General features: G+C 42.0%; 40 protein-coding genes, 7 long non-coding RNA genes and 4 other non-coding genes across 93 annotated transcripts; 20 read left to right on the forward strand and 31 right to left on the reverse strand.

The window, feature by feature from the left end:
• Positions 1-823: 823 nt before the first annotated feature.
• LOC108613101 (uncharacterized) lies at positions 824-34422 on the forward strand. Its single transcript, XM_018006330.2, has 4 exons — positions 824-1773; positions 26166-26330; positions 32788-33200; positions 33265-34422. Exons 1-4 carry the CDS (start codon positions 1291-1293, stop codon positions 34142-34144), a joined length of 1941 nt encoding a protein of 646 aa, XP_017861819.1. The 5' UTR covers positions 824-1290; the 3' UTR covers positions 34145-34422.
• Positions 34423-34701: 279 nt separating this feature from the next.
• eIF4E5 (eukaryotic translation initiation factor 4E5) lies at positions 34702-36234 on the forward strand. Its single transcript, XM_018008625.2, has 5 exons — positions 34702-34882; positions 34959-35407; positions 35475-35549; positions 35610-35797; positions 35851-36234. The coding sequence occupies exons 2-5, from the start codon at positions 35115-35117 to the stop codon at positions 36009-36011; spliced, it is 717 nt and encodes a 238-aa protein (XP_017864114.1). The 5' UTR covers positions 34702-34882; positions 34959-35114; the 3' UTR covers positions 36012-36234.
• Positions 36235-36280: 46 nt separating this feature from the next.
• pbl (epithelial cell transforming 2 pebble) lies at positions 36281-53626 on the reverse strand. Of its 6 annotated transcripts, none has more exons than XM_018008620.2 (12): positions 53028-53626; positions 49043-49259; positions 43101-43236; positions 42925-43031; positions 41928-42177; positions 40417-41745; positions 38967-39098; positions 38555-38905; positions 37548-38489; positions 37376-37486; positions 37164-37313; positions 36281-37104 (listed from the first exon to the last, which is right to left on the reverse strand). In XM_018008620.2, exons 1-12 carry the CDS (start codon positions 53056-53058, stop codon positions 36976-36978), a joined length of 3885 nt encoding a protein of 1294 aa, XP_017864109.1. In that variant the 5' UTR covers positions 53059-53626; the 3' UTR covers positions 36281-36975. The 6 variants fall into 6 exon arrangements, with proteins under 6 accessions (XP_017864109.1, XP_089325335.1, XP_017864113.1 ...); XM_089469209.1 differs by lacking the exon at positions 53028-53626 and adding an exon at positions 51601-51915; XM_018008624.2 differs by lacking the exon at positions 40417-41745 and having other exon boundaries at positions 53028-53624.
• A 68-nt stretch (positions 53627-53694) lies between these two features.
• On the forward strand, positions 53695-55574 carry LOC108614637 (uncharacterized). Of its 2 annotated transcripts, none has more exons than XM_089469241.1 (2): positions 53695-53920; positions 54027-55574. In XM_089469241.1, exon 2 carries the CDS (start codon positions 54063-54065, stop codon positions 55146-55148), a length of 1086 nt encoding a protein of 361 aa, XP_089325367.1. In that variant the 5' UTR covers positions 53695-53920; positions 54027-54062; the 3' UTR covers positions 55149-55574. The 2 variants fall into 2 exon arrangements, with proteins under 2 accessions (XP_089325367.1, XP_017864335.1); XM_018008846.2 differs by having other exon boundaries at positions 53700-53961.
• Positions 55176-56633, reverse strand: Tmem43 (Transmembrane protein 43). Its single transcript, XM_018008845.2, has 2 exons — positions 55595-56633; positions 55176-55479 (listed from the first exon to the last, which is right to left on the reverse strand). The coding sequence occupies exons 1-2, from the start codon at positions 56508-56510 to the stop codon at positions 55268-55270; spliced, it is 1128 nt and encodes a 375-aa protein (XP_017864334.1). The 5' UTR covers positions 56511-56633; the 3' UTR covers positions 55176-55267.
• A 139-nt stretch (positions 56634-56772) lies between these two features.
• Stlk (Ste20-like kinase) lies at positions 56773-58508 on the forward strand. The gene has a single exon (XM_018008384.2). It carries the CDS (start codon positions 56951-56953, stop codon positions 58007-58009), a length of 1059 nt encoding a protein of 352 aa, XP_017863873.1. The 5' UTR covers positions 56773-56950; the 3' UTR covers positions 58010-58508.
• Positions 58509-59045: 537 nt separating this feature from the next.
• Positions 59046-68626, reverse strand: syd (JNK-interacting protein syd). 12 transcript variants are annotated; one of them, XR_016270133.1, is made up of 17 exons: positions 67872-68626; positions 66207-66227; positions 65444-65680; positions 65234-65389; positions 64771-65176; positions 64516-64620; positions 64289-64324; positions 63823-63840; positions 63297-63354; positions 63052-63230; positions 62765-62987; positions 61036-62694; positions 60757-60974; positions 60497-60691; positions 60303-60363; positions 60034-60112; positions 59046-59266 (listed from the first exon to the last, which is right to left on the reverse strand). XR_016270133.1 is itself a non-coding variant. In XM_018008379.2 (16 exons), the coding sequence occupies exons 1-16, from the start codon at positions 67971-67973 to the stop codon at positions 59263-59265; spliced, it is 3678 nt and encodes a 1225-aa protein (XP_017863868.1). In that variant the 5' UTR covers positions 67974-68626; the 3' UTR covers positions 59046-59262. The 12 variants fall into 12 exon arrangements, 9 of the variants coding, with proteins under 9 accessions (XP_017863868.1, XP_017863865.1, XP_017863866.1 ...); XR_016270134.1 differs by lacking the exon at positions 66207-66227; XM_018008379.2 differs by lacking the exon at positions 60034-60112.
• A 65-nt stretch (positions 68627-68691) lies between these two features.
• Srp9 (signal recognition particle 9) lies at positions 68692-69484 on the forward strand. Its single transcript, XM_018005602.2, has 2 exons — positions 68692-68937; positions 68998-69484. The coding sequence occupies exons 1-2, from the start codon at positions 68797-68799 to the stop codon at positions 69088-69090; spliced, it is 234 nt and encodes a 77-aa protein (XP_017861091.1). The 5' UTR covers positions 68692-68796; the 3' UTR covers positions 69091-69484.
• A 12383-nt stretch (positions 69485-81867) lies between these two features.
• Positions 81868-85044, forward strand: exex (motor neuron and pancreas homeobox extra-extra). The gene is made up of 3 exons (XM_018006950.2): positions 81868-83127; positions 83823-84090; positions 84183-85044. Exons 1-3 carry the CDS (start codon positions 82148-82150, stop codon positions 84576-84578), a joined length of 1644 nt encoding a protein of 547 aa, XP_017862439.1. The 5' UTR covers positions 81868-82147; the 3' UTR covers positions 84579-85044.
• Positions 85045-101123: 16079 nt separating this feature from the next.
• On the forward strand, positions 101124-106834 carry LOC149269119 (uncharacterized). Of its 2 annotated transcripts, XR_016269985.1 has the most exons (4): positions 101124-101376; positions 103919-105661; positions 105724-105894; positions 105962-106834. It is a non-coding gene; the product is annotated as an uncharacterized LOC149269119 (long non-coding RNA). The 2 variants fall into 2 exon arrangements; XR_016269984.1 differs by lacking the exon at positions 101124-101376 and having other exon boundaries at positions 103873-105661.
• A 1106-nt stretch (positions 106835-107940) lies between these two features.
• RNaseX25 (Ribonuclease X25) lies at positions 107941-110243 on the forward strand. The gene is made up of 2 exons (XM_018006952.2): positions 107941-108272; positions 108537-110243. The coding sequence occupies exons 1-2, from the start codon at positions 108193-108195 to the stop codon at positions 109465-109467; spliced, it is 1011 nt and encodes a 336-aa protein (XP_017862441.1). The 5' UTR covers positions 107941-108192; the 3' UTR covers positions 109468-110243.
• Positions 110244-110249: 6 nt separating this feature from the next.
• LOC108613463 (uncharacterized) lies at positions 110250-113057 on the reverse strand. The gene is made up of 5 exons (XM_018006948.2): positions 112836-113057; positions 112618-112752; positions 111478-112553; positions 110755-111407; positions 110250-110699 (listed from the first exon to the last, which is right to left on the reverse strand). The coding sequence occupies exons 1-5, from the start codon at positions 112915-112917 to the stop codon at positions 110411-110413; spliced, it is 2235 nt and encodes a 744-aa protein (XP_017862437.1). The 5' UTR covers positions 112918-113057; the 3' UTR covers positions 110250-110410.
• Positions 113058-113093: 36 nt separating this feature from the next.
• Positions 113094-113696, reverse strand: HP4 (Heterochromatin protein 4). The gene is made up of 2 exons (XM_018006963.2): positions 113295-113696; positions 113094-113234 (listed from the first exon to the last, which is right to left on the reverse strand). The coding sequence occupies exons 1-2, from the start codon at positions 113596-113598 to the stop codon at positions 113218-113220; spliced, it is 321 nt and encodes a 106-aa protein (XP_017862452.1). The 5' UTR covers positions 113599-113696; the 3' UTR covers positions 113094-113217.
• Positions 113697-113742: 46 nt separating this feature from the next.
• On the forward strand, positions 113743-115280 carry LOC108613470 (UBX domain-containing protein 1). The gene is made up of 3 exons (XM_018006953.2): positions 113743-114056; positions 114122-114700; positions 114758-115280. Exons 1-3 carry the CDS (start codon positions 114007-114009, stop codon positions 115107-115109), a joined length of 981 nt encoding a protein of 326 aa, XP_017862442.1. The 5' UTR covers positions 113743-114006; the 3' UTR covers positions 115110-115280.
• Pop4 (ribonuclease P/MRP subunit POP4) lies at positions 115208-116011 on the reverse strand. The gene has a single exon (XM_018006955.2). The coding sequence runs from the start codon at positions 115890-115892 to the stop codon at positions 115272-115274; it is 621 nt and encodes a 206-aa protein (XP_017862444.1). The 5' UTR covers positions 115893-116011; the 3' UTR covers positions 115208-115271.
• Positions 116012-116317: 306 nt separating this feature from the next.
• Positions 116318-208569, forward strand: nmo (serine/threonine-protein kinase nemo). The gene is given in 9 exon segments (XM_089468324.1): positions 116318-117080; positions 117745-118481; positions 190723-190852; positions 198839-198894; positions 200653-201244; positions 201321-201522; positions 201597-201690; positions 204731-204759; positions 204762-208569. Coding segments are annotated over 8 exon segments (1671 nt in total). The 5' UTR covers positions 116318-117080; positions 117745-117948; the 3' UTR covers positions 204797-208569.
• On the reverse strand, positions 152211-154399 carry LOC149269120 (uncharacterized). The gene is made up of 3 exons (XR_016269983.1): positions 154209-154399; positions 154015-154147; positions 152211-152993 (listed from the first exon to the last, which is right to left on the reverse strand). It is a non-coding gene; the product is annotated as an uncharacterized LOC149269120 (long non-coding RNA).
• LOC149269121 (uncharacterized) lies at positions 173644-176393 on the reverse strand. The gene is made up of 3 exons (XR_016269986.1): positions 176311-176393; positions 175504-175694; positions 173644-173957 (listed from the first exon to the last, which is right to left on the reverse strand). It is a non-coding gene; the product is annotated as an uncharacterized LOC149269121 (long non-coding RNA).
• TRNAA-AGC (transfer RNA alanine (anticodon AGC)) lies at positions 174018-174090 on the reverse strand. Its single transcript has one exon. It is a non-coding gene; the product is annotated as a tRNA-Ala (tRNA).
• Positions 208570-210604: 2035 nt separating the features above from the next.
• Positions 210605-214304, reverse strand: bip1 (THAP domain-containing protein bip1). Its single transcript, XM_018005169.2, has 4 exons — positions 214040-214304; positions 213475-213638; positions 211825-212089; positions 210605-211754 (listed from the first exon to the last, which is right to left on the reverse strand). Exons 2-4 carry the CDS (start codon positions 213621-213623, stop codon positions 210948-210950), a joined length of 1221 nt encoding a protein of 406 aa, XP_017860658.2. The 5' UTR covers positions 213624-213638; positions 214040-214304; the 3' UTR covers positions 210605-210947.
• A 1484-nt stretch (positions 214305-215788) lies between these two features.
• TRNAL-CAG (transfer RNA leucine (anticodon CAG)) lies at positions 215789-215871 on the reverse strand. The gene has a single exon. It is a non-coding gene; the product is annotated as a tRNA-Leu (tRNA).
• Positions 215872-220455: 4584 nt separating this feature from the next.
• TRNAL-CAG (transfer RNA leucine (anticodon CAG)) lies at positions 220456-220538 on the reverse strand. Its single transcript has one exon. It is a non-coding gene; the product is annotated as a tRNA-Leu (tRNA).
• A 2197-nt stretch (positions 220539-222735) lies between these two features.
• Positions 222736-222818, reverse strand: TRNAL-CAG (transfer RNA leucine (anticodon CAG)). Its single transcript has one exon. It is a non-coding gene; the product is annotated as a tRNA-Leu (tRNA).
• Positions 222819-222902: 84 nt separating this feature from the next.
• LOC108613471 (uncharacterized) lies at positions 222903-223964 on the reverse strand. The gene has a single exon (XM_018006954.2). It carries the CDS (start codon positions 223855-223857, stop codon positions 223000-223002), a length of 858 nt encoding a protein of 285 aa, XP_017862443.1. The 5' UTR covers positions 223858-223964; the 3' UTR covers positions 222903-222999.
• Positions 223965-225844: 1880 nt separating this feature from the next.
• On the forward strand, positions 225845-265706 carry Sarm (sterile alpha and armadillo motif). 8 transcript variants are annotated; one of them, XM_089468009.1, is made up of 11 exons: positions 225846-226639; positions 226696-226841; positions 247955-248275; positions 254475-254785; positions 254857-255262; positions 259435-261351; positions 261433-261612; positions 261678-261841; positions 262068-262303; positions 262800-263754; positions 265418-265706. In XM_089468009.1, the coding sequence occupies exons 1-11, from the start codon at positions 226072-226074 to the stop codon at positions 265500-265502; spliced, it is 5289 nt and encodes a 1762-aa protein (XP_089324135.1). In that variant the 5' UTR covers positions 225846-226071; the 3' UTR covers positions 265503-265706. The 8 variants fall into 8 exon arrangements, with proteins under 8 accessions (XP_089324140.1, XP_089324135.1, XP_089324136.1 ...); XM_089468010.1 differs by lacking the exon at positions 265418-265706 and adding an exon at positions 265100-265306 and having other exon boundaries at positions 225849-226639; XM_089468014.1 differs by lacking the exons at positions 262800-263754; positions 265418-265706 and adding an exon at positions 265100-265364 and having other exon boundaries at positions 225845-226639.
• Positions 233501-234194, reverse strand: LOC149269123 (uncharacterized). Its single transcript, XR_016269912.1, has 2 exons — positions 234055-234194; positions 233501-233976 (listed from the first exon to the last, which is right to left on the reverse strand). It is a non-coding gene; the product is annotated as an uncharacterized LOC149269123 (long non-coding RNA).
• On the reverse strand, positions 242494-250101 carry LOC108620381 (dyslexia-associated protein KIAA0319-like protein). The gene is made up of 9 exons (XM_089468017.1): positions 249682-250101; positions 245998-246790; positions 244631-245935; positions 244430-244561; positions 244248-244356; positions 243999-244189; positions 243396-243927; positions 243161-243331; positions 242494-243097 (listed from the first exon to the last, which is right to left on the reverse strand). Exons 2-9 carry the CDS (start codon positions 246637-246639, stop codon positions 242910-242912), a joined length of 3270 nt encoding a protein of 1089 aa, XP_089324143.1. The 5' UTR covers positions 246640-246790; positions 249682-250101; the 3' UTR covers positions 242494-242909.
• Positions 265707-265850: 144 nt separating the features above from the next.
• Positions 265851-267245, forward strand: fan (farinelli). 2 transcript variants are annotated; one of them, XM_089468020.1, is made up of 2 exons: positions 265851-266274; positions 266420-267245. In XM_089468020.1, exon 2 carries the CDS (start codon positions 266466-266468, stop codon positions 267126-267128), a length of 663 nt encoding a protein of 220 aa, XP_089324146.1. In that variant the 5' UTR covers positions 265851-266274; positions 266420-266465; the 3' UTR covers positions 267129-267245. The 2 variants fall into 2 exon arrangements, with proteins under 2 accessions (XP_089324146.1, XP_089324145.1); XM_089468019.1 differs by lacking the exon at positions 265851-266274 and adding an exon at positions 266282-266348.
• Positions 267246-267306: 61 nt separating this feature from the next.
• Positions 267307-269872, forward strand: Cnb (centriole duplication and spindle assembly protein centrobin). The gene is made up of 4 exons (XM_018006949.2): positions 267307-268640; positions 268706-268867; positions 268926-269263; positions 269332-269872. The coding sequence occupies exons 1-4, from the start codon at positions 267438-267440 to the stop codon at positions 269732-269734; spliced, it is 2106 nt and encodes a 701-aa protein (XP_017862438.1). The 5' UTR covers positions 267307-267437; the 3' UTR covers positions 269735-269872.
• Positions 269873-269969: 97 nt separating this feature from the next.
• Positions 269970-284281, reverse strand: mv (lysosomal-trafficking regulator mauve). 5 transcript variants are annotated; one of them, XM_089468004.1, is made up of 19 exons: positions 284052-284281; positions 282950-283256; positions 282809-282885; positions 282607-282751; positions 282402-282512; positions 279618-282342; positions 277691-278470; positions 277191-277633; positions 276170-277132; positions 274504-276105; positions 274270-274440; positions 273459-274208; positions 273269-273402; positions 272461-273214; positions 272261-272402; positions 271843-272201; positions 270886-271787; positions 270383-270832; positions 269970-270327 (listed from the first exon to the last, which is right to left on the reverse strand). In XM_089468004.1, the coding sequence occupies exons 2-19, from the start codon at positions 283085-283087 to the stop codon at positions 270207-270209; spliced, it is 10767 nt and encodes a 3588-aa protein (XP_089324130.1). In that variant the 5' UTR covers positions 283088-283256; positions 284052-284281; the 3' UTR covers positions 269970-270206. The 5 variants fall into 5 exon arrangements, with proteins under 5 accessions (XP_089324130.1, XP_089324129.1, XP_089324134.1 ...); XM_089468003.1 differs by having other exon boundaries at positions 284008-284281; XM_089468008.1 differs by lacking the exon at positions 284052-284281 and adding an exon at positions 283891-283913.
• A 73-nt stretch (positions 284282-284354) lies between these two features.
• SCOT (Succinyl-CoA:3-ketoacid CoA transferase) lies at positions 284355-287019 on the forward strand. Its single transcript, XM_018006951.2, has 4 exons — positions 284355-284558; positions 285018-285213; positions 285504-286480; positions 286549-287019. Exons 1-4 carry the CDS (start codon positions 284502-284504, stop codon positions 286861-286863), a joined length of 1545 nt encoding a protein of 514 aa, XP_017862440.1. The 5' UTR covers positions 284355-284501; the 3' UTR covers positions 286864-287019.
• Positions 286900-290110, reverse strand: LOC108612293 (uncharacterized). 2 transcript variants are annotated; one of them, XM_089468018.1, is made up of 3 exons: positions 289616-290110; positions 287416-287745; positions 286900-287350 (listed from the first exon to the last, which is right to left on the reverse strand). In XM_089468018.1, the coding sequence occupies exons 1-3, from the start codon at positions 289631-289633 to the stop codon at positions 287033-287035; spliced, it is 666 nt and encodes a 221-aa protein (XP_089324144.1). In that variant the 5' UTR covers positions 289634-290110; the 3' UTR covers positions 286900-287032. The 2 variants fall into 2 exon arrangements, with proteins under 2 accessions (XP_089324144.1, XP_017860660.2); XM_018005171.2 differs by lacking the exon at positions 289616-290110 and adding an exon at positions 288111-288181.
• Positions 290111-290786: 676 nt separating this feature from the next.
• On the forward strand, positions 290787-293730 carry acs (arcus). The gene is made up of 9 exons (XM_089467920.1): positions 290787-290973; positions 291428-291526; positions 291623-291773; positions 291828-291949; positions 292428-292654; positions 292719-292849; positions 292914-293092; positions 293171-293346; positions 293425-293730. Exons 1-9 carry the CDS (start codon positions 290969-290971, stop codon positions 293676-293678), a joined length of 1344 nt encoding a protein of 447 aa, XP_089324046.1. The 5' UTR covers positions 290787-290968; the 3' UTR covers positions 293679-293730.
• A 15053-nt stretch (positions 293731-308783) lies between these two features.
• LOC149269126 (uncharacterized) lies at positions 308784-311200 on the forward strand. The gene is made up of 2 exons (XR_016269729.1): positions 308784-308978; positions 309078-311200. It is a non-coding gene; the product is annotated as an uncharacterized LOC149269126 (long non-coding RNA).
• Positions 311201-348220: 37020 nt separating this feature from the next.
• LOC149269127 (uncharacterized) lies at positions 348221-349596 on the reverse strand. The gene is made up of 2 exons (XM_089467053.1): positions 348481-349596; positions 348221-348421 (listed from the first exon to the last, which is right to left on the reverse strand). The coding sequence occupies exons 1-2, from the start codon at positions 349594-349596 to the stop codon at positions 348221-348223; spliced, it is 1317 nt and encodes a 438-aa protein (XP_089323179.1).
• Positions 349597-350110: 514 nt separating this feature from the next.
• Positions 350111-351398, reverse strand: LOC108612294 (Gustatory receptor-like 62a). Its single transcript, XM_089467054.1, has 2 exons — positions 350364-351398; positions 350111-350305 (listed from the first exon to the last, which is right to left on the reverse strand). Exons 1-2 carry the CDS (start codon positions 351396-351398, stop codon positions 350111-350113), a joined length of 1230 nt encoding a protein of 409 aa, XP_089323180.1.
• A 91-nt stretch (positions 351399-351489) lies between these two features.
• LOC108612295 (uncharacterized) lies at positions 351490-352828 on the reverse strand. Its single transcript, XM_018005173.2, has 2 exons — positions 351830-352828; positions 351490-351774 (listed from the first exon to the last, which is right to left on the reverse strand). The coding sequence occupies exons 1-2, from the start codon at positions 352826-352828 to the stop codon at positions 351490-351492; spliced, it is 1284 nt and encodes a 427-aa protein (XP_017860662.2).
• Positions 352829-368075: 15247 nt separating this feature from the next.
• On the reverse strand, positions 368076-448727 carry sls (sallimus). 3 transcript variants are annotated; one of them, XM_089466488.1, is made up of 35 exons: positions 448487-448727; positions 447051-447408; positions 443463-445044; positions 443168-443397; positions 441738-443102; positions 438879-441677; positions 433263-438821; positions 432915-433202; positions 432615-432846; positions 432380-432551; positions 432135-432321; positions 430911-431259; positions 429530-430841; positions 429309-429438; positions 420353-425434; positions 418900-420135; positions 418477-418544; positions 418094-418397; positions 417677-417751; positions 408765-414443; positions 390481-408609; positions 389939-390163; positions 381283-389364; positions 375285-380648; positions 374992-375033; positions 374678-374929; positions 373598-374566; positions 371832-373499; positions 371625-371766; positions 370554-371569; positions 370176-370481; positions 369869-369973; positions 369608-369802; positions 369244-369546; positions 368076-369161 (listed from the first exon to the last, which is right to left on the reverse strand). In XM_089466488.1, exons 2-35 carry the CDS (start codon positions 447232-447234, stop codon positions 368977-368979), a joined length of 63816 nt encoding a protein of 21271 aa, XP_089322614.1. In that variant the 5' UTR covers positions 447235-447408; positions 448487-448727; the 3' UTR covers positions 368076-368976. The 3 variants fall into 3 exon arrangements, with proteins under 3 accessions (XP_089322614.1, XP_089322615.1, XP_089322616.1); XM_089466489.1 differs by lacking the exon at positions 408765-414443 and having other exon boundaries at positions 448487-448726; XM_089466490.1 differs by lacking the exons at positions 381283-389364; positions 389939-390163; positions 390481-408609; positions 408765-414443 and having other exon boundaries at positions 448487-448723.
• A 2400-nt stretch (positions 448728-451127) lies between these two features.
• zormin (spectrin and immunoglobulin domain-containing protein zormin) lies at positions 451128-485244 on the reverse strand. Of its 4 annotated transcripts, XM_089466491.1 has the most exons (18): positions 483459-485236; positions 474627-474749; positions 473256-474563; positions 472851-473192; positions 471331-471507; positions 470496-471263; positions 469378-469572; positions 467830-469309; positions 467603-467763; positions 464140-465937; positions 463038-463244; positions 462813-462976; positions 460761-462398; positions 458888-460367; positions 458169-458606; positions 457068-457150; positions 456775-456955; positions 456313-456650 (listed from the first exon to the last, which is right to left on the reverse strand). In XM_089466491.1, the coding sequence occupies exons 1-18, from the start codon at positions 483726-483728 to the stop codon at positions 456547-456549; spliced, it is 10917 nt and encodes a 3638-aa protein (XP_089322617.1). In that variant the 5' UTR covers positions 483729-485236; the 3' UTR covers positions 456313-456546. The 4 variants fall into 4 exon arrangements, with proteins under 4 accessions (XP_089322621.1, XP_089322617.1, XP_089322618.1 ...); XM_089466492.1 differs by lacking the exon at positions 460761-462398 and having other exon boundaries at positions 483459-485237; XM_089466494.1 differs by lacking the exons at positions 458169-458606; positions 460761-462398 and having other exon boundaries at positions 483459-485239.
• On the forward strand, positions 454261-456319 carry LOC149269128 (uncharacterized). Its single transcript, XR_016269628.1, has 3 exons — positions 454261-454707; positions 455953-456048; positions 456119-456319. It is a non-coding gene; the product is annotated as an uncharacterized LOC149269128 (long non-coding RNA).
• On the forward strand, positions 481276-481845 carry LOC149269129 (uncharacterized). The gene is made up of 2 exons (XR_016269627.1): positions 481276-481478; positions 481566-481845. It is a non-coding gene; the product is annotated as an uncharacterized LOC149269129 (long non-coding RNA).
• A 2450-nt stretch (positions 485245-487694) lies between the features above and the next one.
• On the reverse strand, positions 487695-498677 carry LOC108612298 (SEC14 domain and spectrin repeat-containing protein 1-B). Of its 4 annotated transcripts, none has more exons than XM_089466498.1 (10): positions 498618-498677; positions 496305-496531; positions 495585-495780; positions 495403-495516; positions 495172-495337; positions 492427-493176; positions 490991-491355; positions 490414-490889; positions 488783-489068; positions 487695-488689 (listed from the first exon to the last, which is right to left on the reverse strand). In XM_089466498.1, exons 2-10 carry the CDS (start codon positions 496469-496471, stop codon positions 488105-488107), a joined length of 3105 nt encoding a protein of 1034 aa, XP_089322624.1. In that variant the 5' UTR covers positions 496472-496531; positions 498618-498677; the 3' UTR covers positions 487695-488104. The 4 variants fall into 4 exon arrangements, with proteins under 4 accessions (XP_089322624.1, XP_089322625.1, XP_089322622.1 ...); XM_089466499.1 differs by having other exon boundaries at positions 488783-489653; XM_089466496.1 differs by having other exon boundaries at positions 487695-489068.
• A 4358-nt stretch (positions 498678-503035) lies between these two features.
• On the reverse strand, positions 503036-504520 carry LOC108614515 (putative serine hydrolase). Its single transcript, XM_018008673.2, has 2 exons — positions 504260-504520; positions 503036-504184 (listed from the first exon to the last, which is right to left on the reverse strand). The coding sequence occupies exons 1-2, from the start codon at positions 504281-504283 to the stop codon at positions 503177-503179; spliced, it is 1032 nt and encodes a 343-aa protein (XP_017864162.1). The 5' UTR covers positions 504284-504520; the 3' UTR covers positions 503036-503176.
• Positions 504521-504661: 141 nt separating this feature from the next.
• On the reverse strand, positions 504662-506113 carry LOC108614516 (serine hydrolase-like protein). 3 transcript variants are annotated; one of them, XM_089466972.1, is made up of 3 exons: positions 505983-506113; positions 505841-505921; positions 504662-505736 (listed from the first exon to the last, which is right to left on the reverse strand). In XM_089466972.1, exons 2-3 carry the CDS (start codon positions 505862-505864, stop codon positions 504732-504734), a joined length of 1029 nt encoding a protein of 342 aa, XP_089323098.1. In that variant the 5' UTR covers positions 505865-505921; positions 505983-506113; the 3' UTR covers positions 504662-504731. The 3 variants fall into 3 exon arrangements, with proteins under 3 accessions (XP_089323098.1, XP_089323099.1, XP_017864163.2); XM_089466973.1 differs by having other exon boundaries at positions 506002-506088; XM_018008674.2 differs by having other exon boundaries at positions 505841-506098.
• Positions 506114-506354: 241 nt separating this feature from the next.
• On the reverse strand, positions 506355-507031 carry LOC149269130 (putative serine hydrolase; the record flags this gene model as incomplete). The annotated part of the gene is made up of 1 exon (XM_089467056.1): positions 506355-507031. A coding segment is annotated over one exon (516 nt), but the record flags the coding sequence as incomplete, so codon positions are not given.
• Positions 507032-507432: 401 nt separating this feature from the next.
• On the reverse strand, positions 507433-508965 carry LOC108614517 (putative serine hydrolase). Its single transcript, XM_018008675.2, has 2 exons — positions 508574-508965; positions 507433-508502 (listed from the first exon to the last, which is right to left on the reverse strand). Exons 1-2 carry the CDS (start codon positions 508586-508588, stop codon positions 507582-507584), a joined length of 936 nt encoding a protein of 311 aa, XP_017864164.2. The 5' UTR covers positions 508589-508965; the 3' UTR covers positions 507433-507581.
• An 11926-nt stretch (positions 508966-520891) lies between these two features.
• On the forward strand, positions 520892-522672 carry LOC108614514 (uncharacterized). Its single transcript, XM_018008672.2, has 3 exons — positions 520892-521027; positions 521089-521334; positions 521396-522672. The coding sequence occupies exons 1-3, from the start codon at positions 520892-520894 to the stop codon at positions 522541-522543; spliced, it is 1530 nt and encodes a 509-aa protein (XP_017864161.1). The 3' UTR covers positions 522544-522672.
• A 1801-nt stretch (positions 522673-524473) lies between these two features.
• On the reverse strand, positions 524474-527229 carry LOC108614672 (putative serine hydrolase). The gene is made up of 2 exons (XM_018008897.2): positions 526947-527229; positions 524474-525711 (listed from the first exon to the last, which is right to left on the reverse strand). Exons 1-2 carry the CDS (start codon positions 527022-527024, stop codon positions 524695-524697), a joined length of 1095 nt encoding a protein of 364 aa, XP_017864386.2. The 5' UTR covers positions 527025-527229; the 3' UTR covers positions 524474-524694.
• A 547-nt stretch (positions 527230-527776) lies between these two features.
• On the forward strand, positions 527777-534380 carry LOC108612792 (uncharacterized). 2 transcript variants are annotated; one of them, XM_089466578.1, is made up of 2 exons: positions 527777-527907; positions 533290-534380. In XM_089466578.1, exon 2 carries the CDS (start codon positions 533791-533793, stop codon positions 534136-534138), a length of 348 nt encoding a protein of 115 aa, XP_089322704.1. In that variant the 5' UTR covers positions 527777-527907; positions 533290-533790; the 3' UTR covers positions 534139-534380. The 2 variants fall into 2 exon arrangements, with proteins under 2 accessions (XP_089322704.1, XP_089322703.1); XM_089466577.1 differs by lacking the exon at positions 527777-527907 and adding an exon at positions 528073-528277.
• A 24227-nt stretch (positions 534381-558607) lies between these two features.
• Positions 558608-561147, reverse strand: LOC149269131 (uncharacterized). The gene is made up of 2 exons (XM_089466602.1): positions 560198-561147; positions 558608-560135 (listed from the first exon to the last, which is right to left on the reverse strand). Exons 1-2 carry the CDS (start codon positions 560993-560995, stop codon positions 559434-559436), a joined length of 1500 nt encoding a protein of 499 aa, XP_089322728.1. The 5' UTR covers positions 560996-561147; the 3' UTR covers positions 558608-559433.
• Positions 561148-561263: 116 nt separating this feature from the next.
• On the reverse strand, positions 561264-563032 carry LOC108614610 (uncharacterized). The gene is made up of 2 exons (XM_018008807.2): positions 562116-563032; positions 561264-562053 (listed from the first exon to the last, which is right to left on the reverse strand). The coding sequence occupies exons 1-2, from the start codon at positions 562887-562889 to the stop codon at positions 561355-561357; spliced, it is 1473 nt and encodes a 490-aa protein (XP_017864296.1). The 5' UTR covers positions 562890-563032; the 3' UTR covers positions 561264-561354.
• Between the last annotated feature and the right edge of the window lie 8053 nt (positions 563033-571085).

Below are 571085 nucleotides of genomic sequence, written 5' to 3' on the forward strand. Positions count from 1 at the left end.
CGCCTATCTAGATGTGGCATTAAGTCCACAGGATTTGTGTGTGGGATTATGTTTGTGCACCGACAACCGGGACACGGGGATTACTTTTGGAATATATGATAAAGCACTACCAATGCCCATACCAATTAAATTCCCCACTTGACAGTTAGAGACTGAATAATTTGATGGTGCTTTACTTATATACTTCTCTTCTTTATTTCCTATTTCTATGCGGATAGAGATGACATTTTTAACAGCTGCAATGCTGCAAAGAAGAAGCTACAACTAAGCTCAATGAACTTTAAATACATTTTAGAAGGAAATTTACGTTGCAGTGGATATTATAAAATTATTCAAAATTTAAATGCTCTAATTTTCGGATTCTTTTTGCATACTTTTAGGTCCAGAAAAGTTTTAACATTTAACAGCTACTATTTCTATAGCATACTTATAAATACCGCTCCGTTAGTTTTAACATATCTGGTAAACATATTTACGGCTGCAATTTTAATAGCATACTTATAAAGTCATTTCTGTTAACGGCAACAGAGCGTTTGAGCAATCAAGAATTGCTTAACAGTGCCTAGTGAGTAATAACACTGATGGATTCAAAAATACCGCTCACTGTAAACCTTTTGTGCTCTTTAAAAATGTAGACTCTGCACTTCTGTCTACCTGACTATATATAAAGGAAACTCTGGTTCGGTCTAGTAATGCTAAACAAGAGCAATTCAACCCGATATATAGTTTCACTACACTCGAAACAGTAGAGCGGCGATTCACCACCACCATCTATGCTAATTTAACATACAGTTTGAATAGCTTGTTGCGCAGCGTTGCTCCGCTCTTTTACGCGCAGCTTTGCTCTTGCTCTCTGCTTGTTTACTTCGCTGCTCATTCGTTCACTGGTGGTCGATCGCAGTTGATGTGATTTTTGATTTTTTGCGCGTTCGCGTGAAATTTTGTTGTCGTGCGCGCGCTTTAAAATATTTTTAATGGAAATTGATTTTGATTAAAAAGTGGCAGCCAAATAAATAATTGAAATCGAGATTGAATGCGTGTGAAATTGGCAAGAAATACCAGCTGTCAAAAACCAATACATGAGCTTCCGTGTGTGTGACTGTGTTTGTATATGTGTGTGCTGTCAGGGTGCGTGAAAAAATGCACTAAACAAGAAATCAAAGCAAATTAGAAAAACAACAAAAGCAACAAATATGCCAAATTAAGGCAGCACAAATCGAACGCAAAAAATAATACAATCAATAAATTTCTAAAAGAAAAACAAATTGAAATTCCGGTTCGTGCAAAAACATGCAAAATACAATGCAAACTTTTCCAGCAGCCGGCGCTGCTACGGATGCGCCGTCTGCGTCGCCGCCTGACTTTGATTTCCAGATGCCGTGTCGCTATTTCAAAAGTTCTTTTGCGCGTTCGCTTTCGCTGAATAACAGCAATAATAACAACAACAATAGCAGCGCATTGGCATTGCCTAAGAACTCGCCGCAAATTGAGGCCAAACAGCAACATCAACAACAGCAGCAACTGGAGCAGGAGCCGCAACAGGAGTTGCTCTGCTCGACGCCGCCGCCAGCGCTGCCTGCACGACGCCACACGACTAGCAGCAGCAGCATCTTGACACATTTCACAGCAGCGCCGGCTAATCAGCTGCCAACGCAAAAACAGCAGCAGCAGCAGCAACAACAACAGCAGCAACAACAACAACAAAATAAACATCAACTGCAGCAACAACAATTCAAGCGGAATCTGAATCTTGCCCTCAGTTGGTCTTTGCAGGTAAGCTTTCATTGAATCTTATTGTCCACTCCGCTCTCTTTTTCACCAACCCCGCGCTCGCGCTCTCTGCTGTTGACTCTCATATGCATGTGTGTATATGTGTGTACCATTGCTCTTGTTGTTTTTTCTGCACATGCTGCTTGCTCTTTTACCCATTAAATGTGCGTTTATTAGAGTGAAGCGTATGTGCATAAGAGTTTACATAAAATGTTAAGTGTTATATGAATATCTGTCTGATTGGGCCTGTAAAGTGCGGAATGTAATGCATAAACTTTTATACATATATTTATAAATATGATATAGTTTATTTTTATATTTATATTAGTATTTGTGATTTTTGTTGCTTTATATATGTATATTAGAGTATATATAATACAGGGTAGCTGTAAGTTCACACTGCTCCTGGTTTTTCTTTGGTTTGTCTGCTGTTTCCTTGGCGAGAAAAAAGTTGGGTTTCCTTTTTTGGAGCAAGTTGATATTTATGTCACCTTGTTGCTTTGTCCCGCTGTCCGCCTTACAGCCTTGACAGCCTATCGGACGCGTCTTTCGCTTCGTACGGCAGGACGCACGTCCGTGCATTGAGCATCTCTTGCCCAGTTTCGTCACGCTGGCCGTGATATGACAACCTTTATTTGTTTTTCTTTCGCTCTTTTTATTTTACTTTGTTTTTTAAGGTCAACATTATTTATGTGCGAACATTTAATGGATGATAGTTGTGGTGCGTGCGTGTGTGGGAGCTTGGCTGCGAGATGGGCTCCATAGGAAGTTGACAGCAGCAATAAAGCATATTTGATTGGGGACAGGGGGCTATGAATGGAGAAAATACTCAGCGGGTGCTTAGGCACTTGAGAGAGATTTTTATTTGCCATATTATACTATTCTGCTTTACGTTGTATTCGCAAATGATTAACAGGCAGCAGATTTTATGTTTTAGCTCGAGAATTAGGTTTATCTAGTCTTTTGTCTTAGCAAAACATTAGATTAGATAGAGTGAAAAAAGGTTAGACCAAGACTAATTTTAAACTAAGTATGAAAAATGAAATATGAAGAAACTTATGAAAAGAAGATTTACCATTTACTCTTTTTACCAAATTTAATGTTAAGCTAAAAATATAATCAAAGAAGTGTGTATAATGAAAAGAAAGAAAAAGAATATTTGTATAAACTCTCTCATCTGTTTCTTAGACCACCCAAAAACTTAGCTCAAGCATCGTAATTATTTTACATTAAATTGAATATCTCTTATTATTTAAAAACACATTATCATCAGGCATAATTGGACTGTTTATATTTGGTTAGCATGTTGAAAGTATTCGTGATTCGTAATTATATGATTTATGTTTTATTCTTTCGACCTTATAAATGGGTATTATTATGTGTCGCGTGTTCCACTTGTTCTACAGACAAATGGCTAATGTCAGAAAAGTTTAACATTTAGGCCCGAAACAAATTACGTCAATTAGCCTAAATGTCAAGAAAAGCGAAGAAGAAACAAATACAGCTTAAATACATATATATAGATATATTAGAAGATATATGTACAAATTGTCCATAGACGTATGTCGTAATACTTGTATACTTTTTTTTTGGTCATGGTCTAAAACACGCAAAAATAAAGACATTTTGATATGACAATCTTTAAGCTGAACGCACAGACCGATTATCTCCGAGCTCAACGGTAGATGGCGCCAGCTGTCTACGCATTTGAACTTGGTCGCTTGCCGCTTGTGGCTTGCGGCTTGTTGTGACAGCAGCTGTTGCAACGCGTTGCAATGTTGCAACAACATTTGCGGTTTTGCCAATTGAAAGTGAAAATCAAATGGCAAATGCAATGAACTCTTAGGCAAAACTAAAAGAAAAAAAAACAACTCCTACACCTAGAGTATTGGATCGCAGTGGTGGTGGAGCAGGAGGCGGGGGCGAGGGGATTTTCATTGGTGTTTGGGGAAAGCTGCGAACGAGCGACTGAGCGAGCAGCTGCTGTTAGAAAAATTCAAATTATGCGCCATTCAAGTGTGGCCAAGAGGCCAGCAGCAAAAACAAAAACAAAACCAAAGACAAAGACTCGAGTATCGAGTGACAATCATAAAGAAAAATACAAATAATAAAATGCAAGTGTTGTTGTTGTTGTTGTTGTTGTTATTGTCGCGGCTGCTGCTGCTGCTTCTGCTGTAGTTGCTGCTGCTTTTCCCCATTACGTTTTTAACGGCGTCTATTAAAGCCGCAAATCTTGGCGACATTTCGTAATGAGGCAGCAAGCTGCCAGTGGCATATCGCATTACAAGTAGACAGAGAGAGAGAGAGAGAGAGAGAGAGAGAGAAAGAGAAAGAGAAAGAGAAAAAGAGTGGGAGGGAGGGAGAATGATAGGTAATCCAAAGGCCATACGTAATTGTGCTGTATATTGCTATTGTTAATATAATATCTATATAATATAACATGATATAATATATAATTGTATGTATATATATTAATAGAGAAATAGTGACAGAGAGGGGGAGATCACTAGAGACAGTAAAAGTAGAGACAAGGTGGTATAAATATATATGTACATATATATATTTTTAGAGAAGAGTAAGAGTTATATAGCTACAAATATTTGCTGAGAGTGAGCGAGAGAGAGAGAGAGAGAGAGAGAGAGAGAGAGAAAGAGAAATAAAGTGAATGAATGAAATAGGGAAACATATGCAGATAGAGAGAATGAGAAAGAGAGAGAGAGAGATGTTATTGCATAGCGTAAGAAATATGGAAACATATACACAGAGAGAGAGAGAAAAAGCAGAGAGAAAGAAAGAGAGAGAGAGAGAGAGAACTATAAAAACATTCATTTGGCTGGAATTTAATGGATCAAGAATATAAATAGAGAAATCGGGAGATCCATGTATGTATAACAATATCTTTCTGCCAACTTGAGAGTCTCAAGTTGAGATCCACACGTATATATATAGAGATAGGGAGAAAGAGAGAGAAGTGTAGAGCTTCACAGAATTCCAACAAAGTAATTACACAAATTTTGTTATTCCTTTAGTTTTTCTCGCTTAATTTAGATATTATATTGAATCGATATTTGACCTTTGCCTTGCTAGCCAGCCGTGTTAATAATTAACGAAAGGCGTTAACAGCTCCAAATGCCAAATAAACAACAAACACAACAGCATTCAATTGGCTAATGGCTTAGTCTAATCAGAAATAAATTTGCCCAAAACAGTCTCCAGTTCCCCAAGCTAATCGTGTTTATAAACATTAAATCGACCTCAATTATTGAAGAATTTGTTTGGTCTTGGAAAAGTTAGTTGCCGGGGCACTTTCGTGTTTATTACACTATTTTCATGGCCAAGAAAACAGCAGGAGGAAACAGCCAAAAAGCTCTATGGGCCATATAATGAGCCGATTCAGACAACGAAAGGTCAAGAGCTAATTGTGAAATGTTTATGTGAGTTCTCTCGAAGCACTGCACGGCTGCATGGTAAACCTTTTATAACTCTCCAGAATTTCGTTTCATAATTCCTAAAATTAAAGATGTTTAAAGCTCATAAACAATTTTGGCGGATTAAGCCTTTAAATCTATTAGCTATAAATTAGAGGAAAAACGGAAAATCTGGGAAGCAAAATTTTATTATTTTCATATTTATGATTTTTGCAAATTTTGTGTTGTATTTTGGGAACATTTTTATATTGAATTCTTAGATCCGTCTGTGAAATAAAAAAATGTGGAAATATTATTTTCACTCATATACATATATTTTTTTTTATTGAGGATAGGATTATTGATAGGATAGGATGATTGGGTAAATAAATAGATAAAAGAGGGAGAGAAAGAATAACTGTGGGAGATAAATGAGAAAGAATACGAAAGAGAATGGAAGGGAAAAATCAAAAGAGAGTTTGGAATCGAAAACTTATATTTTATGTAGGTAAATGGCTGGATATACTTAAATAAACACGAGAATTAGAGAAAATTTTTTTCCAGCGAAAAGCAATTTCTTTATCTGCCTAATTACACTTAAGACAGAGCAATAAATCTAAATTTATCTCCTAGCTCAATTATGCAAGAAAATCTTTCGGCAAGTTTTCAAAAACCGAATACCTATATCAATATTTTTACTCGGATCTATTCACACTTGTGCATGCTGCTCTCCATTTTTCTTATTTTGCACGGAAATTCACTTTGGAATGCTAAAGTGAAAAAAAATAGAAGAAGAAGAAGAAAAAAATGCCTCGCAGTTCGTTAAGAGCGCACATCGAAATCCCTGCATCATTATGGCTGGCTCTCTCTATATATATCTGATGTGTATATACATATATATAGCTGGGAGCGGTGAGTTATGTTGTTTTCCACTTCAGCTCGTCAATCGTCAGGCGTTTTGTGGGCGTGGCAATTGTGCCCCCAAGGCAGGTTCTAGAAGCGAAGCGAAATAAAATGTGACTGTTGATTTTTGCACATTTTTGGCTGCACGGCTTCTTGCAGCAGGCGAAAGGGAGAGAATGAGAGAGAAGGAGAGAGTGGGGCAAAGTGGGAGGTGAGTGGATAAGTGTGGAAAATCAGACAGGTCCCACATAAATTTATCGAAGAGCATCTCTTCGCTCAGCCTCAGCTGTGGCAAGTGTTATATATATTTATTTATAGTCAAAGTCGTCTGGCCAGACAGATTTATGTCTATATTGCTATATATGTATATGTACGTAGGAAAATTTGCAGGAAAATGCAAGATGAATGGAAAAATGGGTTAAAACGGCCTCGCACACAAACGTTTGTGCAAATGTTTTATTCATAAGTTTGCAAATGCACTGAATGAATCAAATTGAGCTGAGTAGAAGCAAAGAGAGGAAGAAGGAGAGAGAGAGAGAGTGAGCGAGAGAGTGAGGAGGGGGAATGGAATAGATAGTGCCTCTGTCTATCAAAACAATTCAGATTCTGTTGCAAGTTATGCGAGCAGTGCAACAATGCAACTGTCAAGGCAATTTGTGCAACGGTTCGCTTCGAAATGGCAAAGAAAATGCAGCCAATACACAAACCATTAGCAATTTGGTGCGTGTCTAGGATAGACGTAATTAAAAACGCAAAACATACAAATTCCGCAATTTAATTGCTTGAATTTATTTTCAGTGGTATTTCAATACCTCTATCCATCTCTCTCGCTCTCTCTCTTTCTTTCTCTCCTGCTACTGCTGCTGTTCGCTTTTGAAGTTATCTCGATGAAACTTTTGGTACAGCTGTCGATTTTTTTTATAGCACGCAGCTCATGTGTCGAAAGCATTCAAATTGCAACACTATCTATGTGATGGATATCATCTGGGAAAAACTGAACTAACGAAAAATTGAAATAGCTTTTAGTTTTGTGAACTATATATAGGTTTTTATAATAGTACTTACTACAATTTCTATAATCTTTAATCTGATGCTATTGATTCAGATAGTCAAGCACTAGAATTATATATATATATATATCGAGTCAATTGAAAACCTTTCAATACTCTATTTTCTTTCAGTGCATTAATTATGCTATCAATCTTCTTCACTTTGATGCCCAAAGTAAACTCTTTAGCAATTGATATACGTATGTTTGCTATGCATACTTATGGTAATTATGCCCACTCCAGGAGTTCCAATTGTGGGGTCTGCGCTCCCCATTCCCTTTCCTCTGCCATCTCTCTTTCTCTCTCTCTCACTCACTCACTCACTCGCTATCTCCACCTTTGGAGTAGATTTCATGGCTGTTGGGCAAGGCACTTGGCTGGCCACTTGGCTCGATCCAAAAAGCAAAAAGAAGTTACAAACGCTTTCAATGGCAAGCTAATTGTTTTGGCCATTGGCTGAGAGACTGCTTTAACTGGCATTTGAATTGTGGGCCTAAATAAATGCATAGCCAACCTGCTAGCTGTCTTGGCCAAAGTCAAGTCAAGCCAAGCCACGCCACGCCAACCAATGCAAAGGCAAAGCAAACTGTATCAATGTGTCAATCAATGCTGCCTGCGATGCTGACAGATTGCCGTATGGAGATGCCATGGAAATGGCTTAATTGGCCAACAGCAGCGGCAGGAAAAATGACCAAATATTATGGCCAAATAGTTTCCGGTAAGGCAAATGGCTAATGAGTCGCAGCAAAAGCCCAGACAAAAAAAAAACACATTGTATAACGAGTTGCACCCAAATGCCGATACGATCGAGGCCAGGCCAGGTGCTATCTATAAGGCAGACATGCCAGTCACTTAGTTAGTTGAGTTGTTAACGGCTTTCTTTTGGACTTTATAGTGCATTCTTTGGCTCTGTGCGAAACATGCAACAAATTGTTGAAAGCCAAACCATATTAGAGTGTTCACACTAGCTAAGCTGGCAGACATATTTTTAAAAATATAACTGATATTAAAACTAAATTATATCATCATCATTATTTCATTATTCGTATCTTTTGCTTTTGATATATGCCACAATTTTGTTAATAAAGATTAAAACTAGTTTGAGTATTTGATTTGATTGGAAATTAGGCTAATTTTATTGGGCTTACAATATTGAAAAGTTAGAAGACATTAATTAAATTAGGTTATGATAGTTATATACTGAGTACTGTAAATGGAAGTTGATAGATATAAAATAAGCTAAGGCTAAGAGATTGATGTAAGATTAAACCTATACTGATCCCAATAATCAGCCATAATTTATATATTTACATAATTATATTTGTGTATATCATATCAACTCCTCAACATAACTCTTGAAATTTTTCCTGTGGGTTGATCTAAGAATTCATTATAATATTCCCATTTGTCTACAGTATTTGGTTCGTTGAGTTTTCATGCTGCGCAGTTAACTGAAATTGCGCATTGGTTGTTTTTCTTCTTCTTTCTTTGTTTTCCCCTATTTAAACGTGTTTCACACGCTTTTGTCCAGAAGTCACCCTCAGTATGACTCACAAACCCAAATATAAGAAAAAGAGACAGAAAACCGAAAACTAAATAAAATACAAATACAAAATTTCCCACAATATTATTATTAAACTCTTCTCTACTCTACTCTACTCTACGCTTCTTCCTCTTGTTATAATGCGTTTTAACTTAAATGCTGTTAATTTAGTTGTTACGCTTGAGACAAACTTGAAGAAGAAGCAGAAAAAAAAAACGACGGATCAAAGCGAATCTTGATAACATACATATAGAGAGACATTAAAAAGCTTTTACTCTTTCTGTTCAAGTTACATGAGCAAATATTTTCACTAAGAAATGAAACCAAAATGTGAGAAACAGAGTGAGAGAGGGGGAGAGGGAGACAGAGAGGGGTAACGATAACAGCAATCCTTTTGATTTCTGATTTCTGCTGCTGTCTTCAATTGCATGTATTAAGTCATGCTACAACAACAACAACGTTTCTCTTGTCGAGCTAGAATTTATTATTTCCGCCAACATGTTGGACGACGAAAAAAAAAAAAAAAAAAAGGAGAAGCTAACAGACAGACAGAAAAAAGAGTTGACAGGCCAGCCAGGTTGTTCCATTGAGTCATATGCGCTGGCAGCGCAGCAGCAGCAGCAACAGCACCGGCAGAGCAACAGGTACGCATGCGTAACGCCAACGTCAACGCTGTCGCTGCTGCTGCCGCTGCCGCTGACGCCGAGGGTGGCCGCTGAAGAGGAACGCGGCGAAACGCAGCGAAACGCGTTCACTGTGGGCTGCTTTACTTTAATTTGGTCTACCTTGTACTTGTTGTTGTTGTTGTTTCTGCTGTTGTTGTTTTTGCTGCTGTTATCGGCGCAATTCCGCCTTTTGAAATTTGCTGCTCTGTTGAGCTTTTTTCTAGTTTTTTCGTTGTTGATTTTTTTTATTTGTTATTTTGTTTTACACTTGATGAACTCTGGCAGGCAAATGCAGTAAGAGCAGTGAGAGCAATAAGAGAGTGAGAGCGAGAAGAGAGAGAGCTACACTTATAAGACGCAAGTGCTCGCTAGATGGCGAAGTCAGACTGAGTTAGATAAGGATAGATAGTGTAGCCAAGCTGAGTGCATGTAAAGAGCACAAAGGATATCAATGTTAATAGGATTTTTTAACATAAAAATCTAGCAGAGCATTAACAGTCCCATGCAGTAAAGCATTTGGTATATATTTGGGATACTATTGCTATTAAGCAATATTAAACTTGAAGATTTTTCAATAATACTTCCTTAAGAGTCACACCTTGGCGGCTTGAACTGAAGGTTTTATTGCTATCACAATTTCAATTACTCGTTAATCTGCAATTTCGCATTCGCTTGAAGCGCTGTTCCAGCATTTGTCTAAGCTCCAGCCAGCGCCATGAGCATGAGCATGAGCAGCCGAGATAAATAAACAAAACATAATAATCATAAAAACAAAGCATTTCCTAGGTCAAAGCAATCTTCAGAAAATATCTGCACGCTGAAATGAAGAAGAAGAAGAGGAGGCAGACGAAGATGACGATGACGATGATGGTGGATTTCTTTGATACCCTCGAAAATAAAATCTCAAACCTCGAACAATTTGCCATTACACTTTTATGGCCGAATGCTCAAAACTAATTTCATGGCTTTAGTGTAAAGCTCAACTACAATAAAAGCCAACAAATTGAAATGCTCGTAATAAGGTCAAATGTGTTGCCTCAAAAAAGGTCACGGAAACGTCGTTGCACTGCGTCGCTATCTGGCGGTGGGTGGCCCGCCTCTCAATTTGAATGCAATGCAATACAAACAATGAACAAAAAAAAAGGTAGCGCCCCAAGCGGCCAAAAGCGACGAAATGTTGGGAATGTGCATAGGCTAGGGGCTAGGGGCGGACGAAGAGAGACGGAGTAAACCGAGACCTCGCCAACGACGACGACTTTGTCGTCGCAGTCCTTTCCGCAAACGAAACAAAACGAAAATGCAAACAAAGTGCTGCAAGGTATGTGTGCGGGGTATGTGTGCAGCAATGATTGACTAAGGAATACCCTGTATTCAAGTCAAATTTGGGAAGTGAAGTAAATAAAGAGAGTTTATTAGGAGTATTTGTTGATATTTTGAAAGTCTCTATAATTTATTTAAATCTATATATATACATAAACGTTTATATAGATAACATATATTATATTAAATATAAATTATTTCTTATTAGAGATTAGAATTTATTAGAATTAAAATTTGTATATATTAAAAATATATACAATATTATATAGAAAATTAATATTTATTATACTTAAATTTTATGTTAGTAATGTTGTTATAAACATATATTTATATTATAAATTTTTGTTTCATATTTTACATTTCATTTAAAAGGTAGGCTACTCTATAGACTAGATAACATTTTAGATAGATAATATATAATAATAAAAAAAATTATATATTGATAACAGAAAAGTTTTGTTTACGTAGAGTTTTAGATGAATTCAATTCGAATGCATTCTCAGTATTGTAAAGTAATTTAAATGCAGACTGAAATAAGTTTAGCTATTCCACTCCAATCAACATCACCATCTCTTTCTCTCTCTACTTCTGTCTCACTGAAAATTTAACACCTTTCACTGCTGTTATATAGAGCCTCGCTAGAGCTAGAGCAACACTATATTTCATCTGTTAAATATAAAGCATAAATCTTAGTTAGATCTGCCTACTTCCGTTGCATTTTCAGCCCGGCTACAGGGTACAAAATAACTGAAAACAAAACAATGCCAGAGAAATAAGTTGAAATAATGACAGCCCCAGGAGGGGGGCTGCTTTTATTTCAACTGCTTCTGCTGCTGCTGCCGCTGCTGCTGCTGCTGCCGCTGCTGCTGCTTCTTCTGCACATTTTGGGGAGTGCTGAATGAGCGATAGATATAGAAGGAAAGGAAGGGAGCGAGAGAGAGGAAGAGAGCAGTGCGCTGACAACTGTGGCTGATGCTGATGCTGAAATCAAAACACGGCTGCAAAACAATGCAACAGACAAAATACAAAAAAAAAAAAAAGTGCAACGCGCCGCAAGACAATGGCAAAAGGAGGCAGTGGAAGGGGGCGTCACCGTGGATTGGGGGCGTGTGTGCCAAGGGGTACGCATATTTGTGCTGTGTGGATGGCCATTAATGAAAATGGCCAACATGCAACAGTCAGCGTGATGGAAAGGGGGGAGGGGTAGGGGTTGAGGGCCGACCAGATCGGGACTGTTGCAGTTGCTGGCCGCATTGTTTTCATTTGTAAAAACTGCTCCGTTTTCGCATGCTTAATTATGGCCATTGACATGCAACGTGTTGCACTTGCCGCCACAGCCACAGCCAGAGCCACAGCTACAGCTACAGCTACAATGTGAGACAAAACTAATAAGCTAGCTGCCACAGTTGATGCCACAGTTGCTGTTGTTGCAGAGACAAAACAGTGGGCCGCCCCATCAAATTAATCATGCGGTATCGCATTTCGCCAGCTTTTGCGCTGTTACATTTATAGCTCAATTCGTTGCCTGCCACCCAATTGTGCCCCATGTGCCACACTCGGCGGCACTTGCTGGCAATTTATGTAGCCTTTTTGGCTGCGACATAAATTACAGTCACACAGCAGCACAAGAGAGACAGAGAAAGATAGCGGGAGCTGGCAACAGAGTAGTAAGAAGAGGGAGAGTGAGGGAGTGAGAGAGAGAGGGAGCTGGGCGCCAGCGCCTTGTGGCAAGGTAATTGCAGAGCAGCTCTTTAAATTTAGACTAGCAACTGCTGCGTATTATAGCCTGAATTTATTTAAAATACAGGGTATAATATATCTTGTTTTTGCGTATGCAGATAAAGGGTGGCAGTAGGCGTGACAGAGCTCTAGCTTATATAAATTTATTTTATATATTTATTTTCAGAATAAATGGCTAGTAAGTTATTTTCTAGAATAAGCAGTATAAGAGCTAGGAACTTGAAATTTCATATACAGATATTATATATAATCTATATATTGTATGCTTTATATATAGTAAAAGTTGATCTCATATTTCAATAACTGATTGATAGATCCATTAAAGTCGATGGCTTTGCTTACTACAGACATCGCCTTTGTTACTCAAGTGTGGAGTAATGCTTACGCTCATTATGATTACTTCCAATTTTGAATACTCCCCATTTAGGTACTCCCCTCAGTTGGTATCAAATCATCGATCACTTTTAACATTTGCATTGATAAAATTGTCATCAAATTTTATTTAATTGAGTGTAGCTCAGCCTGTTTTTAAGTTATCTGATATATCGCTTCAATTAGGCTGTGTTTTTCATTTCAGAACGCATTTCAGCTACAGTAAAATTAATCAAAATTCTTTGTTAGCTTCTAATACATGAAATGAAAAAATTTGGAGATTCGTGGTATTTCCAAGTCGAGCACTCCCCACTCCAGCACTCTTAAATGTTGTTGTTGCAACTATATATGTATATATATATTTCTATCTATATCAGCATCTGCTGCTGCTGCTGCATCGGTTATCCTCTTAGTGGCCCATAAATCAGCTGCCTTTGCCTCAGTTTCTATTTACACACACATATTTTAATTAGTTTTCTTTTTTTTTGCACTTCGTTTCATGAGCTTTGTAATTTGAATTTTTTCAAGATATTTACTATTTTTTCTCTTGCTAGCTTTTAAAGGGAGTGTCAACAATTAGATTGGCTAACTTCCGTTAGACGTGAGACGATTTAAGCTTTGAATTATGGCTGAGTAGATCTAGATTTGGTTAAGCAATTACGTTGAAGTGTAAGAAATGCACTATTTAAAGTGGGGTTTATGTAAGACCCTGAATGAAAGTAGATGAGTAAAAGTTCGTATAAGTGAGGATATAGATGAATAGATGCAATTGGATTTAATGGGTTGTATAAGTAGTCAAGTAATATTTATTGGCAAAGTATAGCTTATGAGATAGCCCAGCACTTAAACCCATGAGAAGCGATTAGAAAGGCAGCTGAATGTTATTGATATGTTATGGTTTGAACAGAATGTAGGAAACGCATATAGAACAGATTTACTTATCCAAGTTTGACTGCTTCTGTTTAAGAGAGAAAACATTGAGAATCATGTGAATGCAGCTTCTATTTCATGTTTTCATGCTTAAAAATATGTTTTGATTTATCTATCAATATTTATGCAAGCCAAATTATATTCCATAAAATGCCAATTAACAAGAGATTTGAAATCTGAATCCATTTTTTCCCATCCGCCTTGTTCCAGGCAATCTCTTATGCAAATTATACTCTAAGCTTTGTTGTTCCACATAAATTTCAATTTTTTCTTCTGCAAGAAGCTGACTCATACCACGCCTCTGGCCTCACCTCTCTGGAAACTCCCCTTTCAAAGAGAACCTCAGCTGCTGCCTTATGGCTTAATTCTCAACAAATCGCGTTGTGGGTGTCTTAACTTGGCGCTAATGAGCCGCCGCCGCCGTCGCCTGGACGCATTTAATAAATATTTAAATGAAAATAAAAAAAATTTTACAGCTGCAAGGCAAAGCGACTAAAGCACACACTGACACACACACACCGACACACACAGTCAAAATGACTTGAAAATATGTGTTAAAAGGCAATTAAACGCAATTAGCCAATTAGCATGGGTCATCAGCGCCAGCAGCCAGTCGCCCAAGAGCCCAAGAGCTGGCCAAGAGTTGCAGCAACAACAACAAGAAGTCACAAACATTAGCAACGACTTCCGTTAGAATCGGCGGACAGAAAAAAACATTTTTTTAAAATTGTGCGCGCCGTGGTTTTCATGATTTTGTTTTGACTGTTAATTCATTTTTATAGTCGCTTTAGATACACTGTTTACACCAATTGAAATAGAGTATATAGGTTTGTGAGAAACTTAAACTAAAATTGTCAGCCATTCTTAAGTGCATATATAATCTATCCATAACTCTGTATCTATCTGACTAAATACTCATTTCAATATGTATCTATCTATCTCCCTATGAATCGGTATATATATATGTATATATATAGAAATATATGTTTATATATTCTAATACTGTAGTGTCACTAGTTTTATGTAAAGCTATTTAATATTTGGCACTTTGTGCCATAGATCAATAAGAATTTCAACTGTTTCAGCGCATTCAGATCATTTTCAGAGTATTACTTCGCCAGTTATGCCCCATGGTCAGATTCTCACTTCGTTTTTCTATTCTCTGTTTCAACTTTAAAGCGTGCAAATTGCTGTCCCAATTTTTCAAGCATAAAAACTGACGAGCGCTACAAATAGAGAATCGGAGAGACAGAGAGAGCTCTTTTAGTTGCTTGAATATACCTAAACATAACAAATAAAAAAAAATATATATACAAAATGTATATAATACAAAAAATAATATTTTATTTTGCAATCAACAAAAAGCGAGCAAAGACATAAAAAAGAATTATTATGCAAGTGTGTGCTTTTTTTTGGAGTTGCGGCATGATAGTGCTTGCTTTTTGCCAGCCCAACCATCATCGTAATAGGCACTTGGTTAATGATCATCAGCTTAATGATCATCTGCATGCTCATTAGTTATTATGAGATGGTGTACGAGTGTAAGAAACTTTGGTCATATGACCCATGGACAAAGGCTAAAGAATTTTGACTCGAGATGGGATCAGTTGTGAAATATGGGATAGATGCGGAGAGGGAGATTGTTCAAAGTAATAGAACATAATGTTGCTTGTTTGGAATAGACGTAATAGCAAAAGTTTTGCATGCTTGAGATGGGAATCAACGGACTATGAAGTAGGTAGGAAGAGTTTTGAAATGAGTCAAGAGATGAGCTAAGAAAATTATTTAATATGAGAGAGAGGGAGAGAGAGAGAGATTTGTGTTTTAGTGTAGATTAAATTGGGTAATATACATATGCCACCGTTGACTTAAATTGTTAGATTTAGATAAAAAGATAGTCTGAGGATAATGTGGAAGATGGTTAAAAACCTTTAAGATTGTATTAGTGGCCAAATATATAGCTGGACCGAGTCACTATGCTCTTAAGAATCCTAAGTTGTGATTTTATACACAATATGGAAATGAGAAACAGACTTAGTAAGTGAAAGTAAGAGAAACAGAAAGGAAAAGGGAGATGAGAAATTGGGGGCAATGACCTAACACCAAGCCAGAACATTACTTAATAAAAAAAATATATTACTTTATATGCTTGATAGATACAATCGGCTGCTTCTTACCTGCTTTGAACAGCAATTCAATTTCAATTTATAAATTAATACGTAAAGTAGGAAATGGAAGTAAAAGAAAAGAGAAGGAGTTGTAAAAGAACGGAAAGCTTCATTTGTAAATGAAAAATGTAAAGCGGAAAATGCAGTAAAATAATAGAAATACAAGAAATATCCAAATGCATAGATACAGGAAGAAAGAGGGAGAAGGATAGACAAGGCCACGATTTGATAGAGCCCCAACAAAACTTAATATGTCTGTCTATATAAAACCCAAATGAGATCAGCTAAATTTATAATATTGTTGGTAATAGAAAAACAACTTTTATGAACCCAAAGAAGTAAAGAATGTGTCAGAAAGAGATGGAAAGAAATACAAGTAATGGGATAGTAAATGACTAGGATATACCCAATGAAGAGCAGCTATTCATACAAAACTTATATTTCAAATGGTTTCAAGGTATACAAAACCAAACTTTTCACCCACTAAGCTGTCATAATTTAAAAATTTCACAAAATTTTAGATAGGGAATCAGTTCTCATAAAGCCAGCGAACTAAGCTTAACGATAAAGTTTACCCGATTTAGACAGCAGAAAAAAGAAATTTCCATAACTTTTGGCTTCTACCATGCAAATGTATTACCAAATTTCGCAAGATAAAACTGGGCTTGGCCGTAAGATATGAAAACTGAAATTGGCTTTTTTCTACCGTCTTTTGAAGTGTCATAAAATCCAAAAAACGAAACGAAACGAAACAATTTCTCAGCTTTCTGGCATTGTTTGTATTATGAGAAGATGCCAAACTAAAAACCGATCAAAATGCTGTGCCCAGGTCTTCTCTGGTTTTTTTTCTGCTTTTGGTAAATGAATTTTTGATTAGGATAAGTTCGTTGAACCGCTGCGTCTTCAAAGTGAATTCTGTCGAAATTCGCGAGCGATATATGTATATGTATGTATATACACCTACATACACGGCTACATAATGTTAATGTATGTACATAAAATCGCGTGTGCTTTATAAATAAAATGTAAGATTCCAAATCGACGACGCGTTCAGCATTTTAAAAGCAATTTCCACAGCCATTCGACTTTATGTGCGATTTATTTCACAAAATTTATGCTAACGGGGCTGTAAATGCGAATGCATATAATTTATATGTAGCATGGGAACATAGCTCTAGCAAAATGTTTATAGTTTTTGTAAACAAATTTCCCAACATCCTTGACATTAGTCTAAATGGATGCATGTGGCAGCCAGGCAGAGAGAGAGAGAGAGAGAGAGAGGAAGAGACACCCACTAGATGATATTCTATACAATGGCTTTATATGTGTAGTCAGCCAAGTGAACCAATTAAATTGCAACTTGCAAGCGAGAGAGAAACTCAGCTGCAGTTGACGTCGACGTCGACGTCGGCATCGAAGCGTCGGTGTCGGTTGCAGCGTCCGTGGCAAATTAATGTTACTTCACACACTGAATTATGAGGGGTTGCCACAAGCGGCGCATAAATAAAATCAGTCTACCGAACTCAACGCCGACACGACCCAGAAGAATCAAAACACAAGCCGGCAAAGGTGCAAAAAAATAGAAGAAAAAAGAAAAAGGAAAAAATAAAAATAAAGTGAAGGCGAAAAAATTGCAAAAATGAAAAACATACGTGAGCGAAAATAGATGAGACGAAGAGGGAATGCTCTAACTGAAAATAGAATGCATTATGAATACAGATGAAACATAAATGGACAAGTATAAGCATAGGTATATAAGTATAAGTAAAAGTAAAAGTATATATGTATATAGTATAAGAAGGAGTTTAAGTAAAAATATAAATATAAGTATAATTAAAAGTATAAGAGTGACTAGTAATGAGTAAAAGTAGATTTGGGAGTAAAGGAATTAGTAGGTAGAAAGAATGATAGTCAGTAGAAGTAAAAACAGAAGTATAAGTCCAAGTTTCGGTATAAGAATGAGTATTAGTCGAAACTTCACTATAAAAGCAAGTTATGTAAAAAAAAGTAGATGTAAAAGTTACGAAAGCACATTAGTATAAGAGACAGTATAAGTATCAGTATTAGAATAACTGCTAGAAAAAGCTTACATATAAGAACTAATATATGTAAACATAACTATGGGTATAAATATTACAATGAATAAATATAACACAGAGTATAAGAACAAGAATCAGTAGAGATAAAAATATAATTTTAATTAAATAAGAATAAATTTATAAGTCGTAAGTATAAGTATATATAAGCAAGGATTATAACTGTTTAAAATTCAATTTATAATAGGGTCTTTTCAAAAACATGGCAGCTGTGTTAAGTTTCACCAATTTACCTCAAGTTAAGTTCACCTAGGCTAGTTAATCTCAGCTCTTTATAGAGACACTCTTATATATGTATATGTTTACACACTCTTCTACACCTTATAACTCACATACTTCACGGCTTTTAGGACGTCTTCTTCAATTACCCATTATGCAACAAAGTCGTAATACCCCTGCTCATAAAGGAAACCATCTAAAAATGTGAGTGAGGAAAAAATAACAAGAGAAAAAGAACTTTTGTTCGCGTCGTCATCGGTAGCAGACATCGGCGCTGGGGCGCTGAGCTCATCTCGTATGCAGGGCGCGCTTTATGTTTGGATTTTTTCATGCCACCTCTCTCAGACACACACAGACACATAGTCTCGCTGTTTCCCTCTTGCTGTCGCTCGCCGCCCAAAGCAAAGCAGCGGTAAAAATTTGCTGCACGAGTGTCGAACCTATTTGTAGTTATCAGAAAATTAAAAAGAACGTGCGCCAAGGGGTCGGCGAGGGGCGGGGCGGTGTGATTTGAGCTGAGGTAAAGCAAGGCGACGCGCAGTCGTGCGATTCTAACTGTGCTTTGCAGTAAGTGAAATAAATTTATGAGAATAAGGCTCAAATGTTAAAGCCAATGAGCCTCGGGCAGCACGAGCAACACTCAACACTCTCTTCACTCGCCTCCCTCGTCCACTCTCGCATGCTGTTTCGCTTTAAAGCAGAAACTTGTAACAGTGTGCGTACATAACAACAGCAGTAACAGCAGCAGCTACCAACCCACTCCACTCTACTCCACAGTCACTCAGTTACAGTTACAGTTACTGTGCGCTGCCCTGAGCGCTCGCTTGGCACGTTTTACGACGCCAAACGTCGCATAACTATTGATTTCAATTTGCATTTAATGGCTTTATAAGAGAGCATAAAAGACGACAAGCGACCGCAGCAAGAAGCACTCGAAAGTTACATAACAATTACAAAAAGAACATTGTTCCATCGATAACGATTTTTGTTTGTGCATTGGAAAAACTTTCACCTTGAAAGCGCATTGACTGAACGCATATTAGCTTCATTTTAAGAGCGAAAGACTGGGCGGGAGAGAGAGAGATAGCACGGCGAATTGAATAGCAGCATCAGCTGCTGCTAACTAACATTTCATGTAAAGAAGGGCAGTGAGAGCAAATCAAAGCGGAATATTGAGTGAGCATCAGATCAGAACCAATTGGAACTCTTAGCTCTGCAGCTAACTGTAAAGTAATGAAGGGAGAGGCAAATTGAGCGTATATGGAGCGCACTTTTAATCAGAGTCACTCGGAAGCTTTTATGCGTCTCTTTATGTTGCCATTTAATAGAGTGAGATAGCAACAGATTTATTCATGTGCGCATGTATATATGTACATTTATGTATATGTAATTGTTACTAAACAATTTTCAAGTTCCGTTCAGCGCTTTGTCTCTTGTGCTTTGCATTTCCGTTCTGCGTGCATGACAGGCACTCCCCACACGTCTGGCTGTCCGCTTCGCTTGGTCAGCGAAGGCCATTGGCTTTGGAAAAGCCAACGCTCAACAGGTAAACGCTGACTGCCCACCTGCCAGTGGCTGACAGAATATGCCAATCCCCGAGAGAACGGTGCAGTTCTGTTGGGCAGCTGTAAAAAGGAAAAACAAGAAACAGTTTAAATCGGGTTAAATTGCTCCGAAATTACGTAGCGTTTTCCAAATTGAATTTGGAAAGGTCCGATGCCTGGCATAAAATTCATTTTGATTTTTTCTTGTTGTTGGTGTAATTGAAGCACAAGCGAAAACAAGAACATCAACATCAACATCAAAGCGACTCGCTGGCACTGCCATGACGCGGCAAACCAAGTGGACCCGAAAACCCTGTCCCAGAACCTGGCCACGGGCTATGCCAGCATCGAGTCGAATACGTGCGCTCGAGAACCGGCTATGGCTAAAGCATTTCGCAACTATTAATTCAATTAAATGCCGCTGCTTTCAAATTTCAAATTCACAGAACAATTTTTTTGAAAGTTTTCTGCGCTAACATAAAAACTGAAAAAAATCAAGCGAAATTAATCAATTTAGAGCGTAATCAAGGCATTTGCGTGAGTTGCAAAAAGATATGCATGTATATAGATAAAAAACAACTTGCGAACATTTTTGAAGTGTTGTCTTTGGCCGCAGGCGCTATTCAAATTTAAGCTACTTGAATCTTGAGAAACATAAAAAAAAAGAAAATAAATTTCAATTGGGACAAGCCAAAAAGGGGAAAAAAATCTTAAGAGCCAGCATGCAATTGTCGAAGTTTGAAAGAGAAACAAAATAATAGCAAAAGACAACAATATTTGCTCAATCAGCAAAAGCAACAGCAAAAGATAAATAGTAGATGGAAAATGTATAGAAGATTGTTATATAATGTGAAATATTTTGATATGTAATGATAGGTAATATAGGTTAAGAAAAAATGAATGTAATGTGTATTCATTATAGAATTATGTAACATTTATTATATATTTATATTCAAGTCTAAAATAGTCTATATAAAGTATATGTTGACTTTAAACTAGTTAAATATTAAAGAAATGAGCTTAACAGTAACATGTTAACGACAAGAATGTTAGCAACAGCACCAATAACAGTTGCTGTGAATCAATAACAGAGAACTGTTAAAAAGCCCTCTATATGCAAGTCTCGTAATCTATATCATCTACCCACTAGTTAGTGTATTTACCACCGTATATATTGAACGATTGGTGAGCGTGTTTTACATTTAATTAAACAAGCGAACAACAATTGAAATTGATTGTGCGTAAAGTTGAACACAACAAAAGGCCGACGGACAGCAGCCGCACCCCCAACAATAATGCACAATAAACCGTTGGACAGCCATTAGGGCGCCAAATGACATTTATGCCCCAAGCTACTCACGCCCTCTCTCTCACGCCCTCGCTCTCACTCTCTCTATCATTCCCTGCTCTTCCATTTCCTGTTTAACAAAGCGGACAACTAACTGTCAATACGATTGCCCATGAAAAAGGGAAGGCGATAGAGCTGGCAGGTGTATTTGAGATGCTTTTGCTAGAGAGACAGATTGACAGATTGGGTGATTGAGTGATTGAAGCTGGCTAGTTAATCAACAAAGCGTTGCCTACTGAAGGTCAGCCAATGTGTTGACAAAAGAAAAGGGGCAAAGAAGCTGTTGCCAATTGCTTATACACCGATATATTCATATATATTTAACTATATAGTAGCTGCTCTCTGACGGATATCGAAATGCGTTCCGCTTCGCAGCGCGTGCATTTCAGCTGTGCAGCAGTTTGTGTCTTTGCTGCACACACACTCACACATACACACGATATCAAATGAAACGAAGTGCTAATGGCAATAATAATTATGCGGAGACAACGTGGCGTATGCGTAACCTAATTTCTGACTCAAAGACAAGTTTGCCATTCATCACAGCGATTATAAGAGCGACAATTATAATAATAGTAAAAGTAATAATAATAATACTAATAGCAATAATATTAATAATAATAATGCTATGCAATTATGCTCAATAATAAACAGCAATCAGTTTTTACGAGATTGTACGAGTTGATTGCGAAAACAAATGCCGGACAAACAATTGAAGTTTCAAGTTAGTTGTCAATGTTGTCAATGCTATTGTTGTTGTTGTTGTTGTTGTTGTTGCTGTTGTGGTCACTCATGTGAGAAAGTTGTGCCAAATGCAGATTTTACTCTAATGATAATGTAACAACATCTCTTTTGAGCTGCTCTCCCCCACAAACTGCAAAATTTCAAAACTTTATAGCTCGGTTTGTCTGTGTGGGCGGCATTTAGTAGTACAGTTTGTTATTTTTCCTTTCATTCCATTCCATTTCAGAGTGTGCATAATTGTAATGACATCAATTTGAATTGCTGCCCAGCTGTTGGTCAAGTCTTTTGTGGCCTTTAAGTTTTCAAGTCGCACAAGTTGCTGAAACAAAGCGTATTTAAGCATGGCTTTAGATATGCCATATACGATATGCTACACTCTATATTTAAGCCTAAGCACATTGTGCAAGGCCCATCATTTGCAGCTCTGCTTGAAATGTGTTGCAAGCGAAACGAATTGGCATTTTAATGTAGGAGTTTCGTCTGTAGATGTTGGATGTACGGAAAATGTTATTTCTCTGTTAAAAGTTATTACTACTGCCAGTTTTACTCTTACTTTTCTCGGTTTATTCGACGTGTTCAAACTTCTGCTGCTCTAATATTTGTCCTTGTTCTACTTTTGTTCTTCTTATTTTCATTTCAATTCCTTGATTTTCTTCTTTTTCGCTTTTCCCAATTCTGTCACATTTTACTGCTACATCTTCTTCCTCTCTCATTTTGCATCTGCCTACATTTTTCCATCTTACTCCAGCTACTTCTTATATTCCTTTTGCCAATTCTATTGAGTTTCCCTTTATGATTGTACTCCTATTTCTAGTTCATCTTCAATTTAAATGTCTATTCAATTTTCTACTCTAATTTCTTCACTCCACTTTTATTCCCACATCATTCACTCATTATATACTCCTAATATAACTGCTACTCGTCCTCCTTCTACTACTTTTACTTATTTTTTTGCTACTGCTGCCTTCCTTCATAGTGCCCTTCGACTCCTAATCAACATCTTAGTCCTTCGGCTCCATCTCCTTTTATTCGCCATCCCATTACTCTTTCTAATTCTTCTACTTCCATTCAGTCCTCTCCTCCCCTCCTCTTTCTACTCCTAATACTCCTACTTTTTCCACTCCATCCATCTTCTCTGCAGCTATTCAACACATACATATGTCGTCAGTCAATCTGTCAGTTTGTCAATTATTCAGCTGGCTCACACAGTTATATGTAAATACATATATACGTTTATAGATTATGTACATGTCTAGCTGCTCCAGTTTCAGTTAATTTAAATTAAAATAAAAACTCTACATTTTTCCCTTTGCCAACTGCTGCTGTTGCTGTTGCTGCAGACAACTTCCTGTTTGGCCTCTATCTCTAGCTGTTGCCTGGCCCAGCAACAACAATAACAACAACAACGACAACTTCATTGTGCACACAGATGTTTAATCAACATCATTTAACTTCATCATCACGATATAACAACAACAGGCAGAACCCAACCTGCCTTGGCAGCTAAACAGCTTCTCGCTCTAAACTTTTCTTGTTGTTGTTGTTTGGCCCTTTTTTCTCATTTGAGCTACTTGACTGTTTTAGCACCCCCGCTGACTGTCTGACTCTCTCTCTCTCTCTCTCTCTCTCTCTCTCTCTCTCTCTCTCTCTCATATATATATATGGCAGATTTTAGTGCAAAACAATTTAAATAACAAGTTGGTAATGGAGCCGCATCTGTGCCTGGGAATCTTTACTGTGCCACATGTGGGTAAGCCCTTGTTGTCGTTGTTGTTGTTAGCCAGGCAACAAAAAATTACTGGAGCATGGAATTGTTTATTGTTGTTGTTGTTGCTGTTGTTGTTTGGCGCTGATTTAAAATGTAGATTTCTTTGGTAGCTGCTTTGCTGAGGTTTCATTGCACAGCAGCACATTGATGCGGCAGCCAGTGCAACAGCAACAGCCACTTGCCACTTGCCACTAACTCACTGTTATTTCGTTGTTGTTGTTGTTGTTGGCAGCAGCAGCAGCAGCACCAGCAATTGACATTTGTTGGCAAATTTGCATGCCAAAGCCATTTGCAATGAGGTCGACTTCTATTTGTGCGAATTGTAACGCGCATTTTAATTAGATTTTGATGCGAGCTAGATGGAAGGACAGTCAGAGAGAGAGAGAGAGAGAGAGAGAGGAAAAGAGTAATGAGATGAGGTAGCTAGAATCCGGGGAAGTAACTCAACTACATGCAGATTAGTTCACAGCTACAGCAGCAATTTAATCTCTTAATTTAAATGTGTATAAAAAAAATTGAATTAACTTTGGGAAATGAACTCTTAAAGGCGTCACACGAGCCGCAACTAAATTGAATTTATATAATGAACATCAACTCTTTAATAGCTGCTCGATTAGCATAATAATAATGCAACTGTGTTGCATGCAATTTTTTAAATGAAAAATGGCTAAAAAATAGCTATAGCATAAGCAGAACTATAAAAAAATTATATATATATATATAAAAATAATAATAAGGCAGAATATTGCATTATATAAATTAAATATGCATAAGGACACAGTTGAAGGGTTGAAGGAATTAAATATACATAAATGCTTTAAAAAGCTTTCAAAATTGTATATACAAAATTATGCTTTGGCTTTAAGTAGTCTAACCAGTTTTTTGCTCACATTTTTGGAGTTGAGCAATATTTGCAAAACTCTTATTAAACTTCCAAGTTTGTATGATAAACGTTTTATATAAACTTTACATAGAGTTGACTTAAAGAGACTTTGTCATGCAGTTTTTGGAACCTCTCTCTTTTTTATGCAGCGAGTAATGCCTAGATGTCATTGATGATATTCATTAGAATTTTAGCTAAATATATATAAAGTTTTAATATATCTTAAAGTTTCTTACATTTAAATATTAAGAAAATGCTTTACAAATAATAAATTAAAAAAACTTTAAAGTTTAGTATATTTCATATGTGAATTAGTAAATAATTTGTTAACGAATAAATAAGTATTTGTTTCTTAAATGTAACACATTAAAGAGTTGATAACCGTCTTTAAAGTATCTTTTTCATTCTCTCTCTCTCTCTCTCTCTCTCTCTATCGCTCTTTCTGCCTCTGTCTTTCATGTGCCGCCTGCCTGGCCATAAATAAAAGTTTTATATATATTTCATATTATATATATCGTTTAATAAGTTTATGCAAATGTTGACCATAGCAAAAGCCACAAGCAGATAATTCATATTAAAATCTTAATTAATAAGCGTTCAACTTGTGGTTTGTTTGCAGAGAGCGAGAGAGAGAGAGAGAGTGAGTGAGCACTGGGCGTGGCGTATAGACCACAAATGCTAACCGCAGCATTGTAAAATTTGCAGCAATCAATGCAGATTGCATAAGCAAACCTCAATTTGTAGTTTAAACAAAACGAAAATTAAACAATGAGAATTCAATTCATAAATTAAAGTTAACTTTCCATATGAGCTGTATGAATGTTATAGATTAAATAAATATGGGAAAATGGATGTAATATACAGATAGACTTTGTTAATATATGTATAAGTTATTATCTATATTTTCAGCAACATTTCCATTATTGTTTTTCAGCTCTGCTGAACTAGTCCTGGCTTGAATCACTCAGTTTTTGTATTTTCTAATTTTCTGTTTGTATTATGGGTCAAAGTCTTTGAAAAAATGACGTTATAAAAAAAAAAAAGAAAGAAAAAGTAAACCAGGCGCATAAAAAATAAAGCCAAAAACTATATACATATAGTATATATATAGAAAAATGTGGTTATATGAAAAACTGAAAAACATGGTGCATAACTGACAAACGAGTTCTGGCAGACAGATAACAACAACAGCAACAGCAACAACCACAAATCTAATAAAAAGCCTCGCTTGACTAAATGTAAAAAATGTTAAGTATACCAGAAATTTATAGCGTACAATTTTTCGCTTTTTGTTTTTTATAATTTGGTGTGAAAATAAATATATAAATGTATAATGCAGAAAAGTAAACATATAAAAAAAAATGGAAAATTGTGGAAAAAACATTGTGAAACAATTTCTCTAATTAATTGTACAAACAGTTGTTGTTGTTATTGTTGTTGTTGCTGCTGCTATTTTATTGCACATTTTCCGCTTTTGGTCTGGCGAATGCGAAACTGGCTGCCACATGTGGCATGCTTGCCAGCCCACCCAGACGCCGCCTGCGTCGTCGCGTCGCGTCGCGTCGCTCAAATTGCCAAACGGCGCGACAACATTTTTGAGATGGCAAAAGCTTTAACTAATTTAACGCGTATTTCAGTTGCCTTTTTTGCACTCATTTCATTTATTCATTTTTTTTTCTGTTTACAACATTTGCAGGATGCCAGTCATGTTGCCGCACCCAACAACAACAGCAGCAGCAACAGCAACAACTTGCCACAGCAAGCAGCAGCAACAGTGACGGCAGCAGCTGAGCCAGCGTTAAATGTCGAGGCTGTCATATTGCAAAATCAGGTGGACACATTGCAATGGCAATTGAAGCAGGTGAGTGACTATAACAAAAGACTTAAGACACAAACTTCACATTAGAATCGAAGCGCTCTACAAGAGTCTAGACTCGGCGACACAGAAAACGTGACTTCAGCGCTCACTTTGGCTTGTTGTTAGCTATGCAAGCGGGTGTTCATAGCCCTACTCCCCCGCCGCCTTGGCTCTGCCCCCTGCCGCGCTCCTTACTCCTCCCATGCTGCTGCTCTACATAGCTTGGACTTCAACCTGTTTCCCTTGACTTTTAAGACATGTGTGCGCCTACCTCCCTCCCTCCCTCTCTCTCGCTCTCTCTTATTGCTAACAATATATTCTCACGCTTATAATTATAGATAAAGAGAGGGAGAGAGAAATAGAGTCTGTGTCTGCGGCCACACTTAATAAACACAACTCCGCCTGCCTCTCGCCTTCCCTCTCTCACTCTCTGTTTCCCATCTACTCATACTAAGTGGCCTTTGTTCGTTTTTCTTTGTATCTCATCGTCGCATTTCCTTTATTTCTGTTATTTTTTTTTATTATGCTTTTGCTGTCCGGCTTCGGCTGCGTGCTAGGGCCGCGTCCAGCCACATCCACAATTAGGCGGCACATTCTTTTTAACGCTTAATTATAGACCGGCCAGCGTGGTGGTCGCCAGCACCACTCGATTCTATATTCTCCACTCTACTCAGCTCAGTTCTTTGGTTCTCGTCTCTTTATTTCCATTCTGTTTGGCGTCTCATTGTCTTTTGGCCATTTCCTCAATGGCTGAAAACTTGCAGCATTAATTTTAAATTTCCTCAAACAAAAGATTCTAGAGAGAAAGAGAGAGAGAGAGAGATGGCGACTTTATCTTTTATTGACTGCTGATGGACAAGTATAGCATTTAAATGCCAGCCTACTGTGCTGCCAATCAGATAAAAATGTTCGAGATTTTTTAACAAAGATTTCAACTTAAAATTATTGAGGAAAAATAGTTGTAAAAGACGCGAAGAGTGCAGCTGCTGCTGGTAAAATTATGCCTAAAGCGGAGCTGATAATGGGAAAACTGAAAGAGTCTAGTTCGATTTATGAGATATGTGAAGAATCTGTAAAAGAGAATGCCTTTGGGAAGTAGACTAGATTACATAACAAGTAATGGAAGCTCTAATTGAATAACCTTGACTAGGCTGAAACGGAGAAACTCTTAAGAGAGTGAAGTAAAATGTAATCGATTTATTATTCATAGATTCGAAACTTTTGTCTGGTTCTCTCTGGGAGCAAAAGTATAATATGACCAATCGCCTCTGGTTTCTATTTAGAAAATTCATAATTCACTCAAATGTCGCTCTAATTGAACTTATTGATAATTCAATAAAGTCTCTTGCCAAAGCATATAAATATAATATCAATAATCTTTGATATACAAGTAGAGTAGGATTTATTATTTATTAGTATTTTAAAATACTAATAAATAATAAATCCTGCTATTCTTTTATAACATAGATAATGGATTATTATTTTTGTTTATTATTATTATTTACTATTATTTATTTATTATAATATTATAAATTTGTATAAGATATTATCCCTACTTCTTCAAATTCTTAAAACAAGACAAATAAGGTCATTTTATGATTAATTAAAGATCATATATAATATTTTTGCCCAGTTGTTTCATATACACAGACAAACAATATACCAAATTATATATGTATATCGCTCAAAATCCAAAGCAATCATTCATGCATCCAATATTAAGTCTTGCTCTTTTTTTTGCCCACCCAACCTGTGCGTAACTAATTGAACCGCTTCGTATTTAGAAGACAAGAACTCCAAAGTATGTGGGTCGCATTTCAAGCTAACCTGGTTAATAGTTAAGCGTAGCTTGTGCTCAATAGTCAGTTATTGCTGCTGCGCTTGCTGCTTCTTCTTCATCATTGTCTTCTTCTTCTTCTCCTGTTGTTGCTTCAATTGAATTTCCAAGCCATATTTGTACCATGCTGACCTTCAGCTTTCCACATCTATGGCAGATGGCGCGCGCTGTTTACACACATCGCAACACTTGCAGTCAACAAACTGATTTCAGATTCTTTTTAATTCATCAACTTACAACAATATTTACGCTTTCATTTTGATTTAACGCGCTTTGAAATGCGCCTGGTGGAAAGCCGTCAGCAGCAGCAGCAGCAGCAAATTGCAATCTAATCAGTGATAAATATTTTCCACACTTCTCTCTCGGTGCACTCGAAGGCGCTTGGAATGCCGCCGGAAAACTTAAGACAAGACGCAAAAAAAAAAAAAAAAAAAAAAAAATGAAATAAAATAAAACGAGGCAAAACTGGGTTATGTTGCACCCAAAGGCGGTCAGCAGCAGCAGCAACCGGCAAAAAATTACAACAACAACGTCGGCTACAACTTTATTAAACAGCAAACAAATCAGGGAAATGAAGCGTGGGCCGCTGCTCGCGCTGTAAGAGGCGCACAGACATCGAGTCTCAATCCCTGAGCCGCTGTGATTGATGGCATCGATTGATTGAAGGCAGGAACTTTAATTTATGCGCACAGTTTTCCCTCACTCTCACTCACTCTGCCTGCGCGTGTTTGTGTATTTGTGTGTGAGCGGATGCTGGCTCAGCTCCAGATGGGTTTTTAATGAACCAAATTGTGGGCAGGAAGTGACCAAAAAAGACAGAGTAGAGAAGAACCACAATGTGTACCGAGCTCAATTCGTTAAGCCTGTCAAATGTGCTTTAAACAAGCCATAAGCACTATCTAACAGCAGCAACAACACCAACACTTTCACAATCTTGAAGCAGACTCTGCCTTGACTGGTTATGGAGAACTAGCTGAGTTATTGCTGCTGCTAAATAGCTGCCACATGCTGCAAATTCTTTTCTTTTGCTGGTGTCTATCATAGGCAACTCTATGAATGGAAAATGGTGCACTCAAATGAAAAATTCTTTTGCATTTCAAGACTTGTTGGGCTTAGTGAGAATTCAGAATCTATGACATTTTATTGCAAGGGCAGGTTGATCGATGATGTCACTACGTGTTACATTAAATGTGAAAAGGACAACATATAAAATATATAAATAAAATAATTATAAAATATATAAAAATAAAATAATTATAAAATATTTAAAAATAAAATAATTATAAAATATATAAAAATAAAATAATTATAAAATATACATAAATAAAATAATTATAAAATATATAAATAAAATAATTTCATATAAGGATGCATAAATTAGAATAATAAAATATTTTTAATTTGTCATATAAAATACAGAAAAATACTTATAATAAAATACAGTCGAGTCTCGAAACTGTAAAAAAACGAGATAAATAGAAAAATATGTATCCCCTTGAAAAAAAATCGTTCTCAATAATTCTCCATAATTGTTTAAATCGAAAAAAAAAAAACTTGTTCGCTTGCCATTTCGAATTAGCGGGACTCGACTGTATTACATAAATAATAATAAAATGTCAGATGTTGAACTGTGCAAAATATTAGGTTTAATAATTTATCAATACCCTATTGGGTATATATATGAGAAAAAAGTGATTTATTTTATATATGTTTGTTTAGTAAACATGTGAGATTCTATATTGTTTACCTTTGCTATGAGCGCTTCATGGCATTGGAATTTACAGCACGACCCAATTCTAATGCCCTCTTGTCCCTGACTGTGAACTGTTGAATTGTGATCGTGCTTTTATCTACAAAGAGTCACACACACACACACACACACACTCGGCTTCCAGGCGCCACTCAAATATTACTCAAGTACTGCACTTCTCTCACTTCAACAAGCTCTGAGCTGAGCTGAGAGCTGTGTCAGGTACGTAGAAACGGAACGGCAAAGAGCAGTGGAACAGAATTGATAATGAGCATGATACAAAGTCAGCTCTACATTTGATGCTCTTCCACGTCATATAAACTTGATCAAGATAAAGGAGAGCATATACATATGTATGTATATTTGTATGTACAGGTGGCTATATTATAAATAAAGATCTATATCGATATGCATAGTCGGCAATTCAGGTTGATTTGCAGAGAATCAATATACTCTTTCGACTATGTGAGCGAGTATAAAAATGTAACTGTATTAAATTTGAGTATGAGAACATCATAGAAGAATCAATTCAATTTACAACTTTCTCTATATATTAGTAACTTATGTATGTATATAATATATGTATACTATATATATTCATATGCTTATATGCTATAAGTACAACATAATTAATCTACTTAAAAAACATTTGGAATCCTAAATGGCGCACTTAAACCTGTTGTTTTGCGCAATTGCATAAATCTTGCACAAAGCTAGGTGTGAGTATGTGTGTGTGCCTATTAGATGTGCTTCAGTGTGTATGTGTGGGCTTTTGGCACTTGTAATTCCCATCTTCAAACCAATAAACACGCAGCAGGAAAACGCTAAACGGCAATTGCTGCTGCTACTGCCAAACTGACAACAACAACAACAGCAGTATTATCAACAACCGCAATAGCAGCAGCAACAGCAGCAACAAACATTTTGTAGTTTACGTAATCAGCAGGCTGGCCAAAAGCAAAAAAGCCAAAAACAAAACATTGGCTAAAATCGCTTGCTGCCAAATTGCATTGCCAACATTTGTTTTTAGTTTTGGCTTCTTTTTTGTTGTTGAGCTTTTGCCTCATTTGGGCGTCGTGTGAAACTCTTTTTGGCCATGTGGCATGCAGCAAGTGGGTGTGGCCCAGCCGCAGCTGCTGCCTTTTCTGATCAGGTGGCATCTTTGACACTTTGAGTGTTGCCAATTTGGCAGCTGTGTGCCTGCCTCTTAATTAGGCTAGGCAAATTTCTTGGCCAACCAACTGGCCTAAAGACCCCAAAGCAGGAGAGAAAAACAGAAACAGAAACAGAAACACAGAAACAAAGTTGAACTGAAATTGAAGTCCGATTTTTGTACGAGTGAAAGTTGTGAAACGGGCGGAATGCAAGAGGTGGAAGGGGATTGCTCGACAAATGCAACGATCTCCGATAGATGGAAAATTAACATAATCTATAAATTGCTTATAGATAAATATCGATGATCATAAATTCATTAAATAGAGAGTTTACTGTGGCAACGACCTTGTCCGGCCACAGAGGTGAATGAAAAAGTGAAAAACTCCAATCTGAAGAGTTATGGGTGCATTGGTGGATACAGTTAGAAAGAAAAGCAAAACAAACAAATGAAACGAAATTTGAATTCAGAGAGCGCGCTTTAAATTATCATTAACAGAATTTCGAACTCTAGAAACAAAGGCAAAGTGGAAGAAGAAAAGTTACCAAAAAAGAAAAAAACATGTCTATTCAAATTTGCATGCCAAGTTACTTAAGATAATTAACATAACAAATTGCTGCAAATGAATTTCAAATAGGAGCAGACGAAGCGTAAAATTAAATGTATAGAAGAGAGACAAAGAGACGACTGGAATGGAACAGCCGAGCTGTATGACCTAAGAATACCAGACAGGGCGTCGTTTACATGTACAATGGCAAAGACAATGGCCAAAACGTTTAGAGCTCGATTGTATCATTGCATAATCTAGCGATTATTCATGCTGCGAATTATAGGTATAACCGTAGCCAAATTGACTTAATAACTAGTTGCATTTACTTAAATTTATGATAAATACTGCTGTTCTATGCAATTCTCAGAAGTTTGAGTAAGTGAGGCATGCCAATAATGGGTATAAAGAGTCAGAGTTAGATTAACAATAATAGAATTTTAAGTGTCTGGGAGTTACGTAATGGAAGCGGTGATTTTTTTGAAATTTGGAAATTGAAAGTGGATCTATATTCTTTACTGTAAATAAATTATATATATTTAGCTTTATACATCTCTAAATCTTCTATTGATTGTCATTGAAAAGCCACTCGATTCCATTCTTCACATCAGTCCACATTAAATATTTGATTATTATCAATAACATTTTAAAAGGTCTTCAGAGTTGACAGATTTCGAGTTCGGAATTGGCTCGTCTGTTGATTTGAATTAGATTTGTAGAAATGAAAGGCATAATTTATGAGAGCGCACATAATTTGAAATGATTTACATATTTTTCTACCTTAATAATATGTAAATCGCTCAAATGATGTTTGATATTGAAATTGATATCATTCTTTACTACTTTTCTTTTCGAAATTGTGGAGCTTAGTATAAGTGCTTGATTAAATTAGAAAACGGCTATAACTAACTGCAATCTGATTGAATGTTTGTTTTTGAACTTATATGGATTCTCTCTGTTGTCTCTGTCTATAGAAATCTGCTTCACCTACGCTTTTAAGATTTATAAGCAATTTCTCTGTAATCCAACCGACTTAAGTTCGATCTTCGACAATGAAAACCCATTTAGGTCAGTTAGCTATCTGCTATAATTCCTGATAACTGTCATATATATAAGTGAAACATATGTTCTATATAAGTACTTGATGAAATAATCTGCTCTGCTCCTTTTTAGACCGAAACCAATTGTGAAATGTATCGTGCTGTCATGGAGGAGGTTGCTCGCTTCTTTGAGCGCTATCAGCAGCAGCAGCAACAACAACAGCAGCAGCAACAACAACAACAGCAACGCCAACAGCTGGCGAATCGACACAGTTTGGGCGGCTTGGGGGAGCAAATCTCGCGCTCAAAGAGTCTGCATCATGTGCAGGGCGTGCAGAGCGATCCGAATGGCTGCCATGTGGATGCAACTGGCGGCAGCAACTGCAACGGCACCGCTGCCTCAGCCACGCACTCTGCCTCGTATATGCGCGCGCGCAGCAGCACAAATTTGATGCTAAACAAATCGATGCTGACGATGAACGAGGAGCACGGCTACGAGAGCATTGCGCCCGCCGGCAGCTACAATGCCTTCAAGGACTTTACCTGGTAAGAGAGCGAATGTGACTTGAGTGAGCTGAATATTCATTAATCGAATGGTCTCCTCCAACAGGCGTCGCTCACCCAAGAAGCTGGGCGGCTGCAAGTCGCGTTTGTCTTCGCCCGAGGCGGCCGAGGAGAAGCTCAACCAGGAGGCATTTCGTCTGGCGCGCACCATACGCAATCTGTTGCACACATCGCAGCAGCAGCCGGATCTCACGATGCTGCCACACGGCGCGGCTGCGGGCCAGAGACTCAGAAACCAGAGCCAGAAGAGCAACGCTGCCTTGACGCTGATGGCGGCGCCGTTGCATAACTCGACTAGCCTGGATGCACCGGCTGACAACAACAACAACAATACCACCACCACGACAAACAATACCACCACCGCCACCAATAACAACAACAGCCCCACCAGCAGCACCACTTCCTCTGCTGTTAGCCCTGAGCTGCTCTTCTTGCGCGCCAATACGATGCGAGATTCTCGACTATCGCTGCGCAGCTCTACCGACAGCTCTGTGCATTCCACCATCTCCTCGACGGCCTCGTCCTCGTCGAAAATAGAAACCGATGAAGAGAACCACACAGCCAGCACCACCAGCAAGCAGAGCCCAACGACTGTCACGAGCAATCAGCACAATGGATCCAGCACAGAGGATGAGAGTGGCTTCAGCTCGATTAGCTCGTTCCATGATGTGGGTCTGCCACTCAGCTCCACCTTGATAGGTGGCAACAGCTGCCGTCTCTCGCTCTCCACAGAGAGTCGCAACTCGACGCTCAAATCGGCGCTGAACGGGGTGGGCGTGCCACTGCAGCCCCAACATTCGCCCAGCAGCAGCAGCAGCAGCACCTTGAACTGTCAATCGCCCGCGAAGACCTATCGTAATGCGAATCGATATCAGCGCTTCTCAACGCTCTCCAACGAGGATGCAGCCGCTGTGCTCTGGGTCTAGGCTACACGCATTTCGTACCCCCACATAAAATTAAGTTTTAGTTATTGTTTTTCCCTTTCGCTAGTGCCTCTCGTTTAGTTTGTAGCCGCTCCTTAATGTTTAAAATTTGTGTACTTTATTCTAGTAATTTTAATGTTTTAAAAATGTATTTAGTTTCAGTTTCTTATCATTACAAACTTCGCATTTTTAAATTTAATTTCTTGTAAAGTTTTAACTTAAGTTTTGCAGTATTTATATAACTTGCAGCTAAAAATAAACATAAAACTAAAGCTACAAAAGTATTTGAAATGAATGAGAAAAGCAAAAGGCCTCTCGGAGAGAATGTAAATGACTCTGCGCAACAGCGCGGCGAAATTCTGTTACTATCTTAAGCCAATCTAATGAATAACATGAATGAATAACAGAGTATCTCGTTTTCCTTTTAACTACCTACTCTGCTAATAGCTCCAGCTTACAAAGTGCAGCCACACTCTGCTGTAGCTAGCAATAGTGTCATCTCGCTCGCTCTTAAATTTCTTCATAGTCAGCTTGTCTGACACTAATTTCTCGCTGCTCAACACTAGACAGAGTCAATGACAATGACTAGTAGTAGGAGAAAGTAAAGCACAAGGAGATTTTATAATAGGTTTTTACATTTGACAAGCTTTTGAAATTGAATTTTGTTATAATTAAAATTTTTAAATTATTAATTATATGCAAGTGAACACTGGACAATAAAGCAGCAGGCTTTGATCTCAGGTTGAGTAACTGTAGCATTTGCTTGGCATTTGTTGTCAACTATTTGGTTTCAATCTGCATTCTTTCTAATCGTTAGAATTCCTCGTTTCGGCACGTTACGTTTCGCTCAAAACTTTTCGGTATTTCCGCAATATTCCGGCAATCGCACTCATCGCTAATATACATATCGTTGATTATTTGCTACTCTTTCAACGGAGTAGAGGGGTGTTATCTAAAAACAATATCAATTAGGATGGCCAGCGCCCAAATGCAACCGTTTGAACCATCGGTCTTTGAGCCAAATAAATTTCTGCAGAGTCGCTTGGAACAATCAATCCTTAACGAGAAACAGGAGCTGCTAAAGGAAAGAGACCATGAGCTGGAAAATATGCCCGGGGAGCAGAGTGAACAGACGTATAAAATCGAATACAAACATCCACTAGAGCATGTCTGGACACTATGGTACCTAGAGAACGATCGCACCAAACACTGGAAGGACATGCTCAATGAAATCACACAAATAGATAGCATTGAAACATTTTGGGGGTACGTCACTCTCCATCTGAAAATTTTACTAACTCTATATAGATTGTAAGAGCTGTAAATCTTTCAGATTATACTATACTATCAAAACACCATCAGAGCTTAAGATTGGCAGCGATTATTATATGTTTAAACATGGCATTCAGTAAGTTAAGCGTAGTTCTTTGTCATATTCTAAAATCTTAGCACTATCTCTGATCTGCAGACCAATGTGGGAGGATGAAGCTAACATAAAGGGCGGACGCTGGCTCTTCACTGTCGGCAAGAGTTCGAAGTATGCCCTGGATCGCATCTGGTTGGATATACTGTTAATGATGGTGGGCGAGTCTTTTGAATATGCTAGTGAAATTTGTGGTGCTGTAGTTAACATACGTGCGAAAAGCAATAAGATATGTAAGTAAAATGTATGTCTACAGTAAATTCAGTTAAAATTCATATTTTTGCAGCTGTTTGGACGGCCAATGGAACCAACGAGCTGGCCGTTCTAGAGATTGGTTTTAAGTTGAAAACCTTATTACACCTACAATCGCACAACTTGCAATACCAGCTGCACTCGGATGCGATGTCAAAAATAAATTCTGGGGTCAGATCTGTATATAGTCTATAACGATTATTAATTCTATAATTACGTATGTTCAGCATATAAGACTAGCGTAGTATAAGTGCTCATTAGTATAAGAACCTAATTGGATATATTTTTGACCCAAATTGTATTTTGAAATTCCAGCAAGAAATTCAGCTAGCCTATTAAAAAAAAAAAAAAAAATTACCGTATCTTATTTACAATTGATAATAAAAATGATTGTTCGCTGCAGATTATTAAAAGGAAACTTACGACTTTCCCTTTACCCCCTTCCATTCAGAATAAACAATAAATTCGATTTGTTTTTCTTTTATAGGTTTTATATCATGGTGTCGTATATTATATCTTAAACATCATCATGCTCTTACAATACAACGTTTTTGGCTGTATATGCCCGTCTCAAATAAATTGAATGACTTTAAACATTAATCGTTATGTACTTTTTGTTTTTTAAAAAAAATTTACTCAGTAAACATTCACAGCTTTTGCAATGCCGAACAAAGATGAAATCGAACCGATTTTGTTTTTCAGTGCGTGAATGCGATTTCAAGACACTAATACGATTAGTTACATTATACGATTACATTGAACATATAGATAGATTACTATATATATTAGCATATATATATATATTTATATATGTGCGAATACGAAAGAACTATTTACAATTATTCATAGACTTGAGCGCTACAAATACAAATTCATTGAGAACGCCTACAATAACGCAAACGCTTCAACATTCGCGAGCGACAAATAAATCTTATACGAAATTCTAAAATTACGACCTTATACTGATTGGACGCGTGATTTTCTGTTTTTCTTTAATTTTTTTTTGAGATTACGAATATCGAAAGTATGGATTACGATTACGCATGAGTGAGTGTGTTTGCAGCGAGACGTACTTAAAAGCCTACACAAAAACTTCATATGGAATACGCTTATTGGAGATAGTTGAGCATTAGCCAGGGCCAGGCTCAAGCTTCGCCGGCTAAATTCGGCCCACGACGGCCTTGTTTTTGCGCGTGGGCTGCACCGATAGAGGGGGCACAACCAGCAGCTCCGACTGCGTGGATGGCGAATTGCTGCGCATGCTGGCACAATCCTCATCGGCTACTTCCTGTTAATAAGCATTGGATATAGTAAATACATATATTTCTATATACCACTCGAGCTTACATTAATGTTGGTACAGCTGGCCAGACGCATCTGCGCCAGCTGCGAGGCGGGCGTCAACGAGTTGGTGCTGCCGAAAGGCGAAGTCATCATTGTGGACACCGCACGTTTCAGCTTGTTGGGGGTTTTGTTAAAGGAAAAGGCACGTCCCACCTGCAAAAATACAAAAACGTATTTAGTTTGTTGCGACTATCTCAATTAGTTAACGAATGCACCTTTAGACGCGTCTTGGCAGCCAATTTGAAAGCCTTGCTCAATGTGCTGACATTTACATCGCTGATGTCCACCTCCAATTCCAGTGAAGTGCGACTCAGCAGCATTTTGTCCTGCAAAGGATATTAGAACATTAGTCAGCTTATATAATTGATTAGCTTTGGAAACACTCACGGCATCTGTGCGACACGTGTGCGCTGCGATTTGCATGCACAACTTTTTGAGATAGACCAGCTTATCCGTTTCCTCGTCAATGATGCTGAAGGTGTAGAGCTTCTCCTTCTCGCCACGCTGCAGCAGGCCAAAGGCACGCGGACTGTCCGTAACATCGATGACAAAGCGTATCGTATTCAGCGATATCAATTTTATGTGCTTATGCGTTTTGGCCGTGCTGGGCGATTTGGCCGTGTTGAAACCCCGCGAGCGCCGCTTGCACAGCTCTATGGAATCAGAGAACAGGTACAGCAATAGAATGTCGCCACGCCCACTCAGCGAATCGGACAGCTCGTTGACCTCGCACTTGGAGATGAAACTGCGATTGGAGCTGACCAGGTGTGCCGGGCAGCCATCGATATCGTTGAATATGTCAAAGATGGCCATGCGCGACTCCGTACGCCGTTTGTCCTCGTTGATGTGCAGCGTCACCTGCTTGATGGCCTTCAACGCCTCCTCGAGTCGCGCATGATCCGCATTACTGTTAGCCGTGTGCTTCAATATATCATTCAGCAGCAGACTGATGCTGGGTAGCCGCTGCACAGGCCGGATCATAAGATCCTGCAGGCTCTGACGCCCACACTCTGGCTTGGTTTGGTTAATCTTGAGGAAGGCGTGGAAGCGTGGATATTCGCGATCACAGTACTGCAGCTGTTCCTTCATCTGCTCGTAGAAATTCACGTAGGGTGGATAGGCTTTGATCAGGTCATCGCGATGCTGTATAATGATATCCCCGATGAGGCAATCCTCGCGCCAATTGGCATGCAGCTTGCGCAGATGCTCCAGCATGCTCTGATGCACCTCGTGAATGGGCAGAAAGTTGCCAAAAATTGATTTGATCTCCGATTTATTAAGCAACGGATCATTCGTTTCGGCCAGCTCCTCCAGTTTGTTTTTGAACAGCTGCACGGAAAGAGGGAGAAAGATGTGAGTATTGTGTGGTAAGGATTCAATGCGACAGCTCTTACATTCAGTATGGTATCTAGGATGCCCACATAGTTGGACTCTGTGGTGAAGAAGTCCATAAAGTGATTGAACCGCATGGATTTCTTGGTGGGCGTGGCCTCGCTAACCTCTGGCTCCACATGCAGCAGCTTATCATTCTCCAGTTTATCAGGACTGGTGGTGCAGTCAAAGAAGCTATTCGACACGGACAAGAGGCCAGCATCCGACACCGAAGACCGTCGCTTGCCGGAGCCCAAGGGCGTTCCCTCCAATTGGATGCGCTGTGAGAAACGCTTCCGTTTCCGCTTGTTAAAGCTAATGGGCAGCGAGTCGCGACGATCTGTGCTGGGCGTATTCGTAATGCTATCCAAGTACTACAGATAAATTGAAGAAAGATGAATAATTGATTTGCAATGGGTATTCGATTGCACTTACATCGCCAAATAGATAATCCATCTCGTTGGCGTAGCCATTCTGTATGGTATACCAGAACCAGTCCGATTTCAGAATGTGAGTATTATGATTCTTGGGCTCCGGTTTCGACACAGTCGTGTGCTCGTCTACAACCTGATGGGCGGGCGATAGATATATATATATATATAGATCAGTAATGCGGCTCAACAATTTGATTGCAAATCAAAGAAAATTATAAACCATGTGGAAATGTGCAATGTGAGCAATGTGATAAAAATAAAAATGTTTTGTTTGTTGCCAAATGCATTCAATACAATCTTAAATCAAGCGTCTAACTAATTTAAATCTATTGTACAGTTCACAAACGCAGCACCAGCAGCAGAGCAGAGCAGCACAATAAATTATATACATTATGGAATCTGTATCTGTATCCGAAACTGAATATGATTTTGATTTGAATTATTTGATTTCAATAATAATTTCAACAAAATATGAGCAAACAAAACATTTTTAATGCACATTTTTGGCAAACACTTTGAAACGGGCATAAAAATTGCAAGCAAAACAAAGATCATAAAACAATAGAGTAGAAAAATATAGAAAAAGCAAATAAAATATGTATATATGAAATTGTTTATCTCGAGAATTCCTGCCATCGAATGTACTGAAACATTTGTGCAAATATTTGTTAGTCTATACCAAACGCCCAGCCTTTATGTACATTATGTTTATTTGTTATTATTATAATCTTTTTTTTTGGCCCCTATTTTTTTGGGCATTCTTGAAGGCATTTTTAACATTTATTCAAGCGGAACGTGTGCTGTTGATTAATATTTATTGTGCTGTTGTTGTTGTTGCGTGTGTGCTCGGAAAACAGTTGGAAAATAGAGACAGTAGCATTAGATATAGAGATAGAGACAGAGACAGAGAGATAAATAGATAGAGAGAGTGAGAGAGATTAATAGTGAAAAAAGTTATGATAAAACACCGCACCCGAATTATGGCTTAAAAAACTACAAAACATAACCATAAACAATTAACATGTAATTTAATAAAATTTGTTGAATTTGGCCTGAAAATGGTTAAGAACAAAAGACGTGATCCGCAGCTCGTTAAACAGCTGAAAAAATGTTGAAAATGCGCGACGAATCGAACAAAAATAGCACAAAATGTTTCAATGCAAAAGGCACAGCGAGAAGCGTACGAAATGGATGAGAAGTTCTCACACGAAATATGAAGGCGAATGGAGAGTAAAGAAACTGCTGAGGCTCAAATGGGTGGCTCAATAAATGATGAATGAGAGAATTAAGTTACATCAAGCAGTTTCTTTAAAAAGCCATAAACAAAGTGTTTAATTAGCTTTAATTGTATAGCTTAACAATGTCCTAGAGAAAATGTTTATGCTGTGCCGTTTCAAAGTGTTTCCAGGTTTTTTTTTTTTAGGTTTGCGGATTTTAATCCATTTAAGTACCATTTGCTCATCGCCAGCGGTCGTCGACGTTGGCAGCTTGGCAGAGTCCACGGGCAGAGCGATCAATGTTGATGATGTTAATGATGATGATGTTGATGATGTGATTGCTGTTATGGATGAGCTGATTTTCGAGGGCAACAGGACCGAGGCAGAGGCAGTAACAGTCGTTGCCGAGCAAGCGTTGACCGTATCTTTGGTAGGGACATTGGCATTGTTAGTTGTTAATGTTAGGGAGCAGCTGACAGCAGTTGTGCCTCCACCCGCCGGTCCAAAGAGACGCTTTGCTGTTTTCTTAGAGGACGATGCACTGCCGCCGACGCCAAAGCGCTGCAACGGCGCCTTGGGCGTCTTGAAGCCGCTATCCAATGGCCCGCCCTCTGGCGTGGCCTCTCGCTCGGCGCGGCGACTGCTGCTGCGCGTGATGCGATCGCAAATGCTGCGCAGCGCCTTCACAGGCTTCCTTATGGACTCGTTCAGCGTGCTGTTGATGCTGGCCAGCGAGCACACGGAATCATCCGCCTCAATGGTCTCGCTGCCCAGAAACGTGGATGCATCGGCGACGGCAATGGAGCTGCGACGCGTGCGCAGCGTCTTGATGATGGGCGTGCGATCAGCCACAAAGCTCATGGAGCGCTTCAGGGTGCGCGTTATGGAGCCCGTGCGTATAAGCTTCGGTTTCTTGGTGCTCGCGGGCAAGGCAAACGAGTCCACAGACATCAGCGAGACGCTGTCGAAGCTGTCGCGTTTGCGCTTCAAGTCATTATCGGCCGCTGCGGCCGTCAAGTCATCCGTTTCCATGTCGCACTCGTTGATTGTGTCGATCGTTAGCAGCTTGGCGGGCGCAATCAGAATTGGTGATAGTCGCTCCTCATTGTCTTGGAAGTCTTCAGCGGCCAGTGGGCTGCCATTGCAGCTGGTGGGCGTGCCGCTGGCAATAATAACATTCGATTGCCTGTTGCTCTTCGGCGTGCTCGCCTGCACATCCTCTTCGTCCGCCGAGTCGGGCAGCGGCAGCTCCTCCGGCTGCTGCATGTCGCCCGACTCGACAAACAGACGCTCATCGAAATGTATGTCATCGAGTTCGCCAGAATGATTCTCTTTGTCCGACACTGGCTGCTGTTGCTGCTCATCCAGTTCGTGGTGCAGCTGATGCTGCCGCTGCTGCTGCTGCCGTTGGCCTGCCTCATCTGTTGAATCTGCTTCGATTTTGGGGGACTTGGGGCTGCTGCATATTTGGGGTTTAGTGTTAGTGGTGTGGTTAGTATCAGTGCTAGTGCTAGTAGAGCTAGAGCTAGTGCTTGTAAGGACAGCGCCCGTATTGGGCATCACCTGCAAGATATATACACAAGAGTCAGCCATAAGACACACAAACAAACAAAACGTTTAAGCCAAATGCCAAAAAGGTGAGTTGCATGCAAAATAGAGCGAGTGAAAAAATGATAAAAAATAAAAATAAAAAAACAATTTAAGTAAAAAAGTGCCGCAGTTTTATTTCGGGGCACAGAACTCACGACATGCGAGCACTCGGGATCATCCAACTCGGCACAGACGCCACCATTCTCCAGCAGCACATCGACCATGTGTTGATGCTCCTCGGCGGGGAAGCCAAAGAAGCAAATCTTCTGTCCCTCGAATGCCTTTAGTCTGTGCGCCTTGGTGAAGTTATCCTGGGTGGCCTCAAAGCCCAGCGAATTGCGAGCGGACCAAGCGGCATAGACCCAAGCGGGACGCACCACGGTCAGACGAAAGGTTTTGGCGTATCTGTAAGTGGACAAACAATTAGAAAATAAACTCCATTTGGTCTTATATCAAATACATTCCCTTTACTCTATACTAAGTTTATATGGTAAAAGGTAAATAACTTATGATTTGACTGATTTATAAATATCAGAGTTTGCAAATTACTGCTGAACGTTTCTCAATGTCTGATAGGTGTTCTTATAAACTCTGAGAATCGATTGCGTCGGTTCCTCAGAGAGATTGAACAGAATACACGAATAGTTCAACGTAGGCCGCTCAACCGAAGACCAAAACGAAAAGAACCGAAACCGTTTGCATAGAGCGGGAGCAACTGAATATGACTGAGTACGATTTACAGTTATTATAGTTATTGAAGGCTCTATACATAAACTCTCTATACTTAAACTTGAACTATTCCGCTCTTAGATTGTTACAATTTTGACATGTTCTATTCTTCAACAAATATATTGCATTTTAATATGATTTACAATAGAGCATATTGATCAAAATACAAAGATTTAAGATCATTACACAATTGAAGCATAGTGGAAGCTTTTATACAAATGTACTCTTCAAATCTATAACAACTGATCAATTTATTTTATGTTTTGACTATATTTTTGGAATGCACAAGCTATATAAATACGCTGAGTTACTTCTATAAAGTTCTCTCTTGCTAAACACACAGGCTAAAGTCTTTTCGCGATAGTGATCTGTTCCTTTGCTTCCAGCTTTAACACAATTTCAGCAGTCTTTCTATATACTTACTGATACTTTTCGCCGCCACTGTGATTGCATATCAAGTGCGTGGTCTTTGTATTCAAATCCTTCTTGATGCAACCGCCCATGGAGTGTATGAGATTCACCAGCTTTGTCTGAAGTCAAAAATATTTAAAATTATTGCACATTCATCTGATGGGGATTAATTATTCCGTTACACTCACCAGCTCATCCTTTTTGCGTATGCCCGTGAAGCAAGTGACTACTCCGCGCATCGCATAGTTATAAATGGGCCTGGTGTTCTGGCCCAGCGTCTGCTTCATCTCGGCCGCATACTTCAAAGCGGGTGGACCCAAAATGCTGAAGAGAGAGCGAGAGAGAGAGGGGAAAAGAGATCGTTAAATATTTATGTGGCACACTTTTGAGTTATGCAAGGCGATTTTTGTAATGCCCCAATTGACCTTGGCCGTTGCGGCGCTGTTGCAGTAGCCATATATCAATTATTCGAATCACTCAAGACTATAAATCGGTTATAGGCGCCTTCAATTGCACAAACACGAGACAGAGACACAGACTGAGGCGAAAGCACTGCCGTGCGATCAGGCAATCCACGAATGACTGCAACTTAACAATTCATCCGGTTCGAGAACAGTTGCTCTGTTGCGATACGATGCGATGTGATGCGACGCGTCTTTCCCACACACAAAGACAGCGACAGATAGCTAGATAGATATACACACGCGACACCAGGTGGCAATTGGGGCTGGGGTATGTAAACAACAATCAAAAGCCAGACGAATTCCCACTGAACTTTGACTGGAACAAGCAGCCTCAAACCCAGCCCCAACCTCAGCCCCAACCCCAACCCCAACCACATCTCATGCAGCAATCAATTTGTTTAAGGGCTTTTTGTTTATGACGAAGCACATGCCAGCCAGGCTGACTGTACAGGCTGTACTATACGGGCGTACAACTGGCCACGTACCGGAAGTTTTTATAAACAAATCAATCGAGCGGAAGTGGGCGGATGCTGCCCTGCCTCTGCCTCTGCCTCTGTCAGTCTGTCTGTGTGTGTGTGTGTAATTGTGTGGCTCGCCTTATGCATTTATGATATTTTTAATATTGAAATTAATTTATGTACATTCATCATTCACTCATGTGTTGTGGCTAGGACATACGCTGCTCTCAGCCAATCAAAATGGGCTGGGTCAGCAGCAAAAATTTTTATAAATAATCCAAAGTTCCAGGAAATCATTTGTTGGCAAAAATTATTGATTGAATGGGATGAGCGAAGGATTGATATGAAACACACTTAAGGTAGAAGATGAATCTCTTGAGAGCTATTTGAGTTTCAGTGAGATTTAACAAAATTAAATACATACTTCAATACAAACATTATTAATAGTTGAATAAAGTTTTCTTGATTTTTCCTTGCATAAATAAACGAGCAAAAAGCTTTCTTCTGATCTCTAGTGAAAGCTCGCAAAAAGCTCGACATTTTTTAAATAATTCTCATAAAAATAAATATATTTATTATAAGAAAGTGATATATGTAGACATAGCAACTGGCTGGCATACAGTAAATAATCGATTCGAAGAGGAAGAATCTAGAGATATACAATCTAAACTAGGTTAAGGAGGTGTGCATGTTTCAAGTATGAATATTTCAAATAAATATAGAATATATCTAGAGAAATTCAAAATAAAATATTGTATAGAGAAGAGTAGAGGAAGGAATATACAAAATAAATTATTATTTAGCAGAAAACGAAAGAATTCTTTGAGAAGTATAAATATATGGATGCTGATTCGGATTTGAAGCAATGGAGTTCTTAACTCACATGAATGCAGATTATTTTAATAAACACTCAACACTTTTCTTTTACACCTGAATTGAAATTTAGACTTTGGGCACATCAGTTAACTGCATTCTACAGTGCATATACTCAATCATACTACATTTTTAGTAACTTCTTTACACTATAATTGTTTAATTTGTTGCTTCTCACACAGTCGATTGCACAATGCGTTTCGTTTCAGTCTGTTGGCACTACGAATAGCAAACAGATTTGGAAACTTAAGACTCGTTTCATAGAGCACAACTAACACGCACTTCAATTTCACTGCGATAAGGCGAGACTTCTCACAGCTTTCACACAGAGTCTGGCTGCACACAAACCTACACCTGTCCCACCTGGCGCTTACCACAAATAGGTTTCCATCTATGTGGAAGCAGCACGCACACAAATGCTTAGACACACGTTAAGTTTATATTATTCAGTGGCACAGAGTATAGATATAAATATATATATGTATATATTATTAAACATTTATTGGTAAAAACGTTTTGCTGATTCTAACGGCACAGCTGAAACTAAACAAAAACACAACTGTTGCCGCGCTGTGAACTGTGGAAAATGATTGAGCCAAATGGCGAGCGTCGGCGGCTGCGACGACGACGGCAGCTGCGAAACGCAATGGAATGAAAAATTGTGGAAATAGAAAATGCCACTTGATGGCACACACTCAAGTGCCAAATGCCAAACACTCACACATACACACACACACATGCACACAGATAGATAAAGAAAGAGAGCAAAATATTACTGTAAGCTGCGCAAACATTCGAGGAAAGCCAAATGACAAAATGATAAACAAATAAGCTGGCAACCAGGTGTGACATTTGAATGTATGCAAAAAGAATATTTGACAAATAAAATATATACATTTAATATATATTATATATCAATGGAATTTCGTAGACTCAACACATGAGTGAGCAGAAGGAAAACCCAGGCGCAGTGCTTACTCAATGCAAAAAAATGCGCAGCGCGTGCTGCTCAGCTGAAAGATGAAAGACGAGCGCTAAAAGCTGACCTCCAATTGGAGCATATAATATACAGATATGCATATATATACATATACATTTATATATGCATATATAGTATGTGTTTATGGATTATGGAGAATCCATGAAGAACTTGTTGCTTATAAAGTGCGCTGATCTTTAACACCCAAACATACACCCGCCCACCCTTTCATCCTTCGTATACAAACATAACACTCGAACTTTGCGAGGGTCAAAACTATAGAGCAGTCAATGACAGCAAAGCGTTGCACCACCCCCCAGCCAGCTCCACCCTCTCGCACAATTAATTAGCCATGCTGAAAACTTATAAATTATATAGACACAGCTAGCTATACACACACACATATTGAAATATATTATTAAAAAAATATGTATAGTTTACATATATTTTTATTTTCTGCGATTTGAGGATTTTTCTGATTGGTTGTTGTTGTTGTTGTTGTGGTTTTTTTGTCAAGAATTTCCGACTTGTTGGCGACGCTTTTCACACTTTGCCATCGTGTTCCACATATAAAACATTTTTTATAGAATCGTGGCGCCAATAGATTGCTGCAATATGACGCACCCCCGCAGTAGCCGCAACTCCCACCCTCTCCTATATATCATATGTATATACATATATGTATATAGATAACCACCTCTGCAATCATGTGAACACGTTAGCGATTCATTTCGATTTCAGTGGAAGTACGCAAAGTTTTCGGCTTAACGAATTCCTTAGACAATAAATAAAAACGAAAATTTTGTCATAAATTTTCGTTGAGCAAATTTTCATTAAGAATTTTGTACTATTTGTGTTTTAATCGCTGAATGAATGCGGCCCCAAAATAGGCAATGCCCCCAAGGGGAACGTCTGTATGCAAGCGTATTCTTATGATTCAGTTTCTATATAAATATAACTCTGAGTACTTTTCAGTGCATACGATAGATCGTATAATTATAGCCAATGTGGTTGTGTCACAATTAACAAGATCTTTTTGCCATCAATTTGTGTGAGTTTAAGTGGCTACTATGTGTTTGTGTGTGCAATTCTGAAAATCCATTGAGGGAATTTTTCTCAACAGCTGTGTGCTCCCCATTGCATGCATTTTCGCGGGAAGCACCAAAAAGTTATACGGAATTCCGTGCACAGACAAAAGAGTCCATATGTTGCATAGCAATTAACATAGACTTCTATAGAAAGGCTTCACTTTAATTGGCATTAGAGAGGGAGGGAGATAGGTGGGGTGACATTTACATGTACAATATTACATAGTTGTGATATAATAGTTTGATAATGAACAACAATAATTCAACAATCGATATTTCTAGAGGGAAAATTAAATAATTTATAGGTCAATTTGTGTAGGAGGAAGGGAATCGTTCTCCGATTTGACTATTTAAACAGACTTTAAAAAAAAAGTTAAGGACAGAAATATACTGACAAAATCTACAGAAGTTGAAAAAAGTAACTAAATCTCATTCATCTTTGAAGTCTTAGCTATAAAAATGTAGAGAATACTGTTTATGATTGGCCACGCCCTTAGTAGGCGTATGTGGATAGTAGGGTACGAATATGTTCAAAATTAATCAAACCTCTATACTTCTAATAGGGCCACAATAATTTTTACTTATGCAAAGAGACGAATAGTTGAAAACCAATATACTCTCTTCACTTCTCTCCCTCCCTCTCTCTCTCTCTCTTCACTTCTCTCCCTCATTAGTATAAGAACATAGAGCTAGTCCGTAAAGTCTTTTTATCTTCGTATGCAATAATTTATAACTCAATAGTAAAACCATTTAATTTCAACATTAAAGCTGGCTGTGCCTCATAAAATATTACGAATTTGCATTTGAAATCTGTTTACAAAAACATGAATGAGTAGGCTACTCTTCCGCTGAATGACAACAAATATATTTAGAATATAATTCTCAACTAATTGGCAACTATTTATAAGAATTGTGATGAACTTATTTGTGTGCAAAATGCCATAAAAAAGCATCCACTTATATGCTTCATAAACTAAAAACAATTTAATGGCAAAAAAGAAAAGCAAAGAAAATCAGAAAATAAACAACAAAAACTAAGCACAAACAAACGAAAGATGAATGAAATTTTGGCAAATAAATAATACACGTAATGCCCCCCTTCCCCTGGCTTCCGTTTCATCTCTAGTGCTTTTTTACATAATTTTAAACAAAATAAAAGGAACAGAACTGATGTTTAACACGAAAGCATAGCAAAACAGGCAATGCCCACAATGCCCCAGCTTCTATCTCTCCTCCTCCATCTTCCATCTTCCATATGCCACAATTTGCAAACCCACAGCAAACGCATTTGTTGACCTTGAATATGATCGTAAATAAATAAAACAAAAAATTATTATTATTGTTAATCTCTAATGAGGCAGAGACCGTGCATGTTTTTTGTGTTTTTATACCCTGCCAATTATTGAATATGGGCAAGGGGGCTAGTAGACTAGAGTATAAATAGATTTTGGAATCTAAAAATGTTTCACTTAAGATTTGACAATTTTTATGCGTATCAGTGGAAGGAAGATCAGAATAGTTCAATTAACTTTCTGTTAGGGTATCTGCTAGTCGCGCATTGCTCCTCAAAATACTCTAGCTATTGCTGTTGTTGTGTTTGTTGTTGTCTTGTTTGATTTAAATGTGGCTATTACTGCGCAGCGGGCAAATTAATCAAGCGTGGTAGAAACTGTCGCACAAGCCTCAAATTTGACAACAATTTGTAGGAAATTTGCAGAAAATCAAAAATAGATGCGAAACAGAGTATGCTGAACTGAAGTGTACCCTGTGATGGGCAGCAAATGAAAGATAACAAATGGGAAACACTTGGGATACTTATGAAAGTTGCTAAACTATTTGAGACTTTGTAAAGTAAGTTTTCTTGAAGAAAACTTCATTTCAAGTCCTCTCCCACTTCTCTACTCCCATTTCAATACGCCCTCCGCCCATGCCCAACAATTTTTGCTGGGTATACTAGGGCATTTTGAAAAGCGTGAATTGTCAACGGATTTTGGTTTTGGCGCTGTCAATCTCAACCCTCTGCCCAGCAGGGCGGGGCGTGTGGGAGTGTGGTGTAGAGCAGAGCGCACATGCGTGTGTCTCAATTTCAAATTTGGCTGCTGTTGGTGCTCCACTCGTGGCACTCCGTGACGCCACGACGCGTCTCATTCAATTTGCTGACATTATGCTCAGATATGTATTTATAGATGACAAAGATCCGGCCAAAGCAAGCCATACAAAAATAATAAAGCGCGAGCCAACAGTGATGAGTGAGAAGGCAACACTTACCATTCCTTTTGCTTGTGTATGGCATCAAAGATCTCGTCCTCAAAGTCCTGCAGCACATAGAATGTGCGCCAATCCGTATCGTTGATGATGTCCAGCCCCGTCTCCGACTGTATGACGGGCATGCCAAAACTCTCGGCTGCCTGCAGCGTCTCCGCATCTCTACCAGCCTCGCCCACCAGGCAGATGCGTGTGGGCAGCTTTGACATAATGGACATTTCTGCAAATTACCGAATGGGAGACGACACACAAGGCATTAGTACGATGTTCTATATATAGCTCGGAGCTTATAATGCTTAACTGTACAAAGAGGGCACGGGTTGTGCTACATAACCTAAGAATGTTGTTCAGTTCATCGGCATTTGCTTAAATAAGATATTCATCAAAACTTTGTATGCCAACTAATGCATCTAAAAGAGCTTTCGGATATTATTTTATATATACATACAACTATATCTTTTTTTATTTTTTATAAAAAGAAGAATCTGTATAAAACCATATCTAATATATATTTTCATATAAGGCATTCCATTCAATGGGTTCAGGGTCTACAAATTTATAAACTGAAAACTAGTCCATACACCCCACATATTCTAGTTTAATATACAATAGTTAGTAAATAAACAAGCACATTGTACCCAGATTTCCCATTTTCAATGGCAACTAACTACACTCTGGATTTAATGACTCTAAGTTGAAGCTAACATTTGATATATTGTGAATATATAATAGATAAACATGTGATTTGTTTATAATTGATGAGCTCGCTTGCTTGGTTGCCTTCAACCCTCGCACACGCCCTCTTGAGTAGCGCACTAAAAATTATTAAGTACACTTTGTTCAAGTGCAGAGTAGCAGCGGCGGCAGCAGCAGCAGCAGCAGGAGGCAGCGGGAGGCAGTGTAGATGGAGGGGGCGGAGGCGAACATATTCAAAGTTTTTGGCGCTATGATTTATGGCCATCACAGTGTATGTTGTTGCTATTGTCTATTCGTTTGTTTATGCAAATTGCGAACTGTTGCGCAAAAAGAAAACAAACAAAATGCAAGACAAAATAGAACCAAGAGGATCTCACTGTATATATCTCTGGGTCAGCAGCATCCGTCCACAGCTGAACGAAGGGCAGCGTCGATTATTTAGACGCAATTTTGTGAGCTGTTGACATCAATTTTAATTGTGATCGCCAAGTGCTGATTGCTGCCATTAATATTATTGTTTGTTGTCTATGGCTGCCTACCTACCCACCCGACCCCCCTCTGCGACCTTCAGATCATTGCCAACGTAGTTTTGACAAGCCAAAGCACAGAGAAAGAAAATGCACCCAACACAACCCAACTGCCCATCCGCCCATTCGCCAATCCGTCCACCCGCCTACACAATGAGCTCTACACAAGTTGCTCAAGTGCATACAAATTTTCCAACAGCCACCCAGCCTCCCGGCCCCGCCCCAGCTACCCCTACTGCTGCCTACCCCAGAATTGATTGCACATGCATTTGTGCATTAATTTTATCCAGAATTGTGCAGCTGTAACTGATGCCAATTGCGCTTTTGTATCTCTCTATCGAGGCAGACGCGTCGCCACTTGGGCAATTGAACAAAGTCCAGACTATACCCTCCATCACACCCCCGCTCCCGCTCCCTCTCTCTCTCTCTCTCTCTGTCTGTCTCACTCCTTCTCTCTGGTCCATACAGCATCTGCTTTCACAGTGGGTAATGAACAGGAGTTGTTGCTCTTGCTGATTTTTTTGTTGTCGCCGCATGACGCATGAAATTTTTAGAATAACTAAGTCTTACAATGGAAATTTATGGTCTCTCTATAACAGTAAACTATATAGTTTGTTGTGTTTACAAAAAGCCAACAGCTTTTAATACTGCAATACAGGAAAATCGTTTGTCTTCAACGCAGTAATTCGTATAATATCAAATGAAACACCTGAAGCGACCCAAACAACTGCGATAATAAATATAGGTGTTCATCATATAATCATAGGTATTGCATATACATACTATATAGTATTGAATTTATTGAATTTATTTATCGTTACAAGTTCAGTAAACAATATGCAACTGCAACAGCTATTAAATGTTTCAATTACGTTCCCAAGAAATTGAGCCAAAAACATATTTTTTCTTGTATAATCATTGTAGGGTAAATACTAAGAAAAAGTAAGTTAAGTATTAAGTTTGGCAAAAAATATATTAAACAGAATTTTCTTTTTCTTTGAAGAAAGCTGCTTCAAGCTATTATTCACTTTGCTTCTTAAACAAATCTATTTAAATTGTTTATGCATATACATATATTATATATTATATATAGAAAATATTACGCTTGAATTCAGAGTTTCGTTCCCTGGTCTGTTTGAGTTTGTTTGCGCCAAATTCCTTAAAGTGCAAAAACACGCTCTGAATTTCAATTAAATTGCGTACCACAAAATGCCCAAAGTGAAGTCGTTCGTTATAAAATGTGTTTGCTGTTTGTAAATTTGTGTGAGAACAACCCTGTGAGACACTTCCACCATTAACTGGGCTGGTGGTGAATGCCTGGCCTGTGTAATGAAATACCTGTAAAGTCCTCATACACTTGACATAGTGCGGCATGTTTGAGATGCGTCTGTTTGACTTCCTCCTGGGCTGCGTATGTGAAATAGGACCAAGCCTGACGACGAACCGTGACGATATTTCGCTGCTTGTTGCAGGCGTGCCCAAAGTCGAGCTGAGAATGTTGAGTTGTTGTTGCCACTGGCAAGTGCAACATGCTGAAGCTGCTGTTGCTGTTGCTGCTGATGTGTAAGGATCAAACTCTGAATTGCAACTAAAAGATCACCTGACAAAGCAGTCAGGCGGAAGCCACAGGTGTGCGCCCCCGTCGAAGCAGAAAACCCAATGCAAATACACGACACTCAGGGCAGAGTGCGAATCGACCCTCACAGGTGGTGGCTGACAGAGGGAAATAAAGTATTTACTTCTCTTCCTTTATTTTTATTTTGGGAAATTCCCTTTGCCGCTGCCTGCGCTGCTCACTCACTACTCTCTTCTCTATGCTGTCTCTTCTTCGTTTGCTTTGGCCCCTTGCCAAAGAGACATGACGAAAAACTAATTGAGTGACATTTGCATAATGATCAGCGTGGGGACTCTAGTTCTGATATTTCGCTAAAGGATTTCTCTGCAACAGACTCATCAAAGTGGAATCTTGTAATAAAATTACGTTGTCATCTGGCAGAACCTTGGCTCAGTACATTGCGACTACGCAGAGGCCTTCGCACAAAAATACACACACACGCACCTATACATATATGCAGATGCGCTTGTGTGTATGTAAGAATGCCATTAACATTGAGCCGACAGCCGAAAACATTGGCATGTGCGCGCGCTCTGTTAAGTATGTATACCCGGAAAGAGGGAAGAAGGACAGGCAGGGAAGAGCAGACATGCAAACGTGTGGTAGGTAAATCGCTAGGTCTAGTAACAATAACAAAACTAGCATGACAAAAAGAGAGAGACAGAGAGGCAGAGAACAGAGGGTGAGCGCACGTAATTTGTTGGTTGATCTACCTACAGTTAGGCAGGCAGGCAGCCAGGAACTTCGCCGCGGCGGCTGCGCTTTTGGTTATTGTTGTTGCTGGGTACAGTGCCGGTTTGTCGAGTGCGCAGCGGGGTGAGGGGTGCAACTACATTTAGCACACACACATATTATATGCGCGCAAATCATTCACAACGATACATAAATATGTTTCACACCGAAATAAATTTCAAAAAATTGAAAAAAAAAAGCAGCTTAAAATTCCCTGACTACAACAAGAAAGTACTAGCCAAGATATTTATTTGCTGGCTGTGACATATTTTATGTGTGCTTAACGCCTGCGACATTGAAAAATTAAAAATTGAAAAATATATATTTCTATATTTATATAGAAATAAAGACAAACAGCGGATGTGAGGCAAAACAGCTGCTGATGCCCACTCTTCTATTTTACGATTCGCGAACTCACCTGTTTTTGATTGCTCCTCGATGGTCTCCATTTCCTTTGAATTGCATTAATTTTGGACACACGAACACACACACACATACACTTTTGAAACAGCTTTCGTGTTTGATTTTCTTTGTTTTATTATTTAATGTTGGTTTGTTTGCTTTGATTTACTCATAGCTTGAATAATGCCCAATGCCAAAGCATCTTTGTTTTTGCACAATTAAATTGAACAACGCTTTGGTTAATTAAAAAGCGGCGCGCAAAATATCGCTGCCAAGCGCCAACAGTCACAATTTACACACACACTTACGCGTAGCGTGCACGCACACAATCGAATTCCACTAAATGCAGCCAGCAGAAACAGAAGCAGCGGACGGCGTCACTTTAATTTAGCACTTTTTGCAATCCTGTTTATTTTTCTTTTTTGCATACACGCGTTTAATTGCACAAATGTAGCTTGTAATTCGTATACAAATAATTACACTGCGCCTTGTACGTGTTTCAGTTTATACTTTCTTTGCAGCGCGTCGGAATTAAAAATCAAAATCAACGGTCAAACACGTCCGGTCGCACGGCTGTTCGTCTCGCTTTATTTTACATAAATGTTAATGCTGTCTGCTCTTCTACTCACAAAGGCACTGTTACAAAGGCGCCTTTAACATACAAAGAGACTGTTATACTCAAAATGGTACTCTGTTCAAATAAAACTCATCGTTAAGTGTTTATATTCGATTGCCAAAGCAGTGTTACCACACACAGTAAAATAAAAACTTAAGCGCAGACAACACTTGTTGCTGTGACGTCACACATACAAGCGCAGTTACGTCAATGCAGCAATATGCCCAGCAATCTGTCAAGCAAACCACCACCACCATCGCAACTACAACAACAAAATGACATTTCGTCAATAGGTCCATACATAAATTTGTCATTTTTTCACTTACACGCTGAAGTAAAACTTATTTCGATCGTTTTTCGCTTTGTGTTTATTTTGGTATATTTTTACCGCCCTTTCAGAGGGAGCATTTGAAAGTGGATTTTGAATAAAAGAGAATGCTTCACCAACCGCCGCCTCCGTCGCAGCAGCCGTCGCATAGCATCAAAATAATGTCCGGAGCCGAGGAGAATCGTCATTATCTGCGTGCCTTCATACAGACATATCGGGATATGCCCGTCCTGTGGGACACTTCTCTGCGGGATTACACGAATCGAGAGAAGCGAGCAGAGGCATATCAGCGCTTGGTGCCCATTTACCACTATCTAAAGCGAGATGCGACCGTCGAGGACGTGAAGAAGAAGATCAACACACTGCGCACGAATTATCGCAAGGAGCTGAAGGTCGTGGAGAGCGCTATGCGCACGGGCAGCTTGCATACGCCACGTTGTTGGACCTTTCAGGAGCTGGACTTTTTGAGGAATACAGAGAAGTTCCTCGCGGTGAATCCTACATTCAAGAACGAGCCCAGCTTCTCGTTCAACGAAAACTCCAGCTCGACGGCATCCTTCATGGAGCACAGCAGTGGCAGCAGCGCCTCCTCCTTGCATTACTCTTATCGCAGTGGAGTGGGTCAGACGCCGAACATCTCGGAGATGTTTCACAAATCGTTTGGGCATGTACAAAAGGTAGATCCGCTGCCACCGCCACCGCCGCCAGCAGCAGCGGGATCGGGATTAATGCACCAGCAGCCCGACTATTCAAATGCAGCAAAGCGAGCCAGGCAGACCCCACCCTGTAGTAGCAACGGGAACAACTCCTCCTCCGCCACCACAACTACAGTGAGCACGCACAACACGGACGAGCTGTTGAATATAGCTTGCGAGTATCTGGCGGGCACTTATCCGGAGGAGGAGTCCATTGCGCGCACTTGGACATACAAGCTGAAGCGCTTGCCTCGCGAGCAGCGTCTGCTTGCCGAGAGGTTCATCAACGAAATACTCTTTGAGGCGGAGTCCAACAATCTGCATCGTGGCTCTGTGCAGATCAACAACAGCTTCGAGCCCTACGTGCGCTTCGAGGAGCCGGCCGCTTGCCATGAGGAGCAGGACAAGTCGCAGAGTCCCAGTGTGCACACCTCCACTGAGTCGACGCCCAAATCGAAGTTAAGCGAACCAACGAATCCGGGCATTCGAGAGTTCTAGGATTAGGATTATAGCGATACGATTAGCTTTTAAGTGTTATTCAGTTTTTTATTGACATTGATGGCACGAAATACAAATAAGTTATGTGTAAATATCTACTCGTACGAGAACATAACGGACTAATCTACTCGCTGATAGTCCACGAAATTGCGTGTGAGCCAGACGTAGGGCGAGGCGCCCGCTAGGAACAGGCACGCGCCAATCACAGGTCGATGCAGTATCCAGGCCACCGCAGCAATGGTCAGCGACAGCGAGAAGGCGATCAAGAAGTTCCCAGTTACCGGATAATGCGAATCGGGCGCCAGGCCAATTAACAAAGGCACACGGAGCACTGCAAGAGGAGAGTAGAAGGGATATATTAATAGAAATATATGTAGAGTTAAATATCTTTATGCTAGTAAATATATGAATATATATAGTGTAGAAGTCTTTGGTTATCCACTCACATACAACCCTCAGCAGTTTCGTGTTGCAGGTAACGCCAAAGAAGATCAGGAGCCAGCCTATGAAGCGCCACCACCAGGTGTGCAGCACCTGAGTCCTATACTCCAATCGGAATACCTCCAGTGCGCTTATTTCGCCCGGATAGACGAGCAGCACGGACACTCCACGACTGGTGACATACGGCTCCACTTTGTTGCCCTGCAGGCGACCCACGATGCTGTACAGTTCGCCCTCCAGTCCCGCATAGGTGAAGAGCAGACGCAGATCTCCTACTTCCGGATTGAACACATCGCTGGTGTGATAGTAGAGACCCAGATGCAGCTTGATTCCGCTGTCATCCGGCCTTATGTCCGAGGTCAATTCGTGGTAGTTGTTGAACTTGTTCTTCACAGCCGACCCCAGCTCATATTTGCCTATGTAAACCGCATCGGCCACCTGGACGGCACTCTCGATGGGGAAACGTTGTGGATTCGTATGGCCATGTGGATTGTAAAACTGTCGCGAGTCCACGATCTTGTCCCGCCATTCGCGTGTATAGTAATAGCTTCGTGAGTCCGCCTCTGTGCCCACGCTCTCGCCGAAATTGTGCTCCACTGTTTCTTCCACCCATTGGTACATCTGTACGCGACGCCTTAGTTTCACTGCCATCAGCTGTATATTGTAGTCGGGCTCGGTGAGCGGCTCTCCACATATGATGGGCCCCGATAGATGTACAATCCGATTTTCAAAATTCATATCTTGCTCCTCCTCGGTGAACTGCATCGAGTAGATGTCTGCGTAAGCCTCATCCAGAGCCAACATCGTGTGCACCGCTCGCCCTTCGTTCCAGTAGAGAACACTGGAGCCGGCGATGAACAAGCCCAGGCCAAAGGTAGCGATTAGCCAGTTGCTACGAAAGGTGTCGCTTATCGTGGCCATGTTCAATTTTTAAAATACTTCATTTGTAATATAAATAAACAGCATTAATGCTGTGTTCGTACACTCGCCTTTTGCGACTGTGCGCACTCATAAGCTGCCAATTAGCAAAATGAACGCCGTTCTTAAGGTAGTATTTGTTAAAATCAGCTGTTCACAGCACAACCAGAAATAACGACAAAAAATTAAATAACCATACTTATAAGAATCCTGTATAATTGTTTTACAGCATGAATTGAATACCGTATATCAAAAGAAAATACTATACATATTTAAATTAATTATGAATTGATAAAGAATAAATCAACCGCATTCCTTCAAATTTTGCGCGGGCAATACCAAGCCGTCAATTTGCAAAAGCAACGCCGTTAATTAGGTCACAGCTGTCAAAGTCAGCTGTTCGAAATTCGAACACAAATTTTTTTCTACAAATTGAAATAATAATGTTTAGCAATAGCTTAACAGACTATGAATTCACAAAAGCATTTAAGCATGGCAAATTCTGTTCGGTTTACAAAGCAAATTGTACTGTCAACAATCGTGTGTTAGTTGTTAAAAAATATTCATTGGAAGTGGACGATGATGCCGAACTAAAGCGACTTTTCGCCGAGATTCAATGTTGTCGACAATTCAATCATCCCAATATCAATAAGATTTTAAATAGTTTTATTGTGGATAGCGATGTCTATGTGCTGCACCCGTATATGTGCTTTGGCACATGTGAACTTCTGCTTAAAACGACGTTCTGCAACGGCTTTCCAGAGACATTGATAGCATTGATATTCAAGGATGTCCTCGCCGCCCTTTTGTATATACACTCGAATGACTTTGTTCACGGGTCTGTGAGGGCTCTGCACATCTTATTGGACGGAAATAAGGCAGTATTATCTAATTTTCACGAGAGTCGCAGTTTTATAAAGCATGGCAAAAAGAAACCCGTCTTGCATGGCATATCGCACGAGAAGCATCTGAATTGGGCTGCTCCGGAAGTTTTGGATCAAAATATTCATGGATATACGGAGAAATCAGATATCTATTCCGTGGGCATAACGGCATGTGAGCTGGCTAACGGTATCCAACCCTATTTCGAGACACAACCCACGCTAATGTACACAGAGAAAATACGTGGAAATGTGCCGTCCTTATTAGATAGATCGACGTATACTATGCTCCTGGACGACCAGGGCAAAATTCCATTTGAGAATGCGACGACGCGCCGAACCTATGATATCTACAGCCAACGTGTGCTTTCCGACGATTTCCATCAGTTTGTGGAGATTTGTCTGAATCGCAATGCCGAGAATCGCTGGAGCGCCAAGAAGCTGATGACTCACGCGTTCTTCAAGCAATGCAGACACGCCTCCATCACGGATTACATTAAGAAATGTCGATCCGAACTGGATACCAATTCCATAATGGATGATGATGATGCTGTCGGCATAATCGCATCACTCGATGATCATGCGCAGGAATGCCGAGAGGATATAGAATGGAGTTTTTAATGAATGAACTATATAAGATCTAAATAAGATAAATAAAAAAATGTTTTAGATACAAATCAAAGCGGAGTCAATGTTGAAATGCATTTACCTAATCTAAACAATAGTCAAAAGTCTACAATCTATCATTCAGACTAGCCTTATTTACAGTTGTAGATATTCCAATTCTATAACTACCAAAGCTGCCCGATAGTCCAGTTCTGTACATAATCCTAGATAGTTCATACCAATCCAATAAATCCTCAATTGTTATCCATAATTTATTTCACATAATTTGCTATATTTTATAAATTGTGGCTTTATTTACAGTACATAATCTAGTGTTATATATATGTATATGTATATTTATCCATTATATAGTTGCTCGATTCAAGCCAAAGCTAATGCGTAAGTTCGCCTTGTTATGCCATATTAAAATCCGTATTTAAAGTATCCAAAAATTTCTAAATTATAAATATCACTTTTTGCCTCTAAGAATAAAAATGAAAAATAATATTCGAAATGTTGGTCTTGTTTTCGTTTATTACGTATTATTAAACAAATTAATAACAATTAGACGTAATCGGTTCAACTAAAAATTAAAATTATTTAACAAATAACTAAATTAGAAATTGCTTTTTGAAACTTTGAACTTAAAATACAAATTTAACTAATTATTTGGATAAAAAAATCACGCACAAACGGGATCTTTAGTTTAGTTTAAGGTATTTGGACATTTCTATTGAATATATATATATGTAAAAAACATAACTTTCTCTGCTTCAAGAGCGCATAAAATGTACAAATTTTAATTTATATATCATTGAGTTATATAGCGAGCTATCACTGTGTTAAATAACATTTAGGTTAATTTTTTCATTTTTTTAAATATAAATATTTATATATGAAGCTAGTATGTGAAGCATAAGTATTAGCACAAGTCTGTTTGCCTAACCAAAATATATATGTATATATGTCTATCTTATGCTCTTGGCAATGCTCGGACGCATTGTACTGTAAATAAGTTGGGAGCTTTAAAAACTAAATTAAGGTAAAGATATTTGTTTTTTTTTTTTTTTTCTAGCCTGCAAAAACTTGTAACTGCTTGGGTCGGATTTGTATATATATGTATATTATATATATGCATAACTTGTAATTTACTTAAAACAATTTAGTTTTAACGCTGACTAACATGCCACACAATCAAATAACTTTTATCGCCACGATTTTCGATTGTTTGATTTGGTTCCAGTTGAATACTGTTCTCCATGTCATTATCATCTGCAAGAGTTAAGGAATTCAAATTAGCAAATCAGGAACATATATACACAATGTACACTTAGTTAGTGCTGCTGCGACAGAACTACAAGAGATTTTTAATTGTTTTTAGATAATTTACAAAAGCATTGAAAAGTATTGAGCTACTATGCAGCATTCATATATCATAATTTGATATATATGCATAACTTGATCAAGATTTCATATATTATTTGGTTTTTGATTAGTATTTATTTTCATCATTATTATAATATTTTAGTGAGAGTGCGCGATTTATTTGGTAGTTTGTAAAATAGCCAGCAATTTTGTAAGAACTGGAGCAAAATTAAATAAAAAATATATAAAAAGTATAAGTTTATTTTAAAAATATTAAGCAAATAAAATTTACAATAAATATTAAAAGGCATTAAATAAATAAAATCAGCAAACTACAACCGAAAGTTTAAGAACCGCAACTAAAAGTTAGATAAAAAATCGTATATACAAAATTGATATTTTATATCCTGTATCAGGTTTTTCATTTGTTTCGTTATTTTTTAATACAATTGCTGCTCTTATATATTTTATATAGCAGTTCACAGGGACAATTCACAAGGACACCAAAGAGAACAGTTTACAGATAATCCACATATTTGAATTTGGGTTGTGGATTTCATTGGAACATTGTGACAAAAAAGTGCAGAGACAAATTTGTTGGAGGTTGTAAAACGTGATAAACAGAAATAAATCAAAAATTTAACAAAATATTGAACATAAATATATGGATAAACCTTTAGAAGAATGCTGCATTCCAATTGGATTGTCGGCCCATGGGCACGTCGCTGTTCGGAGCACTACAAATTGAAGGTACTACACGGCCACGGCAAAGGTTAAACAAAAAGAAAATGCAATTAGGTAAACAAATAGACATAGCAACAATGCAAAACTAAGCAAAAAGAGAAATTAAAAATATTATTGAAACAACAAAAAGAATCATTACGTAAACGGCGCAAATTAAAAACATATTCAACTCAAAAACAAAATTAAAAGCAAAGCTTACGTATCGACTTTCCAAACTATCAAATGCGCTGCATTATCACTAGCATCGTATTTTTCATGTCCTGCAGAGGAATATGGAACGATTATACTATATACTGCATTTATATATAGATGTTTAGTTAGATATGAGATCGCTGATTGTCAGGACTGGTGAATAGTTTAGCTAGAGTTTGGATGGCCGGTGACTCCACTTACTTATGCGAAAATCAATATAGCCCTCGCCTCCACACATGACCAACATGTCGGGCCGTTTGTTGCTAAAGGTGAGCGTGCCATTTGGCTGCTGGAGCATGGGCACCGATACAAAGAACTTGACCGCATCGCGGTGGCCATGGAAGGACAGTTGAGCATTGGCCATGCAGCACAAGGGCATGTGACCATTGGGATCAGCTGCAAGCAATGAGGATAAATCAGTTTAAGCTTTGAACAAAGATAGAATGGGAAGCTAAGCTCACATGACTTTTGCTGCACCTCGGCCAGCGGCACAGATATGATGACGCCATTGCTGGTGCCTATCCAGAGGCGATTGCAGGACACCATCAGCGCTGTAATGCGCACAAAACTAAAGCCCAGCTTGCCAGCGCCAAGCATTTTGGACACGTAAGGCTCAATATCCACATCCTGTTTGTGCTCAAATGTGTGTGTATTATATAGACGTAGTGTGGAGTCCAAGCTGTAACAGGAGTAAATCAGTTAATTTCATTGGACTTCGGATTCAATGATTATGACCTCACCGTATGGACACCCAAACGCCAGCACCTGTTGCCGCCATTTGACGCACCTGGCTCTCCTTGCGGGGATGCGCGTCCAGCGAGTGCACAATGTTTAGCGATATGGGATCAACAATGAAGATCTTGTTGCGATGCGCAGCCCAAATGCGCTCGCCGGCCACACAGAGGCAACGTATCGAATGATTGCGATCACCGACCGTAACCAGGTGATAACTATTCAGATCCCATTGGCCGTCTGTTTGGCGGCGGAACACGGCTAACTGAGCATTGGCCAGCGCAACAACAACACGCGACTCCACATGCACTATCGCCAGCACAGCATCGGGCAGGAGCACCTTGTGCAGACACTCATGCCAACGGCCCACACTGCTGTGCACATACAGCCAACCGTCCTGGGCGCCCATCCACATGGTGGGTCCCACTGAGCTCATTAAGGGCTCATCGCGGTCTTTGGTGCCCAGAATGGGATTCAACGATTTTATGCTGAATTGCACATTATTGCTGCTGCTGCTGCTGTTGTTATTGTTGACATGATTGTTGCTGATGTCCGCGTTGCTGGAGGAGAGTCGCTGCGGTGCACCTGGCAACGCTTGGCGTATCTTGATGGCCTCCACATTGCCCAGCGGCTCGGTTGCATCGACGGCGGGCAGCTGCTCATTCGATTTCTCTGTAGCCTCTTTGGCCTCTGCCACGCCAACGACTGTTATTGTCGCGGGCACCTCCTCACCCTCCTGTGAGCTCTGCTTGCTGTTGCTGTTCTGATCCGATTTGGGTCGCACACGCACAAACTCCACTTTGCCACACAGCTCGGGGCCCTCACCTGGCCGCTGCAGCATCTCACCCGCCTTGACCACTTCCGATTGCTCCAGCAACGCATAGTCGCTCTCCATGGCGCCCTGCACAGAGGCAATGCATAGCAGATGCGATGCACATATGGGAAAAGCATCCAGCACAGTGGCCGACTGATTGGCATCCACCACACTGACCGTGCTTGCGGCATGCGTGCTGGTGCAGATCCACACAAACGAGCTGAGCTGTGTCTCGGGCTCCAGGGTCTCAAGGCTGGCACGCGCCATTTGGCGATCCAGCGCCTCGGCGCTCTGCTCGGCCGTTGGACTGGTTATCTCCGCAATTTTGAGCGTCGAGCGCGGTGCATAGGGCGAATCGGCGGGTATAAGCGATTGGCCATCCTTTGTGAAGCCACCTTGCAGATTCACCCCTGCCGCACAAAACACCTTCATGTGCGGCGATGCCTCCGCTAGGGGATTACAGTAGACGGGCACGGGTACACCGCCTGAATGGCGATTTGGATTGGCATCCTGATTGGTCTTGTTGATGGGCAAGCTCCAGCCATAGGCATGCAGGCGTCCGTCCTCCTTTTGCACATGAGCACGCAGCTGTCGGTATTGCTCACGCCGCCTGGCGCTGATGCGCTCTGAGGTGCCCTCCTCTGCATAGTCCTTGGCCATGATTAGTGCGTTGGCAAGGCCGGCGCTGGCCGGATGCGGCGGCGGCTGTGAGCCAGCTAGGGTAAGGCGATTGTCGCTTCCTCCACGGCTGGGTGATCCATGGCTGTGGGCAGGACTTCCTCCGCCTGTGTGACGAAACATCGGCCCCCCTCCAAGACCGTCAGCGACGCGTTCCGTCGGACGGTTGGAGGGGCTGTTGTGAGAGTAAATATAAGCAATTAATACTCCGAATATGCAGGGTGGAATATATGTGATATACTTACGTAAAAAGATTACTAAAGTACTTCCAAATGCTCTGTTTCGACTTCTTATCCAAATTATCGACTGTGCGCGAGGCGCGCAGTATCTCCGTTAGGCGCACCGCTTCCTGTAGCTCCATTAGCCGCTCCTTGTACTGGTTGCGCTCCATCAGCACCATGGCCATCTCGACGCGTGTGAAACGCTTGCGCTGCGCCAGCGGCACATCGTTCTCCTCCTGCTCGGTGTCTGTGAGAATTTAGAGAGAATTAGACTTAGCTGTGCCTATTTTAATGGGACTGGAGTAACTTACTCTGTTGTTTCACCTGTTCCTTGGTCTTCTTGAGCTCATCTTCCAGCTCACTAATGCGCTGCCTTAGCTTCGCACGCGATTGTTGCATCGCATTTAGCTCTTCGCGCACGATTTCTATTTCACCCGTCAGCTCATCCACTTTCACAATCAAATCATCCTTGACAATATTGAGTGCATTTCTGTGTGGGAATTGAATGATGAATACATTTATTGATTGATTTGGTTTATGGGTAGCTAAAACTTACTTGGTTGCTAGCAGCTCATTATTTTCCATGATGAGGTTTTCCACTTCTTTGCCCATTCCTGCAAAGGTATTCATAAAAACATTATTAGGGCAAATCAAACAAATGTTATGTGGAACGAGTGTGGATTTTATATGGAACGTAAGAGCAGATGTTGAAAGGTAGTATAAAACAAATGAAATTATTTAAGTATGCATAACATATGAGGATCGTATTTAAGTGGATCAAATAACATGCATGATATTTATGAATAAACGAAAAACATGAATTAAGTGAAACACAAAATATTCTCAAAACCTGAACCAAAAATAAAGCTATCCACAAAAAAAGGTATTAAAATAGGAACAATTTAAAACTAATAATCTCTGATAACACCCTTTAGCCCAGAGATCATCCTCTAACACCAACAATGAAAGTAAAACTGAAGTTTGAAGAGAGAGGAAGACTGGGGACACTACTTACATAGCAAGAGACTACAATAGATAGGAACTATGTATATAGGTATATCGTAACGCACGAGAAAACTTACCGAAATAGTTGTCGTTAGCTTTGATAGTTTATTGTTGTTGTTGTAGGTGTCGGTGTTTGAGTGTTTGATATTTGTACAAAAAGATTTGATTTTTTTATGGGTGGTAATAGGGAAAAGGGATGTTTGGAATAAGTAAATTGGTTTTGGCATAAAAAGAGAAATTTGAAATTTCATTAGAGGTCAATAAATATGATAGTTTTTATTAAGCTTTGCAATATAGTGACAACAGTATCTCGAGCACATCGATTCCAACACATATCACAAACACGGTTCGCTAGAGTATCCATTGTATGCTAAATGCTCATTTCTATAACTTATTGTTGTTCTTTCGATCAGTCGATTATCGTATGATATTTTATGTATTTACAGGTTATATAGATGAATCCATATATGTAGGAATTATATGGTGTTGGTGGTGGAGTTTGTTGTTGTTGTTCTTGGAGTTGGTCTTGTGTGTGGTACCTACCTGAGGATGCATATTCTCCGGGATGTACCCAGCTGCCTGTTACAGAAAAGAGAGACACAGAAAGAGCATGAGACAAGTGGCCATTGAGTCCCAGGGAGTGATTGCGTGTGTGTGTGCAAGTGTTTCAGTTGTGTGCGTGTGTATGTGTGCGCCCAGACAGCAAGAGAAAGAGAAAAGAATACGTTTTTGACGTGCTCTAAATTTAATCTCAAGTATCCACTGCTTACCCGTAACAATCTCATTCTCTTCGCTCTCTTCGTTATCCTGGAAGGACAACTCTTGGTACAGATTGTTGTCCGAGCGTTGCTCCTTCTTGGTGGTCGAACGACCAACTGGGTTGGGGTTGGGTTTTGTTTTATATATGGATTCGTTTTTAGTGAAGTTAACACAAACACAAACACAAAAGAAAATAGAATATTGGAAAATTAGTGCAGTTGCAGGTTAGCTAAAGGTTCAGCCATTTGGTAGACGCCTCCACCTACCATTTGCGGGCACATTTGGCACAACGGGACTTATGTCAGGACTCTGCGGCGAGGTGGCCTGATGTTGTTGCTGCAGCGCATCTGTTGCGGCGCCTCGCTCCACGGTACCAGCCAAATTATCTAGTTCGTTCTGCAACGAAGGCGGCCCGGAGTCATCAGACTGGCTGCCCACACTGCAAATCGTCTCCGTGTCCAACATCACAGAGTTCTCCAGCGAGGCAAAGCCATAGGAGACAGGCCCCGAGCTGCGCGCCACCGGGTTGAGTCGCGCCCGACTCACCTCCATGCGATCGGAGGCAGTGCTCATTTGTGAGTGCGTTGAGCCCATTAGCATTTTGGTGCGTTCCATATAGTCCACATGGTTCTTGAACAGCTCCGTGTAGCGCTCGTGTAGCCTGGCATATTCCTGAGAGTTGCATGCAAAGGTCAGCAGCTGGTTTCCAATGGCCTCCAGTCTACTCACCTTCTTGAGGTCCGCCTCACGCTCCTCTAGACGACTGGCATGCTCCACACTGTTCTTGTGCTTTAGCTCCAGCATGCGCACAATGCTCTCTAGAGACTCTAGACGGCTGGCCAGTTCTTTGTTCTCCTGCTCAGCCAAGTCCTCCGCTTCCAAGAGCTGTTTGAGTGGTTTAATTAAATGTTGATTACAATTGAGCGCTCAGCCGCTCACCTTTTGCTCCGACTGCTTCCGTGCGCTCTTCTCGCGTTCGTATTGTGTAACAAGCTGTTCATTGTCCTCGCGCAGCAGCTCCAGCTCCACATCCTGTTCTTGATTGATGCGATACGAGGCATCTAGGCACTCCAGCACGTTCACCAGCAAAGGCATCAAGTTTTTAACCACATCCTCGTCATAGCGATTGATCATTCGCTCGAACTCCTGATAAATGCTGCCAGCCAGCTGCTGCACCTGTGAAAGGAAGAGAGAGTGCATCAATTTCAAATGCCAATGCAGCATAGACAACAAGAGCAAGACGAAGTTTGTGCGAGTAAGATAGATATAGATATGGATAGAGGCAGAGATGGAATGAGAGATGGGCGCACTTTAAATGGCTTAATTAAAACCTATCATAATTGCGGTTTGCGGCTGCTTTGTTTTATGAATGGAACACTTGAAAACGCGAATGAAAGCCCAATGAAAAGGCATGCTTAAGCGTCGCCAGACCCCGCGCTGACCCACAAGATGGTTAGGTAAGAGCAGGCAATGGGAAAGCTTGAAAGGTCAAAGTTTTAAACTTCCCATGCCGTTTGGTTAGTAAAAAAAACAAAAACACAATAAAAAAAACCTTAAACTAAGTGCAAAGCGTAACAAATTAAAAGAGAGATAGAAAAATATAATGTAAACAAATTAAAAATCGTGCGTTTAGTTGAACGTTTTAAGTGAGACAACAAAATATTAAACAAACAAAAAAGAACCAAGAAATTTTCAAACTCACGATGCTGCCAACCTCTCCATTCTGAAAGAGAAAGAGAAAAAGAAGAGAAATGGGCACATGTAAAATACTCAGGTTTAACAAAATTAAAGTTAACACATAAAAGTAAATAAATAAACAAGTCGAGAAACCCACAAAGTGCGAAGGCCAATGAGAAATGCAAGTGCGAATATATATAAATGATATAATATGAGCATGAAAAATTGTATTTCAATTCAAGATAGAATAATATGTCGATTATGGGTAAATAAATATAAATATCATGGGTACAAATTTATAGCTTTGAAAGAGAGCTTAGGGCATAAATTAAATGATTTTTCTTTTTGAATAACTTTTTTATAAAGTCGATTATAACAGTTTAAAATCTAAGCTTTAAAGCTAGAATTAATTGATTCACATTTTCCTAATAAGTTTATTTTGATAAATATTTCATATTATTATTAGCAATAAGGTTCATTCCTTTTATTGAAATTAAATTTATATATGTAAAATAAATTATAAATTACTTTATTTAAATATAAAATGACTGCATAAAAGTGAAGCATATAAATTGATAATAAAATGTCGTATATAAAAATCAATAAAAATTATTTTTATGGTCGTTTCATCAAGATTGGCTTTTCCGCATTTAAGACCAGCATAAGACAATATTTTGCTTCGAGGTCAAGCTATATACATATTTATAAATATATATTTGGTTACCTATAAGACTAAATCACCATTCTGCTCTCAAGTTGATTGAAGTACAACCAGTTTTATTATTCAGCAGCAGCAGTTGCTTTGGAAAGTAAATACACACATACATACAGACAGACATACATATGTACATGTCTCACAGCTGTGACGGAGTCGGCTGAGTGAGTCAAATTACCTAACTCAATATTAACTCAATTAACAGGTAGTTCAAGTGGCAGCTGTCTAAAGGGCCTTTGGCATGAGAGGAAGCTCGATGAGCTCATTCCCCAAGCATTTGCATTGAGGGCAGCCCGATTAAATCCCTTGCGAAGCTGATAAAATGCAAAAATCAATGACGCTGCTTTGATTGCCAGAAATACGGCTGGTAGGCGAGTGGCGCTCGACTAGCTGCTACCCTGTAAGCAACTACATACACAGTATACGAAGTAGTAAAGTAGAAACTCTAATATGCCCCGTAAAAAGCTTTCCTTCTTTAAAGAGTATAAAGCATATAAAAGGGCCATCCGTTAGTATATGAAGGAGAGAAAGGGACGGGCTGGGAAGTAAGAAACATAAAAATAAACTGCTGAGCAAATTGCGTGAGGCGACATTAAATTAGGCAAACGAGCGGTTTATTGATTTCTATTCTCTACTTCCACGCGCTCTCTCGCTCACTCTCTCTTCCTCTTTTTTGCAGACACTCTTTGAACTCCTTTTTCGGGCAGCACTTGTGAATGTCAATGACTCGCCGCGACTCTGCTCAGCTGATGCATAATAAACAAGCCGGAGCCAGCGAGTGCAAGAGAGATAGAGTGGGAGTGAGAGAGAAGGGCAGAGTTATAGATAAATAGCAGTCATATGTAACACTGATTGTGCGTGGCACTTCCTGTAAAGCATGCCAAATTATCTACTACTTATAAACTGTTGCCGAGATATGAATGTGGTGTTATCGCATAAGCGTTGCCCGCATGAATCATTTATTGTGGAGCATACCTTCTCGGACATGACCATATTGTTGTCCTCGGTGCCGTAGACCGTTTCGGCGCCCGACTGCGGTCCACAGTTGTTGAGCATTGTGTCATCGTTGTCCATCATGCTGATTGTTGTTGTTGGTCTTTGACTCTCTCTCTCTCAATTTTGTATTTCTTCCTAATTACGCATTTGAGTGTGGGTGAACGGATGAGTGTGTGTATGGGGTTGTCACACGTCACGCGTTATGCAGCTTTCCACCCCAAACAACAACAACAGACACTATCCAGCTACTGTGTGTGCTGCACCCACACAGGCACACACACTTGCATACATATACACACCAATACAGGTGCAGTGGTTGTTTTATTTGTTATTTGTTTTCGTAGTGCTCTCTGAGTTATGTTTCTGTGTTTTGTATATTATAGATGTAGCTTGATTATTTTTAATATAATTGCATTCTCTATTTGTTCTGCGTGTCACTTATTTGCGTTTTTCGCTGTGGCTATGTTTGGCCATCAGCCTCTTGCCCCCTCCATTTGCGACGTATTTTTGATTACTTTTCATTTTTTCGCGTACGTTTTTCGCACATTTTAGCTTAGTGTCGCACTCAATTTATGTAAGAACTATTTAACCACATAGTTGGACTATAATTTGAAACAATTTTATCAGTAAAACACGCTGTTTTCAGCGCATTTTATCAATAAAATATGTGAGAACATCAGCCGAGCAACCGATTTTCGTGATGAATGAGAAATGACTGTAGTGTTGGCAAATGCCAAAGAGACTCAAAGTGACCGTATAACAAATGTTAGATATTTATTGCACGTATAAACTATCGATATACCGATGACGTCTTTGACACGCTGTCTTTTGACGTTTGTGTTGTTGCTGGATTTCGATTTCATTTTATTTTTTTGCATTTGCATTTAACAAATAAAAGATCAACATGGTGTTTGTTAAAAACTGGGAGGACTTTGAAATTGCCGCGGAGAATATGTATATGGCGAACCCACAAAACTGCCGATACACCATGAAATACGTGCACAATAAGGGGCACTTACTGCTAAAAATGACGGACAATGTGAAGGTATTAAAAATTGCTGAGAAATAAATAAAGTGTACCTAATGTATGTGTATTTGTTTTCAGTGTGTGCAGTATAAAGCGGAAAACATGCCCGATCTGAAGAAAATTGAGAAAATCACAAGCAATCTGGTTGGTCATATGGCGTCCAAGGAGTAGCTAATGCAACAAATTGGCCACGGCAGCAATTTGGATCAAATGAAACAACAACAACAACATTATAAACTATTTGCTGTTGGTGTTAGCTGAACCGTTTGCTGTGTGTTTCATCCTACACTTGTTTAGTTTATAAGCGCACTGGACCCGCGGCAGGCTACGATGTGGTAACAAGAGTAGTTTACTGTTTAAATAACATTGTTATAAATGTTAGCTCTGTGCACAGCAGCCAGCCGAAGAATAAGGGTCCCGGTGCTTTTTTAAATTTATAATACTTTTGTATTTATTGTAATGTAAATGTGTGCAGTTAGCTGCACTATGGTGACTTATTGAATTAGTCCACATTTCCATGAAATGCTTTAAACAAATTAAATGGTGTTTTTATAAGAAAGTAAAATTTGTTTATAATTCAGTTATCGATACATATTTATTAACGACAAGTGTAAAATGAACTGTAGAGGGCGCCGTGAAGCCGTTAGCAGTTTAAAATTTGCGATTGCATGAAATTAGAATTTTCGTATTTTCGTGCAACTTTTTATACTTGTTAACTGGAAAGTTTTTGGCTGCTGCCTACTTAGGTTGAAAAAATGTTAATTGCCTAGCCATTAAAGCGATTAAACAGCCAAAACAAACAATTGCCAATGCACAGGTGAGTCAGTAAAGGTGAGTGCGTGAGCGAAGGAAAGAACTTTAATGTTGTTGTTGCTGTGGATGTTGCTGGTGCTGCTGCTTTTGCTGTTGCTGTAGTCGCTGACCGCTGTTACTCACTTAATAAGCGGAGAGTAAATATTTAAATATTTGCATATGAGGCACTCGAGTTTATTTGCCACAGGAGATTGACAGCAATGCGAGTTTGATGCCTCACATCATGAGATCATGAGAGACACAGTACTCAATAAAGAGAGAGAGAGAAAGAGATAGATCAGTAGCCAAAGTGTTGTTGACCAAATGCCATAAGAAGTGTTTGTCCATGCAGAAGATGAGAGATGAGTACCTGCAACTAGGCAACTCAGTAGCCACTTTGGATTAAGGCATCCAAACGTCTCGACGTTTGTTTGACCCACAGAATGCGAAGCGGTTGCTTTTGATCGGCTTCGTCACAGACCCTACAGTTGCAGCTCAAGCGTCTGCCACTTGGCTTTGATTAGTGGACATCGAAGCCGACTCTGAAGAGATCTTCTCACCTGTCGTATTTCCGGCCCCACAGGCCGTGGACAAGCTCATTTGGCTTCTGTTTGCCCGTGGGTCCATTCACTATCGGATGTTTGTGCTTTTCGAATAGCTTGTTTACCGTGCATTCATTGCAATCACAATCACACTCACAATCTCAAACACAATCTCAATCATAATCAATTGGAAATGCAATGACATCGTAAACCACAAACTGTCTTCTTGGCTCATAAATTTGAAAAGCCACAACAATTACTGTGCTCTGCTCCTCTCTCCACCTATCAGAATCGAACAAATCAAATAAATAATAATAAACTATATGATATCGTATGATACGAGGAGAGCGTGCGGCCGGGCTTCGGCTACTGGTATTTGAAAACCATAAACGCAACATTCAATCGATCGTTACAACTCGATAAAGTAACACCACCACCATCCGAGTTTAATTAGGTGCACGGTCTGCACAGTGGGTCGTAAAGCCTATATTTTGGATAGCATTTTGATGGGTTTCCATAATATAGTATATTTCACCTTCCAAATAAAATTAAAATGTTGCTTTGCTCAGATTATCTGCCTCTCTCTCTTCTTCTTATTTGTTTAATACTCCTTATTTTTGTCATTTTTGAGCACAATCTGCTGTATGTACCCCATCGTACACAGTCGACTCTACATACGTGGAGTTACCCACGATAAACTTGACAAATAACATAAATGCTTTTTATTGCGGGTGGTTCAGTTGGGCCTGTGGTTGCGGCTGATTGGGGAGGGGGCTTTACGCGTTCGTTCCATAGACTTGGGTGTACTTACTACTAGTATTACGCGACGATGCATTTTATGACACCCACTGGCGTCAATTATAAAGATATTTAAGTACAGTTAGCTAGCAATTAGACAGGGTCTTCCAACTGTCCAAGGCGAGTAAATCCCTGAGATTTCTTTGATATATATACGTATGTATGAATATAGATATCTGTAGCTACTATATAAATTACCGCCATTGATAGTCGGTCATATGACAATTAGCTGTAAATTAAGTCCACGAGCAAGTGCAAAGAAATAAGTTGAGTTAATACTTAATACTTAATAACAATTGCGCAAGGCATAAATTAGTTGGAGGTGGGTGTGATAGGAACTTCGTCATACTCGCTCACTGAGCAAGAATGTTGAAACTTAATATATGTATTTATAAGGAGAGTGGCGATTTGCCTTTAAGAAGTACTTGAGAGCTGGATAGTTGGATGGATTGAGAGGGCAAGCATATAGAGAGCCAGAAGGCAGAGTGACTGAAAGACAGCCAATTCACCCATCATACTTTAAGTGTAAGTACAAAATGAGAGAACCTGAGCATAGGCAGATATTCACGAAGGCTTAACGAACTTAGAGACGAGTCTGAGCGACTGCAACATGCTCTTTGCAGCAGGGCTCTCCCGTTTGAAGTTCTTAGATTTAAGAGCAAACAAAACAGCCATATAGCCTGTATATATTCCATTTATTTTACTATAGGAGAGCATAAAGAGGAATTGCTAATAGACCAGAAGGGCCTATTATCAGCTTAGTTCAAGCAACTGCTGCACTTTCCCTCTGCTGCAGATTCCATTTTCCAATGACCCTTCAATGTTTTTGATTTGCCCACTTCAAAGGCGCCGCAAAGCTTGATATGCACAATGCCAATATACTCTGCTCACATTGTGAACACTTTAGAGAGCACCGAGCAGCCATTGCCGTAAGTCGGACCGCTTTGCAGTTAGTTGTTGTTGAAGTTTGCATTGCTTTGCTTTGAGTTTCGCCTCGGCTCGTCGTACACTCGAGTTATGCAAATAGAGCCGAGTTTAATTATGACCATTAGCCACTGTTGAGCGGCTACCGTTTTGAGTCAATACACTAAAAACCAAACCTCTCTCTTGATGGAAGCTTTTCTTTTTTTGGAGTGGGTCGATTGGTATTTAAAATTGTCGCTTTGTTCGGCAAATGAATGACGATTCGAATCGCACGATAATGCTCATTAATGACCAAACTTATTGACGCAAGCTCATTGACCGAACATTGCGATATGCCGAATTTGCGTGACTCACCCTACTTCCAATGCGTAGGGTGGCATTAAAACTAATATTGATTCAATTTCAAGATTGTGACAACGTCGATCAGAGATAATTTTAAATAGGTTTTTATTATTAAATGTGAGTATTGTCCTATAATAACTAACACGTTTTAGAGATAAGTTTCAATGGATTTTTGTTCGAATTGCTTAGTACAGAGACTATATCGATATATATACATATGTATGTAGTTAACTTTTCTAATGATTGTTTAAATTATATACTCTTAAGTATTTATTTATATTTCTATTATTATTATTATTATTATTAAAGTAATATATGCATATACATATATTCAATCTAAAAAAGTAAATATTTATGAGAAGAGAAGGTAAGTAAATATAGAAGAGAGAAGAGATAAGTACTGATTATATAACTGTTGATTATCTGTGGTCTATTAGAACTCATGCTCACAAAAATTTGTAAAGAAATATTTTTTATTTATGATCTCACAATTAGCTGTCGCAATTCTATCTATATATATGATACCCATATATCAGCGCCTACTATTATTAAACCCTGACCCATACAACAGTTTTCTCAACACTTCCTGGTGTTCCACCTAAAGCATGATTAACCGGAAGAGGCTATAGCTGCAATACCTGGACTTTGCTTGACGTCAAAGAGTGGCCTTAGTAATACACACAAACATATGTCATTCCACATTCATCATTATAGCTAGGTGACACAATGTCTATAAGGAAACAAAATATCATTTCATTATAATTGAATCACTTTGCCGGCTATACGAATTTCTAGAAATCGCTCAGTTATCTATATCTATCTTTATAATAATGTTATACGCACGTTAATTGGAAACTGAAATTCCAGTCAAGTCGGTTCGGTAAACAGATTTGTCATGCTCTATCAGAGAGGCGGCCCGCTCTGGAGGAGTGGAACTCTCTTGAATCTCTGGCAGATATGGAAGGCAATAATTATTGTTAATAATATTATACATGCTATATATATGTACACATATATATAGCTACGATTATATATGGCTTTTGCCTGGCTTGGGTTATTTATAACTAGGTATTTAGAAGGCTGGCCTGGTTTTGGTTGATAAATCAACGTCTATGATTAGAGCTTAATACCATCTTGATAGGTGGCAACGGCAAATTGATAAATCAAATATTTTTACTATAACATCGGGCATCGGGCATCGGTCTTATCGAGGGAAAACCAATTTAGCAATCTACATGAAATCGTACGCTAATCGAATCTATCGAGTGGGTATTTCCGTGCGCGTTTTTAACCGCGCCCAAAACGCGCTCAACTTACAAACTTTTGAAGTTGTCAAGCTTCAGACTCAGCTTCAGTTTCCCAGCTTTTTGGATCTTCACCGCATTCACGCAGATGTTTACCCATTAGCGTTTTGGGCGACTAAAATGTTTGCGCTGCGGCGTCGCCTTCGTGAATGTCTGTCTGCGCTCCCCTCAAATGGGTGCCGGCTAGGCAGACGGGGGCGGGGCTCGAGTCGAACGTCGTTGTCGGTGCGCAGCATAAAATCATTTTCTCTAAGCATTTTTGGCACTTTATTTACCTTTGAATTATTGCAAATGTAAGTACGGCGCAGAGTCGCGTAAGTGCGGTAGCTGCCAGTGTGGACAATATGATTGTGGAGCTTGAAAGCTAACCACAGGCGCTTGAGGCTGGAGGCTTGCCATTGGCGCCACACTGTCCCACCCGCAGAAATTCATTGAAATTCTCTTTTAATGGAGATTAATGCGCCGAGAGGCGCCCCCGTTGCTGTTTACATTGCTAAATGTTTTTCGAAAACAAAAAACTACTTATGCTCCTATATATTTATTCAGTTTTTGTCTTTATTGTTATTTTGCCTGGTCTTTTTATGACAGTCGGCTAATTAGGAACGTGGGAAAGAGCTGGCGCTGGCCGACTACGTGGCGTATGCGTAATGCGAAATTGGCAATGACAATAGATTAGAGAGTGTATTACTATATATGTGTTTCTGATGAAATACTTTTGAAATTAGGAAATTTTTATTAATAAGTGAGAGCCGCAGTTATTATTTTTTTTATAAAAAGTAAAAAGTTATATGGAAATTTGTTACATATACATTTTTTAAGAGATTTACGAAATTTTTATAAAGTTCCTTGACTTTTCAATACACATATCCCTTAATAACAATCGTCATTCAAGAAGGTAACTATAATTATGTTACAGAGACGCTAAGAGCTAATAGAACCTAGAGAACTTATAGTTCTGCTAGCGCTCTATTGTCAGATCATTGATTAGGTTTATATCTACTTCTGTTATTTAAATCAGATCCTAATAAATTAATAAATTGTCTCAGAATATTATCAAAATATTTTCTTCTACATAATCCCAGTTAAGACTTGCATTAGGCAATCGCTGCTTAAGCTCTGCAACCACGCCCAATTACTGATTTGCCCCCATTCCAGTAAACTCCCTTCAAATCAAATACTACATCTATACTATATATAACTTATATATAGGTAACTCGCCACCAAAATAAAACGATTAACAAACAAATGGAGCTGGGGTATATGAGTTCTATTTCACATTTATGGGCAAATCAATCAATTTCAATGCAATTTCAATTAGAGTGCCACAAAGCAGAGAGCGATAACGTCTCTACCCAATCAAACGGACCATAAAACATATTCGGTCTATATACTTATAATATATATTTCCAATGAGCTCTTTCAACTTTTCGTTTGTATCAATAAACAATTTTAATATTTTTTAATTAGGCAAACATGTTGATTATATAAATTAAATCGCAGACTGCGATTAGATTACAGCTCGAGTGACACAACGACGCTTAAAGTGCAATTTAAACGACTTTAAACAAATTTCTATAATTCTATTTTCAATACTCCGTAATGCTATCTGCTTCTGATTATGCGCGTGGGATCGGCTGCTAGTGCTTCGAATTAATTGAAAATTGATTATTGCCAGAGGAAATGACGATAAGCGAATGGGCTAGCTAGCTGCCTGCCGAATAGGTTAAATCGATAAGCAGTCGGCCAAACGGGGTTTTAATAATTGAAATTTAATCCATCATAATAGACGTCAAAGACGATTGAGCTGAATGACCAACAACTCAACAATGATAAGCAAGAGGAGAATTATAGAGTAAACAAGAAAGAATCGAGAGTTTGGTAAAGAGTGAAGGACTAGAAAATACCCCAAAGATATACAGACAAAGTCTGAGACTATACTAGGTAAAATCTATGCTTATAAGGGTAGTGGTATGCATAATGGAAAGCGTGGTATGTATGACTCGGTCTTCAACTTCAAAAAAAAATTTAGTTTATACTAGCTAATATTGCATATTCAAAAATAAATATTTAAAGCTTCCAATCTCTAGTTTTCTTAATTTAAGAGTTTCCTGCATTCTTGAGGAAATAATTTATGAATTTGTTACATATCATTTCATAACTACAACATACTCGTATTCCACATTTTTAATGGATACACAAACAGATAATAAATTATGAGCACAGTCGGAAAGGTAAACAAGACCTAACCGAAAAAATATTAAATATTATGATATCTTAAATTTCAGGCACAGGCAGTTAGCCAGGACACGGGCAACTGGGACAACTGAGGCAACAGCAGAAGCAGCAACAGCAGCAGCAGAGCCGTCATCATTATCTGGCAATTGAATTTACAAAACAAATAATTACAGAAATGCAGTACAAATATATGAGGAAAATATGTGACTCGAGTCGCAACCTCGTACAGCTCACATGTTGTGTATCTGATCAAATACGGAATACAAATCAAAATGCGATTTTCAAGCAGCCAAAAGGTGGCCTTATCTGTAAACTGTTTATATATACTGCCGTGTTCGAATCGATTCAACTCGACTCGAGCCCGAGCTGCGACCTGGCGCTTTAAGGAAGTGTGCGACGAAAGGTTAAAAAACTCTTGCTGCAACAACAATAACAGCACCAAAAGCAACAACAACAACAACAACAACAACATCAACATCGACGTTAACCGGCAGCAAAATGTATCTGAGCAAACAAACTGCCGTGCATTGCTACACATTTTCTTCCACTATCCGCAGTGGTTGAGTGGTTGCTCGGTGTGGTTGTATATGTAGTTGTTGACTGGCTGTCTGACTGTCTGACTGGCTGGCTTGGTTCACTGGTTCACTCACTGCCTGACGGCTGATGGTTTTCAATGGCATCGAATTTGTTTACGCTGCGCCTAATGAGCCAACTTTATTTGTGCAGCGCAGTAAGACGCGACCGCAGCTCTTCGAGCTGCACAAGATATCTTAAGTTCAAGATAAAGATACAGATACACTTAAACCTTTTCCATATGCATGCGTACATGCATATATTGTAGATAAAACGTAACCAGAGGTATTCACACTGCGTTAAGTAGTTCAGATGAATGAAAAATTCAAGTTGTCAGAGATATTGAAATTTTTAAAGATTTAAATAATCACACTTATCTATTTATAAAGATATATACACATTAATTTTTATACCTATTATTTCGTTTAAATATTTATAAATTTATTCAAGCAATCATACTCATTCATTCATTTAACTCACTCAAGAAGTCATACTCATTCATTCATTTTACTCATTCAATAATTCATACTCATTCATATATTTATTTATACACATATTCATTCATTTGTACATTCTAACATTCATGCATTCATACTATCTGATACTTTCATTCAGTTGTACTATCATATATTCATACATTCATATACTTATTCATATGATGTTTGTATGAATAGCTTCTTTCGCACTCATTCATACATTCAATTCATTATAAATTCATGCTTTTTCATTGATATATTCTAGCTCATTCATATACCTTTTCATTCATGTATTTATACCTACGTACATACACCCATACAGTGATACATATTCACATGGGGCCTATACAGAGTCCCATTTCGTAGACCCCCACTTTACAGCTGTTGCTAAAAACTGTTTTTAATCCATGCCAGGACAGGCCCCTAGGTAGATTGGCACTAATTTGTAACCGCTTAGCCATCTCATGCCACAAACCCCATACCACTTACCCTTTCGATTTCCTCTGTAAATCAGCCGTTGCTTTACGTCGAATGGCTTATCATTCTCGTGGTTTAATTCACACCCGAATTTTGTTTGGCTTTGGCTTTGGCTTCATTATCAATAAACTCAAATGAAATAAATCTCATAATTTCGTAATACCTGTGGGCAACTGTCCTGCGCGATATACACAATCATATATAATACATATTCATAAATAAATAATATTCAATAAAACTCATTTATCAGTTTTTAATTCGTTTGCCCCCAGCAACAACAACAAGCAAATCAATTCGCTCACTTAATAATAAAAACACACAACTCAATTATAAACTTTATCGAGAATGTTTTGGGAAGGGGAAGTTGAAAAAAAAAAAAAAAAAAAAACACATACACACACCAGACAAATGCGCATACGTTAAAGGTTTTTTTCAATGTTGAAAGTGAATTAAAATTTAATGTCAATAAATGAAATTTACTTTATTATTGTCATGGTTCGTCTTCAATTTTTTTGTTGAGATATGCGCACATCCAAAGTCTATATTGATATAATATGTAATGCTAAAGATAAAATATATATAGTGATATGTGAGCAGCGGAAGAGGAGTGTGGTATAAAAGATATCTGGATAATCTTGAAAGAGTTAGTTAATCAAAATCTGAAGAAAACGGAAGTCTATAAATAGCAGAAGATATGATATAGAACATAAAACTTAAAATATTGCTAATGGTATATGGTATATAATAATGGGAGTAATTGTTCAAGAAGACAGTTCAAACAGACAAAGTCAGATTTAATATACATTTTTATATTCTTCACTTAAAAATTTTATTTTTTAAATCAGCTTACAAAAACTCTTTTCTGGACTTGAAATTTGAGCTAAAATTGAACAATTTACTATATCTATTTTAAGCACAATTTAAAAACGCTGTTCTATAAAAAATAGCCCATGCAACTTCGATACAACTTTGTTTATCTCTACACTCAATAAAATTCCATTAATCAAAGTTGCGCCTCAGTTTGCATTGTAAATGGTAAAAAAAAGGCAAGGGGAAAGAAAATAAATAAATAAAAAGAGAGAAAACAAAATGAACTGCAGGCAGATAATTATTTTTTATTGTATCTGCCTATAGATTGACTGTGAGTGAACGCAACTCGGTCAACATAATTAGCCAATGCTTAAATATGCAGCAGCAAATGTAGCTGCAATGTGTATCTGTATCTGCAACTGCAAGTGCAACTGCAACTGCAACTGCAACTGCAATTGCAACTGTGTCTGTATCTCAGCGGTGACAGCTTATATCAGCGCTGAGTTGTAAAAATTATTTATTGATAACGCAATTTAATGCCAATTATTTGTACATAAATATTTGTTTAATTATCAATTGCATGTTGTGCTCAATTGATGTGGGCGTCGACTCTGGGATGTGGGCTGAGGGCGGTGAGTGGTGGGCAGTGGGTGGGGCATCATCAATGAGGCGCGTGATTAATCGACATCGCGATACTGCGCATTGTTTTCGAAAATGTTTACAAATTCTTGTCAAATTTGTTGGCCAAACAAATCGTTTGGCTTTAAAGTGACTTTCAAAGAGTGCCAACCCCCAGCAGAGCTTATGTAACCCTTAAATGTAGGCCAACCCTTAAGAGATCGAACAACGCCCGGCTACACTAATGATCTCAGAAGTTTTTTGTCAATTGTGCAGTGATACGATTGACGAGGGTTGGCTGCGAAGCTTGGCCAGGGGGTGGTCTTTCATACGACCCCCGCTCTTTTCGCTCTGCACCAGCTCTGCTCGACTCAACGGCCACAGGCTAAATTGCTGCAGCATATGCGACAATTTTCTTCATATTTGCTATATAATGCCTGATTAGAGATCTGTTAATTTACTTCAGTTTCAATGGGTCTTACGAGAGAGGGAAATTGCACCTTGAGATAGAAAAACGTCACTCAAATTGACATTCCTTCTCATATCGGAAATAAATCAAGCGCTAAAACAAAGACCGAGCCTTATATATATGGTATGTAACCCCAGTGAGCTGCTGTATCTGTCTCCTTGTCTATCTCTCTCCTTTGCTCCCATTCTACCTCTTGTTTGTTATATAACATCAACTATTGTGGGACAACAGCAATCATAGTGCTGGCCAGCAGCCAGCCATCCAGCCAGCCAACTCCCCTATTGCCGACTGTAAATGTTAGTTAAATGCACGTGGATGAGTAGATAAATATCGTATAATGAAAATAAAATAGGGAAAGGGCTAACAACAACAACAACAATGGCAGCCGGAGTGGAGAAAAACAAGCGCAGCTAGAACAACAGCAATCAGTCGCAATCCACGTTGCAGTCATCGCACTAATTTGGAGCTAGTTTTTGGGTTCCATTTCGGAATCGTGTTGGCCAAGTACGTGGCCAAAGAAAATACACTTTAGCACGTTTCTTGTTAGCCAACAGTTTTCTTGCTGTCCCTCATACATTGGTATGATATAGTTCTTGCCCATACACACACACACTCTCACAAACAACTCTTGCAATACAATAAATATGTATAGATGTATGTGAATTGTTTTCAACTGAAGTTTCTTTGGCTCTTGTGGCAGCTGCATCGTTCGTTGTTTATTTTGGCATAGGTGAATAGTTCAAATTAAGGCGCAGACATTAGATGAACAACAAAAGTGGGGGATAGGACAAAGAGTTGAGCTGAGTTGGCCAGAAAAGTCGGTTTGATAGCAGTTAAGAGAGATGAGAAGTTGAATTGCATTTGGAGACTTGTAACTGTTTCTAAACAATGTGTAATAGGGGCATGAAAGATGTGTGAGGAGTTGGACTTAGAAGAAGTTGCTCAAGGGAAATTCAATCAAATTTCTTTCAAACATAAACTTTTACTGTTCCACAATCGTTTCATAGTATCATCTTAAAAAGCTCTCACACGTCCACATCGATCAATCAAATACGAAAATCTATAAATGACACATAAAAATAGGAAATAGGAAACCCGGTAAGCAATTTACTTGTTTGTATCCCTTACAAGTAGCTTTAATAAAAAATGCATTATGTGCACATTAGCTGTTGGTATGATAAAGTCGGACAAGCAAGTTATAAAAAGTCAATGCGAAATGATGATGGGAATCATTTATATCACTTATTGTGCGACCAGCGATTTGATTGGCCATAACAATTGAATATCAATGAGCCAAACTCGAGGGGACATTATCGATTTTCATGGACTTAAAGCGTGGATTTAACTGGAATTTCAAGCCCGTGAATCATGAATGTCAGTCAAGGCGAGTCAACTAACTGCCTCCTTAATTGCTGCTCTAATGATGTGCCAGGCTAACCGGAGCAGACAAAGACAGAGCCGCCGCCCAAGTTGATTATGAAGTCGAGGCCCCCAGACCCGAACCAGACCCAGACCCAGACCCAGACCCACACCCAGACCCTGACGCAGACCCAGTCTGCTGCAGAACTGGCTCAACACTCCATAATGATGGCAATTATAGCTCGTTTTTCCAACAATTTATCTGAAATTTTGCAGCCAGGAGCGCCAAATCAGCTGGCCACGCCCACCAGCTGAGGCACACACACACGCACGTATCGCACACGACATTTTTTCCGGTGCCAGCAAATGGCAACGCCCAGTGCATATTGCCAGCTCGCTTGCACTCGCACAAGTGTGAGCGAGTTGGCATGCGCTGAGCGCCTCCATCTTGAAAGCGTGCTACGAAAAGAGAGCGAACGCTGTGCGAGTGAGAGTGAGAAAGAACAAGGTGGAGAGAGCGCACGCAAGTGAGCGAAGTAGGTGCTAACTAGTATTTGGTGGTGGGCAATTATCAAGCTCTGTGACATTGCACTGGAAGAAAAAGTCGAGTTTAACTGCATATGTATGTACTATAAAGAATAATTTGATAAACTAGACACCATATATATTTTTAATAAATAATAATACAAATTTGGGGATTTGAGGTATACTTAAGTATACTTATCTATACGAATAATAATAATAAATATTAAAATAATTAAGTAAGCTGGACACTTCGTATTATTTAATAAATTTAATATGAATAATATTGCAATAATATTACTCCAGAGGTTAATATAATAGAATTTATTTATTTACATTATATTTATATATATTCCATTATAATAAAACTTTATTAGTAAGTATTTATTTATTTTATTTTGATTTTTATATTTTGTAATTTTATATTTATTTTTGTATATATTTTATTTATTTTTATTTAATATTTCATATTCTTACTTCTTATTAATTTATTAAGTATTAAGTAAGTGCTTGTAATCAGAACAACAGACTGCGCTCAGTGCACAACAGTGCCGCAAGGCTCTTCTCACATTGCGTTGCTGCCAACCCACCCTTCAGTTCAGCACCACTCTCTCTCGCTCTCTCTCTTTCATGCACACACACACGCACACACTCGCAGTCGTATGTACATCGACGTTTCGGGTTTCGGCACAGCCCAATCATTGCGATATGCGACTCTATATGACACGGGCACGGGCCGGCGTTGAGCACAGTCGTTGATTAGCGCTCGTCGCGTCGAGTTTGCAGTCGCAGTCTGAGTCAGAGAATATCGAACGCGCGCTTTGACGCTCCAGCGGAAACGAATCGTACGCATACGTCAAAGTGTTGTAATCTGTGTTTCGTTGGTAAAATACAAAGAAGAACAAGTATTAAGCAAATCCAATAACAACTATAATCAAATAAAAGCTCGTAGCATAAGTGTTAGTTAGTCGCGCGCGCAGACAAAGCATGTCCAGCGCCCAAGTGTCACAGCCGCCGCCGCCCACCACGCAGCAGCCGTCGCCTCAGCAGCAGCCGCAGCAGCAACATACGCCCCACATTAGCCAGCTGCTTATTAGCCACATAGCCGCCGCACAGCAACGTGCAACCACAACACCACCCGCCGCCGCTGCCGTCGTCGTCGATTACGATCAGTGCAGCAACCATTCGTCGCCCAGATCAAGCCGCAGCCGCAGTCCAGCGACCGCTGCAGCTGCATCCAGCCCTACGCACTCCTCGGCCACGACAGGTAGCCCCCACAGCGCCTACGCACCCACACATAGCCCAGCGGCGGCACAAGACAGCGCAGCGGAACAGCAACAACAACAACAACAGCAGCAGCAGCAATCTCAACTTCCCGCTGCTGCACCTGCCATGCCGCTGCTAGTGGCACCTATTCCCATGGCCTGCCAGGGCATTGGACCACCTCCGACCCATCATCCGCACGCACATGCACCACATCCGCGTCTCTATGTCGAAGGCGGCTTCCCACCACATCATGTTCCACATCCCGCCTTGGTCAACGGCGCCTACCCGCTGCCCCGTCTGCCCCTAGCTGCAGTTATGATGCCCGCGAATGCACCAGCTCCAGCCGCAACACAATTGCCGCCGGCACCGCCCATTCCCATAGCCAGCTGCTCTCCGCCCGAAACTACGGCGCTGCAGCAGGCTCAGCCCAAGAAATCCTTCTGCATCGATGCGCTGCTCGCCAAGAATCAGCACCAAGGTGCAGAACGACCGCCTCCGACAGCAGCCGATATGATTGCGGACGAGCATCGTTTGGCGGCGTTGCACTATGCTCGGGATCAGGCGGAACTGAATCATGCCTTTGTGGCAGCATCGAATGCAGCTGCGGCAGCCGCTGCCGCCGGCATCAGCGAGCAGGAGGCGCTGCAGCGAATACGCGAGTCGCGGGAATATGATTCACCCAGTCCCGACGGCATGTCCAGGTGGGTTTAAGTTTATATTTTTTATGAAATATTTAAATTGGTTAAAAATTTTTGGTGAACTTGAATATTGAATAGAAATTGCGACTCTATTATCTATTAACTAATAGATAATAGATTAGCCATACAGCTGAGTTGGGTAGACTTCCACTTGAATTGCCTTATAGACTATAAAATTTAAACATCTCTTGAGTAAAATTATTATAAATTACTCTTGACTTACATATCTTCATCTAAATCCTTAAGCAACGCCTATGTCTACCTTTACTTCTACAATTCCCTTTACCCCTTACCACTACCTCAACCAATATGTTATTCAAATCAATTGCCGATTCAGTCAAATTCACCTTTAAGCCAAAAGGCCGTCCAGGTGTTTCTGACAGCTGGCGGACAAATCCAACAAAATGCCAGCAGCGAATGCTAACAATGCTTTTGGGCTTTAAAGCGGCTTTGTTAGCACTCGACAACATGGCCGAAAAGCCAAATCGAGCTGGTCACGTTGGCTTCATTATGATTGCGATTACGTATACGCCGTGTGCGGGTGTCTGTGTGCATGTGTGTGTATGTGTGTGGCAGAGTAAACAATTTATTTATATTTTTTTTAATTGTCGCGTAACTTGTTTATTGAAGAGCTTTGATAATTGTGCAGCAGTTTACAGGGTGTCTAAGCATTGAACTCTATTTGTTTCCCATTGCAGATCTGAATCTCCCAGCTCATCGCATCGCTCCAGTCCGCCCATCAGTCCCGGCTGCGAGGATCAGCAGCCCCAGCCCGCGCACCACACACACCACTTGGGCATGCGTATGTCCGAGCTGCACGATGAGTTCAAGAAGCCCATCCCGCCGCACAGTCCCATCAGACCGCAGGACTTTCCACTCTATGCGGGCGGGCATCCGTATCAGCTGCTGGCACCTGGCGGCTCCGCTTTCCATCGGCCTCTCGATCCGTCCGGCAAGCCCATACCCGTAAGCATCATGAAAGCTCCATCTGCATTGACATTTTTGCTAACTAGAAGTCAACTTTGTTGTTGCTTCTTCTACTTCTTTTCCGACTGTAGATACCCATGGGTCACAATTTTATGCCCTCGCAGCTGCAGTTCGAGTTTCTGGCACGCGCTGGCATGTTGCATCATCGCATTCCAGAGCTGGCCGCCTATCCGCATCACGCGATACTGGGCAAGACGCGACGTCCACGAACCGCCTTCACCTCCCAGCAGCTGCTCGAGCTGGAGAAGCAGTTCAAGCAAAACAAATACCTGTCGCGGCCCAAACGCTTCGAGGTGGCCAGCGGCCTGATGCTGTCCGAGACGCAGGTGAAGATCTGGTTCCAGAATCGACGCATGAAATGGAAACGTTCCAAAAAGGCGCAGCAGGAGGCCAAGGAGCGAGCCAAGGCGCAGCAGCAGCAACAGCAGCAGCAGCAGAGCACAGCCAGCGCGAGCAGCTCGAGTTAGTTTCTCCTGAAGCCAGAGCAAAAGCATTTCTAGTCATTGGCATTGGAGCAACCGTCCACCTGGTGAGACACCCTGTATGCGAACAACCCAACAAACAACATGCAACACCAAAACAGAAAAATAAAAACATTTCATGAGATTGCGCAAAATTAGCTACGCAATTAGTTGAAATTATTTTGGTCATTGTTGTTGTTGTTGTTGTTGTTGTTTTGATTTCTGTTGTGGGAATTAACAACAACAGCAACAACAACAAAACGCACTGTGTGATATATGTAAACCAGAAATATATATATATCTATAAATATATATAAATTCAACACTGCTACATAAAAGTATTTGACAACCCTCCCACTGCTCCCCCTCCTGCTCCTCCTGCACACTGTACATACACAAAATAAACAATCTATCAATTAATTTAAATTACCTTACAAATAATATATACAAATAAACCTATATATAAATTAAATGAGATTAGTTTAGTTTAGTTTAGTTTGTATATGGTCACGATCTTATTTCTTATGTCATTGTGTGTAAATAATTGTAATTATGTAATTTTAAACAACAAACAAACGGCTCTAGCAAATTTTATTACATTTATTTTGAAAAATCGAAAATGAGAAAAATAAAATGTGCTTTAAAAATGTCAAGCTGAATTTCTTTATTATTATTGCGGAAGAGGTGTAAGGGAGAATTTTAATACATTGAGCTAAAGAAGCTTTAGAATATCTCGCTCTCTCCCTCTTTCTCTCTATAAATATTTTGAGAACTAGAATTCTGGTATTTTCGAAAGTTTCTCCGAAATATCAAATGTAATTTTTTGCTCTAAGAAATTTTTTTGGATTAAAAATCCTATAAAATTGTATATTCTATAAATAGTATTATTTATAGAAATAAATAACAGAACCCCTAGAAAGTTTAAAAATAAAAGTTCTTTCAGCTTATCTCTCCTCATCTAACTTTTCGAGAGATTATAACAATTTAATTCCATATAGAAAAATTTCGAATCTAATTATTTATATTTTCTAGAATACGAATTGTGCTAAAGCGTGCTCTTTCAGTTCAGATTTCTCACAAAAAACAAGACACTCAGTGGGTGCTTTATCTCTCGAAACTAAAGTATCTAATCACTTGGTTAGCATTTAGAGCTATCTATATATGTGACAAAAAAAAAAAAAAAAAAAAAAAAAACGAACGAAAAACTATTAAAGGTGTATTTATAAAAGTCATATAAAAAGCCAATCAGGTACAAAAGTTTTTAATTTCATGGCTGATATCACTTATCGAGGCAAATAAATCAAATACTCGTAGATAATCAATTTAATTGTTCAGACAATAATTATGTCTAAATTTATAATGTCACTTAAAAATTATTTCGCTAATTAAAATGTTGCCTGGAGCTAGCAGCAGCAGCAGCAACAGCAACAGCAGCAACAATCGAGCCCACTTATATAAAATAAAATCCAAAATCATGGTGAGCTTCCATTTCCGCAATCAGAATTCTCTGAGAATAAATAAACTAATAAATTGTTTGAGAAATATATAAAGTAAAATACTTCATCTGCCATCTTATCAGAGAGCTGGGAATGTATTAGGTTTTCAGTGATACGTGGCTTAATCGTAGCTAATGAAGCTAATAATCACGAAATTGTTTAGGCCACATACTTATATAGGGCGTAATACCCCAATCGACTAATCGGCCAGCAATCAGTGTTAATTGGAACAAAGTTCTCATTCTCAGTTGGCTCAGTTTGGCATTAGGTGTACTTTTGATTAAATGTTGGTATACATACATACATATGTATATATATATATGAATTTCAAAAATAACAATTCGTAATCGTCTATCGCTCCCTCTACAAATCCTTAGCAAACAGCTCATACAATTAGCTATATAGGATTATAATTGAAATGGGAAATAAAAGGAGATTGTGATTGGAACAAGACGAGGCCACTTCATCACGTAATACTCAGAGCGCGACCTTAGCTCATAAATAGACAGGAGAATGCTTAATAAGTGAGAGAGAGACAGAGACAGCATGCCTTGAAGTATGCTTTATATTGTTGTTATTATTGCTTGTTTGATATGCTCGCATTGTTGTTGTTGTTGTTGCTGTTGCTGTTGTTATTGTTATGCAGCAGTTCTTCTTGCTTGCTGATTATGCGTCTGATGGGCTAATAAAAATTCATTTCGTTATCCGTCAGACACTCGCACACACTTCACCCAAAGCAACGCAACGCACTACGTCAACATCAGCCAGAGAGGGTAGAGTGATAAAGAGAGAGAGAGAGAGAGAGAAAGATGTAGGCAAGACATTTCAATGAATGGATGAATTTTGGCTGATATTTGTCCTACGTTCAATGTGCTATACAGTGGTTGATTTAGTATAAGGCTAAACAAAGATCAATTATATAGAATTCAATTAAATTACAGAAAAGGTGTAGTTAAAATATATATCTTTAATACCGTTACTTTCGTTTCAAGAGTTGTATAGAAATTTCTATGAAAATCATCTCCTCTCTTTATTAATAATCTTCCAGCACATCCTGACATAATACAGCTAAATCACGTCAAAAAACTCTAACTCAAATTGAGATTGAATAACCAAAAGTCAGGCAGAAAAGGGACTCGCCTTAATTAATCGAATTTCCAAGTTCAACAACATTCTATGAACCATATAACATCGAGACTCGAGTAAGCCAATCAAATCTAGCTTGAACCACTGTGCAGTGGCCTGCGGTGTGCTGTGGTTGCTGATGCTGCGCTATTCAGTTCAGATGCCTTGAAGTGGCCAAGTGTGGAAGTTGAACCAGAATTGAGGCAACATCAGCAATAGCAGGAGCAGGAGCAGAAGCAGCAGGAGCACAAAGGATTTCCAGCTATATTGTGTGGAATGGCAACTGTCTAATTCAATTCATGAGCTATTAGCGGGTAATTTGTAACAATTGCAAGGGCAGAAATTTCCTTTTATCAACAGGCAGCCAAAGGGTGACAGAGTTCAAACCCCGAAAACCGGAGTCTGGGCATTCAGCTTCAGTTTGAGTTTGAGTTTCGGCAATTGCTTAATTGTCGGATGGATTTTTTTTTCTGATGCTCTCGCATCTGTTGCAAATTAAATTTCAGTTATAATTTTCTATAAACACGGGTCGCATCAGACAATAAACCAAAAAGAGAACGACTCTGTATGTGTGTGTGTGTGTGCACACCCAGCAAATTGCCATTTGAATTGAGGGTCGTCATCGTGCAGCGCCCCCCGCCTCGTCTCTTATGACTTTGTCAGCAGTTGTTGCTGGTGTTACAATTTGGTTACCCTAGGGGTGTCTGCCACATCGTTGTTGATCTTCATGTCAACACAGATGATCACATTTTATGCTTAATTTGTGTGCGTGTGTGTGTGTGTGTGTGTTGTTTACTGTGTTTACTTTTGTGATTTGAGCATTCATTGAATTTCTGCTAATATTCAAACGGCTTTGGCCAAATGCATTTTCCACATTTTCCGCCATTTCCATTCGATTTTATTGCCAAATATACGCGATTATTTGTCATATGCTGCATTTTATTATTGTCAAATTTGCATTCGGACGCACAACAATGAACATAACACTGATATGGCTCGTTAGTTAGTTGTCTAATGGCTGACTGTCCCAACAGATAGATAGGGGTTGCCCAACACCAAAGGGGCTGAGGGCGGTTTGGCATCAATTTACTGAAATTGATTTGACAATTTATGTAACATTTGTATTTCAAATTTTTGAGCGTTGCTTTATGAGCTAATTATAATTCAAATACTTGATTGGAATATGAAAATAAAAACAAAGTGAGAGCAGGAGAGGGAATTAAAATCTATGTCTAAATATCTCTATTTATAAAATATCGAAATTGTTTGTGAAGAAATCTTAAGTAAAGAGAATGAATTTAGTCGCAATACCCAATATCTTATAAAAATTAAAATTAAATAATATTCTCATAAATCTATGTGAAAAGTTCGTAGAATCTAGAGCTAGAGATGTAGTTTTTAATTTTTAACCGATTTTTGATAGTCTGCTTAAAAATATAAACATTTTTACAAATATTTGGAATTTATTAACAAAAAAAGTGCTATGATTAATATTTTTAAAATAATTTATTTATTATAAAAATTATATACCTAAATTTGTTTATTATTTTTAATTATTTAAAAAATAAAATATATTACATATTTTTAGATATATTTTTCATAGTTCCTTAGCTTAACTAATTGTTGTCTGCTAGTTAAAAAGATTAAAAATTTAAAAATAAAATTTTTTAAGCACTGCTTATATATTTGCATTCGATATTTTCTCTAGACCAACATTTATCATTTGTATGCTAAGTATTTTCAGCTAGTTCTTTGGGTATTCTTAATTTTTGTCAGCTTATCAAATAATTTATTGATTTATAGCGCACGCTGACAAAAACTACAACGCATATTGCTGCTTAATGCCATAATTTCCAACATGTTTACACAATCCATCTGGCTATATTTTCAATACACACACACACACTCGCACACGCACACAGATGCCCATGTCCGGCTACAATCAGCAGTTCAAGCTGTAGTCGCTGCCATCAATCCATAAAAGAAAATCCGTGCGTGCGCGCCAAAGTAAACAAAAATGCAAGCGAGAAACGAAGCCGAAGCCAAATCGAAAGCCGTAGCAGGAGTCGGGGCCCATGCTCATCAGGCTGGCACAAAGGCCATTAGTTTACTAAACACACACACACACATACAGAGGAATAGATAGAGAGAATGAGAGACTCTTCAATATGGCTGGACAATGGCATTGAATTTGTCAAATGATTTCGATTTAATCGCCGGGAAATTTTGCAATCAAAATTCACGAATATCAACGCTAATTGCCAATGGTGCAGTCATGTATGCCCAGGGCCCACAGTCCGCAGCCCAAAGCGCATTAGATCCCCAGAGAGCGCAGCGCGTGTGTGTGTGTGCGAGAGAGAGAGAGATAGAGATAGAGGCAGATCCCATTGAGTTAGTACAAATTGTCACCATATGCGTCAACACGCAATAATTCACCAGAAAAGTAATCCAAACAATTGACCAGACGAAGCACTGACATCTAATGGAGGGGGTGTGTCTGCACTCTGAATCTCTACTGACTCTACCTCCCCAGCATCTCTCTCTCTCTCTCTCTCTCTCTCTCTCTCTGCCCCTTTGACTGCAGCAAGTGCTACCCACCCTGAGGCAGTGAATCGCCCTGCTCGGTCACACTAATGCCTGACTCTAACTGTGCTAGCTGGTGTTTTGGTGCTAATTGAATTCATTGCCGTTGATCAAGTGCTGCCAAACAACAAATCATCCCCGGAGGCTAATGATACGGACGAGCGAGCTAACTGACTCACTGAGACGAACTGCAGTTCCGTTGGCAAGGAGCAAAACACTTGCCAAGGGCAGAGTCAGAGCGAGGCAGAGTCAGAGGCAGAGTCAGAGGCTGAGGGTGCAATTGTCAGATGGCTGCGGGTGTATTGCTTCCCTCTCTCACTCTCACCCACTCGCTCTCTCTCTCTCACTCTCACTCTTGCTCTCTAGCGCTGCGCGTTAAATGAAATTAGAAAACCTTATGTTCAGTTAATTAGCAAATTTGAGGGCATTGTGTGGAGTTTGCTGGAGAGGCTATTATAGAGAAAGTGAACAAAAGCTGAAGAGGCAGCAAAATGCTTGTAACTGTAATGAAAGTCAGAAAATGGGCAAGAGCATAGAATGGGTAAAGAGGGGAAAAGTAGAAACCTTACACGGCAGATTTTTAAAGAAGGGATAAATCTACTATTAATATATGTGAAAAGTAATACTATATTATTAATTTTTTAGCGAGATTCTATAAAATTTTGTCTTGGTTTTATACGTATCAAGCTTTAGGTCTCTCATATTCCAAAGCGAATCCAACGTCTACTACATCTATATAACATCTTAAGAGCTTTTCCAAGTCACTCTCCACGCTGCAGCTCTGTCATTTATTATGCTTACGGCCAAGGCGTCTTTTCAGCCTTCTTACATCCATCAACTGGTGACAAATTGCCAATTGGTAGCCCTTTCTCAGCCCAGTCGCTGGCTTTTGCCACGTTAATTGCAACAATTAAGATACAAATGTTTTGCCACAAAACTCGTAGCGTATGCAAATGAAGCCATGTGTTGGCATTGTGCTTACCTTTTTGGAATTGTGCTCTAAACTCTAAACAAACATTGAATAACAACTGCAACAACAACAGCAACAACAACGACAACGATACAACGGCGAGAACAACAAACAAAAATATTAAATTGTAATCCGCTTAAATGAGTAAAAGGCATTAAAACGCATTTGCATAATTGTTGAAAATGCGCGAGCGACGAAATCAGCCAACCCCTCGGGGATGGCAACGGGGACAACGGGGTCTACGGTCGAAGCGGAAGGAAAAACTTTTACAGTTTCAAGGCAAAGGCAAAGGCAATCCAATCAAAAGTGAGCGCCGGCTGCCCTCAAGGGCCTGCTCGCCGGGCATTGCACGTGAGGACAATATTTAAAAATGTTTAGCATAATTAATGCCGGTCCGCCGTACGCTTGTACGCTTGGGTAGATTTTAGGGCTTGCTGATGCCCGTTTTCCGACAAGTGCCGACCGACACAGCGAGAAGTTAACGCATTCAAGAAGAATCGGGGCGTGCCTAATCAACCCCTAAAAAGCCGGCGTTAATTTGCGAGGCGCTACGGCTGCGTATGCCGCAGGGTCGCATTATTCACACATACGCTTAAATGAACGCGAGCACGACTCTTCCCCTCCCCACATTCCCTAGGGCTCGCGGCCCGTCTTTGGCCCGCTCCCCCGGCAAGCCGAAAGCCGCAGCCAAAAACTGGGTCCAACCGCATCATCGTGTGCGTAAAATTGAATTTATTTTATTGCCACTAATTGGCTGAAATACCTGAGGGCGTTTAGCTTTAAGGGTATGGGCTGCATAGGTGTGTGTACGTGTGTGTGTGTGGGAGTTACGGACGGATTTTGGTTGATTTTCTATTTGTTTTGCTCCCAAAACTTTGCCATCAAGTTGTAGTGAAAGTTTGGTTTTTTCTGTATTGCGCTGAAGTGTGAAATATATATTGTGAATAAATGTTGCAGGAATAAGGAATTTCGGCATATAACCTGAGCTCTGTTCAAGCCTACTGTGAATAAGTCTATATGAAATATAAAAGAATACTTTGTTAATAAACATTAGATAATATCATTATCTCAAAGGAAAGTTTGCAGTCATCAAATCTTGTGGACTCTGCAAGAAATATTTCATTTCCTGATTTACCCTGCTCCCAAGAGCACATACAAATGTATATAGGGGTTACTATGACCCACTTCGTAGGTGTGAATTATGGGTGAGTATATTTTCCGAATTTAAAGTTTCGATGTGCCACACGTCTCTATATTTATATGTATTCCGCTCCATTCTCACTCTGTTCCATTTTAATTCTCTTCTCATTTACATTGGAAATTTCTTCTATTTTTATTCAGCTCATACTACACACTCTGCTCAACTTTTATTCTGTTCCATTCCCACTCTATTCTATTTGAATTATCTTCCTTTGCCTCTTAGCTGCACCTGAAATCTCTTTCATTTGTATACAGCTCCATATCCACTCTGATTTAATCTATATTCTGTTCCATTCCACATGATTATATTCTCTCTATTCCACTCTATTCATACCACATCAGCTTATTATCTATTCTACTCACTTCTATTAATATATAATCTAAACTTTCGTCAAGTTTTTCTTAGACTACTCTATTTAATTCCATTAACTACTTGCCCATTCCATTATCAGCCAGTTCAATAGAATAGCCAAATCCCTTTCTATATAATCGTTGTATTTATCTTGTATTTATCGTTTGCTAACCCATATAATGCGCCATTTTATGCCAATCTTAGCCAGTTTCGCTCACATTGCCAAGAGCCAAACTCGAAGAGTGTATCGCTCCGAGTTGTCGCCGGACGGACTCTCAGCGTAACCCGTAAAATACACATTTTCTGGTGGTAGAAAATCCAGCAAATTGATTTTAGTGGGTGTTTACACAAAGCTTAGAAGTACTTTCCAGGCGAACTTTTCACAATTTCCCTGCGAGCACTGCCAAAAAGCACGCCCTCTTTTAACTCAACCACCCACGCAGTCAATGTGTACACGCGTGTGTGTGTGTGTGTGTGTGTATGTATGTGTGTAGGGCAAGTGGCAAAACCTCACAAATGGCAAATGGCAGCATTTAGTATGATTATCAGCAGCCCTTCCTTGCCGTCCGCCCCAGCCACGCCCCACCCTTCAGCTCGACTCGAAGAGCTTTGGCTGTGGCTGCAGCAGGGTTGTTCCATCGTCTGCTGCTCCTGCTGCTCCTGCTGATGGCGACGTCGTTGATGTTGATGATGGCAGACAGCGCGGCAAGTGCGTCCCAGTCGGGGCTGGGGCTGGGGTTGGGCTTGGGCTTGGGCTTGGGTAAATGCCACTTGCCACTAAGCATGGGGGTGGTGCCACAGTGAAGCTTGCCTCCCCACGTTTTGTGTCTGTGGCAGCGTTTTATATGCCATTTCTTTTATTGCTTTAATATGTTAATAGCTTTTACGGCTATTGCTGTTGTTGTTGTTGTTGTTGCTGCTGCTGCTGTTGTAGTTTGTTGCTGTTTTTCTTGTGCTGCTTTTATATTTTAAGTTTTTTTATTTTGAAAATTATTTTTGCTGCCTTCGTGTGAGGCTGATTTTGGGAATCTGGCTGAAGGATTTGGAACATTATCATCTTTTATAGCCATTATTGTGCAAAAAAAGTAGATAGAAGCTGAATCTCTTCTTCTTTTTTTGCGAACTCATATTATGTAATGTGTGTAGTGAGCGCTTGAGATTTCGGTAGTGGGAGAGTGAGATTTTTTTTAGGTATTTCTTGGTGGAAAAGAGTGGAATTGAAACGAATGAAATTTAAGTAAGACTTACAATGCAACTGGAATCAATGGGAATGGAATACGAGAAAAGAGCAGATCGAATTATGGAACTTAAGAGGAAGGAACTTTAGGGCATGGAATATCATAGAAGAGCTAAATGATGGATTTTTAATCAATATAAATTTGCTTGCCTCTCAAATTAAACAGAACGAAATGGGAAAGGAATAAAATATAAGGGGGATATAATGGAACTGGTATGAATAGTAAATAAGAATTGAGCGACCTTAACTGCAACATGAGAAAAACTTAAGCCAATGAAACTAAATTTTGATTTAGAGCAGAGACAACACAGATTACATACATAGATTAAATAAAAGACAAAGCTTCTTCTTCCTGTTGCAATATATTATATGCAGCACACCTACTGTCGCTGCAGCTGGATACCCATCCAACTCTATGGCAATATAATCTCACATAATGTTGCTGCAATTTGTATTGAGCAGAAAACTTTTCTTTGAATTTTCGCCAAAAACAGAAAAGAGAAAAGAAAATGGCAAACTTTGTGAACTTGTGCTCCGACTCCTGCTACTGCTGCTGCTGCTGCTGCTCGGTCTGTGTGTCCTGCTCCCTGCTCCCTTTACTTAATCTTAGTCTAACAAATGGCCTGTCTTGTCTCGTAAATCACTTAACAATTTGCAAAATTCTGTACGGTAAGGCAAGTGCAAATCGTGCTAAGGTTTCTTGATTTTGGATTTTTACATGTGCACGCATAAGTGGCCCTAAATCGCATTCGTATGAGAGCAGCCCACTTATGTACATATACAGACATATATCTACTCTCTACTCACTCTTCCCCTCTCCCTCTCTCTCACTCTTTCCCTCTTTTATGTGGGGGGCAGCTTTTTTGTGTGACCTGCCATTTGATTTATTTATTGTTGGTTTATGCGTGATCTTGCCTCAAATTAGCATTTATCATTTCGTTCCTTCCCACATCCTGCCTGCCCCCTCTGCCATCATGGCGAGCACATAAAAAACCCCATTTTGTACAAGTTCTTTGTACATAAAAAGGGCTGCAAATTGTTTTGAACAAGTGCAGCGTAATTTTTCAAATGGTTTTTATGCTCTTACGCCGCCCTTGATTGATTGCGATTATGCAAATGCCGGCGAGGCACATTTCGATTGGCTGCTGATATCGCATTGGAAATGGATTATTTGGCGGCACCTACTAAATACCACTGAAGCCTTGGCGTCACAATTAGCGCGCAATAAATTTCAAATAATTATGCAAACGACGCTGCGTAAATACAGTTACATAAATGACGATATAGATAAACGCCAGCGCTAATCCTAAACAGTAGCCAAATGACTTTGTCTATGCCTCTGCCACGCCTCGCGCACTGTCTCTCTCCCTATCTCTCTCTCTCTCTCTCTCTCTCTCTTTGGCGGGCGGCAATTTGTGTCACTAATTGCGTGCAAATGGCGATGCCTTTTGCATTTTGGGCCATGCATATAAATAGCTCCCAAATGTACAGTGAAGCCGTTCAGGGCATAGGCGCAAAGGGGGAGCTATTTAAGCAGGTGTTAATGAGGCTAAAGTATTTATTGTGTGGAATGAAATAGTTCACTAAGCAATATGAGATTGAAAATATTTATCGTATATATTGTTTAAAATGGGAAAAGTTTAGAATTAGCCAAGTCCGACTTATATAAGATAGCTCAGTTGAAATTATATGATATATTATAATTCTCATGTATGTAATAAGTCCCATTCCATATATTTAGTACTTATAAGCCTAAGCGCAGTCGCTTCTTCGAACGCCTCGAGGGATTTCATAGTCGAACAGTCTCTACTAAAATATTCCTACCCTTTGATTATTCTAAACTCTTTATAGTAATGTAAAAAATATAAACAATAAATAATTCATATAAAAATCAAAATTTATAAAAAAAGAGGAGCGCCAATGTCAAACACTATTTGATATTTTTTATATATTTTGTTGCCTTATCGATCTCTGAATTTGTTTAGGTTATTTAATAAATAATTCCCATGACTTACTTTCGGTATATGTATATGAGCCCCATTGCCTAAACCCTTTTCTCCCAGCTAAGCCGACGCACCTGCACCTGCAACCGAGCGTTATCCGATCAGGCTTTATGGCAAATGCCATAAACGAACGTTATTTATTAATACAGGGTCTGATCTAAGCGCAACATGCTCAATGCGGGCGGCTGATTACGCTTATTAGTATTATCCAGAGGCTAATATTATTTTTAATACTTTTAGCACAATAATTTCGTTTAATTTGTTTATTTATCTAGCTGAGCTGGTTTATAGCCTAAGCCAACAATAAACACATTTGTTTAGTTAATGAAGTCGATAAGGCTACCGGGCCACCATAAAGATATAGATAGGGATATATATAAATAGACGACAACGCCGACAGTGACGGCGACGGTAGCGACACTTGCTGTTAAGATTTATGAGCTCTGCCGCATATCTCATGGCAGACAGCTTTAATTGAAAGCAAAGCGTATAATTTTCAATCAACGAAAAGCCAAAAAAAAGAGAGAGTGAGAGGGAGAGAGATAGAGGGATAGAGATAGGAGGCGAGAGATAAGGCTGGGCATATTGTGGGTGTGGGCATGGATTATACGGTAGTCAGTTGGCTGACTGTTGGTAACCATTGATTGCCATTTATTTGAATGTTTGCCCAGAGCCAACGAGAATGAAGTCGATGATGATGACACTGATGATGACGATGATGATGATGATGATGATGATGAAACTGGATATATTTCTATTGATTTTAAAATTATGCGCACAAACAAAAGTATGAAATGTTGTCAGCATTGTTGGGGCTGTTGCTGCTGCTACTCCGATTGCTGCTGCTGCTGCTGCTGCTGTTGCTCCTCCTGCTCCCACTGCTGCTACTGTTTGCCAAAGCTGCTAGGGAGCTGCTCGATACGTGTCCGTCACCACGGCTCGATAGGGTAACCATTTTGACTTGCCATCCGATGTTGACTTGCTGTTTAGATTTTCAATTAAATTTGTTGACAGAGCGCCATGGACGACGAGCCGTAGCCGGAGGCGGAGCTGGAACCAGTGCTGGGGCGGGGGCTGGGGCTGGAGCCGGAGCGAACGTTGCGTATACGTAATATAAATTGATTATTTCAATTTATTTAAGCGCAACGATAGCATTTAATTAAAAACTCATCTGTGCAAACAGTGCTTGGTGCAAGGCAACTTTGCAGTTGCAACGACTGCTGCTACACACGACACGACTCATTACAGCTCAAGTACCAGACCGGGCACGGCCAGCCTGATAAGCCGCACCTCGCACCCAACTTTATCAGGCCTTTACATCTGTTTCTAATTGAAAATGCAGCTACTGTCGTTTCTCAGGCCTATCTATCTGCCAGAGCCACATACACAGACAGAGTAAGAGCTAGAGCAAGAGCCACAGAGTCGAGTCACAAATGTGACACGAAAATTGACGCCAATCGTTGTCATTAGTGTCAACAGACGAAGAAGAAGAAGAAGCAGAAGCAGTCGCGGCACGGAACTGGAGGCAACTGTGTGTCCAGCTCACGTAAATGCTGATTCGATAAAAGAACAAGTAAGAAGGCTTTAGTCGAGACTGCTCGACTAGGAGATACCCTGAACCCTCCAAGCTGATATTCGAATCATACTGCACTTCTTTTATGCGCATATACATACATAAATACATACATACATACATAAACATACACATGCAACCACAAGCAAGTATTAGCAGGCGCTCTGCTAACTGCGAAGTAAGCAGCGACTGCACGTTTCGATAAAAAAGGTATCGGGTGAGTTATCGAAAAAATATGAAGAGGCAGGTAGAGGGGCAGAGAGAAACCATGAGAGGCAGAGACCGTGAGGGTCAATGGCCTTGAGCGGAGGTCAATGACCTTGAGCGGAGGTCAATGACCTTGAGTGGAGGTCAATGACCTTGAGCGGAGGTCAATGACCTTGAGCGGAGGTCAATGACCTTGAGCGGAGGTCAATGACCTTGAGCGGAGGTCAATGGCCTTGAGCGGAGGTCAATGACCTTGAGGAGAGGTCAATGACCTTGAGGAGAGGTCAATGACCTTGATGGGAGGTCAATGACCTTGAGGGTAGGTCAATGACCTTGAGGGTAGGTCAATGGCCTTGAGCGGAGGTCAATGACCTTAAGGGGAGGTCAATGGCCTTGATGGGAGGTCAATGACCTTGAGGGGAGGTCAATGGCCTTGAGCGGAGGTCAATGGCCTTGAGCGGAGGTCAATGGCCTTGAGCGGAGGTCAATGGCCTTGAGCGGAGGTCAATGGCCTTGAGCGGAGGTCAATGGCCTTGAGCGGAGGTCAATGGCCTTGAGCGGAGGTCAATGGCCTTGAGTGGAGGTCAATGGCCTTGAGGAGAGGTCAATGACCTTGAGGGGAGGTCAATGGCCTTGAGCGGAGGTCAATGACCTTGATTAGAGGTCAATGACCTTGAGGGGAGGTCAATGACCTTGAGGGGATGTCAATGGCCTTGAGCGGAGGCAATGACCTTGAGGGGAGGCAATGACCTTGAGGGGAGGTCAATGACCTTCACCTGAGGTCAATGGCCTTGAGCGGAGGCAATGACCTTCACCTGAGGTCAATGGCCTTGAGCGGAAGTCAATGACCTTGACCTGAGGTCAATGGCCTTGAGCGGAGGTCAATGGCCTTGAGCGGAGGTCAATTGCCTTAAGCGGAGGTCAATGACCTTGAGCGGAGGTCAATGACCTTGAGCGGAGGTCAATGACCTTGAGCGGAGGTCAATGACCTCGAGGGGACGTCAATGACCTTGAGCGGAGGTCAATGACCTTGAGCGGAGGTCAATGACCTTGAGCGGAGGTCAATGACCTTGAGGAGAGGTCAATGACCCTGAGCGGAATTCTATCAAATAGATATGAGTCCACATTCAAAATTTGGAAGGTCTAGCTCTAAAGATGTAGGAGATATAATAAAATAACAAATTTTCGATAAGGTTTTAATTTGATAATAAAATATCGGAAGTAGTTATCGATTTTTGAAGAAAAGCTCGATATGCGCTCGATATACACGGACCTAGGAAAATTGCATGTCTCTAGCTCTTATATTTTTTTAGATCGACACGTTCATACATACAGACGGACAAGGCTAAATCCTTCTGCGTGTTACACAATGTTAACAAACCCGTTATACCTTGATTTCCCATTCAAAATGGGTTCAGGGTATAAAATGGGCAGTTCTACTCCAATATACCTACTCAATAGGCAGGTAGATAGCTACATAGGTAGATAGTCTTCATCTCCCTCTCTATTTCTAACGCTCACCTCTCACTTCACTTCAAGTTTAAATAGTCAATAGCAAAACAATAAATTTTCTTTAGCTCATCAAATGCGGTTGAAACTGTGAACTGTTTGGACTTGGCCTGAGCGCGTGTCGTGACACGAAAACGAAAACACTTAATTGTATTCAGAATACATAAAAAATATTGAAAAGAAATAAATACATCTTTGCTTAAATTACGATTTCAGCTTACGATTTTCAGCTCCAATTACAAACTGAAGAGTGCTTAACAAATATTACAATATTTTAGATGAATTAACATTTAACATTTCTCGTGTTAAGTCCTCAACGAACTCGTCGCATTGCAGCACGAGCTCATCTCTAGCCGTGTGTTCTGCTCTGCTCGAATTCTCTGGGAGTTGTCAACTGCTTTGCTTTGCGCCTTTTGTTGACTTTTTCATATTTCTTAATGATGACATTTTAATTATTAGTAAAGTGCTTTCAAATACTGATAAGATATCACATTGGATATTTATGGCTAGGTGTGTGTGTGTGTGTTTAGGTATGAAGTGTGCAACTGTTTGGTGCGAAGTTCAAGTTGCCAACATGGGTGTGTGTGTTTGTGTGTGTGTGTGTGTGTGTGTGTAGGTGCTAAGGGGAGGGTATATGTGGTCTCAGGCAGCTGCTGTGCGGGCATTGATTGATAATTCTGTTTATAGACTTGGCTACAGAGGGAGACTAAGAAACTCGACTCATAGAGAGAGAGAGAGAACTAACTGAAGCAAATATTTCAAACTTAAAGAAAGTGAAAAACAGCAAGAAAAGAAATTCAAATCAAAGTAAGTGTACATTAAAAGTATTTTGAATATTATTAATTAAAATAGTAACTATATTGTATATTCTATATTATTAAATAAAATAGTAAGTAAATTATTTAAGAAGATAAGGGTCGATTCATTATAGCTGAATATGAAACATTACGAAAATTCAATTCAAATTTAAATATTTTGTAGTCTGGCTAAAATTAAAATCTTCATTTACACTTCTAAGATATTTGCTCCTCTTAAGAATATAGTTCTGGGCAGGCATTTTCTCAGTTCTTTCTATATCTCTGTTTCCTTTCCACATTTCAGATCGAATCAAATGACAAACTCACTCAAGATTGATGCTGCCCAGTCGCTTGTGCAAATAGCAGAGGCAAACACGAGCAAATCCCTGCCTAGCACATGTGAGCTCTGCTGATGGGCTCTGCTGGGGGGTCCTTCAAGGGGCAGAGAGCACAAAGACCGCAAAAAGGCGTACAACAAATGCAAACAGAGCAAATGGCACGCGTTGTCATATTTCAGAGCACTCGATGTTGACGTCTTGAAGATTATGATTTGTTTTACTTGACGCTTAACGAGCGCATGATACAAGAGCAGCCCCATCTCCCTCTCTCTGTCTCTCTTTCTCACACACTCTGTGATAAGTATGCTAAACATGTGCCAAGTGTGTGTGTGTGTGTGTGTTGATGACAGCGAACAAATTTTTACAGATTTGTCAGAATTTAGGCAAGGCAGAAACGTATACGTATTATTGTCTCTGGGGCCCATAACACACACACACACATACATAAAAACAAATGTTTCTCTTATGTTATGTATGTAGATGTGCTTAGCACTTAAAAACTGAAGTTGTTTATGAGAGGCGAAGGGGATGCTGACATCATGTAAGCAAATTGCGTAAGTAGCAAGCGAAGCCAAGACGCTGCTGACATTGATTTGACTTGAAGACAGAACTCGGAGTCCTGGAAGAGGAACGGAGAGCAGAACTGGCCATAATCTTGTAACGGGCTGGCATAACAAATTTGTTTGCCTAACTTGTTTTTTTGGGCAAACGTCGCAATCAACCCTTGACTTGAGCTGGCTGGCTAAATTCTTAACCCTTTCAGTAAATTGATATGACAAATCCGTAAAAAATGTTTAATGAAGTGAAAAATTGCAAAATAACCAAAAATTAAATGGAACGTCTTGCTATGCATTGCCGTTGTTGTTGTTGTGGTTTTAGCCATTGAAAATTAAGCTGAGGGTCAGTTGTTGTTGTAGTTGTTGCTGTTGCTGTTGCTGCCTTGCATGACAATTTGCCTGGCTGCCTGGCGGGACGACAATAAAATTGTGTAAACAAAAATTGGGCAATTTTCAGTTGACTGGCTTTGCGACTGGCCATTTCTTTGGCGCCAATGGGCGTTGGTTGGGCGTGGCAATGCCTAAAAATTCTTGTATTTATTTGTGGATTTTACGAAAATTGGGTGTGTCTTTTATTATTATTTTTAAAGAGAGAGAGAGCAAGACAAAGACAAATGGCCAAAATGGTCAAAATGGCCAGATCCTTGAGCTAAACGTGGCCAACACTTTTCTGGTACAGTTTGCTCGAAATGATTTTCATGTTCAGTTTTTTTTTTTTTTGCTTTTTTGGGCAATCGTAAAACAAAAATCATATACAAATTTTGTGGCTAGCATCGCTTCGTTAAACACATACGCAAATGCTCTTCATAACTGAAAACTTTTGTAGCCAAGTGGAATAGCAGATGGATATATGTTTGGTAAGTTAACGCACGACTTGGCCGCACTTGGCTAACAGGCAAATTGAGTTGGGTGCACAGCTGAGGGAATTTGCTAGCCAATAACGAAATTGTGCACAAATTGACTCCATGACAGAGCCAAAACAAAGCGAAGCATCCCATTCCTTACCATTCCCCTCTCCATTCCCATTTCCCATTCCCATTCCCCTCACAACTTGGCTTAGCCGACGCTGCTCACAAATCAGAGTTGAGAACCAGACAGCACCAAAAGTGCAAACCAAGATCATGGCAATAGCTGCCAATTGTTTGCCCAGCCAAAACAGACAACTTGACTTTTCACACTCACCATACACACGCACACACCAGCACACACACACGCACACATACACATTCAACAGCCAGCGGCTGCGTTTTCGGGGTCTGGGCAAATTTGCGTGCAGATAAATTGCAATCTGGCCAAGTTATGTGACTATCTCTGTCTCTGTCTCTGTGTGTGTGTGTGTGTGTGTGTGTGTTGGCCTGGAGTTTGTCTACTTGTGAGGCTGTCAGCGTCGTTGCAATTGTTGTCTTTTAATCACCCAAGCCAAGTTAGGCTCCAGTCATAGATACTCACGACTCCAGTTCATAATTTTAATTGTCTCCATCATCGAGTGTGGACAGGGGCAGGGCAAGTGCGGAGGCTTAAGTCCTGTTTGGTCAAGGCATTAGACACAGTCGCACGTGACTGACTTCAATTTTTGGGCGTGAGTGGCGTTTGGGGCCAGTTAAATGGGGGGCGCCCATTCGGTAAACAATCAATTGCAACTGCAGGCTATTTGCCTGGGTCAATGGAGAAGGCTATTTAGATATATTATAAGGAAACCTGTTGAGGAAACATTTCTCTGGCTGGGGTAAGGCTGTTAATACACCTGGATAATGATGTATGATAGAAAGTGTTAATTAAATATATTAATGGAAGGAGTTCTTGGTGATAGAGCAATATGTGGATGTATGTATATGTACAGCAGCGGTCCTAAAAATAGTACTGAACATGATTCTATAATCGATCTATTTGGTATATTAAATGAGAGAAGAAAAAATCTAGTAGAAAATACTATGACTGAACTAAACTCTAGTAAGAGTATAATATGTGCCTCTTTTTCGCTATCTCTCTCTCTCTCGTTCTGTCATTATACATTTGAGATTCCTATTGATTACTATTTAACAACAAGTTAACAGCAAATCTATCCTTTGCTCTCTCTCTCTCTCACTCTCTCTCTCTCTCTCTCACTCTCTCTCACTCTCTCTCTCTCTCTCACTCTGTCTCAATATACATTTGTATGCATGTATAATTACATATATTTTCACTCAATCAAATCATAATTTGATCACGTTTATGCCAGACATGGATATATACCCATATATTTACATATATATCAGATGCTTCTATTTATTTTTCTGTTTTTTTTTTTCTCTCTCTCCTCTTTTTTTAAGCCCCAGCGCAAATTTGACTATTTGGTCGCGTTTATTGATGTGTAATAAACCAATTGCATTTGTTTTGAATATATAAATAGACATAAAAAAGAAGAGAGCAACAACAAGAACAATAGGCAGCCATTTTTGTTGTTGTTTTCCGTTTCCGTTTTTTTTTTTTTTTTTTTTTTTTTGCTTCTGTATTCTCTCTTTTTTTGTGCTTTGTTTGGTTTTCGGTATTTGGATATTTTTTTGTTTTCGGACGAAACGTGCGTGGCATACTAATTTGGACTAAATGGATACAAGTTACATATTGTATATAATATATAGAGCTCACATATATATGTATAGGGTATATGGAGGGTCTAAGTCTACCCCTAACGGCTTGTGGCTGGGGAACGAGGCTGTAAAACGTTGCGTTTGATTAATCAAACGAAAAGTGTTGAAAATGTTATTTTTGCCAGCGCTGCAAATGTCGCATTTGTGATTTTTATGTGACACAGATTTACGCAGACAAACAAACATAATACATAACTGTATAACGTGTGTGTGCGTGTGTGTGTTTGGTCAGTCCATAGAAAAAGCCACAAATGGCGCCATTTAGTTGTTGAGCAAATGTAGCCATAAAGTTGCCAAGACAAACGTTGACAAATCATAAAAATCGTGCAGACCGACAGAAGGAGCAGCTCTAAGCGCTTTTCGCTATGGCCCTATTAAATCAATCGGCCATAAAAAAGCGCTAGCACAATAAGAGAGCTGATAAAAAAGAGGGGAGAAAAGACCTTCAGAGTGCAGAGCTGAAAGACTTGAAGCGCTTCGCTCTCGCTCTGCAGCTAATTAGTCAGGGCAAGGGCTGCACACTTGAATGTAAACAGGAATGAAAGAAAAGCCTCTGGCAAAAATTAAATAAGTAGCGAAATGGTAAACGGCTCTAAGCGACTGCCTGATACTTGTTCAAGTATTTTTATTATAACCTGAATCCATGGAAATAGGCTAAGAAGGTTTTATTGAAATGCATGTAACAGGCAAAAGGAGGCGTGGCAAACAACATAAGATATACAGCTTTACAAGCTCACTCATAGCTAACCCATATACCCCTTTCTCTTTACAGACGAGCATAAAAACGCGGCTTCATTAACGCCAGTCAGAGCAGCAGCAGCAGCAACAGCAGCAGCAGCGCCAGCAGCATTGGCAGCCTTGCAGCCCGACTGAGAACGTGCCACATTCAACTGCCACATTTGTCATTTAACATTTGGCAAACGTATTAAAACACCCCATCATTGCCTTAATTAAGAGCCATAAAAGCACATTTACTTATTGTGACTGAGCTACAACAGCAACAGCAACAGCAGCAGCAGCAGCAGGAGGAGGAGGAGGAGGAGGAGGAGCAGGAACCGCACCAGCTCCAGCACCAGTTCGAGCTGCAAACTGGCCGCAGTGGCACGTCTTTTACGCTTTTATTTATGCCCCAGCCAAACAGCCAGTCAGAGAGCAGTCGAAGCACTCGAAGCACTCGACTCGCCCAACCATTTGTCGTGCTTAATTCATGGCTAAAGTTGGAATTAAGTGAATTTTACGTTCATTAACGTGCGAGGGTTGTGCTCCAACCCCAAACAACAAGGGCTCAACTATATATAGATACATAGTATATATAGTAGTATATGTGTGTGTGTGTATATGTGTGTTGGTTACTTTTTGCTGGCATTCGCTTTGCCAGACAGTGTTGATAATTAGCAGTGCGTCTAGTGTTGCCCTAATAACGTAAATTTGTGGCTTAGTGGAGCAGCAGTTGAACATTAGAATTGAAGTGGTTAGCGCACTAAGCGAGCGACAGAGAAAGAGAGACAGACAGAGAGAGGTGAGCTCTAGCATAAAAGTAAACATGGCGAGCATTTGATTAAATGGTTGGATTATATATATGGGCAGCTAAATATAGCAGCAAATATTCAGTTGTAAAAGTTGGCACAAAAGGATGTTAGCTAAGGATTTGTCTTTAATGCTTTATTTATAAAACTTAAAATGATCTATTTTGGATACATTGAAAAAAAAGCTGAATTCAAATTATACTAAAATTTCATTTAATAACTAAAGTTGGTAAAAAATATTTGTTTATTCCTTAGCAAATTTAAAATTTGTGCTCCTTTTTCTTGACTTATATTTTTTTTTAATTAATGAAAATATTGAAAAATTTCTTAGTTTCATTTTAATAGTAACATAATAATATAGTATTACTATATTGCTTATTACATACGTAACTCTATACAGCTTGCTAATCGGTTCCGTTCAACTGCATATAAATTACCCTTGCCGACTTTAAAAAGTTACCAAATACAATAAATAAAGTTAAGTTTTTCTTACTATAAATTTGCATTAGTTTCATAAAAACTTAAATTGCTTTACTGGCATTTTTTGATTATTAAAACTTTTGGCCATATCTTGAGTAACAAATTGGGCAGAGCAAAGTTGTTTGGTAACAAATGAGAAACTTTTTAATAGCCTCTCCATATGACAGTTTCCTGCATGCCCAAACTATGTAACTGGACCCAAAATGTTGACCACTCAAACAGCGAGACGCAGCTCCAGTCCAGAGTCGAGTCGAGTCTCTCTCTCTCTCTCTCTCGAAACTAAACGAGATTGTGCCGCAATGCTACGAATAGCCTGTTAATTAGTCTCACTTAGAAAATAAACTGCAGTAATTAAGAGAAGGCAGCCAAAAAAAAAAAAAAAAACGAAAAAGCTCAAACGTGGCTCCACCCACGGCAAACGCCCCAAAAAGAAACTATAAAAAATACAAATATATATATATATATAGAGAAGAGGAGTGAGAGCCGCGCAGCGCAGCGACGGCAATGGAGTGAGCATTTTAATTTCAACGCTAGAATTCTAATTAACAAACAAATCCGACAAAATATACAGCGGCAGTTACCCAGGGGAGCGAAAGAGATGGCGAAGTTTTGGGCCAAAAAGGCAGCGTCGAGGCGATGGCAGCAAAAAAGTATGCTATATCAAAACGTTGGGCTGATGGAAGGAGAGAACGAAAACGAAAAGGAAAACGAAAACGAAAAGGAAAAGGAAAAGGAAAACCCTGTGAGCCATGATCTCCCAATTTAATATTATAATTGCTACAATTATCATTCTCATGCCATTTACACAGCAATTGCACAAAAACAACAGCAACAACAAAGCGTCGACGACGACGGCAGCAGAGACGACAACGACGACGACGACGGCGACGGTGACGACGACGTCGTAAAGAAAGCAACAAAAAAAGGGCAGCACGTCAAGTGACTGGCTGCGGGTTGCGCATATGTATGGCAAATTGAGGCAATTACCGGCTCTTCTCACCCTCAGGCTGCCTGTGTGGGTGTGTGTGTGTGTGCTCTATATATACATATATACATGCTATGCTGTGACTCCACCCACAAGACGATGCGCTCTCACAGCTGCACGCCTTCTCTTTCGCTCTCACAGGCATGCTCTCCACGCATGCGTTGCGGATGTCGGCGCCGACGTCGACGTCGACAGCAGCAGCAGCATGGCGGCGCACAGATGATGCCCATGATAATGGCGTTCATTATGTGAAGTTGACTGCGGCAGCGTCGACTTCTAATGGCCGCATTTTAAAATGAATGTCTCAACTTTTTCTATGCTGCCTTGACGATTTGCTCGACTATGTGCGCCAAATAATGATAATTTTTGTCAATTTGAGTGCAGAGAAGTGAACTTTTGAGATGTTAATTGTATAACTTTATCTAAAGCTCAGTAGCTCCATCAATATGTTAACAAATCCCCCCACTTAGTCAATGCACACACACAAAGTATGCCAGAACAAAAAAAAGATACAAAAACAAAAACAACAACAGGCAAACATTAATTGATTTGTACATAAACGATAATTTGAGACGACAAGCTAAATTGATTACAAAATGTTTTGCAGCTGTTATTATTAAATTAATTTGTCATCAAACAAAGCATAAAAACGTTTCATTTGCCCAACCAAATCTGCATAAAAGCAACCCCCAAATGGCTAAAAAAAAAAAAAAAAAAAAAAATAGAATCATGTAGATTTTAGTTAGAAACATGACACAGAAATAATCACAAATGTTTGATAAAGCCCCTGACAAGGGTATAGATAACGCATTTGAATAAGTTTTATCATTCGACTCGAACTAATTGAGTGTGATAAAAGTGCTTGAAACTAAGTGCTGACAAATTCCCTATAAGAGCCCCCAGACTAGCATGGGTCTGGTCTGGGACTTTTTTTTTTATAAATATAAAATATATATATATATATTTTATCTAGTTTTCCCCCTTCTAATTGGCTAGCCTTGGTTGGATCATCAGTGTAAAGTCCAAAGTACAGTTAAGCAATAATCAATTGCTTAGCATTGCTTGTCGTAATTTTCAGTAGCAAAAATCGTTTTGTTGTTCATGCTTATGTTGTTCCTCTTGTCATTGTTGCTGTTGCTGTTGCTGTTGTTGTTGTTGTAGTCGTGTGTAGTCATTGGGCTTTCAACAGAAGTCGTTTAGTGTTTGGCTACATGTCATGTTTGTATTTCATAGATAAAATAGCGCGCAATTGTGCCAGCCCAGAATATGTGTAATTATCGTTGTCACTAATTAAAGCGGGTGTGTGTGCGTGTGTGTGGACTCGAAATTGCATCTTATCTTTCGAAAAAAAAAAAAAAAATGAAACTTCTCAGGGATTTTTTTAGTTTCATTACTGGGATTTTGTGCGATTTGTGCAGACAAACTGTCGTATTTCACAAATCCACTCTAGGGGTAATCAGAAAACAAGTTCAATTAGAGCAGCTATTGCGATAAAGTCGTTACTTCTAAATAGCAGAGTGTTTCAAATATTGTTTCTATATATTACAGAGTTAATTAATTAGTAAGCAATACTAACAGTCTGCCAAAGTTCTCAGCAAATAATTTATTAAATGATGAATTCATTCAATATTGTTTACAATATAATAAAAGTAAATACACAATAAACAGACTGCCGTTTAAATTTGAATTTCATTTTCAACCGCCTTCAGCGATAGTTTCAACTTATCGATAGAGTATTTTGCATCACTGCAGAGAAAACTGTAGCTTGTCACGTCTTTTACAGCACTGCCAATATACTTAACAGAGTCCCTTTACAGCTGTTATTAACCCAATAGCAGCGCAAAAGAAAAAAGGAAAAAAACAAAAACAAAAGAAGTGCATAAAAACAACTTACAAATTTTTTTCATACTATTGCGAATAGAAAGCTAAACAAGTCTTATAAAATATTAAAAAACGCAAATAAGTGCTGAGCTCGCAGATTGCGTAAAATGCGTCATATTTGTATTGAATAATATATAATAACTTAACTGCGTTATTTTAAAACAAAAGTCAATTATGAAGAAACTGCAAAAGTATTTGCTTTCCTTGACGATTTTATCATGCAGCCTTGCTGTGACAAATACGAGTCCTTTTAGGTGAGTTATTACCCACAATGTTTGTGAAATTAAACAAAGATAAGCAAAATTATTCTTTGCTCCTGCTACGCAAGATTTGCGTAAACGTAAGCAAAAATAGAAACAGTTATAGTAAAAGGGGAAACTGCGAATCGATATTTCGATATGCCGCTTGCAGGCATCAAGTTCAAGGTTGCCCCCATCTTGAGCCGCCCGCACTATAACCTCCACAAATTACTCACAGCTGGCATTGTTTTTTTTTCTCCGGTTCGTTTCGATTTTCAGCGCTCTTGATGAAATATCCGATTCGGGTGTCGCCCTGGCCAACGCATCGGATGAGTCAAGCAGCTCCGTTGAGCAACCTCTGAAGCGGCCCAGCGCTGCGGATTTCTCGGACGAAGATGATGAGGACAACGAGGATTATCCACTGTATACGAATCTCGTAGGCAGGGATCCGCATAGCTGGGATGTGCTTGTCTTTACGCAGCAATGGCCTGTGACTACGTGCTATCATTGGAGGGAGGAGGATCCATCGCACGAGTGCACCCTGCCGCAGAAGAAGGAATTCTGGACCATCCACGGCATCTGGCCGACCAAAATGGGCCAATTCGGACCGAACTTCTGCAACAAGTCCGCCGAATTCGACCCGGAGCTATTGGAATCGATTATGGATCGCTTGAATACCTACTGGTTGGATCTGGAAGGAGAAGCGTCGCAGGATTACCTCTGGAAGCACGAATGGCTGAAGCATGGCACCTGCGCTGCTGCCCTTGAGGCGCTAAACAACGAGCTGAAGTACTTCGGTCAGGGATTGAATTGGCGCGAACAGTACGTCATGTCCAAGATCTTGGATGACTCTGGCATACATCCCGACTCGAACAATACAGTGATTGCTTTGAACAACGCTTTGGTGCGCGGCCTGGGCAAGAATCCATCCATCCACTGCTTATACGATGGCAAACACGGCATTAGCTACCTATCGGAGATACGCATATGCTTCAACAAGTCCCTGGAGCTGATCGATTGCGATGGCATCAAGCTGGGCGATGTGATGGCGGTCAGATATCCAGGTGGCACCGTGAACACCAATTGCCACATCAGCAATCCTGTCCATTATCCTAGCCTGGTGCCGCCACTGCAACGCAAGGGCGAGTGGAAATTCCCCTTGGTCAACGTCTACAAACTGTTGCAGTTCCTCATGTGGTTTACACTGTAAAGAACTACCCCATCCGTCTCTCTACTTTCGAGTATTTCCTCTGTTTGCATCAATTGTTATAATCCACAACAAAAAAGAAGCATATGAGATCTTATTACACTATTTTTTTTATATGTATACTATAACTGTATTAGAAGCAAAAAGCAACCTGAACTTGAGGCTAAATTTTGATGAATCGTGCAAATCATATCAGAGAAAGTACATACATATATTTCTTGATAAGAAAACCATATAATATTTCGCTATGTATCAGGCTTGAGGCTAAATTGTAAACAAAAAGATGACTAATCATGTAAATCATATCACGATTCCATCAGCCCAAGTTGCATGATCGTGTAAACCATGTATGAACTATGTATATCTGGACTTGAGGGTAAATTGTATTAAATTGAGCTGAGTGACTATGTAAGCCACATGATGATAATACCTATATATTGTGTAAACCATACCACAACTATATGTATATCTCTTTATATCAAAAAGACGTTTTTGTGTATGCAACTGTTTGTGATTATCAATATCAAAATATAAATAGAAAATACATGAACCATTTTTTTTATTATTAATATGTTTTATAGCACTCACAATCACATTTAAGCAACTACGCATAAACGTAGTCTAGAACAAATTATGTATTTAAAGAAAAAAAAAAATTGTATACTTTTATCGAATCCTTTGATACCTAATCACGAAATTGTGTTTGTTAATAATTTAATCGATTGTTTCAATAAAGGACACCGACACATAAACACACACTGAAACAGCAAGTAAACAAATGTGACTTTAAATTTGAATATTCTAAATTTCCATTACTTTTGTATTTAGCTATTTATATAATTTAAGGCTGCATATCTTGAAGCTGTGAATGTGGATAAAGAGAACATTTTTAACTAGTTATGTATAAGTATATATGTGTATATATATATGTAAAATTGCTTCGCGCTTATTGCTGTTGTGTCGAGTTGCCGTTGTAGGTGGCCTTATCCTCGTCATCGTCCTTAGCTGTGTCGGCCAAACGACGTATATTGGTCTGGCCAAAAGGAGTTGACTTAAAGATGCCCGATCGTTGCTGTGCCAAGTCCTGCGCCTGAGCCGCACCATTGTTAGACAGTTCCGTTGGCTTAATCTGATGATCCGGTCCTCCGACCGCATTTTGCGGATTGGCACGCTGCAGGCCGGGTGCACTGGTTGTGCGCAGCATAAACATATCCATGTTGCGCCGAGAGCCGATACTAAGGAAGACAGCAATTAAATAGGTATTTCAATTTATACTGCAGTGGCACTTACTCTCCGACCTGGGCAGCGGGAGGAGCCTGGACTTCTTGTCGCCGGCGCCAGCCAATATTGGAAATCATCTGCATGAAATTCACGCGCAGACGTTGAAAGCCATACTTATTGATATAGTCAAAAGCCACGGCGGCCGGTGTCAGGATTGCCCAGAGTACACTGGTTAGGATGTTCATCATATTATTCCGGCTGCGCACCACAACGTTGACCTGGCTGCTGCCGAGCACCAATAGCACTGCATTGGGCACCAGATTCAAATCGTTCAATGACTTCAGCTCATCCTCCGTCTTGAATTCACGCCTCGGATAGCTGGTGGCCAGTGTGAATTCGCGTATGTTGCTGCTGGCGAGCAGCTCCTCGCGCACGTAGTTACGCACTGTAGCCAATGGCTCGATGGCTGGGAAATCTTTGATGCGAATCAGTCCGCCGGGCAAGCGGATCTGCAGGCGTGTCTCCTCCACAGTGGAATGATGCGACTGCTCGGGTGTGATCGTTGCTGTTGCCGTTACGGCTGGGCTTGGCGCAGCTGTCACAGGAACTTCCGCCGCAGCCATGGCTGCTCGATTGGCCATCTCGGCACGATCGGCGGCAATTTGAGCCAGGATACGTTCACGTGTCGCCTGCTCCTGTTGGCGTTCGCGTCGAATGCGTTCCTTAAAAAACATATAGAAAGATTAGTTAAATTTGCTATTGGCATTCAGTGGACAATTTCTGACCACTCACTTGCATAGACTTGAACTCCTGCTCCCGGGCAGCTTGTTGTTGCTCCTGAGCTTCACGTCCTTCACGACGGCGCCGCAATTCGCCATCCTTATCGCGTCGCTTCTTCTCGTCCGAACGCTCTTTCTTACGCTTCTCCACCTGCTGTTGCACGTTTATTGTCGCACGCAACGCCGTTTCCTCGGTGGGCGTCAGTGGCGAGCCAGGGCCGGGCACCGCTGTAGATGTAATCTCTGTGGCCATTGTGTCGGCAGCCGCCGAGGTGGCTGCTTCTCCTTCTGCTGCTGCGGCCGCGGCAGCTGCAGCTGCTGCACGCTTTTCAGCTGCCGCTGCCGCTGACAAGGCCGCTGCCGTTGGCTCAGCTGGCTTGGGGGAAGATGTCGCTTCCAGCTGAGCACTTGGCTCAGCAGCAGCTGCCTCCACAGGCTTAGATACCGTCTCCGATTGCTGCTTAGCAGAAGATTCTGCTAGTTCCTTAGTTGATTCCCTTGCTGTTTCCTGGTTAGCTGCAGCTGGCTGCTGCAATTTCTTTGACGATTTGGAAAGGCCTGCAACAGATTTCTTTGTTTGCGGCTCTTCCTGGACTTCTTTCTGCGCAGCTGGCGCATGTTTCAATGGTTGAGTCACTTTCATTTCTGTCTCAGATTTTTGCTTAGCTGCGGCCGATTGGCTGCTCATAGCTGCCCCAGGATCGTTGTTAAGCTCCTCAGCTTGCTTATCTGATGTCATATTTGATTTATCTGTTGTCTCTGACTCCTCTTCTGCAGCCGGCTCAGGCACAGGCTCCACAGCTTCTGCTGCAGGTACAGATTTCTGAGCCAATGGAACTGGGGCCACCAGAGTATTGTCACTGGGATCGCTATCATCGCCGGCGATTTTTCGTCGCGACTGCTCCCCCTGAGCATCTTTAGCTGTTGCACTGGTAGTTGGGGCATTCACCTTTTGCTTGCCGGACAGGAGAAGCACCTTATTGATTTTTATCAACAGCTCATCGACACCGCTAACGATTCCTGTGGCAATGTCCAGTGGGGTGCCAGATTTACCAATGAAGAAGATCGATGGCACAGGTACCACTTTGTCTAAGAGTATACAAGTGCTATAAGTCAAAACTCGGCCACAATAAAGAGGTTTCACTGTACTTACAGAGTGATATAAACTGTGCGTAGCTTGCACTATCACCTTGAATTTTAACAGCAACAAAATCTTGTGTCTGCAACTTTTCGGTGACTCGTGGATCATCCAGATATCTATCCAGATTGGCTGTCATCTCATTCTGGCCTTCATTGAGCGATTACAAAATTCAATTAGCAAACATGACGTGGTGAAATTTAAATTGCAAATACAAAAGTCAATCTCTTTACCTTGAATGTACACAACGAAGATGGCATCTTTGGCTTTGGATTCAGCCACAGCTTCAGCTATATTGCCCGTGTGCCAATTCATAATTGTTTGCTGCCTGGAATGTTGTTTTGTTACCGAATAATTTGGCTGTTTCACAAATATTTTTCCTTTCTGCCTGACATCTATGGTATAGTGATGAAACTTTTGTTAGACGTCTATCGATACTGCCCTTTGATGTGTTATCGTTTTTGCTCTCAAGCAACAAAAACAACAATATGTATACTTTTATTTCGTTACAAATGTATTTTTAGAATTATTTAAATTTATGAATTACAAAATGTGAGTGTGGGGTCCCGGATATTATGAAATTACCGTTTGTCGAGTCTTTTACATGATTGCTATCTATTCAGTAGAAGAATCTGGAAATATTTAAACTATAAATAGACTAATTTTAAGTAGCAAACTTTATGCAAATCTACCATCATCAAAATCCGAGCATACTATGGAGCTGGCTGGCGTCACGGATATCTCGCTGCGTTCCACATCGGGCAATCGTGCCACACGTACACAGCAACGCTTCGGTTTTGACTTCAAGGGAAACGGGTGTCCTGCTGCTGCTGCTGCTGCTGTTTGTCCTTTGATGCGTTCCAAGTTGACGCGACATTTTCGTATTTGCATGCATTCCTGATATACGAAATCACTGTTTGCCATAATAAGTGGATGGCGTGGTAGTTTAACGATCATCTTTTTCAATTTATTTTGAGGCGACATCTTGGTAAGCATGAACTCGCAGAAAATGTATAAATTATGACGCTACTCGGAGTGAGAGCTGCAACGACGCAGCTGACAATTGGAACCAGCTGCCCCGATATCGATAGCGATACATTTATCGAAAATAGTTTACGACTGAGCTGAATAATTTTCAAATTGACTTTTCTTAGGCTTTGATATTTTGCGTTATATTTATCTCACTATTTTATTTACATTTCGCTCTCATTACTTCTGAACTTGAAGAAAATTTAATTATTTCAAGTAACCATAGACATTTTTCAACGTTGTGCAACACTAGCTACGGGACATTGTTTTTGTGTGTCATTATTGCAGGGGAAAATATTGAGAGAAGATTAAACATTTGCACGAAGTTACAGGTTTATTAAAAAATCATATATACTCAAATATTAAACAGCAAACATGAGCGACATACAAACCTTAATGGACATGGGTTTCCCCAGAGATCGAGTGTGAGTCTAAGCTGCAATATTTTTTCGCCGGTAATTTAAACATTTTTTTATTTGGCTGTTTCTAGTGAATATGCATTGAAAGTAACTAGCCACAAGGGCGTCGAAATGGCCATGGAATGGCTGTTGGCCCATGGTGACGAAGAGATACCCGCTGCGGCGGCAAGCGATGCAGCTCCTGCTGCAGCCGCAGCTTCCGGCGAAGACACAGCGCCCAGCAGCAGCGGTGCTGCCGACGGCGGAGCCGTAGCCAAATCTCTGAAATGCGATGACTGTGGCAAGGTGCTCAAGGATCAGACTGAGGTAGAATACCATGCGGCCAAGACAGGTCACAGCAACTTTTCCGAATCCACCGAGGAGAAGAAGGCGCTCACCGAGGAAGAGAAGAAGGCACAGTTAGCTCTGATCGAGGAGAAGCTTAAGCAGAAGCGCGTGGAGCGAGAGGAGCGCGAGAAGGCTGATGCATTGGAGCGTGAACGTAATCGTATACGCTCTGGCAAAGACATGACAGAGGCACGCCGTCGCATGGAGGAAATCGAGATGAAGAAAATCGTGGATCAGCGCAAGCGCGAAAAGGAGGAGGAGAAGGCGGCACGCGATCGTGTTCGTGCTCAGATCGAAGCGGACAAAGCGGCACGCAAAGCCAGGTGGAAACCTCATTTAACTAATGTAAAACTTTCGGCTAACCTCAATAATTTTTATAGGGAAGCACATAACAGTCCCGCTGCTCAGTTGTCGGACGCCGTACCCTCTGTCAGCTCCACTACGACAGCCACTACGCCCACTGGCGTCAAGTCTCCACCGCGCGAGTACACGGAGACACGCATCCAGGTGCGATTGCAGGATGGCTCCACACTGGCTTCCGAATTCAATGTGAAGGAGCCGCTGTCCGCTGTGCGTGTGTTCATCCAGGTGAAGACTGGCATTGAGACTCCATTCGCACTGATGACAACATTTCCGCGCAAGATCTTTGCCGACGAGGACTATGAGAAGCCGCTCGAGGTGCTGGGCCTTGTGCCCTCCGCTGTGATCATCATGACAAAGCCGCCTGCGTAAATGCTCTCACAAAGAACCACAACAACAACAACAGCAACAGCATCTTGAACTAACTATACATATATATATCTATATAATATAATAAATATGTCGCGATATTTCGGGCGTACGGTTTTATATAAAGCAAAGGAAAAGCTTAAATTAAATGTTTTACAATTTGTGCTACATGAATGGCTCCACATAGTTTTTAATCTTCTTCACACTTCGCTCTGCTGGTCGCATATTCAAATGCTGTCCGAAGATGATGAAATCCATGCTGTCCACGTGGAGGCTGAAGACGCATTCGCTCTTGGGTATCGTGCGCACGCGGTGATCCTCGCCCAGTAGCTTCAGTACGTTCTTTGTGTCCATGACGCATATTCCACTGAGGCCCACGAGAGTGGGGCATTTAGATTGGTGCACTCGCAGCTTGGCTCCATGCAAATCCATTTTGACCAATTGCCGGCTAAATTCGTCGTAGCGTTTCTCATGCAACTGCGGCACCTCTTCGCCTTCCTTTAGACCCAGATGCTCGCGTATGTAGCCACGCCAGAGCTTGTGCAGCGGTAGTGCCTGCTCGTAACGCATTTGACGTGTGGGCAGAGCATTGAGTCCGAGCTCTGCATATTCGCGCCTCGTCAGGCTGTTCGATTTGTGAGCGCGACGTTTGCGTGAGTGTTGCTTCTTTGACTTCGTGCCGTGCAGCATGGTAATATGATCTGGTATGATGTTCACATTGCAGCGGTGATGCGGCACAACGAGATCCGTAAGAAACTCCTTCAAGCTTTCTGTTTCTCTCTCCATTCTGGTCAATTTGATTTGTTTACAAAATCCTTAGCATACAGCGCACATTTTATAAGCCGATAAGAGCTATCGAGACCAACAGCTGTTTATGTTAACTTAACATAGCTCTGTTCAACATCAGGCCGCAAATGCAATAATATTTTAAGGTCACACATATTGCTATGCTCCTAATGTTGCAGCAACATTTACAACAAGCGCGCTATGTCTACAAAACATAAATATGAATTAGAGGTGTACATCAAAATACTCAAAATAACATATAAATTTACATGAATTGAGCAAACAGCAAAGTCATCTAATGTTTCACATATTTAAGATTCGCTGCCAGCATAACAGCAGACTGCTCTACTCACGCAACATGTTGCTAAGACTCAGCTGTTTGAGTAAATACCGAAAACGAATTGACTCGGTCACACAGCGACCAGACCGAGCAGCCCGGTCACATTGCCAGAAATTTTTGTTGTTGTCAGTCCTATCACGACTTTCGCATAAACGACACGCATAAAATCGGTAAGAAGACGCCGCGTGTGTTTGATGCAAAAGGCAGAGGAAAAATTTAATACATACACACACATGTATTGCAAAAGCAATTTCGCTACTGCCTATCAAACTTCGGGTAGTGTGATAGAAAGATAATGCAGTAAATATTCTGTGCTCCCCCAAACAAACGTGACCAAATGCACAAATAAAAAAAATTACAACAAATACAAAATATATTCAATTGATTGCCGTCGGTCTCGTTCGCGCTCTCTCTCTCGCTCGCTCGTTCGCCTCGCTCTTTCTCTCTGTGTGTGTGGCTGTGTCTTTAAATGAATGTGTGTACGCGTTAATAAAACACAAATAATAACAAATTCGTGAGACTTGCTGCATTTTAGTCGTTGTTGCAGTTCCGCTGTGAACCACTGTGTTGCCGTCTCAGCTCGCGCCGCGCTTTGAATTTGTATTTGTACATTTCACATCGTCTCTCTCTCACACTGCCGCCGCCGCCGCCAACGACGCTGCACGCACACACACATTCGCAAGCCGCACGCAAAACCAAACACACACACATTCATATATACAAATGCGGAAGAGTCGCCGCAGTCGGCATATTTAGATCCCCACCGTTGCCATCAACAATAATTTTCGCTGCCGTTGCCTCTGTCGCCGCCGCAGTCGTCGCTCAATAATTGTGCATTTTGTTAAAAGGTAAGCTCGAATGCTGGGAAAAACTGCCAAATTCCATGTGTGTGTTATACAAAAAGCCGCACATTTTGTGCATTTCATTGCACTCTTTCTTTTTATTCCTATTGCTATTGCTCTGTGCATTGTTTTCCATGAGCGTTGCCTTGGCGTCAGCGTCAGCGTCTCAGTCGGCATCGGCATCGGTGTCGAGCCGCAACGACAGCAAAAAGTGTCAAGTGCGCGACGCTGACGCTAAACACGCTGTGAGAGCGCACGCCGTCTCGCTCTCTCTTTTTGTTGCTATTGCAAAACATGTGCACATATTAAATAAGAAATTTGTTCGTCATTTTTTGTCTGCGCTGCCATGTAAAAATTTGACTCATTTGAAAAAAAAAGAAAAAAAAATAGGAATAAACTCCATAGTCCACTTTTAGTTTCTTTTTTCTGTTTGCCTACTCCGGGCTGCTCTCTCTCTTTCTCTCTGGCTCTTGCGCTAGCTCACTGACTCACGCATACATATACATGCGCGCACACTAACAAAGACGCGCCCCGGCCGCAGCTAACGGCACTTTTTCGTCTTTTTTTCGGTCTGCCTTTTTCTCTTTGCCTGCCAAAAAATGCGCCTAAAAATCTAAATCACAAATTCTTCTATTTCCACTTTATTTTTCTATCTCTCTCTCTCTTGCAGTCGCCAGCAGCAACAGCAACAACAGCAGAATAAAAATCAAAGAAAAGCGTGTGTAAAATGCAGAATTTAAATTAAATTCCATCAATTCATTTTTAATGTGTTAAATAAAATTTAAATAACAACAACAACAACAAGAAAGTGTGCGTAGCAACAACAATAATAACAGAAATCCAAAATTACAAACTTCTAATGGGCAACTATTGAATGGCGGCCATTAGTGGCCCCAAGCGGCATCCATTGAGCAGTCAACACCATTTCTCCCATCCAACTACCACCACCACCACCGCCACGAACTGCAGCAGCAGCATCACCACCACCACAACCACCAACACCAGCAGCAACGGCAACATCAACAGCACTAACAACAACAGCAAGCAACGACTTTATAGCTATCAAACGCCAGCTAATCCCCAGCACACAGCACTAAGTTACTCCACCACTACCAACACCACCACCACCAACATCGCCACTGCCACCGCCGCCGTAGCCGCCGTCGCCACCACCACTAAGAAGAGCAACAGCAGCAGCATCAACAGCTGCCCAAATTCTTCAGCTGCTGCGCCGCGTAGCTCGATGAGCGTTTCGATGTCACTGGTACAGGGTGGTGCTGCCGGTGGTGCGCCACAGGGCGCCAGCGCAATATTGGCCGCAGCGGCTCCATATTATCAACCGCCAGCGGTGCCACAGGATGTCCAGCCGGATCGTCCAATTGGCTACGGTGCATTCGGAGTTGTCTGGTAAGTCAAAATCTTTTCCTATGAGATTATCTAATATAATATTATTATATGGGCTAATTATAATATAAACAATGGTAAACAAGAATCAAATAAATTATAATATATATATAATATATATAATATATAGATTAGAAAAAATTGATTGATTATATAATGATGATATGGTTTGATATTTATATAGATTATCTATATGGTATGGTGTAGGATATTACAATCTGCCAACTGAGCTAAAGCAGGGCAGATTCATAGAAAGGAATATGTATTGAATATATCATAGGACTACATTTTCTCTGTCTTTGATGAAAGTATTCCCAATTTTTGCTATATCATATAAACCTATACACTTTTGCTTCCTCCTTCTTTAGACCATATTTCATATAGTAAATCCAGTTGTTTTCCCATTCGGAGTTAGCTCTTCATGCTAGACTAAAGAGTCCTGTCACGTAACTCTAGGGTTCAATGCCTCTTGCGCCTGGCGGCGACCTTTCCCTCTGTGCAGTCCTTTAGACATGGGCCTCTGTTTTGTTATTATTATTATACTCTTCTTGCATGCACTCTTTACCCCCTTTCGATGTACAAATATACGTTTTTTGTATGCGGTCTGTCGTCGCAGCGTCAACATTAACATCAGGCGTCGCGTCGTCCTTCGTCCTTTGTGCCTAGTTAGGGTGGTTTTTCGCTCTCTAAATATGCTCCGCTACCCACCCATTCTAAACAAGCTTGCTTGCTCGCCTGTTCCCGTTCCCCCGATTTCCCCTTTCCAGCTGTTTTCTGTTTCTTTTTGTTCTTTTCTGTTTTGGCTCGCGGCCGTTCGCCGGGCAAAAGTTTTTCCCAACCTTCTTTGATTTGCATTTTTACAATTTTTACATTAATTGTTGCTAAACGAGTTGTGCAACGCTTGTAACGGTTGATTCTTTGACTTGTTTTTGACAGCTGAACTGAAATTTGGCAACGCTGCGCATTACGTTTCAATTTTATACAAATTTCATTCACGTGTAAAACGGCATTTCCGGCTCTGCACGCCCAGCGGGACAGAAAGAGAGACAGAGACAGAGAGAGCAAGATAGAGAGGGAGAGCAAAAGTGTTGGGTAAACACCAAAAGAAGCTAGCGAAAAAGAAAAAAAAAAAAAAAAACAAAAAACTGGCACACGCTAAGTGACGCCTAGCAGGAGGAGCGGAATGAGCAGGAGGAGGGGCGATGAGGGTCGGGTTAGGCATAGAGTAAAAGTGCTTAAAAGTAGGCACAAGGAAGTTGTGCAGCGCATAAAGACGACAACGAAATGTGCCACAAGTGGAGGAGAGTAAGCAGCATCGTCGTCGTTCGTACCGCCGCTGCCCGCCCTCTCTGGTAACCCCAAGCCCTAGAAGAATGGGGCAAAACGTGAAAAGCTGTTTAAAAGGAGAAAGAAGCCGGCTTGGCTTAGGCCTTCTGGCTTAAAGCAGAAACCCGCAGAATAGAGTCGTTGACGTTGGATTGGCTTTTCAAAAGCAATCATCATGCTCTGGTCGGGTCTGGTCCGTCTGACGGTCGGTCTGTCGGTCTCTTGGTCTCCTGGTCTCCTGGTCTCTGTGGCCTGGGTCGTCGCAGTCAGCTGCACTGGCTCAGAGAAAAACTATATTAATATATAGCCTGGGCCACTCGGCACTCCGCACTGTAAATGCAATCAAGCGTTAAATTTAAGTGCCAAATGTCGAACTTGTTGTTAGATGCCCGTGTGGCCAGATGCCGAGGCTAGTTTTGTTTATGTGCCGTTGGTTAGCAGCCTGGCAGGCAGGCAGCCAACAGCCAGCAGCCAGCAGCAGGTGAGAGAAGGTGTAGTCTATTACTTTGGCAGGAAGTCGAGCAGCAATGCGAGCAAGTGTCATAGTTAATGAAGTTTGGCAACATCGGTCAAAGTGCTTCAAATTGGAATCCCAATTGGAATTTCACTTGAAATTGTTAAAAACAATAGCTCTTGGCTATTAATGGAAATGGATTTTGGGGTTTCTGTTTGATTTTATGTGCAGTTTTGTAAACTATTCGAAGCGACTTGAATTGCGTCAGCTTTTCAAGTTTGTCAATGGCTTAAGCCAAACATTTCGAAAATGTGACTTTCCAAATGGGTTTAAACTCTTTGTTTAGGCATATGGAGATATGCAGAGGCTTATGTGAAGCTTGTTAGCATTGCATGAAATTGGAAGCTTATATAAACTTGGAACTAGCTTAAAATAATATGTGTAGTAGTTGAAATTTGGCAACAGAGTAGGAAATGTAATAGTAATAATATAATATGAGATTAATGTAGTATTATTTATAATTGTGTAGAGATGTTTTGAGCTTTCCCTGAATTTTGGCAACAGATCGTGAGCTTTAATGAGTCTAATTACACTGAAACTTAGAATGTAGAACATAATATAATATAATATCATAATAATCAGATCAATATGAGCTTTGGCAAAAATGAATACAACTTTAAGCAAATATTTATACATATATATGTAAATAGACCTAGCTAAAATTTGGCAACAGGTTACAATTCTGCTAATGAAAAATGACAACAATGCTTAACCCTTTCCAAAGAAATTACATTGCTTAAATTTGAAATCATATTCAAGGAATTATGATAACAGTCAATGCCATTAACAGAAGTTTGGCAACAATGCAGTCATTTAACATTTGCTAATGGAGCAATAAATGCTTGACAACAACGCCTACGCATGTTGCGTGTTAATTATATCATAAAGCAAAGCCAGCTTATCATTCAACATAAAAATGTAAATGTTTATCAATAAAAAATGAGGCAAAGCATCGACTGAACGCCAGATTAATCAGTTTATAATTTATTTCGTGGAAATCGGAAACCATTTATGCACTTAAATACACAAGAAGATTAACCAATTAATCCTAGGCAAAGTTCTACGAATTTTTCTCACTGCATTGTGGCCAAGACAAACATAAAGAAACGCGGGCAGCAGCAGCATGGGAATGCGAGAGAAAGAGAGAGAGAGTGAGACGGGGAGAAGCAGCAGTAGAGAGGAGGGCCAAATGGGCAATGAAAAACGCTCGTTTCGGCCACAAAACACAAAATATTGGACACAGAGTTCGTAGAGTCCAGTCTTTTTGGCCTGTTGCACAGGCAGCAACAGTCGCAGCAGTCGCAGCAGAGGAATATGAAGAAGAAGAGGCAGCAAGGCATGAGCCCGCAAAAGATGAGCGAACCAAACAGCTTGGGCTTACTTTAAACTACCTGCAACTGGTTTTAGAGCAGCAGCAGCAGCAGCAGCAGCAGCATCGGCAGGCAGGCAGACGCAGACGACAAGTCCGAGAACGGACCAAATGGACAGTAGGACACACGAACAGACAGAGACGGAAAGAGAACGAGAGAGACTGAGCTGAGACTGTTGTGTAAACCTTTTGCCTGCATAAAAACTCGCTTCCTGCACGACTTGTGGCCTGCTCTTCTGGGCCTTAGCATTAGCCTTAGCCTAAGCCATGCAGCCTCCGGCTCTGGCTATGGCTCTGACTTTGACTCTGCTTCGCAAGGTGTCGTCGTTGTCGTCGTCGCCGTCGTCGTTGTCGTTATCTGTTGCCCAGCTCAGGCTAGCCATGGCTATAGCCATAGCCTGGATTGGCTTGGCTTGGCTTAACTTGTGTTCCTGTTATTTTCTATACCCTAGCAAATAGGAGAGTCTACGGAGAGTAGAACACTAAGAGTGGCTCATTTGATTGTTATTGTTATTGCAAGTTGGGCTAGAGTTGCGAACAGCAATTGGTAGTTCAATGTAGGTTAATAGAGATTGGTGAATTCGACTTGGTTTGCTTTAATAAATCTGCCAATCAATCAAAAGTTTGCGGCTTTATATTTATACAATATATATATAACTGAAGAGAGAACTCTTTATGGTCTATCGCACCGAACTAGCAGCTATAGATCTTGAGCTCTCACTGTTATAGCTAGAGATCTCTCTTGGCTATAGATTTCTTGAAGCTGCAGAACTAATAGCTAGAGATCTTTTAAACCTAGAGTTCCCTCTCTCTCAGTTACGAATTCCTAACTCTACTTACCTTACGAGAGTATCAAACTTTCGGTTTGGCATTTAGAACATTGGTTTTTCATTTTTGTTGCGTTTTTACTTGTTTCTCTAGGCTTTCAGTCTTTTTGATCAGGCGCAAATCCTGCGCTAATCTCGAGTCCAATGGCCCTGCCCAGCTTCCAGCTTGCCGTGTTCGCTCAGGTCTCAGGTCTTAGGCCCGCATCGCTGACGCGCGATTCGTTGCGATTCGCTGGCATTAATCGTCGTGTCCCCGCTGTTGCCTGCTAAGTGATTCCTCACTGCCGCGCAGCCTCTTCTTCTGCCGCTCTCCTTGCCGCTCTTGCTCTTGTGCTGCTGCTGCACCACCGAAAAAGCAAACAAAACAAAACAAATGCAAAGGCAATGCAGGCGGCGCATTGACTACATTGAGAAGTACCGGGACACGTAGTTTTTATTTTTCCTCCACTATTCTCATCTCGTTTATTTTTTTGGGTTTGTATACCCTGGCTTGATTGAAAATAGGTTATAGTGGGTTTTTGATTAGTCTATGTGACGGGAAATAGGTTTGATATTTGATCTATTTTTGATTGGACTAGGATGTATAGTGGATCATCAAAGTTAGGCTATATATTTTATAGTTAAGCAATTTGCAATTATCACAACAGTGATAATTAATAAAATAAAAAATACTTTGAAAATATATATAAATAATATATTAATAAATATAAATATATATCAATTTCGTCGACTAGAGGGCATCTGTTAGTCGATCAGTCTTGCACTTCTTATAGCAGCCAGAACAGCTGCTCGGGCCGTAGCTTTAGAGCTGAATGCTTGATGCTGGGCTCTGCTGCTGCTGCTGCTGCTGGTGGTTGGTTGAACAACCTTCGACGGTTTTTAGATATTTTGTCTGTCACACACACTCACACACACACATACAGAGTGCGGATTGTGCAGACAGGCCCGCTTACAGGATATATGTCTGAGTTAGGGTAGAGTCCCGCATATGTTTATCGTCTGCTACCACATTTTTAGCTCTCGTCGGCATCCAACATTTCGTCTCGTCTCATGGACAACGTATTCGCTTCAATAGCCGTAGAAACTACCCCGTGTCCATCCCTTTTGGGTTGTAATTTTCAAATGACAAAGTTTTCCCTTCTAGATTTTCCCTGTTTGACTTTGAAACTGTTTGAATAATTATCCCGTTTTTCCACTGCATTCATCTTGCTCTCTTCATTAGATTTTTGCACAATTTCTCTCTCTCTCGCTCTCTGATTGAATTTCATTCTATTTCATTCTATTATCGGACATAAATTGGCTTTAGCCATTTTTCATATTTTTTAACCTTTTTATTTTTAACTTTTCCTGCGGCTTGAATGGGGTCGAGTGGTTGGCTTAGTTAGGGGGTTTTAGTTTAAAATCCCTGCATAAATTTTGAGAATGTGTTCAAGTTAGAGTTTACATTGATGTGAGCTCGAATGCATGTAAATTTTGGTGCTATCTGAACTTTGGCAACAGCGCACGCCAGTTTAGCATGCAGTTTTCATATAATTTTAGCTCTTACCACACATTTCCTAGTCAAATAGTTTTGTTAATTAACAACTTTTTCAATAACACGCCAAATATTTCAATTAAAATTACAACTTTATTATATATTTATGTAAATAAAATAAAAATATATATATAAAGTGAAATTTCGCAACAGCGCACTGTGAATGAAATTGTGTGTTTTGCTGGCACGCATTTCCCAAAAGAGCTGCTTGCACTGTTGCTCCTCCTCCGCCTCCTGCTAATCCCGCTTATTGTCTGTGAAGTGCGGCAACGTCGCTTAGCACAATTTTTATTTGAAATAAAGGAATACAGCACGGCTCGAGTCGACTCGACTCGGAGCGGCCCGGCTCGGCTCTAGTGTAAATGCAATTTTAGCCATAAAAACAGCTCAAGTGCCGGGGCTTAGGTAGCAGCGAAATGCTAGCCGAAATAACAAAGTGCCAGTTCCATCCACGCTCCTTAACCGGCTGTACTCGCATGTCCTGGATAGCCTGGATATTGTGGCTCGGCCTGGGTCTGGGTCTGCGCTTGTCCTTTAGCCCTTGTCTGTCGTGCCAAAACTATTTTCGCCTCGACTCTCTTTGTATTTTCCTTTTTCATTTTTACCAAACGTTTGCCAAAGAATTACGCACTCAATTTTGTCTACAGCTTCATTGCGCCCACACGCACACACACACACACACACTCATACGTAAACACTCACATACACTTGTACACGGACATGTGAGTCACTTGCTCCGGCCAGCTTAGTTCACTTGAATTACGTTCTACGGTTCAAGTGAAGCGCAAATGTATCTTTGAGGTTTATATTTTCTATCTCTGCTTTGCTTGCCAGCACTGTCTCCCTCTCTCTCTCTCTCGCTCTCTCTCTTTGTCTTGTTCTTCCTCTATCTCTCGCCTGCAGTTGCGGCTTTAGGTATCATGTAACAGTCACAGCAAACATTCTGTAACTAGGCGTCTATGTATGCAAGTGCTCAGGCGTATGTGTGTGTGCGTGTGTGTATCATGAAATAATTATACCCTGTACATGAATTTAAAAAAGAATATGTTCGTTTTTAAAGTCGTTAGCTTAAGATCTGAAAATTGAATTGTGTTGAGAATCGCAGAGGAGCGTCATAAATACCCAAAGAGAAAGATCGCTTCCTTTCTGAGGAGAGAGTTAAATTCATATCTGTATATTGGAGGTCTAGCAACGATGAATTGAGAATCGCAGAGAAGAGCCACAGTTATCAATTCCAATTATTTTCTCTCTTTACATACATATACTTAATTTTAAGAGGTAGCGGTACATAGCCATAGAGATAGAGCTGATCTATCTCTATAGCGCTTACAGTGTATTCTGGCAATCAGTCAACTCGTTTCGTTTCGCTTCGACTCCCAAGTTGCTTGCTCTCTGGCGCTGCGTGTGCTCAAAATGAAAAATAATAGTCAACAAAGTGGCACCAACGAAAAAGCTTTAGCCCAGCGAGACCTCAGCTGCCCCATGCCGCAAGCCTCTGCTGCCTGCCCCGCCTCATGCCGCATGCCGCATGCCTCTGCGCTCGCCCACAACTTTGCCCCGCTTCGGCGCGCTTTGCCCTTAGTTCGTGTTCACCTACAGCAAAATGCATTTACACGCGCAGGTAGCTGTCTATGTGTATGTGTGTGTGCATGCGTGCGTGCGTGTGTGTATGTGTATATGTGTGTGCCAAATAAATCATCGTGTGTGTCGGACAACAGAACGAAACGACGAGCGATGAACCAAACTCCTCTTTGCCACAGAACGGATCGTAAAGTACATTGGAAAACTGAAATAGACAATTCGTAGAGTTGCATTGCACGATAGAGAAGGCGGAGCGGCCAGGGGGGGCGTGGCAAGCTGCAGTTAGACAGCTGGACAGTTGAACTGGCAGCCGGCGGGCAACTGCTTGAACCCAAACTTAATGAAGCCACTCGACGAACTACCAAGCCGGCTGGTAACAAGAAAACCCGAAAGAGAGAGGATGAGAGGTGCCAAAGTGGAAGGGAGTGGGGCAGGAGGCAGGAGGCAGGAGGCAGGCGTTAAGCTGCCTTCAGGGTGTGTGCACGTCCCTCTAGCCTCGGGCCAAGCCAGAAACTAATTAAGTTTTGCGTCAAACTATTTTCTCGACACCAAATAACTGGAAAAATGTTTGTGGAAATTTATGCACACACATGTGAGAGTGGCTGAGTGTGTGTGTGTGTACGGAAATACATTTCTCATAAATCATAAGCTTATGATTCGCTTGTCGCGCGACTTGAAGAGCATTTGATGCCACTGTTAAGCGGTTGTAACAGATTTTTATGAGACACTGTGAAAAGAAATTAAAAATTATATGAAAATGAGGAGCAAGAAAGAAAGGAGAAAACAGAGACAGCAAACAAGAGCGAGAGAGAAAGTAAAAAGCGATCAGTGTCGAGAGAGAGAGAGAGAGAGAGATCAGATAATAGATAATTTTATATGTTAAATGTTTACAGAAAGATTTGACTAACGTCTTTGACGTCTGATTATGAGCATGCATAATACATGATTTTATATGATAAATATATGTGATTTTAAAAGCATCTATTATACTCCTTTGCAGTGAATACAGGGTATTATCCAGCTATCTTGTTTGATTACAGTGATTAGGCATAAGCCACAAGCAACTTTGCTATTTGCTTATAAATCAGAGACATGCACACATAGAGCTGGAAGGAAACTTGACTTTGCCGCAAAATTGTGGCAAGTTTAGCCAAGTGGCACATGAAACGTCTGTCAATCGAAATCGATTAACGTCCAGACAGAGCCAACAGACAATTGTTAATTAACACTGCCGCAGGCAGCAAAATCTGCACAAATTGTGGTTACAAATTGAGCCTCGCCGCACCTCTCCTCGCCCCTTGCCTGCCCCTCCTCGTTGCAAGTTGCAAGCGGCAGTCAAGTACGAGCGCCGAAGAGGGTGGCAAATGTTGTCAAAACTAGGCACAACAACCGATGGCAGATAGGGCATTAGGGTATCTGCATGCAGAACACGGGCCAGGCCGCTGTCACTTTATAGAGGGACACACAGATCGACAGACAGACAGAGAGAGAGAGAGAAGAAGCAACAGCCCGCAGACATTTACAGCTGCAGCTACAGAGCTACAGATGAGGCAGAAGCTTGGCTCATTGCCGTTCATTTTTTGTTAACCCTCATTTAGCATAAACAGCAAGCAGAAGAGCTCAGCCAGACAATGGCAGCAGCAGCTGCTGTTGTTGCAGCAGCCACAACTTCAACTTCAACTTTTCGAACTCCAACTCCAACTCCAACTGGAGACACAACTCGTAGCCAGTATTAAACGCTCGCACGATTTTCTCGTTGCGGCTGACTGACTTGTGCCGTCGTGCCAGCGGCTCTTAAACAAAAAGAAAAACAACAAAAACACCACAAATATAAAATAAAAACCGAAAAAAAATTGATGCATTGTGCTAAATATAAGAGAGGCTGAATGGAGCCACCGTGCAGCTGTTGAAAGCCTTGGCGAATCCTGTCCCCAAGCAGCAGAAGCAGCAACAGCAGCGGGAGCAGAGGGAGCTGCGGCAAATGATGAAGCTGCAGCGCTTAATTAGCACGTCTCCCGCTCCGGCATTATTTTTGGGTTAAAAATAGCTGTCTGTACATAACTTTTGGGGGGAATCTTAAGGAAAAGGTGCGCAGCAGCAAGTGTAGCAAATGTTATATATAAGCCGATAATTGCTATCGATAAATTGCATTGAAAATTCGATAATTAGGCTTAAGCTGAAAACGACTGAATATATATTATGAGCATAGAGAGTTGATAAATCTAGTTTTGTAGTAAAAGTAATTAAGTAGTTATCATAAATAAAACTGATTTAAATTATAGAATTTGTATGATTTTTTAATAAAATTAATAAAAATTAAATGAATATCTTTAATACACGTATTCTCATAATTCAATATAAACTAGATTTTGAAGTTTTGGCAAACCCTTTTACCAATTTACTTAAATTTCGAATGAATTTTGGCAACAGTTCTTTCAATAGTGTAGTTCGGCAACAGCGCGTAATAAAAAAGTATTTACTGATTTATGAGCATCACATTGACAATACTTGAGCCACTTCAATTCAATATAATTGAGAAGTTTGGCAACGCTGCTTGCCACACTTCAAAGCCTGGCAACACTGTTTTCGCAAAATTTGGCAACAGCTCTTTGTAATTCTTTGTAATTGAAACTTGCATTATGCCACAAATAATTGTGAAGTGCGGCAACAGTGCTTGCCACACTTTGAAGTTTGGCAACAGTGAGTGCAGCGGCTGGCAACCGAGACCCCAAAAACCTATTGTAATGCTTTATAGACTTAACCAGTGCCCGCATCATCTGTGCGGAGCGAGTGCGCACTCTCAACTGAGTTGCTGCTGCTCTTAACATATTTTCTTAACCTCAATAATGCCACAATCAAATTCTGCCGCATTGCCGATTAAAATTCCAATACCTGGCCGCTCGCCAGTTGCGTTTTGTCTGTTGCGGCAGCAATTGTTGCAACTGCTGCTGCTGCAGCACCCTGCTTGCCACCCAGCCTGCCGGGCCAGGCTGCTGCATCATTGCGCTTGCCGCACTAAACGCTTTTGACATTTCAATTAAAATTCTACAAAGTCTCGTCTATTGCGATGCGGTAATTGCAGTTGCGATTCCATGGCAACGTCATTGTTATACCCTGTAAAGTGCTGCACTACTGAACTACTGAAGAAAGTGCGAAATGCGTGGGGAGATTGGGAAGGGGAAGGCAGAGAAAGACATACTTTGTTATATAAATAAAGCAGAATTGGGTTTTTGATCTTATTTATACAATTTTTAATCTATCTATATCTAATTATCTATATAAAGCCAAAGATTCATTAGATGAATTTTTAAAATATATATATTTTTACTATAATTTTAATGAGCGTTAGATTAATGAATTACGACCTTCTTGTTGGCAGATAAATATATATATTTCAATTGCTTTTGTCTAATAAAAACATAAATAAAAACTCGTTTATTCTATAATATATATATTTTGTTGATAATATATTTAATTGTTGTAAAATATATATATTAAAAAAATATATATTTCATAATATTTCTTTGCATTTTTTCATCTAATTTGAATTCACTAGTTATTCTCATATTAAATTTCGTTTTTAGCTGCCTGCAGGGTATGTGCTAGTCGATCACAGCCCAACTGGCGCTACGTATTGCTGAAATGTATTTTAAAATGGTTGAGCTGGCGCCACTTTCTGTCCATTTGCTAGGCCCATTTAAAGCGAGTTCTGCTGCTTACATTTTCGCACTTGTCAACGGGCGAGACAGTGCGGAAGACTGGCACGAGAGATGGTTGGAGAAAGACAGGGAGTGAGTGAGAGCGAGAGAGTAGGGAGAGAGCATGAGCTAGATAATTAGACAGACGCGTTAATTGTGGCACTTTCAAATGCTAACGCACAGCCTGCTGAGGCAGTTTGCGTCATCAGGCAGCTGCCACGCCTCAAATGTGACATATAAAGATGCCAGCATGATATGCGCTTATGCAAATATACAAAAATATATACATATATATATATATATGATTTCTGTTTATCTGTGTTTGCCTGCGCTGCTGCTTTTGCTAATGTCTTTTGACAAATGAGCAGCCGCAGCGACGGCAACAGCTACAACTGCCACAGCTCCTAGATAGAGTCCCCCTCCCTGGCTCCTACTCCCCTCTCTCTCACTCTCTCCTGCTGTTGCCATCTGCTTTGTCAGTTGTACTTATTTTGGTGTCGTTGCTCGCCGTTGCTGTTGTTGTTGTTGTTGTTGTTGTCGTTGTCAGGCTGCTGTTGCATTTTAAGCCGCTGACATTTGTCTAGCCTGCAGCTATGGCTAAAGCTTTTGGCTTTGCTCTGATCTGTATTGGGCCACACCCAGCCAGCCAGCAGTCGTGGAGTGCTGTGCGGCACCTGCAACACGCCTTGTTGTTGCTGTTGTTGTTGTTGGTGTTGCTGCTTGACATGTTTGCATTCTTATTACATTTAAAAATAATTTCCATTTCCATCATTGCGTTTTTTTATTGTTATTTATTTTCGCTTCCTTTTTTGCATTTTGAGTCAGCTTCTCATTGTCAGGTCTGTTCGTTATTGATGTATGATCTTGATTTCCGCACAAAATGTACAACGCATGTTTTATGACAAAAGATTGCTGCCTCGCCACGCCCCTGCCGCCGCTAGAGCGCCTCTGTAACTCCTGATACGTTAATGCTTTCTGTTGTTATTGTTGTTGTTGCTGCTGGCATTGGCGCCTCCATCAACTGCGTCAGTTGGAGATTTGCAATGTGAATGCGCTGCGATTGTTGTTGTTGCTGGATATGGGATGTGTGTGGGATGTGGGGGCGGCTGCAGCAGCTGCTGACTGTCGCTTTGTTGCCAATTTTCAATAAGCTTCAGCTGCGGCGCATTGTTGACAACAATTATTGTTGCCAAGAATTACTTGCAGTAGCTTTTTTTTCCAGCTTATTGTTACGAAAAAGTTTACATGAAAAGTCACACACACACATACATGATGCCAAATGCCATGGAAAATGTCATTGCGTATTGAAATGTGGCAACAATGTAGTGAAAGGCAGCTGAAGGGGGGCGCTGTGGCAAGTGTAAAGTAGCAAAAGTTTCTGTTAACGAGGCTAGTGCGGATTGGTTATTGAGAACTGGAGAGGATATATTACAAATAATTATATTGAATTTGTTTTTATAATATGGAAATAAATTTCTTTATAATTTATTAACAATAGAGGGAGAACTTAATGTCTCAAGACTCTCTAGAAGAACTAGAAGAAGAATTATATACAATATTATATTCTCTTGTTATATAGACAAAAAATTCTTAATAAAAAAATATAAGAATAGCAACTTATATTTATATTGAATGAATTCTGATTTAAGGTATAGGAAAACATTTCTTTATAATTTATAAACAATATTCTCTTTTAATATATAATCAAATATTTCCTTATAACTCTTTACTACATTCTATTCTATTACAAAATAGAGAACAAATATTTCCCAGTAATTTATAAAAAATAAAAGAACAGCTACATATAATTATATTCAATGAATTCTCTTGTTTGGTATAGAAAAACATTTGTTTATAATTTATAAACGATATTTGAAGACTTTATATATTTTTATGAGGAGTATATCAAATCCTCTTAATATACTCTTACAATGTATAAACACGTCATACAAATATTATGTAAGCAGTATAAAGATTAACAGTTAGACATACAATTCTTCAATTATGCTGCACGCACTTATCACTCGATCAGTGAAATTTGTAAATTGAGGATAAGAAATCAATAAAAAACCTATTTCATTAGTTTACTTAATGCTGCTAATCCAATTGTAATGCTCCTTGTCAACTCAAATCAATCTCTCTCTTAATCCAAGTCTATCACTCAATAGCTGATCTCAGAAGTAAACTACCCTTGAAACTCCAGCTCCCTAAATCAACTGCCCAATCAATTGTGTTTTCTTCTCTCTTTTCTTTCTTCCTCTTCTGCTATACTCCAATTAGCTGTGGGTTGTTTAACATTCACTCGAACGATAAGAATTGAGCACAGACTGTGGCAGGCAGGTGCAAAAACAACTATTTTGCGCACAGGTAACAGATCCTGCAAGAGAAACCTTAAGATTTTGCAGGATTGTGAGTGTGTATTATAAGGGAGAGCATGCTCAAATTACCGACAGTAGGCAGTAATAGGGGTTGCTCAACGATCGTGAACAGGATATGGGCACAGCTCAAGTACCTGTGTCCTTGTGCGACAGGACACTTGAGAGCAGCTGCACGCAGCCTGTGAGCGGCTTCGCTCTCTTTGTGGTGCGCTTATTGATTTTTCTCACATGTCACAAATCGATTAGGGTCTATCGAAATCTCTCGTTCTTTCTCTCTGTTTCTCTCTGTTGCCTGCATTTGCTCTTCTCTCTTGTGGGAGCACTGGAGTTATGCCTGTCTGAAGATCTGGGATCTGGGATCGGGCAACGGCAGATGGTCGCAGATAATAGCGACTACGACACAAGTGGGCCGTTGACCCTGAGGGGTAGCAGTCGCTACAGTAACAACAACAACAACAACAACAACAACAACAACGAAAAGCGAAAAAGGATGAGCATGCATGTTAATATTGACGCAAGGTGGAGCTTGGAGCTTGGAGCTGCCTCTGCTCAGCTGCCTTTGCAGTTCGGGTAGCCAATTTATTAACGAATTTTTCAACGAACCGGGCAGACGACCGAGCAACAATGTTGTTGTTGTTGTTGTTGTTGTTGCTGCTGCTGGCACGCATGCGCAGCAACGACGCAACGTTCATTGCACCCAAAACAAAAAAAAACTCTAAAAAATACAACAAAAATATATAAAAAGAAGAACAAAAAGAAGAATGAAATTTTCGTTGGGGTTTTATTGTTGTTGTTGTTGTTGTGTTTTTACGACAACGACTGAGAACCGGATGGTCTGGCAGTCCGCATTGCTTGTGGAGAATGAGAGAAGTGAAGGTATGGAGGCTTGGGGCATCTGGCTGGCGCTGAGTGGGGCTGGGGAGAGGAGGTCAGGTACAGGCAGCTATGGCCAAGGGGGGGAGGCAATCGGGGTCGTCAGACGCTGACCGTTGCGGCTTATGGCCATTGCGAGGCGTTCGTTGTGCACATTTTGTTGCCTGTTGTTGCAAGTTGTTGTTGTAGTTGTTGCCTTGCGGGAGCTCTCCAACCTATCCCAAGTTGAGTTTTGACACGCATCAGCCCAGGCATTGGCTCGCACTGGAGTGTGCGGCAGGCGCAGTTTAAATATTTTTAATTGAACTTTTGCCTCCAGACATGCACAAAGAGACAAAGAACAGCAACAGCAACAGCAACAACAACAACAACTATGCGCCTTAACTTTGTTTGTCGAAAACCGCAATAGGGAGTGCAAGTGCTGTGGCTTTGCTCTTGTGGTTATTGATTAGATATATATCAGAAAAAAAAAACACGCCAAAAACTATTTATAGACAAAAAAGCTGGCCTCTTGATGATATATACAACAAATTTGCTTGTTAGATGATTCACATTTGAGCAGAGCTGAGCTTGAGCCGAGTTGAGCTAATTACGCTTAGGGCTTTAATGAGCTGCTCAATGAGCCCATGACCAATTATAGCTGCTGAATGGTGCAATTGAATCAACTGTTAAAAAATAATTTGATATGCTTTATATAGTATACTATATAGTTGATGTGATTTATATAGTACATATAGCTCAAAAATCATTTTGAAATGTAGTAGAAATTAATTGCTATAAAAAATTGTCGAAGTAGAATGAAAATGCTTTAAGCAAATATTTTTGAATATTAACGAATTAAAAGTTTAAGCATTTTAATATATTAGCATTTAGCTTTGAATATTAAATAAAATAACAAAAAAATTCAAAGTAGTTTGAATAAAAATTGTATGAAATTATTTATTTGCAGTATTAATATATGTTGAAAAAAAAGTAGAATAAAGCAAAACAAATTTTAAATAAAATCTTTTGATAAATAGTGTAAACTTTAATATGCTTCTAAACACATTTTAGCTGCTATAAATACATATTAATATATAATATATAATATAAATTATATATAGATTATGGATAACATAATATACATTCAAGCAAATATCATTTTGCAAGTAATGGTAAGCTTAACGAGGCACAGAAATAATGGAATATAATCAGAAACCCATTTAAGTTTTCAAAACTTTTCATAATTATAATAAAGTTTTCGCTTGAAAATGTTGCAGTATTCGACTTAAAGCCTCCACGCTTCTTCTTATTTTTATTTATTAATAACTTTCTTCTTCTTCTTTGTCTTGCAGGTAAGTTTGATTGATGCCTTGTTTCCTTTGAGTGTGACGTAAGTAAAGTGAACAGAACACCCACAAACGAAACGCAAATGGGTAATTTAGAGTAGGTCCAGAACGACTTATATATTTCTGATTAATAGTTACTTTTAGTTAGGGGCTCATAAAAGGCAGGTGGGCAAGGCAAAGGCGGGGCAACGGTTGGGTGTTCAATTAGGCAGCGCCCCGAGCCCGCATATGCGGCAAGTCCAAGTTTCCAAAATGAGTAATAGCAGTTAGATGAGGAGGAGTCTGGGGCGGGGGGCAGGGCGCAGTATTCTAATCAATGGCTGTGACACAGCTTGGCACATAAAATGCAGTCGAAAAACATCAACAACAAGAAAATGCATTAAATTTTCAATAAAAATGCGTCATAAAATAAATGTAGAAAATACATAACACACAAAAAAATGCACTGAGAAACAGATGAGACAGAGAGGGAGAGAGAGAGGGAGCTAGAGATAGGGTCGCAGCGTCGGATAAGAGTGAAACGTGTGGATAGCTGGAACATCTTTTTATGATGGCAGAGCAAAGTGTCGACAAAGTGCTTTGGCTCTTGGCTATTGAAGCAACGCGGGGCACGAAAAGTTCCAAGGGTCAAAATGCAGCAGCAGCAGCAGCAGCCACACGCATCAAATTGACACGCACATGTGAAATGTGAGAGTGTGCGTGTGTGTGTGTGGGCATCAAGCATGGGGTTAGGGGTTGGCAAAGTGAATGCCAACATATGTACACACACTAACAGACATCTACCCATACACACTCACAGATAGAGAGACGACTAATAATGCCATGGAGTAGTTGGTCGCTGGAATGCATGAAGAAGTGCAGTAAAAATAGCAAACAATGCGAGTCATCGGGAAATCAATAAAGAAAGTAATTTGAAACGTGGCAAGCAGCGCGACGTGGCCAGTTGAAGAAGAAGAAGAAGAAGCAGCAGTGGCAGCGGCAAGAGCAACTTATAGAAACGAGCTCCAGTGGGCAACGCTCTCAGCATTTTGTCCAGTTCATGTCCAGGCCAAAAGGCAATTTATCTAATGGTAATATTGTATGGGCCATAAAACAATATTGGCCAAAGGCGAGGCGAATCCATGAGCGAGCGCGAGAGGGGCGTGGCAAGGGTAACTATTTTTAGGCGAGCCAGCAGGCTATAGCTCTCGTTCTCGCTCTCGCTCTGAGCGCCTGTTGGTGCGACCGTTATGTAGGCTTTAGCAGTTCTAGACTTAGCCATTGCCCACATGTTTGGCCTTAATTAATGTGCATAAAATGTTGCAATAAAAACAAAGCACAGAGAGAGAGAGAGACTCATACACGCATAGACTTATTTATTAGATATGTTGAAAGATAGACGTAATAGAGAGAGAGAGAAAGAGAGAGAGCTACATAGATCTCTGAATATATATATAGATCTATAAATCAGACAGTTAATAGATCAACTGAGAAAGAAGCAGATGAAGTGAACGTGGAATAGACAATCATGCAGAGGATAAATGATAGATCGATAGCCTAAAATTCTAATATTGATATTGCTACAAACAGACTGAGATAAACAGGCTGACAAATAAACATATTAACACATTGATTTATAGATGCAGTTGTTCTATATACATACTTATATAAGATATTTAGAGGTGGATATGTACTGAAGTCAAATTTGATATACAGTAGATTCCGGTTATAGCGACTCCACTTATATAGTCCGTACGGTCATATTTATATGAGAAAACTTGAATGGCTATAGAGCTGAAGGGATCGTCGTTATATGCGGATTATACTGTATATTTATATACATACATATATAGATATATGTGCATATATATATACAAATTCCAATCTCTTTTCATTTTCGCTCTAAATTATCTATCTTCAATATCTTCACAAGTTGCTCAATCTAATCTTTGACTTTGTTTTACGTGCGACAACATTTTCGAATCTGATGAAAACTATTTGTTTTTCCTCGATTTTCACACACACACACAGCCATAGCTTACCATTTGATTATCGGATTAACATTAATTCGCTTTCAGCTTCACTGACGGCGTTGACAGCGTCATGTGAGAAAGGGGAGGCAGCATTTTCCTCGATGCTAAAGATTTTCTCGATGTTTGTTATTTGTCTTTTGCTTTGCGCTTCATTGCTGCACATGCTGTTCGTGTCGCTGTCATAGTTTTTCCAGCTTCTTTGGCTATTTGCTAAATTTAAATGGATCTGCCCTCCTCTCTCTCTCTCCCATTCCCTCTCATCATTGATTTGTCAGCACCTTAAGAAGGCACGCACGGCCAATAGAACGTGATTATCTTCGTGGATAGATCATTATGATCAATGTTGTCGCCGGCTTTGCTGACTTTTCTCTGCTGTTCCCGCCAGCCACTTGGCTTGCCCATATTTATCCAGCTGTTAATTTTCAATTTTCGAATCAAATTTTAACTATTCCTATAGATATATAAATAAATATATATATGCAACCATATGTGCATAGATCTCCGATCTGCCTGCTCTTAGTTTATTGACCTTCACGATGAAATCTGTGTGGAGCTGTAGGGGTACACCATGAACTCGCTCTCTCTCTCCCTCCTTTTGTTGTGTAAACAAAAGATTTTGTCTCGCTTCGGTTTAATGAAATTTGTTTTTAGCTGCCGTTTCGTTTCCTTTCCGATTAACATCTCGGGGAAAATTCTGTGTAAAATTGATCAATTGATTTTGTTGTTCAACATTTTTGTCATTATCCCTGGAAAGGGCAACGGCACAAAGGCAAAGGGAAAGGCAACGGGAAAAGCAAAGGCAAAATCAAAAGCAAAAGCAAACATAATCTCTGTCTTTCTCTTTTTTTTCCTTCCTGCTGTGTTTTACCTGCCGTGCGCTAAATTTTAAACATTTTCTCTGGCCTCCTTTGTACATATATAAATTGTAACTTCGTTGTGGCTGCAGCGGTAGAATTCTTTCAAATTGTTGTGGGCGTTTGAGGGGCGTGGCAGTATGGTATGCCGGGCATGTCGTCCCACAGCGCTCTTGAACGTTTTTTTTCCACCCAATTTGCACAGCGTTCTCTTTGGGAGTTAACGTTTGTTTGATATACCCATTGAAAATGAGAGTGCAGGGTATTATGTTACTGTTACAAATGTAGGTAGTAGACAGTTGTAGGTGTGGCATTGCAGTGAAAGTATATGTAATTTGGCTAGGCATTAATGATAGTGTTGATTTAGCCATTTCAGTCTACATTAATTCGAAATATTGAAATGTTTACTTTGGCTTTGAAGCTTTGAAGTTTCTAGGAAATAGAGCTGTAAAATTTGGTATATAGATTATAGGTATAAGTATTGGAACTAGGAACATATTCATTATTGGATATCTATCCACTCATATATCATAATATGGTTACTATTTTAATCTTTACCTCAATTCTTGATGATATCTTCCAGTCGCGCATTGCTTAGCCTAGAGCACTCACTCGCGCTGCTTTTTATTGTTTTTGTGTATTTCAATTCTGCGCTTTTTCTCACTTCAACTTGCATTTTGTTTCCCGTTCATTCTCTGGAGAACTTTTGACTCGGCAACTTTTTTGGCCTGCCAGCGCGCATTTCAATCAAAAATGTATATAGTATTTACTGTATATATATCTATATTATATATATATATCTGACCTGGCCTCGTTACACACACACACATACACACAGGCACAGATAACTTTTGGCCGTATAGGCGTGGCAGTTGCGGCTATTGTTTTGCAGCTGCCTTTTGCGACCGGGCAACAAAAACTCATCTTGAAAACTCATTAAACAAAGTACACACTTCAACGCCAAACGCCAAAGTCACTGTTGATGGCCTTCTCTCTCTCTCTCTCTCTCTCTCTCTCTCTCTCTGGCACCTGTCTCACTCATACACTCTATACTTATTACTGTTATAATGCCAGAAAGTTTGAGCTCTTGACTTGGCTTTGTTTTGTTTTCACACCAGTTTTCTTTTCTGCTTTTTTTTTTTCTCTTCCTGCTGCTGCTGCTTGTTTTGTTTATGCTCTAGCAAATATGTTTGAAATGAAATTTGCATAACTAAAAGTGCTTAACAAAGCACACATGCACACATATACATGCACATGCTAACATGCACACTAAGCTGCACTTGCGCGGCTTTAATTCTGTATCAAAAAAAGTGTAGCACGCTTTTCAGCGCCGGCGGGCGAGCGAGCGAGCTGCAGCTTCTTTGTTGCATGTGTTGGTTGTTTGTGCTTGTTCACTTAAAGTGATACCCTGTAGGTGCTGGCATACACAAAACTTTTCCACATAACTCACACATGCTGCCTGCGAGCCGCGCCCACTGTTGCTGCTGCTGCTGTTGCGGCTGCAGTCTGTTGTAGCTGGGCTTGCCTGTACCATTTCTCAATTACCTTTTGGCGAACTCCTAGCAATGCTTCTCTAACATTAAAGCAAATCGAAAAACTTTTGCCTCGCATTGTTGTTGCTCGCCACGCTCGGTCTTCGAATGGCGCCCTCATTCTTTGTAATTGCCACGCCCACTGGCACTGGTATTTTCTATCGCCTGTCGCTGATATAAAAAAATTATGCACATAAATTCAAGCGTTGCTTTTCCGTGCCCGTAAATTTCCTATTTTTCAGTTTTTCCCTATGCTTTTCTCTTATATTTTTGAGGTTTTTCCTTAGTTTTTCTTTTGTTTTTCCCTACTCTGTTTTGCTTACTCATTGCTTGGCATTTGTAACGCCTTCGTTGGCTCAGTCATGTTTTGTTCATCAACCTTCTATATATGTGTGTGATATATACAAATTTCATAACTTTTTGTATGCTAAAAAATTTGCTAAAATAATTTACCTCCGCTTTATAAAGCATTCTAAGCACATATCGGGCTTGGCTCTATGTTCATTATTAAGTTTTGTAAAATGGAAAATTATAATTTGTTTCTGACTGAGTAAAATATGAAAAAAGTATAGAAAAACATATATGTAGAGCATATAGAAAACATATATATATACTAAATGTTTTCTATGCATGCAAATTATGTAGAAATGTTTTGCAAATTGTGGGCTGATTACTTTGCTCATGTGTGGGAAAATGCTGTGGCTTTTGTGCGGGAAAAACTGTGGAAACTTTAACTTTTAATTGGATTCGTGATGTTGTTGCTTTGTTTTTATACCCTGAACCCATTTTCAATGGGAAATCAGGGTATAATGGTTTTGTTGAAATGTATGTAACAGGGAGAAGGAGGCGTGGCAGACCCCACAAAGTATATATATTCTTGATCAGGGTGACGAGCTGAGTTGATTTGGCCCTGTCCGTCTGTCTGTCCGTCTGTCCGTCTGTCCGTCTGTCCGTCTGTCCGTCTGTCCGTCTGTCCGTATGTATGAACGCGTCGATTTCAGAAGATATAAGAGCTAGAGACTTCAAATTTTTTTTAAAATGTCCGTAATTACAGCGCGCATATCAAGTTTATCATTAAAATTCGATAACTCATCCCGATCTTTTTTTATCGATAAAAAACCTTATCGAAAACTAGTTATAAAATTATATCTTCTACACCTTTATTGCTAGAGTCTCCAAATTTTTAATGTATACTTACATGCAATTTATACAATTTCGGTTTTTGTTAAAATTTACCCCCCACCCTTAAATTCACCCCCTCACCCTCACTTTTGTAAAAAGCGTAATTCAAATACTAGAGACTTGTGCTTTGGCAATTACATGCATATTCATGTTATAATCATAATCTGAAAGTTTCATGAAGATCGTACGTCCATAAAAAAAGTTATTAAACAATTAAGTTCTCATAGTAAGCGCACACTGCAGCCCATGCGTGTTTATGCGTGGGTGCTTGTGTGTGTATGTGTTTGTGTATGTGTGTGTGTATGTGTATGTGTGTGTGTATGCGTTTGTGTCTGTATGTGTGTGTGTGTGTGTGTATGTGTGTCTGTATGCGTGTGTGTGTATGTATGCCTGTGTGTGCGTACGTGCCTGTGTGTGTGTGTGTGCGTGTTTCTTGTGTAAGCTGAAAGACGCGAAAAATTATTGAAATATCTATTGCTCCAAGGGTTCAGGGGATCTCGTAGTCGAGCAGTCTCGACTAGAGCTTTCTTACTTGTTTGTTTTTGCTTCTTGCAAGAAAACTTTGTGTGGTTAATCAGAAAAGTGCTTGAATAATTTATTAAATACAATAAATAGAGTAAAGCAGTTTGGGCATTTCGATTAAATAAATATCTGAGTTTGTGTTGCTTTGGGAATATTATTTCATATAAGTTATGAAATAGGGCTTAATGAGAGGGGCAGAGAGACAAAGGACAATGGAGAGAAAGAGAAAGAGAGAGAGAGAGAGAACGAGATCAGACAAAGGAGATAAAGAGAGAATAGGCAAAGAGAGAGAAAGAACAAACGCAGCAGAGAGAGAGAGAGAGAGAGAGTGAACAGAGAAAGTAGAAAGAGAAAGATAGAGAGATAAACTTTATAAAAGAGAAAGGGAGACAGAAGAGCTGACTGAGACAAATATGGTAGCAAATTGACAGACAAGGGCTAGAAAAGGTAGTTAAAGGAATGGAGTGAAACAGATTGATAGCATAAAGCGAAGGAGAGAAAGTTCGATAGAGGGAGAAGAAGAGAAAGACAAAGAGAAAAAGAGACGGTGACAAAGGGAGAAACACATAAAAAGAGGGAACATGTGAATGAGCTTGAGAGGAATAGAGAAGAAGAACTTTTAAATTAGAAAACCAAATTAGTATTTTTTGATTGATGGCTCAACCATAAACTTTAAACTTTAAAGTTCTATCTATGCCGAAATAACGGTAGTTTAGCAACAGACTTTTATGAATCTAGCTCGTATGCTCTAAAAGATTTAGCCTTCTGCAATAGTCAAACATTCATTTTATACATTCCTAGACAAACTTTTATTAAGAATAAGATTATAGAATGCTTTTGCTTGTGTGAATTTAATTTAATAAAAGCTCGTTATATCACATTTCCTATGCCAAAAGGAGCCACAGATAAGCTTCTGTAATTATAGTTACTGCTAAGAGCTTACTTAACTTTTATTATATAAATTATATGCAAAATTTATGTAGCATAGCTGCCCAGACTTTATCTGTACTTTTATATTTATCAAAATATTTCAAATCTTAAATCTTGTGTTTTTGTTGTTGTTGGCAAATGCTTGTAAAACTTTAGAAAGCACTGCAATGGTAGGGATGCTGGCCCCCACTTGGCCCCTGCCCCCAGAGTCCGCCCCCTGTTGGCAAGTTGATTAAGATCATAATCGTTAAAATTACTTGAGCGCAACTATTTTACGAGCAAATTACTATTTTTATTACTTATGCAGAGCGAGTCGCCAAGTTCGGTGTGCCTTGTGCGAAATTATGTGTGTTTATGTATGCAGCTGTATGTGTGTGTGTGTGTGTGTGTGTGTGTAAGTGTGTGCGTGTAGCTCTTTGGTCAGGTCTTAAACCCACTCACAGTCACTTCACTCTGTCTGTCGCTCCCTCTCTCTCCCTCTCCCTCTCTCTCCCCCTGCTGCTGCTTATTGTGTTGTAACTTTTATGGCTCCACATTGCAGTCGTCGTCGTCGTCGTCGTCGTCATCTTCGTTGCTCTTGTTGCTAAAATTTATGCCGCTCGAGTAGTTGCTAGATTACGCAGCCAAGATGGGGCATGATGTGGGCGTTTGCTTTAAGTTCGCCAAAGGTAAAGGGGGGTAATATGGGGCGTGGCAGCTTCCGGGTGCCTGACTTTAGCCGAGATTCCCGTCCAGGACCACGGCTGCCAGCTGCTGCTGCTACTGCTGCTGCTGCTGGTTTGTTTCATTTTAAACGACATTTTACGTTGCAAACCAAAAACAAAAGCAACAAAACGAAACGAAACAAGTAAGAACGTTGCAGTCGGGCGTTACCGACTGCGGAATACTCATTCACATCCCATCAACAATTTAGTAGTTAAGTTTCGTTCTAATACTGTAGAATATACAGGTTTTTCCGATTTGCCACGCCCCAACTGGGCGTAGACACCTCATTTTTTGTCAGTTTTTAGAAAGAGATAACGTTACCCTAACTGCAAAGTTTGAATGCTTACCCTAAAAAAATGTGAAAATTACAGGGTATTTTTCGATATGCCACGCCCCTAAAGAGGCGTAAAAATTATTTTTGGGGAATCGATAGAGGAGGCTACCAGTAACTCAACTATCCAAATTTGAAGCTTCTAGCTATTATACTTTAGGAGATATAAACTTTTGCGGTTTGCCACGCCCCCTGTGGGCGGACATATATCCGACAAAACTTTTTGGTCTTGGGTGATCAGTCCGAGTATATATACAAAATTTGAGGTCTCTGCCATCAATAGTGTCCAAAATATAGGAGAATTTAAAAAATCACTATATCTTCAGGTCCGATTTGCCACGCCCCCAACGGGCGTAGACTTATAATTTATCTTCAGACTTTATAGAATCATACCATTAGCTGACGTGCAAAATTTCAGCATTCTAGGTTTACAACTTTAGGAGATACAGTTTTATCCGATTTGCCACGCCCCCAATGGGCGTAGATATATCCGCCATAGCTTGTGATCTTGGGTGGTCAACGCGGACCTACATACCAAGTTTCAGCTTTCTAGCTCTTCAACAAACATGATTTCTGGTATATCGGAAAATGCATTTTCCGATTTGCCACGCCCCTAGTGGGCGGATCGGGAAAATTTTAACACTTTATAAATCGGAGATATACACGAGTATGTGTTCCAAATTTCAAGTCTCTAGCTTCAATAGCGCCGAAATAGATTGCGTTCATACGGACAGACGGACAGACGGACAGACGGACAGACGGACGGACAGCAAGACGGACATTGCACAAAACCAATATACTGATTCACTTTCGTGAATGAGTATAAATATGCAAAGCGCAGGCAGAAGTTTCTTTTTTTTTTTTTTCCAACATGGGGCAGACGATTATTTAACTTTTTTCGTATTTTGTTTTATTTTACTTTTTGTTTGTGTTTAATTTCGTGTGGCAGCAGATAAACGAGACGGAAAACCGGACTGACAAAAGCAAAAGAAATACATAAAAATGTTTAAAAAATATGTGAAAATTGTAACAAAAAAATTGTATACAAATGAAAATTATATATAAATATTTTAGATATTTATTATATCATAAAATTGGTTTCATTTGCTTATTTTACATATTTATTTCACATTGAATTTGAACTTCATGTTGCATGCACCACATTTTGCATAGCTGCCCCAAAGTGTTGTGCCATAAAGCGCTTAAAACTAGGCAACAGAATTTTAGTTTCTGTTACGTTCAGCCACACAATAACAACAACACACACACCTACATACACGTGGCGTCTGCGTAACGTAAAATTAGCCAACACAGCAGAAGGGAAAATGCCAAAAAAAAAGACACACCAAAAAAAAAAAAAAAAAAAAAAAAACAAAAACGAAACGCACGTGGAGCAAACTGTGGACAGACGCGGGGTGTGTGTAAGGGCAGGGGGCGTGGCATTGGTCTGGGGGTCGCGCAAAGGACAAACAGCAGGCGGCAGAGGGTTGAGGCTTAAGCGGGGCGCAGAACAGAGCAGAGCAGAGCCGAGCATGACGATGGGAAATTGGCGGTAAGGACGGCGCCAACGGCGCGTGCACACACAACTAGAGCCGGGCAGGGCCAAAGGGGAAACGAAACTGAGACGTAGGTAAAAATGTGTCTGTGCCTGTGTGTGAGAAGAAAAGGCAAGGAGCTGGGCCAGAGGAAGCCAGGGCATGTTCGAAATTTAACCGCTTATAACACCCTCGCTTCGCACACACACACAGAGGCACACGCACACATACTTTTGCACCCTTCGCAGCAGCTGAGTAGATTTTCATGTTTCTGTGTGTATGTGTGTGTTACGAAAACTTGTGTGTGAGTGTGTGTGTGTGCGTGTGCCCCTGGACGCAGCAAATGCTCGGGCACACGGGCCCCACAGACAAAAGCCAAGGCAGCCTCAGCCTCCAGTTTCAGCTTCACTTCAAAGCTGTTTTCCCTCTGCCCAAAACCATTTGCCAAGTTACAGCGATTTTCCTTCTTCGATTTTCCGTCAGCATTCAGCGTTCACTGTGGCGATTTGTTATTGTATTATTTGAGCTATTGTACGTGTTTTGTGGCGCATTTTCGCATTGCTTTTCTCTCTCTCTCTCTCTCTTTCTCTTTTATCTGCCTGACTATTTGTGTTTGTATTTATGTATTTGCTTGATGAATTTTTAGCTGCCAGCCTCTAGCTGAATAGTGTGAGTGAAAGAGAGAGAGAGAGAGAGCGAATAATATTTATTATATTTTTAGTTGTATTTTCTTCTTTGGCTCGATAGAAAATATTATTCGATTTGCTATCCAAATTTTAATGGCCTTGGCCAACTTGAGCGAAAATCGAATTAAATCAAATATAAGATTATCGCTCTCTTACCAAATTGAAAGTAGGCTGAGCAAAACGTGGCCAAAAGCAGATAGTGCAATATATATTTATATAATTTATGAAATTCCTACCAAACAAATTAAAACAATAAATATTTTCAAATCAATTCAAGTAAACTAAATAAAAAAGTTATAAATTTAATTGCAAATATTTACAGTTTATGGAACTTTTATTAAATTGAAAGAATGCAAATGAAATAATTGAAAACAAAATGCGGAACAAATAATAATGAAAAGAATATATAAACGAATCATAGAAAATTAATAAAAAATCAAATCAACTAGATGAAAGGATTATAGGTAAAAAATTATGGAATATTAAATTGATAAAATGAAAATGAAATAACGGAAAATAAAATGACACCGAAAAAAAAATCATAAAAGTAAAATGATATAAAAAAGTAAATACAAAGCACTTTTAAATGCGAACTAAATAAATTCATGAAAAATAAAATTGGCAAAAATTGAAAAAAAAAAATAAATAAATAAAGCTATAGTCATGAAAATTCAAATGAAAAATTTTTGTTAAAATGAAATAAAAAAAATTAAAATCTAAATAAATTAAATGAAATAAAAAAATAAAAATTTAAATAATATTCATATAAACAATATTATATTTAATATGAAGAAACTAAAAAAGTGATATCAAATTAATAAATAATGTGCAAAACAATGTAAGAATATCATAGCCTTGTAAATAACTGCCAATCTAATAATCTGGATTCAGACTAATGTCATGATTAATTTTTCTCGCTCTGAGCATGAACCTTCGGTTCTTTTCGTTTTGAACTTCTGTTGAGTGGCTGGAGTTGAACTATTCGTGTGACCCTCTTTAAACGAATATCATTTAGTGAGAAATACGATTAACGTTCGCACAATGGGAGACTTAGTGAGCTCAACAACTCAATGCAAACGTTCGTCACACTCACACTCATACACTCAGTTCAAATTCACTGTAGATGAGCTTAGCGAAATGATTAGCAATACGCACACAGTAGACTTCGGAACTCAAATTGGGAGAAAAAGGTTTCCGAACGATCGCAAACGATTTCGTTAAAAAACCGACGCAATTGGTTGCTCTCTGAGTTTTTATTTTAGAGTGTGAGTAGAACACATTTATTTGAATAAAACTGAGAAACGGTCTACAATTATTTGCAAAACATCTTTTTGTAAGAATTATTTTTATACAATATATAATATATATAATATATAATATATATAATATATATAAAAACATATATGTATGAATATAACTATTTGTACAAAGTTTAACTTCAGTTGTATATGCTGTATATTAATAATATATGTGTATTATATCTTTATAAATGTTAACATTTGTCCTCTATAATATAAATGCATTTAGTATATACTCACGTCAGTCTTTAATAACCATAATTATATAAACGCGTTCAATTAGTTTATAATTATTCAACTCGGCGTTTAATCAACTTGTCAGCTTTCTATGAACGAACTTGGCTCAAGTGCATTCAACTACGATCTCTCGCATTATTTAGTATCAATTTGCAATCTCTCTCATGTATGTTTTTACAACTTTAAGCAGCCTTGACAGTTGTGTTTGCTACCCTAACTAACTCCCAGCCGCAAAGCCACAGTCCATCCACATCTAACACAAAAAAAAAAAAAAAAAAAAAAAAAAAAAAAATTGCAATCTAAAAAATTGTGCAAGTTTTTCAACCAACTGTGATAGCTGCTGTAAATGCAGCTAGAAGCTCATAAAGCAGTCGCTGTTCAAATAAAAATCAGCAGTTTGTCAGTCAGTCCGTCAGTTAGTTCGTCTCTCTCCATCTCTCTCTTTCTCTGTAGGTCTGTCTGTCTGTTTGTTGTACGCGTCCTTCAGCTAAATTTCTCTTCGTGCTTGTGCATATTTTGCAAAGAGTCCACGCTGCAAGGCAGCCCAATGGGCCAGGCGACCACGCCCCCAAAACGGTGTAGCCTTTGGGGACTAGCAATAGCTCCCTAGCCAAGTCGCTCTCTCTCTCTCTCCCCCATCTCTTTCTCTCTCTCTGTATGTGCATAAATTTCAGCACAGCATATTCTACAGGCATTCAACTGACCTCATCCCACATCCTGCCCGTTCTGGCCCGCCCCCTGCTCATCTACCGTCCCACACACACACACTCACACACACACACACATATTCGTTTGACATTTTTTGCCATAGCTTTTTAGCCGCCAGTTGACTTTTTACTTCTTTAGCTCTGGGCCAATGCGCTGTTGTTGTTTATTTATTTTGTTTGTGTTTTGTTTATTGTTTATACCCTGAGCGTCTAGGAAATTGGACAAGCGGGTGTACTATGTATGTGTAAGAAATGAGCTGTATATCGTAGAATGAACGAGAAGCTAAATTGATCTAGAAGCTTTGAGCGTCTAGAGTTACGTATGCCTGCCAGTCGACTATTTTGATTGTGGCTGTGCATTTTGTTACATACATAAATAAAGAGCTCGAAATTTAAAGTCTGAATATATTTGGTATTCAGGTTTAAGTAAGAGTAGAGTATATGAGAGTATTCGAGTATTCGTATCAGTTTTAAGTCATTCAGCTGTAGCTTGGCATAGATGATAGAGTATTTATTAGTCTATCACTTCGTATTTTCTTACGTCCATTTGTTTTTGTTTGTTTGTAGTTTAGATGTTTTTCTTCGACTGTGCATCTGATGCTCTCTCTCTCTCTCACACTCTCTCTCTATCACTACCATCTCTCTTTATTTTTTCTGGTTTGACTTTTTGTTTTCGGCTCACTTGAGACCATTTTAAGTGTTTGCTATATTTGTTTTTGACATTTTTCCTCATTCCAAAAGAGAAAAAAAAAAAAACAAAGATCTAAAATTTGTATTTCATATGCTGCAGTCACTTGAGAGTGAGTTTCATTCTTTTCATTTTTTCTGCATTGGGGATTGTTTCTCTGTTCATCTATATGCATATCTAGGGGTAGAATTCCCACAGTGTGTGATGCTTATCAAGTTTTGAGCACAGTCAATAGGCATTCGGCAGCCGATAAGCATCAGCTGGGAGGTACTACTGTGCTGAGTGGGGGGTATATAATTTCCTCAGAATTCTATACATCTGATATGTATAGATCTTTGATTTCCCAGACCCTCTCTAGTTCTAAGTAATTGCTTTCAATGTATTATTAGCTTGACTCATGTTTCAATTTACCTTTTTCTTCTTCTTTACAGGTAAGTTCACAACAAAGTGTTCACAATTATAACGGCATTGGCGAGACACAGCTCTAAGTTCTAGACAATGTGTCATGGATCGTTGGCCAAAAAAATGAATGAAAAGAGAGAACAGAGATCGTAAGTCAAAGTTGAACAGACTCAGAAAACCGCAGAGATAGCAAATTCCAGATCTTACTAACCAAAAAGCACTTGACGTGTATGTGTTTAATTAAAATTGTATAGCCAGATATGCTATATACATGTATATATATTATTCTGATATGGGGGCAGCACTTGCGGCTTCTCTGTTGTAACCGCAATAAAAGTGGAAAACAAAATTTAATTTGAGCGCCACATTTTGCTGTCGTTGACTTTTACGCGCTGCTGCTTGGCGGCACTGAACCACCAGCAACAATAACAACAGCAGAAACAGCAGCAACAGCAGCAACAACAACAACAACAATTAAGCAACTACATAGAGCAACAATAACTTTTAGCCTAGACTCATTTGGCCAGCTTTATCTATGCAAAAAAGCGTTCGCATCGTTCGCATCCGCCAAATCCGTTGTGAATTTATATCGTAATTACAATGCAGAAAAAAGAGGAGAAAAAATAATGTTATAGCTCTGCCACGCCCACTGCCGCCCTTACCGTCACTTAGACAACACGCCAAGGCTTAACGGTCTAATGCCCTTTTGTAGGCATTGCACTTTGTCAGCCGTTTTACTTATGTTAATTCCGCAAACTTTTCTCGAAGGTGCGCGATAAAAAACGCACAAAAAACGCGTATAAAACGCGCGCGCGCATCTCCAACTGCAGCAAATAATTGAAGCGTGGCTGCTTTTAGGAATGAGTCAACAGGTTTTAAATTAATGCCGTACAGTAAAACTTCTACCCAGCTACTTCACTTCCTCTACAGTGAAGCCCATCCCTGCTTGACATTACAGTAAAACCCCTGACCAAGCCCCTAATGCCATTTATGGCATATTAAAAATTGTGTAATTTGTCGAGTGTGTGCGCCAATGAACCCTCAGTGGTCTAATATATTCCATTATCATTATTATTATTATCGTTATTGATATAAGCAAATTTAATTAATTAACATTTCAGTGCAGTTCAAATGGCTTTGGCTAAATGTAGTTCATTGACCCAGCAGCTGGTTGTTGACTTGACGCAGCTATAGGTGTGCGTGTGTGTGTGGGCATGTGTAATTGTGTGTGGGGGTGTGCGCATTTGTTCAGCATAACTTGTGCGCCACTCGGCGTATACTTAACATTGCAATTACTCGCGTCTTTATATGCAAAAACAAAAAACAAAGTTGAGCAGCTAAGCGAGAAGCCCACAAAAAGTATAAACTTGCGACAACAACAACTAGAAGACATATCAAATGAAAACCTAAAAAGGTTAAGGTCTAGAGCGTGAAGTACCCTGTAATAGTTGAAACTTTTTAGAAGGAGAATTTAAATTCAATTTTCGTTTTGATTATGCAGCATGAAGTGACACGAAGATATGGACAGTTATGCTGAAACGCTTTATGAATTATAAATAAAAGCTTGAAATTTGTAAAGGAAATTAAAGACAAGTCACATACTATAAAAGAAAGCCTAATGTAAGTTCTCTTGGATAAAATTCAGTTGAAGCCCTACTGATATATGACAAAACTCAATGAGAATTTTAAATGAAAGTCTTATAAGAAATATATGATATATGTATATATTTTCAATGTAAGCATAAACATTTATATTAAATTATACTTCAAATTAGTCATATAAAGAAAAGTCTGATATAATTTTCTAAACTGAAAGTAATTAAAATTATTGTAGGATTTGATTAACAGTTATATAATATATTATATAACAATTAATTAATAATTTATATATAATCAAAAGCAGAATAGAAAATGCTATAAACTAGCTGTGGCATTTTTGTTTCTTTATACATTTCAAAATAATAAAATTGATAAATTGTTTATTGATGATTAATTAATAAATGAAAATTGATAATTGATGATAAACCATTCTCAATGCATTTGCCACAGCTTAATACGCCCGCTCTGCACCTTTTTCCATAATCAGTTACATTTAGCAACTGCAAAACAAAAAGGAGATATACATAGATATATTAAAAAAAATAAAAAAATAAAAAAGTTATGCAACATTTGAAAAGCGCAAATGCAGCGCAACTTGTGTTGCAGCTGTTGTGACAAAGCGTTGAATCGAGCTCAAATCGCCTCGAACTTTTGGCGGCAATAGAAAATTATGTTTATGCTTATGGGCAGGCAAGCAGCGAGCGGGGAGGGAAGGGGGGAAGTGTGTGCTGTTTGCTGATGAATCAGAGCAGGCCAAACAATGGATTTGGTCTTTTGCTCAGTCTCGCCATGTGTGATAGTGTCCATAGTGCTCCATGTCATTATCTTTATCTCAGTTAGCAGCTTGAGCACTTTGTGGCTTTTCGAAGATTGTGTGGTCAAAAGTGGTTTTGTGGTTTTTCAACAACAACAGCAACAACAACAATAAGCAACAGCAAGGCGGCAAACATTTTTGGGTCACAACTGTCGACGGCTGTCGAGTGTGATGGGGCCTATAAATAAGCTTTCAATTGAGCCGTTTCCCCCACCCCAGACACCCAAAACTTTGGGAAACTCTTGACAGCTGCCATTGAGCAAATGATCCAAATGGACTATAACCAAAGCGAGCCACGCCCATGTCTGGGTCTATGCAAGCCCTTCGAATCAATCAACGCCTTTGGTTGGGGGACGGGCGCACTTTAAGCCGCTAATTTGTTTCAAGCAGGCAACAAGCTCCAGCCCCTAGTCCCTAGCCCCCAAACCCCTTTTCAACCTTTAAGCTTAGCTGATTAATTGAATGCTTTTAGGTTCTTGTTTTTTGAATGCAAAGAATTTTCGTAATAAAATGCAAAAAGCGAAGGCAGTTGATTTGCTGCTGCTGCTGTTGTTCTTGTTATTGTTGTTGTTGTCAACGTTTCACGTTGCGTTGCGCCAAAGAGAGACAGCAAGGCAGCAAGGCAGCGGGCGGGACAAAGAGAGAGAGCGAGTCAGCTTATGTGCTAGAAAGAGACAGCGTTGAGTTGTCTTGAAGTGGGTTAGTGGCACAGACAGCGGCAGCAGCAGCAGCGGCAGCGGCAGCGACAGCAACCGTCGCAGCCAGCAGCAGTCGCATTCAACGTGACTGCGACGTCAGCGGCGACTGTTGTTGCATTTGTTGCATGTAATTTATTTACATTTGTGTGCAGTTGTATTTTATTTTTCTTACTTTTTATGCTCGTTGACTAACTGAGATGAGCATATTGGTTTTTATGCACTGTCTACTTGTCGGTTGTCTGTGCTTATCAATGATATGGAGGAGACATGGAGTTGGGACTTGGCATAAAAACTTTTGTCTGAGACCTTAGGCTAGGCTCTCTGAGCGAAAAGTTCTATAACTTCTTTTTCCAAGATACACTATATCATTTTTAGCTATAAAACATCTTGAAATTGATAGCCTGATATTGAAATATATTAAAATTTATATTTATGACCTAAAGAGAGAAGTTCAATTGACTAAAACTCTTACATGGACTTCAACTTAATACCCTAAAGATTGATGAGAGATGCATCTACTCTATAAATTGACTACAATACAATTTTAAGCCTGCTTATTAGACTTACTATGCTGATATAACAAATATTATATAGATGTATATGTGGAGTAAAAATGAGCAAGTTTTGTTGTAGCCCATTAAAGTTCGATCTGTTCATAATCTGTCTTTGTCTTTGTCTTTACCTTTGTCTTTGCTCCATCAGACGTTTCCAGTTGTTTCTATAACTTCTATAGCTCCCCAAGAGTATTATGCAGTCAGTCAAGCTGAACTGCAGCTATTAACTTGTATTTCTTTTTTTTAACATTTAGCTGCAGCTGACAACAAAAGCGTAAAAATCTAACAGCAAATTTTGTTTGCTTTGACATTTTATCATTTTTGTGGTCTTTTATTTGTATTTTTTGCTATTCAATTGTTTGGCTCAAGGCCAGGTTTTTTATTTCTGTTTGCATTTTGTTATAATTAGCCAATATTGATTACTACGGGTATTTGAATTTCCATTTTCATGGCAGGCAGATTAAAGGTGTTATACAATATATATGCTCATATCTATAGTTTGCGGCTTTTGTTTTTGCCTAGGTGCGGCTTCAGCTTGTTGCAAAAATAAAAAATAAATAGGTAAATTAAAGAAAAATTTTTTTGTTAATTAATTTTTACCGAAAACAAGTTGAGTTTCTATGCAAGTTAGTTCTGTTCTTTCGTAAGCCATTGGGTATATGCATCAGCTTTGTTCACTAATTTGCATAAAATTGTGGTTAACACCTCCAAAACGACGCCGAGATGAAGGCAAATTAATACAAGATTACTGCCAAATTGGGTTTGGCTTCCAGGCATGAGTTCATTATAGAGGCAGAGAACTGTGCTTGTGTATTTTGAGAGAATGCATATATACGTTTAAATAATGAATAATAATAGAGAAAGCAAAATAATAATAGACTAAAACTTGTGAGAAAAAATATATTTTTTATATATTAAAAAAAAAATAATAATAATAATTATAACTCAGAAATTTTTATTTTATATATACTATATTCATTAATACTTCAATAATATTAAACTTGAATTTTAAACCGTATATTCATTAATGCCCGCATCTGTCATTACATACATATATAGCATATATCAAATGCATTAATTTATTTTCCTTTATTTGCATTTAATTCACTCGATTGCTGGAATAATGCAGCATCATTGTTCCGCAGTCTCCGCAAGAGCAACAACAACTACGCTGCCCCGCCCATCCCTGCTCTGCCCACCACACACACTTACTCATCTCGCGCTTTATCTCTCCCTCTCTGGTCTTACCTTAAGGCATCATCAAATGAAAAAGGCTCTTGTGGCAGTGCAACATTTTGGCTGCCTCGCCGTTGCGGCGCTGCAATAAAAGTAACATAAACAACAGTAAATAAAAAGAAAATACTAAACAAAATAATAAACAAAGTAAGGCGGGGGAGCTGGTTGCAAAGGGCGTCGTTGGCGAGGGAGGGCGGGGGAGGGCTTAAAAGTGCAATGCTTTGGGCTGCGTGCGCTTCAAAAGTGCACTGTCTTCCATATATGTATAAACACACATGCATATGTGTGTGTGTGCGTGTGTGTGTATGTAAACATTCGCCTCGCAGTCGCCGTTGTTGCTGCTGCAGCAGTTGTTGTTGTTTTTCTTTTTAGCTCGCAAGTTTTCCACACTTTTCTTTTTACTTTATAATTTTTCCAACTTTTGACCCAGTTTTTATGCCAGCCAGCGAGTCGAGAGGCTTATGCAGTTGTAGTAGTTGTAGCAGTAGTAGTTGTTGTTGTTCTAGCAATTGCTGCTGGGCTTTTGCTTAGCTCTTGTATAAAATTGTCTATGCTTAAAGAGAGCCTATGGAAAAGCAAAAGAAAAATGAGAAAAAAAAAATAAATAAATAAAATAAATGCGACACGTGAAAATGTTGGAGCGTAAAAATTGAATATCAATCGACAGCTAGAAGTGGAATACAATAAAATATTATAAGAAATGTCATACGTAAAATACAGCTCGTAAATAAAGACAGCAGCAGCAGCAACAACAACAGCTTCTCTGTGTGCCTGTGTGTATGTGTGTGTGTGTGTGTGTGTGTGTGCGTGTTTCTCTGTTGCGCACGTTTTCATGTCATGTGCATAAATTGCAAACAAAACTTATGGCAGTCGCAACAGAATCGAGCAAAATGTGCGGCCAGCTTGACATTTCCTATACGCTCTCCATAGATAAATATAACTACATATATATCAATATACACATATACTCATACATGCATACATACATATATATACAAATGTATTGAATAGCATTGGAGGCAGCAGCAACAAATTGTTAAGTGTTTTATATGTGGCTTTGTGCGTTTGGAGATGTTGCATCTGAAATATGTAAAAAGCAAATTGGAGTAGACAGAGTAAGATATTATAGAGAGAGACAGAGAATGCGTGAGTAATTGTGTGCGTACCATTTGAAATGCTGCAGCAAAAGTTACCTCAAATTTTAATTGGCTTAAAAAATACAAACAATTAAATTTGAAATCTACTATGTATTGCTTTTATAGTAATAAATAAGTAGATTATATATATAGAAATATACATTTGGGTATGTGTGTGTTTGCCTTAAAGCTATTTAAGCAAAGCAAAAATAATGTGAAATAAAATGTAATTGAAAGCAAGAGGAAAATACATTTAAATATTTAGTAGAACGAACTAGGAGATAAATATATAAAATAATACTATAATTACTAGAAAATAAGAGTGTATACAGGCTAGACCTACTTAAATTTTAATACATGGAAATCCAACATAATATATGCTTATGCAAATATCATGGAAATCCACGTTTTGACTTTGCCTTTAGGGCAACCTAAAATTAAATTACTCACACATCATATGTACCCTCATTATAATTAGTCGTAAGCCTACACATTACAGGAAATTTAGCAGACATGCACCACCAACTCTACAACCGAATTCGAATAAATATTTGCCAAAATGTGAAAAGGAAAAAAAAAAATCCTGTAAATGTTGCAGGAAATTTATTAGCTGAGAGATTTTAGCCCAATTACGCGAGACTTACATTCCGTTAAGACAATGATAGAGCCTTTTTGCTTTATATATTAGGAATGAGCTCTAAATGCACTCTGATTAATTTTCTTTCTCTATTTTAAGTACAATAAATAATATAAGTGCAAGTCTATATAAATCTAAAATCTGTTTAACTTTGAAAGACTTTAATCATTGCCAACTCAAAGCCTGCTCTAGTTCCATTATATTTTATAATACCAACAGCACAGGCATTCAGAAAACCAACTGCCAATTTAGCCGGCTCCTATTAACTCAGTTAATATTTTTGTAATAAAATCTGAATTGCAACGTGATTTAAAGTCAATCATTTCTAGTTAAAGCTCAAAGGTTTGCAACGGCAAAGGTCGAGCGCAAGTCAACTTTATTAGTATTAGCAATAACAATTGGAATCACAGCAAGCACATCAAAGTTATTAAAGTTTGTTAGTCCAAATGGAAAACAGGCAAGTAACACTGACGTCAAATGGATTTGTAAAAGACACGTGCAGAAAAGCAATGCATAACATAGAAAACTTATCAAACAAAGACTTGGTTGTCTATCTCTCGCAGTCCCTCTCTCTCTCTCTCTCTCTCTCTGTCGCTCTTGCAGTGTTATCTTAGCTGACAACCTGCAAAGCCGCCAAGCGCAAATCTATTTAGAAGCCAGACACGTCAGCGATGCACAAAACTTTTAGCCAACATATGCAAAACTACGTCAAAACTATTTCAGCTAACAAGAGATTCAGAGGAAGAGACAGGGAGTGAGCAGAGAGGAGAGAGATAGCTGTGAAGAGTCAAGAGAATAGAATAGAAGAGGGCAGCAATAGACGAGCGCACAAGCAGAGCCAATAATGTAAAATCGCATAACACTTCAAAACTGTCAAACAAAGGAAGCACAGAGTGAGAGGGATGGAGCGAGAGAGAAAGAGAGAGAGAGCGCGAGAGAGCGCACGAGTGAGTGAATGAGAGAGATAGGACTCATAAGCCACTCAAAAGTTGGCAGCCAATGCCAATGTGAATGACAGAGAGTGGAGTGGGCATGGCTGGGGCGGAGCTGGAGCGCAGATAAAGAGGACGAGTAGTTAAGTGAGGCATCAGGCATCAGGCTGCCTGCGCCAGTGGCTGTGGCCAAAAGTAAAATCATTTGATATAATGACACTTGTCGTCGTCAGCATCAGCGTCAGCCAGTGTCATGGCGCATTGCGTGCCAATGGAGAGCAGAACAAGAGTGAGAGGAAGAGGGAGAGGATGGGCGGATAGGAGATAGAGACGAGCAGTGGGGTAAAGAGGGGTATAGGGTCAAATGGACTGGTCAAGGTAGTGACATGGGTAGAAGTAGGGGCAGAGCGTGAGGTAGAGGCATAGAACAGGGGTAGGATAGGGAAATGGAAGTTGAAGAGAGGAACCCGAAGGAAATGGTCAAGGATGGAAGAGAGCAGAAGGCAGAGGTAGAGGTCGAATAGAAGTAGAGGTAGAGGTAGAGGTAGAGGTAGAGGTAGAGGTAGAGGTAGAGGTAGAGGTAGAGGTAGAGGTAGAGGTAGAGCTACAAAAAGCTAATTGAAAGCGTAAACATTTTGGCCCACTCCAGTAACTAATATCAAACCCAACGAATATTATCTCATCTAACAATTTATGCGACGCCCTGCGGTGAGTTTCGTGTTTGGCTCGTTTAAGGATGCCCGAAACGGAAAACCCGTTTCGAACATAATTAATTGCTAATTGATTTTCGTTTCATTTGAATGCGGTTCTTTTATGTTTTACAATTTGTATTGCTTGAACTTTCAACTTCAAGTCGCGTCTTGAACTTCAACTTCAACTTCAACGGTCGCTCTCATGCCCTTTAAGGTCAATCAGTTAATGCTAAACTTTTCTGAAGGGCCATCATAATTAGCGGCATATTATTGTAATAATGTCGAATGCCCCCCTAGTTGGCGGCGACTGTTGTATAATAGCTATATATAGGGGCTTTATACGCAGTTGCGCTTTTATTATCAATCTTAAAGTTTTTGAACTTGACAAGCTGCGACTTAATGACAACAAACAAAGCAGCCCATCGCTGTCAGTTGAGTGGTCATTTAAGGTATTTAAATTTAAGTTGTAGACTTTGGGATTTTAGCATTATGTAAGGCAAATATATGTATATTAGTTTACTTGACTTTATTGTCTGCTCGGGGAGATTCAGTTTTATTTTTTTTTTTTTCGTTGGAATTTCTGTGCTGCCTTTTCAGCACATTTATCAGCAATTCGCGCAGAGCTTAGCCATTTGTCAGGGACAGACAAGATTAAAATACCCCCCTCGGCTGGGCTGGAGGCTCTATAGTTCTATAGTTCCCTTGCGCTTCTTTGCGCTTTTATTTAAGTTTTTGTTATACGAACGGCAAGTGGGTAAGCGAGGTATAAAGGTTTTCTTGGGATTTATGTAACAGGCAGGAGGAGAGCTATAAAGCCTAAGCACATAACTTGGATGAGCTAATTCTCTGTGTAGTTTCCCTTCTATTGTAAAAATTCGTTTTGTAACACGCCTAGATCGGATTTCATTAAGAATAATCAATAGCTTTTTTTTTTTAAGTTAACCAAAACCTCAGTTATACGACATCTGATAGGCCATATTTCCTATATTATAAGAGCCAGACTCATCATAATGATTGCTTATATCAAATCCTCCCCAGCTATTCACATTGTTCTAGGTATTTGGTAGTCGTCTACTCCCCATTAGACCACTTTTACTTGTTTCTTCTACAGCCTTTTTGTTGTTATTCGTTTTGGGCCAATAACTGAGGCATTTGGTATTGCCTTGCCGCTTGGCTGGCTGGCTGGGTGGCTCATTGAGTGGCTTTGGCTCGCTCGGCTGCGCGGCATTGCACCAGCCGTTGTCAATTACCCTACAAACCTCAACAGCAGGCAGGCCTGCCTAGCAGCAGCAGCAGCAGCAGCAGCAGCGGCAGCAACAACAATTGCAACTGCAACTGCAACAATGGTGGCACAGCTGATTGTCTTTCATAATCATCGTTATGTTGGCTGCCACAGTTTTGTTGGCGTTGCCGAAGGTGTGGCTAAGGTTGAGACTTTTTAGCTGACTCAATGCTTGCCGTTGGCCGTTGGCCGTTGGCTTTCCTGCTTATGTTTGCTGCAGCTGCAGTAAAGTTCAAGTGTTGCACAGCTCACAGTAGACGTTGATGTGGCTGTTGTTGTTGTTGTTGTTGTTGTTTTTTGTTGCTTGCACCATTTTTTCTTAGCTGTTCTCTTGCAGGTGTGCAACGATTTGTTGTTGCTGTTGTTGTTGTTGCTGTTGCTGTTGTTGCAGCCGCTTCCGTTTGGCTGCCCTCTACTCTTGGCTGTCATAATTATTTGCACTTCACATCATCTGCATGTGCCTCGACGACAATCTAACTTGGCTCTTTTTCTCACCCTTTTTTTTGTTGTCCAGCCACAGGCATTGGAGCCCTCTGGCTGACCAGGCTGACCAGATTGCCCAGAGCTCGCTCCCAGTTCTTTGAGCTCCCTCAGTTCCTCATACTCCTCCTTCTCCTCAGCCATGTCATAATCAGCAATCAGCGTGGACGTGGTCATTATTGTAGCTGCTGCCTTTTTGTCTTTGTGGTCAGCTCCTGTAAATTGCCACTAAAAGTGTTGAAAGTGCTGCACTTCAGCTCGTCATTAAGCAAGGGCTGAACAAACTGTGCAGTGTGGAGCTTCTAGAGGAGAGGGGTATGGGAGGTAACCTTTTATATATACACTTATAATATTCATATTAAATTATGCACGCTGCGGGCTTTATGTCTGGCAGCTTACACGCCACTCAAATTACACACGAATGTCCAAAGCTTGGGGGCTCTACTTCACGACCTCGTTTCTGGGTCTTCTTTGGGTCTGTTGCTGTTGCTCCAAACTGTTCGAGGCGCTACTGAAAATGTTCACTTTATTATATACATATACATACATACATATATACGTGTATATATTACATCAATTCTTAAAGCAAACAGCTGTTTTTATTAACTGCTTCCTTAACTGAAATTTGAGCTGTTCAATCTGCCTAAAATTGGCTTTATCTTGGCTGCGTTGCCACAAGGAAGTAAGCTCGACGACGTTTCGCATTTAGATTTTGTTATTGATTGCTATCAGAGCGTGAAGTCAGCTTAATATTTGGATTATTTAAATTTCTTGGTTTCAAAATCCTCCATTGAAATTGATTTATTTCAATTCTGGCTTTTAACAACTTTTAGTCGCTAATCATTTTCTTTTAGTGAACTTTAAGCATTTGCCAATATAAATCAAACCGTTGTCAACTTTGAAGCTAATTGTATACAAATTAATTCTATTAACGAACTCAATATGTGCTTTCATTCATTGATGTCGATTCAATTATTTCGTCACGAATTGTAATATAATCAAATAAGACAATGACAGAGACTTGAATATAATATTAGAAATTTATTTTACTTTCTATGAAGTCTTCAAAATTGCATTGCAAAGATGCTTCAATTCAAAGTCAATTTATTTAACCATAAAATGGCATTTTCAGTGGTTTCAATTTTAGTTTTAAATGGGCTTAAGACTTTGTTTTCCGAACTCAATTCGAATTGAACTTTAACTACTTTCAATATTCAATTTCAATATTCAATTTTCGATTACTTTCAATTTTAATTTTCCACAAAAACTGCATGAATTTTCCACTTGGTATTCTACTTCAATTCTTCTCAGTTTAAATTACTTTCAATGTATAAAACGCTCTTCAATCAAATTTCTTTCTCTCATATTGCACTTCTCACAGATTCTCTTCAACAATATATTCCATTTCCCATCGCAATTCCAATTTCGATTCCATTGTCAATAGCAATTCCATAGCCGTTTAGCCTACAATTTCATGGTTCAACATTCCCATTTCAATTTCAATGCACAAAAGTTGAGTGCAAAATCCAACGCTGTAATTGAATAATGATCGTTGCGCCCCCTATATTTATTGTTGTTGTTGTTGTCGTTGTTCATGGTAGCGGCTATCTAAATACGCGTATATGCCACATATTTATCTGATCTGCCCCCTGGACGCAGTTTTACCTGTTTAAACGTGTGTAATCAATAAGAAAAGCGTTCTGTTTTTTTTTTCTGCCTCTTGCTGTTTGGCCTAAAGCAAGCAAGGCAAGCCAAGACAAGGCAAGATGCATGTTGGACCCTTTTGTAATGACAAATCGCTTAATTAAAATGCGCAAACGCCCCAATAAATATGCAATTGCACCGTGGCACGTAGCACGTTGCAAGTTGCACGTTGCCAGTTGCCAGTTGCTCAACTCATCGCTCACTCGCTCAATGCTAATAATTGTCTATAATTTTAGTTAATTTATTGCAAATGCTTTCAGCAACATGCAGCTAAGCTAGGCTGGCATGTTGCAGCAACATGCGGTTGCTGTTGTTGTTGTTATTGCTGCTGCTGCAGCAGTTGTCGTCGCCAATCGTCTTCGTGTGCGTGTAATCGAAACCGAAGCGAACCGAATCATTGATTTCCTGCGCATTTCATGAGCTTCGAAAACGAAGACAACGCATCGATTTCACGCCCCACTACGCCCCCCGCTCCCTCTCTCTCTCTCTCTCTCTCTCTCTCTCACTCTCTCTGTCTCGCCAGTCTGTCGCTCTGTCTCTTTCGCTGTCTTAGCGTCTGCTTAGCTACTTTAGCAGCCTTTACAGATCTTCGAGCAACAACTGCAACAGTTTGTACATTTGCTGAACTGGTTCTCAGCTGCTGCGGCTGCTGCGAATGTTTAGTCTGGTTTTGTTTCACTTTTCTCAGTAGTTATAACTACTTTTTTTCTTTTTGCTCTGCTTCTTCTTTTTTCACATGTGCTGGTTTCTTTACTCATTTTTTTTTTTTTTTAGAGCTCGCCTGCGACTTTGTCTGCGCTTCAGAGAGTTCTACTGCGTCGCGTCTTGAGTTTATTTATTTTTATTTTTTCTCTCCTCTCTCTCTCTCTCGCTCGCTTCTCTTCTGTGCTCTTTCATTTTGAGACATGGAAGTAAAACTAAATTCATTGAACTTTCGCATGAAAATGCTCTCAAGGTTATCAACTTTGCCGCCTGTCCGGTTGGCGATCGTGAAACAACAACAAAGGCGTTGACCACGTCGTCGTAGAACGTTGTTCTCTATGGTGTTGTAGTTAGTTGTTGTCGTTGTTGTTGTTGCTGTTGTTGTTGTTGCTTTTTGTTATTTAGCTCTCTTTGCTCTTCGAGTACATTCAACCTGACATCACTTGGCGTTCACTTGTTTAGCTGCTCCCCAATGCATGACACGCCCTGCCAGAACGAACGAACGAACCCCCCTGTTTTGCCTGCCAGACAGTAGAAAAACCAAACAACACTTGAGTTTGTCTGCCTTCTATAGGGTATTTCTAATTAGTCAATGGGAGGCATGTAATGCATGCAGCATGCGGGGTAGATCAGAAAGTCATTGAAATAGCAGCTATATAGCGATAGTTTAATTGAAATAACTAATGTATGAGAGATTGTATATATATTGAAGAGGATATATGGATATAGATCTATCTATCTATATATAACATTAAGTCATGCCCATTCCTCATTCACAATTTCATTAATTCTTGACGTGAGAGGGTAAAGGTTTGACTACTTGCCAAGTTTTAATTGAGACTGATGGCCTTTTTGTATTATAGATAAAATATGGATAAATTTCTATTATTATTATCAAGTCCTAGTATTGGAATATCTTGTATTGTCCAGTTCTATTAGAGACTACTGATGACCTTTTTATAGTACAGATATACTATAAATACATTTCTCTATGCATAAAACATATTCTACTATCAAAATATCGCATGATATGATTATAATAGCCGGAATATTCGATATGATTTACATGCTCTCTGATATTAAATTAGAGTTCTATTTTCCTAATTGATTTAGAGCAAAGGCACGCTCGTCGTTGTTTAATATCACAAATGTATCTGTCGAATACTTTTATGACTGCATGCACCATATTATAGCCATATTAGTATACGCCAGTTAGACATCACAAATCTATATTTGTATATATGTATTCGATAGGGTATATATTATTCGTGCTGTCTTTCAACTCATTGTTTTCGCCTCTCAATTGATTTAGGGCTGTTTGTGTGTTTCCTTTTCGTTTTTTTTTAATACAATTGAAAGCACATGTGGCATATGAGATATTGTCTACCCGCAATCAATAACTAATTTTAGACGCTGTTACATATAGTACCCCAGCCAGTGCAGCGAGTCTGCCTCGTACACCCCCATGGAATGCTGCCACATAATTTATCCATATGTGCTTTTTCGCACCCTTGACGCATATGTAACAGATATGTATATATGTGAATGATATATAGGTATATATCATATCTGATTTAAGGCTGCACATTAAAACAGAAATGCTGTGTGGCAGCTTGCTGGAATTTAGTCTGGCCTCAACATTACATTTTATTATCATACATATATATATTTATATATGTATTTTGGGCAACATTTATTAAAATATTGCCACATTTATTAGTTTTGGGTTACCTGAGCAGCGCTTGTAACCTTTGACCTTTTGCAGTATTTATGAACTGTTGTTGTTGTTCTTGTTGTTGTCGTTTGTTGCTTTTATTACAGATTTTCTTTTCAATTTGGGACTTGAGACTCCATTTTACACAAGCAAAAGCAATTTCGTGTGCTCAGACTTAAAAAAAAAAAGAGAACGAAACGAAACGAAACTAAACATAAGTAAAATACTTGAGCCGGCACTTGAGGCAGGAGTACGACTCCAAGGCATAATTACATGTGGTAGCTCGGGCTACCTCAATGTGTCTTATTTGTTAACCAAACTTCTCGCTGTTAAACAGCATAATTACATGCCACACACACATGCACAGAAATGCAGAGTTGCAACTGCAACAGCAGGTAGACAAGACACAGACAGACAGACGGACGGACGGACGGACGGACAGTTGGTCTCGAGGGACGGTACGAGTTTTGTCTAACTATTGCGTGTCAGACAAAGTTACATAGTTGCAGTCCAGTTGACTGACTGTCTGTCTAGCTCACTCCCTCTCTCCCTCTCGCTCTTCAGCAGTTCTGCCTGACAGCCCTTAGACTATAACTCTTTCTACGACAATTTTGAATGCCAGACACGAATAGAATTTGTATAAGCAGCAGTAGCAGCAATCGAAGCAGTTGACTTCCTGTGCCCAAACTACTTACTTATGTAAATGGAAAATCAGCTAGTCAAGCCAGTCACAATAATGCACAGGTAGCACGTTTTTTCTGATATATCTTCTTTCAGCTTTTGGGTAGATAAATGAAGAGCATTTCATTTTAAAGGTGGGTAGCTCAGATCGAAGTAATTTGAATGAATTGTAGCTGGAGAAATTGATTAAAATCAGTATATAAATAAATCCAATGGGGTATTTGTAATTCACAAGTGGTTTTTTTGGGCATTTACTCGATTGAGCTTGGGAGTTTATTCTGAGAGCTACAGCTTTGACTGTATTTGTGAAAGATTAGAAGACAAAACAAGTAGAAATTTATGTAACTTTATGTATATAATATTATTGTAATTCACAACGTGCTCAGGATTAGCTCTATGCGGAAATCAAATATTTGGAGAGAACTCATATTACACGTTTGTTATTCACATGTAAAGTTTTGATATAGTAAACTTGACTAGACTACACTATAAGCAATTTAAGGCAGCTATAATTCTCAGCTAGTATTGATATGTTAATATACTAATATAACTATTTGTTGCCAGATATGTAAATATATATGAACTATAAAAGAAGTAGTTCAGAAGTTAAAATATAGTTCTTTTTTAACATAATATTAACATAAATTCAGCCAGAGCATTTCTTGTAATTCTGCTAATTAATGTGGGAGCTCATTAAGTCGTGTAAGAAATCTCAAATGAGAAAACTCAAAGTTTAACTGCTTTTATATAGTGTCTAGGCATAATGGGATTAGCGCTTAAAGCATATAAACATATTATTATATATATGTCTAGAGATCTGCATATAAATATGAATACAGATAAAACGTATACAGGAATATCACATATATAATATGTAAATTAATGAATTTCTTTATAGTATTTTCGTCAATTTGTTCTCCCAAGTTTCTCCCTGATTCCCTATGAAGGCTAACAGTTTAAATTCTATTTGCTGCAGTTAAGCACTTCCATTTTTAATTATATTTCAGAAACTTTCCGTTTAGTTCAGTTTACAAAAAAAAAAAAAAAAAAAAAAAAAAAAACTTCATTTCCTGCTGCTGCTGCTTGTCTCATTGCAAATGAAAAGCGGGAGGCAGAAAAATCAGGGGCGTGTCACACTCTGTATGCTTGCAGCTCAATTATGTTGCCTTATCGTCTAATTGTGACAGAACACGCCTCCTCCAGTGGTGCTCAGTGCTTAGACCTCAGTCCTTGGCTTTGTTGTCATGTGGCATGTGGCAGAGTCGACATCCGTTTCCGCTTTGCGTAGCTGCATTCCGAATATATGTGCACAACACAAAACATGTCGACAGCTTAAATGGTAATTAAAAATCTTGCAACATTATCCACAGTTTGAGCTTCAGCTGCAGCTTCTTCTTCATCATCTTCTTCTTGTATAGCCACTAGCAATTTTTAGTTAAACTTTGTTTGAAAATTGTTTAATTTGTGGCATTTTCAAATGCAGCCAGCGCTTTGCTTTGACAGCTTGCGGATATGCACAAAATGCATAATTATAGATATTACGTATACGTATAATGGCTTCAAGCCTCGTTAGCCCAAGGGTCCGAGCACAAGCATAAGCACGCACAGCAACAGCAGCAGCAACAACAACAACAACAACAACAACAACAAACAATGCCAACTGTAACAACAACTAAGACAGGAAAAGGCGTTGAAAGTAAACTTGGCAGACAAGCGACAAAACGCAATGAGCGATTAGAGAGGGGTAAAGGGGAAGAGAGAGACAGTGAGAGCTGTCGAGAGGGGCAGCGGGGCTGAGCCTAAGGCCTAGAACTGGCTAAAATACCGGTTCTTAGCTGTTTGGCATTCATTTATTTAACTATTTATTTATTTTGCATTTCCCACATTGAGCTCACGCTTTGTCTCTCTCTCTCTCTCTCTCTCTCTCTCTCTTACTCCACCTAGTTAAGGATTTGCATTTCTAACTGTTGTTGTCCGCTCTTCCCTTGTTGTTGTGGTTGTTGTTGTTGTTGCATTTTCTTTTTTCGTTTTTGTGCATTTTGTTTCGCTTTGATTTCGTTGGCGTCTGCTTTAACGGCATTCACACAGAGATTTGATACGTTGAGCTGCAATTGTAAACAGTTATAATTACACAGCTGACTTACAGCGCATGTGAATGCCAGAATAAGAGGAGGAGAAGCAGGAGGAGGAGCAGGCGTGGCATGGCAGTACGGGCATAAACCTCCATCAAAACTAATCAGCCATCAGCGCATGGCTAGAAAAACAAACAGTCAAATGAAGTGCACGATGATGATAGTGAAAGAGGAAGGGGGCGAGAGGGTTGGGTAGGGGGCGTAACTAAGGGGCCTGCGGTATAGCTGTGCACCTTTCTGTGTGCTTGCCTTTATGTATGCATACGAATTTCAATTTGCAAAGAGCGCCAGCTGTGCAGGCTCATAGCACTTAAAACCTCCAACTCAACTATGCGAACTGGGCTCCCAGTGGAGTTATCATGCTGTAAATTGGCAGAGTTGCTGCTCTATGTGTAGGCTACAAAATAAATATCAATTAAAATATTTATTCTTGTTATAAATGCCAGAAAGGCTAGATATATCTATATATATCATAACCATAGGGTATTCTAGCTGCAGAATAGCCTCTCCTCTGCTGTCTATGCAAGTTTTGAAAGGCTCTTAATGACAGCTACAACAAAAACTAGAACAACAACTACAGCAACAACAACGCGCTGGCCTGGCTAATTAGTTGGGCATTCAAAGTGCATGGCAGCAGCTTGATGATGCGGCTCGAATTGTATCGTTACGTATCGAATCGAATTGAACGTTGATTGCATATTGGCCAAAAACTGACTGATGACTGTACTTAGATGCTTTCCGCGCTCAGACTGCAATTAATCATTAAGAGCAGCATTTCATTCAATCAAAAAGAAACGCCCACAATGAGCAACCAATAACAACAACAGCAACAGCAATCGAGAACAACTACTACTAAACAACAACCACAACAGCAACAAGAACAACTTTTATCGATTTTGTATTGTGACGACAACTCAAAAAGTTTATTTGTAAATGCATTTTGTTTGTATGCTGCCACTTAGCCCTGAAGCGTGTTTAATTTATGTGTCGAGTGTGTGTTGTGTGTGTGTGTATATGTGGTTGAAGTGTGTGTTAAGTGTGTGTTGCTTGCTGTCAGATGTAGTGACAATTATGCAGCCATTGCAATGGCATTTCTCACATCTTTAGCATTTTATATAAATAGCTGGATTTAATTCATTAAAATCCAGCCAACAGTTTCCTGACGTTCACTAATTTGTAAACTATTTTGGTAAAAGAGATAATTAAATAATTGCCTTTCAGTTCCTGGAACTGAACATTGGCTAATTAGCTTTCAGTTCATGGTACTAGTTCATTAAGCAATTTCCTAAAGCTCAACCTCAAGGCAATAGTTTGTGAGACAACATTAAATCGCTTCTTTTGATTTTCAGTATGATTTAATTCACGGAACTAGTTCAGTTCACATGCACACTTCCAGCATTGAAATTTATTTCATTTCATTTTATATAGATATCTTTTTGTTTCAGTTCACAGAACTAGTTCATTTCACAACCAACCCATAGCTCTTTCATATATGTTTCCTAACCCTAACTTTCAGTTTTCATCTGCATTGGAACTGGTTTCGCTCTCTGAGTTACTTAGCAACAACATAAATTATGACTGCACTTGCCGACCAAAACGAAAAAAATCATAATAATAATAATAATAAAGACAAAAAAGTCGCATACACAAATGTTTGCTGCATGATTTGGATTTGGCCAAAAGCGCCGACATGGCGAAACGATTTAAGATTTGCGATCTTTAGCCACACCGCGGAGTCGATTTGCAGGCACTTTAATCGTTATTTATGACACTTGCCACATGATTTGCTGGCTAATACTCATAAAACTGATGTTTGTTGTTGTTATCATGTTTTTTTTTTGTAACTCCTAACCTAATATTTATGGGATTTTGCAGCGCATAAAACAGTTTATAGATTAATTAAAATGTGTTTTTTTTTTTATTTCCCTCTGTCTATTTGCAGGTAAGCGCAATACTTGATTATAATATATGGCTCGAGAGTTATGTTGGTCGTGCACAGGTAGGCGGGCACATTAAACTACCTGAAAAATTGTGTGAAATTCGCAAACGAAATGTTTTATGTGTTATATAATATTACGGTTATGTTTAAGAGTTGTGGAGAGAAAAGTCAAAGAAGCGCAAGTGGAACGAATCCTTATGAAAAGAAGTTTAACTGGAGTAAATTAGACGAAGTTGAAGTCTAAAAACAAAGAAAGAAATCTGTTTATTTGGTGGGAATCAGCTTGAAACTTCATTATTAAGTGTATGCTTGATCAATTTGCCAGAACTTTTAAAATAATAGATGCTGATAAAGTTCGTAGAGTATATATGATGGAAGACAATAACTATTGAGAGTTGAAATTTTCTTGTATGAACAATTTCCAAAAAATTTTTCGAAGAGTCTACATAAAATATTTCTCTTTGTTTTTATCATTTTCATGGCCATTTTATCATTTCTTACAAAAAAAGAGAAACTGCAGAGAAATTACTTTTCGAAGTCTCTGGATTTGCGCAGTCTTATAATGACATTTACATGACTTGCTCGATTGAGCGATTTGCTTTGATTCATCATGAGAAATGAATATAGCTCAAGACCGAATTCTTGCTGCGCGCTCTCTACAAACGTGCAATTGCGATGTTTGTCATTCCACTTTGTTGTTCTTTTTTTCGGGTTCGTTGTCATTCCTTATCTTATCCACGACCCATCGGCTTTGCAGTTACTTCTGCCTGTTTATATATACACAAACGTACAGACGTAGAAATAAATATATACATATATATTGTATGAGTTTTTTCTCTTTTTGGGGCATCAAATGACTAATTCGTATTTGATTATTTACTTTTAACGTGTGCGCTGCGAGTGCATTGAACTTATTTTATCTCACTCATTCACTGCCCCCCTCTTTCTCTCCCTCTCACTCTTGCAACTGAAAAGCCAGCCATTTAAAAGGGGTTGCAGTCCATCAGACCTTATTTGGTAATCTTCCACGTAAATGATCATAAATCAGCTGGAAATCGAATGAAATGGAAATTTGATATATGATTGTCATAAAAAAATGAGTTCCCAATAGTCTCGCAAACAGCGTGAGAAATTCGAGATTGTTTGAGAATGTTTCCAAGTCCAATTGGAATTCTATAAATATTCTCTGTAGAATTCCCTTTTGGCCTGGGAACTAAGTGTTGCAATGTTTTTTATACAAATTGTGCAACTTGACAATGAATATAAAATTAGCTGGCTTAAATTAGCAACGCTGCGGAAAATCAGGTAAATACAGAAAGAGCACAATGATAAACGCACAGATACCCTGTACAAGCTGTCGGCCATTTATAGAAATGAAATGGAAATTTAATTTGCTGTTAGCTCTTTTATTGAGCAAATAAAATTGCATAATTAGGCTAATGCTGCCCGCCGTTGCTTAAGTAAGGCATACCCCGTATAGACAATTTTCTGCATACAGGGCATACAAATTGCTCACGGCTTCTGACGCATGCTTTGTGGGGCATGCGGCGTGTTGGCTGAGAGTGGAGTGGGTGTGCAAGGGGCGGCGTTGGCGTTGGCAGGCAGCTTGACAAGCAGCAGCACACACACACACATACTTCAACAAATTGCAAATGAAAATGCAACCTTGACAAAGGCGGCAACAACAACAACTAAGAAAAAATATAAGAGAGAAAAACCACGCGCCAAATTACAACATCAACTTGTTTGTTGTCATTGCCGAGAGTTTTTCCCTTTTATTACTCTATGCATTTATATGCCCTGTACATTTCAAAAGACGCGCATGGGGTATGCTGAATATGTGAGTAATTATTGAGCAAGAAACAGGAATCCTACTTAAACCTAGAGAAGGATAAAGTACTTCATAATCCATTTTACTTGACTTCAGTATTCCTTTACCGAGATAAGTCTGGCATTGCACAGCCCTTCTTGGCGCTTCTCATATGTAAACAAGTCTATTGAATCCCATGGAAAATAGTTAGTGACTATCGTTTGATAACTATACAAATTACGGGGTATCTCATAGCCAAGCTGGCTCACTTATAGTCCACATACTTGGTGTTATTATTTGCTTTCTGTCGCGCATTACTTTTGTGTGCTTTTCTTGTGGCTGCTGTTGCTGTTGCTGCTGCTTGTCAACGTGTTGTCATCATCAGCAGCAGTAGCAGCAGCCAAAGCAACAACAACAACATAATCTACTGCCCAGACATGCCACAAAAGAGTTCACTCTCATAGCTGCTCATGTTGTTGTTGTTGTTGTTGCTGTTGCTGTTACCTACACTTTGATATGAGTTTTGTAAGTATTTATTTATGATTTTCTTTTATTTTTCGTTTTTCTTTTTCTGTGTTCTTTCTTTTTCTATTTATTTATTTTTGTTTTGTTTGGCTGACAGCGAGCAGCAGCCAAGTCGACATAGAAACTGCAACTGCAGGCAATTGGAACGCTGAGCTTGTGGCATGCCACAAGCAGGCGATGACGACAATGCCGCACCGCAGAGACATTGCCCCAAAACAGGGGCAGGCAACAAAACGTGACAACAACTGCAAATGAACGAACGAAGCGAACGAGTGAATGAATTGGGGGCGAGGATAACTTTTGCAATTGCCCCCAAAAAATTAAGTGATATAAATATATATATATATATATATATATGTAGATAATATATATACATGTATATATGTATAGAGAACTACCTAAACAACTTGATTACAGTTACTTTTATACAGCCAGCGGAGATTGTGTAGTTCATAAAAGTTTCAAGTTTTTGGTAAAGATTAGTTTTTAGATGGCCTTTGGTATCTAGCTTAAGGCAGCTGCAGTAAAACTATAAAAAGTATCTCTTGATGACTTTCATAAGACTAAGAAACTAATAAAAGTATACCGTATGGATTATACACAGTAGTTTCATATTTGATTCAGCTCATGGAACTGGTTCACTGCTCATTTGCAGCATGCCTTACGGTTCGACTCAAGAGACAGAGTACGAAATAAGAATATATTAAAGAAACTAGAAATATCATTTAAACAATTCTATAATACGTAGAACTGGTATTGTCTGATTACAAATTATATGCAAGAGTAGCGTGGGAAATATCAGATAAAACAGCGACAGCACGATAGCAAATATATATATATATATATATTTTAACTAAATAAAAAAATAAATATTCCATAAAAATTATATTCTTCTAAGAGTTATATTTCAGTAACACGCCTCTCAAAGAAATTCTATATTAATCGTATTTCCTGTTTAAAACTCAATTCTCTATAAATAACTCTAAAAATACCTGTCGTAGCACTTTTAAGGAAATGTTCCCCCATAATAATCCATTCATCTAATTAGTCATCTTTGAGTATTATATTAGTACCTCTTCACTTGTTTTTGTTGCTAAGGTCAACTGTATGCTAGCCCCCCAATGCGTCATATGTCCAGCTGTCAAGAGAATACCCCCAGCCACTTGATCTGGGCCCCCACTCTTGCCCTGCCCCACCCAGCCCACATGTCATTGACTTTGTGCTGTGTGCCATAAATTTAAACACAGCCATAAAGAAAGGCCAACATGCGACTATTTTTAAGTATAAAACATAAAATTTTATATGCTCTCACGCATTGGAACATGAAATTATGTATATATGTACATATATATCCACATATACATATATAGCATAGATATGGCAAGTTTTGTTTGTTTTAGGCCCTAATTCGATTGTTCTTTGTGGTCGGTCGGTCGCGCTGCATCTCAATGTTCTCTGTATTTTATGGAGCTTAACGACAATTTTGATTGTCACTTTTTATGAGCTTTTAATGCACGAAACAGATTGAATAGGTTAGGGTCGAAAACGACGAGCGCGAGACGCCCACACGCAAAGATTTCATCATCAGCTGCGCCGGCGACGCCAGCAGCAGCATGAACTTTTTTATATATTTTTTTATTTTTGGGCGTCGTACACTTGACACAATTCTCGAAACACTTCTCAAAATAGTTTAAAAATAAAATTGGACTACGACGACAGCGACGACGACGACGACGGCGACGGCCAATCAACTGTTAGCAGTGGAAGCTTTAGGAGGAAGGGGGCGGGGGCAGGCAGCGACGACAACGTGTGAAGCGCGCATAAAATTAAATTTGGGCACGAACATCGACAGCGCCTCGCTCGTTCGACCACATGGCGCGGCGCTGCTGACGCTGGCGTCGGCAGAAAGCTTGGCAGGGGAGCAGCAGCAATGGGAGAGTGTGAGTGTGAGTGAGTGTAAGTGTGTGTGACTGAGTGAGGGTATGTGCAAGCGTATACGAGAGAGGCGCAACTTGGGCAAGGTCATTAAACCACACAAAAGTAGAGAAAAAAGCAGCGACGTCGACGACGGCAGCGACGCCTCGTTGTCATTATCAACGTTTTGCCAGTGCCTTAGCTGCTTGCTCAGCTGTTTGCTATTGCTTGTGGGTTTTGTTGTTGTTGTTGATGATGTTTGTAGTGCATGTTGTTGTTGCTGTTGCTGTTGCTGTTGCTGCTGCTGGTGCCGTCTGCATTTGTTTTGCTTTTATTTCCGCTTGCGCTGCATTTTCAGCAGTGGAAATACATTTGGTAATGGTAATGCGGCATTTATAACTAAAACCCATATATAATTAAGCAAATACACACACACACACACACACGCCTCTACCTGGAACGCCTACAGAATCAGCGTTAACTAATTTGCATTTGACTTTGCTTAGGCGAGCTGAGCTGCGCTTAATTTATGCATTTTTAAACATGTTTTAAATATATTTCTACACAATAACGATAATGCTTTCCTCCCTCGTTCGCGCTGCTCCCCTTCCTTTTGTTATGACATTTGAAAGCTGTGAGAGAGTGTGGGCAGCTGTGGGAAAATATTGTTGCAGAAGCGACAAGTTTCTTGCATGTTTGATATACATACATATGTATACGAACATAAATAAATTCACATATGCATATGTCTGTATGTCGTATATAGAATGGCCCTGACCATGTCGCTTCGTTTTATTTATTGATTAATACTGCGAATTCCAGATGAGCTCATAAAGCTGGAGCAACAAAGACAAAAGAAGAAAGAAAATTCTGGCAACGCTGCCTTTTCGTAATGTAATGCATTTGCATAACTGTTAACACTGCGCTCTCTTTCTCTCTTGCTCTCTTCACAAGTAATTTCTTTGGCCGCAGCTGCCGCCTCTCTGCAAAAAGAAAAGAAAATAAATAATGTCAATAATTACAGCGCCTGAATGAGCTCGCTAATTAATTAGACAAACAATGCGTAAGTTTCGGTGTGAGCTTAAAGTGGGCAACGAAACCAAACCCAAAGCTCTTGGCTGCCCCAGAGGGAGGGAGAGCGAGATAGTGGAGAAGAAGAGCAAGCGACTTAGATAATTTGACACCTGATGTAAGTAACCAAAAGATTGCAGAACTTGAGCGGCAGCGGCAGCGACAGAGGCAGCAGCAGCTGTTGGCCGCAAGTATGCGGGCATGCGACGAAAAGCTTTGAAACTGATTTCAGGGCGCTGCTGATAAGAACAGTTATTTCTGCCTCTACTGCTGTTGCTGCGCTGCTTTGGTGTAAAACGATGTTTGCTGAAAATCTTAACTCTCGACAACTTGTTGTGCGGCAGCTGTTGAAAATGTTGTTTCAATTTCTTGTGTTATGCAAATGCTTGAAGTCTCTTTTTCTTTATTTTTGAAAAACGAAAAACTTAATTAAATATTTAAATGCGAGCAACTAACTAACAAGCGTATATACAATACACATTAAAAACCAAATATCCAGTTACTACATTTTGCTGGCCAAAGCCGCTAATTAAGTTTTTCGTTAGTCGTCATTCGTTTTTCTTGACTAACATTGAAGTTGTCAAATGGCTGTTAACGAGCAGACTTAATAACAGCTGTTAAAAACAAACTCGAGCGCTGAGGCTGAATTATGCATTAACATGAATGAAAAAGAGAGACGGACGAACGACATGCAAATAACTGGACAAGTGAGCGAGCTTTTGAATGCTTCAAACCAGCAGCAGCAGCAGCTGCTGCTAATTTGGTAACAAATATTTGTTGTTTGGACGGGGGCGCAGCTTCCACAGCGCATATATTGACAGATTTTTTGATCCAATTCAATTGCAATTTTCCAAGCTTCAAACGAATCACACAAAAAAGCAACTGAACAAACAACTGGCTTCAAAGTAAATAAATAAGCGAGTGGGCACAAAAAGTGGAAGGGAAGAGGGCGAGAGCAGGAAGGAAGAGTGCGCTTAATGAGCGACATGCAAAAGGCTTGCTAAAAATAAAACACACAAACCTCCGTCCGTTCCGATTGCAATTAATGTGAAAAGTGTGGGAAAATGCAGCGCCAGAGCAAACACGTTACGATTCAAATGCTTTACTGAATCAAACGTAAATGTAATTAAAGCTAAAGCAGAATATATATTAATAGACATGGTACAGGGTATAAATTTGCATACTCTACCCATTGCGTGGGACCTTAAGAGCGAGAAATTGGCAACTGGCAAAAAGCGTTAATGCAAAACTTGAAATTATTTCCGTTTTTGCCATTTGCGTTGATCATTAAGCAGCTGTTGCTCATCAGTTGCTGGTGCTGCCGTTGTTGCTGCTGTTGCATTCAATCATCAATCAAAATTTTGTGCTGTGCGTGCGAAGGCAACTTGTGGCGGCTTTAATGATGCAACAACAGAAAAAGAAGAGAAACGTAACTGCAATGCTGCAAATTGCTAGCCCAGGGGCAGCCACTGGCAAACAGTCTCTTGACCCTGAGACTCCCATCCTTGTGGTCACCCAGCCTCCCTCCCTCCCTCTCTCTCTCTCTTTTTCTCTATCTCTCTGTCTTCCTCTGCTGCACTTTGACTAATCCATCAGCAAATGAGGCAACTGCCATTGGGGGTTGCGCACTCACCCAGTTGCCAGCCAGAAAAAAGTGCAATAAAAGCGTTGTTCACGCTGACCCTTCAATTCTGTTGCCCTGCCCCCAACTTACTCTCCCCCCGTCAGCCAACCATCCGTTTGGCACTTTTTGCTGTATTCTCTCAAGTGCTCTTAGCTGAGCAGAGCACTGGCAGCTCATTTTATACACATACATATACAATTTTTTACTTCTCTTCTCTCTTATAATTTTTTTTAGCCAGGACTTTGTTAGCTGCGCTGCGCTCTCAAAGTGGCCGCGCTTTTCTGTCTCTGCCTCTACCCTCGGCTTTCTTCCTCCTCCTCCGGTCCCCTCTGGCTGCGCATTGATGTGCAGAGTTTTTATGACGCATTCGTGATTTCTTTTTCTGCTTTATATAAATACATATATTTTTTTTTATTTAATGCTGCACTGCGTCCATTTTATTTTAAGGCCTTTTGTCCTTGCTTCAAGTGTTTACAGCGCTGTGGTTTCTCTCAATTTTATTTTCCCATCTTTTTTTCCACTCGACTTTGTGGCTTTAAATTAGCTAGTTTTGACTTGAAATTGCCTCAAAAACTAAAAAAAAAAAAAAAAAATTAAAAATTTAAATCACCAGTTGGAGATGCGGGGCATCGATCCCCGTACCTCTCACATGCTAAGCGAGCGCTCTACCATCTGAGCTACATCCCCTTGTGGGCATGTGGGCGCATTTACAGCACATAACGAAAATCACAACTATCGCAGAGCATAAGACGCAGTGAGAGTGAGAGCGAGAGCGGCGATTCCAATAATATTCGATCGATGGTATTGCTGCTATGCTATGGCTATTAACAGTTTCGAAATTTTATTTTTGGGCTCGTGGGCGCGCTCTCTTCTCACACGCTCTCACTCTCTGGCTTGCGATATACAGTAATAATGCTTCCTTAAAGCCAGCAGCTGCTTATAATTTACTTATTAATTGGTCATGTAATTTGCAATTTATGCTTTATGTTCACGTGTGTGTGTGTATGAGTAGGAAGGAGAGAGGAGTATGTTGAGTGTAGTAGCTACTTTGTTGTCGTGCTCAATTACTGCTAATTAGCAGCGCTGTTATTGCTGATTAAATATACACAGAGCGGCCGATAGAGAGTGTGAGAGCGCGCGTGTAGCTGTAATTGTAGGCAAAGCTAGCCAATCTCGCGTGCGCTCCCTCTCTCTTTCTCTCTCTACTTGTCGTCTCTTAATATCAGTTGCAAAATTAGGTCACAACACGCTGTTGATAATTATGATGATGAACAACGTGTCGAACGTGTTTGTTGTTGCTATCTGTCAGTTGCTAGTAGAATTGCAGCAGCAGCGGCACCAATAGCAGCAGCAGCAGCACCAATAGCAGCAGCAGCTGTTGCCCATTTACTTTCAATATGCGTTTCAGTTTTCTTTTTATCTTTGTTGCTTTTGTGCTTGCTTCTAAATTGGCAACGATTTGGGTCACAGTTGCCAGTCGTCTTGGCCGTTCCTGTGACGTCAGAGCATCGCCACGCCTCTGCCTTAATATTAACGAGAAATTTCTATAGCGAACAGCAGGCGGCTAATTTAAAGAGTATTTCAAGAAATTCATAAGTAGGTGGCTCTGTGGTCTGGGATAACCGCAGCAGCTGTTTGATTTATATGCAACTGCTTTTGTTTTGTTCACTCTCTATCGCCATCTCTCTCGCTCTCTGTCTCTTTTTGTTTTATCAGTAGCGAATTATTGCAACAGCTGCGTTCCGCAAAGCTGAAACTCTTATATTAATCGAGCTGGCCAGCTGGACAACCAATTTCCGTCACACACAAAAAAAAAAAAAAATCCAAACCAAAAACCCTGTGCTAAAACTTCTGCTTCATTAGCAGCATTTGTGTGTGAGCAGGGGAAGGGGTGAGATAGGGGTAGATAGGTGGTAAGGGGCTTGATGCTACAAGCAGTTTGGTTTGTGGCTTTGATAATTTATGGTTCACCTTATATAACGAAAAACTCTTTGGCCTACATACTTGGCGTATGCGTAATGTCGTTAAATAATGTGCCACATGCCACACACCAGCACGCACACATACACCAACACCAACACGAACGCAGTGACAACTCACGTGATTAATCGCATTACTAATCAATACAAATGTCACTCAATTGCTGACATTTGAGATTTGTGGCCAGTTTTGTTGTCTCTTTGGTCTCGCATTACGCATACGCACAGTAGTACCCAAACAGCTGCCGCTGCTGCCGCTGCCGCTGCTGCTGCTGTCCATTGTCAATTAAGTGGCGTGTAAATTGACTGAACCTGCAATGAGAAAAACAACAGACGTGAAATAGTATAAGGAAAACTTCAAATGCAGACACGTTTGCATAGATTTCGCTAGCGATTTTTGCACATTTTTCACATTGTTTGCCCACGAGCTGTTGGCAACATTCATGCAGTTGTTGCTATTGTTGTTGTTGGCCTTTATCGCCTGACAACTTTTGTGCGCGTTGTTTGGCGTTGACTGTAGTCAGCTGTTGTCATTCGGTATTCAGCTGTCTGGTTGTTTGTTTTTCTATTTTGTTTTTGTTTTTTTTTTTTAATCGCTTTTCATTATCAGAAAAACCTTTTCTTTGTTTAACTGATATCCGGGCTGGCAAGTGGGCGTGTTAGCGTGTGGGTAGGCAGTGATGCTAATTAATGTCGCGTGTTTTCTTTTTGTGATGCAATCAAGTCACTAAATACGTCACGATGCCATCGGGAATCGGGTCAAACCCGCGCGGCTTAACTACAAAACAACCACCCTTAGGCGAAAGGTTAGAGCGTGTAGGGGTGGATGGGGGTTAGCGGCGGAAACGCGTTGCCGTTTCCGTTTTGATTACACTTGATGGCCTTGTTGGCCATTTCCAGGCATTTTTGGTGGGCTCTCAGCTTTTACCTTTCACGGGAAATTGTTTGCAAGCGTGAAAAGTGGCCACAAATAAATTGGAGCTGAGCTATTTAGTCGAAATGTGCTCAATATATATACGTTATATATAGTATGTCTGTATATGTTTCTAAATTTATATATATTCACGTAGTCCAAGTTTTTATTATGCTGGTCCTTACGCAATTACAATTTGTGAGCTGTCGTTAATTTCATTTCTTTTCATTCACTTTGACTTGGTCTTTCTCCTTATCTCTCTCTCTCTCTCTCTCTGTCTTCGCCCTGCTCTGTTTTGCTATCACTCATAAATCAACATAATTGGCTCTAAAAGCAAGCTAAGTAAACTTAAATATAGCCAAATACTGCTAAATATGTGCACACATCATAAAAAGTGAGTGTGCATGAGGGCCTCAGTCGGGTGGACACGACTCTGAGATACCCTAAGCTTAGTCAGGGTAAAAAAATTAAATTAATTGAAGTTTATGTTCTTCCTGTATATTTAAGAGAACTATACAAAATTTATATTGATTTTAGGCAAGTTTGGTCGAACTTCTATAAGAATAGCTCTAGAAAGAGACACAAATGGCAGATAATTAGTTTTACGTACTTTTCAACGTATCCATTAATTCTCGTCTTCAATGGGTATTCAAAACTACTTTGTTGCTTTTGTTTAATTTGCTTTGTGCAATGCGCTAAGAGTTTTTCTTTTACATTTTCGCAGCTGTTTGCTAATTTTTAACAGCACGACATTAAGTCATCTATGAAATGTATATTTATGGATATATAGACAGATATATATTTATATATATGTGGGCATGTGGATGTATGTTTTATATAGATATAGATACATTTAGATATATAGATAGATATGGATAAAGATATATATGTTATATACTGATATATCTAAAAATAGATATATACATATAGCTAATGAAATACAACCCATTATATTGCATTACTACGGAGCGCTATTTCAATTCACATGGGATTTTATAGTCGCTCTTACTAAATTTAACTGATGTTATATTAAACCTTACTTAAAATATGGTTACATAGCTATATCTCTTCTGTTTACTCAATTCTCTCTTCTCTGCAGTCTCTTTCCTCTATATTCTCTCAGTTAATATAAACAAATTCGAGTGTAAATTTTTGGGTAATGACACGCGTCAGCAAAAGCTGCAACAGATTTACATTTTGATTGCATTTTATTACCATTGGCAAAAATAAATAATACGAAACAAAAAGGCACATCAAGAGTACTGAAATATTATGATAATTTATAAGAATTACCATAATTTTCCAACAAAAACAAAACAGAAAAAAAACAAAATAAAAACGAAATCAAAGCTCTGCCGATGGCTGAATGTTTTATGCATATTTAAATACTACGTATGGCCCGAGGAAGTTTGATTATTAATATACACCCTGTACATTGTGTGAAGCTGGCATATTAACCAACGCAGACAGCCTATTATAGCTGCAATAGTAAGAGTATCGCTTGGGTTGGTGTCGCTCTAATGGCTGTCATTATCACTGTCGATTACATTCGAGTGTGGCATTTAATATCATGGCATGTGCGTGTTGAATTTACAAATGCGATTTACAAAAACAGACCAAACACAAAACAAATGAAAAAAGAATAGAAAATGAGAAAATGCGCTCATAAAATTATTTGACATGATGTCCTCGACGTCCTTCGTCCGCATTGCCTAATGCGAAAACTATGACGCGCTGCATGTTGACAAATTACCATTTGACATTTCTCTGGTCTGCATATTAAACAGCAAACGCAAATTTGTTCAGATATATTTACATATATATGTTTATATATGTATGTATAAATACATTTGCATATCATTTCTATATAGTACATATTTAAAATCTTATTTTTAAATGCACGCATTCTCTGCTTTTGAATAACTATTTAATGCACAATAAAGTTTAACTATGCATATGAATATATTTAAATTTTGTGGCTCTATAGGAATTTCAATATATGCTGCTTGCATATGAGGCTTAAAATATGAGGAAAATTAAATTAAAATATTTAATACATTAAAGCTTTAATCCCTTGATGAAATTAAAGCTTTAAAAACATAGATAATAAACTCCGAAAATTAATTTTTTTAAATAAAACAACTGAGGCTAAGTAATGCAGCACTCATTGATTGTCCTCTATTGCCTTTCTAGGTAATTCTCATAAATTCAAGAGAAAGTAAAAGCAAGGCAGGATGAATGAAAAATGGAAGAGATGGAAAGATGATAATCAATGAGCAGAGGAGTATTAACTGAAAAAACTGATGAGGGTATATGGATTCATTTGAGAAGGAAAAGGCAAAAAGATGCGCACAAGGAAGACATGAAAGATTAGCTGATGAGAAAGTATAAAATGAAATATGTAAAATACTAAAACTGTAGGCGAAAAAAACAAGGCGTAGGCAGGAATAGAAGAGGGAAGACTGGAATATTAATTTCAGAATGAAAACATCTAGGATAAATAGAAGGCAGAGCAAGAAATTAATGGCCAATTTAAGAGGGAGAACAAGTGCTGTGAATGTCGCAAAATAAAGGCGATTTGAAGTAAGTATAAGAACTTCACTTAGGAAAAAAATGGTGGAAAGAAAAAAATGGATGAAAATTTGAAGAGATGTAAGACTTGCAAAAATAGAAGACTTTCAGAGATAGTAAAGGAATGAGGCTGAAGAAATATCTTCCGCTCTCTTCCTCATTCTGCTGTTTCTTTAAATATGTGTGCCTACATCATTGCAGGAAAGAACTTAGTATACGTATATATATATTTATATAAACATATACGTTATTTGCCATAAATTTCCCATATCTCAAAGCTTCACCCAAATTCATGTTATCGTACATAAAGTTGAGCTCCCTGCTGTGTCCTGCTTGTGCTAATCTTTTGATAGCCAGCCAAAGCAACTGGCCTGGCTCTAGTCATAATTTTACTTTCAAATAAGATTTTGGTGTTGATTGATTAAGCAATTTGTTTGCTCGCCAATTTATGCGGGGCTGATTTATCAGTTATCGGCGCTGATCTGCTATGGCTATGATATATCTATGAATTATGCAACATACAAACTTCGATAAATACATACATACATATATAGCATAAACATTATTTCACAATGAAAACTGTTTGCCTTTGCTGCGTCACGCGTGGCACTCATAAATAATCAGACGGATGGAGGGAGGGAGGGACGGAGGAACTTGCGACCAGCCAAGCCAGGCAAACCTTATAAATTATTGAGGGCATCTGAAGGATTGTGTGCGCTTAGGCCATGTGAGTCGTCGTTTTTTGGTTGCCACGCCCCCACCCCTCTCGCCAGCTGACTGCCGTTTACGTGGCTTATCATCAGCTGGTGCGGCGCATTGTTACAAGTAATTTTGTTGCACGTCAGAGGCGGCACGCAGAGAGAAAGAGAGAGAGAGAGAGCAACGAGCTGCTTTGCCGCGTGCCCCATGTCTGTTGCATGCGACTCCATTGAAATCCTTTTGCCATTGTTTGACGCACCAATTCAATGCACTAACGAGCTCAGCAGCTCGGCAGCTGAGCAACTCCGGTTTCTATAACAGCTCAATAGTTTGACATTAAATTCCGGTAAGTCTAAGCTTTAAGCAGTCTGGTAACGCCTGCGCTAGCTGCGCTTTAAATCAACTTCAGTCAAAAATTAATCTTTTCTATACAAGAAAATTGGTTTATTAATTGCCTATGGAATTGTTTAAGCCACTTTTGCGACAATCTCTATGCCACACACACATACACGCACACACGCACGTGTCTAGCACATAAATTTGCTAGCGTGCCGTGGGCTAAAATGTGGCACGGATTTGGGCGTTGCCACTTTGCTGTTAAAATCCTATTTTATTTTCAATTTGTCAGCAAAGTGCGGCGAGAGCCTTAAGCTGACAGCGCGTAGAAGTCGAAAGTAAGATATATAGAAAATGATTTGGCCTTGGCCATATGGCCATATGGCTACACGGCAGGGGGGTGGATGGGAGGCAAGTGCTATTAACTTATTAGTACTACGTGGCGTATGCGCAACTTGGTTACCAAGTGCCGCAGCTGTGCCGATGCCGATGCTATGTTGTTAAAGTTGTGCCTCACGCACACACACACAAATTAAACAATGACAGCTTGTCATGTTTATAGCTGACTCACACTCACACACACAAGCAGCGCATAGCGCTCAAAAGTCGACTACAATTTCATTTCTTTTTTGCGTTTTATGCAAACGCGCGCGTTCGCTCGCTTCTTTCCTTTGTTTGACTGAGTGAGCACAGCAGCCTTGTGCCACACTTCCACACACACACACACACACGTGCACACACCCACACCTTGACTTCCTTTTGGCCCGCTTTTTTGTCATTGTCACTGGCATATGAGAAATGTGTTGGCGCTTTACATTTATAGTCCCTGGCAGAGGAGCAACCAGTTTATTTTAATCAGATTGTTGACTGTTTCTCTGTTCTCTTCTGTGCGCGCGTATTCGCACAAACTTGACTTGAATTTTAATAAATTATTTCAGTTTTGTTGGTGTTTCCGTTGTCTTGTTGTTGCTTCACCTGACGCATTTTTAATGAGAAATACACACAGAAATAAACGCGTTCAACTTTTCCGCGCAACATCAACAACAGTAGGAAAATGGCCAAAGAGCTTAGCCAGCTGTGTAAAATATAAGGATTACTCAGAAACGACAATAAAGAAAGAAGGAAAGATGCAGAATGAAATGACAAAAGAAGTTGCCGTTATGTGACTGGCATTGACAAAAGATGTTTTGGCATTGAATTGGAAAGCCAAGGAAGCGGAAAGTTGGCTAGGGCACTTGAGAAGCGCAAAGAGAGGCAGAGTAAGAGAGAGAGAGAGAGAGAGAGATGAAGATAGTCACTGTTGTATCATTAGTTATGGAAAGTTTTGCGGTTAATAATTACATAATTAACGCATAATTAATTTAAAAAGTAACCCGAGCCAAGTCTCGGCCCTGACCAGCGGGCACAAATTGTGGTTATCCTTTGTGCTAGCCACTCACCCAGCCACTCAGTCATTCTAGGCTGCCTCCATTTAGGGCCAGGCTAAATTAAGCATGCCAAACACAGGCCAACAGCAAATCATTGGGCCATGCAAAATGTGCCGAGCGGTGAGAGAGAGGGAGAGAGAGAGAGAGTGAGAGCGGAAGAGAGGGAGCTGAAACAGTTTCATGAGATGCTGTTGGCTCTTAAGTGAGCAGCGCTAGTGCGTTTCGCATATACGTGGGCGTGGCTATTTTTGTTACCACAGTCACATTCCAGTGTGGCACACACACACACACACACAGAGGGAGGCACAATCCCAGGCACAGGCACACACATAACGAAAATTAGTTGGCCACAAAATGACGCTGACGCCCACATGAAAAAGCGAGAAGTATTCGCTCAGGCTCCATTTTCTATCTGCTCAAAGAGGCGAATCCTGTCCCCTGCCCGCTGCCCGCTGCCCGCTGCCGCCTTCTGCCTGCTTTCAAGGCCATCATCATTTGTATCTCCAGCAAAACTTTTTGCGTTTTCTTTCTTCTTCTTTTTTTCATATGCCAAATGCATGACCAGATATTTTAGTCCGTGTCTTTGCGTTTCCCTTTGCAGCTGCCAACTGTGCTCGGACTGCCTCTCTGTCTCAGTTTTTGATTTGTTTTCTCATTTGCTGTTGCTTCTGGCTTGGCTTTTGAATGGGTATATTAAGTGGGACTTGGACTTGAAATCTAAACTGTTGGAGGTTATATATAATTATATATGGAGTAGTTGTTATATAAAAGTAGTTTTTTTGGTTGGAGATTTTTATATCAAATAATTCAATGAAGTACATATAAGAGTTGTCATATAATCTAAGAGCTATTCACTGCTGTTCTTAATAGTATCTATCATCTCATTTATTAGTTTTCCATATTTTAAAGATTATTGAGTAAATGTCATATATACTCAGGAAAGTTCTACATAAACTATCCATATTCTTTCAGAGTCCTCCTGGCCACAGTCTGCACTTTGAACAGTGTATGTTGGCGTTGCTTATGCTCGAGCGCCTGCAGCATTTCGTTTTCTATTCCTTGTGCATTTCAGCCTGACTTTTGTCTGCCTTTTTGCAGATGACTTTTCATTACATAAGCAAAGGCACAAAGTAGTTGATGCTCTTTGTTTGCTCCCATGTTTCATTTGCGTCACAGCAGCCCAGCCACGTGTTTAAAGTGTGTGTCATAATCAATCAGCGCCGAGCCACGCACAACTACACCTACACACAGACACACACACACACACACACACATGCTCTCTATTGACTTGACAAAAATGTATTTAAATTTAATTCAAGCGTCGCTGCGGCGCCTCTCGTAATTATTCAAGCAGGAAATTCAATTAAATTGAAACAATTTTGTGCTTTCACCTTGTCGCGACCTTAAAATAAAGCAGAGAAAAAAACATAGTTAAATTTTTATTTATATATTTTTATTTATATTTAAAGGAATAACACTGATTTAACATTCGACTAACCCTTTTGTTTTTGTCTTTTTAGGTAAGCTACATGGATTATATATTTTAGTCTGAAAGAGACGCCAGCAACAAGCGAAAGAGACGGCGATAGCGCAAAGTGATTTATGGGCTAAGTACACACAAAGCAGCTTAAAAAGAATTTTACAAAATTTCAATTAGAAAGTTTTTTAAATCTTTTGCAAATTCAAATTTCGGTATTTTTTCAATCATTTCTTTTTTCGCTCAGTGTAGCGTATAAATATAAATATTTGCATTGCCTACTTTTGTGCTGAGCCGAGACTATGCAATTAGGTCGAGAATAGCCTCATTTATTATGCCGCCCCAAAATGCTTGTTGGCCAAACACAAAAGAAGCAGCAGCAACAGCAGTCATGCCGCTCGCCTCCGCCCTCCCCCCTTTCCCCTCTCGGGCCATTGGTCATTTTGTGCTTGGGCAATTGTGCGGCTGCCAAATGATGCATAAATTTATGTCAATTTCTCTTTTAAACAATTAAAAATTGAGCGAAGGAAACCACTCACTGTCCCTCTCACTCACTCTCAATCTGTGCCTCTCACTCCCTCTCTCTCTCTCTCTCTTTCTCTCTCTCTCTCTGTTTATACAAAAGGCAAATGAAAAGCCAGCGCGCTGCCTTTATTCTTTGGGCTCGGGCAGCTGCTGCCTGGCGCGCGTTGACAAAGCATAGCCACGCCCACAGTGGCCGCCCACTTTTAAATATTTCATGTAATGCCTTTGCAATTTGGCGCTGTTGTCATTTTTCATTGCGTCGGTACTAAAGGTGAGAAATTAAAATGAAATATTGTGTGCCCAGGCCAAAGCGCCATTCCATTCCATTTCATTCCAAAATGGCAACATCTTTATCGTCCTCTTAGCTTTATGTAAAGCAGCAGGAGTAGCAGGCGTAGCAGCAGCAGCAGTTGCCTGTTTAAATGCTCTCTGGCTTATGACTTGTTATGCTTGCTTTCAGCCAGCCTGGTCATTAGTTTCAGCCAGCTGACTGATGTGACAAAGTTCTGAGCAACATTTGCCTGGCCAACTTTAAGCATTGGCCAAAACTCTATAAATAATAGAGAAGCGACTTTTGCAATGCTATAAACCAAATCTGCTGACATTCAGGCTTACTATATATATGTATTACTATATGTCTGCAAGAGTAATGAGATAAAGTTTTCACTCATACGAAAAGTCTTATAATTTACTCTTATACTCACTTATGCAAGTCTGGCTTTAATATTTCATAGCTGGCAAATACTTAAAGTTTCTGGCGAATTCTTCGGTTGCACTCAAGCATGTGTGTGGGTGTTTAGGTGTGTGTGTGTGTATGTGTGTGTGTGTATGTATGTCTGCGTTTAGTGCCTTGGCTTTGGCAGGCGCACATAATTTGCCTAGAAGTATGCAATCAAAATGGTTTTAATTGATTTTTAGTCATCGCGTCGCTCTGCTTCTCGTGCTCTAAAGTCAATGACTGCTGCCTGGGCACACACACACAGTCAGACACCCAAACACACCCTCACTCACACAGAAATGCTTGTCAACTCATATACACTCGATGGCACGGCTCACTTGGAAAATTCTAAATTGCATAAATTTATTTCTTGCTCGTTTGCCAACGTCTCGCTGTCCGCCCTCTCGCAGCGCCACGCCCATCGGCCTGCAGGCCATTTGTAAAATTGATTACGCGCATAAATTGAAGCAGACGAGCGACGCTATCAAAATGTTGCCACAGGCCGAGAGGGTGGCTCAAACAGACTACGGGGCGGGGTCAGGTGGTAGCATAATTTTTTGGGCTAGTTTCAAATTGAATTTGACTCACACACACACACACACACGCAGATATATAAATAATATGTGTATATATACAAAATTTATGCAATCAAATTCAATTTGCTTTAATTGCATTGGCTCGCGCATTTAGCTGCGCCTCGCAAGTTATTTGTCAATTAACAACAGCGAAATGTTGCAATCAATGTTGCGTATTATGTGCCAAACACACGCACGCACCCGCATGCACACACACACAATAGCACACTCACACACATGTAATTATGTTTGTAACGCTCTCATGTCTGGGATATTCGAGCCTCCCGCTGGTATTGCCATACATAGCCATAATTATAACAGTCGGCAGCGCTTAAAGTGCCCGAAACATGCGAATTAGGCGGCGCGCCGTTTGCAGCATGCGGCAACATGCAGGCGCATGCAGGGTGGCTACACAGTTGCAGCAGCTCAGGCGACAAATGTGACGGAAATGAAATGGAATTGGAATTGCAATTGAAGTTGGTGTGAAGAGAGCAGCATGAGGTGTGAGTAGTTATTTAATGGTGAGATGAGATTAAACAAGGAGTTGATTTACCTACTCAGGCATCGTTTAGCTTGTTTTAAATACATATTTGATGAGTTCTATATCTTCCTAAGAGTTCGTGGTAAAGTTCTGAGCTATGCCTTGAAAAATTTCTTATAAATAGTAGATCGAATCATCGCAGTGCGTTTTTCCTATCTCTTATATGCATTATTTAGTTCATTGCTGAGATATAGTATAATAAATGATATATTATTATTCATTCTTCAAATCAATACTTAACTCACTTTCGAGCTATTCCAATATCTTCATGTCAATTCGTTTCTTTTCTCATTGCTTGCTCGCTCTCTTTATCTCTATCTAGCTCTTATCCTCCCTCAAACTAACACCTCATATTTCTTCAGCTCTCGCGCAAATCTCTTAAGATCATTTAAATTTATTCTAAGCCTCATTGAGGTGTTTTCTTTCCAACTCTCAGCTGAGTCACACAAAAGTGCGTTGATCTCTGCCCAATGTCCGCTTGAGAACGCGACAACATTAAGCTGCCCAGAGAATCTCTGGCCATCTGTCAAATCTCTGGCAATCTGTCATATTTGTCGCCTGACTGTGGACCCCGCTGCATTACAGAGGGTCAGAGGCAGAAGTCGGTGGCAAACATTTGAGCAAGCGCCAGCAAATACGGGCAGAGGGTTAGCCGGACGGAGAGCTATGCGTATGTGATAGATGCAATCAGAATGATGCCACTTTGGAGTAGCAACAATACAAATTACAAATTTACACGCGAAACACAATGCAGCAGCCACGCCCACCTCTGCCGCGCCTCGACTATTTCCTGGGAATTGGCAGACGACATTTAGTTGTTGTGATATGCAAACGTAATGAGCTATGATTATGGCCAAAGCGCAATTAGTAATTGAATCATTATACATATATTTTGATTGCCTAATAGCATTTGTGGCGGCAGGCGAAATGGGGGGAAGAAGAAGACGCAGCAGCAAGGCAAACATCTCGATGCAAATTCAATTTAAGGCCGCGCCTCGAAAGCTGTTCGTAAAAATGATTTTCAAGAAATCTGAATCTGACGACGACAAAGTTCAATGAACGGGCAACAGGAGCTGCCAAAGGAGTTTCAAGTGGGCGACCAAAAGAGTGAGAGGGGGGAGGGAGGGGGGCGGGGCGTGACGAAGGCAGACGTAGCAAGTCGACGAAGGCCGCAGGCAACGACTGCTCGTTTGTGGAATGTGATGGAACAGTTTATGAATTGAATAAACCGGAGCCAAGGTGATGAGTTATTCAAAAAGCATGTGCAAAATTTCAGAAGAAATCAAATGAGATTAAAAAATGCAAAATAATATAATAAAATGGAATGAGACGAAAACGAGCAAACGACCAACAGACAGAGTTGATGTGAAGTGGGCGGGGCGTTGGCGTGGGCGTTGGCTTGAAAAGGGCTAAAAACACAAATGTTTGCAATGGATGGAAAATAAGGGGCAGCTGTGACCGTTAGTTTGGCCCCCGGCAAGGACCGGGCAACCGTTCAAATGTGAAGCCAAGTTGAGAACTTAACAAATGCCAAAAATAAAGTTAAAATAAAAACGAAAAAAACGAAAAGCGAAAAACGAGAAACGAGACTGAGCAGAGAAATCGCAATTTGAACTTTTCGTTCGTTTCCATTTTGGCAGCTGGCGTTTTTTTTTTTTTTTTTACGTCAAGCGGACATTGGTGTCTGATTAGATTTGGGCCATAGGCACGCCCCTGCGCCTCGCCTATGCCCCAGTCAACACTTGAGCACGAAACGTGAGCGTTGCAGCCACCTGAAAAAAAAAAAAACTGTGCGGCAATGAGACCGAAAAAAATGTAATTTCCAATTGTGTGCAACAAGAGCGTACATGACTATTATGTGCATACCCTGTAAAAGTGTGGGAATTGGGTATGCTGTAGGGCTTAGATATAGCTATAAATATAAGGATATAGGAAATGAATGTATATGGCCTACTCTTGATAGCTTTATGATCTCTGTGAAGTCGGATACTATAAGGCTGATTACAAATAGGAATTAGTATATGAATTTGTGAAAGAGATATGTTAAAGGAAATAAATATTAAATTCTATATAGTCTTATATACTAAATTGGCAACATTTTCTTAGCAATCTTAAGAGATTTCATAGTTAGTTACTCTAAGAACATCTATTTTAATTATCCCCAGTCTAACAGTCTCTGAGAGCCATATGCCTAGGTTGATCAGACATATAGCATAGTCATATAACATAATATATAATCAGAACAACCCACTGAAAATTACTCTCTTTCTTAGCCTATCTACATAGTTCTGTATATAACAAACGTTTACAGGGCATCTTTCAGTCTAGTACTCTCATCTCTCTCACTCCTGCTTAATTTTCTGAAATCAATCTAAAGACTAGCAACGATTTGCTACACTTTTCACATTGCGTGCACAAATTGTCCAGCACAAATTGATGAGCCCTACAGCTAGAGGCCTAGCGGGGTCTACACAGCACAGGCCGACAACCAAAAAGGGCCTTCGGTTCCCCTTCAGCTGCGAACAAAGCAAAGTACAACAACAATCTTTCAGTGTAGGATTTCATCTTTTGTCTGTAAGTCTGTCTGTCTGTCCGTCTGACTGACTGACGATTGTCTCTGCTCTTGTTGCCTGGGTAATTATCATTTAGTTATGGCACTTTTTGTTTCACTGCAACTCTTAAGAATCCACTTTAAGTTGATGCTGGCTGCTGCTGGCTATACGAGTGCCGGCAGAGCAACTGCGACACGCACATGATAAATGATTTTCCATTAACTGCCATTGAAAAGCAAGAGAAAATATAAGGAAGGGCGTTGAGCGGCGAGCAGAGCGCAGGATAAAGCCAAAAACCATAGAAAACACAACTCGAGCACATGCTGTGCGAGTGTGTGTGTGGCATATGTGTCTCTATCTGTATGTGTGTTTGTGTGCTGCAATGTGCTTGCATTTGTCATCCATCATCAACGAAGGCAGCGGCATTCTCTAGCTCACTCTCTCTCTCTCTCTCTCTCTCTCTCTTTCCCTCTCTCTCTCTTTTATCAACTGTCTACATCAGCATTATTTGTCTTAGTTTTTCAACGATTTTTCTACAATTTTTCTTATGTGTTCTTTTTTCACATAGAGTGAAGGCAACAAAAAAATTTATTTAACCCAATTTGAAACTGAATTTTCTTTAAAAGAAAATTAAGCCAGCGTCTCGCTTGCCTTTTGTAAATTGAAGCTGCCACAAATAATAATAGAAGACAAACCAGAACAGAATGGAGCAGACGAGCGATGTTTGATTTGCTTTCCTCTCTCTCTCTTCAATTTGATGGATGACCATAAAATATTAATGTGCCGGCCATAAATGCGACTGTGTGTGTGTGTGTGTTTTGATGCTCGATTTCCTCTTTTGATTTGACTTTGACGTCAAGGTCTTCCCATTTAGAATCAACCACTAAATGGCGCAGTTTTTGAGGGAATATTAAATGCGAATTGATAAGAAGAAAAATAGAGTAGCTCAATATTAAGTTTAGATAAATAGTATATGCTTTTATATATCATGAATTTGATAAATGATATTCTAATACTTTGTGGTACGCTATTATCAATAATTTAAAATAAAATAAAAAGTTTTGGAGTCCAGATTTGCATATAAATATGTATTTTACATAGTCAAATCCTTTATTCAACTTCGTTTACTTCAAATTTGACTCTTTGCTCTTCATAAACTCTGCATTTTACTTAAACATGAAAAGTTTTTCTCATATTTTATGAGGTTGCTTAAAAACTTCTTCGTAACTTAAAGCCAAGTCCCATTTTATATCACAGTTCCGCGCCTCAATTATCTGCTTTTACTCATTTTTTGGGGCATTCCTGGAGTATTTTCATAAGAAACTGCAGAACATAATCCATCAATCACATCCATCAATCACAAAGCCCACAACCTTCTTCAACTCAGCCGCTTTCAAACTTAAATTGAAGGCTACAAAATAAATTTCTTAAGACGTGATTACGGTTCTGCTTTAAGCACTTGAATGCTTAAGCGTTGTCTGGGCACATTTTAGCATAACACCCTATATATAGCGTACACAATGTTGCTTCGCTTTGTATAATCAACTCATTATCATTAAGCGGCCAGCAGTTGGGCCCGTTTTGGCTATTAGACATGCAAATGACCGGGCCAAAGCGCCCAAATGTAGACTAGCGAAAAAAAACGCACGTGCTGAGCGCTGGAGTCGTCGGGCGGGAATGGGAGCTAAGTGATGAGTCATCTGCACGCTGAGCAATTCAATCCAATTTACAGCAATCTGCCATAATTTCAACGCTTAACGACGATTCCAAAGATTTACGGCGAACAACTTTTCACAGATGAAACAGCAAAGGAAGGGCAAGGGATAAGTATAGATAGAGAGAGGGAGGGAATAGGAGAGGAAGGCTTGGAAACGGTTGACAAGTCTGGTAAAAATAAGATGCTGCGTAATATTTCTCACTTGCTGGCCAAGGCAACCGAAAGAAGAAAAAAATATATAGAGTGGAAGAAGAAGCACTAGAATAATCATAACAAAAATATTTTTCGGCTGCAATAGACAAAGAGAGAGTGGGCCAGAGAGAGAGAGACGGAGATAGATAGATAACCAGAGAGAGAGGGGGAGAGAGTGTGCGTAAATAACTGCAGAGTGAGTCAGACAGACGGCGACAAAAGACGTCGTCGCCCTGGCTCTTTGGCCCAGACATTCGCACTTTTTGGCCATGGCCAATGGCATCATAAAAACTCCAGAGAACTCTGACTGCTAAAAGCCAAGCAAAGCCAGCATCGTGTTGTTTTTGTCTCAAATAGACGCCGCCGCTGCGGCGGCAGTCAAACACGTTGCACGGCACACGCACTTGCCACAAATTAGATGGCGAGAGCGAAAGAGAGAGGGAGAGAGAGAGTGTGTGTGTGTGTCTCGTCTGTTGTTTGACCTTTTTAGCGTTGCTAATTTGCAATGTTCATCAATTTAAGAGAGCGAGAGAGATAGTGAGAGAGAGAGAGAGAGAGAGAGTGTAGGAAGAAGCCGCAATGCCTGCATACTTCTAGGCGTTCATAGGCCTCTCACTCAAGTTCAGTGAACTCCCCCCTCCCTCCTCCCCCTCTTTATTTGTTGCTAGACAAAAACAATCAGCATTTGTTGTTAGGGTGTAAGATTATGTGTGTGTGTGTGTGTGTGTGTGTGTGTGTGTGAGTAGCCTTGTTTGTTTGTTTCTCGAGTGGCCTGGCAGCTCGCAGCTTTTTGTGAGGGGTCTATTGTTTCGACGATATTAATGCAAAGTTTAGTTCCCATTACGCTCCACCACTCAGTCGCTTCACTAATGCCGCCTGAGTGGTCGCAAATACATGAAATATCACCGTTATTTACCTAGACTCACTTCTCTTTTCGCTTGCCAATTTTTTCTGCTGTGTCTGCTTTTTGTGCCTGGCAAAACTTAGCTCAATTAATGGTTTCCCTTTCTATTTTTTTTTTGTCTCTCACAGAGAGAGTGTATTCAATGTTACTCAAACTTATATTTTTGTTTCTCTCTTCTTCTATCGGTTTACAGGGCCGTCACAGATCCACGCGATGGCCGTCGCGTCGCACTGAAAAAGCTGCCGAATGTGTTCCAATCTCTGGTCTCATCCAAGCGTGTTTTTCGCGAGCTCAAAATGCTTTGCTTTTTCAAGCATGAAAACGTAAGTACTTGGAACAACTTTATATATACCTTTATCAACTATGAGCATATATATATATATTAAAATCCATTGTGATATTACAAAGGGGAAGTGAAAGAAAAATACAAAAAATTGTCTTGCATTTAATTACGCGTCGCGTTTATGACACGAAATTTAATTAAAAAAAGCAATTCGATTATTTGTGGTGCGGCGACTGCCACTATGCGCACACAATGCAAATATTTTCTGTATTTTTATTTTTATTTTTTTGCAAGCTTTCGCCCACTCTGTGTGGAATATTGCGTATACGCAGTGGCTGCCCGCTGGCCAATAATAGCCTGTAATGTCAAGGGCGGTGTTGCCTGCCTGCCTGCCTGTGCATGTCACAGCAGCAGCGAGCAGACAGCAGGCCTGACTTCGTCTGCAGAGTATCTCTTAGTTGCGCATTCGCATTGGACTTTTCCTCCCATGTTATGTGTGCATTTATTAACAATTATATTATTTTTTCCTGAAAGCCTTCGTTGGCGAGAAATTCGTTTTAACTGCCGCCTTTCCAGTTGAACTTCCGCTTAAAAATTGAGGTTATTATTGTTGGATGTTAGTTGTTGATTGTTGTTGTTGTTGTCTGTTTGATTGTCAAGCAAGTGTCGTTTATTGGCTGTGTAATTATTGTCATTAATTAAACGTTTCAGATGAGTAGCAATGATATAACTATGAGAACTCGGTTCACAAGCGAAATATATAAATATATTTAAATTAATATATACCTATATGTATATGTGGGCAGACTAACGAGGTTTATTAATTATTAATTTTTTTTAAATAGAACAAAAATTATAATAAAATTGTAGAACATATCCGCTTAAAATACAAAACAATATATTTCTTTAAAAAATATATAAATATAAAAAAAAAAAGAATTATTAATAATGCAAATCAGCTTAAAATACAAAACTATAAAAAATATAAATTACAAATTGTTCTTTATAATAATCGTTTTCTTACATTTTTACATTTTGTTATATTTAAGTCATTATATATTTTTTTTAGATTATAATTATTAAAATTATTATGAGTATTATTTTCATTTATATTTTATATATTTATATATTTAATAACTTAGGCCTAAAACACACTTCGCCTAACAATTTCATATATCATGTTTAAGCAGCTCTTCAATCACATTCAATTTGTCAGTCATATTTCATGTTTCACAAGTTCTCTGGACTATACAAAATTCGATTTCGATCTATATGCTTTGGCTATTGTTTGTCAGACAGTTATAAATCAATCATTTATCATGGCATTAATTAACTCATTCATATTCATTGCAGTTGCTGCTGCTGCTGCTTAAATAAGCAACAACAAATTGCATATTTATGTACATATATTGTGACGCCCACAAACAGGCCATGCCCACTTCTCCGACTGCTGCCAGTTTTCCAGTTTGTGAGCCACAAAAGGCTGTCGGGTCCCGAAAAATAAAAATTTATGACAAACAAATTTTATGCACAACAAATTGTAAGGAAAAGCAGAAAAATAAAAGTTGAGACTACAAACATTTTGTTGCATGCAAATTTGTTAACATAACAGAGCAAGAGAGGGCGGGGAAGAGAGAGAGGGAGAGAGGGAACCAGACAGCATGCCACACAAAACCAAATGGCAGCAAAATGAAATGAAAGAATTATTATTGTTCATATAACATTTAGAATTATTAATAAAAGAAAAATCTTTAAACTAAAAGAGGGATAAGAGCGATAGGTAAGAGGCGGGGCGGGGCAGGGTGCCTCATTGAGTGCTCGACAGCTGCATTGTGCTGCGATTTTATGGCCAATTTTATGTGACTTTGCGGCGATTTGCTTTAATTTATTTATCTGCATAATTCAGCTCACTTGTGTTTCGAGCACGTGCATTGAGTGGTCTCTGATTCTGATTTTATTATTTGCATACGATATTTATATATATATTTTAACTAACTATACAGATTTGACACGAAATGTGGAACGTCTGACAGATATATTTGTGTAGATAAGGTATCTATAGTATACTGATAATGACTATGTGCTGTTGAGTAGACAGAGATTTATTTGCTATGGTAACTAGCATTAGAATTACTGCCATGAAATTTGGTTTATGTTTTTTCTAGCAGCTAAAACAACATATATACTTCCTATATATTGAATAGAGTAAAATATTACGAAACATGTGTTTCCTATATTTTGAATATATTAATGTGTAAAGAAACAAATGTTTCCTATATATTGTTTACGAATAGATTCAAATATAAACACGAAGAACGTAAGAAATTAAAATTAAGGTTAATATAGATTCATTTTTGGAATCTTTAATCAAGACAAAATGGCTCAAGTTTTCTAGAACCACTTAAGAGAAACTATGATAATTGATCTCAGAAACTACCCAAACTTTATATATCTGACTCCCATATATATTATTTCCTTTCAGTTTCACTTTCAAATAATATTAAATCATAATTGATTGACATTTGCCATGGCTAAAATGTCAGATTGAAGTTTGTCTAGAAACGCGTTCAATTTTTTCAGATTTTTTCATTTGACTCACATGATTTTTGCCTTGACTGCAAATGTCAACTGCAACTTTCAGCATTTACCAACACTGCGCAATTCGAGCTGCTCTATTAGGCAAACGAATTGAACGTGGGTGAGCAGCGAGGCAAAGTTGATTATTATTGTAATATTCAAGTCAGACTGTGTTAATTTAGTTAGCTTGTCCAAAACTTATGCAATGCATTCGATTCGATGAAGAGTTGCCCTAATGAAGCGCGCTCTGCCCACACACATGTCAACACCTGACAACACCTATGCAAATGTTGTCTTAATATGCAAAGTGCTTTATGGAAAAGAAGAGACAGAGAGAAGGAGAAGACATAGTAGCAAAAGAAATATAAAAGAGGAGCGTCTCGTGCTGTTTCTATTGTTGGTTTCCTGTGGCAATTCCATATTCATTTCCTGCTTGCAACGCTGCGAAGCGTTGCATATCCAAAGCAAGTGCAATCAACCTGAAATAAGCCAGAGACGACAATGCTGTATTCAATAGGTGAATACGTCAACAGACTCTGCGACTTGCTGTTAAAGCCATTTGTGATGGGGGCTGATATAGATATAAGAGAGCTCAATAAATGGAGATTTTTCTTTACATATGGAAATAGATTTAGTTAGAGATAAATCAAAGTATATTGTAATAAACCAGTTTTTTATGGTTTGAGCTTATATTATATGTATATTTATTTACATTATATTATATTTTTCTGACTTAAATTAAATTAACTTTTATGTTAAACTTATGTTAACTGAGATCAAATGCTTGACAAATTTGAATCTGCTTTTACTTAGAATTCTCAAAGTGTTTGCATCAATTTCTATAGCTACTACATATTGGCAAACTTTTTTAGCATTCTTAAAGCCCTGTCTAACTTAGTTTCGGCCAGAATTTGTTTAAGTTTTAATGGGTTTCCTTTCTTTCTACAGATGCTACATAAATATTTGCACGCTTTTGCTTTTGCTTTTGCGCTTTTCCATAGAAGTTGCTGTGATTCTTTTGGCTGCATAAGTCCTGCCTTTCAGTTTTGTGCTTGCTTCCTGCCAATTGCCAACTCTGGCAACACACACACACACACACACACAGTAACAGCTCTCTGAGTGACAGCGCAGGCACTGGCAATCGTCTCAATTGCTTTGGCATTATATGGCGCAGAATACCAAATATATGTGTGTGTGTGTGTGTGTCTGTGTGTTTGCTCTGCAGTGCATTATATATATATGTGTCTGTGAGTGAGTGTGTGCCTTATACATTTTAACAAATCGCTGCAAAATGTTTGCCCCATTATGCATTGTTGCTTATTTCAATTGCGAATTTCAATAAAAGATTTTGCAACGTACGTGGCGCACATTTCAAAAGCATTTCTCACATGCAGCAGCCAAAGACGACGACGACGACGACGACGACGTCGGCGACGATAAAGTGTATGCCTGCCACGCCTCCCTCCCTACCGCCGTTGCAGCTGCTGCAAATGATTGAGTTTGACTTGAAGTTTTTGATGCCTGGCATCAATTGCATGCAAATTTCTGTTGTTGTTATCATTTCGAGGCGCTACACAAATTGCAATTGAAATATCAATTGAACCTTATAGATATATGTTTATATATACCAAATACATATATATCTATTATATATACAGCATACAGATTACTTTGTGGCACAAATCCCACGCTAGATCTTTTTAGCTGGAAGAGCTTTACAGCACAGCTTCAGCTCGGCTCAAGGTTGAAACAGGCACAAAGCAAAGCAGCTGATGAAATTGTTTTTACAAAAATCTGTGGCGTTTTAATTAGTCAGCAACAACAACAAGAATAACAGCAACAATTACAACAACTGGAAATGTTGTCAGCAGCTGCTGTAACAATTATTTAGCTAGAATTTTGGCTTGGAATGAAAATGTCGCTAGCAAACAACACTTTTGCTTTTGTTTAGAGACGCGAGCGACTTGAAGAAAATTCACTTGAAATCGTTTAAAAAGGGGCCAACAGAGGATGAAAAAGAACAAGAAGAAGCAGAAGATGACGAAGACAACAAAGAGCTAGAAGCAGAGATGCTGTTCTTGATTATGTTAGCTTTAACATACTTCAATTTTTTTTATGCTTCTCCTTCAACTTCCCCAGCTCCCTCTCTCTCTCTCTCTCTCTCTCACTCTCTCTCTCTTTCTCTTTCTTTGTTTGAAATGTGCTGCCACAGCTGTTGCCACTTGCAACTAGCAACTCGCAACTCGTGTAGTTGCAGTTCAACAAAAGTTGTTGTCTAAGTTGTTTGCACAGCTCGTTAAATGTTGTTGTCGTTGTTGTTGTTGTTGCTGTTGCTGTTTGTGTTTATTATTATTACACGCCTAGTTTAGCTTTAGAGCAATTCTTTGCCCTCTGCATGAGCTGAAGTTGCATTGAGAGTGCGCAAACAGGATATTCAAATGTTTTTGATGAAAACAAATTGAACATATAAATGTGGCATGAAATTTGAGTTTAATACGTAAAGGAAAAGATTTGTTAAGCAATTTTTTTGGACAAGCCTGAAGGAAGCAAAAGAGGCTTTTATTGATAGGCTCCTCAACTACAGAATTATTGAGGTTTATGGTTTGAATACTATTTTGAAACAGCGCTGAATAAATGCACGTTACTTTTTAGACAAACTTTGATAAAAAATAGATTTTAAAGTGCTTATATATGTGAATAAATTAAGTTGAAGGCAAAAACATCATAATGATAACAAATTAGAAAATATAAATAAATAATCCAAGTTATATAAATCTGACCCACTTAAGGCAGTTGAAAGCGAGCTTAAAAAAATCCTGAAATCTTGCCAAATCAAAACTTCAAGCATCGCCAGCAACTACTTTGTAATATCCGGCATCACTTGCTGCTTTACGATTGTTTTTTTTTTTTATTATTTTATTTTCGCATCTCTTCTACGGGCGCTACTGCGCTTCAAGGACAACAATCAGAAAAAAAACCAAAAGCAAAGAAAATGACTTCCAATATGAACTGCATAAATTTGGTTGCTGATTGCCACAGCGCAAAATGTTAATTAGCTGCAACGCGACGTTGCACGTGCGAGGGCAAGAGTGCACTGGCAGGTAGTGGTAGCTACATGCACACAACATGCAACAACAACAATAATGGCAACTTGCAACAAATTATGTGCGAAGCAAGCGGAAGGCAGCGAAAGCAAAGCGTTACTCGAGGGCTGACATGGTGCACTGCACGAAAAAAGGGGGCAGAACTTGAGAAGATTATAGACTGAGAAGGGAGGGAGGGAGAGAGGATATTGTAATATGTTTTATATGTATAATATAAAGTAATCAGGGTAGTCGCTTTTCTATAAGTCTTTGTTTTAAATCACTTCAAATATTTCGAGTTCAAGCCATGGCAAAGTTTTTAAGCCGCTTTCTATGGCATCTAGGAATATGAGAGAAGACTGATATTACAGAAATAGTACTTTCCATGTATAATATATGCTAAATGTAGTTTTTGTTACAGCAGCAGTGGTATTCCCCCTGTAAAGCAATTTAAGACAAAGAATCGTTGCAAACATGTTGAGTTCATAATAAAGAAATGTTTTTCAAGCAAAAGGATTTCAGCGTATATAAATATAATAATATTTATATTATATAAATATAAATAAAAAATATAAAAAACGCAGTAGTGGTATTCCTTCTAAACTAAACTCTTTGTCTTACATCACCTCAGGCATTTTGAGTAAATTTTAAAGCCAAAGTATTTAAGCTTGGCTTTGTGTCAGCTACCTTCATTTGTGCCTTAAGCTGTTCTCTGGTTGCTGTTGTTGTTGTTGTTGCTGTTGTTGTTGCTTGTGAAACCGCAAGCGCAACAAATGCAGTTTATAAGTTGCAAGCAGCGCGAAATATTACAAACGAACTTAACTGAGCCAAAAAACAAAGCCAAAGGCGATGACGACGCAGCGAAACCCTCGACAGGCCCAGACCCAGCGGCAGCTACAGCTTTAGCTTTTGTAAATGAACACAACAACAACAACAACAATAACAACAACAGCAACGACAACAAAAAAGGCTAAAAATTGTTGCCACTTAAAAAAAAAAAGAGAATAAAACACATCGAAGTCGGCGGCTTAGCATCGCGGCGGCACTTTTTGTGTTGCTGTTGTTGTTGTTGTTGTTGCTGCTGAAGCACTTTGCAACAATTTTTGTGGCCAACAGACAAATCCAGGCAGCTGGGGGAAGACAGTCGAACAGAAGCAGCAGCAGCAGCAGCGGCAACAATGTGTGAGTGTGAGTTGTGCAACAAATATGCGCACACATATAGATTGTTTTTTACTTGGGTTGCTCAGATTGTTGTTGTTGTTGCTGTTGTTGCCACACGCAACAATTTCGCATGTTGAATGCTTTTTTTTTGGGCACTTTTCTTGAAATGCGAGCGATTTGAGCTGCTTGAATGATATTGAAAATTGATTTTCAGTCGCGCATGTGTCGCACACACACACACACACACACACGCACAGCTTTGTTGCAACACATGCGCCTCTGCCCGTCTTCTGGCTGCCTCACCCCGTTAGATCTGCCATTTGGGCTTTGTGGCAAGTTCCTTCATCATTTTGGCCGCAAGCTAAATAAATCAGCGCTTGTCTGCAGCTCGGGCTTGCACACAGAAAGGTAGAGCGGCGGCAGAGCAGCAGCAGAGCGACGGCAGAGCTGGCCGCAGCTCAGGGCTTTGGCTCTGTCGACGCTTGTCCAACTCGGTTGTTAGTTGTTGTTGTTGTTGGTTGCTCTTTGTTGTGCTGCTGCTGTCCATCAAGTTCTTGCCGGTTCGTCCCGTTTTTATTTATTATTTTGTGCTGGTTTGGCTCTTTTTTTTTGTATTCCTTTCTGTCTTATAGAGCCGTTGCCTTTGCTGCAGACAATCGGATGGGCAGACAGACAGACAGACGGGCAGGCGGGCAGAACTCCCCCGAAGCGTAGCTGCCACAGACAGACAGTGGCGTGTCTTGTATCTGCCGCTAAACATCATCAACGGGTCAGCGTTGCAAGTTGTTGCCAGTTGCTGCCGCTGAACTTTGTGGCATTTTAGTGCCTGGCAGCGACACTTAACATGCAACTAAATGGCGCATTTGATGCGCTGCAAGCAGCGAGCTTTTGATTTTTATTTATATTTTATTGGAGTGCATAATTTATGATCTTAGCCACAAGATCGAGCCACTCAGCCACTCAAATGGGCGTCGTTGCATCTTTGTTGTTGTAGGTGTAATGCTGCAGCATTGTTTTAAGATTTATGTGGCTAATGCCACAACCAATAAACACACTCGTCTATATTAACAACAACATTGTGTGAGCATGTGTGTGTGTGTGTGTGTGTACGTGTGTCAAGATTTATTAACGAAACACGACTATAACAACTCTCTATGTTCTATGCCTCTCTCTCACTCTCTCTCTCTCTTTTTCTCTCATTGCAGGTGCTGTCTGCTTTGGACATTTTACAGCCACCACATTTGGACTTCTTTCAGGAAATGTATCCTTTTTACAACAAACAATAGAAAAAACTATAAATTAAATAATTGAAAGCTCAAATGAATTCTGTTTTAGTCAGATTTAAGTAAAGCTTTGAGTTGTCTTTTGGAATTGTTAAGCATAAATGAATAGTTTTTGATAATATGAAAATTTTGTAAGAGTTTATTGAGTTTTATAGCAAACTTTTGGGAATCGTGCAATTCAATTAAGTAGTTAGTGCAAGAGAAGATTTCAAATGTAACTGAATAGAGAAATCGCAAATGAAATTAGTTTGAGTCAGACTTAAGTGAAATGAATAACTTGGAAAAGTTTTCAAGCGCACATGAAACTGCTAGGAATAGTAAAGGAAGAATTTAGTGAAAATTCTTATAGGAAATATACAAATAAAGAAGTAGCATATCACTTAAGAGATTATGAATAGGCACACATGAATGGGGAAAACATTTTAGAAAAGCATAGAGAGACTTTTAATTGAAGATATATAAGTAGTAAATAAGCAAGTGTATGTAGAGATCAAAAGCAGGATCGATTAGAGGGAAAATATGTTACGCGCAGGGCGATAAAAATCGGAGCTATATGCCAAATTACTTTTACTCTTCACTGACTACTTCTATGCCTAAGTAGTTACTCACTTGTATGTAGCTTCCATGCAGCTCTAGCTGAAAATTAGATAAATCATAAGCAAAGCATTCATTTAATTGGTAAATGAGAGCCGTAAGAAAATACTAGACAGAGCAGCCAATTGAAGAGAAAATAGGAAGTAAGCAAATGTAGTAAGAAATTGAGAGAAGCCTCAACGAAGGATGCTAAAGAGAAGAACAAGCTAAGCTGAATGTAAGTTACCTGCTTCTCGAAATCTATGTGGAGTAGAGGCAATTCAAGGGATTATTGACAAGCTGAGAAAATCATCATTGAATAGGAAATGAGCAGTATGCAAATGTAGCACGCATTTGAGAGGCAGATCAAGGGCAGGCGATTCACTTAAAGAGAAGATATTTAGTTGAAGAGCAGAATAATGTATGCTGAGCTTAAGGTAGCTGCTGGCTGGACACTGAAGCAGTTCTACATATGTGTGAGAGAGGCGATTTACTGGCAACCCAGCCATAGAAGGCAGCTCTATTTCAATGCTTTAAACGTATCAGTATATAAAGTAATGTAAAGGATAGTATTTGTTTACATAGTAAAAGGAATATGCTTAAATTTAATTGATAAAAGTCATCAATAGTTGTCTTTGAGATTTGTTTGAGGAAAACTCAGTGAAACAGACATATTTGCCAAGAAGAAACACCTTCAAACATACACCTGCTCACTCACACCTATAAACACACCCACACACCTTCAACTACACCTACACACGCCCACACTCACACACCTTCAACTACACTTACACACACCCACTCAGACACTCTCGCCTACTCCAGCGCAGCAGCTTAACAATTTGGCAAATCCAAAAAGCTTGAGTTGAAACCGCATCCTTCGTTGGGGTCACAGGTTTTATTTGCTGATTGAGGGCAAACTGTGAAAATAAAAAGCGAGAATATCTATTTTCAGCGCGTCAAAGTTGTGGGCAGAGCGAAAAGCCAAAGCCAAAGCCAAAGCGAAAGCTGAAGCTGGAGCGTGCAACTACTTAATTGAAAAAGTTTAAAGCTAACAAACAAGCCCCAAAAAAAACTTTAGCGCGTGGCCCCAAATGGGCGACAAACAGCATTCGACTGCCACTTGGCAATTGGTTATTTCCTAAACTCTATCCTAACTCTAGCTATGTGATAACTGAACTGCTGCAATCGGATCTGCACAAGATCATCGTGTCGCCGCAGCATCTGTCGGCGGACCACATCAAGGTCTTTCTCTATCAGATACTGCGCGGCCTGAAGTATTTGCACTCGGCCAGGATACTGCATCGGGACATCAAGCCGGGCAATCTGTTGGTCAACTCCAATTGTGTGCTGAAGATATGCGACTTTGGGCTGGCACGCGTCGAGGAGCCCGACCAGGCCAAGCACATGACCCAGGAGGTGGTCACACAATACTATCGGGCACCCGAAATACTCATGGGCGCTCGCCACTATTCGTCGGCTGTGGATGTGTGGTCGGTGGGCTGCATCTTTGGTGAGCTGCTGGGCCGGCGCATATTGTTCCAGGCGCAGAATCCGGTGCAGCAGCTGGAGCTCATCACCGAGCTGCTGGGCACGCCCACCATGGAGGATATGCGTCATGCGTGCGAGGGCGCACGCACACACATGCTGCGGCGGGCGCCCAAGCCGCCATCGTTCTCGGTGCTCTACACGCTCAGCTCACATGCCACGCACGAGGCGGTGCATCTGCTCTGCCAGATGCTTGTCTTTGATCCGGTAAGGCAGACTGGCTTAAGTGACACTCAAATCTTTCAGCTGTAACACTCTTTCCCCATCCTTCCGCTCCTTATAGGACAAGCGCATTTCGGTGACAGATGCTCTGGCGCATCCGTATCTGGATGAGGGCCGTCTGCGCTATCATTCGTGCATGTGCAAATGCTGTTTCACTACCTCAGCCGGAATGCGTCAATATACGGCGGACTTTGAGCCCTCCGCCGGGCAGCCCTTCGATGATTTATGGGAGCGCAAGCTCACCTCAGTGCAGCAGGTGAAGGGTAAGTCAAATAAACGAACGAGAACGAAAAGTTGTAAGAGCATTTTATAAATGAGGAATTCCCCCCTCTCACAGAGGAGATGCACAAATTCATTGCCGAGCAGCTGCAAACGGGCCGTGTGCCGCTCTGCATTAATCCGCAGAGTGCGGCCTTCAAGAGCTTTGCCAGGTGAGTTGCAATCCAGCCATACAACACGCTGCACGTTGCGTACGAATCCCAACCAAACTCGACCCACTCTCTCTCTCTCTCTCTCTTTCTTTACCTATCTATCTCCATCTCTCTCTCTCTTTCTTTTTTGTTGTTCCAAAAAATTGTATTCGTAATTTGCTTTTCAGTTGACAAATAAAATTCTCTCTTTCACGCACATTGTTGTCTGTCTCTCTCTCTCTCTCTCCCTCTACCTCTCTTTAAAAGGAAACTTTGTTTTTTATTTTACTTCGTCAAATGCTTTAAGTCTTTCTATCTCCAACTCCCCCCTCTCTATCTCTGTCTCTATCTATTGTTGATTTATCTTTGAATATAATATAATATATATAATTTAAAACAATTTTAATTTTTGTTTTCTCTTCTTTTTTTCTATCGTTTTTTGTATACAAATATATCGATTATACATCAATATCGATATACATTAATATTGAATCAATTCTATCAAATTTAATTTACATATTTGCGTTGTTAAGCCAATGAGAATGAGAATATCTACTACTACTACCACTACTACCACAACTTGCACTGCTGCTCCTGCCGCTGCTGCTGCCGCTGCCGCTGCCGCTGCTGCTGCTGCTGTTGCCGCTGCTGCCGCCGCCGCCGGTGCGCAGGCTAAATACCAAGACAAAGACCAAGTATATATACTAGGCGCGTACCAATATACCAATATTAACCAATCAAGTCAAAGAAATACCCAGAAAGCAGATCCAAGCAGAAGCTCACAAAACAGAAAGAAAAGAAAGAAAAAAACAAAATAGCAAAGCCGCCAGAGAAAGAAAGAAAGAAAACAAACAAGAATAAAGAGAAAGACAAAGACAAGCAAGCAAGATCAAGAAAGCGGGCGAAAAAGCGAGCAAGATACCAAGAATCGCATTGCAGCGATATATATCGATATCGATATCGTTACTACACTATTGTGGGTACCTCGGCAGCAGCAACTCTTGAATCTTTAGGTCTGTTGATCAAGCAAATACATTTATTGCTCTAATACATTTGCTAAAACAAAACAAAAAATATATATCATTTATAATTTTTTTCTATAATTTATATAAATATGATTTAATACCTATGTTCACCATATATATATATAAATATACATATGTATATTCTCTTCCTTTTTTTATAATATATATCTTCTACTTTATTTTCTGTTTGTTTAATGCAAATGTGTATAAAAATCATTTATAATACTCCTAAGTTGTGAAATATGACTTAACTCATATATATTTTTTTAATTTTCATTACATTTATTATTAAATGGGTTATTTGTGTACATAAATGTTATTTACAAAAAACAAAAAATACCAAAACTGGCAAATTTCTAACTCTCGTCAAATGTCAAACGCAAAAATTGGTCGACAAAAAACAAATCATCCAAATAATTGAAAACAATTGGCTTAAAAAAACAAATTTTGGAATCCGGAAAAAATACTATAAAAATACGCACCACTTCTCATAGACATTTCGAGCAAAGCATATAAAAATAGCTTGCAAAGCATAAAATGTAATCTAAATCCCATATACATATATCTCTCTACCCATAGCCAATTTATATTTACCTTGTTGCAACTCATATATCATATAAACCAAATATATATAAATATATATATATCCGCATACTGTGTAAAGCATTTAATATATCAAAACTTTAATCAATCACACGAATACACACATATATATACACAGAGACACGCCCATTATCATATAAATGTAAAATTAAATATTCCATCCTTGCAGTTAAAACTTGAATAGAACTCTATGAATCATAGCTAAAACTCTTAAAAGAGAACTCTTTAATATAACAGCAACTGTATTATTATTTATTATCTCTTGCAAGTCTTTTCCTTCTACCTATCTATTTCTATCTGACGTCAGCTTCCTGTGAAGCTTATCAGCTGAAACTTGGAGCAGCTGCTTTATGTTCTATATAAACCAAGTCTGTACTATCTATCCTTTAATTATAACCATCTGAACTAAGCTTCCTCTCAAGCTTCTCTTTTGAAATTTGATATAGCTGAATTGCATTCACATACCTTAGAATCATTCAAATTAGAACACTACTATATCATATAGCTACCACATTACAATAGATCGAATTGGAATGCAGAAGAAATTCTAACTGCTCCCTAGAAGACCTCTCTTAAACTTGAGAATGAGTAGAATTCTAACTGAAAAGTATATTTAACTGCAAGAGTATTCCAGCTTCGGCTATGCCGAAATTATATATTTTCCTTTGTTTTCTTTCTCCAATAAAATCATGAGCAAAACACACGCACACAGTTAGTTTGTACATTTTTGCAATTAGCCATATGAGAGTCTATATCACAGCCCCTACTAGCAACCGCCCCCCACCCGGCCCCCCTAACTCTACATCATGAATTTGGCCAAGAAAACATTTACAACTACATTTAACACACTGCCAGCAACAACAAACAGCAAAATGCATATTGAAAAATTAGAAATGTATATATATATATACATATATGTATATGTATACATGTATATATATATATATAAATCAGTGCAGTTGAGCAGCAGTGACAATGGTCAAAGCAAAAGTAGAATAAAACCGCTTGAAAAGCTTTCACTTCAAGTCTTCAAAAATAATAATTAAATAATTAACATAAAATTCTATACATTTATTATATAAATTGTTTGATTCTTGATTTCCTTATGTTTTGTTTTGTTGGTTGTATACTCGAAATCTATTTAAATGTAGTTTATCTGAATTTATTTAATTTCCCTTCATGTACTTCATTTATTTATAATTTTGATTAGTTTATGCTGGTTTGTTGTTTATTGTTTATTGTTTATAGTGCTTCCACTGCGGGTTTTTTACTCTGGCTTTTTATGTTGTATGTATTAGTTTTTTGGGTAGTTTGCTGCATGTGCTCTACGCTCTATCTAAATGTATTTGAAGTGACAACTTTTCTGATCTGAGACATGACTAATTTGTGCATTTTCTCTTCTTGTTTTTTTTTCTTAATATTTTCGAAATTAGCTCCACTGTGGCACATCCTTCGGAGCTGCCGCCTTCGCCACATCAATGGGAATGACGGCAAAATGAGGCGATTGCTGCCTAAAATATCAAAAGCAACACTCAGCAAACAACAACAACAGCAACAACTTGAACAACAATAGCTAGCTATGTACATGCGTACACATGTATGTGTATGCTATATATAGCTATATCAAATATGGACAAGGAGCCGTGCGACTTGCAGCTCCGCTACAACGCCTTCGGGACAGCAAATGGATAACAACGATTACAATTTTAAAGCGCCAAAAAACAGTTTTGCTCAGCGCTGTCTGTTTCAAAGTTAAAGCATTCCACCACCGAAACTAAAACAACAAACAAACAACAAATAAACAAAATGTAACGTAACTCAACTGAAACTAGTCTAAAGAAAAAGAAGAAAGAAAGAAACAAGAGTAAAGTAAAGCAAAGCAAACAACAATCGAAATTGTTTGCGGCACAAACAACAAACACAACAAATTCGAGAAAAAAAAAAACAAATTCATTATAAACAAATTAAAATACGCAAAAAAATTATGATAAGCAGCAAAAAATTAATTTGTTGCGCTTGACAAAATTGGTAGAAAAAATACGACAAAACACTAAAAATTAAATATTAAAAAAAACAACAACAAAAGGAAAGCAAACATTTTTTGGTCTAATAAACAAGTTGCAAAATGTTTTTTATTTTAAGCGCTTTAAGAAACAAAAACAAAAAATCGATGTAAATTAATTAGCAATTAGTGCAAAACACAAACTATATACATATATATATGTGTACTAAAAATTAAATATATATACACACACACACACACTCTCACACACAACAAGAAATTTGTTTGCCAAATTTACCTCACAACCACACACACATTAACTTTTTTTCTGTGTATAACTATAAAAAAAAAAAAATAAACTATAGAACTCTCTCTCTCTCTATATATAAATGTGTAGCAGTTAAAAACAAAACAAAGAAAACATGAATATTTTCTAAAAACTAATTAAAAAACATAACAACATCAAGAACTATTTATTTTCCACATATTCGCGCTTCAATTTTGAAACTGGTTTCTAACTATATGTAGAAAAGGAAGAAGAAGAAAAGGCTCTATAGAGAAAGCTCTTAAAATCCCTAATAATATATATATGAAACTCTACATATGTATATGTATGTATTAAATGTGTGTTTGTATATGTATAACTGTAACTCTGTGTATGTCATATATATGTTTATATACATATACATATACATATATATATAGCAGAACATGAAAATCTTTTGGAAACACACATAAAATAATTTTAACCGTGGACTGATTAAATTGCATAAATCCCAAACAATTATGCAATTAAATAATTAAACAAATTTTAATTTTTGATTAATCTAATCTACTTAACGCTTAGTTTATGACAATTTATATGCATATATGTATTCGCATTAGTTTTAACATTTTTAATTATTATTATTCAATTTGTTTTGCCTTTTGCTGGCAAATTCGTTTAGTTCGTAGCGCACGCACACACGCACACACACACACACACACACAGACATAGACACAGACACTAGTATATGTGTGCGTGTAGCAAAAGCAAAACCAACAAGTGGACGACACACTGCCCCCCAGTGAATGTGCCCAGGCGCTTCAAGCACAGTCAGCACTCACTAAAGTGGACACTCTCGCTTGCTTGCCTCTGTCCGCTGAACGCTGGGCCATTTCAAAGTTAGTTTTTAAATCTTAATTAGTTTAACTGTAATATAGTTTAATTGAGCCCAGGCTAACCCCAGCCCCCCTCCCCCCTTGACCTTTTCAACTAGCAACTCAATGCTCATTGCCAACAAAATGCTATATACAGATCTGTTTAGTATCTTTAGCTCCCATATATACTATTTCACACTGATATCTGTATATGTTTAAGACTGAGTTCTCTCATTTCCTTACAAAAGAGATGGTTGACAAGCGCGCCTATATGCAAAATATAAATATATATATATAAAGTATATAAACAAAATGAAAATGAAAATGATATTGAATGAAATGAAAATGAATTGAAATGTCAGGAAAATTGTTTTTGGTATAACAAAGAAAAAGAAAACGTAGCGAAAAACCCATTGATAATGCTTGAATTATGTATTTAAATGTAGCAAAACTATATATGAAAAAAAGAAAAACAAAGCATATATATATGTATGTAATCATTATATGTATGTATGTGTACATGTATTCGTAATTTTTGAAGTCTTTTCAACATAAATCGTAAACTTTCTCGAAAATTATAGGCGCTCAACTAGAAGCCAATTTCTCTATATAGAAAAACAAACAACAAAAAAAATTTCTTCGACTCTAAACTGTGCTGCTTTCTTATGTATGTAGTTTTTAATTATATATATGCGCATATATATATATGATATAACTAATTTAGCGTACGCCTAAAGACGATATAATATGAAGGAAACGAAATATGAATTCAAACTTTCACGGAGATCTCATAGCAAAAGAAAACAAAAAGAAAACAAACGAAAAACTTGATGAAAGGCGAAAAGTGGAGAATCGTTAGAGCTATACGAAATATACGATATATATTTTTTGTATTTAATCATATGGTTAAATGTTGCCAACGATTTTCCATATTTTTGATTTCTTATAACAAAACTTTTGTTTATAAATAATCAGTTTTTTCTTATATATACATGTAGAAAACAATATTTTGGTCACACTCTCACACACACACATACTCGAATGCTAAGGCACACACACACACATACTTTTAGTTTACTAAATGTAACTGTAATAAATGTTCAATAATAAACAAATGCAATGCAAAACAATTTATCAACTACATTAAGCTAAGCACATTTTACACCCAATACACACTTTCATACATACATACATTATATACATATACATGTAATTTCGTTTTGACTTGATGTAAGCACCATGTACATAACATTAAAACCCCACCAATACTTATATATTAATACATATATATAAACATTATATATAATCCAAATTAAATCTAGTTTTCATTTTTTTAGTTAAAGAAACAAACAAATATATATAGATATATAACAACTATATAGTTAATCATATACATGTACATTTTTTTTGCACAATTTTCAACAAAATAAAACACACACACATTACATATATATAAATCTATATATACATACAATACAATACAATAATTATGCTAAACTTTGTCTATAAATTCGTGGCGCTTATGTTTCAATAAGTTTCAACAATGTTTAATTGTTAGTTAAGCTAAGTAAACCGAAAAAAAAAACAAACAAACTAAAAGCTGAGTATTTCACCTACATAGATATACAATATACAATATAAATATATATATATGTGCTAATTATACAGTAGAACCTACGTATAAACTACCTAATATAATGCGATGAGTTTACGTTGGCTGCAGAGAGTGAAATAAAAATCGTGTAAAACTGTTTGTATAAAAAAAGAAAAAAAAAAACGAAGCTATCTTTTTGTTTTATTTTAATTTAATATAGAATTTCGTACCCTTACTTTTCTTCTCTTTTCTCGTCGTGGCACACCCAAATGCAGGTATTAGGGTGGACTTGTAAAACCGAATGCATTTGCAATTAGAATTTATAGCTATAAAGTACGTATATGCATTTCTCTCCAAGAATATATATATATATATAGCACTACTATATACGATATACGATATATGATACAAAATAATATATACATATGTGTGTATGTATGGACAATATTTGCGAATAAACTGAAACTTCACAGCAACAACTCTCACTCCCCATAAACAAAAAAAAAAAAAAAAAAAAAAAAAAAAAAAGAATCAAATTACAGGTAACAAAAATTTTCAGTTTTTGGCAAGCGAAAAAAAGCTGAATTGAAAAAAATATTTTGAGGCAGTACGATAAGCTGCTTTTAAATTTTTTAAAAATACAAATGATTGGAAGAAATATAAACCACAAAATTAATAAAATAATAAAAAAAAATTTTGTGCCAGAAAAAAACTTTTGGCAAGACAAAAAAGAAGTTTTCTTAACAGAAAAAAAATGCGCTCAGGTTATAAAAAAGAAACAAAAACATAAAGACGTGTAAAAACAAGATTCTGAATTCCATATGAAATGAAATTAAAATAACAAATAATTAACATAAATATTGCATACAGAAATACATAAATGTTTAACAAAAGGCTGTTTGTAGAAATTGTGACACAGTTTTTTAACCCCAAAATGAAACAAGAAACAAAATAACAATTAAAATGCAAAAATGTTTGATGTAAATGTGAGTAGATAACACGCTTAAATAAAGGGAAAAGATAATGTAGAGATTGTAAACCCAATTTAAAGTTCTGATTGTGAATGTACTCGTAGTTGCTTAGCCCACTAGAGCCCAATAGAGCCTACTTGTAGCGGGTCCTACGTAGGATCGCTTCTATGTGCACTGCTAAATAGAAACTCAACCAGCGAGAAATCGTGTAAATACAAATACAATAATAATATATAAAGCGTATATAGCATATATCTATCTCAATATATATATATATATATATATATATATATATAGTAAACTTTGTGATTGCTTCTCATTGATGATACCAAGTCGAGTAGATGTCAGATGTAAGCCGGCGACTGCAAACTCTTTCCAATGCATGGCCATTCTTATATAAAAAATAAAAAATAAACATGTATAAAGCACTCGATATTCGAACTCTAACACCCCTGCCCCTACCCGTACCCCTACCTCTGCCCCAGTACCCACTCCCCAACAACATTCTCAGATAAATTTGATGTAGAACACAAACCAATGTACGAGTAGTTAACAATGTCATATACAATATATAAATATATATAAACATATATGTATTCATTATAAATGTTGTAAAAAGAACAAGGAAACCTATATGCTCTATGAATGTGTATGTATATGTGAAAATATTAAAAGTAAATATAAAATCGTAGCACATTTTGAAACGCTAAAAAATATATATGAAAACATCCATTTCAATTAGAAGCTCTCACTACAATTTGCACGCGATCGATAAACAGGTCGATAACTGTATATATGTAATTATAATATGTATACCTATTCACACACACAGACACGAACACACACACTCCCAATTTAACACTAACTAAATTGATACAACTTGTAAATTATATTCAAAGCGAGCAAAAAAGAAAGAAAAAAAAAGATTACTTTTCAAGAATTATATAAAAACATAAATACTTAACATTGATACCATAATACACACTAATCCCATTGTATTAACTAACAACAAATAATTAGACTTACTAATATTATAACGTAAAACTGAAAAAAAAGAAAAAACATAAAACAAAAAAGAAAAACAGTAAAAAATGCTTTCAAACTAAATAAAGTTCTTTGGAATTACAATGCAAAACAAAAGATACGAAAACTAAAAAAAATTGACATTATTTATTGGGAAAATTGCAATCTGTCTGTAAACTGAAAATTTAATAAGAAACTGAAGCAGAAACGGTACAATTTCAAAAGTTTGTTGAGACCAGTTAAAACATTATTATTTAATGCTATATTCAATCCATTAACAGTTTCCATCATTGCAAGTTCAATTACTTAAAACAAAAATTGTAAAATGAGCTTATTTTAAAATTTAAAATTTCCAACCAAATCATATATATAATATTCCACTGCTTGCACTGCTTGCCTGCGCGAACATGTTATTAACAGCGCTTGTTAACAGCAAATATATCCCTAGTCTTACAGCAGTGTGCTTACTGTAGTTGTGCTGCTGTCTGATAGGTGGCGCCACAGTACAATCTACGCAAAGTATGTTTCCAGCTCTTTACAGAAAGAAAATTAAAAGAAAATGCACAATTTATATACATTCAGTTCTTGGCTTAAAAGCTCTCATGTATTCAGTGCTTAAACTAGTTTTGTTTTCTCTTCTTTTTAGAATTCAAGTTTATGGCTAAAAGTATAAAACTATGCCCAGTGAGTTTCATGCAATTTGGGCGTTATAAAATTTGCTTAACACTAACTTTAGGGTCTGCACTTCCATTGCAGTACTTACAACATATATATGTGTGTGTACATATAGATGTGTATATGTTACGTTTCGCATCAGTCTTAAACAACGAATATTCAAAAGGGTTTCTTATAAAGTTGTCCTCAATGGAACCTTAAACGAAATACCTAATTAAAATGATAATTTATATAACTAGGTGTTGCTACTCCTTCTTGCCATAGTGGCTGTAGCTCTCCTCCACAAAGATCTGTATAGAGCGCTTGACGTGCTGTTTGTGCGGCTCGGGCAGCTGCTCCAGCTTGGGTAGAATCTTCATGAGAAACCGAAAGTCGGGCGACAGATTAATGTTGGTCTCAGTCTCTGGTACTGGCGGCGACTCTTTGACCGGCTCCACGGGCATAATGGACATGCTGGCCGGTAGATTAATGCCAGGTGAGCCCTCCAATTTGACAAAGTTGGTGGGATTCTTCTTGGGCGGCAGCGTTATGTGCGGCTTATTCACAATAGGAGCTGGCTTCGTGGGCAGTGACTCCTGCTTGATTGTCACCTGATGCTTGATCGTCGGCAACTTGACCTGCGCCTGCGCCTGTTCCTTGCCCTGGATGCAGCTTAGTATCTCTGGCAGAAACTTCTCCAGATGCTGTGTGAGATTTGCCTGCGGCTTGTCTGTGACGATCATCAGCTTTTTAGCAGCCGTATCCTTCTCCTGTTCCACAACCACAAACATTTTCCTCTTCTGGCCATTGGGCAACGTATTTCCATTCTTCTCATCCGACTTTTCAGTTATCAAATACAGTTTGCGCTTCTTCGCCAGCCCATTACCATTCTGAGCATGTGCATCCACCAGAGCGGACAACGGCATGCTGGCCTCGTAGTCCGAGCTAATGGACTGCACATCGCTGGAGATGGACGAGGAGGAGCATATCGAGTGGGAGCGTTGCGGCACAGGTGTTATTGTAGTCACCGACTTCTCCTGCATGGACTGCTTCAGTGAATTCCCACTGGAGCTCTAAAGATCAAAACAAACAACATAAGAGATGGGAATTTAAATTGAAATTTGTTGCATTTGTGCTACTCACATCGACAAGCTCAATTGTTGTTGTGCTGTCTGCCATCGGTTTGGCAGATGTCGCTACTGCTGCTTCTGTTGTTGCTGTTGTTGCTCCTGTTGTGGTGGTTATTTTGTTTGGCTTGTTTAAGCGCAGTGGCGTCGTCTTGATGCGCGTCTTAGCCATTGCGTTGCGCTGGCTAAAATGCCACAGGCAGATGCGCAGCCTTTTCACGCCGCCAAGTTCCTGCACCAGTTGGTCGTTCAATCCGAATTGGCGCAGCCAATAGTTGCAGCTGCAGGAATTACAATTGTTGACTGTTCAGTTGTGCAGTAGATACAAGTGCAAGCATTACATATACTTATATGCACAGTGTATGCGTGTGTGTATTGGTTGTGCAGCACGATTCTCTTGTCAGCCGCACTGCAAGCTTAGCTTGGGTCAACAACGCAATTTATACACCAATTGTGCACAGTTCTTTACAGAGAAAGCTTTCGTATCGAACAGCAAATAAGCAACGCAACACAGCACAACACAACATACGTTTTATTAACTCTCTTCGCTGATGGCAAACTTTTCTTATATGGAATTTACCCAAACTCTAACTACACTCGAGCGCTGCTCAGCGTTGCGATCGCCTCGGAAGTTCTTTGTTTACTGTAAAGAACTGCATTGAAGTTTCGTTCTTTTGGCAGTGCTTTTCCTGTGCAGCTTTAAAATTAGATCCCATCTCGCTCTCTCGCACGCACACACCCGTGAAGTTTGCACAAACTGGTGAAAAGTTCTGCCATGGCCACTAAAAGTTGTAGCTGAAAAAGCGCTTTTATGCTCATTGCACTGTACTCTTTGTGTCGCTGTGTGTATGTGCGGGTTCGTGTGTGCACGTTTTTGCATGTGTAGTGCTTTCGCCGCTCTCGCTCTCTCTCTTCTTCGTCAAAGAGCGGAAGTTTGTTGCGCGTTTTGTGCCGGCGTTCAACTGCTGCATTCACTTGCCGACGCCCGCTCTCCCTCAACCATTTTGTGTCCACTCTAAGCGCCATGTTGATGGCAATAACTTCAGTGCACAGAACTGTTTTTGCAGCACAAACTTCACGGCCAACAGAGCGCGTTTTGTACGCATTACAAGAGAGCAAGAGAGCGAGAGAACGAGAGAGCTAAAAATAAACCGATGGGGAATATTTCTATGCGTTTGCCTGCTTCCAACTCTAAGTGTGAGTGTGGGACGCAGCTTCTTATGCTTCTTTCGTTGTTTCCCTCACACCCACAATGTGCATAATTGCAATACAAATGCATGGCGTGTACTTGTTGTTGTTGTGTTTTGTTTTTGTCATGGCATTGAAATTATTTCTATGAAGCTGATGCGGCCGCCGAAAGTTCAACAACCTTTGACTTGGCGGGAGGAGCGATGCCAATGCAAAAGCTCACTCTCATTTTGCTAAGCTTGCCGGGAATATTATTTGTATGCATTCCTGACATACACACATATGTACATACAAATTTACATGTTTGTATATATGTACGTAAGTACATACATGTGTATGCAGAAGAGAATTTGTGATGCGCATCAAGCTTCGGTGCAATCAACAACTACAACTCTATAAACTGGTTTTATTGTACATACAAACAAATGTAGATCGGCAAAAGGTCATAAATAAAGTAGAGCTTCAAGTAATTACTTACCGATCTATGTCGTGTACTGGAAAGCGACGTAGCTCCGAAGGGCTGGCCTTGCAACCTGGCATTAGGCATATCCTAGAATTGATATGATTATTCGAGAGATTTGCGCTGGGATGCAGCGACATGGCTTTGCAAATGCGTAGACTGCTCATGGTGTGTGGTGAAATCTAAAAGAAATTCATAATTTAATGACAGCGATTATAATGTGTGTACTAATTGACTAAACATATTTACTTATCTTGAGCATAATACTCAAGCTTAATAAGCAGAGAGCAATAAAGAAACACAACACATACTCGCACACAAATAAAAGTTAAAGCTTTTAGCGCTCTCTGGTGCAGCTTTCAGCAACAATAATATGCCGCTGCAGTTTCATCTTGTTTTTATTGTAATTTAAAAAAGCTTTTTGTGTGCTAGAACAGCGCTTACGCCGTTGAAAGTTGGCAGCTGCTGCCTTCCTCCAATTGTTGCTGATGTTGCAGTATTTGTAGAGTTGCTATTGTTGTTGTCTAACTTATGCTCCATAACTAGAGAGTTAGTGATATTTTGGTAATCTCTCTACACGTACCTGTTGAGTTGAATAACCTTCCTGCACGCCACAGTGTGCGTTGTGACTGTGTGCGTGTGTGTGTGTGTGGCGTGCTTTTGCCTGACACGATTAGAGCTAGATCTCTTTATGGCTCGTTTTGTTGAATTCTTCACAAAAGCTTTACGAATGTAAGGCGTTGACTTGTGCAGCCACAATAAAGGTATGGCTCTCAGGTAGCTCCGCTTGATTGTGATTGCGTTCTGTCCAAGCTACGTCATGGTATCTCAAAGACTGCCAAAAGTTTCGCCTGCGTCACTTCAAGTATAATGTAAAACGTATTAAAAGCTATCGGGCAGCGCTTTTGTTGCTCTTTCAAAGCTCACGGCTTGTTGTTCTTTTTTCTTTCTTTTCGTAAGCTTGGTTTCCATTGTCGCTCAGTTGAGAGGAAAGCTTTCTTTTAGCTCTGAGAGCGATATATATTTAGAGGGTAGCCTACAAGGTGAAAGCTTTCAAATTGTGGTACGAGATCGAAAACGTGTATTATATTCAGAAGCTTCATCAACGAAATGTGAATAAGGCTCCCAGAGCTTCCAAAAAGCTACATGATTTGAGTGTGGTATAAGAGATAATTTATATGTTAAATACAAATTCAACTTTACATTTCAATATTAATTTATCTTATCATAATGGACGGCCATAAATTACAGTGAGCATTCCGAAAATGTTAATTAAAAGTACTAAAAGCTTTTCATAAACAACATTCGTTAAACGACAGGTGTTAGATGCAGCTTTGGCCCAATCAATTTTTGTGCATTAATAATAATTTGCTGGAAGCACGCTTCTACGCCATTCAAAAGCCAATCAATTGACCATAAATTTCAATAGCTGTTCACTGAGCAGTAATTATAAATAAATATATAGAAAAACTCTTGAAAAATGGCAGATAAGCGCGTCGGCTTGGGCCATCATTCATATTCAGTTTTTCCCTCTCCACAAAGTTGTCAATTAAAATTGTGTAAACAATTTTTGCGGCTTGTCAATTGTTCGGCAGCCTCTTTATGACCAGCCTCAATGCTTCGCGCCTTGTGGACCGTTAAACAACTTTAATAGTTGGCGGGGCTTTTTTTTATGGATGCCAGATAATATAGTCGTAAATTGTGCTATTAAAAAACATGTTGGAATTTGCGCCGACTAATTCGCAGTTCTAAGCGGCTGATTGCATTTTACGATCATAATTACAAATAGGGCTTTAAGTCGTTTTTTCAGCCATCCCATTGCCTAACCCATTATACACGAGAAACAATTGTCAGAAACATACAAGCAAATAACAAATCTACAAAAAATGGCATGAACTGCATTTCAGTTCAGTCAGCGTTTCTCTAGTTTGATTGAATGAATGATGTGTTGCCGACTTGAAAGTGTTTGCCATTGACGGCGTCTCGCGGCGATGCCAGACGATGATAATAATCATCAGCTAGCTGGCTGGCTGCCTGCCTGGCTTTGAGTGTGTGTGGTCTTTTAACTGTTAGCCAGTCAGTCAGTCATCCAACGAGTACTGCTCGAAGGCAAAACGTTTGCCACAGCCCGCTGATTATGTGATTAGAATATTGACAATTAAGCGCACATAAATTGATTTACTTGTAATTTTTAATGGCCTCTTATGAGTCCAATTGAAACAAGTGCTGCACATTGTACACAGAGTACACGGCACTTAGATACAAATGATAAACTACTTTGAATATACTTTTTTTAAATGAATAAAATTAAAAATATGAGAAAAAGAATTCTTGTCAGAAGTGGGATTCGAACCCACGCCTACAGAGTAGACTGCGACCTGAACGCAGCGCCTTAGACCACTCGGCCATCCTGACTATGCTCATGCTGGTGCGCAGGAACCAATCGCATTCTGTGCGACTGGCGGCCATTGTCAGTGGCTCGACGCTGGTTTCATGGCTTCTTTATTTTTAGATTTCTAGCGTATTACACGTGCGTGTGTGCTTTTGTGTATGTGTGGGTATGTGAGTGTAATTGCTGACCAATCAGGGTTGGCTCTTTGAACTTGGGCTGCCTACGCAAAGCGAATGAAAAATTGCATGTGGCGCCCGGAGGCAAAGACAAATTGCACTCGTTGAGTCGCGTCATCGAAAGGTGTGTACACACTGGCTACGTGCAACAAAATGCAACAGTAATTATATTTCGAGCGTGATAAATGCGGCGATGCAATTGATAACAACAACGACTACGAAAATAATAATAATAATAATAATGAAAAGTAACTTCAGCCGAAATCAGGTCAGAGGCATTCATCACAATGAATAAGTTCGCCGATTGGCAACTGTCACATTTTATATTTATTTTCATTTATTATGCAACCACCCACTGCTGCTGTGGAAACTGTTGTCGCCGCTATTGCCGTCGCCGTCGCCGTTGCCGTGTTGCATATGCAATGAGTTATGCAAAATAATTAAGTTATAAGAAAATGTCAACGCTGGCCAGTGGCCAATGGCTAATGTTTTTCGCGCGCCCTGGCCAATGCTGCTGACATTTCACACGCAGCTGCTGCAACGGCGGCGACTTGTTGTTGCTGCCACTTGTTGCTAGTACCGGTCGCACGCACTTTCAATGCATTTCAATTAGCTTCGACTGTGCTGCTGCTGCTGCTCCACTTTGACTTTGAGCGTCGAGCTGGGGGCCACGAGTGATATTTTCATTTTTATAGCTTGATTGTAGACATTTGATAGGCATTTATATATGTTAATCAGTTGGCTGACCTGACAGCTAAAGTTAATTAAAGTTTACGCATTCAGAAACCATAAATTCAATGCTTGCCAAGTAACTATCTACTCCACTGAGCCCAACTCTACTCTACAATTCATAATATCCATTAATTCGCATGATTACTTTGCAGAGCCATCATGTTATGTCCACAGACAAACATACATGTGTATGCATGTGTATGAGCATAAATTCATTGTGATTAATGGTAGACAAAGTTCTTAGACAACTGACCCATTTCCTATGCCTTTGTGGCATCGTCTAATAGAGCGCAATAGCAAAAGCAAAAGCAGTTGAAATAAAATTAGCAAATTGCCCGAATGTCAATCAAAAGTCATCAATCAAAATTTATGCTACTGTCAGCTTGACACAATATGTATATAAAAAGCATAAATATTATACACACATAAAAAGCGCAACGGGGCGCGGCAGCTGCAGTTGCAGTGGCAGTGGCAGTAACTGCTGCATGCCCCACTTCCAATTGCAGCAGGCATCAGGCACCAGGCATCAGGCACCAGGCACCAGGCAGTAGCAGTGGGTGCAGCCAAACACGGCAGCTGCTGCTTGTAAATTAGCATTACAATGGCCAGTTAACTGGGTCAACAACCATAACAATAACAATTGTACAATATGTTAACGGCAAAAGTTCTTAAACATCAGCATTCAAAGAAGACATTGAAGGGCTTTCAAGCACTTTTCTGGCTAACTTGCAAAGTTGTTTAACTCTTTGATAACTTGGCTCAAGACAATGTATCAAGATGCACTCTGAGAGAATCTTCGATTGGCTTGAGAGTTGAGGAGTCAAAGAAGTTGTTGCTGTACGTTTACCATGTGAGAAAATGTGCCAAGTGGAGCATGGTATAATCGTAATTGAATTTATCATTCATAACTCTTAAACTGACAGAAAATCATGTGTTTTTTTTTTTTTTTGCTCTCATTAATAAGATTTATTTATTTTTACTATACACAATTTTAACATCTTCCCCCCTTACTTTACTCTTGCAAAACTTAACCAAGATCCGAATTTAATGCATATTTATTACTAATAAACAATATATTCGAAACTCACAGATCTCTTATCTAATCATAGCATCGCTTATTTGTTGAATATTTGCAATGATTTATGAGTTATTCGCTCAGTCAGCACCCGCCTAACAGTCAAAGAGCAAAAGTGAACAGACTCTTTCAAGTTCAAAGTTTGGAATAGTAGCCAAAAGCAGACCTAAAGCTGGCAGACAAACAATTAAAAGAGCACTTTTAGTTCTGGGAGCATTAATCAATTGCTTTGGAGCTATGTATATATAGTATATGCAGACTCGCATAAACAGATATACAGACTATAAATATTCTAAGTTGGTTTTCTCTTAGCGCACAGTCGCGACATTTTATACCAAATTTGAGCAAACTTAATTAACAGGTTTCATTGTTCCAGCTGTTTTGCTTGTTCTGTGCTCTTTTCATAACAGACACACTCACACACACTCACCATCTGGGCGATTATGGGGGCGTATACGTAATGTTTAAGCGCGAGCTCTCGGGCACAAAGAAAGCGAGCTGAAATCAATTTGAAAACATGTTTAAACGGTTGTTTTTGCTTTTGGTTTTGTTTTGCCTTGGTTTTGCCGCTTGGCTAATAGAAATTTAATTAGCCATGCAGTTTAGCATTTTTTCTTCTTCTTCTCATTCTCCTGACACTTTTTTCGCTGTTTATTTTTTTTGTTGATTGTAGTTTTGTTTATGGTTTTTGCGCTTTGAAAGTTCGCACTGCACGTGCAGTCAAAGCTTTGACATATGAGCGCCGTTTATGTATGTGTGAGTGTGTGTGCGTCTGTGAGTGCTGCCCACGCATGCGAGATTGACGCTGCCTTTATGTCAGTGTATCAGTGTATTGGTGTGTGAAGTGAAGAAGCCAAGACAAATAAAAAGACACGAAATAAAAACAAAACTTTATGGCGCACCACACAGCAAGCAAATGCTGTTTACACGCTCTCACGCGCCCCCTCTCTTTTGCTCTTCCTCTCTCACTCATGTACGTATGTGTGCTGTGCTTGCGCTCTCTCTTTCTGTGGCGATCATTACATGGTGTCGAGCTCTGAGAAGGTGATACAAAGCGCAGATAGTAACGTCACAGTTGCGTGTGTGTGCCTGGAAACGCGCTACACACGCTCAAAAGCTGCCTGCTGTGACGTCACCAGCGAGTGAGAGAGCGCGAGAGTAAGAGTGACTGAGGCTCACTGCTCTGCAGAATCTGCACTCTCTGTGACGCTTTGCCATCGGCTTACTTTGAGGTTGTTTGCTGCTTGCTTTGCTTCTGCTGCCGCTGCAGTCAACAGCGCAAAGCGCAACGCGACGGTTCGAAAATTGTTTTAACGGAAAATTACAGCTGTGTTCAGTCAGCTACGTGCTGTATTATTGTGTTGCAGCGCTTGAGCGTCTTATCGCTGCTAAACTATAGCAAATTGCTAGTGAATCCTCCAGTAGTCGTAGTTAAGCCAGTCAAGTGTTTCCGCAGCCGTCGTGCCTGTTGTCGCCACACTTGCCAAAGCGCATTTCCTATATATTTTGTTGCGTGCTTTGCAATTACGAAATCTTACGTTCAAATTTTATGTGTGCTCCATGTGGCTATAAATACAACAACGCCAGCGCCAAAATAAATTGTACGGAACATTCGGTCGGTCGGTCGGTCGGTCGCCTGGTCAAAAGAAGCAAAAAAAAAAAACAAAAATAACACACACTGAAATAACAAAACTACAAGAGAAACTGACGGGTTGATTGACTTGCAGGAATTTGAGACACCAACGAACGCCGACGCCAACCAAAAGCCCAACAGCTAACGTCGTCAGCATCCAAGATCCAACATCCCATATCCACATCCACATAGCCTCGCCTTCAGCGGCAACTAACCGCAGCTTCCGTTGCTTATCTGCCGCACGAGATTCTGACGGAACGGACCGCTTGCCCGAACCCCCCCACTCCATTGGGATGGGCAGGCGCATGAGTTGCGTTTTCTGTAAGTTGCACATTGAGTTTATGATTATAGCGAGCGTATTCACGAATCCAATTCTCAAATATTTATAACACACACACACACATAGATGATAATATTCATAAATACAAAGCAAATGTAAATTGTATACAAGTTGGAGAAGCTGTCTGGCTTTTGTTTAATTGCAAATCAATAGGATGCGCATAAAAATCAACATAAAACTTCTGGCGTGAATAAGGGCAGACAGATCTGAGGCATTGATAAATGAGTGAGCATAAATAAAAAGCGTAATTAAATTGTTAAACACGGCAGCCAAAAACAGCTACTAATTGATTTTGGCACTTTAAATGGCTTTGCGAAAACAAAGTTTAGTTCAATAAAAAAAAGTAACAAAAACAACTGTGCAGACGACAGGCAATGCGCATTAATGAATGATTCCAGCAGTGCTGTGGTGTTATGGTGGTGCTAGCTGCTGTTTTCCATCAGCCATACAGATGACACCCACTCACAATCAGAAATAAAAGCGAAAACAAACCACAGAAAGACATATGCGAACAAATTTGCTTTTAGGTAAAATGCTTTGCATATATATGATAAATAACATAATTTAAAACTTTTCATAACTAAAGGTAAATTAAAAAAAAAAAGATGTTTATAAAAAAAATAATCTTCAAAATAGTAAAAGAAAAAATCTTGTCAGAAGTGGGATTCGAACCCACGCCTACAGAGTAGACTGCGACCTGAACGCAGCGCCTTAGACCACTCGGCCATCCTGACTGTTGGCATGAGTCGAGCTAAAGCTGATTTCATACTGCTCGAGTGTGCGCTGTTAATGCGCACTGTTAGCTGTACAGTGCTATAAATAGCTATATGGGAACTCTTTCTGTTTAATTTTCTCTCAGCTGTTAATTTATTGGCATTTTAAATAGTTCAGAGACTGTTAAGCCATTCGCTAGGCTGGTTACATTTATTAAATATATGATTTAAATACAGTTTTATGGGAAAATAATTGCAAATTAAACTGATTCGATCTGCTTTTTGTGAACAAAAATAAATAAACACAAAAGCCGACAAAGTATTGACGGCGTTTTATATTTTGCTGTAGATAAATCTTATCGCCGAGTTATATTTGTGGGCTGGGCCCGGAGACAAACGCATTAAGTCAGCAAAAAAACAAAAACAACGACAAAATAACAAGCTAAAGAGCTGAGATTTGTCATTAAAGAACATTAACCTTTATTGTAAACTTTCGCCTACTAAGCCTGTCGAACTTCGAAATTTCGGGACCAGTCTCAGAAATTGGGTTAACCCGCATTCTTGTACCTAAATCTTACAGGCGTTTCCATTTCTCTTTACAATCCTCTCTCATTAAAGGCGGCGGCAGCTTTTGTTGTTCCCTTTTTGTTTTTAAATACATAAACAAGCATATATGTATATGAATATTATTTATGATAGATATGTATATATCCACGACTGTAGAGGCCTTTGCTCTTCTCAAAGATGTTTAAACGGATTCCTTGACATTTTCATTTGATTTATGTGTAGAAAAGTTCATTCGTTCAGTTGGTATTTTTGTCACTTATGCATAAATTATAATTGGATCACATTCAATTTCAGTTCCGACTGGCGATACGTATATATAACTGTAAATATGTCTGTATATATATACCCGTTGCAGCTGCGGCTGTAACTGAAGAATAGCAGCGCATTGTTTATAAGATTTGAAAAGAAAAACGCTTTGACTTAATGCCGACAACTATTTTATTTAGCTATTTATAGATGTTCATCTACTTACATATAAATATGTATGTATATATGTCTGTATATGCGTAGGTATGTCTATGCATGCGCATTTCAAGCTAATTGTTTGTTTATCTAAGGGAAAAAACCAAATGGCATGAAATGTTTTGACATGCCGCGAATAATTTTCCGCATTACCATTGAACTTTTGGCTCAATCGAAGATTTTGAATAGCATACAAACTAAAATTTGATTCATTTGCAATATTTTACTATCAGTACTTTATATATAAAGAGAGAGCGAGATAGGGAGAGAGATGTTCAACTCATGCGTCTTGTGTGCTTGATAAGTACGATTCATAATTATATAGCAATTTTTTTTTATAGGTCAACAGTTTTGAGATCTAACAACGCAATTTTCCCAACAAAATTTGTACTATTCTCAAATATTAATATAGGAAATATAAAACTGACACAATTATCTCAATATATGTACATATATGTATGTATCAAGCGAAGTATTGAAAGGAATGAAGAAAAAAAGTTGCATTTGTTTATAAACAAAGCGTGGCGATATGCCAGTTGACATAGTTGAGACTCAATTTCAGGGCACGAGCTCAATGCCATTTTCGTTGGGTCAGTTCTGCTGTCAACATATACCTACACACATATATACATATATATATGTATATATATGTACCATATTATTTTGCAGAGTTTGATTTTTTTTTACAACGCGCAAAGCAACTGCGTCAACAGAATCAAAGCATTTGGTGTACAAGGTCTGCACTGTTTTTTTATGTTATCGATAATATTTTTATCTAGGCTGCTTAAAAAACAGGTGAAAAATGCTATAAATAAATATAACAAATATTTATATACCATTTTAATTGTAGTTGCCTCAGCCCACACGTGTGCCGTATTATATCACTTTTTCACATAGAGTTCGCTAGAAGTACCATAAAGCCCCTGCCAAGCACGTCGAATGCATTTTAATGCGATGTCAATGACAATTTTCCTCTATTAGACGTTCGCAACTTAAATAAATATAAGATAAGATTTCTATGGCTTTAATAGCCTTAGTTAAGTGCTTGTTTTTTTTTTTATGGCAGGTTATTCAACTGTTGTCCATGCCAATTGAAAAACATAGCCCACAAAATGCACATAAAATATAAAACAAAATTTAAAAGTACAGTTTAAATAATAAAAAATTTTTAAATCAACAAAAATAATCTTGTCAGAAGTGGGATTCGAACCCACGCCTACAGAGTAGACTGCGACCTGAACGCAGCGCCTTAGACCACTCGGCCATCCTGACTGTCGTCGGCTCGCTGGCAAAAGCAGCATATAAAGCAGCCGTGGCTACCACTGCTATCGGACAGTTGAACATTTCATTTCCATATCAATAAATATTTATTTATTTTTTTGCGAGTTTCTTTTTACGAACAATTTAAATCGTTAGCCGAAGGTTGACAAAATCAGTGTCCGACTGCCAATGCTTAGAGATCGTAGATGTGCAGCAGAGCTCTCAACAGTTCGAACAGAAATAAACGGGTGGTTGCACGATCTTTATAGGTCTTCAGGTGGGCCCGAATCACCTGCTCGAACAGGTCTAGACGCTCCATGGTGCAGAGGCGTAAGTTGACCAGAAACCGGGACTGCAGCAGATCCTTGGCCAAGTTGTGAAAGTCTTCAACAAACAGTTTCAGCACGGGATCCTCCTTGGCATTGGCCACGTCTCGATGTTTTTGAAAAATTTCGTTGATGTTACTCTGCTGGATGTTGCCCTGCATAATCTCGAGCCAGGCCAGCTGAACGTACGGATTGTGTATCTGTGACTGTCGCAGCACATTGGTCTCGCGTATAAATGGATAAGTGGTGTATATCTTGGACGTGGTCTCCGATTCGGAAAAGATTTTGAGTACGTTTTTGTTGATGGGATTGTCGCGACACAGAACAAACTTGAGCTTGAAACTGGTCAGCAGCGGGATCTCCGCCGATATCAGATTGGCCAACAGATCGCACATGAACTGGCTCAGGTGCTCCATTTTGGTATCCTCAATCACATTCATGTACAACACATAGTAGAACTGATGCATGACGCCACACAGGCAGCACAGGACGGTGCTGTACTTGAAGTTTAACGGATAGATATCGAAGCAGAGGAAGCACTCGTTGTCCACAGGATCCGGCCGGGCTCGCTTCATGATCTGTGCGGTGCGCTTCACATATTTGTTCATGATGTGTTTGCTCTCGAGCGGCTCGTTCTTAAACAGGGCATTGCAGCGCTCCTGATCCTCCGCCGTCAGTTCCATAAATGATTGAATATTTTTCAACTGAATACGTTCTGTAGCCATGGCTATAATTATCACATGCAGGCAATGTTCAGGCCAAAAATAAAGATAAATAAGTTCGATTAATACAAAGCACGAACAGCCTGCTATAATCTGAATTACTTGATGTACACATTTACATAGCAAAGGGTATTACTTACTTATGTACTCCGACTTCGAACTTGAACTTGACCCACAGCGCGAATCGTTGCTGATAAATGGCAAATGGCAATGGCAAATTGGCAACGAAATTGAATGGATTTGCGCTTAATCATTTATCAAGTGCCCAATTGACACGCCCCGTCAATATCCATAATTGCTAAACTGTGTGCCCAGCTAATCTCTGTGATTAATGTTTGCGTTTTGACTTCTATTTTGTTTTTCGTTTTATTTGAAGACTTAAATGTACCGGTTCTCAGACTTCTCAGCATTCTCGCGTTTCTCGCGTTTCTCGCTGCTCGCCTCATTTGCATAATTGCAATTTATTGTAAATCCGTGTGCAAATATGCCAGAAATTTTCAGCTAAGACGCTGTGTAAGGCAATGCTTGAGCCGCCAAAGGCCGACGGCTTTTCACAAATCACATTTCAGTTGCATATGCAAAAGATTTGCAAACTCATTAAATATCGTCCGTCTATCTAATGTGTATTCTGTATAATTCTGTGGGCCAAGTGTCGCACAGGCCATGTCTCTGTCACACTTGACAATCGACTCAGACACTATCCATCATCTGTGGCAATCGCTTGACATTCAATCAGTGCAGCCAGCTGACATCGTTGCTAATTAGATGTCAGTTCGCATCGATTGATTTCGTTACTATACGATGCAACTCTGATTGACAAGCAAAACTAATTGAATTGAATATCTAATTGAAACTCGAGAAAGTTGAAGAATTGAACTGGAAGGGTTATAGGAGAACTAGCTCTAAATTTGAAATGGACTGAGTAATTGATAGAGATGTGGCTGCATAGACGGCGAGAGGAAGTGGAAACTTAGAGAGAGAAGGAATGATCTTTCAAATAAATGTCTTCAATTTATAACGATCTATAATAGCAGAGAATGATCGACGTTGAAAACGCAAGGATAAATTCATAATGAGAGCTGATCGTTAGGTGAGGAAGAGTCAAGGTTTTTCATATATAAACCAAGTTATTCAATAATCTTGGCTGGCACACATTCTCTCTCACACACACTCGCACATTCCTTATGAGTTCCTACGATACCTTTAATTTCTAGATTTTTCGAGGTCAGTTGAGTCAGTTCTTTGTGATCGACCGACGCACTTTTACATATAAGCAGAGGCAATAAGATTCATTTACGATTCTCAGTATTTCTACAATTAAAACTAAAATGGTTTTCTCTCTCTCCCCCTCTCTATGTATGTATACATATATATTACAGATTAAACACGCCATTTAATGCCATATGGACTATTATGGCAGCTCCCACGCAAGTCACGAAAATTGAGCAACGCGACGCGATTTCTCAGTGCCAGAATCTGAGACATTATCTCTTCGTCTCTGTCTCCGTCTAACCCAAGCCATTCGCGTCCAAATTAAAGCCGACCACGTAAAGCTCAAGTTCAAACCGACGGCAATCGAAACAATAAAAGCTAAAGAACATTAAAATACCAGCAACCAAGTCAACAGCAACAATAAATTAAGCGTGTGCTAACAAAAACAACAAAGCCACACAGACAACAACAATAACAAATCAACAAAAAAGGTGTTGGCTGCATTTTGTTGTCGCCTTCGTTGGCTGCCACACAAAGTGGGTCAGACAGCGAGACAGTCGGACGGGCGGACAGTGGGACTCTGGCAGAGCCATCGAAGACGCCGCTGACAGCAAGGGGCACGTCCCAAGGCAGCATGCATCAATCGCTTGGTAACTTAAGAAAATTCGACAAATTGCGAGGCGAGCTGTAAGCGATTCGCGTATCTTGTTATTGTTTATCTACATACATATATTGTTTATACATAATTCAGTGATTTTGTTGTTATTGTTTGTGTAATTATGCAACGGCTGCAGTGGGGCGTTGAATGAAAAGCCCGCAGCAGTAATAACAATAACAACTCGTAAAACAATAATAATACAAATTCAACACGAATTCATTGATAAATACGAAAAATATCGCGCATACGCCGCGCTCTCCCGCAACAATCACTCGCGCTCTCTCGTGGTCGCGCTCTCTCGTGGTCGCGCTCTCTTACTGTTACTCTCGCTCGCGATCGTAAACAAAATGAACTCACCACAGCTTGTCAATACAGCTGCGCAAGCTCACCACAGCAACAGCAGCAACGCCAGCAGTGGCAGCAGCAACAACAACAACAGCCCAGCACAAACGGCGCCCGCAAATAAATTTGCGCCTGCACGTAGGCTAGCAGCGCGTCAGACTCTACGCCTGGCCATACCCAAGCAACAGGGTGATTCAGTTACACTGCCCCATGCCCAGACGAGCAACATTTATCGGCACTCGCCATCTCAGCTGCCGCCGGCGCCGCTGCTCAAGCGTCACACATCTGTGACGGCAGCTGGCAATTGCAGCAGTGGGAGCAATAACAGTTTTATTCCCAAATCCGCATCGCCGCTGGAGTCGCACAAGCTGCCAAATGTCACGCCCACTTGCACATCCAGCCCGCTGATATACAATGGGTCCGGTGGCAGTGGCAGCGCCTCCTCCATCGCCAGCAACTCAAATTTCCTGGGCGTACGTAAACCAAGTCTAACTCTAAACTCATCGGACATACGTAACAACAATGATTTGTTTGCCTTTGCCAAGGATATGTCGCCGGCATTGGAGCTGAGTGGTAAGTCCTGCTCTTATAAAATTTGTTGTCTCTCTATTAAGTCTGTTACTCCACAGATCACTCGCACTCACACTCTCACTCACCGATGTTCTCGGATATAAGCACTGCCATATCGCCAGCAAATAGCAATGGTTCTCCCACACATCATCAGCTGGGCAGACTCTTCAGCCTGAGTCCTTCCAGTATGAGAAGTTACGGAAATGTAAGTAGTAAATATAAGTTTATGTAGGCATAAGAAAAATAATGCGTGTAAGAGATTGTATATATGCATGAAAGAGTGGAAGTAGTAGCGTGTGTATAAGTAATTGTATATGGTATATTTGTATAAATACAAGTAACAGTGTAAGTCTAAGTAGGTGTAAAAATATTAGTAGAAGAGTAAACATGCAATGAATTATAGCTTAATTATAAGAGAGAAAGTTTTACTTCCTCATTTCAAACTTCCATTCCCACATGAGCCTCGCTCAGCTCACTTACAACTGTAATAAGTAAAACTCACCACGTCTAATGACTATTAATAGACGCTGCCCAAAGGTCAGTCAAAGTACATTCCCTTTGCTTACTCTTTTCGTTTGGCACGCACATTGCTTAATTTTGCATTTGACCTACAGCCCGAAAAAAGCTTTACACAAACACAAACAGAAGTCCAATCGTCATTTCGTCCCATATATTTAACCATTTATAAAGCTCACACCTCACGCGACTACACTAGAAAAGAGGCGCGGAGTTAAAGGCGACAGAGAGGATGATGAAGAGAGAGAGGAGGGAAAGGTGTGGCTGATGACACTCCCAGTTGAGTTCGTGAAACCGGCTGCCGAGGTAAATAGGCAGAAAATAGCGTCAACTTAATTAATAAATAATATTTAACACGTTTTAAATGGGAGAGGAGCACGGTAAAGAAACTTAAACAGAGAATCGGGAAGAGAAACGCCTAACGCTGAGCTTACCAGATTTGCTGCTGCCTGGGCAGTTATTAGTTGTTTATATATACATATATACACACATATACATATATAGATGTATACATTTTTGTATGTGTATATATATTTATTTAGCGTATGCAAACGTTATGGCTAAATGAATAATCGGCATTCGTTAGACTTGGATTTTGATTTTTTAGTATGGCTCGTGCGTCGCTGTCATAGCCGCCCCGGTGTGCCCTACACTTTGGGGTGCTATTGATTCTACAGATGCACCTGCACTTCATATATAGATTAGTGTTCGAGTGTGAATCACTCAACAGCGTGAGTGTACCTTAGACTCTAGATTACAAATAATTACTGATAATACATACAAGACGGCAACATTTTAATTAAAAGTCATACCCATGATGACCCATATACGAAGCGTATAAAACGAATTTGATAATAGGAAATACGGATAGGTAGCACTGCATTAGCCTAGATAACTAGAATTATCATATAAAAGATCTTAATGGACTTGCCATAGATATTGGTAATACGAATACTTTTACAATTAAGTGTACTATATAATTGTCTTGGATCTCCTCTTTCGTTTGCCAGAAAGGAGAGTTAAGGACTTTCCATGGATATTGCTCACTCTTATATTTACATATCTTTACTCTTAGACTCTGCACTGTAGAGCATTCGGTATTCGTTCTAGCCTTTTCACTAATAAGCTTTTTAACACCTTGTTGTGTGTTGTTTTTGTGTTCTTTGAAAACTATTTGACAAGCTCTTCAGCTGAGGCGAAACGTGAGCGTGAGTGACTCTTGCCGTTTTGGCCAAAGCTAGGCGTGTTGTGTATAGCCACAGGTATCTACAGGTAGTACCCATGCATAGAGTATATAGCCAGCTCTGGGCATATTAATGCGCTGGCTAGCTGGCTAGCTGGGTAGATGGCTAGCTGGCTAGAGAGGTATACGAGGTGTACGAGCTTCAACCGGTATAGAGCAAGTAAGAGGAAAAAAATCGATTAGTACGCGAACAAATGTTCGGGCAAAAGGAAGTTTTCGCTGTTGAAACACAAACAAAGTTGCGCTGTCGCTGTCGATGACGCCGAGTCTTATATACTATATAAATATATATATATTTATTTTGTTTTCTTTTTGGGCATTATAAAGCGCACATACCATACAAATAAACAAACATACACACTGATATAAACACACACATGCACAGACAAAGAGAGACAGAGAGAGACGTTTTTGTGTAGCATATTGTGGTTTTTGAAAGAATTCCATTTTCAGTATTTGCCGAATTGAGATGCGCGCCGGTTGCCTCTGTTCAGTATAAATATATATATATATATGTGTGTGTGTGTGCTTATATATACATACATATTGGTATAATCGTATCAATGTAACGCTATTCACTATTCAGCTAATTCTATGTGTCGATTCTCTGCGCTTTGTTGAGCTTATCAGTCGATTCGTTGTGCCGGTATAAGCCTGTAGCATGGGCAACCGTTTGAGTGGTTTGTGGTGTAAAAAGACAGCAACATTACATATCAACAACGAAACCAAACAACAGCAACAACAACAACAACAACGGCAACAAAGTGAAATAGCTGGTGATAATAACATAGCTAAGAACAACAAATCAAATCGAAAGAAATCGAGTGGTGCTGCTGCTGGTGGTGTTGGCGGTGCAGGTGCAGGTGCAGGTGCTGGCACCTTTCGCTTTGGCAGCGCACGTCGCTTATCGCTAACTAGCTGCGTCTCCAAAGATAAAAAGCCAGCGCACAAGGCAACAACAAACTCCCAAATATCAACGGTTGAACAACAATATCAAGAGCTGCTGCAAAACAATTCAGCTTCACAGCCCGTCGACTCTCGGGCCGAGTCCAAGTCCGTTTCGACTGCCGCCATGAAGGTTAATGCTCAATTGCCCACTGTCAAGGTGAGTTCAACCACAATCCCAACCCGAATCGGCAACATGGCCAAGCATTGCCTCCCCCCACCCCCCTTGGCTAAATTTACAATTCGTTGCGCCCCAAAAGTACATGAATAATTATTGCTAGAGCTTCAATGTGACATGACGAAGTTGGTATACCCTTACGAGTGAATGCTGAGGGTGCAGCAGAACTGGATGAAAGATATATAATAGACAAATAGGCAAGTGATGCTTACAAATGTTGAGTTTATTTTAGGGATCTTCTAAAAGAGAAATGGTTAATTTTTTAATGGAGTTTATATGTTGGATTTAAGTTTGAATATCTATATTATAGATAAACTATTTATTTTATATGCTTGAAACAACTCTGAAACCGACCTGAGCCACGTGCTAGTTGTCATATAGAGTTTTTTTTTAGATATATGTACCTATATACATATGTATCTTTATATTTCCATAACATGATGTCGTTAGAAAAAAAATTTCGAATCTCAATATACCTTGAAACCCGAAAACATTGCCGTGTGAAATTTATGGTAAGTCTGGATCAGTTTAAAAGTTATATAACATTTTGATTAGATCTAGAACAGATTTTGTGCATATATGCATAGTGGAACACGACGTAAGCTCTGTTAATGTCATTTGGCTATAGGAGAAGAGAATGACAAAGAATTTGAGCCAAGTAATATACAAATATGTATATTATTTACTTATACAACATATCACAAACAACTGGTAGTACCCTCTAGAAGGGTATAGAGACAGCAATCAAAACAAAACCAACCAAGTAACAACAATTATGTCATTTGCTGTTGCTTCTGGTTTGCAGGTTTCTCTCTCTCTCTCTCTCTCTCTCTCTTTCTTAGTAATACTAAAACAATAATCTGTTATTCGATTGCATGTTTCTCTCGTGACGTAGTTCAGGTTCAGGGTCATATTTTGTTTATTTGTGAAGATCGTTCAGATTGTGGGTGGCAGGGGGTGTTTGGTGGGGACTCTGGGTCTATGTCATTAGCATGACATAGAGTCGGAAATGTGACTTGCTGTAAAGGTGGATGCTTATAACAATTGCTGTTATGAAGCCCTGAGTATCAGGTGTGAAACTATATTCATTAGGAGCCCAAGCTGAGCTTGGAGCTGAAGATTAATGGCAAATGACAATAAATAGATATTGTAATTTAGTAGTGTGTGTGTCAAAGAGCACTAATCGACTAGGGATTATAAATCATCTGTAAAATATGCGAGAAAAATAGGAAATAGTTAAACTAGCTAAGAATTAGTATTAATCATAGATGATGATTTGTAAAAATTAAATTTAAATGAATTTGTTAGCTTGATTTGCCTTAAAAATATGATCTCTCGCATTATAAATATTAATTTTAATCTGTCTGCTTCCCACAACTCCCCAATTAAGTGGTATCAATTAATTACGCCTTATCAATATCGTATCGAATCTTATCTTCGAATTTTCTACACGTTTCTTCTGTCAAATTGTATTTCTGGAATTCCGACTCCTGACCCAAATTTCAGCTGGAACGCATAAATCAAACTGAGGAAAAAATGAAACGTGTTAAGCACGCTTCGCATATAAAAACTTGGTAAGACTCGCTCAGGCAGCAGCAGGAGGCGGGGAAATGCATCAACATCAATTACGCATGAAAATTCAACGAAAAAAGTGGGGAGAATATGCTGAAGAAGAAGAGGATGAGGAATGCACTCGAAATACCAATGAAGAGGAGCCAATGGGCGCGTCTTATGCCGGCTCTCACGACTCGCGCAGCTAAATTATTGTATCTGAACTGACCCTAAGCTAGGCTCGAAGACGACGCCAAAGCGACTGCCGACTGCCGACTGCCGGCTCGGCGCTGTTAGAAGAGCGTGGAAAGCCCCTGTGAGTCAGCGTGCAAACCTTTCGTTGGCCCCGAGCCTCGGATTGAATGCAACACATGTTTTGTGATTGGGGCTTGATATAGACGCGCGTGGCGATGACTCAGCCGGCAATGGGACCCAACTTGAAGTTAGCCGAAAGTCAGTCATTCATGTCTATAGAAGCTACAACAGATACAGATACAATTTGTAATTGAAGAGAAACAGCAGCAGCGGCAGCAGCAACTAGATGAATCAGCAGCTGGATCTGCTTATATTTGGGCCTTAATTGTGGAGCATCAGGCGAACCATTTGTTTATGCTAATCGCTTGTCGAAAATTGGGCTAGTGGCAAGTGGACGAAGAGCTGCCGCTGCTGCTGCTGCTGCTGACACATTTGTGACTAATTTGCCAGCTCTGCAAGGCGGATGCTGCTGTTGGCCTGATTTCGGCTGAAAAATACACATAAAAAGAAAATGAAAGTATCTGACAGATTATGATAAATTAGCACAGGTATTTTTATTTATTTATTTTTTAATTTTATTTCGACTTGGCAAATTGCATAACAAATTGTTTAATTAGGTTTGATTATGAATAAATCTGCTTCCTATAACTCAATGAAATGCAGCGCTTTAGCCACGCCAACTGATTTAACTGACCTTCTCCACTCGCTCAGTTCAACAGCCAAATGTATCTGACAGATACAGATACTTTGTGCTGTAGGTGGCGCCAGTTCATGGCAGCGCTGCCTTTTTGTAATCAAAGCCAGACGCATAAACAAAAAAATCCAAAATACAAATTTGAAATGGTTTAACTAACATAGACATTTGTTGTTTTTGCATACTTTGGAATTTCCTGGAAACATTAAAGTTCTTTCAGCTCTTTCAGCTGCCAAAAACTGCGCACTGAAATCTTTCATAAACAAAAACCAACAAAAATCGCAGATTTCGTCTAACTAATTAAAAGCAAGAAAAAAAGGAGACGAACAAAATCGAAAGAAAGAAAAACAAATTTGGCGCACGTGTTCGTTCACAAATACATTTCAATTCAATTCATTTCAATTTAATTCAATTGTTTTCAATCATCTGCTTCAACCTGAGCCAACGTCCATTTGGCCGTCAGCAGCAGTCAACGCCTTTGTTTATTTGCTTTGCGTAAATACAAATCAAATAATGTTAGCCAAAGGCGCAAGGTAAACTAATGAACGAATATTGTTTACATTAAGGTCTCTTTTTCGGATTAAATATGATGCAGACAAACAAAGGTAATGCTTTCTTTTAATGAAATGCAATTTGAATTTTCAAATTACAAACTCAACACTAAACGCATTATGAGTATTGAGCTGTATTCACCACACCAAAGTGCAGTGAAAAGTCAAAGAGTAGAGAAGCTGTCTAGAGCAAGTGAGCGAGCAATATTTGGCGCGCACTCACCACAGCTCAAGCCGTTTCGCTCGCACGCACGCTCAGTGCGTCTCTCTGCATGGCTGCGCTGCTGGCTTGCAGTCGTCGCGAGAGTCTCAAATCTTTCGAGGTTTCAGTCTTGTGTCAACCACGCAACAGTTCAGTACGCGAACGCGGATATCGAAGACAACGACGCGGTTAACTAAATAATCACAGATATTAAAACAAAAAGAATATATATTAAGAGTATAGCTAAAAGTATTTAATATTATTGTGAAATGTTGAGAATGCGCCCAAGCGCGCACTTAAATTAAAAATTCAAGTGTAAAAGTGCGTAAAGTCAAGCGAAATATTTCAATGATAAAGCGAACATAAATCAAGCGACAAAACGAAAATAAATTTCGAATTTATAAATAAAACCCACAAATTTCCGAGAAACAGCTCGTTTTATTTTGTTTGCTGTAACGTGCACAGAAAATGTGCGAATGAAATTTAAAAATACCAAAATCTTTTTTTATTTAGTCTAAATTTACATAATACATAATTCGATGTTTCTAGAGAATGAAAAACCAGTTTATTAGAAGAAAAAAAAAAAACAGAAACAAAATTTGAACGGAAAATCCAATTGCGTAGGTTGTATAAAATCAATCAGAGGACGCCCAAGTTAAAGTTGTAAAACGCGTTTATTAGCTAACCCAAAGATATACAGAAAGGCAACAGAGGAGTAGAAGAGGGGGCGGTGTGTGTGCTTAACGGTTAATACGTTGCATTTGGCCAAGCGGAAATTCAATTAGCCAGCTTGAAGCTTGCACTGCGCGACGACAATTCAAACGGAAGTGAGCAACACCAACAACAAAAACAACAACAACTCCAATAACTACCCAACATACACGTGGGTTGTGTGTGTGGGCGTGTCAACTGAACTTGAGCCCACATATGGCTAGGCTTGGGTGATTGTGGTGTCAAGGCACCATCTAGATGTCATAATCAGAGCTAGTTTTTTATGGCATTGTGTAGCTGCTGCTGCTGCCGCTGTCGCTGCCTCTGCTGGCAGAGACATTTGTCAACTGACAGCAGCTGAAATGCAAAAACCAGTTATCTGGGCCTTTCTCATTGTTTGCATCTCTCCATCTCTCTCTTACTCGCTCGCTCTCTCGTTCTCATTGTTGTGCGCACACACATTTTTTCGGTTAACGGTTCTGTTGTGGAGCAGCCTGAAAAGAGAGTGAGGAAGAAGATGAATATAACCAGATGCCAGCCATAATTGTTTATAACAAAAACTTTTGGCATACACAAAAGCTTCGCATTATCAATGAATTCTGGGGAAATTGCCAATTGTTCTGTTTATTAATTAATGCAAATGAATTTTTTTTTGTTTTTGTTGTTTTTTCTCTCTATTTTTGGCGTAGAAAATGCAAAAATGTTAACGAACCCAGAAACAAAGTGATTCGAAAAAGAGCAGTAGTAAAAAAAAAAGAGTTTAAGAATCTGACATAATCAAAACAGGCGAACTGTTCCCAGTTCCAGTGTACCAAAAGGTGTTAATCAGTGTTCCAAAACTACTTAAAAGCCAATTATGGTTGTGACGACAACGCGCAGTCCGCTGCTCACGCAGACGCAGCCCAAAGGTTCGGCCACAAATGGCAGCAGTCATACAGCCGCAATGCGTTCCCGCTTAATATTTCCCAGGCAACATTATCAGGTAAACACCTACCCCGCATACCATATTGTATTGTAAATGTACGTACGTACGTAGTATATCTATAAAAGAATTGAGAGATTAGAGGAGCGCCAAGGGGGCTCAGCGTGTTGCTCGAAAGAAAATGAAATAAAACATCGTTCATTAACCCCGAGGCGCCGCTGTAAATGACCAAAGCAGACAACGACGGAGACGGCGACGTCGCCTAATGGTTCCAGCTCTGTCCAGTCTAGTGCGAGTGAAAGGCAGACCAAAAAAAGAATATCTCACATAAACAGACGTTCATACATATTTGTTTGTACTTATATGTATTTCATGCATGTCTTCTTTATGAGCATTACGAGGTCCAATTGTGTGCGTGCGACGTTTTGACCCTTGGCCAGGCGCACCAGCTAATAAACTCAGCTGACAACAACAACACGGCGTAATGCACTTCACATTGTTGCCGCTACTGAAGAATGTGCAACAGCGCCCAATGCAGGCCCTCGATCATGCATTTGGGTTAATATCTAGTGTGCGGCTAAGCTAGATTATAAAGTGGCAAGCAGCTGTTAAATTGAAGCATTTGCAGTCTCAGTTCTCGTGAAATACGTAAATGAAAGCAATTTAAGATAGATCCTGCGATATTTATTGTTGTTTTATTCATAGACTTAGCCCAAGACTTAAAACTAGAAATGTAATGAAATTTTAACTTGATATTTTAAAATTGCACAAATATTTCACATTTTACTTAACACTATTACGAGCTCTACACACTTGATTTTAAATTTTCAGTCATCAGTTATATGGCAACTGATCTTGGAAGAATCTGAGAAATTGTCGATTTTATGACATTTAGCATGTGGCTTTTAAACTAAATAGTCAATTGGCTAACACCTGCCATGTCAAAGTATTATTTGTAGCATATACTAATTCGTGGAATTCGCTGGAAATCAATTAGAGACTTTCCACTTATACAACTCTATCGAGAAAGAAGCAATTTTGCTTTAAGTTAACTTTCTTGTAAATTTACAAGATGATTTCATATTAGCTCGCTGAGCTCGTCTACAGAAATCCAATTGTATTAAAATTGACCCTGGATCTATAGATATTTTGTAATGCTACAAATTACAATTATTGCAAGGTTTATCCTGCAGCTCAAAGATTTATAATCTAGTTTTGCTGTGCAATTGCAAATCGTTTGTTAATAGCGCGTGTACCGTATGTTAATCATTCTGGCTTAATTATTTAACTGAAACGCATTTTAATTAGCTTATTATATATATGTATATATAGAATGTGTTCAAAAGTCTTGCTTTTGCTAACCTGATTCACACAATTTACGTAAAGTTTTGGATTTCGATTTGCATAGAATTAAAACCATAAAAATAGCCGGCATCCAATAAATTGTTAATGTTATTCTGTTTATAATCATGAGATTTGGTTCTTTTCTTGGCCCCCTCGAAGCGCTGTGGATAGTGCGTCAACTGCAGCTGCCTCTCTCTCTCTCTTTCCCTTTCTAAGTAGTTCCCCTTTACTGTTTCAAGTCTCTAAAATATGCGTTTGAGTTGGGGTAAGGCTTTTAGCCATATAAGAATGTGGTTTTTGCGTCTCTTTGAATGAGATTCGTCAGCGCAATTTTCTTCTCTTTTCTTTTCTGTTTGGTTTTGAGTGTTTTGTGTAGCTAAGTGATCCGGCTGTTTTATTTCTGTTTCTTCAGCCCCGCCGGGCTTTGTCTATCTATCTCTATGTACCACATACATATATAATTTGATTTCCAGAACGTGCCTGCCCCACTGGCGGCTGGCCGTCGGCGCCGTTGACGTCAATTGGGAAGCGACGCGCCGCTGTCTGTGGTGAGGGAATCGTTGTCGAGTCTCTGGATATTGGGGGAGCCAAACGAAGCTATTTGAAGAATTGCTCGTAGCCTTGGTGCTAAATATAACATGTGCTAAACAACTTTACAGCTGAAAAAGTGGAGTGAAACAATAGGTTTTCTTATCCTCAGTTAATAACTTGCAAATATTTAAAGAGTTATGTAAGCATTAACAAGGTTAACAGATCACCCAGTATATCGGCAACCTGACATTTGGCTAGGCTGTAATTTATGAATGAAATCAATTAAGATAAATACAAACAGAAACTGGATGGCAAACCCGTTATAGTGAGACTTGTTCCACTAAATGACAGCTCATTTTAATTAAAAGCGCCCATTCAAAATGCAACGGAAAACGAAAAAGTCGAACAAAATTGTGCGATAAACCGACGTTGAGTGCACTGAGCAAAAGAGAGAGGTAGTGAGACGACAATTGAAGGCGCCAACGAAACGCAACAATTTCATAATGCAGTTATTAGTCTGAGAGCGGGAGAGTGTGAGTGTATGAGAGCAACAAGTTCGAAAAGCTCTCTGGCCTGGCCGGCTGGCTACGCACACTGGCAACGCTAGCAGCAGTGTTCGAAAGTGCTGCGCAACTCTAGCAGTCTGTTGTGTGTGTTTTAGTTTTATTATACCCTGAACCCATTGAAAATGGGAAATCAGGGTATAATGGTTTTGTTAAAAGTATGTAACAGGCAGAAGGAGGCGTGGCAGACGCCACAAAGTATATATATTCTTGATCAGGGCGACGAGCTGAGTTGATTTGGCCCTGTCCGTCTGTCTGTCCGTCCGTCCGTCCGTCCGTCCGTCCGTCCGTCCGTCCGTCCGTCCGTCCGTCCGTATGTATGAACGCGTCGATTTCAGAAGATATAAGAGCTAGAGACTTCAAATTTTTTTTTAAATGTCCGTAATTACAGCGCGCATATCAAGTTTATCATTAAAAATCGATAACTCATCCCGATCTTTTTTTATCGATAAAAAACCTTATCGAAAACCAGTTATAAAATTATATCTTCTACACCCTTATTGCTAGAGTCTCCAAATTTTTAATGTATGCTTATATGCAATTTATACAATTTCGGTTTTTGTTAAAATTTACCCCCCACCCTTAAATTCACCCCCTCACCCTCACTTTTGTAAAAAGCGTATTTCAAATACTAGAGACGTGGGCTTTGGAATATACACACATATTCACCATATGATTACGCTCTAAAAGTTTCATTAAGATCGTATGTCTACAAAAGAAATTATTTAACAAATAAATTCTCATAATATTGCCCACACTGCAGCGCAGCCCAAGCGCAGTCGCTGCTTACTGCGCAGTTAGCAGAGCGCAGGCTTATGCGTGCGTGTGGATGCATGTGTATGTATGTGTGCATAAAAGAAAAGCAGAATGATTAGAATATCAGCTTGGAGGGTTCAGGGTATCTCCTAGTCGAGCAGTCTCGACTGGAGCTTTCTTACTTGTTGTTGTTTGAGGTAGGCAGCCAAAGCCCTAACACAAACAAGTTTGGCCTGCCTGCTGCGCTCTCACGCTCACTGTCTCTTTCGCTCGCTCTCTCTTGCTTTGTTGCTGCTCACACCCTGTGCGATATTTGTGCTTTTCATTCAATTTTCGTTTCAGTTGTGTTCGTTGCTTCCGCGCGTGCAAAAGCTAAGAAATTTAGTGAGGGAAACACAAAAAAAATAAACTAAAACAAAACACGCGCGCATAACAAAACGCACGCGATTTCCGTGCGGCTTTAAACGCTGCGATCTTTTAGTGTTCTTATTTTTTTTCCCGAAGAAAGTGTGAAAATTTGTGCGTCGTTTATAAAATGATTTTTTCTTGATAAATGTGATTAGAGTAGACTGCAAAAATAAAAACTGAAACTAACATAAACACATAATACATGAGCTAAGGTAATAAAAGAAACGAAACATTAAAATATGTTAAAAACTATAAAGAAAAGACATTAAGACGCACGCGTTGTTGTTGTTTACAGTAAGAAATCGCTGACGTTTGTTCTTGTTGCCTGTTAGATCGAGCTGTGTTGTCTCTGATTAGCGTGTATGTGTGTGTGTGTGTAGGAAATGCCTTGCCATTGGCAAAACACAAATGTATCTCGCAGATACGTTTTTTTTTTCGTGTGTTTGTGCTTCATGCTCGATTGCTTCGATTATGCTTTGATTGCACACTCACACTCACACACACACATACGCACACAATTGTGAGAGTCATTAGATTTATATACTATTTGGCACTTTTATCTTTTGTACTAACCGAACCAGAAACCGAACCCGCTGGCATGCTGCCAAATGCGCTGACGTCTCAGTTGATTGCTGAACCGGTTTTATGCTATTTTATTAATATTTACTTTGTTACTCGAATTAACTAGAGAGACATACGATGCGTGGCAACTGTTTAATGTTGGCTCTGACATTGTTTTGCCCCCATATTTATTGAATTCTTATCTCTTATCACACATACGTAAATTGATCTGCAGTTGACCCCATCAGAATCCATGTCAAGTTCCTAACTGCGTCATTTGGCTTAAGGGTTGCTTTCGCCTTACAACCCTCTAGCCATAGTCGTTCTATGGCATTCTAGCATAAATTATGGCAGCATATACGTTTCTTGGCTTTCATTTTTGGCAAACACCCACGCTTTGGCTTAGCTAAATGCAATGTCTAATTGCGAGTGCATTCAAAATTAATCTACGGCTAATGAGACACAATTTGATGGCAGTTGTGGCTGCTAATTGGCAAAGATAGCTAACATAGATAGACTGCAGCTGTTTGCTGCACTTGGGTTGCCACAATGATGACAATGGCAATGACCTTGAACCTGTGCACATGCGATTTGCCATCACTGTTGAGCTAGCTAACACACACACACACACACATACATTAAACGGGGCGTATGCGCAATGTTAGCTTTTTAACAGATTTTCATGATTAGCTCGAGGTGCATAGTGCGAGTAATTTGAATGTGTAGAATTGTTTTAGCAACAGTTTCAGCTGCAGTTGTTGTTGTTGTTGCTGCTGTTGTTGTTATTGTTGGCCCTTTGCTGGAGCGGAAATGCCAATGCGAGTCATAGGCTGTCATAGTAATTGCATTTCAAGTGTTGACTGTGTAATTTAATAATCACAAATTAGAGGACGTATAAACACTGTGTAATTGCTAAATATATATTCAGCAAAGTTTAAATGTTTGAGGCGTCAAAAAAGTCTCTCAGCTGCAAATTGAATAAATTTGGCTTGTGGTAATAATAATGGATTAAAGTAATGATTTAAATTTAAGCTTGAGAATGAATGAATTAATGATAAAAAATAAAAAATAAAAAATAAATGAAACTATTAATAATAAATAAAAATAAATAATAAGTAATAATAAAAAATAACTGATAAAAAAAAAAATAAAAATAAAAAAAATAAATTTAGTATATAATAAATATGTATATTAATATAATCAAATATTGTTAATAAAATATTATACAATTTGAGCAGTTTAAAGTAAAATATTAATGAATAATCAAAGCATAATTGAAGGCTTGGCTGCCTGAGGACTTGAGAATGCTTAACAAATACTTAAGGATCTACCAGCAATGCTTTAAATTCTTTTGAGTTTCCTATCTAACCCTCAAGCCCATAAAACGTTTCTGTGGCTTAATTTACGATCTGAACAAAAGTACCTTTTTTTTATTATTTCGTAAAGCAGGCTTTTAGCATTCCATGCAGGCAAATTAACAAAGTTGAAGTCTAGTAAGTGCTTTCAGACAATGAAACGAGTCGTAGTTATTAAGAGACTTAATTAACTAGAGAAGTAAGCCAAGTCGAGTGTACTTAGAGCTAGAGCTATGTACTATTGCTGTAGCTTCTGTTTTAGTGTTATTTCTAGCTAAATTCCGCTCTAGCTCGAATTCTATTAACTAGTTCTAGCTTTATCTCTCCCTTAATCAGCAGTTGACTAATTCTAGATATTTCCTAGTTTATTGAAATCTTCTATAAAGTCTGTTTCCAAGCCAAACAGCTAATGACTTCCATATATAGTTTTAAAGTCGCCCAAGAGAGACTCGCATTCCGCATTGTCTATTTCGCAAGTTTGCTTAATATTTTCGCACAGACGCCCACTTTTGGCAGCCACTGTCACCTGCTGCTGCCCACACACACACACACAGACACATAGGCACACACATATCATTTAAGTCCCAACAAGGGCTGCTGCATTTTGTTGTTATATTTGTTTGAGCTCCGCCCACGCGTTTTGCATTTGCAACTGAAATGGCGTCTAGAACAATAAACGTGGCTCATACGCCAGGCCAACAGACAATGCTCTCTCATTCATGTTGGTGGGCGGCTAGAGGTGAGGATGGGGCGTGGTGTGGCCTGGCCTGGCCTGGCCCAACTTGGCTAATTAAACAATAATAAAACGCAAATAAAACATTAAAACATTTTATGGCTCAGCCCAAAAGCGAATAAAAACAACAATTGTCACGCATACATTAAAAATCACTCAAGCGTTGTCTCGTGTGCCATTTTTTGTTTGTTTTTTGCTTAATTTTATTTGAATTTTTGTGTTGTTATTTAATTTATGTCTTTTATTTTGCTTGTCGCTTTGCAAAAATGCGGGCAGCACGCCCCGTCCCGCCCCTCAGCTCAACTCCCATCACATTTCATTAAATTCGCATAAAAACCACATCAAAATCTTTAGTTGCTTTTTTTTGTGTCACGTTTTTCATGTTAATTGATAAACATTTTATTATAATTACTTAAGTTTTTTTTTTAATGAAATTCTAAACTCAAATTGACATTAAGGCCTTGAATTTTTGGAGTTTTATTTTATTTAATTTTAATTTAAAAGTGGAAATTTACAGCATTCGTAATAAAATTTGTGAAAAGGGAAAACGATGTATAAGAGTGTAAGCGTATAAGAGCTTAAACCGCTTATGGCATATTTAATGGAATTTTGTTAATAAAGATCTCACTTAATTAAATTTATGCAAATTATTTTTAACTTGAAGCGACAGCGGAATTTTGTTATTAATTTTGTTTTTAGCTGATTTGTCAAACGAAATAATAATAATTCTGATAATACCAGTAGCCGAGGCAAAAAGAAACTGAATGGAAATAATAATTAACCATTTTTTTTTTGTATAAACAAATTAATAACTTAAGAAGTTTGTAAACTGTCAGCAAAGCTGAGCAAACGAATTAGTCGAGAGATCTTCAAACACAAAAATGTTGTTCAACGATTTCGCGGAATTCGAACTCGAATCGGAATCGAACGAAATTTATGCATGCATAATGAACAGTTAAGTCAACAGCAGCGGGAGGCAGCTGGGCGGATGGCAGTCAAAACAAACAATTAAAAAGCGCATAAAAATACCAAACGAAAAAAAGCTGACCACAAATTTGTGTCACGTGTGAGAAGACACAGGTTCAAGAAACTTTTCATTAGTTTGGCATGCCAAGTGCGCCCAGCCAAGGGACGAAGGTTAGCTTAATTAACTTTCAGGTGCTGCTCCAGCCAGGCGCCACCGGTGGGCATGGGCTATGAGCGAATCGCGTGTCGCAGTTAAGCCCAACTGCCGCACCCAACACTCACACACACTGCTCTGTGTGTGCCGTGAAATATGGAGCGCGCGTGGCATGCCACCATCAGTAGCCAAGGAGGAATGTAAAAAGCCAACCGACTGCATGACGCTGCGACCGCCCGCCGTCAGTAGTACAAATCCGGCCAAAATCAATAAAAAGCGCAAACACTTAAGCCATGCTCAGACATGGTCAAAAAAGAAATAAAAACAAAACTTAACAAATGAATCACTGGCGGATTTTAAAGATTTTATATAGTATATACATATATATGTATGTACATATATGGAACTGCTTTCCAGGAACTAGTCAACATCAATGCTGCCCACTTGTGCCAAATATTTGCTTAAATGTGTTTAAATAAACGTTACAAAGACAGGAAGATGGAGAGCAAATGTCAGACTGCGTGCGCTTACAGTTTGACAAGCACTGACAGCTCATTCAATCCTCTCTTCACGCTCCCACACAACTGCAAATGACTAGCTTACAAACCCAACGAGAAAATACCAAATGACCATAAAACTGCGCTCGCTTACTGTTTGACAAGCACTGACGACTCATTTAACCCTCTCTTCAATCTACAAAAGAAATGCATACGCGCTGTTTAAAGCAATTACATGTAATTTATTACATTGATTGTGTTGTCCTATCGCTATATACATATCAACGAAATATATCAAATGCAAATACATGTACATATATATATATATAAAACACAAATAAAAATTTGTCAATTGCAATAATAATAATAATAATAAATAAACATAAGAGGTAATTAATCAAGAGGTTGTGCATATATCACATAAGTAGAAAGGAACGAGACACACGCACACACATACACATAGTTACAAGCATACAAATATAAAAACAAGTCTGCAGCAATAAAATAGTACATAATGACGCTTGTGTATAGGACTATATAGAAATACAAATATATATATATATATAGGTATATATCACACACACTCTATATGAACTAACACACATACACGCAAACACATACATATACAAGTGTCTGTCTATGTCTTGATCTTGCGACCCAGTTTGGTAACCGCATATTTGTTGCTCTCTCGACTGCCGGAGCCGCTGCCCTGGGAGCTGCTATGATGGGCCTTGTTGCGCTTGCCAATGCCGTTGCTCTTGGAGCGGGTCTCGAAGAGCACATCCGAATCCGTTTCCGATTCGGTAAGCGATGTATTGCGTGAATCTGCAATGTGGCATTAGCTTATATATATAAATTTGTCGTAACAATATGTTTGCTGTCACTTACAATTGGCCGCCTCTTCGTCCTGGGCGCCAATTAGCGCATACTTTTGCACCTTTTGGCGCATGCTGCGTGGCTTTTTGGTTTGGCGACAGGCGCAGGCGATGCCCCAGAAGATGCCCGAGAGCAGCAGGCAGGTGGAAATGACGCCCACAAACACATACAGAATGGACCAATCTGAAGAAGCAAAGATTCACTTAGCTCATATTCAAGAGGGTATAAGAAATATTTGTTTAGCTACCGCAGTTGGCCTCATCGTTGCCAAAGAAGAAGCCCGCCGAGGGCATCCAGAAGGCCTCGCAGACGCATGCTCTCGTCGAGGGATTGCATCGGCCATGGCCCGAGCAATTGTTTTGACAGACTGTGGTGCGTATGTCTACATAGAGTGTGCCCAGTATGGAGGCATCCTTTTGCAGCTTGGCGCGCAGCATTTGCTCCACGTGCAGCCCATTCACAGGCGTTGATTGTCCACCTTTTGCATCGCTGGCCATCACAAAGAAGACCAACACCGCCGCCTCAGTGTGCAGATCCTGCTTCAGTTCCCTGATGTGTATCTTATTATCGTCGCCCAATAGCAGTTGCAGCTTCTGCACAGTGGAGTCCAGCTCGCTCTTGGTCAGCACGGATAAGCTCATGGGTAGCGTCATTTGCACCAGGTACATTAGCATAGGATCCGCATGGACATTAATGCTGACTGTATCCGTGCTGGTCAAGCCCTGATCGTCGCTCACCGTCAGCTTGAAGACATAGCGTCCTTGCACCACATTGGTGAGCTGCAAGAGTATAATGGGTACATCAATAGCAATTGATCTCTGATTTAGGCTCATCTGTGTTTTGGTCTTACAATCATTACTGGCTGCTTGTCCGTGTTGTCAATGATGACGCCTGCTGCTTGGCTCGTATCCTCACGCGTCCACACATACTTGACCACAGCTAAATCATCCGAGGATTGCGAGCCATTCAAGTAAATCGCTGTGATGGGCAGAGTTATGGTGCGATCTCCGCCAGCATTGGCAATGGGCGCTGCATTGCGTTCTATGAATGAAATTTAAGATTAGCATCGATTTAATTGAATCTGTGATGAGTCGAATACCCTGCACAATCTTCACCCAGGTGCTGTCCGTAGCCGTGTTGTTGTTCTCATCCGCTACGCTCAGCTCGAACTCATAAAGCCCAAGCGTTAGGCTGGTCGCATTGGCAATCTAGTGAAGTACCAATAGAAGTTCAGAAGAGATTAGATTAGATTGGGTGTTCTATATATATATATATACTTACGGAGGTATTCGATTTGAGTATGACTGCATTGTTGGGTCCGCTGAGCTGCTTCCACTGATAGCTCTTGATGCCAATGTCGTCTTTCGACTCGGAGCCATTCAGAATGGCCCAATTGACGGGCAGGCTGGTCGTCTAAGAATTGGTTTATATTAAGGAACGTTATCAATGGTGTTCAAGAGATAAGGGTAATTCACGACTTACCACATTGGCGCCCGCTTTGGCTGTGGGCGGGGAGTTGGTGGGCGGCTTGACAAAGACGTGCACCTTGGCGGTGCTCGACTGCTTGCTGGCGTCGGTGACCTTCAGGACGAACGTGTACATGCCCTCCTCCAGATTGGAGAGCTGCAAGTAGGGCGTTCTTGTCTTCTGCATGTCCACGGCTTTTGCCTCGTCGCTAGCATCCTTTGTCCACTCCCACTCAACGATTTCGTGATCATCGGAACTGGCGGTGCCATTGAGGGTTACGTTGTTGTTGGGCAAATACAAGATGACGGCATCTCCGGCATTGGCCACCGGCGCATAGTCCGTCTCCTTGAGCACCGCTATGGTGGCCGTCGTTGAGTTGGTGACGTTATTGGAGTCCGTTACGGTCAGCTTGAAGGTGTAGTTGCCCGGCGAGGTGAGATCCAGCTGCAGCGTGTTCACCTCCGGCAGCTGCGGCTGATAGCCAATGGGTCCCGAGATGACCTCCCAGTGCCAGTTGATGATCTTGTCGTCGTCGGTGCTGGTGCTGCCATCGAGCACCGCATTGGATGTAGGCTGTCGAATGATTTGCTCTGGCGGCGAGATGATTACCTGCGGTGCCTGGTTAATGCGCCGCTCCGGCAACACGGTCACATTGGCAGTCGCCTCGCCAGAGGCGCCGCCCTCACCGGTGACGGTCACCTTGAAGGTGTATAGACCCTCGGATAGATTCGATAGTTTCACCTTTGATTTGCTCTGATCCGAAATGGTGCCGTTCATCGGTCCCTTGGGCTGCGATATGAGTGTCCAAAGATATTTGTATTTCGAGCCGGTCGTTTGCTCGTCGGGAACAGTGAAGGCGGCCAGCGTTACCTCCTGCTCCGGCAGTTGCACTTGCTTGGACATGACAGAGACCGTGATCTTGTTGATTTCCTGCTTCATGGGCGACGGCGCCACAACCTCGGACGCAATCTCGCTAGCCGCTGCGGCCACTTCTTGAGCCATTCGCGAAGACGCCTCACTGGGCAAATAGGCGCTGTAGGGCACAGCGGGCATCACGCACTTGTGCTGCTTGTTGCGTATGAGGCCATGCTTGCAGTTGCACAGGCCGGTGACGGCGTTCGCCTGCAGCGGCACGCACTGCTCCTGGGGCGGGCAGGGCGTGTCCAGGTCGCAGGTCATGAACTTGGCATTGTTGGGCAGCTCTGCGGCGCCATAGTAACTGAGATCGTCGTCGTTATCATCGGGCTGCTGCTGCAGCAGCAATTGCTTGACACGCTTCTCCGCCATGGGGAACTCATCTTCGTCATAGGCGTTGCTGTCCTGTAAGAGATTGAAGATTAGTGTGATTTATGTTTGCTCAAGTGGACTCTGGCCCGGCTCACCTGAAACTGCAGACGACGCGGCTGCTTCCAAAAGTTCAGCTCCGATTCGTAGGGCAAGATTTCGGCATTCTGTTTGGTGGCCTTCAGCAGCTGTGTCCAGGTCTCTGACAAATCGCCCACCGGATTCACCAGTACCATCTGCACCTTTTCGTTTTCTCGCTCGCGTGCCAGAGCCTTTGGCATGCAGGCCTCGTTGCTAATGCAATGAATGTGATAGCATTTGCGCTTGAAGACTAGGACCACGTTGCAGGTGTTGCGTTGGGTCTGGTTTTGGATCTGGGACTTCTCACAGCACGCCTCCAGGCAGCTCCATAGGTACGTCTCCTCGTCCAGCACCTGGCCCACCTCGGGCTTATATTCCTCGAAGACGCCAGCCTGCTGCTCGTCCCGTGGTGTCGCATTCTCAAAGACATGGCGCAGCATGCGTGAGCAGATGGGCAACTGTTTGCCGTTCACTGCCAGCTCCTCTTTGCCCGCAACGGCAGCAGCAAGCAGGGCATTTTGCGTTGTTGTTGTGCCAGCAGCCCCCACTCCGCCAGCTGCTGCCGTCATGACGTCGGCTAACGCGTATGTTGCTGACGCCATGCAGAGGCACAGCCAGCAGCAAAGCCAGCCGCGTTGTTCGTAGCCCGAGTGTTTCATTTCGTTGTTTTAAAGCGTTAACAAACTGATTGAAATTCGATTGTTGCCAATTTTGTGCACTTTTTCAGCCAATTCGCATAAATTAATACATTTTTTGTAAAGAACTTGTGAAGGGCTCCAGCAGCCAGTGTGGCCAACACGCGATGCTTAACTAACGAAAGAAAAGGCGATAGAAAAAATACCAATATATATACTGTAAACAGCTGTTTCGGTGGTTGCGCCACTCTGTGTCAGTGCTGTAAACGACCGTCGCGGCAATATACGTTAAAATTTGAAGCTTACGCTGGGCAAAAGCACATATCAGAGCGAAAAGCTCTGCCAGGGTGCTGGGCCAACTGTGCAGACAGTTAACGCGCTTGCTTTGCGTGCTTTGGCGTGATGTTCAATAGTAGTTAACGAATAATAAAAAAAAACCCGAATGAAAAATGAAATAAAATCGCAACGTCTCACATTATAACATTACGAATATTGATTTAAGAACGCAAATTGCAAAACAGGTCGCGGGGGCCCACACACACAAGCAAACACACCTAGAGAGAAACGAGGTGCCAGGTAGTTCGTAATAGGACTGTGGGACGTACGCCCACGCGTAAATGGAATTTTAATCGAAACGCTAAATCAAAACAATATTAATTATGTACATAAAGAACAGCAACTGCCAGCGTATAATTTATATATCATATATACCCAGATACCAAATCTAAGCAAAACCATTTTTTTTCTTTCTTTATGTTTTTGTGTAAACAAAAAAGATATAGTAATTATAATAACAAAAGAGATATAAATCAATGTTTGAAATTAAAAAGATATACATATATACTCTTGTTGTTATAGTTGCTGTTGTGGGTTCGACGTATGTTTTAGTTGCGTGCTCTATTTTATCTAAAGCACATTGCTTACCAGGCAGGCCGCACGGCGCCACAGTTGGACAAGCACTGCCAAAGACAGTACAGAGCACGATACAGTTTGCGCTGCTTGCACATAAACAATTTATCAATTTAAATGCCAATTTTGTTCAGCAAATAAAAAATGAAAAATATAAATATAAATCACGTTTGCTTTCGAATCTCTTTGTCGACACGCTTCCAACTCATTTCTGTGAACATAAAACAGATTTGATTAACTGTTTGCCCATAGTGAAGCATTCAAGTGGCATTTGACTCATCTGGCAGATCTTTTGGCCATATAAGGCAAAGTTAGCCAAAGTCTGTGCAGTAGATAAGAGCAGCAGATGCCAGATGCAGCCCATTAGCTTTACGACTCTATAAATATCTGAATAATTTACTGATAAAATTCCATTTGACTTTGCTTGCAGATGACAGACTTCTCGGATAGCTCACAGAGCGGCATGTTGAGTCCGGCGACGACGCTCATTGAAAGTTTCAACAAGAAGAGCGGCTCAGCCTCGACGACGCCGCTGCCCAGCTCCTCCTCCGCCTCAGCCTCGGCCTCGGCCAGCAACATGCTGTGCAGTCCGCCCACGCTGAATGGAGTGGCAACGGTGAATGGTGGGGGGCCGTTGAGTGCTGGCAGCACCACAGTTGCCAGCCTGGGCGGACGACAGATCAATACGAGCTCCAGCTCTTGCAGTAGTCTTAAGGAAACCTCACATCAATCCACATCCACGTCGCAGCAGGTAAGGCCGACAAAATTAAATTTAGGACATATTCACACGGAAAAATGCCAATTGGTGAAAAACAATGAGATGAAACTGTTATATGCTGATATATTATATGTAGGCATTCTGTTATACTGTCAACTATTAAACTTTTATACAGTCAAGAAACCTTCAACTACTAATGTAAAAGAGCTTTAGTAGTTGTAGTAGTAGTCAGATCTACTAACTGCTTTTAAAGAACATTACGAACAGCGTTGTCAATTTCTTAATAATTGATATAATTACGTATGGGATATTTATATAAAGCCCTGAGGTAGGGCATTTGTTCTATGCAGTCGCGTCTATTTTTAAACAATTACTTGAGCTTAGAGAATGCGAGACCTAAGTAGCTATAAAAATTCCTAGGCCCTAACTGAGCTGATAACAATCATTCCCTTGGCCACAGCACGTTTCAAGTTTCTTTTGTTCACTTGCCAAAGGTTAACACAGTTCGATATGAAACGCGCTCTGATTAGATTATTGCAATTCTAATTGGCGTCGCAGCGGCTGCTGTACAAAAATCAATTACAGCGAATACCGAATATCGAATACCGAATACCTTGTTTGCTATATTTGGCATATTCGATTTGCTATTTGTTGCGCTATGGGTTGAGCAAAAGCTATAAAATTAATTGCCCATAGCCAGTATGTAAACATTGCTATTGCTGTTGATACATTTTCTATAAAACGTGCCGCTTGCCACAGCTTTTGTTTAAACATAAATTTCCCACCATAGAAATAGAAATTTGTTTTCGCTCAGATAAGATTGCTTTAGCGGCATTTACATGCAACAGTTCCGTTTGGAGTTTATAATTTTTATCTATTCACAATTTCCGTCGTGTGATAAGCAGAGCCATCAAAAAACTTTTACAATATGTTGTTATACCTATTAGCAATAGTACACCAGGGTATTATAAAATAATGTTAATTATATGTTCATAAAAATACACTACTTTTATGCGCTTAAATAATTTCATTTGATAATCTCTCATTATATTTCACTAGTTAAGCCCGTCTATAGAGTATTAACAAGTCGTTTCTGCCCTAGTTAACACTTACCATTCTGTTTATCAATTCATTGACATTTCGCATTGAATCACTTGCCTCTAAAATAGTCGCTTACAGGGCGTATTTTGACGCTGCCTTGGTCAAGTTTTTTTTTATTAATTAATGCGTCCATCCAATATGTTGGGTTATCAAAGTGGGTGACAAATGCTGCGAGCTTTTAAATAGTTGCTTGTGTAATCATTGGGCATGCGTACAAAGCTCAGTGCCTTCAATTTACCGTTCATTTGAGAACAAGTGTATTTATATTTGTCTCCCCCCCCCACCGAGTTGAATTTTATTTGCACTGTCTGCTCAGCCTCAACCAATGACTCACTTACCGGTAGATGTCGCTGCCAGCGATGTCGACGTCGACATTGACGTCGACTCTTGATGTCGCGATGTCTTCGGATCGTCACGCGCGCCAACGGCTCGTGCTGTAGCTCTCTTTCGAAAGGGGGAGAGACAACAAGGTAGAGCCAGAGAGGTTGAGAGAGAGATCTTGAGTGTGCGCCCGCTCAGTGTTTGGTTGCCGTTTTCTTTACAAGAGATAAGCGCAGCTTAAGCTTTTCATTGGCTGAGCTTTGATTTATCTACTGTATAAAAAGGCAAACATCAATTTGTGTGCGCAAGCTCCCTTACTAAGTGCTTTCTGCGAAACAATATTTTTGGTCTATTAGCTGTCGGACAATGCTTGACAAGTGAAATTCTAAAGAAATTGTTTTTATTTTAGAATGAGCCAAAGATTACAAATAATTAGTTTCGCAGAAAATACAATGATGTGTTAGTAAAATTGGAAAAAAATATCATATATAAACTTGGAAAACTACTTAGTTAATAATTAATACGTATATATGTAGGGAAATTAATTGTATACATATGTACATATGTATGTCTTGCGTAGGAGTATGTAAAAAAATAAAAATAAAAATGTATGACACATTGTCGATTGCGTAGTGTGTGAATAAGTCAACAAAGGATGGTTAAAATTGGGGATTAATAATTGCAAGAAATAAAAACACCTGAGACAGTTTTTAGATTTTATTTAATAATAACTTTGACAAATTTGATATCAAATTGTCAGAAGCTAATTAACTTTATTTATGAGCAGTAAATGATATATGGCCCATATTTTATTAGTCATTTGGGAATTTTGAGCTTTAGAATTTTAAAATAATTAGACAAAAAGCAGTAAAATCTAGTTAGGATTATGCAAATTTGGACAGAAATCAATTGTTTAGTAATTGTATAAGAATTAGCATACAAATACGTGTGTGTGTTTGTGTGTGTGCATAATCAGCCAGCTGATTAACACTAACAAAGATCCACACAGTAATTATTAATATAAACACACAAAGTAAAACAAACCACAAATCACAGCAGGCTTACACACACACAAACAACACACGTCACACACACTCTCTCTCTCCTCTCTCTCTCTCTGTTCTCTCCGTGCTCATCGTTCAGCTGGTGTTAATGCAAAAGAGCAACACTAATCAAATAAGTCAACAGCGCATTTAGATGCTGTTAAGTAAGTGGGAAAGGGACACAGATACCAACTTAATAAAACCTTCAAGCCGAACGCGTTAATTAGAAAACCGTTTGGTCTTCGGTTATAGAAACGTGAGGCGTACAGGCCGAATTATGGAAATGCACATATATACTGCATAAATTAGATAATAGATAAATATAAGCGACGCGTTCTTCTAGTGGTTGTACTCGTTGGTGTTGTTGCTTTTACACAGTTGCCGGCGCGAATGTATTTACAATATGATTTCCTAGAATTCTCGGCGTGCTGAGCTCACGTCAACGACAACTTTTTGCTATTCGCAGTCTAGCCATCCCGCTTGCACCCACAGCCCAGTGATCACACACATTTTAAAATGACAATCGACGCCAGCGTCGACGCCGACAGCGCTAAAAGCTCTAGCCCGAGCTATAGCGCCCTCGCCAAGAAATTCTTGCTCATTTTACTTTAGTTAACGAAACGAACGAGAAGCGAGCGTCGCGCGCAAAAAACATCGCAGGAACAGGAAAAAACGTCGCAAAATCCTTTTTTTTTTATTGAATTTTAGCCAAACGTGCAATGATTTTTTTCGTGTGACGGCAGCGCCTCATACATAATAAATATTTTTATGCATACTTTGCAAATTAATTTCCCAACGAATTTCGAACGACAAATAAAAACGAACAATTAAACGAACTCTCCGTGTTATCAGTATTTTCTATACAAACGACGAAGAAAAAACAACTACGAAGAACTCAGTAACAATAAAGACGACTAAAAGAGGAAGACAAAAAAAAAAAAAAAAAAAAAAAACCAGCCAACGATTATTTTGTGTTCTTTCATTTTGGTGCTGTTTGAATGATTTGCGGCAAGCGTGAAAAATATTAACTCGAAAGCTCAGTTCAGTCTACGGAGCGTCTTGGCAGCGTGTGAACCGTACATAAAAAAGAATCTGCGTCGCTCTACTTAAAAAAATAAAGTGGGTCTAAAGCCAACGACGAAACGAAATACACGAAAATAAATAAATAGAAATATTAAAAATATTTGCACATCAATCTTTGAATAGTGCGCGTGCAAAACAGAGGCAGCTATTTTATATATATATACAAAATATATATGTTTTTTAACAAATTGTCTGTCCACCTGTGTAAGTGTATTTGTGTATGTGTGTGTGTGTGTGCTGATAAGCCCCCCGCAGGCAATATATTCAGTTTAAAGTACATTCGAATGCCTTACGCTACGTAGGCGTATACGTAATAAGAGCTACAATTGCAGTTATTTCAAGAAGAATTTCCAGAAACAACCAACAAGTTGAGCGTACTAGCCGACATAGGTTAGTATATATATTTATACATACATATACAGATTGTATAGACATAATAATGATAAATTAGTAAATGACGCAGTGTTAAAAGCGTTAAGGTTTATCATATCTAATCAATTGACTTCATGTCCAAGTAATGTTAGGCCCAAGCACTTGCCACCCCATACAATACAATATTTACTAACACAACGCCGACAACAAAATATACATAAGAAGTGTGTAGAAAAAAAAAAATAAAATAAAAAAAATAAGCGAGCGTCGATCACTTGGCACTTGGGAATTTTTTTTTTATTTCTTTACCTCAGGCCATTGCGATAAGTCAGCTCGTATATACCTCGTATTATGCCATAGAGCAGCTCATATAGCTCATTGATTAAATGATTGAATCACTACACGCTCGGTCTATGTATGAATGTCGTATGTGATATACGCAAAAACTCTTTAGTTGTTAGAGCACTCTCTTGATTGTTGTCTTAATCAACGACTCAAGCCATATAGAAATTAAGAATAGTTAAAAGTTATAAGACACCCACGCAACAATTTTTGCTGATTTATTTTGGCGCTTCTGCTCGAGTCTTTTCGCCAAAAATGAGAACTGTCTAAAATTAGATTCGATTCGTAATGTGACCAAAAAGAAAAAAAAAAACTGAAAAACCCAAAAAAAAAATATATATATATATACATATATAAATAAATGAAATATATAAAACGTTTGCTCGCATCTGTGGGTTGGCGTCTCGTTCTTTTTCGTCGTTTCTGACAATCTTCACAAATGGTTAAGTGCCAAAAAAAAAAGAAAAAAGATTTTACATGCCATTCAATTGTTTTCGTCTGGCTCGCATTGTGATGCTGTTTGAATAGAAAAAATATAAATAAATAATTGGTTTTCTGAGAAAAATCTGAAAAGGAATTCCGATTGCTCTTCGATATAATTGGCTCGTTAAAGAACTTTTACGTGAAAGATTTTATAAAAAAATGAAATATATGCAAGAATTCTTCTTAAGCAAATATGTTACTAGAATAATATTGTATATTATTAATATTATAATACAGTTTTTATCAATGTAGGAACAGGCTGTTACTCTCCCTATCTCTTTCACGCTCTCGCCTTCTCTTCAAATTTCCCGAATGTTTAGCTCACGCCTGAAGCCAACTTCGTATTCGACGAAACTGTTCTCTCTACTCTCATAACAAATCCCTCTCCTTGTAGGTTTCATAATTGACGTGTGTTTATCGTATTCTACACTCTTTAATTTTCGAAATACTCTCTGATGATAATCTTCTCACATTCGAAGTAAAAGCTTTTCTATACTCTCATTAAAATCTCACTTTTTGGCTTCTTCTTCCTTCCGTCTCCTGGTTTTTATATTTCTGTTGTGTTTTTGCTTTCTGTATATCCTTATCTTCCATCTCCAGTTCGCTTCAGTTGTTGACTTCGCTCAAGTAGTTCTAGTTTTAAATATCAAGCGACACCGATATCTGATGTTAGACATGAAGTGCTCAGCGGGTGATGTGTATCTACAAATATACATATATAGTATATATGTACACATTCACATATAGATATAATAGTTATATGTTTTATGACTTCTTATCTACATTGCGACATTCAAATACTCTAAGATTTCTACTCTCAACACATGGGAAATACGCATATGGAGTAAAAGTATTGCTCTATCCCTAATACTGCATACTTATGTTGACCTTTGTTATATATAAGCATGAGTCAAAGTTTTCAGAAGAATTGAGTCTGCATTGAGCTTAGATGTAGCGTCAGTCTAAAGTAAAAATGAAAAATTTTTTAAATTAGAAAGGTATTTAAAGCATTATCTATTCGTTAATTGATAGTTAAAGAAAACTTGCCCATGTCTTCTTTAAGTTTTAAATGTGGCCAGGCCATTAATCATTTGACATTTATCACATTATTTGCTTATCAGGGAAGACACAGTGCTAAAATAAAGCCATCTATCAACAGTTTGGCAAATATACAGTTATACGGTGCCATTTCATTCCGAAAAAAAACCAAAACAAAACTTGTGATTTATAAAGGGAGGCGTCACTAAGCGCCTGCCATAAAAGAGCTCGCTCAGATAGCGCCAAATTTTTAAATATATATAAGATATATCATATACATACACATGCATACATATGCATACTCTATATAAGCAAATATTTAATTGAAAACGGCCCATTCGCATTTTTAGCATATTTCTAAGTTGATTCAAAGTGAATTTTTAGTCTAAGTATGTCTGCGCTCTATCTCACTTACACTCTTGTCTCTCTCTCTCTCCCACTCTTTTTAGGTTGTCAATAGCAGCAGCAGCAGCACAACGACGCGCGTGGAAAAGAAATCCCAGCGCTTGCATCACATAACATCATCATCATCATCGACAACACAGGCGTCATCATCATCGTCGTCGTCTTCCTCATCATCCACGTCTTCGGAAATGAAGGCCGCCGCCGTGAAGCGGGATCTCACTGATATCAAAGTCTCCATGTCGGAAATCGAGAAGCTGACAGCGGCGCCAAAGCCAGCGCCGACGCGAAATCATCCATCGATTGATGACCTCAAGGGTCGCAATAGCGAATATACCATAGAGAAGCTGAAAAACAAGTAAGTACCACTGAGAGAGAGTGAGAGCGAAAGAGAGAGAACGACCAATCTCAATGCCTTTTTTCTTGCAGAATTCGCGCCTCGTTCGAGAATCTGGTGGATGGCAATGATGATGGCAGCTGCCATGGCATTGTCACGACTCCCGACGGCGATGACGACTGCACACATCCCCACTTTGGCAGCGGGCTGGAGCTGACGCATCCAACGGCCGCGCAGCTGAGCGCCAGCAGTGGCTTAAGTGGCTCGAATAAAACCATCGACACCATCAAGTTCGAGGAGAAGCGCTCCAAATCGATGGCCACCACCAAAGTGGTGGCCGATGGCTTCAGTTCCGAGCAGGCGACCAGCAATTCGGCGGAAATGAAGCGTCTGCAGACCGGCGACATCGACTACAAAGAGGCTAAGGCTGCGTCGGCGGTGCGAAGCCGTTTGGAAATGGATGGCGTTAAAACAGAGGAGAATGCAGCCGTAATGCAGGTGAGCAAACCAATCAATCAATCAATCAGTCAATCAATCATGTTGACAATGCTAACTCATTGCGTAGCTAATTACATGCTTTAGTGTAGCCATTGAACTGTGCTATTAAATCTGCGTCTAGCTGGCGGCAAAGCTCTGCAAAAGCTTTCTATTGGCTAGTGACGCAGCGCTCGCAGTCGAGCACAACCCCACAGCCCCCGCTCTAGACAGTGTGTGGCGCAACCCCTAGGGCAAAGCTCGAGCGAGCCCAACCGTTAGACCGGGCCACTCCTTTCAGTTGAAGTTCGTCGCGTGCATGTTAGAGTCGTATAAGGCACCAGCGGCGCCAAAGCGGGAGTTGTAGCTGGCGCTGTTAATGGCTGTAAAATAGTAATAATATCCAGTGAAAGTTTAGTTCAGTTGCTTAAGAGACTCCCCCCCAAAAAAAAAAAAATCGATTTTGTTTGCTATATGTTTGCGCGGCGCCAAAAAGTAGGCAACAGTCTGCTGCGAAATACCATCGCGTATACGTAATATGTTTCTCTACAAGTGCCAGCGCCCGTGGAGTCCGCATCTCGTGCGACACTTGTGCTCCGCCAAGGACACCGGCAAGGTCTCGATGCTAAGAAGAATTCAGGTACGAACTCAACCAGCTGCAAGTTGTGCCAGGCAACGTTACCATGGGCAACGTCAGTTGCCGTTGCCAGCTTATCTAATCAATGCGAGGAAGGGCGGGGGAATAGCCAGGCGGGAAAGGATTGTGCCTGTCGCATTGCAAATTAGCATAGATGATTTTATGATGCGGCTCATTAGAGATTGTGAGCAACGCAATTCCCGCTGGCTGATGAAATTTTATTGCACCTATTGCATTGAATAATGTTCAGGCAAAGGCCACACGTTAATGGCCAGCCAATATATAGGGCATATAAAATGAGTTATTAAATGTGTTAAATGCCAAATGTCAGCTTAACCGCATGGCAATTGCTGTGGACGTCGTTTTAAGGGTTTCGAATAAATTGTGCATTAAATTACATTGCGTATACTTAATATTTAATTTCTGTGAGTCGAGCTTGAGCTTGGATTAAGTCAAGTCTTTGCCTTGGCTCATATATTAGCAATATTTTTAAAGGATATCAATGATGAATTTTATTCAGCTATTCCATATTCTTTAATCAGATCAACTCTTGTTTTTTTTTATGTAGTCATATCATATCGTTCAATATATATTTATGAAAATAAATATTAATGATATAAAAATTAACAATACATAAATATTAATAATATTCTAGATTTTAGACCAAGTATTGATTTATGAAATATTCTTTAAATAGTATTAGTCAGATGTTGTATCAACCAATATTTTGTGTTATATTTATTATAACTAAATAAAAGTAAGTTCAAGCCAAAAGTTGGGACATAGGCAAAATTTGACTCCTTGTGATTCATCCATAAGAAAAAGATTCGACATACATTTTCTACAAAATTCCAAAGTTTCTCAATTTACATTCCAAGTAATTGAAAGCCCTATAAACAATATTATATTATAAATAATATTTCTTGTTAATCAAATCAAATGAAAGTTCTCCAAAAAAAAGTTCCCTTCTTCACACATCCAGCAAGAGCCCATAATGAGCTCGCTGGCATTTGGCCAACTGCCGATACGCTCCATGTGGGCCAAACAGTGGCTAATTGTTTATGCCGCGATCACAAGAACCTAGCTGACTTTTTCGATATTCGCCACGGAATCATTTTTATATTAATGTGAGCTGTACGACGATTAAAAGTTTGTACAATTTCGATCTGGAGCTTGAAACAAATGCCATAACAAATATATTGCATGTATCAAAAAACTTACATTATTTAGTTTTTCTGTTTGTGATTTATTTCGACGCTATTTGCTCTCTAAGAATTTCTATAGAATTTCGTTTGTGTTTGGGGCCAAAAGTTGTATTTTATTTTCAAGCATTTTCTTTCTTAAATATAATAGCACCGAATAGCGCTCAGCTCTCAGTATCAGACAAGCGATCGACGCGAGCGTTACGCTATAAAGGCGAGACGATTTTAAGTACACACATATAAATACGAAATATATATATGTACACATTTAGAAATATATAAATATATATGAGTGTGCTTACATATATGCTAAACTATATAGACAAGAGCTGTGCAAAGTGATTTGTATATTGGCACCAAAGACAACTCGACGATGACTACGACGACGACTTCCTAATTATAATAAGAAAACAGAATTGAATGAGTCGCGTAGACAAATGGCAAAATAATCAGAGCAGCAAGAGGAAGCACAAGTCGAAGGGAAATCAAGTGTACAACTAACTGAATAACACATAATTAGAACCTGACCTTCGCTGCGACATATTTATAAAAAACAGTCTATGTGGTATAACACTTGTGTTTCGAAATTTCACGGGAGCTGTGATGAAATTCTCAGCCTGAACGGGAAATGTGTGCTACGATAATAACTCGATGAAAAGTAGCATGCAAAACATGCGATTAAAGCGTATGAAATAAACTTGACGAAACAGTAAAAGATTATGTATAAAGTGGTTCTCTTTAAATAAATTGCTCTGGAATCTCAACGAAACTATAAACTGTCAATTGAACTGGAGAAAAAACTTAACGAAACTTCAATACATACCATTTAAAGGTCTTCCAATTTTGAAGTTTTCCAACTGAACGAATTTCGAAGCTTAGCTCTAATACGCAAATTCAACGAGCATCAACAATGGGCTATCGTATGAGAAAATATGTGAGATATATATGTATATGATAGACATTCGTTAAATCTTGTGTACATAATACGCGTTGAATTATACCCTGTATATGTACATATATCTGTTCTATCTGTATACATATCATGCATATATCACTCACACGTTCGTCAAGCCCCGTTAATTGTTGTTAGACTCAACTGTAATACAGTAACATATACTTAACAGTGTTGTAAATTATCGTAAACTTAAATTGTCGGTCAGTGTCACAAACAGAGACACACACACAGGCATATATATATACATATATGTAAATATTAATACGACGATTCATCGAGCGATATTCACTCAACAGACACACACACCCGCACACACTCACGCTCTCCCTCTCTCTCTCTCTCACACATAGACAGTGCGAAAGCGTCAGCCGATTTCTGCGCTATTTTTATGTGAATCAAAATAAATAACAAACTGTATTTAATCGTATATAAATTCGTATAACAGTGAGAACACTTAAAATATTTCGAAAACAAGAACATCAAATTGTTCGATCGGCCACTGAGTCAGTTTGCCTCCGCCGCCTGACATTGGAATACGTGTTCCAGTACGTCTGCCACGCCCCACTCTCTACTCTCTACTCTCCACTCTCCCACCTACCTATCTTCACTCGCCATGTCGAATCAACCGAATCAGCCGCCTTGGCCCGTGCGCAAGGGCATATTCCGTTCGAGCGGTCAGTCGGAGTTTGTGCCAACGCGTTCGCCCAGTCCCATCGTGGAGATGCCATTGTCGCCGCCGCCCGTCGGCTCGCCCGTCGGTCGTTTCGCTGCCCACAATAGTAGCCCGCTGTCGCCACCGCCGCAACCCATACAAGTGGTGGGCGGCGGCATGTCCACAACGTCCGCTGCCCGAATGTCGTCGGCTGCCTCGAGTTGCTCTGCCTCGGCTGCCAGCGCCTCGTCATCGTCGTCTTCGTCTAGCTCGAGTTCGAGTTCCAGTTCCAAGTCTCATACAAGAGTACGTAAAAGTTCTAATCCCCCTTTGCAGCCAGTCACCACCGTCCGCGCCCTTTCGCCACCCCACACAACCACAACAACAATGCCCAACAGCAGCAACAGCAACAACAACAACAACAGCCACACAACAAGCAACAAAAATATACGCGAAATACCCATTGAGGTAGAACAAAGCAAGGTATAACAGCTGGCCTAGCCCAAGTTCAATAATCTTAGCACAGAAATCAGACAATCAGTATATCAGTTTATTTTTTGCAACTGTTATACTCGTTGTATAACAGTGTTTGCCACTGTTATACTCAGCAGTAGGAGCATGTAATTAGCAACGCCAACAAGCATTTACATATACAACAACTGTTATAATCACCTCCCTTTCTAGCTAATTATACTTTATATATGTGTATATCGCTCTCTAACTGTTCTACTCTCGCATCACCCTGTGTAGGAGGCACTCTCGCTGCGCACCGGCGACATCACACAGCAGGCGAGCAACAAGGTGGCCGCCGCCAGTATTAAAGTGCAGAGCGACAACTTCTCCGCCGACAAGCAGGCCATCTCGCAGTCGCAGCAGTCGCAGACGATGACGTCGAATGGCATCATTAGCCAGGAGAAGCACGTGTCGTCGGCCTCGCAGGCCAACTACTCCATGACGCACAAGGGCGTGTCCAGCACGGGCAGCAGCATGATCTCTTCCTCCTCGCAAATGTCCGCCACCAATGGCCAGCTGATCAAGCTGAAGGATCTCAAGCTGGACGACCTGAAGTCCTTGACAGCCGGCAGTGGCCAGCAGGAGATCGAGCAGGCCATCAACAAGTATTCGAATGTGCTGACCTCGTTCGTTAGCTCCCTCCAGGACGACGATGACTCCAGTGGCTCCGGCGGCGCCGAGAAATCCGTCTACCTGCAAAAGATCAACGAGGTGATCAAGCGCGCCTGGGAAGTGCCCACGCACGGCCACGAGCTGGGCTACTCCCTGTGCAATTCGCTGCGCCTCAGCGGCGGCCTCGATCTGCTCATGAAGAACTGTGTGCAGCACAACGAGCTGCAGTTCTTCTCCGCCCAGCTGCTCGAGCAGTGCCTGACCACAGAGAATCGCTCGCATGTCGTCGACAATGGCCTGGACAAGGTGGTCAATGTGGCCTGCGTCTGCACCAAGGAGACCAAGAACATGGAGCACTCGCGCGTTGGCACCGGCATCCTAGAGCATCTATTCAAGCATTCCGAGGGCACCTGCTCCGATGTCATCCGCTTGGGCGGACTGGACGCGCTGCTCTTCAAGTGTCGCACCAACGATGTGGAAACTCTGCGGCATTGCGCGAGTGCCCTGGTCAATCTGTCGCTCTACGGCGGTGCCGAGAACCAGGAGGCGATGATCATGCGTAATGTGCCCATGTGGCTGTTCCCCTTGGCGTTCCACTACGACGACAACATCAAGTACTACGCCTGCCTGGCCATCGCTGTGCTCGTGGCCAACAAGGAGATCGAGGCGGAGGTGCTCAAGTCCGGCTGCCTGGATCTGGTCGAGCCGTTTGTCACCACCCACGATCCATATCAGTTCGCCAAGTCGAATCTGTCCCATGCCCACGGCCAGAGCAAACACTGGCTGGAGCGGCTGGTGCCGGTGCTCAGCTCGAATCGCGAGGAGGCACGCAACCTGGCCGCCTTCCACTTCTGCATGGAGGCGGGCATCAAGCGCAAGCAGAACAACACCGACATCTTTCACGAGATCGGCGCCATCGAGGCACTCAAGACTGTGGCCAGCTGCCCCAATGCGATCGCCTCGAAGTTTGCGGCGCAGGCGCTGCGTCTGATTGGCGAGACGGTGCCGCACAAGCTGTCGCAGCAGGTGCCGCTGTGGTCCGTCGAGGACGTGCAGGAGTGGGTGAAGCAGATCGGCTTCCATGCCTATTTGCGCCAGTTCGAGGAGTCGCAGGTCGACGGCGATCTGCTGCTGAAGCTCAATCCCGACAATCTGCGCAACGATATTGGCATTTCCAATGGCATCCTGCTCAAGCGCTTCGAGCGTGAGCTGCAAAATCTCAAGCGCATGGCCGACTATTCGTCCAAGGACACGGCGAAAATGCATCAATTTCTCGCCGAGATCGGGCCCGACTACTGCACCTACACGTACGCCATGCTGAACGCTGGCATCGACAAGAACACCCTGCCCCACATCAACGAGGATATGCTAATGACCGAGTGCAACATCAAGAATGGCATTCATCGCCTGCAGATTCTCAGCGCGGTCAAGAATCTGGAGAACTCGCTGCCAAGCTCATCCGAGGAGAATATGGCCAAAACGCTGGACGTTTTCGTCAGCTACAGGCGCTCCACCGGCTCTCAGCTGGCCAGTTTGCTAAAGGTGCGTTGTTGACTTGTTTAGTAAGCGAAAGGACTTGTCTAATGCTGTCTCTCTCTCTCTCTCCCTCTCTTACCTTTGCAGGTTCATCTTCAGCTGCGAGGATTCTCCGTGTTCATTGACGTGGAACGTCTGGAGGCAGGCAAATTTGATAACGGTCTACTCAACAGTATTCGCCAGGCAAAGAACTTTGTCTTAGTATTAACACCAGACGCACTGCATCGCTGCATCAACGATGTTGACTGCAAGGACTGGGTGCATCGCGTAAGTACCCTACTCTCTCTCTCTCTCTTTCTGATACTGATATACATATGCCTTTTCTGGTTTAGGAAATTGTGGCTGCTTTGGAGTCGAACTGCAATATCATACCCATTATGGATCAGCAGTTCACGTTCCCGGACAACCTGCCCAACGACATGTGCAGCGTGGCCCACTTCAATGGGGTCAGCTGGATACACGACTACCAGGACGCATGCATCGATAAGCTCGAAAGGTATATAACCGGCGCCATTCGGACTAAAGGAATGCTGACCAAATAGTGCCACAAACCCTATTCCCCTCTCTCTCTCTCTCTTTATCTTTTTACCTAAGTTAGTCAGTTAATTTAATGAAGCATTCGATTAGCTTAAGTGCAATTAATTTATTCCGTTAAACTCGATCCCTAATTTCATATCAATCTCAATCAATACATTACCAAACTTAATTTTCCGTTGCGGCAGATTTTTGCGCGGCGAAAAGAATGTCGATCGCATTGCGGCGATGGCGCCTGGTACGCCCGGCGTGGCGTCTTACCAAAGAATGCACAGCAATGATTCCGACTATCAGCAGAGTGGTGCAGGCGGAGGCGTTGGAGGTGGCAGTGGCAGTGGCAGCGGCAGCGGCGGCGGCAGCGGCGGTGGTGGCGGCGCAGGCAGTGTGGTGGATGGCCTAATGACGGCCAATGGCAGCGGACAAGGTGGGCCAACGAGTACAGCAACAGCTGCAAATCAGAGTCAGAGTGCGGGTTCGAATCCGAATGCGAATGCGAACGCGAATGCGAACTCGAATGCCAGTTCAAATCCGAATTCGAATACCAATCAGACCCAGCTACAGCGTAGACTAGGCCATCGAGACCACTTAGGCTAGCCTCGAATATACAGCATCCAGCATATGTTTAAGCAAGACAGAGAGGAAGATGGTGATGATGATGATGATGATGAAGATGAATCCTCAATATGGAAACAACCTCAGGCTGGACTGTCCAGAGGGCCTATATCTCCCTCTCTCTCACTCTCACTCTCTCTATCTTTAGTATACCGCACACTCACGCACACACTCAATCACTCACACACACATACCTACATAACTCTCTATCTACTCTACTCTACTCTACTCTAATCTAAGCAAACCAACTTAATTATTAATCAATTTAATTTTGATTGCAAACTCGAAACTCGATAATTCACGAGCAGCTAATCACCAGGCAAATAGATACCGGCAATCCCCCTCACCGGCTCGCCAGCGCGGCAGCACCTCCCTATTGAGCTATGGGCGTGGCCAGGCGAAACGCTCCAACATCCTGCCACCGTATCGCACACAGCAGGCGGCGCTGCTGCACAAGTCCGGCGCCGGCTCCGCCTCGATGCAGAACATCATGCCGCAGCCGTATGCGCCGCCGCGGCGCAGCTCTGCGGCCGGCCTGGTGCACAATGCGAGCGTTGCCAACGGATATCGGTCGCACAGCGTGGACGGGCTGCTGGATCAGGCAGCAGCCGAGGCGGCCAGCAGCAGTCAGGATAGCTTGAGCACGCCCGAGCAGCGCATTGCGAAGGCCGCTGCCATGGTGACCGCCGGCAGCACGGCGCTGACCAATGCCAGCTCGACGTGCACGCTGCAGCCGGAGGACGAGTCGCAGCCCGAGGAGGAAGTGTGCCCGGTGACGCGACGGGAGAAGCAGAGCCTGGCCCCGCCCAATGTGCAGCAGCATCGCAAGTCGCGCAGCCTGGACCACATCCTGTCCAAGCAAACGCTGGCCGAGCTCCTGCCGCCCAGCAGCGAGCTCACCGACGAGACCCAGAGCATGCAGAATCTGGCGCTGCCGCCGACGCCGCAGCCGCAGCGACGCGATGCGAGCAGCTCCTCCAAGTCGCCGACGCCAGAGCGGCCCATGCAGCGCACAGCCGCCTCCAATCGCCAGAGCCCGGACGGAGTTAGCTCCACGGAGAGTGAGCGCGAGGATGCGCAGTCGCTGAGATCGCAGGCATCGGGCCAGCATGGCAATCAGCAGCGGGCGGCGGCGCATGTGCATCGCGGTGGCAGCCAGAATAGCAATAAGACGTCCAACTCATCCCTCGGATCGAACAATAGCGCCAGCAATAAGACGATCTTTAATCGTACGATGAAAAAAGTGCGCTCGCTGATCAAAAAGTAAGAACAAACGCAAAAGCAAACGCAAAAGCAAAAGCAAAAGCAAATGCAATTGTGAAATGCGAAAGATGATTCGCTAGTTCGACTAGTCACTCGCTCGCTACTTCCATTCGTTATTTCCTAATACACATTCTAATGCACATGCCACAAACTGTCTGATAACGTCTTTCACACAACTTCACACTAAATTTCTTGACTCGCTTCTTGCTGCTCGTTGCATTTGTGCCATCAATCTAAAACAAAAGAATCTCATGCATCATACATACCTTAAATACACGCCTTACCCCAGTTACACTACCCCTCGCCCTCTCTCTATATCTCTTGTATGTCTCTCTCTCTCTCGCTTTCTTTCTCTCTCTCTCAGTGGTGTTGGTATTCGCTCGCTATATTTAATTATCTCTCGTAGCTCGTTGGTTTTAAGACTCGTTAAGCTTAGCATCCACTAAAAACTTGCCTGCGTTGCCCCCGTTACAAAACTTCTTGAACGCCCCTCTTTGACTCCAACAAAAATGAAAGTCTAAATCTATTTGCCTTGTGATTAGTAAAAAAAGAAATACAAAAAAAAAAAATCGAATTTAAATTGCAAAAAAAAAACAAAATTAATTTATAAACTACTCTTAACGACTGCGCACATAAATTAAAGTTAATTTATATAAACAATTACAAAACAAAAACTAAACTAATTTTAAAATACAAGAAACAAAAATACAAAAAACTCTATTAATTTTAGTTACGTCTAATATTTATTATCCAAAATTGTAAAATTTCTATTCAAAATACATTTTTTTCTTATAACCGTCCGAAAAATTAAAAAAATATATAACAAAAAATATTTAAGTGATAATTAAAAAATACAAATAAAAAAAAAAAAAAAAAAAAACGATTTAAACAAATCCAAGCCGAAACTAAATGCTGTACAATATTTTATAATATTTAGCGAACGAGACTTAAGGCATAATTTTTATTGATTTTTGCAATATATATAGCTATACATACTTATTAACGAAATAGTGCCTAAACATTGGATTAGTCTTAAATAAAATGTGAATCATTCAAAGCATTATTGTGTCTTATTGTCTAAATGCCCCAATCTCATGTGATATATGCGACCTCCTTTAACAGCCATACCCAAAAACTATATCATATGCATGTTCATTTCCTGTTCTATATACATACATATATAGTAACTATATATGCGTATCTTTATGTTTTCTTTGTGTTCTTGTTCTTGTCTAATATTCGTTGTTTGTCATTCAGTTAAGCTGAATTCTAATTTTTAATGGGTTTCATCCATATTTTTCTTTTATATTTTTTCTCTTTTTTTTTGTTTGTTTTCTTTTTGTAGACCATAAAAGCGCAATTTGTTGTACTTGTTGTTATTGTTGTGGCTGTGTCCCCGCCCCTGCACATATCCGATTCGAATTCAAGAACTCAAGAACTCATCATTCTACACATCCGAGAAACTGTCAACGCATCACAGGGTGATTCGTCGTCCAGCTGTTGCCACCAAGAAATAAACAAACAAACAAACAAAAACATTCATTGTTATTTATTACCAAATCAATAATCAATAAATGTGTATATGTATATATGTACACTAAACAGACTAACTAACTGTTTTTAATGTATATATTACAATTGCTCTGCACTACATATATTATAGCAACGAACTGGAGGACACTGAACTTACGGATATTATCCTGTCCAAGGCAACATCTCCAAATGCTGGTCGCATGATATTTTGGTAGTTTTACGAATTATTCGAAACATGTTAAACTAATTGAAATACTCGACGATTTTCTATAAATGTACTAATAAAAAAAAAAAGCGAAAAAAAATTGAAGTAAAACTTATTTTTAAGTAATTATATCTAAGCCTCGCTGTTTTAATCATTATAGGCTGATCTTTGACAATCGGAGGTATAAACATAAAAAACATATTCAAAGCTTTAAGTCCCTAACTTTTACTGGTGTTTAGAGGGTTTAGGATCCCTGAAATATTATTATACTGCTACGGTATAATACAGGCAAGTAAGGAATTAAGTATCATGGGCCAACCAATGCCTGTTTCAGGTATCGGCAGTGGGTCTTGTTTTAATTGGAATATGAATTTAACACTATATGAGCATAAATTGACATCAGGTATACGATACTCTCACAACGCAACCAACTGCAACCTTGCCCAACCTCAGACGCATTGTCGTACTCAGTCGTATGATTAAATACTAAAATATTGGTGTGACCTTTAGCTCCTATAAGTATGGATACTGTCCCGATTCTCTTCGTCTCAAACGCTAAGCAACTTCGTGATGTGATGGGAATTATAAGACTCTTCATTTAACCGAGTGCATAAAAACGAACAGGCTGACAGACTGAGAGACTTACATATACCTGCTTCTGCTCAGCATATCATTCCTATTAAGAAGTTCCGAGTCTTTATGTCAACTCTCCTGCCTCAGTCTCTACATCCCATATACCCAATCAGTCCATCTCTAGCTATTAGACGTTTCGCATTGACAATGTAAGTAGGCTTTGTGTTCAGCTTGCTGTCTGAGATTTATTTACGCTCAATTCGTTAGTCGAAGCCAATATTTCGTAACGTTGAAATACATTTTGTCGGAAACAAGAAATTAGACCTACATTTTTTTTTTTTTTAATTTTTATAGGAGCTGAGGACTTTGGAGTAGACAGGATATCATAAAATTCAGTGCCATGTTGATCGTGGAGCCTTCTGATGAATTAGTCCTCGAGGGACCATTCAATCGTGCCGTTAGCAAGAAAATTATGGTATACAATCCGAGCAAGCAGAAGCGCATTGCGTTCAAATTGAAAACAACAACGCCGCGCTTGTTCTTCGTGCGCCCCAATGTGGGTCTGGTTAAGCCCGAGGAGAGGATTGCCATTGATATCTTCGTCCATCCGATTTCCAATGATATCTATGCGCACCGCCATAAGTTCATGATGCAGGCCGCCGATGCCACCGAGCCGATTGGAGATTTGCACGAGTTCTGGAAGAATATCAGTCCATCAACCATCTGGGATACCAAACTCAAAGTCAAATTGGTCGATAGCCAGATGGATGGCCTGCAAAAAATGTTTTCATATAATTCTGTGGGCAATGGGGAGCATCAAGAAAAGGATAACACGGACTCAATGACACTCAATCTAATGGATAAGGTGCATGTGCTGGAAGAGGATCGCCTACATTTGATACAACAGGTGGAGACCATCACCAAGCAAAAGGACGAGGAGCGCGAGCTACTGGCCATGAAGCTGCAGAAACAAAAGGGCAATGGTTTCTGGATATTCATGGCGACAGTTGCTGTTGTGCTAGCTGCCCTAATAGGTGGTTGGGTCGCTAAAAAATTCATGTAAAACAGTGTACACATACACACACATACACATTATATATGATATTAATACAATGGACACTTTAAATAAAATGGACAGGCGCCAATTTGTTGTGGCATTCAAAATGCAGCAATTATGCAACACTGGCGTTTACATGAATTCGATTTGGGCATGTGGCAGCGCTGCGGTGCATAATGCGGCGATGTGGCAACGCCATTGTTTACGCGCAGCTATAGCAACCAGCGGTGGGCACGCTTCAATTTGGCATTTAAATGTCGGAATTGTCACTTTTTTCACTTTTCGATTTAAATTGACTCAATCAATCATGTTGTAATGAGTGATACCGATACAGATGATACAGATCTGTTGCTGCTAATACCGCCCAATTACTATATACCTCGGCAGGACAAGATGAGTGCAGCTGCCGAGGCAGATGCACTTGCTATGCCGCCGCCGCCGCTGCCGCTGCCGCCGCCAGCGTCTACGACAGCTGCGTATCAGTTTCTGATGCCTGACAAAAAGTCGGAATTGAATCAGATAAATGCGCGTTTGCAAAACATGGAGCTGGAGCGCCAGGAGGAGCAGCGACGCTTTGATGCGCCTTCGGATCTATCCACAATTTCATCGAGTACAGTGCGCTCTGCCTTGGGCAGTCGACCGCAACGAGAGCTGCACGGCATGGCACACTCGACGCCCAAGGGCGGTAATCGGCTGGAGGAAAACATACTCCAGGAAATCGATAACTATTTGGACGACAACAATGCTTGGCACCAGAACCAGCACCAACATCCACACCAGCATCAGTACCAGCAGCAACACCCGCATCAGCAGCAGTATCAACAGCTGCAGCAGCATTACAGCGATGATCATTTGCGCATGCGTGGCTATTCGACGCCGGCGCATGAGTCGCAGCCAACGGCCACGTCGTTGCCTAGCATACGACTGGGTGCGTCACCGTCAATGCCCAGCGAAAAACTTATTAGTCTAAGTGAGCTGTGGGGCAAAAGCCATCTGGCAGGCACAGTCATAGCAAACAATATGTCTGGACAACAGGGCATACCTGCGCTCAAGGAAGAGCAGCTGCGCCGCCAGCACCTGGAGAAGATGGTACAAACACTGCAGGCACAGATGCTGGAGTACCAGCAGCGCATCTCGGTGGCCATTGAGGTGGATCGGTCCAAGGACTGCGCCCTGCAGCAGGCGGAGCAGCAACTGAAGACGCTCAACTTTGAGGTTCAAAATATGCGCGACTCGGTGCATAAACTGGAGACGGAGCGGAATGACGCTCATGGCAAATGCGAGTCGTTGCAGCATGAGTTGTCCCAGGCTGTGGGTTTGGCTACCAAGTTTCAGGATAAGACAGACAAACTGGAGGCCGAGTTGGAGCGGGCCAAGCGTCAGGCAAGCGAGACAGCGCAGAAGCTCGAGCAAGTTGAAATGCAGCTGCAGAGCAGCAAGCGTTCCGAAGAGCTGTCGCATGCCGAGCAGAATAAGCTGCGTGATAAGTTCGCCAAGGCTGATTATCAAGTGGAGAAGGTATTATCGAGTGCCTCTATCTACTCTCCTCGCTTCTCTAAAGAAATGTTTTTTTCTTCCTACAGCTCAAAGCGCGTATTGAAGAACTAGAAAAGGAGAAGTCCACGCTGCAACACCAAAAGGAAATGCTGCAGGAGTATCATCAGAAGCAAAAGACGCGCGCAGATAATCTGGAATTGCAGCGCAAATCCATGCAAGAGGCGCTGGCAAATCTAACCGACACCGAGGTAGCTTTCAAGCAGTTCATTTGAGTGACTACCATGTTTAATTCCAACCTTCTTTCAGACAAACCTCAAGAAAAAGATGGAAATTCAGCAGAAATCCTTGAAGCAATATTACCAGCAGCAAATGGAGAATGTGGTGGCCAAAAAGCTGCAAGAGTTTCAAGTGCAGCTGGACAAATCGGAGGAGAACCTGAAGGCAGAGGCACGCGAGCGTGAACGTCTGATAGCCGATCGAGCAGTCAAGCAGCTGGAGATGATCAACGAGAAGAACAACCAGGAGTTGAATCTCGTACAGGAGAAGCACAATGAGGAAGTGGAACTGTACCGTCTGCAGCTGGCAAATGCATCCAAGAAAATAGACGAGCTGGAACTCCAACTTAACTGCTACAAGACTAAGCGGTAAGTCAGATTATAAAGATGATATAAAAAGACCATTCTATAAATACTTGGTCTCTTTTTGCTTCCAGTGCGGATATTGCGCAAAAGCTGCATGGCGTAATGGAGGCACAGTGGCAACAGGCATTGGCCATACTTACCTCGCCCAATCAGACGACTCAGTTGGCAAGTGGCGAGACGACGGACAGCGAGTCACCGGATCTGAACAACGCACGTCATTATCCCGAAACGCCCAAATCAAGCAAAACTCAAGCCAGCAACAACACCGAGAAGAATAATCTGGATACGGCGGCCAAGAAGGATCCACCATCACCCGTGGACAAGCTGCAATCATACATTGAGCTGCTGTTGAGCAAATCGCCAAGTGATCTTGATAAGCTCGATAAGATTCTCTCCATGAACACCAAACAAAACGCCAAACCACAGAAGCGCAACTCCAACACCGGCTCTAAGCCGCCGCCCTGGAAGTCCTGATATATATAATTATAATTCATTTGTATTAAATAGTTCGATAGTCTGATCTTTAATGTAGCCACATGTATGTGACATATTTTCGTAAACCATTTTACTTAGAAGTTGTGAAAGTAAATTGTTTTATATTTGCGAAACAAATTTATTGCTCGTTCATAATTGCAACAGTTTAAGGCAGCGCAGCAAACTTCTTAAGCTGCCAAAGCATTTTAGCCATAAATGAAAAAACAAACAAAAATTTTATAACTTATAAAAGTTGTTTGGTAGAAAAGTGTATTTCAATAGCTTTATGTACCTATGGCTATAAAACTAATATGTGTGTGTGTATATGTATTTAATTGAAGCCGGTCATTAGTTACAGAATGGAATTCCACGTGACTTGGGCTCGATATCATTTTGATTCTTCAGCTACTCTGGTTTATGTGTCTGTCATTGATATGCTTTGAGTTTAATTGTAGGTTTAGTTTACGGCTGTTTACTTATAAACAATTTGGGGAAACTTTGGCGCGTTGCCGTAGAGACCCTCCGATTCCCAAACCTGGATGTGGGAGTCCTTTGTTAACACCACCAAGTGCTGATGCGTAGAGTAAATGATGCTACAAGCAAAATAAATTTTAAATATGTTATCCATTTAATTTGGGTTCCACTCACCTGTGAATGGGTGCTGTGCCTGTTGTTAGCTCGCTGACGAAACTCAAATTCCAACTCGACCAGAAGCGGACGAAGCCGCCCTCCACAGCGGTGGCTATGACATTGACTCCGACACCTTCCTTGATGTAGGAATAGCACACAGCCTGGATGCGGTCCTCGTGCACCAGGTGCTGTACGTAGCGGGCGTTGACCGAGTGCAGACGGAGTATGGATCTGCCATTGGGATTGATGTTGACGTTGACAAAATCATCCAGGCTCTCCTCCGTCACCTCGAAGCATTCGTCCGCTGCACTCTGCTTTGCGAGCGATGCTGCTGCATTGGCATTTATTGGCTGCTGGGGCATTGTGTGCACGGTGACTATGTCGCCCAGGGTAGGACTGATGGCCACATGCGTGATGGGCGACTGATGAATCTCCGCAGGACGTGCAATAGTGCGAACATAGCTCCAGCTGAGGGCAAACGATTAGTAAGTGAAACTGTTTAGCTATCGATTTTAACTCACTCATTGAGATCCCAAATGACGGCAATGCCGTCACGTCCAGCGCTCACAGCGATTTTAAACTCAACGGACAGGGCAATACAAGTGATCTCATCCGTGTGCCGCACCAGAAACGTGGGACCCAGCCAGGTTAAGTCAGCACCATCGCGCTGCAGTGCATCGCCGTTGCAGGAGACTCCAGATGAGGACATAGAGGCAGACGAGTTGGTGGCATGCAGATTGCCCGAGTCATCGGATGCTTCAGCACCAGATCCAGAGCCTGTGCTCTTGGTGGTCATCTTGCGGAATGCTGAATTATAGGATAGACGCAATCCACGCACATAGCTCTGACGACTCTTGGTGGTCGCGCGCTGTTGGCCATCCATGCCGCTGGCGCACTTGTAGACGCTAATGCGTCCGGATTTGTGGCCAAACCAGAGCTGATTCGAGTTCACATCACAGCCACAAGCGCTGATGTCATCGAAGCTGTCATTATATAGCAGATTCTTGGGCTTCGCTTGTGGTTTGTTCAGCGGCTGAATGCGCACAATGCGATCGTCGTAGCCCCAGGAAATCACATTATAGGTGTCGGGCTCGGCGCCCTGCATAACTCCCGCTCGCGCCGGCAAGGCATAGACCACATTCGTGTTGCTGAAGCTGACAAGATGCTCGGTGCCTGGTATTTTGTGTATGATGGCCCACGACGGCGCCTTCAGCTGCGGCGAGCCCACGTAGACGCCCCAACGCAATCCCTTCACACTGGGCACAATGGGCGTGTCCACTAGAGCATAGTCCAGCGCTTTGGTGGAGGGATGTGGCGACTTGAACAGCTGGCGTGGCATCTGCCCATAAGTCTTCACCATAGTCTTGACTGCCTCACGTTCAATGGGATCGCTAATTTCAGAGTCGAGGAAAACGGCATAGGTCTGGAAAAGGGCAAAATGATAATCGGAATATGGAAAAGTTAAGACGCCAACTCACCGCGGGATGGAACACATTAATGGCCTCAACAGCGCTCTCTCCTGTTTGCTTATAGCCAAAAATTAGATCGATCCAGTGATGCAGCTCATTGCGAACCAGCTCCGATTCCAGCGCTTGCCGATGGATGAGCACAAAGAGACGCGGATCTCGCTGGCACCAGGCGGGCAGTGTGACATCCTCAACCCTTTCGCCATTTTGACGACAGCCAAAATTGAAGCGCTCAAAATTCTCAAACATTTCAGGCAGGCAAAAGAACTCCGGTATGAGTTCCTTCACATCCGTGGAGCTATCCTGGCTGGCCAAGCAATACGTGGTGTGCAGTGCGTGGAAAGTGCGATCCGGCAGGTCAAAGTTATTGTCTGTTAAGGAGCAGCATTCGATTAGTCCAAAGGTGAATTACTGGGTGAATTCAAATTACCTTGATAGCGCAGAAAATAGCTGGTGAAAGGCGGCACACGCACCAGAAAGTGCAACACGGTGCCAGAGTTTGAGTAGTGGGAGCTATAGTGATACGGCTTCAGGATCAATGAGCCCATGTTCGTATTCGTGCTTTCGATGTACTGTGAAATATATATGAATTAATATCTAATCGACATTTCCTTAATCTGCTTTACTTACCGCATAGTTGTTTATGTAGTGCTGCTCGTTCTTCTCCAGCTGCACCGCAATGGGTCGCGAGAGTCGTCGAAAATTTTGCGCTTGGCGCAGATCTAGGCACTCGGAGCTGTAGTTGGCCAGCACCCAGGGAAAGACTGGGTACTGCATGAGATCGTTGTAGGTGCGTCCAGCTATCTGATTGAGTGTCATCAGATACTCCCAATTGGTTAGCAGGCCCTCGCGCCACTGCTGCGTTATGGCCAGCACTTTGGAGTTGTCCGGCATGGTTACAATTTTATCACAGAATACCTCGCGCATTATCTTCCAGTCGTCGGCGTTTTGCAGCGAAAAGAACAGCGATTTGTTGCTGTCCAGCAATATCTCAAAGGCCTTCTCCTGGTGCTGGTAGCGCTTCAGCCAAATTTCAGTTATGTTCGATATATCACAGTTCACATTAAAGTATTTACAACGATATGTGGCCAGAAAATAGAGCTTCAGATCAGTTATAATTATCTCGCCATCGATCTCACCATCAACGGGCAAAAATTTTGCCGCAAAATTATAGAGTATTTGCGAATTGAGTGATATATTCAATTGCTGATCGTAGCTGGCTATCAAATAGTCCAGCGGACGCACATATTGATCCTTCTCCTCGCGTTGACCCTGCCCGGGGCAGTAGTCGTTCATAAAGAATCGCCGATCAATATCCAAGTGGCAGCGCCGCAAACGTGTGTGAACACGCGATGGCCCCTCCGTGTCATCCAGCTCCCAGGAACTGCAATAATACCGATTAGTGGATTTCGGATATAGAGAGATTTCATTCACTTACCACTCAGCACGCTCGTTGCAGTACCAGGGCGCTCCCTCGTGGGTCATCCGGCGTATTATCTCCAGCCATTTGGTATAGGTGTTTGTGTCATCATAGTCCTTCATGTGGCACATGAGAAGCTTACGCTCCGCATTCTGTTGACAATTAAAAGTTAAGCAAGTTCATCAACAATCATACCAAAGCATCTCACCTGCAGCTCTGCCACGCGCCTGGTGGTCACCATGGAGGTCTCAATGCAGTGCTGCACGAGCGGCTCGAACTTGTAGAGCGTCTTCTCCAGCAGCTGCTTCTGTTTGGCTGCCACAGTGCTGCGATTTAGCTCCAGGCGCTCCAGTTCGTGCTCCAGGTTCCATGTGGAATCATTCTCGTTGATGCCCAGCGCCTTGCATAGATTGGGTAAGTTCTCTATGGGCGGTTTCACATCCTCCATCAGGCTGAGCCACAGCAGCGCCTTGATCATCTTCACATCGCATATGATTGAGGACTGGAACTCATCCTGGCATGTGCGCCACAGTGCATCAACAATGTAGGCGCGCAGATCGCGGGGACGCGACGGCTGCAGACCCCAGGCAATGAAGTTGTTGCAGCGCTGATTGTTGGCTATGCCAAAGGAGACGAGCAGCTCGAACAGAGCCAGCTCCTGGCTGCTGGCCACGTAGTTGCTGCCGTTGGTCTGGCTGCCGCCTGTCGTAAAGAACTGGGTGCAGCGATCAATAAGCAGCTCCATACGCGTCCGGCACTCCGACTGGCTGAGCGAGCAGTCGGACAGGCTGCTGCGCAAGCGATAGCCATTGCTGCAGCCACTGCCAGTGCAGGTCTCGAAGAACAGGTTCAGCCATTGGAACTGCAGCTGAGCCTGCACAGCACGAAAACTGCGCACAATCAGCGGCGGCTGTTTGTCCTGGTAGAAGGCCAGCATGTTTAAGATGTCCCACACAAGCTGTTATAGCAGTTAATCAAATTTAGAACATGGTCACAACTGATTACGAACGGCCACTCACATTGATTTGCCCCACAGATTTGAGCGCTCGCTCGCCAATGCCATTCAGCAGCTCCACAATGGATTGATCCATATTGGGCTGGCCTAGGCGCAGCGTATAGAGCTGGTGCAGCGCCTTGACGGTGCACTGCAGCAGACCCGCCTCCACGAGGCTTAGCTGCTCATCGGGATTCTGTAAAGGGACGGAGAAGTATGAGCATGAGATTCAACAGAATGCCATAAGCAACCCACTCACCTGCAGGTAGAGATGCAGCAGCGCTTTGAACACGCGCTGCGGCTCCGAGTTCCAGCTGCTGTTGCCCAGAGCCATCGAAATGGCTAACAAGGACTGCAGCCCGAAGCGCTGGCGTATGCCCAAAGTGACATCAGAGCTAATCATATCTGTGAGGCTGCCATGCAGATCGCTGACCCAGGAGAGACATGCCTCAAACATAGCCACATCGCTGGCATGAATGGTCAGCTGATTGGCCAGATGCAGCGGATAGAGTTGTTTCGAGGCAGCGATCAATTCCGCTGGAGCCAAACGCTTGGTCAGCACCGCCAGCAACTGAATGATGGCAGTGCGCACGGCGCAGCTGCGTTGATTGGCCAGCACCAGAAGGAATTCGATTTTCACATAATGACGCAGCACCTCGTCCACGGCAGAGTCGGGCAGCAGGCACAGGAAGTCCTTGAGCAACATGAGCAGTCGCTGCTGCAGCGTCACGATGCCCATCTGATCGTAAAAGTCGGTTTTGCGACTAGGCAGCGGCGTTACGTGCGTGGCGCTTGGCGTGCTATGGACCGCAGGTTGCCAGGGCCTCGGATGTGTATGGGCGCGTCTGCGGGCGACCTTCAAGGGACTGCGTTTGGGGCTATGCTTGGGGCTTTGGCTGGGGCTGGGATAGCGGCGCTTGAACTTGATGCGCCAGCGTGTCGCCTCCACCGGGTTCAGCAGGCGCAGTGCAGCCTTGTTGAGATTTGAGCAGTCGGCTATAAACTCCAGTTGATCCTCCATTTCATTGAGACCCCGTCTGTAAGCTGAGGCGGTGTCGTGCAGTCGACGCAGACGTCGAATCCGCTCCGCGCGCTCTGCATCGACCTCTTGGACGGGCGGTTGTGTCTGTCGTCGAAAAGATGTGGTCACGCGGCTTAAATTGGCAACCACCACCGAGCGTTCCTTTACTGGCATCTGCGGCGTCAGCAGAAAGTAAAAATACGTTCGATCATGCGTGACATAGCACTCGCTTGGTCTATGGAGCAGCAGCAGCAGCTTCATCATTTCATCCAGCAATGAAGGCGCTGGCGGAGAGCCGCCAAAGACGGCCAAGATCTGGACAAAGCACTCGGCGGCATAGGGCGATATGTGCACCGGACTGGGCGACTCAATGACATAAACCTTGCACAAATTGAGCAGCGCACGCAAGAGGCCAGACTTTTGCAGCTGCTCCATGTTGAAGTCGCGCTGCGGATGCTTGTCCCGGCTGAGGGCCAGAATGCAGCGGAAGAGCATGTCCAGCACATCGGAATGTGTGGCCCCAGAGCGATGCCAGTCCGAGTAGCGCTGCAGCACAGCGAGCAGCAGACGCGGATAGATCAGCGTGGCCGTCGTATTATCGTTCACGTGCAGCACGTCGCCCTTGCGGCTGATCACTGGCTGGGAGCAGGCATTGTTGACAATGCTGCGCAGCAGCTGTACATCCTTGGAGCAGCGCTCCGACTTGATGACATACCCAATGAGCGCTAGATAATCCTGACGCTGAAACTCGGTGTACAGCTGGGCATCCGAGTGGGCCAGCTGCAGCAGCAAATCCAGCGCCAAGGCTTGGGTGGTGGCTGTGCTGGAGACTTCCACAATCTGGGCGAAATCAAAAGAATGGATTAGTTAAATCTGCTTCAAAATCAAATAATCTGCAGCTTACTCTGGCAAAAAGATACAGCATGGTCGACAGGCCGCCACTGAGCAGCACCGCCGTTTGCAGCGTCTGCGGCTGATGCTGCAGCAGCTCGCCGTAGAGCATGTGACCCTGGGGCTGTCCATAGCAGGCCATGTCCAGCTCCTGGCTGACATCGTGGCACATGACCAGATCCGGCTGCTGGGCTGTGTAGACCAGGACGCGCGCCTGTCGCAGCACCTTCATGCAGTCCGCGTGGCTGCCAAAGTTGCAGGTGGACAGCTTGCCGACCTGCACATGCCCATAGTTGGGCTTCCAGTTGGCCACCTGACACTGGGTGAATTCGGTGAAGTCCGGTCCCATAGCTGTTAGATTGATCATCAGATTCTGATCGTCCAGGCGACGCTTGAAGAGCACCACATTGGACAGCGCGTAGCGCGGCGCACTGCCATCAAGAGTGGAGCGCGAGGAGCTGCTGTTGCTGACCCCATTCTTCGCGGCTATGCCCTCGCCCAGAGCCAGCATCTGGAAGCTGTGATTGCGGGAGGCAAAGCGCAAGTTGTGAAAGGGCAGATTTAGGGTCTGCTGCTCCAGGCCATCGATAAAGACGCCCACTTGCAGACCATCGGCCTGCTGCTGCAACGCAAACACCAGATGCGTCCATTTGTTGCGCGGCAGTCGTGGCTGCTGCAGCTGCACGCTGGCGCCGTCGCTGTAGCCGCCAGCCTCGTGGCCCGCCTGATTGCCGTTGAGCAGGTGCATCTGGCCGAAGCTGTTGAGCAGCGCCATTTTGGTTTGCTTCAGAGCATGACGGAAGCTACCGCTGTTCGACTGCGACGGCAGTTCGCTGTTGGTGGCCTCCATGTGCTCCTCGACGCGTGCTGGCAACGGTTCATTAGGTCGCACCAGCTCGAAGATTAGCTGCAAATTGTGGCTGATGTAGATACTAAGCATGGCGGCGCTGCTGCCCAGCGAAACGAGATGGCATCTCTAGAGTAAAGGAAGCTGGTCAGTTGAATATGTGGAGCAACTGAAGGACTCTACTCACTGTTGAGTCCTCGCCCGAGTAGCGCGTCTCATCATCGTTCAGCTGTGTGAAGCTGCGATTCGTTTGCTGGCCCTTTACCTCCAGCCAGAGCGAGAGCGTCAGCCCCTCCGGCTGCCAGAGGCGCGTCTGCGTCACGGGCACAATGCAGGCGGCACGAGTAAACAAAGTCGTCGCCTGACAGCGCTGATGCTGCAGGCGCACGCGCTCAATCTGCTCGCTGAGGAAGGGATCCGCTGTGATGACGATTTTCCCATCGATCGCGATGGGAAACTCCAGCTCCATGCAGGGCTGAGCTCGGCGCAGGCCGCCAGCGCAGATGTGATGCATGTGCCGCATCAGCAGCTCCACCGGCGGCTGCTTGCTGGCCAGGATGCCAAAGTAGCAGTTGAGCACGTCTGGCGTATTCAGATGGCTGATGAGCTCCAATATGGATTGCTGCAGTTCTGTGGGAGTGCACTTGGTGTGAGATAATTCTATTTATGATAATCAGCCTTACTCACCTCGCAATTTGGCATCACTGCTGCTCAGCACAGGCGCAAATCCTCGCAGCAGGCACAACGGTCCGCCCAGATAGTCGCGAATGACAAACAAGCGATTGGCCAACTGCGTGAGGCTCTCTGTCCAGCCGGCTGGCTGGCGCATGCAGATCAGCGACAGCTCCACTAGCATCTGCACCACCAGCTGGCTCAAGCCCTCGTGCATGATGTGGCTGCGATAGCGTGAAGAGGGCAGGAAGGGTGTCCACGATTCGTTGGCCACCGCACCGCCGCCATTCAATTCGCATTCGGATTCGCTCAGCTCAGCTATTTCGCCGTCTGCCTCGTAGCCCTCGTCGGCCGTCAGATAGAACTCCTGCTCGTTCTCGCTCAGCTCCAGCTCGCTGTCGGCGGCACAGCTGAGCGAGGCACGTGTGGAAAAGTAATCGGCGTCCCCAATGGCGGCATCACTCGAATTGGGTCGCCGTCGAGGGGTGGGCGGTGTGGCCAGCGAGTTCTTGGCCGGCAGCTTAGCCGCCTGCTGTCTGGGCAGCTCGACGCAGCCGCTGTTGAAGGAGCGCGCACGTGGTCGTGACTGAGCGGATGCCTCCGTGGGGCTGTTCGCCACGACGCCCGCTGGCTCGTTGTGTGTGCTCGAGAGCTCGGCGATCTTGAGCAGCGTTTGCAGCGCCTGTATGACCGCATTGTCCCGGGCATGCTGCTCGCCGTGCTCCGCCCAGTCGCTGCAGGCGTTGCTCAATATGATGGCCTTCAGCTTGCGCAGGTGCTTCTGCATCTTCTCAACTGCAACGACGAAATGAAAGAGAATGGCCGTTGATCAGGAGAGGCGAGATACGAGATATGACAGCTACTATTAGATAAGAACTAGCGCGCCCTTATCTTGTGAAAACATCGACAGAGATCGCTGGAGATGACGACTTCGTCAGCGTTGGCCGAGCGCCAAAGCAAAAGTGTCGTCTGCTGCTGCCGGAGCGTGTGGAATGCTCCACAATCCATGTCAATACGTCTGTAACGTGTGCAACGCACACGCACACACACGTGCACGAAGCCACACACACCCACACACACACACACACACACAAGCACACACGCACACTTACACACTCACACTCTCCGAGAGAGAAATTCAATCTCGTCTGAGGCCAGATGCACGCGTTGTAAGCGCTCGTATTATGGCCAAAGTAACTCAGGGCCTGCCCGACTGACTGACTGAGTGAGTGACTAACTGACTAACTCGACTGGCTTATAATTAACTCTTAGAGGAACCACAAAGCGCCGTTATGAGGTTTATCGCCATCACGTCTCACCTCTTCGCTCTAAGCTCGCGTGTGTGTGAGTGCGTGTGTGTATATTGGCGCGTGTGTGTGTGTGTGTGTGAATGTGTGCGCTTTGTTCTCGCCTCATGGGCACTGCTAAGGCTTCGCGCCGGCCTTAGTCAACGTCGATTGCATTGGAAACGCATTAGCCGCGGAATGTGAACAGCAACCGGCAATAGAATTGGCATAGAGCTACCGAGATGACCTGCACTGTGGCAGAGAAATCAGAACTGCAAACGGGTTTGCAGCCAGAACTCAAACATTAGAAACTTTCTTTACTAAGGAATACTATACAGTAGCCAAAACACAATTTTCCATACTAAGGCTTGCTACACGGCAATTATAGTAGTGGGAATAAAAAATAAAAATATAAAAGAATATTTATATAACTAAAATAAGTAAATACATATCTAAATTCCTAAACTTGCACAAATAGAATTAGTTCACATTCGTTCATCTGCAATAAAACCGATTCACGTTTTATCACCTTCCACTGTCTCTAGCTAATATGCCCCTTTTCCAGTAGAGAATTCTGAGCACTTGAGGGAACAATTGCTGAAACACCCACACCCAAGTTCACACTCGCCTGTAGCGTGTCTGGCCAACTGACTCACCTTCTTCGTTTTGAAAGCCCTTGATGCATATGGCCATGGTCGCCTCGAAGAGTTTCAGTAGCAGTTTCTTGCACTCCCCATTCGGTTCGTAGAGGCAAAACAAATCTGCATCGATGTCTAAAGTGGGCTCAGGCGTCGAGCGTCGCTCGGGGGAGCCCGTGCTGCCGCCGAATAGGGAGCCCACAATATTGAACAGCTTGCTAATTAGTCCGGCAGCAGCTGCCTCATCCTCTGCCACGACGCTGGACACTGCCAGTGGCACTGATTCAACGTTGTTGTTGCTGCTATTGTTGCTACTGGGTTTGCTTCCGCGTATGTCGAAGAGCACAATACTCTCGTCCGGCTGGCTAGACTGCAGGTGCTGCAGAAAGGAAGGCAATGCCGGCTGCTCGGCGTAGTTGTTGATGATGGAGGCGTAGTCCAGGGAGGAATCGGCGTAGTCCGAGCTGGCTGCAGTCGTCGCGGAGGCTGACATCACACTGAACGGCAGCTGTACTTGCGAGACGAGCGCCTCCAATGAACTTGAGCCACGAATGGACGGCATTGTCGGCGTCGTCGCTGGCGTTGTCGCTGCGGTTGAGGTTACGGCGACTGCGGCTTTTGGCAGCATTAGAAAACAACTTAGTGCATTGTAGTTTAGCTTGAGTATGTCAATGATTGTCTTATCGCCATGCCGCAATTTCTCCTCCTGCTCCAGCTGCGGCTGTTGTTGCTGTTGCTGCTGCTGCTGTTGCTGCTGCTGCTGCTGCTCGTCAGCGTCGTCGTCATCGTCAACCGTCATTTCCACGGGTATCGAGTAGATTTTGGCAAACTCATTGTAGAACAGTTGACTGGTCTTGAGCAGCTCATAGTTGAGCGTCCACTGGAGTGCGGTTATATATAGAATATCCACCGGCTTGTGACCCTCTAACAGCGACGTATTGGCCGAGTCTTCCAGCCAGAATTTCACATTCGAGCGCTTGGCGCATCGGTGCAGCAGCGCCTGGAACAATCGTGAGGCGCGATCGCTGCTATTCAGCTGCAGTTGTATGAGGCGACGGCTGAGCGCGATCTGCTCGTGGCTGTTGTCACCCAGAAAGGCAATGTTATCGATGCCCACCTTGATGAGATCACAGACGCCGCGCTGCAGCTCCGGCACACACAGCAAGTCCTGCATGTAGCCAATGTTCTCCTCGTTGTAGAAGGCCTTGACGAGGCGTATGTCACTCAGGTACATCACAAAAATGCTGAGGCACTCGTGGAGAATGCGATAGTTGTCCAGCTTGCAGGGCAACTGCAGGCGCGGCAGCTTATGCACGCCAGTCGTCTTGGTCTTGCACTCACTTAGCTGTTTGTATTGCCGGAAAATGGGTAATGCTACCTCGGCCAGAATGCCAGCGGCCAGATCATACGATAGTAAATAGGCAATATGCTTCAGATGCTTCAGGAAGAGCAGCATCGAGCCGCTGTTCAACAATGCTCGATAGTTGTCCTTATAGATGCCCAGAAGTTGCATGTGAAATGCCGGCGACTTGAGCTTCTCCTCGCAAACGGCGCAATGCTGGGGCGAGCGTTTCACGAAGATGGTGTGCAGCACATTGTAATGGAGGAACTTGTAGGTGCACTTCTGATAGCTGCCAGAGAGCTGGGTGGCCAGGCGCAGGCAGGTGGCATAGTTGGTCGCATTGTAGTGGCAGCAGCAGCTGCCGGTGCGGAGCAGCGAGCGTACGGTGTGCTCCTGCAGCTCCGGCACCAGATTGGGCAACAGCTGATAAAGTTTGCCCTGGAAATAACAGGTGAGCGAGCGCTCCGTGCAGTGAAGTTGGCTGTGACGCTGACGCTTGTAGCGTGGCGGCTGATGTTGTTGCTGCTGCTTGGCCAAAGCGCTAGAGGTGCTGCTCTCCATGAGGCATTGCAGCTGCTGTTCCTGGCGCGACAGATGATCCGTAAGGCGCAGCAGCAGCTTGTAGATATGCAGAAAGAGCAGCGAGGTGCAGGTGGTGGATGCGGCCGCCTCTTGCAGCACATCGAAACAGGCGTCAAAGAGCTTCACATCGATTTGATTGAGATGCTGAGAGCCGAACTCCACCAGATTGTGCAGAGTGCCAAATATAATGTAGAGCACAGCATGTGACAGCACCGAACTGCTGCGATTGGCAGCTAGCGCATAGAGCAGCTGGCTGCACTGGCTGTTAAAGTCCAAGGAGCTGGGCTGCTGCTCGTGCATGTAGAAATTGTTGACACACTGCGCAATCAGCTGCAGTAGCTCAAACTTAATTATCTCATCATTCTTGCTGCCGGGCAGCTTCGCCTCCTGCTCGCACTCATCCACACAGCTGCTGCACAAATGGCCCAGCGCAAAGTTGTGCACCGTTACACTGAGCTGCGGGTCCTGCTCAGCATCGATGCAGCGCGAGAGTAACTGAATGAGCAGCAGCGCCAATTCATCACTCGTTTTACAAGCATTTCTGAATTCATTGAAGCTGCTATTAATCTCAAAGGGGTGTTGTTGCTGTTGCAGTTGCTGGGGCTGTGCCTGTTGTTGTGGTTGCTGTGGTTGCTGTTGTAGTTGATGCTGCTGCTGTTGCTGACGACGCGTTTTATTGCGCTGCGAATTCAGGTGAAAGCTACTAATGAACTGTGCAATGCTGGTCAGGGGCTGCAGCGGGGCATTTACAGCACTCCATTTGCAATTGGGAAACAGATTGATGCACAACTGGCAGAGGCTCTTCTGCGAAGCAATGTGCTGGAAAAGACAATCACTGATAACAAGAACTATGCCAAGCAGAGTCCAACTAGGCTTACCTTGATTTGCACGCGCAGCAGAAAGGCGAGCAAATGTTGACCCAAGCCATTAGTAAGAAAAGTTCTCAATGCCAAAATCTTATTGCAATCACTGGGTGTGCTCAAAATAAGCTGCAATGAATCATATCAGAATATATTATATTAAATATAAATAAATATATATTATTATATTCAATATGTATATATGTATATATAAATAAGTCACCTGGGCTAGGTTATGCTGTTTTCGCAGCTGTTTGATGCATTTGTCTGGTTGCTCGGGTTCCTGCGAACGTTTCGCTGCGCTGATGATTTGATACACCTGCTCCAGCAAATAAGAGCAGAGCTCTTCGGGCAGCTGATTGAAATTGCTGCAATGTAGAGCAATTTAATTAATATTGAATTATCTCTTATTGCATTCCACTTACCTATTAAACTGCGCATCTCGCAATGTTTGCTCGTCCAAGTATTGGAAATGATACAGCAGCTGCCAGAGCCAGTGTTCCTGCAAGTGTAGCTGATAATGTGAGCAAGTGCACATTGAATTGATATCCGAGTTGCATACAAACCTTGACACTCGCCGTCTGCTTATCAACTGTCTCAGAGTCGGAGGGGTGCAGATAATGGCTCCAAAGTCTGTTCAGCGTTTGCAGCAGCAGTTGACGTTGTTCCTCCTCCAGCTGCTGCGGCTGCTGCTCGTTGGCCATGGCAGAACGCACGCTCCCTGCTGTCTTCTACTGCTGCTGCTGCTAGGGCGACGGCTAGTTCTTCGGCTAATGTGCTGTCAGGTTCGAGCATCGGACAACGTTGTGGCCGCAATAAGCGCTGGAACAGAACTGAGAGAAAGGCTGCAAAGTGCTAGCGATTGCCTGCCAGCTGTAATTAAACAAGTAAATTACGAATATAAGTATTTAAGTGCATTTGTGTGTAAATATGCGTGCGTATGCGTGGGAGAGGGACCGAGTGGAGGCGGGGCAAATGCATCGTTTACTTGCTGAGATTATTAGCTGCTGCAGTAGCAGCAGCAGCAGAAAGACAGAGGCCGGTGAAGCTGATTATTTGGACGAACGACAATGGAAAACTTTTACAGTTGATATTGTTGTTGTTGTTGCTGATGCAGGAAAACTATTCGATTTGCTATTTATAGACAAATGCCACTGTATTCGGTTGTCAAGCGAATCCAAAGCCGGGTACTCAGTGGCATGATTTGTTGATGCCGAGGAGCGACGGGGCTGGCGGTATAGAGCATACAGAGTAAACAGCTGGCAATGATGCGTGCCTTTTACGGTTAATGTAACGGTTAATGCTCGCAGAATTGACGATAAGAGAGCCAACTAGAAGCAGACTGCACGCGACGCCCCTTCAGCGCTTGATCAATAGAAAATACATAATTAATGAATTGACCGATTGTCAATCATAAATCTTCGCTTATCGGGCGATGACAGCAGCAACACCAACATAAAATCCACAACAACAAATCCACAACAACAAAAATCAACAACTTTCACACCGAAAAAGTTGAATTTATAAACTGCGTAAATTGTTGATGACGCTGGTCATGAAATAGACACTGTGATGTATGAGTGTGTATGAATACATAGTATATAAAAGCACAAAATCAACAGACCTTGCACAAAAACAAGAAAAAAAATGAAGAATTAAAAAAAGTACCGAAAGCCTCAGGCAACAAAAACAATTTAATACGCCATTTTGGTTTAAACTGTAAGTTCAATTCATTTGGTTCACAAATTTCACAATTAGCGTGATTTTTTCTTGGGTATTAAAGGAATCTTTGCTCTTAGAGCGCGTATATGGTTGCGTGCGTGCGTTCTATTGTTATAAACAAAAGTGTTTTGAAAACTGCTTTGTTATTGCAATAATCAGCTGTGCTCGATAGTTTTCTAGCGATATATTACGTTTCTGTACAGATTAATCGATAGCAGTGAGTGCGCGCTGTTAATAACATTGTAGATACTGTTAAGGCTGTCGGCTCAGTCTGCAGCTGGCAGTGTTGGGTTTTAATTGATCGCGGTTGGGTTCTTATGCGAAACTCGCAATCAAAGTGCTAAATTGATTGTTTAAACCGCAAATATTAACTATTAAAGTGTAAATAAGAACATCATGTTTCGCGGCTTAGTTGCATATAACCGCCTGGGCAACAAGAACCTAACGTTCAAGGTAAGCGAGATATAGATACATAATAGATAATGTAATAACATATGTAGATACTTTGTATGGTCCATATGCAATGGAATGCAAAAACAATATTAAGGCAGGTGTTTCTCAACCACATGTTGTTGTGCCGAAAATGAAAACACAGAGCGCAACAGGTCGAACTAATAAAAATGTTGGAGTTCAGATTCAGTAGATAAGCCCCGTTAGGGACAGCTTGGCCAGCTGCCTTGTTGCTTGACGATGTTGATAAGCGATATTTTGATTGCTGTCGCCCCACACGAACTGTTTCCCCCACCCCACACGCATCGCTAATTTATTAAAATTACTTTGTTACGTAAGTTTCGCACAAATAACAACATAGAACAATCTCCACAAATAAATCCGTGCCAAACAAGTATGCAAATGACGTGCTAGAACTGAATGTAATTTAAGCACCTGATCACACCTGCTTTCCATTTTCAGCTCGTTGCCTGCTACTCGACTGCGGGCAAGCGCCAGGGCAAAATCTACGAATCGGCCAGCGATGCGGTGGCCGACGTTAAGGATGGCTCCAAAATTCTCTTTGGTGGCTTCGGCATTTGCGGCATACCCGAAAAGATGATTGAGGCACTCAAGCAGAAGGGCGTCAAGAACATTACTGGAGTGTCCAATAATGGAGGTAAATAAATTATAACAGTATATCAGCTTTTAGCATGGAGTTACTGAAACTGGTTCGCAGGCTAGCTTAACAGTGGTGGCTTGTATATTGAAACACTGACGGCTGTTAGCAAACGCCTGGACATGTAGCCAACACTTTACAGTGGTGGCATATACAGTTATGAAGTGATTATTAAAACTAGTTCGTCGGTTTATTAACCTACTGTCAGAGTTGCCAGCCATTGCAAAAAGCTGATTACACCTCCAAGTTCTTGTAAATCTTTTTATTAACGTTATCTACCTTATCTTCAGGAGTTGACGATTGCGGCTTGGGCGTGCTGATTAAACAGAAACAGTTGTCCAAGGTAATTGGTTCGTACGTGGGCGAGAATACTGAGCTAGTGCGTCAATACCTGGCCGGCGAGCTAGCCGTGGAACTGACGCCACAGGGCACATTGGCGGAGAAGATTCGCGCTGGCGGTGCGGGTATACCCGCCTTCTTCACACCCACTGGGTATGCCACACTGGTGCAGCAGGGCGGCGCCCCCATCAAGTATGACAAAAATGGCAAAGTGATTGAGTCGAGCGCAGCTAAGCCCGTGAAAACGTTCAATGGCCGCAACTATGTCATGGAGGAGTCCATTTTCGCTGACTTTGCCTTTGTCAAGGCTCAAAAGGCGGATCCCCTGGGCAATTTGATTTTCAACAAGTCTGCGCGTAATTTCAATGCGCCCATGTGCCGTGCTGCCAAGATTACGGTCGCGGAAGTGGAGGAGATTGTGCCTGTGGGCGCCCTCTCACCAGACGAGATCCATGTGCCCGGCATCTATGTGAAGCGCATCTTCAAGGGCACCAACTACAACAAGCGCGTGGAGCGTCTGCGCATCACAGAGCCGAAAGGACAAGGCCAGCCCGCGGCAGAGGTCAGTCCGGCACAAGCTTTGCGTGAACGCATTGCTCGGCGAGTGGCTCTAGAGTTCCGCGATGGCATGTACGCCAATCTGGGCATTGGCATTCCCGTTCTCTCCTCCAACTATATACCACAGGGCATGAACGTGATGCTGCAGTCGGAGAATGGCATCTTGGGATTGGGCCCATTCCCCACTAAGGACCAAGTCGATCCAGATTTGATCAATGCAGGCAAGGAGAGCGTTACAGTAGTGCCAGGTGCTGCCTATTTCGGCTCCGACGATAGCTTTGCCATGATTCGTGGTGGCCACGTAGACTTGACTATTCTGGGCGCCATGGAGGTGTCGGCAACAGGTGACTTGGCTAACTGGATGATACCCGTAAGAGAGACACAGAGAGGGATTAAAATTAATCAACTCAGCTCACTAATGTAATTCATTTGTTGCAGGGCAAGCTCGTGAAGGGCATGGGCGGCGCTATGGATCTGGTGGCGGCACCTGGCACCAAGGTCATCATCACTATGGAGCACAATGCCCGCGATGGCTCGCCTAAGATTCTTGAGAGCTGCTCGCTGCCGTTGACCGGCAAGGGTGTCGTCGATTTGATCATCTCGGAGAAGGCTGTGTTCCAGGTGGAAAAGGGCGTGGGTCTGACCCTATTGGAGTTCGGCGAGGGCTACACCGTGGACGACATTGCGGCCTGCACTGGCGCCAAGTTCAGCGTCTCGCCCAACGTTAAGCCCATGGGACAGATATCCGTTTAGAACGCGATTGCGATTAGAAAGAAGGCTATTTAGAAATACTGTTCAGGTACTCAGGTGATATATTTGTGCATTTATTGTTGTTAAACGTGAAACAATAATCGTTTGTTTTTATTACCATTAAAGTGTAAAATGGTTTTACAATTGTTGAAGCTATAAGTGCGTTTGCAACTCAGCCTATGGCCTTGGCCATGTTCTTCAATGCGGTGCGATGCGCCACGCGCATCTGTTCGTTGAGTATGTCGAAGGTGCGATTGTACTTGCTGCCCGACTCGTTGCGACAGATTGCACAGAACTGTGAGGAGAGCACGTGAAGCGGACTGCGAAAATATAGAGTCTTCTGCATGGTCAGGGAGTTCTTGTAGTGCGACATCATGTGCAGCCCGATCTCCAGTAGAGAGAGCAGACCCCACAGAAAGATATTCCAGGAGAAGAGCGTAGGTATCAGGAAGAGCAGGAAGGAGTTGCGTTCATAGCCCAATATGATGTTCTACGGATAAAAACAGCTGTTAGTTAATTATCTTAGGATTGTGCGAAATACCATGTTCGACTTACGCTGCTCACGCCATCCATTTTGATGTAATCCTCCCGCTCGTAGCCGGGCTTCGTTTTCTTTTCATTGGAAGTGCTCTTCATGGCTTTGCTGCCGATCACATGCTTTGCTGTAATATCCCAGTCCTCGTGGTGTTTGTTGGCCAATACGTTGTCCACCTCGTCGCAGATGGTGCCGCGCAAATAACGCTTGGGCACGTGGAAGTTGCCGTGCTTGCGATAGCGCACTTTCATCTGATCGTTAACCGGCTCACCTGTCTCCTCATCATATTTCGGCTGCTTGATGCGCGCTGAGTCGGTGTAAAAATACTCGAATTCACCCGTTTCACTGTTCTATAAACGGGAAAACATAGAAATGAGTTGAAGAGTTATAGAATATAGAGTAATAATTATATTTAGTGCAAATTTGTTCCCAGGTCTACAGAGGTGACTACTCAAAAGGCTTTATAATGAAATTCCCTTCGTATCTGAAATTGTTTGCCGTTTCTCTTTATGGCACCGATCGAGCAGCTGGCAAATCAAAAGTATTTTGTTATTTTATTCCTTTGTTATTGTACCAAAAATAACCGAGACTAGCTTTTCTGATAACGGCACCCCCAAGGTACCGATCGTGTCGCATGATTCATTTCAAATAGACCTAGGTATTCTGCGTAATATTTCCAATGTGTACGAAATAGTTTTCATCACAAACATCTTACCACCGTCATGTTTAGCTAGACACTAACCATACAAATTGTTGTCCAGAGCGACATAGGCTAGCCCGACAACTATAATAATAATAATAATAATAATGTTTATAGTGACTTATCGCTATCAGCGAGACCTGAGATACGGCGCCAGGTAGCTTATGAAATGTTTGAGGCTTATCATTAAGTATGCAACTTATAGAATACCTATGTCGGAGCAGTTGAGGTGAGTGCCTAGATCTCTAAGGTCTACTTGTTCGATTGAGCTACGCCCCTTAATTGACAACTTGAGCATCTATTCTGTGGATCAATCGTACATGCTACCAGTAACGGGTCTGAGAGATCGCGTGCAACAATAATGCGAGTTGAAAGGGTCAGCAAAAAAGTGGAAAATAGGAAATGGAAACAGTATTCTATACTGGAGATCACGACTCGGCCCTAATGGCAGAGACTATTATTATAATTATTTTAGTCTATGCAATTAAATTGTTTATACGTCAGCCTCTAAAAGCAGTCGTACATGTTAGCTAACATGTTCTGTAGTTTTATAATTAGTTATTGATTTTAGATCAACAGCACACTCAAGTTACAAGGAGATCTCTCTGAAATATATGAAATGAATGTTATTGATATAATTTGACGATAAACTATCTGGCCATAGCAGGAAACTAATATTCAAAGTCAATCACTCCGATTAGCAGGGCAATGCCTACGTCACAGTAAACGCTCCATATAGTGACCAGCCAGGCAAAGCGACCGAATGGTAATTAACATGTCTCGCATTCGCTTGAATAAATAATTGCTAGTAATATTTATTTATAGGTCGCATAGAATTGTTCTAAGGTCTGCTTGCACAAAAAGAGTGACTTTGGGATTGAACAACAGCTTTACTTGTGACTAAGGGATATTCGAAGTGTGAGGAAGTTCCCCAAAAGTATATTTTAGTACAGCTACACTTTTGTTATATACTTTTTTTTTTTTTTAGAAACAATTGCCTATTTCGACAATACGATTCGGTAAGGGCTATGCTTAAGCTTTTATAGTCTACCGGAAGCTTATATCTTCCTATAGCAACTAAACAACTCTAAGCTAATTTAGGTGCTATATGTAGAACTAAATATTCATACAATCCGGGCTTTATCCGACATGCATATACACTAAATCGCCCGTGACAGAGCCGCCTTCTAAAACTATTTTGCATAAATGCAGACGCCTCTGGCATTAACTAGGCTTTATTGATAGTTATCTAGCATACATACACACATATGTATGTATATAGTATAGTGTGCTCGGCGATATCGCGCCGCTGTTTCATAACAAGAAAATGATTAAGGATTTATACATTATACATTGCACACATTGAGAGATCTTTCACTCGATCGATGATGGCAGCGAGTAAAAGTCTAAGAAACAAGTTTAAAGTAGACAGCGTCATTTTTGGTCTAAATCTTAGCAACAAGTTTTAGACATGGGCGGAGGAACAAAGAAAGGGGACATGTTTCTGTTTTGGGGTTTACCTTTATGGAGTAGACCATAGTTGTTTAGCTTTTATCTATTGTTGTCGTTGTTGTTGGTGTTGGTTTATTATTGCTTGATATTTATGTTCCTCTTGTTTCGCACTGCGTTTTGTTTTAATCTATTTGTTTATTAATATATAGCAATAAAACAAATAAACAACCACTTATACAAACACATACACATTTATATGTAAATTTAATTTCTATATATAAAATATAAGATAACTTATTTGCTTAACAAATTTGTCGCGGCACTTTTTACTGCACATTAAAAAGTGGGAAAATTTTTCTATGAAAACCGGTTGAAATTGAAAAATTGAATAAAATTGCACTTGAAACACATTTAATTAGTTATGGTGTGTTATTATTGAATTATATATGAAAATATTTTAGCATTTTCTCTGCCGCTGCCGGATAGCTTTTTTTTTGCTTGAAGAGAGACGAGCGAAATCCACGTCTGTTATGAACAGCTTTTGAACGAGGAATAAAAACAAAAAATATTAGGTGAGCAGTAAAAGTATTTGTGGAAGTAAGCAGACGAAGAGTCAGCAGAAGAGAGACAATCAAAGAGAGCAAGCTTTCCTAAGGCAAATAGATCGCTTTAAAGCACTTAATTCAGTTGATTGAGTGAATTAGCAGATAGCTTTTTGTTGAGAGGCTGGGTGCTGTCTAGACTAAAAGCAAACGCATATAAGGTTAATGTCTAGACTGCAGTGCGCAGTGCCTTCGTACAGAATTTCAATTTTTGGTTGTGTGTCTTGACTATCTTTTAAAGTGCTCTAAAAAGTACCTTGCCTTCTTTTATTCGCAAATATATAAATTCTGAGGTCACCTACATTTAAATAGCTAGTAAATGATCTAAAAATTGCAAAGCAGTTTTCATTTTTGGTTGGAGTCTTTACTAAATGCATAATCTCTGTTCGCCTAAAGCTCTGATCGCAAATAATATGTATAGCCGAACCTCAGAATCAATATGCCATTAATCTTCAAATTCTGGATATACGAGTCAGGCAAGTATGAATTGGTGTACGAAACTTCATTGTATACATATGTACATATTATATAGAAATGATATATGGTATTGCATTTTTTTGATTTCTTTTCGTTTTAATTGTTTTGATGAATTAATACGATTTTGTACTTTAGTATGTGTTTCACTTGTTTCGGGGCTCTCGAGCTGAATCGGCGCGCATTCACCGTTTAGTAGCTGCGCGTTGGGCATATCGTTTGGTTGTGCGTCCCACAGAACTAGAAGAGAATAGACGTAAATCCTAGTCGTATCTTTTTATCTTAATAGCCTTCCGTGTGTGATAAACGATTTATGTTTTAGCCGAGTAGCTTCCACAAACAGTAATGCAGTGAGTAAATTAGACAATCTACCTATCCGAAGCTATAGTCAAGAGCCCTTAGCTAACGGATGAGCTAACAAGCGACAATCAACATGGCCAATAGCAATTTGTTGTTTATTTGCCTTTGCTACCATAAATTATAAAATTTGGTCTAAAAAAAATTTAACTTAATTTTAATGTCACGAATTTGTTTGTTTATTTATTTATTTATTTTTTTGGTTATATTATCTTTTGAGCTGAATTAGAGGCATTTTTATATTTTCATGTTTTTACATTATTAAAAGACAATAATGATAACCGCTTTATATACAATTACCACATTTATTGGGTCAGTAAAAATTTACAATTGTTTTTGTGCTTGGGTCCGAATTAATCAACTAATAAACACTCACGGAGTCATTGCCAAATGGCAATAAGAAATCGACATTATAAAAATCACTAATTTGATTTGAACTTCTCCTAGAAACGATATCAAAAATGATTCGGTTGCGATGCCAACGTCCAAGGCAAACATTGACGACTACGATCCCCACATGCATCGTAAAGTTAAGAATCCAACCAAGTGAGTAAACAAACAGAGAAAGAGAGGGAGAGAGAGCGATAGAGAGAACACTCACTTCAACATCTATAATTAATATTAATTATTAAATTTCTTCAGCAACTGGCAGACCTTTGCGCACTTCCTGAAAGCCTCCATCGGCACAGGAGTCCTGGCCATGCCCAGCGCCTTTGCGCATGCGGGCTATGTGAACGGATTTGTTCTGACAGCGATTATCGGCCTGCTGGCTCTCTACTGTCTGCACATATTGGTGAGTCTCGCCCATTGTTTATCGTGTGTCAGCTAACTTATCTTCCGTTTGCAGATCAACAGCATGTATGTACTCTGCAAGCGTCAGCGTGTGCCCTACATCAGTTTCTCCGAGTCCATGCGACTCGGCCTGCAGGAGGGTCCGCCGATGCTGCGATGTCTGGCGCCAATTGCTTCGTGAGTTTGGTTATTTATTTTGTATATACACATACATCATTAGATTATTATCTTTATGTGTATCGATATATCATTATTGTAACTATGTTTCTAATCCTTTACAATCAATTTACTTATACATTTATTCATCTTTACTGATCTCGAATGATCAATCATCATTATTTCATTCTTTCATTCTATTTGTTAATATATCATTCTACCTAATTCTATTCTAATAAATAAATACCAATCTTATCAATCTTGTAATCCACCAATCTATCAAACTACCAGTTCCATTATTCCTTCTTGCCACACTTATATCATCTATCCATTGTTATATACATTTATCATTTATCCATGATATCTTTATTATATCTATCGATCAATGTAGCTGCTGTTCATCTTTCTTTCTATATAATCTGTCTATAGTCTATCCAGGCAAAGCTAATTTGTATATTCTGAATTCCTTCATCAATCTCTTTATTTGCCGGTCTTCCAGCCCTTTTGTGGATGGCTTCTTGGCCTTCTACCACTTTGGCATCTGCTGTGTCTATGTGGTCTTCATAGCGGAGAGCATCAAGCAGCTGGTGGATGAGTACCTCGTTGTCCTGGACGTGCGCCTGCACATGTGCTTCCTCATCATTCCGCTCATGCTGATCTTCAGCATACGCAACTTGAAGGTGCTGGCGCCCTTCTCCAGTGCTGCCAACTTGCTGCTCTTTGTGGGTACGTGAAACCTTTTCCACTCTGTAGCTAACCCCCGCTGATGGGGTTTCTCTGCTCTTTGTAGGCTTTGGCATCATCTTATATTATGTGTTTGAGAACTTGCCGCCGCTCAGTGAGCGCGAGGCCTTTGTGAGCTACACCAAGCTGCCCACGTTCTTTGGCACGGTGCTCTTCGCTCTGGAGGCGGTGGGCGTGGTAAGTTGATATAGGTATATGTATATGTATGTGTGTGTATAATAGAGCGTTGTTCCTTCCTTAGATCCTGGCTATAGAGGAGAACATGGCCACGCCGCGCTCCTATGTGCAGCCCTGCGGCATCATGAACTGGGGCATGGCCATCGTCCTGAGTCTCTACATATTTCTGGGCTTCTTCGGCTATTGGAAATACGGCGACGATGCTTTGGGCAGCATCACGCTCAATATACCCCAGACAGAAGTGTATGTATGGCTTTACATATATGGTGTACTATAATCTATCTCCCACTATACCTCCCTCTCTCTCTCTTCGTTTTGCAGCCTCGCTCAGGTGGTCAAGATCTTCTTCGCCATCACCACATACATATCGTATGCACTGCAGGGCTATGTCACGGCGCACATCGTGTGGAATCAGTTCCTGAGCAAGCGGATAGCGAATGTCAAAAAGCACACGCTCTATGAGCTGTGTTTTCGGGCGTTCATCGTGCTGCTCACCTGTAAGTGAATCAGCAGCAGGTGATGGGAGCTGAGAGAGTCTGATTTATTTATGCATTTGGTTTGGGTTGCTCTTTCAGTTGGCTGCGCTGTTGCCATTCCGGACCTGTCGCTCTTCCTCTCGCTCGTCGGCTCCTTCTGCCTGTCCGTGCTGGGGCTCATCTTTCCGGCTCTGCTCCAGATCTGCGTGCAATACGAGACGGGCTATGGGCCGTGTGGCATTCGACTCGTTGCCAATCTGCTGCTGCTGCTCTTCGGCATCTTTGGCGGCGTGGTGGGCACCTATGTGAGCATTGTGGACATTATCAACTCGATGTCGGGCAAAGTGGCTTAACTCTGACCATTAAATACTTTTACCAATACACGAATACACATAATTGAGTTGCTGCGAGCGATGTTTGTACAATGCGGCGTATGCGTAATCTAGCGTAGCCTCTGCGTGTGGCTTATGCAAATCATGTTGCGGCCTCTGTATGTCATCTGGGTGCCTGCTGGCTGCCGGCTGCCCTCTGCCCTCTGCTCCCTGCTCTCTGCTCTGTGTATGCTGTTTGGTTTGCTAATTATTGCCGCCTGCGCACACATTGGCTAATAGTGGGCGAGTGGCCGAGTGGCCGAGTGGGCGGCGGGTCCAGTCTGGTCAATTTCAGCGAGGCTTAGGGGCTGAGGCTGCACAGGGAGCTGCTCAGAAGTTGGCAGTCGAATTCTTTGTAACTTTAATTAAAAACCTTAGAGTGTGGCACGTGGCAGGGGCGGCGGCAGGAATGTAAGTATCCGCCTCCACGCCTCAGGTAGCCAGACAGTCCACAACGTGCGGCAAATGCAACGAACTGTAATTAAATGCAACCGCAATTAACACAAAAGCACCCGCAGGTCAGAATGGCAGACACATTGCATTCCCTTGCAACACGCTCAACCGAATCCCGGCCAGAGTAGCCCAGCAGCAGCTCACAGAGTATCTTTCTCTCTCTCTCTTTCTCTCTCTCTGTCTGCTCTCTTGTGCAGCCCTTTTCATTTTATTTACAATGTTTTGCGTTCCTGTCGACATGCTCCTCATGCCTTCAACACAGACAACGCTGTCTTCTGCAGGCCACAGCGCCGCAATGTCCGCCGGCCATAAGAAACCCCGAGCAGAGCGTGGGTCGTGCGATGCCTAATGCCAGTTATCAGGCTATTTACTTGACAACTAATTGAGCTGCCCTCGCGTGTGTGTTGAATTGCCGTTTGCTTTGTCCGTTTAATTACTCTTTTGACGGAAATAACACAAGATTCGTTTTTTAAAACTGGCAACAAAATAGAAATTGCAGTCAGTTCGCCAACTGGGAGCACCAACGACACCAACAACACCAACAACACCACCAGCAGTAGCAATAGTCGACATCTGCACCACCCAATGCGTCCCTGGGAGCTGTGTGAAATGCAACACTTTTCATTCGAATACCCTATAAATAGAGCTATCCTGATTGAGGGGAGGATTAAATTGGGAATGATTGCTTTCAGCTGAAATCTTTGAATTAGTTCAAGTCTTAAGATCAATATTGTTAAAGACTTGATAAAGCTTTAAAGCTCAAGTTAACATTAGAGGTCCATCTACTTGTAAAGCTTGTCAAAGACTAACGAAAGCTTTTAAAGTTTTAGCTCTAGATAAAGGTAGTCTACTTAGGAAGCTCTATAGACGCGTTAAAATGCTTTTAAAGCTCAAGTTTAAGATCAGATAATAAAAACCGATTTATTTAAATTGCTTTAACATTTTAGTAATTCACTCTCTTTACAAGATTTTTCGACAAGCTTGACAAAATTCTTGATTTGTTGAGATTATATCTGAGAAAAACTCAAAAGTCCTTTATTAAAATCTATTTTTAGTTTAATATTAACTCATTTCAATGAAAATAATATAAAACAGATGTTGCCAATAGCAATAATAGATAGAGTTGCCAACAAAATTGCGAGGGTTGGTTTTTATTTAGTGCTCCCCATATTAGAGAACAAAGTAAAGTATTAGTGAAAATCTCCTCATTGTCTTGCAAAATGTTTCACTTGACAGTTAATTCATTTCTGCCCACGCTTGAATCGGCTATCAAAGGGAAAACGAGCTGTGTGAAGGGCTCCTCAGGCAGCATCTTGGCATTTTATTTCAGTTTAGTTATCTTTGCTATGTTAAGTATGATTAACTAAAATTTACATCACTTGGATTATTTCTCATCTTTGGGCTCTGCTATAGGGTATTCAGAGCTCATCCCATTCATGGCGAAGTTTCTGTAGATTCTTTTTCCATTTGGCGCTTAAATTTGCGCAGAATTTAAATAGCGATGCGAATCAAAGACTTGACCATAGTTTGATTGGCTTATTTCAGCTGGCTTGGCTAACAGCAGCAGCAGAAGCAGCAGCAGGAGCAGGAGAAGCAGCAGCAGGAGCAGGAGCAGGAGAAGCAGCAGCAGCATCAGCTTTTTCTATAGCTTCGTTCACTTTGAGTTCTGGCTGGCAAATTAAATGACAAGTTTACTTGTTTGTCCGTTGAGTTTGCTGTTGTTGTTGCTGTTGTAGTTGCCCCTATTGCCATTACGTTGGCATTCGAGTCATTTGCCGTTTGAGCATTTTAATTATATTTGTGCAGGGCAGCGCAAAGTTGGACGGACGCTCCCTCGACGCGGGCTTTTTAGTGTTTCCGGCCAGTTGGCTCCGGCTAGTTGAAATTGAATTACGCACAATGCTAGGTAAACACATGGTCCATGGCTTAGCTCTTGGCCCAAACAGAGATCCATCCTGGCGATGCAAAATATGCGTAAAAGTTAATTAGAAAATGGTCTGAATGCCACCGCATAAATCTCATTTTGTTACCCCATTCAGACTGTTTGTTGGCCAATATAAGCATTCGTTCGTTCATTAGACTTTAGCTCTCGGCAAAAATTATAAATCATGAGTTTGTTTGATCAAGCTGTTGTTGCGCACACAAGCTCACTTAAAGCGAATATCTATTGAATATATATATATATAGGAAATTTATATGTATATATATAGCTGCACACTCTAAACATTTGCCGTATTTCATTTCAGAGAGCGAATTGTTGCTTCTGGCAAAACAATGTCGAATATTGCTTGCATTTTGTATAAATTTGCTTTCAGTCTTTGTTTGCTGCGCAGACTTCAAAAATGTTCGTTGCACACTTTTTGGGCTGCGGCTGCGACCTAATTTATGCATACTGAAATCATTTATAAACTAAGCGAGCAGCATTGATTTCAGCTTTTGCATAAGCCATAAATTGCTGGTTTAGCTTGGGTTTTTAGCCATTTAATACCTGAAATTGGTTTAGCTTCGTGCGGGGAAAAACATATTTTCGTGCTGCATTTAAATATGGCTAGAATGTGGCCTAAATGTATTAGTTTTGCTGCTATTTTAATATAATTAATAATTGAAATGGTTGCATTAATTTGCTTCAAACTATTCAACTAATTTTATAATTAAACATTTTTAATGAAATTTAAATTGAATATGGCAATTAACTTTACAATTAAGAAATTAAAATATATGCACTTTTTCAATTATATTTAAAGTATTTAATTAGGTAAGGTCGAATTGAGAATACTCTAAGCTACGACTACTCTATTTTGGTTATAATTTATACACATGCTGAAATGATGAAGACAATTTTCTAAGCTTAAACAGAATCTATGCACATGTAAAGCAAAATTGAGTAAAGCTCTGCATAAAGTGAGAGAAGAGCTTGAAATAATAAAAAAGCTTGCTAATAACTGTTAAACGGTAGAGTCTTTGCGCTCATTTGCTTTCGCTCTGAGCAGTAGACTTTGATTCTTTTCGTTTTTGTTTTCTGTTGAGCGCCTAGATTTGAGCTATTAGTGTGAGGGAGAGAGAGAGAGAGGGAGAGAGAGACACGATTGACGTTCACAGTCAGCTCAATGCAAATTGCCTTCACATTCGCACTCAATTGCACACACGCAACTCACGTACGCAGTTGAAGCGAACTCACACACGCATACATACCAATACACACACACAAAAGAGTTTTTGCCTGATTTAACTCAGCCGAGCGTTCTAGTCGATCACGAACGAGCTCGTTGAAGAAGCGATGCAATCGGTTGCTCTCTCAGTTTTTTCTTTAAGTGTGAGTGAAAGACACTGATTTGCAGACATCGAGAAAAGATTTACAGTTATTTGTGAGCTATAGTTGAAGGCAATGGAGCTCATTTTACAGTCCACTCGGCTGCAGCTACACTAATGCAGACTGTTACATACATTCTAATAAAATCAATATGCCCAGACATCAACTTTTACTTGCCTCAGTAAATTTAAATAAAATTGCATTTATTTTTAAATATTTTTTGTTGTAAAATGGTTTGATTATTAAAAGCTAATTAAGCTAATGAAGCTTTGTAAATTGCAGTAACTTGTAATTATTTGCAGTTGATTTAATGTAGACAGAATTTAATTACTTCCAAAGAAAGAGATATATCTCCTCATTCTGAGCAATTGTTAGGCAATTTAAATGAATTGTGAAAATTGTGAGAGTCCTTTAAATATTTATTAAAATTTCTTAGCCAAGCAACAAATATGTATTATTTATAACTCTAATTCTTGTTTCAAATGAAGTTAATGATAGAACCTGGTTGCGTAGCTCCCTTCCCGCAATTTCTCTTTGCAAATCCGCTGTCAATTGGCCTGGAAATACAAATTCCATTCCACGTTTATGCTAAACAGCTTACGCCGTACGAAAGACTCAATTCATTTGGGGCTTATTTGAGTGAAACTAAGCCTCGAGCTTATCTCATTCATAGCTTCGTTCTAATTGCGCCTAAATTCAACCTTTCGCACTCATTGCGGGCTGGTTTTGCACTGTTGTTCATTTGGCACGGCGAGTGCTTAATATTCCTTATACAACTCATTTTTATTCATTTAAAATATTTTTTTGTTTTCGTTGTTGTCGTTGTTGCTGTTGCCGTTGCCGTTGCTGTTGTTTTTGGTTGGCTTTACTCTCTTTGGTGTTTAGTCAGTTGGCAATTTGTTTGGCTGCGTGTAACAACTGAACCAATCTCTGCAAGTATGTGTGAGTAGCTGAGTGTGTGTATGTGTGTGTGCCGCAATGAAATGATTTATTTTACGCAACGCTAAGCACACACTACGTGTGTGTGTGCTTTGCAATGGGGGAAACAGCAACAATGCCAACAACCGTCGCATTGTTTTGCGGCTTTTGGTTGATTCGCTGAAGCTTACTGTATTTATTTTTCGGTACATGCCACCTCTAGTGCCATCATCACCTGCGAGCGACAGAGAGAAAGAGAGCGAGAGGGAGAGGGAGAGGAACGTGGCGAGCTATGAATAAATAACGAACATACCGGCAATGCCAGTCTAACCAGCTACTTCAGAGCACTGATGAAGGACTCCAAACACGAGCAGATGATTTTCAGGTGGACTGGGCTGGGCTGGCCAGCATGTGATTTATGCTGAGGCAACAAGGCAACTAAAATAGGCGCGGTCTGCCACACATTGATTGTCGCTAATGCGACCAAAAAGGCTCTGCTTCGCTCTGCTCTGCTCAATTGTGGACGTCACTTTAACTCTGCCAGCACGATAACACACATGAGAGAGTGCTTATGCGTGTGTGTGTGATAAAAGGGTCGACCCTCCATTGGCATATGGAGCGCCAGATGCTGGCTGGTGGCCGCTGCAGGTGCGTTAAACATTTATGAGAGCCAAAACGCAGATTTTTTTATTGAGGCAGTTGTTTTGGGTGTACCGCAGAAATTGTTGTAAAGCCCATGCATAATTCATAATGTTAAAGTGTACCCGTTGTGTATACGTAATAATCATACGCCACATCGCACATCAGCCGGCGACTCCGTCGACTGCTTTGTATGCCCCGTGTTCGCTGGGATATGGAATGAATTGGCGCCGAGGGAGGCTTATTAGTTGCATACTAGATTCAGGAGATGTGAAATGTGAGAGGTGAGCTGTGAGCTGTGAGCTGTGAGTGGGAGACAGAGGAAAATATTTGTTTAAATTCAGGAATTTATTGAATTGGATTTGCCATTTGCCAATTCATTTTAAATTTGCTAGCAAAGCCTCTTAACTTATTTAAGGCAATAAAGGAAAGAATATTTGCCATTACAATTCGCTTTTGGCATGCCAACAAATTATTGTGGGCCCATTGCATGTCTGTTGCCACAAATATGCGCACGTTCTAGCCAAAAGCTTCAATCGCTTCGCTCTGGTATTTGCAGCCTAATTGCGGCTAAAGCGTTTAGCCAAAAATGGTTTTTTGGATAATTGCCAAAGAGATGTCAATATGTTGAATTTATGAAGGCAAACTCATGCATGTATGTATGTGTGTGTGTGTGTGTGTGTGTGTATGTAGTTGTGGTAATAATATTATAGCTAGAACTAGGCTAGTGAAATGACTGAAATGTTCAAATGACAAGCAATGAAAGTTAACGTCATCATCAAGTGGATCATCATGGTGAACATCATCATCGAGCGGCGACATTGACGAGCTGCGATGGGTAACTGTCATGTCATGGCTGCCTGGCTGGCTGGAGCACTTTTCATGTCAACGCTTGCTCCGGCTCTGCACCAGCTCTGACATCAACTCCCAGCGAGTGTCTGGCTGACTCTGGCTCTGACTCTGCTCTGGTGTCAAGCACTTTGCCTAAACCCATAATTTATGCCGCATGTTTGCCATAACTCAATGGCTGCGCGCTGTGGCTGGCTACGAATTTCATGAGAAGGATTTCAGTCGTGGCTTTAGCTCTCCAATCCCACACTTAGCTGGAGATGCGTGTGTGTGTGTGGGTGTGAGTAGATGTGTGCTTGACATAAAGCAATCGATAAATACTCGCTCTACTCTACATTGTCGCGCGTGTGCTGCGTCGTTTGCGTTTTTGTCGCCGATTGAGCGAACAATTGTTAGACGGCGGCCCAAGATGAATGGCCTGCAATTGTGCGCATTGCTTGCCATTTGTTTGGCATTGCCAGCTAGATTCACACCATCGGCCTCTGCTCTGATAAGCATTTGACAATCCTATCAGCCAACTCCTCGGCAATCAGTCCCGTGTGGGTGGTTGACTCGTGGCTGTCTGACTCTGTCTCGCCTCGCCTCAACTCGACTCGACTCGACTCAGTCTCGCCCCGCCTCGCCCCGACTCGGTGCTCGTGCACTCGCACGGCCTCAGCTGCACATCGACATTATCGCCGCACATTAATAATTATGGTTATGGGATTTGAGTGCATGTTAATGGCTGTTCAGTGCATAGTTCATATCGATTTTCATATGATATTTTACATGTGGCCTTCTGATTGCATTACCATAACATGCTTTTGCATATGCCAATTCGGTATGCTTTTTGTTTGCTTCTGCGGACCGTAATTAGCCATTGACAAACACACAAACGCGCACAGACACGCACGTATTTCGGATACGGCTGAAGCTGTGGGTTTCTGGCAAACATATTATTGCAATTTGCGGCTGCAGCTTTTGGCAGCGATAAAAAGATGACTCTTATATAAGAGCGCCACAAAATAATTATAAATAATCTAAACTCATTAGTTTATGAAAATCGCATAGAGAGGCGCGTTAATAGTATGTGTTAATTACATAAATATGACAGATAAATTAAAGAAATTATTAGAAAAGTATTTAATAAATGGAAAAAGAGAACGCAAGAGGAAGAAACAGAGAGGGAGGGAGGGAGAGAGAGAGAGAGAGAGAGGGATAGATAGAGTGACAGGCATGCTGAGAGATAAATTATGAATGTATGACAGATAAATTCTAAAGAAGAGAATGAAGGATTGATAAAGAGTCTACAATAAGTTGAAGGAGTGAGAGAGAGAGAGAGAGAGAGCGAGAGAGACAGAGAAAATGATAAAATGAATTACACCAATTAAAACGATATTTGAAAGGTCATTTAAACAATGCTCATTCAAGTTGATGACGATTCACATATCCAATAAATAATAAGCGGGCCGCACGCTTTTTGTAGGCCACTTATAATTTGTTGTTTAATTATTTAGTGGCATTAAAACGGTGTTACTAAAATTTCGTTACGAATAAGCAATGCACACGAACACCAAGTGAAAGGGAAAGAGAGAGAGAGAGAGGGAGAGAGGGATTGAGAGGGGCTATGTGTGCGTGTTCCAATTTGTAACAGTAATTATAATGGTTATGTGTCAGAATGCTAAATGATATGCCAAATGTAATCAGGCACACACATAAGGAGTGAGAGAGCTAGGAGAGAGAGAGAGAGAGAGACACACACATATGGCGTGGAGATATATAATGTTTTTTCTATTTGTTTAGCACCTCATGCTAATTGAATAATGCGCAATTGTTTTTACATTTTGTGGCCGGCGCATTGCATATAAATATTTGCGTAATTTCAATTTAATTTTGGCTGCTGTTCAAAATGGCGGCAAATCGAATACCGAAATGTTAAATGCCTTTTAATGAGCCAAACAGCCACCCAACCACCCAACCACCCATCCACCCACAGGCAGTCGGCCGATCGGGCACCCGCTGGGTGCCTAATGAACTGCGCTGAAATATGCGTAAGTCCAGGCCTGATAAACTCTCGCAGTTTATTGCAGGTCATCTGGGTTGGGACATGGGGCATGCGGCATGTGCATTAGGATATGGTCTATATAGAGTATGGCATTGTAACTCTTTACAAATAAGCAGCATTTCCGTGCCAGGCTGGTGTTTGGCATAAAGCCAAAGATAAATGGCAGCTACCGAAATGCCAGCTCGAAATATAACTAACCAAATGGAAGGTCAGCCGAGAGCGAGAGCGAGAGCGAGAGCGAGAGAGAAAGAGCCAGAGCTAGAGCAAGTCAAGCCAGACAATGGGAGACAGTGAATTTGTTGGGCATACAGAAGAAAAGTGTAACAAATCTTGTGCCAGTTATTTCAGTTATAGTTGTTGCTTTGTCGGTAAATTTATGGACGCGCATGTCGCTGCACACACAAAAAGTTAAACAGCGCGCAACGGAAATGCGACAACAAGGGGCAGCAAACGGATAGAGTGTGTGTGTGGGAGGGAGAGAGAGAGAGAGAGAGAGACACCCGGCGAGTTAGCTGAACAACAACAGGATGGAATGGGCACCGGACAGGCCAGAGCAGAGCAGGACAACAGGAAACACAGGCTTTGCATTGCAATTTTTGGACGCCACTGTGACAAACTGTGAAATCAGAGCATCAAATTCCACACGTCTCGCTGAAGCCCAGGCTAGGCTAGGCCCACCCGCTACACACACACACCCAAACACACATATCCATATGCATACGGCATCATTATCATGAATCACTAACTAAATATAGCAAATAGGAATACACATTTGAAACAGGCAACTAACTAAGTGTGGCGCTGCAGTGGGCCGAGCAAAGTCGACTTTTAAATACGCTTCAAATGGCAAGTGAACATTAGTAGAGATGTGAGAGACAGAGAGAGGTAGGGAGAGTGAGATAGGGAGAGTGTGTGAGTGAGAGAGGAGAGGAGAGGAGGAGATTTGGGCGATCAATTGATCTAAAGAAACAACAAAAAATTTTAGAATTGATTTATAAGTGAAAGATCGCAGCTCAGCTTAATATATATGTATATGTCGGATATCTCTGCAGATTAGATAATTCTGTGGAGTGCAGCGTGTTCCTGCACTGTTGCCCTTCTTCCTCTTGCTAATCAACTGTCCGATCCATCGTAACCAACTATATATATTATTATTATTATATGTATATATATATATATGATATATATATATGATATGTATGTATGTATGTATGTATGTATATTGATCAGATTGTAAAGGCGCTAAGGGTGCTCTTGAGGTGCTTTCAATATGATCTTCAGTAGATGTATATGAGGCAAAGGATTTTTTAGCACTTGGCAATTATATTTATTATAAGTGCGTCAACTGATCTTCAGCTGAGCTAAAGTAGCTAAAGAGACACAATTGCTCCAGAAGTAAACAATGTCAGATCGAGTCAAGCAAATGTGTAACAATATCTAGATTTAGACTATAGGTTGTACACGAAATGATATGCATGAGCAAATGCATATACCAAATCGCATATAGTCTTGTCATAAACTTGGCTGAAACTGCAATTGTTGGCTGTCAGCTGGCAAGTCGTGCATGCCTCATTATGCTATCTGGGCCTAAGTATGTCAACTAGTTTTATCTGGCCTCCAGCAGAGGCAGAGCACAGCTTTGCTTTCATCGCTAACAACATTAACTAGCAGTGCCTACGGCTCGTATGTGTACGGCCAGCGCAATTTGATGAGTGTACGAGTGTGTGTGTGTGGGCTTTTTTTTTTTTTTTTTTTTTGTGTAGGGCTGAAGCCAACTTCCGTCGCTTGTTGACATATTTCCACTTCATTGGAATGAACGAAGCAGCCAGGCAAATGAAGATACAGCCACGACAGCCGCGGGCGACGGCCGGAGCCGCGATTCATTCAGGTGTGCGAGGCAAAAAAAGCAAAGCGGGAAAACGAGAGAGAAGTCAAACCGAACTGGAACTGAAAATAATGGCAAAGTCGGAAGCTGGCGTATAGCGCCGGCCTGGAGGCAGCTAACGACAAATATTTGACACATGGCAGGAGGCGGTGCTGAAATGCGCCAGACATGTGCCCCCAGAGAGTAGGAGAGGGAGACAAAGACAGAGAGAGAGAGAGAGAGACGGACAGATCCAAGGCTTCGTGCGTGGCTCCAGTGCTGCAAGTGGCAGACATTTTCTTATCCTTTTGCACATTTTAATTTGTGTCAAATTGTTGCTAAAATGCAAAACGCATTGTTTGCCAACCGGGTGGCAGTTGAGCCAAGCCCCGTTCGCATTGTTGTCCCTGTTCGTGTATGGCAAGCAGTTGTGTTGTTGTTGCTATTATTGCTGCTGTTGTTCGCCTTGTTAACACAGTTCCATGCTTTTGTTTTGTGGGCTGTGCCCATCTGGTTGTTGTTGTTGCTGCTGTTGTTGTTGTTGTTATTTTTTATTGTGCCATAAGAAAAACATTGCCAGACGCCGCGAGAAGCGAGGAGCGAGAAGCGAGACAGAGCAGCTGGCGCTCTAGAGGTTGGGCCTCATCTGCTCTCTGCTCTGTTCCCACTCCACAGACGACAGCTCGCTGGATGGCAAAAGCACAACAATAAAATGTTGTTACAAATTCATTACCGAAGGCGTTAAATTTGACACAGTTTTGCATGCGAAGTGCAATGCGAGAGGCAGAGAAAAAAGGGTGAAAACAGGGCAGAGGGAGAGAGAGAGAGTGTGCTAAAGCGAAAGCAAAGGAAACAGAGCAAAACGTGCAAAAATGTTCAACAGTCACAATTCTTGCTCTACATAGTATGTGTGTGTATTTAGTGTCTGTGTGTGTGTGTGTGTGTGGACCGGCATAGGCGTGAGCAGATTGTCTTCTGGTAGGCAGTTACAGGAGTTGAATGTGTGAATGGATTCATTGTGGCTTGACTCTGTATGGCTTTACTATGTGAATATGTTTGTCAAATATCAAATTGAAGATTAAAGACAGATCTCTTTTTGATCAATTAAAACGGGGTTCTCCTTAAAATACTGCATACAAATGTTTGGTTATGCTGTTTTATCTAAAATAAGCTTGGATATCGTAGAAAGTCTCTGTACATTGCCATTGCATTTTTGATATGTTTTATCCATTAACAATCGTCAACCAACATTACCTTAGTTACTATATCTATATATTTTTAAGACCTATTGGGGTCAACTGGGAGTTTAGACTTCTATATATCCTCGCTGTGTTATATATCCTATGAATATCTTTCTCATCTTATATATAATCTATCTATCATTCTATATGTGTAACTCACATCATTTTTCAGTCAATCAGCCTATTCAGCTCTCATCTGAATCGGAGTCATTCCAGTCTATTCAAACTTCCTACCTACCCCTCATCTGCTGTCCAGCTAGTTCTGTCCACTCTCAAGAACTTTTCGCATTACCCACTTGGCTGAGAGCATCTGAAAATGTCGTTGCATAACATTAGGCGCAGCGTTTGGCTGCCTTCGCTGCCTTTGGCCATTTCCGCTTTTGCTGTTTTCTTCTGTGCCCTGTTTTTCTTTTCTATTTCATTTCTTTCTTTTTTTTTTTGTATTCTCGGGCTGCGATGCGCCTCGTTTACGTAATCCATATAATTTTTGTTGCCTATTTTTTATTGCCATTTGCATTATTCACATATTTTTATCGAAGATTTTCCGGCACTGTCGCAGCCGAAGACTGTGTGTGTGTGTGAGGGGGCATGGCTGGTATTTCTCGCGTAAACAAAAAGGATTAATATCTTTTGACATTTTGCTAACGCGATTTGCTGCCACTTTGCATCTAAATCGAAATTACAAGCACACGCATGCACGCGCATGCACGCACACACACGCACACACCCGCACTCACACACGCACTCAGGCACACTCGAATGCACACACCTACACGCAGAAGAGGTCTGTGGAGTCATAAAACATGAAGGAGACATTGACTTCCGCTCCAGCCCACACTTCGCTGCCTTTATAATCGGCGACTTCTTGTTGCTGTTGCTGCCATTCTTGTTGTTGTTGTTGTTGCTGTAGCTGCCGTTGCTGTGGCATTCACCTTAGGGTTTAATTTGTAGCAACTTCCGTTTGGAGTTTTGGCAATATGCAAAATTACTTAAATTGCGATTTCCGACCATTTCCGTTGATTTCTGCCTGACAAGACGCGCCCTGGCGCCTAATTGGATGTGCCACCTTAACGACCTGCCTAACAGGAGGCTGCTCCTGCTGCTCCTGCTGCTGCTGCTGCTGCTGTTGTTACGCCTACTTAAACTTGTTCGGCTAAAAGTCAACATGTCCCTGGTCATTGTTTCGATTCGCAATTGCAAATATTCAAAGTCACTTCCTGTTTGTTCAGCTGTGAAAATTACTTCTGGGCAAAAGTCAAAAACTTGCAAATTTCAGCAAGAACAAGAACAAGCTGCGTGCTTGCGTCTCTGGCTCTGTGTGCGTGTGTGTGTGTGTGTGTGTGTGTGTGTGAATTCTATTTCACATTTAACCTTTGGCAGCCATTATATGTTCGCCATGGCAGTCCGCTGCAATGGACAATATCGATTGACCCCGATTCTCTTTTCGATTGCAATTCGTTTCAGTTTCATGCACTTACAATCGAAGCCAGCAGGAGCAGGAGTAGGCGGAGGAGGAGGAGGAGCAATAGCTATTGCCACGCCTTCTCTGAGCCCAGGGTAAGCATAACTTATTTCCGAGCGAACGCATTTGACTTTGAATTTCATTTAGCGCTGAGCTTATCACAAGTGTGTGTGTGTGTGTGCGTGTGTGTGCCCGTTGTTTGCCAAGCGGCTGCTGACGATGCTTAAATGCGGCTCATTTATCAATTGCTACTTAGCATTGTCCGTTTCAACTATCCACCAGTTGCTGTTGCTGCTGCTGCTGCTGCTGCTGCTGCCATCAGTTAACTGAACTAAAAACGAAAGTGGGCGAAAGTGTGGGCGTGCCAGGGCTGTGGCTGTGGCTGTAGCTGTGGCTATGGCCACCCATTCGGAATAAGGTCAACTGCGCTTCTGTTTCTTGCTCTGCCGTTTCCGATTTCCGCTGCCTGCACTTCAAAAATTGACTTTTACAAGAAAACAATTGCAGCGCTGATAAGTGGTCGAGAGCAACGGACAGGGCACGTCCACGCTGCCACGTTCACAGCCGCCTTCAACTGTAGCTTCGTCCCTCCATCTCAGCTGCCATCTCAGTCCTCATCTCAGTCCCCATCTCTGTCTTCCCATCTCCATCACTCCATGTCCGCCTGCACGTTCACTTTCGCATCCACTTTGTGGAGCATCGAGCTACGAGCCACGAGCCACCAGCTTCAGCGCCAATCCCTGCATCGGCATTGCACTTGTCGCAGCTGTGAAATAAAAGCAAAACATTGAGGCAAGTGTCTCGATGCATAGCTCATAACGAACTTTGAATACACTTTTGTTGTCAAAGTGTGCTTCAATTGAAATATTTGCTGAAAACGGTTTATAATATGTAAATGTTATGTCTATCTGGTTAAACATATCAATTACTTATGTTTATTTGGGATCTCGCTTTATCTAGTAATTGGTTTCTCTTTCATCATCCAACAATCCACCTGTCTAGCAATACGTCTGTTTATTTCTCAGCTTGTATATTGTCTAGCCTGTCTGTCGGTCGGCTTGTCTGTCTGCCATTCTACCTATATGTCATTCTGTTTATCCCCTTTCTCAGCTGCTTCTCGGTCTGTCAGCCTTTCTGTCTGACGATCTCTTTGCATATCTGTCAACCGAAGTAACTCTTAGTCCATAAATTTCTCAACATGTATACTTTTATATGTATTTTTCGATCTAATTGCATATTGCTTTATCTTTCTGTGTTAATTTCCTTATATATCCATGTGTTGATTTATACATCTGTCAGTATTTCTTTGTCACCTATTTGCTTGTCCCTCTGTCACTTAATCTATATTTAATTTTTATCATAAAATGTGTTTGTTTGTCTGTTTAATTTTTCCCATTATTATTTATTTTCCACTTATTCCTATCTGGATCAACGTATGTCTGCCTCTTTATCCTGTCCCATCATCCAGGTCATTTAAATTTTACTCTTACATCCCACATAGATTCATATTATTGGATTCAATCTAAGGTAAAGTAATTCAAAAAGTGCTCTCCCAACACAATCAGAATCTCTTTCAATACTTTTCAATTTCAGTGCATTTGCAAGTCGTATACACTCAGCTGCCTTACGTTTACTTGCCTCTCAAAGGCTCTGTTGAAAAGGTAAGTATTAACGTCTGTACTAGTGTCTATTAAGCAAATTGAACGACCTGTATGACCAGCTGGACTCGCACACACACACACGCACACACACACAGCTATACAGGCACAGTTGACGACTTTTGAGAGAGACATATGTGCCCAGCAAAAGTGCATTTAATTCCATTTAAGAAGCATTGCGACTCTTATCTATATCTCTCTATATATGCATAGATATATATCTATATCAGATGTATATATGTATGCGCCTGCTCTAAGCCAAATGACTTAGTTATTATGCCCAGCTGCTAGTGCAAGCGACTTGCGTGGCATTCGCAGTAAATTCACAACGTTTTTGCGGTTAAGTGGCCTTGCTGCTGGGTTTTTGGTATCTGCCAAGTTTTTTTTTTTTTTGTTATTGTTATTGTTGGCCAGCTAACAGCGCTAGCTCAGCGATTTCTCTGCTGCTTCTCGCTCATCTTTTTTTGCAATTTCTTTTGGCCATTTGTTTTATGATTGGTTTCGTTATGGCTGGCATTGCGAATCAATGGCCATGGCTGTGACAGCGTTTGCCCAGGTGCAGCTGTGAGGTTACACAAACACATACATACATACTAGGTATATAGATCCATAGATAGGCAAATAAAACTTAATTATCAGTGCTGCATTTTTCATAAACTTCTAATTGAGCCATTGAGCCAACAGCAACAGCAACAGCAACAGCAACTGCCCAAGGAACAGCAGCTGCACCCAACTCTGCCAATGCAAATCTCAATTGGCAATTTGTTATTGAAATATTTTGCTTGGCTAATGAATTGCACAATATGCAGAACAAACAAGGCATGGACTCGTACAATATATATATGTAGGTATATATATAGTCGTCTCAGCACACAGTCGCACAGTTTTCGGTTTGTTGTTGGCTTCAATATTTAATGCCAATTTATGTTGCATTGTCTTGCAGCAGGAGCTAGTGTCCTTGCCGGCTGCTCTTTGGCTATGTTGCATCAATTAAAGGTAATTCATTCACGTGAATATTGCATGACATGGCCAGACGAGCACCAGGAGTAGCTGCTGCGAGTGCTGGTCATAGCTCTGCCAGCTCCTGGACACGCCATAATCTTGCATGTGGTAACTTAAAGTTTGTAATATGATATGCAAATGCGTCTCAGGCGCATGCACTGGGCGAAATAGTTGACTGACAGCTCAGGGATACCTGAGTTAATGCCCGATTTCTATTATATTGCCAGCCGATTTCTTGCAGTGTACGCACTCATTAGTGCACTTGACTAGCCATTAGCTGCAGCCGTCTCTAACTGTGCATGTAAATGCAGCACTAAGCACTTCGCACCTGCCCGTTAACTGGAGTCCGGCCCGAGCTGCTCCTCTCCACTTAGACAGTTGTGTGGAATGTCTAAACAGGCATCAATGCCTGGCTGACTGCATATTTACTGGCTCAGCAGCTCGGATTATACCATTGTCTAATTGTACAATCTGATATATGTGTAATTTGATTTACTACATGCTTTCAAATTCCAAATCAGCTGACTGTGAAAATGGCCTGCGAATTAAGATAATGTTTGAAGGCGTCTACAGACAATGCTAGTAGTCTATAAGTTGTATCGTACAATGGAATAGAAGAGTGGGTAGAATGTGAGGTATATAGCATCTAGAGGGCTTGTTAAGATAAGTGTGGGGGATATGCTTTAAGTTGAGAGACTTCTACTTCGTCTAGAGTGCAAAACATAATCAACAATTGCAGAGTCAGACCGTTTTATCGCCTCTCTATTCAATTCTCAGTATATTCTTTTATCGTATATTCAGCGACAACAGCTGTCAGGCAACATTTGAGGCTAAGTTGCATTACTTCGTTGACAATTGCTAATAAAATCAAAAGTTTCTGCCACGCCCACAAAAGCCACCCACACGATGTCTAGCCACGCTACTTTGATACGCCCTCATTCAATAACTGTAACAGCCACAAAAACAAATTCCAGCTAAGCAGCTGCGACCTCTGCGACACACACGAGCAGAAAGAGAGAGAGAGAGAGGTAGTGAGAGAGACATAGATACTTACACCCACTCAGTTTTCAGTGTAAGTTGCCAAATAAATAAAAGCCAGGCGCTTGAAATATATACACTGTTCAAAGTTTTGTTGGCTGCCATCCGCTTCACCTGGCGCTCGAAGTGAAAATTTTGCAAAATATTTGCATGCTAAACTTTGCTCATAATTTCGGCAAGAGGCGCCCAGGCCATGCACCTGCAGTAGCTCAGTGGCTCTAACCAACAGCCCTCACTCTCTCGCTCTCTCTCTCTCTCTCTTTCTCTCCCGCTCTCCCTCTGGTCAACAAGCACTTTGCCATTTCTAACCATTGTTGGTTGTTGCACACCAGGGGCAGGAGTCGACGAGGCAGCGCTTTCATCATGCAGCCTGCCCAGCTCTGGGCGCAGTCCTATTGATTTTCGGGCATTGCGTTGGGAGTGGTTGTTGTTGTTGTTGTTGCTGTTGCTGTTGCTTTTTTTCTAACACGTGGGCGGGCTTAGATAAAACGCTAGCAATGCCAACCGAACTATGTGTGTAAATACAAATTTCAATGCTCGCCAAAAATATATATATTTGTAAATATCAACTCGAAGCGGGCAAAAATCTAGCGGCAGTAGTGAATCGGAGATACCCTAAAAATTGAAACAGAAAGCTAGAAATTTAATTCGATTTGAGATTGTTTAAAATGTTGCTCGAAATTTGTGCGATTTAAGATTGCGTACAATTTAAAGAAACAAATCCTAAATAAACTAAAAAATTACTATATGTTTATATAAAATTATTTTCTCAACTTGCAAATAGTTGCCTTAAATATTTGCTCTCAGCCGAGTCTCACAAGTTTCCCTTTTGCTGTCAATCGGCATACCCTTTGTGGTAAGTAACTTTTCTATGGCTTAGTTTCAGGCATCATTGGAGTGTAAAAAATGATTTTTTAAACACACACATTCGTACAGTAGCACACATACGCCTACGAGCGCACACACATCGAGTTGGCTAACATGAAAGCTGGCATTTGCAGGCAATAAATGTTTGCGGTTTGAGTGTTCGAAGGGGCACCGAAAAAAAGAAAAAAAGAAAAGCAAAACACACTTTTAGGCATTTACACTCCAACACACACACACACCCTCTTATACACCCACACTCACGCAACGAAACTCAGTTTAGTGTTGTGCCCTTGATAAAACCGTTTGACCACAAGAGCCGTAATTTTTCGGTTACTTTCTATGGTGGCAGCTCTAAGAGCACTTATGCAGATATGAAAGTATTCCGGCTGCGCTGCTCTGTCCATGTTTAGGCAGTCAAAATCTAAATGGCCGGCACTTATTGCATCTCCACTCTCAGTTGTTGTTGTTGCTGTAGTTGTTGCCACGCAAGAGCCAGTGCATGAAAATTGTGCATGGGGCTGACCTTGTGACCACAGAGCAGAGCTGAGCAGAGCAGCGGCAGGTGAGCCCGACGGAAGTTAAGCGCAAGCCGTGCTGAAACTTGTTAGTTGGCATTTTTTTTGCAAATGCATTCAAATGTAGAAAACTTTGGTGCCGCTGCTGCTGCTGCTGCTGCTCCCTCGGCGACTGCTCAGCCCGTGCTCTGCCACATCCTCTTCAGCTCAAGGCAGAGCCAGAGCCAGTGCCAGCCACGGGGGCGTGTCTCTGAGCTGAGCTAAACGAAGCGTGTGCCTCTCAAGCAGCACGGCTCATGCATTTACATGCATATATATTCTCGTATTTTTTTCAGCACGCACTTTGGCCCGGGCCTAAGGTGAGGAAAGGTTGGCTTTGTGGTCAGGCGAACCGTTTGGGCTTTTGTTTTGCATTTGTTTTCGGCCAAGTTTGCGTTTGACATGCATTGACTATGCATAAACTGCCAACTGGAATTGGAAACCAGGCGGCGTCGCGACGCTCTGGCGGCGTCTCGCTTGCAAATCCGCGTCACAATCTGCCTGATCTTTTGAAACCGTGCCAAAAACCAAAAACGGACGAAATGAAAACCAAAAAAAAAAAAAAAAGAAAAAAGGAAAAAAAAAAAAAAAACAGCAAAGTGCCTGTTGTAATCTTGTTGTAGAGCAACAGCAGCAGGAGCAGCAGGAGGCGTCATTTGACTTTGTGCATGTCATACGTACAACACGAAATAATGAACATTAACTGGCTCAGGAGTGGGGCAAACGCTTTTGTTAGCGTTCAGTTAAAGCAAAATGAAAGCGAGTTTTTAGTGTAAGTGAACATTTTTATGGCTGTTTAAACTGGCGAAAATTAATGGCAAAAAGTTTCTAGTTTGCCGCAAATTGAGATTGTATGTGTAAGGGCAACACGGATGACGGTGCGTATGAGTTTTATGTCTTTAAACTAAATTTATTGCATATTCCATAATACAAATGATGCTACATTTAATGAACTGATGCTATACATATGATATATTCACAAAATTATCCAGAATTTCTGCTTAAACATTAAACATATAATGCATGATATAAAAATTAATTTTAGTAATTCTAAAGAACACATAATAGCAGTTCTTTTATACTTCATAGACGAGATCAAAATGAAAAGTTCATTTTAATTTAGCTACTAAAATTTTAATAAACTCCACTTCCGCGAATCTCCTCTGCTGCCTAATGAGAGCACTAAGAGACGTTCAGCGGGTGGGGTCCTCTGTGGATTTAATGCGCATTAAAATAGTTTCCTTTAATGCCAGAGAGAACTTCTCCAGAGCTTCAAGCTAAGGCCTTCAGCCTTGAGTGCTCCTCTGCTTAAGCGCATAAAGACTAAATTGTGACATTTATTCCATTTTGGAGCATGCTGAATGTGGAATAACTCTTTACAGTTTTCAATCTTCCACTCGGTGTCCCTTTTAGGTGTCTTCGTTTTTTTTTTTTTCGGCTACTTTTTTTTATTCTGTTTGCCCATTTGAGTGTTTGCACTGCTGACAATGGCAGCTCACAGTTTTATCAAGTCTGCGTGCGTGTGTGTGTGTGTCTGTGTTGGGTTCCTGTTTTTTGTGGCTATGCGTTGCATGGGGTTTGTTAAACTCGCATTCGGTATTCATGCGAAAAGTTGTCAGGATTGTATTTTTTTTTTTTGCTCGCCCACTTGCAGATACTTTTTGTGATGTATGTACGTGCATGGGGTACGGCCTGTGGCCATGGCTAATGACTGACGGAAAAAACACACGCGCGCATTATGATAATCAACAAATTGATTTAACTAATCAAACTGACATGAAATATGTGAGACAAGATTAAAGCTAAAGTTCACAAGAGAGGAGAGGAGAGAAAAGTGTAAATATATTTAGCTATACGAAAAAATTAACACATATTCAAAGCAAATTGTGGGGCGGCGGGTGCAAATCAGTGTTCGATTCATAAAAATTGCTGGCAATGCAAAAAGGCAAACATTGTTGAAGCGTGTCAAAGGCAAAGCTGGCAAAACTTTCTGCCAAATTGCCAAATTGAATGTCAACACGCGTAAAAGTAGCAGGCGAAAGACGAACTGACATACTGACTGAACAGTGGGCGAGTGGGAGAGAGAGGGAGAGAGAGAGAGAGAGGGAGGGTGGGTGAGATACACGCATGTCCAGGTCCTTTGAATTTGTTTATGACTATTGACAAGCCTGAAGGCTGATTTTGCCACTGATTCTACCTTCGCTGCTGCCCCTGCCCCTGGCCCCACCTCTGCCTCTGTCACAATCACAGACAAATTACGCATACGCCACGTGGGCGCACGTGCCATGCCAACTCCGATAGAATCGCATCTGCTCTCTTGTTATGCTGCCATATTTATTAATAGTCAAACTTTAAACATTACAACTGCTCGTTACGGTTCGCTTTCATTGTCGTTGTTGTTGTCGTTGTCGCTATTTTAACAGCTAGTGTTCGGTTCATGTTTCATTTATCAACTGGCGGGTCTTTTAGCACGTGGCTCATCACCTACTTCAGGTCGTTGGGGCCCCTTCTGTCAGTCAAGTCGTTCTTCCCTCTCTCTCTCCCCCCTCTTTCTCTTGTAGTGCTGCTGCAGCTTCGGTGATTGATGACAGCGTTTGGGCAGTAATTGGCTGCCAGCTGAAACTATGCTAAACTATGCTGCATACAAAGCGAGGTGCTAATCACAGCCAGAGGTCATGCAACAGGACTTGCAGCAGCTAATCGATTATTAACAAAGTTATCGATAATTTTGCAGCTAAACTAAAAGTAAACATTAATAATGTGGGCTTCATTGTATTATTCTGAAGTTAACTTTTCGATATAATTTTGAATTTCAGTTGTCGGTCAACATATGTAGTAAAATATTTATTTAAACTAATTTCATATATGTATTTTATTTGTATAAATTATATTTATTATATGTTTAAATATTTTTATATCCATATTTCTATCACTGATATTCGCTGATTTGATTATTGCTTAACATTATAGCATTTCAGATATCGATTTAGACACTTTTAATGTTATGTTATATAAGTTGTCGATAATTATCGATTTTTATCATCGATTTTTAACATTTTTCCATATTTTTACTCCCATCAAAATCTAAGTTTTCAGGTAAAACTATCAACTCATTAAACTTGCACTATCGCATCGAACATATCGCCTAGCTCCCATCACTATAGCATCGATAGCAGTCTGGCTGTTTACTTTTTAAGCAATTACCTATGGAAACAAAGCAACCTAGTGGAGGAGCTCTGCTCTCGCCTTAACAAGCGCCACTCGAAGGCCATGCTGTGCGCTTGTGTTCACATTTAATGATTGGGTTGAGCTTTCACTTTTGTTGATAGTTTTTTACGAGCACACGATTCCTGCTGGGAACGGTACCACGTTTTCGGCTGAAGGACATTGTAGCAACTATAAATGTCTTTTATTGCAGTTTTTAAACGCTTTGCTGATTTTGCTTACGAAACATCAAATATGGTGCAGTGTAGGGACATGTCGATATATATGTGTGTCAGTGTGTGTGTGTGTGTGTGTATATGTGTGTGTGAGTGGGAAACTTTGTCAGGTCTCACAGGTGAATTAACTTTTCCGCTCGACTCGTTGTTGCTGCCGCCGCTGCTGTTGCTGCTCCTGCTCCTGCTGCTGCTGCTGCTCCTGCTCCTGCTGCTGCTGCAAGTTGCTGCAGGCGCACAACTTTCGAGCAAGTCAAAATGCATTTTGTGCAAACTTTTGCAGCTCTGCGAATTGACAACCGCAGTAAAAGGCAGCTCAGTGTATATGAGTCGGTGTCTGGGTGAGTGGGCGTGGCAAGCAGTAGGCGTTAGGCAGCAGCTGCCAGATGCCTTACGCTCGACTGGCCGACTGCCTGCCTGCCTGCCTGGCTGGCTGAGTGGCAAGGCCAAGCTGTGGGCCGCCTCTCACAGAAGCGTGAAGGCGTATTTAAATTTTGCTTTAATGCGTTTCATTTATTTGCCTTTACTTAGCAGCCCAATAGAGCCTGTTGCTGTTGCGGCTATTGTTGTTGTTGTTGCTGTTGTTGCTGTTGGCACCGCAATTGAAATAAGCCCTACACATTTCATTTCGCCTGTGGCCGACATGCGGAAGTGTCCATCGAACCGAACTGAACAGAACTGTAGACGAGCTACCGCTCACCATTTGCTTTGTTTATTTTCACTTAAGTGTTGACTGCTGTTACTGCTGCTGCTCCTGCTCCTGCTGCTGCTGCTGCTGCTTCTGCTGTTGCTCACTCTGCTTCTTCCTGCCACTTGGCAAATAAACCATAAAAGAGCATAAAAAATGTTTCAATTGTCGCAGCTGTACACTGCAAGAAAATCTACATGTACTTCGTGTCTACATAAGTCTCTGGCCAGGCACTAAAAAACTGTAGACAGACAGAGAGTTAGCATGAGCCGCGTTTGGCCCGACTGCAGCTGCTGGTCATAAAAACGGAAAACACAAATCGAAACAGTAACAACAACAAGACGACGAAGAAGAGGAAGGGGAAGCAGAGGAAGAGCAAGAGCAAAGCTTGTCCCGTAAGCAGCACAAATATAAAATTCACAAGCAGCAGCCATAAAAAATTAAATCAGTTTGAGCAAAACACTTGCACATATTTTCTCTCAACTTTACCGCACGCCCCCGCCTCGCCTCGCCTCGCATCTCTCTCTCTTTCTTTCCTTTTGCTATGATGATGATTTCAATGAAACGCACGCGCGCCATTTTGTTTGAGTGATTTTGTCTTGCAGAACGCGTAATTGCAGTGAAAGTTGAAACTCAGCTGAGCAAAAAGAAAACGAAGGCTACTTTTACAGTTCCTGTTGCCGCTGCTGCCTCTGCTGCTGCTGCTACTACTGCTTCCTAGATGCGCGGATATAGTTGCAAGCGGCTGGCAGTCGGCACAGGAGCGGTTCAGGCTTCTCATTAAAAAAAAGAAAATAATAAATAAAAAGAAAAATAAAAAAAATTGGACAGAATTTGTATATACATAGCATGTCTATTCTATGTAAATATACATATAATATTTTAAATATTGGAACTTAAAATTAAATACAATATAAAATTATATAAAAAAAACTTTTATATATAAAATTTATTACTTTTTTATATTATTTAAATTAGAATATTAATTAATATTTTTTTTTTAAATTTATAAAATTATTATTATTTTATAGAAAGCTTTTTTTTTTTTTTTTTTTTTTTTTTTTTTTGAGAAGGAAGCTTTTGAAATATAATTTATTTTTTTTTTAATAAATTTAAATTGGTTCTTATTATTTTTAGATATAAAATGACTTTTTTTGCTCTTGAAGTATATCAATTTATTTAAATAAACAAAGTATGTTTTGCATATTTAATTTAAAGTAAATAACATTCCAATTTTTCATGAATCCTGTTTGTATGTCTTAAGATTCATCCTCATCCACGACCAAGTATATCCCCATATATATGTACATAATTACAAAATTCTGTTGTTCTATCTTCTTCTGTTTATTTGCGCACATTTCGCGCCTTCAACCGTTAAGCCTTAGTTCCGGCTCCGTCTTGTCAGCGGCGATTTATTTTTTTCCCGTGTTTATTTTCTTTTCTGTTCGCTCATTTTTTTTTTTCATGGCTTGCGTTTTTGAAAGTTGTGCAAACTGTTTTGCCTTTTGCGTGCCGCAGAAAAGTTTGCAGCAGCAGAAGCAGCGGCAGCATCATTTGTCAGTGGATAAATAGTTTTCCAGTAAGTAGCCAAAGTTATGCTTTTTGATTATGTAGCCATGACTGATAATTTTTCATGGCTATCTCGCTGTCGGGAACTTTAAATGATGTCCAGTCAGGCATTAACATTCACATACACAAATACATGTGTATGTGTGTGCGTGTGTGCGTTCGTGTGTGTGTGTGTGAAGCGCGCCCACAAATGCCATAAATTCAAATTCTTAGCTGCTTAGTGGACGCAATTCGGAGGCAGGTCTTAATGTGTGTAAGCCGCAAACATAATAAATAAGCTTAAGTTTGGTCAATTTGACAAAATTGTTTGAGCTTAGTAAAGTGCGTTTGGGGTGCGCTCAAATAAATCAGTTGCCATTTAAGATGCCAGCTTTTGCCATAAGCGAATTTATTACACATTCGCCCGATTAGGAGTGTTTTGAGGGGGGGTTGAGGCCGGGATTCTGGGACTGTGCAATTATTGATGAGCAGAGATTTTGGTTTACTTAGGGCTCCGGTTGCTTAGGAGCGCCTCGTCGCCTGCTGACCGCCCATCGGCCACTAATCAAATTCAACATAAATGATTGAATAGAATTTTAAGCATAAGAAACAAAGCATAAGAAGAGGAAGAACAACAACAACAACAACAACAACAACAACAAGAGCAGCAACAACAGCAACAACAAAAAGAAATCAAAGTGCTCCAACTGCTGCCGCAAAGCGTTGTCAGTGATTGAGCGCTGCAGGAATTTGGTCACAGTCTCACGTTGCGTATACGCGACGTGTGCAAAAAACTTGCCATTTTGATTGATGGCAACTCAAAGTTCGTTTGCCTCAGCCCTTAAAGCAGCAGGAAAAAAGAAAATAGCAGCCACGCCAAGCCGAACTCATCCGTGAATCCACAGACTAAAATCAGGGACCTCTTCAACGTGCATTTGAAACCACTCGACAATAAAACGTAAAATTGCAACGGACTGACGAAGTGTCCTGCGAAGTTGGCTCGGGCCCTATGATGCTCTGCTATCTGCGGGCTTCCCGCTGCCATTTTCAGTGGCATTGGCGTGGGACTTAACTGTGTCAACGGTGCAAAGGTAATAAAAGCAGCGCATAGCTGCCCGAAATGAAATATTAAACGTACCCTCGAATACGAGAATGCCGAGCGTACCGAGCGTACCGAGCGCACCGAGAGTAGCTCTCTTCTCCTGCCTCCGCCTCCTCCCTCTAGCTCTTTGAATGCTCGTGCACTTAGATAAGTGCAGCTGCATTGGATTGAACAAAGCTTGTTGTGCAATTGTCAATTGGATCACTAGAGAGTGGGAGCCAGAGAGGGGCTGGGGGAATAAATGTCGAGCTTGTTGTGGGGCTTATCGCTGGGATAACTTAAAGGTTAATGGGCTATGCTGCTGGCAGCAATTGTGCACGGCACGAATTCGGAGTTGATCAAAAGCGAAACTCATTTTGTCAAACATGTGCTGCGACTCCTGCCTCGGTTTACATTTGAAGTGGGTGTATAGATATGAGCTCATGTTTCTATAAACTTGGTCGATGCTTTGCCTAGCTGAGCTAGGCATATCCATATTTAAGTGCCATAAAATATGCCCATTTTATTTAAATTAAATTGCGCATAAAAGCCGAGAGAAACACAAATAACTTAAATGCTCTGACTAGGCTGCTCTTTGGGGTCGGCTGCGCGACACGCTCAACAATTCGCAGCACGTCGCAACTTGCGTTATTAACACGTATTGCCGGCTTTTTCTTTGCTGCTGGCCAGGCCAGGCCAACTGCCTAACGAAATGACTTTAATTTTGATGTCTGGAATTCAGGGAACAAATTTGCTTTGGTGCTTCGTGGATTTTTAATGCGAGCGATGTCGATGAACTTGTTAAACTTTAGTGCGCCTCAAAAAGTCATAAAATTTAATGCGCCATGAGCGAGGGGCGTAGGGGCGTGGGGGCGTGGCTGGCCGCAACAATAACATACACAGCCACTCAAGACTCAAGGCTAGGCAAAGCAATCTGACCAGAGTCATTTGTATGAGTGACCGTTACATAGGAGCGAGCAGGAGGAGGAGGAGGAGCAGGAGGAGGAGATGGAACAGAAGCAGGAGACATTTCGCTTGTTAGCGCTTGCCGCGTTGCTGATGATAGATTTTCATTTCGAGCGCCTGTTTTTATGCCACATCATAAAATCGCCTCGTAGGCGTTACACACATTACAAGACTCACACACACACACACGCACACAGTGGGACATATGCACAACCAGCAATGATGACGGCTGAGAGATTTTTCTCAACATTTGTCGTTAGTCGCGTCGTCCGCTTTGAAAAATGTTTTGCCCACTGATGCGTGCTGTGGGCGTTTGGCAACTCCTGCCAGCGTCGATCTGATTGATTAATACATCAATTTGTTATAGAGCCATCAGCTGTCTGCTACACTTGACACAGTTTGCAGCTCATTAAATCGACACAATGCCGCATCAAAGCTAATTATGCAAGTTTTGTTCTAGCCAACCCCGAAAAAAAGCGAAAAAAGAAGAAGAAGAAGAAATGAAACGAGAGTATCTGTTGACAACGCACATATGATAAAATCTGTTTAATGACCGCAGCAGCATCAATAAAAGCAAAAAGGTGTCTACTTATGCCACAGGAGCCTGCCATAAATGATTGACAGACATATTGTGCTCTTCTCTGTCTGACTGTTTCCACTCAGCTGGCCAGACGAGAGCGCCGCTGTGCTCCACTGGGACCGTTAATGAATGCCTACTTATAAATGTAGCCGAACTTTATCTGCCCATTGAATGTACAATAAAAACTTTTGCGCACATCTTTCGTCAGTTGTTGTGGTTGTGTTTGTTGCTTCAGCACTCTCTTCATTATGTGTGGCATGCCACAGAAAAGGCACAGGGCCTGCGGTTAGCTACATCAATTCGAGTTCTGCATGTGTGTGTGGGTGTCTTCTAGTGTGTGTGTGTGTGTGCTAAAAACTTAATTGGTTCTTGTGTATCGAAAGACTACGTTTCACTTGCCCAGACATAAAGACATAAATTGCTCACATTACGCATACGCCGCATTGCCCTGATTTCCTTTGAGCCGTTATGCGAAAATGTGAATTGCCTGACAGACAGGATCATAAATTATGCAGCGACAGGACTTGGACTTGAAGATGTATAGCTCGACAGTGAATGCCTGGACGTCTGGACGTCGCTGTGACAGCATTCAATATGCATAGCTAAGCTAGTTGCACAATTTGTTTGATTGATTGACTGCTTGATTGAAGGCCGACCCCACTCCCCCACCCTAGCCACTCTAATTGCACGGTAAAGAGCGAGACGCGCGCGCGCGTGTCCAGCGGCAATTAAAACTCAATGTGGTAGCTGCTTTTAATTGTTTGCGCGCGCTCAGCTTTGATTGGCGGCGCGCCAAACGTTGAGCACACACACATTCGCGCTTAATGGCTCGACACCCACACGATATCAAGTATACGTCACATGAAACGGCTTACTTTGCTCGAGGCACGCTCTTAACTTACTTCCCCTTCCCCTGCTGCCGCTGCTGCTGCTGCCTCTGTGGGCGTGGCAGCAGCACTTTGTTAATCATTTTACGTCTTTTTGTGCATTTATTTTGATTTTCCAGCAACAACATGTATGCCACATTATCAGAGCCGTGCGCTCATAAAGGCAGCCACAGGCCGAAACAAAAATCAAGAAAAAAGTAAATAAAAATTGTAGAGAATTTAAGCATCGCTTCCTTTATGGCCTGAACGCTTGTTGGGCCATCCCCGCTGTGCCCGCCCCGCCCGCTCTGCCCGCTGTGCCCACGTCTAATGTTGTTTTTTCGTGTGAATTTGTAATAACTTGCATAAATTAAGGCGCCTGCATCGAAGGCAGCCGCACGAACTCAACTTCACCTCGGCTCGCAGCTGGGGAAATCTTCGGCTGCAGGGGAAACTCAACGAAGCCGAACGTTTAGGTCGAAATTCTGGTGAGTTTTCGCTGAGTGAATTTCCCCTCAGCTGCTGGCGACTGCTGCCGTTGGTTGGGGCTCAATTTAATGGTTTTGGCTCGTGTTTTATAAATCTCACATAATGGCCATAAATGACACCGAATTGGGCGAACGGGCCGACCGATAGCCATTTCGATATGATTAGCCGGCCAACACATGTTGCCGGCCAGAAAAACATTTATTTGAGGTTGCGCTTAGCCAATAAGGGTCAACTATTCGACCTATCCTAGCCCTCCTTTCGCCCCATCCGTCTATACTGAGATTCGGGCTTTAAATTTCTGTTGACTTTAAATTTGCATAGGAATTTTATTTGTTGTGCCCCTAAATTATGCAGCCAAATAGTTCACAATTGTTTTCGGGGCATGTGAAAGTGAAATGACACAAAAAGGACAGAGTTTCATAGGCTGTGCGAGTGAGTGTGTGTGTGGGAGAGGGCGTGGCAACGACATTTGCTCTGCATGTTGGCAAGTCAATTTCTGTGATAACATTTCTGGCTGCACATAAATTTTGTTTTAATGCGCTTAGCTCGCATCGGGGCCGCTTGCCATGTGCTTGGGCGGGGGGCGTGGCACAATCAACTGCTGTTTAGCGACAAAACAGTGAAGATACTCGCATATACATACATATATATACTCTAGTTGACCGAAACATAAATTGAGCGCAGCATTTTTGATAATGATACGGAAGCTGTTTTGTATTTCTTCGCTTTCTTGTGGCTTTTGCTAATTATTTAATTAATTAGGAAGAGGAAAACATTTTAATTAGGCGTAAGTGCTGCGGCACTCAAATCACTTAATGGCAACCAGCTCTAAATGCCTCGGACATGGCCCGGCAATATCAATATTAATGAGGGTGGTAACAGAAGTTCATGCATTTGCTGAGCACAAAAATAAATTCAGTACGAATAAATCGGATTGATGCTGAAGCGGAAAACAAATTAAATTGCATGCAAAAGAAAAATACAAAAGAAATAATTTTTTATTAATATTAATATATATAGAATTGAGTGAAGGAAAATAATGTTTGAGAAATTCATAAAAAAATTAAATCAAAATTATAAAATAAAACAAAATATGTATTCAAATGTATTATGAATACTAAATAGAATGATTTTGGACAATTTTTTAAAGCAATAAACTTTGTTTTATAATATTATATTAAAATAAATTAAATTAAAATAAATATTTGTATATTATAATAAAATAAATTAAATTAATATAAATACTTTTAAATATTATAAAAAAAAAAAATGGATTGTAAAGTTGTCCAAAGTTCAAATTTATATTAGATCGATTTTAATTTTATTTTTATTTATTTATTTATTTATTTATTTATTTATTTTTTTTTTAATTTCTTGCTAAAAAAATTGTGTGCATTCAAGATCAAAATAAATTGAAATTCGATTTTAAGTACAAATTAAAATTGTATTCATATTATTATAAAATATGTTTAAAAATAATAAATGAATTTGTTTAAAATTCAACTATAAATATATCCATATATAGAATACTTGAAGAATTGAGTGTGAAAATATGTTTAAAATGGCAATTTAAATTTTACACATATTACGAATGCTTTGCCTAAACCCGTTAGGGTCAACGACTTAGCTGGATTTGTATTTGAATGTATAAATATAGGCAGCTCTTGCTGTTTGCTTAGATATAATATTTGACTTGGCGAATCTGAGAGGAGTACCCAAAATACTTATTCTATGCCATACGAATTCTCGTAGCTTCCCCGTTTGCCAACAATCAAACTGACCCAGTAACATGCAAACAAAGCCGTGCACAGAGCTTGAAGACAATGGCCGCATTGCTCCCTCGCTCTCTGTTTGTTTGCTGTGTGTGTAAGTGTGTGTGTGTATGTGTGTGTGCATCTTAGGCAAACAAGCCAAACAATGTAGACAATTGCTTTTAGAGCGTTGACTGATGACAATCGCAATCACTTGGCCGCCCACTCAACCTAGATTCCATTTTCGGCGGCGGCTTCGGTTGCTGCTCCAAAAAGCAAACAAATGCAAGAGTTTTGCTTTAACCGCAGAGCCGCTCATTGATGTACCTGCTGCTGCTGCTGCTGCTGCTGTTGTTGTTGCTGTTGATGTTGTTATTGGTGGCTCACGTAGCACAGGTAGCGCTCAATTTGTAGTTGACTATATGCACACAGACGCTCTCCACATTACACATACGCCGCGCTGTACGCCGCCTGCTGCCGTTTGTCAGCTTATAATTCAATTCGACAGCTGCTCCATTGAAATGCTCGACGTCGAGCGCTGGGCTTGTGCCTTGCAAATTGCATTAGCTGTCAGAGCGCTGACTGTAATTTATACACAGTTTCCGCACTTGACCCATTCGTCTTTTGATTTCCATTCATTTGCGCTGTAACTCCTGCTCTAGCTCTTGCTCCTGCTGTTGCTGCTGCTGCTGCTGGTGTTGCGATTCATGCATGACAACAATGGGTTCAAGTTGCTGTCAGCATTTTTAACGCTTGCCATGTTTATTGAGAAGCAGCTGCCATCATAATTCAATAATTTACGCTTGAATGTACACGAAACATAACTTGACAGACCCAACAACAACAACAACAACAGCCATTGAGTCAGCAGCAGCAACAACAACTTGTAAGCTAACAACTGGAATCCAGTCAAAGGTTTTCTGAATTGGCGCCAGCACGTCTTGACCAACTGGCCTTGGCCTAAACCACTTGCTATAGTTGGCTTTGCCTTCATTACTGCGGCCCATAAAGCAGCGACAGCTGCTGCTGCTGCTGTGCAACAGGCGAGCCACACTTGAGTGGCGACGGTTGTGCAACATAATTAACTGGATTTGTGGCACAGTTAATTAGCGCAGCTCAACCAAACTGTGATTAATTTACACATACCGTCGCCGTGGCGTATACGTAATAATTTGGCCAACGAAACGCGCGGCAGCTGCAGCGACTGTTTGACCGCAAGGGCAGTCGAGGCGCTGACCTATCGGATTACATTCGGATCAGGCATTCGCTCAGTGAGCAGCCGGAAAATGTAGCCCAGCTGCTGCAGTGGTCAGGGCCACGCCGGTTACCTGGTTAGCAACACCAAAAATCAGAAAGCTGGAGAATATTGTGATTATTTTCAGGTATTGTTGGTGCTGCTGTTGCCGCTGTTGCTGTTGGTCTTGTTGCTGTTCGAGTTTTGCTTTTGATTAACCCAGAATTTTACTCTTTGGCATTCACAGAGTGAGTTCCGTTTGCGAAATTCGGGCTAATTCCCGGTAGCTTGTACTTCTTGGCTTTAATTTCGGATTGCAGCGAGCAACATACAAAATATTTTGTAGCAGTTGCTCTCACTCGTGTTGTTGTGAATACAATTTCGAAATTACTTTTGTCTGCTCGGTTTTGCAACCGTCGCTGCCACACATGGCGTATGCGCAATAATTCCCATACAATATCACGCATACGCAACGCTTAACCTTTTTCGCCAGCCACAACAGCAAATTGCGCATTTTAAAACAACAGCGAGAGAAGCAATAAAAATATCGTACTCAACGCAATCCGGCAGGCCGCAAAGAAAACTTTTTCACGGCTCGATAAGAGTTTTTTAATTTGTCTAAAAAGGTAAACGCGGCGGCGTTGCGTGTGAGCACAGCCCCTTACGATCCGGATGCTGCTGGGGTGCGGCCAACTTTTTGGGCGTGTAATTTATGCGCAATGAAAGCATTGGGATTACGACAAAAAACGAGAAAAAAACAAGGGCGTGGCAGTCAGCAGCAAAGGCGGTCATGTCGCCTGTTCAAAGTATAAAAAACTCACTGGGTCGGGCAGAGGTTGGTGAGTGGTGAAAGGGGGCAGGGGGCGAGAGGGAGAGGGGAAGCTTAGCCGAAGGCTGCCTGCCTGGCAGACAGGTGTAGCAGTCAAACCGGAAAATTAGCGGAAAGCGTCAAAAGCGTTCCCCAAACGGCAATGTCGCGACATGGCCACCACCCTGATATCCCTGGCCCCCCTCCCGCTGGAGGGCGGGAAGCCCTCTCTGTTCGTTTGCGCTGGTTTGACTTTTTGCATAACCACAGAAAACAACAAAAGCGCCAGCAACTAAACCGGCGAAAATGTGCGCACAGTTTGTGACTTTGCGGCTATGGCGCATTATTGTTGTTGTTGTTGTTGTAGTTGTTGTGGCGACGACAACAGTGCCGCAGGACATTTTCAGAATTTTGTGTAGTTTTCGGTCGACGAGTGCCGTCCAAGGCGTAATTACCTGGACTTTCACTATAATTTGACCACGTTGTTTGCCACTTTACTGTCCTTTTAAAGGCGACAACAACAATTAAGTGCGCGCTAAGGGCATGATAACTATGTGTTGTACTTTGACAGCTGCTTACTGTGACAGTTCAAGGTGATTTCGGCCTTTGTACAATTTCACCCAACTATAACAGAAGCTTGTATTCAAATAATAAACAGCCTGACTAAATGGCTGCTTTTATAATTACAAAATGTTGCTTGGCTTATGCTGTTTGTAACTTTAATTATTATATATATTATTTGAAACAGTGCTTCATTAAGAAAAACACATTTTGATGTATGTATGTATGTAATCAAAATGGCTATATTTATACATACATTTGTATATGATCATGCAATCAGCTGCTCTCTTACTTATACTATTGCTGATCTCCTCTAATGCTTGACTCTTCAATGAGCACTTCCCTTTGCTCACTTATACTATTGCTGATCTCCTCTAATGCTTGACTCTTCAATCAGCACTTCCCTTTGCTCACTTATAATATTGCTGATCTCCTCTAATGCTTAAAGCTTCAGCCAGCTCTTCCCTTTACTTATACTTATACTATTGCTGCTCTAGTCTAATGTTTGACTTTACTTATACTATTGCTGCTCTACTCTATTGATTGCTGCTTCACACAGCTCTTCTCTTTACTTTCTTATACTTTTGCTGCTCTACTCTAATGCTTGCCGTCTCAACCAGCTGTTCCCTTTACTTACTCTATTACTATTGCTGCTGAGAGACGAGCTTCAGAAGAGCGCGTTTAGCTTGTCCTGCTCACACACATAAGCTAATTACCATCTCTAGCGGGACACATAGAAGAGTTGCAATTCAAATACCACACTCTTATACAACATACGAGTGCTTCTACTCTTGCATACTTATACTTCTTACGATTGGTGCTCACTCACAAGCATCTCCATTTGATTGGAGCAATTATTATAAATTGCTGTTGAGTGCATTTGTAATTCGATCTAACATGATTTTGTTTTTAATTTGCTGTTGTTTCTAAACGTTTTAATTTAACGATATATTTAGAGCTTATTCTCACTTTGTTTGTCATGCACGCTAGCGTGACTGTCCCCCTCATTCTCCCTCTCTCTTCCTCTTACGCATTTTCAACGTGGGCGTTGGGCTTTTCGCTTAAGTAGCCATTGTTTTTACTGATGTTTTTTTTTTTTTTTTTTTTGGTTTTGTTTTTGTTTTTCTTGATTTGGCCTGCGGCTTTGAGGCGGCTTAAAATTGGATTTGCTTTTGATACCCAGTACGTGTTAGGAATGTGAAAATGGGGTATGCTGGTTTTGTGGTGGCCTACATCAGAAGTATAATTAATGATGTATGAACTAAAATATGTAAAGTAAATATCTTTTTGCTTTATTTACATTATGATCATAATTCATAACTTTACGTGCCAGGTCAAATAATGTAAGTTGGCCTCTAAATATATTTTATTGCCACAGATCTCTGAGTCGATATCAGCTGCTCGTATATCGTAACTTTTCAATGATATTCTCAAGTACTAGATGAGTTGTTGCAAACAGTGTCCTGATTGTATGGACAGGGTATCTCATAGTCCAGCACTTGCAGCTACTGCACTTCAGCTTGCTGTCGGTTGTTTTTCTTATTATTTCTGCGCCTGCTTTGTTTGTTGTCTACGGTTGGTCTGAAGGTTCTCTCATGTGCGCACTTATAAAGTTGTCACTTTAATAACTTTTTGCTGGTTTTTGGGCTCCTTTGCATGGTTTTTCTTTGCTTAGATTTCTTTACTTTCCGTTCTGTTTTTTAGCAGCTACTTCAAAGGACGTTTTAATTGCTATTCCAGCAGCTGGGCAAAATGTGTGTGCCTCCTCTTTGCTTTTTCATTTATGTATATATTTAAGCATATTTTATTTTTAGACGTGCCGCACATCTAGATTCGAGTGCCCGCAGCATTTGCGTTTTATGACTGCCGAACATGAAAGACACCTAACGGCCACTAACAATGTGTGAAAATTCGCACGTTCGTCATAAATGGCAATAAAATCCGCCACAATATAAATGAAAAACAATTTACAAATTTCCGCCTGCCTTATAATTTGCCATCCTGGCATTCTGGCATTTGCTATGCGATATTCGAATGGGGCGAGTCCATTGTCAGCAAATGGCGACCACGCCAAATGCAGTTAAGGTCAAAGTTGTAGCCGACATCGTTGTGGGGCGGGCCGTGATGAATATATAATGTCGGCTACTTTAACTTTCTCCATTCATCCAGCTGGACTAAGCTGCTTATTTACCAACAACAATTGCAGCAAAACTTTGAGCCACAGCAGAAGTTATTTCAAGTTCTGACGGCGCCCATCGCTATGCAACAGTTTTAATTTACATTTACTTATTATCTCAACTTTTGCTCATCAATTTCACGCCAAATGAAACACGCAAAAGAAGGAAAGAAAGCAAAATAAAATACAACAACAACAACAACAACAACAACCAGAACTTATTTGCACAAATGCTTAATTGTTTGTATTTTCCAGCGAATTTCGCACAAATATTGACAAACTGCGGAGGCAGCGAGTGGGCGGCCTGCGGTTGGGAAAATTATCACGGAAAACACACTCCGCCGGTAGCATCAATTCTTTTATTTATTTATTTTTTGTTTGTGCACCTCAATTAAATAAATAGACTTATTTTGTTATGGGACGCCAAGGAGATTGAAGCGTAGCACATATGGCAAAAAACAAAAGTGTATACAAAAATATGGACAGCGGTGTGAGAGCATGCGTGTGAGCTGCTGAGCATTGAACCAGTTTCAAACAGACGTCAACACACAAGCAACTGTATACATATGTATGCGAGTGTGTGTGAGTGTGTGTGAGTGTGTGCTCTATCGAGAGGGAAGCTGACTAAAGCTGGCTGCAGCTTTTAGTCGAGTCTCTGGTTGTACATAAAAAAAGTCAACAGACAAACAAACAGCATGTAAATTATGAAAAATGTATTAACAAAGCAACGTAAGCGCGCACACGCACACAGACACACACACGCACACGCATACACATGCTTATACAATGCTGTTCACACTTATAGAGAATAGCCAAAACTTTGCATGACTTCAGTGTTAGTTACAACTCTAGACTCTATCGACCTACCCTACCCTACCTCAACTCCCCTCTCTAATGAAACGCCATCTTAGACTTGATTTGATTTTAATTTATCACCTAAGTATTGAACCAATTTTCGATTTGCATAGCAATGCGTTTCAACGAATTGTTAACAAACTTAACATCAAATATTTTGTGAACATCTAATGAGAACCAGATAAATGATCAATGTGTGTTTTTGTTCTTGTCTTCGACGAATACCAAACAATTTCGAGCTTCGAATCTTGAGCACTCTCAACCTCTCTTGGGATATGTTCGTGATGCTCGTGAGTCTCCCCCCGCCGTCCCTCATTCAGTGTCATTCTGTTGGGCAGCCACCTCCTGGTTCTCGGCCTCAGCCGGTCCGGGTACAAATGCATTGTTGCGCCTGGCGATGTCGCGTTTCTCATCGTCGGTCAGCGGGCCAATTCCATAGACTGGGGCATTGGGATAGAGTTTGGGCAACGGGCTCAGATTGTTCAGTTCGTTCTGGAAGAGTGATAGGCGTGATCCGATTGCGCGATTCTGAGCAAAGGGATCGCTGTTCTGCTCGTCGTCGTCCTCAGTGTTGACGATGAGATTCAACGATGGCATCCAGTTTGAAAACGAGTCGGACATCTTGGACGAAACGATTAAAGTATTGGCTCCTATCTGATTTCAGGAATTTTCGGCAATAAAATTAATAAAAATGTTTCTTAATGTGCAGCACCAAATTTCGAATGAATATCATTTCAATTGTGAGACGGCTTCATCTACTATTTTCAGACGCTCAACTAAACGAATGCTTAGATCGAAAATATTGTATTGTATGAGAAGTATGAATTCGAGACGGAGATCTTTACTAAACTAAAATTATTATTTAAATGCATGAATACAATTATTATGATTCAAATTCTGATAATATGTTTTTCATTTTTAACACAATTTATTCAAATTAATGATTTATATTTCTGATTAGTAGAATGTTAATGCAAATATTTAAGGTTTTGGTAATAATCATATATTTACATTAATGCTAATGCTGATACTAATGTTTATGGGAATAACAATAGTAATGACAATGACAGTGACAATAAATTGGTTGCTGTTGATTGATTATGATAATGACAATAATTATGATGATAATGATATTAAGATAGTATAATTAATATTGTGAATTCTGATTATGAATGGGATAATGCAAATGATCTCTGATGCTGATTGTTGTAATGATAATGACCATGATAATGTATACATTCTGCTTCGAATATAGATATGCCTATCACAGTCGTATTCAATAAAGTCAAGTATAATGCTTATCATAATGATAATGTTGATATTGACAATGTAAAAGATAATAAAATGGCATTATGATCATCTAAATTATTATTCATAGTACTCATTTTTGTAGTCCCAAGCTGTTTCTAATTATTTGGCCAGCACAGTATCAGGCAAAAGCTAACGTAACGCAGTCATACACAAACACATGTGTGGCATTACAGTGTCTCGTTAGTCAGTGGCTGCCGTTGCTGCTGCTGTTGTTGTTGCTATTGTTGTTGTTGCTGTTGGCTTTTTCCCAGACACTTTCAGACGGCCATGCGGGCCGACAACATCCGCAGTGGCGGCTGCTGGTAGCCTATATAACGCACCGCAGCGCCTGCTTGGCCCCTCCACAGCAACAACAGTAGCAGGAGCAGGAATAGCAGCAGCAGGAGCAGGAGCAGGAGTTGCAGCAGCTGAATAATGCGCACCTGGTTTGTTGATTTTTGACTGGCCTGTTGTTGTCCCTCTTGCTGCTGCTGTTGTTGCTGCTGCAATTTGTGTTGCTGTTGTTGTTGTTGGTGTTTTCATAGAGCGCAGCTGCAATCGTGTTGTGCATTTAAAGCAGTGTCCATGAAAACAAAAACAAATACAAATGAGAGAAGAAAAGAGTGTGTGAGAGAGAGAAAGAGAGAGAGAGGGAGAAGAAATTCTGCTGTTGTTGGTGAAAAATTGGCATGTTGCTTGGGTCATTTGCTGGCCGATCAGAATCGAAGGCATCTTCTTAGCCAACGCAAACAGACAGCGGCAACAGCAGGGCAAACAAATGAACTCATTACAAACTTGTCCGCTGGCGATTCGATAATTTTAAAATTCAGCAGAGCAAAAGGCAAGTTTCGACTGCAGCTTAGCGACTGTGGCAGGGGCCACGCTTAATTAAATGCCCAACAAGCAGCAAATTAAATAAATACGCACTGCACACTGTGTGGCCGTGCGGCCGTGTGGCCGTGTGGCCATCGCGGCCAACCGCGCTTTGTTCTCCATTGACAATGCAGCGGGACTAATCAGCCGAGCAAAAATGCTTGCGAGATGATGCGGCGACGGCGACGGCGGCGGCAGCAGCAGCAGCAGCGTCCAACAAAGGGCCAAGTCGACCCTTTGGGCCATTAATTAACTCGCACAAACAATAGAGAAAGTTGCCGAGCACAGCTCAAACCGAGCGTTAAGCAAAAGCAAGCGAGAAGCCCCAACAAACGTGAGCATCAAAAAGTGCCAATACAATGTATATAAATAGCTGCGAATGGCCAGATGCTGCGAGGCAAATGCGTTTAATTATTACGCAACCTTAACAAGTTAAACAGGCATCCGCACAGCCCAGAGTACTCAGTACTCTCCGCCCCTCCCCATCATCAATCAAGCAACCTCTGCGCTCCACTTTACGGCCCGCCAATTAATCGCAATCGCATTGAGATTGATCATCAACAGCATCCGGCAGACGCGTCAATGTTTTCCAATTTACTCATTTTTTATGGCGACGGCAATTAAAATATTTGCATAAGTATCTTAAAAATGCGCTGACAAGACAGAAGCACATTGCGTTAAGTGCAATCAATTGATGTTGATTTATATTTGAGAAAACGTCACGAACTCAATGATGGCTTGACTGAATATTGATGGGCAATGTGTGGGAGGCGGAAGAAGTTAAATGCGGCAGAAGCGTGAGTCAATCCTTAAAGGAAACAGGAGTTGCTATCTCATATGTATATAAAATATAACTGACGACTGGAAGTGAAAGTGAAGAGAAGCTGAAATGTTATCCAATGCCATAAGGAAACGTTTATTGCGAGTAAAAGTTAAGTGCAGCAGGAATGGGATGCTCATAGGAAACTCTTAAATATTATGGAATCTCTCTATTCCATATGCAGATGAACTAAGTATAACTGATGACTCGAAGTAAAAGTTAATGGATAATGTTGTGGAGTCTATAGAACGTAACATGTCAAGTAGAAGTTAAATGTAGCAGAAATGAGATATAATGCATAGAGGAAACTTTTATTATTATGGAGTCTCCATTTCATATGCAGATGAACACAAATGGGATGCTTAAATCCAACTCTCATTTAAAATGTTATGGACTCTATATCAGATATGCATGTGGAAAGTAGAAGTTAAGTGCAGCTGAAATGGGAAGCAAGGAATAGAGAGAGAGTGCCTATCCCACATGTAGATAAACTATAACTGCCGATTGTTAAACAATAAATATAAGGGCTTGGTTTTTGATTCTGCTCAGGATGGCCATAAAATGAATGTGGCGAACATTTATAAAAGCTGAATCAGGTTAAGGCTAGAAATGGCGGCGAGCCTTTTGCAGCCGGCGACCAGCGAGCAGTCAAGCGTGGCAGCATTTAGAGTTATTCTAGTGGCAAAAACTTTTTTTTTTGTTTTTTTTTTGTGTCGGCCTTGCAATTTAACTAAAAGCCCCAATAAAGTTGAAAGGTGTTTGAGGCCAGCGTGAAAATAAATACATATTTATATGTATGTGTATATGTACAGTAAATACTTGTAGCTCTCGATAAAGTGCTTACATTAAACGCTTGCAATACGTGTGCGAGTGAGAGAGAGAGAGAGAGAGAGAGAGAGCAAGTAATAAGCATGTGATAGCCATGGCATAAACATTTATGTAGCTACTTTTCACAGTTATATGGGTGAGTGCGTGTGTGTGCGTGTGTGTGTGTGTGAGGCATAAAGACTGCCAGGCAAATCCAATTGAAATCGTTGCATGGTGCGAGGCAAATCCATTTAATAACCAACATAAATACTCTAAAGAAGCTTTACGACTTGAGTGCGCCACAGGAAACTATTTTGCCAGCAGACGAGCTGTCAGCGGCGCAGGCGGCGTACGTACGCTGTGTGTGGGTGTGTCTGTACAGCGTGGGCGTGGCAACAGCAAGCAACAAACTGACTTTAAGCTCAAGCGAGCTGCGAGAATATTGTGTATATTTGCATGCCTGTTCATACAGAGTATATATATCTCTCTCTCTCTCACTATCTCTGCCTCTGTCTCACTCTCGCTGTATGCGGTGTATGTGTGTGATTCCCGCTGCGACACTGCAAAGGCTGAATAGCCACGAGACTCTGACAAGGTTGTTGGCAGCTTTCAATTCTATCTGCTGGCTGCTTATTTTTATGCTGATTAACCTAGCAACTGGCACACACACACACACTCACACACACACTGGCACATAGTCACTCTCTTGAACACGTAATTGAATAAGAATATGACTCGTTTCAATATTTTATACGGCAGACCACAGAAAATTGCCCACAATCATAGCCAACACGTCGCCCGAAGAACTGTGACTGCGCCCCATAAAAACTCATAAACTTACCATAAATATCGGCCCACTAAACTGGCGCCATATTATTATTGTTATACCTTGCAAGCCCCAACTAGAGTGGATATATAGGTTCACCGAAAGATTGCCCAATAAGAGAAAAGTATATTCACATTAAGCATACGCCACGTAGCTCACATTCGATTTTAGTGTAAGAGCAGCATAAATTATGGATTTATTTACAGAGTATCTGGACGTTTAGCAGCCACTTGAGTATTATTTTATTGGTTGTTTCCTACCCATTTTTTGCCCTTTCTCTCCGTCTCTATCGCTCTGTGTGGCCCCAGAAAGAAATATGTTCGATTAGGGCTGTTGCTCGGCTCGCTCAGCCGTGCTAAAGATGATGTGTAATTGCATTTTATTGCCATAAATAAAAGTTTGAATGGGCCACGCCCTGGCAACAATGAGTTGGCCAGAAGCGTTCAAGTGGCAGCGCGTGCGTTTATGTCTCAATTAGTAAGCAATTGCAGTTGCAAGAGTTGCCGCTGCAGCTGCAGTTGAAATATTTAAGCAATGCCACAAGATTTCTTAATTAAAAAGTTGCTCCAATACCGAGGCGCTCGCATCTTTGTCGGCATCTCGGCAAACGTCAGGAGAGGTGTCAGCAACAATGAAATTTGTTTCAGCTCTTCTAGTTTCTATCGCATACCCTGCAAAGCGAATCGAGCGGAAGTGAGCCAAGTCGACGAGCCATCGGAAAGTGAGTGTAAAAATGACAAAATGAACTATTGAATGAGTGAATGAGCTTCCAATTTGTGTATGTGCAACAGTTTGAATAACTTAGCTTGCTGGGCTTTACTTTACTAGTCAGCATTTCTTTCAAATCTAGAGTAACTCTGAGTTGAGCTTAATATGTGGCAATCTTGAAGTCTGTGTACTTATTTAATATGCTCTTTTGGAGGGCATTCCAAATATGTCGCTTAAAAGGAGACATCTCTTAGCTAGCATAGTTTACGACAACTGAGAGTTGGCAGTCGGCAGCTGCTGGAACTTTGTCTTAGAAACTGCTGAATGGTCCTGGGAGAATAGCTTCCATTGCTCTGCATGCATAGAGCGATGAGGGAAGCAGCTTGATAGGATTGCTGTATGTCATACCTGCCATGGGAATCGTTGCTTTCTCAGAGAAAGCTATTTGCTCTCGCTTTATACATATTACGTTATTTTATAAGCCTCTTCTAAACTTCATTTCATGTTTTCTCTCACATCTCTCTCTCTCTCTCTCTGTCTATAAAGTGTATTTCATATTCGACATTTGTCAGTTTGCTCAACTCTCTTCTGCTGCGTTGTTTACGCCCCTTTTTGGCAATTTGCTTTTGCACATTATTCTTCATTTACTTTGCAGCGAAATCTACGAAATTTCATTTGCAGTTATGTTGTTATTTTTTCCGGCAACAATTTTCCAGTAGCCGTCGCACACGTTGCTCTTGCTGCTGCTGCTGCTACTAGTCTTCCATTCGAGCTGCGGATGCTGCTAAAAATATTTGCCAAGCGCTTCAATTTGGACGCATAGTCAAACAATTTGCCTGGTCAAGAAAACGAAATATATGTGTTCATAGACTCCGAAGACTCGGCGCATTTATTAGTGTGAACTTGGCTTCTATAAGTTTTTCACATTTTTGATGTCAGTACACGCTCCCTTTCTCTCTCCCTCTCTTTCTCTCTCTCTCTCTCTCTCTCTCTCTCTCTCTCTCTCTCTCTCTCAGTCTTTATCTATGTTTCTCTGCGTGTATGACTAATGCTGACGTTAGCATCGCTACCCTGCCCTGATCTGACTTTAGCCTGCTTCACTTGCCTTGTAGGAAAGTTGAAAAATTGTATTGCATACATTTAGGCAAACAAGTTTCGGCCCAGGACAAAGTTTTTATACGACTGGACAGCACAGCCTCACAATACACTGCACTTGGCTTTATGCATCATAATTAAGTGCCTAGCAATATATGCTGAATAGGCTGCAAATTAATAAACTACGCGGAAGTGTGCCCATTTAACTTCATTAAAGCCAGCTTCATTCAGCTCATTTCAGTTTGCTAGTTTCATTTAATTAATTCAGTTTAGATGAGTAGGGTTTATACAACGGCGTTCAATGGAAAATTGCGCGGTAATCAGTGGAGTATATTTTCAATTTCACAATATATTTTAAATTTTGCATATATTTTCCTTTTCTGGAACTCGACTATCGAGTGATTTTACTCATAGTTGCCCTATAATTTCTTTGAATACTCTACTCTCAGTAGTATCTCTCGATTTCTTTTCTATATGCACATATAAAAGTGCCTACGCTCATTGCTAAATTTTTGCCCTGGCATTACATAAAACTTGTTCGTTCCTTGGAGAGCATTGCACAGTCGCTTATACCCCACTGTCTGTTATTTTTAAGTAAGCGACAGGTCAGCGCATTCTGGAAACTTTTTAAGCATTGTCTATAAGCTGCTTGGCATGCATACAGCCCCTGCTGAAGATATTTGATGAGCAAAACTTTCTCGTGCACACTCAGCCATATTCTAATTGCATTTTAAATGGTTGCCAAACACACACCCACACGCAAATACACACACAAATGCACACAACTGCACACAGATAGATCGAGGGAGTGAGAGAGAGAGAGAGCTGGGCTGTGTCAATAAGGCAACCGCACACGCATTGCGGCCACAAATATGTTGAATTAATTCAATATTACGCAATCAAATATTGTCACCACATCATCAACAGCTGCGGCAGCTGGCAGAGCCGCAATGTCAATAGAAGGCGCCTGTGGAATTAGGCAATGCTAAATTGCACAGCAAACAGTTGCTGCCAGAAGAAGAAGAAGAAGATGATGAAGATGAAGAAGATGAAGTTCATTTGTTTAGTTGCAGTCGCAGAAGGAAACGGAAATCAATGCTGTTGACATTTATTAAAATTTCCGTCCTCTTCGTCTGCTTCGGCTTCGACTGGGCCCATATCTATGTGTGGCGTAATCCTTGGCATATCAGCCTGATTGGCCCGGACGGCGCGCGTTTTTATATTAATTTCGTTTTTGCAGCTGGCGCCAAGTGTTGGCCTTTTGCATGTACAAAGAGCGAACAAAGGCGGCGACAAAAGAATTTAATTAAAGCGCCACTGCATTGTCTGAACGGACAACGGACAGCGGACAGCTGACAAGGGGCAGGGCTTCACACTCAACTCTCCACACTCCGCTACCATGCTCTCATCCACTTTGGACAGTCCGTGTCGCTCGAAAGGATTAAGACATTGCCCTGCCCCGGCGCACTTGACTGGCCTGGGCTGTGTGGCTCCTCTTATCGGCGTCGCACCTTCAGCTGCGCTGCACTTAATGAAAAACTCGCTCCATTATGCTGGCTGTTGTATTATGTTTTCGTATAATTTCTGCGGATTACAAATATAATTTGAGCACAGGTCGTAATTTTAAATATTTACAATTTGTGCAAAGCGCAGCGCTGTTGTAAAGTGTGTATTTAGCCGTGTCTCTCGCAGCGCGCCACGTGTCGCTGCTGCATATAAAAAGTTTTTTAATTACGCACACACACGTATGAGCTTGCACAAGAACACACACATACACACTCACACATACACACTCGTACACAGTCAGTTGAAAGTTGTGCGCTTCCGTTTTGCTTGCGCTGAAAAGTAGGCAATGGTTTTTTACATTGCGCGTAAGTTGTTGTCGCACCGCCAAACCACCTTGTAGCTGTGTGTGTGTGGGTGTGGGCCTGTCAGTGGAACACGTTTATTTTTGTTTGTTGTCACCATGTGTCAGGCGACCTGTCGCACGCACATATTTTGTATGTTTTTTGACACTTTTTGATGTGATGTGCATTTAATTGCAGCTGAATATTAAGGCGCACACTCTGCTGCTGCTTCAGCAAGGTGAAGGTAGCAGCCAGCCATGCTGCTGAATAACAATATTGTACGGCCACAGAGCAATGGAAAATATGCCTGGATTTGATTTCGAATGGGCGAGAACAGGGTTAGCCGGTTGCCATGCGATGCCGTGAGGGGGCGAGCAAACAGCCGGACTAGATGCTTGAGATATGAGAATATGTAAGTCCATTGATTTGCTGTAGCTAAAGTACATATAAATAATATATATACATATATGTATACTTATTTATATTCAAGGATATCTAAATTTCAGCCGAGCCGAACTAAGAGTTTATATAGTATACACATATATTTATATATTAAAATATTTATGTGCCAAACACTTGCCAGTTTGAGCAGCCTTAAGTGCTCTGGCATTCGTTAGCCAAGCTCGTCTTGGCTGTGAAATGTATTTATAGTCAGCTAACCAAAACATTTAAGCCGAAAGCAATCAATAGACACAATAGTTGCCAAGTTGTTTGTTGACTTTCGTTTGGCCACAGCCACAGCCACAAAGTTTGTGAACTTTAAAATGCTTGCAGATATTATGGTTCAGTTGGCTGGAAACCCTTGGATATTTAAGGCATGCTCATATCGAAATGTCAATTGCATTGCGCCTTTGCGCCGCAAAACCTTTTGCTAGCCAAAACATTTCAAGTCCATCAAAGAGTTTTAATTAAGTAAAAAGCTTTGATTGCTTACCCCTTGCTCTGATGTTTTGTTGCCAATTGCTAGCAAATAACTAAAGGCAATTGCATAAATCATTACAAATACAGCAGCAGCAACAACAACGAGAACTTTTCTAGAGTCAATAAGATTTGTGGTGGATTTTTTGGTAAGCAATTAACTTGGCTAAAATGCTCGATTTGCCAAGCTAAAGGCAAATAAACAGTTGCTCAACTATTGGAGCCACATGTCAAATGTTTTTGCAGTCATTCAACTTGTATTGGCATGTGGCTCTCGTTGTTGTTGTTGTTGCAGCTATGGTCTATTATTATAGGGCGTTTGCGGCTGGCTGCCAGTTAAGAGTGCCGCTGTCGGAATCGGAACTCGTGTCATTTCCGCAAAAAGTTTAGCATGCTTTTAGGCTTGGCCATTTAACACAGCGGGAGGGTGTGTGTGTGCGTGTGTGTGTGCGTGTGTGTGTGAGTGAGTGAAGCGTGGCCCTGAACAACATGGCACAAGAGTATTATCTATGCTCGTGTTCCGGCCAAGAAATTCGCTAGAATTATGACTAAATGAATTGTTGGTGCAATAGAACTACAAATATTTGGAGTAACTGTGTTTTGATTGCAATGCTTATGGTTTATGTGCTACAGTTACTTGTGTTGGTTGGGGTTAGCGTTGGAGTGGCCGATAAATATTTAATATGAGTATAAATTGCATAAATTCGAGTGGGGCAACGACGTCTGTTTGATGATTGCCATAAAACGCTTTGGGACACCTTCAAGAAAAGGGGCAAGATGTGCAGAGATTCGTTGCACTCTGATAGAATATTACAGACTTTTATTGCAATATACGAGCATGAGTTGAGTATGCAGTTATAGCAATGTTTTTTCACTGCTCTCTCACTTTTTCAATCAAATAAATATTTTATTATAAATATAAAAGTTTATTCTGTCACTAGGTTTTACTCTTTCAATGAAGCCACTGGCTGCTGATACGGCTGAGTTCTCTGCCCTCTCACTTTGAGTCCCTGCCACTTTGACTAATATAGATCATATCTAGCTCAAATAAACTACAACTAAATACAGTAACAGCAGCAACTAACAAAATTGTCAGAATTGCAGGCGAAATGATATGCCGGAACTCCAGTAAATTTCCATTTTTGGTTTATTTTGCCTTCCTTAGGACTTTTGCCTCGTTCTCTTTGCTGCTGCTGCTGTTGTTGTTGTTGTTGTTGTTGCTGCTGCTGGTAGGCTGTCCGAAAAGTTGTTTAATAAATGTACTGGCACATGCTTATGTGAATGGCCATCGAATATGTTGGCATTAGGCAGCGACCTTCAAGCTGTAGCTGTAGCTGTAGCTGTAGCAAACATCTTCGCAGCCAATATGAAAGTTTTTTAATAACTGGGCCCAGTCATAGGCAATGGCAGTTAGTATCTCTGCTGTTCAAGGCTGTAATTGCGTTAAGCGCACAATTTGTATCTGCACTTTTGTATCTTTGTACCTGAAATGTTGCATTAAATTTATGGGCGTCGCTGATTTATGAGCAGCGCCTGCTAATTACGTGTATTTCGCCAGCCCTATCTGGCGCACGTTTGCAGCTTTAATGAGCGCCACTTAAATGCCGTAACGAGCATAATTGTGAACTCGACTGGGCGGCACTCTCATTAATAATTGCGCCTGCTTGCAGCTTTTAATGAAGCTTGCATTCCGTTTCAGGCGCAAATGTCAACAAATATCGCCGCGAATCAGCCAGCAAGTCACTCACCAGGCCTACGCTGCGTATGCGTAACGCTTTATTTGAAACTCCTCGGCCTGCAGATCTGCTTATTTGCAGTTTTATTGCCACGGCTGAAGGAAACGAAACAAAAAATGGGAATTTAATGCCCGGTTCTCTGTGCATTAAAATTTAAATGCGATGCGAGCAAAAAGTGTTTATGCATGAGCTGCAAATTCTCTTCTTCTTTTTTTCATTTTTATCATTTTTTTTTTATTTTTTACTCTTTGACAATGCTCATGCTGTGTTTTCAATTTTTTATGCGTTTTTCTCGCTGCGCTACCTGTGGAATATTTTTAGTGGAATTATATTTTTTCTACAAACTTTTCAACTAGTCCGGCTTTTTTGCTATGTCGATGAGCTCAATATGAAATTTGTTTTTATGCAACTTTGTAGTTTTTGCATTTATGTAATTTTATAGCCAAATGGCTTGCGAAACCAAATACCCCACAGAGTTCGTTTTTTCGATAGGCAAAGGCAAAATCAATGAAACAGAAGGGAGTGACTGACTGGCAGATACCCGATAGGAGAGACGGCTAAGCAGGCTGTAGAGGAATCATTATAGCTCGACTCAGCTTGACTACTTGAATAGGATATAAATGTATATATTTTATAGAGTATTCCATATCTACTTCTAAACTGATATGCCCTCTTGCTGTCTTCATCCCCAGTCAGGGTATGAAGGAAACCATATATGGTTACTCTTTCCCTCTCACTCTCACTCTCCCTCTCTTTCTCCCACTCTCTCTATGCCCCACAGCTGCAGCCAGCTGAGTGTTTTAACCCTTCCGGCCGGCAGCCACACAAAACAGTTTCACGCACATTTTTTGTTGCGGTTTTGCCAGCCATTTCATTATTGATACGCAGAATGCGCAATGAGCGAGCAATTCTTTTGTTCACTTTTAAAGGATCCACTGTGCAATAATTATTTAAAACTCATTATTTAATTAAAGCGAGCGCATTGATTGCGTTAAGTGCTCGAACTCGAAAACAATGGAAGCAGAGAGCTTTAATTGGCGGTCATTAGTCAAGTGGTTTAGAGGCGAGCTGAGGCGTGGCCTGGTGTGGTTGCGCGTGCACACCTTTTGGGGTGTGGTTCGGAAACGCAATCTTTGCTAATGCTCGAGCACTAAATATGTGCTTAGCCGTCTAGACATGATTTGGCCAGCAGCCGGCCACCACACCCGGGTCAGTGCAAATAAATCTCTGTGTTGCTTTTCAACGGGCAGCTTAACATTGGGGCTCGACCACGCCCGCCTCCTTGGCGGCGAACCGGAGAGCAAATGTGCTCGGTGTGTGTAAACACACGTAGTGGGAGTGGACCGAGAGGAGACCGGGTGCGAGATACGAGCTACGAGAGCACAAAACTCATACATGGCCAATGAGCTTAACAGCTCGCCGCTGTTTGACTTCTCATGACAGCCGGCAAAATTTAATGCCAAGCTGAGGCTTACAATTTTCATTGGCTAAGCCCAGTGTAAACACAAAGTCAAATAAATGCCGAGATAGATATGCACACACATATACATACACATATATTTATATATATTACTATATAATTTGTATAAATTTGCTCTGGCTGGCGTAAAACAGAGCAGCAGCAATAAATTTCAGTCAAGTATCGACGAGCGAAATTTGCATGTTCAACAAGTTGGGGCTACGCCCCAAGTGAACCGGAACCTGAACCAGAGCCTGAACCTGCTGACGTTTCGGGCGCTGGCAAATGCATTGCCATTGCAGGTGTTAATTTCAAGCCTCCGTTTAGAGCGGCGGTTGTCTAGCTGAAAAGTTTGTTTTCGGCAAAAGTTTTACAGCCTGCTGCTGTTAACACTCTGATTGCCAGCAAGTTTCTCGCTTTTTCAACAAGGACTCGATAGCGTTTCGCATTCCGATTCACATGCAAATGCTAGCAAAACTTAAAGTGAAAGAGAAAGCGAAACTTTGGCTACAACTATAAAGCCAATTTAGCTGGTTAGCAAGAGGAGAGCTGCTTCCGCTGATAAGAGATAGCAAGCTGGATGAGGGCGGGGGCTTAACCTATATATCTCAATTATTGAGTGGAACACTTTAGCCTCGAAACATTTGTCTAAGTAGCTGTTCTCTATTGTTGAATGGAGCGTCAATCGATGCGTATTGAAGTGGCTGTGGCTGTGCGCATTTAACGCTCGAACACCTGCAATTGCACCTGCTGCTGCTGCTGCTGCTGCTGCTGCTGCTGCTGTTATGGCAGCTCAATCGTCTGTTTAAAGCTTTAAGTGCCGCCTCGAAAGATCTGCGCTGCATTTCATGTGTAAATAGTGCCCACAATTGCAAAGAGCTGCAAGTGCTTATCCGAGGAATGCAATGCGAGTATGCAAAGGTAGACAGACAAACAGGCGAGCAGACAGGTGGGCAGGTGGGCGAGTGGGCGAGTGGGCGAGTGGGCAGGTGGGCGGTTGAGCAAGCGAGCGCCACTATAAATAAGTAAGATTAAGCGCACTTCAGTGTGTGCGTGTGGGTGTGTGTGTGTGTGTGTGTATGTGCGCTGTGTGTGTCTGGTAAACTGAGAGCAACATTTGAAAGCAGTCGAGTAAGACCAGCAGCAGAACCGTAACCAAGTCGAGCATCCAGAAGCAAACGACGTGCCAGGACTTGAAAACATGAAATAAACATTTTTTTTAACCGCAAAAAGAAAAAAGGCATATTTCAGTGGAGTACTATCGACTGCGTAATGCTCGTTCAAGCATAGTTTATGTCAAGTAAAAATAATTTCGATTGAAGAGAGAGAGAGAGAGAGAGAGAGCTGGACAATCCGCATATATTAAGATGAGTTGGGTTTGCAAAGGCAGCTAGAATAAGAACTCTACATATATAATATTAACTGCAAAGCCCATATGCCCTGCTGCATGCCGCGAGAGAGCATAAACATGCAATAAAAGAAATGTATAAACTTCCGTGTGGCACGAGAAGCTGCGCCGACTGCAGCTGGAATCAAAATCAGCTTCTCATGTTGCCAGACGCCTGCACCGTTTGACTCTGCTGACTGTTTGGTACTGCTTGCCAATGCCAACTCTCCATCCGCCCCGCTCTACATCCTCTCCACTCTCCACTCTCCACAGCCAGCTCGCAGCTCCTTCCTGCTGCTCATAATTCAGGAAGTGTGCCGCACTCTTTGTCAGGCGACTTGCATTTTATAACAAGCTGAAGCAGCTTTCCGCCACATTCCGTTGCACAGTGCGCTCCGTGTGTCCGCAGCGACAGCTTAATAAATGTCAAAAAGTAGCTGCAACACGAGTTCACTGTACAAGGCACCAGGCACCATGCACCAGGCACAAGTGACTCGCAAGGGCCAGCAATTTAATTTGCACAACTTTGCGAAATTAAATAAAAATGCTTTGCATTATTTACTAAATGCATCATTTTCATATTTTTAATATAAACATCATTAAATATGCACACAAAAACCAAATGAAAGCGAAAAAATAAAATGCATAACGAAAGTGGCAGAGGGTTACACTAGACAATACCCAGTAAAGAGAGTGGAAGAGTGGAAAATCTTACAGCAATTTGTAGAAATTATTATGTATTCTTAATTCACTCTCAGAACACTTTGTTGATAATTTTATATCAGCTGAAAAAATCTCAAAATCTTCTCAAAATCATTCATCATTGAGCTAGTTTTACATACCCGGCCTACATCTAATTCCACTCGTATTCAACTCCACTTAACCCCCTTTCCAGCTGAGCTACAGGGTATCTGGACTACAAAATAACAAGCAAAAGCATTGAAGCGTTGTCTGCTTTTAATGAGTGTGTAAATTGCAGCTGTAAAAGAGAGTGAGACAGAGAGAGAGAGAGAGAGAGAGAGAGAGACAGAGAATTACAGCTCTCCCTGTAATGAAAAAATGTAACAAAAATTGCACAAATAATTTTAATGCATGCGCACAATTTGATAATTAATATTAAAATCAGTTTGCGCGCTGTCTGCTCGCATTGTTGTTCAATTAATCAGACATATGTATTGTGGTCAAGTTTGCTATCACGTGGCCCAATTGTCACTTATTAATTAAAATCTCTGCATTCCCTTTAAGGCAAAAACGAAAATACAATAATATGCTGGAAGCAAAAAAAAAAAAAAAAAAAAAAATACAAATAAATAAATAAAAAAATCTTTGAAAATATTATTAAAATTCACACATGAATAGCCTGAATAAGTTTGCTATTTTTGCATTGACCGCACGATGTGACAGACACCAAAGGCAAAACCACATTTAGTTTTATGCTTAATTAAAGCCATAAATTAATATTATTATTATTTAGTGGTGAGAGCAAATCATGTAAACGGAAAATGAGTTACAGCATATGCTATATATATATAGTGTGTAGAGATTTTTCTCATAAAAAATAGTTAGTTTAACTAGTAATATTTTGAATATACAGATGGAGCCCTGTTTGATCTATGCGAGTTTATTTGCCTATATATCTGCTTGTATATATGTCTGTATACATCTCTCTCTCTCTGTTTGTCTCTCTATCTATCACTCTACATAGCTCACAGTCTGTCTCTCCATCAGTCTCTCTGCCTGTCTGCCCAACAAAAGCAATGGACGAAGAACTCCAGAAGATCGTTTAATTTGTCTATATGTATGCACCAGTATTCATTTGCAATTTATACTTGAGTAAAACGAAGCTGAAATGCTCACAGCAGCTGAGAGAGTTCCCATTGGTCAGTTGAGGCTCGACTTGATCGATCGTTATCTGTCGTCGGGCTCAACAGTTGAGTACGACTCAGTGTTTGATTGAATTCCTCTCTATATAAGGGCTACAGCTGTAGCATTTCTTCAGTCTTCTTCCGTAAAGTGACGTGATATGAGGTGAAGCGATTTAATGATCGGGCATTAAAGAGGAAATACTTAGCAGAAATACATAGAGGAAAGACTTAGAGCAAATACCTAAAGGAAATACTTAAAGGATATACTTAGAGGAAAGACTAATAACAAAATTTATTTTATTTTATTATTATGATTATGATTATGATTATGATTATGATTATGATTAAGTTTAATTTTAATTTTAAATTTTAAATTTTTTATTATGATGATAATATATATATTTTTATGATTATAATTTGTTGAATATATTTAATACTTCGTAAGTTTTCTTCCATTTTTTATCTATCCCGCCATTCCAGCATTTCCTTCTACATTTTAGCCTGCTTTTATATACAATCCAACTTATTCCGGAGCTCAAGAGCTGTCAATGTACTTTTCTTGCGTGATTTCAACAGCAACTTTATAAGGGATTACTTAAGTTTGTAGCAAATTAAAGTTGACATATTTCTGATAAATATGTATGAAGAACTTTCGACTGTAAAGCTATTTGCTCTGTTTAAGCTTTATAATTCCTCGTTAAATACTCTTAAATACACATCAATTTGTCGATGAATCGCATTTGATTTGATTTACGCGGCATTCGCGTGTTAAGCACATTAAACAATTAGCTGCCGTTGAGGCACGACAAACAGTTGCAATTAGTGCGCGCGAATGGCACTCAATTAAATACAATAAATTCAATTGACAGCTGCGCTCCTTGACAATATTTTCACTTTGCATTTATTATTTTGCATTTTGCATTTTGTATTTTCCGTTTTCTGTTTTCCATCATTTCCCATTTCCAAAAATCTCATTAAAATGCCCAGCGTATTTTATTTGTGCATAATTTGTGGCTCATTTATAAGTTATGCGTTATCTTTATTTATGCACATATTTGCCATTCGATTTTTTGTTTGTTAATTTGATTTTATTTATTTATTGTTTTTTGCCTCGTTTACTGCTGTGCACAAATTATTAACAAGTGCGCTTGGCTAATTGGCTGGCCAGTTGGCTTATCTGATCTGAAATTTTATTACAATTTATGCACGCCTCATGTTAATTACAAAGTTTTCAACTTTAATCATCTCGCACAGAGTTTCAATTCGATTTGTGGCTTAAAATTGAAATCGTAAAAAAACAACGGGAAAATCGAAAGCGAAAAATCAAAGAAAATTCCCTTTCAAACTTGTATTGGCTGCAGGCAATGTAACGAAATGCGAAATACGAAACACGAAAAATGGAAAACGGAAAAGGGAAACAAATTTAATCAAAAAGTGTATCCAGAAATGTTTTGCAAACAATTTCATCAGGAATGCTCTGCCCGCCTTTATTCAAATCTTACAAATAGATTTCAATATCTATACGCATTTATCAGTTACAGTTACAGTTACAAAAACAGACCTGAAATAAGATCCCCTCGTTATTATTTTTATTTGTGTTTTTTTTTTTTTTGCATACACATATATATATTTCAAGGGGGACCCTGGCCAAAACTTTTGGCCAAACGAAAAAGTTCATTGTTATGCGCAGATTTGAATTCGGATTTGTTAAAAACCAACATATTTTTCTTTCAGGCCGAAATCCAAGCGCGCTAGACGGGGCAGGCGGGGGCAGCAATGGCAGGTAAAGTCCAGCGCAGACAGAAATAGATGCGAATGCTCAGATTCACCTTTTTTTTTGCATATATTTTAGGATTCATTGTTGTTGTTGTTGTTGCTGCTGTTGTGGTTGCTGGCCACATTCGACAATGCGCCCATTGAAATTTGCATGGAAATTTGTTTCGGTGCCGTGGCTATCGCTGATGCTCCAAATCAGTGGAATATCTATGCGCATTACGCATACGTCACGTTTGACCGTTGCGGGAGGGGGGGCAGCGATGGATGGACGTCAAGTTGTTGGCATATTTTGCGCTGTATTTAGCAGCTTACCATGGCATATTAATTAACTTTTATGAGAGTGTAACCCACACACACACACGCACACATACGCATGCACGCACTATAGCTGAGGTTTGCTGTGTGCCACGCTGCGTATGTGTAATATTTCATTTAGGACCGTTGCGTCAGCCCACTTTATCTGCGCTCCTTTGGGTCTGCAAGATTTATTGCCTGCTTCAAAGATAAAGTCATTATTATGGCATTATAAAAGATGGCGAACGGCGCCCCGCAGCGCTTAGCGATATGAATCTTTGATGCATGTAATTGCCATCTCGACCCTTGTACGATCTCGTTCATTGATTTGCCGCCCTGGCTGCACACGGCACTCGGCTGGATGTAGAGCTATCTTCACTTTTGGCGGCCACTGTTTTATCGCTTGTCTTGGGCTAATTAAAATTTCATTAGACCGCGAACACGACGCATTCCGACAGCCATCAGCTGTCAGTGACTGCTGCAAGCGGGCTGCCTCGTTCCGGCTTTAACATGTTGGTAAACAAGTACATGGAAAATTAATTATGCATACGAGCGCAAATTGACAGCAGCCACGCCCATCACGGCAAACTCAAGCTAAGCACAATCAATAACCAAACCGAGCGACACGTGTAAAGCGTGTCAACGTAACTCGCAATTCGATACGCCCCAGCAAATATTTGACCCCAAAAAAAGGCAAAAGGGAGAAGAAGAAAATTTAAGCCCTTCGCGCTCTGCACTCGATGGTGGCGGCGGCCATTTGGCAGGCATTCAAGAAGCAACGGCAGCCATGGCCGCTGCATGGCGTCTACACAGCGCGACAAAATGGCCGACAAAATGGCGACAACATGGCTGAAGGTGCGCTTTAAAGCCATCAGGCTAGCCCTTAAAGAGATTAACAGCTGCAAATGGCCATCGGCACGCGATAACTGCAATTCCTGAGGTCGAGCAAAAACGAAAGTCAAAGCCAAGTGCTGACTCAGCTTATCATAGTAACTATTAAATTACACTGATAACTGTTTAGATTTCTACTTATTTACTTACTCTTCCCACACCCACACGACTTCAGGCAGCGTATAGCTTGTTCGGTGTGCATCGAAAACGAGACTCACTTTTGACTTCTTGCCTTCTGTTGCGCTCTGTGATTGAATTTCCGGCCTGCGGTAGATGCGCCAGTTGCGGCAGATGTTGCATATGCTCGGCTGTTGCCAGTTCGTGGCATGAAGTTTATTGAAATCGATCGACTTCCGCTTGAAGTGTGCTTTACTTTTTTCCTTTTTTCATGTGATGTGCAGCCGATATTTGCATATAAGTAAAATGCGCCAGCGAATGCCTCAGATTTATGTTAATTTATTGAATTTCATTTGATTCGCACTGCCCTCTTTGCAATGTGCTGAAATCTTGCGCTGCGACTGCGAGAGCAAATTCAATCAGGTTTGTGCATAAATTACCGCACAGCAAGTAAGCAGCATCAACAGCAACAACAACAACAACAGCAACAGCAAAAAAAGGTAAATTTCAGCCAACCCAGCGACAACAACAACAACTTGTTTCTTCTCTCACTTTATCTTTATAATGGCAAAAGTTTCAAGTTGAAAGCCTTCGTCCTTTTTATTTTTTTGTTGCTTGCTGTTGTTGTTGTTGTCTACCTTTCTTGTAAATTTATGTGGAGAGAGTTTTTGCTGGCCATCAGGGCTGGCCCTCGGGTCAGGTCGTTAAAATGAAGCTGCTGTTCATTATGTAATTGTGCTGCGTACAGGCTAAAGCCACAGCATGCAGCTCTTTTTGCGGCTGTCATTTGAATAATTGATATGCTAATTTAATTATTGTTCAATTTGCACAGTTTATTGTGGCGCCGCTGAATGCTGAGCGGGTTGACCCTTTGACCTAGCTGCGGCTCTGCAGGCGATCCAGCTCCACTTGCTGCAGATAGTCAACGACGGTGGTGCAGAGCACCACCTGCAGCAGCATTTTGCAGCCGCTTGCGATGCCAGCAAACGTAATCACAGCGGCATTCGCCTTTGGCTTCCAGGCCAGAATGCTGACGGAATGCGGACGATAGTCGACCAAGGGCAGGCGTGTGCTGAGCTGCAAGGGAGGGATGCATAGGCATAGAGAATAATAATGCTATCAACATTTATGCTCACTAGGAAACCGATGATGTCCTTGCAGTCTCTGCGCTCAGTGAATGACCTCGGAGACACCTGCTGCTTGCTGCTGGGCAACTCAATCTTCCAGATGTTGCTGATAAGCTTCTTCTGCTCTCGCTGCTGCAGCTGTGCAGCGCAGAGCAGCGGCAGCGTCATAGTGAGTATCCCAGTGAGCTCCAAGGCTGCGAGGATCAGTGCCTGGTCCCGGGTTTGTGGAATGGTTTCTTCACCCAGCCACTCCGCTTCCTCCTCCAGAACGTCGATGGACTTGTGCCGCGACAGGATCACGTCCTCCTCGTAGCGGAACTCACTTACATAAGCACCACACTTGAGGCAAAGCATGTAGAAAAGCCAACAGAAAACCAATCGAAAGTAGAAGGCAGCCAAGTGCTGAATGCGCTTGAGCAGAGGACAAACATGGAGCACTTGACGCAGCAGGTTGAGCTCATTGGGCTGCTGCAGCTGCAACTGCTTGAGCAGATGATTCAGCGACTGCAGCATCGCCGTGTGCAGCAGCAGCTGATAGAGGTATACGGTCAGCAGGAGCACCAGCAGCAGATTCATGGCGCACATCCCATAGTTGACGAAACTTTCGTCAAATGCCTGTGGGAAGTTGAAGCAGAGCAGGTTGAAGCTCAGCACGAGCAGCAGCAGGAGCTGAAAAATGCCCAGAAATAGGAGCAGCCAGGAGCACTTCAGCTGGAATCGATCGCGCAGCACTGACTTCAGATGCTTATAGACCAGCTGAGCTTGATCTACCATATACCAGAGCTGCAGCCTGCCGGACAAACACATAATCAGCATCCACACATAGACGAGATTTCGTGCGAAGAGCATGAAGAAATCCACCACGTCCAGGTCTGGCCGCGTATCAGGCACAATTTCATTGTAGGTCGCATTGTTATGCTCCGTCTCGCAGCGCAAGAGGAACTGTATAATGTTCAGGAGAATCAGCAGTATGCAGGGCAAAGGCGTGAGAAAGGAGGAACAGCAGCCACGTCTCGGGCGATAGCGCTGATGCGCCCTGTCGAAGCTCAACTTCAGGAGCCCAACGCCGTCCAGGAGCAGACACTGCGCCTTCAGCAGGATAAAAAGCAAGTTGAAGCGCCACATGCTGTTGCTAAACTGAAGCGAGACTACATAATGGCAGCCGAATTCAATTATTGCGCTCAGCTGATTGATGGCTCACTCAAACCTATCAAGCCATCAACGAATGCCAGCAATGGACTTGGCTAATTGTCTGCATAACATTAATATTGAAATGGTCTTTCATATGGCTATTATTGAAATTGATTTGCAATGTGTACAGAGAGAAAGAGAGAGGGAGAGGGAGAGAGAGACAGACAGAGAGGGAGTGTGAGCCAGGCGGCTTGCAGTTCGCTCTTTCATTTGAAAAATTCATTTGATCATGCGATTTTTTCCTCTTTTATATTTAAAACTGCAGGAAAGGTTCAGTAGTTAATTTATAGTCTTTATAGTTTACTATTCACAATAAACTATTATATTATAATATTTAATGGAAAGAAATGCAAGAAATTAAAACTTTTCTAATTCGATTATTGCAAATCTTTCATAGTTTATTGTAGCCCAACTCAAATGATAACTGAAATGCTAAAGGCTTAAGCCCTCAGCTCTGCAGTCGATCCAGCTCCATTCGCTGCAGATAGTCAACGACGGTGGTGCAGAGCACCACCTGCAGCAGCATTTTGCAGCCGCCTGCAATGCCAGCAAACGTAATCACAGCGGCATTCGCCTTTGGTCTGCAGGCCAGAAAGCTGATGGAATGCGGACGATAGTCGACCAAGGGCAGGCGTGTACGGAGCTGCAAAGGAGTTGCATCTATATAGAATAGTTTGATATTTCAAGATATCTCTGGTTACCAAGAAGCTGATGATGTCCTTCTTTGGCCTGGCTTTTCCTGGAAGCGCTTCCTGTTTGCTGCTGGGCAACTTAATGCTCCAGATGTTGTTGATAAGTTTCGTCTGCTCTCGCTGCTGCAGCTTTGCAGCGCAGAGCAGCAGCAGCAGCATGCTAAATGGCCAAGCCATCTCCAAGGCTGCAAAGGGCATGCTCAGTCGATCTGTTTTATACTGCTCGATTTGTACGCGAGGCTGCAACAACAGGTTCTTCTCGGAACTGAGCTTGCTCACATAGGCACCACACTTCAGGGAAAGCTCGAGGAGAAGCCAACAGAATACCAAGCTGAAGTAGAAGGCAGCCAAGTGTTGTATGCGCTGCAGCAGAGGATAAACGTGCAGCACTTGCCGCAGCAGCTTGAGCTCGTTGGGCAGCTGCAGCTGCTTGAGCAGCTGATTCAGCGACTGCAGCATGCCAGTGTGCAATAGGTGCCGAAAGAGCTGCAGGGAGAGCAGCAGCATGAAGAGCAACTGGATTGCGCCCATCACATAGTTGCCATAGTGTAGCAATTCCAGCAGGACCAACTTCAAGCTGATCAGCAGGAACAGGAATAGCTGGCAAATGCCCAGCAGCAGGAGCAGCCAGGAGCACTCCAGCACGAAGCGCTCTCGCAGCAGACGCTTCAGATGCCTAGTTGCCAGTTGGGCTTGGTCTATCATGCGCCAGAGGTGCACTCGCCAATGCAAATACACGATTAGTATCCACACATAGGCCAGGTTCTGGGTGAACTGGCTGAAGAAGCCCATGGCCTTAAGCGCGACGCGTGCATTGGGCACAGCCTTGTCAGCGGCCTTCTCGCCGAAGCGCAAGATGAACTGCACAAAGTTAATGAAGATCAGCAGGAAGCACGGGAAATGTGTTAGAAACGAGGTCCAGAAGCCACGCCTCTGGCGATAGCGCTGACGAGCTCTATCGAACCTTATCTTCAAGAGCCCGACACCATCGAGAGCCACACACTGCAGCCTAAGCAGGCCATAGAGCAAGTTGAAGCGCCACATGCTGTTAGAGAACTGAGGCGAAGGTAATTGAAAGCATTCATTCATTTATTGAGGGCTTCAGTTGATTGATGGCTTCACATTGTCGCGCAGCTCACTCGATCTCATCAAGCTGATAGCTGCGATAGATCTGGCTAATTGTGTTGGTCACATTTATATCGAAATTGCCCTTCGTATAGCTGTCGTAGAAGTTAATTTGCATTGCCGGGTGCTGGCGCGAGTAGAGGTAGAGGCAGAGCAGAAACTGGCAGCCCACTCGGACGAAGGAGCGCAGCAGGATGGGCAGCGTCAATTGTAGATGTTTGGCGCCGACGCCCAGGATGGCCAGGGGCAGAGGGACGCAGCGACGCAGCTGCGTCACCGGCAAGTTACTGAAAAACTGTAAAAGAAATTAGAATAAGCCGAGGGGCACAGAGATCTGAGCAGGAACAGACCAGCATGCTGATGATGTCCCGCTTGTGCTGTGGCTTGATGCAGATCCGCTGTATGGGCAGGCCGAAGGGCATGGGCAGCGTCTGGTTGCGCAGCAGACACCAGGAGCGCAGCTTGAAGTACTCCAGGCGATCTTCCATGCGCAGATAGTTGGCGTTGAACTGCCAGTGCTGGAGCTGCACGTCGATGGAGCAGAGCATCAGTGTCAGAAATGTGAGCAGCAGCAGCAGCAGATGGGACGCCAATATGCGATCCACATTCAGCTGGTCGGGGGCTCGCCAGTCGGGCAGCAGTTTGCCGAAGCGGTACGCAATCAAGCCCAAGAAGCTGAGCAGATGCAGTGCCAGGTAGCGCATAATGCGCCAATGCAGGCACCAGAGGCTCGCCTGCTCGCGCAGCACGGTGCGCAGGATGCCCAGGCGGGAGCTCCGCATGTGCTGCTGCAGAAATGTGTTCAGCGCCCGGTAGATGCTGGCCAGCCAGATGAGATAGTTGCCCAGGAAGAGCAGGTGCATGTAGTAGATGAGCGAGGTGCCAGCTATGAAGCAGGCCTGGTAGTTGTAGTACACGTGGAACTGCCAGACGAACAGCCCCAGCACCTCGGCGGACAGCAGCAGGGTGAGGCCGCACTCCCGCCAGAGCGGCACGCACAGCCAGGTGCCCAGGACGCGTTGCAGTGTGCCATGCGTTTGGCTGCAGGCGTTCAGGAGCGAGACGAGATGCTGGCGCAGCACCACAAAGTAGACGTAGAGCGGCACGAAGACCAGGAACAGCAGCCCGTCGTACACCCAGCCCTGGCTGAGCCACAGATAGCCTAGCGAGCTGATCATGTACATCAGGGTCATCATCTGCACATAGAACAGCTCGCCCCGCACGAACCGCGCGTCCTTCGTCCAGGTCAGATTGTAGAAGCCCAGATAGATGCCCAGCCGACCGATGACTCGCCACACGCAGAGTATGTGGCACAGGCAGAAGCCTTTGATCGTCGCATGCGTTCGCATCGCTGCCAGCTGCTGGCCACACTGAGCGCGAGACGCGCACGCACAGGAGCAGAAGGCAAATTTGTTGCCGTTGCATGTTAATTAGCTTTTACAGTGAATGATAAGTGCGACATTTATTCTGGCAGAGCTGCGAGTGGTGTGAGCGAGTCCTCGAACCACAAAAACAAGCAATATTTCATGCTCTGTTTATTTTGCGGCGTAGTGCGACCTTCCATATTTTACACTGCGATATGGGGTCATGAAATCGAGAGAGCACTCAAAATAGCATAAAGCTCAAATGGAATATGAGAGCCCTCTATAAAAGCGGCAAACTTTATCGGGTCGCTTTTTAATTCATATTTATCTTCGACGGCGTTTAAGGACCCGGGCCCGGCGGCAGCGATGATTTAAGAGGCATGTAAGCAGCCGTATGGAACACGCATCGTATCGCTGTGTAAGTGTGCGATAAAAGCCGCCCATAACAATGACAAAAAACTGCATGTTTTTATTACAAATTGCAATTGTGAAAATTTTATACATGGCCGCAGCCACATTGCCATCGTCGCATCGTGTCACATTCCACAGCCTCCTGCACCTGCAGCAACAAAGCCCAAAGGGGCGGAGGAGGAGAGCAAAAGCAAAAGCAAAAAATACACTGGGCTGAATGGGGGGGCAGGGCGCGGGCTGTGATAGTGTCGCCACAAATAAACTTCCGCACAAAAATTGGGCTGCATTTCCGGTGGGCCGCCTCGACAGTTTTTATTGCCGCTTTTTGCTGCGTGCTGCGCATAAAGCAAATGAATTTATTTTTTTCCATTTTCAGCCCCTTTAAATTTCTTTTTCAATTTAAATTGTCCGATGGCTGGCAGCGCTAAAAAAAAATAAAATAGGAGAAAGACCTCGGCCAACGCTTTCTTTTAGTCGATTTCGGCTGCTATAAATTTGTGCATGTTTTCATTAGTTGTCAGCGCTGCTTTTGATGATTTATGCATGTTTTTGCATCCATCCACTTTGCACGCGGAGGTGGTGGAAAAAACAAAATATATATCTATTAAAAATTTAGTTGATGTTGCAAATGTTTTTCAGCCAATGCAAATGGCGGCAGCTGCCCTGGGTCGAGCGACAATGTTCATATCAAAATACTTTTCATAGAGCGATATTAATGAACTTTTTAGATGGGGATTTTATGTATTTATTTTTATTTATTTATTTTTTTTTTATATATATATGCTATGAAGTGTGCATTAATATATGTTCAGCGTTCAAAAATTAAATTTACAAATAAATGTAAATATTTTTTAAACTCGTCATAATATTTATCGTCTATCTAAAATAAAATGTTGGATATTATTTACTCTTTCATTTTACTTAGTTAATTTGTATATTATATTTAAGTACTCTAACTTGTCTCAACAGTCTCTCCTATCAACCTACACAGGCATATATTTTTTTGAAAAATTTATTTTAATAAAAATACAACAGCTATAGCTCAGTCTGTCTACCGATATGCAACAGGACTATTACAAAGAGCTAACTTGAGTATGCAAGATAATTAAAATACCTGTGGAACATATTAAAATATGCTTTCTTCCTTTAATCCTCGAAGCCTCTTAAAGGACATGCCTACCCTGAAAAAAAATAGCTGCAGCAGTAGCTAAGACAGCAGCCGCCTCAATCGACTCAGTTTTCCTGCTTGGGCATCCGGGATACAGACTGCTGCTCGAGCTGCTAACGACGTGGCTGATGGTAATGCTGATATGCACAGCCTTTTGGGTACGTTGTGTTGGTGGTGCCGCAGCTCCAGTGACTGGCTTTGCTACTGCTGCTCTTCTCCTGCTGGTGCTGCTTCTCCTGCTGCTGCTGTTCACACTGATGGCTCTAATGATTGTTTGTCAAACATGCTCGTTGCTGTTGGAGCTTGGGTCCGCCCCCTGGCTAGTGTTGGGTGTGCGCCCGGGGCTTCTTATTGAATTCCAGCGGCGCTTGGTCTGCTCTGTCCTTTTGTCGCCGACATGCACAGGATTTTAAAATGCCACATAAAGGCGAGCACCGAGTGCTGCGACATGAATGCCAAGTTGAAATGACAAAGCAAACGCCGAGAAAAAATAGGGACGAGGCAAATAGGCAGCAGAGAATGGAGCGTGGGCAAAGAAGATGTGAAAACGAGTGAGCCGCTTAAGGTTGACATTTTTGGGTTATGCTGCGATGAACCAATGAACATGCCAAAATACTCACGTGCCCGGGCATGCAAATCCTCTAATGGCTGCCGATGTGGGAGCTGGCGCAGGCACCGATTGAGAGTTGGACCTGAACAAATTAATCGTTCAGCCAGCGCCAGCGCCAGGGCCAGGGCCATGGTGAGCGGGCTAACTTTGAGCTGGCAGCGCGTAGTTCCCAGTTTGGAAATAAATTAGTTTGCCGCGTGGGCGATTGGCGACGCAAATCTGAAGTGGGTCTGACAGCGGTGCCACGCAGGAAGCGGGAGTGGGGGGAGTGGCGAGCGGACGGAGCTTTGCATGGGTGGAATGTGCTACCAATAATTTTTACTGCCATTAGAAGCATTCAAATTTTTTTCTTTAAAATATTTAAGTTTAGTTTTCGACAAGCACATATCGATTTTGGTGGCTGGTGGCTGGTGGTTGGTGGTGCATATTGCGCCTGCTCGAATGGCGCTAATTGAAGTGGTTGCCTGCTCAATGTGTGCAGCCATCAATTACTCGCACTTCACAAATGCTTTTTCGTGCTTTTCGCGCTAAAAGCATTTACACAGTCCGTCATCGCATTAGCGACCTAGCGACCAAGCGCCCCACTAAATTGTTATTGTTTTTTGTGTACCCTAACCAGGCGAAACGGGTACTCGAGCCATGTCAGAGTGGTTGGCACGTGTAATTACGAGGGGCAGCAGCCGTGCTCTCTTCTACTTGCTCCTCAGCACTTTTCCATCCACTTGAATGCACCTTGCCTGCTCTCCATTCCCCTTTTACTGCAGCTCTGCTCTTTCTTATCTTTGCTCTTTGTCTACCTTTGGCTTTGAGCTGTTTTACTGTGAATTCCTCTGTTGCTTTGCTTTGCTTTGCTTTGAGTGAATTCTAAACGTGATCATTTTCGTTTAAAGTAATAGAAGTAACTGAGAATATTTCAATTCCCCTCTCAATTATTCTTTGCTCTTTCTTATCTCTATCTTTTGTCCGTCTCTGGCTTTGAGCTGATATCCTTTGTTGCTTTTACCCTGAGTGAACTCTTAAAGGAATATAAGTGCTTTTCATTTATAGGTAAGTGTATTCCAGTTTCCATCTGTCGCTGGTTGTTTTGTTGCACCATTTCGTTTCGTATTGTTAGTGCTGTGGAGCACCTTTAGGGCTACTGTTTGTCCTGGACAACGTCTATTACAATGAGGTCGCGAAGAGATTCGAACTGGCCCAGCAAACACTTATCTACTGTTTGTGCTCAATCTATTCGCGTGGATTTCCGTGGTTTACTTAGCCGTCGCTGATTGCCAAATTGATGGATACCTTCATTGGCTGGCACGCCGCGTCCTGCTTCCTTTATCTCAGTAGACACGCCACTGGCTGCTCAATGAGATGGCTGTGGTGCAGTGAGGGTGGACAGTCCACTGGCTACCAATGGCTGCTTTGTGTGGTCTTTTCTCTATGCTCAGCTGTTATCTGCAGCTGCTGCTGCACTTCGATTGCTTCATTTGGCTAAACTGCAGCTATGTGGCCATAAATCGAATGCTCGTCGCTTCCTTGAGAAGCCGAAAGATACAGCGACACATGACACATTACTTTGGCGTTTATTTGCTATCGCTCTTGCTGCTGATGCTGCACAAGTTGCACTCGTCTGTTGGAGCTGCATCTGGACGTCGTTATTGTCCTCCGGCAACTGCAGCAGCTCACATACGGGGCAAATCTCTTAAGCCAGATCATTATTCTGCTGCTGCTGCTGGTTGTGCGAGATTTTTGCAGAGAGCGCACAAAATGCGAGCAGAGCCTGTGGCGATGTGGTGCTGTGGCTGCTGAGCCACAACTTTTGTTGCCACAGCTGCACCAAAGCATCACAGATGCCGCAGATCAAACAATTTCGGGATGAGGCAGATCTAATGGTAAGCCCAAGTATTATTGCTGCCATTAACAAAACTTTTAATTCATTCCAATCCTTTACAGCTCTGCACTGGCTATCAGCTGCACTGACCAGATCAGCTGCTCAGCAAGCGGATGATGCTCTGTCAGCTGAAGGAGCTGCCCCTAATTCTAATGCGCTTTAAAGAGCATTGCATGAGCATGGGCATGAGCTGGGCGTCCGATTGTCCTCCTGAGCATAGCTCCTAGCTGCCTGGCATCAACTGGACGATAAAAATCTAAGGCTATTTTAAAGGGAGTCCTAGTATATAATACTACTATACTTATATGTTCATAAGAAAAATATTTTTTAATTAAATATAATAAAATAAATTGATGTAAAATAATATAAATCGAAAGCAGAGCTGTTGAAAATTCAACTAAATCAACTCGACCTCTCTCGCTCTCTCTTCCCCCCACACACACACACACACCCACACAGAACGGCTGCTAAGAGCTATAATAGGCAGATAGAAATCTATTAAATCTCTTTATGGCTGAGTTATGAGAGGCTGCCAACCTAATTAGCTGCTGTCCCATAGGCTATAGCCGTGCAGCATGGCGTATGATTAACACGACTAATGAACGCCTTCCGCGCTCAGCTGTAAATGATTGAATTAAATCATCGCCCCCCTTCGACTAGGCGCAATCAATTCAATTATGCCCGAGCTAAATACAAGAAGAAGAAGAAGAAAAAAGCGAACTACACTGTTCAGTTCATTGGGCATGGGTTAAACTTTTTGCCAGCTTGAGCTTTCATCTCTGGATTCAGTTGAAACTATTTGCCTGCAACTTGTGCAGTTGACTGGAAAATTATGTCGATTAGCTGCATTAGGGGATGCATGGCAGGGCTGCCACGCCCACTCACTGATAAGTCACGCCCAGCGTAAACTCTGAGCATAATTGGAATGTGCAGCTGTAGTTGTGGGCGTGGCCCGGCCTGGCCCGTCCTGGCCGTCCTGGCTTGGCTTCACTGCTTGTAATTTGACAAAATTTGCCAAAAAGCAAAAGCATTTAGTATTTAACACTCCACAACATTCAGTTGTCAACACAATGGCAGGGCTGCCCGGCCTGAGCATGTGTGGCGGGCTGAGCGCAAAGTGCGAAGAGTTTTACGTATTGCAATTTGTGCAAAATGCAAATTTCCTCACTGATGACAGCGGCAATTTTGTGCGCCATTGTTGTCGCCGACTGTGTGTTGTTGTTGTCATTGTTGTTGCCCTCGTTGTTGCTGTTGTTTGTATACATCCATTGTTTGGTCATACAAGCAGACAGTGCTGTGCAGTTGAGTGTGGCCGTGCAGTGAAAGGCTCGAGCATAAACAGTGTTTGCCATGCAAGGAGTTTGGCATAGAGCGACACCGTAAACAACTGTCTATGGGGAACTGTTTCTATGCATATGCCCGGCGGTGTGACAGAAAGTCTGCCACGCAGCAATAAACACAGCCAGAGCTGCAAGCAGCTTGGCAGCAGACAAGCCACATGGAATTTTCCACGATGCCAACTCTCTCTCTCTCTCTCGCTCTCTCTCTGTCTCTGTCTCTGTTTTTCAAGCTCTCTTACTCTTCTTTTCACTCTATCTCGCTTTCGCTTTGATTAACAATGATGTGCATTATTTTTGCAAATAAACTTGGCCAAGCCACATGAGCTAGGAAAGGCGGAGAACAACTTTCGCCTGTTGTTGTTGTTGTTGCTTCTATTGGTGTTGTTGTTGTTTGCCATTTTGTATGCTGGGCAATTTGGCTCAAGTTGCATTTATTGATTTATTACAATGACAGCTTACAGCTTCAATCATTGTCAGCAGCAAGAATTTCCGAAAACCTTCACATACACACACACACACATGCACATACTAAGCGCATACCTCATGGTTGTCATAATTGCGCATTTGGGTGCAAGGTCTTGGCGACGACTACTCGCTCACTCACACTCACATCCACACCCACACTCACTCTGGCACTCGCATTCTGATTCACATTCACATTCCCCACAGTCCCACACACACACACACACACACGAAGGCAAATGGCAAACGGAAGCTTTTAAGCAAACAGGATATGCTGTGAGCAGCTTTGGCTGGGGAAGGGTTGGGCTGGGGCGTGGCTGGGGCTTGGGCTGTGTTAGGTGGGAGGCCAAACAGGATCTAGATGGAACAATAGTACGAGCAGTTGCAAGTCCGGCTGGGAGGCGGCTTTGCCAGCCGAAATGAAAACAAAACATTTGTTATGCAAAGCCTTTGATGTTGTCCTTGGGCGCACTGAGTGCAGGATGCAGCCAACAACTTGTCAATGACAAAATCAGTTTCCCATTAAACGGGCGCAAGAAAAACATTTTCCCTTAGCCATACTTTCGAATGTTGTTAAAGTTATTCGCTTTGAGCCGCTGCCAAATGGGTCAACGACGATTGTGCAGCTGTAACTTTGTTGTCCACACAAAAACTTTGGCGGCTTAGTTCCAAGAAATGAACACAGACGTACGCCTACACGTACATACTCGCACACACATACACCAATACAGAGTGAGAAAATAATTAAGGTCCTTCAAGCTTATTGACTTTTTCCCGGGCGTTGCTGAAAAGTTTTGTGTGCTCAAAAATTCAGTGCGCCGGGCAGATAATAATTAGGCGCAAAAGGGAAAGGACAAAGGCCAGGAAGTGACCAACGCCGAAAAAAGGGACGCTCGATAAATAAATATGCCAGGCAGCGAGGCTGGGCGAGTCCTTTAATGCCCACAACATTCGGACAGAAGCCGGTGCAGGTGCACTTAGCAGGCAATTGCGGGATAATTTAATTAGGTGCCGCTGGCAGGCACAAGGATAACAGGATAATGATAACAAAATAAGCAATCCAGCTAGCCCCAGCCCTCACGCCGGAATGCCAACGATAAAAAGGCGCCATAGAACAGAGATAAAATGTGCGGTAAATTAAATGAAAAATGGCGTCGACGCTGCCCGGGCTATTATAAAGCGTGTAACTGGCCGATAACAGCGATATCGGCAGGCTTATATAAATTGCAGCAGCCCGACTTAATTGAGTGGCCCCTCCAGCTAACAGAAGCCCATTCACCATTTGCCTGAGCACCTGTGTGTGTGTGTGTGTGTGTGTGTGTGCGGGTGTCGGTGTCTGTGTGAAATGGCGAACGGAAGTGCAAAAGTTGTCGCCGGATGTGGAGAGCACAGGTAACAGCTGGCCCAGTGGCGATACCTAAAGCAGCTCGAATCGAACATAATTAGCTCGCAAATTATTCAAGCAGCAATTAAATCGACCCAAAAAGGATAACGGATAATGGATAATTCAGGTTTTCGGCTACTAATTAATCGCAGCTGCCAACGCAATCGAAAATTCAACAAATTGTCAATATAAATTTAATTATGAACTTAAATCGATATAAACGTAGACCATGAAATAAACCATATTGTTTACAGGCAGAAAATACCCTGTGTAGCAGAGTATGATATGAAGGAGTATGGAGTAGTATAGAGAGTGAATGTCATTATAGACAATGAAATGTATACACTATAGGATACCCTATATCATTTTGAATGATATAGATGAATATATTATGGTAGAGTATAAGTTATATATAAGTTAAAGCACATTCACATTTACTGGTAAGTATTGAAGAATTCTTATGCGAAGATACCCTGTAAACTGTTTGCTAAAGATAAATACTACAGTTTATACTATGGAATAGTATGATCTATTAGAGTAAAAGTGCGGGTAGAGTTGTTGTGTATAGTATTATAGGGTATATAATAGCCTCACTAATGTTTAGCCTCCTCTCGCTAATTGAACTCTATACGCATGCAACTTCATTTAAAGCCAGCCCTGCTTCACGCTCACCCTGTAGCTACAGCGCTTACAAATGGGGGCTGTTATAGTTAAAGACTTTCAGGCGCCGCAACCTTCTCTCGATGCGCTTCGCCCCCCCACGCCCCGTACAACCTGAGCTGCAGTCAATGGGCGACTGGGAACTTGCAACTTGGCTTGCAGCGGCGCTGCGTTGCGGGTAAGCATGCATGTCAAGCACATAGCCATACTGCAAAGTTTGTTGTCCCAGTTGCAGCTGCACTTGTAAGTTGCATTGCTCGCCCGTCAGCTGCACGTGTGTGCGTGTGTGCGACGGTGTGCGGGTGTGTGGGTGTGTGGGTGTGTGCATGGGGAGTTGGGGGGATGGTCGCATGTCGCCCCAAGCAGCGCCTTGGTGGCCTCGTTTCATTTTCTTATGCAATAATTAAGTGAGTGCCAAGCAGAGTCAAGCGTGAAGCGCAACGCGTTCTCATTTGCTATCAAATTCATGCGTAACGTAATTGTGAAGGGACGAACAAGCCTGCAATTGTGTGTGTGTGTGAAAATAATTTTGGCCAAAGCCTGTGTAAACTTCGCACGCATGAGAAATCAAAAGCAGCTGCTACGCCAGTCTACCCTTAAGTGCCACAAGTGGCTGGGAAAATAGCGCAAGAAAATGTAAAAAAGGGAACAAATTACAACAAATGTGCAACACGAGCAGAGCCTGCAGCTCACTTTGTTTGCCTACATCTTGTCGAAGCTGCGGGCCTCTTCAGTCAATCAAGAACAGCTGAAGAACTTGAACTACATATACATATGATTCGCTATACGCATATTGCCAAGAAAACTAAATTTGATAGGATGAATGAGAAATGATAACAACATATTATATATAAATATGATATATGTAGTATATAGGCAAGGTATCCTAAGAGTTTGTCAGTTCCAGCGAGATGGCGAGATCCTTGGCTAATCTGAAATTTAATATTCATTTAACATTTCTGAATTTTAAATTGAAAACTTCTTCTACAAATACTTCGAATGTATTCATGAAAACTCACACAAACTTTGACAAAATCCACTGCTAACGACTCTAAATTCCATGTTGTATATGGAGGGAACTTTTGTTATTTCTATTAAATTATTTTCATTTCCCACGCACAATCAAATTTCTAAACAAGTTCCTAAAGTAAACCAACTTCGACTCGAGGCGTAAGTCAATAAAACTTATCTACAATAACGGAATTCAGCGACTGTGTAGCCATGTGAACAGCTTTAAGTTGAAGCCGGGCTAACTATACGCTTAAATACACATGCGAGTACAGATGGCTCGTGGCGCTCGTAGTTTTCATAACAAGGACACGTAAACAGCCACAACACGCATTCACTTAGATGGCCATCAAAATGCGAGCACTTGAAATCAAATTTAAACATCTATACTTGAGTGTGAGTGCTGGTGTGTGTGTATGGGTGAGGGTGAGTAAATTCTTGCACGACAGACAGTTGCCAGTGCCAAGTGTGAGCATGTGCACGTGTGTGTGTGCTGGCGTGGGTGTGGGTCTGGGTGGGTCTGTTTTTAGTTTTTGCTGCTGCGACACGTAGTTCCGCTCATAAGCCAAAGGCGAGCTTGGCAAGGGCGCAAAAATATTTTGAGCATTGTAACGAGATAATATTTTACCATCATACGATATTCGTGCAAGTCGCTGTTCTTGCGCCGCAGTTAAATGATATTACCTGTAGCAACATCAACCTGACAGCCAGTCAGTCAGGAAGGCAGCCACCACGACGAAGACGACGACGACGACGACGACGTCAACGACGTGCCCAACTAACGGAAACCGGATGTGCTGGCTTGGCAGTTGTGAAGTGATGTTTAGGCCAGGCCAACGACTGCGACTGCGACTACCACTACGACTATGGCTACGTTGCTCGCTCAACGTGCAAAACTTGCCCATAGGCATCATCGAGTGCCGCATTTTATGGCTGTGGTCGTCTATGCAAGTGCGCCCAGCTCTGGCTCTGGCTCTGGCTCTGGCTCTGGCTGTAGTTATTATGGCCCACAGGCCCCTCAGCCGCATAGCCACGCATTTTCTATCCATCTATCCGCACAGACTTTGGACGCACTCGACGCCCTTGGGGGCAACAGCTGCCTATAACTTGTGGCAGCATAAATCGCTGCTCAACTTGTCAGACCTCGGCCCGCCTCCTGCTCAGCGGCAATCTTCTTAGCTTATAACTATATTGTGGAACAATAAAGCCATATTGGCAATTTAATGTGCTGCAAAGTATTCGTAGATCTCTAGAACGACAGCACGCATACGACACGTTGGCCGCCTGTGCGCAGTGCATTCTAAGCAGCTTAACCGTGCCAGCACGGCTATAATTCTCACATCGATTGCTCGATAAGCACGTAAACAGCCTGCAGAGGACTGTGCTCCCACTCGCAGTGCGAAACGTTGTCAAATGGCAGCTGGAGCTGTAGCTGGAGCTGGAGCTGGAGCTGCAGCTGCAACGAGAGTGCAGCTGAATTGAGCTTTGTTTGCTGTTGCATGCATATCTTGGTCGATAAGTCCAACACGTTTGTACATTATCCCCACCCACCCACACACACATACATATATATGTATATATATAGATACATAACAACTTCATTTTCAGCTGAATAATTCGCTTGCCAAATGAAAACCTGGCACAAAACCTTTTTTTCTGGTAGCTCTTAAAATTTAAGCGAGGGTCGCGCTTCCGCCTGCTGCTGCTGCTGCTGCTGCTGGGGCTTGCTTCTATAGTTATTTGCATATTTGCGTTGCAATTTTCGTTACAGCTTGTAAATTTGGCTTTATATGCAAGGTGCAAATCTGTTTAGCGTACCTGGGCTGCCCTGCCACTGCCTGCAGCGCCACAAAATGGAGGCGCATTAGGATGCATTTATGCAAAGGCCAATGGAACTGGCGCAAAATTAAGTCAACGGTGTGTAAAGTAGCTGCAAGCCGACATCTAACAGTTTGCTTAGCACAAGTTGAGGAATGGAGTAATAGACCTGGGCAGGGGGTAAAAGGGGTCGCCAAATTATGAAATCAACGCAAAATTGAAACTTTGAAGGTCGCTGGGTAATCTGCGGTCATTTGCATTAGGGAAATTCTTTTTATGATTGCTTCTTGAATGTATCGGGTGGGCTGGCGATCCGAAATATGCCCGTAAATGTCAAAGCGCTTTATAATGCGAGCTAATCAGTCAAACTGCCAAATCAAGGCGAGCGCTTGCTGGTCGGGTCTGAATAAAAATGCAAATGGCTGACTGGTCCGCACACAACTTTTATGGGCACATTATAAACTAAATTGGGGAATGGAGCCGGAGTGCCGCAAAAGTCCATAAAACAAACATCAGCAGCCAGCAGCACCTAGTTAGGCTGTAAAACTTCTCGAAGAGCGAAACGAAATACAAATAAATTTCAGTTCATTGCCAGTTGCTGTTCTTGTTGTTGTTGTTGTTGATGCTGTTGATTTTTGAAATTGCCAAACAATACACCGAAGGAAACCATAAAATCTGTGTCGGTGCAAACGGAGAAGACACCTAAATAACTATAAAGTTCGCTCGAGCAAATGAATTAATTTATGCTTAGGCAACGCGGCGTATGCGCAATGTCGAAAATTTCATTTGTGGGTGTGGGTAATGAATTATGAAAGCATTTGTGCTGCCAGAGACGTGCTAATAACTAAAGTCAACGCAAGCTAATGCTGTTGACACCACACACATTCACACTCAAACTCACTCACCCACAGATACTGACTTGACATTACGTATACGACACGTTGAGCGCATTTTGGTAAAATGCCAATTGACTTTAATTGCGCTGCCTTAAAAAGTCCTGCATGTATGTTACACGAAAGTTTAGTAAATATTACTATGTGTGTGAGTGTGTGTGTGTGTGTGTGTGGAAAACATGATGGTCCATTGAAATGTCAGCAGCTGTAGAGCAGCAGTCGAGGCAGTTTCACTAGTTTCTGGCTGGAAGCCATACTCTGTCCTTGCATTGCACTCTACAGAATTGACTCGCTGCCCTGCTGCTGCTGCTGCAGTTGCTGCTGCACAGCTGTGTGAAATTTAATTTTCAGCACACTTGATTTTTAAATGGTGCCCCAAGGAGGAGAGGTGGGCAGATAATTTGTACCAAAAATGTCTCCATTAAATCGTAAAGTGTAAGAATATTTTCCCTGGCCTCTGCGAGCTGTTAAATGTTATGAATTGGCTAGCAAAATGGGTGGAATGCATGTTAAATGCGTTTGTCGCTGCAGTCAAAGGAAAGGATATGGCAGAGAGAACATTGTGTACATACATATCAGCAGGCAGCATCCAGCCTGTATTGCAGCCGTAGCTGTAGCTGTAGCTGCCCGAAGGACATGCTGAATGCGTGTGCAATCTGGCAATAAATATTTTATATTTACAGTATGCTCTGCTCTGTGCTGGGTCTATCGATTCTGGAGCTTACGCTAAGCAGATCATGCAGATATCTGAGGCTCTGAGCACACAATACCTTATCGTATGTAGATATATGGAGATACCTTACAGCCAGATAAGAGTGAGAGATTCGCTAAAAATCTCTTAGCTCCAACTAACAGTTGCAAGTCATGGACACAATAGAGCAAGAGCTCTTCGCCTCGAGCGCTTTGCCCAGAGAGCGAAAACATTTTCTTAATTTTCCTCAAGTCCTGCACACATTTATACATGTACAGCTATCGACCCTATCGGACCGGCTGCAGGCAGGAAGCCAACACTCAGCTGCAGTTTCTTTTCTTTTCGCTTTTTTGTGGCTGTAGTTAATGGGCGTGGTTCATGGCTCCGGGCAGAGCTATTGGGCAATTATACATATAGCTATTTCGGCTGTCATGTTGGTGCTATTCGGGGACCATGTAGACCCGTAAATAACTGCGCAGATACTTTTATAATGTAACCCACTTCTACAAAGCATCAGTTAATCTGCAGTCCAGCGACTCTTTCGGCTGCTTAATTCCCTGCCATAAACATGAACTGAAACTAACATTTTATGATACATCTTTCGTCAGGGCAATTACGAGTGTATGTACGCATGCATCTATAAAATACGTACGGACAAGTATAATAAATGCGCCTAATGTTATCTCTAAGCATTGTATTTAGCCAGTTTAATATGCTCATTTGAGTAGATATATGTACGACAAAGTAGTCGACTTTGCAGCTCTTTCAGCTATAAACAAATTATATTCATTTATTTTTTATTATTTCTGGCTATTCCAAAACTCGTATAACTTTGTCAATAAACCAAAAATTCGCATAAAAGAATTTTAATGTCAATTCAATGTGGAGCTGTACTTAAACAGGGTATCTTCTAGCAGTATACTCCCGTCTGAGTACTCATATTTCTTATTAACATTCAATCTGATTATAAATGATATGGTTGATTCTTTTGAAACTGTGCAAAATCGCAGAATTAAATTTATATCCAAGTCTATCCAGTGTATCTATAGTGATTGCTCCTCTTCTATACCGAGATGTACAGCTTATATGATCTTCATTATTATTAATTGTAGGCGTTCATCTGCCATCTGCTTACTTAATATTTTCGTAATTTCTGTCAAATTGAAAACCTGATTAATTAAGATTTGTGTCTTTGATTTGCTAATTTGCCTGATATCAGTGCCAAAATGTAACTGATTTCCACTTCCTCACAAGTTGATAATTCAATTTGCTTGACACAATCCCACACACACACACACACAGAGAGAGAAGACAATAGCAACATCTGTTTTAGCATTTAGGCATGACTGAATGTCGAGAAGAAGTGGCTTTGCCATGCTATTATCGTTTATTATTTTGGCAACTAATTAGGCAAACTTTTTGCTGTCTCTTTGTTTAATTTGGTACGTCTTTGGTTTGGTTTTGGCTTCGTCTGGCTTCGTTTGGTTTTTTTTTTTTTTTTCGGGCAGCCTGGCACGTTTGACGAGCCGTGTCAGGGAAAAAGTATAGCCTCAATTTTCTACGTGCAGACCATAAAGTTGATGTGTAATTTGGTTTTTACAAGCAATACGGCCAACTTGCCGAATGCTATTACAAGTTTTCAATTGTGTTAGGCCGACTTTCTGGCCAAGTTTGGAGTGCGGCATTAATAAACCATAACTAATGGGCATGCGAGTCTGATGACTGACAGCAGCTTAAAGACAATGGCGAGCACAGCAAACATTCTGTGCAATTCTGTAAAATTTAAGTTTGCAAAATGTTGAGCTTAGCTGGCGGCTGGAATTTAATACACAACAAGCACAAATCGAATGAAGCGCATAAAAAGCAAACAAGTAAATGAAATTTCCGCTCGTGTGCCGGGCATAGGAAGCCCTCGAAATAAGCGACAGGAGCTGGCCAAAGGACCAGCACGAGGACAAAGACGAGGACGCGGACGAGGACGAGGGCAAGAACGAGCTCCCACAGCGACTGGTCGATCGCTTAGTGGCAACACTAAATATGCTTCCTGCCTGGCTGCCAGGCTGAATGCCGGTATCAATAGCAGCTCTAGGTGTTGCTACACATATATATATATGTATATGTATAGCAAGCACTAGTAAAGATGGCTTTGTGTTGTTATTTTGTTGTTACTCTCTGGACAGGTGCAGGCAGAGAGGCAGCCAGGTGAAGTGTTTGCTGTTCGTTTGTTATTGTGCAGTTTAAAGTGCCCGGAAATATGTTTAGCTTTATGAATCCATTTAGAGCTTAACTCCTGGCCTCTAGCCACGCCCAGTTGGCATTCTCTGATGCCCAATCAGCTTAGTGTAAATTACAGTTGTGGCCGCAGCAGAAAGTTATTTGCCAGGCAAAGTAACTACCACATAGAGCATTTTAGATAATATCTTTTGATTAGTGGCAACCGCAAAAACTTTAATTAAATTCGCACACAATTCTCCCTCTCCCTCTCAGTTTTCCTCTCTCTCTCTCTCTCTCTCTGTCTCTCTCTCTTTCACTTTTTGGGTGTATGGAAACTTTGTGCCCATGTCACCAGATAAGTTCAACGACGCGTAACTGTAGCCTAGTGTCGGCATCTCCTTTCCCCGTCTTCCTCCCCCCTCACACTCTAACCAACTCTCTCTCTCTCTCTCTCCTCCATCTTTAGTTTTAGGTCCTGCACACGCATGTCAGACTGGGCAGCTGGTAGCTGCCATTGTTTGGCTGTCGACTTTAAGTTTTAGAATAAAAACTTAATAGAAAACTTTGCCAGAGCAAACTTACCGTTAACTTCGGCTTTTCTTTGGAGTCGGCCAAAACTAACTAATGAATTAATTAGTTGATTTTTCGTGCTCAACTGCGCAAAAGTTGTGTTCGGCCCGAGCTAAACCACTTGAAGTTGTTCGTTCAAAATTCATTCATATTTATTTTATTTTTCATTTGTTTTCTTTCTTTCTTTCTTTTTTTCTTCTCAGTTTAAAGTCATGTTGGGCTCTTCCACAAAATATATGTATAGAAGTATAGTTATGTAACCCTCTGGATGTCATAAATTTGCTCACACAGCAAGCACACGGCAAGGGCAAGGGACAGTCAGCGCGACGCACAACACAACACAACAAACACACACACACACAGCCAGACAGACAGACAGATACACACACACAGGCACACAGCGTACTCGTAACTCATATCGAATTGCACCATTTGTTGTTTGTCTCCCTAGAGGATATTGAATCACTTGCGTTGTGTTCTTGTGGCTGTTCCTGTTGCTGTTGTTGTTGTTGTTGTTGTTGCTGTAGCTGTTGCTATTGGATGTCGGTTGTTGGCTGTTGTCCGTTGACTGTCCTGTGCCCGATGCGCGTCGTGTGCTGGCGCAAATGTCATGGCATTTTATCGTTTGACGCTTTCGAATTTGATAAATTTATCACAGCTTACAAAAATAAAGCGCAGGAAATCATACGAATTTATGCAAATTATAAAGAAATTCCTTTCATAGTTTATGTAATGGGCCAATGAGCTCACAGGCCAACAGCCACGTTCACGCACTCAAACATCAAGTTTGTCTTCGCTCGCCCCAGTCTGTCTCAGTTTCGTGAACATCGCTGTTGCCGGACGCATAGCATATGCCGAACATTACATGCCCTTTACAATGGGTGTATTACGAGTACAAAAAAAGCTAAAAAAGAAGCTAAATAAAAAGTCAAGAATTCATTAAAGTACAATTGAAATAAGCTTAACCTAACCTAAGTTTCATTCGTTTTGTCATGGCTATTTATGTTGGTTTACGTTCATGTCTCTGTCTATTTGGAGCCCTTCTTCTTCTTGGGCATTTGCGCCCAGAGCCGGAAGAAGTACTCGTCGCGTTGAAGCAGCCTGCCCCGGGCATACGAGTGTATGTCCGCATCCATATTGTGATCCCGCAGCCAGGAGGATGTGTTGCATGTGCTCATCTCTGTGCGCGGCTCGTCGGGCAGGCTGGCATGACCTGCATCACATGAAAGTTATTGGAGTGAGTGTTGGCGTTAGCTATGCTGTAAATCTGTGAGATAATAAACATTTCAACATACCGGCTGTCATCACTTTGTAGGGCTCCTCCGATTCGAGCGGCTCACTCAGGCCAATCTCGTTCTTGGCGAGAATGCGTATCATGTATTCGTGATTCTCTTGCAGGTCTCTTATCTGGAATTTCTGCACCCCGGCTGGCACCCGACCGACCTCAATCCACATGGACTTCTTCATGTCACGTATGGCAATGTGGTAGCCGAGCAGTGGCGCACCACCATCTGACTCGGGTATACCCCATTCGAATACGTGTGCATTGGCCGCTAGCACTCGGGCCTCCAGTGGAGCAGTCGGTGGCGATGGTACAGCTGGTTCAAGAGTGGAAACGGATTAGAGCTGCGCCAAGCTGTCTAGCCAAGCTCAACTTACTTGCGTGTGTCTTCAGCGATATGCTCTCCGTGACGGCTGGCGCACCTAATCCAACCTCGTTCTCCGCTGACACACGGAACCAATACTCGCACTTGTCCTTCAGATTGTCTATGGTGTAATGCAGCTGATGGGCATCCAGGGTGATGACCTTTGTCCAGCTGGTCGATGTTGAAGAGCGCTTCTCCACGCAATAGCCTGCGGATACGCACATTAATTGATTCTATTTCTGTTTCCATTTGGTAATTTGATATTATATCTCACCTGTGATTTCGGAACCTCCATTTCGAGCTGGCACCTCCCAGTCGAGTGTTACGCTGCGGCTCGTCACATCCGGCGCTCTCAGATTTTGCGGAGGCGAAGGCGGCGCTAGAGTGGGAAGCATTAAAGCGATTATTGATATAAAAATACGATTGCAATTCCACGGAAGCTATCACGTACCCAAGTTTTCATTGTTATTCGCTGTTCAATAATTATTTTTGCAAAGCGAGGCATTAGTGCGCGTTAAGGGAGAAAGCAGTTTGCAAAGCAAATTAAGCAATTATCATTATTTGTTGCGTCCATCACTTACTTATCTTGCGTCCAACGACAATCTTCTCAGTTGTCTCGAACGCATCGCTGGTGCCAACCTCGTTTCGAGCGTAGATTCGGAACAGATAGCCCTTGTTTCTCACAACGTTGTCAACTTGAATGTTTGTTACAGTGCCCGTCGTAGTGCCCAAGGAGCGATAAACGGTTTCAGTCTCTTCCCTTATTTCCACAATGTACTCAATTATCTTGGAGCCACCGTCGCTCTCCGACGGCTCCCAAGACAATGTGAACGAAGTGTCGTTCATGCCAGACACCGACGTGGGATCACGTGGTGGAGTTGGTTTCTCTGTATATAGGAGGAAAGGAATATTTGCTTCTATTAATTTGCTCTCTGTTAATGATGTTGTAAAATACATACCAAACTTCCTGGTTATGGTCACAGGCTCACTCTCTGTTGGTTCAGATTCGCCTATGGGATTGACAGCCACCACTCTGAACATGTACTGTGCATTCATGGAAAGTTTTTGAATGGCATACGAGTTGATGTCCTTGTCGAAGTCGGAAACCTTCATCCAAACTTTGTTCTGTAGATCGCATTTCTCCAGCGTATACTGCTTAATCTCCATGCCGCCATCGTCGACTGGTGGCGTCCATTCCAGGATGATCGAGTCCTTTTTGACGTCCTTAACCTCCAGGGACTGTGGCCTGCTGGGCTTGTCGATCACTTGAACCGTGCACTCCGCGTAGCTGGAGCCCGATTCATTGCTGGCCGTCACCTTGTAGCGCCCAGAGTGTTCGCGAGTTACCTTCTTAACGGTATAGGTGGAACTGGTCTCTGTGGTTTCGATCGTGACTTCCTTGGTGGACTTCTGTTCGACCGTCTCCTTGTGCCAGGTCACAGTCGGCTGTGGATAGCCGCGAACTGTTGCCGGAATGGTGAGAGTGCTGCCAGTGCGCAATTTCTGGGACAAGTATTTGTCCTCGATTTCAACGGTTGGCTTCTGCTGCAGCTTCAGTCTGCACGACGTCTCCACGGAGCCCTTCTCATTCGTGGCCACGCACGTGTAGGTGGCCTCAGTCTCAATAGTTGTCTTTTCAATTGTGTATTTGGCAACGCGATTCTCGTAGCGCACGCTGCTCGACTCAAATACTTCGCCATTCTTCTTCCATGTGACAGTTGGCTCTGGAATGCCGCCGAACACACAGGACATGGTCACCTCCTTGTTCAGATCGCTGACAATATCCTGCAGAGGCTCCCGTACGCTGGGTGCTTCGGTCTCAACCTTTGGCACCAGGCGTATGGGCGACGAGATGGGTGAGGGCGGGGATGGACCAACTTCGTTGACGGCAATCGAGCGGAACACGTACTCCGTATCGATCTTCAGCTTGCTGATGGTGTAAGTTGTGTCCTTAATCTTGCGTATCTCAGTCCATCTATTGGAATTGTCCTTTTAGTTTCTGATAATTTATCAAAAAAAATGCTACTTACTTTTCTTCTTTCACATCATGATACTCCAGAATGTATTCAATGATTTCAGATTTGCCATCATCTTCAGGCGCCTTCCAATAAAGCGTTATTGAATCGTGCATCACCTCCAGAGGCTGTGGCGTGCCTGGCGCCGCGGGTTTACCTAAAGTTTTGACACAGGTCTCAGTTTCCGCATCGCTTAATTTATAATTAATTTTGTATACTTACGCATAATGAGCAAGTGCAGGCTGGCCTCTGCCTCGCCCACAGGATTCACAAGTTTAACAGTGTACTCGCCCTCGTCATCGTCGACAACCTTCTTGATGGTCAGCGTTGCGGATTGCTCATCAATTGTGGGTATAGTACGCTTTGACTTGGGAATGACAACCTTGCGTGAGGTCCACTCGGCCTCGGGTGTGGGCGCTCCGGTGTACTTGACAGTGAATGTGGCGTCTTCGTTCTCCTTCACTTTGATGGTTTGATCCTTGTCAGAGGTAATCACGGGCGGCAGTTTAAGCTCCTCAACGCATAGCTTGCTGCTGCTTGTGACGTTTTCGGCAACACAGCTGATCTCGCCCGCATCATCATCGTCGGCATCATGGATGACCAGGCGTCTGACGGTGCCCTCAACGAACACTTCATGCTTCTTGTTGGGCTTGATGGGTTTTCCCTTCTTGTGCCAGGTAACTTCGACATCGGGCTGGGAGAGCTCAACGGTGAATTCAGCATCTGTGGTCTTGGTGGCCAGCGTGACGTCGGGCAAACGCAGTACAAAGTCTACCAAAGGCTCCTCAACTGTCAGTTTTGCCTTGGAGACCTGGTCGCCAACTTGAATGGTATATTCGCCCACATCTTCAGGCTTAGCCTTAAGAATGCGTAGCGACTGCTTCTTACCATCAATCGTCAGTTGAATGCGTTCATTGAACTTGATTTCCTTGCCGTTCTTGAACCATTTTACCAGAGCATCGCCCTTGCTCAGCTCAATATCGAACATGGCATTCTCGCCCTTGGTGACGTTCACGTCCTCCAAGTGCTTCACAATCTCTGGTGGCAGCTCAATGACAGTCAGCTCGGCGCTGCACTCCTGGCCCTCCAGCTTGCACGTGTACTCGCCCTCATCATGAATTGTGGTATCGCGTATTACCAAGCGTCTTGATTTGCCATCTTTGATGAATTCGCAGTTTTTGTTTTCTGGCGTAATTTTCTCGCCATCCTTGTACCAGGTGACCTCCACGGCTTCGGTTGTCAGCTCAACATCCAGAATCGCCGTGTCCTTTTCGGTGACCTCATAATCCTCTAGCACCTTAAGGAAGTCCGGCTTACGCTGCAGCACTTCCACAGTTGATTGTGTCTCTTGCTTCTTGACCTTGCACACATAAGTACCAGAATCGCGTAGGTTTGTGTTCCGGATGACCAACTTGTGCGTCTTGCCATCCTCGACGACAACGCGATGATCCATGCCGCTCAGCTCTTTGCCATTGAAGAACCATTTGGTGGACACCACATGAGAGGTCTCGCACTCAAGAGTCAGAGACTGCACCTCCTCAATGGTAATGGTCTTCTTTAATTTCTTGGTAAAGGTCACCTCATCGACTTCAACAATCACACGCGCACCGTGCGATGTTTTGCCAATGGGATTGCTGGCGATGCACTTGTAGTCACCCGAATCAGTTTCCGGATTGGCATCCTTGATAATGAGCTCAATATTTTCACCATCGTAGATCTGTTGGATTCGCTCGTCGGTATACAGGGGATTGTTGTTGAAAAGCCATTGCACCTCAGGCACTGGATTGCCAGAGACCTTAGCAGGCAAGTGAATCTCGCCCTTTTGTGGCACCGATTGCTCCTCAAAGCGCTCCACAAATAATGGAGGCTCTGCATTGCCACTCGTCGGTTCTAGTAGGAGATAGAGATGGAGATGGTTTGTTTTAATTAATATTTGGGTAGATCATTGTATATCCAGTTTTCGCTGAACATGAAACAGATTAACTTACCTTCAATTGTAAGATAAGCAGTGGTTTCTACACTGCCCAATGGATTGACGGCCTTGACTGTGTACTCGCCCTTCTCCGACTTTTTGGGCGTTATCAGTGTTAGGGTGTGGAGGTCTTTGTCTGACTTGGCATTCTTGATGGGCTTGCCATCCTTGTACCACGTTACCTTTGGCGCTGGATTGCCTACAATTTGTGTCGATAGCACAACGCTTTCGCCCTCGCGTATAACCATATTGCGCAGGGGCTCCAGAATTTGTGGAGCCTCCTTGTCCGAAGTTCGTACCTTCAGTGTGATAGGCAGACGAGCTTCGCCTTCGCGATTTGTGGCAATCACTTCGTATACGCCCTCCTGTGATTTCTTAACCTTTGTAATATGCACCACACTACAATACATATGCATATCCGATTCGGTTACAATTCGAACATTCTTAATCTCTTCCTCGTCAATGTCTTCCCCATTGAAGGTCCAAACGATGTCAGGCTCGGGCACCGCAACAAGGCGGCACTCCAAGATTACATTGGTACCTTCATCGACATATTGAGCCTTGGGCTTGCGCGAGAATGTCGGCGGAATGCCCTCGAGAATATCGGCCATGGAAGACTCACGTGACATGCTTCTGCGCGAGAGTGCCGTGGCATCTGAGCCGTGATCCGACAACGGACTCTCGACAATTAACTCTGTTGTACTGGAAGTGAAGCCAGCGGCATTCTTGGCCACGCAAGTGAACTTGCCAGCGTCTTCGGGGAAGACTTCACGAATGATCAGTGTGGCCACATTGTCCTCATCGTAGAACATTTGGAAGTCTTGTGAGGGCTTTATAATGGCTGTCTCCCGGAACCAAGCGATTTGCGGTCGGGGATTGCCCTCGACCTTGCATTCGAATTGCACTGTATAACCGTCAGGCGTATGAATTGGTTGCAACTTTTCAATGAAACGCGGTGCAATCGGCTTGTCTTGCGGTCCAGGTCCTTAATAAACGCACAAATCACAATACATTAAGATAAGTGTTAATAACGTGACAGGACAATGTTAAAACCCCTTGTTAGACAACAACATTTCGGTTTACATATCATACTTACTTTCAAATACGGGTAGCTTATCGATCTTCTCGTGCAGCTTATTCTGCACGTATTGGGCGTACTCCGCGGGCTCCATAAGATATTGTGCTGGCACCCAACCTTCTTCCTCGGTAATGCTCTTCTTGACATACCACCACTCGGAGCTATGACGTCCAATGACCTGTACCTTTTCACCTTCTACCAAATTAATAGCTTCGTCGTTATCGGCAATGTAATTGCAGATAGAGTACATGATGTTCTCGACTTGAGATTCTGAAATAAAAGAAATGTTATTAAATATTTGCTAGGTGTATAAAATTGATAAAAATATTTACCATCCACATCCATTTCTCTGGTAATGTTAAGAGAAGCGCCATCTGTTCGATAGTAAAAATTTTATATTGTTATTCTATAATGTTATAATAAAAGCTATTCTTTGGTGAATTAGATATACATGTATGGTTGTTATGCGTTAGCTACTAACATTTATGTGTGTTGGGTCGTTTTACCTCATTTTTGATAAGCTATTGCCATATAAGCAGATGCACGATTTGAATTGAATGAGAAATTATTGCGGCCTGATATTTATATAAGTTTCTGAGTTTTAATATAAGCCAAAAGAACTTACCTTCATTGAACAGCTGTTGCACAACTTTACGCTTCTTTTTGAATGTTAGAGAATCTTCATCATACGTAATTGAATCACGTTTGGCATGTCGAAGGCCAATAAGGAATTGCTCTTCTTCTTCGTCTTGGACTGAATAATGTGGCTTGGGGTGTTTCTTAGGTTTCAGCTTGAAGTCAACCTCATCTGGTGGTAGCTCTTCAACCATGTACTCTTCAGGCTCCTCGACCTCGTCGATGGTATCTTCGTCGTCGTGGATTTCTTCAATTATTGGACCTTCTCCATCATCATAATCTTGCACAATTTTAATTCTAGCCTCATCACTGGCTTCAGAGTAGGTCTTCTTAATTGGTTTCTTAACTTTCACTTTACCAGACATTGACACTTCTTCTTCGGCATAAGAGTCAAGAGCAATATTAAACTCTTGGTCCACATCTTCTTTAGTCTTCGTGGACTTTGCCCGGAAAGTAACATTCTCGACATCAGAGAACTCTGGAATATCCACCTTCTTGCGACGTTTGAGCTTCTTAATAGTGTACTCTTGGTCTTCTTCGTCAGTGATTTGCAATTGTTTTGGTTTGGGCCTTTGGCTAACCACAAATTCTTCAACGTCATCGCCTTCTTCGTATTCTTCTTCCAGTCGCTTTATGGACAATTCCGCTCCAGCTTCATCGAGGGTTTGAGGCTTCACTGGTCGTTTCTTAAGAACTGTAGCTGCTTCTTCAACGCCTTCGGTAATAGTATGTGGCTTTTTGAATGAGAGACTGAATTCAGTTTCTTCGAGATCTTCAACAGTTGGCTCGAATGGCTTCTTTGGTTTCCTTCGTATTACAACTGCTTCTTCAACGACTTCCTCCTCTTCAATCTCAACTGGTCTCTCCTCAATAACAGTTTGCGTAAGTTGCAGCTCATCTGCAGCTTCTTCTGTTGGTTTTTGAGGCTTCTTCTTCTTCTTGAGCTGCACAGTTTGGTCGGATGTTTCCTCTGTAACCTTCTTTTCTGTTGGCAACTTAACATCTACTGAGAAGTCTTCTTCCTGTACTTCCTTTGGTGCCTTTGGCTTCAAAGTAACTTCAGCAACGACCTCCTCTTCTTCTTCAGGAGCTTTGGGTTTCTTAATTTTGAAAACGGCATCATCAACTGTTTCTTCCGGTGTTGGCTTTTCTGGCTTCTTAATTTCAACTTCCTCGACGACTTCCTCTTCGACAACTACTGGTTCGGGAGCAACTTCTTCTATTACCTTCACTGTCAGCTCTTCAGCAGCCTCCTCAATAGCCTTAGGCTTGGGTTTCTTCTTCGATACTTTTACTTCCTCCTGTACTTCTTCTGTCTTTGGTTTGGGTTTGAGTGTAACTTCGGCTTCAGGCTCTTCAGTCACTTCAGGAATCTTTGGCGTTTTCTTTGGCAATTGTACCTCTTGAATATCTTCAGTCTCTTCTTCTGCTGGAGCTTCAGGTTGGGTTTCCTTGACTGTGAACTGATACTCGGTGGGCTGCTCGACTGGTTTTTCCTCAGGCTTTTCTTCTGGTTTCTCCTCAATTTCTTCCACAATTTCAACTACCTCAGGCTCTGGAGCAGATTCCTCAGTCACAGTGACACTGAGCTCTGCAGCTGCTTCATCCTGTTTTACGGGTTTCTTCGTCTTCTTCTTAATTTTCGCCTCTTCTGTAACCTCTTCAACTGGTTGTTTTTGTTTTATTTCAAAAACGGCTTCAGGCTCTTCTACAACCTCAGGCTCAGTCTTCTTCTTCTTTTGAATAGTGAATTGCTCTTCCGGTAATTCCTCGACAGTTTCTTTTTGCTCTTGAACCTTTTTCTTCTTTGGAATTGTTACTTGTTCTTCTGACAATTCCTCGATAGTTTCTTTTCGTGCCTCAGATTCTTTAATGCTAAACTGATAGTCCTTCGGCTTTTCTTCAGGTACTGGTTCAGGAACTTCTTCTTCCACTGTTTCGATTTCCTCAATCTCCTGAACAAGCTCTTGTGGCTCAGAAACCTCGTCAATAACAGTTATCTTTAGCTCAGCAGCTTCCTCTTCTGTTGGGATTTCGGGTACAATAGTAACACTTTGGACAGCCTCCACATCATCCACCGATGTTGGAGCAGGAATGCTTACTTGAGCCTCAGGCTCTTCTGTTACCGCTGGTTTTGGCTTCTTCTTGCGGTGAACCTTAACACTCTCTTCGAGAACTTCCTCGACAACTTCACGGGGTGTTTCTTCAATCACTCTGACTTTAAGCTCTTCGAAGGTTTCTGGTTCTTCAGTTATAGGCTCTTCAACTAATTGCTCTTCTGATGGTACTTTCTCTATAGGCTTTTCAACAACTGATTCTTTCACACCTATTTTATATGATTTGTGTTCAACAGTAGGTGCCGTTTCTTCGATTTGGGGCTCTTCTACCAAGGGCTCTTCAACTACTATCTCTTCAGCGGGCTTTTCAGCTTCAGTTTCCTTCACACCAATTTCATACGACTTATATTCAACAGTAGGAACAGTCTCTTTAATTTCTTCCACAACTTCCTCAATTTCTTCCACGACAGGAACTTCTTGTGGTGTTTCTTCCGTGATTTGGATCTTTAATTCTTCTGCTGCAACCTCCTTGACCTTCTTTTTAGGTTTCTTTGTCTTGATTTCTGCTACCTCGGTAACCTCTTCCACAGGTTTGCTTTCCTTAAGCACAAACTCGGCTTCCGGTTCTTCGGTAGCAGCAATGGAAGGCTTTGCCTTTTTAACAGTAAATTCGGCTGCAGTTGGTTCTTCTGGCTGTTCAATTTGTGAATCAGATACTCGAATTGTATATTCCTTTGGTGTTTCTTCAACTGGAACAGTTTCTTTTTCAACAATTTCAATTTGCTGTTCTTCAACTACAATTTCTTTTGGAGCTACCACTTCTTCAACAACCTTTACATCCTGAGTTATAGCCTCTTCAGTTTTCTTTGGCTTCTTTGTTTTCTTTGGTTTTATTTCAGCTTCCACATGACTCTCTTCAGTCGGCTTTGGTTCTGTGAGGACAAACGCGGCCTCGACTTGTTCAGGTTGCTTTGGCAGTGGAATAAATGTTACTTCGTCAGGAACATCTTCGGTAGGCTGCTCTTCCTGCTGGATTACTTTTTCCGCTTCTGATTCCTTAATGGAAATTTCATAAGAGTCAAACTTCTCTTCTACTTTCGGAGCTGGCTTTTTCAACTTTTCTTTTGGTTTTTCCTCAATTACTTCTGCCGGTTTTATTTGAGGAGCTTCAGTTTCAGTGACTTGGAATTCGAAAGATTTTGGTTGTGATTCTTCAACCTTTTCTTCTTCTTCCACAACCACGATGTCTTCTTCTCTTTGCTCCTCAGGTTGAGCTTCCACAATGTTCACTACATCTTCGACAACCTCCACTGACTTTTCAACTGGCTTCTTTTTCGACTTCTTCTTTACAACGACTTCAGTTTCCTCAGGTTGTGGTTCAGTTATCTTTAATTCGACTTCGAATTCTTCATTTTCTGGCTGAGGCTTCTGAACGGGTAGCACAACCTCGGCAATTGCCTCTTCGGGTTCAGGCTGTATTTGTTGTGGCTCCTGTAGAGTGACTTTGAACTCTTCTGGCTGTTCCGGCTTAGGCTTCTTCTTCCTGGTCACAACCTTTTCTTCCACTATTTCCTCAGTGGTTATTTCCTTTTCGTCAAAGTCAATCACCTTAACTTGATGTTCCTTTGGCACTTCTTCGGGTTCCAGGACAGTTGTGGTGATTCTGTACTCCACTGGTATATCTTCAGGAGCTTCAGTTGGCTGTGGCAGCTCCTCGACGATATCAACTTCAGCTTTTGGAGCTTCTTTCGGTTTCTTTTGTTTCACTTTTACTTCTTTGGGCTTTTCGACATCTTCGAGCTTCTCAGCAATGGCTTCTTCTTCCCTAACTGATATTTCAAATTCTGGCTGTTGCTCTTCTGTTACTTCCTCCTCCTGTTGTTGTTTGGGCTTCGGCTTTGATTTCTTCGTCTTCTTGACTTCATCTTGAGGTGTGACTACCTTCTCTTCTGGCGTGGGCTCCGTTACCGTTGCCTCTGCAATAGTATCTTCAACTACTGGCTCCTCAACAGTCTTCTTGAATGGTTTCAACTTCACTTGAGAATCAGTTTCTTCAGGCGCTTCACTTTCGGGCTTGCGGAACTTAATTTCAGTTTCGGGAACTTCTTCTTCTTCTTTGGGCTTTCCAGGTACGATTTCTGTAATAATCGTTTCCGGTTCAGGCTTTGTTTTTTCCTTGGGCTTATATTTGGTTTTACTGGGCTTCTTCTGCTTTTCTGGTTTCTCCGGCTGATCGACTTGTTCAAGTTCTTCTGGAACGTATTCAGGTTGCTCATAATCAATGGGCTCAAATGGTTCAACCTGTATATCCTGTTCCCTTGGCACCTTTGGTTGCTCCACGACTGTAACCTCGGCCTTTTCTTTAGGTTTTGCTTCAAATTCTTCTTCAGCTTCCTTGGGCTTTTGTGGTATCTTTTTCAGTGTAACATTTTCTGGAGATTCTTCTTCTTTCGGTTTCTTCTTACCCTTGCCAATCTTAAGCTTTGCATCTTCGGGACTTTCTTCTGGTTTTGGCACCTTTTCAGGTTTTTGGTAAGGTTGCTTTTCTTCAGGTTCCTCCTCGCTACTAACATACTTTTCATACTTTTCAAGCTCAACCTTCTCCAAGTCATCCTTTATTTTCCTAATCTTCTTGGTCTTGTGTGGCTTGAACTTAAGTAGGTTTTCTGCTTCTTCAATATTGCGAGAAAGGTCACCATTCTGCTTAACTGCGCCAATATGGCTTAGCTTTGGTATGAGTGGTGCTGGCGGGTACTCAACCATAACCATGCGAGTTTTAAGTCTGAATTTGGGAAGCTGTACAGTTTGTTCTTCTGCTGGTTTTTCCTTGCGTTTTCCCGGCTTTAGCTTCACCGTCTTCGGTACTTCAGTGGCCTCAACGATTGTGACCTTTGTTGGCTTCTGCTCTTTTCTTTCAATTTTCATTGGTTCGAGACTAGCAAACTCTGGCTTCAGTTTCTTGGGAACATCGAAATCGATCTTCTCATATTTCTCCAATTCCGTTTTCTCGATTTCTTGCTCAAGCAGTTTTTGTATTAATTCGTCGTGCTCATTAGTCTTCTTTTTCACCACCTTCTTTTTCTTAGTCTTTGGCTTTGTGACATCCTCCACAGTGCTTTCAGTAGTCGGCCTCTCATCCTCCTCTTCTTCTTCGACGATTGGTTGAGACTCTTCGATTTCGGCAACCTCATCGATCACTCTAACTTCCAAAATTTTCTCAGGCTGCTCTTCTTTTTCTTCAGGCTCTTCATCAATTATGCTTATGTTATAATCCTTATAAGCCTCGGGTGCTTCACCTGTTATAGAAATTTGTATTTTAAGTAATATACAATTCTTATAGCTACATAATGAATCCGTGCATTGCCTTCGCGGAAGAATGCAAGCAAATCGTTGAGCTTGATCAATATTTAAATATTTACAGCAGTTTTACGAAAATAATAGAACGCTGTCCAATATAAAATAAACTTCCTAGATGTATTAAAAACTTAACATATAAGTATTTGGAACAGTTAGTCATTTTATAAATATAAATGGAATACAGTTTAGAGAAGGCAAACAAGAATCTTAGTAGATTTTTTTTTTAATATAAGAGCATGCATTTGGGTGTTATAATATATTGGATAAGTGTGTTTATGTGGGTATAAATAATAAAATATATTTTTAGCTGAGTCTACTCAAATTAAAGAGCAGAGAATCAGAATCAGCAGAAAAGGGAGGGAGAGCAAAAAAGATTAAGAGAATAAAGAGAAAGAAAGTGAGGGGAACAGATAGAGAGAGAGACAAAGAGAATAAAACAAAGGAAGGTATAGGCGCGAAATGGTGGAAGTCAACGTTGGAATAAACAATAGGCAAAAGACACAGACAAAGGAGCAGGTGCTGCGTGTGCGGTGGAAGTTTGAAGCCTCAATAAACTCTCAGCTAATAACTTACTTGTTTCAACGCTTTTTACTGTGTCTGGCTTAGCTTTCTTATGCTTAACTGTTTTTTGAACTGTATCTTTAGTGTCATCTTGAGTAGGTATTTCATCTTGTGCGCTTGGTGTAATTTGTGCAGTGGCTGTGTCCTCGGGGTGTGCGATTTGAGTAGTTGTGTCTTCAGTAATTTCTGATGTCTCAGGAATAGTATCTTCTGTTGGTTCGTCTTGTCTTTGTTCGACTACATCAACTAATTTTGTTTTGGTTGTCTTGGTCTTTTTAGGTTTGGTTGAATCAACAGCTGCTAATGGTGTTTCAGGCTCGCTAGACTTAACTTCTTCTGCAGAGATTTCAATAGGGGATTTGTCTTTCGGCTTTTCAGGCATTTCAACTTTTTCATAAACCTCTTTTTCAGTCTTTGGTATTTCTTCCTCTATCAGTTTCTTAACATAATCATCTAAGTCATCTTTCTTTACTTTCTTTACAATCTTCTTTGGCTTAGGTTTGGGCTTTGGTTTGTCTTCAAATATCTCATCTGGTTTAGTTTCAATAACCTCTGGCGTGATTTCAGGTTCTTCGTCGACGATTACAGTTACGGTATCAGTATTTTCGCTTTCGACTGTTGTTATTTTAAAGGTGGTGTCTTCTTTAGGACCCTTTTTCTTCAATACTCGCTTAGTAGTTTTCTCTTGAACTGGGAGACCCTCTTCAGTGATTGTTTCAGTGTATTGTACTTCCTCTGGTTGAACCTCTACTACTTCAACCACGTTAGGCTCATCCATCACATCCTCTTCGATAACCTTAATTTCGGCTAATGGCTCTGGCAAAGATTCTTCTTCCTTTGGTGACTGTTGCGGCTTAGACTTTTTGTCCTTCTTTCGCTTTTCGGTCGGTGATTCCTCTACCACTCCAATATCTGTAGTTTCGGTAAGTTTTTCTTTGGGTAATGGCTCAAACTCAATTTTTTCGAATTTTTCTAATTCAGTTTTAGGAGTTTCCATGTCAATAAGCTTCTGTATATAGTCATGTATATCATCTTTTTTCACTTTCTTGGTTTTCTTTTTCGGCGCCTTAGGCTTTTCGTCTTCTTTTTGTTCTACAGGCTCATACTCTACAATCGTAATCTCTGCATCAGGCTGGTCATCAGTCACTACCTCAATAATTTCAATGATTTCCTCATTTTCACCTTTTGGACGTTTAATCTTCCGCTTTGTTGTAACGACCTTATGGACCTCGCCAGCATCATCTGTGGTTTCATCCGCTTTCGTTTCACTTTCAATTATTTCTACAACTGATGGAAGATCTTCCAGTTGAATGAAGCTTTCTTTTACAGAGATTTCGTAGGCTGATTCGTCTGGTTGATCGTTTTGTTTCTCTCTTATCTTCTTTGGCTTCCTTTCTGTTTTCTCCTCAGGTTTAGGTTCTTCTTCCGAGAGAGTAACACTATATTGCTTTACATCCTCCTCTTCAATATCTGTCTCCTTTGGTATAGGCTCCAAAGCTTCAACGACTATTTCTTCCTGAGGTTGTTCTTCAGAAACCTTAACCTTTTGCTTAGAAGGCTTCTTTTTCTTCCGCGGCTCTATTACCTCTTCTGATATTTCATGTTCCTTATCTGACTCGACGATTGGTATTGTTTCTTCTACATCCATGGTAAACTCTTCAATTGGCGTTTCCTCCGGAAGACTTTCAACAATTTCTACTGTATCAGCGGGTGTTGCTTTTTCTTCTAATAATGGCAATTTTTCCTTCTTCTTAACTTTCTTTGGCTTTTCAGAAACCTGCTCAGGAACTGTTTCTTCAGTAACATCAACAACATATGTTGGCTCATCCTTTGGTATATCTTCTTCAATAACTGTTCTGATGAAATCATCAACGTCATTCTTTTTCACTTTCTTGGTACGTTTTTGCTTGACAGCTACTTCGTGCTGATCCTCAGGTTCGTTGGGACTGGAAGTTACGATAGTAATTTCAGATTCACCAGTATCCTTATCCTGTACAACTGTTATGTCATGAATGATCTCTGCTGGTCCCTTTTTGTGTTTTATTTTCTTTGTTTTTACTTCCTTTACTTTAATCTCTCCTTCCTCATCAGGAATCGGTTTATTTTCGACAAATTCCTCTAGAACTGTAATTTCGAAAGATTCTTCTTTTGGTTTTGGCGCAGCAAATTCTTTAACCGTAACCATCGCCAGAGATTCGTCTTGTGGAGTTTCTAATGGTTGTATTATATCTTCCGGACCTCCAGTTACTAATTTTTCAGGGATATCTGGAACTTCATCTTCTGTGATCTTAATCTTCTTCATAGGCTTCTTCTTTTTCATTATAACAGGTTCATCGAAATCTATTTTTTCGTATTTCTCCAACTCAGATTTTGGAATATCCTGTTCTATAAGCTTTTGTATATAATCGTGTATGTCATCCTTGGGAACCTTTTTAGTCTTCTTGACCTTTTTCGGCTTTTCTACTGGAAGAGTTTCTTCAATTTCTTTTTCAGCTTCTTCAGTAGTTACTGAAACTTCATATACAGGTATACCATCCTTTTCAGTCTCGACAATTTCTATTATCTCTTCTTTGGGTCCAACTTGCTTTCTGATCTTTCGTTTATTAACAACCTTCTTAGTTGTTTCGCCAAGGTCGTCAATTTCTTCAACTACTTCCGGCTTAGTTTCGATTTCTTCTACTTGGAAAACGGGTCCCTCTGCTACCTGCTCATCCTCTGATTCCAAAATAATAATTTCAGAATCTGGCAGTTCAGTCACCTCTGCTTCGTCAACTGAAGACATTTTTACAAGATAGTTGGGATGTTTATCATCGCCAATTTCTTCAACAGGCTTTGACTTAATCTGCTTCTTCGGTTTACTAGGTTTCTTTTCTTCAGTGAGAACCGACTCAGTAACATCTACAGTATAATCAGTTAATTCTTCTGGCGTTGCACGCTCCACATTATCAGGTTGATCCGGCACATCACCTTCAGGTCTTTCAAACTTTTCAGGTAAATTTTCTTCTTCGCTATATTTATATTCCTTTGGAGATTTTTTAGTCTTCTTCTTCTTCTCTTCGATGATCTCCTTGACGTCTTCTTCAAGTGTTTCGACAGGTATTTGTTGTACAAAATCGTCAATTACGTTGATAACATACTCCTGTATGTCCTCCTTCTTTAGCTTTTTAGTTTTCTTTATTACTTTCTGTTCAACAATTGTCGATTCTTCAGTAACAGATGGTTCAATTTCTGTTACCTCAACGACTGTCACTTCTGCCATGGGTTGATCATCGCTAGTAGTTTCTGTTATCTCAAAGACGCTTTGCTTGGAACCCTTTCTATGAGTGACCTTACGCTTCTTCACAGTAACTTCTTTCACAACACCATCTTCTGAAGGCTGTTGTATAACTTCAGTGGTTTCAGCTATTTCATCTAAGACTATTGGAGCTTTCTCAACCTTTTTCTTTTTCTGCGGTTTTTCTTTCTTAGCTTTTGTTGTCGGTTCGTCATTTATGTCTTCAATGGTCTGAGTTGGTTCTATGATTTCGTCTAGTACATTTACTAAGTATTTGTTTGCCTCATCATTCGCCAAAGGTAAATCTTCAGGCTTTTCTGATATAACAGATTCCTTATCTTCTTCTGTGACCTCAGGCTCTATTTCAGAAACATCGTATTCATGAACAGTTACGGGCAGACCATCAATTATTTCCACCTTTTTATGATGGGTTTTTACTTTTTTCTTTGGCTTGGGTTTTGTTTCCATTTCCGTGGGCTCATATTGCTCTAAATCCGTCTTGGTAATTTCTTGTTCGATAAGCTCTTGAATGTATTTATCTAAGTCATCCTTTACAGCCTTCTTCTTTTTCAACTTCTTAACTACCTTAGCTGGCTGCTCTTCACTTATCTGAGCTTCTTCTTCTACAGGTATCTCAGTAGTTGTTACTTCAATATCGGCGTCTGGCTTATTTTCTTGATAAGTTTCGGTTATCTCAATCAAATACTCTTTGGGTCCTTCTTTTTTCTTGAGTCTCTTTGTCGTTTTAACCTGCTTAACTTCTTCTCCTTCTTCATTTACAATGTCTTCAATTGTAGTTTCAGGAGCAAGCTCTTCAATACGAATAGTGTGATCTTCGGGCTTTTTACTGGATTTTTTAGGCTTTGTTGTCTTTGTTTTTATTTTAGCAGTCTTATCTTCAGTAATCTCTTCCACAGAATCTTCTGGAATTTCTTCAGCTTGAGTAACTTTGTTAAAGTCTCCTTCAGGAATTTCCTTGACTTGGGTTATATCCTTAAACTGTTCTATCGGTTCAATAAACTCTTCCACGACATTTATTACATAACTTTCAACGTCTTCGCGCTTCAATTTCTTTGGCAATTTGATTGGCTTAGGTTTTGATGGACCCTTAACTGATTGGCTTGGCTTTTCATCTTCTGTAATATCAACGATTGTGACTTCAGCCAAGGGCTCTTCACTAGTAGATGTCTCGGTTATTTCAAAAACGTGTTCCTTTGGACCTTGCTTGCGAATGATCTTACGCTTCTTTACTAGAACTTCTTTAGTAGCACCACCGTCTTCAACAAGCTTTGTAATTTCAACAGTTTCCGCTATATCTTCAATGCTAACAGGTTCTTGATCGACCAGAGACACCTTCAATTTCTTTTCTTTCTTCGGCTTACGTTTTGGCTGTTCTTCAGTTGACTTAACTTCCAAATCTTCTGGCTGTGATTCTGGGATATCCTCCTCCACTAATTCAATAACGGCTTCTGGAATTGGTTTCGTATCTTCTGGTTCGAACTCTTGAATGGTAAATTCATGAATTGTATGTGGCACCCCATCAACTATTTCGGTGATTTTCTTATGATGTTTCTTTATCTTTTTCGGTTTTTTAGTCTCTGGAGATGACTCTATTTGTGCTGTCTCATATACTTCCAGTTCTGTTTTTGGGACTTCTTCCTCTATCAACTTCTGAATGTAATTATCTAAATTTTCAGTTTTGGGCTTCTTTTTCTTTACAACCTTGACTTTGTGATCTTTCGGGGCTTCAGTTTCTGATTCAGGTAATACTTCAGTAGTCTGAATAACAAGTTCTGCTTCGGGATTGTTTTCCTCGTAAGTTTCAACAACTTCGATTAGGTATTCCTTTGGACCATCCTTCTTCTTTAGTCTTCGCTTTGTTATAGTGCGCTCTACCTCCTCTCCTTGCTCATTGATAACTTCTTCGGTTGTAGTTTCAGGAGCAAATTCCTCAACACGAACTGTGTGTTCGGATATCGGAGCAGGCGTTGTTGTCTCAGGCTTCTTCTTGGGTACTTTTTTCTTCGGCTTCGGCGCACTTTCTGTTATTTCAACTGAATAATCATCGAAGGATTGTATCTGCGGTATTTCTTCATCCTCATCAATAGGAGGCTTCTCTTGTTCTGTAGTGTCTTCGATCTGCACTGGCTGTTCTTCAATGATAGTAACTTTCTTTGGTTTAGTTGATTTTTTCTTTTTATCCCGCGACTTTGTTGATGGACTGTCAATCTGTGCGTCTTCAGGCTTAAATTCATCTTCGCCAATATCGTCAACAACAGTAGTTTTGAAAGATGTGATATCATCCTCCTCTATAGGCTTCATTTCTTCCGCAGTGGGTATCTCTTCAGAAATGCGGTTAAGTAGTTCTGTTGGCACTTCATCTACAACCTTGACAATATACTCCTTGAGCTTATCTTTTTTCACCTTTTTGATAATCTTCTTTGGTGTTTCTGGTTTGTCTTCAATAGGTACATCAGAAGTTTCTTCAATGAATTCAGTAGTTATAACTGTAACCTTTGCTTCTTCAAGATCATCTGGCTCTAGGGTTTCCACGATTTCGATTTCGTAGTGCTTGGAGCCCTTCCTTGTTTTCACCTTGCGCCGCTTAACTATTTTTGGTTCCGGCTTGTTAACTTCTTGAAGATACTCAGGAGTTGTCTCAATTTGTTCCTCCAAAACTACAATTGGTAGAGTCTCACCAATGTCTGTTATAATGTCGTCCACATCGAGTGTAATAGTGTCAGTTGTCTCTTCAACAATTTTTTGAGCATCTGGTTGTGTATCAATCGTGCTGATTGTGTATTCATCGTGTTCAATAACAGTTTCTGGCTCACTTGTAGTTTCTACTTCGACTTTAGTCTCTGGCTTCGGTTTTTTGACCTTCGGCTTCTTTACCGGCTCGTCCTGTGTAATATCCACTTCAAAAGTCTCACCTTCATCGATAGGGACCTTTTGTTGTTTCGATTTATGTTTCTTTGGTTTCTTTGGTTTTGCATCAATATCAATTTTTTCATACTTCTCAAGCTCAGTTGTTGGAATCTCTGCATTTATCAGCTGCTGTATATACGCATCTAGATCATCCTTTTTCATTTTTCTGGTCCGTTTCTTAGGCTTCTCAACTATCTTTTCAGTATCAGTTTGAATTTCAGATTCATGAGATGTAATAATAACCTCGTATAATGGTTCCTCGCCGGAGGACGTAAGAGTTTCTACAATTTCAATAATCTCTTCTTTGTCTCCATGCTTATGCAAAATTTTACGTTTTGGAGTCTTTTTAGGCACATTCTCATCAGAGGTCTCTTCAGGTTCCAGTTCAGTTAGTTTAACTTCATAGAAATCAGCGATTGCAGTTTCATAGAATGTTTGAGCGGGCTCCTCTTTAAGATCTGCTACAAACTCATCCAATTCTTCTTTGTTCATACGTTTTACTTTCTTCTTAAGTATTTTCATTTTATTTGGCTGGTCTTCTTTAAGTTCAGAACTGGTCACAGTTACTTCATACAGCTTATCATTGTCATCACTTGTAGGAACTTCGACAATCTCAATTATATTTTCTTCAAATTCAGTTTTAAGTTTTAGCTTACGTTTTTTCTTAGCTTCTTTTACGGGTTGTACAACATTTTCACTTGTCTCATCTTTCACTTCTTGAGGCTCCAATTCAATTACTTCAAATTTGAAGGCAGGTTGGCTTTCATTCTCCTCAGTGTCCTCATCATTTAATTTAGGACTAAAACTGATGTTATCATCAGACTCTGTGGATGGCTTAGTCTTTTTGCTCGGCTTCTTTTGTTTGGGCTTTTCTGTTGTTTTCTCATTTGTTTCTTCAATACTCTCATCAAATATGACTGGTTTCAATTCGACGGTTTCAGTTGATTCGGTAGTTTCTGGAACTTGACCCTTTCCGATTTTCAACTTCTTCGGTTTTTCATCCTTTTCCTTTGTGTCCTTTTTACCGCGTTGGTATTTTGGTTTGTCTGACTGATCATCTAATGGCTCCTTCTTATCATCAAATGTTTCAGTATCTAATTCTTCCAGTTCGGCTTTTACAGGCTTGGTATGCTTGAATTTCTTTGGCCGTTTCTTCAATACTTCTTCCGCTTCTTCTACATTCCGCGATAGTTCGCCTTTATCTTGAATAGTTTCTATTTCAGTAACTATATACGGGAAGCAGTATGGTGAGTAAGGTATAAATCTTATCCAGCTCTTGAGTTTCTTATTCTTAAAGGATGCTTCGTTTAATTTCTTTATCTTTTCTTCTTGTGGACGTTGTTTCGGAGTTTTGAGCTTGAGCATTTGGGGAAACTCGACCACAGAACTTATTTCAACCATCTTAGGTTTCTTAACTTCTATTTTCTCAATTTTCATTGCAGTTAATTTCATAGGTTTAATAGACGAATCTCTGCGAGCCCTTTGTGGATGTTCCATTTCCGTACGTACATACGGTTGCAAGACGGTTTTTGGTATTTCCTGATGGATTAAGAACTGTATATAATCATCCATCTCATCGCGTTTTGATGTGGCGACCTTTTTCTTCTTTGGCTTATCTTTTTTCTTACTTGGCTCCGTAGCCTGTTCTTCATTAGCAGTTTTTTCAACCTCAACTTCTTCTAATTTTTCAGCCTTTGGCTTACGCTTCGGCTTAATCTCGTCAACAGGCTCCCCAGAACCTCCCTCATCTTCCCCTGTCTCGTCAATCTGTTCGAATTGATCTAATTGTGTCTTTTTCTGTTTTGGTTTCTTAATTTTTGTCGGTGTTTGTTCGGTGTTATCTGCACTTGCATCTTCGGGTTCTGTGATAGTGTACTCTTTGTTGTATTGGTCTGTTTGAGAAAAAATTATGTGTTTGTGTGTTAGCACTAAACTAATTTGTTAAGATTATATTTGCATTTTATATAATGCGTTAAAACACATTAACTTTGTAGTTCAAAAAGTTAAGTGTTTAAGATGCTTGTATATAATGTTAACTAAATTGTTGATCACTGTATGTAATGTACGTTTTATGTTTGTTTTATTTTTTAAGTGTACAAATACAACCTCAATATATATGTATATATATATATCGTACTAGAATACTTATGTAATAATGTGAAAGTGTTCTAGTCAATCTTGTTAGTAAATATATAGTACCAAAAGTTTTCAAACAGAATTTTGTGTTCTTGTGTTTATATTTTGTTTGTGTTACTAAATTGGAAGCTACTTTGCTTTCATTTGCTTTGAAACATTTCAATCGCAATTAATTTCGTAACCTATCGAACACGTATTTGTGATTTATATTTATTATTGTTTTTTTTTTTCTTTTTTTTCTAGTATATGATTTAGGCAGAAAAATACGTAGCCACGAAATATGCATGTATTTGTATTTATGTGTTATAGAAAATATGTAAAGAAAATCACCTGTAGGCTCGTTGACTTCAACAATTTCAATGTTTGGTTGTGTGGTGTCTTCCAATATGGGTTCAGTGTCACTGAGTACTTCCTCAACAACGATGCCTTCCTCTTGAGAAATTCTCTTACTTTCTGTTTGAATTGTGGTTTCTCCATCTTCGTTTTGTACAGACTTAAATGTTGTTATGTAAGTTGGGTGTTCCGTTTCAGTGTGTTCGGGTTGTTGTTTCTCCGCTGTGTTTATGTTAGAATGTTTTTTTATTTTTTATTTATTTATTTATTTATTTATTTTTTTTTAATTAGTATGGAATGATTAAAAAAATTTATTATTAATAGTCTAAATTTGTAAAATTTAAAATGATTTAAAATAATACTGGTCTGGCCTCTATCAATACTATCACAATTTTAATTAAATAATAAAAAATAAATAAACTGTGTCTAACTCATTGCGTCTAATGATAATAAAATATAAATGATATTTTGCGTATACTTCAATTGTAAATCTAGTGTAAAATGTGTTGTATGGAGAGTGATGTGATTTGTGTTCTTACCCTTAGGTTTGTGTAGCTTTTGTTTTTTGTGTTTGGGAAGTTGTTCATCATCTAGTTTACTTATATCAATAATATCAGCAATATTTTCATCACTAACGACGCGTATAAGTGAATACGGCTCTTTGCCTTCTTCTTCAACTGTTTGTATCTGATAATATTCTTCATCCTCAGGACCTTGTTTCTTAAATGTTCGTGTTTTTGTTGTCTTTTTCCTAGGCTTCTTATTGCCGGTAATTTCTTCAGTAAAAACAATCTCTTCGGGAAGTTCCTCAATAGCAATTGGCTCTGTAGCAGTTTCTTTAGCGGGAACGACTTCAACATGCACACTTGTTATTGGCTGTGTATTTTCTTCTTCGACAGTATTAACTGTAGTGACTTCATCGTGATGTTCATCAATCTTAGTTTTAAATACTCTGGTCTTTACAATTTTCTTCTTTTTTGTTCCGTCAGGCGATATGACATCGACTTCAGTTATTTGTTCGGGTAACTCAACTGACTTCCCATCAGACTTAACAGGCTCAGTATAAGGAAGTTCACTGACAGTTACTGTAAAAACGGGCTCGCCTGATTCTTGCTCAGTAATATCAATTTCTGTTACTTCCTCTTTAAATTCACCTTTTGGCTTCTTTATCACACGCTTTTTAGATTTAAGAACTTTTTGCACGCCATCTTTGTCTAGAATTTCTGACTCCACAGCTTCTTCAGGCAAAACTACAACTTCAGTGAATGTTTCTTCTGGAAGGTCTGGGAAGGGCGCTTGGAAGTTCTCAACCGTTACTCTCGTCTGGGTTGGCTTTTCGTATTCGTCTACTGTCTGTACTTTAGTAACTTCCATGTTAGAGCCTTTCACTTTTTTAATAACTTTTGTTTTAATAACTGTTTTAGTTGGAGTCCCATCTTCTTTTTCAGAAAATATGATTGATTTTCTCTCTGGTAGCTCAACAACTGAAACATCGTCCTCTGGTTTGTGCACAACAACTCTTTTCTTCAACAAAACTTTCTCGCCAAAAGGACTTTGAGTGTCTGCTTCTTCCACAGTTATAGTAGTTTGCGGCTTCTTATCCTCTTCTTCAACAGTTTCAATTTTAGTGATTTCGTGTTTATCTCCTTTAACCTTTTTAATTACACGTGTACGTATCTTCTTCTTTTTGGGTGTGCCATCCTCCGAAACTGATTCAATCACACGAACCTCTTCTGGAAGCTCCTGAATCTCTTCAGAATGTCCCTCATCCATAGGAACTTCTTCAACTGTCACAGTAGTTTCTGGTTGTTTGTCATCTTCTTCAACGGTTTCAATCTTTGTGACTTCTTGTTTATCACCCTTAACCTTCTTAATAACACGTGTGCGTATCTTCTTCTTTTTAGGTGTGCCATCCTCTGATACTGATTCAATCACACGAACCTCTTCCGAAAGCTCCCGAATCTCTTTAGGTTGTTCCTCATCCACAGAGACTTCTTCAACTGTCACAGTAGTTTCGGGTTGTTTGTCATCTTCTTCGACGGTTACAATCTTGGTGACCTCTTGCTTATCGCCCTTAGCCTTCTTAATAACACGTGTGCGTATCTTCTTCTTTTTGGGCTTGCCATCCTCTGATACAGTTTCAATCACACGAACCTCTTCCGGTAGCTCCCGAATATCTTCACGTTGTTCCTCTTCCACAGGAACTTCTTCAACTGTAACAGTAGTTTCGGGTTGTTTGTCATCTTCTTCGACGGTTTCAATCTTGGTGACCTCTTGTTTATCGCCCTTAACCTTCTTGATAACACGTGTGCGTATCTTCTTCTTCGTGGGCTTGCCGTCCTCGGTTACAGTTTCAACCACACGAACCTCTTCTGGAAGCTCCCGAATCTCTTTAGGTTGTTCCTCTTCCACAAGAATTTCTTCAACTGTAACCGTAGTTTCGGGCTGTTTGTCATCTTCTTCGACGGTTTCAATCTTGGTGACTTCTTGTTTCTCGCCCTTAACCTTCTTGATAACACGTGTGCGTATCTTCTTCTTTTTGGGCTTGCCGTCCTCGGTTACAGTTTCAACCACACGAACCTCTTCCGGAAGCTCCTGAATGTCTTCTGGCTGTTCTTCTTCTACAGGAATTTCTTCAACTGTCACAGTAGTTTCGGGTTGTTTGTCATCTTCTTCGACGGTTTCAATCTTGGTGACTTCTTGTTTATCGCCCTTAACCTTCTTGATAACACGTGTGCGTATCTTCTTCTTCTTGGGCTTGCCGTCCTCGGTTACAGTTTCAACCACACGAACCTCTTCCGGAAGCTCCCGAATCTCTTCAGGTTGTTCCTCTTCCAATGGAACTTCTTCCACTGTAACAGTAGTTTCGGGTTGTTTGTCATCTTCTTCGACGGTTTCAATCTTGGTGACCTCTTGTTTATCACCCTTAACCTTCTTGATAACACGTGTGCGTATCTTCTTCTTCGTGGGCTTGCCGTCCTCGGTTACAGTTTCAATCATACGAACCTCTTCCGGAAGCTCCCGAATCTCTTCAGGCTGTTTCTCTTCCACAGGAACTTCTTCAACTGTAACAGTAGTTTCGGGCTGTTTGTCATCTTCTTCGATGGTTTCAATCTTGGTGACTTCTTGTTTATCGCCCTTAACCTTCTTGATAACACGTGTGCGTATCTTCTTCTTTTTGGGCTTGCCGTCCTCGGTTACAGTTTCAACCTCACGAACCTCTTCCGGAAGCTCCTGAATGTCTTCTGGCTGTTCTTCTTCTACAGGAATTTCTTCAACTGTCACAGTAGTTTCGGGTTGTTTGTCATCTTCTTCGATGGTTTCAATCTTGGTGACTTCTTGTTTATCGCCCTTAACCTTCTTGATAACACGTGTGCGTATCTTCTTCTTTTTGGGCTTGCCGTCCTCGGTTACAGTTTCAACCTCACGAACCTCTTCCGGAAGCTCCTGAATGTCTTCTGGCTGTTCTTCTTCTACAGGAATTTCTTCAACTGTCACAGTAGTTTCGGGTTGTTTGTCATCTTCTTCGACGGTTTCAATCTTGGTGACTTCTTGTTTATCGCCCTTAACCTTCTTGATAACACGTGTGCGTATCTTTTTCTTTTTGGGCTTGCCGTCCTCGGTTACAATTTCAACCACACGAACTTCTTCTGGAAGCTCCCGAATCTCTTCAGGCTGTTTCTCTTCCACAGGAACTTCTTCAACTGTAACAGTAGTTTCGGGCTGTTTGTCATCTTCTTCGATGGTTTCAATCTTGGTGACTTCTTGTTTATCGCCCTTAACCTTCTTGATAACACGTGTGCGTATCTTCTTCTTTTTGGGCTTGCCGTCCTCGGTTACAGTTTCAACCTCACGAACCTCTTCCGGAAGCTCCTGAATGTCTTCTGGCTGTTCTTCTTCTACAGGAATTTCTTCAACTGTCACAGTAGTTTCGGGTTGTTTGTCATCTTCTTCGACGGTTTCAATCTTGGTGACCTCTTGTTTATCGCCCTTAACCTTCTTGATAACACGTGTGCGTATCTTCTTCTTCGTGGGCTTGCCGTCCTCGGTTACAGTTTCAACCACACGAACCTCTTCTGGAAGCTCCCGAATCTCTTTAGGTTGTTCCTCTTCCACAAGAATTTCTTCAACTGTAACAGTAGTTTCGGGCTGTTTGTCATCTTCTTCGACGGTTTCAATCTTGGTGACTTCTTGTTTATCGCCCTTAACCTTCTTGATAACACGTGTGCGTATCTTCTTCTTTTTGGGCTTGCCGTCCTCGGTTACAGTTTCAACCACACGAACCTCTTCCGGAAGCTCCTGAATGTCTTCTGGCTGTTCTTCTTCTACAGGAATTTCTTCTACTGTCACAGTAGTTTCGGGTTGTTTGTCATCTTCTTCGACGGTTTCAATCTTGGTGACTTCTTGTTTATCGCCCTTAACCTTCTTGATAACACGTGTGCGTATCTTCTTCTTCTTGGGCTTGCCGTCCTCGGTTACAGTTTCAACCACACGAACCTCTTCCGGAAGCTCCCGAATCTCTTCAGGTTGTTCCTCTTCCAATGGAACTTCTTCCACTGTAACAGTAGTTTCGGGTTGTTTGTCATCTTCTTCGACGGTTTCAATCTTGGTGACCTCTTGTTTATCACCCTTAACCTTCTTGATAACACGTGTGCGTATCTTCTTCTTCTTGGGCTTGCCGTCCTCGGTTACAGTTTCAACCACACGAACCTCTTCCGGAAACTCCCGAATCTCTTCAGGTTGTTCCTCTTCCACTGGAACTTCTTCCACTGTAACAGTAGTTTCGGGTTGTTTGTCATCTTCTTCGACGGTTTCAATCTTGATGACTTCTTGTTTATCACCCTTAACCTTCTTGATAACACGTGTGCGTGTCTTCTTCTTCTTGGGCTTGCCGTCCTCGGTTACAGTTTCAACCACACGAACTTCTTCCGGAAGCTCCCGAATCTCTTCAGGTTGTTCCTCTTCCACAGGAACATCTTCAACTGTAACAGTCGTTTCGGGTTTTTTGTCATCTTCTTCGACGGTTTCAATCTTGGTGACTTCTTGTTTATCACCCTTAACCTTCTTGATAACACGTGTGCGTATCTTCTTCTTCTTGGGCTTGCCGTCCTCGGTTACAGTTTCAACCACACGAACCTCTTCTGGAAGTTCCCGAATGTCTTGGGGTTGGTCCACTTCCACAGGAATTTCTTCAACTGTCACAGTAGTTTCAGGTTGTTTGTCATCTTCTTCGACGGTTTCAATCTTGGTGACTTCTTGTTTATCACCCTTAACCTTCTTGATAACACGTGTGCGTATCTTCTTCTTCTTGGGCTTGCCGTCCTCGGTTACAGTTTCAACCACACGAACCTCTTCCGGAAGCTCCCGAATCTCTTCAGGTTGTTCCTCTTCCAATGGAACTTCTTCAACTGTAACAGTAGTTTCGGGTTGTTTGTCATCTTCTTCGACGGTTTCAATCTTGGTGACTTCTTGTTTATCACCCTTAACCTTCTTGATAACACGTGTGCGTATCTTCTTCTTCTTGGGCTTGCCGTCCTCGGTTACAGTTTCAACCACACGAACCTCTTCCGGAAGCTCCCGAATCTCTTCAGGTTGTTCCTCTTCCAATGGAACTTCTTCAACTGTAACAGTAGTTTCGGGTTTTTTGTCATCTTCTTCGACGGTTTCAATCTTGGTGACTTCTTGCTTATCACCCTTAACCTTCTTGATAACACGTGTGCGTATCTTCTTCTTCTTGGGCTTGCCGTCCTCGGTTACAGTTTCAACCACACGAACCTCTTCCGGAAGCTCCCGAATCTCTTCAGGTTGTTCCTCTTCCACAGGAACTTCTTCAACTGTAACAGTAGTTTCGGGTTGTTTGTCATCTTCTTCGACGGTTTCAATCTTGGTGACTTCTTGTTTATCACCCTTAACCTTCTTGATAACACGAGTGCGTATCTTCTTCTTTTTGGGCTTGCCGTCCTCGGTTACAGTTTCAACCACACGAACCTCTTCCGGAAGCTCCCGAATCTCTTCAGGTTGTTCCTCTTCCACTGGAACTTCTTCAACTGTAACAGTAGTTTCAGGTTGTTTGTCATCTTCTTCGACGGTTTCAATCTTGGTGACTTCTTGCTTATCACCCTTAACCTTCTTGATAACACGTGTGCGTATCTTCTTCTTCGTGGGCTTGCCGTCCTCGGTTACAGTTTCAACCACACGAACCTCTTCCGGAAGCTCCTGAATGTCTTCTGGCTGTTCTTCTTCTACAGGAATTTCTTCAACTGTCACAGTAGTTTCGGGTTGTTTGTCATCTTCTTCAACGGTTTCAATCTTGGTGACTTCTTGTTTATCGCCCTTAACCTTCTTGATAACACGTGTACGTATCTTCTTCTTCTTGGGCTTGCCGTCCTCGGTTACAGTTTCAACCACACGAACCTCTTCTGGAAGTTCCCGAATGTCTTGGGGTTGGTCCACTTCCACAGGAATTTCTTCAACTGTCACAGTAGTTTCAGGTTGTTTGTCATCTTCTTCGACGGTTTCAATCTTGGTGACATCTTGCTTATCACCCTTAACCTTCTTGATAACACGTGTGCGTATCTTCTTCTTCTTGGGCTTGCCGTCCTCGGTTACAGTTTCAACCACACGAACCTCTTCCGGAAGCTCCCGAATCTCTTCAGGTTGTTCCTCTTCCAATGGAACTTCTTCAACTGTAACAGTAGTTTCGGGTTGTTTGTCATCTTCTTCGACGGTTTCAATCTTGGTGACTTCTTGTTTATCACCCTTAACCTTCTTGATAACACGAGTGCGTATCTTCTTCTTTTTGGGCTTGCCGTCCTCGGTTACAGTTTCAACCACACGAACCTCTTCCGGAAGCTCCCGAATCTCTTCAGGTTGTTCCTCTTCCACTGGAACTTCTTCAACTGTAACAGTAGTTTCGGGTTTTTTGTCATCTTCTTCGACGGTTTCAATCTTGGTGACTTCTTGCTTATCACCCTTAACCTTCTTGATAACACGTGTGCGTATCTTCTTCTTCTTGGGCTTGCCGTCCTCGGTTACAGTTTCAACCACACGAACCTCTTCTGGAAGTTCCCGAATGTCTTGGGGTTGTTCCACTTCCACAGGAATTTCTTCAACTGTCACAGTAGTTTCGGGTTGTTTGTCATCTTCTTCGACGGTTTCAATCTTGGTGACTTCTTGTTTATCACCCTTAACCTTCTTGATAACACGTGTGCGTATCTTCTTCTTCTTGGGCTTGCCGTCCTCGGTTACAGTTTCAACCACACGAACCTCTTCCGGAAGCTCCCGAATCTCTTCCGGAAGCTCCCGAATCTCTTCAGGTTGTTCCTCTTCCACTGGAACTTCTTCAACTGTAACAGTAGTTTCAGGTTGTTTGTCATCTTCTTCGACGGTTTCAATCTTGGTGACTTCTTGCTTATCACCCTTAACCTTCTTGATAACACGTGTGCGTATCTTCTTCTTCGTGGGCTTGCCGTCCTCGGTTACAGTTTCAACCACACGAACCTCTTCCGGAAGCTCCTGAATGTCTTCTGGCTGTTCTTCTTCTACAGGAATTTCTTCAACTGTCACAGTAGTTTCGGGTTGTTTGTCATCTTCTTCGACGGTTTCAATCTTGGTGACTTCTTGTTTATCACCCTTAACCTTCTTGATAACACGTGTGCGTATCTTCTTCTTCTTGGGCTTGCCGTCCTCGGTTACAGTTTCAACCACACGAACCTCTTCCGGAAGCTCCCGAATCTCTTCAGGTTGTTCCTCTTCCAATGGAACTTCTTCCACTGTAACAGTAGTTTCGGGTTGTTTGTCATCTTCTTCGACGGTTTCAATCTTGGTGACTTCTTGCTTATCACCCTTAACCTTCTTGATAACACGTGTGCGTATCTTCTTCTTCTTGGGCTTGCCGTCCTCGGTTACAGTTTCAACCACACGAACCTCTTCTGGAAGCTCCCGAATCTCTTTAGGTTGTTCCTCTTCCACTGGAACTTCTTCAACTGTAACAGTAGTTTCAGGTTGTTTGTCATCTTCTTCGACGGTTTCAATCTTGGTGACTTCTTGCTTATCACCCTTAACCTTCTTGATAACACGTGTGCGTATCTTCTTCTTCTTGGGCTTGCCGTCCTCGGTTACAGTTTCAACCACACGAACCTCTTCCGGAAGCTCCTGAATGTCTTCTGGCTGTTCTTCTTCTACAGGAATTTCTTCAACTGTCACAGTAGTTTCGGGTTGTTTGTCATCTTCTTCGACGGTTTCAATCTTGGTGACTTCTTGTTTATCGCCCTTAACCTTCTTGATAACACGTGTGCGTATCTTCTTCTTCTTGGGCTTGCCGTCCTCGGTTACAGTTTCAACCACACGAACCTCTTCCGGAAGCTCCCGAATCTCTTCAGGTTGTTCCTCTTCCAATGGAACTTCTTCCACTGTAACAGTAGTTTCGGGTTGTTTGTCATCTTCTTCGACGGTTTCAATCTTGGTGACTTCTTGCTTATCACCCTTAACCTTCTTGATAACACGTGTGCGTATCTTCTTCTTCGTGGGCTTGCCGTCCTCGGTTACAGTTTCAACCACACGAACCTCTTCCGGAAGCTCCTGAATGTCTTCTGGCTGTTCTTCTTCTACAGGAATTTCTTCAACTGTCACAGTAGTTTCGGGTTGTTTGTCATCTTCTTCGACGGTTTCAATCTTGGTGACTTCTTGTTTATCGCCCTTAACCTTCTTGATAACACGTGTGCGTATCTTCTTCTTCTTGGGCTTGCCGTCCTCGGTTACAGTTTCAACCACACGAACCTCTTCCGGAAGCTCCCGAATCTCTTCAGGTTGTTCTTCTTCCACTGGAACTTCTTCAACTGTAACAGTAGTTTCAGGTTGTTTGTCATCTTCTTCGACGGTTTCAATCTTGGTGACTTCTTGCTTATCACCCTTAACCTTCTTGATAACACGTGTGCGTATCTTCTTCTTCGTGGGCTTGCCGTCCTCGGTTACAGTTTCAACCACACGAACCTCTTCCGGAAGCTCCCGAATCTCTTCAGGTTGTTCTTCTTCCAATGGAACTTCTTCAACTGTAACAGTAGTTTCAGGTTGTTTGCCATCTTCTTCGACGGTTTCAATCTTGGTGACTTCTTGCTTATCACCCTTAACCTTCTTGATAACACGTGTGCGTATCTTCTTCTTCGTGGGCTTGCCTTCCTCGGTTACAGTTTCATCCACACGAACCTCTTCTGGAAGCTCCCGAATCTCTTTAGGTTGTTCCTCTTCCACAAGAATTTCTTCAACTGTAACAGTAGTTTCGGGCTGTTTGTCATCTTCTTCGACGGTTTCAATCTTGGTGACCTCTTGTTTATCACCCTTAACCTTCTTGATAACACGTGTGCGTATCTTCTTCTTCTTGGGCTTGCCGTCCTCGGTTACAGTTTCAACCACACGAACCTCTTCCGGAAGCTCTCGAATCTCTTCAGGTTGTTCCTCTTCCACAGGAACATCTTCAACTGTAACAGTAGTTTCGGGTTTTTTGTCATCTTCTTCGACGGTTTCAATCTTGGTGACTTCTTGTTTATCGCCCTTAACCTTCTTGATAACACGTGTGCGTATCTTCTTCTTCTTGGGCTTGCCGTCCTCGGTTACAGTTTCAACCACACGAACCTCTTCCGGAAGTTCCCGAATGTCTTGGGGTTGTTCCACTTCCACAGGAATTTCTTCAACTGTCACAGTAGTTTCAAGTTGTTTGTCATCTTCTTCGACGGTTTCAATCTTGGTGACTTCTTGCTTATCACCCTTAACCTTCTTGATAACACGTGTGCGTATCTTCTTCTTCTTGGGCTTGCCGTCCTCGGTTACAGTTTCAACCACACGAACCTCTTCCGGAAGCTCCCGAATCTCTTCAGGTTGTTCCTCTTCCAATGGAACTTCTTCCACTGTAACAGTAGTTTCGGGTTGTTTGTCATCTTCTTTGACGGTTTCAATCTTGGTGACTTCTTGTTTATCACCCTTAACCTTCTTGATAACACGTGTGCGTATCTTTTTCTTCTTGGGCTTGCCGTCCTCGGTTACAGTTTCAACCACACGAACCTCTTCCGGAAGCTCCCGAATCTCTTCAGGTTGTTCCTCTTCCACTGGAACTTCTTCCACTGTAACAGTAGTTTCGGGTTGTTTGTCATCTTCTTCGACGGTTTCAATCTTGGTGACTTCTTGTTTATCACCCTTAACCTTCTTGATAACACGTGTGCGTATCTTCTTCTTCTTGGGCTTGCCGTCCTCGGTTACAGTTTCAACCACACGAACCTCTTCCGGAAACTCCCGAATCTCTTCAGGTTGTTCCTCTTCCACAGGAACATCTTCAACTGTAACAGTAGTTTCGGGTTTTTTGTCATCTTCTTCGACGGTTTCAATCTTGGTGACTTCTTGTTTATCACCCTTAACCTTCTTGATAACACGTGTGCGTATCTTCTTCTTCTTGGGCTTGCCGTCCTCGGTTACAGTTTCAACCACAGGAACCTCTTCCGGAAGTTCCCGAATGTCTTGGGGTTGTTCCACTTCCACAGGAATTTCTTCAACTGTCACAGTAGTTTCAGGTTGTTTGTCATCTTCTTCGACGGTTTCAATCTTGGTGACTTCTTGCTTATCACCCTTAACCTTCTTGATAACACGTGTGCGTATCTTCTTCTTCTTGGGCTTGCCGTCCTCGGTTACAGTTTCAACCACACGAACCTCTTCCGGAAGCTCCCGAATCTCTTCAGGTTGTTCCTCTTCCACTGGAACTTCTTCCACTGTAACAGTAGTTTCGGGTTGTTTGTCATCTTCTTCGACGGTTTCAATCTTGGTGACTTCTTGTTTATCACCCTTAACCTTCTTGATAACACGTGTGCGTATCTTCTTCTTCTTGGGCTTGCCGTCCTCGGTTACAGTTTCAACCACACGAACCTCTTCCGGAAGCTCCCGAATCTCTTCAGGTTGTTCCTCTTCCACTGGAACTTCTTCCACTGTAACAGTAGTTTCGGGTTGTTTGTCATCTTCTTCGACGGTTTCAATCTTGGTGACTTCTTGTTTATCACCCTTAACCTTCTTGATAACACGTGTGCGTATCTTCTTCTTTTTGGGCTTACCGTCCTCGGTTACAGTTTCAACCACACGAACCTCTTCCGGAAGTTCCCGAATCTCTTCAGGTTGTTCCTCTTCCACAGGAACTTCTTCAACTGTAACAGTAGTTTCGGGTTGTTTGTCATCTTCTTCGACGGTTTCAATCTTGGTGACTTCTTGCTTATCACCCTTAACCTTCTTGATAACACGTGTGCGTATCTTCTTCTTCTTGGGCTTGCCGTCCTCGGTTACAGTTTCAACCACACGAACCTCTTCCGGAAGCTCCCGAATCTCTTCAGGTTGTTCCTCTTCCACAGGAACTTCTTCAACTGTAACAGTAGTTTCAGGTTGTTTGTCATCTTCTTCGACGGTTTCAATCTTGGTGACTTCTTGTTTATCACCCTTAACCTTCTTGATAACACGTGTGCGTATCTTCTTCTTCTTGGGCTTGCCGTCCTCGGTTACAGTTTCAACCACACGAACCTCTTCCGGAAGCTCCTGAATGTCTTCACGTTGTTCCTCTTCCACAGGAACTTCTTCAACTGTAACAGTAGTTTCGAGTTGTTTGTCATCTTCTTCGACGGTTTCAATCTTGGTGACTTCTTGCTTATCACCCTTAACCTTCTTGATAACACGTGTGCGTATCTTCTTCTTCTTGGGCTTGCCGTCCTCGGTTACAGTTTCAACCACACGAACCTCTTCCGGAAGCTCCCGAATCTCTTCAGGTTGTTCCTCTTCCACTGGAACTTCTTCCACTGTAACAGTAGTTTCGGGTTGTTTGTCATCTTCTTCGACGGTTTCAATCTTGGTGACTTCTTGTTTATCACGCTTAACCTTCTTGATAACACGTGTGCGTATCTTCTTCTTCTTGGGCTTGCCGTCCTCGGTTACAGTTTCAACCACACGAACCTCTTCCGGAAGCTCGCGAATCTCTTCAGGTTGTTCCTCTTCCAATGGAACTTCTTCAACTGTAACAGTAGTTTCAGGTTGTTTGTCATCTTCTTCGACGGTTTCAATCTTGGTGACTTCTTGCTTATCACCCTTAACCTTCTTGATAACACGTGTGCGTATTTTCTTCTTCTTGGGCTTGCCGTCCTCGGTTACAGTTTCAACCACACGAACCTCTTCCGGAAGCTCCCGAATCTCTTCAGGTTGTTCCTCTTCCACAGGAACTTCTTCAACTGTAACAGTAGTTTCAGGTTGTTTGTCATCTTCTTCGACGGTTTCAATCTTGGTGACTTCTTGTTTATCACCCTTAACCTTCTTGATAACACGTGTGCGTATCTTCTTCTTTTTGGGTGTGCCATCCTCGGTTATAGTTTCAATCACACGAACCTCTTCGGGAAGTTCCCGAATGTCTTGAGGTTGTTCCTCTTCCACAGGAACTTCTTCAACTGTAACAGTAGTTTCAGGTTGTTTGTCATCTTCTTCGACGGTTTCAATCTTGGTGACTTCTTGTTTATCGCCCTTAACCTTCTTGATAACACGTGTGCGTATCTTCTTCTTCTTGGGCTTGCCGTCCTCGGTTACAGTTTCAACCACACGAACCTCTTCCGGAAGCTCCCGAATCTCTTCACGTTGTTCCTCTTCCACAGGAACTTCTTCAACTGTAACAGTAGTTTCGGGTTGTTTGTCATCTTCTTCGACGGTTTCAATCTTGGTGACTTCTTGTTTATCACCCTTAACCTTCTTGATAACACGTGTGCGTATCTTCTTCTTCGTGGGCTTGCCTTCCTCGGTTACAGTTTCAACCACACGAACCTCTTCCGGAAGCTCCCGAATCTCTTCAGGTTGTTCCTCTTCCACAGGAACTTCTTCAACTGTAACAGTAGTTTCGGGTTTTTTGTCATCTTCTTCGACGGTTTCAATCTTGGTGACTTCTTGTTTATCACCCTTAACCTTCTTGATAACACGTGTGCGTATCTTCTTCTTTTTGGGCTTGCCGTCCTCGGTTACAGTTTCAATCACACGAACCTCTTCTGGAAGTTCCTGAATGTCTTCAGGTTGTTCCTCTTCCACAGGAGCTTCTTCAACTGTAACAGTAGTTTCGGGCTGTTTGTCATCTTCTTCAACGGTTTCAATCTTGGTGACTTCTTGTTTATCGCCTTTAACCTTCTTGATAACACGTGTGCGTATCTTCTTCTTCTTGGGCTTGCCGTCCTCGGTTACAGTTTCAACCACACGAACCTCTTCCGGAAGCTCCCGTATCTCTTCAGTTTGTTCCTCTTCCACTGGAACTTCTTCAACTGTCACAGTAGTTTCGGGTTGTTTGTCATCTTCTTCGACGGTTTCAATCTTGGTGACTTCTTGTTTATCACCCTTAACCTTCTTGATAACACGAGTGCGTATCTTCTTCTTCTTGGGCTTGCCGTCCTCGGTTACAGTTTCAACCACACGAACCTCTTCTGGAAGCTCCCGAATCTCTTCACGTTGTTCCTCTTCCACTGGAACTTCTTCAACTGTAACAGTAGTTTCGGGTTGTTTGTCATCTTCTTCGACGGTTTCAATCTTGGTGACTTCTTGTTTATCACCCTTAACCTTCTTGATAACACGTGTGCGTATCTTCTTCTTCTTGGGCTTGCCATCCTCGGTTACAGTTTCAACCACACGAACCTCTTCTGGAAGCTCTTGAATGTCTTCTGGCTGTTCTTCTTCCACAGGAACTTCTTCAACTGTAACAGTAGTTTCGGGTTGTTTGTCATCTTCTTCGACGGTTTCAATCTTGGTGACTTCTTGTTTATCACCCTTAAGCTTCTTGATAACACGTGTGCGTATCTTCTTCTTCTTGGGCTTTCCATCCTCGGTTACAGTTTCAACCACACGAACCTCTTCCGGAAGCTCACGAATCTCTTCATGTTGCTCCTCTTCCACTGGAACTTCTTCAACTGTCACAGTAGTTTCGGGTTGTTTGTCATCTTCTTCGACGGTTTCAATCTTGGTGACTTCTTGTTTATCGCCCTTAATCTTCTTGATAACACGTGTGCGTATCTTCTTCTTTTTGGGCTTGCCATCCGCGGTTACAGATTCAACCACATGAACCTCTTCCGGAAGCTCCCGAATCTCTTCACGTTGTTCCTCTTCCACAGGAACATCTTCAACTGTAACAGTAGTTTCAGGTTGTTTGTCATCTTCTTCGACGGTTTCAATCTTGGTGACTTCTTGTTTATCACCCTTAACCTTCTTGATAACACGTGTGCGTATCTTCCTCTTCTTGGGCTTGCCGTCCTCGGTTACAGTTTCAACCACACGAACCTCTTCCGGAAGCTCCCGAATCTCTTCATGTTGCTCCTCTTCTACAGGAATTTCGTCAACTGTCACAGTAGTTTCGGGTTGTTTGTCATCTTCTTCGACGGTTTCAATCTTGGTGACTTCTTGTTTATCGCCCTTAATCTTCTTGATAACACGTGTGCGTATCTTCTTCTTTTTGGGCTTGCCATCCTCGGTTACAGATTCAACCACATGAACCTCTTCCGGAAGCTCCCGTATCTCTTCACGTTGTTCCTCTTCCACAGGAACTTCTTCAACTGTAACAGTAGTTTCGGGTTGTTTGTCATCTTCTTCGACGGTTTCAATCTTGGTGACTTCTTGTTTATCACCCTTAAGCTTCTTGATAACACGTGTGCGTATCTTCTTCTTCTTGGGCTTGCCATCCTCGGTTACAGTTTCAACCACACGAACCTCTTCGGGAAGTTCCCGAATGTCTTGCGGTTGTTCCTCTTCCACAGGAACTTCTTCAACTGTAACAATAGTTTCGGGTTGTTTGTCATCTTCTTCAACGGTTTCAATCTTGGTGACTTCTTGTTTATCACCCTTAAGCTTCTTGATAACACGTGTGCGTATCTTCTTCTTCTTGGGCTTGCCATCCTCGGTTACAGTTTCAACCACACGAACCTCTTCCGGAAGTTCCCGAATGTCTTGCGGTTGTTCCTCTTCCACAGGAACTTCTTCAACTGTAACAATAGTTTCGGGTTGTTTGTCATCTTCTTCAACGGTTTCAATCTTGGTGACTTCTTGTTTATCACCCTTAAGCTTCTTGATAACACGTGTGCGTATCTTCTTCTTCTTGGGCTTGCCATCCTCGGTTACAGTTTCAACCACACGAACCTCTTCCGGAAGCTCCCGAATCTCTTCATGTTGCTCCTCTTCCACTGGAACTTCTTCAACTGTTACAGATGTTTCGGGTTGTTTGTCATCTTCTTCGACGGTTTCAATCTTGGTGACTTCTTGTTTATCACCCTTAAGCTTCTTGATAACACGTGTGCGTATCTTCTTCTTCTTGGGCTTGCCATCCTCGGTTACAGTTTCAACCACACGAACCTCTTCGGGAAGTTCCCGAATGTCTTGCGGTTGTTCCTCTTCCACAGGAACTTCTTCAACTGTAACAATAGTTTCGGGTTGTTTGTCATCTTCTTCAACGGTTTCAATCTTGGTGACTTCTTGTTTATCACCCTTAAGCTTCTTGATAACACGTGTGCGTATCTTCTTCTTCTTGGGCTTGCCATCCTCGGTTACAGTTTCAACCACACGAACCTCTTCCGGAAGTTCCCGAATCTCTTGAGGTTGTTCCTCTTCCACAGGAACTTCTTCAACTGTAACAATAGTTTCGGGTTGTTTGTCATCTTCTTCAACGGTTTCAATCTTGGTGACTTCTTGTTTATCACCCTTAAGCTTCTTGATAACACGTGTGCGTATCTTCTTCTTCTTGGGCTTGCCATCCTCGGTTACAGTTTCAACCACACGAACCTCTTCCGGAAGCTCCCGAATCTCTTCATGTTGCTCCTCTTCCACTGGAACTTCTTCAACTGTTACAGATGTTTCGGGTTGTTTGTCATCTTCTTCGACGGTTTCAATCTTGGTGACTTCTTGTTTATCGCCCTTAATCTTCTTGATAACACGTGTGCGTATCTTCTTCTTTTTGGGCTTGCCATCCTCGGTTACAGATTCAACCACATGAACCTCTTCCGGAAGCTCCCGAATCTCGTCACGTTGTTCCTCTTCCACTGGAACTTCTTCAACTGTCACTGTAGTTTCGGGTTTTTTGTCATCTTCTTCGACGGTTTCAATCTTGGTGACTTCTTGTTTATCGCCCTTAATCTTCTTGATAACACGTGTGCGTATCTTCTTCTTCTTGGGCTTGCCGTCCTCGGTTACAGTTTCAACCACACGAACCTCTTCCGGAAGCTCCCGAATCTCTTCATGTTGCTCCTCTTCTACAGGAATTTCTTCAACTGTCACAGTAGTTTCGGGTTGTTTGTCATCTTCTTCGATGGTTTCAATCTTGGTGACTTCTTGTTTATCGCCCTTAACCTTCTTGATAACACGTGTGCGTATCTTCTTCTTTTTGGGCTTGCCGTCCTCGGTTACAGTTTCAACCACACGAACCTCTTCGGGAAGTTCCCGAATGTCTTGCGGTTGTTCCTCTTCCACAGGAACTTCTTCAACTGTAACAATAGTTTCGGGTTGTTTGTCATCTTCTTCAACGGTTTCAATCTTGGTGACTTCTTGTTTATCACCCTTAAGCTTCTTGATAACACGTGTGCGTATCTTCTTCTTCTTGGGCTTGCCATCCTCGGTTACAGTTTCAACCACACGAACCTCTTCCGGAAGCTCCCGAATCTCTTCACGTTGTTCCTCTTCCACAGGAACTTCTTCAACTGTAACAGTAGTTTCGGGCTGTTTGTCATCTTCTTCGACGGTTTCAATCTTGGTGACTTCTTGTTTATCACCCTTAACCTTCTTGATAACACGTGTGCGTATCTTCTTCTTTTTGGGCTTGCCATCCTCGGTTACAGTTTCAACCACACGAACCTCTTCCGGAAGCTCCCGAATCTCTTCAGGTTGTTCCTCTTCCACTGGAACTTCTTCAACTGTCACAGTAGTTTCGGGTTGTTTGTCATCTTCTTCGACGGTTTCAATCTTGGTGACTTCTTGTTTATCGCCCTTAATCTTCTTGATAACACGTGTGCGTATCTTCTTCTTTTTGGGCTTGCCATCCTCGGTTACAGATTCAACCACATGAACCTCTTCCGGAAGCTCCCGAATCTCGTCACGTTGTTCCTCTTCCACTGGAACTTCTTCAACTGTCACTGTAGTTTCGGGTTTTTTGTCATCTTCTTCGACGGTTTCAATCTTGGTGACTTCTTGTTTATCGCCCTTAATCTTCTTGATAACACGTGTGCGTATCTTCTTCTTCTTGGGCTTGCCGTCCTCGGTTACAGTTTCAACCACACGAACCTCTTCCGGAAGCTCCCGAATCTCTTCATGTTGCTCCTCTTCTACAGGAATTTCGTCAACTGTCACAGTAGTTTCGGGTTGTTTGTCATCTTCTTCGACGGTTTCAATCTTGGTGACTTCTTGTTTATCGCCCTTAATCTTCTTGATAACACGTGTGCGTATCTTCTTCTTTTTGGGCTTGCCATCCTCGGTTACAGATTCAACCACATGAACCTCTTCCGGAAGCTCCCGAATCTCTTCACGTTGTTCCTCTTCCACAGGAACTTCTTCAACTGTAACAGTAGTTTCGGGTTGTTTGTCATCTTCTTCGACGGTTTCAATCTTGGTGACTTCTTGTTTATCACCCTTAAGCTTCTTGATAACACGTGTGCGTATCTTCTTCTTCTTGGGCTTGCCATCCTCGGTTACAGTTTCAACCACACGAACCTCTTCCGGAAGCTCCCGAATCTCTTCATGTTGCTCCTCTTCCACTGGAACTTCTTCAACTGTTACAGTAGTTTCGGGTTGTTTGTCATCTTCTTCGACGGTTTCAATCTTGGTGACTTCTTGTTTATCACCCTTAAGCTTCTTGATAACACGTGTGCGTATCTTCTTCTTCTTGGGCTTGCCGTCCTCGGTTACAGTTTCAACCACACGAACCTCTTCCGGAAGCTCCTGAATGTCTTCACGTTGTTCCTCTTCCAATGGAACTTCTTCAACTGTTACAGTAGTTTCGGGTTGTTTGTCATCTTCTTCGACGGTTTCAATCTTGGTGACTTCTTGTTTATCACCCTTAAGCTTCTTGATAACACGTGTGCGTATCTTCTTCTTTTTGGGCTTGCCATCCTCGGTTACAGTTTCAACCACACGAACCTCTTCCGGAAGCTCCCGAATCTCTTCATGTTGTTCCTCTTCCACAGGAACTTCTTCAACTGTAACAGTAGTTTCGGGTTGTTTGTCATCTTCTTCGACGGTTTCAATCTTGGTGACCTCTTGTTTATCACCCTTAACCTTCTTGATAACACGTGTGCGTATCTTCTTCTTTTTGGGCTTGCCGTCCTCGGTTACAGTGTCAACCACACGAACTTCTTCTGGAAGCTCCATAATCTCGTCAGGTTGTTCCTCTTGCATGGGAACTTCTGTGACGGAGACAGTAGTTTCGGTTGGCTTCCCATCTTCTTCAATGGTTTCAATCTTTGTTAACTCTTGTTTCTTGCCCTTCTTCTTTTTTATTAATCGTGTACGAACTATTTTTGTAGTTTTCTGGCCATCTTCTGTGAGCTTTTCAACAATCTGTGTAGTTTCAGGAATTTCCGTTATATCAACTTCATGTGTTTCTTGTGTTGGTGTTTTTTGTTGTGTGTGTTTTGTGTCTGTGGCTTGTTTTGTATCTGTGTGAAAAATTAACTTTTAGTCTTTATTTTGTATGTATTTTGGGAATTGTTTTGTGTAATATGTGTTTCTTAGCTTGTCGGGGTCGAATCTTAACGGAAGTAATACGCCTTTTTCTGTTGAATTGCTTAAAGTTTACCTTATTAGAACTTACCTGATTGTGATTTTACAATATGTCTAATTACATTTGAACCTAGTGGTGGTAGATATTGTATTTTTGACTCAGGCTTTAGCTCTAAGTCAGTATGTGGAATTAAAGTAATTTGCGCATCTTCTAGTGATTTAGCCTCAGTGGGAAAATTAACATTTATATTTTTAGAGGCGAATAATGGTCTCTGCAAGGCACTCTCTGTATCCTCGATAGTAGGCTGAACATTTTTATTCAATTCTATTTTTATTATATCAACTTGATTTGTATTGATTGATTCAAAACTTATATCTGCATTTGTGAATTGTGTTTGATTTTTTTTATGTAGTGTTGTGGCTTGTTCTTCTGTAACTACCTGTTCACTGAGACACTGAGAGCTGATAGGTATTATTGAAGACTTGGCATGTAACAGCTCGACAGGTGAACTGCTTGTTTCAAGTATAGTTTCCTTAACATGTGGCTTACTAGATACTACTGCAACTTTTTCACCCGCAGGAGTATAGCTCGCACATATCATAGGAGGGAGCTCGTCCACCAAATTTGATACATTTTCACAAAGTTCTTGCTTGGCTTCCAGAAATTTCCTATGTGGTATATTATCTCTAGTTGCATTTGCTACTATAGGCTCCACATTGGGTATATCGTCTATAGAAGATATAACAGCAATCTCCTCCACCACCGAAACCTTTAAGTCTGTTAGTATGTCGGCCTTCGGTTGCGCGCTGTGTGGCTTGAAATCGCCGTGTCCTTCGATATTTTCGTATATGCTTACAGTAGATGTTTGAACTGGATTTATCGAACTTTCTACCAAATTTATGTTTGGAATTAATTGTGAGGTCTTTTGAAGCTCTATATTTGGAGACTCTTCATAGATAAACTTTTGAGTGATCATTGGAGCCTGTTTTCCGATTTCACATATTAAAGAAGCATTTCCTTCTGCTGGTACATTCAGATTGTAGCTTTCTAGTATGGAGCATACACTAGTAACTTCTTCAGTTACCAATGGTTGTCTTTCTGCACTGGTAGCTTGAGCAACATTTTTGATTATCGCTAGGGGAGCCATTTTATCTTCTTTAATGAAGCTAGCTTGTATTGTTGTGACTTGAGCACATTTAGTATCAGATTCCATATGTGGCGCTACTTGTTTTTCATTTGGGCGATCGGATTTTAGATCAGTTGCTTCTTCGTATGCAGATACAACGGATACAGTTTTATGGATTTCTGTTTGACATATTAAATTACTCGACATTTCTTCTGTCTTAATTGTTGGAAAACTTAAGTTGTCAATATTTTCAATAGGGATGACTTCGGAGATTTGCATTTCACGTTGTGTACCTTCAATGAAAGGTTTGCCATAACCAATTTGGTGACTGTCCACGAACGTATCCTCTCGTTGCAAAATGACATCGTCAAGTTGGACGCTAAGCTTATTGGCGTCAGTTGATACCAGGCGAGATTCTTGAAGCTTTTGAGCATTAGAGTCAGCTTCCTTAATATTATGTGGTAGTTCATAGGGTATTGCATCAGTTGTTGTTGTATGTTGAAGAATGTCGCTTAAGCTTGGCTTGGCCATGACTTCCTGCGATTCTGAAGGTTGAATAGCACATTCCTTTTGAAAGATGCTCATTTCTTCTGATTGTGGAGTAGCTTTGAATACATCATTTAATGATTCAGTTGCCTTTTTAAGTACCTCGTTACTTGGCGATATAGCTTCTGTACCCTCGGCGAATTGACTATCTGTTACAGTTACTTCAAAATGATGTCCTTCCAAGTTGGGTTGAGCAGTTTTCTCAATGTATGTTTTTGTAATGAATTCTTTAATGTCTTCAACAGTTTGTATAGAAGTACTTACAGGTGCTTTTAATTGTGAAGCATTATCAGTTGATGTGGCAATCGACGTGGTTTGGCCCTCAGCGAAAAACTTGTCTGTTGATTCTATAACTTGTTGTAGATTTGTTATAGGTACATGCGACATTACATGAGAAATTCCGGCTTCTTGCTCACTACTTTGGTCAGTAGGCTTCGTTTCAGCAATTGTTTCATACAATTTGATTTCATCGACTCCTTTAGTGTAGAGAGGCGAAAGAACATTGCTCACCTTTGCATTAAATTCTTCTAAAGGTTTTGTGTTCAATTCTGATTCTGCCTCTAGTGTATTTTGATTTTCTTTTATAGGCAGTTGACTAAATATATCCCGAATGGGCTTAGCTTTGCTTTCCTTTTCCTTTATTCTCTCGTATTCTTCCACTTCAGAAACAACAACACATTCAGTTACCAGCTTATGCTCATGGGGAATTATGGACTGAGAACTAACACAATCTAGCAGATCCTTAACTTCAGTTATTAAAACATTGTCATATATGACTGTTTCCGAGGTTGTGGATTCCATTAAGGTATCGATATTTGATGTTGCAAATTTGTTAGAAACCTTAAATTCTGCCAGATCTCCAGTTGATCGATTTTCTTGCACACCTTCGATCAGTGGAAGCTTTAACGATTCGGAAGAAATACATTTCGCTTGTTCCACTGAAGTAGTTGGGATCTTCAGATCACGTTCCAGTTCGAAAGTATTCTCCTGTTGGCTGATCACAATACCAGTTGTTGAATCTAGAGAAACTTTAACCGACTGCTGTGTTGGCTTAGAGTCCGCTTCGAGTGTAATTTCTTTTTCAAGTGGTTTCGTTTCTTGAACATGGATTTCATCAAAGCTGCTTATTGTAGGATGAGTAGTTTCCAAAGTTGGATTGAAGTCTTGCAGCTCTGAAATATGATCAAAAACATTCGGCTGCTCCGATATAGGGGATTTTTTGGTAAAATCATTTAATTTTGGCATAAGACCAGCTTGTTGAGTGATAATTGACTCTTTAATGTCATCAGCTTTTTCATGAGGTATAGCTGTCGTTGTATCCAAAGCAGACGTGTTTTCAACGATGTGTACGTTAGTTACAGAGGATTTATTTAAAGCAGGAACCAAGTAATCTTTTACAGCATCAAATGGTGTCACCATTTCACATTCAGGTAGTGATACCTCTCCAATATTCAAATTCGCTTGTTGTTGAGTGGGCTGCGTTTCTTCACCAAGATCTTGAATGCACTCCATATGTTGAGGGCTTGATTTATCTGCAACCTGAAAAGCGCTTAGGGATCCTACAGCTGCGTTTTGAACTCTATTTTGTTCATCTGGCTGCAATACTGTTTCCTGTTCTAGAGTAAGATGAGAGCTGGTCTCTAAAGGCTGTAGAAGGTCAAAGTTAGTCTCTGATACCTGCTTCTTGGGCTGAGCTGTCTGCAGATGAGGCTGCAAAGTCTCCAGTATAGCCTGTTCGATTACGTTAGTTCCAATTTGAGCAGGCATTGTTACATCTGCAAGAGCTGCTGTTGGCTTGCTTTCAGGTGCATAATCCACAATGGACTCCAATATTATTTGCTCATCATGCTGAGCATGAGTTAATGTATCAGTTTTCTCCTCAGCTTTTGATTGTGGCTGCTGCGGTGCTGATTCAATGATTTCGGAGCTCTCAATGAGCTGCACAGCAGTTACCTCTACCGACTGTTGACTATCACTCATCAGTAATTTACCAGACTTAAGGTCGGGCTTATTTTGTGTTGCGAGGTAATCTGTGCTCTTCAGCGATTCCTGCTCAGTTGTTACTCCAACTGTTTTTGTCTCAAAAACGGTACTTGCTGCTGCTGGCTTGTAATTATCGCTTGTAATATCAGCAGGCATAACTTGTGGTTGCACTTCCCATACACTGCTCGCCTTCAGCTCGGCGGGAATAATGTCTTCTACAGCGGCTTGCTTATCCACTGGCTTAACGGGGACCAAACTGGTTTCTTTCTCAATACCCGTATCCTGCTTGACTTCCAATGCCTTCTGTTCAATAAAATTCAGCCTAGCCAATGCAGATTCTGGCAGATTAGGCACCAGTTTCTGTTCTGAGTCAATTATTGTTTGAGCATGCACTTCTGCAACCAGTTCGGCATCTGTGATATTTATCTTACCTTCGTTCAAGTCATTGCCTACCGGTTCTATTAACTGAGTGGTATCATATACTATTTCCTGATTACCAAGGGCGGATCCAAAAGCCTTTGTGAATGACTCTTTCGCGAGCTTAGCAGGCTCTATAGTTGGCTTATCCAGCATTTCTGTCGTTTCGACTAATTGCACTTCCTGAGTTTGTCCCACTGTGAGAGAGCTGGTCTGGCCCAATGTAGCTGCTATGTTTTCAGGTATTTTCTCTACAGCAAATTCTGTTGGGCTATCTTCATTGGAAATAGTTTGCTCCGTAATAACATGTGATTGTGTTTCCAAACTCGAGCTAGCCTCATGCGATTCTGTCCGGAATGCTGGTAAATTCTCTTCAATGGGACTACGCGCATCGGCTGTTGTATTTATAAGGCTCTCCATCAATACTAATTGCTTAAGGGCCTGAGCCTCACTAATACGTGATGGTGATGGTTTTTCATCGCTTAGGGACTCCATTATATCAACTTCCTGAACCACAATTGGTGCGACTTCGGGGCTTATGGATAATTCTGCCAGAGATTTCGTTGGTTGAATCACTGCGTTAATAGTTTCTTCACTCTCTAATGCTCTCGATTCGCTAGTGCTGAATGCTTTAAACTCTTCGACTGTAAGTGATGTCGTTTCGGTGCGAATCTCTTTTTGAGCTGTGAGTTCCATTACAGAGTCCTCCGCTTGACATTCACTAATGCCTAGGCTAACACTTGGGGTGAATATGGGAGAAATTTTCTCGCTGCTGGCCTTTATTTGGGCTGGTTCCTTATCTACTGTCTCTCCTCTAAAAGACTCGGTGATCATAATACTTTCACTTTCAAGCAATTGTGATACAGCTTTTTCCGTGCTAGCTGCTGGGGTTTTCAAATTTTCGACACTGTCCAAAGTCGATTGTTGTTCTGAGGTGAGCTCATGGGAATAAAGGATTTCCCCATGTGCTTGCTGAACAGGAGCTTTGAGTGAATCCAGCTCTGCGATGGAGTCCTCGATGCTAGGTGCTTCAATTAGCAATGGACGTGACTCCTTTATTTTACGCTCAGCTTGTATGCGCTTTGGTATTTTCGAAGATTTCAATTCCTTGGGAGTCTCCTTTGTGTGAGTCTCAATAATAGAGGCAGCATGTCTTTCGTGAACTTCAACTTGCTCGATTAGCTCACTAGTCGCCGGACTAGACGGAGCCAAGCTGGAACTTACCTCATCGAATGCTAAACATTCTTCATTCACTGCTAAAGTCTTTTGTGGTAAGAGTTCGTCGTGTACTTGAGCTGCTACAGGTTTCGGTGTGGAAAGTTCTGTTGTTACAGAAACTGGAATTGTTTCGTATGTATTTTTTGGTACATTTTGTGTGGATAGATTCGTGCTATATGGTAAAAGCTCTTCAATCTGCTCTAGTGTCTCAATTGTTGGTGCTTCAGTGTTTGATTCCTCTGCAAATGTTTCTCTTTGCTCATAGTTTGTGATCTCTTCAATACTTTGTTGTATTTGTTGTTGTTGTTGTTGTATTATTTCTGTATGTTTTTTATGCTTTTTAGTTTTGGTTGTTCTATGCACAGTTTGTTCAGCCTGAATTTGTAATTGTTGTTGTTGACCTAGTGCTTGTTCATGTTCTTGTTCTTGTTCTTGTTGTTGCTGTATGAATTGTTTTTCCACTTTAGTGGTTGTAGTTTCTGCGAATGTAATGTAATTAAACAATGACAATGTCGGTTTCTCTTTCAGGTGCTATTAAAGACAATTCACTAACAATGTTGATAAACTGCATAAAAGCAAGGCAATTGCAATTTGTTTATAATTAATATTATATGATCAGCATTTGTGATTAATATAACACTTTTTGCTTCTTATTAGATTCTTGGCGACACATAAACAAAGCTAAACAGACAAACAGCATATGCAATACATATTACAAAAGGAAAACTCTGTGAAAACTTACCTCAAGCCAAGCCAACTGTTTGACCCCGAGCATTCAATAAACAAGAAGCCCTTCTACATTTGTATTCAGGTGCGTAGAAGTATTAAAAAATGCTTTTCAATATACCAAAAAAAGCTTATATGGCAACAGGCTAAAGAGAATCATTAAATCATAATAGTAGTAGGTCGTTATCAGCGGTTAATGGGCATTTGAGATAATTTGAGGTAGGCGTCTTTTTAGAATATACACATGATTCGTTTGGTTTAACAAAATTTAATTGTTATATATTTGAAAAGTCAATATCGATTATTGTTTGTTTTTGAATATGTTTTTGTTTTCAGTGTCATAAATTGATGTAGTAACTAGTTGAGTAGTTCATTGGGATACATCAGTACTGGTAGGTATTATTTGTGGACTTTACAGTTCATCTGTGTTTATGTTCAAACCTTCATCGACAACTATCGTGCGTTCCTCGACAAATGTTTCCTCTACGTATGGGTTAGATTAAGTTTGTTGTTGGGATTGGCACATAAGCGCAGGCATTTTACAAAGCAGTTTTACATTTTTTGAAAATAAAAAAGAAATAAAATAGCTTTTTCAGTAATCAAAATTCAAATGTTCTAAAGCATATTTCTAATTTTTTAGCATTATTCACATATATATACAAATAAGCAGCTTACTCACCGATTTTCACACGCGTTATAGCCTCGTGACTTTCAATTATTTGGGATGTCTCTACTATTCTCTAGATTTCAATAAATCGTGTAAAAAGTTATAAAAACAATCGTCAATAAACTAGAAGAATATAATCTCACAGCTGCAGATTATAAAGTACAAAACATTTTCAGGTTTTCCAGTTGAAATGTCAGTTCCCAATTAGAGAAAGATTTTTTCAATGTAAGTCAAATTTAGACCGCCATTTCAACTGTCTACGTAACCGCATCGAACGAAACAAAAACAAACAAAACAGAATTCAAACCTCCTTTGCGCATATCTTCCAATCGTGAGAGATGAAATCCTCCCTATGAAACTTTCGTATCACCGTCTCTATAGTAATTTCGTACGTCTGTATCATGCGTATGAACGCTTTGAAGCCAACTGTCGCTGCTAATATAGTTTCGTCCTCGTTCGAAGATTCACTTAGGATTTGCGTGATCAGCTCCTCGTGGCCTTCTCGCTCCACGAGCTGGACGAGAGCTGACTGCGATTCGGGCTTCTGTAGCGATATAAATATGTTCTGCTCGTACATGTATGTGATCTCGTAATGAGTGCAGCCATAGCGCAAGAGCACACCAATTGTGGCTAAGTCTCTGAGCGCTGCTTCGCCAATTTTGCCAAACGACTCGGCCTCGACGGACTCGAGCAGCCATTGCACCTCCTCATGCTGGCTTATCTCATAGATATCTTCAATCTTGATGGTTTTCATTGTGATTTTTGTGCGTATTAGTTCAACTGTTTCAGTTAGCTGAATCGTTTTACTTGATGTGTATTTCTTCTCAACGAGGACCTCTTCCTCGGACTCAATTTCTTCTGCCTCTTCTGCAACTTCCTCAATAATTCTGCTGCGTTGCTCAGCATCAGCGATCTTACGATCTTTTACTTGCATCACTTCCGAGACTTCACTGTGCTCTACCAATATGGGCACAGCCTGTTTTACCTTCACTATATTGACGGTCGTCTCTACAGCCCTCGATGGCACTATTTTGATTTCAGTTTTATGAAGCGACTGGGATTCAGATGCACTGGCTCGCTTGGCCATTGTGCTCGCTGTCTTTTTGGCCGTCTTCTTCTTCACAGTCTTTGTCTTCACTTGCTCCACCTCCTCTGCTACTGCAGATGTGGAGGATATGTCGAACTTAGCGCGCGTCATTGTCATGCCAATTTCATTGATCAGTTTGCAGTTGTAGTAACCGCAGTCATCGTTTGTTATTTTGAATATTTCAAGTGTTGCCTCTGATTCCTGCACTACCATGCGGTACTTTTCTGACGCCCTCAGTTGAACATTGTTGAAATACCACTGAATATCTACAAAAGCCAGCAAACCAATCTACCATCAGCCCCAACCAACTGCAGCGCTCTACAGACAGTATACTGTACCTGGTTGCGGATTGCCTGCAAATTGTACGGAGAACTTCGCTGTTTCCCCAATCGAGGCACGACAGTCACGCATTTCATTAAGTATCGATGGCGAGCATTTAGCAGCTATAAGCATAAAGATAGCATCATTTAACTACGTATTAGATACAAAGCTCTACAAGCAACAGAAGTTAGTCTGTATGTGTGCCTTGTACTTACAGTCAGTATTTAATCCTAGTGTGATGTTTGTAGTTTGCTTGAGTAATATGGAAATTGTTTGTCTGTTTTTGGTTAAATCTTTGAATAAACTCAAATACAACGAGTAAACAGGCAACAAACTCAGCTAGCACATAACAACATATAGATATGTGTGGGTAAGCAGCGCTAGGGGAATGTCATAGTGTTTCCTTGGAATTTAAGTTACTTATGGGTTAGTAGAAATTTGGAAAAAAGTAGAATTCGTTTAAAACATTTTAGAATACAACCAATTACTTGTACATGAGTTACTGATACTGTAAAAAATATATATGTATATATAAGGGATAACAAGAATTTTATACTATTATTTCTAAAGGCGATTACTTTTGTCAATGGGGCTTGGATACGTTTTTAGGGGATAAGGGGTGTATAAGCCTTAGAGCTGTAAGGGCTGAGACAATTACAAAGCCACATAGTTTGTAAGCTTCTTTGGACGAAATTGACAGATTCACATAGTTGTTGTTGTTGTTGGTGCACGAAACATTGTATAATACATGGACAAATACAATAGAGACAGACTTTGTGAAATGTTGTTTTTGTTTTGTGATTTAAGACAACAGTACGGAAAACAGTTGTGTGTTGAAAAACACGAAATTAAAAACACATATACACATAACAGTGGTAGAGTCGGTTATTATTCAATCCTCTGATACATACCTTTGAGAGCGACTTGCATCTCTTCCATGTGGGTCACCCATTCTGGCTTGCGATAATCCTTTGATCCAACGATGCCTATTAATGTTGCGATACAGTAGAAGTGACAATAGTAGATTATTATTAGCGTTTCATCAGCAATGCAGTGAGGATAATGTGTGAAAATATGTTTTGTAAATTCTATTCATATTTATTTAACCTTTCGTGTATTAGAGTGTATAGTAAGTGTATTTTTGTGTAGGGAATACGAATGGGAATTTTATCAAATTGGATTGTAGACATATGTTATAAGGGGGATAGGGATAAAAGGGAATTTGGCATTGCTGCTGCAGATCTGAAAGAGAATTTTACTGACAATTCCAAGACTTTTCCATGATATTATAAAGCGTATGATAAACACATCATTAACCATAACAGTACCTTCGACTGCGAATAGTGCAGTTGTTACTGCCACTCCCAACGGATTGTAGGCCTCAAAACTAATTGTGCCCACATCATCGGGATATACATGATTGATGACCAACACTGAGGTCCCATCTTCGAAATTTTCGATTTGATATTCCTCGGAGGCGAATATCTGTTCGTCGTCACGTAGCCATTTGACTTTTGGTTTTGGTTTACCAATAACCTTAACTTCCAATTTCGCTTGTTCACCCTCTTTGGGTTCGATTTTTTCAGGTAGCTTTTTAATAATTTTCGGAGGTTGTTCGTCGATTGAGATAGTCTAAAACGGTGGCATCATATATGAAAAAAGTTAGCTTCAAGAAAAACCTAGGCAGCTCTTTAACTACAATCACGCTTACTCTATCAAGTAGATCCTCCTCAGATCCTGTGAGTCCAGTGATTTCAGAATCGGGGATATATTCAAATGCTAAAAAAATGTTTTAAATTTTATAAATATTGGCTTGTCCAATGACAGATGTATTATCAAACGCAAGAACGGAAAATTATTTACAAAAGGATTTTGCGAGAGTTGATAATATAGATTTAAAATCGAAAGATCTCTTTTAGCTAGTATCACATGCAAGGGCATCAAGATGTGAGTTAGTATAAAGAACATACTAAACAGGGTATATATAGTATTCAGAGGAGAAATAGTAGGAGGATAGTGGAAAGAGTGTAGTTATTGAAAAACCTATGTAGAATGCGATGCATATGGTGTATGCTACATTTCCTAAGTATCTATTGTTAACTATCAACTATCAATTGATACCATCCAAAAGTACCTTGAATATTAACAGTTGTCTTCGTGACGCTCTTGCCAATCTTATTTGTCGCAACGCATTTATATTGGCCCTGATTTTCAGGGAAAACTTCCGTTATTTGTAGCTGGCAATTTCCTTGCGCATCCTGCGACAGTGTTGTCTCCTTTGTTTCTGTTATCTTTTCCTTATTGTGATACCATTCCACCTTTGGTGTAGGCTTGCCCGTCACTCGACAAGTCAAGAGCAGCTGTTCGCCATCCATTACATCTATGGGCTGAATCAATTCCTCAATGAAGCGTGGCGATTCAAATTCCACAGCCTGTTCCTGCGGAGCGCCCTCCAGCATATTAACTGTTGCTGTTGATGTGACCGAGCCGCCAACGTTCTCAGCTCGACAAGTGAATGGTCCGGAGAACTTCGGCTGGAAGTCCTCAATCAAGAGCGTTGACTTGTTGGCCTGGCTAACAATACGGCATTCATTCGAGCTCTTAATGGGTTCATTGTGAACAAACCATTGGAAGGAGGAAAGCGGCTCTGAATCGACAACAACCTCGAGTATTGCAACTTCATGTTCTCCAAAGAACTTCGGCTCAAGTGGTTGAATGAATTTGGGTGGTCTGATTTTCTTATCGGGTGCTTGATCAGAAACAACCACAGAGCCAGATGACTTGGCCTCACCCACCTTATTCTTGGCGCAAACTTCATACTTTCCTGTACGCTTACGAGTCATATTGATAACCTTGATTGTTGTCGTTGTCTCTGTGGTTTCTATAATGGTTTCCTCATTTTCGATAATCTCTCGGCCATTGCGCAGCCATTTGATCTCTGGTCTGGGGATACCATCGTATTTGGCCTCGAACAGTAATGTGCCTCCATTTGGAACCACAATCGCACTCAACGGCGTTACTGTGGGCGGCTTGAGAATCTCTTTGGGCGCTTCATCCACGCGGCTCATAATGTTGGCATTGCCAATGGCGCGTCCAAATTGATTTTGTGCCTGAACCGAATAGGTAATGGCTTCGTTTGGAGGCGGATTTATAACCTCCAAGACAACATCGCCAGTCTCTTGATCATAAAACATCTGCAAAGCTTCGCTGGGTATCACCTCCTCAATACCACGGTACCACTTAACTTGAGGCTTGGGTTTGCCAGTCACTTGACATGTTACAGTTACCTTAAGCCGCTCGGGCTGCTTTTCCTCTGTAAACTCGATCTTAAGTGGTTTCGTAAATTGTGGCGCGACTCCTTGTTCTTTTTCTATATTCATTATGAATAGAAAGTATTTATAAAGTGTGTTGTTGTTGTTGTGTTTGGGCATAGAAATGGAATGAAATCATGGAAGTAGTTTGTTAAGTGGTTCTTCCAAGAGGTTAAAATAATTAAGACACCAATCAACTTTCTCAAAAGCTTTCAAGTGACTTACACAGACAGGAATACATTTGCATAGAGTAAATGAAATGTGCATTAAACTTACCTAAAATTATGTTGGTACGACTTGTTGCCACGCCGGCTTCGTTCTTCGCCTCACAGGTGTAAACTCCCACATCGCTGGGCGTGACCTTGGCTATCTTCAGCTGTGCCACCTGCTCCACGACGGTGATTTCATACTTTTCCGATGCAAACAATAGCATGTCGTTAAAGTACCAATTGATTTCTGGGAATGGTACGCCTTCAACCTTGCATTCGAGGATAGTGGGCTCCTCGGGAACACATTGACGTGGTCGCAGCTTCTCGGTGATACGCGGTGGCTTGATTTCCTTCTTCTTCTTTTTGACTAGCTTGCGCTCCTGGCCAATTACCTCAGACGTAGTTGTTTCCTCTAAGTTCTGAGTCAATTGCTGATCCTCGATCAGCTCCTCGTCGGCCACTTTGTCGATGCCCTCTTGAATACGTTTCTGCGTGATTAGCTCCAATTCGGGCAGAGGCTGGCTGTCATCGAGCACAACGCGCCGTTTCTCCTTCTTAATAATATTCGAAGTGATTTTCATTTCCAGATCGCGTCTTACGTCCTCCACGTCGAGCTCAATAAGCTGCTCTGTTGTTATGAATTGAGGTCGTGTATCTTCAGTCTTCTTCAGTAGAGTAATAGTCTTTTGTGAGATCTCTTGGGAAATTTCATCAGCCTTTTCAATTTCGGCAACAGCTGCTTCCAGTAGTTGTGGCTGTCCTTCAACCGAAACTTCTTTCAGTGGTTTTGTACGCTTCTTATGTGCCTTTTGTTTGGTTTCGGGTGTTTTCTCAGTTACCACGACTTCTTCCTCTGGCTGCACATCTTCAGAGACAGCAACAACCTTCACATCATCAACTGGAAGCTCTTCAACTTGATCTTCTTCAGCAATTGGCTCTGCAAATGGCTGGGCCACTTCTTCGGAAACTTCATCCACTGATGGCGTTGCCTTCTTCAACTTTGGTTTCTTCTTCTTTTCCTTTTTAACCTTTTCTTTGGGTTGTTTCTCTTCTGGTAACTTCAGAGGCTCCAAATCAGAAATCTCATCTTCGCTTTCCACCTTTTCTTCAGGCTGTAGCTCGGGTGGAGAAACTGCCTTTTCAGGTGCTGCAGGAATTTCCACAGGCTTGGCTGGAATCGGCTTGAGCTGTACCTCTTCAGGCTGTTCTTCGGGCAGAGGGCGCCGTTTGCCAGTTGGCCATTGCTTTTCCTCTAAAGGCTCCGCAACTGGCTTCTTTTTCTCACCACGCTTCCAAGGGACTTGTGGCTTCTCTTCTTCGGGCTTAGGCTCTTTCTCGATGTCGATCAACTCAGCCTCTTCCAAGATGGTAGGCTCGGCATCTGGAATTTCAGGAAGCTCTTCGTGCTTGGGCTTCTTTACCTTTTTGACCTTTCGCTTCTCTTCCTGAATTATTTCCTCTTCTACCTTTTCAACATGTTGCAAGTCGACTTCTTCCAATTTAACTTCCTCAGGCTTGGTAGTTGTGCGTTTCGTAGGCTTGAGACGTACCTCTTCTATTGTTGCTTCCTGAGGTAATTGTTTCTTTGGTCTGGTTACCGGTTTCAAAGCAACTTCTTCAATCATTTCAACAACTTCTTCCTTTTTGGGCTTGAATTTCGTAACCTTTTCCTTTGGAGCTTCCTCGATAGCTAGTTCCTCCGCCACATTCTCTACAGGCTTGATTTCTTCTGGTTCTTCTTCTTGCTCTTCAATTTCTTCAACAGGTTCTTCGATTGGCTCTTCGATAGATTCCTGACTCTCAGGCTTTGTCTTCGGCTTCTTCTTCTTAACGCGCTTCTTAGTTACATCCACTACTTGGTCTTCGAATGTAACAACCTTTTCTGTCTCAACAAACTCAGTTTCAGTTGTTTCGGGCTGTTGTGTCTCCGAGACAATTGAAGTCTTTGGACGTGGCTTGAGCGTCACTTCTTCAACTTGCTCTTTTTCCGGTAGTTGATGCTGTTTTCTGGGAACGGGCTTAAGCGTAACCTTTTCAACTTGTTCCACTTCTTGCACTTTAGGAATTGGCTTCTTTTTCGTAGGCTCTTTAACTGAAGGCTCTTCGATTTCTGGAACCTCCTCGGGCTGTGCTTCTGGAATCTCTTCTTCAACTTCCTCTTCTTCTTGCTCTGCCTCTGTGGGTTTTGGTTTTCTTGTCTTTTTCACCTTTCGCTTTTTCTCAACCAATTCTTCCTGCTCCTGGACAACTTCCTCTTCTGGAATGTCTTCCGTTGGCTCTTCCGGCTCTTCTGGCTCCTCAGTTACTTCTACAGTTTTCTTTGGTTTCTTTGCCTTCTTTATTTTACGCTTTTCTTCCACTATTACTTCCTCTTCTTCTTCAACGATATCTTCTTTCTCTTCAATTATCTCCTCTTCTTTCTCTTCAATTATCTCCTCTTCTTTAGGCTGCTCAACTGGTTCCTGTGGAACCTTAGGTTTCTTAACCTTTTTGACTCTACGCTTTTCTTCCACCACTTGTTCCTCCTCCTCAACAACTTGCTCGATTTGGGCATCGACTTCATCTGGGTGCTGCTCCTCAGTTGGCTTCGGCTTTTTCTTACCTCGTTGCCATAAAACAGGCTCTGGCATATCCTCAACCTTAGGTTCCTCTGGCAGAACATCGACTGCCTCCTCAAATGTTTTTGTTGGTACTTCGGGAACAATCTCCTCCACCAATTTTTGAGTTGGCTTCTTCTTCTTTCCGCGCTCCCACATCACTGGCTGCGGCTCTGGTTCCACAGTTGGAGCTGTTTCTTCCTGAAGAGTATCAACAGCGACTTCTTGAGTCTTGGGAACTTCTTGAGCTTTAGGCTGCTGGGGCTTCTTTTTGCCTCTCTCCCACATAACAGGCTGTGGCTCTGGCTGAACAGCTGGAGCTGTTTCCTCCTCAAGCGTATCAACAGCAACTTCATGTGACTTTGGTATCTCTTGAGCTGTAGGCTGTTGAAGTTTCTTCTTGCCACGCTCCCACATTACTGGCTGCGGCTGAGGCTCCACGGTCTTGGTGGTTTCTTCATCCAAAGTATCCTCGGCAACTTCAAGTGTTTTCAAGATCTGTGCCACCTCCGTAATGTGTTGAGTTTCTTCGGTGGCCGTTTGAACCGACTCTTGAACAGTTTGTTGAACGGTTCGCGTTGGCTTGAGTGGCTTCAGTTGGAATTCTTCAGACTTTTGAGCTTGTTTAGGTGCCGGTCGTGGAGTTGGCTTAAGAGTCACTTGCTCTACCTTCTGCTCTGGCTCACGCGGTGGTATTACTCGACGTACTGCCGTTTTCTTTGTCTCCTCGACAACTTGTTGCTCAACCACTTGCGATGTTTCCACAATTTGTTGAGTATCAGTAACTTCTTGAGCAACTGGTTTTTTCTTACCTCGTTCCCACATGACAGGAACAGGCTCCGGCTGTTGCACCGGAACAGGTTCATCCAGCACGTCATGGAGCTCTTCAAATGTCTTCTGTTGTGGCTGGACTGGCTTCTTCTTGCCACGCTCCCACATAACTGGCACTGGCTCTGGCTGTTGGACTGGAACTGGTTCAATCAGCTCATCGTGCATTTCTTCATATGTCTTTGGTTTCTCCACGAACTGCTGTTGCTCTTGGGGAATAGGACCTTGGGGTTGCATAGGCTGTGGCTTTTTCTTACCACGGTCCCACATAACAGGCTGGGGCTGTATAAGCTGTTGCTCCTGGGTATCTTGTCGCTCTTGTAGATGCAACAGAGATGAGTCCTCAACCTGAATGAACTTCTGTGGCTCACGTGGCTGACGCCAGTTGAAGGACTCCCCTTGAGTGCGCTGGTTGATCATCTTTTGATGTTCATACTGCTCAATGCTCATCATCTGGGAGTCTTCGACTTGCACAAATTGCTGGCGTTGGCTCTCTTCGATAAGGCTCTGCTGCTGCACAATCTTTTGGCGTTCGCTGGTCTGTGAGATCGTATCCTCGACAGAGGTTAGTGGCTGCAGTTGTGGACGCTGCTGCTGCTGTCTCCAGTTGACAGCTTGCTGTTCCCTGAGCAGCCTTTGTGCCTCGAGCTTCTCGCGCTCTGAAACATGCATTATGTTAACGTCCTCAGTGGTTATGAACTGCTGCTTGTAGATATTCGACTGGTCCTCGTAGTGCTGAATCTCATCGCGTGTCATAATCTTAGAAATTGAGCTCTTGGAGCTATCATCGATAGTCATGACAACTGTGTCCTGAGTAGCACTCTGGAAATCTTCAGCGATACTCTGCTGAGCCTGCAGATGGCGCAGCTCAACCTCGTCAATCTTGAACTTGTCAATTTGCTTGGTTACCCTCTGCACGCTCTTCAGCTGCTGACGCATCTCCTTCCATGGAATACGATCTTTATTATTCTGCTGCTGGGTAATGAGCTTATCAATCTGGTCAGTCATTTCCATGATTTCTACGCTTTCCATGCTCTTAAGGCGTTGAATTTCCTTGGTGCGTTGCACCTCCTCCAGTTGGGCTTGCTGTGGCAGCTGCTGGTCGGTTTCGATTTGACCCTCTAATGGCCGCAAATAGACCTCATCAAGGTCAAATTTGCTCAGCTGTCGTTGCACGCTCTCCACCTGCTTTAGCTTCTCACGCATTGTTATCCAAGGCACGGCCTCCTTTTCGGTCTTGCCAGCGATAATCTGCTCCAAAGTAGCTCCCAGGCTCATGATGCCCTGATCTCGTTCAGACTTGATGGACTTGAGGACAACCTTTGCTGCTTCTAGCTTGGGTATCGGCTTCTTTTTCTCAATGGGCGTGGCCTTTAAGCTAATCGTCTCTTCGGTCCACGACTTGATCGGCTCTGGCTTGAAACCCGGCAGGAATGGCTGCTTGTCTAGTGAGCGTCCACGGTGCGGACGCGAGGACTTGCGCCAAGGCACAATATTAGTGGGCGGCTGCAGGGACTTGCTGCGCACTTTTGTCTTCTTAGTGCGAGAGCGACCCTGATGCTGTACCTGCCCATTAACGCCCAAATATTGACCATATGCGCCCGGCTGCTGTTGCTGCTGGAACTGGTTGGGCGATTCTGGTGAACTATCTTCCCTGCCAGATGACGAGGACTCATCTTCGACAGAATCAATCGTACGCAATTGATAAGCCGAGATACGTCGTTCTAGAAGTTCAAAGGGGAAGTCAAAGTGTTAGTAGAGTATATGGGGGGAATCGAGAATCGCCTGACATTTTCCAGAGTTCACAGCAGTGTTCGACATTTAGATAGAGTCGCTTACCTTGAGAATGATATTAATTGAGGGGTGTGGCAACTTGATACATACCTCTGGCATACGAGTATATATCCCATCTTGCGTATACTCAATATTAAAAATAAATCAAAATACCTTGCAAGCATATATGTGTGTATATACAATCTATGTATAAACAATGAACTTGAAAATATTAATGTAGTGTGCAAAATGAAAATTCAAATACCATGGCAGAACGCATATTTCTGCTTGGCTGTAAAGGTATATGTAGATGCCTAAGAGGGGGCACGACAGCCACAAATCACGGCACACAAATCGCATAAGACAGCTCATCTATGTTGGCCGTGAATCAATAATTAGGTACTTAAATAATATGCCACGCACATCTCAACTCAATGCTTGACATTGATAAAGAAAAAGACGTGAATCTGTCGCATGAATCACAATTCGTCTGTGACGAATCTCACCTGTGATTCTTGCAATAACCTACAGCTATTCGTTTGGCACATTTTCAATGAATGTACAAATTTATCATCAGCTAAGTACAGCCGCTTCATCATCCAATCGAAGTATGGGACAAAAGGAATGATCCGGCTCAGCGAGAACAATTGAGTTTGAGAGCGTGCACAATTAAAAGGCTTGTGTTTACAATGGGTGCCCGAAATAGATTTATGATTAGTGGCGTCTACGTCACCAGGTGGGGTAAACAGCTCGGCCGGATTCTTAGGCGGTGCTCAGTGTGTTGTGCGCTGTATCGATATGGGGTATTTTTGGGGTAAGCACCGCAGTCAACGCAGCGCAGCCAGCGCACCGCGGCGCATTCGACCGATCTCATTCGGATGTAGACAACAATCGAGCGCAGAAGGTACCCAATTGGCACACGGGGCGAATGTGCGGTCCATTTACAAAGTGCAGTCCTCAATCGAGTGTTGTAAATCGTTAACATAAAACATCGAAGTACCATAATAATACTATATATATAAATGTACATACATTACCTATAACGGTGCGAGCAAGCAGCGGCAGAGGATGCGCAAGCATGGAGTTTGGCAGTTTGGAAGTTATCAAAAACGATTATCAGTTGATGATGCATTTGCTTTGTTTTTTATTTGAAAGACGCGATATTGGTTTTAAGCATTAAATACATGAGAAATACAATTAAACAACAAGAGTGATATGGAAGAACAAAAGAATTATTGAATTGAAAGATCGAATTGGATATTTGATTATCGGTCGATCGATAAACACTTAAAACACGAAACGTAAACATAAACATAAATTATTTAATTGACAGAGGAGTACGAGTATCTCAAATGTATTGTAGGTCAAACTTAAAATAAAAGTCGCATGAGTTTTTATGATTAATTTTTTAGTAAAGCATTTTTTACCACAAGATTTACGGCGGCATAAGCGGCAAATATTTGCACTGGACACGGTAATATAATAATTTCAAAATATTGATTCTATTGTGTGTTTTGTTTTTCGAAAATGCGAAACAGTTTTGTGGAAAGTGGACGAAATGAGAACGAAACGAATTAGTAGTAAAAAGCAGCAATAAAAAATGAATAATAAAATCTCATGCAACATCACTACAAAATAAATAAACGTAAATTAAATAAACAATACAAATCGACTATAATCAAACGTTAAATAATCATATATCATATATATCTCCGTGTCTGTCCAGGTCGAGTCCGAATACGAGTTCAAGATCGAGTACATGGTCAAGGTTTTATAGTAATACTTGAAAGTATCGTTCCAATAAACAATGTTCAATACTAATATGCATTTTTCAATTTCAGAGGGATTGCATATCTGAATAGTCGGTTGGATACAAGATTCGTGGGCTGGCTTCTATAAATAAAGGCAAAAGCATCTGAGTCAGCGCCAGAGGGCGATTGGATGAGTAAACTACCGTAACTGATTAATTTAATTAAAAACCATTTCTGCACCATAAACAGAATCATTTATTCATGTTGGCTTCTCTAATGACTAACACACAGACCCGAATAAAACACACAGACACAAGGTGGTGTGCATTTGCGTGAGTGTGTTCGAATAGATCTCTTGGGTAAATCGGCTACTCTGATCTTGTCTACATGGTACAACAACAAAACAAACAGCTCGTAGGTAATTAATTATTTTATTTTTGCCTGAACTAAATGTCAGTTTATTTTCATCTGTGCTCATACATTGAAAGCCAATATTATATTTTCGCTTTTCATTTATTTTTTTCTAATTTTTAAATGAAAGAAAATTGAAATAAATTTCACGATTTACTTGAAAACTACATAAAATGTTTTTCATTGTAGCCGCAAACAAAATATCCAGACTGCGCTGCGGTCTAAAAATATCAAATGGACTCTACTTTTTAATTGTTGTTGGTCTCATTTCTTGTTTTTTTCTTTTTTGTGCTGGCTAATCTATTGGAAATTAGTTTTCAAAGCGCAACCATTTTCCAAAAATGAAATTGAAAATAGAATGGACAGCCCGCAGCACACATATATATTTAGATGTGTGTATATAGTATAGTAGAGCATATAGATAATCTGACTGCTGACTGCTGTCTGCTGTCTGCTGGCAGCTGAACAAATTCAGTGTCTGCAATGGCTTTCAATATTTTCGGCGTTCTGGTTTTTACTTATTATCAACGTATCCCCCTCGGGCTGTGCTAGTTTTGCGCACGTTCGTTTCTAGATTTTCATATTCAAGTATTCGATGGCAGTATGGACATGGATACAGCAAACGCTGCGAGCCGTATGTGCGCTAGATGTGTCATCCACAATATTTAATGCTAATATTCAAATGAAAAATAAAACTTTCATGCTCGAGCGGAGGCGGGACAAATGTGCGTTTTGCACACGGCCCCAGAACTATTCCGACACATGTTTCTATATGTTTCCTATACACATAGCTCCTCTATATTTGTATGTATGTAGCCTAAATACAGAAGAACTCAACATATTTATAAGGTGCCTGAGACGTGTCATACATATAAACTTAAGTATGTATAGGTATTCTCTGAGCAATATGAAAGTACATAAGCTGCCTTATTTATAATTCTCACTCAAAGGGGCGAGTGCTGAGTGCTTTGGATGTATCTATATTTATCTATTTAATTCATTTTTCACTTCACTTTCACTCAAATCTCAAGTATTTCGAATTTTATAACAACCGACAAGCAATGCCCTCATGATTGGCTATGCCAAAAAGAAAATGTTCTATATATATTTATATTGCAAAATACTTGTAATTATTTTTATTATTAATATTAATTTCTTTTAAATAAACTTTGATTTTTTTGTTGGTTTTTTTTTTTTTTTTTTTTTTTTTTTACCTTTTCGTGTTAAACATCTTTCATTTAATTGTTGCTTGGGTTCACATATTGATATTGAAAGTGGGTTAGTAATTAAAAGAACTCGTTCGTTGTATTCAATGTAAAAATCTGATTTGAAAGAAAAGGAAAAAAAATTGAAACTGTCGAAATATTCGTTTTCAGTTAAGTATTCTTCACTCAAACTTTTTGGACTAGTCATTGACAGTACTCAGTTAGTTGGGCTGAATCATCGTCAGTATAGGGATCCGTTATGTAAAAAATATACGTATAGTTTCTTAAGGTTCATTTTTTGGTCGTTATGTGTGTGTGGTGTTTTTTTTTTTTTTTTTTTTTTTTTTTTTCTTTTGAGCATTCTTTGGAGATTTCGAACACTGTTCGCTTACGTTTTGATTTCTTGCTGTTTACGAACTCTGGTTTTGGTTTGGCTTAGCTTTTAGTTTAATCCTTACTTTTAACAGTCAGTTTGGCTGATGACTCGACCTGTCCAGTTGACGAGGTCACACGCACAGTAAAGATGCCCGAATCCTCCTCGTAGGTGGTGCCAATCAAAAGCACGGCACTGTTGCCATCAAAGATCATCTGCAACGATATCAAATTTCAATTAAGTCAATGCTCTTCAATAGCTCAAGCGGCTAATTGATTAATCTGGTCCAATTTGTGGTCAGCCTACCTGGAAGTCAGGTGTTTCCGGTATCAGTTGTCCCTCGCGGAACCACTGCACACTGGTTGCTTTCACTTTGCCGGTGACAGTGGTCTTGAACTGCGCCGGCATGCCCTCGGTGACGGAGACATCCTTTAGAGCGGTGATGGTTGGTGGTGCATCCAGGTTTTCGATGGGACGCACTTTGAGCTGCGCGCTGGTCTGAATGCTGCCCAGTTTATTTTCGGCAACGCACTTGTAGGTGCCCTCGTCCTCGGGGAACGCCTCCGAGATGATCAGCTGATAGTATTCGCCTTGACGCGACATTTGGAAGTAGCGAGATGGCTTCACAAAGTTTTCGCCACGCATCCAACGAGCTGTCGGAGTGGGCTTGCCATCCACGCGGCAGCGGAAGATTACCTTGCTGCCTTCCTCTACGGACTGGCTCTTCAGCTGCTCCACAATGTGTGGCGGCTTCTCGCTGCCGGGCGTTGTTGGCTTCTCCGGCTTGGTGGGAGATTGAACTATGCAATCGCCATCGCAGCGTGCCTCGCCAGCGGCGTTGACAGCCACGCACTCATAGCGGCCAGAGTCCTCGGCGAACGGCTCAATGATCAGCAGAGTGTGAATGTTGTCCTCTTCCAGCATCTTGAACTTGATGCTGGGCTGGATCTTCATGCCGTTCTTCAGCCAGTAAACATCCATGGGGCGTGTGCCAGTAACCTTGGCATCGAAGCGAGCCAGCTGGCCAGTGGACACGGTGGTGCTCTGAATGGTGGACACAAAGCTTGGTGGCTGTATGCCACCCTTGCCGGCGCGTCTGCGTTCCTCCACAACCAAATTGGCGCTGCACTTGGCAGTTCCGCCACGATTCTCTGCCACGCAGGTAAACACAGCCGAGTCCTCGATGAAGACCTGGCGTATGATCAATATGGATTTGCCGCTGAACGTGTGAATCTGCAGATCAGGTGAGTTCTGGATGGGGAAGCTCTCACGGAACCACTTCACGGTTGGCATGGGCTCGCCCTCGAACTCCACCTCGAATTTGGCCTGCTCGTTCTCAAAGACGCGGCATGGCTGAATCTTTTTGGTGAACACGGGCGCCTTAGAGGGCTGGACTGGACCCTTGACAACGCGCTCTTGAATGGTGCCCTTATGCTCCACTTCGGTGGTCTCGGTGGCAGTGATCTTGCGTGTGATCTCCAAGTCACCTTGGATCTCCTTCTGCACTTGCTGCTGCTTATTCATGTGCACCTCACGGCCATGCACCGACGACTCTGACGGCTGGGCTACGCCCTTTGGTGGGGCGCCCTTGACCTGGGTGGTGCTCGTTTGCTCTTGACTGTTATAAATGACAGAGTTTCGGTATGAGTATGCGTAGGCTCATCTGAATGACTTGGAGTTTACTTACAGATTCTCCTCGTAGGAGTGCGCCATGCCCTTGGCAGCTGAGCTGCTGACAACCTTCTCGCCGGGAATGGCATATTGATGGGTGTCTCTGCGCAAATTGGTCTCCTTGAGCAACTGCTCGGTTTCCAGTTCCTGGATCTTGTTGTAGTACTCCTCGCTCTTCTTGGCCTTGACGTTCTGCTGCCAATCTGGTGTCTGGGGCTTGTACTGCTTGGGCTTCAGGTGCTCAACACCCTTCAGGGTGTGCGCACTCTGCTCAGACAAATATTGCTTACGCTCATCGAATACCTTTTCCAGCTCGTTCTCCTGGCGCTCCTTCTGATAGGCTGCTAGCTCGTAATCGTACCATGCTATATGCAAAACAAATTGACGGTTTTAAACACTTTCGAGAAGGCATGACTATGTTGAGCTATTCACAAGAAAGAATTGAACTATTGGCATGCCGCTTGGTTAAGTAAAACTGCATTCGTATAGCTTTAGTGTTAGTACATGAATTAAAATAAGCAAAACGAAAGTATGACACATGGATGGTACATTTTTTTATGATGTTCACAGAGGTTTGCTAACTCCTTTACGTTTAGAATTCAACCGCTTATGAAGACAGACAAAAGTTGAAAGTGATCAGCCACAGCTTAGAATAGACAGTCTTTAAAACACGCACACACTAAAAACTTGCACAACCAAAATACCCATGATCCGGCGATACTCATTGATGGCGTCCAGAGGGCACAGTTTCCGCTGGGTCGCTCCCTTGCAGGCTCGATGCGTGGACAATCAGACGCTCTTATAGGATAATTGAAGGAAAGCACTTTTCGGAGTGGGGAACTGGGTGTATTGTGGGTAGGGATTTTGTGGTTGTCTATTGTCTGACCTATACAGTGACACTAGTTTTGTATATATATGTATATATATATTCCTTTTTTTTTTTTTTTTTTTTTTTGTGGCATGTGCTTGAGAAACGCAATTAACTTGGCTGCTACTTCTACTTGGCAATGCATACTTTATGTGAACTATATATATAATATAAAAGAGTATGTGTATGTATATTTACAATGCGATATTTAATGTGATATCACTTGTGTGTTTCTTTTTTAGTTTTGCCAGCTAAGAACTACTGCATTTAAAAATTCGTGTTAATTTCATATAGCTGTTTAGATATATCTGATTGTATAACAATCTGTGTTTATAGCAAGAGTGTATGGGTGTGTGTGTGCGTGTGACTTACGGCGTGGTGAGTTCTTGAGAACATTGCGGTAGTCATCAGAGCGTGCGACAACATTCAGTTCGGTCGAAGCAATCGATTCGCCCACAGAATTGCGCGCTATAACCTCTACCTTGCCGGTATCATATTGACGCGTCTTGGGTATATCAAGATGGAACATGCCATCGTTGGTCAGCTTGTAACGCGAGCCCTGCATGCGAGAAAGAAATTAGTCACTGACTCGATTAAATGCGCCGGAGTGCACCTACATGAACAACAGTGTGGCCGTTGATCAGCCACATGACACGAGGACGTGGATGACCGGTGACACGCACACAGAATCTGGCTGGTTCGCCCTCCTCGACCGTCTGCGGCTCCAGCTTGCTAACGAACACTGGTTTCGTTCTGGGCTTGGCATCGGGGTCAGCTTCTTCGGGTACACTGCGGGAGTAGATAGCGAATGTATCCAATGTCTTTTGCCCAGCTAATACCACAGATACTTACACTTGCCAGGAAGCTTCCATTTCGCGAATGCGATCGATGCTCTGCATATGGGCAGGCAGCTGGGAGTCGTAGACAATGCCCGGCTTGCCGGATACCTTGATGATGGCACGAGTCTCATCCATGCCATACAAGTTCGTGGCGCGGCAGACATATTCGCCACTGTCCTCGGGATAAACCCAGCCGAAATTCATGGCGACATAGCCGAAGTCGTAAATGGGCTGGAAGCGGTTCTCTGCGAGTACAGAAATAAGAGCATAAATAAATGCTGAACAATTTTAGGCATCGAGTGTAGACACTTACTGTAGAGCAAGGGCTTGCCATTGAAGAACCATTCGACCTTCATGTTCGGATCACCCACAGGCGCCAACTGGCACTCAAACTTAGTCTTAGCCATTTCCGTCAGCGTCAGCTGCTCCTTGATCTGCGTGACAAAGCGAGGAGGCTGCTTGCGATCGGGATCGAAGAGATCATCCTCGGTCAAATGCACCTCAGAGGTGTACTTCTTGATGGTGGCCTCCATTTGGGTGAGCGTTTCCGAGCGCTTCATGCCACGTGGCACTTGATTTTGCAGCAGAATCGTAGGCAATTCTAATACGAATCGAAATAGATTAGATATAATAGATATGAGTCGTGTGCTAGATGACTTACTCTTGCAGGAGACGGTGGCCTTGGTGCGATCTTCGCCGTACTTGTTGACGGCACGGCAAACGTATTCACCAGAGTCGTCGCTGTACACATACAAAATATCCAGCGAGACGAAGCCCATGTCGAAGACGTTCCTATAGCGATGACCCAGTGGCAAAGGCTTGCCATTGCGATACCATTCAACGCGCAGATTGGGATCGGTCTTTGGCTCCACTTGGCACTCGAATCGGACAGCTTCAGACTCCTCGGCGGTGCAGGATGCGATCTGGGTGATGAACTTCGGTGGTCCGTACTGTTCTTCGACAACCTTGGGTGCCTCTGGTATGCGTCCACGTTCCAGTTCCTTCAACTTCTCGGCGGTCATGCCCTCGGGCAGCTGTGATTCGTAGACAATGCTGTGCTTGCCCTTGCAGGTGACCTTGGCGGTGGTGGTGGCACTGCCCCACTTGTTGGTGGCGCGGCAGGTATATTCGCCAGAGTCCCTGGCATAGATGTAGTCAATATCCAATGCAATGAAGCCAAAGTCGTTCAGTTGATGAACTCTGGAGCCAGTGGCCATGACGCGGCCATTGTAGTACCATTCAATGCGCATTGTTGGATCACCAACGGGCTCTACGCGGCAATCGAAGTGAATTGGTCCGCCCTCGGGCACGTCCAAGTTGTCCTTGATCTCCTCAATGAACTTGGGTGGATTTGGCTGCTCCTCATCGATGACCATCTCTTCACGCTTGTGCATATTCTCTTCCAGCTTCTGCAGGCTCTCAGTGCCAGTGCGGAAGTTCGAGGGCAGCTGCGGCTCCATGACAATGCCCTGGCGACCCTTGACCTGCAATTTGCAGGAGACGGTGGCCTCGCCGTGCTTGTTGGTTGCCTTGCAGGTATACAGACCCGTATCTCGCTGATAGCAGCCGGCGATCTCCAGGATGACAAAGCCAAAGTCGTTGATGGTCTTGATGCGGGAGCCGGCCCACAAGGCCTTGCCGTTGTGGAACCAGTCCACGCGCATGGACGGATCGTTGATGGGCTGCAGGCGACACTCGAAGTGGGCCAGCGAGTTCTCTCCGATGACCATGTCGAATGGTGTCGTAATGAACTCGGGTGGCTTGCCTGTATCGTCCTCCGGCACAAACTCTGTGCTGCGAGAGCCCAGACCTTCCAGCTCAGCGATGCGATCGATGGTGCCTTCCATGCCCTTGGGCAGCTGCGATTCCATAATGATGCTACGCTTGCCTTGAATCTTCATTGTTGCGCTAGTCACTGCCTCACCATACTCATTGATGGCACGGCACGAGTATTCACCAGAGTCCTCCGGGTAGACTGGAGAAATTTCCAGAATAACGAAACCAAAGTCGCAGAAAGTGCGGAACCGAGAGCCAGCCTTCAATGGACGGCCATTCCAGTACCACTCCACCTTCAGCTTGGGGTCATCAGCAGGCGTGATGCGAGCCTCAAAGTGAGCGTTCTCGCCCTCGCGCAGATTGTCAATGTTCTCCAGGGGCACAGTGAACACTGGTGCCTTGCCTCTGGTCTCCTCGGTGGTCTCCTCGCGGGTACGCACCATGCTATACTCCAGATTGGCAATCTTCTCCAGACCGCCCTCCATGCCACGTGGCAGCTGGGAGTCCAAGATCAGGCTGGCCTTGGAGGCGCACTTCAGGCTGGCGCGGGTGACATCCTCGCCATATTTGTTGTAGGCGCGGCACTCATAAACACCAGAGTTCTCCTCATAGCAATACAGGATATCCAGGATGACAATGCCAAAGTCGTGGAAAGTGCGGAAGCGATGGCCATGGGGCAGCTTCTTGCCATTGAAATACCACTCGACCACCAAGTCGGGATCGGTAATGGGCGTCAAGCGCGCCTCAAAGTGAGCGCTCTGGCCCTCCACCAGCTTGGTGACATCACTGATTTGTGTGATGAACTTGGGTGGCTCGGCAACCACTGGAGCACCACTGTCCGCTTGCTGGCCCTGCGGGCACTCCAGCTCACGGATCCTTTGGAGAGAATCAGGCTGCAAGCTGTCGTAGAACACGCCACCGCGACCACCACAGTTAAGAGTGGTGCGAGTGAAGTCCTCGCCGTACTTATTGTAGGCGCGGCAAACATATTCGCCACTATCGTGATCCTGCAGGTAGGCAATATCGAGGACCACGTAGCCAAAGTCGGATACCGTTTTGATGCGGTTTGAGTGACGGAGCAGCTTGCCATTGTGGTACCACTCGACCTTAAGATCCGGATCATTAACCGGAATCAAGGTGCACTCGAAGTGAGCGGACTGGCCATCCTTCAGGCCCTGCAGCGGCTGAATGTGCGACGTGAAGTGCGGTTTCTGGCCACGAGGCTTGTCGACACACTCCAGCGTGCAGCTGATCTCAGCTGAGCCGTATTTGTTGGTGGCACGGCAGGTGTATGTGCCGGTGTCCTCGATCTTGGTGCCCAGCACTTCCAGGGCGACGGTGCCAAAGGCGTAGATGGTGCGCACGCGGTGGCTGGCCTCAAGAACTTTGCCATTGAAGAACCATTCAATGACCATGCTCTGATCGCCCAGAGGAATGAGATTGGCCTCGAAATGGGCCAACTCACCTTCACCAATGTCAGCAATGTTAACGAATTCGGTGGTGAAGCGTGGTGCAATGCCCTGCTCGGGCTGCTCCGGCTTGCTGCCGTCCTTGCGTAGTGACTCCTCCAAGTCCTGAATCTGTTCCAGACCTTCAGCGCCCTTGGGATGCTGTGTGGCTTCAATGATGCTGTCCTTGCTTGAGCAGAATATGGTGGTGGAAGTGAAAGCCTCGCCAGCCCTGTTATAGGCCTTGCAAGTGTAGATGCCCTGATCTCTAGAGTACACCTCAGTCATGTCCATGGTGACGAAGCCAAACTCGCTGGTCATCTTAAAGCGTGAGCCATGCTGCAGCAGCTTGCCATTGAAGTACCATTCGATGAACAGATTTGGATCCTCCTTCGGCTCCACGTTGGCCTCCAAATGGATCGGCTGCGCCTCGGATAGATGGAACTCCTGCTGCAATGGCCTCGTCCAGACTGGTGCTGGGTATTGAGTTTCTGGCTTGTTTGGCTTCTGGGCATAGCGATTGGCCAATGCTTCTTCTGTTTCTTGCACAGCCTCCAGTCCGCTCTCGCCCTGTGGATGCTGAGTGTCCAGGAACATGGTCTTGCCGCCTGTGCACTTTAATGTGCCCGAGGTAGTGGCCGAGCCCTTGCTGTTTGTGGCCTTGCAAGTGTAGATGCCGCTGTTCTCGGCATACGAGTTATTCAGGTCCAGGGCGCAGTAGCCAAAGTCGTAAATGGACTTGAATTTGGCAGCTGCCTGCAACGGTTGGCCATTGTAGTACCATTCGATATTCATGGTGGGATCACGGGCCGGCTCCACGTTGCACTCAAAGCGAACGCTGTCCGTCTCCTTGCACTCGATGTTGTTCAGATGCGTGATGAATACCGGAGTCTCGTATGTGGGCTCTGGTGCGTCCTTACGAACCGGTTTTGGCGCCTCCAGCTCGCCAATGCGTGGCAATGAGTCCGGATGCAAGGACTCCGCTTGTAGCCAATGACGATCTTCGATCTTGAGCGATGAGGTCGACACAGCCTCGCCCACCTGGTTGGTGGCCTTGCAGGTGTAAATAGCGGAGTCATCCTCGCGCAGTCCATTGATGGACAAGGTAACCAGTCCAAAGTCGAAGGTGCTGCGTATACGTGAGCCCGTGGTCAGTGAGATGCCGTTTTTGAACCACTCAATGCGCAGATTAGGATCGGCGCGTGGCTCCACCTGAGCCTCCAGATGCACATGCTGGCCCTCGTGCAGCTTGTCGTAGCTCTGCAAATGCGTCGTGAACACTGGAGCTTGCTGAGGCGTAGAGTCCACAAACATTTCGGGCACACGGTTCATTGCGGCCTCCTTCAGACGAATGGCCTCCCAGGACTCGGGTATCAGGGGCTGTCCGTCGATGTTGGCCCTGGTCTTCACCTTCATGGCAGTCGAGGACACAGCCTCGCCAGCGGCATTGAAAGCGCGACACATGTAGACACCAGCATCCTCAGGCACCACAGCGGCAATGTCGAGAGTGACAAAGCCAAAGTCGTGGGTGGTGCGCAGGCGTGAGCCCATTTGCAGCTCAACGCCGTTAATGAACCACTCGAACTTAAGTGAGGGATCACCAACGGGCACCACACGTGCCTCGAAGTGAGCATGGGTGCCCTCCCATACCTCGGAGGGACCCGTCAGTAGCTGCGTGAAGATGGGCTTCTCGAAGAGGCGCTCAGGCTCGGTGGGTAGTGGAGCCAGAGGCTTCTCCAGCTGATGAATACGACGAATGCTGTCCGGATGCTGGGTATCCATTTGGATGGTGGCCTCGGTAACCACACGCATAGAGGCGGTAGTGACGGCCTCGCCAAGTGGATTGACAGCGCGGCACATGTAGACGCCCTCATCCTCCTTGCGGATGTGCGATATATCGAGGGAGACAAAGCCAAAGTCGTGCTGCTTGGTGATTCTGGAGCTGTCTTCGATTAGTTTCTCATTGCGATACCATTCGACCTTCAAGTTGGGATCGCCCACTGGAATCAGGCGCGCCTCAAAGTGGGCAGTCTGGTGCTCATTGATGCGATCAATGTTTTGAATTGGTTGGGTGAACATGGGTCGCTGGCGTGTGCCAGGCGTTTCGACCTCCTGGCGCTGGTGTGGTGCCGTAGACTCCAACTTACGTATCTTCTCCAGACCCTCAGGATGCTGGGTGTCCGAAATAATGGTGCCGCGGGCAATCACGCGCAGATTGGTCGAAGAGACGGCTTGACCCAAAGCGTTAACAGCACGCACGGAATACTCGCCAGCATCCTCGGCCACGGCATGCGTAATGTCCAGGGAGACATAGCCAAAGTCGAAGGTGATGTGGAAGCGGGCAGCCGATGGCAGAGGCTTGCCATTATGGTAGAACTCGATGCGCAAGTTGGGATCATGCACTGGCGCCACCTGTGCCTCAAAGTGAGCCGTTTGGCCCTCATAGATCTCAGTGGAGCCGCGCAGATCTGCGGTGAAGTGGGGCGGGCCAATTGGATGATCGCCGACTTCGGTGCGGGTGGTAACAACCTTGGACTCCAATTTCTGAATCTTCTCCAAAGCATCCGGGTGCTGGGTGTCCAGAATCATGCTGCGTCTGTTCAGCACACGGACATTGCAGGTGTTGACTGCTTCGCCCAGGAAATTGGTTGCCTTGCACATGTAGGTGCCAGTGTCCTCGCCATAAACATACAAAATGTCCAGGGCCACGTAGCCAAAGTCGTGGGTGGTGCGATAACGATGTCCGGTGGGCAGTTGCTTGCCATTGCAGAACCATTCGATCTTCAGGTTGGGATCGTTGATGGGCTCAACGCGACACTCCAAGTGGGCGTGCTCGCCCTCCTTCAGATGCTCCAGATTGCTAAGTGGAGTGAGGAAAATTGGCTTCTGCCCCTTCTCCTCCACCTCGGCCTTTACGGGTGGCGCATAGCTCTCGAGCTGACGAATCTTCTCCAGCCGCTGGGCATCGAGTGTATCCAGATCCAGTGTCTTATTTGCTACAAGTTGAAGGTGATTAGCATTAGGTGAAATTTGTGTATGGGCTATGAGCTTACCTGTTACGTTTACAGCACAAGTCGTGACAGCTTCCCCAACAGCATTCTTGGCCTTGCACATGTAGGTGCCGGTATCCTCGGCGTGGGCGTACAATATGTCCAAGGCGACAAAGCCGAAATCGTAGGTCGTCTTGAAACGGTGACCCGTTTGGATGGGTCTGCCATTGCAGTACCACTCGACCCTCATGGTGGGGTCATTAACTGGGATCAGTGTTGCCTCCAGATGCACGGGTGTGCCCTCATTGACCTTGGCATTGCGCAGTGGGCGTCCAAACTGTGGGCGCTCAGCGTGGAACTGATCCTCTTCAGGCTTGCGCTGGAAGCGAGAGGTATCCTCCAGATGCTGGATCTTGTGCAGAGCCTCCTCATGCTGCGTTTCATGAATAATCGACGAACGGGTAGTGACGTTGAGTGCAATCGAGCTGACGGCCTCGCCCAGATTGTTAGTCACACGGCAAGTGTATTCTCCGCTGTCCTCCGCATAGACGGTGAGGATGTCGAGTGCGGCAAAACCAAAGTCATAGGTGGTGCGGAAGCGATGGCCGGTGCTCAAGGGCTTGCCGTTGTGGAACCATTCGACCTTCAGGTTCGGATCTGGGTAGGGCTCGATGCGGCACTCGTAGTGGGCACTCTGGCCCTCAGCCAGATTGGTGGGTCCGATCAGCTTGGTGACAAACATTGGCGCCGTGGTAACGGTGTATTCCTCCTCCTCACGGCGCTGGTACTTGCTGTGATCCTCCAGCTGATGGATCTTGTGCATGGCAGCTTCGTGCTGCGTCTCCATCTGAATGGCAGTCTTCGACTGCACAATCAGCGACGCAGACGTCACAGCCTGACCCAGCTCGTTGACCGCACGGCAGGTGTAGGTGCCAGAGTCCTCAGGATTCACATACTTCATGTTCAGAGCCACGTAGCCAAAATCGTGCATGGTGGTGGTACGATTGGACGCCTCAATGGGCTGACCGTTGCGCAGCCATTCGACCGTGAGTTTGGGATCGCCCACGGGAATAAGGCGGGCCTCAAAGTGCACCGCCTGGTTCTCGGCCACACGCACATCCCGCACGGGCATGGTAAAGACCGGAGCCTGCGAAACGAACTCATCCTGTACGCTGACGCGCTGGCGCTTGGAGCCATCCTCCAGGTGCTGCAGTCGCGGCAATGCAGTCTCGTGCTGAGACTCCAGATAGATGGACTTCTTGGTGTGCACCACGGCAACAGCAGATGTTATGGCCTCGCCCACAGCATTGAAAGCACGGCAGGTGTAGGTGCCGGCATCTTCGGGCAGTGTGGACATAATATCGAGGGCCACGAAGCCAAAGTTGTTGGTCTCAGTGAAACGCGAGCCCGATTTCAGAGGCATGTTATTGTGGTACCACTCCACACGCATCGAAGGATCGGAGACGGGAATCAAGCGGCACTCAAAGTGAGCACGCTGATTCTCCTTGATTTCAATGTTCTTCAGGGAGGTTGTAAACACTGGCGCCTGCTTGGTGGTCTCGTCGACTTCCTCGCGGCGGCTGTAGCGCGAGCGATCCTCCAGATAGTGAATCTGCTCGAGACCAGCTTCGTTCTGGGTCACTGTGACGATTTGCTCGCCGCTGCGGCATTGCAGCTCCACCTGAGTCTCATCGGAGCCAATCAAATTGACGGCGCGGCAGGTGTAAATACCGGAGTCCTCAGCAATCAAGCCAACAATATCTAAGGCCACGTACCCGAAGTCATGAATGGGACGGAAACGATGGCCCACGGTAATGGGACGACCGTTCTTGAACCACTCCACCTTCAGATTGGGATCGGTGACGGGCTCAATTTTGCACTCAAAGTGGGCGTGACCGCCTTCGCGTGTGTTGGTCAGGCTCTTCGGATGGGTCAGGAAGCGGGGGCGAATATTGACCACCTCATCCACGTCCTCATGACGACGATAGCGTGAGGAGTCCTCCAAGTATTGAATCTTTTGCAGGCCAGACTCGTTCTGAGTCTCCAGAATCAAATCCTTCTTGGCAATAATGCGCACGGAGCAGGAGGTGACAGCCTCGCCCAGTTGGTTACGGGCTTGGCACGTGTAGACGCCCGAGTCAATGGCATAGCAGCCAAGCAAGTCCAGCGCCACATAGTCAAACTCGTAGGCGGGACGGAAGCGATGGCCCGTCTTTACCGGCATGCCGTTGACGAACCACTCGATGCGCATGCTGGGATCACCCACTGGCTGCAGGCGGCACTCCAGATGCACGTTGGTGCCCTCAACGGTCTCGATGTTATGCAGCGCGCGTGTGAATTGAGGCGCCTGCATGATGGTAATATCCTCTTCCTGGTGGTGGCGACGACGCGAGTCCTCAAGCAGCTGAATCTGCTCCAGCGACTGCTCGTTCTGGGTCTCGGTCACCACATCGCTGCGATCAATCACACGCACACATGACGAGGTGTGAGCGGTGCCCAGGTGGTTGGTGGCGCGCACGGTATACTCGCCAGAGTCGGCTGCCGTAGCCTTGATGATGTCCAGGGCGACAAATCCGAAGTCGTAGTAGGTGCGGAAACGTGAGCCAACGGTTACAGGGCGTCCGTTATGGAACCATTCGACGCGCATTGTGGGATCGCCCATGGGCTCGAGACGGCACTCCAGATGAATATTCTTGCCGTCGTGAATGGGCTTGGGATCGGTCAGCGGCTGCACAAAGACGGGCTTTGACTTGGAGATCTCCTCAATATCGTATTGGGGCTCGACGAATTGCTTGTTCTCCAGATTCTGTGTTTTTTCATAGAGGCCGCGATGCATGCTAGATGTGTCGATGTTGGAACGAGCTGTAATGCAAATGTTTGAGTTAAATGATGAGCAATTTAATTCGAATTCCTTCTACTTACTTTCCACTACCATCGTTGCTTGCAACTGAGCTTCACCTAGCTTGTTTCTAGCCACCACAGTGTAGACGCCGGCATCTTCGGCGCGCACCTGAGAAATGTCCAGGGCAACGTAACCGAAGTCGTAGTAGGTCTGGATGCGATTGGCAGCTGTGATGGCACGTCCATTGTGGTACCATTCGATGCGGAGGCCCAGATCGCTCTGTGGCTCGACACGCGCCTCAAAGTGGGCGCGTTGACCCTCCAAGATCTTGGTGGTGCCCTTGAGGGGGCCCAGGAAGCGTGGTGCCTGGGTGATGGAGGTTTCTTCCTCCTCGCGGCGACCATAACGCGACGAGTCCTCCAGATGCTGAATCTTCTGCAGGCCACCCGGATGCTGCGTGTCCGAGACGATCTCGTTCTTCGATATGACCGTCAACTGGGCCGTGGTTGTATCCTGGCCCATGGCATTGTAGGCGCGGCAGGTGTAGGTGCCGGCATCATAGATGGTTATCTGCTTGATGGTCAGCGCGACGTAGCCAAAGTTGTGGTAAGTAGTGATGCGCGAGCTGGCCTCAAGGGGTTGCCCATCCTTGAGCCACTCCACGCGCATGGTCGAGTCGCCAATGGGTTCGAGGCGTGCCTCGAAGTGCGCATGCGCGTGCTCTCGCAGGTCCAGTTGGTTCTGGATGGGTGTCTGGAATTGGGGTGGCGCAATGGCCTCAGGTGCCTCCTGAACTTGGCGGCGCTGCTGAGACTTGCGATAGTCCTCCAATTCCTCCACCTTCTCAATGTAACGCTGCTGCTCGGGTATGCCCAGATCGGCGGTGACCTGGGAGCGCGAGTGCACGCGAATGGTGGACTGGCTGATGGCCTCGCCAATGCGATTCACGGCACGGACGGTGTAGCTGCCCGCATCTTCGGCGCGTAGGTGCAATATGTTTAGGGAGACATAGCCGAAGTTGAATATAGCCGTGATGCGCGAGCTGGCGGTGATTGGCAAGCCATCCTTGTACCACTCCACTCGCATGCTGGGATCATTCACGGGGGTCACCTGTGCCTCGAAGTGCACATTCTTGCCCTCCTCGAACTCACCCAGATCGCGCAGGGGACGTATAAATTGTGGAGCTTGATTCATCAACTCCTCTGAGCTCTCCTGGCGCTGATAGCGAGAGTAATCCTCCAGCTGATTGATGTACTGCAAGCTGTTCGGATTCTGCGACGATTGCTCAATGGATGGTCGCTGCACCACCGACAAAATGGCGCGCGACTCAGCCACGCCGCTGGCATTGCTGACGCGGCACATATATTCTCCAGCATCGTGACCCATAATGCTCAGTAGGTCCAGAGCAATGAAGCCAAACTTGAAGACAGATGTGGCGCGTGCACCTGTGAAAGCAAGAAAACCAGAGATAAGACATAAAGTAAACGGGATTCGAGCTTGAGTTACTTACTGGCTGCCAGGGGACGACCATTGAGATACCACTCGACGACCATGCTGGGATCGCCGACTGGTTCGATGCGCGCCTCCATGTGGACTCGACCACCTTCAGTCTGCTGCACATTCTGCAATGGTATGATGAACTGTGGCGGAGGATAGACGCGATCCTCCTCGCCGGGACGCGGATGGGGTTTGGCGCGTTCCACATGGCGCAAATAAATAATCTCTGGCCCAGGGATTGGCCTAGAAACAGAATGAAGCAGTTCAATGCAAAAATTCCATATGTTTAACAATTTAAGAGATCTTACTCAGGCTCGATAACTTTCGTTGGTCTTGGTAGATTAAGACGCCTTTGTTCTTGACTTGGTTGCTCTCTGGGAACTTCGACATAGAGTCTTGCGCGGTTCGCTGTGGAACCGGCAATATTTTGTGCGGTACACTGATACCAGCCAGCATCAGTTGCCTTAACTTGCGGTATCTCCAGGCAGGTGGCGCCGCCATCGATGCCCACAAAACGTTCGGCAGTTGATGAGATTTGTACTCCATCCTTTTGCCAAGTGATGCGCGGCACTGGCGTGCCAATGGCATTGGCACTCATGGTGATGGGCTCACCCTCGCGCACTGTCATCGTGCTGAAGCGCTGCACAAATTGTGGTGCGACAACCTGCTCCTTCTCCAGCACATGCAGCGGCGCCTCGATGGCCACCTCACCAGCCTTGTTGCGGGCCAAGCATTGAACGGAGCCGCCATCTAGACGGCTCACGTTCGTGATCATCAGCGAATGGCTGCCGGACTCGTTGACCAGAATCTTGTGCGAAGCATCGTCGCGCACTTGACGGCCGTTGATAAACCAGAATACCTCGGGATAGGGATTGCCGGTGACACGGCAATCGAAACGCGTCATGCGTCCCTCGGTGACTTCGCGTTCGCTGAAGGCCTTCACAAAAGTGGGCGGCAAAGCCTTGCCGACTTCAAGCTGCTCGGCCATCGAATCCACGGGCTTGGGCTCGTAGGCAGTCTCGGCGGCCGGCTCGACGGCCAGCACAGCGGACGAGACGACGCAGCCCTGCAAATTCTCAGCCAAGAGGGTGTAGTGGCCGCCGTCCTTGGCGTTGGCGTTCTTCACGCGCAGGGTGGCAACGCCACTCGAATAAGAGATCTCATACTTTTGCGAGGCTACCAAACGCTGTCCGTTGTGGAACCAGGTGAGACGTGGTTTTGGATTGGAGCCAACGCGGGCTGTGAACACAGCATCGGAGCCCTCGATGAGCTTGGAGTTTCTGGGCTTCTGCGATAATTGTGGTGCGTGCGCAGGGCCAAGAGAACGGTCGAGCTCATGGGACAGCTGAGTGTCCTGCTCATAGCCGGATCGGCGCGTTATGGCCTCCCTGAAGGAGACTTCGCGCAAAAGTCTATACTCAAACGTGTCCACACGGAATTCCTCCTCAATGGACGTATACGAATAACCATTGGAGTAGATGTTCTTCTCCAGATTCTGGATGGGCTGCAGCGCAGGCATTGGTGCGCCTTCCGGTTGAATGTAGACACTGCAGATGGCCTCGCCGTACTGATTACGAGCCGTACACGTGTACTCGCCTTCGTCGCCGGGTCCGATCTGGTTGATCAGCAGGGACACATCACCCGTGGCCTCGTTGTAGCTCATTCGGAACTTTTGCGACTCGAGAAGTGGTGCGCCTTTTCGGGTCCATGTAACGAATGGCTTCGGGTTGCCACGGAGCCTGCCTTCGAACAGGGCGTTGCCACCCTGAGCGAAGCGAGCGTTCTTAAAGATTTGCTCGAATACAGGCGGTGAGATGTCACCTTGGGCATAAACGTGTGTCAACGAGGGCGGTACATAGGTGCCTCCGAAACCGCCTTGATGTTGTTGTACTGTAATATTAATAATGGTATGAGTATGGCTAAGTACAACTAAGGAAAAGCAGTGATGGGAGCTTTAATGAAGGTAAATATAAAACTTAAAAAAAATTATTAATATAAATTAAGTGATTTTATTTTTCAATAATAAACAAAAATTATTATTAAAAAAATTAAATATACCATTCAATATTAGTATAATTTAGAGTTACACGAAATGTTTATTATCATCTCTACCAGAGAAATGTAAACAAGAACTTGAAAACGTATTGTCGAGGATATATATTTCTAGCTTTGATAACATATATTTAGAAGTTGGCACGCATAAAAAGTCTATATATATATGACTATATATATGCGGATATATTAACTTATATACATAGGTATATCTCTCGGCTGCACGAAAGTGTGTCAATTATATGTACCTTAGTTTACCTCTCCAATTCAAACAGGTGAATGTAAACAAAATAGATCAGCTGTTAATGTGCTCTCGAAATTTTCTCTCGTACTATCTATCACTAACCTCTCTCTCTCTCTCTCTCTCTTTGTTTTGTGCGCACTCTCAGTTAGTTCGGCAAATCGACTTCGGCTATCTTCGGCTGTCAGTATAAGAGTGCTTAAGTGCCATATATCTTATTCACTTCATCTCATACGAAATGCAGCATTATCAAATGTAAACAAGACGAGCAGTATAAGAGCTCTTATACTGTTATTCTATTATGAATATAATTTCCTCTACATAAGTATGTCAATACAACATTTTGGCAGATGAATGGAAATATTTATAAATAGATCAAATTTTTGGCTGATCATCAATTAAGATATAAGTATTGAAATATTAGATGAATATGAATAATTCGTGCGTTTGCAGTCGTATTTCATATATTTATATCTTTGACATGATGAGTAATACGTGGAATATTACCAATGAATTTAGCATTTCTTAGTCAATTAATGTTTAAATTTTATATTTTGGGATGAATCAGATTTTGCTTTGAATATGAATGATCCGATCAGAATGATCAAAGATTAATTAACGATTTATATGTGAACTATATGCTATTTCATGCAGACAGTTTTCTTTACATTTATTTGTATATAAAATCTATATTATGAATTTGTCTATATTATTTTGCACATTTAACAGTCTCAGAGCGATATCTCTGGGTTGCTTTCTTTTTAACTAACACCATATGTAGAAATCAATATCTGTAAACATTAGTAGAAGCAAACAATATCTATTACATTTTTAGAAACTGTGTACCCACTGTACTTATATATATTTTTTCAAATATGAAGGGACTGTTTACAGCTAACAAAGTGCATGCTATTTATCATATTCAGACATAAACAAAATCTATTTTTCATGAGAATTATTTGGAAAGAAATATCCAGAGGTATATTTTTGTTGTTTCTTATGAAAAGCTTTTTTGTTTGCTTTTTCACAGTAAAATTAAAATTAAAATAAAATCGATATTGCTTATGATTACTATGCCTTTCAAAATTATTCTGCCTATTTTTTATACTTTATTGATCAGTAAATCTTTCCGTTGCATAATTTAGTGAGCTAAGTATACATAAATATATATGTTTGCTATTAAGCAAGAAGATGTATTTACCAAGATGATAAAATTTAATATTTTCCTCTCTCCTGCAATCTATGCAATTCATGCACTAAAATTATGTTAGAGCAATGCGAGAAACATAAAATAATACAGATGCGATTGTAAATAGAGTTCCCTCAGTATCAACACGTAAATCTATCATGGAACTAACATGGCATGCATTTAGTGAAGGTTACAATGAAATTGGCATGAGCAGAAAAGGCGATTGTCTGTATCGTATGGAAATTCGGTAACAAGAGAATGGAACAGTGGGGATTCTAAATCCACGGTGTGAATCCCACTGGCCAATACAGCTTGTCGAAATCCGTAAACGAGACAATTCGGGCGTGGCGTGGCATGGCAGGGCATGGCAGGGCAGAGCTGGGCCAACGGGCGCAGACAGGCAGACGGACTGACCTCGTTGCTGAGTGGTGATTTGACTCCTCTGAACATGTTGTTCAGTGCGGCTAATCCTTTGCTGGTGCTGCTCTTGAGTGGAGTGCGAGTACTCCTGGGTGGAGTATTGCTGCTGCACCTGCTGTTGTTGGTGCTGCTCCTGCAGCTGTTGCTGCTGGTATGGGTTCGGATTTTGTCGTTGCATTTTAAGTCGTTATATATCACTATATATCATTGAAAATGACAACCAAATCGATGCAGTTGTCAACTGCACTAAAATAAAAACACCTCTAGATCACTTTTCTCTTTGATTTGCTTCTTCACTTTATATATATATATTGAAATATATTTCTTTACTGATACATTCGCTTCTTTATTGCTGAAATTGAATACAAAGCAGAGTGGTAAAAGAAAATTCGAATTAAATATTAACACTTCAAGCATTTATCACACCAAAATAGATATTTGGCAAACATGAAAATTTTATTTGATAAATTTTCTTTTTCAAATTTCTTTCTGAATTTTCTCACATGCACAGATACATAAATATGTTTTTTTTTTTATCTTGATTTTTTTTTTTTTTTTTTTTTTTTTTTTTTGTATATTTTATATCGAGCTGCATATAGATTTCGTTATAAATACGAATCTATATACATACATATACACATTAAAAAAGATTTCTTCATCATTATCATCACCAACACCATCCATCCTTCTTCATATTCATATTCTCAGCCTCCACTGAGGCATTTCGGACTATTTTTAGCCACTTGAACATTTCACTGCGACACACAAACACACTCATGCAGCGCATACAGAGAGAGACGTCGTCTCCTATACACACTGTGTCGGCTGTCGGTGGTATCTACTTATTTTTCAGGGGCTATTTTTAACATTTCTCTTTCTTTTTTTCCTGGTTTTTCCAATGCGAAAAACTCTGCACAGTTTTGATTTTCATGATTACACAGTATATTCGGTATTGGTTTTCACTATTTCGTGCATTATCGCAGCTCTCTTTGCCTGTAATCCTGGGCAGGATGAGCTAGGATAATGCACTCAAGTATATATTATAAAATGGATATGAATATATGTATGTATATATATTTTTTGATATCTGACATATATATACGTGTATATACATGTAAGATATCTTTGTAGCGGATCGCATATTCATATCTATATGCACATTTCGGTTTGTGTGTATGCACGAATTCACAGTCCATTCGTTGAATTGGGTGCGGACCCCACGATCTGGTGCCGAGCGGTGTGCCGAATCACCCGTCGAACGCGACCGAAGCACCGTTCGGATATTATTTTTAGATATTTAGCGCACTGAAAAATTCTTTCGGAATTTTCAAAGTGGTTACGAAACCAAAAGATTTCATGAACATTATATTCTTCATATTTTCCACTGATTTTACACAAATGAAATGCTAGTAGAGATCGGTAATCCTTACTTTATTGCGTTATCCTTGCGACGTTCTATATGTAGATGCTGTGACTATTTCGTAAAAAACTCTATGCGAACTCTATGGCTGAATATATATATAGATATATGTACCGTATATATCTATTATATATATATATATTTTCTTTAAATAATATCTATTTTCAAACTGTTTCAAGTCATAATCCCCGAGACTGAAACCAAGACGTCGATCGTTTGTGAGGTGCGAGCGAAGAATGACAAAATATCGTTGAGAATGCGATCAAATAGCTGCTGCACAAGGCACACGAACCAAGCGAGAGCCAAACGAGCTTCGTGTGTGACGGCTCTCGCTCCACACGAGATATTTTTGCACTTTCCACGACCAATTGTTGTTGTGGAAAATGCTGAGAGAGCGCAGATGCGCTACACACTCGGCATGTGGGCCTATGAGCAGGCCGTTTGTCTTTGCCTTTGCCTCACTAGCTGGAAAACGGGTCAGCGGCTATGAATTTGTTAATCTTCAAAACAGGCTCTGCTGGTTGGACTCAGTGTCAGAAGTGACATTAGAAAGATTGTAAGCTGTTCAATTAATTTCCATCTGCCGAAGAACAGGTGAACTGTAGCTGCTCACAACTTCGACTTTCAGTCTCATCAATCTCAATTCTAGCCATGTCTCATCTACCAAGTCAAAGTGCTGTGTCCCCGGTTTCGCCTGCTGCTCTGGCAGAGAAAAGGCTGACAAAAGCGCACAGCAATTTGACTTGCAGAGAATCGTGGCGATTCTCTCATTCATCTCAGATCGTTGGGATTCGGCAAGTGTTCGGCTTTTGAGTAAGTTGGCTAAAAATATATCACGATTTATTTTTGACACGTATTTTTCAACATTTTTTTTGTTTTTTTGCTGCAGAACAGAAAAGAAATCTAGAGAAATTCTAGATACTGCAAAAGTGGATGATAAAGTGCACTCTGAACTATCTTCCATCTATCTAACTTTAGTAGCCGCACTAAAAACTAATTCAATTATAGTTCAAATATATAAATTCGAATTGGTTTCGATAGTTCACATTCCTTCTGCAATTTACATACATTAAATATTTATATTAGATTTTTTCAAAATATTTTTCTTGCACCTTCTTTTCAAATTTTCCACACAATTTATTTGGTTTTTTTTTCTCTAATTTTAAAAATAAATATACATACGATTTGGATGCCTGCCTTTCTACATATAAACTTGATTATTCATTTTGTGTCTTAATCATAGCGACCAAGATGTTTTTTTTTTTTTCATTCCTTCTTTATTTTGAAATGAAAAATACAGAAATGTCGCTTTTGGCAATAAACTTTCTATTTCTTTTGGCTAAAAACGTAGAAAAAAAGCAAAAACAAAATAAGAAAAAAAAGTTTGCAGTTTTTACAAATTGCAACTCGAATGCGTTTGAGTTCGCTTTGACCTTATATGGGATGAGCATTGAGTGGGGCTCTATAAGGCAGCCCGGTTGGCAATGCAATGAATGTAAGTACATCATGTCAGCTACTGCACAGATTAATTGTTAATGTGGCGCTCGGACACGGTTATGAAATCACAAGTTACGCTTTAAGAGAACAGCAAATAGTTATAGTAATTAAATTTTAACGCGCGGCTAGCCGTAGCTGACAGCTGTCATTGCAGAGATACAAATGTATCTGTAGCTATACAGCTATCTATCTTTGTCTTAAAGACGTCAGCAGCCAATTTCAAGCTATTATTGCTGAGATAAGAAAGCATACCTACTTATGTATCTGTCTATATATATATGTGTATAAATGTATATATGTATCTATGTATCTTTGTATCTCTGTATCTATGCATCTATGTATCTATGTATCTATGTATCTAAGTATCTATGTATCTATGCATCTATGTATCTATGTATCTATGTATCTGTGTATCTGTGTATCTATGTATCTATGTATCTATGCATCTGTGTATCTGTGTATCTATGCATCTGTGTATCTATGTATCTATGTATCTATGTATCTATGTATCTATACATCTATACGTCCTTATATCTATATGTCTATATATCTATATATCTATATATCTATATCTATATATCTATATATCTATATATCTATATATCTATATATCTATATATCTATATATCTATATATCTATATATCTATATATCTATATATCTATATATCTATATATCTATGCATCTATGTATCTATGTATCTATGTATCGGTGTATCTTTGTATCATTATATAAATCTATGTGTGTATATATAAATCTATGCATCGGTGTATGCATGTCCCATTACATATATGTATCTTTATAGCCATGTAACTTTGTCTTAAGAACATCGGCAGATAAGTAAGCGCACGCAGCATGTCCACTGCCTAAGTGTCTAGAAAATAACAATCAGTTAGCCGGTTCTGCAAGATGAGCAGCAACAGTACAGCAGATTGCAGTGATGCGCTACAAAACGTATCACGTAGTTCACTGGCTCTTGTCAGCTGTAGCTGCAGATTAGCGGCAGCCTATCAGCTAGGCAGCCAGTCAGTCAGTCAGTCACTCAGGCAGGCAGTCAGATATTATCTTATCAAGAGTTGCAAAAAATAATATTCGCCCAATTATGTCATGGCAGTAGAATGTTGCTTGGCACACAAAAGAAGACAACTGCAAATCTTCAGATAAATCTTTCACTTTAATTAGTATTATTAATAGCATTTTGTTGTTGTTGTTGTTGTTTTTACTTTTAGTAATAATAAGTAGATAATTAAGGCAATTGCTTAGTTTAACGTTGCTCTGGCTGTTTAGTTTCTCTTAGTTAGTTGGTTTGTGTTGGGTAAGGTGTTGGGGAGAGGCGGTGCCCAGCTCATTGGAGTAGGGCCAACACTGCATTCAATTTACTGCAAACAAGAAGAAGAATAGTCGCATATCAATTAAGTTCAGTTTAATAAGACATACACACAAAACACATGCTGAAATGTCGCATGTATGGCGCATGCAGACCCAAAAGAGGGACAAGAAAATGAAATGAATGCATAATGCAAATGGGCGAATGAGCGACCCCAAGCAAAGCGCCACATGCTCTTTGTAGATACTTTTGTATCTTATTGCCACACAGATGCTGCGACGCGTTTTAATTCGGTTTGCCAGTCAGCATAAGTATTAAGCATCAAATTACTGCGACCGCCGCACTCATTCAGCAAACCCAGAAAACCGAAACGAAATGAAATGTTGTTGTTGTTGCTGGTGTTGTTGCTGTTGCTTGCTGCAACGAGCTGCGCCTCAAGCAAGCTGCATGCCAAGCGGCAATTTAGGTATAAAATGTCCAAATGCGTTCGTTTTTCATATCAATTGTTTATACAATTAAGATATAGAGTGAGCGAGCGAGAGAGAGAAGAGAGAGAGAGAGACAGGGCATAGTTAGAGTTGGGCGTAGTTCACTCTCTCTCTGTCTCTCTTGCCGTCTCTGTCTCTCGCGTTGAGCAAATGAAAGTTGCAATGTGCTGCGATGCGGTGCGTGTGGTTGTAATCTATATTTAGTGATTTTACATGCGGTGCCTCAAAAGATATTCGAAATATGCACACAGATACATATATTTATTGTGGCTAATGTGTATGTGTGTGTGTGTGTGTGAGCCCAGCCCCAAATTTGTAGCTAGCGATTTTCCAGATCGTTTGGTGAAAATTGTTTTCATTGAGCTTATGAGTTACGAGTTTGAGTTTAGAAAACAAAGAAGCGAGTGCAAAAAGCCATTAAACCGATCTTAGCCCAGTTAGTGAGTTGATTTAGCTGGATTTACCTGCTTGCACCTGCTGGCCATTTGTCTGCAGCTGCGGCTCCTGGCTAAAGTCAGAGATGGAAACCGTTTTGGTGCTCACATAGCTGATGGACTCAATTGTTGTTTCCCATTTCTGGAACGTGTTGATGGTATCGCTGCGCAGTGCACGCGTCGAGCTGACGCGCTGCGGCGTTGTGGAGCGCAGCGACATGGTCGATGTGGCCGAGTCCAGCGACGAGCTGCCCGGCGATTGGGTCGAGGCCGTGGTCGAGGATGAGAACGACGCGGATTTGCGTAGTGGCGTTTTATTGGCTTCCTGCTGACTCGCTGACTGCTGCTGGTGCTGCTGCTGCTGCTGCTGCTGCTGCTGCTGTTGGAGTTGTTCCTCATCCTCGGTTATGAGCAGACTCTCCGTTTGGGTGCCCTGATCTGCAATTAGCGGAGCGACCACAAATTAGATATGCGGAAATGTTTTTGCCCAAATGCTTTTTATGGCCTGCATGTACTGCATGCTCTTTTGATTCTCAATTCAATTAGGCGCTGCCTAATCACACATACACATATATCGCAGTAAAACAGAACACAGAAGAAACAAGCTCAGCGCTGAAATATCGGATCGCCGCCTGTCTTTATTTTTATTCCTTCAGCAATTAGCGGCATATTTACGAGTTGAATGCCAAAATGCGTGCGCGAAATGTTGCTGCGGCTAAAAACTTGGCCTCGTTTCTCATCAAATTGAAATGAAATTCACAGCAACTGTGCGAATGTTTGCTGCATTCGCGATTGTTGTTGATTCAATTTTTCATTTGTTTTGATTTGATTTCTTTGCGTTTGCTAATTTACAGCGTGCGTATAAATAAATGTGTTGCCAACATTTTGCCTGCTGGCAGTTGGATATCGAGAGCTGGCAGGGTCAACGCGTGCCACCGAGCCGCAGAGTACATTTATCTCTTGCCGTATGTAAATCGGACAGTCTGTCAACAGGGGCTTATGTAATTCAATTTGTTGCACGCCTGGGACTTGATATTGAGGCATCTCTGTCTCTGCTGTCTGCCGTCGCTGTTTGCCTAATTAAAATATATACACATTAAATTTGCTAAACTTGCTCGCTAAATGCTTAGTGTGCTAAATAAATTGAAGTGCTGAGAGTATCTGGCATTTGGATTTGCGTAGATTTTCTAACATTTTTCAGGGCGTCTGCTTTTATTACACTTCTCGTGGGCGGAGAATGTAGGAAAACAATTTTACGATGCGCCCAACTGTTTATAATATCAAATGCTCTTGGCTTTTATCCATCCAACTATATGTATATAATATCTATATTTTGGCTTGAGGCTGATGCTCATTAGCCAAATGTATAAACGTATATTTATGTCGTCTCTATACCACGCCACGTTGACACACACTCATGCGGAAATATTTTATTATTTATTCAGGACAAGTGCCCAACGCGCCGTCAGCCTCTTGGCTGTATATGAAAAGTAGTTTTCTATTTAGTATTAAGTTTTTTTGCTTTGCTATTGAAATGCAATCTTCATTGAGGCGCAGTTCATGAAATCGACATTTCCCAAGAGACCTTAGATATGACATATATGGAACAGTGAACTCTGGGAAACATATGTATATATATATGATTGCTGAGTAAGTAGATCACTTGACTCGATCGGCAAGCAGTATAAAAGTAGAGATCACAGTGCTTGAATGATCCAGAAAACGTCTGCATAAAGTATATATATAGTCTTACATAAAATGAGTGACACGATTTGTAGGGGAATTCAATAGGTGACTCTTAAGGTAATTTTAGCTCGAAGACTATGGATAAAATTATAACTTCAGCATGAAGACTTCATCAGCAAAATATATGAAGCCCAGTTTTTTACTGGTCTTAACATTTAAGGAATATCCTAACTGAAACTTGCTCAAAACAAAAACTCTACAATTAAAATTTTTTCTTAGTAAAATTTTAAGCTTTTGGAACCGTGCATAATATTTATCATTTTAAATATTTTTTTAAAACCCCATAGATCTTAATCTTTTTAGCCAACATTTCTTTTACGTTGGATGTTAAAAATGATGAGATGAATTCGCTATGGAAGTGGATGATGGCAAAATGTTGAAAAATTTTAAGTAGCAAAATAAGAAGAAGCAGAACAAAAATTGTTCTGTGACTGGCGTTGAGTTCATTTTGATATTTTTAGAAATTGCCTAATTAATTTAGAAAAATCAGAGAAACAAAACCAACAAACGAGTGTTTGTATAGCTGTGGCATATTCATCACCCAAATATTCGTATTTTCTTTCGATCTACGAACGGATTTGCGTACGGATTTTTTGTGGACAAATCGGAAAAAAAGAATAACGAAAGAAACACAAAAGCCCATACGCGTGGCAATCGAAGCGATGAAAAGTTTTCCTGTGCCAGGACGTAAATCATATATTATAGCGAAATAGAAAACAGGCGAGGCATTTGCATAGAGAGTAAGAGAAAATATTTTCAGTATCGCCTGGCCAAACATAATCTGTTTATATATCGAACAGCATGTGAATTCTTTTGGCGCTTGTGCCAAAAAAGAGAAATAAAAAAATAAATAAATAAATAAAATATAATGCTGCACAAGGCCACAAAAAATCTGAAGCGTTTTGCGATTTATGCTGCCATTATACAGATATACAAATATATAAATTCAATATGTTGTCAGCTCGTTGCGCAGGAAACGACCAATTTTATGAATCATTTACAAAAGAAAATCTTCAGGCAGCAGCCAAAATCTTTCGTTTCTCTTACTTGCAAATTCAATTTAGGGAAATTATCGTGCAATTATAAATAATTTATCGAGAGATACGCCAAACAAGCAATAGATAAGTGAATCAGTTTTTCTTGAATAGCATCCAAATGATTGTTGTTGTTGCTGCTGCTGTTGTTATTGTTGCTGTTGGTGCTTAGGTGGGCCAAGTACATGAGAATTGACAGTTTGGCAGGCACTTAGATGCCCACGCATCTGAGCAAAGTGTGTCATCCAAAATGTTTTCCGAATCAGCTGGCTATAAATAGAGCCCCATTCTGATTCTGATGATCAGGTATTGTTTGGTCAGTGTCAAGGACTTTAGTTTTGGACTAAATAGTTTGTTGCTGATGCTGATGTGTGGCAGCACCTTGACAGCCAGCCAGCCCAGCCCAGCCCCACGGGCCTGTTGGCCCGAGTCTTTAATATGTCTGGGGCTGTCTTTGTGCAAATTTCTCGCATATTGCGCGGTTTGTTTCATTTCGTATTCTTGGCAAGCGTTCGCATTGCAGAGCGACGGCTGAGTACTTTGAAAATTTGAAGAAAAATAGATAAATAAACATTGTACGAAATTCAAATAAATCGTTTATGAACAGCAGGCCAACAGCAACAACAAGAAATGCTTGTCGCTCAGTCAGTTAGTCAGTCAGCCAGACACCCACACAGGTTTGTTTGTTTTAGGCAATTCTGATTTAGATTTTGAAATATTATTATATGAAAAATCGTGTTTAAAAAACACTTGAATCTTCTAATGAAACGCAAAACATCTGGCATATAAATTAGTTGACCTAATTTTCGTCAGACTCTCTCAGCATTTGACAAGCTGAAGCAACAGAAAAGGCATTTCATTATGCATGAATGAAAATAATATATATATAAAATAATAATATATATACATACATAGTATGCATATTTTTAATTTCATATGTGATTAACTTAGTCTTGGCATTTGCACTTAAATATTAATGGCGCACACTTTGTTTTGCAGACCTTGAGCCTCAATTATATAAACATAAATTTTGAAAGATGATTTCCTGTAAGCGAAAAATTCGTATTATTTATCCATCTGGTGCACATAAATCAAAAATAATCTTCCCGAATTGCAGATCAACGATCGGCTAGCGCCATCTAGTGCCTGATTCCATTTCGAAAGCTTTCGAGCATGCCGCACAGCTTTTTCGAACTGGCTGCCCACATTTCCCCATAGAGGGCGCCAACGCAGATCGCTTTTGGCGCGTGTTCGAAAAGCAAGAGAAAAGCGCGCATGACTCGACAGACTTAAAATAAAACTAAATTGCGATTTCGTTTTAAGTTGATTTATTTGAATTTTCGACAAAAACACAAGTAATACTATGCACCCTCGGCATGACTGCACTGGGGGGCTATAAATTGGGATCCATTCGATCGCAGGACTCGAAATCAAGTAACAAAATTAGGGACACGCACACACAATAAAATGTAAAACTTTGGCATGAACAAATCATAAATAAATATATATGTATAAAGTAATAAATCTCTCATTTAAATGTTTATCTTAGTATCTAAATCCGCGATTTGTGCTCGAAACGGTCAGAGTTCCGCTGGTGCTGGCCGCACCCAACGCATTGCTGGCGCTGCAAACGTAGCTCCCGTTGTCGTCTGCAATGAATCAAAAAAGTTGTCGTGGTGGAGGCGGAGGCGGAGGCGACAGCAGGTAGATAGGAGAGGTTCAGCGATTAATGAGCTCGGCCGACAGTCGAATTGCAAATGGCTGGCAACTTACCCGGATAGGCCTGCGGCAGTGTTAGGCGGCACACACCGTTCCGGTACTCAATGATATGCCGGCTGCCCTGCTCCAAATGGCCGCCGTTGTGCGTCCAGTTGACCTGCGGCTGCGGATGCGCCTGCACAATGCACTCGAAACGTGCCGTGCCGCCCACGCCCACTGCTATATCTTTCAGGGGCTGCAAACGGAATTGCCGGATTTTAGTTTAGTTGCGACTGGGTCCCAGCTCAGCACAGCTCAGGCGGCTCAGAGGACCAGAGCCCGGCGGCCGGGTTAATGACTTCGCTTACCGTTATGAATAATGGCGGCCTTTGTGCCTGTTCATCGCGATTCAAATGGGCATTGACGGGCTCCGTATTGGGCAGTTCCGGCACTAATGAGGTTGAACAGCCATTAGAAATTGCAGAAATTCGCTTATAGCAGCATCCATTAGTGGGATTAACACACACAAAACACGGCAAGGCAAAACACAACACAACAATAACAACAATATTTACATTTGCGAGCATTTTCTATTTTTTGGGGTTGTACGCCTATTTTCGATTTTTGTTTTCTTTTAAATGTTTGTTAAATTATTTTCACTTTAAGCACAAGACACAAACAGAAATTAAAACATGCAGCAACAAAATAAAACGAGCAAAACTTGGTTTAGCATGCAATTCGATGGGGTTAGCTAAGAAGGCACTTAAATTAAGTATACGCCACGTGGCAGCTGCTGAGGACTAAGCAAAGCATTCGGCGGCGATCAGCAGCAAGTTTTTGATTTATCTGTCTGCCCTACAGTGTGATGTGAAATAAGGATAGCCTGCAATGTCTAAATATCTTTGTAGTATTGCAGATTGAATGCTCAGGATATCTAATCATACAGATATTTTAAATCTGTATATCGATATGGTATTCTATAATAATGACTTAGACAGCAGAGCATCAACTTAAATGAAATGTGGAAGATATCTACTGATGCAGATATCTTTTACCTATATGAGGTATATGTTAGTCTATAAATATTGCTTAAAGACTTTTTAAAATTGTTGAATGATCTTAACTTTCATGTAGCGTATAATATGGAATATTCGAGATGTATTTATTCTATATACAATTAAACGGATCGATTTCTTCTAACTGCTACATATATCTGCTTCCACACACTTCGAATGGGTAACCTACACTATATTCCTTAAATTCATCACGCTCTTGAGCTGTCAAATAAAATATATAAGTGCAAGTGCTGCTCCTGCTACTCCTGCTGCTGCTGAACGCCACCAATTTGTGCTAGCAACAACAACAATGACAATTTGTCCTAGACTAGTTGACAACATCGATAGCTAGTTAGCCAGCCAGCCAGGCCAACAGCCTGGCCTGGTTAGCTCTTGGCTTGCTGCCAGCTGTACCTGTGCGCACTAGCTGATCGGGCGGCAGGCGCGGCGCCTGCGCATGCAGGCGATCTAGATGAATGTCGAGGCTGTGGCAGCTGGGCAGGCTGTAGCGCTTGTGGGCGAAACGCGGCGCCATCGGCGACTTGACACGCCCATAGGTGCGACGCAGTGGCGCCGCCGCCGCCTCGCCGTCGGAGCTGTAGCCGTGGGGCATCGCGCCTGGTGGTTGGGTGGTGCGTTCGTGGCGCACGGGTATTATCAATTCATTGCCAGCGGCAATCTTCAGAGGATACGGCGAGTGGCGGCCATTGCTGATGGAGCTGGGAGCGCCTTTGCTGTTCCACTGGCTGCTCACGAACTTGTGGCCCTCGCCGGGAAAGAGTATGCCGAACTCGTAGCCGAAGTCGTATTTGAAATAGATTAAACCGGTATTGGGATCGACGCATTTGGTGCCTGGTTACGTGTTTTGTTGACAATGGGAGAGGTGTGTACAAAACTTAGAGATAGCATATACAAATTAATGGTTTCATGGGCGGTTAGTGGTCGATGCGAGAAAAGGCACTCCAAAATCAAAATCCAAATCAAAATTTTCAAAATATTCAATCTCAACTTTCAATACCAATTTGAGTGGAACCAATGTGTTTTTTTCTTTTACTTGTTGTTGGGTTTGGTTCGCCCATTTCTACAGTCGTTTTAGTATCTAGAGTCTACGAAAGAAGCTTCACTGTACTCACCGTACTGCGAGACGCGCGACTCATCTCTGTAGGCCTGCGGCTGGTTGCTGCCCTCGCTCGGCGCACGCCTGAACCCTGGACGCAGTCCGCCATTCGAGCCGATCTGCTGGCTCTGCATGTCCCGGCTGACGTCCTCGATGAACTGATGCGACTTCTGTAGGAACGTGGAGCCCATGCGCTTGCCCTGACCCTCCGCCTGCTGCTGCAGCGAGCTGTAGCCATACCGCGGCAAGGTGCCCGCTCGCTGCTGCTGCTGCGGTTGCTGCAGATCTGTCTGATCCTGGGAGCCATCTGGCAGCCGATTGCCGAACTGCTGTCTCATGGTGCTGTTGCGATTCAGCGACTGCGTACGATGCTGCGTGGTCACAGTGCTGCCGCCGCGCTGCTCCTTGCGCAGCGTATTCACATCGACGAATATCTTGCTTGGCATTTCGGGGCCACGATCGAACTCCATGGGCGAGAGCACGCGCTCGTAGCTGCGCGGCAGGCTGCAGGAGCGAGCCCCACCCTGCGGTGGCGCCACGCGTCGATAGCCCTTGGTCTGGCTATCGCCGTAGGGTGACCAGAGCGGCTGAATGCGTGTGCCTTCCACTTCGCTCTCGTAGTCGCTCTCCCGATACTCGCCGGGTATGAACTTGGTGGGCGTGGCCGGCGGCGGCACATGCGATTGACGCGACGGCGTGCGACTGCCCGCCGGGCTGTAAGGGAAGGGCTCCAGAACTGGCTGCTGCTGCTGCTGCTGCTGCTGTTGTTGGTTGTCAAAGTGGATGACGCGCTTGGTCTGCTGCATATTGACAACGCGCTGAGAGCTCTCCGTGGACTCGTGCATCTGCATCACATTCTTCGTCTCGTGGGCCACCTTGGCCATGTGCATTGGCGCACCCGCAACCGCATTGTAGTACATGGTTGGCCTAGAGCTGGGCAGCGGCTGCTGCTGCTGCTGCGTGGCGGCTATGAATTTGGCTGCCACCGGCTTGGGCTTGAAGACAGGCTGCGGTTGCTGCTGGGGCTGCTGCTGTTGTTGCTGCTTCTGTTGACTGCTCGAGTACTGCTTGGAGCTGCTCTCGGTTCTGATCTCGTGGCGTATCTCCTTGCCGATTGGCTCGAACTTGGGACGCGTGAAGCTGCCCAGCTGCGGAGGAGTTGGCTCAAACTCCATGGGAGAGGGCGTCACCACAACCACCGGCGACTTGTGGCCGTTGGCAATGTTGGTGCGCGGCGTGGGCGTGGGTGGGAATACCACGCGATAGCCCTTGATGTCCGAGTCGGATTCATTGGCTCGCGACACCGAACGGAAGCGCTCGTCCACCTCGCTGCTGTAATCGCTGAACTCCGTTGCAGGCGTCTTGCGCTGCGCCGGCACTGGGCTGGGCGTGATCAGGGGCGTGGCACTCGAGGAATACTTGGTCTCGCGGTGTGTGGAGCTGCTGCTGCTCTGCTGCATATTGCTAGTCATGCTCGACGAGGTGTATTTGTAGTTCTGCGAAAGACAAAGGCGATTACTAAGGATCAAAGTTTGGGCAGCAAGGGAGCAACGAATAAAGGTTAGATATTCAGGCAAATGCAAAATAATGAATCGAGTTGCATTAATAATTAAAATTGTTGAAAATATACACATTTAACTGTTTGTCAATAGTATTTATAAACTGATGAAACGCAGTGTTAGCATGGCAGATGCTTTGGCTGATGAGCGTTAGAGGCAGGCCGAGAGATGAACATGGTTAGACAAGGACAAACAACAAGAGATTGTGTACGGGGGAACAGGACGCAGCCAGTTCCAAGTGCTACACATAAGAACGACAACAACAACAACGACAACGACAACGACAACACATATTGCACGTAGGCAGTGCAGTGAGAAGTCTATGCGAACCTTCGCCTCCTGACTGTAGCTGGTTTGCTGTGGTGCCGTCGGTGGGGCAAAGTAGAGCTGCGCCGGTGGCTCAGGCTGCAGCTTGTTCGTTGCTGTCGATGATTTGGTCTCATAGAAACTGCTCTCGGACTTGCGGTAGCTGGAGTGCTCCTCCGTATCGGCGGCATAGCCACTCGACTTGAACGACGTCTCCATGGTGGCCTGCTGCTGGCGCGCCCGATTGCCCGGCTCGTCGGACTCGCTGCCGCTGTACTTGTAGCGATCGCTCTCGTAGTCACTCTCGTAGTGGGCGCCCAGGCGGCTGGGCATCACTGGGGGCGGTGGGCGGTAGCTGGTGGTGCCATTGGACTTGGGTGGCGTGACGGGCGTCAGCGTGGGCACCGAGTGGGGCAGCACTTTGCTGGGACCCTGGATGAGATTCTGTTCCAGCTTCTGCTCCATGCTCTCCACCAGCGAGTGACGACGCACTTCCTCATGCTTGGGCGCAAAGCAAATCTCTGGCGGAGTTCCAGGCTCGAGCTCAACGTTGACCAGTCGAGTGACGGGTGCCGGGGTCGGTGGCGAGATGTTCTTGGCGACCTGCTGCACCAGGAAGGGGGCGTTCAGCTCCTTGGTGGGCGTAGGCGTGGGCAGCTTAGTGATGCTGATCTGGCGTTCCGTCTTCTTCTCCACATCGCTAGAGTAGCCGGTGGGGCCGCTAGGTGTCCACAGCTTAGACATGGCCACGCCCTCTGCCGATGGCTTGGGCGAAGGCGAACGCGTGTTCTGCTGGGCCGGCGTTGCCAGCACCGCGGCGGGCCGCACAATGGGCTGCTTGTACTCCACCTTGACCTCCTTGGTGAGGGTTGTCTCGTGCTGCACACTTTGCAGATTGAGAGGTGGCGGAAAGACGGGCACACCGCCCTGCGGTGGTGGCTCCCTGGGCTGCACCTCCTCCAAAATCTTGATTTTCTCGGTGATGAGCGGCTGCTTGGGCACCTGCTTCTCGCTCTTGGGCGTGTAGCAGAACTCTGGCGGTGCTCCTGGTATTAGATTCAAGCTTCTCAGCTCTTCGGCCAGTGTTTGGGCCTGCGGCTGACGCACCACCGTCTCTAAGGGCCGCTGGGCCTGTGGCTTTGGTCGCTGTGTTACGGTTTCCTCATCGATCTTCTTGAAGTACTCGAAGGACGAAGACATTTTGTGCTCGTTGCTGCTGCTCTCGTATCTGGTGTTGATTTGCGTCTGCATCTGCGGTGGTTGTTGTGGTTGTGGCTGCGCCTGCGCCTGCGCCGGCTGGCCAAAAGCCGTGCCCACAACGGGCGGACAGGGCTTGGGTGGCACGGGTGGCGGGGTTTGTGTGACGCCAGTCTTATAACTGGTCTGTGTATCGGTCTGGTCCATGCTGGCAGTGTTGTTGGTAGTGGTGTCAGTGGTGGTGGTGTTGGTGGTGGTGGAGGTGGTTGGTGTCTTTGGTCGCAGACTCAACTCGGGCAGGTCATTATATGTCGATTTGTGCTCTAGACGCATCGTTGCCTCGGTGGTGCAACGATGCTCAGTGATAACTTTCGACTCGGACAGGCCATGCAGATCGTTGGCTGTGGTTGCATCGGTTTGATTGGTCTGATATGATTGGGGCTCTTTGTTGAAGTGGCTCTGGTTCTGGTTGTTGGTGGCGATTCAATTCAAATACATATGTATATATTTATATATGTGTGTATATATGTAGTTGCATGAGAACCACATGAGTGTAATGAGCAAAGCGAAACGAACAACGTCGAATTCAATGAGAGAAGAAATTCACAAGATTTGTTTATTATAAATAAATAAATGTATATATATATCAAATATATAAATCATGTCAAGAACGTAACAAGTCGAAGAAATAATATAGTATATAGTAAAGAATTGTATTGCTTAGATTGACAGTTCGATAAAGTTATATATAGGAGGATAGATAGATAGGTCGATAGATATGTAGATAGATCGATAGAGTTGCAGTCAGAGTCATGATAAGTACAATATCGGATGGATAATGCAGTATCGTGTTTATATATTGAGCACATGCACACTTACTTCAGTTTTGAATTCACTGGCCGGCGCCTCGTAGACGATGGTCTTGACCACCTCCTGCATGCGTTCCGGCGACGGCTCCAAGATGGCGCAGTCCGCAATGCTCTTGGCCTCGCCGCCAGCATTCGTGGCTCTGACCATATACTTGCCAGAGTCCGTTGTTTGTGCTGCACGGGGGAAGAGGGGCTAGATAGAAGATCTAATTGCAAGGAGAGTTCATCTCATTACCTTTCTCGATGATCAGCTTGTACGAGTTGCCCTGGGCAAGCAGGCGGTGCTCAGAGATGCCAGCATCCTTGAGTGGCTTGTCGTCCTTTAGCCAGGTGACAGTGGGCTCTGGCAGGCCAGTTACTTCCACTTCCATAATCAATCGCTCGCCCTTCTTGCTAACCTGCGCCTGCAAGCGACGGCCGAAGACTGGCGGAAAGATGGTCTCTGCACGGATAGAAGAAACCGAATATTCATTAGAAGAATCCGTTGGGGTTCAGCATATGTTGCGGCTCGCTGTGGCCACTTTCACTTGAAAGCCACAACACACACACAGAAAGCAATTCAATGAAAATAAATATTGGCTTTTGTGTGTCATTGCAACAGAGATCTCAGAAGATCTCTCGCAAATATAATTCACTTGCACAGCCGTCCAAATGATCAGCTATAATGAATAATTCGTGTAGACAGGCAGTAAAAATACGCGTTTTCTTTTCTTTCATTATTTCAAACACATTTCAACCGCACAAGACGACAAGTCCGCCAGCAAAAACTTGTGTTCAAGATAAATTTACATAATTATTGCCCACTTCATGCCCCCAACCCGGCCCACAAAACCCACCCACCCACCAGAAAAAAGCTGAAAAATTATTTAGAATTTCTGTGTAAGAAGCAAATAACAAAAAAAATTTTCGCCTGCGGGCTAGAAAAATCATTTGAATATAAACAAAAACAGCGACGCCACTAAAAACTCATCAATATGCGAAACGGGCGGCATTGACGTTTCGAGATCTATTGACGCCCCCGACAATGACACTTTAATGCTCCCCGCTGATTGATGTGGCGCATGGACGGACGTACGGAGTATTGACATGCGATGTGACCCATATGTGGGCTCAATCTCTTTATGTTCTACACATTCGCTAGCTCATTAGGATTTCGAAATTAATTAAAATCGTTTGTTAGCATTAAATGTAAACAAGAACACAGAGCATACAAGTTAACAGCGGTAAATTAACAGTTTTATGTTAACTTTAATGTGCCATGTTCTAGCCTAACAGCTATAGGTAACATTAACTTAACATAGCTCCCATTAAAACTGCTTAGCATAACATTTACTTACTTTTCACCACCAGATCCGCTGTGCTTGTTGACTGACCCACCGTATTGGATGCTGTCACCGCATAGCGTCCCGCATCGGCCACGCCCACCTCCTTCAGCTCAATAGTCACGCGATTGTGTTTGTTGGATATCTTGGTGTGCGCATTATCGAACAGTTGATCGCCATTCTTCTCCACCTTGATCTCGGGCGAGGGATAGCCATCGTAGATGGCCTCCATACTCACATTGGCGCCCTGGTCCACAATCTTGCCCGTTAGGGGAGTGGTGAAACGTGGTGCTATCTCCTTGCGCAATCTTGTTGGCGATTCGGGCATGCCGATGGCCGGAGCAGCAGCGCCGCCATTGGTGGACTGAACGAGCGTGAAGGACTTTTGCTGCACCGAGGGACTGCTCATCTCTTTGCTCTTGTGCAGCTCCTGGTAGTGATGGCTCTCCACGATCTCTGGCCGCTGTTGTCCCAGCTGCTTGAGCGACTGATCAATGTGGGCCGACGAGTGATGCACCTCCGTCTGCGGCACGTTGCCCTCATATGAGTTCACCTGCGATGTGGAGGTGGTGGTGAAGGTCTGCTTCTTGATGGTCACCCGGGACGATTCGGTGTTGTGCTCCTGTGTCATGGTCTGCAAGTTGCTGGAGGCGGGCACTGGGCTGCTGCCAATGATATTCAGGAAGGCCACACAAGTGGCTTTGCCTGCGTCATTCTCGGCCGTGCAGCTGATCTTGCCAACGGCGTCGTGCGTTAGCTGCTGAATGGTCAGCACCTGACGATCGCCGCTGGTGGAGACGAGGAAGTTGTGGCCGTGCACCGGCTGGTCGTTGAAAAACCAATGCACCTTGGGCGTTGGCTTGCCCACCACAATGCACTCGAACTTGACCACGTCGTCGATGTGGGCCTGCTTGTCGCTGAAGAGCTCTTTGAACTCGGGGCACAGCTGTCGCTCGACGATCTCCACGGATGATTGACTGCCGCGACGGTTCTCGGGGGCATTCACGGACTTGACAATGAGATGCGAGAAACACTTGGCATCGCCCGCATTGTTCGAGACCTTGACCGTGTAGACGCCTTTGTCGCTGGCATCCACATTCTTCAGAATTAGCTTGAATATGCCAGCCTCGGCATCGGATTGGGTGGTGACGCGCTCGTTCAGCTGCAGCTCCTTGTTGGTCAGATACCACTGAGCACGCAATGGCTGGTCGCCGTTGACGTGCACCTCCAGCACCACCTGCTCGCCCTCATCGGCGAGCACATCCGAGAGCAGGCGCTCGAACTTGGGCTGCGACTCCCTGGGCAAGGACTGACGATCGTCTTGCACTCGCGTCGCTGAGTCCGACGTGTTCAGTGATGTCACCTTCAGTTCACAGCTGCTCGAGGCCTCGCCCGCTGAGTTGATGGCAACCACCTTGTAGCTGCCGCCATCCTCTTGGCACACCTCCTGTATGAAGAGCGAGCAGCGATCGCCCTGGAACAGGAGCTGCACATCCGCCGACTCCTTGACGGGTCGCTCGTTGTGATACCAAATGACCTCCGGCTCGGGCTGACCCACGATCACGCAGTCCAGGCGCACTGGCTTGCCCTCGAATATGAAGACGTCCTTCAGTGGAATATGCACCGCCGGACGGATGGGCTCGATATCGCTAGCCATCTCTGAATCGGACGTCTCGTTCGGCAGACGACCCTTGACAATAATGTTGCAACTGCTGTAAGCTTCGCCAGCCAAGTTCTTAGCACTCAATACGTAGGATCCGGCGTCGTTTGGATAGGCTTGCGGTATTGTGAGCGTAACGCGTCCGTTTTCGTACTGAAATGCGTTAAAAACAATATTGAAATATGTTGAGCGTTGACTGCGCGCATCTCACCACATGGTGAGTTCGCTGGCAACGGGGCCGTGTGTTGAGTTGCTCGGCTACGGCTAATGGCTAATGCTTTTCAATTTGTGCCAGTTTTTGTGTGCTTTTCTATGGTTTTTTTGCAATCGAATTTTCATTTTACACCCAACCCAAAGCCGAAAAACAAAAACTTATTTATGCTTGGCGCACGGATGTACGATCCGGCCTATGTCTGTGCGCTGCGTATCCGGCGCGGGAGTCTACAACAACAACAACTAAATAATAATAATCTAGTGGCCGAGTGAGAAGGCGGGTGGTGTAAATCCCATAATATTCGTCTGACGTGCTGTTTATTTGATAAAGAAACTGGAAATTTTCTTTTGTTTGGGCAACCAAATTGCAGGAAGCGTCCGAGTTCAGGTGTTGTGCACCACTCGAAATCGAACAATAATGCTATAGATACGCAGTTGTATAGAAAGAATCGAGATAATTGTTCAATCAGCTCGCTGCAATGAGATCATGTTTGGTTTGTCAAAAAGGCAATTAAAAGCAATGAAATCATTTTGCATTTGGCCAAAAGCGTTGATCTCTATAAAAATTAAATGAAAATTTTTAAAGCATACATATAAACAGGCACACAGTATATACGCTCAATGTGTGTGTGTGTGTGTGTGTGTGTGTGTGCGTGTGCTGTGCCGAATAACGGCGCCCACAATAAACAAATTGGCTGACAGCGCCCACGAAAGGCGACTGTGGTGAATTGGATTCGCGCCGCACCACACGGCTCGTTGCAACTGCGACGCAAAGCTGCCAAAATCTCAGACTGACAAAAAAAAAAAAAAAAAAAAAAAAAAACAACACAAAAACCAAACAAATTATTGCAGCTATATGGCTGGCGACTTCTTAGCCTGTAATTTATAGTTATGCAGTGTATACTATGCGTCGGCTTATTTTTAAAACATTTGCCTTGAATCTTATAGTTTATCTCTGATATACAGATTTGCTCTGCTTTTTGCAATAGGCTCAAGATGCGGGGTGAGGGGGCCTCCAGCACAACTAAACGCTGACGTCAGCAGCGAAAGCGAATCAAGAAATTAAACATGTTCATTTCATATTCTATGGAACTATCACATATTCATTCACATCTATACATACATATATATATATATACATACGTACATATGTTACGCCCACTGCAAAATTTCTGACTGATTTTTTCCTTTTTTTTTTTCATTTTTGCAATTCCAGCAAAGTTTGTTTATACTATACATAAAGCCATACATACTTATATATATGTATATATATGTATATATCATTTGTGGGATCGCGCCATTGGGGAATTGTGCGCTGTGCCATTTCTTTTTCGCAATACACAAATATATGCATATATTTATTTGATGGCAGACAGAATGAGGGTAACAGTTGGGCATGGAATTTCCAAAGAAGAAAATTTCATCCCAGGGGAGAGAGCCACATAGACTACGAGATGACCTAGTAATTATAGCAACAGCACCCACTTCGCCAGCTGTCAATATTTTTGGTGAGAGTATTTAAAGTTTCGCTCTGGGAATTTCGTGAAAATTTTCCTTTCTGACTAGTAGAATTTTCCCCAAATGTCATCAACGGTTTGTACTCACTTTTGAGTCGCGTGGCTGAAATGGTTTGCCATTGTGGAGCCAGCAGATTTCGGGCTGCGGTATGCCAGTGACCAAGGCCTCCATCTTGATCTTCTGTCCAACACGCGCCATGGCGTTCTGCAGCGGCATCTTGAAGCAGGGCAGCTCAGTGGGTTCGAGTGCTGCGAAAACGAGATTCTGAGTTCATTTGAGCCGAACTGTGAATGTTTACTATGTTCCCCACTTACGTTCTACGATCAAACTGGCCGAGCAGTGCTCGATTCCGGCGGGATTCGAGGCGCTACAGGTGTAGACGGCGTCGTCCTCGAGGAACACCTCGTCGAACCGCAACGTGGCCTCGCCATTGTTGTAGCTGATCACGTAGTCCGGCGAGTCGTCGATGCACTTGTCGTTCTTGAACCACTGCACGGTGGGCAGAGGGACGCCACTGACCACGCAGGAGAACTGGAAGGCGGTGCCCTCGGTGGCCTTGCCGCTCTCCAGGAAGCGCAGGATGCGCGGCGGCACCAGCTGCAGCTCGGCGGCATTCTCGCGCACCGTCAGCGTGGCATTGGTGTCGCAGGTGCCCACCAGGTTGGAGGCGCGGCAGCTGAAGCGAGCCGTGTCCGCGGCAAAGGTCTCCTCGATGACCAGACGGCAGATGCCCTTGTCGAAGCTGGTCTTGTAGTCCGCATTGCTCTGAATGCTGATGCCGTCCTTGAACCACTCGACGCTCGGCTCCGGTGTGCCCGTGACCTCGCACTCGAAGACGAAGCGCTCGCCCTCGCGGGCCAGCGCATCCTTCAGCGGGCGCACGAACAGCGGCGAGGCGTAGCGCAGCTCCGTGAAGATCTGGTTCACCTGAATATCCTTGCGTATGTTCTCCGTCACGATGCGCTGCTGGTCGACCTGATCTCGTAGCGTCTGCAGCCGCGTGATCTCCTCTCGCTGAATGCGCGACTCGTTCTCTCGCTTCTGCCTGGCCTCCTCCTCGCGCTGCAGCCTGGACTCCTCTTCGCGCCGCAGCCGTATCTCCTCCTCGCGCTTCACTCTCAACTCCTCCTCGCGCTTGTTATGCAAGCGCGCCTCCTCATCGCGCAGCGCCTGCAAGCGCAGCTCCTCCTCCCGCTTGGCTATCTCGCGCAGCGTTTGGATGCGCTGCTCCTCCTCGCGCGCTGCCTGCTCCCTGGCCAGCTGCTCCCTGGCCGCCTGCTCACGCACTGCCTGCAGTCGTGCCTCCTCCTCGCGCACCGCCTGCTCGCGCAGCGACAGTTGCCTGGCCGCCAGCTCGCGCTGCGCCTGCTCAATGGCCGCCTGCTGACGTTGCGCCTCCAGGCGCGCCTGCTCCTCGCGCGCCAAACGCTCTCTGGCCTCTGCCTCACGAATCGCTTTCTCGCGCTCGGCCTGATCGCGTGCCTCCTGCTCCCGCTGCTCGCGCTGACGCTGCTCCTGCTTGAGGCGCTCCTGCACGGTATTGATGTCCGTCTTCAGCTTGATGAACGACTGGAAGATGTTCATCACGTCGTTGTAGAGCGTCGACACCTTGTTCATATCGTGCGCGCACTGCGCAGCGCTGTCCAGCTTGGCACGCAGCGCCGGCTCTCGACTGGTCACATACTTCTCAATGTCATTCACCAGATTCGAGGCCTCGACGGCGTCGCGCAAGTAGGGCACCTTGTTGGAGACGCTATTATAGAAGTAGCTGATCTCCCGGTACTCGGCATCGATCTGCAATTGAGAGATTTATGTGAGTGGAGATATGACTAGGGGCATGCTTTGACTGATTATCAACATACCTTCTCGACCACCTCGAAGAAGTCGTTGGCCTGATTGAGGCTCTTTCGTTTCTGCCTTACTTGATCCTTGAAGCTTTGCCATTTGTCGTTGAGCTTGCGCAGCTCGTCCTTCACATACGATTCGCTCTCGGGATTGCTAATGAGCAGCTGCTGCCGCGTGCTCTCCGTGAACTTCTCGATGCGCTTCTCGAGCAGCTGGCGAAATGGAAGAAGAGGCGAGGGAAATTCGTTTTAAAAGGCTGCCAAATAGCATTCATTACAGCAGCTCATTCTCTAATTAACCCATTAAGCGGCCGCAGCTAACACAAATGTCTGGGCGAAAGGCCGAAATGGGCTTTAGCGATATAGATACTTGTGCACGGGCTGCCCAGGCAAAAAGTCCATAAAAATCAGAACGTCAAAAGCAATTTATAACGGCAAATGTGCAGCTAAGAGGAGTGAATTTCAAAACAGCCAAGTGCCAAGCATTCAAATATTCATATCTCTAGCTGTCTGTGTAGCTGTATCTTTGGCTGTAGCTGTAGCTGTGGCTGTATTTGTATCTGTATCTATATCTATTGCTGGCGCACTAGTTGCAAGATGTATTTCTCAAGTTTTTAATTACAAACTAACGACAGCTGCTGCTGTCCATTCAACGCTGCGCTGACAGCGACAACAACATTTTGAAAGCTGTATTTGAATTTGTACTTATTTTCGAAAATGTCTCAACGCATTTGGAAATTTGATGAATGTGCCGGGGCTGCTTCCATACGGAAAGCATTTTGAGTTCTGGCCACCCAAAATGAGGCGACAGCCAATGCAAAAACCAAAGCCAAAGCCAAAGGCAACGGCAAAGGCAAACGCAAAGGGAAAGGGGAAATGGGTAAGGGAAACTCTTGCCACATGCATTCAGATGGTTTACAACTGGGTCTTCGCAATGGCTACCTCTAACGTATGCGCTGTCTGGCCCCAGCGTCGCTGATGAGGCGTCGATTTCACAAATCTGGGCATTGAACACTATAAGATTGAGGTTAGTATTAAATACCTTTCAGCTGAATCTGTCTGTTAGCCAAGTAGAAGAAGAAGACGAAGGAGAAGCCGAGAGCGCCTCACGCTCAACGCGCCTCGAGTTCACTCACCTCTATGGTACGTTCAAAGTACTCGAATGCCAGCGACGTGGTCTTGGCAGCCGCCAGACTATCCACACTCTGTCCATTAATATCGTGCAGCTGCTTGCTGACGCTGTCCAGACTGCGATCGATATCCTCCAGGTCGGTGCGGAACTGCTCGATCTTCTCGAGACGCTCCAGAGTGGACATGGTGGCGCTGCTGTTCGACTCGAAGTGAATGCGCAAATTCTCCAACAACTTCAAAATGCGATCAGTGTCGATTTCGCGAGCGCCCGGCGGCTCCAATACGCGCACACGATCGATCAGCAGTTCGGATTGTGTGATTAACGATCTAAATTTATCCATGCACTGATCGCGGAATTTCTCGTGCTCGGCTATGGTGCGCTCCACGCCCGAGGCCGGGCCCGTTGCGGCCGACTGCTGTCGGCTGGCGAAATACGCATCGATCTCGCGGCGCAGCTGCACGATGTTCTCGAGGAACTGCAGCACGCTCTCCAGCAGCGTGCGATAGTCGTACTTGATGCCATCGAGCTTCGCCTTCAGCATGCGCAGATTGTTGATCACCTGCTCGATCTTGGCCAGCGACTGCTGGTCCTTGGTCTGTATGCTCAGCGTGGTCTGTATGCGCTGCTGGATCTCCTCCTGGGCGCGCTCAATGTCCTGGGTCACCAGGCCCAGCTTCTCGCGCGTGCTCGTCAGCAGCTGCTTGGAGTCCAAGCTGGGTGTGCTGAACACCGGATATAGCTGTGTGTCCACCTGCGTGCTCTTGGCCACGGTCTAAAGAAAATGTGTGAAACATTAAAATGGGAAACTCATTTCGATTTGTTGTGCGTCTCCTCATTACCTCCTCGTTGTCGCTCATGACTTTCTCTAGCAGATATTCTACTTCGCGCTTTTCCGCAATCGTCGTTGTCCAATTTTCCAGACTGCTCGTCACGTCGACTTGCCGCTTACTGAAGCCATTCAGCGTCTCCTCCACTGCCTGCACCGAGGGCTTCGTCTCGAGATATGGATCCACAATCTACGCGGCGATGTCGTTAAAAATAGCATAAAATGAAATCAGTTTCAGTTTGTTTCTATTTCTTTACTCTTCTATTTTGTTCGTTTTGGCTTTTTATTTTAGTTTTGCGTTTGCCTTTTTGGCTTTTCTATAATTTCTTGCTCAAGTGTCTTGGCTGACAAGTTGGAAAATTCGTGGAAAGCGCGTGGCGCGTGGCACGCATCTGCCTGTGATCAGGGTCTGACGCGTTCTGGCGCACCAGAGTCCAGGCCGAACCAGACGCGAACCACGATACCTCTCCCCCTACCTCCCTCTCTCCCTCGCACTCTATCGCTCTCTCTCCCTCTCTATCTATAGACGAGCTGCGCAAATTGCCTGTTTTTATTTATGGACTCAACTCGACTCGAGGCGTTGGCAGCCAAGCGAATTTTCTAATTTCAAATCTTTGTATGCGACTGCCGCACTCTGGCGCTATAACACCACCACGCCAGGCTTCCCCTCTCCCCCTCTACTCCATCGGCTGCATGTAAGAGGGAAAATGGCTTGTCGTTTCTAAAATATATGTTTATGGTGTGGCTATAGCCAGCCGAAATCATATTGTTGGAAATTTATGTGCCCTAGCTGGCAGGTACAAAGCATTTGCTGCACAGCTCGGCTAAGATGCAATCAGCACTTGAATTATACATTTTCTTAGCTCTCCATGGAAGATACTCTTATTAAACTGTTGATGGAGATCTTAAAGAGGTGCGAGGGAAATTTGTAATCAAATTATGCCACACTAAAGATATCTAGGCCAATGCTGTATTGGCTTTAAATATATGATTTATGCTAGGAATCTAAAGTCAAATATATTAAATATTTATTATTTTCTTTTCCCATGATTTTTATATTTTTTTTTTGTTATCTTAGCAACTTAAATAATTTATTTTCTATTTTCTGGTATTTTTTTTTTTTTCTGCTACTCAGTAAATAATTTTAATTATTTCCAGCTTTTTTCTCTCTGATTATTCATCTAAAGTGCCCAACTCTAAGAAATAGTTACGATGCCTATTTAGTTAGGGCAGCAGCATAAACAAAGCAAGCGAGCAATGTACTTTGGTTTTTGTTTTGCAAATTCGCAATGTGCACTAAAAATAGCCAGCGTGCAGCATGTTGGAGCATATTATGTGCTCTGTCTGCTCTGGATGTGACAGAGTGCCTGAATGTTTGCCAGCCGCCAGCTGCCAGCAGCTGACATCAGCGGTTAGTCAAGAAGTAGAAAAATGAAACTCATGCAAAGGCCTGCCCTGACATTAGAGAATTCCAAAAAGAGAACTAGATGGATATCAATAATAGGTATAACTTATGGCGAAGGCAATACAGACTTTTAGGTTGACGAATCGCTGGCCGGCCGACTTGAGTTCCGCGTAGCTGGCGGCGATGTTGGCCCAGGTGGCCTGTAGGAACTGCAGCTTGTGCTCGTCGGGGGTTTGCAGCAGCTGGCGCTGCAGATGGTCCAGCTGACTGGAGAGCTCGTTGGCCTGCTCGAAGAACTCGATGAGCAGGGAGACGTAGTCGACGCGCTTCAGCACCAGATCCTTCAGCTCAATCCAGTGCTTGTGCAGTGCCTCGGCCTTCGAGTCCACGTCGAAGCGCTGCTGCGGGCTGAGCGACTCCAGGTGCTGCTTGATGGACTCCAGCAGCAGATTAATCAGCTCGCCCTTGATCTGTGTGAGAATAGACATTGATGAGCAAAGGCTTCTTCCAGCTTCGTCTTCTTTTCAAGTTACCTCCAGATCCTGCATTAGCTCGTGATGCTGCAGCAGAAACTGTTTGGCCTGATGCAGATTGCGACCCATGTTGACGCTCTGCTGCAGCTGCAGCTGGCCGGAGGCGCGCAGCCAGGCGAGCAGCTCGTTGTGCTGCGCCAGGAATTCGTTCAGAGCGCGCTGCACGCGCTGATGATCCTCGCTGCTGTTCGCGCAGATGCCCTCGACGTACGCCTTGCGGTTCTCCAGCTCGTCCAGCACGCGCTTGATGCCCTGTGTCTCGGGCTGCGTGCGGCCCACCTCGTCCAGGATGCCATAGCCCAGACGCAGTGGCTCCTCGGTGAAGGTGCGAACGTCGCGGGATACCTTGGCGAACATGGCATAGCTCTCGGGCGAGTTGGGCGGCAGCTTGACGCTGGCCAGCTCCAGCTCGAGCTTCTCCAGCACGCTGAGCGTGTGCTCCGCCTTGGCAAAGAAGTCGCGCGACTGCTGGAGCCAATGCTCGCGCTGATCCACCAGATCCAGGTGCTCCGTGCAGATGCTCAGCACGGCGTAGGCGCGAGCGCAATCCTCGTCGCCAGCAAAGTAGCCCGGCGCCTGGACCTTCTCCTTGGCGCGGGTGATCTTGAGCGCTCGATCCCGCAGGAGCAAGGCCTGCTGCTTCCACTCCCGGTACTTGAGCAGCGTCTGGTTGGCCGTGTGCTCGCACTCGCCCAGACTGTACATGGTGTTCAGCTCGTGCTTAGCCTGCTGCAGGGCCGACTCCAGCTCGAGCAGCTCTCGGCCCAGCAGCTTCAGGGCCAGGCACTGCTCCAGCTGGGTCTTGCGCGTCTGCCAGGCCAGCTCCAGGGAGTTGCGACGATCGTGCAGCGCCTCCAGCCACTGCTGCACCTGATGCACGGCACGAGTTGCATCCCGCTTGATGTGCTCGGGTCGTGTGTCCAGCGTCTCGAGCTTCTCCAGCTCCTGCAGCTGGGCCAGCAGCTCGTTGCCATCCTTCAGCGCCGCCATGACGCCGGTTAGCATGTCGATGCGCAGCTGCTTGAATTTGTTGAGGAACTCCTGGACGCCAGCCACCTCAGCGGGCAGCGCTGCCTCGTGGCAGGCCCCCTCCAGCTGATCCATGCGCATGAAGCACTGCGTCATCTTGTCGTGGAACTGTGTGCACAGGTGCAGAATGTGCTGGCGATCCTGCAGCAGATTCAGTATATCCTGCCAGATGATGTTCAGTGTGTCGGCCATGGCATTGACTAGCTCCGAGCTGATGCGTTTGCTGGCCAGCAATTTGTCGGCCTTCTGCACGAACTCGTCCATGGGCCCAGGCAGGTTCTAAAATGAGTATGAAACACTTTGTTATATATTTGGGATTATTTGGTGGACTCTTTTAGCTACCTGTAGATTGCGCAGCGTCTCATCGTGCTCTCTTTGCATGTGCAGCGACTCATCCAGATTGTCGCCGAGCGCCGTGATCTTTGGCTCCAGTTCCACAACCTTGATGTAAATCTTTTCGGGACTCTGTGAATGGGTTGTTAAATGAATAAAAGCTATAAGAGTAAGGCAAGATAGCTATGAAACCTGAAGTAGACCTTGACCATTTGAGAAGTGCAGAGAGAGGCGTTCAGAAGGGCGCGCTGTCTTTAAGAGAAATGTGCAGACTCTTTCCATAGAATATTTAAAGCAATTGAAGAGAAGCTCATGAATGAGAGTTCAACTTTTATTTCTATAAAACCTAACCCTTAGCCTCATAAATGTGACTCTTGAAAATATTATTCAGAGTCACGTTCACGGCCTTCTGCCGCTCAGTCGCCGCCAATGCTGCGTTCTCATTCATGAAACAAGTCGTTGACATCGAAACCTGCTCAGGCGACGGCAATGCTGCACAGCAGCTTCTAATTTTGGTAGTCGTCGAGTTATCGATGCACAACAACAGCGACAACTGGAAGAATAACAACAGTACCCAACTCTATTGGAGTCTGTGTGTGATTGCAATGAAGGTCAGCTGTGGCTCTATATGGTAATGGCATCCGTTAGTTTTTCCTGTTGGGATGCGCATGTGTTGATATGTATATGCTAGCTGGAATACCCTGCCAGTCGGCCTGGCTGCCTGCCCGCCTCCTCCTGCTGCTGCTGCTGCTGCTGCTGCTCACACATATTTGGCCCGAGTTATGCGGTTCCAGTTTGCTGGAAGAAAAAGTGCCACATGACGCGGAGCATGGAGAGCATTTCAGCTGCTGCCCAACCACCCCTCCTGCTACGCCCAGTGAAAGCCACTCGCTGGCATTTCTTAGCGGCAGCGTCTGCCCCATCAAATGCTTAAGCAGCGCCCGTGCGTGGGTGTCAATTCGTTTGACATTCACGACAATCTCAAATGTTTTGATGCCCGCTCTCCCCTAGGGCTCGCCGTCTGACGTTATTGTTATTGTTTTTTATGTCTGCCTCGCTTAACCATATCTGGCGCGGAACGCATCGTTTAGCCGTCGATTAAATTGAACTTTAATTTGTTTGCTGTGGGCCCACAGCGCGCACAGCTGCCGTTTCCCAATGCATACGCTCAAGATCAACCATCTCACTAATGACCGTAATCAATCAATTACAATGAAAACTAATAACCGTGCTATTACACTGAAATTACAACATTGGCGCCCAGGGGCAGTCGGCCGTCTGACTCGGGCTCTGTCTCCAGCTCTAGCCCCAGCTCGACTAGCTGGACGTGAGTGAGTTTTCAATATGCAAAAATTGTTGGCTCCGGATGATTCAAGTTGATGTAACGGGCAGCGTTATACCAAAATACGATTCACGTCAGAGTCGTCTAACTGAAATGTGAACCATATATGGCATGACATCACTATAGGCAGCCATAGACCATAACTATATTCATATACGAGTACGAATACAGAGACGTGTATGCGATATATTCATACGCGACTCTGCGCACGGCGCTTCATTCATTGCAACATTTTCAGTTGAATCATATTTCAGCGTGCCACACGCAGCGGGCCATTCAAATTGCGTATGTGTGTGTGCCAGTGTGTGTGTGTGTGTGTGCATTTTGGCCATTTATAAAGTGAGTTTGGACACCATTTGGCTAAGCTCCGGTAACGAGACGGAAGTCTCAGACGATCATGTCAGTAGGATACAGCGATGATATAATGCCCAAGAGCTCCCATGGGCAGCCGGGTATGTCCAGCCCAGTCTGTCCGTCCGTCTAAGCCCACTTCTGAGGCGCTTAGCCCCAAACACGTTTTTGGCTTTTAAATTAATACTTTGTGTCAGCGGGTAGAACACGATTTCGATATAAAATTACCTTGACGTGGTTATCGTTTGTATGAAATCATTGCGCGCTTTTATTTTTTTCATTTTTATTTTTTGTCTGTATCTTTTATTAGTGCGCAGAGGCCGGCTTTTTGATGATTTGATTGAGCATCTCGAACCAGCTCTGCACGCGTTGTAGCGTGGGCGTTGGCGGATTCTCATTGGAAAACGTTAGCGATTCAAACAATTGCCGATTCGCGACACGCGACTAGCCGCAAATTGCAAACAGTCCGTTGGACTATCTATAGCTAAGCTAAAGTTAAACTGTGATAAACCATATATCTTATATATATGGGGAGAGGTACTTCAGCTCTATATATGTATGTACATTTCCCTGGAATACTTGACTGCTCCACATGGCCAGCGTGTGCGCTGCATATCAATGGAATTGAGTCCATTAAAAATACATAAATCAATCATTCACTGACCCGCACACACTGCCAATTGCAGAGCATAGAGCAATAAGAGTTGGAACAAATAGACAAATGCTATAAAAACCGCATTAGCATTAGCCTGGGCATTAGCGTATTGTCTGTGTGCGAATTGGCAAAAATTTGGAAATTTAGCAAATACGCATATGCAAATGATTTGTGCGACATTGTTATTGTTTATTTAAAAATTCGTTTCAATGGGTATAGAGAGGGTATATTGGCTGCTTGAAAAATATTTCTGATTTGGATAAATAAATAAATAGATCTGAGGCAAAATTTGATGAATTTTAGTATGAATCTTTTTAGCTATGATTAGTTTTTGTTTATTCTAAATCACATAAACTTCTCCGAGAGATAAGAGTTGGTATCAACTCAAAGACAGGGTATCCCGTAGTGCATCACTTTGCTATTGAAACTATTTACTCAACAATGTAACTTCGACTTCGGCTCATTTGTAGAGCATTGCGCCCCCGGCTATACCCGTTCAGCTCGGCTAGATTTGTGTCATAAAACATTGCTTTATGTTTTTTATACCCTGAACCCATTGAAAATGGGAAATCAGGGTATAATGGTTTTGTGAAAAGTATGTAACAGGCAGAAGGAATCATCGCAGACCCCATAAAGTATATATATTCTTGATCAGGACGACGAGCTGAGTCGATATAGCCCTGTCCGTCTGTCCGTCCGTCCGTCCGTCCGTCCGTCCGTCCGTCCGTCCGTATGAGCAAAAGGATCTCAGAAGATATAAGAGCTAGAGAGCTGAAATTTGGCAAGCATACTCGTGTATACCATAGGCAGTACAAGTTTGCTTTATTTTTTCGATAACTCATCCGATAACTTTTTTATCGAGAATAATCGAAAAATCGACAATGTTTTTTCAGCTTATTTTGAACACTTTTAGACCTGGAGACTTCAAATTTGCGTTGTATATAAAGTTAATGGATACAAAGATTTTGTAATTTACAGATTTTGGATACCACGCCCCCTTCGCCCCCAATTTGTAAAAAACGCATTTCAAGTACTAGAGACTTGTGCTTTGAAATGTACACACATTTAAGCCATATGATTACGCTCTAAAAGTTTCATTAAGATCGTATGTCTACAAAAGAAATTATTCAACAAATAAATTCTCGTTATATTGCCCACACTGCAGTGCAGCCCAAGCGCAGCCGCTGCTAGCTGCGCAGTTTGCAAAGCGCGTGCTTATACGTGCATGTGTATGTATGTGTGCATAAAAGAAGTCCAGAATGATTAGAATATCAGTTTGGAGGGTTCAGGGTATCTCCTAGTCGAGCAGTCTCGACTGGAGCCTTCTTACTTGTTTGCTTTAATTTGCATTGTGTCAGCCTTAATGATCTAACAAAGGTTAGCTCGCGTCGCTGGCGTGTGATGTCAGACATTAGAGTTCTATTAATACGCGTACAATAAACAAAATAAACATCAAATATGTTTCAGTTATTTCTGTGCTGTGTTTGTTTCTCGCACTTGGCCAGTTCCCAGGCAGCAGCAGCAGCAGTCACCTAGCATAGAGAGAGAGAGAGAGAGAGAGAGAGAGAGAGAGAGAGAGAGAGAGAGCTAGTGAGAGAGAGTGTCTCTCGCTGCAATCGCATCGCTCCAATCGAATGCAATTTAAATTTCAATTTAATTCGCAACCAGGCGAGAGATAATTTCTATAATTGTTTGTACAAATTGCTAACCACGACTCGCAGCAGCAGCCAAAAGCCGCAGTTGCAGCAGCCATCGTCGAGCGTCGACTTTCATTGAACGTTTATCGGCAAATATCAGTTTTCATGTAAACATGCAATACATTTCGCATCTACCCGAAAACCAGAAAACGTGCCTGGTAATTACGGCAGCTGCTCTGCTCCGCAGATAACTTCGGCTGGCAGATGCAGCCGGGCTCGAATATTGGCTGGGATGCCGCGATTACTTCGCCTGAATTTATGCCGTTGCCTTCGATTATCAATCAGTGCGTGCCAAAACTGTTTTGTCAGCTGCGCTAAGTAGGAGCTGCATTAGCTCCGCCGATAGACGACGGGATGGCCAGCTGCTGCCAAGGCGAAGCCGGTCTCTGCCAACTGGCAACAGTGTCTGCATTATTTAACATCTCTGGCATTTTAGCACTGGACATGTTGACATTGTCCAGCGCCACCTCTTGCGCCTTGACGAGGGCTGCACACACAGTTCTCTACTCTAATCCAGTTGGTTAGATGAAGCGTGAAAAATGTTTATGCAGAATGAAATAAAAGTAAATAACTAATAATTATGACTATATATAAATACCTAACTATATTATATAAATGAGAACTGCTACTGCTTGAAAAGGAAAATCCATAATGATAAAAGATAGGGAATACCAGCTATAAATAGGTCAAACTGCAGACAGATAAAAATAAGCCAGAACTTGCCCAAAAGAAGAACTTAAGTTCGAGTCGAGTAGAAGCAACTGCAAGCTCCATTAAACATTTTCTTGTTCATCTATATAGACTTTATACATATATATAGACTTTAATCTTCGTCAATAATTGCTTTTCGCAAATTGCGAATTTTTACAGCTCGCCTTAGAGAGTTTGTTGGCATGCTGTGACTTTTATGGATTTTAGTTTTGAGCGCATAATCAGGCGGCAAATCACGGTGTGTGATCGTTGTGCCATAAATCACAGTGACAATCGTGACTCTGGTCGTGATTTTCGGTTAGCCCAGCCCTCGTCGCAAGTGCGAGTGGAATGCGCAGCTTTTCATGCGTAAATTTATGTGCCTGCCAAGCGTCGTAAACATTTCTCTAACTTGGCACACGGCTTTCTTTTGCCAGGCCCGACTTCAGCTGCAGCTCCAGCTCTAGCTCCAGCTCTAGCTTCAGCTCTGAGTCTTACTTTGACTCTGGCTGAGTGTCCGTGCTTTGCGCAGCTGTAGCGTTTCACCCACGCCAGCCCAAAGCGACGGCACATAACTTAGCTACAGAGGTGTGTGTATGTGTGTGTGTGCTGCTCATATGTCGGCGCAATTTATGAGTGAAAAGCTGCGACTTTTACAAATGAAATTGCCATAAATTCAATTAGTGGCGCTGCCCTGGTCCATGGCTGCGCTTCAATTGCAAATCAGAGCGAATCAACAATGGATCTCGAGTATCTTCAGCCGCCTAAAGCAGGTCGCCTTTGCGCACCAATTCCTCTTATATGCCATATATATATGTATGTTTTTAGCCATCAAACGGTCTTAGCCAATGCTAATGCCAAATTAATTTCGCGCATTAGTTCCAATTATGGAGCAACTGGAGGCGTCTGCACGCTCGGCACGCTTCAGGGAACTATTTATTTAGAGTGAGTCTAAGCGGAATACGTAAATCTTTGGGGTCCCCTTTGAAGTTGGTTTCGTGGTCTGTTTGCTTTGTTTCGGCCTTCTAATTGGCTGCCGTCCATCTCTGACCAGCCCATGAAATTTACATGAGAAGCCAAACTAAACAAACCTAGAGAAACAATTTGTATCAATTGTAAATATTTTTTTATAGAAATGTTTTCATTTGGAGCATGAAAACTACAACAAGAACAACAACAAGAACAACAAACAGTGCCCACCAAGATAATAAACCTTTGCGTAAATTTCTTAAAGCCATTGAGATTGATGCGTTGCCCAAGAGTTACATGTGTGTCGAGTAAATGAATTCCATTGGCCAGGGGTTGGGCCATCATTCAGATGGCAGATACGTAGCAAAAGATGCTGATTTAGATGGAGGAAAGCATAAAATGTAAATCATGTCGATGAGATACGAGACTCGAGAGTCCAGCTGATTTTCGAAATGGCCAAAAATGGCCAATAGAAGAGTTTCAGCAAGCACGATGGCAGGCAGGGGAAGCAGCTGCTATTATCTTAGCAATTGCCAACACAGTGTTTGTATGACAGAAATTGCCTTTTAAAATATTCAGCCGGGCACAGCTGCTCTTCAACAGCAACAGCAACAGCAACAGAAACTTTGCTGCTGAGCAAACGCAATCAAACTTACGCAAACTTCGAGGAGAAAGAGTTAAATATTTATCTGTAACTGAAACTTTGACATATGCGTAAGTACTCGAACTTATTAACATAGTTATTGTTGCCTCATGCTTTTCCCGGGCCATCCATAACTTTGGATGTGCTTCCGCCTCCCCCATCGTGCGCTCTCTCACACTCGCTTCCTTTCAGCATAACAATAACAAACATAACAATAACAAACGGAACAAAAAAAAAAACTGAGCTCATCGAAAAGTATCTTTAAGCTATCTGCCACGCCTTTTGTTTGAGTGTATGTATTTATTCATAGACATATGCATATACATACATATACATACATATCTATGCTAACTACACACATCTGTTTGCTTTTTTTTCTGGAATTTTATTTTGACTTTGTTCTCGGAGTCAGCTAATTTGTTTACCTGCCCGCTGAACAGAAATTCATTTTTCGTTGCTTTATTTTTATTCCATTTATTTCTTTTTTTCCAGCACTTGGCGAGCGCTGCAACAGGTAAGTCCTCGACAAATCAATTTCAATTTAACTGTTGCCAGCGCCCGTGTGTGGGTGTTGGTCCACAGCTTTTCATATTGCTTTCAGTTCGCAGAATTCTTTTTGGGATGTATTTGCCGAAATATGAAAACGTGCTGAAAAGCGCTTTACAAACTTCTCGCCCCTCCACTGACTCATATCGAATTGTGTAAATCAAATCAAATGCTAAACACATGCAGAGCGTTTGCTTTGAGCAGCCCATTCAAATTGTTGTCGAAAAAGTGGCACAAAGTGGCCAAAAAAAATGAAAAAAAAAAAAATTCAATGACTTTTTGGCTAAACGAGTTGAATGAACAACGAAAATAATAAATACGCCCGTGGCATAAAACTTTGGCGTCTTCCATAATTATCGAGCGTTGTCTGGTCTGGGTCATAAAACTCTCCGAAACTCAGCTCAAGTTCAGGCCACAGATTTATTTTGGCTCAATTTTCGCTACGCATGTGAGGCCCTAAGGTTTCCCATTGATTTCTTGCGGTTGTTGTTGGTATTCTGCTCCCCTTTCACTCTGTGTAGCAAGTTTTTGTTTTTTATTCATGCAGATGTATATATATAATTTTGTATGTTCTCGTGCAGGTAGCAGCTGCGCCTAATTGCCAAAGTATCTTGCAGATACATTTCTTTTGTCACGTTAGAACGCGCACGCTCGCTCCGCTGATGTCAGACAACCTTGAACCCTTTGTTTTAGTTTCAAATACATGCTGAGTGCGAGAGAGAGATAGAGGTAGGGAGAGAGGGAGACAGACATAATAAGTAAATAAATACACACTCTACTCATACGAGTGCTATCAACAACTTTTGCTTTCGTTGTGGGGCGCTCAATGTGCTAATTGGCACGGAAATTATATTGAAGCCGGTTTCAAACCAATTTAGCAACCAGTTTTTGGTATTAGTCGAAATAAAGCTCAAATATTTGAATTGCCTTTTGATTATTTCGGAGTTGTTGCGGAGTTGTTTCTTATAGGCCTCGTCAAGGGAGCCAGAGTTTTGGAGGCATATCAACTATGTGTTAAAGATGTGATATGTAAAATGTTCAATATTTATGAATACCAAAATAAGGTGCAAATAGGGTAAAGAAAGAGGGGGAAAGAGAGAGAATGGAAGCTTATACTTTAATAAGACACGTAAGAACGAAAGGTTAAGGGCTATACAAGTTTAATGGATGATATACATATGACGGAGGTATTGGTATAACAAGAAATCCAAACAAAGAGAGAGAGAGAGAGAGAGAGAGAGAAAGAAAGAGTGAGATGGAGTAAAGGAATTAGTTATAGCTAAACAGAGAGAGAGAGAGAGAGTAAAGGGCCACAAAATGAGAAGTCTTGAGAGAAAGGAACAGAAAGTCTGAAATAATACATGATCAAAAGAGTTAGTGGGAAATTCTTAGTGTAAAAGAGAGGAATTACATCAGTTCTACATCATAAAAAACCCGCGAAAAAAAAACCCCACCAAAAGCAGAATTATAAGGGGATAGAATCAGAGAAAAATTTAATAAATTCATAATCAGTGGAAGGTATTCTGTTCTATTTGCCAAACTGAGAGAAAAAGGCTAAATAGGAGGGAAAGTTAAGAGACTTTAAAACAAAGATGTGCAAAAATCAAATCAGCTTTGCTATAACAAATATCTCGCTTGGCTACAAACACAAGAAACATGAACGTGAAAATCTTCACGCTGCTTGAGGTCATGAAAATCGCCTAGAAGGGCAATAAACTACGCTGATATCTTATTTATATAGCCCACTGAGATCTCAGTGCTCGGCCAGGACAAACATCTACATATTTGCCCATTTGACTTAGCGGCCAAGTGTAGCTGCATAAATTGCAGCGTTTGCTACTTGAAGACGTAGTTATCTATTGGTATCTGCAACAATGTTCATGTTGCAACAGCAACAGCAACAGCAACAGCAACAACAACGAGAACAACAACAAGAACAACAACTCACTTGCAAGAGCGCTATCACCAGCTGTATGGGTCCACAGCGTACGACAACGGTGCCAATTGTGGTGGCACGCAGCGAGGAGGACGTCGTGGCCTGGCTCGGCGTTGGCGACGATGATGACATTGTTGCTGAATAATTGAAGGCGTCTAGCTGCGACTGTGACTGCGAGTGCGAGTGCGACTGCGACTGTGGCTGTAGCTGGAGCTGGCGATTCGAGGAGCTGGCCGAGTACAGTGAAGACATCGATGAGTCTAACGTTTGACGACGTTCCATGTTGTGGCTGCCTCTTCCTCTGCCTCTGTCTCCCTGTGTGTGTGTGTGTTGAGTGTTGTTGTCGGCTTAGTGGCTACGTGTTCGAGTTGTTTTGTGTGTAGGCGTGGGCGTTGTTTAATCTTTCCCGTTTAGTTTTCTTTTGTTTTCTATTTTATATATATATAAGTATTTATTATAGCGCGCGTCTTTCGCTTAGTTGTTGTGCATTTTGTTTTCGTTTTGTATTTATTGTATTATTCCCTTAAAGAAATTTGTTTAGCTTAAGTTAGTTTAGTTTAGTTTAGTTTGGTTTGGTTTGTTGCTTCGTTGTTCGTTTTCGCGAATTTCCTCGAGTTTCGTTTGTCGCGCTCGCTATCAATGCTGGCGATCGTCTGACGGCCCCCCAACACACTGAATACTCTGAATACGCTCTGAGCGAAGAACTATGGCAAATAGATCGACTATGACTTCATGCCTCGCGCTGCCTGTTTATTATTGTGTGCTAAGCACAACAATGTCTACACATCTATATATTTATATACAATATATAAGAGTACACCTATACAGCTGTATTTTGCATATGCGCCCGAGCGAATTTTTAGCGCTGCCTTTGATGCGTGCGTCGCACCGATCTTTGCTCGGCCCGATGACAATGCTCAATTTGCGCTATTTTTGAAAATCAAACTAAAACGTAGAACTACGCGCATATTGAGTAATTCTCAGATGCTGCTGCTGCTGCTGCTGCCATCCTCTGTTTGAATAGCCCACATTTGGCGGATGTGCGTCAGGCTAATCATTGTTGCTGTATTGTATCTGCGAGATACCGAGATACAATCGCGCACATGAGCCAAAAATTGTTGCAGTGTCTGAAAATGTTAACCTTTTGGCTGTTGGGTGCCTTTGCTCTCTCTCTCTCCCTTTCTCTGACGCTTGGCTGCTCAATCAATTGCAACTGTTTCGGTTTGGCAGAAATTATGGCAGCTTTCATTTATTTTTGAAATATTACGCATACGCAATGTGAGCCAATGCTGCCCTGTGTGTGTGCGCCCGGCTGTGGCATTAGGTAATTCCATGTTAGTTTCATTATTTTCTTGATTTTTATGGCCAAAACATTTGAAGCGATTTCTCGTATGGGGCAATGTAAATGATTTTAATTGTACTTTTTCTAAAAATAAACAGCCACTATAAAAATGCGGCACACACACACACACACACCGATAGATAGAGAGAGATGCAGCAGATGCCTGGAAATGAGGCGTGGCTGCCAGAATTTTTGGATGTCTGCCTGCCTGCCTGCCTGCCAGCCTGTCGCTAGCGAACTCCCCGACAAACGTCAATTTTAACTAACAGCCCCAAAAAGCTAGTCAACGAAATGATATTTATTTTTCGTGTCTTTCGCTTTTTGCAATTCTTGTCTTGTCTCTAGATTTGACGATGGCCAACAACAATAAATAAATTAGAACACAATTTGTGCCTCAGCATCAATTTTGTATATATATAAATGTGTGTGTATGTTTGTGTATGTGTTTTTGCTATTGTATTAAATATAATTTATCTAGCATTCAATGCCATTAGTTGTTAATTTATGGCGAGCGTCAGAAATTCATTTACATTTCGATGCCAAATTTACATTATTCAAAAACTTTATTCGCACATTTTGATGTTGTTCTCGAGCGAACAGAGAAACACGACGAATCGATGAGCAAATAGATTGAAAAGAAAAGAAAACGCGCGCGCCGCTTGCGCCACAACCGAACGACGCGAACTTCGAACAAGACTGAGCAGCTCAACCGGACGACAGCAGCCGCCGGATCGCCGCGAGATCGGGTCGATTGCCAGTGCGAGTGCGAGCGCGAGTGCCAAAACCGGGGGAGCCCGGCACTTAACCGATTCGCTCAGCTTTGGCGCTCTCAAACGACGCAGCTCGCTTGCCGGCTGAGCTGGGCCAAGCTGAGCTGGGAGTGAGAGGGTGAGAGGGAGAGGGAGAGAGAGCGAGTGAGCGAGGCAGCGTGAGAGCGGGTGCTGGCAGAGTGGGAGGCGGTGACGACATAAATAAACAAGTGCTCTTGGCATTCGTTGCGTCGTTAATTCATGATTTCAATTTTTAATGCCCTGCGCCGGCAACAGCAACTGCAGCAACAACAACAACAACTACAACTGCAACAATGTGCTCAAGCATAGCTTGTACTTTAATAACAGACACAACCGAAGAGGCAGCAACAACAACAACGGCAACATCCACAACCTGACTGCATCGTGTCTTAATAGAATGCAACAGGCGGCCGCCCGCATTCACAGCTAACCCGCTTCCGCCTCGCTTCCCCCTTTCCCCTCACCCATCACAGTTTTACGCTACTTGAGCGTTCAAAATGCGTGTGGCAGGCACTGCTCGAGCAGCGCTGACCAAAGGCATGCAGCACGAGAGGGCGATAGTGGTCGGGCGAGGGGCAGGGCGGGGGGGCAGCTTAGTTCGTGCCGTTCGTGTTGCTGCATCCAATCAACGTATTCTGTTATTATTTTGCAGCCTATCAACGGCACCAAAAATTGATTGAATTATACTTTGCGGCCAGCTCCGAGCAGCGAGCAATTTGATTTGATTGCTGCATGGCGCTTGACTGCTGTACATAGTTGAGCAAGGGAGGGGAGGGGCAGTTCATAAGAACTCTGAACTAAAACTCGCATTTGCAGAGAAGGGTCACCCCTCCCTTTTGTGTATATATTATTTATAATGTTTATTTTTTATACCCTGAACCCATTTTCAATGGGAAATCAGGGTATAATGGTTTTGTTGAAATGTATGTAACAGGGAGAAGGAGGCGTGGCAGACCCCACAAAGTATATATATTCTTGATCAGGGTGACGAGCTGAGTTGATTTGGCCCTGTCCGTCTGTCTGTCCGTCTGTCCGTATGTATGAACGCGTCGATTTCAGAAGATATAAGAGCTAGAGACTTCAAATTTTTTTTAGAATGTCCGTAATTACAGCGCGCATATCAAGTTTATCATTAAAATTCGATAACTCATCCCGATCTTTTTTTATCGATAAAAAACCTTATCGAAAACCAGTTATAAAATTATATCTTCTACACCTTTATTGCTAGAGTCTCCAAATTTTTAATGTATGCTTACATGCAATTTATACAATTTCGGTTTTTGTTAAAATTTACCCCCCACCCTTAAATTCACCCCCTCACCCTCACTTTTGTAAAAAGCGTATTTCAAATACTAGAGACTTGTGCTTTGGCAATTACATGCATATCCATGTTATAATCATAATCTGAAAGTTTCATGAAGATCGTACGTCCATAAAAAAAGTTATTAAACAATTAAGTTCTCATAGTAAGCGCACACTGCAGCCCATGCGTGTTTATGCGTGGGTGCTTGTGTGTGTATGTGTTTGTGTATGTGTGTGTATGTGTTTGTGTATGTGTGTGTGTATGTGTATGTGTGTGTGTATGCGCTTGTGTATGTATGCGTGTGTGTGTATGTATGCCTGTGTGTGTGTGTGTGCGTGTTTCTTGTGTAAGCTGAAAGACGCGAAAAATTATTGAAATATCTATTGCTCCAAGGGTTCAGGGGATCTCGTAGTCGAGCAGTCTCGACTAGAGCTTTCTTACTTGTTTTTATTGAGATTAATGAGACATTTAAGTAGCTGAAATGCATACACATATGCATATGTGTATGTGTGAGTGTGACAGCTCTCACACATCAATTAAAATCACTTAAAAAGCATTTGATAAATATTTATGAGCAGACCAGGTCGAGGCAATTCAAATTAGGCAAGTGTTGTGGGTGCTCATTGAACCGCTCGACTGCCCAAGGGTTAAGCTTTGGCTTTTACAGCTGCAGCCAAAAGTTATGCAACAATAAATTACGGCTAAAATGCATTACTATATGGAAATGTATATTTGTTCATTTGTCAATTCAGCTATATTCTCTGACTTATTTGTGACTAAAAAAGTGTGTTTAATAAATGTATAAAAATTCATTAATAGCTAAAAAGTAAAATTAAATTTATATATAATTTGTGTGCTTTTAAATAAATTAGAAATAGAGTTTAAATTATTTTGGAATTCTCTAATTGTCGCAAGCAAAACAAACGAATTAATTAGGCTAATTTCATAATTTAAATAAATACAACTAAAAAGCAATAAACACAAAGACATTCGTTTAGCTCATGCGCTAAAATAACTAAATTAGAGGCGAACTTAAAATTAGACATAAAATTAAATAAAATGCCAGCAAATTCGTTTTTGGCAAGAAAGAAAAAGAAGAAATGAAATAAAACAAACAAACAACAAAGAAGAAGAAAGCGGAGCAAAGGCAAATGGCGCATATTAATTAGGCGGGTTCTAGTGGGGGGCTCTCGAGGAGGCGCCGGAGGCGCGGGCGACTCTCTCAGAGAAATCCCTTGATCGTTTGCTTCGTTATATTCTCGTAGTATTTGCTGCGGCGCCACGCTGCTGGCGGCGTCGTCTGCTGCGCATTGTCAGCCGTGGCAGCGCACTGGGCACTCACCTCCGGCGTGACGGCCGTGGAGACGCTGGGCAGGAGCTCGGTGCTGATGTGGGCCGCGTCCAGGCCGTAGGCCTCTAATTCGCTGTCCGATTCGATGGGCTGGGCCAGCAGCTTCAGCTGCAGCTGTTGCTCTTCTTCGGGCGTGGGCGTTACGCTTTGGCTGTGCAGCTCGGCCACGCCCACCACGCTATCCTGATCCTCCGCTTTGAGAGGCTGCTGTGCAGAGAAGTAGCTCAACTCGGAGCTCTCGAAGGACATGTTCACTGGGGACTGCGGCAGCTCGGGTATTTCAAAGTTGCTCAGCGTCGAGTCGTCCGCCTCGTCAAAGGAGTTCTTGGCGGAGCCAATGTAGGAGCTGGTGCGGCCCGAGGCCGTTTGAAAGGAAGACGAATGCGAATTGGGCGTAAAATTGCCCTCGGAGGCCGTGGCAAAGGACTCATCTTCCGTCGAACGCGACTGCCAGTCCTGCATGCAGCGAATGGAAACCGAATGAAAGAGCCCCCAAAACAAACATAAGCGACAGCAACTGCCACCCAGCTCAGCCCCTGGGTCACTTACCTCGCTGGCCATGCCCAGCTTCTTGTGGGTGGCATTGGTGGACAGGTCCAGCTCGGCGCCGCTGCAGTCTCGTATGACCGCATCCAAGGACTCGGCCACCTCGGCAATTGCGCTCAACTTGTGCGAGATGGCGGCACAGGCCAGGTCATTGCTGCCCGTCGGCGTCACAGTCAACGTGGCTGGTGTTTCCGCCTGAATGGACTCGCCGCTGCCCGTGCTGCTGTTGCGTCCGCTGTCGTGCATCGGACTCGGACTGCTGTCCAGCGGCAGCTCATCCGGCACAACGCTGTAATCACATGAAAACAAATTGGGTTTACTCAACTGCTGCTGCTGCGGCTGCTCGGCTGTCGAGTCCACTGAGGCGGTGCGCGAGTGCAGGGGCGAGGGCTCATCGGTGTCCGTGTAGTCGCTGTGCGGATATGTTTCGCTGTCGTTGCGTATGAGCGCCTTAATCCTGTCGAGGCTGTTCTGGCCAGGCTGCTCTGGCGGGCCATCTGGCTCCTCTTCCTCCTCTTCTAAGGCGTCCTCCACAATGATGTCGCGCTCTATGGACGCCTTGGCTATCTTGGTCTTAACACTTGAAGTGCTTGCCGTCTCATCGTCATCTTCCTCGTCGTCGCCGTCGCCGTCCTTTGGCTCATCCTGCTCCGTATCGTCGCTGCTCATGTCCGGCAGCTGGCTGCTTAGATTAATGGCATCCAGCAGCTGCGACAGCTCCTGCGTGGAAGCACTCAGCGGCTGCTCAAGGCCATTGCTGAGGTCCTCCTCCTCGCTGGCCAAGGGCGCGCCAGGCGATTCCTCGGCGGGTGCCTCGTCCACGACAATTGTAGGCACTTCGTCGGCTTTGGACTTGCCAAAGATATTCCGAAATCTGGCAAACATTTCAGATTCAGTTTCTGCTTCCGCCGCTTGGCGCCTCCCACAATTAAGTAGTTTGACGCAATAGCCGAACACGCGTTTGGCTCCGAGCCAGTCGGCCAAATGTCAATTGCGGCAAGTGCTCGACTATGCAGGATCACCCACCAGACAAGGGTCGATCCGTAATCAGTAATTGGTGTATGTAATTATGCAGGCACTTTTATGTTAAGCACACGACAAAAGGAAAGTTCCACTTTGACCCACTTGTTGGCACACGCACACGCACACGCACACACGCACACGTTTACTCGTTTCTGTTTTCCGTTTTCTGTTTTCCAGCTAAAGATATCCACAGTCTATATATACTGTACGTATGGCGCGATTGCCGGCTGCTTCATTCACTTGACAGCTTGACAAGTTGCCTCGCCTCGTGTGTATGTATTTATGAGTGTTCCCGACGACTATGACAAAGACGCTTCCCGTCGAGCATCAGACGCTCTGCGCTGGATCACGCACCGAAATAGACTGTTGGGGCCCGAATTCTCGATTTAGTTGGCGGCACTTTTCGTCGAGTTGATTTGTTTTAGTTTTGTCAGCTTTTATTTTGGTTTTATCTGAAGAAATTATTAGTCAGATATTTGAGTGGTTTTTGCCTCTGAGTGGTTTCTCCTCACTCTCTCTCTCTCTCTCTCTCTCTTTCGCTCGCTCTCGCTGTGCACTCACGCTGACGCCTCAGCTGGAATGTGTTAGTGGTAACATGGCATCTCACTCACCTTTTGCCCGTGAGCGCATCCAGCACAAAGGGCTCCTTCAGCCGCTTCTTGAGCAGCCGGCCCAGCCGCACCATGCGACCCACCTCAACCAGCAGCTGCTCTCTCGCCAACAGGTGGCGCTGCAGGCGTGCGCCAAGGCCGTCGGCTGGCGAGAGCTCTGGCGAGGCTTCGGCATCGCTGCTAATGCCGCTGCTGCTGCGGTTGTGCTGCTGGCGCTGCTGCTGCAGCTGGGAGGCCAGCTCCTGGGTGAGCAGGGGGCGCAGGTCGCGCAGCTGCCTGTAGTAGGCCTCCACGCTGCGATGGAAGACCGCAGAGACACGCAGCCGGGTCATCTGCTCCTGGGCAATGGACTGCAGACTGTGCCAGGTGCGCTGCAGCTGCAGCTGAAACTGCTCCGGCTCCGGCTGCTCCAGCTTGCAGCAGAGGCGCAGCGTCTGCGCGGCCTCAAGCAGCTGGCAGCCGTAGTTGAAAATGCTCTGCAAGGGAAATGGAAGACGGCAAAAATTCGCACACAAAAACTGATCTCTCTCTCTCTTCTATCTCTGTCTCTCTCTCGCAATGTTGGCTGAAAACTCACCCGGCCGGTTTCCTCGAACCCCTGCAGCTCGTCCTTCTGCAGCTGAATCTCGTGTATGTTGCAGCCAACATGGGAGTGACAGCGCAGCAGCACCGCGTACAGCTCGTTTAGCCACTGGAGAGCGCAGCGCACCTCCTGCTCGTAGCCGTGAATGTGGGTCACCTGCTCCAAGGTGAGCCGCTGCAGCGCCAGCCTCTGCCCGCACAGCTGCCGGCGCTCGCGGCTCGCTTCGATCTGTCGACGCAGCTGGGCAATGTCGTTGCTGTAGTCCAGCTGGAGGTCACGGCCCAAGGCGTCTTTCACTGGCATGGCCAACATGTCGCTCAGCTTTTCGCCCTCGCGCACAAGTTCGCGTTCGATGTTGCCTGTGTATGTATGTGTGTGTTGGTGTGTGTGTGTGAGTGGGGAAATTGTGATCAATGTTGGAATCAAACGGTTGCAACCGCTGGTTGTAAATGCAACCAACACAATGAAACTTATTTAGGTGTGAATAGACTTTGCTCTGTTGATAAGCATTGATGGAGCTGAGGTAAGATAAGAGATTCTAATATGAAGAGCTTGCTAAGTTCTACAAGTTCAAGTGCTTAGCTAACATGGATTGCATGACCCTAACTATAATATAAAGTAAAGGAAAGATTTGCCTTTTTGCTTGTATTAAATAGGGGAAAAGTTATCGAGCCGATTCGAACAAATAGAAAAGAAAAATTCATAAAAATTATATAAAAAAACTTTTTTAAATTTCTTGTTTTTTGTTTATTAATTATTTCTTGTTTATTTATTATTTTCATTTATTTTATTTTATTTTTTTATTTTTTGGTTTGTTATCAAAACTTTCTTAAAATTTCTTCCTTTCTAACTGTTTATTTCTATGTATTTATTTTATTTTTTTATATTTATATTTATATTTTTGTATTTTCATTTATTTATTTTTTTTTTTTTTATTATTATTATTATTTTTTTTTTGTTATTATTTATTTATTTTTAATGATTTATTTATTTAATTTTTTTTATATTTTTATAAATAGTCGTGTGAAGCCAATTTGAGGTCTTCTAAGTATGTATAGAATATTTGGTCATGCTCATTTGTTATGCGCTGCCTTATCGATGTGGGTCATATGAGTGATATCTCTGTTGAAACTATGTCAAGCTAAATATTATCAAGTGAATGACAATCTCAAGATATCACAGTTTTTCAAGTCAAATTTCCATTGACAAAACTTTAAAGGGACATCTAAACTGTTTTGGTTTGATGTTTCACGCTTAGGTGTAATCTTTAGCTACGTCAATCTATATGTCTGCTGGAATATCTGTAACAGCCACTCATTTACATCAAGCGCGACAATTTAGAGACTTTCACTGGGAATCTGTTGGCCATTAAATAGTTACGATTGCACATAAAGCGGCGGCACAGAGATCGGCTCTGCTGCGAGACTTACCCAAGAGCTGTTGGCTGGTCTTGAGCTGCATGAGCATGGCCTCCGCTTGTGGGGCACTCAACTCACTGGGCTCGGCATCGGCTGCCTGGTTGGCTATGAGCAGCTGCTCCTCGAACTGCTCTAGCAGTCGATGGAAGCGCAGCGCCGTCATCAGCACCTTGCGCCGTCGTTCCAGGCGCTCGGCAAAGGAGCGGCACACAAACTGCATGAAGTCGCGCTGCGAGAGCAGATCCTGGCACAGGGCGGCGTCGCGCTCCTTGGCAAACTGCTCGATCTTGTAAAGCAGCTCTGCATAGCAGCCGTAGGTGTCGCGGCACTCCAGCTCCAGTTGATCGTGCGCCGCACGCAGCGTTTCGGAGGCGCGCACATCGCTGCCGACGCTGCGCTGCCGGCTGAGCAGCTGCTCGGCCTGGTTCAGAATCCAGTTGGTGACAAAGGCCACGCCCTCGGCCAGGGTGCAGAGCTCGCGTGCCTCACGCAGCGCCCGCAGCAGCTCCAGCCAAGCGGTGCGTATGGCCGTCTGCTTCTTCTCGATCTCATTCAGCCGCAGCTCGATGCGGGCTCGCTCGCAGCTCAGGTCGGGCGGCAGCAGCGGCTTAGCAGGGCACTGACCACTGCCAGTTGCAGTTGACGATGTTGCTGCTGTTGTTGTTGTTGTCGTTGTGTTTGAGCTGGCAGCAGCAGGTGCGGCATGTGGCGTTGCCGTTTGCGTCTCGTAAACTTCGTTAAAGCGCGCCAAGATCGCGTTACCTGCGGCAAAAAGTGAAATGGGCAAAAGGGTTCAAGTTTCAATGAAAATCTGTTTATTAGCCGTGCGTTTGTTTGCCTAGTTAACACAGCATTTCTATTTGCCTATGTCTCATGTAAAAAAAAAAGTGAAAAGCTGCGCTCAGATTGTCTGCGTGGCAGTTTCGTTGCGCATCAACGCAGCTCTGACAAAAGCAAAAACAAAAGCAAGGCAAAGCTAAACACAATCAAATCATAGCTGCCTAAGTGAAGGGTCACGATACATACGAGTTGCCGTCACCCACACACGCGCCACACGCTAACAGCACCACAATGACATGAGCATCGAGTGGTTCAGTGGTTTCTGCGGTATTCTCCATTTGTTCAGCACTCGTCGCAGACACAGCACAACAAAGCAACCCAATGCGGAGCGCAGAGGTGTGAAATGGCTGCATCGGAAGTGTTTGCAGTTAGCCAGGTGGAATTCCATTGAAATGCAGATATTTACATATACAATATAAACATGTCTAATATAGAGTTATCGCATGGGTCAAACTACCATTATAGAAACAAATTAAATGGAGCATGAAGCAAAATTAGTTTTTTTAATATGTAAAATTTTCGAATGTCGAATGAAGTTTAATTGTTAAAAAATATATACTGCAAGCTTTCCCTAATTAAAAATAAACTACAAAATATAAGGAAATTTGAAATTGTTTAAGCAATGAATGAGAGAGTAGCTGAGCTCAGGTAGTAAAATCTAGATATATAAATGTGACACAAAAGCAACCAATCTAAAAACATAATGACAATAAATATTACTAAACCTTAAATGATCTTTATATCAATATACAATTTAGATTCAGCATTCCAGCAGAATAAGAGAGATGGCTCGTAACTTCAAGAAGATATATTGATGACATTATAAAAAATTCTTAGGAATTTGTTTAAAATATTTTAGATTAATTAATACACAAAAGACAAAAGACAAGAGACTTGATGCCAATAAATAAATACAACAGAAATCTCAACTAACTTCGTGGCAATCAATATTCAATATTCACACTCAGCAAGTCAAAGAAGATATAACCTGATTCTTGCTCAACACATGCTGTTGACGTATTCCAAGCGTTAACTAATATAAAACCAATTTGTATACAAAGTGATAGCAACTAAACATTTCATGCTTGAGCTATTCCGCAGGCATTGCCCCTACGAGCTGCTAGTATTAGTTACCCTAGCAAAAGCTATCCATAGCTGTTCTTCTACAACTTTCGTATATAATGTTACCATTCATTCTCTCCTACTCCCACTCTTACTTAACATATTTATGATAATTTTTGGGATTATATTTTCTAATTTCCAACACTTACAATAGCTTGAGTAAAATCTCTTCTATCGTCGTGTGAAAGAGTAAAAGAGGCTTATAAAACTAAAAACCGAAAACTTAGAACTGAAACAATGGAAAACTATTCAAAACAATTTATCTGGATTTTCTAAGTTTTCACTTTTTTAAGAAACTTTTCGAGTTTAGGCAGTGGGAACTGAGAAAATCTACAAACGGCGCATTTAAAATGCATAAAATTATAATTATGCCTTGGCTGAAGCTTTAATTTGGTTATATGTCAAATGGCCAAAAAACTAAAGCCAAAACCTCTTTCTAGATCACGCACAATTTCAAGAGCACAGAAATCAATTTCAATGTTAATCAGTGTAATAAAAACTCAACCCACAAAGCCACAAAACAAGTTTGCCAAACATTTTCATTTCTAATTGAAACACGCACACGACTTATGCACGTAGTTGTTGTTGCTGTTGTTATTGTTGTTCCTGTTGTTGTGAATTACTTGTCACATTTTGCTGTCTGTTAACTCGTTTCGTTTCGTTTGTCGTTGTCGTCGGCGGCGACGCTGCTTATTGAAATTATGTAAATTGTTTCGCTCACCACGCAAAACGAAAGACTCAGGCAACGAACTTGCCGCGACTTCTGCTGCCACCGCTAAAGGCCTCTTCGCTTACCCATCTCAATCGCCGACTCAATGCTGCGCTGCACGTGCGTATGCAGCTGAGCGCACTTCTTAAGCTCGACATCCGCTTCCGCTGGCCGCAGCGACTTCAGCAGCGCCAACAGCTGCTCCATGCCGGCCAGAGTTTGCGCGTGGGTCTTGCTGAACTCGTCCACGGACTACAGTGGGAGAGAGAGAGGGCGCTGGTTAGCTGACAGTCGATTAGTGTTGGTCTGGCGCTTACCTTGCGCTGCTGCAGCCATAGATCATAATTGAATTGCAGCGTGCCGCCCAGCTCCTCGGGCAATTGGTGCAGCTCTATGAACTTGGCCAGCCGTGCCTTCGACAGCACCAGGGGCTGTGGGGCAGACAGACACGATTTTATTGTGCGCCTCATTTGCATTTGCATGGGTATGGGTGGCTTACCTCGCCTTTGGTCTGCGACTTGGCGCAAGGCTCCACGTGCTTCTCCCAGAAGCCCTCCGCTCTGACTAGATAAACATCGACGCTGATGTCGCCGCCAAAGAGCGCATAAATCTGGCGCACGTGCTGCCTGGATATGCGCGAGCTGATCTCCTGGGCGTTGACAACGACGCTCACCCCATTCTGCAAGACCGAAGCGCTAGAGCGAGAAAGAAACAGAGAGAGATAGTGAGAGAGGGAGAGGGAGAGAAGGGCGTGTAGATAAGTTAACAAACTATTCATAGAAATCTCGTTTAGCTGTTGATTAACTTAAGCTGGAGCTGAAGCTCTGGGCCTAATGCCAGTTGATTGATCACATCAATATCTCAGCTCATATTTAATTTGATATCTTGTTTTTATTGTGACTCCAAAAGTTTCTCCAAGCGACTCACTCCAACAGCTGAGATACAAATTTAGATATTTTAGGGTGATCTATCTTTGACGTATCTCCCCAGTCAGCCTGCGGCAGGTCATTCGCTTTGATCAAACCACAAAAAGCTAAGAAGTTCTTAAAATGGGATTAGCATATCGGGGCGTGGAGCGCCCAGTGCAGAGAACTAATGAAAAGAGTTTGATATGAGGCCTAAATCATCTGCGGGCCATTTGCATACTTGGTCTATGCTAATTAGTGCGATTAGCTTTGAGCGGCCTGTTTCTAGTTTCACCTGAGCGGGGCAGACTCACCTGAGCGAACGCTTGAGATAGTCGAGCGTCAGTTGCAGGCAGCGGCGATTCCACAATTGTTGATCATTGAATGCATTCACAATGAATATGATTCGCCTGTCCCGATCGTAGCCGCCGCACAGATAAGCGCAGCGCATCTGCAGCGCATTCAAGACGTCCTCCTCCATGAGTCGGCCGTAAAGAACTCTTTAATTGTGAGGGCTTTCAGCTTTCAGAAAACGTCATTTCTATTAACGGGCCGACGCGTCCGTTCAAATAAATAAAGAACAACAAAAATTCAGAAACAACACAAAGAGGCAAAAACTTGTACGTATGACTATTTGTTTTTCATTGGGGCGGCCTTTTCTGCTTCGGCTTATTATTGTTGTTGTTGAAAATTAATACGAGTCACAGTTAGTGCTGTTGTTGTTGTTGCTGTTGCAGCAACTGTTGCGGCTGCTGCTGCTGCTGCTGCTGCACAATGCATTTCCAATGCCGTTGCCGTTGTGGAACACGTTTGACAAGTCGCAGACTGAAGACTGGAACTGCACACATGATTTTCACTATTTTCATGTTAGCTTAAGCGATGCCTGGGCTGCCCGTTTTGCCTGGGCTGCCCGTTTTGCCTGCTAGCCAGTTGTTTTTGTTTTCTTTTGCTTGCCACTAATGGAAAATACCAATTTTCCACATACCCTGCACATTTTTAAATGCCGCCGCAAGAATTTCAGTTGACTTGAGCTGAGGTTGGCTAAGGAATCTGCATATGCTTGACTTGAAAGGCGAGCTATCTTTAAGCAGTATTTCAGCCATATATATACCTCCTGATTCCACATGCATATATATGTAGTTAGGGTATATACCTAATACTCTCGTTCTGCTCAACTGAAACCAAATTTGATTCATTTTACCTCTCGTTTCTCTCACTTCACTACTCTTACAGGGTATCTGCTTATCTCGCGCACTCTTGTTTAAAGCATTGCCATTTGCGTTTTTCTCTTCTTTTTTTTTTTTTTTTTTGAAAATTACTTGACACAAATTGTAGTCAACGGGCAGGCCGCTAAACTTTTTCTATGCCAGGCCGAACGGCAGCTGCAGTTTTGGCTTAATTTGTTGCTGACTGATAAGAGGCGTGGCACACACTCACAGCACACACACACACACAGAGACACACATCTACACTCCCATAATCTTTCACTTGTGCAGAAATCCTGTTTTCTGTTTGGCCAGCTCGTTGTCTATCTTACAGTTATGCGTTAAGTGAGTCTAAAACTTGCTCCGTTTTATGGCCAAGAATGTTCAATGCGGCCCGTGGGCAATTTGCACCAGTTGCCAACCTGTTGCCAGCAATATAATTGTCAAGACTTTTGAGCCGACTAGCGGTTATGGTTCGCTGCTTCTTCCGCATCGAATTACAATTAACAACAACAACGACGACGAAAATTGCAGCAGCAGCAGCAGCAGCAGCGAAGGCAGCGGAGGCAACAACTTCGACATCAACTTCCAGCAGCAACATGAATTTCAAGTTTCAAATGTCAGATTCAAATTGAATAATTTTGCAGGGGCAAAAAGTAGCAACGCGGCAAAAATTTATAAAGAAAAAAACAAAATACTCAAAAATAAAGAAGTAATTTAGAAAGAGCCAGACAGACAGACAGAGAGGGGCAGAGAGAGGGACAGTGAGAGACGCAGTTAGGTAGGCCCTGCTGGGCATTTAATGCCCCGCTTTTGTTTGGGGCACACCTTAGCAGGCGGTTTTCAGGCCTTGCGGCAAGTTAAATATGCTACTAAAATAGACAGGAGAGAAAAAAAAAACAAACAAACCAAAAAAAAAAAACAAATGAGAAACCGTTTTGTGGCGCTTTTCTGTAACTTTCTTAAGAACTCTTTTACTTTGCTTTTATGATACGGCGATAAGATCTATGCGGGCCAAGCGAAAATGAGCGACGTCTCTGTTCGAGCTGTTAAATTAATTGAAAAGTTCAACTGGCAGCAGCAGCAGCAACAACAACAGCAACAACAGCAACACGAAACCCATTAGCATTTCGACCAAAAAATTTGTTTTAACAGCTGACAAATGTTTTTTGTTCTGTTTGGTTTGGTTTTTTTTCGGCTTTTGGCTTTTGGCTTCATTACAATTTTGGTGTAATTAATTATTTAGATTTTGCCTTGGCTTTTGGACTTTTTATGCGGCACTCAAATTGTAATTTGACATTAAATTCCAGTTCAGCGCTTTTTGCGGCACAGTTCGAGTTATTGACTTTCAAAATTGCACTTGCTCCGTCGCTGGACGGTAAACCCGTAATAAAGCCCGTGCCCCCGCGCCCACAGTCGTACCCGTAACAGATCTCTCTCGCTCGCTGGAGTCGTCTGCGTGCGCCGGCCAACAGCTCGCGCGCTCAACTGAAAGTTCGCTTCGTCGCTTCGTAGGTTGCTTGGCGCCTGCGCCGCGCGCTTTGCAACCCGGTTTGAGTTTGAGTTTGAGTTGCAAGCGATTTGTTGGACGTTGTCTGGCTGCTGACTGTTGGCCCGAGGGCGTTGCGTGTCGGCTCAGCTGTTTTTCACTTGCCCCTCGCTTGCATATCAATTGGATAGTTGCTGCTGCGATTGCCCTTTTTCTTTTCTCAGTGTTTTGCTTTTATTTTTATTGTCTGCCTGCACATAAAAACCTGTTCGCAGGTGAGTCGAAGCTGAGGTTTCTTCGCTGTCTGCTAAATTAAAAGCAAAACATGCGTTTTGTCTGCTGCAGTTGTTATCGAAGTGTGTGCAGTTGCTGAACTTTACTTGAGGAGGATAGATTAGCTATGAAGCTGGCTTAGAAAAGGCACTGAGAAGATCTGCTGAAAGCATTTTAAAGGGAAGTCAACCAAAACCCTTTATTTATATAATTATATGTTTTATAATCATCTCATATAAACATAATTTTTGTTAGCATTATAGAAAATATCCCAAGACACTTAGACTACTGCTACTACTATTACTGCTACTATTTCTACTATTAATACTATTATTACTACTACTATTACTACTACTACTACTACTATTTCTACTATTAATACTATTATTACTACTACTATTACTACTACTACTATTTCTACTATTAATACTATTATTACTACTACTATTACTACTACTACTACTACTATTTCTACTATTAATACTATTATTACTACTACTATTACTACTACTACTACTACTACTATTACTACTACTACTACTACTACTACTAATACTACTACTATTACTACTACTACTACTACTACTATTTCTACTATTAATACTACTAATACTACTACTACTACTACTACTACTACTAATACTACTACTATTACTACTACTACTACTACTACTAATACTACTACTACTACTACTACTACTACTACTACTACTAATACTAATACTACTACTACTACTACTACTATTACTACTACTACTTTTATTGCTTCTCTCTTATATATATGCTTCAGTAAAATCCCATTTCCCATTTCCTCACATCTACCCATACCAAAACTCTCAATCTCAATCTTCCATTCATTCATTCTCCTGGATGGTTAGCATATGCAATCGTCTGTATGAGCTCCACTCATCTGGCATTTCACCCTTGTTGTTTTATTCATGCGGCCGCAAACGTGGGAACTTTTAATTGTGTGTGCGTATGGGATTCGTGGAATTCGAAGTCTGGCCGCTGCTGTCTCTATAAAGCACTTGCAAATGCAAAAGGATATTTAGTATGCTCTGGACAGTGCAAATATCAAAGATTTATGGCGCTGGCATCGAAGACCAGTTTGTAGGCTTCACTTGTTATGGCAACAGCGTCAACGGAACAGCAATCCCCTTAGAAAAGGGAAACGGAAAAAGGACTCACGGCCAGCGCCGCAAAGGTCCTGCTGTGCGACCCTTATAAACATGTCAATCACAAGTAAATTGTAGCAGGACTTAATGGCCGGCCCGGAATGTGGGTCGATGGATGGCGAGAAAATGCAAATGGCAAATGGCTGCTGCGTCAGCAAGCAGACGGCCAGGCGAAGCCGTGACGCAGCCAAAGCTGTTGCCTAAGCCCATGGCCAGGAGCGCTGCCGTAGCCGCAGCCGCTGCCTCTGCCTCTGCCACAGTCGCAGCAGCAGTCGCAGTCGCTGCTTAGCAACAATTTATTGGCAATTTTCTAGCATAGGCGCGTTATTTTGCCATTTTTTGTATATCTCTCTCTCGTTTTGGTCGGAGATGGATGTTAAAGCGCGTGATGGGTTAAATGGGCACGTAGCTGATAAAGGGCATTCAAGGAGCTCGGCGTACAGTTTGTGGCCGGCATTGCACTCTCAATTGCACTGCATACTGGCCATAAAAGCTGACCGCAAAATGGCGTCCAAAGCACTTCCGGCCAAGTTGCAAAACAAAAACCCCCTCCATATGCAGCTCGGCAAACGTAACGTACGTGAAATGTTTTTCGGCTTGTTTTCCCTTTCCTTTACCAGTTTTTCTCTCCATTTTTTAATAACCGAGCCTCAATATAGTAGCGCTGCACGCCCAACTGTTTCCGACTCTGGCTCAATGCGTTAGCGGCTATTAGAAAATTGCGAAAATTGCGCGCACGTTTTAAACAAACGTCTGCGTCGACGTCGACGTAGGCAGCGACGCTGACTGCAACTGCAACTGCGTTGCATGCTCTGCAGCAATTGAGTGCAATTTCAGATTTATTGCTGCGTCGAGAGCTGCACAACTAGAATTTTAAGCAGCAGCGGCTCCAGTTGCAGTTTATTAAGCGGCCAGCTATCGCTGCTGCTGCTCAATGTGATGGCCTTAACATGCATAATTCATTTGGCTTAAGGGTTTTTTTTCCATTTCATTGCAAGGCATCGATGCGTGCGTGCGAGCGAGTGTGCATGTGTGTGTGAGAGAGCTAAAATCTAATGCTATTTGCCTAGGCTTAATTGAATCTCTTTAAAGAGTTGATATGGTTGTGGAATCAATGAAATGAGATTTGCTTATGGAACACTCTATTTCTCTTACTCTCTCTCTCTCTCTCTCTCTCTCTCTCTCGAATTTCTATAAACAGTAGATCTATAGAACTCTCTATCTCTCTCACTCTTTATAGATCGTTCATCATAGATTTGCAATGGTGAGCTAAAGAGAACTTGCAAAAATTAAATCTAGAATTCAGAGACCAGAAAGAGCTCTTAGCTTGTCTATATATACACGTAAACTCTCCCTCTCGGATAATATAGGTGTAGAGTTAGGTGCGGTTAATAAGCTTTCTACTCAGATACTTCCTCTCCCCCTCTCCTTCTCTTGCACTCCTGCTGTTTATAGATCCTTTCTCTTCCTGAAAATGTCTTTCACTGGCAGCCAAATCCAGCCCAAGTCTATTGAACTTTCGATTTAAGCCTGATTGGCTGTCGTTTAGTCGCTTAGCAAATTGAGCCCCAAATTTTCAATTTCCTTTTTTGGCAAACTTAATATAATACACGCGCACCTAAAAGAATGCTGCGTGAATTTCGGCGAAATGTAGACGAAAACGCTGCTCGTCATAAAAGCTGTCAGGTTTGCTTGCTGCGGGCCCTTAAATTAAAAATCTGGGCATATGCCATGCCATGCCTAAGCGTTTATGGCTTCAGCTAGGCACACACGACGACCTCCTGCGGCGATGAGAGTGGGTGAGTAAGTGAGGGAGCAGGAGAGGAAGAGTAAGAGAGAGAGAGAGAGAGAGACGCTGGCAAATTGTAAAATCGATAGTGTTTTCATATTGTTGTTGTTTAATCAACGTACGCAAAATATGCGAGAAATTTGTCTGTTAATTGATTGAATTTTCCGTGCAATTACGGCGGAACTTTAAGCATAAATATTAATATCAGCAATCAAAATGTATGACAAGAAAATTATGCGCTGCGAAAGCAAATACTTATTTGAAATTCAGCCATTGAGGCAGCTGCTGCCGCGCCAGACGCTGCCACACACAGGCACAGCAGATGTGCCAAGGACACCAGCGAGGAAATGAAGCGTATTGACGATGCGAATGGTAAATACCCTATCACTTAAAGCTACATATTGAGTGTTTGATGTTAACTTGACTAAATTACCTTTAAAGTATTTCTACTTGTTATTTAAGCAATCCTTTGACTTGAACTGTTCAACTATTCATACCTATAAAACTCTTCATTTGTTATACAAATTAGCCAACTCGAATGCAGCCTAATTTAAACACATTTTACAGTGTATTACCGCAATTGCTTAAATTAAATAAGGCACGCGCCTCTCTCTGCTTTCGTTCCACGTTACTATGCGCCACCTAAAAGTAGGCAACGAAAATGTTTTGCGGCTGCGAGAAATTAATATTTGCCGCTGCCGCCGAAAAGTAGGCAACGCTTTTGTTGTCACGCCAACAATGAAATGATTCTTCTCAAATGCTCATCAGCCTGCAATTGATTACATTTCGTGTTATTTAAGTGCCTGCAAGTCTATGTGGTTAATTGTTCAATGTCTATCCTGTCAGCCTTCGGAAAATTCGAAAATTTCATATCTTCGGGCTTATGTGTTAAGCCGGCTGTCAGCCATTTCTTGTTTCATGTTGAACTTTGGCAAGTCAAAGCGTTGCCATTCAAAGCTGACTTGGCTAATTGTTCTAAGGCGCTTAGCAGCTTAAACTTGCTGCAACACTTACACACACACACACACACACTTACACACATACCCACCAATAGAAAAGCCAACAAATTGTAGAGCTCCTCTGTACAGCGAAACTAAGTGAAAAGCTTGGCATCTTGATCAGGTATTTTATATATTTAAGTTCATGTTTCCTTGCATACTTGTGCATCTTTATGTACTCCCCAGTGCTCTCTTAGCATCATCCATATTATCGCCGCTTTTCGCAGTTGCCGATTGGCCATTTCCCTTGCGTCCTCTTACAGCTTATGCTGTCGATTCTGGCTCCTTGCAAAGAATCTCTCCTGCGCCTCGCGGTGCTCCCGGGCGCTGAGGGCGGCATCTCCGTAAGCCAGCGACCAGCCCTCCACCTTGGGCGGCCGATGGCGTCTCAGGAAGGGAACTATGTGCTTGGCGCAAAGGTCTGGACAGGTGAGATGCACATGGTGAGCACCAGGCAGTTCGTAGATTTCAAAGTGCGGATTCTGACTCTTCAGGATGGAAATAGACTCATCGCAGGCTGGCCCGATGAAGGACGACTTGGAGCCCTTAATGACGAGGTAGGGCGTGTCCTTGATGCAGCGTGCCAGCTCGGCTGCCAGCCCTGGATTCATCGGCAGGAGGGAATAGAACTTAGTACGCCCATCCCTGGTAAAGTAGAACTTATCTGGATACAGCTTGGACTTGGCCACAGTGCGGTACATCAAGTGATGAGTAAGCTCCGGCGGCACCGAATTGTTGCTCCCCTTACTAAGCATATGGCGCAGCTGAGACAGTGAGTAGGTGGACGGTTCCCTCAACCCAGCCAGGGCAGCACGCTCCTCCTCCACGAGATGCCTTTCCATGAAGTTGGCCATCATTTTGATGCTCTCAGCAGATTCCAATGGGGACACAAGTACGTCCAGTGTGATCAGCAGGTCCACCCTGTGCGGCCCCAGGGCCGTGAAAATAAAGCTCAGTATGCCGCCAAGCGAGTGGCCCATCAGCGATACTTTCTGCCACTTGTACGCCTTCATCACCCGTCCAATGGTCAGGATCCAATCGTCCGCGCTGTAATGCACGCCAGGCGGCAGTGAAGAGGAGCACCCGTGCCCGGCCAGATCGATGCAGAGCACGCCCAGATAGTCCGGCAGCAAGGGTATCAGCCTATCAAAGCTGCCCAGATTGTCCATCCAGCCGTGAATGGCCAGAATGGGACGCTCCGAGCGATTGCCGTACCAGCGACCGCTGAGCTCACCCCAGGGCGTCTCAATGCTCACATCCTCGTACTGCGGAATTCCAAAGTTCACATGAATTGTCAAGCATCCCCAACCAAACAGTTGGGTTCAGTTCGCATTACTCACATTGCTCAATGATAGCGTTCCCATGGTAGCTGCGATGGCCTTTGCTGACTGTTTGAAACTAGCTGCTTATATGGAAACCGCCCGGGGTTCTATTCTATTATCTGTACTATGAAGAACAATGGATTCGATAAGCACTGGATTTTAATTAGTTAATATCTACTGTTCATTTAAATCAATGAAACTGACTATTCTTAGCCCATAATGCTGACTAATCAAGCTTTTACAATGCCACAGCAAAACGACTTCAAAAAGCTGCCCTCTTGACGATGATTATCATAGTTCGTGCCTATTTATATAGCATTATTGTTTGAGTATCTTTATCAGATGCAGGCACTTGATTTAACCCCATATCTGCAGCCCTGGTTTCAGCTGAGGGCATACACTTGAAGAAAAAGCTTTCCATGAATTTCACAGAGTATTTATCGATTCAGTATATACTGTACAGGTTTCTTGGCAATTACAATTACAATACTTAAAGCTTGCTGAGACGCCTCAGGTGTCGCGTGAAGAAGTTCTCCTGCTGCCTGCGATGCTCCGTTGTGCTCAGCTTCTTCTCGCCATCCACTGACCAGCTGGAGACCGTGGGCGGCCGATGGTGTCTCAGGAAGGGAACTATGTACTGGGCGCACAGCTCGGGGCTGATCAGATGCACATGATGGGTGCCTGGCACCTCGTAGTACTCGAAGTGCGGGTTCTGCTTGCTTAGGATGGAGATGGCCTCGTTTGCCTTTGAGTTGATATGATGGGACTTGGATGCCTTGATGACCAGGTAGGGTTTATTTTTGATGCGCTTAGCCAATTCAGCGGCCAAGGGGCCGTTGACCGGTAGAATATTATAGTATTTGGTGCGGCCATCCCTTGAAAAGTAGAATCTCTCTGGATACAGCTGCGACTTGGCCACGCTGCGATGCAACAAATGCTGAGCGAACTCTGGGGCAACCGAATTGTTGCTGCCCTTGCTGAGGACAGTGCGGAGCTGTGCCAGCGTGTAGGACGGTGGCTCATGTAGCGAATCCTCCTCCGCACGCTCATCCTCCACCAGATGCTTGTCCAGGGCATATCCGAAATACTTGAGAGCCATAGGGGACTCAAATGGCGGCAAGAGAATGTCCAATGCGATAACCAGATCCACTGTGTGTGGCGCGAGTGCGGTGTAAATGTAGCTCAAGACGCCGCCCAGGGAGTGGCCCATCAGCGAAACCCTTTGCCACTTGTACTCCTTCATGACACGAGCTATGATAAGGACATACTCCATTGTGCTGTAGTGCATGCCCGGTGGCAGCCGTGAGGAGCGTCCATGTCCGGGCAGATCGATGCAGAGCACGCCAAGGTAGTCCGGCAGCAAGGGTATCAGCGTATCAAAGGTGCCCAGGTTGTCCAGCCAGCCGTGGATGGCCAGAATGGGACGCTCCGATCGATTGCCATACCAGCGACCCGCAATGTGACCCCAAGGAGCCCAGATGCGCACATCCTCGTACTATCAAGTGTCACAGAGGAAACGTTTTCATGTTGAACAGTGTATAAACAACGTAAATTGCATGGCCAGCCAGCCGGCTGAAGCTTTTAATTGTGTTTACTCACGTCGCTCAGTGACAAAGTTCCCATGTGGCTCCCTGAACTTTGGCCGTCTGTTTATAAATGTCTTGGCTGCTTGTTTCGGAGCTGCAAAACGTTTTTCCTAATTATCTGGCTCTAGATTGCCTTATCGACGAGCAATTAGTACTTTTTAATGAACATCGTACCATTCCCAGTTAATGAATGCCGCAAAAGCAAAACAACTAATCCGCCTTCTCTTCTCGCTAAGAAAAGTCGTCGCGTACTGAACGCTAAAAGCTTTGCGTCGTTTGTGTACCAATCGAAAGCTTATTTTCGATCGCAACTGTAGTAGAAAGCTTTTTCGAGGCACAGCTGATTTAGTTTGCCATGTATAAACAAACTAAATCAGCTGTTGCTCACTTTGCCTTACAGCTGCTCAGTAGAAATAATTTGTATTATTCGAAAGCTGCAGAATACTCGTATTACTTCAAAGCTTGTAACGGATTTTGTAGCTGTAGCAATTCAAAAGGTGAATTTTCATAGATAAGGCTATGCCATGCAGTGTCAAGAAATTTAATTATCCAGTTACCAAGACAAATATCCAAAACTAAATTTCACTTAAGAGATTATCACTAATAAAATCACAATTTTTAAAATTTTCTTTTAGATTTCCCTTATAGTCTACATATACTGTGCAGTATTCTTGAGATTCTCTCAGATTTAGATCTTACTGATACGCCTCACATGTCTTGCAAAGAAGTTCTCCTGCTGCCTGTGATACCCTGTCGTGCTTAACTCCTCGCCATCCACTGACCAGCTGGAGATCTTGGGCGGGCGATGGGTTCTCAAGAAGGGAACTATGTGCTGGGCAACCAGCTCGGGGTTAACGAAATGCACGTGATGGGTGCCTGGCACCTCGTGGAATTGGAAGAGCGGATTCTGCTCCTTTAGGATGGAGATAGCCTCGCTATCCCTGGAGCTTATATAGTTAGACTTCGATCCCTTTATGATGAGAATGGGTTTGTTCTTGATGCTCCTTGTCATTTCACTGAATAATGCAACAGTGGCCGGAAATAAATTGTTGAACTTGTTACGGTTATCCTTTGTAAAGTAGAATTTGTCCGGATACAGCATAGATGGGGCCACGCAGCGGTTGAGCAAATGATGAGCGAGCTCTGGCGGAACGGAGCTGCTGCTGCCTTTGCTGAGAACATTCCGCAGTTGGTCAATCGTGTATTACATACATATATAAATATAAATATGTATATGTATTAGGTAAGCAATTTTTGCAAAAAATATTCGCAAACCTGTTGCTTCTATTCAGTCAAGCAATTGGTCAAACACTGACGAGGAAAAGCTTTCCATGGCTTCTGCAGAGTGCGAAAGCTTTCAAAAGCTCAACGTTGATCGCAAAAAGCGTAAGAAGAAATTAATGAAATCAGCTGCTGTTTATCTTATGGGACTTTTTGAAGTGCTTGTCCAACTTTCTCTCTGGGAATGGAAATATTGTGTATATTCTGTCTCTTGAACTGAAACCAAAAGCTTGTTTTAAATAATCTCAGTGCTACGATGCCAAAACCTACCGCAAGTCTATCCATGGGAACCTAGTTAAGAGATGGAAAGAGATAAAGACGATGTGATACAATAGATAGAAAAATTTATGGATTGCTATTCGTATATATAAACTATAATATTAATATCAATTGGAATATTTAAAATATTTATGTGTATTCCCAGAACTTGTGTTGAAAAGAGAATGAAACTTTAAGCTCAATTCTTGAACTCTTTATAGCTTGCTGATCACATTCAGCTCGCCTGGATGCTCCCATCGAGTGGGCGGTCGATGCTTGTTTATGAATGGCACAATCCAGGCAGCCAGCTGATGGGGATCGCTGATAAGCACGTGGTGAGGGCCCTGTGCCAAATGATACTCGAAGGCGGGATTCTGTTTGCGCAGAATCTCGAAGGTCGGTATGAAGCCGTCGTTGATGAAGTTGGAGTTGCTTGCCTTGATGACCATGTAGGGTATGTTGCGTATGCGCCGATTCAGCTCCCTCACCAGCCCGGTGCCGGGTGGGAAGAGCGAGTGGTGGATGAGGCGCGAGTCGCGGAATATGTAGAACTTTTCGGGCTGATCGGGCGCTTGCCGCACGCAGCGATCGATCAGCGGATGAACCTGCTCCTTGCTGATCGTGGGAGCTGGACCCCAGCGCGCGTTCTTCAGCTGATCCGCGGTATACAGCTTGGGCGCTGGCGTGGGCGTGAGCATGCGCTCCACGCTGTTGGCCAGATAGTTGATGTAGAAGCTGCTGCTCTTGTAGGGTATGGTCAGCAGATCGATGGCAATCAGCATATCCACGTGATCCCGGCCATAGAACGAGGCATACAAATTGCAGGCGATGGCCCCAAACGAGTGGCCCATCAGCGAGACGCGCTTCCACTTGAAATGCAACACCACGCAGCGAATGATGCTGGTCCACTCAATGACGGAGTACTGCATGCCAGCCGGATACGGCGAGGAGCGACCGTGGCCAGACAGCTCGATGCACAGGACGCCCAGATGGCCGGGCAGCAATGGGACAAGACGTGCAAAGCTGCCCATATTGTCCATCCAGCCGTGAATGGCGAGCAGCGGACGCACCTGACGGCTGCCGTACCAGCGGCAGGCGATGCGGCCCCACGGCGCGCCTATGTCAAAGTCAATAAACTGCCGGGAGGTTTACGGAATGCGCTGCGATTAGCACGTGACTCCTGAAACGAATTTTCCACTTCACTTACCTCATTGCTGTCCATCGTGGCTCCTCTCGGTTTGCTGGTTCCACAACAACTGAACGACACGTACTTTCCACTCCTGCTCAGCCTCTGTGCCAAGGCGTGGCCTTCAAATGCTTCAAACTTGAACTTGTGATAGCCCAAGAATATGTATGTATGTATATGGCTTAGCTCTCTACTATTCTTTCAGTGTGATAAAACTATATTTGCACAAAAGAATACCCTATCTATGGGGCACAGTTGTATTAGCTTGAAATATGATTCAAGTTGAGGTTTGCTTATAAATTTTATTTTTATTTTTTATTGTTATTATTTTTTTTTTTTTAATTCTTTTTATAATTGTTTTGAGCTTTTTATTCGCTTGAGCATGCATAATTATCGATAGCGTATAATTATGAGCAGATTCGATATATGATATGATATCTATAATGATAAGCTCTTTGGAAGAATTGATGCTGGCTGATAGCTCATTGCTATTGGATAAATGTTGTCAATGGGGTTCATAATCTTATATTAATTAACTCTTTTAAGAGAGAATCTTTATCATCATATTGTCTCCCTCATATAAAGATTATTAAATAAAGGGTGTAACTCTAGCGTCACCTTGAGTTTCATTGGCATAAATTTCTATCTCATTGTTTTGCACTGACAAAATTCTCTTATCTGTCAGGCCATTCTTTTTTTTAGCCCCAGGTGCCATAAAAACTAAATATGCACCTAATACGTTTAGCACCTTTGCATGCAAATGACGCAGCACTGTTTAAGTGCTTGAATTTGGACTCAATTTGGACTGCTCTGGAGACTCTGGCCGCAATTCGGAATGCGTTTGCTTGAATTTCCTGTGTGTGAGCGCTATGATTTATATATTTAATTTGTGCTTGAGCAATTTATCATGTCTCTGGCTGTGATCTCCGCTCAAGTGCAAGCCGCTGCTCATGCCCCAGTGGCGTTTCCCTTCTGGAAATGCTATGCAAATTATCTTACCCAAAGTGAAAGTGCGATTTCCCTGCATACATACATGTTTACACAAATGTGCCTGTGTGAGTGTGTGTGTGTGTGTGTGCTATGTACATATTATATTGTATGCATATGCGTTGGCCTTGAATCCATAATTTGCCTGTCAACGACAGCAGCCTCCCACAATTTGCTCACATAATTGAGCTCAAGCATTTGGAAGCCAATTATGATTTCCCATTTTCCATTTTTCCCACCGTAAGGGTCGCGCAGTCAAGCTTTGGGGCCCTCGACGTTCTTTGTGCCGTTTGGCATCGTTTGCGCCTTTTCACATCTCAATCAACCGCGTCCTGGCAACAGCAACTGCTCCGCCTCCTGCTGCTGGTCCTGCTTCCTCTCCTGCTGCTCCTGCCGCTGCTCCTGCTGCTGCTGTGGCTCAGCCTTGTCGAGCTTTCGCCTTTAATTGCTTCTGCCACTTAACATATGCAAATTAATTTTGCTTTTCTTTTTTTCCTTTCTTTTTGTTCGCTTTTGGTTTGGTTTTCGCTTTCATTATTGAGCGTGTCCTACTTGCGTTTGCGGCTATAGCATATTGTCCTGTGTGTCCTTTTTGACACCTTAAGTGCTGCCAGCCCCATGACAATTGTTTGATAAATATTTATCATAGCTACAATGGACGGGGGGTGGCAGCCGAGCGAATAAAAAAAGGGTTAACCGGAGCTTTGCCATTTCCTAGAGCCACATTCATGGCGTTTATTTTTCATTTTGCTCAACGGTAGATAAACAATGCTCGAGGATCTATAGAATAGTGCACTTCACTCCAATTCACGCCACTCCATGCCACTCCATGCCACTCCATTCCATTCCGTTCCACTCCACTCCATTCCACTCCACTCCACTGTACAAGTTTTGCTCAGCTCAATTCATGGACTGACGCGTTCAACCTGCCAGCTAAGTATGTGTGCACGGAGCGCTGAGCTGGGCTCAGCTAGGTGGATGTTTCAACAAAAGACAACGCCGGAAGCTGCCTGCTGCTTCTGATACGCACATCAGCCAAACAAAGAGCAATAACAACAACAACAACAGCAACAACAATATGAAATGGGACAACTTTTTGCCTTGCCTCTGCTATTATTCTTTATGTGCTTTTGCTTTTTTCTACCCCGAATTTTCCGGCTAAACCGAGCGTATGTGTGTGTGTGAGTGTGTGAGTGTGTGTGTGTGTGCGTGTGGGCTTTAAGAGTAACAATAGCATCCGGTCTCATGAACCGGGCCCAAAACAAACGTTGAAGAAATTGCATTAAGAAATCATTTGGCAAAATGTGCAGCACGTTCGAGTTTTACGTTTCTTCTCTATTTCTCTTATTTTCTCGTTTCATTTATTTTTTCGCTTTTTCGGTTTGTTCGGTTTCCGTGCAGTGTTTTAATCTAATTTTAATGAATTATTTTCACACGAAAATTACTTAAGCTAAAAAGTTTCATTTTGTGGTGCCGTTTTACGGTTTGTCGTTTCTTTCCTTGATGCATTTCGCACGTGAATGTGTGTGGCTGTGTGTGTGTGGCTGAGTGTGCGGTATGTGTTTAGAATTGTATGAGCCGTGCAATTATACAAAACCAGGCAAATTTACATTTTTGGCTGCATTTCTAATTTGCATGCGCACAAAAACCGCAATTCGGACAGGCGCACGACATTGTTGATGGCCTCCAACTGAACTGCAGCAATTTATTTAAAAGGAAGTTGTCGATAAACAAAAACACATGTTGAAAATGCGCTTTAGAAGTGTATGTGTGTGTGTGTTTATGTGTGTTTGTGCTTGTGTTAATTTAAAATATGCGTCCTAAATGCATGTATTATGTTATTGTCATTCGAGCAATTTGTTTGCAAACATTTTGAGCTGCCGCTAAAAGTATGCAACAGTTTTTGACAGCTTAAAATAATTTTACTGGTGGCGCGCAAAAGTATGCAATGCTTTTGAGTGCTTAAATCTGGGTGGCATGTAATTAAATTATGTCGCCCAAAATTATGCAAGGCTTTGTTGTTTGTCCCTTATTGTTGCTTTTCATGCTGACGCACGGGGCGTATACTCAATGCTTGGCCACTTAATGCCACGCGCCAGCCAAATTTTGTGGCAAACCGAGGAAATCCCAGTGCCGATAAATTAATTAGCCACAAAATTTATGATTCCGCTCGAGCTGAGTTATTTTCTTCCTTCAGCTCTGCTTTCCATTGCTCTCCCTCAACAATGGATTGGCTTCGTTTGTTTTGTTCATTCGTTTATTAGTTGCGCTTCGCTGCCCAGTTAATAATTAATGTTGCCAATTTATGCATTGTCATAATGCCCGCTCATATATATTTGAGCATTTGTCAAGCGTAAATCTATATGCCGCACGCCCAGACCGCACAGCATTTCATAATTCAATGCGTTCGATTTATGTGCCCGGAACTTTTTGTAGAGTTGCCTGCTCTGTTGTCTGTGGATGAGAATTTTCCCGATTTTGGCCACTTGAGCCGCATGCCAATCGTAATTTACGATTACCCACAAAAACGCAATCCAGTGGTATGCATGTGTGTGTGCTAAGACAAGTGCAGAGACTCGCACAGCTGACCTCCAGCTACTATTTACTACCTGGCAGTTGTATGTATCGATGCTTAGTGTTAGCCAGGTCATAAATTTGCGTTCTTGGTTAACTGTTGTTAGTCCCCAGTGTTTGCTGCCAGCTTTGCGAGCAACAATTTCCACAGAGAGCACGATTTACACAGTAAGTGAGCTAACACACTCAAGGAATTTACAGCAACAAAAGAGAATAGTTTGCATTTTTTCGTTGTTGTTGTTGTTGGTTTTTGGGGGTTTTGTTTTTGGTCTAAACGTGTTTGAATTGGGCCAAAATGCAACTGGCCGTCTCCCTTGTAATTGGAAATTGTAGTTAAAAAGTTTGTAATTGAAAAGTTTATTTTTGATTGGACTCCAAGGCAATAGAGAGACAATAGTTGCTGCATTTGTATTTGTGCTTGTGCCTCTATGTGTCTGTGTGAGTTTTTGGCATTTTGGCCAGTAATTGAACTTCGAACTGTCGCAGTAGTTCAAACGGAGTCAGTAATTAGAGCTGGCCATTTCGATTTGGTTGCCCAGAAACTTGTGCGTATTAATTTATGCCATGCCGAATCCAGAATATTCATATATATCCAGAAAAAGAGATTCTCTCCTCTCTCTCTCTCTCTCTCTTTGACTGACTAAACACAATTAACCATAATTTTTGCAAGCACTCGAAAGTCAAATAATGCAGCAGCTTTTAATTAAACCAGAGTGCATAAATGCAATGCGAAGCTGCAATTTGCATGAAATCCAATTAAACTTTTTATCTAACCAATTCAAATAAATCATACGCACTGTTGTCCCCAACTTGCCACAACAGCTGAAAAAGGGCAATCAAGATAAATATCCAAGCTGCCAGACAGCTTGACATGTGCACATTAGTTTCTCATCCAGATAAGCTTTGTAGTTGGCTTTGGGTTTATTTAAACAGCAGCAACAGCAACAGCAACGGCAATGGCAATGGCAATGGCAACGGCAGCCAAGCGAAATTTGATTGCCATTTGCTGGAGTTTGCCAGGCGGGCGACGTGCCACAGTGCCAGCCTGCCAGCCTGCCAGCGAAAGCCAAAGAAATTCATCAAATAAAGTAAGAATAAAGCAAAGCCGGGAGTTGGCAACGCGGCACGTACAGTGCCTAAAAATTGTGCCACACCACACGCAGCTCCGTTTGCTAACCGCCTGTCGACTCTGCTCTTTGTTCTCCGCTGTTGTTGTGGCCGTCATTTGCATTCGCATCCTTCGCTCTGTTTATTTGCACTTGCATTTTGGTATTTATTCAGTTTTTGGCTGCTATCTCTTTCTCACTGTCTCCCTCACTCTCGCTGTCAGTGTGGCTCTTCCTCTGCTGTTTGCCAATGGCGAATGCCGTGTAATTTGTTGCAACAACTTTCCGATATCAATGTAAATTTTAATTTGTTTGGCAAATATATTTCTGGCAACATTCTGTGCCACGAATTGAGCCGTGAAATTGCCACAGCCAAAATGAACGAGTCCCGTAAACAAATTCAAATACAAATAACCCAACCAGCAAGCCATTTAGCTATAAGCATACATACCATACATACTACATATATTTAAATGTGCAAACAAATGCGATTCGGCATTTGCACTCTATTTGCAGTGAGCTTGCCATGAACTTGCAATGCAGATTAGCTAAGCAGCTTAGCCAAGCATAGAAAATATTATTTAAATTAGAATGCCATGCAAATATATATATATATATATACATATATATATATATATGTATATATTTATTTTAAGAAAGGTCAGCTTCAAGTAAATTAAGCAAGTAGACAATCATCAACGTATGCATACCCTGTAATATCTTTCTTTCTTCACCCATTGGATTATTCTGTATATCAGAGTGGAACACCCCCTCTTTACAGGGTACACCCATAGTCCTGCCTAGTCTTCCACATATTTGCAAGTAGGACTAAATGCAGTGGGCCAAGATTCTTGAGGCAAAAAGTTGTTTCACTTTTGATTGTCGGAACATTTGAGTGCAAAATATAAAGTTCTCAACTTGATCAAAACTAAGTGGCGAAGCATTTGCACGCATGCCAGGACATTACCAGCCTTCAGCAGCAGCGTCCTGTCAGTTAGCAAGGCATTCATGTATGTGTGTGTGTGTGTGTGTGGGTGCAGTCCCCGCTGTGTTTTTCTTACTCTTTCTGCTCTGACAGCCTGTTTTCAATTTGTAATTTTTTTTCTTCTCACTTCAGAGTTTCTTCAAGCGACAGTTTTAAGGAAAGCAGCTCGCAACTGCCGCTGACGCTTGCTGACAGCCAGTCAGTCATTCAGTCAGTCAGTCAGTTAGCTCGAGCGGGGGCCAAGCGAGGCCAATCTTGGCCGTGTCTGGCGCTGTCAGACACGTGCTGGCTGCCCCTATTTAGTCTAGACATTGTCGCTGCATGGCTTCACTATGTCGAAGAGCTCGCGGTAATTGCGAAATGGCAAAAGATTGTAATTGAAATTTGCAGGCGAATAACACTTATGCATGGCCATAATGCATAATGCACATCAAGAAGTAGCCAAAAGAGGAGTCTAGTCTCTCTCTCTCTCTCTCTGTCTCTCTGATTTGACCAGCTTCGATAGCCGCTTAGGAGTGATACAGCGAACAAACAGCCATTTCTTGTCACGATAAGAGAAATAGAAATGTAAATTGCAAGTGAAAAATGCGTTGCCAGCAAAGCAAACGAAACTAAATGAGTCGCCGTTCGCTTGTTCTTCCGGCTGCGCGTGCTATGCGATAAAAAAAAAATTAAATTGACATTTTATGCTAATGCGAGAGTCGAGCGCCACACAAATGCTAGGCGCGAGCCAAATAAATATGCTCGAAATGAACAGACAGTTAATTTAAAAGGCAAAGAGAATATACATTTATGCTGGAGAATGAAAAAATGCACGAGGCTCAACTAAATCAATGAAGGAAATGAATGAGAGAGAGAGAGAGAGAGAGAGAGAAAGTTTTCAAAAAGAGAATTTTTAACTTGAATGATGCTGACTATGCCTAGATGCTATATAGAGACAATTTGTGTACTACAATCTAGATAAAGTTTGCAAGAAGAGAGTCTAAGAGTCTGAGCTGAGCTTAGAGTTGGCAAGGCAATAGATAGAAAGGCAAATGAGGCTGTCGGAACAACTGAAAAAGAAGAAGAATATATATACATAGCAAACTTTGTATATATCTTTATATATATTATATATATCCTCCACAAAAGCTGCCAAAAATAATCCGATTGCAACTTTGAAGTTCGCATCCTCAAAGCTCACTCGGCCAAACAAGACATGAACAATGGAATTTATAAAGAAATAAAAGTTTTGGCTTGCTTTGCACTCGAGACACTTAGCAGAGGCAAAAGCACAACCACAAAAGTGCAAATGGCTCTTGACTTGGCCAAGTGCTTGAGGCCAAGAGGGAAGGCTGCAGTTTGGCAAATGTTCGCACATTTCGGCATATTACATAATTAATAATTATGGTGGAAAAAGTATTTTAATAACTCATGCCCAAGCACTATCTACTCAAGTTCTTGAATTGTCAGTGTGTGTGTGGGTGTGTGTGTGTGTGAGTGATTTTGTGTGTGTGTGTGCTTTGGGTCAAATCAATGTGCGAAACGTGCTAATTGCGGCAGCTGTGCAAATGTGTGCCTTGGCCATTTGATAGTTTGCCATCATTTTGATGGCTTTCAGGCTGACACATGCCACGCCCACACACACACGCACACACGCAGCTGGCATTGAACTGCTGGCCAGAGAGAAAAAACTAATTGCCCAAGCGTCAGGCTTTGAGGTCAGGCAGCAAACTTTGGAATAAATGCCCAGACACACACACACACACACCCACACACACACCTACACCCACACACATAACAATTGTGTGGCATACTTTAAGGCCGAAACTACTCGCAAGTTTCCTTTTTGGCTGCGAATGTCTTCTGCAGGGCCAGCTCAGTTTTTTGGCTGGTGTTCGGTTGAGTGTCGTAAAAAATTGACATACTCATAGCCGCCGTAACACGTAATGAGATACTTCAAAATGATGTTATTGCTTTATTTATAGCGCCACATAAAAACTGGCAACGCTTGGGGCTTTGGCTTAGCTTTGGTTTAGTGTGCAGGCTCGGGTTTCGGGCTCGGGCTCGGCTCCGGGCTTGGATTTCAGTTTCTCTGCGTGTCTCCGGTGAGAGAGCCACATAACCTTTTTTATGTAGTTTTTTGCACCACTCGCACTTTTACAGCTGCCATTTGTCTGAGTTCATCTGCGACGCGCACACACCTGCACACACCTGCTCTACCTGCCTGAATGCTGGCTAATAAAACTGCAGCGAGTGAGTGCCTCATCATCTTCATAAAAGACAAACGCCATGAATTTAAGTAATTGCCAGCGGACGTTGTTTGTTTGTTTGCCTTGTCAGAAATCAACATCAAATAACGTTATTTTCTATGTTGCACTCAAATGGCACAAAACCAACAAACAAACGCCAAACAAGCAACGACTGTAATTTATTTATATTTCGCCTTTATGCACATTATTTATATTTTAATGTGAAAGCATGGCAATCAACAATGTATATGGCAATGCATAAAACTCTATGAGCATTTCAGTCTATAATATTACGACCCATGTGTACTACAATTAATGTTAATAAATATTGGTTATTGTGAATAATAAATATGCTAATGAATTGCATTCTCATTGTACTATATGATATGATTTGCATTTGATTTTTGTTGTGAGTTTCTAGTTAAATTTATTTCGTTTTTTTTTTATTTATTTGAATTTTCTTTTATTGTTGAATGTTTTTATTTTAATTTATATTAATTTTTTATTTAGTTAAATTTCGTTTATTTTATTTTTGTTGAATGTTTTTATTTTATTTTTATATATTAAAAATACATATGTATATATTTATTTGATTTTTTATAGTATGCTCAATACGACATACATATGTTAAAATTTTCATTCAAGTTTATTTCATTTCATTCCACAATCCATTCAATTGTTCCTCATGATCCTCTGCTCTGGATTTCTAAAGTCTCATTTAAGTTCCCTTTGTCATTTCTGCCTTATCAATTGTTTTACTCGATTTCTGTAATTATTCCATTTGCAATATTCCATTCCAGTTATTCCATTTTATATCATTTTTAAATCCATATCAATTTGTTTCAAGCCCTTTCTGTTTTTATTCGCATTTGCTTTCCTTAACTTCATTTATTTTATTCCTTTTACATTTTAATATTCTTCATTTCATATTTTTCTTCAAATTATATATGAAATTCTATTTGGATTTCATTTGCTTTTCTCTCATAGACTTCAAATTTCTTCTTCTATTTTTGAGTTATTCAATTTGCACATTTTAATTTGGCTCAAGATTTAATTGTATTGCCTGATTGATATATTGATGCAGTTTCGTCAACTTGCTTCAAAGTTGAGCTCTCTCTGTTTGCAGCCTGCTGTGAGCAGAGAGCTCTGTCTTTTGGTATATATAATTTGCATTCACAATTTTGCTTATAGTATATTTGAATGCATTCCTTTCTTTCATCTTGGCAAATAAAGTAATTTAATATGTTTGTATTTTAGAAAACGTCAATCAGCCCAGCCCACACTCTCACACACACGCACACTATAGACAGTCGTCCAGCTGCAAGAGCTGCATGAAAAATTCAGCAGCAGAGTTCGTTTCATGCGCGCATTTAAAATGCACTTTGGTTGCACCGAAGAGAGAGACAGAGAGAGAGAGAGAGAGAGAGAGAGAGAGAGAGAAAGAGAGAGAGAAAACAGAGTATGTGTGTGCGTGAGAGAGAGAGAGAGAGAGGGAGCTATGGAAATAATGGGAAAATATTTGTAGCGATAAAGTGAAACGCAAGAGCGAATGCTTTAAAGTGCATTAATTTAATAATGCAAACATGCAGCAAGTTGCATTAACTCTCGCCGCGCAGGCGGCATTAAAATTTGCATAATTGCCGCGAGTCAGGCGCGAGTCAAAGAGCGTGCGAGGGAGTTAAAGGATTTTTTGTAATTGTTATGTGCTGCGGCTCTTGCTGCTTGTGGCCGTTGCCGTTGCCGTTGCCGTTGCCATTGCCGTTGCATGCAACACATGCAGCCAAGGAGTTTTTCAAGCCAAACGAGCGTCCAGCACTTGCCGCAATTAACGATTTTTCATGATTTCAGTGCGGGGCCGAAGCAATTTGCATAAATCAGCGCAAAGTATCTGTGACAACGCAAAAGCCCAGCCGGGGGTGACTGAGGTCCCCCTGCTTGTCATGTGGGTCCCTGCTGCTGCTGCTGCTGCTGCTGCTGAAAAATGTTTACGCATTTGCAACTGTCTGAAGGTCAAACTGAGAACGCATGTATGCGTGTGTGTGTGGCATGATTTAGGCGCCAGCTCCTCCTCCAATGCCCTCTGCTGAGTTATTGCACGGCAGCGGGCCAGCCATTGGTTCGCTCTTGGGCTGGTCACAACTGATTCTGTGCCTCGTGCAGCTTTAATTTAATTTATGCCACAACAGCAACAAAGAGCGGAAGCCCTGTCGAGAGCCACTAAGTGGCCGCCCTCAGCAAAATTAAATGCAGTCAACAATGTTGTTGCTGTTGCTGTTGCTGTCGCTTCTGCTGCTGCTGTCGCTTCTGCTGCTGCTGTTTTTAAATACAATTTATTGTTATGGCAACACAATGTGTTTAGTTTTATGGCCCATAAGACGCCTAATATTAATGCACTAAACTGCATTCTTCAGCCCGCAGCTGAGTTATTTAATGCGTAATTACAGCGCAAATCTTCTTAAGCTAAGACACTCACTCAGCTGGCCAAAGCAAAATGGAAAATGGAGAGCGGAAAATGTTAAATGGAAATTGTATGAAAGCAGCTTAGTGTTTGCTTCACTGCATTCATAAGCGTCTCAGTCGTTCCCTCTTTCTGTCTCGCTGCAGTCTATAGAAATTCTCCAAGCGCACAAAAAGGTCAAAAGCAAATGCGTGCAAAATACCAAAATAAGCATAAAGACCAATGGCAACTGCAACTGCAACAGCATCAGCAACAGCAACTGCAGCAACAACCGCATCGTCAAAAGTCAATTTACTGGCAACACTGGCAACAACTTCAACTAATTAGCCAGTGCTTGGCTTCAAGGGCTGCGGCTGGCTCTTCAGCAGCCCCTCGGCCAAGGGAAGCAAAAAAAAGTGTTGCATGCTTTTAGGCGCTGCCTGGAATTCCGCAAACACTTTACGTCGCAAGCGTAGCTAGTTATGCAGGCATGTATGTCTGTTTGTGTGTGTGTGTGTGTGGTGTGTGTGTATGTACCTCAAGTGTTGTGTGTGTTTATGAGCCACTCGGTTGCATGTTGCATTTAGTTGCCATTTAGTTGGCTGCAGCCCACCCCAGGATGTCCAGGAAGCATATCTTGGCTCACAATTCAATATTTGGCTAGAAATTATCGCATTTCATTGTTGCAAATATTTTGATTTGTGTACTTCGAGTCGTTTATTTCAATTGATTGCATATCTTAGATCCAATTCATTAGCCATGAAATATGCAAGCCAGCATACCTTGCCCTACACCAGCACAAGCCAAATATTTGCTTTAAGTCTCGTACAAATTGCTTTTCCGATTGAATTTGATTTATTTCATCGTTTGCAATCCTCAACCAAAGACTGACACAATGCAATACATGTGCGACTAGAAGAAATTGCTCTGAAGATATCTATCAATATTTAAAGTGAAATCAATTCATTTCATGAATTAGAGCCAAATCTCTCAATTGATTTCACTCAAAGTTTATCGACAGTTGGCTATAAATATTTTATGGCTATAAATTTAGAGATAACTTTTATATCCTTAACACATTGGAAATTGCCTAAATGCGGTAAATTGTTTTTATGCAAATGAATGGAAGAGAAGCATAAAATCTATATCAATATTTTTGTATGAAGTCATATTCTTAGAGATTTTCGGCACAGCTTGGAATTTATGAAAAGTTATAAATGTACACAGATGATATGTATGGAATATATTAAAGTGTGTATATAATATCCAATAAATTATATTAGGTAATATAAATAAAGTAATATATAAAAATTTATCAGCTTAAAATTAAAAAATTATAATACAATTAATTGAGCTTAGTTTAAAAATATGTAAATAATTTTTGTTTCAAACTAAATTAATTAAGCTAATAAAATATATAAAATAGATGAAAATAACCAAATAAGAGATGAACTTAATTCAATAAAAAAATAATAATAATGATAATAAAAATATATAAATAAAATCTGTAATATTCTCCTAAATCAATAAAAATATATAAAATGATAAATATTTAATGTTTAGTTTTTTTTATAAAATGTTTTTAATTACTATCAATTTATTATTATTTACTACAATATTTATTAATTATATTATTATTTTAATTTAATTTGCATTATTTTTTTTTAATTAATTAATTAATTTATTTATTTATTTTTTTATTTATTTATTTATTTTTTTTTTTGTGTTATTTAAATTTAATTATAATTTTATTTTCAAGCCATTTCATTCTCACTCGCAAAATCTCTAGTCCCAATTGTCGCTTTGTTTATGTTGCAACTGAGCGGAGAAAAGAATGCCAGCTAGCTGTTTGGCTGCTGATTCACAGTCAACATTGGAGTTAGACCTTATTGATTCGAGAGTCGTTTAATTAGAGCGTCTCATGTTCGGCGGCATTTATCTTATCAGACAGCTCGACAATGACAAGATCGCGCTATCTATCTGTCAGCAGCCTCTGATAGTTTTTACCCGCTTCGGCGAATGCAGTCGATATTATTTGTGAAAACGCTCTCAACACGCTCAGATGTCCATGTCCCATCGATGCAGCTCCGCTCGTTGGCCTTTGACTCCCTGTGGCAGGCAGTAAGCAACATGTTCCAGCTGCCCGATGTGCTAGGTAAGTCGTAACGAACTGGGTTTGCTTGTCTGACTTGTCGTGCTGTGTGTTTGCTCCACAGTTCTGTGCTGCCTGTGGGGCAGCGGCCTCTCGCTGGGCTACTATCTGAAGTCGGCCTTCGTCTACGACAATCTGTGGCCGCACTGGTACGCCCTGATGGCTGGCATCGTGGTGCTGGTCCTCACTCTCGGCTGGACGGTGCGCAAGCATATCAAGCAGCGCTATAGCTTCGATCACTACTACATCATTTTCTACGGGCTGCTCTGCTCGCTGCTGGGCAGCTGCTTCCTGCTCAGCAAGCAGTTGGGTAAGCGCGGCAGTTGACTTCGCTTCACATTGAAATTAACTATCCACATTGCTCTGCCCAGCGGTTAGCTACTACTTCAGCTTTATTGGCTTGAGCGTGGTCTATCTGGCCGGCTTCAGCTATGTGAGCCTGCGCAGCGATGCCTCGGGCCAGCGGCCGGCGCGGATTGCCATGGGCAATGCTTCGCATGCCTGCGGCCTGGCCGCCGGCTTTGTCCTCTTCAACGAGTTCGAGCCGCAGCGCTGCGGCCTCGTCGCGCTGGGCGTCAACCTGCTGCTGCTGCTGTTCGTGCTCATCAACGAGCTGCTGCAGCATCTGGGCGTGCACAACTACAAGCAGTCACGTGACTTGGTCTTCAATCTGCTCAACGAGGAGCGGCTGGTCTTTCTGCCACGCCAGGCCGTGTTGGCACAGTTCGTGGACCGCCAGGACTATCGGCTGCAGCAGAGTCGCCAATGGCTTGTCCTGCTGCTGGGCGGACTTGTGCTGGTGCTGCAGAGCGGCTGCCTGCTGCACTCGCCCGTCCACCTGCAGCTGATGTGGACCTCCACCAGGGGATTCATGCAAGACTACCAGCTGTTCACACCCTTCGCTCTATACGCCGCCGGCTGTGCCCTGAGCGCCCTCCTCCTGCTGCGCTACACCCCAAAGCTGCTGTATTTGCTGATGGGCGTCATTCAACTGACGCTGGTGGCTGCCCTGCTCTGCATCTACAATGAGGATCAATCGGAGCATTGTTATTTGTTCCTCTGCCTCATCTACGCCAGCGCCGGCATGCTGTCCACTCAGGCTCTGCACTGGCTGCTGGAGTGCTCGCCATTCCTCTACGCCGAGCTCTCGCTCGCCGTCGGCTTTGTGCTGCAGCTGGCCGTCATGGAGGCCAGCAAGTACGAGGTGGGCGTGGACAACGTGTGGACAGCGCTATTGGCCAGCAGCCTCACCTACCTGCTGCTCACCTTGCTGGCCATCGTGCTGACACTCTGGCTGCAGCCTCGCTCCGCCAGCCTCGTCGACGTTCGCAATCGTCTGCTGGGCGTGCGACGCCTCCATCTGCCCGCTGCCCAGACCCAGTTCTGGCACACCAATCACTTTCTCGCCCACGACAAGCAGCCGCACGAGCTGCGGGCCGTGCAGCTGGATAAGACGCGCGTCTTTCAACAGTTTCCAATTAACTCCGACGCTGCCAATGACAAAGCGAATAAGTTTTGAGGTTCTTAGCGTTAAGATATTAGCAATATATTGTTTACCCAAGCGTAGATGCGTATATTATATTGAGATGTGCTTCTCAGCAATAAAAATCGAAGTAATACAACTTTGTCGTAGCAATAAAAATCGAAATGTTTTAAAACGTATATTAACTAGCGAATATTATTAAAAATAAAATCGATATAAACATATAATTACTTAAAGCTTACTGCTTCACGGTTTGCTAGGTTCAGCAATTTATTAGGGTCAGCAATTTAATAATTGTATGTTTTAAATACATTTATAAATTGGAGTGCCTTAGAAAAGCTGAGCTAAATATAAATATATAATTTTTTATTTTATTTAATTTGCTAATTTTATATATACATTTATAATTATTTTATTTTATTTTTTTTTTTAATATTTTTTTTTCTATTATTATTTTTAATTTTTTTATAGTTTGTTTAAGTTGAAAAAGTCATATTCACTCATGATGAAATGCAAATAATAGGTATACCCCTTAAAATTTAACTTTATTAAGTTTAATTTAACCAAACATTTTTTCTACTGTCCATCCGGTTTTTTTTTTTTTTTTTTTTTTTTTTTTTTTTTTTTTTTTTTTTTTTTAAATACCAAAAATTAATTCGTTATGACAAAATCTCTAAAATTATTTTCAAGTACCTATTATTTTCATCATGAGTGTATATCTACAAAACTACATATTTATATATACCATAAAAATATAAAATATATTTAAATGTATCTCCGCACTATATATTCCTTATATATGTATATTCTACAAACTAGCTATTCCATAAATATTAGCCATCATCTTCAATGTATGCAATGAAGCTGAGGCACTTCAAGCTTTCAATTTCTCAAGCATCGTTTGACCTCGCTCAATGGACTAATTCATGCAATGCAATTTACTAAAAGTGCCCGCTGAATTTTAATGTAAATATTATGATAAGAGTTTAAGTGCAGGTTAGCTGCGCCCCACTAGTAGTTGAGCACGGCCAATGGGCGCTGCTCGCTTAAATGATTTTCCTTTTTATTGATTTTTAACAAATTAAATTGCGCGTTAACCACAACCGAATTTATCATAAAGATGTTTTATCAGGCCGGCGGCCAGAACTTGTGCTGCTGCCCACAAAACTGAGTAGCCCGGCACCTCCCCCCGCTCACTTCGCAGTGATTCGCCAGCCTTTTGCCGCAATTTTATTGCCGAAACATTAAACATTTATATCCGCTATCAATTTCGTTACGTCGGAAAAACGTAATCGCATTGCAGCCGCTGGCAGCGGGAGCAGTCGGGACAACGTTGTCTATCTACAGCCAATGCGAGAGTTGTTGCCGCAATTTTTCCGGCTCCTACCTAATTTAATTTACGTAGAAAACCCAGCCGCAACGTGCTATGGCAATAAAAACGTTAAATTTGTTTATTTTTTCCAGCCTGAAGCCGAGCCTCGCCGACCTACGCGAGTGACTGTGGTTCGCTCTCAATATCGATACGCTCTGACTGCCTTTGCTATTTAGTGTGGCTCGAGGCACACATTCAAAATGTTCACAGGGACAGAGAGAAAGGGAGAGGGAGAGATGGAGAGGGACACCCACATTCACACACACTCTCTCTCTCTGGTGGCCCCTTTTGTTTTTCTGCAACGCCATTGTTTTTAAGTGGATGCCGCACATCCTTTGCTCCCTTATCACTAATGAAGTGGCCAATGAACTGCGACCCAAAGATTAAAGCGAAATTAAATGCCAGCCCCAGCTTGATTGATCGAATGGGGGCGAAGCAGAAAAAAGGTGCATGTGGTGTAATATACTATACCGTATATACATATACATATGTAGCTGTATTTGTATATATAAATTTCTGTGGAAATCCCAAGCGAAAGCAGACGTTAGATAAGCTTTAAAAAGTTCAGGTTCCGCGAAAGTAATTAAGATAAAATTGTGTCTGGATTTGGCCAACTGCAACGGAGGGCAAGACAAATATTTATTATTATTTATTGCGGTAATCAATATCTATGAATTCACATTTATTTGTTGACGCTTAAATTATCATTTTCTGTTTTCAGTTTTTGTTTGGGCTTAACTACACTTTCATTGATTTAAATTTCTAGCTAAATTCCGGCTCGCGCTGTCGGCACGCCTCAGAGGTGGGTGCAACAGCTAGAGGTTGCTTTTTCTCTTGCGACGCTTCACGGTCTCCGCCTCGTCGACGGCGAGGGCGAACTGCTGCACCACCTCGGGCAGCTCCTGCTGCTCATCCATCGTCCAGGTCTCCAGGTGGGGCGGTCTGTGGTGCATTATAAACGGATTGATGACCTCGGCCACGCCCTGCGCATTGTTCAAGTGCACGTGGTGAGTGCCCTGCACCTCGTGCAGCTCGAAGTGCGGATTATTGGAGCGCAGTATGTCAATAACCTCCTGGCTCTCGTCGTCAATGAAGTTCGACTCGGAGCCCTTGATCACACAATAGGGCACGTTGCGTATGGTGCGCGCCAGCTCCGCGGCGAAGGGGGGGCTCGTGTGGAACTCGAAGTAGTACTTGCAGCGGCCGTCGCGGGAGAAGAAGTATTTGTCCGGATACTTGGTCGACTTGGCCACATTGCGGTCGAGGATGTGATGGCAGTTCTCCAGGGGCACCGAGCCCGCTGAGCCCTTGTGTAGGACATGCTCCAGCTCCTGCCAGGTGTACGCGGGCGGCTCCTCGCGCTTGGCATTGGCGAACCGCTCGTCCTCGATCATGTAGCGCTCGATGTTGGTGCGCAGGTAATCGATTTGCGAGGGTGGCTTGCGGTAGCGCGTCTTTACAATGTCAATGCTGATCAGCATGTCCAGGCGGTGCGGGTAGAGCGAGGCGAAGATGAAGCACAGCATGGCGCTCATGGAGTGGGCCATCAGCGAGACCTTCTGCCAGCCATATTCCTCCATGATGCGCAGTATCACGCACAGGTAGTCCACAAAATGATAGGCAATCCCCTCCGGCAGCTTCGACGAATACCCATGCCCAGGCAGATCAATGCAGAGGACGCCCAGGTGTTTGGGCAGCAGCGGCAGCAGCGTATTCCAAGTGCCCAAATTGTCCAGCCAGCCGTGCAGGGCGAGTATCGGGCGTACCTGTCGATTGCCATACCAGCGGCCTACCACATAGCCCCAGGGCATATTGATGCGCACGTCCATCGGCTGCAAAGGTAGCAAAGGTGGGTGAGACACACACACGCAGACACACACAGACACCGCTAATTGACATGCCAAAACTTGATAGTGTACGGAATAACCCGAGGGTGTTCAAACAATCGAAAAGGGTTCGATGCGGCAACAAGACAAAAGGATGGCAGTTTGTCAGCTCATCTCGCAAATATGCCTGGTTGGGTAGGAATACCAAATGTTGTGGGAAAAACTAAACAGAAATTGATAACGGTTACTCTCTAACTAAACGATTGTTCGACTTTAATCTTGACCTAATCTAATCAGAGTGTAAAACTCACAAATCACTCAAGACAAATACATGTATGTTGACATTATCATTATGATAACAATGTGTAAGGGCATTCGCTGTTCGGCTTCAAGCGCATTGAGCTCATATTGGTTTGATCAATCGTTCGGGTTACACGATTGACAACTGAGCCGCGCACCGCTGCAGATTGATGGCCAACAGTCAGTGCGCAGCAAGCCGACAATTTATCATCTAGCTTTTTTTGCTGATGGCCAGGGTTGGAGTGAGGGAGAGGAGGAGAAGTAGAGGTGGGAGACTGAGCTAGGCATGCCTGTCTGTCCCGTCTGCAATTGACTTGTAGCGCATGCAAACTTTAAATGCCGACAAATGGATTTTCGTAGTTTTGCGCCACAGGAAAAACTTTTCACGACACTTTTCAATTGTCTTTGTTATTGTTGTTATTGTTACTTTTGTTGCTGTTGTTGCTTTTGCTTTTGCCGAAGAGTTTGGCTCGTTCAACTTGAAAATTAGCGCAAAATGCTTTCAAGTGTGACACAGCGTCTGCAAAAGTTTTTATACCAAAAACTGCCGCCCCCTTCGACCCGCCGCCGCCTCCTGACAACATTTTGATGAACTTCTAATGAGCTTAATAACAGCGAAGGGCAACCGAGCAACTTTCAACTCCACTTATCTCTTGCAATCGGAATAGGAATCGGAATTCCAACTTGAGACTTTTGCTCAGCTACCGCAACTGTCTAATTTCCTATTGATTTCTGATTCGTGCGGCTTAAAAATCTTATCAGGCAGACATTACATATTGGCCGCCGGCGATAAGCTGAGAGGGTTCAAATTGCAATCGAGCCGGTTCAAAGGTACTCTCCACTCTCTCTCTCGACCATATGGATTTGTATCTGGCTGAGATAGGCCTCACTGCAATTCCGTTTATGATCCCCAGTCAATCAGTTGTTGCTTAATTAATTACCTGCTCGAGTTGTTGTTGTTGCTGTTGCGGTTGTTCATTGTGTCCAATTAGCTTGGCGTCCGCTGGAACAGCTGTCATATTGGTGCCCACACGCGTCGTTGAATGTGATATAATCTGGGCATACGCTAGAGCATATACTAAATGTTTTCTATTCGCTTTACATATATGTTTTAATATAGCCGAATGTTATTTAGTTTTCCGCAAAAGTGTTTCTTTTTTATTGTGAGTGCGGCGCAGAGCAATGAACGCGAACAGCTCGCCAGCAAAACGAAAACTAAAACAAAATTTGTTTGTTCGCTCACATTAAATTCTGCGGAAATGTGAGCAAAGAGCGCGAAGTGACCTTTAATCAGACTCATTAGCTGAGTTAATCAACAGCTGGAAAACACCTGAAGAGATTGAGTTAATGAGAGAGTGCGAGAGCAGCGAGAGAGAGAAAGAGAGTGAGAGAGAGAGATTGGCAGAGCGATATTTTGCCATCGTTGATCGTATTGATGCGGGTTTACTACAGCTGTCAATTATCACACTTTCTAAAAAGCTCAAGCCAGCGTGAGCTTTTACTCAACAACAAAACTTTATCTGGCGTCGCTGGATCGCAAACGCAAAAGCTTCAAATGCAAAAGCAACTTTATTGTTGTTTCTACATATTCCACTAGTATGTGTGTGTGTGCGACTGTGTGTGTGTGTTTGTAGTCTACAACTTATACACTCTGTGATCTTGAGCGAGTGAGTCTTGCGATAAAAGCTTACGTTTCAAAGAGTTTGACATTGCGTTTCGACATTGATTCAACAACGAACATATTATAATATAAAAAAAATAAAAAATTAAATATAACATATTATATTAATAGACTTATATAAAATTATAATAATATAATTATATATTGAACATTAATATAAAAATTCAAAATAATAACAATAAAACAATATTAATAGCAAATAGCAAAAGGCTCTCTTCGAGGTAGGGTGATTGATATGAGTTTTTTTTTATATATACCTAACAAAGTAAATTATTTGAATATATTTGATAGCACTAGTTTATTAAAAGTAACAAGAGCAGCAACATTTTCAGTTGGATTTGTAAGAGCGTGAATGTCGTTCTCTCTCTTCTCTCTCTCTCTCTCTCTCTCTCTAACCTACGCTTGCTCTGACTCGGCTCGCTCTCGCTCTGCTTGCTCGCTGTCATTGTTAAATTGAAATCAGAAGCGAACAGTTCTACTTTTGCTGAGGATTCCGAGCACGAAGAAGCCGAAAACTAGAAAAGGAATATTTTGAGCCTTAGCTTGGATACCTATTGATACCAATGGACTGTGAAAAATGAATATGAATGAGTATAAATATGGCATATGAATAAAAACGAAGACTTTAAGTTTTAACCTTTTTTTAGGCAGTATTGTTATTATTAACATTATTAACATTATTAACAATTTAATTATAAAATGTTTACAATGCATGATTATCATATATACCTCTTTTGTCACTTCTAGCTCTTCAGATCTCGTGAAAATTGATAAACGTTCTTGACTAGATCCACAAATCACAATAACTTGATCATATATGTCACATTTGTCTGTTAGATAAATTTGCTTAAATACAAGTACGCCCACATATACATATATCTACCACAAAACTTTTCTAGTATTTTTTTTTTTTTTTTTTTTTTTTTTTTTTTGCCACTAATATAGCCAATTACAAAAATCAAAGTGCACAAAAAGCCATGCGAAAAAAAAAAACTCAATTAACATTTGTATTATTTATACTGTCAGCTCTTTAGCTGCCAAATGGCCGCAAAAATAATTCATATGGCAGATAATGCCAGCCAAATGAATTCAATTAACAATTTGTTAGCAATACTCTCCCAAATGAATAGACAACAAAAAACAGAGAGAGAGCGAGCGAGAGAGGGAGAGAGAAGAGCAAGCATCAATGTGATTAAATCGCATGCGATATTTGGCAATAAAAAACGCAATTCAAATCAATTTAATTGAATTTAATTGCGTTTGCCATTTTTGTACTTTTTGCCGTTTGTGCCATTTTTGCGGCATGGCAAAAGGCAGCAGCAAAACGAGATAAAATATCAATAAATATTTATAGAGCTCTTTGGCCGAGATCCGCGCGACGGCCGCACTTGTATAAACATATTCAAAAACCCATTAGCAATGCGTCGAATGCCGATGTCGACAACAGTTTACACAATAAATTTGTTAGACTAGTTTTTGCGGGGCCCGAAATCCTGCCCAAAATCAAAATGAACAGTGGAAAATTGCAGCCGGCGGTTAGAAATTTGATACTCGACAATGAAAATGGCGGAAAAAACGGGGAGCGGAAAATGAAAATGAAAAGCGAAATTTAGTGCAGCAAGCGAAAAGCATAAATCTCTCTGCAATTGAAAATTGAAAATTGAAATTGGCATCGCAGCGCGGGGCAGCTGTGTGATAAATAACAAATTGCAATCATAAATCTGATGCAGCGAAGTATGCAGAGCGTTTTAATTTCGTTGCAATTAAAGCAAAGGAATGCAGCGAGCCTAAGAGGCGCCAACTGAGAGCATTTAATCAAATCCAGATGGCAATGCAAGCCAAGCCAAGGCGAGGCAAGGCGAGGCGAGGCAAGTCGCTGCTCACATGCGACGCGCGTCAATTTGCGCTCGTTTGGCGAAATGAAATTACGAGACTGTCGCCTCCTGCCGCCTCCTGTTGCCTCCTGCTGCCTCCTGCCACCTCACCAGCAGGTCATGACGGAGCTGGGCCTGGGGCTTGACCCAGTCCATGGACTAATGACATTTGAATGACAGCAGCGACAGAGCCAGTTGCCGTTGCAGTTGCAGTTGCAGTTGCAACTGGCTAATGACCGTCACCGGGCGAGCTGGCTGCAGTGGCTCAATTCGGTGGCTGTCCACGCTGTCACGAACTCCAGCCGCCAGCTGAGATAACAATTGCCACAGTCATGTTGTTGGCGCAGCATTTCATTTGCGCCAGTTTCGACCAGCGCACCTACACAAATATATATATATATACATGTATATATATAGACAGATATATAAATTTATGTAAATATTTCTGGATCCATGCCAAAAGACATGGTTAGCTAGGCCCTTTGTTGGCGGCTCAGCCTTTGCGCTACCTTGTTGTCAGGTGTAAAATGCAAAGTAATGACTTTGAATATGTCTGTTAAGAGGCTGGCAGGCGCAGATCCCAGGCAGACACCTAACTGGCTTTGCGCATTAAGCGGGTCTGGCACGAATTTCCAGTATCTCAGCTAAGCCAAGCGCTTGGCCAGACCTGCAATGCAAGGGCAACGACAGCAGCAGCTTAAGCTGCATTCAAATCTATACAAGTTTTTGGAGAACAGTTACATGAAAAGCGGCTTTTGGGAAACTTTAGAATTGGACGGGGTTAAGGCTCGGACTAGGGTCAGGGGCAAAGAATCTGGAAAGAGCAAGGTGGGGGCTGGCATTAGGTGGCATTCGCATTCGGTTTTCGCATGAGAAGTTAAGCAAAGCCTAAAAACCAAAGAGAATATTGATAGAGAGAGCTGAAGGCTCGCTTTACGTTTTAGTTGAATTATTACCTCAAAGGTTCGCCTTGGGTCTCAGTTATAGAGCTTTGGGGAAGGCGCTTGACTTACGAAGGTTCAATTTACGTCTCAATCCTATTTGTTTCTCTCAAAGTAATTTTACTGGGGCTTCTCTTTTCATATGTATGACATGCTTAATGTCTTCTGGAACCGTCCCAATTTAGTTGCCCATCGCAGATGATTCCGATTGAGCTGGGCTGCCATATAAAACAAATTCGGCTTCCAGACAGAATTTATTAGAATTGATCAGAATTTATTTAATATTTCTTCATATCTTACTTAAATTTTAAGTGAACCAAATTCTGCTTTATTCATTATTATTATGTATTTATTCATATTCTTATAGTTATAGCTTTCATACTTGAAATTCTTATAGTTATTTTACCGATAGTAGCTCATATTCTTATGCCTAGTCACACATTATGCTGGCTCGGAAAGTGCATTGAAGCTGCGACTTGTTAGCCATTTAATTTTTGGCTACGTAATGCAAACATTTCTCAGCCAGCCTGCTCGGGCTACTGCCTTTAGACCTGCTCTCGGCTTTTGTCTGGCACTCAAGTGAAAAGCTTTTGTCAGCGCATGGAAATTTGACGGAAATTGTTTGGTCTGATGGATGCAGATGCTGTTGTTATAGCTGTTGCTGTTGTTGCTGATATGTTTGTTGTTGTTGTTGTTGTTGATGTTGCAAAAAGCCCATCCTCAGTGTGCTTCAGATACCGTTGCCTAATGGTCTCCCTCTCTCTCTCTCTCTCTCTCTATCTCTCTCTCACTCCTTCTCTGTCTGGTCTCGGCCAAGTAAACAGACAGTTTTTAGGCGCATTATGTGTTGTGGCCCCAAACACTGCACATTTCTTGGGCAACGCGAAATCGCAATTTCAATGGAATTAGAGGCCACGATTTGCTGGCAGCCAAGTGGGCTGGCTGCTGCGCAACAAAATAAATGCAAATCGCGCTGAGAGTAAATTTTATTTGGCTCCATCGTCTCCGCAGGATAATGTGCTTAAAATGGCCAACTTTGGCGACAGGTAGCCAGCGAGAGAAAGAGACAGAGAGAGAGAGAGAGAATGCTGTCTGGCAATGATAGAGACAGAGAGATGGGAATGGAGGCTGAACCCGTTGCAGATTTACTGCGGCACGCGCGACTGCCACAATTACGAAGCTAGAAAACACAATCAAAATCAAGTTGAATGCTGAACTTTTTAATGCATAATTTATGGGGGGCTGCGTGGCCTGGCGTTGGCCCAGCCAAGCCCGGGTCAACTCGCGGGTTAAGGCAACGCACCTTTCTTTTGTTGTTACGTCTCGCAGATACACAAATATATCGTTATAAATATCTGTGCGTGTGTGTGTGTGTGTGTTATAAAGAGGGACAGCTGTGGCATGGAGCGCCGCCGTATCATAAATATTTATGAAAGCTGCCAAAAAGTGCAAGGACGTGAGGGCTCCTCAAGACCCACTGCTCAGCACGTGCGCCGTGTGCCAGGCCACGATTCAAACCAATATATCGCATATACATATGCAGATATATGTATGCACATATGTATATTTACTTTCATCAAAAACTCATCTTAAATGCCAACACATGCGGCACATAAATATTGCCCACAACAAGTCTCTCTGTCTCTCTCTCTCTCTCTTCTTCTCCTCTCCCCCTCTCTTTCTACACACGCAATTATTCAATTGTAGCCCTGTGGCAAAACCAATTTGAAACACTTTTGAAAGAGTTTAACGAGTATCAAAACAAAAATCGTAAAATCATAATAAAATGTGGCGAAACGTAGATTGAAATATATCCTTTATGTGCGGCTATAAAGCGCGCTGCTCCAATTTAAACAGAAATTCCTTCATTCTCTGCCTCAGTTCGTAATGCAATATCCGCTTAGCAGGATTCCCTGCAATCCTTCGACTTAAAGCAAAGCCTGCTGCTCTTTAAGCTGGCTCTAATTCCGCACATACTCGTGTTAGCCACACTAAAGTTTCTCATTCGTCTAAGCCAAAAAAGAGAGAGTGGAATGCTGCCAGCCAGGCCAAAACTATCAATTAAACTAATTAGCTTGATTTGCCCGGGCTGAACACGAACTGGCGCAGAAATTCAATCAGCGCATGCAGAAAAACGCAATCAAATGATTAAGTCAATAAATGAAGCCAAATTGTTTGGGCCAAGCTGTAAAAAAATAAAATAAAAATAAAATCAAATAAAGAATAGATTAAATAAAAAAATAATCAATTGAAAGCAAGCAAATAAAAATAAATGAAAAACAAGCTAAAGCATCTGCCCGAATGAAGCTTCGCCTTAAAGTTTTTCCAACTTTTCGCAGAGAGAGAGAGAGAGAGAGATAGAGTTGGAGGCGAGCGAAGGAGCGAGTGAGAGAGGGCAAGGTGAGACTATATATAACTAACATTTTGCGAACAGGTGCAAAAAGAGTGGCCAACTTTTTGACGTCCTAATGAGCGCTGGCCACATTGATTAGCCAAGAGCCCAAGCAGCAGCTGCTAAATGGCCAACAGACTTTTTCTCTCTCTCTCTCTCTCTCTCTCTCTCTTTCTCCCTCTATATATATTTGGTTCACTTGGCATATTCATGGCATTTGAAAGTCAAATTGAATTGACTGCAGATTGGGCGCACTATCATGCAGTGGGCGTGGCACGTGCCATATGCACAGCATAGATATTGATTTCCTTCGCTCGCCTCTTTGCAGGAAATTTATTTATATTCAATTTGCGAATTTATGCAAGTATTTTCTTCTCGTTTTCTTCATTTTTTCAGGATTCAAGACGTACGGGAAATTCAGTTTTCCGTCAGCTGTCTGCGTGTGTGTGTGTGTGAGTGCGTCGCTTTGTGTTTGCCAACTGTAGCTGAGACTTCGCTAGAAGCGCCGTTGCCTGTGTGCGATAAACCAATTTCTGAGTTAATATTTTCTTCCACAAACTCATAAACACATCAGCGCAGACGTTAGCTGTCTAGCTGTCTGGCTGTCCGTCTGTCCGTCTGTCCGACAGGCAAACCGACCTAATCTGAAGGACTAACGCCTGTACCGGCGACTGTACCCGGCGACTGCATGCGTCCGCCTGGCCTGCCTGACCACCCTAAGAAAATTACCTAAGTAGGTAAGAGCATGGCCCCTATATAAGGCCGGCGCTTGGCTGCATCCTTCACTCAGTCCATGTTTGGTCCTCCGTCGGACAGCCGTCTCGCAACGAAAGCAAACGCTACCGAGAGAATTACCGCACACGTGCTGTGATAGTGCCCAGTGTCTAACCAGTCAGGATGTTGTTTCTGGCACCGCGCAAGCATCTATTTGCCACCAATTTGATAATATTCCTCATGATTTATATCATGCGCAAGTGCCTGCAGTTGTTCTGCATCATCGAGAACAAGGCGTGCCAGCAGCCTGACTGCCGCTGCGAGCCCGGCCAAACGGACTGCCAGGACTCGCCAGTGATGGAGCGACGTGGCGGATTCAAGCTCATACCGGATGCCATGAGGAAGACCATGCACAGCTTTGGCTATGGCGAGGGCCACTATCAGATCTTCGTGGAGAAGAAGGAGCGCAATTTGCCAACCAAATCGCGCCTCAATGCGGCCAACGCTGAACTCAAGCTGAATCCCAATTAGGCGGTCCAGCTTGACAGCCAGCAAAACAGCTCAAGGAGCCCACAAAATGTGCCAACTACAACAGCAACAACAACAACAATAGCAATATCCAACTACAAAAATAACAAACTAAAACAACAACAACAAAATTTGTCAAATGTCTTCTGCCATAAATATGTCTTAATTAATTATAAGCATTCAACAGCATTTCTTTTAATATCGAAGCGCATACTTGGCCATTAATAAAAATTATAAAAGTTAAATCCCGCCACCTCAGGCATTTTGATTGATGTCCTTTTCTTTGTGAAACACACAGCAGAGAAAAAAAGCACAAATTGTGATCTGCAGCACTTATAGCCCCACAATTGGAGGGCACGAAAAGACGCCGCTGGCTGTGCTTGAAAAATTATCTAGCGACTGCGACGACTGTCAGCTGATCGCGTGGGAGTTGCTGCAGCCATTAAATGGCTACAAATTTATCACAAAGTAGCCAAACACACAAGCAGAGAGAAAAAGAGACAGAGAGAGAGATAGAGAGAGAGAGAGAGAGGGAGAGGAAGACAGGGATATAGTTAAACGGCAACAACATTGTCAGGCAATATGTTGAAGTAATTTTTTAATACCCTACCAGAAAGTCGCTTAGAGGTATTTGGATTTTCGTAAGCTATTTGAGGCATAAACAATTTGTGTGTATGCATATGATAGGTTTATAAATAAAATACATACCCGAATTACAAGTGGGCTTAGCTTATGATTATTGAAAAATAATAGATCAGTATAGGTTATTATTATTTGCTTGAATTAGAAATAAGCTTTACCATTTTTTTAACGTATAAGACTAAGCCTATTGTTTGCTTAGCATATAGATTAAAATTATTAAAATTAGTTTGAAGACGTGGTTCAATATGGCAATGTCAATATTAATATCGATTAAAAATACTAGCGTGTCTACAAATATTTGTGAACAATCATTACGATAGTTTCGGTCTATCACTATGCTATCGATCGAATCGATATATATCCATGATATTTTATAAAGATATTAAATTGCTTACCCATATTTTTTAACAATCATATTTTTAAAAGAATGCCTCTTAATATGTATATGGATTTGATATTTTTAATATAGTTATATTTCATAACTTCTATTAATTAATTTTGAATTGGTATATTTAAGATATGACTTATCTATCGATATATATCTTCCGACTAAAAGGAAGACTATCTACACAAAGTTTTTAAACTATTTTTAGAATATCTACTTAAGTTCTTTATCATGTTATTTTTTTTTTTTTTTTTTTTTTTTTAGACTTATATATTGTACGACTGCTAGTATTTTTTTTTTTTAAGATTTATGTATCTTGCCAGCGTAATGTCTGGTATGCAAAATCTAAAATTATATCTTTAAATTTGAGTTGGACTAAATTAATAATACAGAAGAGGAAAATGCTAATAGCAAAGACTTTGTCACACATCCAGCATTCCATAGCTGGCGTTGCTAATGATTTCAACTGAATGTCAAATTAAAAGTGAAGCACTCTCTAATTTAATTGTGTATTTCATTAGAAACACTTAACTGTGTTTCCCAATGTCATTATAAATGTTGTTGAGAATGAAATACGATTTAATGAAATATCTGAAATACAATAAGAGGAGGAAACGAAAAGTAGACCAATAATTGATATGACAAATACATATAGCAAAAGCTTCTGATATATTAAAAATAATTATAATAATCTAAATTAAAATAATAATACCTGCTCATAGGCTTTCATAGCATAAAGTATATATTTATTGCATTGAAAATGTGTCTTATGACCGACTCAGACACTAAATATGGGATATACAAATAATCCCTGACTTACACAAAATTACATTAGGCACAATCCATACTATTTCATGGAAGTGCCCAGCAGCAATGCCAATAATCTTATTATACACACTTAATTAAGATGCCTAATAATATTATATTACGTATAAATAGATTTATATTCCTCTATGCCCAATCCCATAATTTTCACATTTAAGTCAACTATTCGATGGACTTCATTATATTCAACTTAAGCTGCGCCTAATTAAATTCATTACACCCAAATAGTGCGTAAATGTCACAAATTTGCGTTACATATAATGCCTGACTGTGAGCATCCTTCATGGAAGTGTAGAGCATCCTTGTGTCAGCCTGAGTGTGGCTCGGCCATTTGGCTGGCTTCTATTGTTCCGCTGGCACAGATAGCAGATAGGAGGATAGGAGATAAGAGCGAGCGCGAATGAAGCTGAATGCGCTGCGCCGTTCACTGAGTCTGGCAATTGTTAGCAAATCTATCATCATCTTCTTAAGCACGTGGCATCGAATATATGTGTGTGTGTGGGTGTGGGTGTTGTGCACTTGAAGATATTGTGCAAATTCTGCAGCATTTTGCCTTGCATTATAAATGAACAGAAATTTTTAGTTGTGAGCTATATTTTGCTTGAGCTGCATATAAATTTGCACACACACACACACACAAGCGCACCAGCACACGTACACAGATGTTGACAATGTTGTTGCCTGAGGGCTGTTTGCCTGGCAAGTTGTCATTATAATCATGATTATTATTGTTGTAATTCTAATTATGCATTGCCGTGCGGCGCAACGAGGAGCCCCACATTACACATACGCCATGTCTGACACGCTACGTGGCAGCTTGTGTGTGCCAGTGTGCGTGCGTGTGTGTGTGCTCGTGCGCGTGCTTCATTTTTATCAATGACAGTTTCTCGTTGTGTGCGTCTGCTGTTCATGTGTAAAATGAAAATGTCACTCGGATTAGCGCCAGCAGCGAGCGAGCAGGCAAACTGCCAGCACCAATCTATAGATATATTCCATATATATGTATAGATAGATATGGATATTGCTGTAGGTACACACATTTATATAGCACAGCATAACCTTCTTCTATAACTCGCATCAGCATAAATTTGCTAAGCTCTAATGTAAATCATGTCGACATTGTTGGTCTTAAGCAGCTCTGTTTGGTGGACTCCAGGCTTCGGACTCATTATAATTAACAATTTATAAAGCGTTAATGCACACACATACACGTGCACATGCACATACATATACACTATCGCAGCTAGACGGCAATTTGCCAAGGCAGCTAAAAGAGCATGCTCAGCATCACATCCGCACAAGCAAACAAACAAACAGCTAGTCAGACAGGGGCTGGGCTGGGCTGGAGGAGGGGACGAGGGGGCTGGCGGTGTGAGTAGCATTCATTTTGCTTGTAAGCTGGTTGCCCAACTCATCCTGAATCAGCTCTCCCCCCTCCCCCCTCTCTCCTCGCTCACTCCCCCACTCTCTATTCACTCCTCGCTAACAACACAGCACGGCACGTCGCGCGCATTAAGTAGATGAGCTGCATTTTTCATGCATGCGAAGTTGAGATTGCAGCTGCCGCCACGCCCTATCGCCCACACATACATACTACGATGCAGCCATTTCCTTTAGCCTCTGCTTGACTTTCCCTTTGCTTGTTTTCTGTCCCCTCGCTCCAACTTTGGCTTTCAGCTTTCAACTGCCAACTTGCAGCTTCAAATGTTCTGCTTCTGCATCGGCTTCAGCTTCGACTTCGGCGTCCTTTTTCATCTCATGCCGCTGCCGCATTATCCTACTCATCAGCATCATTTGTATTAATTACCGGGCATTACATAAAGCATTACGTTACATAAAGCATTTCGATAACAATTTATTGGTTTCGATAACTTTTATAGGGTTCGATAACTTCTTATCGGCTTCGACCACTTTTTATCGGTCTCGATATCTATGAAATATTCGGAAATATTTATCACATTTGCTTCAAATTTGAGTTACGGCAGCTGCATGACAAAAGCTGAATGCTACGAGACTCGGCTGAAGGTGCTTAATAAAACTTGTGAAAATATTGATCATAATTTGCTCGTCCAGAAAAGCATAGCCCCATGAATCCCTCTGAAACTGTGGGCCAACTCTTCTAGTGAATGTGACAAAAACAAAACTTGAAATATATGAGTTAAGGCAGCTGCATGACAAAAGCTGAATGCTATGAGACTCAGCATGACAAAAGCTGAATGCTACAAGACTCGATGTAAAGTACATCAATGTCAAAGACTGAAAAATATGAATTCATTGTTCATGAAATATTCATATTCAAATATTCATGAGCGAATCAGTGAATGCACTGATAATAAATGTTAGATCAGATCTTCTAGCGAATTTATGGCAGAAGCTAAATGCTCAGAGTCTGCATGACAGAAGCTGAATGATATGACCTCGACGGATGATACATCTATCAAACTTGTAGAAATATTGATCAGAATTTACTCTCTAAATAAAAGGCATAGCCTTATGGAACAAGTGATTAACTGTGCTCAACTCTTCTAGTGAATGTAACAATAACAATACTTAAAACTTGAATTAGGGCAGCTGCATGACAAAAGCTGAATGCTACGAGACCCTGCATGACAAAAGCTGAATGCTACAAGACTCTATGTAAAGTACATCAATGTCAAAGACTGAATAATATGAATTCATTGTTCATGAAATATTCATATTCAAATCTTCATGAGCGAATCAGTGAATGCACTGATAATAAATGTTAGATCAGATCTTCTAGCGAATTTATGGCAGAAGCTAAATGCTCAGAGTCTGCATGACAGAAGCTGAATGATATGACACTCGACGGATGGTACATCTATCAAACTTGTAGAAATATTGATCAGAATTTACTCTCTAAATAAAAGGCATAGGCATAGCCTCATGGAACGTGTGATTCTGTGCTCAACTCTTCTAGTGAATGTAACAATAACAATACTTAAAACTTGAATTTGGGCAGCTGCATGACAAAAGCTGAATGCTACAAGACTCGATGTAAAGTACAACAATGTCAAAGACTGAAAAATATGAATTCATTGTTCATGAAATATTCATATTCAAATATTCATGAGTGAATCAGTGAATCAGTGAATGCACTGATAATAAATGTTAGATCAGATCTTCTAGCGAATTTATGGCAGAAGCTAAAATGCTCAGAGTCTGCATGACAGAAGCTGAATGATATGACACTCGACGGATGATACATCTATCAAACTTGTAGAAATATTGATCAGAATTTACTCTCTAAATAAAAGGCATAGCCTTATGGAACGTGTGAATAACTGTGCTCAACTACTCTTCTAGGGAATGTAACAATGACAATACTTAAAACTTGAATTAGGGCAGCTACATGACAAAAGCTTAATGCTACGAGACTCTGCATGGCAAAAGCTGAATGCTACGAGACTCGATGTAAGGAGATGTCCTTACAAGACAAGATGTCAAAGACTGAATAACACGAATGCATTGTTCATGAATTAGAAAACATATTCATGATTCACTAATATATAAATGTTGTTAGATTAGATCTTCTAGCGAATTTATGTCAGAAGAAAAGCTGAATGCTACGAGACTCTGCATGACAAAAGCTGAATGCTACGAGACTCGATGTAAGGTACATCAATGTCAAAGATTGAATACTATGAAGCTTGTGTAAGCCCTTAAGCTACATAAAGCATTTTAAATATATAAGTGTAACAATCTATCAACACATTAAGCCATCAGTTTATCAACCAATCAATTTCGATAAGCAATACTCGATTCCGATAACTCCTCGATAATTTATCGATTTCGATAGCTACTTAACGATTTCGCTAACTATTTATCGATTTCGACCTCTGGCACTCTGGCACTGCAATGAGACTGCATTACAGAAGCTGAATGATATGACACTTGATGGGTGGTACATCTATGAAACTTGTGGAATTATTGATCATAATTTGCTTGCCAAATAAAAGGCATAGCAAACTCTATTAAATACTTGTAGCACAATAATACTCTTTGGCCTAGATGCCCATCGTCAATCAGAGACGAAGTTTAATACAGACTTAGTTTATGCACTGATTAAATGCGTACGTATACAGCGCAATTGAAGCTTCAATTGCCCGAAGCAGAGATCAGGTTGGGCAGGAAAGAGCGAGAGGGCGTCAGCTGCCGACGGCGAGTAACGAGCGAGAAACAAACACAGACACAGACGGACAGAGAGGAGCAGTGAGTAAAGAGGAGAAGCAAACTCACAAGCACACACACACTCACACAGACACGGGACTGCAATAATAGGATAATATCAACCAACAGCCTCATTAAGAACAGCAGCAGCATTAGCAATCCACACTCAACCAGGCAGCAGCAGAGCAAATGAAAGAGTGCATAAGTATATAAGCTAAGCTTAATTATAAAATGCTTTAATATGTACGATGTATTTTATTTCTATTTTAATTATTCTTTCTAGTGTAACAAAAATAGCCAAGCCAATGTCTATTCATAATTTAAGCTCATAGCTCTCAAATAACTGTTAAATGTTTCCCGCTGTCTGCAAATAAGTCTCTTAAGCTCACACTTTGAGCAAAAACTCAGAGAGCAATCGATTGCGTCGTCTCCTTTACGAGCTCGTTCGTGATCGACTATGAACCGTTGTTGTTGTTTTCTTTCGCTCTGGCAGTTTCCCGATTTAGTTAAATGAAGCAAAAAGACTTTTATGCATGCATTGGTGTGTGTGAGAGAGCTGTGTGGGTGTGAGTGTGAAGAGCGTTTGCATTGACTTTTTGAGATGTACATATGCCGAGTAGCGAAAGTCAGTCGTGTCTCTCCCTAAACGAAGTTCGTTGAAAGAGCGACTCACGAAAAGAACAGAACACGCTCAACTGAAAACGAAATGCTATAAAACGAAGTCGAAGCCAGCTCTCCTACTTGGAAAGAGCGTCACGAATCAAATGTTCAACTGTAATTTGCAAACTATATTTAAGCTGCATAGATTAGCAGGCAGCACGCATGCAGCATGCATGCAAATCAAAGCTTAAACAAATATTAATTATTATTCGCAATCAAAAACTGGCGAAACTGGATAAATCTATCAAATCTGGCAAATCTGTCGAATGGTTCCGTTTCCTGTTGAGCTGCAATTGCTATCATTTGATGGCAAGGCTCAATTAGTCGTTGGCTCGATTGCAATGCGAATCGTGTGCGCGCTCGTTCAATTGAATTTTATTGAGTCTTTAATTGGCGCCATGCATGCGGCTTGCGGCGTAGTCGTGTGGGCGGACAGCAGGCGGACAGACGGGCTGACGGGCTGATGGGCAGACGGGCAGAGGGGCCGGCGGTCAGGCAGCAGACATGCACCACGCAACGGTAATTGAGCAAAGCCGTAACAATAGCAGCCAAATGCAACCAATTGCCATTAAACCATTTCCCAGTCATTGGCCATGCTATAATTAGCAGTTGCCAATTGCCATAAACAAAAACACAGCGAAAACACAAAATGCAAAATGCGAAATGCGAATTGCTATCGAATGGAGCAAGGAAAAACAACAAAATATGCGTAATTCGAGACAGAGAGCGATGCGGCTGCAACTGATGATGCTCAAATGGCACTGTTAATGCGGCTGCTTGAGGCGGCTTCAGCAATTTGGCATTTGGCAATTGTGGCAAAATGTATGAAAGAGTGAACGGAAGTAAATACCATAGAGTATATGTTTGTATGTATTTATGGGCAATTAAACATAAAATAAATATCAATTCATAATCGGATTTCCAAGTAGACAAATGTGGCCACAATAAAGCACGCCGAATGGCCGACCACATTTTGTGGCCAGACACACACATACACACATATTAATATTTACTCTATATTGATATTATGGTAATTACATAAACATAATTGACACCGCAGGGCATACGTTTAATGCCCCGAACGTTGAACCAAGGGTTCAATATTATGTTCTACCTCTTGCAATTAAAAATTGAATGCAATTAAAGCACGCAGCCCCAATTTAAAAGGGAATTCAAATTATTTCGGCCATCGGCCTGGCGCCCAATAAACAAATTTATAGACAATTCGACTTATGTGAAAATGTTTGTAACGAGCTCTCAATAAACTGCAAAAGCGCATAAATTTTTTTTTTTTTGGTTCAACTCGACCAAAATGTGAAATATGTAGCAATCTATCGCACAGTGGGTGCAAAAAGTGTTTAAACAATGCAACGGCAATTGCTCAAATATCAACATTTTGTGCAACGGACAAATTAATTGCCATTTGCTTGCAATTTTTCTGACAATTATCCATTTAAATTGCAATAAATGCAGCTGTTTGCATACTGCTTGCACTCACTGTCCACACACACACAATGCCGCAATGTTGTTTTTCGTTTTCAGTCCTGTTTGCTCGAGACCCCGCACTGACCCGCCTCCTGCCGCCGCTATTATGGCTGCGAGCATTGTCAGAATGCAAATTCAAATGCCGTGCCGTGTGAGTTGAATATACGTTGACTTGGCCGCTGCCAAATGGGTCAAAGTGGCAGTCAGCCAGGCGGCCACAGAACAGAAGAGAGCGAGAGCGAGAGCGAGAACGAGAATGAGAATGAGAAAAAAAAGAGAGTTTGCCAAACCAATACACTCAGCCATATGCAGAGCTGAGTTGAGCGCTGTAAAGTATGCAGCAAAAAATGAAATTCTGCGCTAAATTTGAAATCAAACAAAAAATAAACGCGACTCCATGTGTGTCCCTATCCCATCGTGTGTGTGTGTGTGTGTGTGCGACTGCGTGGAGCCAAAGGCAAATAGAAAGATGCACGGTCTGGGCACAAATGTTAACACAAAGCCACACACCGACACACACACACACACACACACACACACATTGAGGGCAACCACATGGCCAAACATTAGTGCAAGCTCTCTGCCCGCATGCTGGACTGACTGCCCTTGCATGGGGCCTGCTCACGTACAAATCCGATTTGCACAATTCAAATAACGAACATTTTGAGCAACGCATTGCAAACTATTTGCCGAAATCACCCACGCACACGCACACACACGCACAGCTCATGTTGACTGTGCCACAGTTGACGCCCAATGAAGTTGGCAAAGAATTTCGCCCAGCGTTTCGCATCGCTCGGCATTCGGCCGTGAATTACGCGCCGATGCAACGACGACTGCGACCGTATTTTATGTAATTTTAATTAATTTTTTGCGGTCAGCTTAAGGTCCCCAGCGCACTGCACTTGGCATCGCGCTGTGTCAACTGGCTCGCTTAACCGCTTTTCCGTGTCATGTTTTAATGCTCGCGCCTTCAATTTCGCTTTCGTTTTAATTAAAAATGCGTTTTAATGCGCTTTCCCAAGGATTTGGCGCACTCTATAATTATTTTACCAAAAATAAGAGATGAGGAGAGGGAAAAAACAGGATTTTTGATTTAAAGAGCGGCCAGATGAAAGTTAAGCGTCAACATCTGATCTGCGCGTGGAATGAAAAATGGAATGCAATAAATAGCCAAGAGCAACCACAAAGTATGTCAGCAATGCCATTAAATGTCAAATAAAAGCGCAGAACAAAACGTTTCAAATGCAAATGCCAGATTTCTGCTGGCTTACATACATATATACATGTATATTGTATATATTTGAATAACATCAAATAAACAAGGGCGAAAGCTCAGCGAATTCGAAATACTCTACAGATATACAAAAGACAATTGAATTATTTTAAAAGAAATTTCGGCATAGAGCAGACTCCTCTCTCTCTCCCTCTCTCTCTCTCTCTATTTCGCTGTCTCTTTCTCTGCCTGCCTGTACGACAATTTGATTATGCCCCAGGCGCTGGAGTGTATAAAAATCTCGACAAGTTGACTTAAAAGCAGAGCGTAGAGCAAACTGCAGCGACAGCAACGCCCACTTCAGATTTATGGACACATTTTTAGCTGCAGCTGACTTGAAATTAAGTTGCACAAACACTCACACTCACACACACACACCCCTAATGCGGGGTCAGTTTATGAGCTGTGCATAAAGCTGTTAACTGTTTGAAAAGTGCTTAAAGTGCGGCATTAGCTCTCGTTATTATCACACATACACACACTCACACACACACACACATACAATGCCAGACATGGCGTGCACCTCTGCCATTTGCACGCTCATTCTCACACACACACAAGCTGCCACTTCGTCGTGCTTCATAAATTGCGCATACGCCACGTAGCTCAGCATAGATATATAGATATCCTCGAACAACAAACGTGAGCCAGAGCATCACTTGCGGCGCCATTTTATGGCAATTTCCAATGCACTTTAATACGCTGCTGATGCGCCAGCAAGCAGCACTAAGCGTGGCTGTAATAAAAGTCACAGGCCCCAGCTCAGCAATAACAAGCAGCTCCTGCTGCACTCCTGCCATGATTTCCCTCTCATCAAAACAACTTGAGGTGCACTTTGAACTTGATTAGCATTTTAAGGGCTATTATGGCTTTTCATGGCAAACCTTATTAGATTTTAATAATTTTTTGTAGTTATAAAATTAATATTATCAAGTGGAGAATTCAAATAGCTGAAGGTAAATCCAAGCTGCTACAACTATTTATATTTATTTTTTAATAGTCGATTTAAAATTGATGTACATATTATATAAATTGCTATTATTTGTTTAAGAATAAATTTTTCTATATATGTATACACATCCCATATTTTCTTGATTACATGAATTAAAGCTGTATGAAATCGCATAATATTGCTATTTGTTTCAGAATAAATTTTCATATTAACTGCTGCACATTTTTTGCTTGATTAGCATTTTTATGAGTTTTTATAAAAAGCTTTATTACGCATTTTTAATTTTTTCTATAAATTTATATAATTTTTTTTTTTTTTTTTTTTTTTCTTCAAATTATATGAAATGTAATCAATTTAAAAATTAATTCGAATCATATAAAATGTAAACAATTTATTTATAGGTGCTAGGTCCGCTTAATTCTTTTTATTATTTTTATCATTATTTTAAAGTGGATATTCGCTTAAACTGATTAAATTTGGTCTGTTGTTAATCAATAATAGGGACTTAATTAGCATCATATGGTATAAAATGGGCTTTTATGGAAAAAACTAACTTTAATCAATTTTAATAATTTCTTAACCAATTTTAAAGTTTTTTTTTTTTTCATAAAATTTCTGTGCTATGTTATACATATTATATAATTTTCCATGTGAGTTAATTATATAATATGTCCTTAAAAACTGTTGCATAATTGTATAAGCAGATAAAGTTAACATTAGCTGCTGCACACGTGGCGTATGCGTAACTCGATTTACTTGCAATAAAAAGAAATTAACTTAATTTGCATAATATATATATTTCTATAAAATAAATTTATATAAATTTACAATGCACTTCATTCCAAGCCCCTCAAAGTCCTTGAACAAAAGTGCAAATCAAAGTCAAGCTGAATTAATTCTGTGTGCCATTAAGCCATGATATATATTATTTTTCTTGTTCCTTCCCGTTTTTTTATTGTCTTAGATTTAATAATATTCCGTATGCTTTGTAAGTCACTTGCGAAAACCTTTGTGAAGCGACGAAAACTTGAAGTTAACTGCAAACAGCAGGAGTCTGTTGCCGGCGCAGTTCTATCTAATTGCGTTTTGTTTGCTTTTCCGGTTGTTCTTGCAGTTCGTTTTTTCTTTTCGTTTTTCTTTTTCTTTTTTTTTTTTTTTTTTGCTTGTTTTTCCTAACTTCAGGTGGTATTATCTGCAGCTCGTTAATTCCTGCGCCAAGTCAATATATGTTTTGTGGATGGAGGCAGACGGTGGGGCAGTGGTGCGGCGGTACGGAACAACTTTTATTCGTGCTGAGTAAATTTTATGTTGCGTATAATTAGAGCAAGCTCGGCCCTGGAGATTATTTGGTGGGCGTGGACGTTAACGTCTTCCGCTTTGGCATTTAAGTTAATTTCTTATGCTGTGTGCTGTTTATGAGTGGGCGTGGCAGTTGACCAACAGCAGAAACAGCAGATGAAGAAGAAGCAGAGGAAGATGATGATGAAGAAGAAGAAGAAGAAGAAGAAGTCGGTCAAGTAATTGAGATTGTAATCGTTACTTATGGTGCGTATTGGCTTACAACAAAAGCCAATTGGGCAATAGTCAATCCCCCGTTGGCTGAGCACAAAGCTGGGCTATCGATGTGGCTGCGTGTGAAACTTTTTGGGCATTAAGTTATTAAGCTGTTTGCTGTTGCCGGCGATGTGGTTGCTGGTTATTGATGTTGTTGTTGGTGCTGTCGCGCAGCTTGTGGCAACGCATATTGAAATATGCTGTAAGCAATTAATAACATGCCCCATGGCCAGGCCATTTTGTGGCTCATCAATGGCACTAACCGAGCGGGATTTATATCGATAGCTGTCTCTCTCTATCTCTCTCTATATATATAAGTGTGTGTGTGTGTGTGTGTGTGTGTGTGTACATGTACATATCGAAGACTTTCAATGCCATGGCACGTAATATCGACAATGAATTGCACTTGAAATCCTGCCAGCAGGCGAGCTGCTTGCCTGAAAGTATGCAGCAGTTGTGTGACAAGGCTTAAACGCCCCCATACGTAAACCTAAACCCAAACCCAGGGCCCGCCCACGCCGTCGATGAGACCCTGACTAGCTGTACGCTTTTTCAATATCAAACAAATAGACAACGAATTACATTGTAAGTAGCTCACGTGCTTTGGATTATGCGTGATATGCCTCGAAATTACTTCATTAGCAGCCGCAAATACCGACCTGCATGCTAAATACTGACAAGTACACACTCACACACACACACAGACACACACATAGAGACAGCATTGAGGACTGTCACTTTTTATGCAAAGCAGCTGCGGATACAAAAAATTTGCTAAACAGCGCACACGAAAACTACAACAAGGCATTTGTTTCTATATTGGTAGAGGGCAGGAAGCGGGAGCAGCGGGCTGGATAGGGCGGCACGACGTGGGCGTGGGCGTGCCTAAATAGCGTTCGAAATGCGCTTAATAATCAATATTTTGAGGTGATAATTGTGTGCGTGCGCTGTTAGACCAAGTTGCTCCACGAGGCGAGGCTGTGTAAGCCACGTTCAGATGTGTTGAAAACAATTTATTTTATTGTGTTGATTCAAATTATTACCGAATTCTGATGTATGTCTTTCATTTTTTGTTGTGCCGTAAAAAAAACCGAACGTAACATAAAAAACACGTATAAAAAATATTTACTTGCAATATTCAATAAAATTGCAATATTTCAGTGCAAATAAGTGCGATGCTCTGGCAATGGAATGTGATTGACTTGGAGGTACGCTAAGTATGGAATATGGATCTAAATAGCAGAGGAGACAAAGGGAATAAGCATAAGTAAACATAATATATTTGGCAAGCTGTTCGAAGATAATTTATATTCTTATGCATAAGTATATCCCGACTGTTTAATATATGAAGAATTTGATGAGCGTGTCAAATCAGCTAGAAAGTTGATAACGTGAATTTCAAATCCCTAAAAAGGTATGTGTGCAGAATATTGTTTAAGTAGGTTGCTTAGTAGACAGCTTCAGCTAGATAACAATATAGGCAGATACACAAATAGATCGAACTTCCTCAATTATACATATTTAATTATTCTACTCCCAGTTACATACTGTAATACAAAGCCTATATGCTCTGCGCAGCCAAAAATTCCAGAGTATTGCATAAAAAACTGCTGTACAGCATGTCAATAAACACGTAGCTAGGTATATTTGCATTCCATATGCTACTGAAATTGCGCATACGCCGCCTGGTACGCCAGCAAAATAATTAAATGAGTGTAGAGGCAGATGGTTAAACAATGTAACGGAATAAAAATTTAAATATATTAAAAGTTTTATTAAAATTATTAATATTAAAAAAATATATATAAAACAAACTATTACTATTATTATTATTATTATTATTATTATTATTATTATTATTATTTTAATTTATTTTCTTAATTTTTTATAATATTATAATTTTATTTTATTTTAATAAATCTATAACTTATCGCAATTTATTTGCTTCACATTACGCATACGCCCCATAAAAAGAACTGTCGAATATTGACGCAAAAATATGCCAAAAGCTACTTAAATCATTTAAGTAACATCTCAATGAGTTAATCATTAACTATTATTTACAATAGATATATTTTAAATATATATTTTAAATAAAAATCTCCGGCTCTTCCGTGAATTTTCAATTCACCGCATTCAAGCGACAATTTGTCACAAATTTAATAATTTAATAATATTAATATTTCTTTCAATCGGCTTTCCCATGCCGCTTATCGCTTTAGCCGCTGGCCGCGAAATTAAATCAAAAGGCATTCGATTCAATTTCGCGCTCGCCCGACTCAATTCACACGCGTCGCACAAAAATGGAAAAAGAAAACAGAATCGAGCGACCGCAGAAAATATTGTTGATAATTTGCGGTGCACTGAATTTGTAAATTAACTCAATTCAGTGCTGCCTCACGACTTTGGAGCCACAAAAAACTATAAATTTTTTATTCAATTATGAATGCTTAAAGCGAAAGAACTTAAAGGGCTTCGCTCGAAATGGATTTGAGAACTTTTGTCAGCTGTGTCACGTAGCCAGGCAGAGAGTAGAGTAGAATTAATAAGCCAACGGGTGGCACATTGCATATGCAATGTAAATGTGCCACATGTGGCACAAACGTAATCGTAATGCCATGCAGCAGCCCCTCCTGCTGCTCCTTCTACTCCTGCTGCTGCTGCTGCAGCGCCAACATTTGCGACATTGTGTTAATGCGGCTTATGTGACAAGTCAGTTAATTACTCGCACTGTTTTGTACGCAGCGAAAAACTCCGTCAAGCTATGCGGCAAACAATGCGAAAAGCGAAATCTTTCTCTCTCTTTCATTCTCTATCTCTGTTCGCCTGCTGTGCTCGACTTGAAAATGCTTTTTAACCGCTGCTGCTGTTGTGGTTGTTGCTGTAATTGTTTGCTTTAGCAAATGTTGCACAATAACTGCTACACACACACCCACATCCACCACATACACTCACACAGCAATAGACATGTCAGCCCTTGTATAATGTTTATTTGTTTGTCAAGCTCTCGTCATATATATAATTAAATCCAACATTAGTTGAAACACTTGAAGTGTATTTGACAGCTCTCTGACAATAATATTTGTGGAATTTGTGCCTGAAAGCCGAACTTATCCAAGAGCAATTCAAGCTAAAAGCATTCGCTTCCACTCAATTGAATCTAGTCGCCAAACAGTCAAATAATTTAACATTCAACTCGGCCGGGAAACATTTAACATGCCTCGAGCGCTGCAGCGCCAGCTATGCGAGCCCAAATCAAAAGGAATTCCAGCGTGAAGCTTCTGAAAATTAAAACCTAAGGCCTCAACCAGAGCTCTCGGCCTTATGATTAAGTTAACAGACACCGGATGCCTTAAAGCCTTCTCACAATTTATCATGTTTTCAACTGCAATACGAGAGTGCCCCGTTCGAGTCTTGGGAGTGCTTCAAAAAAAATGTCATAGGTCGTAGCTTGTCAGTCAGCGAGAGAGAGTGAGAAGGGTGATGGGAGGTGACAACACAAACAACAATGTAATTTGTAAGCATGTCGTCGGTGGCAGCAGAGGCTGCGGGGGTGGCGGGGGTGGCGGGGGCTGTTTACCCCTGACCCACGTAATTTACAAGTCAGACAGACTGACAGCAGCAATAACAACAACAATCATGAGCCGCCATAGTCAAGAGTGAGCGCTCGGGTCGTCGGCGCTTTAAAAACATAAACAGGACAGGCAAAAGGACAAATCCAGCCGCCGGCCAGCAAACAAAAATATCCGGTGATGAATAATTAAACATTTCTTTATTTAATATGAACTATAACAGCCAATTGCTGGTACGCTCAACTTGTCCGTTCGTTTGCTTACTGAATACTAACATAAGTTTATCGACTTAACCGATAATTGATCTCGATGCGGCTCTTCATTCGCCGATAATAATGAAAGCTACAAATTATGCTAAAAAATGACAAATATGCTAAAAAATTATAAATGTGCAAAAAAATGACAAATGGTTTCTCAACATCCCGGCCCCCCCTGAAACTCCGTTTCAGAATGTGGTAGGGCTGCTATCTTCGTGATGGGTCGTATAATCTCTCCAGAAACGACCTTGAGTTTAACTGCCCGTACTAATCCATCCTCTCCTGGGTACACCTCGATTACGCGTCCTAAGTTCCATGTTGCTGGAGGCGTATGCGAATCCTTGATGAGTACAATGTCTCCAAGGGATATGTTAGGCATCTTGGTAGACCATTTTGGTCGTTGCTGCAATGCTGTTAAGTATTCCTGCTGCCAACGTTTCCAAAATCCTTGAAGCATTGCCTGAGTATGTTGCCAATATCCCAAGCGATTGGTTGGTACCTCTGCGTAGCTCCCATCTGGAACTGCAGTGTACGTCCGTCCGATCAAAAAATGTGCTGGTGACAAGAATCCAATTTCTGTGTCCGAAGTTGCGCATAATGGACGGGAGTTCACGACTGCTTCTATTTGTGTAAGCAGAGTGCGCATCTGTTCAAATGTAATCACTGTATTTCCGATCACTCGTCGCAAGTGTAACTTCACGGAACGTACAGCAGACTCCCATTTTCCACCCCAATGTGGAGTATATGGTGGGATGAAATTCCACTTGATGCTTTGCTCCGCCAATTTCCTCGCTACCACTTCGTTATGCTCGCGTGAAGTATGTAGTTGTGACATCTCATTTAATGTGCGCTTAGCACCGACGAAGTTACGTCCATTGTCGCTGTACATTTCGGCAGGCTTCCCACGGCGGGCCATAAAACGTCTGAGGGCTGCCAGAAAGGTGTCTGTGCTTAGGTCAGTTGCCAATTCTAGATGAAGTGCTGATGTCACCATGCATACAAAGAGACAAATGTAGCCCTTCTCTTTACGCGGGTTGCGTCCCTTGTGTACCTTTAGCAAGATAGGTCCAGCATAATCGACTCCAGTGTGTTCGAATGTAAAGGCCTGCCGCACGCGAGTGGCAGGTAAGTTAGCCATAAGCTGTTGTGTAGTATGATGACGCTGCTTGAAACAGTTTAGACATCCATGCGTGATTCGTCGGATGAGGTTTCTGGATCCAAGTATCCAGTACTTCTGACGAATTATAGCAAACATTGCCGAAACTCCAGGATGAAGGTTGAACTGATGCTCATGCTTCAGTAACAGCTCAACTAGTCGATGATGGTTCGGTAGTACAATTGGGTGTTTGGCATCTCTAGATAGGTAAGAGTTTTCTAAGCGTCCTCCAACTCGAATAAGGCCATCCTGGTCAACAAATGGAGCTAGCTTGCTCAACTTGGAACGGTGCTGCAGCGGTTGCTTCTTCAACAAGCGCTGCCGATCAACATCAAATGCGTTTTGTGCTTGCTCTAGACAAAACTTTCGTGCTGCGTCAATTTCATGGAATGTCAAGGCTGCTGAATGAAGTGAGTTTCTTGATCGGACGCGATGTACAAAGCGCCGGACGTATGCGATGATTCGAATCAGTCGTAGCCATGATGATACTCTAGTAAGTAAAGCATCAAAGGGGGACGATGCCATGTCCTCCGTTGCCGTCAGAATATTGGCCTTGAATTCCGCTTCTGCTGCTGGCGGCACGATGGAACAGCAGAATTTTGATCGTCGAAGCATCTCCAAACACTCCTGGGAATCATGTAGCCAGGACGGTCCCTTCCACCATAAGTCAAATTTAAGAAGGTCACCGGCGAGCATTCCTCGGGATGCACAATCTGCAGGATTTTCCTTGGTACTCACATGCCTCCAAGCGTCCCGTGGGATTGTCTCGAGTATTTCTGCCGTACGATTGGCTACGAACATCTTCAATTTACAGGGTTGATTTGACAGCCAGGACAATACGATTGTAGAATCGCACCATGCATATACCTTCACTTCCTTCTTGCCCAAACTAGCTTGAATTGCCTTAACAAGTCTAGTCAGGAGTAGAGCTCCACACAGTTCGAGGCGTGGCAGCGTTGCTAGTTTTAAAGGTGCGACGCGAGTCTTAGCAGCAACAAGATATACTCCTATAGATCCGTCACTATACTCAACTCTGCTGTAGACGACTGCAGAGTAAGCCTTAAGCGAAGCGTCTGAGAATGCATGTAACTCGATGTGATTCATGTGACTGTCTATGAAGCGAGGTATCTTTAGTTGTTGTAGCGACGAAATGTCCTTGCGATACATCTGCCAAGAGTGCGCCTGTTTCATCGGAAGTTCAGAGTCCCAATCCAAATCAAGCAACCAGAGTTCTTGCAGTAGAATCTTGAATTGGACTACCACTGGTGCCAAAATGCCCAGAGGATCAAAAATGTGTGCTACATCGGATAGCACTTGTCGCTTTGTACAGCTTGCAGTTTCCGATAATACGATGTTGTATGCAAGGTTGTCTTCTCCAGGATCCCAATGTAGTCCTAATACCCTTGATGTTGCTGTTGACATGTTGACTCTATCACCTTGCGCGGTGCATAGTCGTGTGCTATTTGAGATCCATTTTCCCAATTCCAATTGCGCACGTGACATGAGTGCAACCAGCTCAGTTTGAATGTCAATAAGTTCTTCCTCTGTCATGGCTCCTGTTAATACATCGTCCACATAGAAATCCTCCAGTACTATCTTAGCTGCTCTGGGAAACTCATGCTCGTGGTCCTTGGCAAGTTGTTCTAACACCCGGACTGCGAGGAATGGCGCAGACGCAGTCCCGTATGTAACTGTGCAGAGTTTGAAGTGTTTCAATGGTGCTGATGGATGTTCTCTCCATAATATTCGTTGAAAGTCCTGATGTTTAGGTGCAACCAAAATTTGTCTAAACATCTTCACAATATCAGCCGAAAATACAAACTTGTGCATTCGAAACCTCATGCATACGTTAAACAGGTTGCGTTGTATACATGGACCAATATGAAGCGCATCGTTTAGAGACCGACCATCTTGGTCTTGAAATGAGCCATCAAATACCACACGCAGCTTTGCACCTAGCACCGGATGGTGCGGCATGTAGAAAACCTTCTTCGAAGTGGCGTCTTCTTCTGCATCTACCTCCTTCATGTGATCCAGTTGTATGTACTCCCTCATGAATTGCACATACTTCGATCGTAAAGCTGCATCCCTCATTAAACGACGCTCAACTGCCAAGAAGCGAGACTTGGCTCCATGATAGGTGTCTGCAAACTCTGGGTTTCCTTGCTTGAATGGTAGCTCGACGATGTATCTCCCTTCGGCATTACGGGAGTGCGTTTGGACGAAATGAGTCTCCACTAACTCATCTTCTTTATTGGCAGACGTGCACGATGGAAGTTCTTCCAGTTCCCAAAACCGTTGCAACAGTGTGTTGATGTCCATGGTAGCTAGGAGTGACGTAGTTGTAGTTGTACACGCTCCTGCCACAGATGTGATGATCCATCCAAATATTGAATCAATAGCAATTGTGTTCCCCTGGAGATTACACAACTTATCTCCAGTAAGAACCGTCCAAATGTGATCGTTGCCAAGCAAAATGTCGATTGAAGCGTTGGTATTAAATGCGGCGTCTGCCAGGGTGTGGCCGCTAAACATAGAGAGGTCTGCTGCATTTATAGTTTCTCTCATCAGTGTCGAAGTAATGTTTCCAAGCACGTGTGCCTTGACCACAAGAGATGCATCTGACACTCGCGACTTGATGTGTAGTGAACAGAGCCCTCTTGTTGTTTCTGCCTTGATTGATGATATTCCAGATATAGAGATGCGAGAGTGTGAACGGGTCAGACCCAATGTCTGGATACACCGTTCCGAAACATAGGACAACTCCGAGCCGCAGTCCAATAATATGCGGCAAACAACGTCTTGTCCTCGAGAATTGCGCACATACACCTGTGCCGTTGGCAGTGTACTTCTCATATTTGCACCCTTGCCACCTTTTGAAGTATTAACGGCGTTCGTCAGTGCTACTACTGTGCTAGCACCTGATGCCTCATTTGAATCATCCTGCTGATGTTGCTGTGGGTCACCTTTGTCCTTAGTGTTACGTTGGTCGAAGTGCAAGAGTGAGTGATGTCGGCGCTTGCAATGCTTACAAGATGACTTCGATGTGCAAGCGCTCACTCCATGGCCAAGTCTCAAACAATTAAAGCACATGTGTTTGGACTTTGCAAAGGCATATCGCTGCTGAATTGATAAATCCAAAAATTGTGTACATGCCATCAATGCGTGTTCCTTGTTGCACTTTGCACAGCGCTCTGAAGTGGCGAGTAGCGCATGTGCGTTCCTGGTACCTCTGTCCTGTCTAGGCTTGCTGCTTGTCGTAGTTGCAGATTGACTGAGCTCCAGTCGATCACAACGTGCATCCAGGAACTTGAGCAACTGCGTTATCGTAGGATTTGCTATATCTTGACTCTTTTCGTACCATTCACGACGTGTGGTGTCATCAACCTTTGCCATGAGCAAGTAAATCAGCCAACAATCCCGATCCGTTTGTCCAGAGGCGTCTAATGCCCGAATTACGGTACCAGCTTCGTTTGTTAGCGATCGAAGCGATGCTGGGTTTTGATCCGCAACCTTGGGCAGTCCAGTAAATGTATCCAACAACACGTTTACCAAATAGCGAGGCTTCTCGTACCGATCAACTAATGAATTCCAAGCTATTTCATAGTTGGCATCGGCTAAGGGCAGATGCTGAATAAGTTTCGCAGCTTCTCCTTTTAAACAAGATTTTAAGTGATGATACTTCTGGATATTCGTCAACGTTGTCTTGCTGTGAACGGCACTGTCGAATAGACCCTTAAATGCGTGCCATTCCTTATAATCTCCATCAAATGGTGTGATATGAATCCGTGGCAGTTCCCAATCCTTTACAGATGGTCCTGCGCATTGCTGTGAGCCTGACGGTGACTCGTTATCCACATGCTGTGGTAGCAGTCGTTGCATTAAGGCCTCCATAGTCTCCATTTGCATCTGCTGCATTTGTTGCATTTGCATCTGAGACTGTTGCTGTAATTGTTGTATTTGTATATGAGACTGTTGCTGTATTTGTTGTAAAATGCCTTGGATGGGCGAATTATCTACTTCCCCAAGCACATTAGATGTGGTATTGACTTCTTCCAGTTTGTGGGGTTTGTACTCTGCGTGCAGTGTCTTAAGAAGAGCACAAGCTCGTTCAAAGCGCTCCTCATATACATTGTTGTCACTTGATGGATCCACATATCCCTGCACATCTTCATATTTATAAAGTTCGTCACCAAGGTTGACAAACTGCTTCCAAACTTGAACCAGCGTGTCCAATTTTGTATCAATATCGTAGAAGGTGCAACCCTCAGGTGGATGCTCCGCATATCCAGAAATACGGGTAATTGTTGCCTTCAATCTACCTCTGGCTCCCAGTAAAGTACGTAGATTTTCCATTGTAGCGTGCTGCGTTGCCAGCAGTCAATCCAAGTTGTCCAAAATAGCCAGGTATTAAATTAATGTGATGAAATTGCTGCGTCTCTAGCAGCCGAACAAACCATTAATCACCGCAATTTTCCAATAGTGCGTACTGCGTACTACGTATGATGCCAAATATCGATACGTAATTCCAAGAATTGCAATTGCTGCGTCTGCAGCAGCAAAAACACGACAAGACAAAACACGTCACTTTTCCAATAGTGCGTACTGCGTATTACGTATGATGCCAAATATCGATACGTAATTCCAAGAATTTGCAATTGCTGCGTCTCCAGCAGCAAAACACGACAAGACAAAACACGTCACTTTTCCAATAGTGCGCGCTGTTTATTACAACTCCAAGTGAGCATTCAGTAGCAATGCCCAACGGCTCCGGCTCGAAGGACCAAATTTATGATGAATAATTAAACATTTCTTTATTTAATATGAACTATAACAGCCAATTGCTGGTACGCTCAACTTGTCCGTTCGTTTGCTTACTGAATACTAACATAAGTTTATCGACTTAACCGATAATTGATCTCGATGCGGCTCTTCATTCGCCGATAATAATGAAAGCTACAAATTATGCTAAAAAATGACAAATATGCTAAAAAATTATAAATGTGCAAAAAAATGACAAATGGTTTCTCAACATCCGGAATAGAGCTCAAAATACAAAAAAAAAAAAGCAACAACAAAAAATGAAAGAAGAATAAAAAAACTCCCCGCGCTAAACTCAAGCATAATCACATAATAAACAAACGCGGCATGGCATGGCATGGGCAAAAAGGACACGCGCGCGCACACACACACACATGCGCACATTTTTCGGACATTTTAGGCACTCACGGGAAGCAGGAAACCAAAAACCAACGCGATAATAAATATGAGTTAAAGTGTAAAAAAAGAGCCAGACCGCCAGCATCAAGATAAACAACAATAAAGCGAAAGGCTATATGCATGTAGTCCAGTTCAGGCTAACACACACGCGCACACACACGCACACACATGACAGCAGCTTAATGCTTGTAATTAAATGCGCCTCGACCGAGTATTTCACGAGTCGCAAACATTTTGTGGCTGCAGCATTTGAAAGGCGCACAAGTTCCGGACTTTTGGCGTCAAGGCCAAGCGGACAAGCGGACAGGCAGACAGACGGACATAACTGTCAGTCAAAGAAACAGACACACACAAATGTTACTCACTGCTGCTGTCGTTGTTCTAGTTGCTGCTGTTGTTGTTGTTGTCCGCTTTCACTTAGCTGCTTCTTGTTTTCCAGCCATTTGCACTGCTCTTTTGCGCTTAATTTCACTCAACTTGCTGCTGTATGTGTGCGTGTGTGTGTGTGGGCTTTGTGTGTATGTTTGCGTGCGCATGTATGTGTGCTTGATATTAAATTTAATTTTGTTTTTTTTTCTTCATATTTATGAGCTGAGCTTATACAAATTTAATAGCCCAACTTTTTGGCCTATAGCTGATTTGCTCTGGACTTAGGAGCAACAGCGCTGCTTTTAATTTGATTTAAGGGTCACATTGAGATGAATAACCTGTAAATAAACATATTTTTGCGTTTCTCTCTCTCTCTCTTTCCCTCTCTCTCTAGAGTCAATAACTTTTGTATCATAAATATGCCTTAAGCGCACCCGCAGGGCTTGCCAAGCTTAAAATTATGAGAATTTTATTGCTTATGAATTTTTAAATGATTTGTGTGCCGTTCTACTAATTGTATTTCCTCATGTTTGCATATATATGTATATATTCATATATATATAAGGCTCACTTTTGGGATTACAATTTATTATTAATTTCAAGTAAATTTATTTTCGTTTAAATTTAAGAATTTTTCTTCTATTTCAGTGATAATATTTATGCTTAAATATAAAATTGTAATAATAATAATATATTTTAAGTTAAAGCAAATTAAATCATGATCATCTCTTAAATATAATTTTATTTCCGCTTCCTCTCGACAAGCAGTGCAACTGCATATCCCATATGCTTGCTTGCACTGCTTGTCGGCAAGCAGTTGCATGCCTAGAAATCTTTAATAGACAACGTATTTCTTTATGTTATTTCATCTCTTTTGTGTCCTCTTCTCAAACAACCAAATCACAAATTTATATGTTATAGTGTACACACACACACACATATACACACAGACATGTAGTCTCTTTACGTAATCCTTTTTGTGGCAAATAGCAGCTGAACGTGCTGCTCTTGTTTGTTGCTCTGCTATGCCGCCGCTGTCTGGTTCTTCACTTTATTTCGTTTTCTGTTTCGGTGGCAGCAAAAATGTTCAAATTCGTTTAGCGCGCTGCAAAGTTGCGCAAAAATTGTTTTTGCGGTATATATATTTGGATATATATATATAATTTAGTTGTTGTTGTAGCGCTGACGCTGCTGTTGTCTAAAACATTACAAACAAATTGAGTTTGGCTCGAATTATGCCTGGCCTTTGGCGTGCCAGACAACATGGCTCGCATGGCCAACGCTGCGCTAAACTTGGCCACGCCCAAGCGCCCCTAAAGTGACTACTGCAAACTGTTTCACTTTTGGACCGAGCACACACATACACAGACACACACACACAGACAGAGACACACCCATATACACGTTCACACCAACAGCCAAAAGTCATTTGAGCTGCTTTTTTCTGGCTCTACTCTTGTAATTTATGAGTTTGCGCCTCAAGTTGTGGGCCACGTGGTGGCAACATGCACTTTCGTCCTTTCGCTCTGGACTGCAGCGGCTTATCGCCATTGTCTCTGCTGTGCCATGTAGCTGTAGCTGTTGCTGCTGTTGCTGTTGCCTGGCAGTTTATGAAAACTGCAGTGGCAAATGTTTGGCTTTGCTCTCGCTGCCGCACACACACACACATACACGCACAGGCTGTCGTCCTCTTCATCTCTTGCGCTGAGCGAGCACCCTGGAGTGCAATGTCCTTGTTTATGCGCCGACACTCTTTGCTGCTGCTGCTGCTGTTGCTGCTTTTACTATTGCTGTTGCTGTGGCGCTTGATTGAATTGTGTCCTTGTCAGCGCATGTCCTGCAGCAGCCGGCTGGCAGCTCGTGTGCGTGTCAAACAACTTGCACTTCACCTAGAAGTTTAATTAACTTTTTAGCTCAATTTCTAAACACGCTTTTCATTTCATTTCACGCTTTATTTCAAATTTGCAGTCCGAAAAGCCAAACCAACTAATCTCATATACAAATGTATTTTCACACACTTTTGCTACGGTGAACAAAAAAAAAAAAAAAAAAAAAAAAAAAAAGAGGAAGAATCACTGAACTTTGAATTTAAAAACCCAATTCCAACAGGCTTTAAGCTAAATGTTAGGAAATCCTCTCCCTTTCGCAAAGGCAAATCCAGTTTCTGAGCAGCTATAATTATGTGTGTTTATATGGTGTGCGTGAGAGTGTATGTGTTTGTGTGCGAACTGTCAAGTGACTTAAAATGACAGCTACAGCTTTTGACAGCTGCAAGCTAACGGTATTACATCTGACAGCTGGCGTCTGTTGTGGTTTATGTTAAAAGCCCACAGCTCCTCCTCCACCCCACACACACACACACACACCCTCACACACACACGCTTGTATATTAATGTGCATGTGTGTCTTCTTAAGGATGCGCACAAATTTATGTTTATGTTAACAGAGTCGACCCATTCAAGTGGCAAACCAAAACAAGTAAGCAGCGTTTACAGCCGCAGCCACCAACCACGAGTCACGAGCCACCAGCTGTAGTTCAGCCAAGCCACCGCACCGCCACACCGCCGTCTTTCAGTGGAACCGCCCACCGTCTTTACACTGAATGCACTCATGTGCACGAGAGCGAGAATATTGTAACCGAACGCGAGTTTCGATAGATAACACAGCAACAGCTACTCCATATCCAATGTCGACATCTACACTGAACGAAAGTTCATGCTACGAACGAACGAACTAATAATATCGAAAATGAAAATATTATTCCTCTGGCTCCTCCTGCACTTTGGCCTTCTGTGCCTTTTGAGCCTGTGGCTTCGCCTGCGCAGCGGCGAGTGCCTCAGCTTCAGCAGCTGCCTCCTGCTCAGCCTTATGCTTCTCCTGCTCCTCCTGTAGACGACGATTCATATCGGCCGCATATTCCGCAAAGGTCAGATTAATGTCAAACGGTGTACGCCTGTAGATATTTGCCGGTGTATAGTTGTTCTGTATGGGCCAGAATGCGCCGTCATCATCGGGTCTATACGGCACCTGGCCATACAGACCAGAGAACTCTTCCAGTGTATAGTAGAACCGTGTCGAGGCCAATACTAGCTCAATGCGCTGTATTTCCGGCAGCCATTTTCGAAAGATATCCGTAGGCAACGTCTCTGAACCAGCGACAGTTAAGCGCTGCATTTGACTGAGCGGCTGACTTCTCTGTTGCGGAAGATTCTCTTCGCTTTCAGCCTCCATTTCGTCAAACTCAGTCCCCTCTGTTTGGAGAGACGAGTCTAGCTGGGACGAATCAAAATCGATTGGCTCCATACTCTCGCTGATCAGAGAGCATATGGTGAACAATTTATCCTTGATAATCAAATGCTGTTTGCCCATCAGGTACTCGTCCGTGGGCGTCGAAGGCGGAAACTTTTCATTGAGAAAGGCAGCTGGTATGCGTCTGAACACCAGTTGCCTAGTGTAGAGCTGTAATGGCAGAGTTAGCAGAGATATTCCGCATTTCAACTATTCCGTTGGACTCGACTCACCTTTTTGATGTTATCTTCAATATGGAAGACTCGATGATTTTGCCAATATTCAGGAATACGTTCCAAGAGTTTCGCGCAGAAAATGCCTATCATATCCTCGCAGCCTTCCAGCATCATCATGGTATAGTCATTCATATAGAGAACCAGTCCGCACAGGGGATCGTGTGAGTAGATCAATTCGCGACATTTGAAGTGAAGCTCCTGTAGCATTTCGGTAAAATAATTGAAAACGTCCTTGGGCTTTTCTACTATTTCTGGTTCAGCTTCAGTGTTATCTGTCTCCTCATCATCTTCCCCATATAAATGCTCATCGAATCGAAATGTGTGGGTTAAGGTTTCAGCTTCAGTCTCTATTGCATCATTAATTTTAATATGAGCCCCATCTGTAGGAGCAGCAGGTGCAGCAGGCTCCTTGTTTACCTGCGGCACCTCCGTTGCCTCTGGCGCGTCCGGCACATCCGGCGTGGCCACCTCCGAGTAGTGCTGATCCTCTTCGCCCACGCCTTCAGCGGCGCGCGTCGTATCTGCCATCGTATATGGCGATTCGGCCTTGTCCTCTGCTGGCTGCAGCTCACTTTCCCGCTTTTGCTCCACATTCTTGGCCAATATGAAGATGCGCTGATAGAACACCGACGTGTTCATTTTCAGCAGGTTCTCGTCCACATACTCCACAAGGGACTTGCGCACCTGAAAGACCAGCGGACGCTTCAGCGTGAAGCAGGGGCGCCTCACACTACGCGATTGTCCCGACTTGGGATTGAATGCTGAGGCTCGTCGCGTATTCCTAGCGCCACTCATATTGAGGACAACTCTGCTGGGTGTAAAAGTGTATATACTAATCTATTTCCCTATAGGATTTTATTGTATGTGTCCACAGGACTATATTGTATGTGTGTGAAGTGATGTGTCTAGTAACTGTAAAGCAACACGGTTGCTAGGTTATGAACTGTTTATTATTGACTACATAGAAGTCAAGCAAGTGAAATCTAGGTTCAATAGGAAGTAGCTCAGGCAACCTAACATTGTCCTAACATTGCGAGTTTCGGTAGATAAAAACGCCAGTAACTGTGTTCTGGTAATATTCAATGTTGATGGCTACACTGAACGAAATTTTATTAAAAACTGAACAAACAAAAATTAATGATATATGAAGAATATTATTCCTCTGGCTCTTCCTCTTCTTTTGGTTTCTGTGGCTTTTCCTGTGGCTGCGCCTGTGCCGCGGCATTTGCCTCAGCTTCAGCAGCTGCCTCCAGCTCAGCCTTGTGCTTCTCCTGCTCCTCCTGTAGACGACGATTCATATCGGCCGCATATTCCGCAAAGGTCAGATTAATGTCAAACGGTGTACGCCTGTAGATATTTGCCGGTGTATAGTTGTTCTGTATGGGCCAGAAAGCACCGTCATCATCCGGTCTATACGGCACCTGGCCATACAGACCACAGAACTCCTCCAGCGTATAGTAGAACCGTGTCGAGGCCAATACTAGCTCAATGCGCTGTATTTCCGGCAGCCATTTTCGAAAGATATCAGTAGGCAACGTCTCTGAACCAGCGACAGTTAGACGTTGCATTTGACTGAGCGGCTGACTTCTTTGTTGCACGGTTTCTTCTTCGCTTTCAGCCTCCATTTCGTCAATCTCAGTGCCCTCTGTTTTGAGAGATGAGTCCTGCTGGGATGTCGCTGATTTGGGTGGGTTCATACTCTCGCTGATCAGAGAGCATATAGTAAACAATTTATCCTTGATAATCAAATGCTGTTTGCCCATCAGGTACTCGTCCGTGGGCGTAGAGGGCGGAAACTTTTCATTGAGAAAAGCAGCTGGTATGCGTCTGAACACGAGTTGCCTAGTGTAGAGCTGTAGAGGCAGAGTTAGCAGAGATATTCCGCATTTCAACTATTCTGTTGGACTCGACTCACCTCTTTGATGTGATCTTCAATATGGAAGACTCGATGATTTTGCCAATATTCAGGAATACGTTCCAAGAGTTTCGCGCAGAAGATGCCTATCATATCCTCGCAGCTTTCCAGCATCATCATGGTATAGTCATTCATATAGAGAACCAGTCCGCACAGGGGATCGTGTGAGTAGATCAAGTCGCGACATTTGAAGTGAAGCTCCTGTAGCATTTCGGTAAAATAATTAAAAACATCCTTGGGCTTTTCAACTATTTCTGGCTCAGCTTCCGGCTGCTCTTCTTCTTCATCATCGTCCGCAATTTCATCCTTATCGAATCGAAATGTGTGGGTCAAGGTTTCAGCTTCAGTTTCAATTTCATCTTTAATTGTAACTGACAAGTGAGCCCCAGCACCAGACCCATGATGCATCTGGGCCACCTCCGGCACTTCCGGCGTGGCCACCTCCGAGTAGTGTTGATCCTCATCCGCTATGCCCTCAGCTGTGTGCGTTGCATCTACATCCACATTTGACTGAGCTAAGTCGGCCTTGTCCTCTGCTGGCTGCAGCTCACTTTCCCGCTTTTGCTCCACATTCTTGGCCAATATAAAGATGCGCTGATAGAACACCGACGTGTTCATTTTCAGCAGATCCTCGTCCACATACTCCACAAGGGACTTGCGCACCTGAAAGACGAACGGACGCTTCAGCGTGAAGCACGGATGCCTCACGCTACGAGATATTCGCGGCTTGGCATTGATCGCTGAGCCCTGCCGCGTAGTCCGAGCACCAATCATATTGAGGACAGTTCGAATGGGTAAATGGAGCACAGCTCTATTCAAATAAATATAAACCTCGCGAGCTATAGGTTTATATTTATTTGAAGTGTTGTTTTGTTAGTGGCAAGCGAAACGGTTGCTAGGTTATGAGCTGCTATAGAGTTGTATTAGGCATAGCAAACAAATAACAGCAGAGAAACAACAAATGTACGAGTAACAAAGGTGAGAGAGGGAGAAACACAGAAAGAGACCGACAGTAAAAAAATCCTTAGACAGGGAGAGAGTGACATGGAGAGTGATATAGCATTTTAAAGATGATATGATATTAAACTTAATCTGGCTTACTTGAAGCATTCCTGCTAGATTTATTCCCAGCTACATTTCTTACAGTGTAAATTTACCAAACTGTTATTATATGACACAGACTATGTGTGTGTGTGTGGGTGTGTGTGTGTGCTGCCGTAGCTGCTGCCTCAATTATTATTATCACTCGCTTGAAATCCAAACGCTGTAACTGCCTTTTGCTTTTCAGCGAGTTAATTTATTCATGGCGCATTTATGAGCAACTACAACAAGGCCAAAGCAGAGGCAGCAACAGCAGCAGCAGGAGCACTGGCAGCAACAATGTGTTGTAAACTTCTTCATCAGCATGCGCTCCCTCTCCGTCGTGCCAGCATCTGCCTGTCTCTCTCTGTCTCAGGCTATAGCCTTAGCCTCTTCTTCGCTCTAACTTATTCACTGTCTAGCTCTTTTGAACAATCTGAAACACTTGGGCATACAGCATGCTGAAATGATAATGAGCGAAAATTGTTTTTTGACTCGCTCCCCAGGTGTTTTGTTTGCAACACAAAAGCAAAATGTTTTGCATCAAAGAGCAAAGACTTGCCACCATTCAGGTGCTCATCTTCAGCTTAATACGGCTCGGTTTCTGTAGTCGTTTAACATTTTAGTTTATTGGCCTGCCGAAGATGCGCAGCAATTTGGGATGTTGTCTGCTGTCCTGGCGACGACATTTTCATCTCTCTCTGTCTCTCACTCTCTCTCACTGAGAGGTCTATGGGCACAGAATTCTCAAAGTCAACTTAAAGTTACATTTGCCAAATCGAGTTTCACTTTCGAGCAGACTCGCATCTGCCACGCCCATTTGTCGGCGACAAGCGCCAGCGTTGATTGCACCCAAGTTCTTAGTCAATATTTGTCAATTTCAATGAAATGAGAATTTGACATGCAAGCAAACATGCCGACAAACTGCTCTGAGCCTCACTGCGATGCGATGCCATGCGATGCGATGACGTGCAGCCTGCAACTGTGGCTTCAGCGGCCTCACGATCCACACAGTCCCTCTCCATATGCAAACAGAGTAGCTGGCCTTGGCCAGTATCCACTGGAAAAGCGCTGGGCATCAGCCACACACACACAAGCACGCACAAGCACAGAGAACGAGAGAGAGAGAGAGGGAGATAGAAAGAGAAAGCCAGACCAATATAGAATACAAGCACGTGCACACAGTCAAGCCAAGCGGACATACACGAATAGGTAAATTAATTGCGATTTGTATGCAGTGGCATTTTTGTATGGCTAAGTGATTGATGGGCAGGTGCTAGCTGCAATACCTGGGAGCAAAAACCAAATAAAAGTAAGCCAACATAAAATAGATTTAAGAGCCGACTGTAGCAGCTATAACAAACGAACGAGATATATGTCAATCTGTGCGTACATGAATCTGATGTATGTAAGCAGATCGATGCAAAATACAAAGAACATGAATGTTGAGAGAGAAACGAGTTACGTAGAGTGATTAAACGGTAGACTGTATAGAGTTAGAGTTAGTTAAAGAGTGTAGAAGGGAAAGGAGAAGAATAACTGAAAATTTGGTTTGATTGGTTCGCAATGAAAAAAAAAATAAATAAATTAATAAATTGCAGTAAATTGAAATTCATACTACAGCTATAATATGCCAACTGCAGCCTTTCAAATAAGCTAAAATATATCATATTCAATAATATAGCATATCGCAAATGCAACATCTATCAAGCCAACCGAACGGCCCGCATTATGTATTACCAATCAAAAGTTGCAAACAATTATGAAAACAGTAAATAATATTTGCAATTAAACTTTCGAAAAATCTCGTGTGCGCTGGGATCATTTAAAACTTTGCAACTGGTGTATATGAAAAACTGAACTGTTTTTTTCATCTGTGTACCGCCTGCATATTTAATTATTATAAATTTTAATTCAGTTTTGTGGCGGAGATTTGATAAAAGTTGCCCTGGCAATTAGTTGCTTGTCACGAAAGTTTGGCCAATGCAATTAAATTGTGAATTGAATGCAATTGCAGCAATTGCTGACGAGCTGTTTAATCAATTAAAGCTCGGGGCACTAAGTGCCGCCCAACGGCTCGAAATGTTGTAAAAATTGAGTGTGTGCGTACCCAGACCGATTGCTCAATTAATGCCAGCTAATTTAGTTGGCTAGCAGAACAGAGAGCGAATGAGAGAGAGAGAGAGGGAGTCTTTTGGCCAAAAAAGAAAAAGAAAAAAAAAACCAATAGAGATTCATTCCCCGCCTTCGTGGAGGACAACTCGGCCTGGCAACTCAATTATATTTTTATTTATGCGCCAGCATTCGCGCACTCCCCAAATGGCATCGAGGGTTGTCTTCCGATCCTTAGACAATGGAAAATTTATTGTTTCGCCAATCTAAGCAAATTTTTGTAAGGAACTTTTTATGCTGTTTGCCCATGTCTGTGCGGGCATTAATAAAGTTATGTATTTGATTATGAAATAGGCGAGCGTAAAGCATTGCGAATGGATTCAATTGCTTGGCACAACGGGCAGAGACAGGATGCCACCACCACCAAGACCTAGAGCAAGAGCAAGACCAGGCCGAAGCCATGACAAGACAAGACAAGACAAATCATAAAAAAGAAGTTGGCAATATGCGAGTTTTATGGCGCAAAACTTTGCTTTAAATGAAATTGCGCAGCGAAGCCTAAGCACGCGGCCGCGACAGCTGATAAAAATTAACAGCGCACTTCGAGCCGCGAGATGTTCCCGAAAACATTTGCGACCCCAAGACTCGTTCAAGGTCTGCAGCTTCCAATGAGACTGTGAAACGTTCGAGTTTCAGCTGTGTGGCATGGCATTGGCTATCAAGTGGTCAACTTTACCCTTTTTCTCGTTTTTGTGTGCTCGCCTTTAGACATTTTCTTGTGGCATTCCAAAATGGCACATCCGGTGCTTAAGTGTGTGCGTATGTGTGTGTGTGTGTGTGTGTGTGTGTGTGTGTGTGTGTGTGTGTGTGTGTGTGTGTGCGTGTGCACATCCACAAATTCAGCTTGTGTGCGGCTTGAATTTCACTCCTTTATGGGGTCATTTAAAGCCAAGAGAAATGCCCCAAAAACGAGCAACATTTCTCGAAAGTTTTTCTTTAGCCCAAAGAGTAGAAAAAGGAAAACTGTGAAACATACATTTTGGCGTTAGCACATGATGACAACAATTAGCATTCAGATAAACGCTTTTGTTGCATATAACAAACACTTGCTAAGTTTCTGCTCCTCTTTATTTTGTTTTATTTTTTTTGCAGTTTGATACCCTGAACAGATTGACAAGGGTATAAGCTATTTGGGGAAATTTATGTACCAGCCAGCACAAATCAAAGTTCATGGAGGGCATATGTGAAGAGGATCCCGTTGAGCTGATTGGGATGTCCGTTCTGATATAGATTCCTTGGAAATTTGAAAACTGATTGAATTATGTTTAAAATAGCAATAGGAGGAAATCATTTAATTTTCCTCAATTTCCTTTTCAAATTTTCCAAAATGAAGATTTCAGCTTATTATAATTATCTATATATTATAAATATTATCCATCATTTATATACAATATAATTTATTATATGCAGATTATATCTTTCAAATAAATCATTTAAATCTTTCAATAAAATTATATATATTTATTAATCCGTGGTATCTACTAGTCGATATTATGCAGCACTCATTTGTGTTCCTCAGTTTACTTTGGAGAATTTACAATTTAAATGGAGTAAAAATGCACAAAAGCATGAAATTGCATGGTCTTTGTCAGAGGAGACAAAAATAACAATAACAACAATGACAAGGCTTGATTAAAATGAAACTGTCTCTATATTTGCGCATATTACTATGTGTGTGTGTGTGTGTGTGAGTGTTTCGAAATATCAAACAATTAAGCAACACACCAGCTGAAATAAAAATGGAATCTAAAATAGAACTCAATTTGCTAGCATCTAAATCATTTTTAATTTGAGCAACAAAAGCTTTTGTGCAGAACAACAAATAAATTGTATACTATATATATATATGTATATGTGTGTGTATATGTTGGCGTGTTTGTTGTGCATATAACAATAAAAAATTTAGCGCACATCTGAGCATAAGTTTACAAACAAACACGCGCACAGCGAGAGAGCGAGGAGCTGCCACACGGGAGCAGCAGCAGCAGGAGCAGGAGCAGGAACAGCAGCAGCAGGAGCAGCAGCAGCAACCGTAATGCAATATACTCTGCTGCATGTACCGTTACACGCTGCTGCACAATTATTCAAATCCACGAGCCATGACTGCCATCAGCAGCTAAAGGCTGCCGGCAGGTGGAGAGAAAGTATTTTTCGAAAGCCTTCACTCGTCGCCACGTTTTTTTGTTGAATTGTTTTTATTTTTATTTATTTATTTATTTTTTTTTTTTTTTTGCCTTTTTTAGTTCATTTTTTATTCTAATTTGCATTTTTTTCTGTTGCTGCTTCTTCTTCTTGTTTCGATTATTTGTCACAATAACAAAGCAGTTGTATAGTAGTCTGCCAACGACAACATTTTTTCTGTTTTTAATTTAACTTAATTACGACAAGGACTCGTCGAGCGCTTTGGCAGGAGCAGCAGCAGCCAGCTGCAACTAGCTTAGCTAAGGTTAAAGCATAACTGCTTTCACTTAAAGCCCAATGTTGCTCACAGTTTCCGCTAATTGGACTTGAAATTCTATAAATTCTAAATAGAAAAGCAAACGGAAAAAACCTTGTGTAAATCCAATAAAATTTATGACATGGCCACGTGAGTTATATGCTCCCGCAAGCTGAGCCTTTTAAGCCCAAAAAATAACAGCAAAAACGAAACAAATACCAAGACGAACAACAACAACAACAACAACAACAGCAAATACAAAATACAACAACAAAAAAACTATCAATTACGATGATCACATTGCTAACAAGCAGCTGCAGATGCCTCGTTCTGTCCAAGAGGCTAATAAATACGCCTAAGCACAGTCGTTTCACTCGAAATGACAGCGCCAAGCAAATTACGTTGAATCAACGAGGGTGGCCCATAGAGTAGGGCTAGATATCGGATGTCGCTCGAAAGATAAGAGACAGAACTAGTTAACAGCTGAGCGAATGCATGCTGAAGGCAGTCAAATGATTGAGTTAAGAGTCAAGTCTTAGCATAGGATGTGCTCACAACTCATGTGGCAACCCATGCAGCTCAGTTACACTCGGCAAAGCATGCCTATAAAATGGCAAAAAGGGTCTCATTCCAGTCGCTCTGATTTGGTCGCTGCAACATGGCGTATGAGCAACGCGCCGCTGCCACTTAGATGTAATAACATGCCCGGGAGCGGCATATAAAAACTCCGCGCGGCGCTGACAATGCGTGTGTGGGCCATAAAAAGGCTTTGTCACAGCAAGCAGAAGATGCCAAGAAGAAGAAGAAGAAAAAGAGGTCGTACTTAGCGTAATATCTAACACTAAGGCCCCAGGAAATTCGTCGCGACTTTGGGGCCACATAAAAATCCACGGCTCGTCGGACGCATAAAGCCTTCGATTGATTTACCTGAAACAAGAGACCAAAACCGCCTACACACACACACACATACGCCCATAAACACACACACACACATACGCCGAGAGCTGAGCAAATTGATGTGTCACCCCGGGCATTATATCAGCCTGGTCAATTTGCATTGTACTCCTTTAGCTGCCGTCGCTTTGCTCTGTTCCTGCTTGCCCAGTGTCAAATGGCAAGCCGGAAGTTCTTTAAGCTTCAACTCTCTATCGGGGCACGAAACAAGCCAACAGCCAACAGCCAACAAGCAACAGCCAACAGCCAACAGGCAACAAAACTTGGTTAGTTAAAAGTGTTTGTCATTGTTGACACCTTTCGTCTTGTCGTTCAACTTGACACTGCGACAATGACAGCAAACAGCGCAAAGGGCAAAGTTTTGCCCTTTTTACTTTTGCCTTTGGCTCTGGCTCTGGCTCTAGCTCTGGCTTTTCTTTGCACAGTCAGATACCCTGTAGTCCGCTGCAAAAGCAGCGAGCATGCCGTTGAGCAAGTGAAATGTTCAGAGCAGAGAAATTTCTCTATAAAGACAAAGAGTTTTATTAGTAAAAAAGACTTGAATCCATCATTCCGTATCCGAGTTTATATATTATTTCATCGCTACAGAGCATCGTCTAGTCGTGCCTGTCACGCCTAGACTTGAATTTCGCTTTGGTTTTTAGGTTCAGCTCACTCAAGCTGTTTGGTGTTGTGGGCGTGGCGCTGCCACGTTGATTGCTGTTAAATATTTGGCGGCGTCGGCGCAAGTTGAGCAAATCTAATTTATTACATTGGCCAAACCCACTTTAAAGCCTTAACTGTCAGCCGGCAACAACTTACACAAATTGACTGTGCGTCAGTGTGTGTGCGTGTGTGTCTGCTAAGACCTTGTGCATGACACTTTCAGCGCTTTTGTTTGTGCCATAGATTTGCGAGTGGCTAGCGGCTGAGCTCATGTGGCTTTTAGACATGTCGCCCTCCGGCCATCCACACTCTCGCATTCCTTTGCTGTCATGTCTCAATATCATTTGCTGTGAAAGCGGAGACGCCATTGCCATTGGCTCTGCTTAAGGCTGAGCTGAGCTGAGCTGTGGCCATTTATCATTAGCTGCGAAATTGGAACAGTTTCAAGTGGCCAGAAGTGACAGCAGAGCATGCCAGACGCTGTCTCCAGACCCATTTCAACTGCAATTTAACTGCAATCCAGTTTGCGTTTTCATTACGGCCAGCCATAAAAATGCAATGAAAAAAAAAAAAAAAAAAAAGAGAGAGAGAACTAAAACTGAAATCGAAACTGAAACTGAGGCGAAACGAAACTTATCAACGTAAACAATTCAAGCACTTCAACTAGTTTTCGGGCGTCTCGATAGTGCTCCAGATAATAGTTTTGCGGCCGAGCTATCGAGGGGGAGCAGCGAGACGAAGGGGGCTGAGAGATCCTACTTGGATTGCATAATGAAAAGTTGCAGAAGAGCTGGCGAAAAGGCAAAGCGACAAATTTTTATGAGCAAACTTTCAATTACGCAAGTTTTTTCTTGCTTGAATTACTTTTGAAAAGCACTCACACACGCACACACTGTCTCGCACACACACACATACACAGCATATGTAGAAATGTTGTCTGTTTTATTGGCAAAATGTGCTCTCAATATGTGCCCGTTCCATTGACTGCGCCTCTTACCTGATATAGACTGTTTATTGCTCTCGCACAATTTACGAGCTCCTCCTCGCAATTTCTCAACTTGTTACTTAGCGTCACTTTAACCATTTTTTTGGCGCAATATTTGCACATTAAAGACAGATTTTGGTGGTTGTGGGCTGGGGGCTGGGGGCTGGGGGTTGGGGGCAGTGTGAGACACTTGAAATATGGAGCTGTGCTAAAAGCTCCCTGCTAAAAGGCAGACGAAACGGAACAATGCCAGCTCCTTGCTGGCTGACCCCGTACGCTTTCATTTCAAGCAAGCGCCAGCTGCTATACACATAAACATAAATCATAATCTGTTGGCACAGTACATAAATTATTGACGCTAAAGAGTTCAAAATGTGCAAACAACACACACAGCAAACACTCTGCCACACACACACACACGCATGCACAGAGAGTGATAATAGCTACTAAACACCTACTTACCGTTTGGAGAACAGTTATTAAAATGAAAGGCAAGAAGGAACTGACTGCAGAGCAAATGCAGCAGCTGCAATGCACTAAATATAAAACCACATGGCAGCTGGGTTATCTATGTGAAGAGCAAGAAAGAAAGAGAAAGTGAAACAAGAGAGAGAGAGAGGGAGAGCGAGAGAGAGCGAGCGGGGGAGAGGGGCACATTTTAAGTCAGTTTTTGTTTTTAATGGCTGCATTTGCAGTC

This window comes from Drosophila arizonae, chromosome 4, assembly GCF_054131065.1.
Source record: "Drosophila arizonae isolate 15081-1271.41 chromosome 4, UAZ_ARI_1.0, whole genome shotgun sequence".
NCBI classification, from domain to species: Eukaryota; Metazoa; Arthropoda; class Insecta; order Diptera; family Drosophilidae; genus Drosophila; species Drosophila arizonae.

Coding starts and splice junctions, on each gene's coding strand:
- LOC108614637 (XM_089469241.1), top strand. CDS start 54,063: ATGCTTCACCAACCGCCGCCTCCGTCGCAGCAGCCGTCGCATAGCATC.
- LOC108613471 (XM_018006954.2), bottom strand. CDS start 223,857: ATGGCTACAGAACGTATTCAGTTGAAAAATATTCAATCATTTATGGAA.
- mv (XM_089468004.1), bottom strand. CDS start 283,087: ATGGCCAACGAGCAGCAGCCGCAGCAGCTGGAGGAGGAACAACGTCAA. Junction 282,513..282,606: donor AACAGCATAACCTAGCCCAG/GTGACTTATTTA, acceptor GATTCATTGCAG/CTTATTTTGAGCACACCCAG. Junction 274,209..274,269: donor AATCTGTGGGGCAAATCAAT/GTGAGTGGCCGT, acceptor CTGCTATAACAG/CTTGTGTGGGACATCTTAAA.
- LOC108614610 (XM_018008807.2), bottom strand. CDS start 562,889: ATGATTGGTGCTCGGACTACGCGGCAGGGCTCAGCGATCAATGCCAAG. Junction 562,054..562,115: donor TTGAAGATCACATCAAAGAG/GTGAGTCGAGTC, acceptor CTGCCTCTACAG/CTCTACACTAGGCAACTCGT.
- LOC108612294 (XM_089467054.1), bottom strand. CDS start 351,398: ATGTGGCGCTTCAACTTGCTCTATGGCCTGCTTAGGCTGCAGTGTGTG. Junction 350,306..350,363: donor AGGACATCATCAGCTTCTTG/GTAACCAGAGAT, acceptor ACTCCTTTGCAG/CTCCGTACACGCCTGCCCTT.
- fan (XM_089468020.1), top strand. CDS start 266,466: ATGTTGATCGTGGAGCCTTCTGATGAATTAGTCCTCGAGGGACCATTC.
- acs (XM_089467920.1), top strand. Junction 291,950..292,427: donor TGTCTGGCGCCAATTGCTTC/GTGAGTTTGGTT, acceptor CCGGTCTTCCAG/CCCTTTTGTGGATGGCTTCT. Junction 292,850..292,913: donor CTCTGGAGGCGGTGGGCGTG/GTAAGTTGATAT, acceptor TTCCTTCCTTAG/ATCCTGGCTATAGAGGAGAA.
- RNaseX25 (XM_018006952.2), top strand. CDS start 108,193: ATGAAGAAACTGCAAAAGTATTTGCTTTCCTTGACGATTTTATCATGC. Junction 108,273..108,536: donor ACAAATACGAGTCCTTTTAG/GTGAGTTATTAC, acceptor TTCGATTTTCAG/CGCTCTTGATGAAATATCCG.
- Pop4 (XM_018006955.2), bottom strand. CDS start 115,892: ATGGAGAGAGAAACAGAAAGCTTGAAGGAGTTTCTTACGGATCTCGTT.
- Sarm (XM_089468009.1), top strand. CDS start 226,072: ATGAACTCACCACAGCTTGTCAATACAGCTGCGCAAGCTCACCACAGC. Junction 262,304..262,799: donor GGCCAATGGCAGCGGACAAG/GTGGGCCAACGA, acceptor ATTCACGAGCAG/CTAATCACCAGGCAAATAGA. Junction 263,755..265,417: donor GTGCGCTCGCTGATCAAAAA/GTAAGAACAAAC, acceptor CATATATTATAG/CAACGAACTGGAGGACACTG.
- LOC108613463 (XM_018006948.2), bottom strand. CDS start 112,917: ATGAATTGGCACACGGGCAATATAGCTGAAGCTGTGGCTGAATCCAAA. Junction 112,753..112,835: donor CTTCGTTGTGTACATTCAAG/GTAAAGAGATTG, acceptor CGCTCAATGAAG/GCCAGAATGAGATGACAGCC. Junction 110,700..110,754: donor CCCGCTGCCCAGGTCGGAGA/GTAAGTGCCACT, acceptor TGTCTTCCTTAG/TATCGGCTCTCGGCGCAACA.
- eIF4E5 (XM_018008625.2), top strand. CDS start 35,115: ATGGCCAGCGCCCAAATGCAACCGTTTGAACCATCGGTCTTTGAGCCA. Junction 35,550..35,609: donor ATGTTTAAACATGGCATTCA/GTAAGTTAAGCG, acceptor TCTGATCTGCAG/ACCAATGTGGGAGGATGAAG. Junction 35,798..35,850: donor TGCGAAAAGCAATAAGATAT/GTAAGTAAAATG, acceptor ATATTTTTGCAG/CTGTTTGGACGGCCAATGGA.
- LOC108612293 (XM_089468018.1), bottom strand. Junction 287,351..287,415: donor AAATGGATGGCGTGAGCAGC/GTAAGTCGAACA, acceptor TTTTATCCGTAG/AACATCATATTGGGCTATGA.
- LOC108613470 (XM_018006953.2), top strand. CDS start 114,007: ATGAGCGACATACAAACCTTAATGGACATGGGTTTCCCCAGAGATCGA. Junction 114,057..114,121: donor GGTTTCCCCAGAGATCGAGT/GTGAGTCTAAGC, acceptor GGCTGTTTCTAG/TGAATATGCATTGAAAGTAA. Junction 114,701..114,757: donor AAAGCGGCACGCAAAGCCAG/GTGGAAACCTCA, acceptor TAATTTTTATAG/GGAAGCACATAACAGTCCCG.
- LOC108612298 (XM_089466499.1), bottom strand. CDS start 496,471: ATGGAGGAGGACGTCTTGAATGCGCTGCAGATGCGCTGCGCTTATCTG. Junction 493,177..495,171: donor TGAGTCGGCGATTGAGATGG/GTAAGCGAAGAG, acceptor TTTTTGCCGCAG/GTAACGCGATCTTGGCGCGC. Junction 489,654..490,413: donor GATGCGCTCACGGGCAAAAG/GTGAGTGAGATG, acceptor AATGTTTGCCAG/ATTTCGGAATATCTTTGGCA.
- Tmem43 (XM_018008845.2), bottom strand. CDS start 56,510: ATGGCCACGATAAGCGACACCTTTCGTAGCAACTGGCTAATCGCTACC. Junction 55,480..55,594: donor GAAACTGCTGAGGGTTGTAT/GTGAGTGGATAA, acceptor CTCCTCTTGCAG/TGCTCCGTGTGCCTTTGTTA.
- zormin (XM_089466491.1), bottom strand. CDS start 483,728: ATGGAACGTCGTCAAACGTTAGACTCATCGATGTCTTCACTGTACTCG. Junction 474,750..483,458: donor TGGTGATAGCGCTCTTGCAA/GTGAGTTGTTGT, acceptor ACCCATTCACAG/AGTCCCGAAAAGATTTACAT. Junction 456,651..456,774: donor ACTGCCGCAGGCCTATCCGG/GTAAGTTGCCAG, acceptor GATTCATTGCAG/ACGACAACGGGAGCTACGTT.
- LOC108614516 (XM_089466972.1), bottom strand. CDS start 505,864: ATGGGAACTTTGTCACTGAGCGAC. Junction 505,737..505,840: donor GAACTTTGTCACTGAGCGAC/GTGAGTAAACAC, acceptor GACACTTGATAG/TACGAGGATGTGCGCATCTG.
- HP4 (XM_018006963.2), bottom strand. CDS start 113,598: ATGCTTACCAAGATGTCGCCTCAAAATAAATTGAAAAAGATGATCGTT.
- pbl (XM_089469209.1), bottom strand. CDS start 51,793: ATGTTGCACTTGCCAGTGGCAACAACAACTCAACATTCTCAGCTCGAC. Junction 43,237..49,042: donor ATACACAAGCAAAAGGAATG/GTAAGTGTTGCC, acceptor CTCTCTCTTCAG/CATTTTGGGTCCACCCGCTT. Junction 38,490..38,554: donor TCCTAGATACCATACTGAAT/GTAAGAGCTGTC, acceptor CTTTCCGTGCAG/CTGTTCAAAAACAAACTGGA.
- LOC108613101 (XM_018006330.2), top strand. CDS start 1,291: ATGCAAAATACAATGCAAACTTTTCCAGCAGCCGGCGCTGCTACGGAT. Junction 1,774..26,165: donor CCCTCAGTTGGTCTTTGCAG/GTAAGCTTTCAT, acceptor CAACATTTGCAG/GATGCCAGTCATGTTGCCGC. Junction 26,331..32,787: donor TGCAATGGCAATTGAAGCAG/GTGAGTGACTAT, acceptor GCTCCTTTTTAG/ACCGAAACCAATTGTGAAAT.
- LOC108612295 (XM_018005173.2), bottom strand. CDS start 352,828: ATGCGAACGCATGCGACGATCAAAGGCTTCTGCCTGTGCCACATACTC. Junction 351,775..351,829: donor GGGACATCATCAGCATGCTG/GTCTGTTCCTGC, acceptor TTTCTTTTACAG/TTTTTCAGTAACTTGCCGGT.
- LOC149269127 (XM_089467053.1), bottom strand. CDS start 349,596: ATGTGGCGCTTCAACTTGCTTTTTATCCTGCTGAAGGCGCAGTGTCTG. Junction 348,422..348,480: donor AGGACATCATCGGTTTCCTA/GTGAGCATAAAT, acceptor CCTCCCTTGCAG/CTCAGCACACGCCTGCCCTT.
- Stlk (XM_018008384.2), top strand. CDS start 56,951: ATGTTTAGCAATAGCTTAACAGACTATGAATTCACAAAAGCATTTAAG.
- LOC108614672 (XM_018008897.2), bottom strand. CDS start 527,024: ATGACAGCTGTTCCAGCGGACGCCAAGCTAATTGGACACAATGAACAA. Junction 525,712..526,946: donor AACAACAACAACTCGAGCAG/GTAATTAATTAA, acceptor CTACCTTTGCAG/CCGATGGACGTGCGCATCAA.
- LOC149269131 (XM_089466602.1), bottom strand. CDS start 560,995: ATGAGTGGCGCTAGGAATACGCGACGAGCCTCAGCATTCAATCCCAAG. Junction 560,136..560,197: donor TTGAAGATAACATCAAAAAG/GTGAGTCGAGTC, acceptor CTGCCATTACAG/CTCTACACTAGGCAACTGGT.
- Srp9 (XM_018005602.2), top strand. CDS start 68,797: ATGGTGTTTGTTAAAAACTGGGAGGACTTTGAAATTGCCGCGGAGAAT. Junction 68,938..68,997: donor AAATGACGGACAATGTGAAG/GTATTAAAAATT, acceptor ATTTGTTTTCAG/TGTGTGCAGTATAAAGCGGA.
- sls (XM_089466488.1), bottom strand. CDS start 447,234: ATGCAACGACAAAATCCGAACCCATACCAGCAGCAACAGCTGCAGGAG. Junction 431,260..432,134: donor TCTCAAGAACTCACCACGCC/GTAAGTCACACG, acceptor TTTTGCATATAG/CATGGTACGATTACGAGCTA. Junction 369,974..370,175: donor TGTCGTTGGACGCAAGATAA/GTAAGTGATGGA, acceptor TTCCCACTCTAG/CGCCGCCTTCGCCTCCGCAA.
- LOC108614515 (XM_018008673.2), bottom strand. CDS start 504,283: ATGGGAACGCTATCATTGAGCAAT. Junction 504,185..504,259: donor GAACGCTATCATTGAGCAAT/GTGAGTAATGCG, acceptor GGAATTCCGCAG/TACGAGGATGTGAGCATTGA.
- syd (XM_018008376.2), bottom strand. CDS start 67,973: ATGATGGACAACGATGACACAATGCTCAACAACTGTGGACCGCAGTCG. Junction 60,975..61,035: donor GGCGTTTGGGTGTCCATACG/GTGAGGTCATAA, acceptor CTCCTGTTACAG/CTTGGACTCCACACTACGTC. Junction 59,267..60,496: donor CTATATTGATTTTCGCATAA/GTAAGTGGAGTC, acceptor TAACTCTTGCAG/ATGATAATGACATGGAGAAC.
- Cnb (XM_018006949.2), top strand. CDS start 267,438: ATGAGTGATACCGATACAGATGATACAGATCTGTTGCTGCTAATACCG. Junction 268,641..268,705: donor CTGATTATCAAGTGGAGAAG/GTATTATCGAGT, acceptor TTCTTCCTACAG/CTCAAAGCGCGTATTGAAGA. Junction 268,868..268,925: donor CAAATCTAACCGACACCGAG/GTAGCTTTCAAG, acceptor ACCTTCTTTCAG/ACAAACCTCAAGAAAAAGAT.
- LOC108612792 (XM_089466578.1), top strand. CDS start 533,791: ATGTTGTTTCTGGCACCGCGCAAGCATCTATTTGCCACCAATTTGATA.
- exex (XM_018006950.2), top strand. CDS start 82,148: ATGTCCAGCGCCCAAGTGTCACAGCCGCCGCCGCCCACCACGCAGCAG. Junction 83,128..83,822: donor AGTCCCGACGGCATGTCCAG/GTGGGTTTAAGT, acceptor TTCCCATTGCAG/ATCTGAATCTCCCAGCTCAT. Junction 84,091..84,182: donor CGTCCGGCAAGCCCATACCC/GTAAGCATCATG, acceptor TTCCGACTGTAG/ATACCCATGGGTCACAATTT.
- SCOT (XM_018006951.2), top strand. CDS start 284,502: ATGTTTCGCGGCTTAGTTGCATATAACCGCCTGGGCAACAAGAACCTA. Junction 284,559..285,017: donor ACAAGAACCTAACGTTCAAG/GTAAGCGAGATA, acceptor TTCCATTTTCAG/CTCGTTGCCTGCTACTCGAC. Junction 286,481..286,548: donor TGGCTAACTGGATGATACCC/GTAAGAGAGACA, acceptor CATTTGTTGCAG/GGCAAGCTCGTGAAGGGCAT.
- bip1 (XM_018005169.2), bottom strand. CDS start 213,623: ATGAGCAGTCTACGCATTTGCAAAGCCATGTCGCTGCATCCCAGCGCA. Junction 212,090..213,474: donor CCAGTACACGACATAGATCG/GTAAGTAATTAC, acceptor TAATTCCTGCAG/CTGCAACTATTGGCTGCGCC. Junction 211,755..211,824: donor CAACAATTGAGCTTGTCGAT/GTGAGTAGCACA, acceptor TTTGATCTTTAG/AGCTCCAGTGGGAATTCACT.
- LOC108620381 (XM_089468017.1), bottom strand. CDS start 246,639: ATGAAACACTCGGGCTACGAACAACGCGGCTGGCTTTGCTGCTGGCTG. Junction 244,357..244,429: donor TACTCAAATCGAATACCTCC/GTAAGTATATAT, acceptor GTACTTCACTAG/ATTGCCAATGCGACCAGCCT. Junction 243,332..243,395: donor CAACGATGAGGCCAACTGCG/GTAGCTAAACAA, acceptor TTGCTTCTTCAG/ATTGGTCCATTCTGTATGTG.
- LOC108614514 (XM_018008672.2), top strand. CDS start 520,892: ATGCAGTCGATATTATTTGTGAAAACGCTCTCAACACGCTCAGATGTC. Junction 521,028..521,088: donor CCAGCTGCCCGATGTGCTAG/GTAAGTCGTAAC, acceptor TTTGCTCCACAG/TTCTGTGCTGCCTGTGGGGC. Junction 521,335..521,395: donor CCTGCTCAGCAAGCAGTTGG/GTAAGCGCGGCA, acceptor TGCTCTGCCCAG/CGGTTAGCTACTACTTCAGC.